At 49.3% G+C, this 572,763-nt stretch overlaps 12 protein-coding genes, 1 long non-coding RNA gene, 3 other non-coding genes and 4 pseudogenes across 31 annotated transcripts; 17 read left to right on the top strand and 3 right to left on the bottom strand.

The window, feature by feature from the left end:
• The first annotated feature begins 502 nt into the window (after positions 1–502).
• LOC149347854 (endothelin-converting enzyme 1-like) lies at positions 503–5,898 on the top strand (annotated as a pseudogene).
• A 7,357-nt stretch (positions 5,899–13,255) lies between these two features.
• TRNAG-GCC (transfer RNA glycine (anticodon GCC)) lies at positions 13,256–13,326 on the top strand. Its single transcript has one exon. It is a non-coding gene; the product is annotated as a tRNA-Gly (tRNA).
• A 177-nt stretch (positions 13,327–13,503) lies between these two features.
• Positions 13,504–13,574, bottom strand: TRNAG-GCC (transfer RNA glycine (anticodon GCC)). Its single transcript has one exon. It is a non-coding gene; the product is annotated as a tRNA-Gly (tRNA).
• Positions 13,575–32,389: 18,815 nt separating this feature from the next.
• LOC149347851 (membrane metallo-endopeptidase-like 1) lies at positions 32,390–38,186 on the top strand. Its single transcript, XM_089585689.1, has 2 exons — positions 32,390–32,759; positions 36,138–38,186. The coding sequence occupies exons 1-2, from the start codon at positions 32,478–32,480 to the stop codon at positions 38,184–38,186; spliced, it is 2,331 nt and encodes a 776-aa protein (XP_089441815.1). The 5' UTR covers positions 32,390–32,477.
• Positions 38,187–57,567: 19,381 nt separating this feature from the next.
• Positions 57,568–61,317, top strand: LOC149347850 (endothelin-converting enzyme 1-like; annotated as a pseudogene).
• Positions 61,318–71,265: 9,948 nt separating this feature from the next.
• Positions 71,266–80,915, top strand: LOC149347849 (membrane metallo-endopeptidase-like 1). Its single transcript, XM_089587558.1, has 3 exons — positions 71,266–71,490; positions 73,249–74,284; positions 79,894–80,915. Exons 1-3 carry the CDS (start codon positions 71,350–71,352, stop codon positions 80,913–80,915), a joined length of 2,199 nt encoding a protein of 732 aa, XP_089443684.1. The 5' UTR covers positions 71,266–71,349.
• A 10,548-nt stretch (positions 80,916–91,463) lies between these two features.
• On the top strand, positions 91,464–91,534 carry TRNAG-GCC (transfer RNA glycine (anticodon GCC)). Its single transcript has one exon. It is a non-coding gene; the product is annotated as a tRNA-Gly (tRNA).
• A 19,431-nt stretch (positions 91,535–110,965) lies between these two features.
• Positions 110,966–116,636, top strand: LOC149347847 (membrane metallo-endopeptidase-like 1; annotated as a pseudogene).
• Positions 116,637–135,996: 19,360 nt separating this feature from the next.
• Positions 135,997–140,100, top strand: LOC149347846 (membrane metallo-endopeptidase-like 1). Its single transcript, XM_089585688.1, has 2 exons — positions 135,997–136,179; positions 137,918–140,100. Exons 1-2 carry the CDS (start codon positions 136,039–136,041, stop codon positions 139,964–139,966), a joined length of 2,190 nt encoding a protein of 729 aa, XP_089441814.1. The 5' UTR covers positions 135,997–136,038; the 3' UTR covers positions 139,967–140,100.
• Positions 140,101–161,969: 21,869 nt separating this feature from the next.
• Positions 161,970–174,760, top strand: LOC149347845 (membrane metallo-endopeptidase-like 1; annotated as a pseudogene).
• Positions 174,761–180,852: 6,092 nt separating this feature from the next.
• LOC149347843 (E3 ubiquitin-protein ligase SMURF2-like) lies at positions 180,853–314,794 on the top strand. Its single transcript, XM_089587557.1, has 19 exons — positions 180,853–181,306; positions 240,327–240,365; positions 269,437–269,545; positions 272,089–272,222; positions 274,743–274,914; positions 278,436–278,519; positions 279,331–279,505; positions 280,995–281,154; positions 289,863–290,109; positions 291,671–292,093; positions 297,501–297,762; positions 298,615–298,718; positions 299,535–299,649; positions 301,898–302,076; positions 303,657–303,794; positions 304,447–304,567; positions 306,895–307,096; positions 308,387–308,471; positions 309,475–314,794. The coding sequence occupies exons 1-19, from the start codon at positions 181,255–181,257 to the stop codon at positions 309,572–309,574; spliced, it is 2,901 nt and encodes a 966-aa protein (XP_089443683.1). The 5' UTR covers positions 180,853–181,254; the 3' UTR covers positions 309,575–314,794.
• On the top strand, positions 190,465–193,307 carry LOC149347844 (uncharacterized). 2 transcript variants are annotated; one of them, XR_016292679.1, is made up of 3 exons: positions 190,465–190,653; positions 190,721–190,837; positions 192,593–193,307. It is a non-coding gene; the product is annotated as an uncharacterized LOC149347844 (long non-coding RNA). The 2 variants fall into 2 exon arrangements; XR_016292680.1 differs by lacking the exon at positions 192,593–193,307 and adding an exon at positions 191,393–191,723.
• Positions 314,795–315,790: 996 nt separating the features above from the next.
• On the top strand, positions 315,791–354,474 carry RNaseZ (ribonuclease Z). The gene is made up of 22 exons (XM_089587556.1): positions 315,791–316,185; positions 316,494–316,544; positions 316,634–316,704; positions 316,893–316,957; positions 317,191–317,245; positions 317,465–317,575; positions 319,621–319,688; positions 321,832–321,890; positions 322,466–322,526; positions 323,783–323,834; positions 325,556–325,721; positions 328,067–328,196; positions 330,840–330,937; positions 331,477–331,598; positions 333,168–333,261; positions 337,312–337,453; positions 339,515–339,663; positions 340,615–340,702; positions 346,271–346,391; positions 348,459–348,537; positions 353,188–353,332; positions 353,979–354,474. The coding sequence occupies exons 1-22, from the start codon at positions 315,899–315,901 to the stop codon at positions 354,141–354,143; spliced, it is 2,379 nt and encodes a 792-aa protein (XP_089443682.1). The 5' UTR covers positions 315,791–315,898; the 3' UTR covers positions 354,144–354,474.
• Positions 354,475–355,359: 885 nt separating this feature from the next.
• On the top strand, positions 355,360–392,291 carry unk (RING finger protein unk). 3 transcript variants are annotated; one of them, XM_089587554.1, is made up of 15 exons: positions 355,360–355,514; positions 355,609–355,821; positions 362,041–362,342; positions 364,329–364,464; positions 365,761–366,088; positions 367,448–367,537; positions 373,334–373,507; positions 374,270–374,447; positions 374,800–374,919; positions 377,097–377,245; positions 378,651–378,881; positions 379,353–379,427; positions 381,806–381,970; positions 382,364–382,575; positions 391,120–392,291. In XM_089587554.1, the coding sequence occupies exons 1-14, from the start codon at positions 355,381–355,383 to the stop codon at positions 382,538–382,540; spliced, it is 2,472 nt and encodes an 823-aa protein (XP_089443680.1). In that variant the 5' UTR covers positions 355,360–355,380; the 3' UTR covers positions 382,541–382,575; positions 391,120–392,291. The 3 variants fall into 3 exon arrangements, with proteins under 3 accessions (XP_089443680.1, XP_089443679.1, XP_089443681.1); XM_089587553.1 differs by having other exon boundaries at positions 382,364–392,291; XM_089587555.1 differs by lacking the exon at positions 367,448–367,537 and having other exon boundaries at positions 382,364–392,291.
• A 2,701-nt stretch (positions 392,292–394,992) lies between these two features.
• Positions 394,993–406,581, bottom strand: LOC149347840 (ribosomal L1 domain-containing protein 1-like). Its single transcript, XM_089587552.1, has 8 exons — positions 406,536–406,581; positions 406,233–406,396; positions 405,896–406,046; positions 403,480–403,628; positions 402,195–402,296; positions 399,883–400,049; positions 396,733–396,952; positions 394,993–395,206 (listed from the first exon to the last, which is right to left on the bottom strand). The coding sequence occupies exons 1-8, from the start codon at positions 406,560–406,562 to the stop codon at positions 395,032–395,034; spliced, it is 1,155 nt and encodes a 384-aa protein (XP_089443678.1). The 5' UTR covers positions 406,563–406,581; the 3' UTR covers positions 394,993–395,031.
• Positions 406,582–406,814: 233 nt separating this feature from the next.
• Dus1 (Dihydrouridine synthase 1) lies at positions 406,815–422,504 on the top strand. The gene is made up of 11 exons (XM_089587551.1): positions 406,815–407,207; positions 408,320–408,479; positions 411,533–411,645; positions 412,383–412,465; positions 414,871–414,974; positions 415,611–415,755; positions 417,263–417,365; positions 418,044–418,129; positions 420,034–420,244; positions 421,183–421,258; positions 422,290–422,504. Exons 1-11 carry the CDS (start codon positions 406,974–406,976, stop codon positions 422,433–422,435), a joined length of 1,461 nt encoding a protein of 486 aa, XP_089443677.1. The 5' UTR covers positions 406,815–406,973; the 3' UTR covers positions 422,436–422,504.
• Positions 422,505–424,913: 2,409 nt separating this feature from the next.
• On the top strand, positions 424,914–497,241 carry LOC149347837 (tether containing UBX domain for GLUT4). Of its 3 annotated transcripts, none has more exons than XM_089587548.1 (16): positions 424,914–425,039; positions 448,458–448,513; positions 462,199–462,420; positions 466,162–466,222; positions 468,459–468,532; positions 471,616–471,838; positions 479,167–479,307; positions 480,996–481,053; positions 482,255–482,330; positions 485,545–485,693; positions 489,857–489,919; positions 490,252–490,301; positions 492,457–492,590; positions 493,303–493,368; positions 494,632–494,840; positions 497,143–497,241. In XM_089587548.1, the coding sequence occupies exons 1-16, from the start codon at positions 424,953–424,955 to the stop codon at positions 497,151–497,153; spliced, it is 1,680 nt and encodes a 559-aa protein (XP_089443674.1). In that variant the 5' UTR covers positions 424,914–424,952; the 3' UTR covers positions 497,154–497,241. The 3 variants fall into 3 exon arrangements, with proteins under 3 accessions (XP_089443674.1, XP_089443675.1, XP_089443676.1); XM_089587550.1 differs by lacking the exon at positions 424,914–425,039 and adding an exon at positions 437,514–437,567; XM_089587549.1 differs by lacking the exon at positions 493,303–493,368.
• LOC149347838 (lysosomal cholesterol signaling protein-like) lies at positions 427,235–430,803 on the bottom strand. The gene has a single exon (XM_089587546.1). The coding sequence runs from the start codon at positions 430,544–430,546 to the stop codon at positions 427,778–427,780; it is 2,769 nt and encodes a 922-aa protein (XP_089443672.1). The 5' UTR covers positions 430,547–430,803; the 3' UTR covers positions 427,235–427,777.
• Positions 497,242–514,914: 17,673 nt separating the features above from the next.
• LOC149347836 (uncharacterized) lies at positions 514,915–522,986 on the top strand. Its single transcript, XM_089587545.1, has 2 exons — positions 514,915–516,696; positions 522,811–522,986. The coding sequence occupies exon 1, from the start codon at positions 515,638–515,640 to the stop codon at positions 516,364–516,366; it is 729 nt and encodes a 242-aa protein (XP_089443671.1). The 5' UTR covers positions 514,915–515,637; the 3' UTR covers positions 516,367–516,696; positions 522,811–522,986.
• Positions 522,987–535,237: 12,251 nt separating this feature from the next.
• Positions 535,238–554,311, top strand: LOC149347835 (uncharacterized). 11 transcript variants are annotated; one of them, XM_089587536.1, is made up of 13 exons: positions 535,238–535,338; positions 538,368–538,484; positions 541,009–541,104; positions 542,007–542,173; positions 543,089–543,185; positions 546,548–546,711; positions 548,226–548,322; positions 548,500–548,697; positions 549,515–549,683; positions 550,129–550,230; positions 551,006–551,137; positions 551,565–551,719; positions 554,016–554,311. In XM_089587536.1, exons 7-12 carry the CDS (start codon positions 548,246–548,248, stop codon positions 551,670–551,672), a joined length of 786 nt encoding a protein of 261 aa, XP_089443662.1. In that variant the 5' UTR covers positions 535,238–535,338; positions 538,368–538,484; positions 541,009–541,104; positions 542,007–542,173; positions 543,089–543,185; positions 546,548–546,711; positions 548,226–548,245; the 3' UTR covers positions 551,673–551,719; positions 554,016–554,311. The 11 variants fall into 11 exon arrangements, 10 of the variants coding, with proteins under 10 accessions (XP_089443662.1, XP_089443661.1, XP_089443663.1 ...); XM_089587535.1 differs by having other exon boundaries at positions 538,343–538,484; XM_089587537.1 differs by having other exon boundaries at positions 538,343–538,518.
• The last annotated feature ends 18,452 nt before the right edge of the window (positions 554,312–572,763 follow it).

The raw sequence follows: 572,763 nt of genomic DNA, 5'->3' as shown, positions 1-572,763 counted from the left end.
GAGTTTTAGTGTCTATTGGGTTCTGGCCGTTGTCGGGGCTCACTGAGCAGCATGCGCACGTACCGCACATTACGTCATACCAAGAAGAGATAAAAAAAAATGGTACATAACGGTGGCAGTATGCCCAAAGCCATCCAGCCTTTTTTCTTTGGATGGGAAATTGATCACACTGCAGGACAGGACAGGTCACGACATGGCACGGCATGACACAGCCGTGCAGGGCAGGCAAATAGGAAATAGATAGACAGCGATATACCAGAAGAGCGCACATTTAGGGTATTTCATTCATGAAGCAGTTAAACAATCCCTTATAGAACAGACAAAGCAGTGCAACAAGTGAAACACGTGACTTGGTTACCCATGTTATTAATGCTCGTCGCGTGCGGCATGTAATGGGCCGTCTTCAGGAACCCCAGTTCTTAATGTGCATGCCTATGCGTCGCTGTTACTTGTCAAAGACGTTTCAATTATCCGTGACCGCCATACAGTGCAACCTTGCGAGATGACCGGAAAAAAGAAAGATACGCCCGACGGACAAGACGCGAGCCCCGTTCGGAAGGTGTCCGTCCATGGCGGCGAGCGGGATCATTCCAAGAAGAGCTCCAAGGGGAAGAAGCCGGCGCCCTCGAAAGAGCAGCTCAATGCACCGGCGAGCGGAGCAGAGGAGAAGCCGGTGGCGGAGGAAGTGCCCCACGAGGGAGCGGACAATAAGGCGGACAAAGTAACGGGTGAGCACAGTTAACTTCCCACACTGAAGCCATCGGGGAAGGATGTTGGCGCAACCAGAATCCCTTACCGACAGCTCCGAGTATGTGGAAAAGAGCAGCAGTTTAAGGATATAGCAGGATACAGCTTAAATAATTAGCTGTGGTTTAGCTCTGGTTAAACGTGGAGTGACGCGAGAGCTATAGCTGGCGAAATGGAACTCGCGTTCCTCCTTCATTTTCGTCCCTGGACGTGGATTCACAGTAACTCCGTGATTTCCTTTCCTCAAAGTCAGTTTCTTCATTAAGGCCCCTCTTTCTGTTTCTTCTTTCAATCTCCCTTCCTTCCTCTACAAACGGATGACGAGTGTCCACCGAGATATGCGAGACAGTTACGGTGTAATTTCCTTTCCTCAAATACAATTTTCATTTCATAACGGCCCCTCTTTCTTCTTTTACTCCCACTTCCTCCCTTCCTGTACGGTGCGGTCCGGGTTTCCACCTCGGCGGTTGCTAGGCAACCGCTCAAAGTCGGTGCGACCATGGCCGACGTGCAAGCACGGCGAAAGTACTACCATCATGAAGAGGCGAAGCGGCTGGCGTAGTGTAGCTATCGCTATAAAAATAGAGACGAGTGCGATTTTCTGACAGAAACTTCTTCACCCCTCATTTCGACTCGGTCCTATCGCTGTTTTACTCTACAAACCACAGTTTCCCGGTAACATTTCGTCCTTGATTTGTCTGCAGCGCCAACGGCGACGCAGCATCAACCGCCGTTGGGCGGTGCCACTGCCTACTGCCTTAGACGCAAGTCCACGCATATTCTTTCTCCTGCCGACGGCAATGCACCGCTACCGCCGCACGCGGACCCCAGCGACGCCATGGCGAACGACCCAGATAAGCCGCACGTATCGGCGGCTAGACCGCTCGACGCTCCACAGCAGCAGTCGGCTCTGTCCTCGAGAAAACCGTCCGACGCTCCGGCGGCCTCGGGCCTCCAGAGGTCAGCCGGTGCGGAGGAGATGCGCGGTCCGGCTGGCCACCATTCCTTCCTGTCAAATGCCAGGGAGACGAGCTGGATTTCCAGAGGGAAGAAGGGAATGTCGGATACGTCCACCGGCAGCTATGGACATCCAGCTGGGCCCTTCTCGGCCAAGGCTGGGGTGAGTGCCTTGTGCGCTCAGTTCGTTTTCCAGCGAGGGCGGCTTCTGAAAGTGTGCCTGTTAAGCACGAAATATTGAGGCGAAAGCCTTTCATGGCTCATACTCTCACCCGTTAGCAGAGGGTGTCACACCTTTGGCAGCGTTTGACCCGTGTTAACCCGGGAACTAAAAAGGATATGAGAAAACGAATGGTCGTTTCCGATAGAGGAGTGCAAAATGATCGTAGCTGTTAAGTTTGATGACTGTATTAATTAGTATCAAAAATGTAGAAATAGCGCGGACGTCAATACAGCCGCGGAAACTGTATGACGTCAGACCGATCAGTCCGTCGCCTACAAGGTATTTACTAAGGTAGGGCTAATAGAGTCAGGACAACCTTAGACTTCAGTCAACCAAATGATCAGGCAGGCTTTCGTAAAGGAGACTCGACAATAGACAACATTCATACGATCAATGAGGTGATAGAGAAATGGGCAGAATATAACCAACCCCTATATGTAGCCTTCATTGATTACGAGAAAGCATATGACTCAGTGGAAACTTAAGCTGTCGTGCAGGCACTGCGGAACCAGGGTGTGGAAGAGTGTTATGCGAATATATTGGAAGATATTTATAACGACTGCACAGCTGCTAGAGTTCTCCATAAAGTCAGCAATAAAATTCCAATACGGAAAGGTGTCAGGCAGGGAGACACGATCTCGCCAATGCTATTCACCGCCTGCGTACGGGCTGCTTACGGGGCCCGCAATGGGAAGAATTGGGGATAAGAGTTAATGGAGAATACTAGAGTAATTTACGATTCGCTGATGACATTGCCTTGCTAAGCCCCTCAGGACAATAACTTCAAAGCATGATCAATGAGTTAGACAGGCAGAGCAGAACAGTGGGGCTAAAAATTAACATGCACAAAACCAAAGTAATGTTCAACAACCTAGCAAGGGAACAGCAGTTCGCAGTTGGTAGCGAGGTGCTGGAAGTAGTAATAGAATATGTCTACTTAGGGCAGCTAGTGACCGCAGATCCAGATCATGAGAGGGAAATAACTAGAAGAATAAGAATGGGGTGGAGCGCATATGGCAGGTTCTCTCAGATCATAAATGGCAGTTTGCCAGTATCCCTAAAGAGGTAAGTATAGAACAGCTGTATCTTACCGGTAGTCACCTATGGGCCAGAAACGTGGAGGCTAACAAAGAGAGTTCAGCTCAAGTTAAGGACAACGCAGCGAGCTATGGAAAGAAAAATGATAGGATTAACGTTAAGAGATCGGAAGAGGTTGGAGTGGGTGAGGGAACAAACGCGGGTTAATGATATCCTAGTTGAAATCAAGAGGAAGAAATGGGCCTGGGCAGGGCATGTAATGCGAAGGCAAGATAACCGCTTGTCCTTAAGGGTAACGGAATGGATTCCAAGAGAAGGCAAACATAGCAGGGGACAGCAGAAAGTTAGGTGGGCGGATGAGATTAAGAAGTTTGCGGGGATACAGTGGCCGCAACGGGCAAAGGACAGGGTTAATTAGACATGGGAGAGGCCTTTGCCTTGCAATTGGTGTAGTCAGGCTGCTGCTGCTGCTGCTGCTGCTGCTGCTGCTGCTGATGATGATGATGATGATTGGAAAAGTAAACCCACCTATTTCCAGTATTGGGCCAATTCTACGTGCTGCTTTGGTTTTCGTCCTGTGCCTCGAGTCTTGTCGTACGTTCGCCGCATTTCACTACAAAGAGAGTACGCAGCCTTTTCAAAGTCGCCTTCTATTTTAACGTTTTCTTGCAGCTCACTCGTCGGAAAAAAATGGCCATCGCTGGGATCGCTTCCGTCGCCACGGTTTTGCTGCTCGCGGCCCTCGTCACCTTTGTGTTCAGGGGTCACACCCCGCCTCCAGCAGAGAGGAAGCACTGCGACAGCCTGTCCTGCCGTTTGCACGCGGAACTCCTAACGAGAGATCTCAACAGGAGCATCGACCCGTGCGAAGACTTTTCCGCCTACGTGTGCTCCTCCTGGTTGCCCTCGACGGACCGAAGGGAGCACGTCAAGACGCCCGTCGACGACATGGCCTTCGCGCGGCACGCCATCTTCAGCGAACTGCTCATCAAGGGCACCCTGAAGTTCCCCGTGGCAGCCAAAGCCCTCGACATGTACAAGTCCTGCATGAACGCACGGGACCACGGCGGCGCCCACCTGCCGCAGTTCCTGGCACTCATGCGGGAAATGGGTCTCAGCTGGCCGGAGCCACCGCGAGCCGACGCGAACCCCCTGGAGATGCTGGTGGCGTTGTCCTACAGGTGGCAGGTCCACTTGTGGTTCGAAGTCCGCGTGCTCGCCCGGCTTGAAAAATGGCTGCTGGTGTTCAGCCCCGCTTCGTCGCTGCCGTTTCTCTTGAACCAGTACGAGGCTGTCAAGGACCGTAGCAGTTACGCTGCATATTGGATGGGATACTACGAAGACCTCAGGCTCAACAGCACGGCTCCCGTGGACGATGCCTCCCTCCAGGATACCATCGAGGAAGCACGCAACATGGAGGGCACCGTATTGATCCAGCTTTGCGAAATGATCTTCTCTCGAATGAGGACCCCGGCAGCATTCCGCCTCGAAGACATTGGCAACCACTCGCAGCCAATCAGCTCGGATACCTGGATGAACCTTCTTCGGGAAAACGTAGCGCTGAGTCCAGAACTGGCCGCCACTGACGACGTAAATCTGAGCGACGAGAACCTCCTGAAGACCGTCGGGGCCTTCCTCGTCGGCTACCAACGACCACGACTTGTCAGCCTGTTCAGTTGGACGTTCGTTCAGATGTTGGCGCCCATTGGCGAGCCCCGGATGCTCCTGAGACGTTTCGGCGCCAGGCACAAGGTCGACGCTTACCGTTCCCAATTCTGCAGTTTCCACACCGAGTCTACGTACAAGGCGCTTGTCCTCTCCCTCGAAGTCTCCATCGACAACAGGGAGAAGGACCGGGATGTCATTGGCGCCGGATTCCGAAGGCTGGTCTTCGCTGCCATCAAGAAGGTGGAGGGCGTAGCGTGGTTGGACGAGGACAGCAAACGCGTCGCCAGCGAGAAGCTGAGGTCGGTGAAGATGCGAGCGTGGCCCGAAGAGCAGTTGCTGAACAACGAACCATTGGAGGAAATTTACAAGGACTACCCGAGCACGAGGAAACTGTTCGTCGAGCTCTGAATTCAGGCACGCAGGGTCATGCACCGTGCCAGCGAGAGTGTGCGTCGCATCAACGACTCGCAGGTTTACTGGGACGCTGTGAACCTCGCACACAACTTCCCGCCTTCCTACCCCAGGCTCGACTACGTTCTGGACACCCTAGATGTACCCATCTACATGACCTATCCTCCGCTCTTCTACAGTGGCGGCACGAACTCCATGTTTTTCGGCGGCCTCGGGTACTTGTTGGCGCTTAACTTAGTGAAGGCTCTGGACAAAGAAGGCATCCGCTGGCTTCCGAACGGCACGGAGGTGGACTGCATTTTCTCCGACGAGACGACAAAAGCCTACCAGGAGAGAGACAGCTGCCTCAGCTCCTACGGTTTGGCGAGCGTGTTTCCGGAGTTGCCGGCGGCAGAGATTGCGTACGCGGCAATGGAAGACGCCGACAACGGCGAAGGTGTTTACGTTGGAAAGTACATTTCAGCGGACAAAGCCCTCTTCATGACCATGTGTTACATGTCCTGCACTGTACATGGCTTCCACAGCGCCTTCGCGTCAGACTGTGACATCGTCGTGCGCAATTCTGCGGCATTCGCGAGAGCGTTCGAATGTTCCAATCTTTCCAAGATGAATCCGCAGAATAAGTGCAATTTTTTTGGCTGACCGGTTCCCCTGGAAAGCTTGCATATTCGGGATGCCGGGACATTTCATGAGATGCCATTCCGTATTCGCCTGATTTTCTGCATAGGACTTGATGACGATCATAGACTACGCTGTGGTTTAATGACCATGCATTCACTCCTGAAACAGTTTACTTTCATCTCTAGTTTAAATAATGTCACCACTTCAGGTATTATTGTGATCCCGGGACAGCCTTCATTGAGAACTTGTGATATAGTTTGCTTATTGTTCTCGCTAACGACCTGGAGGGCAGTGCAAGCGAAGAGCACATTCTGCTCCGCTCAAAATAGGCAGATGTCGGGCAAGTGCCCAGAACTGATGTCAATAATGGCACGTGCTTTCCGATTTGCTGGTTCATGAGGCCAGGCATATTTCAAAGGCGACGTATATGCCGCTGCGAAAGCGCTTATGATGTTGTGGTTTCTAGTTTGAATGAGTAAGAAATTGTGTGCTGACTTAGTCCGGGCGATCTGTGGCGTACACAGCGCTATAGCCGTGGCCACCGTATTAGCCGTTTACACAAAGGTGGTTTACGCTTCAGAGCAACGCTGGATGAATTTTAGGGCTGTTTTTCCTTTTTCTTTCTGGTCATTGCTGCTTTGTGGCCATGCAGCTGTGACGCGGACATGCTGTCTTGTATGTTGTCAGCTCTGCGCGTTTGTGTAGTTGTGGCTTCCGCTGCTGTATTATCCGAGCTGTCTGGCTAGCATCATTTGTATGTATGCAATAAGCGATTGTCTTCTCCATGCTTTCAAACTGTGTACAACGCTGTTTACGTTTTCCCAAGTGTCCATGTGCTGCTGACGTCCAGCCAGATGCTTTCTTGACAGGGATCGATGTATTTGTAGTGTAGAGGAATTGATGCACTGGGGCCTTTTTATTTGTGCACCTTAATAATCGGAAGCGTTTTTTCCTTGAACCGTTTCAATGGTTTGGTGTTTTGTTCCTTGTTTATGCTAGGAAGAGAGTTCTCTACCACCAAAAAGTCACTGACGCTTCAACGCCGTGGTTAGTCCTTCACATGACGATGGGGTAAGGAGGGCCCATAGTAACCTGTGTCCCATATAGCTCGGCGTCACCAACGGCAGTGGCCTATAGAATAGCGTTCGGCAATGGCGACTATGCTCTGGTTCAATAGGATCAGTCCATGGACCTGAAGACTCAGTACTAAACTTATGATAGGTGCAGGGTGGTCAATCTGTAAGAAGTCCAGGGCCGACTCGGGCCCAAGGCTCAATGGCCGAGCACGGCCCGAGCTCCGCCTGCCAAGCTCGGCCCGGTGCCCGGCCCGGGCCCGCTCCCGGCGACAGTGCTACGAATAGGCCAGTGTGTGCTGGTAGACTCGTCCTTTATTAGTGACGCTCGAAAAAGTTTCCTGGTAAACTGAAAAACGAGATTAGGAGCGTTTGCCTGTTCGCTTTCTTGAAGGATGATCTCTTGTATCGAGGAACCCGTCTCGACAAGGCGATGGGGCGTCGGGCAAACTGGCAGCCTTCAAAAGCATGGAGACTTCCACACTGTCCTGACTGCGGGTGACCACTATTCGACCAAAACGTGGTACTCCTGCAACTGAATGCTTGGCCGAGGCTGCTATGGTGCAGGTTCGGGAGCCTGAATCTTGTTGACATGCTGGAGAGGATTCACCGGTTGTCATGCAAAACTGTGAAAAGAAATAGCAGGTCAGCTGAGCAGAAAGGAATGCGTGGATGTGGAGTGTGGGAGAGAGAAAATGTGGGCTTGAAAGGATGTGTCCAGCTGTGACAGGTAGCATGGTATGACTGGCTGCGTTGACGTGCAAAACGGATGAATTAAGCAGCATGGGAGACGGAAATACCCAGGGACAGAAAAAAAAATTAAAGGAGGAAGAGAAAATATGAAAGGGTGCGTAAAAACTACGATGGTGAGGGGGGGAGAGGAGGCCCTGGTATTGCCATCTTCCATGCTGATTAATTCCTTTGATAATTGAATGAAATAATATTACTTAAAGTGCAAGGGCCACTGGATCGCAATGACATGTAGTACAGGAGAACACATCTAAGACGAGCTAACTAGCAGGCTGGTTAACTAATATTCAATAGTTGACTTTTTAACTTACTGTTAGGCTCCGTAATTATTGAGAAGCGTGTAGGCCACCGTAAATAATACCCATATCAGTTTTTAGAATTTCGAGAACGCGTTATCCTTGGCGCTGTGGCCAAACAAATTTTGGCTGCATAGCGCCAAAATACATGGGCTTTCGAGAAACTTGCAAGCAAAGCGGCCTCTAAGTGCACGAAAATTGTCAGAATGCCCAAAAATCGTTGGCGGTCTGTTAGCGTAATGAGACAGCGCAATATACGTAATCCACAATCATTCGTAAACGCCCTTGCCCCTTGCGTAACATACTTACAGATACTATATATGCGGCTTGTTTGCCGTATGCGACATGTCGTAAATAGACAAAGTAGACGCTTGGGCATGTTGGTTAGACATTATCTGTGCAGCGCATACTACGATGACGAGAAGAGACACAGACACAACGTTGAACTTACAACTAGCGTTTGTTTAGGCACTGCCTCTGTTTACAGCGACTGGCAGTCCCAAAGAAGGAAAAAAACACGCACATAAAATGACATAAAAGGCAGAGCAACTCTCAGCAGTCCTCACAGATCTGCTTTCCTTTTGCACAATAGTAATATATTAAATTTTTATTTTATTTGTCTCACAGAGAAAATGGACTATTATTAACTCTGTGCCATTTTTTTCCCAATGACACGTGACTGTTATGACTGTAGACATTTGCTCATGCATAGTATAGCCAGCCACAGACTCAAAGGTTCAAGTACGCTGTGGGACTACTTTCTACACGCACTGCTTCATAATTTGTTTCCTTACAAGCGCCTTCCAAGACCTTTGTGTGCAGTGTCTTCCGTGCTGATCTCATCGGAGTTTCCAACACGGAACGAGCTTCAAGCGGAATTTCGCGCCTATGTCGACAAAAAGTGCATTGCCTTGGAAAAGTGTGTTGCAGAATTTTGCGCCACCAGCGTTCTACCACTCCTGGAAAGCACATCGTGCCCATGCGTGTTCGTATCTGTGGAAACTCTTTCCCCAACATTTTGTCTTGGCCCTCGGGTCATTAGTCCCTGAACTGAACGTCAGTTTTTAATTAGCAGAGCTTGGACTGCTCTTACGAAGAGCACAAACGGGACCGAGAGGGTGCAGAATATTAACATTATTTTTATTGTTTGTCTATGCTAAGGGATACAGTAGCTCGTACTGGTGCAGGCTAGTTGATTTATTGTAATAGAGTGCACTGTGCGCAATGCCACAGCCATGAACACTTAGAGCGCTTACTTGCGTTTCTGTGTGGCATCTTTGTAGTCATGTTGTTTTGTGTAATTTCATAACACCGTAAAAAAGTCGAAAACACCAGTACCAGGATGACATGTTTGGGAATGGTCTGTATAATATATTTGTAACCAGCGCTCTCGTAAATGTGGTTACATGGACTAGAGAGCAAGTAATGAAGGTACTTGAGGGTGTGTTGAGGAATGACTGTCTGCACACCTTTTACTGATCTTCTTCTGTTTCAGAGAATATGTGGTGGCTATTCAAACCTTTTATGGAATAATCTGCAACAAGGGTCGTCGCTTTCCTGCATTCGTTGTCCGCGAAGAGTGACAATGGTACTTTTTATTTTAATTTTTTGTTGATGCTCTCAATGCCATCATCCGTAGCTCTGAAGAACCATAGTGATGCCCTTTGTACATTTTCACTGATACCTTTTTCTTTGCAAGCTTTGCCATCTTGCCATCACACTGCAATTCAGTCTTACTGCTTTGTAATCACTATTGCAGCATTGCACTGTCTGGCTCCCTGCCGTGAAGCCTCAGCGCAGAACTCGCTCTCATTTCGGTAGCTCTCACTGTACCATTCACTGCTGTGTGTGTTGCTTTGCCGGTTTCTTACTCGTGTGTACCTATTTTGTGAACATGTGGGCTATATTAAGCGAAGTCTTTTATGCAGGTAACACATAGCGAATAAGTGAAGCCGGTACGGACACGTTATTTTCGCAAAAAAACAAATGACGCAATTCTTGGATAAAGAAATGGGAAGGTGGAAAATAAGGCTGTTCAGGGGAGAGAGGAAAGGAAGACCAAAGGGTGCCTTGTAGCTTCCGACCAACAACTCCCTAGGAATGGCAGTGGGCCAAGGATGACTTGCAAAGACTGAAATTCTTTCTTCTTGTGGCCAGAGCGTGCAAAAAATTGGAGAGGACACTTTAACTACACCTTAATGAGAAGACGTGATAGGGTTAATGAAGAAATGCCCATATATGTGGAATTGGTCATTCTCAACTTTACATTGATATGTTCCTTGGGAGTTCTCATACCACTCATTGGGCAATGGTGCAGCGGTGAAGCGGCGTGCCACTGCCCTGCGATGGCAGGTGCTGCCACTGGTGGGTACGTTGTGATGTTGCCATAAGGTGACATGACTTATTGCCCACCTAGGTTACTTCTCGGGGGGTGGCTGTTCGGGCCACCCTATGTCACCCTGTTTATCACACACTATGCCGACAGTGCCGACGCCAGATCTTCTGCGTAATGGTCCTCTCACGCTATCGCGTTAATAGCAGAGAATGTGGACAAGCACATCTGATCGACTAGAATTCTGCCGGCCATGTGAGGCATGTTAGTCAGTCTGGCTGCATTTCTGCTTCTAAAAGTGCTGTTGGACTTATTCTCGCACATCCAAGCAAATGGTATTCACGTGGCCATCGCATCAGCTTGCACTAATGGGACCATTAACACAGATAATGCCGGTGTCCTTTACGATGGTCTCCAGTCAGCTGTGGCTCCGTTTCTTGACACTACTAGAGCTCAGCAGTTGCGCAAAAGGAACGCCCATCTACATAACTTGTGTGACTGTCATGCTAAGCTGCAGGGAATCCTTCTTTTTTTGTCGTGATCTATAAACTCCTTGCACCTCACTGTACTAGATTGAATTGGGAGAGTAAACCAGGGGAACAGTTGGTCACACGGTGATTGACAGGCTGGATCACGCCACCGGCTTGCATGGTCTGAACTTGTTAGTGGCAGCAGCTGCTCCGTCCAAGAGTAATGTTAATGCATACTCTGCCACCTCATTTGCATTGATCGTCTATATGATTCTTTGTAGCACATGCTCCATGAACTGCATTTAGTGACACTTTCATGGCCATACATTAAAGCTGTGGGCTGAGATTTAGTAACGACCATGTCGCCACAGTATTTTGAATAAAAATTGAAGCGATGTGCCCACTTAACTGCTATCCCACATTTTTTATACATGGCAGCTCCTGCCATGCCGTGTACATGCATCTTTCCTTCTTGGAGGCTGCCACACTTTTACTGGACCATCTCAGCAGGCAAGGGGCACGTGCCACACTAAAAATAATCTTTGAAATTTGACGTCTGTTGCTTCATGGATCATCACCGCTGCAGGCTACGGTTGCCAAGTCCTGGCTTTGCAAGCTTTCCCATCTTGCCATCACACTGCAATTCAGTCTTACTGCTTTGTAATCACTATTGCAGCATTGCACTGTCTGGCTCCCTGCCGTGAAGCCTCAGCGCAGAACTCGCTCTCATTTCGGTAGCTCTCACTGTACCATTCACTGCTGTGTGTGTTGCTTTGCCGGTTTCTTGCTCGGTTTGCCTGGCCCTCCCCAGATTGTTACCTCCTTGTGTTTGCAAGCAGCCTAATTTTACATGACATCTAACACTTGTTTATGTGGCCTATCGGCCGTATGCCAACTGTTGCTGCCTACTAGCGTGCAGTGTGCTGTGAAACATCAATCCCCCATAACCAATCGCAGTGCACACACATTCTTAGCTCTTCGCTGCCACCTTAGTAGTAAGAGGCTGCGTAGAGTGCACGGTCTTGTCGACTGGCACCAGCTGGGACACTATCACTGCAGCTTGCATGTAGTCAAGGCGTACACACTGTGTGGCAACTATGGGTTACCAAGACACGCACACGGCCACGTGACAGTTCATATCCGGTCACGTGACCGGATGTTGGCAGTCTACGCTGTTAGTCCTGAATCCGCCGGTGTACCGAAAGTGCTCCGTGTAACAGCTTTTGCTGTAAAAATTGACGCCACGGTTTCGGCAATGTAACGGGATGTTTAGCGACAGCTGGAGGCATCATGTTTGTGCATCAGCATGGTGTGGTGTTATTGCTGGCTTTTGCATTGCTGCAGAGAGGGAACGCTGTGCAGCCTGTTAGCTCCAGAGTATTCTATGTCGCCCCCTTCACACCATATGATGTCCCTGCCGTGGTGGCTCAGTGGTTACGGCGCTCGGCTTCTGACCCGAAAGACGCGGGTTCGATCCCGGCCGCGGCGGTCGAATTTCGATGGAGGCGAAATTCTAGAGGTCGGTGTACCGTGTGATGTCAGTGCACGTTAAAGAACCCCAGGTGGTCGAAATTTCCGGAGCCCTTCACTACGGCTTCTCTCATAGCCTGAGTTGCCTCGGGACGTTAAACCCCAATAAACCAAACCAAACCATATGATATGGATAATGACCAATCCCAAACCCTCTGATACCACTCGCAGCTGGCTTTCACATTTGTCGCGGCAATGTAGCTCCCTGCGTGCACAAGTGGCTGCCCGTTATCACATCCCGCGCTTCCTCAGCACTGATAGTAGTAAAGAGGTGTGCCGTGTCTGAGTGCTCCAGAATAATTACGGCCACCTGGGGAACGTGCACTGGCATCGCTCAGCAAATGGGTGCCTTGCGTTTCACCTCCATCAAAACGTGGCCGCCGCGGATGGGTTCGAACCCGTGGGTACTTCAGAGGTGAAATTTGAAGAAAAGATCAGACGCACGTTACAGCTCTTCTCTGTCACCTTTGCAGCTCCTTGCAAGGTAGAGCTTTTGCTCCACCTATCTTCCCTCTCCATGCCTGCTCACAAGTATCTGAAGGTGCCAGCAATTTTTAGACGCCGGCTAAATTCTCTGCTTTTCCATTAAAGGCCCTTCTCTCTACCTCGCGCGCGCAGAAAGTGGTGTCCAGTTCCGTTATCACCACCGTCTCGTTGTCGCAGCCGCAGCGCCTGTTGCTGCATTTTCCATTCCACTACCGTCCATCTGGCGTGCATGGGGCATCGCTTCACGACATGGAGGAAGGAAAGAACTCCCCCTGCTCCCGCCACTACTTGGCCGCCGTCTCGGGGCCCTTGCGCATGCGCAGCGGACAATGTAGCAGACAACGCCGCTGCACGCAGCGTTACCATTGGCTGCGCCGTCGGCCAAAGACTCCCAGCAGGCCTTGCGACAGCGCGTGACTTCCGGCACACTTTTTGGCGTGCTGCTCGGATAGCGAAGGGCTCTCCTGAGCTTTCCTTCCTGCATGCTTTACGACGTTTCGGGTCTTCAGCGCAGACGTGAACACTACTGGAATTTAAGTGCACTATTGTAAACGTGAATGTTGTCTAAGGGGAATAGAGAGAACAATGCAACCTGTCTACCGCATCGGCGTCGGTGGTTCAGTGTCAGGTTCAGGCAATAAAGAAAAAAAAAAGCGTCGGTGGTTCAGTGGTAGAATACTCGCCTGCCACGCGGGTGGCCCGGGTTCGATTCCCGGCCGACGCAGTATAATTTTTTTTTCTGAACGGCGTTTTCAGTGCAACGGTTCGGTTCGATTTCCGTTTTTTTTAAGAATGCATGCAGTTTAAAAATAATTAGCTATGTCGGGCATGCAATTTTAAAAATAACGGGAATCGAACCGAACCGTTGCACTGACAACGCCGTTTAGAAAAAAAATCACACTGCGTCGGCCGGGAATCGAACCCGGGCCACCCGCGTGGCAGGCGAGTATTCTACCACTGAACCACCGACGCCAATATTATAGTCGATTTGCAGTGCTCTCGCAATTGCTCACAGCGGTGGCCAGGGTTCGATTCCCGGGCGACGCAGTCAGTTTTTTTTTGTTGCATTTTCAGTGCAATGGTTCTGGAGAGTTTCCAAACGTGTCGAATATGCGTGCGCAAAGTTGCACTCGCGTCGAATTATACTTCGGCAGGTATTCGACAAGACAGCCACAGTCATCAAAGTAACGGTGGGGTTCGGCAAAATAATGGCGTCGACTGGTTCTCACAATGTCGTGGTTAATCCGCTTGAACATCGCAGGGGGCTTTCAGGTGCAGATAGATTAGCCGGGGATTAAATACGATCTCCTGAGAATCGGTCCACACCATTGGCTGGAGTGGCTCCTTTGAGGGGCATCTGCAGCTCTGTTTTTCACGGAAAGCCTTCGTTCGCCCAGTTTGCCCACTGACGTAATGGGGTTAGGGGCCGCCGCGCGATGTGGTGTCGCCCTAACGGGTTGTGAGCAGCGATTTTTAAAAATTGTTTTCGATATACGGGATCCACGCACAGCTTTCAAATTTAACTGGAACATCCACAATGACCACCTCTAAAGATCTATTGCACTAGAATATGCCCATCGAAATCATTTCAGAGTCCCTTCAGAGAGAGAAGATGAATGGCGGGGAAGCAAACCCCAAGGGGACGGAGCGGTGCGAATCTTTTTTTTTTCTTCAGTTCAACCAAGTCATCCAACACATTAAACCAAGTTGGCTGATCAGGCAGTGCCTGATACACTTCCCTCAGACGTATGACACCTTAAATGAAATGCTCGCATGGAGATCTCACAACTACTTCTGCATTGTTGAATTGTGTCCTTGTTTTCCATAAACTATGGAGGCCAAGGAGCATAATAGTGTCATAAGGGATGTCCTGTTTTCCTACCGGTAAGAACCTGATGCCATGCGGGTGTAGCGGTAAATCTTTCTTTAAGGTTCTTTGAAGCACATACCAGAAGAAAAACGCATCCCAACAATCTAAAAACACGTGATCTATTGTTTCAGGTTTTTTACATAGAAAACAATCTGTTGACCAAGGGACAAAGAGTCCTTTCTGCCGTGTCAGTGCAAGTGTTGATGACATGTTTTACTTCTTTGCACCCGTTGTGAAAATGCAATAAAGAAAAAAAACGGAGCGGTGCGAATCCCCACATCCGCCCAACCATAAAACAGACCCACGCGCCTACGGAGGCGTCTATGGAGGCGACTTCATGCGCTTGAGGCAGGTCTTGCAGCGGAACACTTGCCGATGACATCCACGTAGACTTCCGCGGTGTTCTGTAGGCGGCCTGAAGTCTACGCTGGCCCGTGGACTAGGTGTCCGCAGGCCCGCGAAGAGAAGGCCAGTGGAAAACTGCAGAACAGCATTTTGCATTAGCTGCCAGGGTAACAGCAGCTGGAGGTGACTCAGAGTACTGGTCTTGCCACGGCTTTCCCGGATGGACGTGCCGAATAGCATTACAGGAAACTTCAGACATAACTTCGCCAGCGAAAGTACCAGACACCAGGAGAACAACACAGGACAACGCTTTAACAACTGTGTTTTTTCCTGGTGTCTTGCACTTTCGCTGGTGAAGTTATGTCTCATATACACCAATTATAGCCCACTGTTAAGAGTGGACAACGAGACCTGGCGCCGGCGGCAGAAGCATAGACGACGACGGACGGGGGTTGTTGCTCTCCAAATCACCGAACCTCCGAACCGATCGAAGGACGCTGTCTCCCACGGGCCTGGGAGAAATTACTGTCAAACGAGTGTCGTCGTTAGGCAACGATGTGGCGAGAACTTGGGACAGCAGCAGCAACGCTGGAAGCAGAGATGCACATGAAGCACGGCGGACAGCGGTATACGTTGGCCGAGTCGGCCTTCGGCTCACCGAACGGGATGATGCTACGCAAGGTCACGCTGAGCGAGGCTGCTAATTGAAAGACGCTGTGTCGAAGGGGTCTCGTGCTTCGGCCATCCGGCGGGGGAGTTCGAGAAGGTTAAACCACCTGCGAGGAGACTGCGGGATTCTGCTTTCCCACGGAGGCAACGCACAGAACACTTGCGGCAGTGGTCAAGGTGACGCATCTGTGTTTGATGACTGTCTTCCCCTTCTCATCCCCCAAGCTGTGAGAGAGCGAGAGAGCTTCAGCACCGCCCCGTGCCGGGGGTGGTACCGCCAGCGTCATCAATGGCCCATCCGATTGGACAACGTTATTCGACCTAAGTTCCCTAGTCAGGGATTTGGGGAACGCGAACCGTATTTAACGGGATGTTGTTGTGTGATCGGAGCATTGCATTAGATTCGCATTGCATAGCATTGCAGTGCATTCGATTCTCATCTGTAAATATGTAGAATAAACCCTTCTGTACAGTTTCCTCGATAACGCAGTCCGACATCGTCATTCGGAGCCGGTACCTGCGGGGCTAAACGAGTTAGTCATCTCCAGGACGCCTCCGTCTTCAACTCTGGTTCCAGCGGTGGGATAGGAGCCCCATCTTTAACACTGGTTCCAGCGGTGGGCTTGTGGGCCCGTTCCCGTTCCCAACACTGGTTGGCAGCAGCTGGGATGGACCGTGCGACATCGTACTTTCTCCACGGGTGAGCGTTTTGGCTTTTGCAATGGGATTCGCCAGGCTTTAAGATTCAGAGAATAATCTTGACTGGGAATCAGGGCTTTGTCGTTTGAGAGGGGTTATTCTCAAGGCATTGTTGTGTTAGCAGAGCCAAAGCGGAGAAAGCGTTGTCATGGACCTAATGAGGTTGTACAAGTCAGACTTGCTGTTGATATGCGAGGAACTGTCGGTTGAAGTGCCTAGCAAATTAACCAAACTTGAATTGGGCGAATTCATTCTTAAACAAGTCAAGCATAACGATCAGTTGCTGGTAGATACGTGGAATTTAGTACGAGGTGAGAAAGCTGATCAGGAGGCTAAAGAAAAAGCCGACCAGGAGGCTAAAGAGAAAGCCGACCAGGAGGCTAAAGAGAAAGCCGATCGGGAGAAAAAAGCACGTAAGGAGCAAGCTGATCGAGAGTGGGAAAAAGAGAAGGAACGGCAACGGCAACAGTGGAAGGTTGAAGATGAAATAAGGAAACTAAAGCGTATACAGCTTGAAAACGAACTGCGAAAAAAAGGCGGTATTGTGAGAGCCGGAACTCCTGAAAGAGCAAGCGATGCTTATGAAATAGGTCCGCAGATAAGACCCGAAAAGTCTGTGACCGTAGCCGCGTTGGTAAATCGCGACACCACGAGGGAAGTGGCAGAGAACGCGTTCAACCGGTGCGGTAGTCCAAGGAATGCCGCAGAATCCGAGACCGTGTCCAGTGTAGTTGGACGTAATGCTAAGAAAGAGCATTCCGAGATAGCGTCTCAACGACACGAGTGCGAGGATTCTCCTCCAGGTGAGGTAGGAGTGGCAACGGACAACTTTGTCGGGACAGTTGCGAGCGCGACACTTTCAGTAGAATCGATACAGGCGTCAAACCGGCAGGACCGCGAAAAGGGAGTTTTCAATATCGGAAAAGGTTTCGAGGTAGAAACAGCGGAAACCCCTTTTGAGAGTAACAACCGCGGTAAGAGCGAGTTGGGATGTCACAGTGGCTTCAGTGACAAAGGCTCCGGAGAGGCTACCTTGGTAATACTGGCACAAGAAGAGTGCGAGGCTGCCGAGGAAAAGGATAGCCATAAGAGCCAGGCGGGCTCAGTTGTAGCTGAGCACTGCAGTAGAGAGAATGGCGCGCAGAGCGACAGCCAAGCGGGCTCAGTTGTAGCTGAGCACTGCAGTAGAGAGAATGGCGCGCAGAGCGACAGCCAAGCAGCGGGCTCAGTTGTAGCTGAGCACTGCAGTACAGAGAATGGCGCGCAGAGCGACAGCCAGGCGGGCTCAGTTGTAGCTGGGCACTGCAATGTAGAGAATGGCGCGCAGAGCGATAGCCAGGCGGGCTCAGTTGTGGCTGAGCACTGCAATGCAGAGAATAGAGCGCAAAGCGACAGGCACGCGGTAGAGGACAACTCCCTAAGGAATGAGCCAGGGATCTCAGGGGCAGTTTCATGTCCGTCTGTCAGCTGCATGGAGCTGGCACTCTGCTGCGAAGGCACAGAGGCCAGTTTGGAATCTGAGGAAAATTTCCAAAGTGCGACGGAAAAACTAGAGATAGCTAGTTATGATCAGGAGACGCACGCGGTACAGTCTAGGCGCAGAAAAAGAAAAAGGGCAAGAACCAAGAGAAAACGGATCAAATTTAAAGCCCTAAATTTGGTTGCGCAGACAGGGGCGAAAGAAAGAAATGCGGTGGAAGGAAAGGCGAAGCCTTCCCGCGTTGCGCCTCGTAAACTTACGCTTGCAGTTACTGGTCAGGCGGCACGCGAGTCAAAGGCTGACCGCAGTAATGAAAAGGGGAGAGCACGTCTTCCAAGCAAAACTGGCGCGAAGTGCATAAAGGGGCATCGGCCTGCAAGAAAGACTAGACCGCGCCGTCCGGACAAAAAGCCAGTTAGGAAAAAGGCAAAGCGGCCCAAGAGATCAGAAACCGCAAGGTTGCGCGGCACTCAGCGCATGCGAACGCAGGCGTCGAACAACCGAGACGACACATGCAGGCGTGTTCGGCGGGCGCACTTGAAAAGGAATCGTCCTTCACTTTTGGCACCCCATTCTAGGAATCGCGCAGGACGAAAGGTTGGCCGAGCTTCGTGCTTGTGGCGAGAACAGGGAGCAGCTTCTCGCGCTGGTCACTGCTTGTCGTCCAGAGTCGGTCATCGACATTGCATGCACTGCCAAGGCTTTCCGAGCACGTCGAGGGGGCGCAGATGCGAAAGCGGAAGTCAGGGACGTTTTTTTTCTGCAGCCTTTTGTCACGAGTTGACCGCAGTACAATCAGTCAAAGCGCGACCGCGGCGGGCGCGTCTGAAAGACTAATCCATTCAACTCGGCGGCGGGGAGTCAGCTTTCCCCCCCGCGTGGCGATTTCGAAGTAGCTGTTTCTTTTTTTTTATTCCTCTTTTTTTTGTGTGTGTGTGTTTATGAAATCAGGCAGGGAAAGGCTACTTTTGAATTAAAACAAGTTGATCGGAGGTTACTGTTTTTTTTTCCTTACCTTAGAAAGGATAGGGCGTCACTGAGTTAGAAATCACAGGTGTCGATTTCACATGCTACCAAGAGATAAGGGCACTCACAGGAGTGCAGCTCGAGTAGAACTACGCTTAGCGTCGCGTAGGCGGAGCGTAGATCCCTTGATTGACTGACACCTTACGAAAGGGAGCCCCACTGACGTATACTGAGATGACCTAAGAGAAAACTCTTGAAGGAGCCGAAAGGATGCGCGCGTGTCCCGACCTTTGCTTCGGACCGCTGCCCATGGTAGAGAGTTTAAGTCCAGTGTGACGCCAGTGATAGATAAATGACTGGGTGCTATTTTAAGTCAAGTTGGCGACGGCCACGAAGAGCACCATGTTCAGTACGTCAGCCGCAGGCTGACATGTAGAGAAGCGTTGAGCGCTTTAGACAAAGAGCGCGCGTTTGGTTTAGGCGGCACAGATGTTGTCGGGTTACCAAAGTCACTTGAACGGCGCAAGGTTCATATTTGAGACTGATCATCGTCTGAAATATGCTTATGACAGTTTTGTCCCCCCAAAAATGGTCGCTTGCTTAGACGGAGTCCTGCTCTCCAAAACAATTTCTCGATGCGTTTCAGGAACGGAAAACCGCACGGAAATGCTGATGGATTCAGCCGATTGTTGTAGACAGGAGTACTTGGCAGGACCACCTACTGTGTGTGGGTTATTGTTTTTAACCTTGGTCCAAGCAGTCCGTCTTTGGCGATTTCCAAGGGGATATATTGCGCTTTCTTGGCACAAAATTACGCCAAAATTCAGTAATGTTTTAGTAAACATTTATTGTCATTGTGGGAAGCCTGGTGGGTCTTTGGCAAATTCCGAGCGCTTGCTTGTGGGTCAGTGCCCTGTCTTGTGGAACAGTCCACTGATGCCATTCTTTGTTGAATGTTCGAGCTTGGATGCCATTTCTGGAAACCAGCCCTTCCACCCGACTCCGGCCTCATCTCTTCCTGCCCAGCGGTCGTGAACGCTGGCCATTCGAGATTTTTCGGGCCGCGGACGAGCTGTTAAGAGTGGACAACGAGACCTGGCGCCGGCGGCAGAAGCATAGACGACGACGGACGGGGGTTGTTGCTCTCCAAATCACCGAACCTCCGAACCGATCGAAGGACGCTGTCTCCCACGGGCCTGGGAGAAATTACTGTCAAACGAGTGTCGTCGTTAGGCAACGATGTGGCGAGAACTTGGGACAGCAGCAGCAACGCTGGAAGCAGAGATGCACATGAAGCACGGCGGACAGCGGTATACGTTGGCCGAGTCGGCCTTCGGCTCACCGAACGGGATGATGCTACGCAAGGTCACGCTGAGCGAGGCTGCTAATTGAAAGACGCTGTGTCGAAGGGGTCTCGTGCTTCGGCCATCCGGCGGGGGAGTTCGAGAAGGTTAAACCACCTGCGAGGAGACTGCGGGATTCTGCTTTCCCACGGAGGCAACGCACAGAACACTTGCGGCAGTGGTCAAGGTGACGCATCTGTGTTTGATGACTGTCTTCTCCTTCTCATCCCCCAAGCTGTGAGAGAGCGAGAGAGCTTCAGCACCGCCCCGTGCCGGGGGTGGTACCGCCAGCGTCATCAATGGCCCATCCGATTGGACAACGTTATTCGACCTAAGTTCCCTAGTCAGGGATTTGGGGAACGCGAACCGTATTTAACGGGATGTTGTTGTGTGATCGGAGCATTGCATTAGATTCGCATTGCATAGCATTGCAGTGCATTCGATTGTCATCTGTAAATATGTAGAATAAACCCTTCTGTACAGTTTCCTCGATAACGCAGTCCGACATCGTCATTCGGAGCCGGTACCTGCGGGGCTAAACGAGTTAGTCATCTCCAGGACGCCTCCGTCTTCAACTCTGGTTCCAGCGGTGGGATAGGAGCCCCATCTTTAACACTGGTTCCAGCGGTGGGCTTGTGGGCCCGTTCCTAACACCACATAGTTACCTTGTTACAGGAAACCGTCGCAGCAAACGGCAGCGCGACGATGTGCGCTGCACAGTAAGCCTGGGTGGCTTCACTGGATCTGTATGATACAACGCTGTACGCATACCTTTAACGTAGATCGGAGGGGAAACTGCGTCCGTATGTGCGTCGTGGCGCCATGCTTAACTCTAGCGAAACGTGTCGCGCGGCTGTGCAAACCCCTAGTTCGAGTGAACAAAGCCCGTTGGTGAGTTGAGCGAGACTGCTCAGTTCGTGCGAGGTTACAAAAACGGGTGGGCAGCAATGTACGCCCACTCTCAACACCACAGTCCTGCTGGTCGCGTATCTTCCGTCATGGTGCAGGCAGCTCCGAAAAGCCATGGGCCTGACTACCACCCTGATAACGACCGCCAAAGAAACAAAATAGCTGAGAAGGGGTACGTGGGCGCACTGCGCAGACGCGAGGAGACGTCGGCTTTGTGGGGTGGTCCTTCCTCGCTCACAGCAAGAGAGAGCTTCAGAGCTGTCGCCGCCCACCGTATCGGATGGCGGAGCGCCAGATGGCGAGGCTGGAATACCAAGGTCTTAGCGGCACCCGTGGCCCCAGTCCATCCGGCTCTCGGAGCCGCGACACCGAGTCGAAGAGAGGCATCAAATAAAAATATGTACAGGAAAACCCGGACCATCCAGCATCTTCCATACTTATAGTCACTCAGGTAGGCGGGCGATAGGCCTCGTTCTCCTTCGATACGGACCACATGGTTCTATCAATGATAAAAATACTGGGAAAAACTTGAAGAAAAAGTACTGGGCATGTTCAGTTCAAACATGCTGCAGCAGAATCCGCCTCGCACTCAAGAAAGCATGCCGTAGGTCCTTGCGATCAAATTCACGACAGTCGGCCAATGTTCCAAGAGCAGACCCCACGTTGGACGGCAGATAGGTTGAACTAGGGGAATAAATAGGTTTACCGACTAATCAGCGGCTGACAGTTCAAACCACCGACCCCACTCCGTGATCGCCCGCTCTACCGAACGTGCGCCGATCTCGGCGTGCAGAGCTCGTTGGGGGCGAACAAACGTCAATGACTGAAACAGAAAGGCGTTTACTGCTACAACAGTAATAACGCTAGTTAGCAACAGAATAGCCTGAGGAATAGACATCGTTCGACTCGCCAGCAACTCTGAGGCCGGACGGGACGAGCTCGTAGGAAACATTCCCACGATTCTTTGCTACGAGGCAGTGCGCAGAGACGACGGACAAGAAAAGACACGTAGCAAGGCACTAGGAACTGTCCGGGGAGGGTCGCCAAGCCCTGGCCTCCCCGTCTGCCCGAGACACCCAGGCGACCCAACAGGATGCTCCGCGGGGCGCCAGCCGTCCAACCAGGAGAGAGCGACTATGCAAAGAGCGACCTCAGCAGCACCAGGCGGCAACGGAGCCAGATGCGCTTGCATTCCCGCCCAGCAGTCCCGGAGGAGTCAGCCGGGGCCACAGTCCACCACACGCCGAGCAACCGCCGAACAGCAGGCTGACAGACGCTAGGCCCCCGCCTTTGTCAAGCAGCCTACGACTCATCTCCCTTACATCGTGTCTCAGGAAGCTGTTCGAACGCGCCGTGCTCAATCACCTGGTGCCCTTCCTCCTTGTCAGGCATCTATTTGCCGTTTGGTCTAAGCCCCAGGCAACTGTACTATTGAGTTGTCTGAGTAAATACTTTGACTTCTAAGACACGGGAGACTTTCCCCATACCATGTTCAGTTTCGGAGCCCACCTCTAAGCCCAGGACGTGCTCATTCACCTTAAAAGGGACCTCCTGGGACACATACCATCCAAGCCGTCTTCGTCCTGGACACCACGGACGCCTTCGACAATCCTCCTGATCCTCGAGAACGTCGCCTCCATAGACTGCGAATATACCTACAACTACATCCGTGGCTTCATTCACAACCGCACAACCACCGCTGGCGTCGATCCTCTCCGAACGGACTCTCTGCCCATCCCAAAGAAGCGCACCCCACAGGGTTCCGTCGCCGGCTGTCGGCGGCAGTGGTTCTCGAAGCGCAGATTCACGTGCTTCTAGACGCCCTCGAATTGTGAAACAGCCTGTACAAGATCAACGAAGCTGCGGTTCCGTCCTACCCTTGTGCAGCTCCTTCATATCGCTACCGCGGACCGTTTTGGTGCCATTGTCGAGTTGCCTGCCAGCGCCTGCATGCATCACAGTCATTGCCGTGTCACTTCGGCAGCATACAGATCGGCTAGTGAAGCGGGATTCGGTGATCAATTGCTCGTTTGAGAGCACTGCTTTCGTCGGCGTAACCGGTGGGGACGTTGCCATGGGAACCACCCGGTGGATCGTTACCGCGCACGGAGGAAAGTATAGCCGGTGTGTGGTTACCACAGGAACCCTCCGGAGGGTGGTTACTGCGGAAGGACGAGGGCAAGGCGACAGCGTAAGCAGGCGGAACCGTTCGGTGGTTGCCACGGAAATCTCCTGGAGGCGAGTTGGCTTGGAAGAAGCTTTATGAAGAGAGAGTGGAATAAGAGAGAGGGAGAGTCGGCTCTTTTTCAAACCTTGTTTCGCCTCCTCTCCTTCGCCGTAGCCGCTGTCTGCCTTCATCTTCGCGGTTGGTTTGGTTTATTGGGGTTTAACGTCCCAAAGCGACTCAGCCTATGAGGGACGCCGTAGTGAAGGGCTCCGGAAATTTCGAACACCTGTGGGTTCTTTAACGTGCACTGACACCGCACAGCGCACGGGCATCTAGAATTTCGCCTCGATCGAAATTTGGCCACCTTTGTCAAACTCCTTTCCATTTGCGACGCTATATTGACCGGAGCACTAAGCTTATACGAATGAAGTCGTCGGTGGCTTCAAAATATGGCAACATGTGTCGTACACCCCCTCCTGTGTCGCCTCTCGCGCTGTTTCTCGCGATGTCCAAATGCGGGAGCGATTCCGTGGGGACACGATGCCAGGATGGCGCGGTCAACAGACTCCGGAAAAGGTCATTGAGTTAGGTCTTGCTGCGGTGCACGTGCACAAACCGTCGCGAGAGTGGTCAACAATATGTTTGTAGCTGCGTGCTCCTCTTCTGTGTTATCCTTCGCGGTGGCTCAGTGGTTATGGCGCTCGGCTACTACACCCGAAAGACGCGGGTTCGATCCCGGCTGTTGGGGCCGAATTTCGATGGAGGTGAAATTCTAGAGTCCCGTGTGCTGTGCGATGTCAGCGCACGTTAAAGAACCCCAGATGGTCGAAATTATCCGGATCCGTCCACTACGGCGTCCCTCATAGCCTGAGTCGCTTTGGGACGTTAAACCCCCTATAAAACATAAAAGCCTCTTCTACGTTGAATGGAACACCCGTTATATGCATGCATTGCATATAGTTATCAGCGATCGGAGGGATCTCTTGGCGAAATTTTTTAGTGCTATTTATTTCTGCACCGAACGCTCAACTGCCATGTGAGAAGGAAGAAGCAGCAGCCAAGCGCGTTCTGCTCGCCGAGCGCGCGCTATGGGTATGCGACCGGGTGCTCTCGCGGCGAAGCAGAAGAAGATATCCTGTCCTGCGGTGCAGTCACGGTGTGCAGCCCGGCTGGCCCCACTTTTCGTCCTGCCCTGTTTCGGTCTGGCATCGTCCCTTCTCGGGCTTAAGGAGCGACACATCATCGGTGAGCGGGCGACTTCTTCTGGCCGACAGGCATGGGGGCAGTTAGAAGAACGGGGAACGCCATTGACGGCAGCAGCTAAGCTCCTGCCTGTCGTTTATGTATGTGTGTTTGTGCGCTAATTAGCATTTCGCAGCAGTGGAGGCAGCGGCCTACTTATCTATTGAGGTGTACTTTAGTTCGCAATTATTGCGGAGCCCTTCACTTTGGCGTTCCTCATAGCCCATGTGTCGATCACTTCTAGGCGTTGTACCGTACTAGTGTTTTTTTCCGGCGTTGTTGATGATGTAACAAGTGAAGGCGGGTTAGTGTTTTTTTCCGGCGTTGATGATGATGTAACAAGTGAAGGCGGGTTAGTTGGTGGTTGACAATGCAGTGCATATTGAAACCGCGCAAAACGACGCGTCTTGTCCTGTGCTTTCCTCTTTTCGTCCTGCGTCGTTTTGCACGGTTGCAATCTGCACTCCGTTGATGATGATGCAGTACCAGCGCCCCCTATACAAGATGGTATGTAAGAGGGGCAGTACTCAGATGGCTCTGCGACTGTGGCAGTGCTAGAATCGCTAGCCGATGCTCTGCTGAAAAGCTGCTGCCGTCCTTAGGCCGCTTGGCTGTTGACAGTCGCAAGACCACTAAAGTCCCGAAGTTTGTGTCTTTACTTTGGGAGTCTAGTTCCGGAACTATGAGAGGCGCGCGCTTGGCTGCTCGCCGTATCCCAGTTAGCTGCGTCGTATGCCATTTGCGGCTTCATCGGAACACTGAAGCGAAGATAGATGGCGCGGCGATAGCACGGCTGCGTAATGGCCACGCCCGGAAAAATTCCTCTTCTTCGATGGGCTGTGTTGCGGCACGGCGATCGGTTTGGAAAGCTTCAATGCAGGTTGCTTATTGTGCTCTCGGTTAGCGCTACATGTGGCAACGGAACATTCGCGGCGTCACCTGCCGATAGTCTATGAGAACTTCCTGCAGTTAGGCCTTGTTTTTGCGCACCCCGCAGAGTGCAGGACGCGTGGTGGGATCTTCATAGAGCCGGTACCTAACCGATAATCGTATACAGTCTGAGCAGTGAGAGCTTGAGGTAGAGTGCTGATTCCCAGCTTCATCTGTGCATGCTCTAATAACAGGCACTAAAACTCGTCGCTCGTCGCGTGCTCGTCGCGTGCGTCATGTAATGGGCCGTCTTCAGGAAGACCAGTCCTTAATGTGTAGCCCTGTGCCACGCTGTTACTTGTCAAAGACGTTTCAAATTATCCGTGACCGCCATAGAGTGCAACCTTGCGGGATGACCGGAAAGAAGAAACATCCGCCCGACGGACAAGACGCGAGCCCCGTTCGGAAGGCGTCCGTCCATGGCGGCGAGCGGGAGCACTCCAAGAAGAACTCCAAGCGGAAGAGGTCGGCGCCTTCGAAAGAGCAGCTCAATGCACCGGCGAGCGGATCCGAAGAGAAGCCAGCGGCGGAAGAACGGCCCCATGAGGCAACGGACGCCAAGACCGACAAAGTAGCGGGTAAGCGAATTCGACTTTTTCCACGCTGCAATCGTTGGGGAAGGATGTCCTCGACACCGGAACGCATTACCGACAACACTGTGGTAGTTAAAAAAGCAGCAGCAGTTTCAAAGGGAGGCCGTCGCTTTGAAATCCGAAAGAATGGACGAAAAGATTATTTTTCAAGTTGTATCCGTGGGTATACGTCTCGTTTTTTTATGCTGTTCCAAAGTCTCACTACTGAAATCGATAGGGAAGTGCTCTAAAAAAATGTTTCGTCAGCTCCGATGGCTCCTCACTGTGAGGAGCCATTTGAACCATGGGTGTTACGGTTTTCTGCCTAGATAATCATATTGAGGAGCATATTAAAAGCGAAAGCTCTTACTTTCCGAGCCGCAACTTCGAAGGTCATGAATGTTGCGCCGCGACCTCTAAACCGGAGGAGCGGCCTGACGCCATACGACGTGACTCGCCACAGCTGCGGCGGCCGCAGCCGCTCGCTTGATCGCGAGAGTTCTCCTCTCCTAACCACGTGACACGTTGCGCTCGCTCTCAGTACTCATTCCGACGCCCTCCGCGACGCCAGGTGAAGCCATGGAGGCCGCGGGCCTAGTTAGAGCGGTTCCCATTGCTCGCCAAGTATTTTGCTCGCAGAAAAAAATGTTATTTTTTAAATTCTTGTGTTGATGGAAAATTATTGGCGTAATCACCTGCGTATGCCGCCATAGCTCAGTGCGCACAAATAATGTGTAATATAGTTATGGAAAGTAAAATCTGCAGAAAAATCACAATTTGTTTTATTTTTTTTGTTACACATCTGCCCAAGAAGGCCGTTCCAGGAAGGGCTCCAAGGGGAAGCCTTCGAAAGAGCAGCTCAATGCACCGGCGAGCGGAGCAGAGGAGAAGCCGGTGGCGGAGCAAGGGCCCCACGAGGCAGCGGACGATAAGGCGGACAAAGTAACGGGTGAGCACAGTTAACTTCCCACACTGCAGCCATCGGGGAAGGATGTTGGCGCAACCAGAACCCCTTATCGACAGCTCCGATTGTGTTAAAAAGCAGCAGCAGTTTAAGGATATAGCAGGATACAACTTAAAAAAATTGGCTGTGGTTTAGCTCTGGTTAAACTTGAATTGAGGCGAGAGCTCCGTCGAGCCGCCTACCTATACAGCTGCGACACCTCTCCACCTCCCCCCCCCCCGCCCCCACACACACACACTCGACGCGGCGCATGTGCACAGCTTGTTGCCGCTCGGTTTCGCCGGCAGCAGCAGCTGCTCCGCCCCACGTCACCAACCGGCTCAAGGCCACGGAGCTCAAGGGATGCCACGCTGAGGGATCGAAGAGCTGGCGTAGTGTAGCTCTCGCTACAGAAATAAGAGCTCACTGAGGCTACCCGCATTGGGAGAATGCGAAAGGATTGACGCCTCCTCGGCACTCTTCGCCCCTCTTTATCACTTTTTTGTTATTTAACTATTTAGTTGGCATAATTATCTTGTGCTTTAATTAAAGATTGATTTTTTTACTATACCTTCTTTTGTCGCAATCAACCATTCTGGTTTTTCAAATTTGGCACCGTGGTTGCTTTACCGTCCACTTACTATATCCCCGTCAAACCGTCCAATATTTTGCTTATAATTAATTGACTAATTATTCCATGTCAATGAAACTTTTTGTTCGATTAATTATCACCCATCAAATACATGCCAATGCATTTCAAACTTTATTTTCACTCTTTGCCTATTTTTGCACTATCTTGTCCCCCACGGCTGTTTTGCCGTCCACTCACTATATCGACGTCCGCGCTATTTCGACGTTTTTCGACATTTTTAGCTCTAATTAGCTAATAAGTCTATCGACTTTTTTTTGATGCACAGCATCCCCACGTAGTCCTATTTCGATTACAACCACTCATTTGATGCTGTCTCTTCTCAGAACGTCACAACTGCCGCGGACGCGTTTTGCGGGCACATTTTGGAGGCATGACCCTGCCGACGTAGCCTAGAAATGCTTTAGCATTAAAAAAAAGAAAACGGCTCGTAACAATGGCTGCATTTGTTTTTCAGTCCCGGACTGTCCGGGACTGCTTGCGGACTCGAGTCCGGTATTTGTTTTCTCGGGCAGCCCGAAAGCTCCGCCCAGCTGCCTGCATAGCCATACCAACGCGTTCGTTTTTCGCCAATGGCAGTCCGCGGGCGCCTTGGGGCTGCGGACAAGGCAGCAGACGACAGCTGCGCGCCGCGCTGGCAGCCATATTGTGTTAGACTCCGTGTGCATTTTGCGTACTTTTCGTGTTCTTGGAGGACGATATCGTGCGTTAAACCTTCACGTGAGCTCCGTAGCTGCTCCCTGAGCCATCGTGAGCCTTTTTGTTCTTGCATCTTCATTTATTTTCTTGAAATCCACCACACACGGACGCGCGCGTTCGGAGCTGCAAGCGCGTATTGTTTGCTCGTGGCGTCAAGAGGTTGTTGTTCGCTTGTTTTGCGACATGCTGTCTGCGCGCTTACCTGAAAGCATCGCAGGTGAACCAAGTTATCCTACTCGTATACTGGAGCAGCTATAGCGCTTGTTGTCAACATTTTTGCGAAGGCTTTCGTCTATCTGCCTATTTGCAACGAGTTGGGCTACTTTGTGCGAACTTCGCCGCAAGCAGTAGCGGCGAGCATACCTCCGAAGCTGAGTTATGCAATGTACCTACGTTAAGCTGACGGTACGGCCTTCAAATCGACTCAGTATCATGATCGAGCGCACGGCGTTGCTTCGGCGTCGTGGTGGCCGTGGCTTGCGTCGTCTGCTAGCAGATGACAGCGTCCTTGTACGGTAACCGAGGGGGAGCCCGGCTCTGGCGTCTAGTTCGCAAGCAGCCTATGGCAAGTAGGTCATGTGACCATGAGGCTGTTTCCTGTCACAGCGGAAGCCGAGACCTGTCAGCAAGTAGTCCGGGACTGGAAAAACAAACGCGGCCAATGGGTCATGGTCCTCGCCCTCCTGTATTACGCGATAGCGTATACAGCTCGTTCGGTCGAAAAGCCCGTCGGCGTAGTTTTAGGCGGTATCACGTGTCGGAAATACGCGGGGGCTGCGTAAAAAGAACCGTATCATGGTAATTTGTAGTTCTAGTGATTGATGACTGATTGGTGTGTGATCGGCGATAATTTAACCAAATCATCTTAATTGATTAATAAAGAAATGAAAAAAAATTGGAAAAAGGGGGTTCAGAGGTGTAAAAATGCTTAGAAGGAAAAACCAGTTCTTGATTATGATGCTAATTAGGAAAGTTTGGATTGTGTAATTGATGAATTATTAATTGAAACAATTGAAAAATGAAAAATACTTTCAAAGGTATCAAGCTGCTCATGAAAGCCTAACCCACTACGCTTTCGCGTCATACCCTCAAAGCGCAGTGGTGCCTTCTCCGATTTTTACTCAGCTGGCCACTCACAACAGCAAATCAAATCAGGGTCTCGCTGCACAACATATATTCGTATTCAGCCGAGGACGACGACCTTGATGTTCAAGCAGTGAACGGTAGCCTAACAGCTATCATCATAGAGTGCGCAGTAGAAGTAGGCGGTCGGTTACACAGAATATTGGCAAGCGCTCTCAAAAGCTTCAACGCCAAAGAATGGAAACCTCTAACCCCACAGAGAGAATAGAACTAGCATGTTGTCAAAACTGATCAATAAGCAGTAGCTAATGTCATCAAGGCGTAAATGAAATAGGAAGTATCGCACAGCAATGGGACATCCCCACAGTAAGGAAAGAGGAAGTAAAGAAAGAATGAGAGCAATGCAGAGTGGGATAGCAGCTGGTGAGGATCAAGTAACAACAGATCTGTTGAAGGGCGATGGGTCGATTGGGCTATAGAAACTAGCCACGCTGTATACGCAATGCCTTCTACGACCTCTCGAGCCTGCTGGAAGCTTGGAAGGACGCTAACATCACCTCAATCCATACGAAAGGAGACGTCAAGGACCTGAGAATGACAGACCCATCAGCTCACTGTCCGTTGCCTACGAGGCATTTACATTCTCAAATCAAGTCAGGACAATCCTAGACTTCAATCAAGCAAATTATCTGTCAGGCTTTGGTAAAGGATATTCTACAATAGGCCATATTCACGCTATCAATCAGGTGATAGGGAAATGCGCAGGATATAACCAACCCCTATATATAGCCTTCATACATTACTAGAAGGCATTTGACTCAGGTACCGTAGAACACGGGTGACTCCCCCCCCCCCCCCCTTCCCCAAAATTTTTTCGGAGGGGGAAGCGCCCTCCTAGTCTCCAGCTGGTTGTGCACAGGTCAGATTTCTGAGGCGCCTCAATTCTAGGACATTAAAGTACAGCAAGGATGAGGCTTCGTTCTTCAATCTTGAGTTGTATCTGGCTGTTGAAGAATAAGAATGGGGGGGGGGGGGGGGGGGCGCATTTGGCAGCTCCTCTCAGATCATGAATGGCAGTTTACCAAAAATTCAGGGGGCACTTTGACTGTCTAAATTGGGTAGAGGCGGAAGCGTTTTCCGCACCACCTTCGCTGTTTCTGTGGCACTGGTGGCGTCACATATATTTGAGTACTAATTACTAAGTGATGGCAAATCACTAATTAATTTTTAATTACTGATTAATGCCTGACTACTAATCAACTGCTAATTAATGACGCTTAAGCTTCGCCTTTAGGAGTGGAACGCGACAGCGCGTTGTAGCGCTGCCAGGGAGCCCACGGAACGCCACCACCCGTTCGGCGCGATGCCTTGCCCTTTGAACGCAACGCTTTTTGAGGAAAGGAAATGGCGCAGTAATTCTCTGTCATCTCGGTGGACACCTGAACCGCACCGTAGAGGAAGGGAGGTGGGAGTGAAAGAAGGTAGATAAAGAGGAGCCGTAATGAAGAAAATGAAAATTGTATTTGAGGAAAGGAAACTACGTAGTAACTGTCTCACATATCTCGGTGGACACCCGTCAAAATTCAGGGGGGGGGGGGGGCACTTTTTTGACCTAAAGTGTGGTCACTGATGTGTGGTTAAGATGTTAAGCATCGCCCCTAAGAGTGGAACGCGACAGCGTCTTGCAACGCTGCCAAGGAGTCCATAGAACGCCATCGCCCATTCGGTTCTACGCCTCACTCGTCGGTAAATTGGTTTTTGAGGAAAGGAAATGTATCTGTCTCTCATATCTCGGTGGGCACCTAAACCTCGCCGGAAGGGAAGGGAGGAGGATGGCAGTAAGTGAAGACACATAATTCAGTAGACGCGCCTATGTTCATTCCAAACCACCGAGCTGGCATGGCGGAGTGGATAGCGTGCTCGTCTCTCACGCCGGAGACCGGGGTTCGATTCCTGAGCTCGACCAATTTCTTAATCGCTTTTATTTATTTACACGGCCTGACTAGTAAAGCTAATTAGGCTAATTGGGTAATTAAGCAATTAACTAAGCTCAGTCCCACTTACTTGGAGCATCACTATACGATCCCTTCAATTGGTTGTATGGTTACTAGCCAAAGTGCAATTGGCCCCGTTTGAAATTCGCGCACTGTGACGTCACGACAGTTTTTACCAATTGAAAAGCGTGACATTTTCTGTCGACAACTGCTGCTTACAACGATGAGACATTAAAGGCTTCCGCCTTAATATCCCTGAAGAGAAAAGTATACCACAGCTGCATCGTACCGGTACTCACCTATGGGGCAGAAACGTGGAGGCTAACAAAGAGGGTTCAGCTTAAGGACTACGCAGCAAGATATGGAAAGAAAAATGGTAGGTGTAACGTTAAGAGAACGGAAGAGGACAGAGTGGGTGAGGGAACAACCGCAGGTTGATGACATCCTAGTCGAAGTCAAGGAGAAGAAATGGGCTTGGGCAGGGCATTGGGTGCGCTCCTCTCCCTGCACATACATCATGTCATTAGCTTTCCTTGATGGAAAAATTGGCTTTTGTTTAGCTCTGGAGTCACCTGGAGTTACTCGATAGCTACAGCTGGCCGAATGGAACTCGCCGAGTCAAATTGCAGTCTTTCGCCGCCGCGTTTCGCTGGACGTTCCTCCTTCATTTTCGTCCCTGGACGTTGATTCACAGTTACTGCCTAATCTCCTTTCCTCAAATTCATTTTCTTCATTACGGCCCCTCTTTCTGTTTCTTCTTTCAATCCCACTTCCTTCCATCCTCTACAAACGGATGACGGGTGTCCACCGAGATATGCGAGACACTTACTGCGGAATTTCCTTTCTTCAAATACAATTTCCATTTTCTTTATTACGGCCCCTATTTCTTCTTTCACTCCCACTTCCTCCCTTCCTGTACGGTGCGGTTCGGGTGTCCACCGCGACGGCTGCTATGCAACGGCTCAAGGTCGGTGCGACCATGGCCGAGGCGCAACCACGGCGAAAGTGCGACCATGTTCAAGAGGCGAAGTGGCTGGCGTAGTGTAGCTATCGCTACAAAAATAGAGACGAGTGCGATTTTCAGAAGGAAACTTTTCACTCTTCCTTTCGAATCTGTCCTATCGCTGTTTTATGCTACAATCCAGTTTCCCGCAAACATTCCGTCCTTGATTTTTCTGCAGCGCCAACGGCGACGCAGCATCAACCGCCGTTGGGCGGCGCCACTGCCCACTCCCTTCGACGCAAGTCCACGCATTCTCTTTCTCCTACCGACGGCAATGCGCCGCTACCGCCGCACGCGGACCCCAGCGACAACATGGCGAACGACCCAGATCGGCCGCAGGTGTCGGCGGCTAGACCGCTCGACGCGCCACAGCAGCAGTCGACACTGTCCCCGAGAAAACCGTCCGACGCTCCGGCGGCCTTGGGCCACCAGAGGTCTGGCGGTGCAGAGGAGATGCGCGGTCGGGCTGACCGTCGATCCTTCCTGGCAAATGCCAGGGAGACGAGCTGGATTTCCAGAGGGAAGAAGGGAATGTCGGATATGTCCACCGTCAGCTATGGACATCCAGCTGGGCCCTTCTCGCCCAAGGCTGGGGTGAGTGCCTTGTGCGCTCAGTTCGTTTTCCAGAGAGGGCGGCTTCTGAAAGTGTGCCTGTTAGGCACGAAATATTAAGGAGAAAACCTTTCATGGCTCATACTGTCACCCGTTAGGAGAGGGCGTCGTACCTTTGGCAGCGTTTGAGCCGTGTTAACCCGGGAACTAAAAAAGATAGGAGAAAACGAATGGTCACTTCGGATAGAGGAGTACAAAATGATCCTAGCAGTCAAGTTTGATGACTGTAGCATAATTAGGTGCAAAAATGTCGAAATAGCGCGGACGTCAATACAGCCGCGGGAAATCGTCACGACATGGTGTCCTCGGCTTTCGGCTCTCAATACTTTCGTTGCCAAAGTGTCCTCGCAATCATTATCGGCCCATGATGCTTAGAGCGCCCATGGTTGCTGAAGAGTCTTGAGAAAGTTCCAAGCAAGCTCCCGTAGACGGGGCGCCAGCTTTCCCTCTAGGTAACAGTAAGTAACACTATGCCACAGATAGCAACACCCGCCGTCGCAGGGCCACCGCATAAACGCTGCAACAATTTAGGCTGTCGCATCATACCCTTAATTGCGCAACTTAAGTGTACCTTCCAATTTTGTGTAGGTTAAAGCCTGAGTAGTTGAAGATCATTTCACTGTAATTTCCCTTATGCGTATAGGCACAGTAGCTTCAAAAACGCAGTTGACATGCTGTGTGTGGAGCCGTGCACATCCTTACCCCAATTTCGTTTACCGTGGTTAGTGGCAGCCTTGAAGGTGCTTAATAGCCAGACGTTATTCTGCGAACAAATTACAGGGTACTACCCTGGCAACGTTGGTTCCTTTAGATCGCGTGATTTTCGATACTATGAAGGTCGCTATCAACATGAAACTGAAACTTTATAACAATGTTTATTTTTGGTTTAAGTAAATACCTTTTCTCAATGTATTTCTTTTTCTACTCTTTCTGAGACATTAAGGGCTAGAGCCTACAAGTGGCCTTTGCCGCTAGAAGCGGTTTTAAGTTGTTTTGACCGCGGCACGAATCACTCACCTGTCAACGCGGCGGTTGGTCCGAGATCCCTTTTCTCATGCATTTCACCCAGATCTCTTGTGCAGTTTAGCGTGATTTGGAGGTTTTCGCATTCGTTCCTGCTAAAACGGGCCAAAACATTTTTTTCTCGTTTGACGCTCATGCACGTAGTCCACAGCAAACGTGACGGGGCAGGATAAAGGAATCAGTTGAGATTCCCTCTTTGGATCTCGTAGAGGGAAATTGGGTTGATGATAATTGTTGTAGGACGCTTGACATCTTGCAGATTCGAATTGCTCAATCACTTTGCAAGAGGACACTTTTGGAGAGGTTCACTTTTTATAACAATTAAAAGCACAAAGGAAGGTACAAGCAAGGAGAAAACATATTTACATTTGACTGACTCGACGTGACGAAACCAGCCCTCGGTCCTGCCGAAACAGCTGGTTTTAAACCCTGTGTCCCTGCCCTCCGTGGGGAAAATAACCAATCAGGTACTGCGCAAACATCCACCCAATAACTTATTGGGACAATGAAACCATCAATCAGCAATTTGTAAAGGATAACACAGCCCATCAATGATTGGGGAAAGAAGGTAACTCATCGCGGCATACACTGTACACATATGTAGAATTTCTAGCATCGCGATTTTGGAGAATAATGCTTTCCTGATGCGAGCTTCGCGAACACTCTCACTTTCCCAACGTCCGGTTGACCCAAGTTCAAGGAAAGTCACTTCAACCCATCTGTTCAGCATCGTCGCTCCTCATGCCTGCAGCTAGCGTGGCAATATCCTGTTGACCGCGCTTCAAGCTGTCAACGCACGCCGCTGCAGACATGGGACCAAAGCCACGCACTGTGACGCGGGTCCGCCTCGGCGCAAGCACGTGCACACAGGATGCGACCTAATGAATCTGTCCCTCTCGGGAGTTTGACCTTTCCCGTAATCCTCCGCTATCCGGCGCCCCCCCCCCCCCCCCCCCCCCCCCCGTATCCCGCTGGGTTGAGCTCAACCCCTTCTCTGCGATTGTGCGGAGGGCCCAAGGAAGAACGTAATGGGCATTCCAATAACGCGAACCGGATGCGGCAAACGATGTACAGCACCGCGAACTTCACTGAATCCTTCAGCTAGCTATGTATAATGTATTCGTAGCAGCCTTGTTGAGAAATTTAGTCTTGTTAGAGCGGTCTATCACGAGTAAGTTAATCCTGAAGCGATCACCTTCAAATCCCGTTATAATGCACCCATTCGTATAAGACCAGTGGGTATCGGCACTGGGGATCAATGAAACCTTGCACCTCCCGAATGCGAGGCGGATGCTCTACCACAAGCGATGGGACGCCGAAGCGGCCAGGCCGGCTGACGCGGTGACAGGGAGGCTTGTGACGTCACAGCATCAAGGAGCAGTGATTGCATGCTCCGCCGCTAGGTGGACCTGTTCAAGGAAAAAATGTGGGGGCAAAATGCGCTTTCAGCTTGCTTTGCGCAAAAAAAAGGATGCTGTGTTTTTATTAACTTCGCAACGCCAGGTTTCATTGGACGACTAAACTGGAGCGCCCTACTTCATTACAATTTTATAAATTTGTTTTGATGTGTGTGCTACACGGGGTATCCATGCTGTGTTTTTGAAGTTAGGCGGATTGTGAGCACGAAAGGATTCTCTTTAAAAGAGATTTCGGCGCTCGTTAAAAGTAAGTCGTTAATATGTGTGTCACTTTCTGTTTAAACATTCTTATTGCCTTTAGCGATGAATGTGGCTCAAAGGGTTACCACAATCACCCCGGAATGCTTTATCCCCTTTTCTGATTTCATCAGACTGGAGACGCACTTGCATAGATCTAGATGCGTGTACCATACGGGCCTGATTCTTTCTCTGGACGTTTCTGCACGCGCACACACACACACACACACACACACACACACACACACACACACACACACACACACACACACACACACACACACACACACACACACACACACACACACACACACACACACACACACACACACACACACGCACACACACACACACACACACACACACACGCACGCACGCACGCGCGCACACGCACACACATACCACGTCGCATGATGTATTTGCGGCAGGCTGGTGTGGTATACGTGTATACGCGGTCGCATGGAACGTATACTTCTCGTTCCCCAGCAGCGCAGCAAATCGGCCCAGTATTGGAAATATACTGGAAACGTAAACCCACCTATTCACAGTATCGGGCCAATTATACGTGTTGCTTGGGTTTTCGTCCTGTGTCCCGATTTTTGTCGTACGTTCGCCATATTTCAATGCAAAGAGCGCACGAAGCCTCTTAAAAGTCGCCTTGTATTTCACCGTTTTCTTGCAGCTCACTCCTCGGAAAAAAATGGCCATCGCTGGGATCGCTTGCGTCGCCACGGTTTTGCTGCTCGCGGCCCTCGTCACTTTTGTGTTCACGGGTCACACCTCGTCTCCAGCAGAGAGGAAGTACTGCGACAGCCTGACCTGCCGCTTGCACGCGGAACTCCTAACGAGAGATCTCAACAGGAGCATCGACCCGTGCGAAGACTTTTCCGCCTACGTGTGCTCCTCCTGGTTGGCCCCGACGGACCACAGGGAGCACGTCAAGACGCCCGTCGACGACATGGCCTACTCGCGGCTCGCCATCTTCGGGGAACTGCTCATCAAGGGCGCCCTGAAGTTCCCCGTGGCAGCCAAAGCCCTGGACATGTACAAGTCCTGCATGAACGCACGGGACCACGGCGGCGCCCACCTGCCGCAGTTCCTGGCACTAATGCGGGAAATGGGTCTCAGCTGGCCGGAGCCACCGCGAGCCGACGCGAACCCCCTGGAGATGCTGGTGGCGTTGTCCTACAGGTGGCAGGTCCACTTGTGGTTCGAAGTCCGCGTGCTCGTCCGGCTTGGAAAATGGCTGCTGGCGTTCAGCCCCGCTCCGTCGCTGCCGTTCCTCTTGAACCAGTACGAGGCTGTCAAGGACCGTAGCAGTTACGCTGCATATTGGATGGGATACTACGGAGACCTCAGCCTCAACAGCACGGCTCCCGTGGACGATGCCTCCCTCCAAGATACCATCGAGGAAACACGCAACATGGAGGGCACCGTGCTGATCAAGCTTTGCGAAATGATCTTTACTCGAATGAGGACCCCGGCTGCATTCTGCCTTGAAGACATTGGCAACCACTCTCAGCCAATCAGCTCGGATACCTGGATGAACCTTCTTCGGGAAAATGTAGCACTGAGTCCAGAACTGGCAGCCACTGACGACGTAAATCTGAGCGACGAGAAGCTCCTGAAGACCGTCGGGGGCTTCCTCGACGACTACCAACGAGCAAGACTTGTCAGCCTGTTCGGTTGGACGTTCGTCCAGATGTTCGCGCCCATTGGCGAGCCCCGGATGCTTCTGAGACGTTTCGGGGCCAGGCACAAGGTCGACGTCTACCGTTCCCAATTCTGCAGCTTCCACACCGAGTCTACGTACAAGACGCTTGTCCTCTCCCTCGAAGTCGCCATCGACAACAGAGAGAAGGACCGGGAAGTCATTGGCGCCGGATTCCAGAGGCTGGTCTCAGTTGCCATCAAGAAGGTGGAGGGCGTAGCGTGGTTGGACGAGGACAGCAAACGCGTCGCCAGCGAGAAGCTGAGGTCGGTGAAGATGCGAGCCTGGCCTGAAGAGCATTTGCTGAACAACGAAGTACTGGAGGAAATTTACAAGGACTACCCGAGCACGGGGAAACTGTTCGTCGAACTCTGGATTCAGGCACGCAGGGTCATGCACCGTGCCAGCGAGAGAGTGCGTATCATCAACGACTCGCATGTTTACTGGGACGCTGTGAAGCTTGCACCCAACTTTCCGCCGTCCTACCCCAGGCTCGACTACGTTCTGGACACCCTAGATGTACCCATCTACATGACCTACCCTCCGCTCTTCTACAGTGACGGCACAAACTCTATGTTTTTCGGCGGCCTCGGGTTCTTGTTGGCGCTTAACTTAGTGAGGGCTCTGGATAGAGAGGGCGTCCGCTGGCTTCCGAACGGCACGGAGGTGGAGTGCATTTTCTCCGAAGAGACGAGAAAAGCCTACCAGGAGAGAGACAGCTGCCTCAGCTCCTACGGTTTGGCGAGCGTGTTTCCGCAGTTGCCGGCGGCGGAGATTGTGTACGCGGCAATGGAAGACGCCGACAACTGCGAAGGTGTTTACGTCGGAAAGGACATTTCGCCGGACAAAGTCCTCTTCATGACCATCTGTTACATGTCCTGCACTGTGCATGGCTTCCAGAGCGCCTTCTCGTCAGACTGTAACATCGTCGTGCGCAATTCTGCGGCATTCGCCAGAGCGTTTGAATGTTCCAAAGGTTCTAAGATGAATGCCCAGAACAAGTGCAATTTTTTTGGTTGACCGGTTCCACTGGAAAGCTTGCATATTCCCGATGCCGTGACATTTCATGAAATACCGTTCCGTATTCACCTGATTTTGTGCATATAATTTGATGACCATCACAGACTACACTGTGGTTTAATGACCATGGCTTCACTGCTGAAACAGTCTACTTTTATGTCTAGTTTAAATAATGTGACCACTTTAGCTATTAATGTGCTCCCGGGATAGCCTTCATTTGGAACTTGTGATATATTTTGTTTATTGTTCTCGTTAGCGACCTGGAGGACAGTGCCAGCGAACAGCACGTTCTGCTCCGCTCCAAATAGGCAGATTTAGGGCAAATGCTCAGAACTGGCGTCACTAATGGCACGCGCTTTCGGATTTGCTGGTTCATGAGGCCAGGCATAATTCAAGGGCGACGTATATGCCGGTGCGAAAGCGCTTATAGTGTTGTTCCTTCTAGGTTGAATGAGCAAGAAATTGTGTGCTGACTTAGTCCGGGCGATCTGTGGCGTACACAGCGCTATAGCCGTGGCCACCGTATTAGCCGTTTACACAAGTCTGGCTTACGCTCAATAGCAATGCTGGACGTATTTCAGGGCTGTTATTCCTTTTTTTTTCTGGCCATTGCTGCTTCGTGGCCGTGCAGCTGGGACGCGGACATGACGTCGTCTATTTTGTCAGCTGTGCGCATTTGTGTCGTGGCTTCCTCAGTTTGCTGCATCTCGGCCACTGTATTATCCGAACTGTCTGGCTAACATCATTTGTATGTATGCAATAAGCGACTGTCTTCTCCACGCTGTCAAACTGTGTACAACGCTGTTTACGTTTCCCCAAGTGTCCATGTGCTGCTGACGTCCAGCCAGATGCTTTCTTGACAGGGATCGATGTATTGGTAGTGTCGAGGAATTGATTCACAGGGCCATTTTTATTTGTGCACCTTAATAATCGGAATCGTTTTTCCCTTGAGCCGTTTCAATGCTTTGGTGTTTTGTTCCTTGTTTATGCTAGGAAGACAGTTCTCTACCACCAAAGAGTCACTGACGCTTCAACGCCGTGGTTAGTCCTTCACATGACCATGCGGTAAGGAGGGCCCATAGTAACCTGTGTCCCATATAGCTCGGCGCCACCAACGGCAGTGGCCTATAGAATAGCGTTCGGCAATGGCGACTATGCTCTGGTTCAATAGGATCAGTCCATGACCCTAAAGACTCGGTACTAAACTTATGATAGGTGCAGGGTGGTCAATCTGTAAGAAGTCCAGGGCCGACTCGGGCCCAAGGCTCAATGGCCGAGCACGGCCAGAGCTCTGCCTGCCACACTCGGCCCGGTGCCCGGCCCGGGCCCGCTCCCGGCGACAGTGCTACGAATAGGCGTGTGTGCTGGTAGACTCGTCCTTTATTAGTGACGCTTGAAAAAGTTTCCTGGTAAACTGAAAAACGAGATTAGGAGCGTTTGCCTGTTCGCTTTCTTGAACGATGATCTCTTGTATCAAGGAACCCGACTCGACAAGGCGATGGGGCTGCGGGCAAACTGGCAGCCTTCGAAAGCATGGAGACTTCCACACTGTCCTGAGTGTGGGTGACCGCTATTCGACCCAAACGTGGTATTCCTGCAACTGAATGCTTGGCCGAGGCTGCTATGGTGCAGGTTCGGGAGCCTGAATCTTGTTGACATGCTGGAGAGGATTCACCGGTTGTCAGGCAAAACTGTGAATATAAATAGGTCAGGTAAGCAGAAAGGAATACGTGGATGTGTAGTGTGGGAGAGAGAAAATGTGGGCTTGAAAGGCTGTGTCCAGCTGGGAGAGGTAGCATGGTATGACTGGCTGCGTTGACGTGCAAAGCAGGGATGAGTGAATTAAGCAGCGTGAGAGAACGAAATACCAAGGGACGGAAAAAAGAAATTAAAGGAAGAGAAAATGTGGGAGGGTGCGTAAAAACTACGTAAAAACTACGAAAGTGAGGGCAGGGGAGGCCCTGGTATTTCCATCTTCCATGCTGCTTAATTCGTTTCATAATTGAATGAAATAATATTACTTAACGTGCAAAGGCCAGTACTGGATCGCAAATACATATATAGTACAGGAGAATACATTTAATACGTGCTAGCTAGCAGGCTGGTTAACTAATATTCAATAGTTGACTTTCTGTTACTGTCAGGCTCCGTAATTATTGAGAAACGTGTAGCCCACCGAAAATAATACCCATATCAGTTTCTACAATTTCGAGAACGCGTTACCCTTGGCGCTGTAGCCGAACAAATTTTGTCTACATCGCACCAAAATACATGAGCTTCCGAGAAGCTTGCAAGCAGAGCAACCTCTCAGTGCACGTAAATTGTCAAAATGACGAAAAGTCGTTGGTGGTCTGCTAGCGTAATGGTACAGCGCAATCTACGTAATCCACTGACATTCGTGAACGCCAATTTTATATGTGTGTTTTCTTCCCTTTTTGAGACTGTCCGCCGCTGTAAACAGAGGAAGAGCCTCAATAAACGCTAGTTGTAAGTTCAACGGTGTGTCTGTGCCTCTTCTCGTCATCGTAGTATGCGCCAAACAGATACTATGCGGCGTGTGGGCCGTATGCGACATGTCGTCAATAGACAAAGTAGACGCTTGGGCATGTTGGTTAGACGTTATCTGTGCAGCGCATACTACGATGACGAGAAGAGATACAGACACAACGTTGAACTTACAACTAGCGTTTATTGAGGCTCTTCCTCTGTTTACAGCGGCGGACAGTCTCAAAAAGGGAAGAAAACACACACATAAATTGACATAAAAGGCAGAGCAACTCTCAGCAGTCCTCACAAATCAGCTTTCCTTTTGCACATTAATAATATATTAAGTTTTTATTTTATTTCTCTCAGAGAGGAAATGGACCATTATTACCTCTTGCCATTTTTTTCCCAATGACACGTGACTGTTATGACTGTAGACATTTGCTCATGCATAGTCTAGCCAGCCACAGACTCAAAGGTTCAAGTACGCTGTGGGACTACTTTCTACACGCAGTGCGTCATAATTTGTTTCCTTATAAATGCTTACATTCCGAGACCTTTGTGTGCAGTGTCTTCCGTGCTGACATCATCGAAGTTTCCAACACGGAATGAGCTTCAAGAGGAATTTCGCACCTATGTCGACAAAAAGTGCATTGCCTTGGAAAAGAGTGTTGCAGAATTTTGCGCCACCAGCGTTCTACCACTCCTGGAAAGCACATCGTGCTCAGATCTGTTCGTATCTATGGAAACTCTTTCCCCAACATTTTGTCTTGGCCCTCGGGTCCTTAGTCCCTGAACTGAACGTCAGTTTTTAGTTAGCAGAGCTTGGACTGCTCTTACGAAGAGCACAACCGGGACAGAGAGGGTGCAGAGTATTAACATTATTTTTATTGTTTTTCTATATTGAGGGATATAGTAGCTGGTTCTTTTGCAGGCTAGTTGGTTTACTGTAACGGAGTGCACTGTGCGCAATGCCACAGACATGGACACTTACAGCGCTTAGTTCCGTTTCTGTGTGGCATCTTTCTAGTCCTGTTCTTTTGTGTTGTGTGCAATTTGATAACACCGTAAAAAGAGCCGAAAACACCAGTACCAGGATGACATGTTTGAGGATGGTGCTGCATATTATATTTACAACTAAAGCTATTGTAAATGAGGTTGCATGGGCTAGAGAGGATGTAATGAAGGTACTCGAGGGTGTGTTGAGGAATGATTGTCTACACACCTTTTACTGATCTTTTGTTTCAGAGAATATGCGGCGGCTATTCAAACCTTTTATGGAATAATCTGCAACAAGGGTCGTCACCTTCCAGCATTCGTTGTCCGCGAAGAGTGACAGTGGTACTTTTTATTTTAATTTTTTGTTGATGCCCTCAGTGCCGTCATTCGGGGCTCTGAAAAACCATAGTGATGCCCTTTCAACATTTTTAGTGTTATATTTGTACCTTTTTCTACTTAATGTGTGGAAATAAATGTGCATACCTCTTTTGTGAACATGTGGGCAATACGTGCGGGTAACACACAGGAAATAAGTGAATCTGATATGGGTGCCTTATTTTCATAGAAAGAGGGAAACAAATGGCACAATTGTTGGTTAGGGAAATTGGGAGGTGGGAAACAAGTGCGTTCAGGGGAGGAATGAAAGGAAGACTGAAGGATACTTTGTTTGTAGCTTTGGGCCAAATCCCTAAGAGGGAAAATGGGCCAAGGATGACTTGTGAAGATTTAAATTCTTGCTTCTTGTGGCCAAAGCATGCAAAAAATTGGAGTGGACACTTATGCTTTGCCTTGACGATATCTCGAGATAGCGTTAATGAGGTGATGCCCACACATGCGGAATTGGTCATTCTCAGCTTTACATTCATGTGTCCATTGGGAGTTCCCATACCACTCCTTGCGCAATGGTGCAACAGTTGAGGGACGTGCCAGCCCCCCTGCGATGGCAGGTGCTGTCAGTGGTGGGTTTTGCGCGACAGAAATTTCTATCCCCTAGCAACTCTTTTTTTTCCTTTTATCGCCTTCCTTTGTGTAGGTTAGTCAATGGGGCGTGCTGCTATGCTGCGATTCGCCCCCCGTTAGTCTCTTTCTCGGCAGTTAGTCCGTTGAGTTTGCGCACGGCGAGCATTTGTGGCAAGAAGAGTGTCGTGTGCAAATTTAGGGACTAACGAACCGTTTTGAGGATGTGGGAATCCTGGCTTTCCGCCGTCGCCTTTGCGCGGCTGTGCCGGCCGCCCGCGTTGTTTCTCCTCTTTCCCTTGCTCCCGCCTCAGGCGGTGGAGAGGCGGCTGGGTGACTAATCACTGTCATTTAGCCACAGCTCCGCCCCGGCTCCCCAAGGGCCTTTGCCATTGGCGCCTTTTGGCGGGAATTCGGGACCCCGCTTTGGGCGGCCGCGCGCCGCGCGACCGTCCGAGCGGGGCCCGGAGAGAGAGAGATCCCTCCGAGACAGCGTAAGGTGCGTACGCTACTGCTTGTCCGTGCCGGCTTTGCCGTTCGGACCAGTGCTTACTCGAGCTCGCCCGCACGTGTCCTCTGACCTGCAGCGGCTCGAGCCTGTCCAGCGGGGTCCAGCGACCTCTGACAGGCGTACCTTGCGTTGAATGCCCACTCTCTCTCGCAACCGGCCCAACGGTCGACACGAGAGAGAGATCACAGCACTGCCGCGGGGACATTCTCCTGCAGCGGCGTGCTAGCGGCGCACATTGCTCGAGTCGCTTCGTGCGCGCAGCGGAGCCTTGCTCCTCGCGCGCCCCTGGGACGGGGTGACTATTGAGTGTGTGTGTACTGCTGAAGGACGACGTGAATAAACGTCTCCTTTGTGAACTTGGAGGCTTATTTCTTTGCGGCGAATCGCTTTCCTCCCAGCGGAGGTTGAGTGCACCGCATCGGTGTCCCAGTGTGTGTGTGGTGACGGCTGATCGGGGCCCTTGGCTCGCGCGAAGCTCGAACCCGCGGTGGGTGGTGGCCTGTGTCCACTTAGAAACCCACAACTGGCGCCCAACGTGATAAGTCATTGGCGCTTACGCCTGTGATGACACATTAGCCGAGCAGGTCGCCTTGCCGATCACGCTTGCGCACCATGTCTACCCCCAGCGGGGCACTCGGTAGCTACATGTCGGCTCCCTACGGAGTTGTAGCGTCGTTTGATCCGCTGGCTGCTGTTCCTTCGAATAGCCAGACACCGTGGTTGGCCGCGGCCCCCGTTGGGGTTTACGGCGCCACAACCCAAAATGTCGACCACGCGGCTCCCATATAAGCTGTATCGGAAGCACCCTGCGGTGCATCCGCTGGTCACATGCCTCAGCTGTGCACGCTTTCTGCCCAGTGCGAAAGCAGTTCGTGTCACGCTGCCGCAACCGGCAGTTTCGAACAGCAGCATCCGTGCCCCGCGAGCAGTCAATTCTGCTCTGGGAACGGCGAGGCGCTGGCCCGGTTCCCTGTGGAAACAGCGCCGCTCATCGAACTAGGAGCCTTGCCTCCCTCGTTCGTGCAGCCCGCCCAAACCTCCACTGAGGCCGGGGCGCAGGCGCTGCTAGCCAGTGCTGCCCAGATGATCCAGTCGCTGTCAGGGGCTGTAGGGACGCTTTTGGCCACGTCGAAGTTGTCTCACCCCGCGGTCAAGTTGCCCATGCCAACATACCGCGGGTATGATGACCTACTCAGTGCCCGGGATTTCCTTGAGTCCCTCACCCATTATCAGAGAACTATGGGTCTCACTGAGCAGGTGGTGCTTGCACACATCATCCCCGCTGCGCTGACTGACACGGCAGCTCGGTGGCATCGGCTTTCCGGCCACCGGGCAGCGACTCTCGAGGAGTTCCGTGCAGCATTCCTGCGCGAATTCCTGCCCGCTGACTACGAGCGTAGGATGCGGCGAGAGCTGGAGCTCCGTACTCAGGCTCCGGATGAGTCGCTGCAAGAGTATGTTCGTGCGATGGAAGACCTTTTCTCAATCGCCGAGCCCAGAGCCTCGAACGAGGAGCGTGTCGAAAGGACGATCAGGCAGGCACATCCGACCTTTTCGGCTTACCAGCGCGGCGGCCGATTCCGAGATTTGGAGGAGCTGGCCGCCGAGGCAAAGCGCATTCAAGGCGACATTCTCGCCGCGCGCGCCTTTCGTCCGCCACCGCCGGCAAGCGAGGCCCTTGAGCCACGCTGTGCATGGAGAGGGGCCTTGCCCTTACCCAACCGGCGACCACCCGCACAACCTGCCTTTGTAGCTGTTAGCGGGCAAAACGAGGCATGGGAGTTGAGCGAAAGAGCTCTCGATCCCTACTCGTACGGGAGACGGGCAGCCTGCGCTGCACCGTTTTCTGAAGCGCGTGCTGAGGGGCGCCAAGCGCTCCAACGCACAGCGGAGGGGGAAACCCGACTCGGCCGACCCTTTGGTCGTGCAGCGGGCGGACCCAGGCAGGGAGAGGCGCCATTGTCCCGCGACCAAGCTCGCGGCGGTGTGCGTTGTTTCCGCTGCCAAGAGAGGGGCCACTTAGCAAGAGAATGCACCGTAGCCAGGCCTCCTGCGAGGCAGGGAAACGGCGGCGGGGGTCGGTCGTAAAGGGACCACCGGCCCAATCTCTGCTGATTCCCTCTGCGTACAGAGCAAGCTGCCTTGCTAATGCGCACGCGCCGTTTATTCCGGTCACCATTGCTGGCCGCGAATTTTCGGCGTTACTGGATACGGGAGCCAGCGCTTCCTTGTTCGGTGAAGAGGTTTTGTCCCACTTGCAAAAGCACTCTGTGCGCTTGCGGGACTGCCGTACGGCATTCAACCTTGCGAAAGGCGTAGCCCATTCGGCTGGCGCCGCGAGGCTGACTGTCAGGTGGGGAGAGCGGACGAGACGCACGCGTTTCATCCATCTCCCAGGGCTCAGTGTGCCCATGATTCTCGGACGGGACTTTCTCCTGAAAACCGGGATCGTGGTGGACATTGCGAATGGCGGCTATCGCGACGGACCATTTTCCCAGCTTAAGCCGTTCATTAGCCCACCGGCGTCAGTATCTGCCTGCGCAGTGAAGGCGTTCGGAGAGTGCCACGCTCAGCGGACAGGGCCACGCCCTTGTGTCGAGCGTTCCGTCGTTCAGCCTCCCCTTTGGGACCGAGCGGCGCGGCACGACCAGGCACCACATCCGCTGGCCGCCTGTGCGGTAACATTGGATGACACACAGAAGGCACGTTTGACAGCGCTATTGCGTCAGTACGATGAGCTCTTCACGGATCAACCTGGCTGTACCACTTTAGTGAGCCACAAGATCCACACTGGAGACGCGCTTCCTTTGAAGTGCAACCCTAGACCCGTCAGCCTTGCGAAAAGGCAGGTGATTGATGGGTTGCTGGATGAGATGCTGTCGGCGGACATTATCCGCCGCTCGTCCAGCGCCTGGGCGTCTCCGGTGGTGTTGGTGCCTAAGAAAGATGGCAGCCACCGTTTGTGTGTGGATTATCGCCGTCTAAATGCGCTGACTCGCAAGGATGCCTATCCGCTCCCGACGATCAGCTCAATCGTAGGAAACCTGGGCAGCGCGCGGTATTTTTCCACGCTAGATGCCTCCAAAGGTTACCTACAGGTCCAGATGGCTGACACTGACCGGTCCAAGACCGCGTTCACGTGCCACAGAGGGCTGTTTGAGTTCACTCGTATGCCCTTTGGTCTCTGCAATGGTCCTGCGACTTTTCAGAGGCTCATGGACCGCGTCCTGGGGGAAGCGAAATGGTCCCACGCCATGTGCTACCTGGACGATATCGTGATTTATTCACGAACCTTCGATGAGCACTTAGGCCACATTGCCGACGTGCTCGAGAGGGTACGGGCTGCTGGGATGACTTTGAATCCTGCGAAAGCCCAAATAGCGCGGACCCGGGTTCAGTTACTAGGGTTCACGCTGGGCGAGGGCTCCATTGAGCCTGATGCGGAGAAACTTCGAGCCATACTCGAATTTCCCGCGCCCAAGGACGTACGCGGCCTCCGCCGCTTTCTGGGAATGGTCAGTTTTTATCGGTCGTTCATCCCGTCCTGTGCCCGCGTGCAGGCACCCTTGACCAAGCTCTTGGGAAAGACTGCAGCGTGGCGATGGGGGCCCGAGCAAGAGCGATCCTTTCGCCTCCTGTCTAGTGCCATTGCCGAGACAGCGCAGCTCAGGCTACCCGACCTGACCAGACAGTTCGTAGTCCAGACTGACGCGAGCGATCTGGGTTTAGGAGCAGTTCTCCTACAGGAATTCGATGGCGTGCTGCAACCGCTGGCCTTCGCCAGCCGCTCCTTGCTGCCCTCGGAGAGGAATTATTCCGTGACCGAGAAGGAGTGCCTCGCCATCGTGTTTGCACTGCGCAAATTTGACGTCTACCTTGATGGAACGCAATTCGTGGTGAAGACAGACCACAGTGCGCTCAGTTGGCTGATGCGGCTCCGCGAGCCTGCGGGTCGGCTGGCGCGCTGGGCTCTCCTGATACAGCATTACGACTTTTCGGTGCAGTATCGAAAGGGGAGCACAAACGTGGTAGCTGACGCGCTATCCCGTGCCCCACTCGCCAGCGGCGCTTTGACGCCTGTAGGCGGAGGGGGCGAAACAGCGGACGAGCCGCCGGGCGGCAAGGAGGGGGAGCCCGGAAACGGGTTAACCCATTCCGCTAACCAGGCAAGCAGCGCTTCGCAAAGCGGACGAGAGGCAAAGCTCTTCGTGAGCGCCTCGGAAGTGCCGACGCGAACGGAAATTTTGGCTGCAAACCTGAGTGGGGACGAGACCATGCTCCCCTCTGGGATGACTGGAATCGTTTTCAGCCGTAAAGAGCTACTGAAAGCCCAGCAAAATGACCCCTTTTGTCGCGAGGTGAGCGACGGTCTCAGGGAGTCGGAGCGCCGTGACGCTACTTGTATTGTAGCGGGCGCAGGGGGGGCAGAAGCCAGCGTGTGTCGCGGCGAACCCCGGAGATTCATATTTGCTGGACAATGACGGGCTCGTGCTGAAATACATAGCCACCGATGACGAGTCCATCGACCCGTTCAAGGTGGTTATCCCCAAAAGTCTGAGGGGTGCACTGTTGAGATTCTCTCATGACGAACCACTGGCCGGTCATCTGAGTGGCTCCAAAGTTTTTGCAAAACTGAGTCAATCGGTGACGTGGCCCGGCATGAAGCGTGACATTTTCCGCTATTGCCGTTCCTGCCATGTCTGTCAAGCGGTGAAGTCACGGGGCGGCAAGCCGCCTGGAATGATGAAACCGATTGACAGTGTGCGTCCGTGGCAGATGGCCACCTGCGATTTGATGGGGCCTTTCCCCAGGAGCAAGCAGGGGTTCATTTACCTGATGGTAGTCGCTGACCTCTTTTCCAAATGGGTTGAGTTGTACCCCCTTCGGAAAGTGTCAGCACGAGCGGTGCTGGATAAACTCCAGGAAGTGTTCTGTCGGTTCGGCTTTCCGGAAAGACTGATCACGGACAATGCGTCCTATTTCACCGCTCGGGTGTTCGGTAACACGTGCCGTTCCCTCGGAATCGAGCACTACACCACTTCACCCTACCACCCCCAGTCCAATTTGACCGAGCGAATCAACCGAACGCTCAAGCCAATGCTTGCGGCCTTTGCCGAGTGTCAAAAGGATTGGGCAGACCATTTGAGCGAGTTTGCGTTCGCCATCCGAACAGCTGAGAATCGCTCAACTGGTTTCTCTCCCGCCTTCCTCAATTTCGGGAGGGAGCTGGCGAATCCGATGTCAAACGTCTTGCAGAGCCAGCTCGGGGATGAGCAGACGCGGGCAGACTGCTCTGCTTATGCGTCGACGCTTCGGGACCGGCTTGATCGGGCTCTCAACAGAGCAAGGCAGAGTTTGGCGGCAGCCAGAGCCCAACAGAAGGCTCAGTATGACCGCAAGCACCGCCGCCTGACTTTTCAGGTGGGTGATCTTGTCCTGAAGCGCAACCACGTTCTTAGCGATGCGAGCAAGGGGTTCTCAGCCTCGCTCGCTCCTAAGTGGCTTGGTCCGTACCGAGTGGTCAGAGTCTGGTCGCCACTCGCGTACCTGCTGGAGGATTCCCTTACGGGGAAAACCAGCCGTGCCCACATCGTAGACCTGAAGGCCTACGCGTCACGGTCTGACGAGCTTGCGCCGGTACCCATTGGTATCAAAGGCAAGCGCAAAGGCACAACTGGTGCTGCGGAACGCAAGCGTACGGAGCACCGGTACAATCTGAGGCGACGGTCACCGGTGTGATTTATGCCGGACGGCGGACTTTTCCGCAACCGAAGGCACGCAGCCTCAGCATAGCTGGCGAGCTTTCTCGTCAGGGCCTACCCAGGTGAAGCACGGTGTGTTATTTTTTTGTTTGTTTTTGCAGCATGCTCAGTTCCAGCCTTGTGTGTTTATCAGTTTATTTATTTGTTTGCTTGAGTCAGTTTCTAGCCACTTTCGTTTCCTGCTTGTACGTCTGTTTTCGTTCTAACGTACCGAGATGTACATAGGCAGCATGCGTTTGCGTTGGCGTTCAGTTTTTTTACCAGACTTGTACATAGGCAAACTTCAGCCCGCTCGTGCTTGCTCTTATCTTCTAGAAGCAAAAGATGGGTGTCGTTTGTACGGCGCGCCTCTTCTCATTTCCGGCCCGACTGTGGGTGGTGGGCTCGTTAAGGAGCCGTGTGTCGCGGTGCGGCCCGTATGGAGGGGAAGTTGGGGGGGCGTTTGGGGCGATGGGGGGCGGAAAGTGCACCCTTTGACCCTCGCCGCGGCGCCTCTGGACGCTTCTGATGGGGGGGTCGTTGTCGCCGACCAGCGTCCGCGCACTTGCCGGTGTATGCGTGATTGTGGCTGTGACTGTGTGCGCGCATAACCATGAGCCAAGGCGACGCCTGTGAGTTGTGCCGTTGTGTGCTTCTGCGTGAGCGCGAGGATGAGAAGGACCCCTCGCTGTGGCCAAGGTTACACATCAGGACGCCGCCGAACGTCCTCGCCCGTTTCAGCCGGCGTGAAGGGGGTGCACTAACTCTCTTGTGCCGAACGTGATGTCGTGTCCAAGGGCGCGAGGTCAGTGCTCTGCCGCGGCCCCGTCGTCATCAACGCACCCTACATCAACGGAAAGAAGACCGCCATCAGTCGTCGGCCCTCCCAACCCGTTCAACTTGAAGTCTGCGAGCGGTGAGTCGCCGACCGGCCTACTGGGCCGCGCCATCGAACTTGGAGGCTGACATCCACCTGTCACATAGTTGTACAGTTGAATTCACATCTTGTGTACCATGTATATAATCTGCAAGCTGTTTTTGATTTACTGAAGCGTATGCAAGTGTTTGTTTGCCTTGTTTTCCTTTGTGTGTGTTTTTTTCTTACGTTGTTCTGGCTGGAACTGAAGTGTAGCTAGTTTTGTTTGTGTGTATTCATTTCTTTATCTTGGAACTGAAGTGTAGCTAGTTTTTTTTTGTGTATTAATTTCTTTATTTTGGAACTGAAGTGTAGCTAGTTTTTTTGTGTATTGATTTCTTTATTTTGGCCGCATGCTTTGCCGATGGGTAGGAGGGCATTTAAGGAGAGGGGGATGTGGGAATCCTGGCTTTCCGCCGTCGCCTTTGCGCGGCTGTGCCGGCCGCCCGCGTTGTTTCTCCTCTTTCCCTTGCTCCCGCCTCAGGCGGTGGAGAGGCGGCTGGGTGACTAATCACTGTCATTTAGCCACAGCTCCGCCCCGGCTCCCCAAGGGCCTTTGCCATTGGCGCCTTTTGGCGGGAATTCGGGACCCCGCTTTGGGCGGCCGCGCGCCGCGCGACCGTCCGAGCGGGGCCCGGAGAGAGAGAGATCCCTCCGAGACAGCGTAAGGTGCGTACGCTACTGCTTGTCCGTGCCGGCTTTGCCGTTCGGACCAGTGCTTACTCGAGCTCGCCCGCACGTGTCCTCTGACCTGCAGCGGCTCGAGCCTGTCCAGCGGGGTCCAGCGACCTCTGACAGGCGTACCTTGCGTTGAATGCCCACTCTCTCTCGCAACCGGCCCAACGGTCGACACGAGAGAGAGATCACAGCACTGCCGCGGGGACATTCTCCTGCAGCGGCGTGCTAGCGGCGCACATTGCTCGAGTCGCTTCGTGCGCGCAGCGGAGCCTTGCTCCTCGCGCGCCCCTGGGACGGGGTGACTATTGAGTGCGTGTGTACCTGCTGAAGGACGACGTGAATAAACGTCTCCTTTGTGAACTTGGAGGCTTATTTCTTTGCGGCGAATCGCTCTCCTCCCAGCGGAGGTTGAGTGCACCGCATCGGTGTCCCAGTGTGTGTGTGGTGACGGCTGATCGGGGCTCTTGGCTCGCGCGAAGCTCGAACCCGCGGTGGGTGGTGGCCTGTGTCCACTTAGAAACCCACAAGGACTAAAGTTGTGTTTACTCCCCCCTGGGCCGGTTTTTTTCTTAAGGTCTACAGTATCATGACATGACATGCCATGCCTGCTTTACCCCAAGATCTCTGCAGTGCTAGCAGTGCTGCTCAAGTTGAAAGGATGTTGAAGCACCAAGCAATGAACTTCATTTAAAATGCAGTCAACCAAGGAGTCTATGTTCTTATAGTGAGTTAGTAGTTGCGGTGCTAAGCACTTTTTGTGTACATAACTGACAGTGTCTTCAGAGGGCTGTCGTAGATTCAGGCTTCTCTGCTTCCGGGACAGACCTGTGTTAATCAAGGGGGTTGTTGGACAGCGGTTTTATTAACGCAGCTGACTTTGTTAGCCTTTTTTTGTTGGAAAATAAAAACCACAGGATGGTTACGAGTTTGTCAAGCGAATGATTTTGCATTAGCTGTATTGTGGTCGCGGAGAAATGGAGGCAGTTCAGAATGGATGGGTAACGGTGTGGGAGGTGCCGGGCTTTCGGCGATGCAGTTTTACCAGTAGATGCATAAATGTGCAGTCTCAGTGAAAAAAGAGAAAGAGGGGCCGTAATGAAGAAAATGAAAACTGTATTTTAGGAAGGGAAATTACGCAGTAACTGTCTCACATATCTCGGTGGACACCCGTCATCGGTTTGTAGAGGAAGGGAGGAAATGGTGAAAGAAGAAAGTGAAATAGGGGCCGTAATAAAGAAAATGAAAATTATATTTCAGGAAAGAAAATTATGCAGTAACTGTCTCGCGATCGCGCATGCGCAGTTCGGGCTCTCCGGGGCTCCGCGAAATCGCTCACACCTTGCGTAGTGTTGCTTCCGGAACAAAAGGCATTTACTGCTACAACAATAACACCAGTTAGCAATAAAATACTCTGAACAATAGGTGCTGTTCGACTCACGGGCCGTGTAAACGAGCTAATGTTCGCCCACTGTAGGGCACGGGAAAACTCGGAGGCCGTATAGGACGCGAGCTCGCGGGAAATATTCCCACGAGGCCTCTCCCCGCTGGCGGAGAGCGAAGCGCCGTGCCGAAACGTGTGCACGTGACGGGTTCCCGAGGCAGAAAAGAAGGAGAGCTGTCTCTCGCGCCCGCAGCGATCACGCTGTCTGTACTGCGATTCAGGCACCCTCCCTAGTTGAATAGAGGGCAAGCAAACCCAGGGAGACGGAGGAGGGTGGCACCCCGCAATCTAAAGGTCCTATCACTGTTGAGGGCTGCAAGATGACCCCGTACGTCCGTTACCAGAAAGCCCGTCAGCGTTGCTTTCTTTACCGGCTATCAGACTGGTACACCAAATGTCTGGCCTCATGGCATCGGGCCGAACTCCAAAATCTGCCTGAAGTGTGCAGTATACAGACCACCCGAAGACCACGTGTGCGCTTCGAAGCGCACCCAGAGCCATGGCAGCCATCCGACCAACAATTCTTTGCTACGAGGCAGCGCGCAGAGACGGCGGTCAAGAAAAGACACGCATCAAGGCGCAAAGAACTGTCCGGGGAGGGTCGCCAAGCCCTGGTCTCCCCGTGTGCCCGAGACCCCCAGGTCCAGGCGGGCCAACACAATCCTCCGCAGGGCGCCAGCCGTCCAACTAGGAGGGTGCGGCTATGCAAAGGGCGTCATCAGCAGCACCAGGCGGCAACGGAGCCAGATATGCTCGCATGCAGTCCCCCCCCCCCCCCCCCCCCCCCCCATCAGTCCCGGAATAGTCAGCCGGTGCCACAGTCCAGTCCACCACACGCCTAGCAACCGCCAAACAGAGGCTGACAGACGCTAGGCTCCCGCCTCTGTCAAGCTGCCTACCACCCATCTCCCTTACATCGTGTCTCAGGAAGCTGTCCGAACGCGCCGTGCTCAATCACCTGGAGCCCTTCCTCGAAGACATAGGAGCCTTTCCACATACCATGTACAGTTTCTGAGCCCACCTCTAAGCCCAGAACGTGCTCCTTCACCTTAAAAGGGACCACCTGTTACACATATCTTCTACCATTCAAACCGTCTTCGTCCTGGACACGATGGACGCCTTCGAATATGTCAACCACTGCGTGATCCTCAAAAACGTGACCTCCATAGACTGCGGGTATTCCTACAACTACATCCGTAGTTTCGTTCCCAACCGCACAACCACCGCTGGCATCGATTCTCTCCGAACGGACTCTCTGTCAGTCCCCAAGAAGAACATTTGGAAGTTTTTTTGGAAGGAGCTTTATGAAGAGAGAGTAGAATGAGAGAGAGGGAGAGTCGGCTCCTCCTCAAACCTCGCTTTGTTTGTTTCGACTCCTCCCCTTGCCGTAGCCGCTGTCTGCCTCCATCTCTACGGCCGCCGGCAGCCGCTTTGTCAAACTTCTTTCTATTTCCGATGGTGTAGTAGTGTCCGGATCTCAGCCCCACAGAATAGAGCCGTCGGTGGCTTCGAAACATGGCAGCATGTTTCGTACGCCACCCTCGTGTGTCACCTCTCGCGCTGTTTCTCGCGATGTCCAAAAACGGGAATGATGCCGCGGGGCACGGTGCCAGGATGGCGCGGTCAATAGACTCCGGGGAAGGTTATTGACCAAGGCCTTGCTGTGATGCACGTGCACAAACCGTCGTAAGAATGGTAAACGACGCGTTTGAAGTTGCGTGCTCCTATTATACGTTGAATGGAACACCCGTAATGTGCATGCGTTGCATCTAGTTATCAGCGATAGGAGGGATCTTTTGGTAAAGAACATTTATTTCCGCCGAATATGGCGTGGTAGCCATCTCCGGGTCCGCACGCTGGCGTCCGGGGAGGCAGTCTGGCGCATCGCGGCCGGAGGACATCCGATCCCGTCTAGGAGAAGAGGTCTCCAGCCTCGGCCGCCAGGCGGACGGCGAAGTGCTGCGTTTTTTCGTCGGAGCTTCTCAGCGTGGTCTCCCATTCATCACTAGTTTTAATCGCGTTGCGCCCTGGGGCATGAACGCATCTCGAAGTTATGTGATCTAATGTTGCCACGTGGCCGCAAAATTTACAAATTTTGGTTTCTGCACCATCCCTCTTCCGCCCTCTGGCACCCATCCAACTCCTCCACAGGGGCGAGAAGAAATTTCCATCTTGGAGTCTTCTTCAGTCGGACGAATTCTTTTTACTCAGGCATCTATCCGGTGGCGGATATATCCTCCGTTCTTTCTTCAGATTTTCGGTTACATCCCTAAACGTGCCAATACTTTCCTTGGTTTGAGATGATGTTGTGGAGGCGTCCGCAGCACCCCGAGGTAGCGAGGAGCGGGCGAGCATGCGGGCAGCCTCTTTGCCGGCGAGACCGGCGTGTGCTGGGGTCCAGATTATAGTCATGCTTTCGACGAGAGACGACTCGTTCAGAATTTCGGCAGCATGATTGCTGACTCTACCCTTGCTAAAATTCCTAACCGCCGCTTTGCTATCGCTGACGACGTGTTTCACGCCTGGTCGTGCAATGGCAATGGCTATTGCAGTCTCCTCCGCCTCTACCGGCGGTAGATCTCGGTTTCTCTCGATTCCTATGGCGATCCCGGTGTCTAATAGGGCGACTGAGGCGAAATTTTAGTGGAATTTATTTCTGCACCGAACGCCGAACTGCCATGTGAGAAGAAAGAAGCAGGAGCCAAGCGCATGGTCGCCGAGCACGCGCTATGGGTACGCGACCGGGTGCTCTCGCGGCGAAGCAGAAGAAGATATCCTGTCCTACGGTGCAGTCACGGTGAGCAGCCCGGCTGGCCCATCACACTTCGTCCTGCCCTCTTCCGGTCTGGCATCGTACCGTCTCGGGCTGTATAGGAGCGACACATCGGCGGTGAGCGGACGACTTTTTCTGGCCGACAGGCATGGGGGGCAGTCAGAAGACCGGAGAACGCCAATGACAGCAGCAGTTCAGCTCCTGCCTGTCGTTTATGTCTATGTGTGTGTGCGCTAATTAGAATTTCGCGGCAGAATGGTGGCAGTGGAGACAGCGGCCTACTTATCTAATGAGCTGTACTTGAGTTCGCAATTATTGTGGAGCCCTTCACTGTGGCGTCTCTCACAGCCCATCTGTCGATCGCTTCGGGGTGCTATACCACCCAAGTGTTTTTCCCGGGGTTAGCCTGTAGTACCAGTGCGCCCTATAAAAGATGCACTGGCCAGTAGTACTCAGGAGGCGCTCCGATTGTGCCAATGCTAGGGTCACTAGCCAATGCTCCGCTGAAAAGCTGCTGTCGTCCTTCAGCCACTTGGGTGTTGGCAGTCGCCACACCACTAATGTTCCGAAATTTGGGTCTTGACTGTGGGAGTACACATCCAGAACTGTTGAGAGGCGCGCATTTGGCTTATCGCCCTTTGTCGTTACGAGAGAACAGCAAAACACTTTGTCGTATTTTGGCCTCGATTGTCGTTTTTTTTTAAAACTGGGTTCCGAAAGAGCTGCAAAGGGTCCTCGGCGCTAATCGGCAAAAAATGTCGAGAGTGGACGCATGTCTGAGAGTGCTTGGTGCCCAATTTTCTGCTTTCCGTTTGCAACAAGGAAAATTTGCAATAAGGTCGGCGACTGCTGGACGAGACCATCGCGGACAATAGCACTGCAATAACACACTGGATTACCCCTCAAGGAGCCCCTTTCGCATATGCGTTTTCTGAGCGTGCGAGCTTCCGCTGCACTTTGTCTCCTTCCAAGTATCCGCGTCCGTCACTTCTCAATGGGCACTAAAATCCTCTTGGACGTCCCATGGACGTCCTAAACGTCCACAAGACGTCCATTGGAGTTTTAGTGGCTATTGGGTTCTGGCCGTTGTCGGGGCTCACTGAGCAGCATGCGCACGTACCACGCATTACGTCATACCAAGAAGAGATAAAAAAAATGGGACATAACGTTGGCAGTATGCCCAAAGCCATCCAGCCTTTTTTCTTTGGATGGGAAATTGATCACCCTGCAGGACATGACAGGGCACGACACAGCACGGCATGACACTGCCGGCATGGGCAGGCAAATAGGAAATAGATAGACAGCGATATACCAGAAGAGCGCATATTTAGGGGATTTCATTCATGAAGCAGTTAAACAATCCCATATTCAACAGACAAATCAGTCCAACAAGTGAACACACGTGACTTGGTTACCCATGTTATTAATGCTCGTCGCGTGCGGCATGTAATGGGCCGTCTTCAGGAACCCCAGTTCTTAATGTGCAGCCCTATGCCGCGCTGTTTCTTTTGCAAGACGTTTCAATTATCCGTGACCGCCATACAGTGCAACCTTGCGAGATGACCGGAAAAAAGAAACATACGCCCGACGGACAAGACGCGAGCCCCGTTCGGAAGGCGTCCGTCCATGGCGGCGAGCGGGATCATTCCAAGAAGAGCTCCAAGGGGAAGCCTTCGAAAGAGCAGCTCAATGCACCGGCGAGAGGAGCAGAGGAGAAGCCGGTGGCGGAGGAAGCGCCCCACGTGGGAGCGGACAATAAGGCGGACAAAGTAACGGGTGAGCACAGTCACGGCCGCTAGATACAAAGCGCAAAGCAAGGCCGTGGCACAGTTAACTTCCCACACTGAAGCCATCGGGGAAGGATGTTGGCGCAACCAGAATCCCTTACCGACAGCTCCGAGTTTGTGGAAAAGAGCAGCAGTTTAAGGATAGAGCAGGATACAGCTTAAAGAATTAGCTGTGGTTGAGCTCTGGTTAAACGTGGAGTGACGCGAGAGCTATAGCTGGCGAAATGGAACTCGCGAGTCGAATTGGAGTCTTTCGCCGCCACGTTTCGCTTGGCGTTCCTCCTTCATTTTCGTCCCTGGACGTGAATTCACAGTAACTCCATTATTTCCTTTCCTCAATGTCATTTTCTTCATTAAGGCCCCTCTTTCTGTTTCTTCTTTCAATCTCACTTCCTTCCTTCCTCCACCGAGATATGCGAGACAGTTACTGTGTAATTTCCTTTCCTCAAATACAATTTTCATTTTCATAACGGCTTCTCTTTCGTCTTTCACTCCCACTTCCTCCCTTCCTGTACGGTGCGGTTCGGGTGTCCACCGCGGCGGTTGCTATGCAACGGCTCAAAGTCGGTGCGACCATGGCCGAGGTGCTACCATCATGAAGAGTGCCGCTGTGCTACCATCATGCTACCAACCACGGCGAAAGTGCTACCATCATGAAGAGGCGAAGCGGCTGGCGTAGTGCAGTTATCGCTATAAAAATATAGACGAGTGCGATTTTCTGACAAACTTGTTCACGCCTCCTTTCGACTCTGTCCTATCGCTGTTTTACGCTACAAACCACAGTTTCCCGGTAACATTTCGTCCTTGATTTTTCTGCAGCGCCAACGGCGACGCAGCATCAACCGCCGTTGGGCGGTGCCACTGCCTACTGCTTTAGACACAAGTCCACGCATACTCTTTCTCCTGCCGACGGCAGTGCACCGCTACCGCCGCACGCGGACCCCAGCGACGCCATGGCGAACGACCCAGATAAGCCGCAGGTGTCGGCGGCTAGGCCGCTCGACGCTCCACAGCAGCAGTCGGCTCTGTCCTCGAGAAAACCGTCCGACGCTCCGGCGGCCTCGGGCCTCCAGAGCTCTGCCGCTGCGGAGGAGATGCGCGGTCCGGCTGCCCACCATTCCTTCCTGTCAAATGCCAGGGAGACGAGCTGGATTTCCAGAGGGAAGAAGGGCATGACGGATACGTCCACCGGCAGCTATGGACATCCTGTTGGGCCCTTCTCGGCCAAGGCTGGGGTGAGTGCGTTGTGCGCTCAGTTCGTTTTCCAGCGAGGGCGGCTTCTGAAAGTGTGCCTGTTAAGCACGAACTATTGAGGCGAAAGCCTTTCATGGCTCATACTCTCACCCGTTAGCAGAGGGTGTCACACCTTTGGCAGCGTTTGACCCGTGTTAACCCGGGAACTAAAAAGGATATGAGAAAACGAATGGTCGTTTCCGATAGAGGAGTGCAAAATGATCGTAGCAGTTAAGTTTCATGACTTTATTAATTAGTTTCACGACAATAGACAACATTCATACGATCAATGAGGTGATAGAGAAATGTGCAGAATATAACCAACCCCTGTATGTAGCCTTCATTGATTACGAGAAAGCATTTGACTCAGTGGAAACTTCAGCTGTCGTGCAGTCATTGCGGAACCAGGGTGTGGAAGAGTGTTATATGAATATATTGGAAGATATTTATAACGACTCCACAGCTGCTATAGTTCTCCATAACGTCAGCAATAAAATTCCAATACGGAAAGGTGTCAGGCAGGGAGACACGATCTCGCCAATGCTATTCACCGCCTGCGTACGGGCTGCTTACGGGGCCCGAAATGGGAACAGTTGGCGATAAGTGTTAATGGAGAATACCTGAGTAATTTGCGATTCGCTGATGACATTGCCTTGCTAAGCCACTCAGGACAATAACTTCAAAGCATGTTCAATGAGTTAGACAGGCAGAGACGAACAGTGGGGCTAAAAATTAACATACACAATACCAAGTAATGTTCAACAACCTAGCAAGGGAACGGCAGTTCTCATTTGGTAGCGAGGTGCTGGAAGTAGTGATAGAATATGTCTACTTAAGGCAGGTAGTGACCGCAGATCCGGATCATGAGACGGAATTAACTAGAAGAATAAGAATGGGGTGGAGCGCATATGGCAGGTTCTCTCAGATCATGAATGGCAGTTTGCCAGTATCCCTCAAGAGGTAAGTATACAACAGCTGTATCTTACCGGTACTCACCTATGGGCCAGAAACGTGGAGGCTAACAAAGAGGGTTCAGCTCAAGTTAAGGACAAAGCAGCGAGCTATGGAAAGAAAAATGGTATTATTAACGTTAAGAGATCGGAAGAGGATGGAGTGGGTGAGGCAACAAACGCGGGTTAATGATATTCTAGTTGGAATCAAGAGGAAGAAATGGGCCTGGGCAGGGCATGTAATGCGAAGGCAAGATAACCGCTTGTCCTTAAGGGTAACGGAGTGGATTCCAAGAGAAGGCAAACGTAGCAGGGGACAGCAGAAAGTTAGGTGGGCGGATGAGATTAAGAAGTTTGCGGGGATACAGTGGCCGCAACGGGCAAAGGACAGGGTTAATTAGAGAGACATGGGAGAGGTCTTTGCCTTGCAGTGGGTGTAGTCAGGCTGATGATGATGATGAGTGGAAAAGTAAACCGACCTATTTCCAGTATTGGGCCAATTCTACGTGCTGCTTTGGTTTTCGTCCTGTGTTCCGAGTCTTGTCGTACGTTCGCCGCAAAAGAGCACGCAGCCTTTTCAAAGTCACCTTCTATTTCACCCTTTTCTTGCAGCTCATTCGTCGGAAAAAAATCGCCATCGCTGGGATCGCTTCCGTCGCCACAATTTTGCTGCTCGCGGCCCTCGTCACCTTTGTGTTCAGGGGTCACACCCCGCCTCCAGCAGAGAGGAAACACTGCGACAGCCTGTCCTGCCGTTTGCACGCGGAACTCCTAACGAGAGATCTCAATAGGAGCATCGACCCGTGCGAAGACTTTTCCGCCTACGTGTGCTCCTCCTGGTTGCCCTCGACGTATCGAAGGGAGCACGTCAAGACGCCCGTCGACGACATGGCCTTCGCGCGGCACGCCATTTTCGGAGAACTGCTCATCAAGGGCGCCCTGAAGTTCCCCGTGGCAGCCAAAGCCCTCGACATGTACAAGTCCTGCATGAACGCACGGGACCACGGCGGCGCCCACCTGCCGCAGTTCCTGGCACTAATGCGGGAAATGGGTCTCAGCTGGCCGGAGCCACCGCGAGCCGACGCGAACCCCCTGGAGGTGCTGGTGGCGTTGTCCTACAGGTGGCAGGTCCACTTGTGGTTCGAAGTCCGCGTGCTCGTCCGGCTTGGAAAATGGCTGCTGGCGTTCAGCCCCGCTCCGTCGCTGCCGTTCCTCTTGAACCAGTACGAGGCTGTCAAGGACCGTAGCAGTTACGCTGCGTATTGGATGGGATACTACGGAGACCTCAGCCTCAACAGCACGGCTCCCGTGGACGATGACTCCCTCCAAGATACCATCGAGGAAACACGCAACATGGAGGGCACCGTGCTGATCAAGCTTTGCGAAATGATCTTTACTCGAATGAGGACCCCGGCTGCATTCTGCCTTGAAGACATTGGCAACCACTCTCAGCCAATCAGCTCGGATACCTGGATGAACCTTCTTCGGGAAAATGTAGCACTGAGTCCAGAACTGGCAGCCACTGACGACGTAAATCTGAGCGACGAGAAGCTCCTGAAGACCGTCGGGGGCTTCCTCGACGACTACCAACGAGCAAGACTTGTCAGCCTGTTCGGTTGGACGTTCGTCCATATGTTCGCGCCCATTGGCGAGCCCCGGATGCTTCTACGACGTTTCGGCGCCAGGCACAAGGTCGACGTCTACCGTTCCCAATTCTGCAGCTTCCACACCGAGTCTACGTACAAGGCGCTTGTCCTCTAACTCGAAGTCGCCATCGACAACAGAGAGAAGGACCGGGAAGTCATTGGCGCCGGATTCCAGAGGCTGGTCACAGTTGCCATCAAGAAGGTGGAGGGCGTAGCGTGGTTGGACGAGGACAGCAAACGCGTCGCCAGCGAGAAGCTGAGGTCGGTGAAGATGCGAGCCTGGCCTGAAGAGCAGTTGCTGAACAACGAAGCACTGGTGGAAATTTACAAGGACTACCCGAGCACGGGGAAACTGTTCGTCGAGGTCTGGATTCAGGCACGCAGGGTCATGCACCGTGCCAGCGAGAGAGCGCGTCGCATCAACGACTCGCAGGTTTACTGGGACGCTGTGAATCTCGCACACAACTTCCCGCCTTCCTACCCCATGCTGGACTATGTTCTGGGTACCCTCGATGTACCCATCTACATGACCTATCCTCCGCTCTTCTACAGTGGCGGCACGAACTCCATGTTTTTCGGCGGCCTCGGGTACTTGTTGGCGCTTAACTTAGTGAAGGCTCTGGACAAAGAGGGTGTCCGCTGGCTTCCGAACGGCACGGAGGTGGACTGCATTTTCTCCGACGAGACGAGAAAAGCTTACCAGGAGAGAGACAGCTGCCTCAGCTTCCACGGTTTGGCCAGCGTGTTTCCCGAGTTGCCGGCGGCGGAGATTGCGTACGCGGCAATGGAAGACGCCGACAACGGCGAAGGTGTTTACGTCGGAAAGTACATTTCAGCGGACAAAGCACTCTTCATGACCATGTGTTACATGTCCTGCACTGTACATGGCTTCCACAGCGCCTTCGCGTCAGACTGTGACATCGTCGTGCGCAATTCTGCGGCATTCGCGAGAGCGTTCGAATGTTCCAATCTTTCCAAGATGAATCCGCAGAATAAGTGCAATTTTTTTGGCTGACCGGTTCCCCTGGAAAGCTTGCATGTTCGGGATGCCGGGACATTTCATGAGATGCCATTCCGTATTCGCCTGATTTTCTGCATAGGACTTGATGACGATCATAGACTACGCTGTGGTTTAATGACCATGCATTCACTCCTGAAACAGTCTACTTTTATGTCTAGTTTAAATAATGTGACCACTTTAGCTATTAATGTGCTCCCGGGATAGCCTTCATTTGGAACTTGTGATATATTTTGTTTATTGTTCTCGTTAGCTACCTGGAGGACAGTGCCAGCGAACAGCACGTTCTGCTCCGCTCCAAATAGGCAGATTTAGGGCAAATGCTCAGAACTGGCGTCACTAATGGCACGCGCTTTCGGATTTGCTGGTTCATCAGGCCAGGCATAATTCAAGGGCGACATATATGCCGGTGCGAAAGCGCTTATAGTGTTGTTCCTTCTAGGTTGAATGAGCAAGAAATTGTGTGCTGACTTAGTCCGGGCGATCTGTGGCGTACACAGCGCTATAGCCGTGGCCACCGTATTAGCCGTTTACACAAGTCTGGTTTACGCTCAATAGCAACGCTGTACGAATTTCAGGGCTGTTATTCCTTTTTTTTTCTGGCCATTGCTGCTTCGTGGCCGTGCAGCTGGGACGCGGACATGACGTCGTCTATTTTGTCAGCTGTGCGCATTTGTGTCGTGGCTTCCTCAGTTTGCTGCATCTCGGCCACTGTATTATCCGAACTGTCTGGCTAACATCATTTGTATGTATGCAATAAGCGACTGTCTTCTCCACGCTGTCAAACTGTGTACAACGCTGTTTACGTTTCCCCAAGTGTCCATGTGCTGCTGACGGCCAGCCAGATGCTTTCTTGACAGGGATCGATGTATTGGTAGTGTCGAGGAACTGATTCACAGGGGCATTTTTATTTGTGCACCTTAATAATCGGAATCGTTTTTCCCTTGAACCGTTTCAATGCTTTGGTGTTTTGTTCCTTGTTTATGCTAGGAAGACAGTTCTCTACCACCAAAAAATCACTGACGCTTCAACGCCGTGCTTAGTCCTTCACATGACCATGCGGTAAGGAGGGCCCATATACTCCGTTTCATACATAGCTGTCAACGCTGCCAAAGGTACGAAAGTAGTCCGCTGCAAAAAACAAGCAAAATGTACCCGTACGCCTCGCGTCGTGGCTGAGTGGTACGAAGCGCGCGCCTGTGTGTTCATTTTACAAAGGGCCTAGGTTCGACTCCCGGCTTGGCTGTTTCTTTTTATTTATTTTTTATTTTTCTTATAATTATCATTAGGTAGAAAGTCAAAACTGTCAAACTCTAATGCCTACTTTGAAAAACACTGCGCTATTTACTTGCGCTGCTTACTTGTGGCGACGGACGTGATTGCGAAGTGCTGTTCTTGGGCGTTCAGTGACTCTTTTGCATGCGGCACACAATGAATCATTAATTGTGTGGTGATAGAATTCAGTGCGGCGTCGATAATTCCGAGCAGCCTCGGCTCGCGGCAACCCGGCTTTGATCGGCGTACTCAGCGGCTTTAAAATGAGCGGCATCTGATTCGGGAAGTCTCCACATTTGAGCTGTTGTCACAAGGAAAATTCTTTGAAGTGCTTCCGTTCGTAGTAATGTTTTGTATTAGATGTCGGATTCGGTGTGTTATGGGTGTGAGCTAGTGCGGTGAGATGGGGATTGTTGAAAGCTGTGTATTTGGGCCGTGAGCAGAGATGCCGCTGCGCAGGTCATCGAACGCAACAAATGGTGTCGTACATTAGCGCACTTGCCGCTGCAGTTGACATTGTTATTGTGAGAAGCCGACGACGAGGTTCCGTGGTTCGTGAATAGGGCACACAAAGAGGTTGACGAAGCTCGCTGTTCCTTCTCCACACAGTAGCTCCTCATCGTCCTCTCGCGGTAACAATATAAACGAGTAAAAATTCGGGCTTCTTACACACCAATTAGATGTAAGCGCAGCGTGAGTGAACGTTGTGGCTGGCATTTAATTGTTGACACCCGCTTTCATGTTTTCAATCGTTGTAAATATCATCTTTGTAACTAAAGTTGTCCATTTGCTCGATCGTAATCTACTATCGTTGTTTTTCACTGCTGCCACAACTCACAAGAGTGTAGAAACTGGTGCTGTAGGTTATGGAATGGTATATATAACATTTGCTACGCGTATCATGTGAGTGGCCTACAGCGGTTGTACGGTCGGTGATTTTTACAGAAAAGAGAACAGCGCACCAGGTCTCGGAGGAAGGAAATGCTTCAGGTGAACCACTCAAGCAGACGTCATGACCGGCCGGCCTGCGCGGCCGGCCTAGCTGCGAAAACCTGATACAGGAGGGACCGGAAAAAACAAACAAAAAACTAAGGCACTCTGTTTTGTAGAACATAAAAGAAAAAACAATCTTTTTGCAAAATAAAACACCGTTATCATTATACTGCAATATCAACCAACATTTGCTTTAATTTTGAGTTCATTACGATTTTTACTTTTGACGCACTACATTACGATGCGGACGAGGAGCGCGAACAGGCGATGTAGCCTTGGCTGCGTTGACTGCTATGTATGAAACGGAGTATAGTAACCTTTGTCCCATATAGCTCGGCGCCACCAACGGCAGTGGCCTATAGAATAGCGTTCGGCAATGGCGACTATGCTCTGGTTCAATAGGATCAGTCCATGGACCTAAAGACTCAGTACTAAACTTATGATAGGTGCAGGGTGGTCAATCTGTAAGAAGTCCAGGGCCGACTCGGGCCCAAGGCTCAATGGCCGAGCACGGCCCGAGCTCCGCCTGCCAAGCTCGGCCCGGTGCCCGGCCCGGGCCCGCTCCCGGCGACAGTGCTACGAATAGGCCAGTGTGTGCTGGTAGACTCGTCCTTTATTAGTGACGCTCGAAAAAGTTTCCTGGTAAACTGAAAAACGAGATTAGGAGCGTTTGCCTGTTCGCTTTCTTGAAGGATGATCTCTTGTATCGAGGAACCCGTCTCGACAAGGCGACGGGGCTGCGGGCAAACAGGCAGCCTTCGAAAGCATGGAGACTTCCACACTGTCCTGAGTGTGGGTGACCGCTATTCGACCAAGACGTGGTATTCCTGCAACTGAGTGCTTGGCCGAGGCTGCTATGGTGCAGGTTCGGGAGCCTGAATCTTGTTGACATGCTGGAGAGGATTCACCGGTTGTCAGGCAAAACTTTGAATATAAATAGGTCAGCTAAGCAGGAAGGAATACGTGGGTGTGGAGTGTGGGAGAGAGAGAAAATGTGGGCTTGAAAGGCTGTGTCCAGCTGGGAGAGGTAGCATGGTATGACTGGCTGCGTTGACGTGCAAAACAGGGATGAGTGAATTAAGCAGCGTGAGAGAACGAAATACCAAGGGACGGAAAAAAGAAATTAAAGGAAGAGAAAATGTGGGAGGGTGCGTAAAAACTACGAAAGTGAGGGGAGGGGAGGGGAGGCCCTGGTATTTCCATCTTCCATGCTGCTTAATTCCTTTCACAATTGAATGAAGTAGTGGCCTTTGCACTTAACGTGCAAAGGCCACTACTGGATCGCAAATACATATATAGTACAGGAGAATACATTTAAGACGTGCTAGCTAGCAGGCTGGTTAACTAATATTCAATAGTTGACTTTCTGTTACTGTCAGGCTCCGTAATTATTGAGAAACGTGTAGCCCACCGAAAATAATACCCATATCAGTTTCTACAATTTCGAGAACGCGATACCCTTGGCGCTGTAGCCGAACAAATTTTGTCTACATCGCACCAAAATACATGAGCTTCCGAGAAGCTTGCAAGCAGAGCAACCTCTCAGTGCACGTAAATTGTCAAAATGACGAAAAGTCGTTGGTGGTCTGCTAGCGTAATGGTACAGCGCAATCTACGTAATCCACTGACATTCGTGAACGCCAATTTTATATGTGTGTTTTCTTCCCTTTTTGAGACTGTCCGCCGCTGTAAACAGAGGAAGAGCCTCAATAAACGCTAGTTGTAAGTTCAACGGTGTGTCTGTGCCTCTTCTCGTCATCGTAGTATGCGCCAAACAGATACTATGCGGCGTGTGGGCCGTATGCGACATGTCGTAAATAGACAAAGTAGACGCTTGGGCATGTTGGTTAGACGTTATCTGTGCAGCGCATACTACGATGACGAGAAGAGACACAGACACAACGTTGAACTTACAACTAGCGTTTATTGAGGCTCTTCCTCCGTTTACAGCGGCGGACAGTCTCAAAAAGGGAAGAAAACACACACATAAATTGACATAAAAGGCAGAGCAACTCTCAGCAGTCCTCACAAATCAGCTTTCCTTTTGTACATTAATAATATATTAAGTTTTTATTTTATTTCTCTCAGAGAGAAAATGGACCATTATTACCTCTTGCCATTTTTTTCCCAATGACACGTGACTGTTATGACTGTAGACATTTGCTCATGCATAGTCTAGCCAGCCACAGACTCAAAGGTTCAAGTACGCTGTGGGACTACTTTCTACACGCAGTGCGTCATAATTTGTTTCCTTATAAATGCTTACATTCCGAGACCTTTGTGTGCAGTGTCTTCCGTGCTGATATCATCGAAGTTTCCAACACGGAATGAGCTTCAAGAGGAATTTCGCACCTATGTCGACAAAAAGTGCATTGCCTTGGAGAAGAGTGTTGCAGAATTTTGCGCCACCAGCGTTCTACCACTCCTGGAAAGCACATCGTGCTCAGACCTGTTCGTATCTATGGAAACTCTTTCCCCAACATTTTGTCTTGGCCCTCGGGTCCTTAGTCCCTGAACTGAACGTCAGTTTTTAGTTAGCAGAGCTTGGACTGCTCTTACGAAGAGCACAAACGGGACCGAGAGGGTGCAGAGTATTAACATTATTTTTATTGTTTGTCTATATTGAGGGATATAGTAGCTGGTACTTTTGCAGGCTAGTTGGTTTACTGTAACGGAGTGCACTGTGCGCAATGCCACAGACATGGACACTTACAGCGCTTACTTCCGTTTCTGTGTGGCATCTTTCTAGTCATGTTCTTTTGTGTTGTGTGCAATTTGATAACACCGTAAAAAGAGCCGAAAACACCAGTACCAGGATGACGTGTTTGAGGATGGTGCTGTATATTATATTTACAACTAAAGCTATTGTAAATGAGGTTGCATGGGCTAGAGAGGATGTAATGAAGGTACTCGAGGGTGTGTTGAGGAATGATTGTCTACACACCTTTTACTGATCTTTTGTTTCAGAGAATATGCGGCGGCTATTCAAACCTTTTATGGAATAATCTGCAACAAGGGTCGTCACCTTGCAGCATTCGTTGTCCGCGAAGAATGACAATGGTACTTTTTCTTTTCTTTTTTTTTCTGGTGCCTTCAGTGCCGTCATTCCGGGCTATGAAAAACCATAGTGATGCCCTTTCAACATTTTTAGTGTTATATTTCTACCTTTTTCTACTTAATGTGTGGAAATAAATGTGCATACCTATTTCGTGAACATGTGGGCAATATATGCGGGTAACACACAGGAAATGAGTGAATCTGATATGGGTACCTTATTTTCATAGAAAGAGGGAAACAAATGGCACAATTGTTGGTTAGGAAAATTGGGAGGTGGGAAACAAGTGCGTGAAGGGTGAGAGGAGAAAGGAAGACTGAAGGATACCTCGTAGCTTTCGGCCAAATCCCTGAGAGTGAAAATGGGCCAACGATGACTTGTGAAGACTGAAATTCTTGCTTCTTGTGGCCAAAGCATGCAAAAAATTGGAGTGGGCACTTATGCTTTGCCTTGACGATATGACGAGATGGTGTTAATGAGGTGATGCCCATACATGCGGAATTGGTCATTCTCAGCTTTACATTCATATGTCCATTGGGAATGGCGAGCATAGAGCTGTGCACGGGCTCGGGCCGGCCCGAAAGCCTGTACCCGGCCCGGCCCGCGGGCCGGGCTCGGGCCTTGCGGAAGTCTATTCACCCGGGCCCGGGCCGGGCTCGGGCCATGGTATATTTGACTCGGACGGGCCGGCCGGGCTTCGCGATTGCTCCTGCGTAGCTCCAGCCGCCCTACTGTTGCAAGGTTCCCAACTAATCTCCACATGAGTGGTCTCGCGAGCCCAAATGACACTGCACAAAGGAAGGTGAGGTGAAGAAAAAGGTTATCCTGACCATGGAGCACAAGATAGCAACGATGTTCTGCCCACAATTTCGGCACCTTAGGAAGCTTTCCGCCGAGGAGCGCGATCAAGTGTACGGGCGCATACGAGAGCTCGTCGCGTCGACAACACAGGAGTTGCCGGAAACTATGCAAGAACAACCTCCTACGAAAAGGCCGTGCATGGATTTGTTCAGCGAGTGGAACGACGAAATCAGCAATCGGATTCGGAGTGCCGAAAGAGACGAGCTGAGCGAGTACTTGGCCACAGAGTCGACCCCTTTCTCAGAGGTTGAGCTATCACAGTTTTGGAGAAGCAAGGCAGCGACGTACCCAAAGCTTTCTCTTCTTGCCAAGAAAGTGTTAGCCATTCCGGCTACCAGTTCAAGCAGCGAGAGAAATTTCAGTGCTGCCGGGTTCATTATGCAGGAGCGCCGCACTTGCCTCAAGCCGTCATCAATGGACGATTTGTTGTTTTCACATAAATTGGAGTGATAACTCTCTACATGCGCCTTGTTTGCATATACTCACTAATTTTCATCTAGACCATGAGAGCCGAGCATTTTAAAAACATTGAAATAAACTTATTTTCCTTAAATTATCTCTTTCTGTTTCATCGTCACTTCAATTTCAGTTTTGCAGGTCGGGCCGGGCCCGGGCCGGGCCTGACCTTAACTCGGGCCGGGCCCGGGCGGGCTTAGGTTTCTTCAGTGTCGGTCCGGGCCGGGCCTCGGTCAGTAGTGTAGAGCTCGGGCCGGGCGCGGGCTGAAATTTGCGGCCCGTGCACAGCTCTAGGCGAGCATGCGGGCAGCGTCTTTGCCGGCGAGACCGGCGTGTGCTGGGGTCCAGATTTAGTCACGCTTTCGACGAGAGACGACTCGTTCAGAATTTTGGCAGCATGATTGCAGACTCTACCCTCGCTAAAATTCCTAACCGCCGCTTTGCTATCGCTGACGACGTGTTTCACGCCTGGTCGTGCAATGGCAATGGCTATTGCAGTCTCCTCCGCCTCTACCGGCCGTAGATCTCGGTTTCTCTCGATTCCTATGGCGATCCCGGTGTCTAATAGGGCGACTGAGGCGAAATTTTAGTGGCATTTATTTCTGCACCGAACGCCGAACTGCCATGTGAGAAGAAAGAAGCAGGAGCCAAGCGCGGTCTGCTCGCCGAGCACGCGCTATGGGTACGCGAGCGCGTGCTCGTGGCGAAGCAGAAGAAGATATCCTGTCCTGCGGTGCAGTCACGGTGAGCAGCCCAGCTGGCCCATCACTCTTCGTCCTGCCATTTTCCGGTCTGGCATCGTCCCTTCTCGGGCTGTATAGGAGCGACACATCGGCGGTGAGCGGACTTTTTCTGGCCGACAGGCTTGGGGGGCAGTCAGAAGACCGGAGAACGCCAATGACAGCAGCAGTTCAGCTCCTGCCTGTCGTTTATGCGTATGTGTGTGTGCGCTAATTAGAATTTCGCGGCAGAATGGTGGCAGTGGAGACAGCGGCCTACTTATCTAATGAGCTGTACTTCAGTTCGCAATTATTGTGGAGCCCTTCACTGTGGCGTCTCTCACAGCCCATCTGTCGATCGCTTCGGGGTGCTATACCCCCCAAGTGTTTTTCCCGGGGTTAGCCTGTAGTACCAGTGCGCCCTATAAAAGATGCACTGGCCAGTAGTACTCAGGTGGCGCTCCGCTGAAAAGCTGCTGTCGTCCTTCAGCCACTTGGGTGTTGGCAGTCGCCACACCACTAATGTTCCGAAATTTGGGTCTTGACTGTGGGAGTCCACATCCGGAACTGTTGAGAGGCGCGCACTTGGCTGCTGGCCGTTTGTCGTTACGAGAGAACAGCAAAACACTTTGTCGTATTTTGGACACGATTGTCATTTTTTTTTTCAACTGGGTTCCGAAAGAGCTGCAAAGGGTCCTCGGCGCTAATCGGCAAAAAATGGCGACAGTGGACGCATATCTGAGAGTGCTTGGTGCCCAATTTTCTGCTTTCCGTTTGCAACAAGGAAAATATGCAATAAGGTCGGCGACTGCTGGACGAGACCATCGCGGACAATACCACTGCAATAACACACTGGATTACCCCTCATGGAGCCCCTTTCGCATATGTGTTTTCTGAGCTTGCGAGCTTCCGCTGCACTTTGTCTCCTTCCAAGTATCCGCGTCCGTCACTTACCGCACCGTCCGTCACTTACCGCAAGTATCCGCGTCCGTCACTGCGCACGTACCGCACATTACGTCATACCAAGAAGAGATAAAAACAATGGTACATAACGGTGGCAGTATGCCCAAAGCCATCCAGCCTTTTTTCTTTGGATGGGAAATTGATCACACTGCAGGACAGGACAGGTCACGACACGGCACCGCATGACACAGCCGGGCAGGGCAGGCAAATAGGAAATAGATAAGACAGCGATATACCAGAAGAGCGCACATTTAGGGTATTTCATTCATGAAGCAGTTAAACAATCCCTTATAGAACAGACAAATCAGTGCAACAAGTGAACACACGTGACTTGGTTACCCATGTTATTAATGTTCGTCGCGTGCGGCATGTAATGGGCCGTCTTCAGGAACCCCAGTTCTTAATGTGCATGCCTATGCGTCGCTGTTACTTGTCAAAGACGTTTCAATTATCCGTGACCGCCATACAGTGCAACCTTGCGAGATGACCGGAAAAAAGAAACATACGCCCGACGGACAAGACGCGAGCCCCGTTCGGAAGGTGTCCGTCCATGGCGGCGAGCGGGATCATTCCAAGAAGAGCTCCAAGGGGAAGAAGCCGGCGCCCTCGAAAGAGCAGCTCAATGCATTGGCGAGCGGAGCAGAGGAGAAGCCGGTGGCGGAGGAAGGGCCCCACGAGGGAGCGGACAATAAGGCGGACAAAGTAACGGGTGAGCACAGTTAACTTCCCACACTGAAGCCATCGGGGAAGGATGTTGGCGCAACCAGAATCTCTTACCGACAGCTCCGAGTATGTGGAAAAGAGCAGCAGTTTAAGGATATAGCAGGATACAGCTTAAAGAATTAGCTGTGGTTTAGCTCTGGTTAAACGTGGAGTGACGCGAGAGCAATAGCTGGCGAAATGGAACTCGCGTTCCTCCTTCATTTTCGTCCCTGGACGTGGATTCACAGTAACTCCGTGATTTCCTTTCCTCAAAGTCAGTTTCTTCATTAAGGCCCCTCTTTCTGTTTCTTCTTTCAATCTCCCTTCCTTCCTCTACAAACGGATGACGAGTGTCCACCGAGATATGCGAGACAGTTATGGTGTAATTTCCTTTCCTCAAATACAATTTTCATTTCATAACTGCCCCTCTTTCTTCTTTCACTCCCACTTCCTCCCTTCCTGTACGGTGCGGTCCGGGTTTCCACCTCGGCGGTTGCTAGACAACCTCTCAAAGTCGGTGCGACCATGGCCGACGTGCAACCACGGCGAAAGTACTACCATCATGAAGAGGCGAAGCGGCTGGCGTAGTGTAGCTATCGCTATAAAAATAGAGACGAGTGCGATTTTCTGACAGAAACTGCTTCACGCCTCATTTCGACTCTGTCCTATCGCTGTTTTACGCTACAAACCACAGTTTCCCGGTAACATTTCGTCCTTGATTTTTCTGCAGCGCCAACCCCGACGCAGCATCAACCGCCGTCGGGCGGTGCCACTGCCCACTGCCTTAGACGCAAGTCCACGCATACTGTTTCTCCTGCCGACGGCAATGCACCGCTACCGCCGCACGCGGACCCCAGCGACGCCATGGCGAACGACCCAGATAAGCCGCAGGTGTCGGCGGCTAGACCGCTCGACGCTCCACAGCAGCAGTCGGCTCTGTCCTCGAGAAAACCGTCCGACGCTCCGGCGGCCTCGGGCCTCCAGAGGTCTGCCGGTGCGGAGGAGATGCGCGGTCCGGCTGGCCACCATTCCTTCCTGTCAAATGCCAGGGAGACGAGCTGGATTTCCAGGGGGAAGAAGGGCATCTCGGATGCGTCCACCGGCAGCTATGGACATCCAGCTGGGCCCTTGTCGGCCAAGGCTGGGGTGAGTGCGTTGTGAGCTCAGTTCGTTTTCCAGCGAGGGCGGCTTCTGAAAGTGTGCCTGTTAAGCACGAAATATTGAGGCGAAAGCCTTTCATGGCTCATACTCTCACCCGTTAGCAGAGGGTGTCACACCTTTGGCAGCGTTTGACCCGTGTTAACCCGGGAACTAAAAAATATAGGAGAAAACGAATGGTCGTTTCCGATAGAGGAGTGCAAAATGATCGTAGCTGTTAAGTTTGATGACTGTATTAATTAGTATCAAAAATGTAGAAACAGCGCGGACGTCAATACAGCCGCGGAAACTGTATGACGTCAGACCGATCAGCGTACTGTCCGTCGCCTACAAGGTATTTACTAAGGTATAGTGCTAATAGAGTCAGGACAACCTTAGACTTCAGTCAACCAAATGATCAGGCAGGCTTTCGTAAAGGATACTCGACAATAGACAACATCATTCATACGATCAATGAGGTGATAGAGAAATGTGCAGAATATAACCAACCCCTGTATGTAGCCTTCATTGATTACGAGAAAGCATTTGACTCAGTGGAAACTTCAGCTGTCGTGCAGGCACTGCGGAACCAGGGTGTGGAAGAGTGTTATGCGAATATATTGGAAGATATTTATAACAACTGCACAGCTGCTATAGTTCTCCATAAAGTCAGCAATAAAATTCCAATACGGAAAGGTGTCAGGCAGGGAGACACGATCTCGCCAATGCTATTCACCGCCTGCGTACGGGCTGCTTACGGGGCCCGAAATGGGAAGAATTGGGGATAAGAGTTAATGGAGAATACCTGAGTAATTTGCGATTCGCTGATGACATTGCCTTGCTAAGCCACTCAGGACCATAACTTCACACCATGATCAATGAGTTAGACAGGCAGAACAGAACAGTGGGGCTAAAAATTAACATGCACAAAACCAAAGTAATGTTCAACAACCTAGCAAGGGAACAGCAGTTCGCAGTTGGTAGCGAGGTGCTGGAAGTAGTAATAGAATGTCTACTTAGGGCAGGTAGTGACCGCAGATCCGGATCACGAGAGGGAAATAACTGGAAGAATAAGAATGGGGTGGAGCGCATATGGCAGGTTCTCTCAGATTATGAATGCCAGTTTGCCAGTATCCCTCAAGAGGTAAGTATACAACAGCTGTATCTTACCGGTAGTCACCTATGGGCCAGAAACGTGGATGCTAACAAAGAGGATTCAGCTCAAGTTAAGGACAACGCAGCGAGCTATGGAAAAAAAATGATAGGTGTAACGTTAAAAGATAGGAAGAGGGTGGAGTGGGTGAGAGAACAAACGCGGGTTAATGATATCCTTGTTGAAATCAAGAGGAAGAAATGGGCCTGGGCAGGGCATGTAAAGCGAAGCCAAGATAACCGCTTGTCATTAAGGGTAACGGAGTGGATTCCAAGAGAAGGCAAATGTAGCAGGGGACGGCAGAAATTTAGGTGGGCGGATGAGATTAAGAAGTTTGCGGGGATACAGTGGCCGCAACTGGCAAAGGACAGGGTTAATTAGACGTGAGAGAGGCCTTTGCCTTGCAGTGGGTGTAGTCAGGCTGCTGCTGCTGATGGTGATGATGATGATTATTGGAAAAGTAAACCCACCTATTTCCAGTATTGGGCCAATTCTACGTGCTGCTTTGGTTTGCGTCCTGTGTCCCGAATCTTGTCGTACGTTCGCCGCATTTCACTACAAAGAGAGCACGCAGCCTTTTCAAAGACACCTTCCATTTCAACGTTTTCTTGCAGCTCATTCGTCGGAAAAAAATCGCCATCGCTGGGATCGCTTCCGTCGCCAAGGTTTTGCTGCTCGCGGCCCTCGTCACCTTTGTGTTCAGGGGTCACACCCCGCCTCCAGCAGAGAGGAAGCACTGCGACAGCCTGTCCTGCCGTTTGCACGCGGAACTCCTAACGAGAGATCTCAACAGGAGCATCGACCCGTGCGAAGACTTTTCCGCCTACGTGTGCTCCTCCTGGTTGCCCTCGACGGACCGAAGGGAGCACGTCAAGACCCCCGTCGACGACATGGCCTTCGCGCGGCACGCCATCTTCAGCGAACTGCTCATCAAGGGCGTCCTGAAGTTCCCCGTTGCAGCCAAAGCCCTCGACATGTACAAGTCCTGCATGAACGCACGGGACCACGGCGGCGCCCACCTGCCGCAGTTCCTGGCACTAATGCGGGAAATGGGTCTCGGCTGGCCGGAGCCACCGCGAGCCGACGCGAACCCCCTAGAGATGCTGGTGGCGTTGTCCTACAGGTGGCAGGTCCACTTGTGGTTCGAAGTCCGCGTGCTCGCCCGGCTTGGAAAATGGCTGCTGGAGCTCAGCCCCGCTTTTTCGCTGCCGTTTCTCTTGAACCAGTACGAGGCTGTCAAGGACCGTAGCAGCTACGCTGCATATTGGATGGGATACTACGAAGACCTCAGGCTCAACAGCACGGTTCCAATGGACGATGCCTCCCTCCACGATACCATCGAGGAAACACGCAACATGGAGGGCACCGTGCTGATCCAGCTTTGCGAAATGATCTTCTCTCGAATGAGGACTCCGGCAGCATTCCGCCTCGAAGACATTGGCAACCACTCGCAGCCAATCAGCTCGGATACCTGGATGAAACTTCTTCGGGAAAACGTAGCACTGAGTCCAGAACTGGCCGCCACTGACGACGTAAATCTGAGCGACGAGAACCTCCTGAAGACCGTCGGGGCCTTCCTCGTCGGCTACCAACGACCACGACACTTCAGCCTGTTCGGTTGGACTTTCGTCCAGATGTTCGCGCTGTTGTGTTTCTACCCCCCCCCCCCCCCTTTAACTCCCTTTGTGTTATTTATTCACAAAGGAAAATTGGGTCACTGACCAAGTCAAGAAATGAAAAATGACGGTTCTCTTTGTGTGTTCCCGTCACACCTGTGTCCACTTCGGACCACGTGGGCCCGATCAAGCCGCTACCGTGAACAATCGCCAAGGTCGACAACCTCGCGACGACCCTGGGAAGTGAGATGCTTGGAATGCCCCTCCGAGCCCCAGCGGATTAGTGTGGCAGGAATGTCAAAGGCCATTGTCAGCCAAAACCCCAGCGAAATTCCTTGAACGGAGTGCAGCGGCGACGAAGGCAGGCGAGGCCCAGGAGCTATTGTCCGAGCAACCACCGTGAATGCGGAGGCGACCTGGCGGCGCCGTCACGCTGGCGGATAATTGAAGAATTCTGTGTCCCCGACTCGCGTTCTGGGCAATCGGCGGGGAGGCAAGTTCATTCCCCTGCTGAAAGACTTCAGGAGATTCCTTTCCCGCGGGGCTGGATGAGTCAGCAATCTCCCCCTCTCTTCGACCCAGCTGCGACAGAGTGGACAAGCTCGCACCTGCCCAGCCGTGGGCGGTAACAAGAGGGTCCCCTTCGGTCCATCCGATTGGACAGTGCTCGTCGACCATTTTTCCCCAGCCAGGGATCTGGGGAAACCGGACGATATTTAACTCGGCCGTGAGTGTGGCCGAAGAGAAGCCTGCTAGCTCCAGTCGACTACGGTTGACGAAGACGTTGCCCTTCCACTGAGAGCCATTCTCAGTCCCGCTCTATGTAAATAGTGTAAATATGTGAATACAGTTTTTCCTTCACTTCCCCTACTCCCCGTCTCCGGCCCACGTTTCCTTCCTCCTTCGGCACAGCGGCGGTGCTCCTGGACCCGATGCCTGGTGGGACACGCTTCTAGCATCGACAAATATATCAACTGGTTGGCAGCGGCGGGATCTTCCACGCTTGGTCCTGGCTTCAGCAGTGGTGAGCGCTTGACTTTCTTTGGGAATCTGCCAGGCTTGATAACTCTGGAAATTTATCACTTCCTGTAGATTGTTTTTCTGCACGTGCTCGCTTATGCATTTCACGTAGCAGCTTGTATTGAAAGTCCTCGTTCGGAAGTTGCCATGGATTTGAGCAAGCTAAAGAAGCCAGAGTTGATGTTGCTGTGTGAAAAGCTGGGTATTGAGGCCAGGAAAAGTCACAGAAAGCCGCAGCTGATTGAGGCTATTAAGGAATGTGGTGCTAAGGAGGAGGGTGACAAAATTTGGGAGACCTGGGAAGTCATTCAGGAGGGAATCAGGAACGCTAAGGAGGAGGCCGACAGGGTTGAAAAGGAACGCAAGGAGAAGGCCGTCAGGGTTGAAAAGGAACGCAAGGAGGAGTCCGACAGGGTTGAAAAAGAACGCCTTTACCGCAAGGAAGCCGCTAAGAAGGAGGCTGACAGGATTGAAAAAGAGCGCCTTTGCCGCAAGGAAGCCGCTAAGAAGGAGGCTGACAGGATAGAAAAAGAACGCCTTTACCGCAGGGAAGCCGCTAAAAAGGAGGCTGACAGGATAGAAAAAGAACGCCTTTACCGCAAGGAAGCCGCTAAGGAAGAGGCTGACAGGATAGAAAAAGAACATCTTCGTCTCAAGGAAGCCGATGAAAGGCAACTTGCTTTAATGCGTTTGGAGTTGCAAAATTTACTGGCGAAGCGCGCCGAGAGGAATTCGACATTAAATCAGGAGGTTTCGGCGCGAAGTGAAATTAAAATCGTGAATGAAAACTGCGTGTCTTTGCCCATTGCCCGCGTCGCGATCGAGAGCCCGCTCGAGGTGCGTCTGACCGGGGCAGCCGTCTCCCAAAACCTGCCTAAGCAGCATCCCTCGATTTTCTCGAATCGCTTGGATAAGCTGCCCCAAGAAAAAGGCCTTTGTTTTGGAGATAACGCTGCGCGGGTCCTCACCATTTCGAAGGCTCGTGAGGTCGCGGCGCCAGCAGAGCACGTAGTTGAAGAGGGCAAACCTGACAGCGACTGTGGAGCTCCAAGCCAGAGTGCGGCGTTAGCTGAAAAGCGCGATGCCGCACAGATTTTCCTTGCAACCCAGATAGGCGTAGGCGCAGCGCAAAAAGGCAGTCCTCCAGAAAGCAGTCGCGCGCTGAAAGTGGCAACTGCAAGTTCTATTGTAAGCGAGGAATGCGCCTCAGCGCTGCCTCGAAACAATGATCAGTTCAACGATCAGGGAACGACAGCCGCTCGCGACCAAACACCCGAAAATGAGTTATGCTCCACTAAAACCAGCGTGTCTTTGCCCATTGCCCGCGTCGCGATCGAGAGCCCGCTCGAGGTGCGTCTGACCGAGGCAGCCGTCTCCCAAAACCTGCCTAAGCAGCATCCCTCGATTTTCCCTAATCGCTTGGATATGCTGCCCCAAGAAAAAGGCCTTTGTTTTGGAGATAACGCTGCGAAGGTCCTTACCATTTCGAAGGCTCGTGAGGTCGCGGCGCCAGCAGAGCACGTGGTTGAAGAGGGCAAACCTGAACCTGTAAGCCCGAAGCCTATAAATTCTCGCGGTGATGAGCCAGAGCAATCTCTAGTAAAGACTGTCGATGAGACGAACGCCGGCGACTTAAGCCGTGACGGCTCCGCGCTACCTAATGACGAGCCAGCCCAGGACTTACTCACTACTAGCACAGGGGTAAAGAGTACCGATAGTAGTGCAGGCTATAGTGAGTCTTCCGAAGCAGGCGCATGTGATGAGCTGGGGCTAGGTGAGGAATTGAATACGAATCTAGTGTTGCCCCACTCAGATGGCTTTCTCGAACTCCTTCGTGTGGACAGAGAAACGTTCACCGCTGAGCAAGAGAAAGACCAGACTCTACGAAATTTGAGTCCCCAAAGTGACATAGGTGTGTCACGGAAGAACATACCTTTCCAGCTCCGTTCTGGCCTGCTGTACCGCCAGTATAAAGATAGGAAAGGTATCGAACACGACCAGCTTACTGCCCGCGTCGCGATCGAGAGCCCCCTCGAGCTGCGTCTGACCAAGGCAGCCGTCTCCCAAAACCTGCCTATGCAGTATCCCTCGATTTTATCAAATCGCTTGGATATGCTGCCCAAAGAAAAAGGCCTTTGTTTTGGAAATAATGCTGCGCAGGTCCTTACCAGTTCGAAGGCTCCAGAATTCGCAGAGCCAGCAGAGCACGCGGGTGAAGAGGGCAAACGTGGCCCTGTAAGCCTTATAAACTCTAACGGTAGTGAGCCAGAGCAGGCTGGATCACAAACTGACAATGAGGCGAACGCCGACGACTTAACCTGTGACGGTTCCGCGATGGCTAGTGACGCGCCCCGCAAACCAACAGCGAGGGTTTCCACAGAGCGGCGGCGTATAGAGGTGGCCAAACGGGGAATGTTAATGAAGGGGAAAGTGCGCCTCATGTTGACTGCTGCACAGAAAACCGGACAACCGGTTACCCGCCCCAATTTGGCACCTCAGCGCTCAAGAGTTCGCACGCGCCGCTTGAAGGGAACACAAGCTAAGGGGACGCAACGCGCGAACCCAATCCGAGAGAGACGGATACGCTGGCACGGCATTCGCACCCGTTCGTTCCCTTCTCGCATTCTGCTTTCTGAGCGTCAGCCAAACTTCAGAACCGCGAGACTTGGACGAGGAACAGTTAAGGGTCCCAAGCTGAAATTCCTAGCCTTGTGTCCTGTTGCACCTGCTAGAGTAGCTATCGGACCGCGGCCGCGCAGGGGGCGGCTGAAAAATAGGAACCAGTAAATTCCCTGAGTCGCACCGCTGTTTGCGGGCGGGTTCGAGGAATAACCCGTTCTTGAGTTGAATGCTTGTCTCTTTTGTTCATTTAACTCTCCTGTACAGAAATGCAAGCTGAAATTCCTAGCATTATGTAATGTCTTATCTGCTAAAGCAGCTGTCGGACCACGGCCGCGCAAGGGGCGGATATGACGCATAATCTCATATTGAGTTTAATGCTTGTTTTTGTCTTTTGTTCATTACACTCTCCTATGCGAAATGAGAGTGAAATTTTGGAGCTTGGCATTGCGGGACTCAGTTTACATGCGTTGCAGTAAAGTGCGAGGTAATGGAAACGCTGATGGCCTCAGCCGAAGCTTTCCCGTGTAATGCCCTTTCATGACTCCCCAGACGTTATTCCGCTATGCAAATTTGTATTTTCTTTTTTTGATTTAGCGGGAATCATTTTTTGTCTATTTTGTATGTGTGTTCAGCAGCTCCACCTTCCCTTTGTGCTCTCACGGGCGGTGGCTTTCTGTGACATACACCGTGCTACGGCACCCCCCCAAAATTTTAGAAAATTTTCCTCCCTTTTGGCTAAACAAGCTCTGTGTATTCTGGTTTGGTCAAACATGTCAACTTTCGGAGGAGGACGTAAATTTCACGCTACAGCTCATTTTCTCTAAAGGGATTTTGTTGACCGAAAACAGCTTGGCGGTTCTTGAAGTCAGTTTGGCGCTTTCTGCTTGTTGGGCTTTGGACTTTGCTGGTTGAGCTCGTTACAGCTGTCAACGAAGCAAGAAGAACCTTTGGGCCCAGCTGTGACCAAAGGCCGAACGGACACAACTCCAGGTCTCTGCGCGCAGCAGCGTTGGCTGCAACCACTACGAGACCTCTTCGGGCGGCGGACGTGCTGTTGTGTTTCTACCCCCCCCCCCCCCCCCCTTTAACTCCCTTTGTGTTATTTATTCACAAAGGAAAATTGGGTCACTGACCAAGTCAAGAAATGAAAAATGACGGTTCTCTTTGTGTGTTCCCGTCACACCTGTGTCCACTTCGGACCACGTGGGCCCGATCAAGCCGCTACCGTGAACAATCGCCAAGGTCGACAACCTCGCGACGACCCTGGGAAGTGAGATGCTTGGAATGCCCCTCCGAGCCTCAGCGGATTAGTGTGGCAGGAATGTCAAAGGCCATTGTCAGCCAAAACCCCAGCGAAATTCCTTGAACGGAGTGCAGCGGCGACGAAGGCAGGCGAGGCCCAGGAGCTATTGTCCGAGCAACCACCGTGAATGCGGAGGCGACCTGGCGGCGCCGTCACGCTGGCGGATAATTGAAGAATTCTGTGTCCCCGACTCGCGTTCTGGGCAATCGGCGGGGAGGCAAGTTCATTCCCCTGCTGAAATACTTCAGGAGATTCCTTTCCCGCGGGGCTGGATGAGTCAGCAATCTCCCCCTCTCTTCGACCCAGCTGCGACAGAGTGGACAAGCTCGCACCTGCCCAGCCGTGGGCGGTAACAAGAGGGTCCCCTTCGGTCCATCCGATTGGACAGTGCTCGTCGACCATTTTTCCCCAGCCAGGGATCTGGGGAAACCGGACGATATTTAACTCGGCCGTGAGTGTGGCCGAAGAGAAGCCTGCTAGCTCCAGTCGACTACGGTTGACGAAGACGTTGCCCTTCCACTGAGAGCCATTCTCAGTCCCGCTCTATGTAAATAGTGTAAATATGTGAATACAGTTTTTCCTTCACTTCCCCTACTCCCCGTCTCCGGCCCACGTTTCCTTCCTCCTTCGGCACAGCGGCGGTGCTCCTGGACCCGATGCCTGGTGGGACACGCTTCTAGCATCGACAAATATATCAGCGCCCATTGGCGAGCCCCGGATGCTCCTGAGACGTTTCGGCGCCAGGCACAAGGTCGACGCTTACCGTTCCCAATTCTGCAGCTTCCACACCGAGTTTACGTACAAGGCGCTTGTCCTCTCCCTCGAAGTTGCCATCGACAACAGGGAGAAGGACCGGGATGTCATTGGCGCCGGATTCCGAAGGCTGGTCTCCGTTGCCATCAAGAAGGTGGAGGACGTAGCGTGGCTGGACGACAACAGCAAACGTATCGCCAGCGAGAAGCTGAGGTCGGTGAAGATGCGAGCGTGGCCCGAAGAGCAATTGCTGAACAATGAAGCATTGGAGGAAATTTACAAGGAATACCCTAGCACGGGGAAACTGTTCGTCGAGCTGTGGATTCAGGCACGCAGGGTCATGCACCGTGCCAGCGAAAGAGTGCGTCGCATCAACGACTCGCACGTGTACTGGGACGCTGTGAATCTCGCACACAACTTCCCGCCTTCCTACCCCATGCTCGACTATGTTCTGGGCACCCTAGATGTACCCATCTACATGACCTATCCTCCGCTCTTCTACAGTGGCGGCACGAACTCCATGTTTTTCGGCGGCCTCGGGTACTTGTTGGCGCTTAACTTAGTGAAGGCTCTGGACAAAGAAGGCATCCGCTGGCTTCCGAACGGCACTGAGGTGGACTGCATTTTCTCCGACGAGACGACAAAAGCCTACCAGGAGAGAGACAGCTGCCTCAGCTTCCACGGTTTGGCGAGCGTGTTTCCTGAGTTGCCGGCGGCGGAGATTGCGTACGCGGCAATGGAAGACGCCGACAACGGCGAAGGTGTTTACGTCGGAAAGTACATTTCAGCGGACAAAGCCCTCTTCATGACCATGTGTTACATGTCCTGCACTGTACATGGCTTCCACAGCGCCTTCGCGTCAGACTGTAACATCGTCGTGCGCAATTCTGCGGCATTCGCGAGAGCGTTCGAATGTTCCAATCCTTCCAAGATGAATCCCCATGAAAAGTGCAATTTTTTTGGTTGACCGGTTCCCCTGGAAAGCTTGCATATTCGGGATGCCGGGACATTTCATGAGATGCCATTCCGTATTCGCCTGATTTTCTGCATAGAACTTGATGACCATCATAGACTACGCTGTGGTTTAATGACCATGCATTCACTCCTGAAACAGTTTACTCTCATCTCTGGTTTAAATAATGTTACCACTTCAGGTATTATTGTGATCCCGGGACAGCCTTCATTGAGAACTTGTGGTATAGTTTGCTTATTGTTCTCGCTAACGACCTGGAGGACAGTGCCAGCGAAGAGCATATTCTGCTCCGCTCAAAAAAGGCAGATGTCGGGCAAATGCCCAGAACTGATGTCAATAATGGCACGCGCTTTCCGATTTGCTGGTTCATGAGGCCAGGCATATTTCAAGGGCGACGTATATGCTGCTGCGAAAGCGCTTATGTTGTGGTTTCTATAGGTTGAATGAGCAAGAAATTGTGTGCTGACCTAGTCCGGGCGAACTGTGGCGTACACAGCGCTATAGCCGTGGCCACCGTATTAGCCGTTTACACAAAGGTGGTTTACGCTTCAGAGCAACGCTGGACGAAGTTTAGGGCTGTTTTTCCTTTTTCTTTCTGGTCATTGCTGCTTTGTGGCCATGCAGCTGTGACGCGGACATGCCGTCTTGTATGTTGTTGTCAGCTCTGCGCGTTTGTGTAGTTGTGGCTTCCTCAGTTTGCTGCATCTCGGCTGCTGTATTATCCGAGCTGTCTGGCCAGCATCATTTGTATGTATGCAATAAGCGATTGTCTTCTTCATGCTGTCAAACTGTGTACAACGCTGTTTACGTTTCCCCAAGTGTCCATGTGCTGACGACGTCCAGCCAGATGCTTTCTTGACAGGGATCGATGTATTTGTAGTGTAGAGGAATTGATGCACTGGGGCCTTTTTATTTGTGCACCTTAATAATCGGAAGCGTTTTTTCGTTCAACCGTTTCAATGCTTTGGTGCTTTGTTCCTTGTTTCTGCTAGGAAGACAGTTCTCTACCACCCAATAGTCACTGACGCTTCAATGCCGTGGTTAGTCCTTCACATGAGCATGCGGTAAGGAGGGCCCATAGTAACCTGTGTCCCATATAGCTCGGCGCCACCAACGGCAGTGGCCTATAGAATAGCGTTCGGAAATGGCGACTATGCTCTGGTTCAATAGGATCAGTCCATGGCCCCAAAAACTCAGTACTAAACTTATGATAGGTGCAGGGTGGTCAATCTGTAAGAAGTCCAGGGCCGACTCGGGCCCAAGGCTCAATGGCCGAGCATTGCCCGGGCCCGCTCCCGGCGACAGTGCTACGAATAGGCCAGTGTGTGCTGGTAGACTCGTCCTTTATTAGTGACGACTAGAAAGAGTTTCCTGGTAAACTGAAAAACGAGATTATGAGCGTTTGCCCTTTCGCTTTCTTGAAGGATGATCTCTTGTACCGAGGAACCCGTCTCGACAAGGCTATTAGGCTGCGGGCAAACTGGCACCCTTCGAAAGCATGGAGACTTCCACACTGTCCTGACTGTGGGTGACCGCTATTCGACCAAAACGTGGTATTCCTGCAACTGAATGCTTGGCCGAGGCTGCTATGGTGCAGGTTTGGGAGCCTGAATCTTGCTGACATGCTGGAGAGGATTAACCGGTTGTCAGGCAAAACTGTGAAAAGAAATAGGTCAGCTAAGCAGAAAGGAATGCGTGGGTGTGGAGTGTGGGAGAGAGAGAAAATGTGGGCTTGAAAGGCTGTGTCCAGCTGTGACAGGTAGCATGGTATGACTGGCTGCGTTGACGTGCAAAACAGGGATGAGTGAATTAAGGAGGGTGGGAGAAGGAAATACCCAGGGGCAGAAAAAAAAGAAAGGAAGAGAAAATGTGGGAGGTTGCGTAAAAACTACGAAATTGAGGGGAGGGAAGAGGAGGCGCTGTTATTTCCTTCTTCCATGCTGCTTAATTTCTTTCACAATTGAATGAAATAATATTACTTAAAGTCCAAGGGCCACTGGATCGCAACGACTTGTAGTACAGGAGAATATATCTAAGACGAGCTAACTAGCAGGCTGGTTAACTAATATTCAATAGCTGACTTTTTAACTATTAATGTTAGGCTTCTTAATTATTGAGAAGCGTGTAGCCCACTGTAAATTATACCCATATCAGTTACTAGAATTACGAGAACGCATTACTCTTGGGGCTGTGGCCCAAGAAATTTTGGCTACATCGCACCAAAATACATGCGCTTTCGAGAAATTTGCAAGCAAAGCAGCCTCTCCGTGCACGTAAATTGTCAAAATGACCAAAAATCGGTGGCGGTCTGCTAGAGTAATGGGACAGCGCAATCTACGTAATCCACTGACATTCGTAAACGCCCTCGCGCCTTGCGTAACAGATTAACACATACTATGCGGTGTGTGGGCCGTATGCGGCATGCCGTAAATAGACAAAGTAGACGCTTGGGCATGTTGGTTAGACATTAACTGTGCAGGGCATACTACGACGACAAGAAGAGACACAGACACAACGTTCAACTTACAACTAGCGTTTATTGAGGCTCTGCCTGTCTGTGAATACAGCGGCGGACAGTCTCAAAGAAGAGTAGTAGTAGTAGAAAACTTTTATTTAGATCTTTTAAGAGATTCGCGGAATCGAAGCCTCCGTCGTCTTTCGTGGCGCCGGCGACTTGAGGCTTCTCTTCAGCAAGGTTGGGCCCCTAGTCCAGGGCTCCACTGAGTCGCGCTGCATCAGTAGCGTGCCGCACTAAGGCCCTTTGGGCCGCGAGCTCGCTGCTGGTGAGCCGGCTCTCCCATTGCTCCGCACTCGGGAATTCGTGTTGGTGGAATGCTTTATTTCGTTCGCACTCCCATGTGATGTGGTATAGTGTGGGTGTGTCGCCGCACCAGGGGCAGTTTGCTCTGTATTGTGTTGGTGACATCTTGTTATAGATGTACAAGTTGGGGAAGGAGTTTGTTTGTAGCCTACGCCAGCCGACTGCTTCCTCCCTCGTGAGGGCTTTGTGTGGTGGTGGGTACTTGAATCTAGTCCCTCTGTATAGTTGTAATGTCTCTGTGTATCCCCCCTCGCATGCTAGTAGCTGAAGCTCCAGAACATCTGACATGCCTGCTCGGTATGTAAGCCCTCGAGCTAGGCTGTCTGCTGTTTCGTTCCCCGCTGCGCCTGCGTGGCCTGGGACCCAGATTATGTGTTGTATGGGTGTCTTCTCAGCAGAGGCTGCTGCCCCACTGGTTATCCTGAGGGCCATGCCGCTAATTCTGCCCTTCGTATAGTTTTTACACGTGTCTTTCGAGTCTGTTAAGATGTTTAGGGATCGGCCTTTCCTATAGCCTTCTGCTACCGCCAGCGCGACGGCAATTTCCTCGGCCTCCGTTATGCCCACGACCTCCACTGAGGCGCATGTGGCCATGTCTCCTGTGCTATTAACTACCACCGTAGCGGCTAAGCGCTTCCCTGCATGTACGTACATGGAGGCGTCCGTATAGACTGTGTTCTCTGATCGGCCTAGCCTCCTTTCTATCTGCTCGGCCCTTGCTTTTCGTCTGTCCTCGTGTAGGTTAGGATCCATGTTTTTAGGCAGGGGTCCTACATTAAAGGTCTTTCTAAGGACGTCCGGTACGTCCGCGTATCTGTCTATGAGTCCGCACGTGTTCCGACCCAACCTTCTCAGGAGCGCCCTTCCCGTAGAGGAGCCTCTGAGTCTGATGAGTTGTGCCCCCAATTGAGCCTCGGCAAGCTCATCGAAGGTATTGCTGATTCCGAGTTGGAGTAGCTTCTCGTTTGATGCGTTTCTGGGCAGGTGTAGAGCAATCTTGTATGCCTTCCTGAGAATACAGTCCGCTTGCTCACGCTCCGCCTTTGTTGTTGCGTGGTAGGGCAAGGAGTACATAACTCTGCTAACGATTAGGCTGTTGACGAGTTTGAGGGTATCTTCTTCTTTCATCCCGTACCTTCTCTGAGAGACTCTACTGATCATTCTGCCAACCTGCTCCGCGGCTCTTCTCAACAGGCTGATGGTATGGCTACATTTTCGGCTGCTCTGCAGCCACATGCCTAGGATTCGTACCATGTTCTGTTCTTGGATCAGTTGCCCCTCTAGAACTACTTCCAGCGAGGCTTTGGTAGGATTTCTTCCGATCCTGATGATTTCCGACTTCTCCGTCGAACATCTGAGGCCTCTCTCCCAGACGTAGGTCTCTACGCAGGTCGCAGCTTCATGTAGTCTGTCTTGCTTCTCCCCTAACGATCCTTGGGTGATCCACACCGTGATGTCGTCGGCATATATCGCGTGTTGGATGCCCGGGATTTCCTTGAGTCGTCTTGCTAGCCCGATCACCGCCAAAGAAAACAGACACATAAAATTACATAAAAGGCAGAGCATCTTTCAGCAGTCCTCACAAATCAGCTTTCCTTTTGTACATTAATAATATATTTTAATATAAGTTTTATATTTTATATAAGTTTTTATTTTATTTCTCTCTCCGAGAAAATGGACTATTATTAACTCTGTGCAATTTTTTCCCAATGACACGAGACTGTCATGATTATTGGGATTTGCTCATGCATAGTATAATCAGTCACAGTTTCAAGTACACCGTGTCTGCTTTCTACCTGAATTGCTTCATAATTTGTTTCCTTACAAACGCCTACATTCCAAGACGTTTGTGTGCAGTGTCTTCTGTGCTGATATCACCGGAGTTTCCAATACGGAACGAGCTTCAAGATGAATTTCGCGCCTATGTCGACAAAAAGTGCATTGCCTTGGAAAAGTGTGTTGCAGAATTTAGCGCCACCAGCGTTCCACCACTCCTGGAAAGAACATCATGCCCATGCGTGTTCGCATCTATGAAAACTCTTTCCCCAACGTTTTGTCTTGGCCCTCGGGTCATTAGTCCCTGAAATGAACATCAGTTTTTAGTCAGCAGAGCTTGGACTGCTCTTATGAACAGCACAAACGGTATATAGAGGGCGCAGTGTATTAGCATTATTTTTATTGTTTCCCTATGTTGAAGGATACAGTATCTACAGCTAAGTATGGGAACCCTTCCAGTAGCTGGTACTGGTGCAGGCTAGTTGATTTGTTGCAATGGGGTGCACTGTGCGCAATGCAACAGACATGAACACTTACAGCGCTCACTTGCATTTCTGTGTGGCATCTTTCTAGTCATGTTGTTTTGTGTTATTTGATAACACCGTAAAAAAAGTCGAAAACACCATTACCAGGATGACATGTTTAAGGGTGGTGCTGTATATTATATTTATAACAAACGCTATCATCGTAAAAGAGGTTACATTGGTTAGAGATCAAGTAATGAAGGTATTTGAGGGTGTGTTGAGGATTGATTGCCTACACACCTTTGAATGGTCTTCTTTTGTTCCACGGAATATGCGGCGGCCATTCAAACCTTTTGTGGAATAATCTGCAACAAGGGACGTCGCTTTCCAGCATTCGTTGTCCGCGAAGAGTGACAGTGGTACTTTTTATTTTAATTTTTTGTTGATGCCCTCAATGCCATCATCCGTAGCTCTGAAGAAGCACAGTGAAGCCCTTTCTACATTTTCACTGATATATTTATACCTTTTTCTACTAAATGTGTGCAAATAAATGTGTGTACCTATTTTGTGAACATGTGGGCTATATTAAGCGAAGTCTTTTATGCAGGTAACACATAGCGAATAAGTGAAGCCGGTACGGAAGCCTTATTTTCGCAAAAAACAAATGACGCAACTTTTGGATAAAGAAATTGGGAGGTGGAAAATAAGTGTGTTCAGGGGAGGGAGGAAAGGAAGACCAAAGGGTGCCTTGTAGCTTTCGACCAGCAACTCCCTTGGAATGGCAATGGGCCAAGGATGACTTTTGGAGATTGAAATTCTTGCTTCTTGTGGCCAAAGCATGGAAAAAATTGGAGAGGACACTTAAGCTGCTCTTTAATGATAAGACGCCTTAGGGTTAATGAGTTAATGCCCATATATGCGGAATTGGTCATTCTCAACTTTACATTGATATGTCCCTGGGAGTGCTCATACCACTCCTTGCTTAATGGTGCAGAGATTAAGGGACGTGCCACTGCCGTGCGATGGCAGGTGCTGCCAGCGGTGGGTTTTGAGCGACAGAAGTTGCCCTTCCCTAGCAACCGCTTGTGATCAACCATTAGTTTAACTGCCACCTGCCAGGGTGGTTAATTTGCTCAGATACCAGTGGCACGTTGTGATGTTGCCACAAGGTCACGTGACCTCTAGCCCACCTATGTTGCTTCTCAGGGCTACGCCACCCTATTTATTGCTCACAACGCCGACAACGCCGGATCTTCTGCGTAATGGGTCTTTAAAGGGCCAGTCTACTCACCGAGATGAGTGTATAAATAATGGCATATTCCGGTAGTTGGCACCCTATAACATCAATAACGAGGGGTGTGCGCCCGGTTTAGGCAGGAATTTATATTTTATTTCGGTGTTAAATGTCGCGTAAAAAAGCATGGTGGCGACCCCAAACGTTCATTTCGTTCAAGAAAGTGGTAGTCTTTTTGTGTAGAAGCACAAGTGAATATACTACGTACCATTTGTATGCCCCAATGTCAGAGAAACGCACGTTTTGTTCTAGTAAACTGTAGAAGGCGTACCGCTCGCTTTTTCTGTAAATCACATGAATATTTATAGTTACACGTACGCAAAACGCAGGCACATTCCCACCTTTAGTTCAGCGTATGCTAGCAGAGACGCAAAAATAAACTCAGCCTATAGTGGCGCCATCTGGTCGTCAGGACGGGAACCATTGCTGTAAACAAACCGACTCTCCCCTTAAGCCTAGGAGCGGCAGAATCGTCAATCTAATTATTAAAATAAAGCAAATTTATCTCGTATGTTTTCTTAGAGGCGAGATGAGACGAAGCGAAAGACAGGCGCCCCATTTATGGCCAGTGAACGCACTGAAAAAGGCAGCAACAACGAGAATTCAGTCCGAAGCGAGAGGTCCGGCTTCGACGGGCGCCACCATGTTTGTCGCCGCGCGGCGGAAATCCAGATGGTTGCCAGATGAGACTACCATTTCATACAGATGTGTTCCCACATTAATAAATTCTATTTTAAAATGTTCTACCGCAATCCTTGGCACCACAGCTGGCTAAACGGTAATTTCAGTAAAGAGCTATCGGTTGCCGCAAAGAAAATATGGTCGATAAAATTCAGCAGACTGACCCTTTAACACTGTTGTGTTAATAGTCAGGGATGTGAACAAGCACATCTGATGCACTAGCATTCTGCTGGCCATGCGAGGCATGTTACTCAATCTGGCCGCATTTCTGCTTCTAAAAGTGCTGTTGGACACATTCTCGCACATCTGAGCAAATCGTTTTCGTTTGGCCTTGGCGCCAGCTTGCATTATTCAGACCGTTAACATAGATAACGCCAGTGTCCTTTACATTGACCTCCAGTCAGCTGTGGCTCCGTTTCTTGATACTACTAGAGCTCAGCAGTTATGCAAAAGGGGTGCCCAGGTCTACATAACAAGGTAATCTTTCTTTTTGTCCTGATCAATAAATTTCTTGCACATCACTGGACTGGATTGAATCGGGGGAATAAAGCAGGGGCACAGCAGGTTACACAGTGATTGATGGACTGGATTATCCTCCTTTTTGCATAGTTTGAACTCATCAGCAATGGCTACTCCGTCCGTCCGATTTGCATTGATCGTCTCTATAGTTATTTGTAGCACAGGCTCCATGAAGGGCATTTAGTGACACATGGCCACAAATCAAAGCTGTAGGCTGAAATTTAGTAACGACCATATCGCCACACTCCTTGTAATGAAAACTGGAGCGATGGGCCCACTTAACTGCTATCCTAGATTTTTTTATACCTGACAACTCCTACTATGTCGGGTACATGTGTTTTTCCTTCTTGGTGGCTGCCACATTTGTACTGAACCGTCTCAGCAGGCAAATGGCACATGTCACACTAAAGGAATCTTTGAAATTCGTCGCATGTTGCTTTACAGGTCATTGCCGCTGCAGGCTATGGTTGCCAAGTCCTGGCTTTGCAAGCTTTGCCATCTTGCCATCACACTGCAATTCAGTCTTACTGTTTTGTGTTGTGTTGTGTTGTGTTGGGTTTTATGGCGCACAAGCGACTAAGGCTATCATGCACCAAGTTCAGGAGTCTTACTGTTTTCAAATTCAAATTCTTTATTTCTGCCTTGTAAAGATACAGACAGCGGAGGCGCAGAAAAAGCTGAGAGACAGCTTGACTAAGCCGCAGCCCCCTTTCGCTTGGCAGCAGCTTGACAGCAAGGCTTTTAATACAAAAGGCAGTTGCAAAACGTGATAACAAGTATACAATAATGAGCAGGTACAAGAGAAAACGAAAGAACATTATACAATATTAACACAATATTCACATAGGGTAGACACAGGTAATGGCAGCAAAGAAAAAAAGAGAAAGAAAAAAAAAGCACAAGACAAAAATCCTACATGCTAGCATACAAAGCACGCAAAGACCTGTTTGACGAACTGAAAAGGTCAAAATTATTATATATATACGCGTTTAGCAGGGACGGAAGAGTGAACTGCAGGCGTTCTATACCCGAGTTTAACCGTGGGGTCGGGACTATCCATGTCTCCGCATACCTTGTTGTGTAGCTTGCATCTCGGGTGTGTAGTTCAGCAAGTTTACGTATGTGGTTTACATTTCTACGTGTTTCGAGTTTAAACCGGACACTCAAGCGATATTTATACAAGTTGTGTATATTTAGCACACCACTTTGTAGAAAGAGATCTTTGCTTGGCGAGTCCCAGGAGACATTGTAAACATGACGAAGAAGCACTATTGCAGCATTGCGCTCTCTGGCTCCCTGCCGTTATGCCTCAGCTTAGATCTCAATCTCATTTCGGTAGCTCTCACTATACCATTCACGGCTGTGTGTGTTGCTTTGCCGATTTCTTGCTCGGTTTGACTGGCTCTCCCCAAATTGTTACCTGGTTGCGTTTGCGAGCAGCCTAATTTTACATGACATCTAACACTTGTTTATGTGGCCTATCGGCCGTACGCCAACTGTGGCTGCCCACCAGCGTGCAGTGTGCTGTGCAACATCAAGCCCCCATAACCAATCGCAGTGCACACACATTCTTAGCTCTTCGCGGCCACCTCAGTAGTATGTGGCTGTGAGGAAATGAAGAGTAGGGTGCACCGCCTTGTCAACTCGTACCAGCTGGGACTATCATTGCAGCTTGCATGTAGTCAAAGCCTACACACTGTGTGGCAACCATGGGTCACCACGACGCACGCACGGCCACGTGACTGTCCATATTCGGTCACGTGACTGGATGTTGAGTCTACGCTGTTAGTCCTGAATCCGGAAAGGGCTGCGTGTAACAGCTTTCGCCGTAAAAATTGACGCCATGGTTTCGGCAGTGTAACGCAAAGTTCGGAGACAGTTGGAGGCGTCACGTTTCTGCGTCAGCATGGTGTGTAGTTATCGCCGACTTTCGCATTGCTGCAAAGTAGGAACGCTGTGCAGCCTGTTAGCTCCAGAGCATTCCACGTCGCCCCCTTCACAGCATACGATGTGGATAGCGACCAATGCCAAACCCTCTGACGCAACTCGCAGCTGGCTTCCGCATTTGTTGCGGCATGTAGCTCTCCGCTCCCTGCCTGCGCAAGTGGCCGCCCATTTTCACATTCCGCGCTTCCTCAGCACTGAAAGTAGTAAAGAGGTATGCTACATCTGAAGGCTCCTGAATAATTCAGGCCACCTGGGGATCTTTAATATGCAATGACATTGCACAGCACACAGGCGTCTTGCGTTTCATTTCCATCAAAACATGGCCGCCGCGGCTGGGTTCGAACCTGTGGGAATTTCAGAGGTGAAATTTGAAGAAAAGACCAGACGCACGTTACAGCTCTTCTCTGTCACCTTTGCAGCTCCTTGCACGGTAGCGCTTTTGCTCCACCTATCTTCCCTCTCCATGCCTTCTCGCAAGTATCTGAAGGTGCCAGCGATTTTTAGATGCCGGCTAAATTCTCTGTTTTTTCATTAAAGGCCCTTCTCTCGATCTCGCACGCGCGGAAAGTGTTGTCCAGTTCCGTTATCACCACCTTCTCGTTGTCGCAGCCGCAGCGCCTGTTGCTGCATTTTCCATTCCACTACCGTCCATCTGGCGTGCATGGGGCACCGCTTCACGACATGGAGGAAGGAAAGAACTCACTCTGCTCCCCCCCCCACTGCTTGGCCGCCGTCTCGGCGCCCTTGCGCATGCGCAGCGGACAATGTAGCAGACGGCGCCGCTGCACGCAGCGTTACCATTGGCTGCGCCGTCGGCCAGACTCCCAGCAGGCCTTGCGACAGCGCGTGACTTCCGGCACACTTTTTGGCGTGCTGCTCGGATAGCGAAGGGCTCTCCTGAGCTTTCCTTCCTCCATGCTTTACGACGTTTCGGGTCTTCAGCGCAGACGTGAACACTACTGGAATTTACGTGCACTATTGTAAACGTGAATGTTGTCTAAGGGGTATAGCGAGAACAATGCAACTTGTCTGCCGCATCGGCGTCGGTGGTTCAGTGGTAGAATACTCGCCTGCCACGCGGGTGGCCCGGGTTCGATTCCCGGCCGACGCAGTACAATTTTTTTTTTCTGAACGGCGTTTTCAGTGCAACGATTCGGTTCGATTTTCGTTTTTTGTTTAAGAATGCATGCAGTTTAAAAATAGTTAGCTATGTCGGGCATGCAATTTTAAAAATAACGGGAATCGAACCGAACCGTTGCACTGAAAAAAAATTGCACTGCGTCGGCCGGGAATCGAAACCGGGCCACCCGAGTAGCAGGGGAGTATTCTACCACTGAACCACCGACGCCGATATTGTAGGCGATTTGCAGTGCTCTTGCAATTGCTCACAGCGGTGGCCAGGGTTCGATTCCCGGCCGACGCAGTCAGTTTTTTTTTGTTGCATTTTCAGTGCAATGGTTCTGGAGAGTTTCCAAACGTGTCGAATATGCGTGCGCAAAGTTGCACTCGCGTCGAATTATACTTCGGCAGGTATTCGACAAGACAGCCACAGTCATCAAAGTAACGGTGGGGTTCGGCAAAATAATGGCGTCGACTGGTTCTCACAACGTCGTGGTTAATCCGCTTGAACATCGCAGGGGGCTTTCAGGTGCAGATAGATTAGCCGGGGATTAAATACGATCTCTTGAGAATCGGTCCACACCATTGGCTGGAGTGGCTCCTTTGAGGGGCATCTGCAGCTCTGTTTTTCACGGAAAGCCTTCGTTCGCCCAATTTGCCCACTGACGTAATGGCGTTAGGGGCCGCCGCGCGATGTGGTGTCGCCCTAACGGGTTGCGAGCAGCGATTTTTAAAAATTGTTTTCAATATACGGGATCCACTCAAAGCTTTCAAATTTAACTGGAACATCCACAATGACCACCTCTAAAGATCTATTGCACTAGAATATGCCCATCGAAATCATTTCAGAGTCCCTTCAGAGAGAGAAGATGAATGGCGGGAAAGCAAACCCCAAGGGGACGGAGCGGTGCGAATCTTTTTTTTTTTTTTTTTTCAGTTCAACCAAGTCATCCAACACATTTAACCAAGTTGGCTGATCAGGCAGTGCCTGATACACTTCCCTCAGACGTATGACACCTTAAATGAAATGCTCGCGTGGAGATCTCACAACTACTTCTGCATTGTTGAATTGTGTCCTTGTTTTCCATAAACTATGGAGGCCAAGGAGCATAATAGTGTCATAAGGGATGTCCTGTTTTCCTACCGGTAAGAACCTGATGCCATGCGGGTGTAGCGGTAAATCTTTCTTTAAGGTTCTTTGAAGCACATACCAGAAGAAAAACGCATCCCAACAATCTAAAAACACGTGATCTATTGTTTCAGGTTTTTTACATAGAAAACAATCTGTTGACCAAGGGACAAAGAGTCCTTTCTGCCGTGTCAGTGCAAGTGTTGCTGACATGTTTTACTTCTTTGTACCCGTTGTGAAAATGCAATAAAGAAAAAAAACGGAGCGGTGCGAATCCCCACATCCGCCCAACCATAAAACAGACCCACGCGCCTACGGAGGCGTCTACGGAGGCGACTTCATGCGCTTGAGGCAGGTCTTGCAGCGGAACACTTGCCGATGACATCCACGTAGACTTCCGCGGTGTTCTGTAGGCGGCCTGAAGTCTACGCTGGCCCGTGGACTAGGTGTCCGCAGGCCCGCGAAGAGAAGGCCAGTGGAAAACTGCAGAACAGCATTTTGCAGTAGCTGCCAGGGTAACAGCAGCTGGAGGTGACTCAGAGTACTGGTCTTGCCACGGCTTTCATGCCGGCGCTTCTTGCTTTGCAAGAGCCTGGCAATGATGCTAAATTCTCTGGGTATAGCTCGTTTCAGGGGGGCCCCTCGACCTGCATCCTGGTGCATAAAGCATACACCGCGATTCAGGTCGATCTTGATCTGGAGACTGAGCAAGAATACACCATGGTGAGGGTTCTGCCTCTCAGGCGCCGCGACCCGTCAATACATGTGCTTAATGTGTATTGCCCCCCGCATAAGCCGCGTGTTACTTTCAGCGAAATTTTCTGTCGTGCTCTCAAGTCGGCTGACAATGAACCCCTGGTGATCGTTGGGGATTTCAACGCACCCAGTCTACATTGGGGCTATCACTTCGAGAAATCCAGGGGACGCAAGCTGGCGGAGCTCATCTCCACCCTTCGTCTTACGTTGCTCACGGATCCGTCTTGCCCCACACGTGTGGGCAACTCGGTCACCCGTGACACGTGTCCAGACTTATCTCTGGTTAGGAACACTACAAACGCCACATGGGAGAACCTGGGGGATACCCTGGGCAGCGACCACTGCCTTCTCCGCATCACGCTTTTGACGAAGGCAGCCCGTAAAAAATGGGGCCAGGCGAAAATAACCAATTGGCACCAATTTCGAATTCAGGACGTCCCTCCGGTACTATTCTCCGACGGCTGTGCGGAGTGGGCAACACAGGTCACCAACATACAGAAACAACACACGCAAACACTTCACACCACCGACGAGATCCCCGCAGTGGACAATCACCTCCTGCATCTGTGGGAGGCGCGCCGGAGCTTAACAAAACGATGGAAGAAACACAAGACGAATCGCAAGCTTAGAGCTCGTATTGCACAACTTACGGAGCAGGCTGCGGCATATGCCGCCCAGCTCACAGACACCAATTGGATAGAACGCTGCAACTCGGCAGCGCGTCAGATGAGCTCGAAGGGGACTTGGCGTCTCTTGCGCAGCCTCATCGACCCTTCTCAAACGAAAGGGGAGACGCAAAAACAGCTCCGGCGGGCTCTGCACGGGTACCAAGGTACGACGGTGCAACTTGCGGACACTTTGTGCGACAGGTATCTCTGCCGCACAAACGACCCGGTTGGGCCCGAGTACACGTATACTCCGGCAAGCCAAATCAGGATTTAGACGCCCCTTTTGAGTTGCATGACCTTAAGGCGGCCCTGGCTAAAATGCGCCGAGGTGGGGCACCGGGTCGGGATCGCATAGCAGTGAAACTGTTGGCGAACCTCTCCGACTGTGCATATCTCCATTTGCTACAATACTTAAATCAGATCTGGGATGGGTGTCCGCTCCCACTCGAATGGAAAACATCGCTTGTAACGTTCATCCCCAAAGCAGGTAAAGCCGTGACTACGGACAACTTGAGACCCATCTCATTAACCTCGTGTGTGGGAAAGCTCATGGAGACGATGGTTCGGGATCGCCTCTCTCCATACATGGAGGGTAAGGGCCTCTTTGCAGACACTATGTTCGGGTTCCGCCCGCACATGTCTGCACAGGATGTCCTACTCCAACTACACAGGGACATAATACGACCCACAGCCATGCAACAAAACGACAAGGCCATTCTCGCCCTCGATCTTAAGGGGGCGTTTGACAATGTTAAACATGGCACCATACTCTCTAACTTGAACACCACTAACTGCGGGGCGAAGGTCTTCGCCTATGTCAGAGACTTCCTCTCTGCGCGTCAGGCACTCCTCCGGATCGAGGACGAGGAATACGGCCCGTACTCTATGGGTCACGAGGTACACCACAGGGGGCGGTGTTATCGCCGCTCCTTTTCAACATCGCCATGATGCACCTTCCCGGCCGATTGGCTCAGGTGGATGGCATAAAACACGCACTCTACGCAGACGACATTACAATCTGGACCACTGAGGGGAGCCTTGGGGAGATAGAGGACCGCCTTCAGCAGGCCGCCTCCATAGTCGAAGCATATGCTGCCGACTGTGGTCTCCAATGTGCTCCCGCCAAATCAGAGCTTCTACACGTCAGCACAAACCACAAGGACAACACGTCTCTACACATATCTCTGTCGGGCGGTCCCATCAGAGAAGTGGCGGAGCTCCGGATCCTGGCTCTGTTCATCAATAACAAACTTAGGCCGGACTCTACTATAGCGAAACTCAAGAGCATAGGTGAACAGCTAGGGCGCATGATCCGCCGTGTTTCCAACAAGCGGGGTGGTCTGCGGAGGAGGGACGCGCTACGGCTCGCCTATGCCTTCGTGACCAGCCGGATCCTCTACGCCGTGCCGTACCTACGCACCACCAAACAACAAGACGAGCGCATTGACGCCATCATCAGGAAGGCAACAAAGCGAGCACTGGACCTCCCGGTGGCTACCTCCAACGCCAAACTGAAGGCGTTGGGAGTGGTAAACTCCTATCAGGAGTTGCGGGAGGCCCACCTCGTGAACCAATATACGCGGCTATCGCAGACGGTGCCTGGGCGCCGCCTGCTAAACCGCTTACACATCCAACACACATGCATACCAGAGGGGACGGAGAACATCCCGGTGCTGTGGCGCCACATGCTCTTTTTCGCTCCGCTCCCGCGTAACATGGAGATGGCTTCACATGAAGGCAGACGACAAGCGCGGGTTCGCACGCTTGAGAGGCAATATGGCTATAAAGAGGGCGTCTATTACGTGGACATCACAGGGCCGTCGCCGGCGGGATTCTTCACGGCTGCCGTAGTCCACCGGGGAATGAATGTCGATGGGCTATCTTTTCGGGCCCCAAATTCAACACGAGCGGAGGAAGTCGCAATAGCTCTCGCTGCCGCCGATACAGAATCGAAAACGGTTATCACAGACTCTCGCCGGGCCTGTGAACATTATCTTGCAGGCGAAATATCACCTTTGGCCTCGCAAATTCTAAGACGCGCTCTCGCCGATCCAACTCGCACAAAAGTGATCTGGGCTCCTGGCCACCAGGGTCTACGAGGCAATGAGGCCGCTGATGCGGCCGCCCGAGCGCTCACACACCGGGCTCCTCATCCTGGCTCTCATGGCTCAGAAGCTCATAAACCGCTTCTGCGGTTCCGCGAAATCCTAATTTATTATTGCGACAGCCACCGTCTCTACCCGGCACTTGCCAAGGGGCTGAGTAAGGCGGAGGAGCGAACTCTGCGGCGCCTGCAGACAGGAACCCTTCTCTGTCCTGCAATAGCAAAACACTTCGATCCGAACACAGATGGGCGCTGCCCGCACTGTGGAGAGATCTGCGATATCTTTCACATGGTGTGGGCATGTACTCAGAATCCTCACCTTCCCCCCTCCCCCACCCCCACCCGAGAGGCATGGGAGACTGCCCTCCTCAACTGCTCCACACTGGAGTCCCAAAGGGCTCTGGTCAAGCGGGCGCGAGACGGGGCCTCGTCATGCGGTGTCCCGGACTAAGGATACCGACCATGCAGCAGGGTTTTTTTTTTTTAACCCTCAAGCTCTCTTTGATTAAAGTTTTTCACCACCACCACCCGGATGGACGTGCCGAATAGGATTACAGGAAACTTCAGATATAACTTCACCAGCGAAAGTACGAGACACCAGGAGAACAAAACAGGACAACGCTTTAACAACTGTGTTTTTTCCTGGTGTCTTGCACTTTCGCTGGTGAAGTTATGTCTCATATACACCAATTATAGCCCACATGGTTACCTTGTTACAGGAAACTTCGTCGCAGCAAACGGCAGCGCGACGATGTGCGCTGGACAGTAAGTCTGGGTGGCTTCACTGAATCTGTATGATACAACGCTGTACGCATACCTTTAACGTAGATCGGAGGGGAAACTGCGTCCGTATGTGCGTCGTGGCGCCATGCATAACTCTAGCGAAACGTGTCGCGCGGCTGTGCAAACCCCTAGTTCGAGTGAACAAAGCCCGTTGGTGAGTTGAACGAGACTGCTCAGTTCGTGCGAGGTTACAAAAACGGGTGGGCAGCAATGTACGCCCACTCTCAACACCACAGTCCTGCTGGTCGCGTATCTTCCGTCATGGTGCAGGCAGCTCCGAAAAGCCATGGGCCTGACTACCACCCTGATAACGACCGCCAAAGAAACAAAATAGCTGAGAAGGGGTACGTGGGCGCACTGCGCAGACGCGAGGAGACGTCGGCTTTGTGGGGTGGTCCTTCCTCGCTCACAGCAAGAGACAGCTTCAGAGCTGTCGCCGCCCACCGTATCGGATGGCGGAGCGCCAGATGCCGAGGCTGGAATACCAAGCTCTTAGCGGCACCCGTGGCCCCAGGCCATCCGGCTCTCGGAGCCGCGACACTGAGTCGAAGAGAGGCATCAAATAAAATTATGTACAGGAAAACCCGGACCATCCAGCATCTTCCATACTTATAGTCACTCAGGTAGGCGGGCGATAGGCCTCGCTCTCCTTCGATACGGACCACATGGTTCTATGAATGATAAAAATACTGGGAAAAACTTGAAGAAAAAGTACTGGGCATGTTCAGTTCAAACATGCTGCAGCAGAATCGGCCTCGCACTCAAGAAAGCATGCCGTAGGTCCTTGCGATCAAATTCACGACAGTCGGCCAATGTTCCAAGAGCAGACCCCACGTTGGACGGCAGATAGGTTGAACTAGGGGAATAAATAGGTTTACCGACTAATCAGCGGCTGACAGTTCAATCCACCGACCCCACTCCGTGATCGCCCGCTCTACCGAACGTGCGCCGATCTCGGCGTGCAGAGCTCGTTGGGGGCGAACAAACGTCAATGACTGAAACAGAAAGGCGTTTACTGCTACAACAGTAATAAAGCTAGTTAGCAACAAAATAGCCTAAGGAATAGACAACGTTCGACTCGCCAGCAACTCTGAGGCCGGACGGGACGAGCTCGTAGGAAACATTCCCACGATTATTTGCTACGAGGCAGTGCGCAGAGACGACGGACAAGAAAAGACACGCAGCAAGGCACTAGGAACTGTCCGGGGAGGGTCGCCAAGCCCTGGCCTCCCCGTCTGCCCGAGACACCCAGGCGACCCAACAGGATGCTCCGCGGGGCACCAGCCGTCCAACCAGGAGAGAGTGACTATGCAAAGAGCGACCTCAGCAGCACCAGGCGGCAACGGAGCCAGATGCGCTTGCATTCCCGCCCAGCAGTCCCGGAGGAGTCAGCCGGGGCCACAGTCCACCACACGCCGAGCAACCGCCTAACAGCAGGCTGACAGACGCTAGGCCCCCCGCCTTTGTCAAGCAGCCTACGACTCATCTCCCTTACATCGTGTCTCAGGAAGCTGTTCGAACGCGCGGTGCTCAATCACCTGGTGCCCTTCCTCCTTGTCAGGCATCTATTTGCCGTTTGGTCTAAGCCCCATGCAACTGTACTATTGAGTTGTCTGAGTAAATACTTTGACTTCTAAGACACGGGAGCCTTTCCCCATACCATGTTCAGCTTCGGAGCCCACTTCTAAGCCCAGAACGTGCTCATTCACCTAAAAGGGACCTCCTGGGACACATACCATCCAAGCCGTCTTCGTCCTGGACACCACGGATGCCTTCGACAATCCTCCTGATCCTCGAGAACCTGGCCTCCATAGACTACGAATATGCCTACAACTACATCCATAGACTACGAATATATGCCTACAACTACATCCGTGGCTTCATTCACAACCGCTCAACCACCGCTGGCGTCGATCCTCTCCGAACGGACTCTCTGCCCATCCCCAAGAGGGGCACCCCACAGGGTTCCGTAGCCGGCTGTCGGCGGCAGTGGTTCTCGAAGCGCAGATTCACGTGCTTCTAGATGCCCTCGAAGTGTGAAACAGCCTGTACAAGATCAACGAAGCTGCGGTTCCGTCCTACCCTTATGCAGCTCCTTCATATCGCTACCGCGGACCGTGTTGGTGCCATTGTCGAGTTGCCTGCCAGCGCGTGCATGCATCACAGTCATTGCCGTGTCACTTCGGCCGCATACAGTTCGGCTAGTGAAGCGGGATTCGGTGATCAATTGCTCGTTTGAGAGCACTGCTTTCGTCGGCGTAACCGGTGCGGACGTTGCCATGGGAACCACCCGGTGGATCGTTACCGCGCACGGAGGAAAGTATAGCCGGTGTGTGGTTACCACAGGAACCCTTCGGAGGGTGGTTACTGTCGTGTATAGCGGTTGACTGCGGGCGCGAGACAAGGCGCCACCACCCCGTGTGGGGACTGGGGTGAACGCACGGAGTGCCGGGAAACGAGCGCGGGCATTTGCCCGGTTGCCCGGTGGCCGGCACCGTAGTTGGAGCTACAGCAGTGCAATAAATGTGTGTGTGCTGTTAACAAGGGTCGTCATTCCCTCGGTAACGCGACATTTACTGTCGCCTTGCCCTCGTCCTCGAAGCAGGCGGAACCGTTCGGTGGTTGCCACGGAAATCTCCTGGAGGCGAGTTGTCTTGGAAGATGCTTTATGAAGAGAGAGTGGAATAAGAGAGAGGGAGAGTCGGCTATTTTTCAAACCTTGTTTCGCCTCTTCTCCTTCGCCATAGCCGCTGTCTGCCTTCATCTTCGCGGTTGGTTTGGTTTATTGGGGTTTAACGTCCCAAAGCGACTCAGGCTATGAGGGACGCCGTAGTGAAGGCCTCCGGAAATTTCGAACACCTGTGGGTTCTTTAACGTGCACTGACATCGCACAGCGCACGGGCATCTAGAATTTCGCCTCGATCGAAATTTGGCCACCTTTGTCAAACTCCTTTCCATTTGCGATGCCATATTGACCGGAGCACTAAGCTTATACGAATGGAGTCGTCGGTGGCTTCAAAATATAGCAACATGCGTCGTACGACTCCTTCTTGCGCCGTCTTTCACGCTGTTTATCGCGATGTCCAAATGCGGGAGCGGTTCCGTGGGGACACGATGCCAGGATGGCGCGGTCAACAGACTCCGGAAAAGGTCATTGAGTTAGGTCTTGCTGCGGTGCACGTGCACAAACCGTCGCAAGAGTAGCCAACAATATGTTTGAAGCTGCGTGGTCCTCTTCTGTGTTATCCTTTGCGGTGGCTCAGTGGTTATGGCGCTCGGCTACTGACCCGAAAGACGCGGGTTCGATCCCGGCTGTTGGGGCCGAATTTCGATGGAGGTGAAATTCTAGAGTCCCGTGTGCTGTGCGATGTCAATGCACGTTAAAGAACCCCAGATGGTCGAAATTATCCGGATCCGTCCACTACGGCGTCCCTCATAGCCTGAGTCGCTTTGGGACGTTAAATCCCCCTAAAACATAAAAGCCTCTTCTACGTTGAATGGAACACCCGTTATATGCATGCATTGCATATAGTTATCAGCGATCGGAGGGATCTCTTGGCGAAATATTTTAGTGCTATTTATTTCTGCACCGAACGCTCAACTGCCATGTGAGAAGGAAGAAGCAGCAGCCAAGCGCGTTCTGCTCGCCGAGTGCGCGCTATGGGTATGCGAGCGGGTGCTCTCGCGGCGAAGCAGAAGAAGATATCCTGTCCTGCGGTGCAGTCACGGTGTGCAGCCCGGCTGGCCCCACTTTTCGTCCTGCCCTGTTTCGGTCTGGCATCGTCCCTTCTCGGGCTTAAGGAGCGACACATCATCGGTGAGCGGGCGACTTCTGGCCGACAGGCATGGGGCGCAGTTAGAAGAACGGGGAACGCCATTGACGGCAGCAGCTAAGCTCCTGCCTTTCTTTTATGTGTCTGTGTTTGTGCGCTAATTAGCATTTCGCAGCAGTGGAGGCAGCGGCCTACTTATCTATTGAGGTGTACTTTAGTTCGCAATCATTGCGGAGCCCTTCACTTTGGCGTCCCTCATTGCCCATGTGTCGATCTCTTCTAGGCGTTGTAGTGTTTTTTTCCGGTTTTGATGATGATGTAACAAGTGAAGGCGGGTTAGTTGGTGGTTGACAATGCAGTGCATATTGCAACTGCGCAAAACGACGCGTCTTGTCCTGTGCTTTCCTCTTTTCGTTCTGCGTCGTTTTGCGCGGTTGCAATATGCACTCCGTTGATGATGATGTAGTGCCAGCGCCCCCTACACAAGGTGGTATGCAATAGGGGCAGTACTCAGATGGCGCTACGACTGTGCCGATGCTAGAATCACTAGCCAATGCTCTCCTGAAAAGCTGCTGCCGTCCTTCGGCCGCTTGGCTGTTGACGGTCGCAAGACCACTAAAGTCCCGAAGTTTGTGTCGACTTTGGGAGTCTAGATCCGGAACTGACAGGCGCGCGCTTGGCTGCTCGCCGTATACCAGTTAGCTGCGACGTATGCCATTTGCGGCTTCATCGGAACGCTGAAGCGAAGATAGATGGCGCGGCGAAAGCACGGCTGCTTAACGGCCGCGCCGGGAAAAATTCTTCCTCTTCCTCGATAGGCTGTGTTGCGGCACGGCGATCGGTTTGGCAAGCTTTAATGCAGGTTGCTTATTGCGCTCTCGGTTAGCGCTACATGTGGCAACGGAACATTCGCGGCGTCACCTGCCGATAATTTATGAGAACTTGCTGCAGTTAGGCCTTGTTTTTGTGGACCCCGCAGAGTGCAGGACGCGTGGTGGGATCTTCATAGAGCCGGTACCTAACCGATAATCGTATACAGTCTGAACAGTGAGAGCTTGAGGTAGAGTGCTTATTGCCAGCTTCATCTGTGTATGCTCTAATAACAGGCACTATAACTCGTCGCTCGTCGCGTGCGTCATGTAATGGGCCGTCTTCAGGAAGACCAGTCCTTAATGTGTAGCCCTGTGCCACGCTGTTACCTGTGAAAGACGTTTCAATTATCCGTGATCGCCATGCAGTGCAGCCTTGCGAGATGACCGGAAAGAAGAAACGTACGCCCGAGGGACAAGACGCGAGCCCCGTTCGGAAGGTGTCCGTCCATGGCGGCGAGCGGGAGCACTCCAAGAAGAGCTCCAAGCGGAAGAGGTCGGCGCCTTCGAAAGAGCAGCTCAATGCACCGGCGAGCGGATCCGAAGGGAATCCGGTGGCGGAAGAACGGCCCCACGAGGCAACGGACGCCAAGACCGACAAAGTAGCGGGTGAGCTAATTTGACTTTTTCAACGCTGCAATCGTTGGGGAAGGATGTCCGCGACACCTGAACGCCTTACCGACAACACTGTGGTTGTTAAAAAGGCAGCAGCAGTTTACAAGGGAGGACGTCGCTTTGAAATCCGAAAGAAGGGACGAAAAAATTGTTTTTCAGTTTGTATCCGTGGGTATCTGTCTCGTTTTTTTATGCTGTTCCAAAGTCTCACTGCTGAAATCGATAGGGAAGTACGCTAAAAAAATGTTTAGTTAGCTCCGATTGCTCCTCACTGTCAGGAGCCATTTGAACAATGCGTGTTACGGTTTTTTGCCTAGATAATCATATTGAGGAGCATCACAAAATGAACAAGGGAGGGGAAAACCTCAGGTTGCTTGAGCCAACGTTTCGACAAGGGGACTTGCCTTCGTCTGGGCAAAGCGTTCATCATTGGCAGGGATTAAATAGGGCCTTCGCTCCGAGGAGGAAGGCCCCGGGGGTGGGGAAGGAAAGTGGTGTGAGAGGGGATGCGTGTCAGGAAGGGGAGGGAGGTGAACCTTGATTCGTTAAGCTGCAATAGTGGAAAAACTTATATCCGGGGGGTGTGTAATGAACAAAGGCTTTGAAGGGGCTGCGACGGGGGGAGGCGCTGTAGGACCTGAAAAACTCAGATAAGAGGATTAGTCAGCGTGGTACAGGGAAATGAGAAGGCAAACAACATAGGCTGGCACTGGAAGGAGGGGCATTTCCAAGGAAGGACAAGGCAGGGGGGGGGGGGGGGGGGGGGGGGGGGGGGGGGGGGATGGCTCGAGTTCAGAGAAAGCCAAAAAGGTGGGGCGGAGGGGGTAACAGGAATGTCATGGTTTCCGAGAACTGATAGTAGGGGATTAGGAGAAAAAAAAAAAAAGGTGAGTCACAGGGAGACGGTGAGAAGGCCGGAAATGTGGTGGAAGATATGACCTGGGAAGGGTGCAAAGAGCGATAGTATACTCAGAAGTACTTGTATTTGGGCGTGTTGGTTCATAACTTTTCGGGAGGACACAGGGGCGCAACAAAAGACACGGACATAGAAGCAGACAGGGACAAGCCCTTGTCCCTGTCTACCTCCACGCCCGCGCACCCCCATCCCGCCCCAGTGTCCTCCTGAAAAGATAATATGCGAGGTTCCAGGAAATGGTCTGAGCACGTGCAAGACATTTGTTAATTTAAAATTATGCTAACCCTGGAATGTACCTGAGAGATTCCAGGATTCCTCTAGACATGTTAATCCCTGTTGGTTGCAGTGTTTTAAATTTGTGGATTAGGAATGCTTCTCTGTATTTTCTGTCCCTAGTCGATTTTAAGCCTGACTGAAGAATGAACAATTTGAGTTCGTCGAATTTGTGATGGCGTTGATTAAAATGGGTCGACACTGCCTTCTGTTCATTCCGTGTTGTGTCAGCCCGGTCCCGTTTAATCTGGCACTCATTGTTTGCCCGGTTTCTCCGATATATTGTTTCTGGCAGAAGGAGCACTGGAGCATGTAGATAATATTGGACGATGTGCAGGTCCTACAGCGCCTCCCCCCCGTCGCAGCCCCTTCAAAGCCTTTGTTCATTACACACCCCCCGGATATAAGTTTTTCCACTATTGCAGCTTAACGAATCAAGGTTCACCTCCCTCCCCTTCCTGACACGCATCCCCTCTCACACCACTTTCCTTCCCCACCCCCGGGGCCTTCCTCCTCGGAGCGAAGGCCCTATTTAATCCCTGCCAATGATGAACGCTTTGCCAGACGAAGGCAAGTCCCCTTGTCGAAACGTTGGCTCAAGCAACCTGAGGTTTTCCCCTCCCTTGTTCATTTTGTGATCGCAAAGGACCATCTACCACACCCTCTCTCTACCATTGAGGAGCATATTAGAAGCGAAAGCTCTTACTTTCCGAGCCGTAACTTTGAAGGTCATGAATGTTGCGCCGCGACCTCTAAACCGGAGGAGTGGCCTGACGCCATACGACGTGACTCGCCACTTCTACAGCTGCGCCGGCTGCCGGCAGCTCGCTTGATCACGTGACTCCTCCTCTCCTAACCACGTGACGCGTTGCGCTCGCTTTCAGCACTCACTCCGACGCCCTCCGCAACGCCAGGCGACGCAATGGAGGCCGAGCCTAGTTTGAGCGGTTCCCATTGCTCGCCAAGTATTTCGCTCGCAGAAAAATGTGTCATTTTTTAAATTCTGGTGTTGATGGAAAATTATTGGCGTAATCAACTGCGTATGCCGCCATAGCTCAGTGCGCACAAATAATGTGTAAAATAGTTATGGAAACTATAATTTTGCAAAAAAATCACAATTTGTTTTAATTTTTTTTGTTACACATATGGCCAAAAAGGTCGTTCCAGGAAGGGCTCCAAGGGGAAGCCTTCGAAAGAGCAGCTCAATGCACCGGCGAGCGGAGCAGAGGAGAAGCCGGTGGCGGAGGAAGGGCCCCACGAGGGAGCGGACAATAAGGTGGACAAAGTGACGGGTGAGCACATTTAACTTTCCCACACTGCAGTCATTGGGGAAGAATGCTGGCGCAACCAGAACCCCTTACCGACAGCACACGACTTTGTAAAAGGCAGCAGCAGTTTAAGGATGTCATCATCATCATCATCAGCCTGACTAAACCCACTGCAGGGCAAAGGCCTCTCCCATGTCTCTTCAAATTACCCTGTCCTTTGTCAGTTGCCGCCACTGTAGCCTCGTATACATGGAGCCCGACGTTGCGGGTCGGGTCGGGGTGCGCCAGATGTCGATGGTGGTGGTGGTGGTGAAAACATTTATTACGAATGAACAGGAGGTATGTTTGGATCAGCCCGTAAGGGACCGATCCTTACAAACACTAGGTGGAGGTCCCTAGTATGGGACCCCAGTGGCGGTTGCCGCCGCCCGGGCGCGCCCGACTAAGGCTTGTTGGGCCTGTAAGTCGTGGCAGCCGAGCAGGGTCGCCTCCCAGTCCTCCCGGGTTGGGTTGGGGATGGGGGGAATAGCGGGGTTGAAGGGGCAGGCCCACACCATGTGATAGGTGTCAGAAGACACTGCACTACAGTGTGGGCAGCTGCCGCTAAAGGAGGGGTCAAAATGTTTTAGCGCTGCCGGGCACAGCAATGTATTGGTGAGAAGGCGGAGAAGGAGCCGCTCATCCGCCTTCTTCAGGCCTTTACATGGGCTAGGGTAAAGGCGATGACAATTTTGATAATATCTTCAAAGGCAAAGTGTTTATTTAGACAACTCAATGGTACAGTTGCCTAGGGCGCAGACTAACCGGCAAAAGGATGCCTGACAAAGAGTCCACGCCCTTCTTGCTCCCATTCGAGAGCACAAGACATTCAGCGCATAAAATAGACACAAAAACGAAATGGAAATACAGAAAGGATTGGTTAAGGAATGTATATACCGGATTAAAATCGGGTTCCTGATCGGATGGGGAGGAGAAAACAGCCCGGTGAGAGAGCGCGCGGGCGGCTGCGTCTGCTGCCTCGTTTCCTGCCAACCCCTGATGAGCAGGGGCCCATATGAGGTAACGGTGTGCGGGGTCCGTATCCCGTATGCAATTTTGGTATATTCGATAGGCTAGGAAGGGAGTGCAGCCTTGTTCGACGTTCCGACAGGCCCCTCGCGAGTCGGTGATTATGTATTTTGAATTGGAATGTGAGGCCGCGAGAGCAATCGCGACCTCTTCTGCTTGTGTTGCACTGCGGGCTCTGAAAGTTAGGCCGTTAACTGTGTTGCTGTTGTGAACTACCGCGGCCGTGTACCATCCCCCGTGGTGAGGGCCGGAGGCGTCCACGTAGTATACGCCTGTTTTGTTATCATAATATCGGGCTAGCGCTTCCGCTCATGCCAGGCGCCGACCATTATGGTCTTCATGTGACATGTTTGCTGAAAGAGGCCGCACGTGGAGGGCACGTCTCCACAGTTCCGGGATGCGAAACCTGTCTTCCATTGGAGGGGTGTGTTGGATATGGAGTCGAGCAAGACGGCGGCGACCCGACTCCGTTAGCGACAAGCGCGTGTACTGGTTTGTAAGGTGCGCCTCCCGGAGCTCCCGGAAAGTATTCACCACCCCAAGAGCCATAAGCCAGCTGTTTGAAGTAGTGATGGGGAGGTCAAGGGCACGTTTAACAATTTTGCGAAGGATGACCTCAAGGTCGTCCTCCTCTTGTTTCCGTAGGTGGAGATAAGGAGTCGAATAGAGAATTCGACTAGTTACGAAGGCGTTTGCCAGCCGCAAGGCATCCTTACTTCGTTACCCTCCGCGTTTGTTGGAAACCCGGCGGACCATGCGGCCCACCTGGTCCCCCACCTTACAGAGTTTGGCCAATGTAGTGTCTGGCCGCCTGTGTTTGTGGATGTAGAGTCCGAGTACCCGTATCTCATCACTTTCGCGTATGGGACCACTCTCAAGAGAGAGAGATATTTTAGTTGTGCACTTCTGTGAGGGGCGGAGGTGGACAAATTCCGATTTTTGAGGGGAACATTGAAGACCGCAGCGGCGGGCGTAGCGGTCTACTATCGTCGCCGCTGTTTGCAGGCTGGTTTCAATGTCTCCTGTGCTGCCCTGCGTGGCCCACAGAGTGATGTCATCGGCGTACAGGGCGTGCTGCACGCCGGCGACACCACTCAGCTGGGCCGGCAGGTGCATCATGGCCAGATTGAAGAGCAGCGGGGAAAGTACCCATCGCACCAGTCTTTCGCCAGATGTCGGGCTGACCAGCCCGACCCTACCGCGTTTACATGAACCGGTTTTCTGTCGGGCAGAGATCGTCGCTACCCGTAGCGTCGAGCAAGCAAACCACACGCATGCTAAACGAAGAGGAACGCCCAGACGAAAAGTTCCCTTTCCCGAATGCTGCTCTTTCCGGTCGGTAGGTTCGCCCGTTCACGTGCGCGCTGTCTTCGAGGCCGGCAGCGGCTCGCTGTGATTTCCAATGGGTGTCTCCGCTGCCGAAAAAAAAAATCTCTGCCTCTCCCGTAAACGAGAGTAGAGTAAGCATGAAATGTTTACGGGACTAATGTCATCTCAGCGGACACCCGAACCGCACCGTACAGGAAGGGAGGAACGCCACCACCCGTTCAACGCAATGCCTTGCCATTTGAACGCAAGGTTTTTTGAGGAAAGGAAATGGCGCAGTAATTCTCTGCCATCTCGGTGGACACCTGAACCGCACCGTAAAGGAAGGGAGGAACGCCACCACCCGTTCGGCGCGATGCCTTGCCCTTTGAACGCAGCGCTTCTCCCCCGGATCACGTATGACAACGAAGTGTAACGTGGCATTTATGTGCTTTTTGCACGCGTTATTAGAAATCAGAAATTATAATTCCGTGCATTATCAAACCCACAGCTCCACTGATATCTTGATAAACATTGAGAAGGCACTGGCAGCAGTTATTTTTTGTCTCATTTGGAGACCAACCGGCGCTTGCATGCCGGTCGCGTAGGAGGGCTTAGAGAGTCTCGTTAAATCTCGTTAAGTCTCGTACGGTGCCCGGATGTTCTCGTTTCAGAGCCCGGATGACTGGAATTCAGTGCCCGGATGAGTGGATTTCAGTGCCCGGATGAGTGGATTTCAGTGCCCGGATGACTGGAATTCAGTGCCCGGATGAGTGGATTTCAGTGCCCGGATGACTGGAATTCAGTGCCCGGATGAGTGGATTTCAGTACCCGGATGATGGCTCTCGGTCTCGGCGTGACGTCACCACACTGCCGACAACGGGAGCTAAAAGCATTTCATGCTTAATATCTCCGAGCACGGCCGGTCTCGACGCGCACGTTTTAAGGCGGAAGCCTTTAATGCCTCATCGTTGTAAGCAGGAGTTGTCGACAGAAAATGTCACGCTTTTCAATTGGTCGAAATGCTCGTGACGTCACAGTGCGCGAATTTCAAATGGGGCCAATTGTACTTTGGCTAGTAACCATGCAACCAATGAAAGGGATCGTATAGTGATGCTCCAACTAAGTGGGACTGAGTTTAGTTAATTGCTTAATTAATCAACTAGCCTAATTAAGACAGAGGAAAAGAAAAGACGAGCGTCGCAGCGACAACAGCGTCCGCGGAAGGAGTCGCTGCTGAAAAAACAGATAAGTACGAAGCCGCGTTCGCTCCACCACCACGCACTTCCCCACTCAGTTTGACGTTGCTCGTTTCATATACCTTGTGTCGAACATCCTAGACAGTTCCAACATTTGACAGGTGAATGACAGAACACGATGGATAGAAATACAATGATATAAATATGAAATAGCCTAATTAACCTTTCTAGTTAGACCGCATAAATCAATAAAACCGAGAACGAAATTGGTCGAGTTGGGGAATCGAACCAGGGTCTCCGGAGTGCGATACGAGCACTCTAGCCACTCCGTAATGCCAGCTGAATGGTTTGGAATGAACAAAGGCGCGTCTAGCTAATACGGCGTCTTCGTTCACTCCCATCTTCCCCCTTTCCCTTACGGCGTGGTGCAGGTGTCCACCCAGATATGCGAGAGAGATACATTTCCTTTCCTCAAAAAATAAATTTACCGTCCAGCAAGGCGTACAGCCGAATTGGCGATGGCGTTCTGTGGACTCCCTGGCAGCGTTGAAAGACGCTGTCGCGTTCCACACTTACAGGCGAAGTTTAACATGTTAACCACAAATCAGTAACACACGCAGACAGCCAATGGACGCGTCATTCGCTGGTAGCACTTGAATCATCATTCACAACCACATTCGTGGCAGAATGCTGAACTCAGGCTTCCGCCTTGCACCACTTTAGTCGCCAAAGTGACTCCTAATTTTTCTCGCTCTCTTCTTGCGGCCTGAGCAGGCGCCGAGAGAACAAAGCATGGTGAACACCACTATCCAAAGCAGGGGTTTCTAGTGATTTCGGCGCTTTTTTTTTTAAAAAGGCGGTCAATTATCTCCCACGATCGAAATTCTCGAAGTCTTGTAACTAATCGTTGAACCATATCTAGAAGATTCACCCGTCCTATGCTGCCCGGAAGGGGTTGACAGAAGCCACACCAAATGCTTAATACACCTCATTTCTGAGAAGTTTCTCCGAATTCTTCTCGTCAACTACACAAAGAAATTGCAAACCAAAATGACAAGCCGTTTGCTTTCATCCACAAGCCAACGCGAAAGTATTTTAAGGTTGTCACTGACATCCCTGAACTGCGAGCCGCACGACAATGTTGTATAGGTCATTACAAGCTGCGCCTGTTATTGTTTTCAGTCCTTCTAAGTATGTGACACGATATCGGAGTTCCAAAGAGCAAAGGATCTTTCTGATCTGGTGTGTTTCACGCAGTGAGAACAGATGGCACAGATACTTCGAATGTTTTCAAACGGCAAGTGCTATTATTTTGTTCATACATTTCCAAGTATCGACATTGACTGCCAGGCCTGAAGATGAAAATAATTGTTTTCCTAACCATGGCTTGGCCCTGTAATATCTTGCCTCACTTTTATTCCTGCTAGTCGCAAATGATACAGCCTATTCGCTGATACTATGCGCCATCATTGCATGCCGACTTCAGTGTTTTGAGATCCATCCACTAGTTCCCTGTTTTGCGTGCCGATAGCAGTGGCTGCATAAGACATGTTTGTCAAGTTCTTGTTCAGTACTCGGAGCAGCCGTTCAGCAATATGTGCAAAGTAACCGAACCAGCCACCGGAGAGTTGCGGCGATTGGTAGCAGCTGCCCCTCATGCACAGGCCGTAAGGGAGAGCGCGCGCGCCGATTGCTCCGATTTCCTGCACAGCGCCAGCCAGACGGGAGAGGAGGCAGGAGAGGAGGTGCCAACCCACCCCCTGCAGACGGGCTGGCCCAGCTCGACTCGACGGTCCCTTTGCTCGACCCCCTGGCGTATACATGAGCCCGACAACGGGTTCTCGGCCCGACAGCCTGCTTAACGCGACTTTTGTCGGGCTCATGTAAACGCCCAGTGTATCACCGCAAACTTCTTAATCTCATCCGCCCACCTAACTTTCTGCCGTCCCCTGCTACGTTTGCTTTCTCTTGGAATCCACTCCGTTACCCTTAATGACCAGCGGTTATCTTGCCTTCGCATTGCATGCCCTGCCCAAGCCCATTTTAAGGATATAACAGGGTACAACTTAAAAAATTGGCTGTGGTTTAGCTCTGGTTAAACCTGTAGTGACGCGATAGCTATAGTTATCCAAATGGAGTTAACTGGGCGAGTCGAATTGCAGTCTTTCGCCGCCGCGTTTCACTCGGCGTTCCTCCATCTTCTTCCCTGGGCGTGGATTCACAGTTACTGCGTAATTTCCTTTCCTCAAATACAATTTCCATTTTCTTCACTACGGCCCCTCTTCTTTCAATCCCACTTCCTCCCTTCCTGTACGGTGCGGTTCGGGTGACCACCGCGGCGGTTGCTAGGCAACGGCTCAAGGTCGGTGCGACCACGTTCGAGGTGGAACCACGGCGAAAGTGCGACCATGCTGAAGAGGCGAAGTGGCTGGCGTAGTGTAGCTACCGCTACAAAAATAGACGAGTGCGATTTCCAGAAGGAAACTTTTCACCTTTCCTTTCGAATCTGTCCTATCGCTGTTTTATGCTACAATCCAGTTTCCCGTCCTTGATTTTTCTGCAGCGCCAACGGCGACGCAGCATCAACCGCCGTTGGGCGGCGCCACTGCCCACTCCCTTCGACGCAAGTCCACGCATTCTCTTTCTCCTACCGACGGCAATGCGCCGCTACCGCCGCACGCGGACCCCAGCGACAACATGGCGAACGACAAGGATCGGCCGCAGGTGTCGGCGGCTGGACCGCTCGACGCGCCACAGCAGCAGTCGACACTGTCCTCGAGAAAACCGTCCGGCGCTGCGGCGGCCTCGGGCCTCAAGGGGTCTGCCGGTGCGGAGGAGGTGCGTGGGTCTCCCGGTGCGGAGGAGGTGCGTGGTACGGCTGGCCGTCGTTCCTTCCTGGCAAATGCCAGGGAGACGAGCTGGATTTCCAGAGGGAAGAAGGGAATGTCGGATATGTCGAACGTCAGCTATGGACATCCTGCTGGGCCCTTCTCGCCCAAGGCTGGGGTGAGTGCCTTGTGAGCTCAGTTCGTTTTCCAGAGAGGGCGGCTTCTGAAAGTGTGCCTGTTAAGCACGAAATAATGAGAAAGCCTGTCATGGCTCATACTGTCACCCGTTAGCAGAGGGCGTCGCACCTTTGGCAGCGTTTGACCTGTGTTAACCCGGGAACTAAAAAAGATAGGAGAAAACGAATGGTCGCTTCGGATAGAGGTGTACAAAATGATCCTATAGCAGTAAAGTTTGATGACTGTAGCATAATTAGGTGCAAAAATGTCGAAATAGCGCGGACGTCAATACAGCCGCGGGAAATCGTCACGACATGGTGTCCTCGGCTTTCGGCTCTCAATACTTTAGTTGCCAAAGTGTCCTCGCAATTATTATCGGCCCATGATGCTTAGAGCGCCCATGGTTGTTGAAGAGTCTTGAGAAAGTTCCAAGCAAGCTCCCATAGACGAGGCGCCAGCTTTCCCTCTAGGTAACAGTAAGTAACACTATGCCACAGATAGCAACACCCGCCGTCGCAGGGCCACCGCATAAACGCTGCAACAATTTAGGCTGTCGCATCATACCCTTAATTGCGCAACTTAAGTGTACCTTCCAATTTTGTGTAGGTAAAGCCTGAGTAGTTGAAGATCATTTCACTGTAATTTCCCTTACGCGTAGGCACAGTAATTAGCTTCAAAAACGCAGTTGACATGGTGTGTGTGGAGCCGTGCACATCCTTACCCCAATTTCGTTTACCGTGGTTAGTGGCAGCCTTGAAGGTGCTTAATAGCCAGACGTTATTCTGCGAACAAATTACAGGGTACTAACCTGGCAACGTTGGTTCCTTTAGATCGCGTGATTTTCGATACTATGAAGGTCGCTGTCAACATGAAACAAACTTTATAACAATGTTTATTTTTGGTTTAAGTAAATACCTTTTCTCAATGTATTTCTTTTTCTACTGTTTCTGACACATTAGGGGCTAGAGCCTACATGTGGCATTTGCCGCTAGAAGCGGTTTTAAGTTGTTTTGACCGCGGCACGAATCACTCACCTGTCAACGCGGCGGTTGGTCCGAGATCCTTTTCTCATGCATTTCACCCAGATCTCTTGTGCAGTTTAGCGTGATTTGGAGGTTTTCGCATTCGTTCCTGCTAAAACGGGCCAAAACATTTTTTTCTCGTTTGACGCTCATGCACGTAGTCCACAGCAAACGTGACGGGGCAGGATAAAGGAATCAGTTGAGATTCCCTCTTTGGATCTCGTAGAGGGAAATTGGGTTGATGATAATTTTTGTAGGACGCTTGACATCTTGCAGATTCGAATTGCTCAATCACTTTGCAAGAGGACACTTTTGGAGAGGTTCACTTTATATAACAATTAAAAGCACAAAGGAAGGTACAAGCAAGGAGAAAACATATTTACATTTGACTGACTCGACGTGACGAAACCAGCCCTCGGTCCTGCCGAAACAGCTGGTTTTAAACCCTGTGTCCCTGCCCTCCGTGGGGAAAATAACCAATCAGGTACTGCGCAAACATCCACCCAATAACTTATTGGGACAATGAAACCATCAATCAGCAATTTGTAAAGGATAACACAGCCCATCAATGATTGGGGAAAGAAGGTAACTCATCGCGGCATACACTGTACACATATGTACAATTTCTAACATCGCGATTTTGGAGAATAATGCTTTCCTGCTGCGAGCTTCGCGAACACACTCACTTTCCCAACGTCCGGTTAACCCAAGTTCAAGGAAAGTCACTTCAACCCACCTGTTCAGCATCGTCGCTCCTCATGCCTGCAGCTAGCGTGGCAATATCCTGTTGACCGCGCTTCAAGCTGTCAACGCACGCCGCTCCAGACATGGGACCAAAGCCACGCACTGTGACGCGGGTCCGCCTCGGCGCAAGCACGTGCACACAGGATGCGACCTAATGAATCTGTCCCTCTCGGGAGTTTGACCTTTCCCGTAATCCTCCGCTATCCGCCCCCCCCCCCCCCCCCCCCGTATCCCGCTGGGTTGAGCTCAACCCCTTCTCTGCGATTGTGCGGAGGGCCCAAGAAAGAACGTAATGGGCATTCCACTAACGCGAACCGGATGCGGCAAACGATGTACAGCACCGCGAACTTTACTGAATCCTTCAGCTAGCTATGTATAATGCATTCGTAGCAGCCTTGTTGCGAAATTTAGTCTTGTTAGAGCGGTCTATCACGAGTAAGTTAATCCTGAAGCGATCACCTTCAAATCCCGTTATAATGCACCCATTCGTATAAGACCAGTGGGTATCGGCACTGGGGATCAATGAAACCTTGCACCTCCCGAATGCGAGGCGGATGCTCTACCACAAGCGATGGGACGCCGAAGCGGCCAGGCCGGCTGACGCGGAGACAGGGAGGCTTGTGACGTCACAGCATCAAGGAGCAGTGGTTGCATGCTCCGCCGCTAGGTGGACCTGTTCAAGGAAAAAATGTGGGGGCAAAATGCGCTTTCAGCTTGCTTTGCGCAAAAAAGGGATGCTGTGTTTTTATTAACTTCGCAACGCCAGGTTTCATTGGACGACTAAACTGGAGCGCCCAACTTCATTACAATTTTATAAATTTGTTTTGATGTGTGTGCTACACGGGGTATCCATGCTGTGTTTTTGAAGTTAGGCGGATTATGAGCAAAAAGGATTCTCTTTAAAAGAAATTTCGGCGCTCGTTAAAAGTAAGTCGTTAATATGTGTGTCACTTTCTGTTTAAACATTCTTATTGCCTTTAGCGATGAATGTGGCACAAAGGGTTACCACAATCACCCCGGCATGCTTTATCCCCTTTTCTGATTTCATCAGACTGGAGACGCACTTGCATAGATCTAGATGCGTGTACCGTACGGGCCTGATTCTTTCTCTGGACGTTTCTGCACACACACACACACACACACACACACACACACACACACACACACGCACACGCACACGCACACGCACACGCACACGCACACGCACACACACACACACACACACACACACACACACACACACACACACACACACACACACACAATACCACGTCGCATGATGTATTTGCGGCAGGCTGGTGTGGTATACGTGTATACGCGGTCGCATGGAACGTATACTTCTCGTTCCCCAGCAGCGCAGCAAATCGGCCCAGTATTGGAAATATACTGGAAAAGTAAACCCACCTATTCACAGTATCGGGCCAATTATACGTGTTGCTTGGGTTTTCGTCCTGTGTCCCGATTTTTGTCGTACGTTCGCCATATTTCAATGCAAAGAGCGCACGAAGCCTCTTAAAAGTCGCCTTCTATTTCATCGTTTTCTTGCAGCTCACTCCTCGGAAAAAAATGGCCATCGCTGGGATCGCTTGCGTCGCCACGGTTTTGCTGCTCGCGGCCCTCGTCACTTTTGTGTTCACGGGTCACACCCCGTCTCCAGCAGAGAGGAAGTACTGCGACAGCCTGTCCTGCCGCTTGCACGCGGAACTCCTAACGAGAGATCTCAACAGGAGCATCGACCCGTGCGAAGACTTTTCCGCCTACGTGTGCTCCTCCTGGTTGGCCCCGACGGACCACAGGGAGCACGTCAAGACGCCCGTCGACGACATGGCCTACTCGCGGCTCGCCATCTTCGGGGAACTGCTCATCAAGGGCGCCCTGAAGTTCCCCGTGGCAGCCAAAGCCCTGGACATGTACAAGTCCTGCATGAACGCACGGGACCACGGCGGCGCCCACCTGCCGCAGTTCCTGGCACTAATGCGGGAAATGGGTCTCAGCTGGCCGTAGCCACCGCGAGCCGACGCGAACCCCCTGGAGATGCTGGTGGCGTTGTCCTACAGGTGGCAGGTCCACTTGTGGTTCGAAGTCCGCGTGCTCGTCCGGCTTGGAAAATGGCTGCTGGCGTTCAGCCCCGCTCCGTCGCTGCCGTTCCTCTTGAACCAGTACGAGGCTGTCAAGGACCGTAGCAGTTACGCTGCGTATTGGATGGGATACTACGGAGACCTCAGCCTCAACAGCACGGCTCCCGTGGACGATGCCTCCCTCCAAGATACCATCGAGGAAACACGCAACATGGAGGGCACCGTGCTGATCAAGCTTTGCGAAATGATCTTTACTCGAATGAGGACCCCGGCTGCATTCTGCCTTGAAGACATTGGCAACCACTCTCAGCCAATCAGCTCGGATACCTGGATGAACCTTCTTCGGGAAAATGTAGCACTGAGTCCAGAACTGGCAGCCACTGACGACGTAAATCTGAGCGACGAGAAGCTCCTGAAGACCGTCGGGGGCTTCCTCGACGACTACCAACGAGCAAGACTTGTCAGCCTGTTCGGTTGGACGTTCGTCCAGATGTTCGCGCCCATTGGCGAGCCCCGGATGCTTCTGAGACGTTTCGGCGCCAGGCACAAGGTCGACGTCTACCGTTCCCAATTCTGCAGCTTCCACACCGAGTCTACGTACAAGGCGCTTGTCCTCTCCCTCGAAGTCGCCATCGACAACAGAGAGAAGGACCGGGAAGTCATTGGCGCCGGATTCCAGAGGCTGGTCTCAGTTGCCATCAAGAAGGTGGAGGGCGCAGCGTGGTTGGACGAGGACAGCAAACGCGTCGCCAGCGAGAAGCTGAGGTCGGTGAAGATGCGAGCGTGGCCTGAAGAGCAGTTGCTGAACAACGAAGCACTGGAGGAAATTTACAAGGACTACCCGAGCACGGGGAAACTGTTCGTCGAACTCTGGATTCAGGCACTCAGGGTCATGCACCGTGCCAGCGAGAGAGTGCGTATCATCAACGACTCGCAGGTTTACTGGGACGCTGTGAAGCTTGCACCCAACTTTCCGCCGTCCTACCCCAGGCTCGACTACGTTCTGGACACCCTAGATGTACCCATCTACATGACCTACCCTCCGCTCTTCTACAGTGACGGCACAAACTCAATGTTTTTCGGCGGCGTCGGGTTCTTGTTGGCGCTTAACTTAGTGAGGGCTCTGGACAGAGAGGGCGTCCGCTGGCTTCCGAACGGCACGGAGGTGGACTGCATTTTCTCCGAAGAGACGAGAAAAGCCTACCAGGAGAGAGACAGTTGCCTCAGCTCCTACGGTTTGGCGAGCGTGTTTCCGGAGTTGCCGGCGGCGGAGATTGCGTACGCGGCAATGGAAGACGCCGACAACGGCGAAGGTGTTTACGTCGGAAAGGACATTTCGCCGGACAAAGTCCTCTTCATGACCATCTGTTACATGTCCTGCACTGTGCATGGCTTCCAGAGCGCCTTCTCGTCAGACTGTAACATCGTCGTGCGCAATTCTGCGGCATTCGCCAGAGCGTTTGAATGTTCCAAAGGTTCCAAGATGAATGCCCAGAACAAGTGCAATTTTTTTGGTTGACCGGTTCCACTGGAAAGCTTGCATATTCCCGATGCCGTGACATTTCATGAAATACCGTTCCGTATTCACCTGATTTTGTGCATATAATTTGATGACCATCACAAACTACACTGTGGTTTAATGACCATGGCTTCACTCCTGAAACAGTCTACTTTTATGTCTAGTTTAAATAATGTGACCACTTTAGCTATTAATGTGCTCCCGGGATAGCCTTCATTCAGAACTTGTGATATATTTTGTTTATTTTTCTCGTTAACGACCTGGAGGACAGTGCCAGCGAACAGCACGTTCTGCTCCGCTCCAAATAGGCAGATTTAGGGCAAATGCTCAGAACTGGCGTCACTAATGGCACGCGCTTTCGGATTTGCAGGTTCATGAGGCCAGGCATAATTCAAGGGCGACGTATATGCCGCTGCGAAAGCGCTTATAGTGTTGTGCCTTCTAGGTTGAATGAGCAAGAAAATGTGTGCTGACTTAGTACGGGCGATCTGTGGCGTACACAGCGCTATAGCCGTGGCCACCGTATTAGCCGTTTACACAAATCTGGTTTACGCTTCAGAGCAACGCTGGACGAATTTTAGGGCTGTTTTTCCTTTTTTTCTGGTCTTTTCTGCTTTGTGGCCATGCAGCTGTGTCGCGGACATGCCGTCTTGTATGTTGCTGTTAGCTCTGCGCATTTGTGTAGTTGTGCCTTCCTCAGTTTGCTGCATCTGGGCTGCTGTATTATCCGAGCTCTCTGGCTAGCATCATTTGTATGTATGTAATAAGCGATTGTCTTCTCCACGCTGTCAAACTGTGTACAACGCTGTTTACGTCTCCCCAAGTGTCCATGTGCTGCTGACGTCCAGCTAGGTGCTTTCTTGACAGGGATCGATGTGTTGGTAGTGTCAAGGAATTGATGCACTGCGGCGTTTTTATTTGTGCACCTTAATAATCGGAAGCGTTTTTTCGTTGAACCGTTTCAATGCTTTGGTGTTTTGTTCCTTGTTTATGCTAGGAAGACAGTTCTCCGCCACCAAAAAGTCACTGACGCTTCAACGCCGTGGTTAGTCCTTCACATGACCATGCGGCAAGGAGGGCGCATAGTAACCTAGGTCCCATATAGCTCGGCGCCACCAACGGCAGTGGCGTATGGAATAGCATTCGGCGATGGCGACTAAATAAATGCTCTGGTTCAATTGGTTCAGTCCATGGCTGTAAAGACTCAGTACTAATGTTATTATGATAGGTGCAGGGTGCTCAATCGAAGAGGTCCAGGGCCGACTCTGGCCCAAGGCTCAATGGCCGAGCACGGCCCGAGCTCGGCCTGCCAAGCTCGGCCCGGTGCCCAGCCCGGGCCCGCTCCCGGCGACAGTGCTACGAATAGGCCAGTGTGTGCCGATAGACTCGTCCTTTATTAGTGACGCTCGAAAAAATTCGCTGTGGCTTAGCTTGGTTAAGCCCGGTAATTGCGAAAGCAATATCCGTACCTACGCCATGGTTCAGCTGGTAGTAGCTGGTGGTGGTGCTTGTGGTTAGAGTTGTGGTGATGCATCGGATATACAATCCAATCCAAATGATCCCGGCCGCGGCGGTTGAATTTCTTTGGAGGAGAAATTCGAGGCCCGTGTACTGTGCGATGTCAGTGCACGTTAAAGAACCCCAGGTGGTCGAAATTTCCGGAGCCCTCAACTACGGCGTTTCTCGTAGCCTCAGTCGCTTTGGGGCGTTAAACCCCATAAACCAAACCACTCCACTCCACTCCAATCTAATCTAATCTAATCCAATCCAATCCAGTCCAATCCAATCTAATCCAATCTAATGCAATCAAGGTCAAATGAAGGTCAATGGTGTTCACTTCCACACTGTCCTGACTGTGGGTGACCGCTATTCGACCAAAACGTGGTATTCCTGCAACTGAATGCTTGGCCAAGGCTGCTGTATAGTGGAGGTTTAAGAGCCTGAATCTTGTTGACATGCTGGAGAGGATTAACCGGTTGTCATGCAAAACTGTGAAAAGAAATAGGTCAGCTAAGCAGGAAGGAATACGTGGGTGTGGAGTGTGGGAGAGAGAGAAAATGCGGGCTTGAAAGGCTGTGTCCAGCTGTGACAGGGAGCATGGTATGACTGGCTGCGTTGACCTGCAAAACAGGGATAAGTGAATTAAGCAGCATGGGAGAAGGAAATACCAAGGGGCAAGAAAAAAAAAAGAAATTAAAGGAAGAGAAAATGTGGGAGGGTGCGTAAAAACTACGAGAGTGAGGGGGGGATAGGAATAGGAGGCCCTGTTATTTCCTTCTTCCATGCTGCTAAATTTCTTTCGTAATTGAATGAAATAATATTACTTAAAGTCCAAGGGCCACTGGATCGCAACGACATGTAGTACAGGAGAATATATCTAAGACGGGCTAATAGCAGGCTGGTTAACTAATATTCAATAGCTGACTTTTTAACTATTACTGTTAGGCTTCTTAGTTATTGAGAAGCGTGTAGCCCACCGTAAATTATACCCATATCAGTTTTTAGAATTACGAGAACGCCTTACCCTTGGCGCTGTGGCCCAACAAATTTTGGCTACATCGCTCCCAAATACATGCGCTTTCGAGAAATTTGCAAGCGAATCAACCTCTCAGTGCACGTAAATTGTCAAAATGACCAATAACCTTTGGCGGTATGCTAGCGTAATGGGACAGAGCAATCTACGTAATCCACTGTCATTCGTAAACGGCCTCGCCCCTTGCGTGATCATTTACAGCTACGATATGCGGCGTGTTTGCCGTATGCGACATGTCGTAAATAGACAAGGTGGACGCTTGGGCATGTTGGGTAGTATTGGGACTGGGAGTCCGAGCTAGGAAACGGTCGAGGCGACGGTGAGTCAAATGACTTTTATGTAGAGTATGTACAAGGGCTTTTACATGATACAAGGGCCAAGAGCACCACGGGCTAGCACAAAGAAGAAGGGCGGCCCCGGCGGCGAGCGTAGCTCCGGCGTGATGGCTCTTCTGCTGCCCGTCTGCTGCTCGGGCTCAGCGCGGCTCCGTTTTTTAAAGCCGCCGGTGTCCGTTGAGGCAGCCAGCCGTTCAAATCCTCCAATCAGCTCACGGCACCGGCCACCGTTCAAATTAGACGAATGCTCGACAGGCGACGGCCGGCGTAGCGCCGCAGGTGCCGAGCCGACGGAGAGGATGGGGAGGAAGAAGGGTCCGTGCCAGGCGCCGGCGAGGCGGATGATTCACGCTGCAAGCCGCGACATGTCCGAGAGAGTCTGGGCCCGCTTTGCGCGACGGCGGGCGCGCAGCGCTGGTTTAGAGAGGTCAGCCAGCGAAATGTGGGCGCCGGCACAACAGTAGACATTATCGGTGCAGCGCATACGACGACGACGAGAAGAGACACAACGCTGAACTTACAACTAGCGTTTATTGAGGCTCTCCCACAGTTTACAGCGGCGGACAGTCTCAAAAAGGGGAGAAAACACATGCATAAAATGACCGGTCACAGACTCACAGGCTAACCAGTCACAGACTCACGGGTTCAAGTATGCCGTGGGACTACTTTCTACATGCATTGCTTCATAATTTGTTTCCTTACAAGCGCCCACATTCCAAGACCTTTGTGTGCAGTGTCTTCTGTACCGATATAACCGCAGTTTACAACACGGAACGAGCTTCAAGCGCAATTTCGCACCTATGTCGACAAAAAGTGCATTGCCTTGGAAAAGTGTGCTGCAGAATTTTGCGCCACCAGCGTTCTACCACTCCTGGACAGTACATCATGCTCAGACTGTTCGTACCGTTGGAACCTCTTTCCCCAACATTTTGTCTTGGACCTTGGGTCATTAGTCCCTGAAATAAACGTCTGTTTTTAGTTAGCAGAGCTTTGACTGCTGTTACGAACAGGACAAACGGGACCGAGAGGGTGCAGAGTATTAGCATTATTTTTATTATTTCTCTATGTTGAGGGATATAGTATCTACAGCTAAGTGTCCAGTATCTGGTACTGGTGCAGGCTAGTTTTTTTATTGTAATGGAGTGCACTGTACGCAATGCCTCAGACATGGACACTTACAGCGTGTGACATTTTTCTAGTCATGTTCTTTTGTGTTGTGTGTAATTTGATGACACCGTAAAAAAATCCAAAAACACCAGTACCAGGATGACATGTTTGAGGATGGTGCTGTATATTATATTTATAACAAACGCTATCTTAAATGAGTTTACATGGGCTAGAGATCAAGTAATGAAGGTACTCGAGGGTGTGTTGAGGAATGATTGTCTACACACCTTTTACTGATCTTCTTTTGTTTCAGAGAATATGCGGCCGCTATTCACTTCTTTTATGGAATAATCTGCAACAAGGGTCGTCACCTTCCAGCATTCGTGCTCCGCGAAGAATGAGAATGGTACTTTTTCTTTTAATTTTTTTATGGTGCCCTCAGTGCCGTCATTCCGGGCTATGAAGAACCATAGTGACGCCCTTTCTACATTTTCACGGTTATAGTGTACCTTTTTCTACTTAATGTGTGGAAATAAATGTGCATACCTCTTTTGTGAACATGTGGGCAATACATGCGGGTAACACACACGAAATAAGTGAATCTGATATGGGTACCTTATTTTCATAGAAAGAGGGAAACAAATGGAACAATTTTTGGTTAAGGAAATTAGGAGGTGGGAAACAAGTGTGTTAAGGGTGAGAGCAAAGGAAGACTGAAGGATACCTTGTAGCTTTGGGCCAAATCCCTAAGAGGGAAAATGGGCCAAGGATGACTTGTGAAGATTGAAATTCTTGCTTCTTGAGGCCAAAGCATGCAAAAAATTGGAGTGGGCACTTATGCTTTGCCTTGACGATATCACGAGATAGCGTTAATGAGGTGATGCCCATACATGCGGAATTGGTCATTCTCAGCTTTAGATTCATATGTTCCTTGGGAATTCTCATACCACTCCTTGTGCAATGGTGCAACAGTTAAGGGACGTATCACTGCCCTGCGATGGCAGGTGCTGCCACCGGTGTGTCTTGCGCGAGACAAATTGCTATTCCCTAGCAACTGTTTTTTTTTCCTTTTCTCGCCTTCCTTTGTGTAGGTTAGTCAACTGGGGCGTGCTGCTATGCTGCGATTCGCCCCCCGTTATACCCCTGTTACACGGGCGTTTTCAACGGCAGTTCAGTTGACCGTCAGTTGAACTGAACGGCAGTGTTACACGGCAGCGCCAACTGCCGTTCAAATCTCAACGGCAGTTGAGTTCGACTGAGATCGGGGGCCCCAGTTGAACGGCCAACTGACAAGATGGCGTCCAACGGATAAAAAAATCTCCCGTAGTGGATTGTCTTGGCTCAGTGTACTGCGGCATGCGCAAAGCAGCAAACTAAAAAAAGCACTCAAAATAAAACGGGATACGTATTAAACACAGGTAGAAATAGCGCGTGCGTCGAGCAGTCGAAGTGAGAAAACACACACAAAAGAACGACGACGACCAGCGAACCGACCCAGATCGGATAGTCTTGGCTACAAACCGTCATCGTCACAGAAATTTTTGCCCAAAAGAAAAAAAAATACACAAAATTTGTCGCTGTAGGAAAGAATATCTACAAGGCGATCATTTACTACACAAAAAAAAAATGTGTACGCTGTTTTTCTTTATTTTCGCTTCGCTGTAGATGAAACGTCACGTTGTTAGTGGGCTAACTGAACTGAACGCAAAGTGCTCGTGTAACAGCAAGCGAATCCAGTTGAGTACAACGAGAGTTGAAATACTCAACTGAGGGTTAACTGAACTGCCATTGAAAACGCCCGTGTAACACGGGTATTAGTCTCTTTCTCGGCAGTTAGTCCGTTGAGTTTGCGCACGGCGAGCATTTGTGGCAAGAAGAGTGTCGTGTGCAAATTTAGAGATTAACGAGCCGTTTTGAGGACTAAAGTTGTCTTTACTCCCCCCTGGGCCTTCTTAGGGTCTACAGTATCATGACATGACATGCCATGCCTGCTTTACCCCAAGATCTCTGCAGTGCTAGCAGTGCTGCTTAAGTTGAAAGGATGTTGAAGCACCAAGCAATGAACTTCATTTAAAATTCAGTCAACCAAGGAGTCTATGTTCTTATAGTGAGTTAGCAGTTGCGGTGCTAAGCACTTTTTGTGTACATAACTGGCAGTGTCTTGAGAGTGCTATCGTAGATTCAGGCTTCTCTGCTTCCGGGACAGACCTGTGTTTATCAAGGGGTTTGTTGGACAGCGGTTTTATTAACGCAGCGGACTTTGTTAGCCTCTTTTTGTTGGAAAATAAAAACCACAGGATGGTTACGAGTTTGTCAAGCGAATGATTTTGCATTAGCTGTATTGTGGTCGCGGAGAAATGGAGGCAGTTCAGAATGGATGGGTAACGGTGTGGGAGTTGCCGGGCTTGTGTGTCGGCGATGCAGTTTTACCAGTAGATGCATAAATGTGCAGTCATAGCGATAAAAGAGAAAGAGGGTCCGTAATGAAGAACATGAAAACTGTATTTTAGGAAGGGAAATTACGCAGTAACTGGCTCACATATCTCGCTGGACACCCGTCATCCGTTTGTAGAGGAAGGGAGGAAGTGGGATTGAAAGAAAAAAGAAGGGCCGTAATGAAGAAAATGGAAATTGTATTTGAAGAAAGGAAATTACGCAGTGTCTCGCATATCCTCGGTGGACACCCGTCATCGGTTTGTAGAGGAAGGGAGGAAATGGTGAAAGAAGAAAGTGAAATAGGGGCCGTAATGAAGAAAATGAAAATTATATTTGAGGAAAGAAAATTATGCAGTAACTCTCTCACGATCGCGCATGCGCAGTTCGGGCTCTCTGGGGCTCCGCGAAACCGCTCACACCTTGCGTAGTGTTGCTTCCGCAACAAAAGGCATTTACTGCTACAACAATAACACCAGTTAGCAATAAAATACTCTGAACAATAGGTGCTGTTCGACTCACCGGCAGTGTAAACGAGCTAATGTTCGCCCACTATAGGGCACGGGAGAAACTCGGAGGCCGTACAGGACGCGAGCTCGCAGGAAATATTCCCACGAGGCCTCTCCCCGCTGGCGGAGAGCGAAGCGCCGTGCCGAAACCTCTGCACGTGACGGGTTCCCGAGGCAGAAGAGAAGGAGAGCTGTCTCCCGCGCCCGCAGCGATCACGCTATCTGTACTGCGATGCAGGCACCCTCCCTAGTTGAATAGATTGGTTTAGTTTAGTTTATGGGGTTTAACGTCCCAAAGCGACTAAGGCTATGAGAGACGCCGTAGGGGAGGGCTCCGGAGATTTCGACCACCTGGGGTTCTTTAACGTGCACTGACATCGCACAGTACACGGGCCTCTAGAATTTCTCCTCCAAAGAAATTCAACCGCCGCGGCCGGGATCGAACCCGCGTCTTTCGGGTCAGCAGCCGAGCACCATAACCACTGAGCCACCGCGGCGGCCCCCTAGTTGAATAGAGGGCAAGCAGGTCCCACCCTGTTCCGTCTCCTTGGGTTTGCTTGCCCTAGTTGAATAGAGGGCAAGCAAACCCAAGGAGACGGAACAGGGTGGGACCCCACAATCTAAAGGTCCTATCACTGGTGAGGGCTGCAAGATCACCCCGTACGTCCGTTACCAGAAAGCCCTTCAGCGCTGCTTTCTTTACCGGCTATCTGACTGGTACACCAAATGTCTGGCGGCATGTCATCGGGCCGAACTCCAAAATCTGCCTGAAGTGTGCAGTATAGAAACCACCCGAAGACCACGTGTTCGCTTCGAAGCGCACCCAGGGCCATGGCAGCCATCCGACCAACAATTCTTTGCTACGAGGCAGCGCGCAGAGACGGCGGTCAAGAAAAGACACGCAGCAAGGCGCAAAGAACTGTCCGGGGAGGGTCGCCAAGCTCTGGTCTCCCCGTGAGCCCGAGACCCCCAGGTCCAGGCGGCCCAACACAATCCTCCGCAGGGCGCCAGCCGTCCAACTAGGAGGGTGCGGCTATGCAAGGGGCGGCCTCATCAGCAGCACCAGGCGGCAACGGAGCCAGATGCGCTCGCATGCAGTCCTCCCCCCACCCCCATCAGCCCCGGAATAGTCAGCCGGTGCCACAGTCCACCACACGCCGAGCAACCGCCGCACAGAGGCTGACAGACGCTAGGCTCCCGCTTCTGTCAAGCAGCCTAGCACACATCTCCCTTACATCGTGTCTCAGGAAGCTGTGCGAACGCGCCGTGCTCAACCACCTGGCGCCCTTCCTCGAGGACATAGGAGCCTTTCCACATACCACGTGCGGTTTCTGAGCCCACCTCTAAGCCCTGAACGTGCTCCGTCACCTTAAAAGGGACCACCTGTTACACATATCTTCTGCCTGATCCTCAAAAACTTGGCCTCCATAGACTGCGGGTATTCCTACAACTACATGCGTAGTTTCGTTCCCAACCGCACAACCACCGCTGGCATCGATTCTCTCCGAACGGACTCTCTGTCAGTCCCCAAGAAGAACACTTGGAAGTTGTCTTGGAAGGAGCTTTATGAAGAGAGAGTAGAATGAGAGAGAGGGAGAGTCGGCTCCTCCTCAAACCTCGCTTTGTTTGTTTCGCCTCCTCCCCTTGCCGTAGTCGCTGTCTGCCTCCATCTCTACGGCCGCCGGCAGCCGCCTTTGTCAAACTGCTTTCCACTTCCGATGCAGTCGTAATGTCCGGATCACAGCCCTATAGAATGGAGCTGTCGGTGGCTTCGAAATATGGCAGCATGTTTCGTACGCCACCCTCGTGTGTCACCTCTTGCGCTGTTTCTCGCGATGTCCAAAAACGGGAATGGTGCCGCGGGGGCACGGTGCCAGGATGGAGCGGTCAATAGACTCCGCGAAAGGTTATTGACCAAGGCCTTGCTGTGATGCACGTGCACAAACTGTCGTAAGAATGGTAAACGACGCGTTTGAAGTTGCGTGCTCCTATTATACGTTGAATGGAACACCCGTTATGCATGCGTTGCATCTAGTTATCAGCGATAGGAGGGATTTCTTGGTAAAGAACATTTATTTGCGCCGAATATGGCGCGGTAGCCACCTCTGGGTCCGCACGCTGGCGTCCGGGGAGGCAGTCTGTCGCACCGCGGTCGGAGGACATCCGATCCCGTCTAGGAGAAGAGGTCACCAGCCTCGGCCGCCAGGCGGGCGGCGAAGTGCTGCGTTTTTTCGTTGGAGCTTCTCAGCGTGGTCTCCCATTCATCACTAGTTTTAATCGAGTTGCGCCCTGGGGCACGAACGCATCTCGAAATTATGTGATCTAATGTTGCCACGTGGCCGCAAAATTTACAAATTTCGGTTTCTGCACCATCCCTCTTCCGCCCTCTGGCACCCGTCCAACTCCTCCACAGGGGCGAGAAGAAATTTACAGCTTGGAGTCTTCTCCAGTCGTACGAATTCTTTTTACTCAGGGATCTATCCGGTGGCGGATATATCTTCCGGTCTTTCTTCAGATTTTCGGTTACATCCCTAAACGTACCAATACTTTCTTTGGTTTTAGATGATGTTGTGGAGGCGTCCGCAGCACCCCGAGGTAGCGAGGAGCGGGCGAGCATGCGGGCAGCCTCTTTGCCGGCGAGACCGGCGTGTGCTGGGGTCCAGATTATAGTCACGCTTTCGACGAGAGACGACTCGTTCAGAATTTTGGCAGCATGATTGCTGACTCTACCCTTGCTAAAATTCCTAGCCGCCGCTTTGTTATCGCTGACGACGTGTTTCACGCCTGGTCGTGCAATGGCAATGGTTATTGCAGTCTGCTCCGCCTCTACCGGCGGTAGATCTCGGTTTCTCTCGATTCCTATGGCGATCCCGGTGTCTAATAGGGCGACTGAGGCGAAATTTTAGTGGCATTTATTTCTGCACCGAACGCCGAACTGCCATGTGAGAAGAAAGAAGCAGGAGCCAAGCGCGGTCTGCTCGCCGAGCACGCGCTATGGGTACGCGAGCGCGTGCTCTCGCGGCGAAGCAGAAGAAGACATCCTGTCCTGCGGTGCAGTCACGGTGAGCAGCCCGGCTGGCCCATCACTCTTCGTCCTGCCCTGTTCCGGTCTGGCATCGTCCCTTCTCGGGCTGTATAGGAGCGACACATCGGCGGTGAGCGGACGACTTTTTCTGGCCGACAGGCATGGGGGCAGTCAGAAGACCGGAGAACGCCAATGACAGCAGCAGTTCAGCTCCTGCCTATCGTTTGTGTGTGTGTGTGTGTGTGTGTGTGTGTGCGCGTGCGTGCGTGCGTGTGTGTGTATGTGTGTGTGTGTGTGTGTGTGTGTGCGCGTGTGCGTGCGTGCGTGTGTGTGTGTGTGTGTGTGTGTGTGTGTGTGTGTGTGTGTGTGTGTGTGTGTGTGTGTGTGTGTGTGTCTGTGTGCGTGCGCGCTAATTAGAATTTCACGGAAAAATGGTGGCAGTCGAGACAGCGGACTACTTATCTAATGAGCTGTACTTCAGTTCGCAATTATTGTGGAGCCATTCACTGTGGCCTCTCTCACAGCCCATCTGTCGATCACTTCGGGGTGTTATACCCCCCAAGTGTTTTTGCCGGGGTTAGCCTGTAGTACCAGTGCGCCCTATAAAAGATGCACTGGCCAGTAGTACTCAGGTGGCGCTCCGATTGGGCCATTGCTAGGGTCACTAGCCAATGCTCCGCTGAAAAGCTGCTGTCGTCCTTCAGCCACTTGGGTGTTGGCAGTCGCCACACCACTGATGTTCCGAAATTTGGGTCTTGACTTTGGGAGTCCACATCCGGAACTGTTGAGAGGCGCGCACTTGGCTGATCGCCCTTTGTCGTTACGAGAGAACAGCAAAACACTTTGTCGTATTTTGGCCTCGATTGTCGTTTTTTTTTCAACTGGGTTCCGAAAGAGCTGCAAGGGTCCTCGGCGCTAATCGGCAAAAAATGTCGAGAGTGGACGCATGTCTGAGAGTGCTTGGTGCCCAATTTTCTGCTTTCCGTTTGCAACAAGGAAAATTTGCAATAAGGTCGGCGACTGCTGGACGAGACCATCGCGGACAATACCACTGCAATAACACACTGGATTACCCCTCATGGAGCCCCTTTCGCATATGCGTTTTCTGAGCGTGCGAGCTTCCGCTGCCTTTTGTCTCCTTCCAAGTATCCGCGTCCGTCACTTCTCAATGGGCACTAAAATCCTCTTGGACGTCCCATGGACGTCCTAAACGTCCACAAGACGTTCATGGGAGTTTTAGTGGCTGTTGGGTTCTGGCCGTTGTCGGGGCTCACTGAGCAGCATGCGCACGTACCACGCATTACGTCATACCAAGAAGAGATAAAAAATGGGACATAACGTTGGCAGTATGCCCAAAGCCATCCAGCCTTTTTTCTTTGGATGTGAAATCGATCACCCTGCATGACAGGACAGGGCACGACATGGCACGGCATGGCACAGCCGGGCAGGGCAGGGCAGGCAAATAGGAAATAGACAGCGATATACAAGAAGAGCGCACATTTAGGGGATTTCATTCAGGAAGCAGTTAAACAATCCCATATACAACAGACAAATCAGTCCAACAAGTGAACACACGTGACTTGGTTACCCATGTAATCAATGCTCGTCGCGTGCGGCATGTAATGGGCCGTCTTCAGGAACCCCAGTTCTTAATGTGCAGCCCTATACCGCGCTGCTACTTTTGCAAGACGTTTCAATTATCCGTGACCGCCATACAGTGCAACCTTGCGGGATGACCGGAAAGAAGAAACATACGCCCGACGTACAAGACGCGAGCCCCGTTCGGAAGGCGTCCGTCCATGGCAGCGAGCGGGATCATTCCAAGAGCTCCAAGGGGAAGCCTTCGAAAGAGCCGCTCAATGCACCGGCGAGCGGAACAGATGGGAGGCCGGTGGCGGAAGGACGGCCCCACGTGGGAGCGGACAATAAGGCGGACAAAGTAACGGGTGAGCACAGTTAACTTCCCAGACTGATTTGGATTGGAAAACGTTTATTGTCAGCACTGAGCCCTAGTGGGCATTATACTAGGTGGCTTCGAGCCCATGGCTCTTGGCGACCTTGTGAGCCCACTCAGTGGCCCGGACTTGCGTCAACGGGTATGAGCTGGCCAGTATAGCCTCCCACCGCTCTAGAGAAGGGACTGGTAGTAGGTCCGCCGGTGGCGGCGCCTTTTTGCAGCTCCATGAAATGTGGTCATAGCCGGCTATCTCGCCGCATTGTTTGCAAGTAGCGTTGTATTGTGTTGGATACATGTGTGCTAGTCTCGACGGGCTAAAGAAGGCTCGCGTCTGGAGCCGACGCCACGTTACCTCCTGGCTTTTGTCGAGCTTTTTGTCTGGCGGCGGATAGATCCTCCTTTCCAGTTTAAACTGATTGGTGTATTCGTAAAATGATATGAATGCATCTCTCGTGAAATTTGGGGACTCGACCCGGATCACTGCTCGGCTGACATAACCTCGAGCTATACTGTGAGCCAACTCGTTTCCCCTGTTCCTCGAGTGTGCCGGCACCCATATTAGTTCCACCTCACTTTGGTCCCAGTCTTTGTCTTAATATTCGTTCTGCCTCCTGGGAGATCATACCCCGCGCAAAATTGTTGATAGCCACCTTGGAGTCGGTAATTATGGTGACTGCTTTGGTGCTGGCCATTGGCATGGCGATAGCCGCCTCCTCCGCTGTCCCTGAGTTTTTTGTTTTGACCGAACCGGCCGTTAATGTTTCACCTGAGTCGTTCACGGCCACGACCACAAAGGAGTCGCCTCCTTCGTATTCCGCCGCGTCTACATAGGTTGTGTGTTCCGAGCCTTCGAGCTTGGCTTCAAGGGCCTTTGCTCTGGCTCTCCTCCTGCCTTCTTGAAAAGCAGGGTGCATGTTTTTTGGAAGTGGTTTAATAGTGAGTAATTTTCTAACTTTGGTCTGTAATTTTGCCTGCGCGTTTCTTTCCGGAATTTTATCATGTAATCCTAGGTTGCTCAGGATCTTTCTCCCCGGGGGTGAGGTCGCAAGCCTCCTTAATTGTGCAAATATATGTGCCTCGCATAGTTCCGTGGTGGTGTTGTAGATCCCCAGTTTAAGAAGTCTTTCCGTAGGAGTGCAGTGGGGCAGCCCCAATGCTGCTTTATATGTCTGCCTTATGATCCCATCTATTTTGTTCTGTTCCGCCAGCCCTAGCTTGAGGTAGGGAACGGCGTAAACTATTCTGCTTATCACGAAAGCCTGAACCATTCGGCAGAGATCTTTCTCTTTGACTCCCCGTCTTTTGTTAGCTATTCGCCTTATGAGCCTGGTTGTCATGTTAATTGTGGACTTAAGCCTGTTTATTGTCTCTGTGTTCTTTCTATTGTCCTGTATTATAAGTCCTAGGACCCTGATTTTGTCAACTCTGGCTACCGGAGTCTTATTTACCAGTACCTGAATGTCTCCTGCGTTGGTATCGCGTTTGCTAGCCCCCCGGATCACCAGAAGTTCGGATTTGCTTGGCGAGCATTTTAGTCCTGCCCATTCCGCGTATTCCTGGACAATATCGATCGCGTGTTGGAGATTTTGTTCTATTTCCCCATCGTTTCCTGTATGCGTCCATATTGTTATGTCATCCGCATATAGCGTATGATTTATACCTTCGACAGTCTTCAATAGCGGCGGTAGGTTCTTCAACGCCAGGTTGAATAAGAAAGGAGAGAGCACTGAGCCCTGCGGAGTTCCCTTATCTCCCAGCTTAATAGTTTCTGACTGGATGTCTCCTAGATTTATTTCTGCGGTTCTGCCGGTTAGAAAGTCCCTTACGTAATCGTAGGTCCGCTTTCCAGGGGCAATCTCCGCCAGATTAGTTAGTATGACCTCGTGTTTGACGTTATCGAAGGCTTTATGTAGTTCTAGGCCCAGTATAGTTTTGGCGCCCCCTTTGTTGGGCGGGTCTATGATGTCTGCTTTGAGCTGGAGCATGACGTCCTGCGTGGACAACTTGCTCCTGAAGCCTAGCATCGTTTCAGGAAATACCTCCCTTTCCTCTGCGTATTCCTGGAGTCTGTTTAATATGACATGTTCCATCAGCTTCCCCAGGCAGGACGTTAGCGATATCGGCCTGAGGTTGCCCACTTCAAGTTTCTTCCCGGGTTTTGGAATAAAGATTACTTTGGCCAAGTCTGCAGGGAGGCCGAGCGCGTACTACGAGCGACTAAACTGCAAAACAGAAGAGTAAGAATCAAGTGGTTTCCGGCGCACGCGGGCGACGCGTCGGAACGCAGTGCGAACCACAATGAGACGGCACACGCAGCGGCGCGAGCGCTAACCAACCGCGCCCCGGCAACACACCGTCCGACGTGGTTCGGAGCCAAGGACTGCATGACCGACTACAGCGAAATCACGAAGGCCTACCGCCTGGCTCGCAGGACTCTCCCACCCCCGCACCCGAGGCTGAGTCGAGCGGAGGCGGTACTACTGAGACAGCTCCAGACCGGATCGCTACCAAGCCCGGGACTGATGCATCGCATGTACCCCGAGACCTACCCGACCGATACGTGTAGAGTCTGCCGGAGGGAGCCGGCAGATCAGACGCACATCTTGTGGGACTGCATCAGAAATCCAAAAGAAGCAAGATCAGGAACAATCCCGCCGCGGCTGGAGGCAGCAGCGAAGAGCAACGACCATGACCAACAGCTATGGGCCGTCCAGCAGGTCCTCGGGGCGCTCGAAAGGCAGGGACCCAGCGAGCCGGCAACGGCGAGCGGAGACCCGCGCCGAGTAACGGCAGCCTCGTAGACGACGTAGGCCCTCGTCGGGGCGCGCGAGCGCCCAACTGCAGGCACAAATAAAGTTTACTCCAATCCAATCCAATCCCGGGTTTTGGAATAAAGATTACTTTGGCATGTTTCCATTGTGAAGGTAGACTACCTCGTTTCCATATCTCATTTAGGTAATCTGTGACTGCCGTGACCGAGACTAGATCTAGGTTCCTTAGCATTTTGTTGGTTACCCCATCTGCCCCCGCTGCCGACGTGGTTCTTAGTTGACTCATTGCTCTCCATACCTCCGCTATCGAGATGTCCTCATCTAGCTGTGTGTTCTCTGCTCCTTGGTAAGCTGGAGATGAACCCCCTTTGTCTGTGTTAAGGTACCTGCTCTTCAGTTCCTCTATTAGGTCCGCGGCTGTTCCCTGGTATTTGTGAATCAATCGTTTAAGCTGCCCTTGTGCCGCCGACTTTGTTTGTCCTGGGTCTAGTAAGTGGCGAAGAAGATGCCACGTGTTCTTGCACCCTAGCTTTCCATTCATTTCATCGCAAATTTGTCCCCAGTGTTGACGCTGAAGCTCGTTTGTGTAGTCTTCTATCTGTTTTTCGAGTGTCGATATTCTCTTCTTTAGCCTTCTATTGTGTTTCTGTTTTTTCCACCTCTTCAAGAGGCTCTCGTGGGCTTCCCACATGTGGGCCAGCCTCGAGTCTGTGATGTCATGTTCGGTGGTTGGGGCCTGTCTAGTGTGACTGTTTACGTCTTTTTTGAGTGTCTCAACCCATTGATTTAGATCCGATATCTCCCTCGGAGCGGTTCTGTCCCGGACTTTTCGGAGGGTGTCCCAGTCTGTCAGCTTCGTTTCGCGCAGCTTCCCCTTCATCGGCCTGGTTTGTGTTTCAATCTCTATGACGTAGTGATCGCTACCCAAGGTGTGTCCTGTGTTTGACCATCGTTCACCCTCGAGGTCTTTGCCTAGCGTCAAGTCTGGGGACGTGTCTACGCTGACGCTATTGCCTATCCTCGTGGGGTCTTGCGGGTTGTTTAGTAGCGTGAGCCTTAAGTTTTGGATTTCTGTCCATAGTTTGTTTCCCTTAGGGGAGGCCGTTCGATATCCCCATGCCGGATGCGGGGCGTTGAAGTCCCCCGTGATTACTAATCCCTTCTTATAAGATAGTCTAATGGCTTTACGTAATAGGTCCGCCAGCCCTGTGCCCCGGTTTTTCGGTGAGTTGTATATATTCAGAATAAAGACTGTTGTCCCCCTTTCTGTTTGGGATTATTTCTAACATCACGTAGTCCTCGCTTGTGTTTTCGAGTGCGTGTTGTGTTGCCGTTAGATTTCTATGCACTAGCGTGGCCGTGAACGACTTGGGTTTGTGCTCTTTTTGCACTTCTAGCGGGGTGTACGCGGCGTAGCCATTTAATTTGACCATGCCGCTTGCCTCCTGCAGCGTGATTACGTCCGGTGTGGTTATGTTTTTTTGAATGTATGCCTGCAGGTTCCATCTTTTGGACTGGAAGCCTCTGCAGTTCCACTGCCAGATTCTAATTTGTTGGCGAGGGGCCATGATGTCCTATAGAGGCTGCTGCTGCGGTTGCAGCGAGGGGAGGGTGTTGCCGGCAACAGGGGGAAGCCTGGCTTCTATGTTTGCTAGTTGTTCCAGAATTTGCTGGAAGCAAGCCATGGTTCGTTCCCTGAACGTGACGAATTCCGCCGTCAGATTGTCAGCACGTTCGGCTATTTTGTCTACCCTAGCGGTAAGGGCATCAATTCTAGCGTCTTGAGCGTCAACCCGCTTCAATAGTGTGTTCATGTCCGGCCGGCCTAACCTCGATGTGGGTTTTAGCCGATGCGTCCTCGTTAGGACTTTCTGCCGCCTTTTTGGGAGTACTGTCGTCTGTGTTTTCCTCTCTGGGTAGAGGTCTTTTCAAGGGGACTCTGGTGTCTGTATCCGTTGCGTTTTGAATGTCTCCCCCTTCATATGTGTCACGCGGGGGCGCCTGACTCGCGTTTTGTGATTGTTGCAAAGGAGGTTTTTCGACCACCTTCGGCTGTTTTGTGTTAGCGTGAATGAGTTTCCTCAGCTCCGCCATTTCCTTCTTTAAGGTGTCTAGCTCTCTGTTCCTCTTAGCGAGCTGCTCTACCAGTTCCTTCTCCCGAGCGGTTTCCCAAGAAGAGGCCTTATCTGGCCAGCTCACCTTTTTGCCCGCGTCTCTGTCCTTGCTTGAGCCTCTTCCTCTGCTCGAGCTGCTCTCTCTGTCAGGACCCGAGCTGGCGCCTCCGGTCCCCGGTAATGGTGGGAAGGAGCTCGATCTGCTTTTCCCCCGGTGGCCTTGGCGTGTGCCGCTGTGGTCCCTGGTCTTCGGTCTTGGTTGGTGTCCGGAGTCAAGTTGCCCCAGGTCGTTCTTGGCTTTATAAGGTGCTTTCTTTGCCAGCCGATACTTGCAATTCCGGCTGCCGGTGTTGTGTGGCCCCCTGCATACGATGCATTCGGGCTTGCATGTCGGCAGTTCTCCCTCCGGTGGGTCTGGATGGTCTTCGCCGCATCTGCGGCAACGCTTTACCCATGGCTTATAGCACACATCCGTCCTGTGTCCCGTCTTCGTGCAGTTGTAGCAGGTCTCTACCCGCTCTCGGTACGGGTAGACGATGAACACTGATCCCCAGTAGAAGACTTGTCTGGGAAGCTTTTTTCTCCAAAGGTGATGAGAATAGATCTCGACTTGCCAGTTCTTCTGGCGTTGAGTACTTCGATGTCCGGGTTGCGTTTGATGAATCCTTGACGGACTTCTTCCGGTGTTCCGATATCATAGGCGTTGTATACCACGCCCTTAATTGCGTCGTCGGGAGCCGCGACGTAGGGTGCCATGGCGAGGGTCTTCTCCCCGATAACTATCGTCTTTATCCTCGCGTAGGTGCTCGCGCGTTGACGATTCGGTGTGCTGATCGTGTACGTGTTGTTCACGGAGTTGATTCTTGAAGTGTCTTCGTCCAGGACATCTCCGTATGGTAGTTGCGCGGCCGCGCAGGTGGCCTGCAGTAGGTGACGTGGCACGTAATCGTTCAAGTTCCAGCCTCTGGGCCTGAAGATTATTTTATAGTCGCTCTCCGGGAGCTTCGGCATTGGTGCCCTTTTTCGGATGTTCGGGTCTTGCCTCTTTTTCTGAGTGGCAGTCGATTTCTTCTCCCCGGCGCCGTGATCGCCAGCGTTCCCGCCGAAATTCGCGGCGGCGTTCGTGCCAGCGTTTCCGCTGGCGTTTCCAGGCTTCCCGCCTTTTTTCTTCATGCGGTCGTGCATGCTGAGAACGGTCTCCCACTCACCGTTCTCAAATTCCGAGGGTGCCAGTTCATCTCCGTCGACGGCGTTGATCATCGTGGTGGTCACGGGGCCTCCCCAGGGGCCGGCTCCCGTCGATGCACGGGTAGCTACGCTAGGTCTGGGCGTTAGGCCTAGCTAGCTCTCACGCGTCCGAGAGGTGAAAAGTCCCATGAAATGTGAAATAGTCCACCGTTTGCCCGAAATCCAGTGTCCCCTTGCACGGAGGGAGAATCCGGATCTGTTCGCGGTAGTTTCCGGCCCGCAGGCCCAAGTTGAACGCCGAAAAACAGCTGCTTGGCGGGAGCGCATGCGACGCACGTCTGCACCGCTCTGCCGCGGGTGGACTTCAAGTCCCAGACTGAAGCCATCGGGGAAGGATGTTGGCGCAACCAGAATCCCTTACCGACAGCTCCGAGTTTGTGGAAAAGAGCAGCAGTTTAAGGATATAGCAGGATACAGCTTAAAGAATTAACTGTGGTTTAGCTCTGGTTAAAAGTGGAGTGACGAGAGAGCTATAGCTGGCGAAATGGAACTCGCGAGTCGAATTGGAGTCTTTCGCCGCCACGTTTCGCTTGGCGTTCCTCCTTCATTTTCATCCCTGGACGTGGATTCACAGTAAATCCGTAATTTCCTTTCCTCAATGTCATTTTCTTCATTAAGGCCCCTCTTTGTTTCTTCTTTCAGTCTCACTTCCTCCCTTTCTCTACAAACGGATGACGGGTGTCCACCGAGATATGCGAGATAGTTACTGCGTAATTTCCTTTCCTCAAATACAATCTCCATTGACTTCACTACGGCCCCTCTTTCTTCTTTCACTCCCACTTCCTCCCTTCCGGTCCGGGTGTTCACCGCGGTGGTTCCTATAGGCAACGGCTCAAGGTCGGTGCGACAATGGCCGAGGTGCTATCATCATGAAGAGTGCCGAGGTCCTACCATCATGCTACCAACCACGACGAAAGTGCTACCATCATGAAGAGGCGAAGCGGCTGGCGTAGTGTAGCAGTCGCTATAAAGATAGAGACGAGTGCGATTTTCTGACAGAAACTTCTTCACCCCTCATTTCGACTCTGTCCTATCGCTGTTTTACGCTACAAACCATAGTTTCCCGGTAACATTTCGTCCTTGATTTTTCTGCAGCGCCAACGGCGACGCAGCATCAACCGCCGTTGGGCGGTGCCACTGCCTACTGCCTTAGAAGCAAGTCCACGCATACTCTTTCTCCTGCCGACGGCAATGCACCGCTACCGCCGCACGCGGACCCCAGCGACGCCATGGCGAACGACCCAGATAAGCCGCAGGTGTCGGCGGCTAGACCGCTCGACGCTCCACAGCAGCAGTCGGCTCTGTCCTCGAGAAAACCGTCCGACGCTCCGGCGGCCTCGGGCCTCCAGAGGTCTGCCGGTGCGGAGGAGATGCGCGGTCCGGCTGCCCACCATTCCTTCCTGTCAAATGCCAGGGAGACGAGCTGGATTTCCAGAGGGAAGAAGGGCATGGCGGATATGTCCACCGGCAGCTATGGACATCCTGTTGGGCCCTTCTCGCCCAAGGCTGGGGTGAGTGCGTTGTGCGCTCAGCTCGTTTTCCAGCGAGGGCGGCTTCTGAAAGTGTGCCTGTTAAGCACGAAATATTGAGGCGAAAGCCTTTCATGGCTCATACTCTCACCCGTTAGCAGATGGTGTCACACCTTTGGCAGCGTTTGACCCGTGTTAACCCGGGAACTAAAAAGGATATGAGAAAACGAATGGTCGTTTCCGATAGAGGAGTGCAAAATGATCGTAGCTGTTAAGTTTGATGACTGTATTAATTAGTATCAAAAATGTAGAAATAGCGCGGACGTCAATACAGCCGCCGAAACTGTATGACGCCAGACCGATCAGCGTACTGTCCGTCGCCTACAAGGTATTTACTAACGTAGTGCTAATAAAGTCAGGACAACTTTAGACTTCAGTCAACCAAATGATCAGGCAGGCTTTCGTAAAGGAGACTCGACAATAGACAACATTCATACGATCAATGAGGTGATAGAGAAATGGGCAGAATATAACCAACCCCTATATGTAGCCTTCATTGATTACGAGAAAGCATATGACTCAGTGGAAACTTCAGCGTTCGTGCAGGCACTGCGGAACCAGGGTGTGGAAGACTGTTATGCGAATATATTGAAAGATATCTATAACTACTGCACACCTGCTATAGTTCTCCATAAAGTCAGCAATAAAATTCCAATACGGAAAGGTGTCAGGCAGGGAGACACGATCTCGCCAATGCTATTCACCGCCTGCGTACGGGCTGCTTACGGGGCCCGAAATGGGAACAGTTGGCGATAAGTGTTAATGGAGAATACCTGAGTAATTTGCGATTCGCTGATGACATTGCCTTGCTAAGCCACTCAGGACAATAACTTCAAAGCATGTTCAATGAGTTAGACAGGCAGAGACGAACAGTGGGGCTAAAAATTAACATACACAAAACCAAGTAATGTTCAACAACCTAGCAAGGGAACGGCAGTTCTCATTTGATTTGATTGCGAGGTGCTGGAAGTAGTGATAGAATATGTCTACTTAAGGCAGATAGTGACCGCAGATCCGGATCATGAGAGGGAATTAACTAGAAGAATAAGAATGGGGTGGAGCGCATATGGCCGGTTCTCTCAGATCATGAATGGCAGTTTGCCAGTATCCCTCAAGAGGTAAGTATACAACAGCTGTATCTTACCGGTACTCACCTATGGGCCAGAAACGTGGAGGCTAACAAAGAGGGTTCAGCTCAAGTTAAGGACAACGCAGCGAGCTATGGAAAGAAAAATGGTATTATTAACGTTAAGAGATCGGAAGAGGATGGAGTGGGTGAGGGAACAAACGCGGGTTAATGATATCCTAGTTGGAATCAAGAGGAAGAAAAGGGCCTGGGCAGGGCATGTAATGCGAAGGCAAGATAACCGCTTGTCCTTAAGGGTAACGGAGTGGATTCCAAGAGAAGGCAAACGTAGCAGGGGACAGCAGAAAGTTAGGTGGGCGGATGAGATTAAGAAGTTTGCGGGGATACAATGGCCGCAACTGGCAAAGGACAGGGTTAATTAGAGAGACATGGGAGAGGCCTTTGCCTTGCAGTGGGTGTAGTCAGGCTGATGATGATGATGAGTGGAAAAGTAAACCGACCTATTTCCAGTATTGGGCCAATTCTACGTGCTGCTTTGGTTTTCGTCCTGTGTTCCGAGTCTTGTCGTACGTTCGCCGCAAAAGAGCACGCCGCCTTTTCAAAGTCACCTTCTATTTCACCGTTTTCTCGCAGCTCATTCGTCGGAAAAAAATCGCCATCGCTGGGATCGCTTCCGTCGCCACGATTTTGCTGCTCGCGGCCCTCGTCACCTTTGTGTTCAGGGGTCACACCCCGCCTCCAGCAGAGAGGAAACACTGCGACAGCCTGTCCTGCCGTTTGCACGCGGAACTCCTAACGAGAGATCTCAATAGGAGCATCGACCCGTGCGAAGACTTTTCTGCCTACGTGTGCTCCTCCTGGTTGCCCTCGACGGATCGAAGGGAGCACGTCAAGACGCCCGTCGACGACATGGCCTTCGCGCGGCACGCCATTTTCGGAGAACTGCTCATCAAGGGCGCCCTGAAGTTCCCCGTCGCAGCCAAAGCCCTCGACATGTACAAGTCCTGCATGAACGCACGGGACCACGGCGGCGCCCACCTGCCGCAGTTCCTGGAACTCATGCGGGAAATGGGCCTCAGCTGGCCGGAGCCACCGCGAGCCGACGCGAACCCCCTGGAGATGCTGGTGGCGTTGTCCTACAGGTGGCAGGTCCACTTGTGGTTCGAAGTCCGCGTGCTCGCCCGGCTTGAAAAATGGCTGCTAGAGTTCAGCCCCGCTTCGTCGCTGCCGTTTCTCTTGAACCAGTACGAGGCTGTCAAGGACCGTAGCAGTTACGCTGCATATTGGATGGGATACTACGAAGACCTCATGCTCAACAGCTCGGCTCCCGTGGACGATGCCTCACTCCAGGATACCATCGAGGAAACACGCAACATGGAGGGCACCGTACTGATCCAGCTTTGCGAAATGATCTTCTCTCGAATGAGGACCCCGGCAGCATTCCGCCTCGAAGACATTGGCAACCACTCGCAGCCAATCAGCTCGGATACCTGGATGAACCTTCTTCGGGAAAACGTAGCGCTGAGTCCAGAACTGGCCGCCACTGACGACGTAAATCTGAGAGACGAGAACCTCCTGAAGACCATCGGGGCCTTCCTCGTCGACCACCAACGGCCACGACTTGTCAGGCTGTTCAGTTGGACTTTCTTCCAGATGTTCGCGCCCATTGGCGAGCCCCGGATGCTCATGAGACGTTTCGGCGCCAGGCACAAGGTCGACGCTTACCGTTCCCAATTCTGCAGCTTCCACACCGAGTCTACCTACAAGGCGCTTGTCCTCTCCCTGGAAGTCGCCAGCGACAACAGGGAGAAGGACCGGGATGTCATTGGCGCCGGATTCCGAAGGCTGGTCTCCGTTGCCATCAAGAAGGTGGAGGGCGTAGCGTGGCTGGACGACAACAGCAAACGTATCGCCAGCGAGAAGCTGAGGTCGGTGAAGATGCGAGCGTGGCCCGAAGAGCAATTGCTGAACAACGAAGCATTGGAGGAAATTTACAAGGAATACCCTAGCACGGGGAAACTGTTCGTCGAGCTCTGGATTCAGGCACGCAGGGTCATGCACCGTGCCAGCGAGAGAGCGCGTCGCATCAACGACTCGCAGGTTTACTGGGACGCTGTGAATCTCGCACACAACTTCCCGCCTTCCTACCCCATGCTGGACTATGTTCTGGGTACCCTAGATGTACCCATCTACATGACCTACCCTCCGCTCTTCTACAGTGGCGGCACGAACTCCATGTTTTTCGGCGGCCTCGGGTACTTGTTGGCGCTTAACTTAGTGAAGGCTCTGGACAAAGAGGGTGTCCGCTGGCTTCCGAACGGCACGGAGGTGGACTGCATTTTCTCCGACGAGACGAGAAAAGCCTACCAGGAGAGAGACAGCTGCCTCAGCTTCCACGGTTTGGCCAGCGTGTTTCCCGAGTTGCCGGCGGCAGAGATTGCGTACGCGGCAATGGAAGACGCCGACAACGGCGAAGGTGTTTACGTCGGAAAGTACATTTCAGCGGAGAAAGCACTCTTCATGACCATGTGTTACATGTCCTGCACTGTACATGGCTTCCACAGCGCCTTCGCGTCAGACTGTGACATCGTCGTGCGCAATTCTGTGGCATTCGCGAGAGCGTTCGAATGTTCCAATCCTTCCAAGATGAATCCCCAAAAAAAGTGCAATTTTTTTGGTTGACCGGTTCCCCTGGAAAGCTTGCATATTCGGGATGCCGGGACATTTCATGAGATGCCATTCCGTATTCGCCTGATTTTCTGCATAGAACTTGATGACCATCATAGACTACGCTGTGGTTTAATGACCATGCATTCACTCCTGAAACAGTTTACTTTTATCTCTAGTTTAAATAATGCGACCACTTTAGCTATGATTGTGCTACTGGGATAGCCTTTGAGAACTTGTGATATATTTTGTTTTTTGTTCTCGTTAACGACCTGGAGGACAGTGCCAGCGAAGAGCACGTTTTGCTCCGCTCAAAATAGGCAGGTTTAGGGCAAATGCCCAGAACTGACGTCACTAATGACACGCGGTTTCCGATTTGGTGGTTCATGAGGCCAGACATAATTCAAGGGCGACGTATATGCCGCTGCGAATGCGCTTATAGTGTTGTGCCTTCTAGGTTGAATGAGCAAGAAATTGTGTGCTGGCTTTGTCGGGGCGATCCGTGGCGTACGCAGCGCTATTGAAGTTCAGAATGGCGCAAAAGACACACACACAGGAAAAAAGGGGATGACACAAAGAGCGCCTTTTTCCTGTGTGTGTGTCTTTTGCGCCATTCTGAACTTTAATCATGAACCAACTAGCCCCAAAGCAAGTTCTTCTGCAGCGCTATAGCCGTGGTCACCGTATTAACCGTTTAGACAAAGGTGGTGTATGGTTCAGATCAACGCTGGACGAATTTTAGGGCTGTTTTTCCTTTTTCTTTCTGGTCTTTGCTGCTTTGTGGCCATCCAGCTGTGACGCGGACATGCCGTCTTGTATGTTGCTGTCAGCTCTGCGCATTTGTGTAGTTGTGGCTTCCTCAGTTTGCTGCATCTCGGCTGCTGTATTATCCGAGCTGTCTGGCTAGCATCATTTGTATGTATGCAATAAGCGATTGTCTTTTCCACGCTGTCAAACTGTGTACAACGCTGTTTACGTTTCCCCAAGTGTCCATCTACTGCTGACGTCCAGCCAGATGCTTTCTTGACAGGGATCGATGTATTTGTAGTGTAGAGGAATTGATGCACAGTGGCCTTTTTATTTTTGCACCTTAATAATCAGAAGCGTTTTTTCCTTGAACCGTTTCAATGCTTTGGCGTTTTGTTCCTTGTTTATGCTAGGAAGACAGTTCTCTACCGCCAAAAAGTCACTGACGATTCAACGCCGTGGTTAGTCCTTCACATGACCATGCGGTAAGGAGGGCCCATAGTAACCTGTGTCCCATATAGCTCGGCGCCACCAACGGCAGTGGCCTATAGAATAGCGTTCGGCAATGGCGACTATGCTGTGGTTCAATAGGATCAGTCCATGGCCCTAAAGACTCAGTACTAAACTTATGATAGGTGCAGGGTGGTCAATCTGTAAGAAGTCCAGGGCCGACTCGGGCCCAAGGCTCAATGGCCGAGCACGGCCCGAGCTCGGCCTGCCAAGCTCGGCCCGGTGCCCGGCCCGGGCCCGCTCCCGGCGACAGTGCTACGAATAGGCCAGTGTGTGCTGGTAGACTCGTCCTTTATTAGTGACGACTAGAAAGAGTTTCCTGGTAAACTGAAAAACGAGATTAGGAGTGTTTGCCTGTTCGCTTTCTTGAAGGATGATCTCTTGTATCGAGGAACCCGTCTCGACAAGGCGATGGGGCTGCGGGCAAACAGGCAGCCTTCGAAATCATGGAGAATTCCACACTTTCCTGAGTGTGGGTGACCGCTATTCGACCAAAACGTGGTATTCCTGAAACTGAATGCTTTGCCGAGTCTGCTATGGTGCAGGTTTGGGAGCCTGAATCTTGTTGACATGCTGGAGAGGATTAACCGGTTGTCAGGCAAAACTGTGAAAAGGATTAGGTCAGCTCAGCAGAAAGGAATACGTGGGTGTGGAGTGTGGGAGAGAGAGAAAATGTGGGCTTGAAAGGCTGTGTCCTGAAAAAAAGGGCCACAAATTGGGCTTATGCCGCACGAGGCGGACTTATGGTTGCTTGGCAGGGGAACTTATCACTCATCCGCCAAGGCAGCTGTTTGGTCTAAGACCCTTTTCCCAAGCATTTCACCCTAGAAGAGCCGAGCACCAGGCCAGGGGAAATCTTGTACCCATTAAAGAAACCGGTGGGCACCCGGCGGCGCTGGGGATCGAACCCAGCACCTCCCGTATGCGAGGCGGATGCTCTACCACAAGGCCACGCTTCGGTAAAAAAAAGGGCCACAAATTGGGCTTATGCCGCACGAGGCGGACTTATGGTTGCTTGGCGGGGGAACTTATCACTCATCCGCCAAGGCTTGGAGGAGGCTCCGCAAACCCCGCTGCGCCCCTTCGGGGGCAACCTAGTTTCGAGCACTCAGCCTGCAAAGGTGGTTCGTGTTTCACTGCAAAGTGAAGAGTTCGACTCAAAACTCGTACGCTCTAACCAGCGTGTCTCAAGACAAACACTGTAAGCGATCCTTCGTTCCGAAGAGAAAACTTCAGAGTATCACAGCTGACTAGACATGCCGGTTTTTCCGGCTAAAAAAAAAAGGGGCCACATATTGGGCTTATCACTCATCCGTCAAGGCAACTGTTGGTCTAAGACCCCCAAACATCTCACCCTAGAAGAGCCGAGCACCAGGCCAGGGGAAATCTTGTACCCATTAAAGAAACCGCTGGGCACCCGGCGGCACTGGGGATCGAACCCAGCACCTCCCGAATGCGAGGCGGATGCTCTACCACAAGGCCACGCTTCGGTGCGCAGTCGTGGCCTTCTGGCAGAGCGCCCGCCTCGGCTTCGGGAGGTGGTGGGTTCGATTCCCGCCACCGGCCGGGTACCCACCGGTTTTCTCAAAATGGGTACAAGCTATGGCCCGGCCTGGTGCTCGGCTTACTAGGGCTACATTGCTTGGGAAAGGAGCCTGCGCCTTCAAATCCCGTCACTGTGGGCAGAGAGTCGTGTAGACAAAGCGAAGCGTGGCCTTGTGGTAGAGCATCCGCCTCGCATTCGGGAGGTGCTGGGTTCGATGCCCAGTGCCGCCGGGTACCCACCGGTTTTCTTTAATGGGTACAAGATTTCCCCTGGCCTGGTGCTCGGCTCTTCTAGGGTGAAATGCTTGGGAAAAGGGTCTTAGACCAAACAGTTGCCTTGACGGATGAGTGATAAGTTCCCCCGCCAAGCAACCATAAGTCCGCCTCGTGCGGTATAAGCCCAATTTGTGGCCCTTTTTCCACACGACTGTTCGTTCGCTTTGACCTTGTCAATTACGTCCACACGACTCTTTGCCCACAGTGACAGGATTTGAAGGCGCAGGCTCCTTTCCCAAGCAATGTAGCCCTAAGAAGCCGAGCACCAGGCCGGGCCATAGCTTGTACCCATTTTGAGAAAACCGGTGGGTACCCGGCCGGTGGCGGGAATCGAACCCAACACCTCCCGAAGCCGAGGCGGGCGCTCTGCCACGAGGCCACGGCTGCAAGGGACGGAAAAAAGAAATTAAAGGAAGAGAAAATGTGGGAGGGTGCGTAAAAACTACGATGGTGAGGGGGGGGGGGAGGGGGGAGGCCCTGGTATTTCCTTTTTCCATGCTGCTTAATTCCTTTCATAATTGAATGAAACAATATTACTTAAAGTGCAAGGGCCACTGGATCGCAAAGACATGTAGTACAGGAGAACACGTCTAAGACGAGCTAACTAGCAGGCTGGTTAACTAATATTCAATAGTTGACTTTTTAACTATTACTGTTAGGCTCCGTAATTATTGAGAAGCGTGTAGCCAGGGTGTCGAACCGGAACCGAACCCGAACCCGAAACCAGAACCGAACCCGAATTTTCTCCCGGAACCGGAACCGAACCGAACCCATAATTTTTTCGCCATCTTGGAACTGAACCCGAACCGGAACGATTCAAAGGAACCGTTCCGAACCGGTTCGGGACCCGGTTCAGCCCCACTATTTTTGCATTCCGGCATATTTCTTGTTTTTGAACAAAATGAGATGATCTGGCGCATAGATTTAACCACCCGTAGCTGTCTGCGCTGGGAAGTGCGAAAATGGTACCCAATATATGCGACAGCAAACTTACAGGAAGTCTGGTGCCTGGGAAGAAGCCTAATAGACGCTTCTGTAATCTACTACCGCCAATTCTAAAGGCTTGTACGTCAGGTTTATGTGAAATCTTGAGTTATTACTCCTCCCCTTTTACATATTTGCGTAAATCATTAATCAAATTGTCAGGACTGCTTTTTTTGCTTGTGTGCTTTCTTCTTTCAAACGATGCATTAGACATTCGTGTACATGGAGCACCACGTGGTATTCACTAACACACAATAAATAATTTATATTTGAATTTCTTCTTGAGCCTGTTTCGGTTTCATCAATATAACGATGGTTGTGACGTGTAGTGGAAACTAGGTCGCGTGAGTTACAATAAAACGGCAATATAACTGCTGATACGTCTTTCGTTGTAATTATAGGTATTGAAGCCGGCTGATTTAAGTGCTATAGTGAGTCAAAACAACGCATCATCGTTTGTATTAGTTTTCCCGTGCCTCACGTGACCTAATGTTGAACTCACGTCAAAGCCATCATTCGGTTGATGAAACCGAAATAGCATAGGAGAAAAAATTATTTTCTAAATTATTTAGTGGCAGTAGGCGAATACCACACGGTGATCCATGTATTCTAATATCTATGGCGTCATTTGAAAGGAGAAAACACGCAATAAAACTGGATTCCTATAGTCAGTTTAGCACCGATTGAGAATAGCTTCCTTTTCTTTGCGTCATTTCCCACAAATAGATGAAATATTAGCGCGAGCACTCAACAATGTTGTGATGGTGGTTTTTGTGGAAAGGAAATGGCGCAGTAACTGTCTCACTTCTTGATGCAGACCTGAACTGCACCGCAAGCGAGGGAGGAAGGTGGGTGTGAAAGAAAAAAAAGAAACAAGCGCGGTAGGGGAGGGCTCCGGAATAATTTCTACCAGCTGGGGATCCTTAAAGGGTAACTTAAAAGCTTAAAAGCTTAAAAGCTTAAAAGGGTCGAATGTGTGAAACTTCCAGGTAAGGTACGCGAAGTCCTTTTGTCCTAGCATTTCAAACGGTGACATAATCACCAATTAAAATTGCGAAGGCCTCCAAGCTTCTCCGCAGCGCACAACGCTAAGTGGGGTAAGCATGATGACGTCGTCGAAGGTATGGGTACATTTCCAACGCATGAACGCCCGCTTGGAAGGAAAAAAAACCAACGCGACCGAAGGCAAAGCCCGCCGAACGTTGTTTGGCAGCGTCCAACTAGGCATGGCACGGCGTGGCTGACGGCAGCGGTAATTTGAAATAATACCTTCCGTGACGTCACACTGAACTTCCCCGCGCTCCTCCGTTGCTTTGAGGAGAAGTGCAAAATTTAATGCAAAATAAGATGCTTTAGGCTACTAGGTTGTCTTCTAGGCTTCTTTTTATGGTTGTTGCATGGCATATTTTGGAACCTCTCTAACCCTCTTCATGTCTTACTTGACCTCGTCGAATTCAGCGGACACGGCATAAGGCCTCATGCCACCATAACTCCCTTTCTCCGCCCACACATGAAAATTCCAGACGGTGCACATGTCAAGAAAGGGGAACGAGTCAGGAGGTTGAACTTGCACAGCATAATCCTCCTGCGTTAAAGTGCACTGTTGTCTGAACAGTGACCTCGTTGAACGCGGCGGTTCTGCGTGTTCATCCATCATGCGGGTTTTCCACACGCTAAGCGGTCCTATGAAGAGTCTGCACGGAATTCCGGAAGTTTTCATCGCATTGATGAATATTATACTGAAATGTATGCTGTCAATAGGCTTTTTTAAGAGACTGTATAAGTATGTCCCAAAAGAACACAGCATCACGACAAAAATATCATTTTATTGCTCAAATTGCTTTTCGTTGCTCGCACAGGTAGAAATGCACTGACCACGGCACAAACGCCCCTTTCGCGCGAAGGTACGTCCTTGAAGCGTGAAAAAGGTTTTTGTGGCCGGTTGAAACTACAGTCGAGCCTACTTATAACGAACCTGATGGTCACGCGGGTTCCGTTCGTTATATCTGATGTTCGTAGGAAGTGGATTCTTCGTACAACAGCCAAAAATACTAAGGCCGCTAAAAGTGGCGTTTATTTCTTATAAAACTGAGTTATGCGTGCCTACTTGTGCAAAACAGAGCCTGTGGCGGCTCTTTTCAGGCTATCTAGGGCGGTCATTTAATCCTCGTCAATGACCTTGCTTCCAACTATCTTATTTAGGGACTAATCATGAATGAAGTGTGCATGGCAACTGGTGGCAGGTCAGCCACATAAATGAGATTCCTGGCAGTAAGGAGAGCTCGCACTTGGTGTTCAACGTCTTCGTCAGAGCAGGCGCTTCTGCGATTTTGTGGTCCGCGGGAACGTAGTTATCCGAGGAAACATCTGGCCAGCTATGGGTCAACGAAGCGTTGCAAGAAATCCGCATACGTCTGGTCACGCGTGTTTTCGAGCTTCTTCTGTCGTTCCTGAGCTGATCCAGCGACGAAGTAGCGCAGCGCTTGTAGCGCAGCGCTTGTAGCGCAGAATGCATCCGTTGCACTGTCCGCTGTATGACAATGCCTGCACATGGTAGCGGCGCAAAAGATGGAGACGACTGGGCAGGTTATGCATACCACGTGACTGGCATGGCCAGCAAAAATTTCAGAATTATCAAATCACTGCTGTTAGTTGATCCACGACCATGGTCAGTAGCTTCACTTTCGACGATGCCCCTTTCTCACGCACACCGCGCTTCTTCCATTCGGGATGATTTGCCGACCGGCGAACGCGTAGGCAGTGATTGCCCTCGTAGGCCATCGAAGCGGGTTTGGCCGGCTGGCTGGCTGCCAACGGTAGACCGTCCGACCCCCGTACCGCTGCATCGCTTCCGTCTTCCTGACTACATGCCAGCAGCAAAGCCCCGTCAGTGCCCGACAACACCCATTCAAGAACAAGCTCCGAGATTATCGCTGCCACTGTCAGCATCGGCGATAACTAACGACCGGAAGTCAACCTCCTCGCCGCATCACCCCTTTATAAGTCCAGCATCACCCCGCGCCGCCTTCAATGGGCTTGGCAGCACCGCAGCTATGTCGACTACAACTCACCTGCGACGTTTGTTCGTCCTGCAGGTAAACACTTCATGTTCCCTATTTTGCCCGCCGCACCCGCTATGCGGCTTTAGTGGTGCTGCCAAGCCCAATGTGTTGTATTGGTATTGCCTGTGATTGCTATCATGTTATCATGCGCTTACTAATTTTACCAGGCGACGTAGAACTCAATCCTGGTCCCACCACTCGCCACGGCGATGGTCAGCCACCTAACGATATACTTAAGGCCCTGAATGAAATCCAGTCCAGTCAAGCCACGCTCCTAACCGAAATGAAATCCATCCGCCTTAAGCTCTCCGAAAATGACCAAACGTTTGCAGAAATCAAAAATCGACTTACCAAAATTGAAACCGACTGCTCATCACTATTAGCAATAAAGGAACAGGTCGACGACATCCAGGCGCTGTCTGAGCAAAACGCGAATGACATTGCCACTATCACAGCTAGACTTGATATCTCAGAAAATCAGTCCCGAAGGTCAAACCTACTTTTCTTTGGCCACGAAGATAACGAGCAGGAAACATGGGCCCAGTCAGAGGCCACTATTATCGAACACTGCAGCTCAAAATTAAAGACGACTATTCTTCCTGTGGACATTGAAAGAGCCCACAGATTAGGAAAGTTTAGGGCGGACAGGAATAGACCGATCATTGTTAAATTTGCACATTTTAAAGTGAAGGAAAAGGTTCTTTCATGCGCCAAAATGTTGAAAGGTACAGAGTTTAGCATATCTGAGGACTACTGCCCAAACACCGTCAAGGCCAGGAAGCATCTTGTTGAATTCTGCAAAGCACAAGACGAAAAAAAATTCAAACTTCGACAAGACAAGCTAATCATCGGGAAGAAAACATACACGTTCGATCACAGTACTCAGAAGGTAGTGCCGCACGCTTTAAACTCGTAGAAGCCAATCGTCCCCGCTCTAGCCCTTCCAACACTTCCTTTTTATACACTAATATGAGAAGCCTCCTGCCTAAACTTGATGCTCTTCGTAATCTGATTCACACCACAGAGTCTAACCTCATTATTCTCACAGAAACATGGTTAAACTCTTCAATTGCCGACTCGGAGATCCTTTCTCTCTCTTCCGATTTAAATATTTTTCGCCGTGACAGAACTAACAAAAGGGGAGGTGGCGTTCTAATTGCTGCCAAGAGAAGCCTTCAATGCATCGAAATTAAAACTTCATCCGCACTGGAAATAATATTCGTTCTCAGCAACTCCTGTTATCCCCCCTTAGTAATCGGCGCTTGTTATCGTCCCCCAGACGCTAGTAGTTCTTTTGTCGCTGAATTTCACGAGGTGCTTTTTTCCGTTACCGCAACCTATCATCAATCTCCCATTCTGATTTTCGGTGACTTTAACTTCCCTTCCATTAACTGGTCAAACCCCGCCTCAACCCTATCCAAAAACAATGCTGAAAGCGATTTCGTAAACACATGCCTTAACTTTGGACTAACACAAGTAGTTTCACAGCCGACGCGGTCTGGCATAAATTCATCCAATACGTTAGACCTGATACTTACAACTCAATCTGACAAGCTTTCCCCAATCACATACTTGCCTGGTCTTAGCGATCATTCTGTTGTTCATGGTTCCTTATACTGTAAATTACTGCATCCATCGAAAATAACAAAAACAATAACACTTTATGAGAAAGGCAATTATTCTGCAATTAACACAGCACTCGAAGAATTTTCCATCTGGCTTCTTCGTGACTTTTCGATACGCTCCGTAGAAACTAACTGGTTGCTGTTCAAGACTAAAATACGTGACCTGGTACTAACATACATACCCACTATCACTGTAACAGAAAAACAGTCATCACCATGGTTCAATCATGCGCTCAAACGCCTCAATAATAAAAAGAAAAGACTTTTCCGCTCTGCTAAACGAACTAACACGCAGTGCACCTGGCAAAAGTATTACGCTGCAGAAAAGGAATTCGAATCACAAGCTAACAAAACAAAGCGCCATTTTTATTCTGAAATTCTTCCGAACATGATAAAAACTAATCCTAAAAAATTCTGGAATACGATTAACCCAAAGCGCTCTCAGCCATTAAAACTGTACGACAGCCAGAATTGTCCGATTCCAGACAGTCAAGCAGCCGAAGAACTTAACACCGCATTTTGCTCTGTTTTCACAAAAGAACCTGATCATAATTTACCAGATTTTCCCCAGTGCCACCATTCATTCGTGTCCGACATCACTTTTAATGCCTCCGGTATAGCCAAAATAATTGAATCACTAAAGCTAACATCCTCATCCGGAATTGATGGTATCAACACTAAAGTACTAAAGAGCACAAAAACTGTTGTAAGTGTGATCCTATGCAATATTTTTCAGCAGTCATTGTCATCAGGAGTGGTGCCAGAAGACTGGAAAGTGGGCAAAATAGTTCCAGTCCCGAAAAAAGGTCCTTCACATTTATGTTCCAGTTATCGTCCCATTTCACTAACAAGTGTTTGTTCCAAGGTAATGGAACACGTCCTCTACTCTCACATAGTAAAATTTTTAATATCTGTTAATTTTTTCAATCCTAGACAACATGGCTTTCGCAAGGGCCTCTCATGTGATACACAATTAGCTTCATTCATAAATGACATAAGCTCTAACCTAGACCTGAACATACCTGTAGACGCGCTGTTCTTAGATTTCGAAAAGGCCTTCGATAAAGTTCCCCATCAGAGACTACTACTTAAACTCTCAAGATTGTGCATTAACCCCCTTGTATTAGATTGGATTTCTAATTTCCTTACGAACCGAAAGCAATTTGTGTACGCTAACAACTGCTCCTCGTCTTTTTCTCCAGTCCTCTCCGGAGTCCCCCAAGGTACAGTACTCGGACCATTGCTGTTTCTAATTTATATTAATGACCTGCCTAGTAACATATCCTCTAACATCCGCCTTTTCGCAGACGACTGCGTACTTTACCGCCCCATCCACACCACCTCTGACTCTAGAATTTTACAGGATGACCTTAAACGAATTGAAACTTGGTGCGACAAATGGTTAATGTGCCTAAACACTAACAAAACGTCTTTGCTTTCCTTTCACCGTCGGAAAAACTATCAGGCATCAAGTTACACCATTTGTGGCTCGGTAATCTTATCTGTCCACTCTTACAAATACCTTGGCGTCACCCTTTCAGATACACTAACCTGGTCAGAGCATATAATGAAAGTTACTAACGAAGCCAATCGCACTCTTGGTTGCCTCCGTCGAAACTTGCGCCTAGCCTCTGCATCCGTGAAAACACTTACTTATCTTACATTTATCAGACCTAAAATAGAATACGCATGCTCAGTCTGGGATCCCCATCAAGCTAATCTTTCTAACACCCTCGAAGCTCTACAAAATCGCGCTGCCAGGTTTATTTTCTCAGACTACTCCTATCATTCCAGTGTCACTGCACTCAAATCACGGGCTAATCTTACTAATCTTGAAAAGCGACGCTGCATCTTCAGGCTGTGCCTTTTTCACAAATTCTACCATACGCCACTTAATGTTTCAGCAATCTTACCACTTCTTCGACAGTCAAGCCGCACCAGCCATCCTAAAGCCGTCTATCCGCCCCCAGCACAGACCACAGCACATCTTCGTTCGTTTTTTGTTCAGACCGCTCGGGACTGGAACAAACTGCCTGTCGACGCTGTGCGCCACTCCGACCCACATTCCTTCAAGACTGCCATCGAACCACTCTTCACTTGAACATTATGCCCATCCCTCATGTAATACCCCACACCAAGGGGCATTTGAGGTACTAATAATAAAAAAAAAAAAAATAAATTTCAATACAGAGTTATAGCATATCTTTACCGTGTTTACTTTACCGTTTACAGTGTTACCGGACGCCGGACTGTCCGGTTAGCGCTGCGCAAACAGTACCGCCTTTTAATTCCATTTCTGGGTTGACATGCTCTTTCAGGGGCGGTGTCGTGAAGGTTGAGAGGCGCTATTTCATCTGCGTGCTTAGCGGAAGAACAACCTCTACAACCTCGGGGTAGTTCACCGCGCCACTTCGTTCGCTATAACCAAGTGGTGTGGCCAGGGTTGTTCGCTGTATCTGCGGCGAATTTCCGTTGCCCTTATGCATATTCTCACGGTAGCACCACACCCGCTCGTAATAAGCGAGCGTTCGTTATATCTGCGGCCATTAAAGTGGGCTCCACTGTACATCCGCTGACTTCGCTTTAATACACTAGTATCAAGAAAGTCTAGGTAAGGCTGTAGATGTATATGTAGAGGAAGTAATGACCGATCGCAACATTTTTCATCTGCCTTGTGGAGAGGCCGTACAGGTAAGTAAAAGCGAAGAGTGAGAAAACCGAATGAATCAGCACAAAATTTTCTCGCGAGAATATCCAGAAAAAGACAGGCGAGCACTCAGTCGCCTCTTAAGCACAGCTGCCAGAAAGGGGTTGTTAGTAGTTCTGAAAATAAATGCCTGAAACAAGTTGGTGGACAAATGGTGCGCGCCAGATCAACCACTCTCTATCACTCTATCAAGGGCGCTAAAAATTCTGTTGACGCAAAGGTTGCCTTTGATAGCGCCCCAGGAAAAGTCCCAAACATTTTATGTAGTGCAAGTATATCTTCTTCCTCGCACAATGCTGCACTTGCTAGAATTTTGCAGCTCAAAGTCGCAATGAAGATGTTGCCAATTTGTGTCCGTGCCAAAACACAGTGTTTTCAACCCATCCAAGCGTGTGTTTTTTATCATACTTTTTATATCAGAAGAAAAGACGTTGACGGCATCATAATACGCCAATGCCGTTATTTATTACTGTACTATAGTGAGAAGCCACGATTAGCTGTGTTTTTGAAGACACGGTGCTATAGGGGCTCGGGATATATAACGTGAGTCACAAAGGCGCTGTCGGATAGGTGATTTAAATAAAATATGTTTGGTAAGTTCTGGATATTACGGAGAGCCAGCGCTCCCACAAGGTTCTCGTTGGGCGGCGGATGGGCGGTGGAGGGATTCTCGCACATTTTCTTACCATGTAGTAATGGAGGGGGGGACTGGCAAGTCGGTTTCGGGGCGACGGAAAGGTGTCCGTCTCTATGTGGGTGCCGATACATGACAGTTTCGTTTCTCAGTAGTGCGCGGGAACGTAGAGAGCTCGTGCGGCGGCAATTTTGGGGCCCCGTGAGTACACTGCGTACGAGAAAGTACCAACTGACTCAAGCTTCAAGGAAGACCTATTATTGGCGCGACGGGCTCTCCCAAACTGCTCAAGCAGGAGGGTCTTGTAGATGCAAAATCCACCGGCTTTTCGCCTTACCCCTCATAAGGTGTATTATAGCGTATACAAAGCCGATTTTTATTAATTACGAGTTCATTTCATTTTGCGGCTCTTGCTGTAAATTCGTCTTTTTGCTGCGGACAGTAAATGAAATGGGTAAAGTGAGAACATCTCGCATTAAACAATTTTTTCATGCCTAACTAACGCAGTAAACACGACAAAACGAAGACGGGATACGACACGAGCGCTGACAAACAACTGGTTATTTTATTCTGGGAAGAGTATATAAAGGCGCAGGACACAGGAAACAACCCCCCAAAAAAACAGAACAAAAGTTCAGACTTAAAAACCATACTGAGCATGCACATCACAGTCGAGTCATGATGTCTTTTTCAACGAAATTCGAAGAGTATCTTCCATAGTAGAGGGCACTTCCCTATCTCCTGGACCTCACAGAGTTGCCAAGAAAGCCAAACTCTTTATCTATCAAACTGATAGATGGGGAAGCAACACACTCATCTGCTTCCTTCCTGATCACATAGGCCTCGCCCAACTCCCCTACAAATGCAAACAGGGTTATTAAACAGGACACTTGTCTTATCTACTGGGGGGAGCAATCGTTGCACTCGCTGCAATGCAAAGCCAAATTGTACGACACCGCTACTTTTTTCACCGATCTGTGATGTTCGAACAAATACTCATTGCTTCCCCACTTAGAAATACAAGTCACCTGTTTAATCACCCTGATCGAATTAAAGAGATGGTGGAGGCCTTTATGATCAGGATGGAAGCAAATGAGCGTGTTGCTTCACCATCGATCAGTTTCATAGATAAGGAGTCAGGCTTTCTTGGTAACTGTGTGAGGTCCATGAGATAGGGGAGTGCCGTCTACTATGGAATATAGTCTTCGACTTCCGTTGAAAAAGATGTCATGACTCGACTATGATGTACATGCACAGTATGGTTTTTTAGTTTTGATCTTTGTTCTTCCGTTTTTTGGATTGTTCACTCTGTCCTACGCCTTCATATACTTTTCCAAGAATGTAACAACCAGCTGCTAGTCAGAGTCTGAGTCGTTTCCAGTCTACTTTTTGTCCTATTTACTGCGCTGCTTAAGCATGAACCCTTACCAACTAGCCCAGTTTTATGTTCTCGTAAATAAATCTTTGCATTTTTTATTTTCTATACCGATGTGCAAGAAAAAAGAAAACGTTGACTGAAACCCATCTGCTTTATAATTTTTTTTGTCCCGAACCCGTTTGAACCCGTTTGAACCGGTTCAGGACGGTCCGAACCGGTTCGAACCGGAACGGAATGGGCCTCTGGAGCCGAACCCGGAACTGAACCCGAAAGGCGTGAACCCGAACCGAACCCGAAAATATGCCGGTTCGACACCCTGCGTGTAGCCCACCGTAAATAATACCCATATCAGTTTTTAGAATTTCGAGAACGCGTTACCCTTTGCGCGGTGGCCCAACAAAGTTTGGCTACATCGCGCCAAAATACATGCGCTTTCGAGAAACTTGCAAACAAAACAACCTCTCAGTGCACGTAAATTGTCAAAATGACCAAAAATTGTTGGCGATATGCTAGCGTAATGGGACAGCGCACTCTGCGTAATCTACTAACATTCGTAAACGCACTCGCGCCTTGCGTAACAGATTAACAGATATACTATGCGGCGCGTGGGCCGTATGCGACATGTCGTAAATAGACAAGGTATAGACGCTTGAGCATGTTGGCTAGACATTATCGGTGCAGCGCATACGACGACGACGAGAAGAGACACAGACACAACGTTGAAATTACAACTAGCTTTTGTTGAGGTTCTGCCTCTGTTTACAGCGACGGACAGTCGAAGAAAAGACACACATAAAATGACAAAAGGCAGAGCAACTCTCAGCAGTCCTCACAAATCAGCTTTTCTTTTGCACATTAAGAATATATTAAGTTTTTATTTTATTTCTCTTACAGAGAAAATGGAATATTATTAACTCTGCCATTTTTTTGCCAATGACACGTGACTGTCATGACTATCGGCATTTGCTCATGCATAGTCTTGTGTGTGTCTCTGTGTCTTTCTTCGTGGTTCGTCCCTTGGTTGCGCAACCTACACCTTCACAACATCATGTACCAACTAGGCCCAACCCAAGTTTTATAGTCTAACCAGTCACAGGTTCAAATACGCTGTGGGACTACTTTCTACATGCACTGCTTCATACTTTGTTTCCTTACAAACGCCTACATTCCAAGACCTTTGCGTTCAGTGTCTTCCGTTCTGATATCACCGGAGGTTCCAACACGCAACGAGATTCAAGAAGAATTTCGCCTCTATGTCGACAAAAAGTGCATTGCCTTGGAAAAGTGTGTTGCAGAATTTTGCGCCACCAGCGTTCTACCACTCCTGGAAAGCACATCGTGCCCAGACCTGTTCGTATCTATGGAAACTCTTTCCCCAGCATTCTTTCTTGGCCCTCGGCACGGACTCCGGAGCCGGGGGGCCAAGGAGGGGGGGGGGGGTGCAACTTTTTTCCAAGAATGGCGCTCCCCCCCCCCCCCCCCCCCCGTTCTTCTTCCCCTGGTTCCTTCCCGACAGCTGGTGTGGTTAGCCCGATCGGCGGTGCTCGCCGCTTCGGTCTAAGCACATAGACGTACCAAACGTAGACTTATACCGGTTGTTACATGGGGCTCGCCTGCGACATCCCACCGCTGTCGCACGCTAGCCCCAAGGGTAGGCGTTGACCTGGCGGTCCGGTGTCCCGCGGAGAGCATCGGCAGGTTCCGGCGAAGGACGATGGCATCGTCTAACAACAAGTTTTAATACTGCATCTCGTACGAGCGGCAAGAGAATCTGACATGCCCACACAGAAGGTGTCTCCACGGCGACTTAGCGGCGGGAGCATCCTTCATAGGGAAAGGAGGAAGGTTCCGAAGACGCGCACGTGTCGAACCAGCGGTAATGTTCATGGCAAGCGTCGCTGACTCAGACCCGGCGGCGCCGTGATCCGGATCCATCCAGCCCGGGGCGAACACTCCCTCCCCGAGCGCCGTGCTCTCACAAACCTTTGCACACACGCACGCGCGCACACGACGACACGTGGCAAGTGGATCTGTCTGGGCACGATTCCCGAGACGGCTCTGGACGGCAGTCGGCCAAGCGAATTGTCCGTTGCTCGGAATGATACTCCTGCGTCCACTGCAGCCGCGTAGATCTCGCACGGCGGTGGCGAAACGTAACGCGGTCTACTTGCACGTCTCTCATCCCTGGAGTGTATTTTTTTAATAACTGCAGATTTACAATGTCGCTGCCTCGGAAGAAATCTGGGTATCAAAAGAAAATCAACTTCTTCGTGCCTGGGACGAAACGTTTAGTCCATGGAAACGAGGTTGCACAAGGTATATTCCGTCACAATTTTTGTCACCACTTTGATTATTGATGTGTTTTTGATGCCCCTTCATATTTGTGTTTTGGCTGGCAGCGGGAAGCACCTCTCATGAAAGTCAACCAGATGACCGGGCGATAGGAGCAGCAAATATTGACGGTACCTTTTTGGCAATATTTTATTTACACCGTGCTCTTCATGTGCCTTTCATGAAAATTTTTGCGTGTCATGCATGTTTTGCATGCCTTGCTATATTTCTTTTTTTTTTTTTTGAAAGAATACGGTATATACTCGTGAAGGGCCGCCTCCGTGTAAGGGCCGCACCCCCAACTTGGCCGCCGGCAATTCGAAAAAAAAAAAAGTGAGCCAAGAACTGTTTCATGCGCGCATAATTTTTTGCCGCGTAAAAACCGCCACGACCACGAACGCGTCGTCCCGTGCTCCGTGCTCGGCCTGGAACCCCTGTTGCGACCCGGGTAGCATGGCCTGACGGGTGATGGGACGGGGAGGATGGGACACTGGGTTAGGAGGAAGGCAAGGAAAAGTTTATACAATTATTTACATTAGTTACAAAAGAGCGAGTGAGAGTGACTCTCAGTGGAAGGGAACTTCTTCGCCAACCGGAGTCGACGGGAGTTAGCAGGCTTCCCTCGGCCACCATCACAGCCGAGTTAAATAGGGTTCGGCTTCCCCAGATCCCTGACTGGGGAAAAAAGTTCGAAGAACGCTGTCGAAGCGGATGGACAGATGTGGACGCTGGTGTTACCACCCACGGCAGGGGCGGTGCTGGGCTGTCCCGCTCTCTCGCAGCTCGGTCGATGGGAAGGGGTAAAGGCTGAGTAATCAAACACTGCTGGTAATGAATCTCTTGCAGTCTACCAGCAGGGGAACGAACGTCTTCGTGCTTTCGCTCCGGATGTCCGAAACACGAGGCCTCTGTCGAGGACACAGCCGTCTTTCAATTAACAGCAACAGCTTCACTTTGCGTAGCACCACTCCGTCGTTTGGCGACCCGAGGGTAGACTCGGCCTGACGCCACCACCGTCGCTACTGCTTCCGTCGCTGTTAATGCGTTCGCCAGCCCTCTTCGCATCTTCGGCCTTCGCCGGTCTTCGACCTTCACCGCTGCCGCCGTGGTCACCTCCGGTCAAGGAAGTCCGCTGCCTTAATCCACTTACGCTATGGGGCGGGGCATCACAAACACTACACTTGTCTGCTACAGCAATAATAACGCCAGTTAGCAACAAAAAAATTACCGAAGACACTTTGGAAATTGTAAAGTGTGCTTGGCGAAAGCCTTGTGGTCAACCCACCGCCGCTTTCCCGAACCGCTTGGCGCGTGGCGGGCTTCCCGCATGTGCGGTTTTTATTGTCTTTGGTGACTGTGGTCTTCATTTTGATTGCAGTGTTTTATAGCGAGCTCTTTGGCGCCCGTTTTCGGGCTGTTTTCTCCTCCCCATCCGATCAGGAACCCGATTTTAATCCGGTCTATACATTCAAAGATATTACAACATATTATCAAAATTGTCATCGCCTTTACCCTAGCCCATGTAAAGGCCTGAAGAAGGCGGATGAGCGGCTCCTTCTCCGCCTTCTCACCAATACTTTGCTGTGCCCGGCAGCGCTAAAACATTTTGACCCCTCCTTTAGCGGCAGCTGCCCACACTGTAGTGCAGTGTCTTCTGACACCTATCACATGGTGTGGGCCTGCCCCTCCAACCCCGCTATTCCCCCCATCCCCAACCCAACCCGGGAGGACTGGGAGGCGACCCTGCTCGGCTGCCACGACTTACAGGCCCAACAAGCCTTAGTCGGGCGCGCCCGGGCGGCGGCAACCGCCACTGGGGTCCCATACTAGGGACCTCCACCTAGTGTTTGTAAGGATCGGTCCCTTACGGGCTGATCCAAACATACCTCCAGTTCATTCGAAATAAATGTTTTCACCACCACCACCACCGTTGTCCGCTCAGCGCTCATTGTGTTCATTGGCGTTGGCGTTGACGTTTTACACTGCGATCATTTTAAGGAAAGGAAGCGCTCATAACTGGCTCCATGGGTCAGTGGACGCCTGAATCGCGCTTTTGTGTTGTTGTTGAGGCTGCAAGAGCCGTTGCCTAGCAACCGTCGCGGTGCACACCCGAACCGCACGTACAGGAAGGGAGGCAGTGGGAGTGAAAGAAGAAAGACAAAGAGGGGCCGTAGTGAAGAAAAGGAAAATTCTATTGAAGGAAAGGAAACTACGCAGTAACTGTCTCGCATCTCTCGGTGGGCACACGTCATCCGTTTTCAGAGGGAGGGAGGAAGTGGGAGTGAAGAAGGAACAGAAGGAGGGCCCGTAGGGAGTGAGTGAGTAGAAACTTTATTGATTTATAAGATTTAGCCTGCGGTGGAGGTCTTCTTCAAGTCTTCTCTTCAAGTCTTGAGGTTGCCTCCTTAGCCTTGGGTGGTCCCCTAGTCCAGGGCTCCACTGAGTCTGGCCACCTCGCTTGCGTGCGCTATGAGTGCCCTTTGGGCCTCTAGCTCGCAGCTGGTGAGCCGGCTCTCCCATTGCTCCGCACTTGGTGTGTCGTGTTTGTGGAACGATATGTTTCTGTCGCATTCCCATGTTATGTGGTATAGTGTTGGCCTCGCTTCGCACCAAGGGCATGTGGCGCGGTATTGTGTCGGGAACATCTTGCTTAGTATATATAAGTTGGGGAAGGAGCCTGTCTGTAGCTTCCGCCATTTTGCGGCTTCTTCCTTGCTTAGCTCTTTGTGTGGTGGGGGGTATTTGTATCTTAGCCCCCTGTATAAACTTAGTGTTTCAGAGTACCCAGCCCTTAGGCTAGTCCAGAGCTCCTCCGGGGCTTGTGACCCCCCAGCTCGGATAGTAAGCCCTCGAGCTAGTTCGTCCGCCCTTTCGTTGCCCCAGACCCCCGCGTGGCCTGGTATCCAAATTATGTTATGTTTCTCTCTCCTCCCCGAGGGTGTCCCCTCGCTGAGGATCCTGAGTGTCGTTTTGCCTACCCTTCCTTTTGTGTAGTTTCGACACGCTTCTTGTGAGTCTGTTAAAATATTCAAGGGTCTCCCCTTTCTATCCCCCTCCCTCATTGCTAGGGCTATCGCTATCTCCTCCGCCTCTGCTACATTTGATGCCCTGGCCGTGAGGCTCGTTATGTGTTCTCCCTGGTGGTTGACGACTACCGCCACCATTTTATTTCCTCGTTCACCATAGTACGGGGAAGCGTCGGTGTATACCGTGCTGTCCCTGTGCCCTATTGTTTTTTCATAGTATTCTGCTCTGGCTCTCCTCCTGCTGGCATGGAGGTTTGGGTCCATGTTGCGGGGGATGGGTTGTACGCTTATGTTTCTTCTTAGTGCGTCTGGTATGTTTGCCCTGTTGTTGTGATGGTTCTCCGTCTCCCGACCCAACCTAGTCAGAAGTGCTCGTCCGGTTCTTGTGTCGCTGAGTCTTTGAAGTTGTGCCTTTATTTGGCATTCACTCAGCTCTTCAAAAGTGTTGTTTAGCCCTAGTTGCATTAGCTTCTCGTTGGACGTGTTCCTTGGTAGATGTAAGGCTATCTTGTACGCTTTGCGAAGGATAGCTTCTGCTTGCTCTCTTTCAGCTTTGATGGTTACGTGGTATGGTAGTGAGTATGTTATTCGACTGACTATCAGGCTGTTCACCAGTCTGATTGTGTCTTCTTCCTTCATGCCATGCCTTTTGCTGGCTACTCTATTTATCATTCGGCCTACTTGCTCCGCCGCTTTGCGTAGCAGGCTGAGTGTGTGGCTGCATTTCCTGCTACCTTGCAGCCACATACCGAGTATTCTTATCATTCTTTGTTCCGGTATGTTCTGCCCTTCTAGTTTCACCTCGAGGTTAGCCTCTGTAGGGTGCCTTCCTACTCTGAGAAGTTCGGACTTTTCGGTGGAACACCTTAGTCCCCTCTTCTTCATGTATCCTTCAATGCAGGTGGCTGCCGCTTGTAGACTTTCTTCTTTGCTTCCTAGCGAGCCTTCGCTGGTCCATATGGTGATTTCATCCGCATACATTGCGTGTCTGATTCCTTGTATCTGGCTGAGCTCTTTGGCTAGGATGATCATTGATATGTTGAAGAGCACTGGTGATATCACTGAGCCCTGTGGAGTTCCCCTGCATGGTGTTTGGAAAAATGGCTGAGGCTTAGCTTAGGTTAAGCCTAGTCAGATGCGAAGCATATTGTCGCCGAGTTTCATATCGAGCACGCCGCTTGGCTAGACGTTCTTCACGCTCTTCATTAGTCTCTGTAGCACGCCGCAACTTTTGCTTCTCATTCCAACGAGCAGCCCTGTCTCCAGGAGGCATCTCTATCCCGTGTACGCCTAGCAGAGGCAGGCGCACCCCCTTGTATACCGCCGCTCCAGCATCACGTGTTCACTACAGCGCACCTAGCGGCAGAAGCAGGAAACACATTGGTCGCGACGCCTCGCGCGACGGCGCGAGCTGGGGCCCCGTTTCTCATATGTCGTTACGTCACGCATCACGTGGTCCTCCTTGGTCGCGACGCCTCGCGCGACGGCGCGAGCTGGGCCCCCGTTTCTCATCTGCTGTTACGTCACGCATCACGTGGTATGACATGGAGGTCACGAAAGGTCAATGGTAACGACACCGCCGCGCTGGAGGAGCTGGGTTGGGCTATTTTAGTATGCTTCGCATAAAATGAATTTGAGGAGAGGAAATCACGGAGGAGGTTGCGTCGCTGCGCGGAGGAGAGGCCACAGTTGGCACGTGGCACGATTCCAGCGAAAGGACGGACACCGCGAGCATGGACGGACACCGCGAAATGAACGGACGCCGCGAGCATGAGCCATTAAAGGCTTTCGCCTTAATACTCTAAGGAATAGACGTCATTCGACTCGCCAGCACTGTACACGAGCGAATTTTCGGCCACTGTAGGGCAGGGAAGAAACTCTGATGCCGGACATGACGAGCTGGTGAGAAATATTTCCACGAGGCCTCTCTGCGCTGGAGGAGAGCGGAACGCCGCGCCGAAACGTGGGCACCCGACGGGTCCCCAAGGCTGCAGAGAAGGAAAACTGTCTCCCGCGCCCGGGATAATCAGCCGTCTGTAGTGCTAGTGTCACTGCGATGCAGGCGCCCTCCCTAGTTAAAGTAACTAGGGAGGACGAATAGCGGGAAAACAAACCCTAGGGGACGGAGCGGGGTGGGTCTCCACAGCCTAGAGGCGCCACGATTTAAGTTCCTACACGCCTGTCTACGGAACAGCACCGAAATGGACCCGTCACTTCTGAGGGCTGAAAGATGACCCCGTTCATCCGTTACCAGAAAGCACTTCAGCTCGGCTTTCCTTACCGGCCTATCAGACAGGTCTGCACCAAATGTCTGGCGGCATGGCATCGGGCTGACGTCTGCCCCAGCCCGAACTCCAAAATCTGCCTCAATTGCGCAGTATACAGACCCCCCGACGACCACGTGTGCGCTTCGAAGCGCACCCAATGCCACGGAGCCATCCCACCAACGATTCGTTGCTACGAGGCAGCACGCAGAGACGACGGACAAGAAAATATACACAGCAAGGTTCTAAGAACTGTCCGAGATCGATAAGAACAGTCCGGGGAGTTTCGCCAAGCCCTGGTCTCCCCGTCTGCCCGAGACCCCCGGTCCAGGCGGCCCAACAAAATGCTCCCCAGGGCGCCAGCCGTCCAACTACGAGGTGGTGGTGAAAAACATTTATCGTGCATTAAATATTTACAGAGAGGTGATTGGGGTAGGCCCTATTGGCCCTTTCCCCTAACAATACTAGGTGGAGCCCCTATTCTGGGGCTCCATTGGCAAGCAACGCCGCCCGCGTCCGGTGAACCAAGGCCTTTTGGGCCTTGAGGTCCTGACAGCCGAGCAGGGCCGCCTCCCAGTCCTTTCTGGTGGGGTTGGGGTTGGGGGGGATAGATGGGTAGCGGCTATGCAAAGGGCGGTTTCATCAGCAGCACCAAGCGGCAACGGAGCCAGAAGTGCTTGAAGTCCCGCCCAGCAGTCCCGTAGTAGTCAGCCAGGGCCACACGTGCGCTGAGCAACCGCCGAACAGCGGGCTGACAGACGCTAGTCTCTCGCCTCCGTCATGCAGCCTACGACCCACCTCCCTTATATCGTGTCTCAGGAAGCTGTTGGAACGTGCCGTGCTCAATCATCTGGCGCCCTTAATCGAAGACACAGGAGACTTTCCACATACCATATTTAGTTTTTGAGCCCACCTTCTATGCTCAGAACATGCTCCTTCACCTTAAAAAGGACTTCCTGGGTCACATATCTTCTACCACCCAAGCCGTCTTCGTCCTGGACACCACGGGCGCCTTCGACAACGTCAGCCACTGCCTGATCCTCAAGAACCTGGCCTCCATAGACTGCGTGTATTCCTACAACTACATCCGTAGTTTCGTTCCCAACCGCACAACCACCGCTGGCATCGATTCTCTCCGAAGGGACTTTCTGTCAGTCCCCAAGAAGAACACTTGGAAGTTATCTTGGAAGGAGCTTTATGAAGAGAGAGTAGAATGAGAGAGAGGGAGAGTCGGCTCCTTCTCAAACCTCGGTTTGTTTGTTTCGCCTCCTCCCCTTGCCGTAGCCGCTGTCTGCCTCCATCTCTACGACCGCCGGCAGCCGCCTTTGTCAAACTGCTTTCCACTTCCGATGCAGTCGTAATGTCCGGATCACAGCTCTATAGAATGGAGCCGTCGGTAGCTTCGAAATATGGCAGCATGTTTCGTACGCCTCCCTCCTCTGTCGCCACTTGCGCTGTTTCTCGCGATGTCCAGATACGGAAATCGCTCCGTGAGGACACGATGCCAGGATGGCGCGGTAAACAGACTCCAGGAAAGTTCATTGACCTAGGTCTTGCTGCGATGCACGCGCACAAACCGTCGCAAGAGTGAACAATGTGTTTGAAGTTGCGTGCTCCTATTGTACGTTGAATGGAACACCCGTAATATGCATGCGTTGCATCTAGTTATTAGCGATCGGAGGGATCTCTTGGTGACTTTCCTTTAGTGCCATTTATTTCTGCACCGAACGCTCAACTGCCATGTGAGAGGAAGAAGCAGGAGCCAAGCGCGTTCTGCTCGCCGAGCACGCGCTACGAGTACGCGAGCGGTTGCTCTCGCGGCGAAGCAGAAGAAGATATCCTGTCCTGCGGTGCAGTCGCTGCAACTGGAATGTGCTCTCCGCCATGCAAAACTTCCTTACAGACACTAAACGGCTGCCGTCTTAAGCTGTGCTCTTTCTCATGATCAATATTTCTCTGGAATCAAAGCTTTCTGAAACGTGGAATATTTAGCCCCGTTCTCTATTTCAGTCACCGATCTCACAGCATTTGTTTAGCCTATTTCAATTACTCATCTGAGATCCTTTCATTTATTTCCTAATTGCTATTATTATCATGATTATTTTATTTTTCCCCACCATTATTTTCTTGTTTCACATATTGTACACCTATCAGTTGCCGCCTGTGTCTTGGCCAATCCCCCGCAGTGGGTATGCGCCATTTTCTAGAGGACAACAACAACAACAACAGTCGCTCTGAGCAGCCCGGCTGGCCCATACCTCTTCGTCCTGCCCAGTTCCCGTCGGGCATCGTCCCTTCTCGGGCTGTATAGGAGCGACACATCGGCGGTGAGCGGACGACTTTTTCTGACCGACAGGCATGAAGAGCAGTTATAAGGCCGGAGAACGCCATTGACGGCAGCAGGTCAGCTCCTGCCTGTCGTTTGTCTCTGTGTGTGTTCGCTAATTAGCATTTCGCGGCAGATTGTTGGCAGTGGAGGTAGTGCCCTACTTAAGGAGGTGTAGTTCAGTTCGCAATTACTGCGGAGCCCTTCACTGTGACTTCTCCTATAGCCCATGTGTCGATCGCGTCGGGGCGTTATACCCCACAAGTGTTTTTCCCGGGGTTATCCTGCAGTACCAGTTCCCACTCTACAAGAGGCACCGGCCAGTAGTACTCAGGTGGCGCGCCGACTGTGCCGATGCCAGGGTCACCAGCCAGTGCTAGGGCCACTAGCCAATGCTCTGCTGAAAAGTTGCTGCCGTCCTTCTGCCGCTTGGGTGTTGGCAGTCACCACACCACTAAAGTTCCGTAGTTTGTGTCTTGACTGTGGGAGTTCACATCCGGAACTCTTGAGAGGCGCGCACTTGGCTGCTCGCCGTTTGTCGTTACGAAAATGGCGGCAGTGGACGCATATGTCTGAGATAGCTTGGTACGCAATTTTCTGCTTTCCGTTCCTAGAACGAGGAGAATTTTCACTTAGGCCTGCGACTGCTGGACAAGACCACCACGGACATTATCACTGCAATAATACATTGGATTGCCCCTCATCGAGCCCCTTTCGCATATGTGTTTTCTGAGCTTGCGAGCTTCCAACGCAGTTTGTCGCCTTAAAAGTAGCCGCCTCCGTCACTTCTCAATGGGCACAAATTCTGTCGGATGTCCCATGGACGTCCTAAACGTTCACAAGACGTCCATGGGAGTTTTAGTGCCTATTGGGTTCTGACTAGTGCACTGCACGGGCTCGGGCCAGCCCGAAGGCCCGGCCCGGCCCGCGGGCCGGGCCAGGCCGGGACATGATTTGTTTTGCCGGGCCTGGGCCGGGCCCGGGCCTGAAGTTGCGGGCCCGGGCCGGGCTCGGGCTTAAAGCTGCGGGCCCGCGCCGGGCTTGGGTCCGTACAGAAACAGCTGGTGTCCGACTTTTCATTCGCTATTGCAGAGTGAAATACACAACTGCAGCATTGAAACAGCGACACGGATGAGCTATGAGTTATAGTACGCGCTGAGAAAAAAACTAAGCTTTATTCATTGACTTATTTATTTCCTTATTTCCACGCCGCGGTGCAGTAAGAGTAAAATTCAACCGGCCTTATTTGGCCATTGATCGTTCGTCATCCCGAAACATACTTATACACTAATAGAAGTGCATTCGGGAAGCACATATTAGTTTAGGACGCTTGTGTAATACACCCTATGTAATACCCTCGTGAAGAGGGCCTTTAGGGGTATCTTGAAATAAATAAAAAAAAATAATCAAACACCGTGAAATACTCAAGCCTTTTAGCTTTTCGTTCCTGCTGATAGGCGACCAGTTCGGCTATGAGTTCTACCTGTGAGATCGCGTTCACTAAAAAAATATCTTCCCACTGCTTGCTAGGCAGCTTTAATGTTTATACTTTGCGGGCGGCAAAATATAACTGATTAAAATCATGGGGGAATGCAAAGTAGTCTATTACACGCGTATGCAGCCCTTTTTATTTGGCTCTCGGAACTTCCCAGTTTATCTTTGCGCACCTATACGAGATATCTGTCCAAAAGACGGGACTGGCGAGCACTACTCTGTATACGGGGAGGCGGCATCTCTCCTCTGTGAATTGAGTGTGCTGGATGTGTAGTCGGGCTAAAAGGCGGCGACTCGACCCTGTCTTTGTGAGACGAGTGTATTGGTTGTTGAGGTGGGCCTCCCGAAGCTCCCTAAAAGTGTTCACCATCCCCAGTGCCATAAGGCGGCTGGTAGAGGTAGAAACTGGGAGGTCCAGCGCTCGTTTCATGATTTTGCGGAGGATGACCTCGAGGGAATCCTCCTCCTGCTTCCGCAGGTGGAGGTAGGGAGTCGAATGCAAGATTCGACTGGTCACGAATGCGTTCGCCAGCCGCAAGGCGTCTTTTGCATCGTAACCCACCACGCTTGTTGGAAACCCGGCGGACCATGCGGCCCACCTGGTCCCCCACCTGCCGGAGCTTGGCGAGTGTTGTGTCGCAGCGTCGCTGGTTGTGTATGAAGAGTCCAAGGACTCTGATTTCCTTGGATTCGCGAATGGGACCGCTTTGCAACGAGAGATTGATTTGGGACGCGCCCTCCACGTGTGGCCTCTCCCCACCAATATGTCCAAAGAGGATCATAATGGCAGGTGCCTGGCCCGGGCGGAAGCCTTGGACCGCCATTTTCGGAGCAAACCAGGAGTCTTCTACGTGGACGCGTCCGGCCCGGACTCCAGGGGATGGTACACGGCCGCGGTCGTCCACGAGGGTAAAACAGTAGACGCCCTTACTTTCAAGGCCCAGTCAGCAATTCACGCAGAAGAGGTTGCCATCGCTTTGGCAGCCTCTGACACCTCCTCCAAATACATAATCACCGACTCACGAGGGGCTTGTCGAAACGTCACGCAAGGGTGGGTTACTCCCCTAGCTTATCGTATTTACCAAAATTGTAGCCGAGACTCGGATCCCGCGCACCGATCTATCGTTTGGGCTCCAGGTCACCAAGGCGTCCACGGAAATGAGGCAGCCGACGCCGTCGCCCGCGCGCTCTCTCTCCGGGCAATTCCCACGGGACCCGACGCCGACCAGGACTTCCATTTCAATTCGATTTACACTTTTAAGGAAATATGCGATTATTACAAATCCACGCACCAAACTCTTCCCACCCCATGCAAAGGGCTGGGGAAGGTCAACGAGCGGGTACTCCTGCGCCTGCGCACCAACACGATGTTGTGCCCGGCAATTCTAAAGCATTTCGATCCTAAATTCGACGGGCGGTGCTCACACTGTGGGGAGGTGTCTGACACCTACCACATGGTGTGGGCCTGCCAGCAGAACCCATCCCTACCCCCTATCCCGAACCCCACCCGAGAGGACTGGGAGGCGACCCTGTCCGGTTGCTGCACCCTCGAGGCCCAAAGGGCCTTAACGCAGCGCGCCCGGGCTGCGGCAAACGCCAATGGTGTGCCTGACTAGGCATCCCACCTAGTGGTTGTAAGGGCGTGACCCTTCAGGTCACGACCCCCAACACCTCTCTATATGATTAATAAATGTTTTCACCACCCCCACTACTCTTAATGACTTCCTTCTGGGTTAAAAAGAACCAACTTTCTGCAAGCCAAACTGTGGTTTCAGAACCTTTGTGCGTTACTGTGAAAAGGGCCAGGCCGGGCCCGGGCTGGGCTTCACTCCGGGATTCACGGGCCGGGCCGGGCTTGCTAGAGCGATAATTTAGCGGGTCCGGGCCGGGCCCGGGCTTGAAACCGCGGGCCTGGGCCGGGCTCGGGCTTCAGGTCTCGGGCCCGGGCCGGGCTCGGGCCTCAGATTGAGGCCCGTGCAGTGCTCTAGTTCTGACCGTTGTCGGGGCTCACTGAGCAGCATGCGGCGGTACCACGCATTACGACATACCAAGAAGAGATCTCAAAAATGGGACATAACGTTGGCAGTATGCCCCGAGCCATCCAGCCTTTTATTGCGTAAGCAATATTACGACAGGTTTCAGCCCTTCGCGTCGGGGCGGCCGCGAGGCACGTTTGACCTTGAAGGGCGGCACGAGGCGCGGTGCACTACAGCTGTAAGTGGAGGCGCTGCCCTCGCCGCGCTCTCGCCAACGGCGGAGTGTGGAGAGGAGGCTGGAGAACGGGGGGGGGGGTATGATATGCGTTTCCTCGCTTGCCGGCTCCGTCGTTATGCCGCCTGATAAAGAGAAAGGGAGGCTACGTCGGCTTGACGACGTCAGGAAACGACAACGGGCTTAGGAGACAGATGAAGAACGCGAATAGCGCCGGCGCGCTCAAGACGCTGCTGGACGGGCGCACCGCGCCTCTATCGAAACCGAATCGTCTACAACCGGTGATGATCCCGAATGGAACGCTATGGATGCTTACGCAACCTACCAGCAAATTTTTTCTTTGGATGGGAAATTGATCTCTGCACGTTTCTGCGTCTGCGTATTGGCTAGGTATGCATATACACACTGTTGGGACTTTGGCATCCCACCGCTGCCACCACTGTTGGGACTGGGCCTCCGAGCCAAGATATGGTCGAGGCGACGGCGAGTCACAGGACGTTTATGTACAATATATGCAGGGGCTTTTGCATGGTAGATACAAGGGCCACGAGCACCACGGGCTAGCACAAAGAAGGGTGGCCCCGGCGGCGAGCGTAGCTCCAGCGTGTTGGCTCTTCTGCTGCCTGTCTGCTGCTCGGGCTCAGCGCGGCTCCGTTTTTATAGCCGCCGGTGTCCGTTGCGGCAGCCAGCAGTTCAAATCCTCCAATCAGGTCACGGCACTGGCCACCGTTCAAATTAGACGAATGGTCGAGAGGCGGCCGGGCGTTGAAGGCTTGCAGTCTGGAACGGGCGGCCGGCGAAGCGTCGTAGGTGTTCGAGCCGACGGAGAGGAGGGGGAGGAGGAAGGGTCCGCGCCAGGCGCCGGCGAGGCGGGATGATTCACGCTGCAAGCCGCGACATGTCCGAGAGAGTCTGGGCCTGCTTTGAGCGACGGCGGGCGCGCAGCGCTGGTTTCCAGAGAGGCCAGCCAGCGAAACGTGGGCGCCGGCACAAGAGCACCACCGCCGCCAGACAATGCACCACGAAGACGAGCTACTTCCGCGTGGCTCGGATGCGGGGCGCGCTCGTACACCAGGCTCCTCCAAGTTCTCGTCCGGTGTTCAGCCGCAGGTAGCTCTAGGCTCCTTTCTGTGAACAGGTCCCGCTCGTCAGGACAGGATCACTGCTCCGCCGCCTTGTCGCCCAGGTGCCTGGACCAGCTTCGCTCGGTCCTTCCGAAGAGCTTGCTTCTCAGCACCGGTCGTTGATCGTTCTGCATCTTGCCAAGAACCGACTGACAACAGGCAACACCCAACACGAGCAAGTGCCCTCTGTCAGCCGTCAAAACACCAGACTTCAAAGTCACTGCTGGCTATATTTCTGTCCCCTTTTTGTTCCTTCTTCAACAAGAGACACATGTGGGATACAAGAACTCTAAAGTAATTAACTCAAACAAAGTGTCAAACACAGGAAATACTCGGAATGAAATGAATGTAAAATAAATTGGCTCTCTTGAGATCACTCGGCCAGGAAAACACTCAGTTGGGGCCACAAATGAGGGCATCAATTTTGCCCCAATTTACGAGCGAACTTGATAACCGCACGCGAAGTGACAAAATATAAGTCATTAGGAGGCGAAGGCAGCCTTGCTTAGAACGCACAGCTTAGTGCGTCTGCGTTCGCGTTTACCTCGCTTCCAACGGACGTTAAATAATACTCTCTAACGTGGAAGCTGAAGTGTCTGCCTCTTTCACTGTGGCTGCTCTTTCTCTCTCTCTCTGTACTACTTCTAGTTTCTACGGGAGGTACATAGCGATTCGCTTTCACTCACTAGCGACTTGTCCCTTTCTTTGCGCTTCGCGCGCCAGTCGCGACGTCCCATAGCAAGTGCGCAACGCTTCCGATGGGACCGTTCTTTCATTCTTTTTGTTCGTGGTGGCAAGTGAGACCCACGAGTCTTCAATTTCTCGCGCACCCTTTTGCCTCTCCGCTCGATGTGTGGTTCGCCTCTACCTAGCCTTTTGCTTTTACGCCTACTGGAGAGCGTTATCCTGAAACGCGGCTTTCCATCACGATAACTGTGCTTGGCTGAGCGCTGAGGGTTTCTTCTTGCCAATTTTCTTGCTCCTGTCACTGCGTTCTCGTACAGTCTTTCGCCTATTGAGCCGTACACGCGTTTTATCTGCGCGCGCGTGCCGCTTTCTGTGGGATCGCGGTTCTTCCCTGACTGCAGCGGAAAACGAGAGTCTTCATGAGAGTACGCGCCTTTGCGTGTCTTGCTGTCTTTGTGCTGGCGGCAAAATTCTCTCTTGTCCCGCTCCTGAATTTTTCGCCTCCCGGGCAGCGCTCTCTTGAATCTCGGTTTGCTGCCTTGGTGCACTTTTCCGCGCGAATGTTTGTACGATTTCTTTTTGCAGTTTATTCTACTGCCCAGACCTATGTGCCTCGACACACTTATGCGCTTCGCTTTGCGCGATAGTGATGCCTCGCACATTTCTTTAGCTCTGGTTCTGACGCTAGTTTCAGGGCTGACAACGTGACTGACTTTACTGAAGTCATCTTGCCGGCGACGCTGGCGCTTCCGATGGTGGCAACCCGTTTTCGCGCGTTTGCCCTTTCTCTCTTTTCGGCAACGCCCGTCTTTCTTATGCCTGCCTTTCATCTCTCGGCGGCACCACTCTTTCTTTTGCCTGCCTTCCATCGTCTTTCGGTGACAGCTCTCTCTTGAGCTTGCATTTCCTCTCCTTTCGGCGGTAGCACTGTTTCTCCTGTTTGTCTATCACCTTGTGGTGATAGCTCACTTTCCTGAACTAGCTGTTACTTTCCTTCCGGTGGCAGCTTTCTATCGTCAGCTTTCCTTTCATTTTCGCCTGTGGAAGCACATTCTGCTTCCATCGCCTAGGTTTCTGCTTTCTGACAATACCACTTTGATTGTCAGCCGATTCACGTGCGCTACCTGGCTCAGGCCTGTCTTTGGCGCCTTTACTAGCCTCCTCCAAACTGCGTTCTTCCTCGTCAGCCTCTACGAGTGCACATTCGTCCTCATCTTTCTCGGACGGAATGACGTACGTCTACAGCCCCCATGTCGTCTGGATGATCGTGTTCTCCACTGTCGTCCAGCACCTTAGTTTCTTCAGGCACAGACGAACCAGTGTTTTCTACTGACATTACTGCTGACATGCAGCTCTCGTCATGCTTCTGACGCGTTTCAGCCGATTGAGGATGAGGGTCGGTTCTGCACTCCGTCGCGATGTTCCCGCTACTGCAGCTGCTTTCTGGAATGTCTCAAAGCTCAGAGCAGTGCGAAAGCACGGGACTCGTTTCGCATCGCTCGCCAGAGACACCAACGCACAACTCAGCGTCCGCAAACCCTACATGCGCCCGCTTCCGTTGATCGTAAGTGTCGGGTTTCTGCATTTCTGCTGAACGCAATGCACAACACGGTGTGCCATGCTCGTTTACTTCGCTTGCGTCGGCACAGGCGTTTTCATTAATGTCCAGACGGACGTCCTTTCTGCCCTGTTCGGCAACTTCTCCTGCTTTCGACACGCTATAGGAGATCCGCTTTCCGGTAACTCCGCCACAATTTCAATGAGCGAGACCTCTGTGAGTGCATCGTCCGATGCTGTGACTACGTTATCCAATGGTAGAGAGGTTTCCTTGGTTGGCGAATTCGGGGCAATTCCCTCTGTTAAAGCAGTAGTTACATCTGCCACGTACGAACTACCTTCCTCTGTGCCGCACTGGCAGGGCTGCTCTACAGCGACGCATTCTACCTCTGTGTCACGATCTTCCGACCCTTCAGCATTTTCGACCCACTCTAAAATGTCGGCTTTAAACTGGTAGGGAAAATCGTAAAACGATGGGGTGCTATTCTCTCGCAGGTACCTTTGGCGAAGGTCCAGCGGTGACACGTTATACCTCGTCAGTAAGAAGCCTTTTAACTCATCGTAGTCCGCCAAGCCGCCGTCCAACAGGCGCTTGACAACGTCATACGCTTCGCTGGAAAGCAGGGCTACCAACTTCTGTGCCCAACCATTCCGCTCAGCGCGCTTTCTCTCGCAGACGCGCTCGAACTCCGCCAAATATTTCGCCATATCTTCGGCGATCACGAAGCGCTGCGGCCTGTCTCTCAGCTGCTGACCGTTGGTCTCATGCAGAGCGGACAATGTTCTATATCTCTCGAATCAGATCTCATGCGCTTCAAGCTCCAGGTCCATCAGTTTCCTAGGACGCCTTTTTATCTGAAGCTGCCTCCGTTCTTTAATCTCCTCCCAGGCCTCATTGGCTTCCTCAGCCGTTACATTCTCCTTCCGCATGATCTCAAGAATCGCATGCTTTCGTTTTGCGGGGCCCAAATCAATGCCCAACTCTGCACAAATTTCGATGAGTTCCTTCACTTTGAAGTTCTCCATCGCGTACAATAGCCTTTTGTAGCTTGCCGTTTTAGAATTCCGGTGCGGTTCACTGCTATAGAGCTACTAGCATGACACGCGCAAGTAATTCTTTCCAAAACCGCCTTGATTACTTACTCCCTCTGCACCAGCTTTCGTTTCAAAACACTCCGACTTTTCTCGAAACAGCAAAGCTCTCTCCAGTGCAACACACAGCCCTACTCAAAACTACAATCACGTGTGCTAGAGCAGTCTGGCGAATTGAGGGGAAAACATCAGGCACTCACCGCGCCGAGGTAGCTGACGCCGGTCGATCCCGCAGCTGCCATCCACTGTTGGGACTTCGGCACCCCACCGCTGCCACCACTGTTGGGACTGGGCCTCCGAGCCAAGAAACGGTCGAGGCGACGGTGAGTCAAAGGACGTTTATGTACAATGTGTACAAGGGCTTTTACATGGTAGATACAAGGGCCAAGAGCACCACGGGCTAGCACAAAGAAGGGCGGCCCCGGCGGCGAGCGTAGCTCCGGCGTTATGGCTCTTCTGCTGCCCGTCTGCTGCTCGGGCTCAGCGCGGCTCCGTTTTTATAGCCGCCGGTGTCCGTTGCGGCAGCCAGCAGTTCAAATCCTCCAATCAGGTCACGGCGCTGGCCACCGTTCAAATTAGACGAATGGTCGAGAGGCGGCCGGGCGTTGAAGGCTTGCAGTCTGGAACGGGCGGCCGGCGAAGCGTCGTAGGTGTTCGAGCCGACGGAGAGGACGGGGAGGAGGAAGGGTCCGCGCCAGGCGCCGGCGAGGCGGGATGATTCACGCTGCAAGCCGCGACATGTCCGAGAGAGTCTGGGCCTGCTTTGAGCGACGGCGGGCGCGCAGCGCTGGTTTCCAGAGAGGCCAGCCAGCGAAACGTGGGAGCCGGCACAACAAGACACATACAGCTGTCACGTCACATGTTATGTATTTTGCGGCTGGCTGGTATAGTATACAGGTATGCGCTAACACGCATTCACTATGCTCATACTTGGTCGCATGGAACGTGTGCGTCTCTTTCTCCAGCAGCGCACCTAATCGGCCTAATATTAGGAATTTATTGGGGCAGGCCGGTCCTATAAACGATCGGAGTAAACCAATCTATTTCCAATACTGGGCCAATTATATGCGCTGCTTGGGTTTGCGTCCAGTGTCCCACGTCTTGTCGTACGTTCACCGTATTTCATTAGAAGGCACTCACGCAGCCTTTTCAAAGTTCTACTTCCTACCCTTTTTCTTGCAGCTCACTCCTCGGAAAAAAATGGCCATCGCTGGGATCGCCTGCGCCGCCCTGTTTTTTCTGCTCGCGGCCCTCGTCGCGATTGTGTTCGGGGGTCACACCCCCTCTCCAGCAGAGAAGAAGCACTGCGACAGCCTGCCCTGCCGCTTGCACGCGCAACTCCTAACGAGAGATCTCAACAGGAGCATCGACCCGTGCGAAGACTTTTCCGCCTACGTGTGCTCCTCCTGGTTGCCCCCGACGGACCGCAGGGAGCACGTCAAGACGCCCGTCGACGACTTGGCCTTCGCGCGTCACGCCATCTTCAGCGAACTGCTCATCAAGGGCGCCCTGAAGTTCCCCGTTGCACCCAAAGCCCTCGACATGTACAAGTCGACCATGAACGCACGGGACCACGGCGGCGCCCACCGGCCGCAGTTCCTGGCACTCATGCGGGAAATGGGTCTCAGCTGGCCGGAGCCACCGCGAGCCGACGCGAACCCCCTGGAGATGCTGGTGGCGTTGTCCTACAGGTGGCAGGTTCACTTGTGGTTCGAAGTCCGCGTGCTCGCCCGGCTTGAAAAATGGCTGCTGGAGTTCAGCCCCGCTTCGTCGTTGCCGTTCCTCTTGAACCAGTACGAGGCTGTCAAGGACCGTAGCAGCTACGCGGCGTATTGGATGGGATACTACGTAGACCTCGGGCTCAACACCACTGCTCCCGTGAACGATGCCTCCCTCCAGGATACCATCGAGGAAACATGCAACATGGAGGGCACTGTGCTGATCCAGCTTTGCGAAATGATCTTCACTTGAAGGAGGACCCCGGCTGCATTCCGCCTCGAAGACATTGGCAACCACTCGCAGCCAATCAGCTCGGATACCTGGATGAACCTTCTTCGGGAAAACGTACCGCTGAGTCCAGAACTGGCAGCCACTGACGACGTAAATCTCAGCGACGAGAAGCTCCTGAAGACTGTCGGGGGCTTCCTCGACGACTACCAACGACCACGACTTGTCAGCCTGTTCAGTTGGACTTTCGTCCAGATGTTCGCACCCATTGGCGAGCCCAGGATGCTCCTGAGGCGTTTCGGCGCCAGGCACAAGGTCGACGTCTACCGTTCCCAATTCTGCAGCTTCCACACCGAGTCTACGTACAAGGCGCTTGTCCTCTCCCTCGAAGTCGCCATCGACAACAGGGAGAAGGACCGGCAAGTTATCGGCGCCGGATTCCGGAGCCTGGTCTCCGTTGCCATCAAGAAGGTGGAGGGCGTAGCGTGGCTGGACGACGACAGCAAACGCGTCGCCAGCGAGAAGCTGAGGTCGGTGAAGATGCGAGCGTGGCCCGAAGAGCAATTGCTGAACAACGAAGCGCTGGAGGAAATTTACCAGGACTACCCGAACACGGGGGAACTGTTCGTCGAACTCTGGATTCAGGCACGCAGGGTCATGCACCGTGCCAGCGAGAGAGTGCGTATCATCAACGACTCGCAGGTTTACTGGGACGCTGTGAAGCTGGCATCCAACCTCCCGCCGACCTACCCCAGGCTCGACTATTCTGGACATCCTGGATGTACCCATCTACATGATCTACCCTCCGCTCTTCTACAGTGACGGCACAAACTCCATGTTTTTCGGCGCCCTCGGGTACTTGTTGGCGCTTAACTTGGTGAGGGCTCTGGACAAAGAGGGCGTCCGCTGGCTTCCGAACGGCACGGAGGTGGACTGCATTTTCTCCGAAGAGACGAGAAAAGCCTACCAGGAGAGAGACAGCTGCCTCAGCTTCCACGGTTTGGCGAGCGTGTTTCCAGAGTTGCCGGCGGCGGAGATTGCGTACGCGGCAATGGTAGAAGCCGACAACGGCGAAGGTGTTTACGTCGGAAAGGACATTTCGCCGGACAAAGCCCTCTTCATGACCATGTGTTACATGTCCTGCACTGTACGTGGCTTCCACAGCGCCTTCTCGCCAGACTGTAACATCGTCGTGCGGAATTCTGCGGCATTCGCGAGAGCGTTCGACTGTCCCGATCATTCCAAGATGAATCCCCACAAAAAGTGCATTTTTTTTGTTTGACTGGTTCCACTGGAAATCTTGCATATTCCCGATGGCGTGACATTTCACGAGATACCGTTCCGTATTCGCCTGATTTTCTGGATAGAACTTGATGACCATCATAGACTACGCTGTGGTTTAATTACCATGCAGTCACTCCTGAGACAATTTACCTTCATCTCTAGTTTGAATAATGTTACCACTTCAACTATTATTGTGCTCCCGGGACAGCCTTCATTCAGAACTTGTGACATAGTTTGCTTATTGTTCTGGTTAACGACCTGGAGGACAGTGCCAGCGAGGAACACGTTCTGCTCCGTGCAAAATAGGCAGATTTCGGGAAAATGCTCAGAACTGGCGTCACTAATGGCACGCGCTTTCCGATTTGCTGGATCATGATTCCAGGCATGTATAGTTCAAGGGCGACGTATATGCCGCTGCGAAAGCGCTTATAGTGTTGTGATTTCTACGTTGAACGAGCATGATCTGTGGCGTACACAGCGCTATAGCCGGGACCACCGTATTAGCTGTTTACAGAAATGTGGTTCTCGCTCAAGAGCAATGGTGGACGAATTTCAGTGCTGTTTTTGCTTTCTTGCCATTGCTGCTAAATGGCCGTGAGGCTGGGACGCGGACATGCCGTCTTGTGTTGCTGTCAGCTCTGCGCGTTTGTGTCGTTGTGGCTTCCTCACTTTGCTGCATTTCGACCTCTATATTATCCGAACTGTCTGGCTAGTGACCAGTTGAATGTGTATACAATACGCGATTGTGTTCTGCACGTTGTCAAACTGTCTAGGACACTGTTTACGTCTCCCCAAGTGTCCATGTGCCGCTGACGTCCAGCAAGATGTTTTCTTGCCAGGGATCGATGTATTGATAGTGTCGATGAATCGATTCACAGGGGCCTTTTTATTTTTGTGCCGTAATAAACGGAAGCGTCTTTTTTCTTGAACCGTTTCAATACTTGGATTTTTGTTCCTGGTTTCTGCTAGGAAGACAGTTCTTTACCTCCTAATAGTCACTGACTCACCAACGCCGTTGTTAGCCCTTCACATGGCCATGCGGTAAAGAGGGCCCATAGTAGCCTGTGTCTCATATAGCTCGCGAATGAGGCGCCACCAACGGCAGTGGCCTATGGAATAGCATTCGGCAGTGGCAACTAAATTAATGCACCGGTTCATTTAGTTCAGTCATAGCAGGAGGCTATGGTTCAGTCCATGGCTCCAAAGACCCAGTACCATGGTTACTAATCTCTTTATGATACAGTGCTCAGTCTGGAAGAGGTACAGGGCCAACTCCGGCCCAAGGCTCAATGACCAAGCACGGCCCGGGCTCGGCCTGCTAAGCTCGGCCCGGTGCCCGGCCCGGGCCCGCTCGCGGCGACAGTGCTACGAATAGGCCAGTGTGTGCTGGTAGACTCGTCCTTTATTAGTGACGCTCGAAAAAGAGTTTCCTGGTAAACTGAAAAACGAGATTAGGAGCGTTTGCCCATTCGCTTTCTTGAGGGATGATTTCTCTTTTCGAAGAACCCGTATCGACAAGGCGATGGGGCTGTGGGCAAACTGGCAGCCTTCGAAAGCGTGGAGACTTCCACACTGTCCTGAGTGTGGGTGACCGCTATTCGACCAAAACGTGGTATTCCTGCAACTGAATGCTTGGCCGAGGCTGCTTGGTGCAAGGTTTGGGAGCCCGAATCTTGTTGACATGCTGGAGAGGATTCACCGGTTGTCAGGCAAAACCGTGAAAAGAAATAGTAGGTCAGCTGAGCAGAAAGGAATACGTGGATGTGGAGTGTGGGTGAGAGAGAAAATGCGGGCTTGAAAGGCTGTGTCCAGCTGTGACAGGGAGCACGCTATGACTGGCTGCGTTGACGTGCAAAACAGGGATGAGTGAATTAAGCAGCATGGGAGAAGGAAATACCAAGGGGCAAGAAAAAAAACGAAATTAAGGAAGAAGAGAAAATGTGGGAGGGTGCGGAAAAACTACGAAAGTGAGGGGGGGGGGAGGGAGATGGGGCCCTGGTATTTCCTTCTTCCATGCTGCTTGATTCATTTCATAATTGAAGGAAATAATTTTACTCGAATTGCAAGGGCCATTGGATCGAGAAAGAATGTCCTAGATTTGGAGTATAGGGCGTTTCAGTTAAGAAGTTACACAATTTTTGAAAATAGGCATACTGAGTTAGAAGACCCATTTTTTTTTCGGCATAGCATTGTCAGCGGGGTCATACATAAAATACATCTAAGAAGGTGAATACAAGGGGGGTACTGCGCACAAAAAGACAAGGACAACAAGATAACACAACAAGCGCAGACTCGCGACTAACTTTATTTGAAAACACGATACTCCTTTTATAGTTTCAAACTGTCACATCACACACATGTGGAAACCAAAAACCTTTCTTCATTCTGATACAGTTTGATAGACGGGTCACTTACGCAATCTTTATCCTTCTGTTTGATGCAGAACGCCTCCGCCAACTCACGCGCCACCTGGTCACGGCTCCTCCTCAAAACTTTTGTATCTGTTAGCAAAGGCAGGCAAGGGTTATTGCGCGTAGCATCCGCGCATGCGCCACAATGCAGGGGTAAATTCGACCCTGTCCCTGATTTCATGGAAAGCTGGTGCTCTCTTAAGCGCTCATTCAGACATCGGCCTGTCTGGCCGATGTATACCCTGCCACAGGTGAGGGGAATCTGGTATACGACACCCGTCTGGCACCTGACAAATCGAGTGGCATGACGCTTCTCGCAGTCCGCTTTCCTCTTGCCTCCGGACATGACCTGAGGGCACAATGAGGCCAACTTGCATGGGGCGGTAAAAACTACCGGCACGCCGTAGCTTTTCGCCACGTTCTTCAGGTTGTGGGAAATTCTGTGAATATACGGTAGAACCGCTGGCCTAATTTCCTTAGAACGGCCATTATCCCGGCACGTCCTATCTTTCAATTTGCGCAGAAGCTTCTCTGCCACTGCAACAATGATTGAAGCAGGAAAACCAGCCTTCGTCATCCTAATTACCTGATTATTGAGGCTCTCGTGCACCAGGTGAGCGCAAGACTTAGACAAGGCGCCCTGCAGGCAATACGTTCCGATAGCCCGTTTAACTGTCTTGGAATGCGCTGACCTGAACGGCAACAGGTGTTTCCGTGCACGTGGTAAGTACATCCAGCAAACGTGATCTGGTGTTAAAGTCAGGTTAATATCTAAAAACGGTAGCTTGTCATGTTCCGGTAACTCGTGAGTAAAGGTTAGACCCTTCCCATGTCGTCTAAAAATCGATAAAAATTCTTCCACAATCACAGTGTGCGTCGCGCCAGGTCGATCTTTAAGAAACACTAAATAGTCATCAACGTACCTAAATATTTTCAGAGTTGTCTCATCGTCAAAATAGCGCACCAGATCACAGTCAATGCTGGACAAGAAGATGTCAGCCAGTGCAGGTGCCACACAGGAACCAATGCAAATTCCTTTGCGCTCAACAAGGACCTGATCGTTAAAAGATACAAAGGTAGACCCAAGATAAAACTCAAGTAAAGACATAAAATTGTTTATCGTTATACCGCAGGCATTCTGAAACGCTATTACACCCCTATTTTCAATACAAGACCTGACGGCGCAAAACAGGGCATCGTGAGGAATTGAAAAGAACAGGTTTTCAACGTCAATTGAAAAGGCGTAACCTACAGGCGGAGCATCCTGTAGGTAGGCGACTATATCATCCGAGTTCCTAGTCAAGAATGGGTCTTCCACTACCACCAATTTCAGACACTTTTGAATAAACACACTTACTTCACGCTGCCAAGTACCTTTTTCACTTACTATGCACCTAAAGGGCTTGTCAACCTTATGTGTTTTTACAGTGAAAAACAGTTCTAAGCTATCACGCTTGGAGTTAATAACCGCTCTCGACAGTTTATCTAAAGCAAGGTCCTTGCACAGCACAGAAGCTTGGGTCTTTACCTTTGACGGTTTCATCTTCTTCCGAACAAAGTTCTTCACGACTGCTTCAGCAGCTTTTTCACCAAACATCCCCGAAGGCAGAACGACGAAGCCTCCCTCTTTATCAGCTTGCAGAAGGGCCAAGCCGTTGTCTTTGAAGAAAGAGACAACTTCTTTTACTGATGTCTTGAGGCTTGAAGTGCTCCCACTCGCAGACCTCCGAGGCTTAGCAGCCGTCCGTAGAAGGCTGTCAACACCGTCTAGGAGGCACCGCTCCTGGTCCTCATCAGATGCCTTCCGCGCCAGCTGCCGGTTCAATGAAAGCAGCTCGTGCGCAGGAACACTAGGCTCAATGCTGAACTTCGGTCCTTTTTTCAGCACATCAACAATTCCACTCGGTAACTCGGCATCGGCCAGTACTGACACGGAACCACCGTTATCCTTGGATCTTGGCCTATCTTTGCGAAGACGTAGTAGGAGACATTTCCACCAGAAATCCACTGCCTGGGCTGTCTGACGTCGTAAGGCCCTTGTCTTTGGCTCTTGTCTTTTTGTGCGCAGTACCCCCCTTGTATTCACCATGATTGACCGACTAGCCCAACAACGTACGCTCTTAAACCATCTAAGAAGTGCTGACTAGTAGGCTGGTTAACTAATATTCAATAGTTGACTTTGTAACTGTGACTGTATAGGCTCCGTAATTATTGTAAGTACCCATATAAGTTTTTAGAATTTCAGTTTGGTTTGGTTTATTGGGGTTTAACGTCCCGAAGCGACTCAGCCTATGAGGGTCGCCGTAGTGAAGGGCTCCGGAAATTTCGACCACCTGAGGTTCGAGAACGCGTTACCCTTAGCGCTGTGGCCCAACAAATTTTGGCTACATCACGCCAAAATACATGCGCTTTCGAGAAGCGTGCTGGCAAACTCATTGTTAAGCGCGCTAATTTACAACACAATCACGCGCAACGACGAAGCGTGGTTACAACTGTTTATTACACGTGAAACACTTTTTCCTTTGATACAATCAAAGTACAAATGATGCGTTAAAGTTAGGCACGTGCCATTGCATCTCTATCCGTTTTTTATCAGCGCTACTTCTGCTTCGGTTAATGTGCTGTCCCGAGTCCAGTTTGAATTTCCCGCCCGGGCGCCGCCTTCATCTGCGAACACTGGACTTCTCTCCTCCTCGCTCTTTCTTCTCCCCGTGCGCCTTCCCTCTCGTCCGCGTGCTTTCTCCCTCTTTACATCTCCCTCCGGAGGTGTCATGTTACGTAATTCGTGACTCTTTGCTTCCTTCTACCGCGCTGCACTACTGTGGCAGCACCGCGTTTTTACAAGTTGTAAATGCGTGGATAAATGTTCGATTTTCCTTGTGTTTGCGACCTGTCATCTATCTGAGGAGTGGCCGCAGCCCCAACGCGTGCCACGGAATCAGAATAGTGAAGGTAATGGGAGAATCACTGACACATTTATCAGGACCCGCTTCAAGAATTGGAAATGCTATCTCTCTTTCGATCCTTTCTTTTTCATGTCCGATTATGCCTATGTCACTGTATAGCGCTTCGCGCTTCGTCGTTGTGTGTGTTTTTGCGTTTGATTGTGTTATAAAGTAGCGCGCTTAACAATGATGCAAAACCAACTAGCCCCCGTTTTCGCACTGCTTGCAGGCAAAGCATCCTCTCAGTGCACGTAAATTGTCAGAATGCCCAAAAATCGTTGCCGGTCTGCTAGCGTAATGAGACAGCGCAATCTACGTAACCCACTAACATTCTTTGGAGGAGAAATTCGAGGCCCGTGTACTGTGCGATGTCAGTGCACGTTAAAGAACCCCAGGTGGTCGAAATTTCCGGAGCCCTTCACTACGGCGTCTCTCATAGCCTGAGTCGCTTTGGGACGTTAAACCCCATAAAACCAAACCAAACCACTAACATTCGTAAACACCGTTGCGCCTTGCATAACATATTTACAGATGCTATGCGGCGTAGTGGGCGAATGCGGGATGTCGTAAATGGCGCCTTCTCGATTTAATCACGTGGCCTATTATTCTGTTTTATGCGCTCAGACTACAGCACTTTAAAGCGTTGTTTCGTAAAAATCGTCGCGTACGAAACTGATGCTTGTTGGACGTAGTTCATTGGAGTAACGTAAGGTGGCGCCACCCGTCAAACCTGCTCCTCGCCAGCTGCTGCATTAGCCGCATCCAGCCGCCGTCCGCAAACAAAACTCGCCGAAGTTTGTTCGGTTGTCGTTTTTTTTCCCTCCCGACTGCTTGTCGGACTTGGCGTGCGTGTTTGTGTGTGTGCTTGGGGGTCTCGTCGGAATGTGTGCGGCGCCGATTCAGGGAAACGCGTCACTATAACGGCCGTCCTGGCTAGGTCATGCATCTAAGGGACTCCCCAGCGTACTACGTTCGGAATGACGTGTGATCGTGGGTCCGTTGGACCGATGTGACCGATCGGCGCGAGCGAAGATCCCCGTCACTCCGGAGCGTCGTAGAGTCCGTGCGTTGTGTGTGAGTGTGTGCGTGCCTCTTGAGTTTGGGGGGGTTTTACCCCCGTCCCGTCTGGCTCCGTCATGGCTAACCCTTCGACGAGACGGCACGGAGCCATGAAGATCAGACTGACAGGTGAGTTTGCTGGTCTGTCGGTACGGCGCGACGCGCTCTGCTCCCGCAGCCTAGGTCGAGCGTCTGCGGCCCGGAGCAAACGGCTCGGTTGGGCCCCCGCTAGGCCTAACCTATCCTCTGCGGCACAGCTCGCCACCGACTCTGTGCCAAACAACTCTGTGTTGTCGTGCGCTTGTGGGCAGCGATTCTGTGGAACGAGCTGCCTTATTGCAACTATAGTTACCTATTGCTTAATACACGCGCTTAAAACCAAGTAACCGTCGTATTCACGGCTTCTCTGGAGGGCCCGTCAGCGCTCCGGATCCAACGCAGACGGACGAACGGTCGTACGGTCGCAGCTCTGCGTTTGTCGCACTTGCGTTTTATTGGAGCCAAAAAGCGTTCTACGTATCGCGAGAGGAAAGAAAACAGTGGAAAGAGTAAGGCTTTGATTTGCAGCGATTGCGTGTGTCCGTACTTAGCGTTTCTTCAATGCCGTTCTGGTGCCGATCCTGTCGATGCATCATCGTGCGGCTGGTTGCAGACGAATTCTCCACCGAAGCCGGATGGAGGCGAATCCGTCGATCGTGTCGCCAGCAGAAGTGTGGTTATGTGTGTGTCTGTGCGTGCGTGCGTGCTAGCATGCGCGGGCCGCCCGCAAGGTCGGAGGTTGTGCGATTTGCATTCTGCGTGACTCGATTAAAAACGCGGCGCCGCAGCTAGCTGCTGCTGCAAAAGGAGGACTAAAGCAAGAAAAAAGAAGGGTCCTCTTCTTCCGCGATGGCTGGGGTCTTCGTTTGGCTCGCTGCCTCCTTCGCCTGAGGCGAGATCGCGGCACGCACACCAACTGCCGTCATTTCTCTGCAAACGGCGCGGTCACCGCGAGGATGAAAACCGAAGATAGAAAAAGAAAAAAAGTGGCGGAGGCAGGCTGGCGGTCGCTTCGCTCGCTCAACCATGCACCCACTCGCTCGATTCATTCCAGATGTGCTGCACCAACAGCGTTGGCCGCAAAACCTAGCGCAGTGCTGAAGTGCGCATCGTTGAAAGATGCGGGGCGGTGGTTCGACGAAGGAAGTGACCGTCTGTTCCTACTCCCGGATCGTCTGCATGCGCAGGTTTCGATTTGCGGCCGGAAGCAGACATATGCTGCGTCTTCTGTAAAGCTTGATTTGACATCCTCTTCCAAAGCGTTGAAGAGCTGAAGTCACACTAGAGAGCTCAAAGCAAGTGCATTTCTAGAGAATTTTTTTTTTTTTTTTGCGAACCAAAGTGGCGACTAATCGGATCTCGGCTGTCATCTGTGGCGTCAGATGTTTGTAACGAAACGCCGCTGCTCCTCCGTTAGTAGTGACCGGTCGGCCTTGTTGCGAAAAGTAAGGAATATAAAGTGGAAAGCCACTGGTTTCCTGCCGAAAAAAAATAATGATTAGTGGTAGCCGGGGCCCCTGGACCGTTGCGATAACCTTTCTTTCTTTAGCGTCGGCTGCAAAAAAAAAAAAAAAAACCTCGCTTGTTCCACGGTCGTTGCAGTGTCCGCTAATGTTGACGCCGCCGCGGGAAGACGCGTAAGATGATAAAAATAAAACGAGGTGCCGCCGTCAGCGTTTTGATAATATCGGGTAAGTATAGTCGCTTACTTCAAAAGCACCGCGAGTATGCGCGTATATATATTGGGGCCATAATAAACGACGCCCAGAGCTAGTGAAAGTCGTGTTATCTTTGGCCAGCTAGCCAAACTCGCCCAAGTCCTGCTCGGATGTCTGACGCTGCTTTTCCTGTGCGCTGACTCTTAAAAACGCTCTTGCGTTTCTAAGAAATACCTGTACCGCATTGTTTGTCTGTTTGCCGGCCATGCATTTTGAGGTATTTTCTGCGCCGCCGAACACCGACTGTGCGTGTGTGGTTTAATTATCATTTATTAACCCTTAAGGGTCCCACATTACATAAGGGGGGGGGGGATACAAATGTCCGACGGTCATATATATGAAAAGGCAAACAAAAACAATGAGAAAAAACTAGGCAAAGGAAAAGAGTGACAAATTAATATAGGCAATCAAAGACAATGTGAAAACGAAGCATACAGAACTGCACACTACAGTAATACGTGTCCAATAAAGTGTTTGATCGTTCTGCAGTGCATCGTAGCTGATACAGGGTATAGGAAAGTCTTTATTGTTCTTTCTTTAAAACGGTCGATGAGTAGCTGCCTGAAGTTGGAACGATTAGCCTCAACGGCAACGTTTTCGGGCGGGTTATTCCAGAATTCGATCGCACAAAGAAGAAACGATTTGTCGAATGCATTAGTTGAGCTGTGAAAACGCTGTATGCTGTGGGAATTAAATAAGCGGCCAGATGATCGTACCGGAGTGGGCAGAAGGTTTTCCTGAAGTGCTGGAAAGTTAAAGTACAGTTTGCGGAAGAGGAATTCGGCGAAGCGCTGATGATTTCATGACAGTAGCACTGAGCCGAGGTTTGTTTGTACTGCGAGGCGATGAAACGTGCTGCCCGGTTCTGTATTGTCTCGAGTGAGTCAATCAGGTAGGCCTGGTGAGGGTTCCGTATTGTTGAGACGTATTCTAGTTTGCTGCGAATATGTTTCATATGCTAGTATGGCAAGTGATTTCCTGATGAATCCAAGTGACCTGGAAGCACTAGCGCATAATTTCGCTATGTGATCTGCCCATGTTAGACTGGTCGGTATCTCAATGCCGAGGTACCTGTATGAATTAGTTTGAGACAAGGCTATGGAGTTCAGGGTGTATGGAAAATAAAGATTGGAGCGTTTGCGTGAAGTGTGCATGAATTTAAATGTGGAAACATTGAGCTGCATTAGCCAGTCGGAGCACCACTTCTGGATTCCGCTGAAGTCTTTGTTTTGCTGAGATCTTATGTTTTGTTTGCGTACTCCGTGTCGTTTTTGAGTTTCACCCCGGGGTTTGCAGCACTTCCTAGCTCGAAACCAGACTGGTTTCTGTAAACGCTTGGTCACGACTACACGGGTAGGAACAGCTAAATTGGCCTTTGCTGAGAAAGTTGCTTTCCGAATTGCCCATGTTTTTGTTCATTCGTTAATCCGACGCGTAGAAGGAAACAGTAGTTTTTTTTTTTTTTTTTCAGCGCCCGTTTTGGGCGAACTGGGCAGTCAATCCGCGCCCGTTTTGTATGTCTGTTTCGCTTCTTCACCTTAATAGCGATCGATTGACCCGCCGCGCAGGGTGGCTCGGTGGTTACGGCGTTCGGCTACTGAGGCCAAGGAGGAGGTTGCGGGATGGAATCCCAGCCGCGGCGCTGCGTTACACGAGGCTAGCCCAAACGAAGTCGGGCCGGGACTTGCTAGCCCGGCTTCACATCCAACACGATTTCCACATTCAGGAGCGGGTCCGAGTGCCCGAACTCTGGAGACGCGCCGTCAGAGTTCGACCCCTCCCCACTAAGATGGATAAGGAAGACCATAGTGGTCGTCGCCAGGCTAGGGCGGAAGCCTTAGCGCGCCACTATGGCAACAAGCAAGGTGTCTACTACGTAGATGGAGCCGGGCCGACCCACGGGGGGTGGTACACTGCCGCGGTCATACATCAAGAAATACAGGTTGATGGTCTCTCCTTTCAAGCCCCAGGCACAACACAAGCTGAAGAGGTTGCTATCGCCCTAGCTGCTTCTGATACCAAATCAAAACACATCATAACAGATTCGCGTTCGGCGTGTGAAAATTATGAGGCTGGCTGGATAACTCCACTAGCTGAACGAATACTAAGGAACTGCAGCCGAGACACCGATCCTACTCCCCGCTGCATAGTTTGGACTCCGGGCCATCAGGGCCTAGCAGGAAACGAAGCTGCAGACGCGGCGGCCCGAGCACTCATTCACCGGGCGTTCCCATTGGCTCCTGAGCACCTGAAACCTGAAGGTGGCTCTTTACTCTCGTTCAAAGACATGACATCTTATTATAAGGATAGGCACCGCGTGTACCCAGCCCCTGCAAAGGGACTGGGGAAAGCAAACGAACGCGTTCTACTTAGACTATTCACTAACACAATGCTGTGCCCGGCAGTATTAAAACACTTCGATCCCGCGTTCACTGGCAGGTGCAAACACTGTGGCGAGGTGGCTGACACCTACCACATGGTTTGGGCTTGCCAGCGCAACTCAGCTCTCTCCCCCCACCCCAACCCTACCAGAGAGGAATGGGAGGCGGCCCTGCTTGGCTGCTCGGACCTTCAGGCCCAAAAGGCTTTGGTCAATAGGGCTAAGCTGGCGGCTTCGACCAATGGGGTCCCGGAATAGGGACTCCACCCATTGCGGGGCTTTTTAAGAAAGCCTCACCTCTTTTATTAAATAAAGGCTTTTCATCATCATCATCATTACAAGGGAGGCGAAAATTGCAAAAGGCGCCCGTTTGCTGTTCCATGTCGCTAATCAAAATTACCCCGGACCACGCACTCTTCGGGTACTCTTTCCCTGTCGGATTCCGCAAATATTCGCACGTATGCGTTGTGTTGACAAGTATTAAACTCTGATCTCAGAGGCTAGGCTGTACCTTCGTTCACTTGAAGACAGTCCCCACGGAGTCCCTTTTGGTGCAGACTTCAGGAGTTTGGATCGAATGGCGGGAAAAAATTTTTCTGATCCAAGTTTATCGGAAATGCACGTTTGCTGAAAGTCAACGTCAGCATATCCCCGGAAGGTGCTATATAATCAATTTTTTAGTTACGGTAAAGTGTAAAGGAGTTCTCCTAGGTGTACGTGTTCGCGTTTTATCTAACGGGGACGGTATAAACGTAACTTGCTCCTACGAACAACGCGCGCGCATACGCACGCACATGTATGCAAACAGTGACCAAAAAGCGGGTAACTTGCTTTCCCTGTTTTTGTTGTCAGGAATTTTCGGCGGTGAGGTACGGCATTGTAACATAGCCGGGGACAGCCGGCCGACCCTCCGCCGTGCTATCTGTCGTTCCCGATTTTCCCCACTTGTTTGCTGGAGATAACCTTGCCGTTGATAAGATTTGAAAGTTCGCTCACGCGGATGCGCGCTCGGTGACCCGGCCCTTGTGTTGTGGTGGGCACCATTTGTGGCGACGCTCTCATAACGTAACTGCGTAGTTCCCGGGTAGAGAGAGTGGGAGAGAACTTTGGCCTGTTTATCTGTCAGACGGTCTCCCCGACGGTCTGTCTTTTTTGGTCGGGGACTCCGGCCGCTATCACTGCTCGCGAGTTTGATAACGCCGCTCCCAGCCTCTGCAGACCGTGCACTGCTGCTGGTGTTGTTTGTGGCTGCGTGACAGACGGTATGACGCAACGCATGGTTGGTGTCGCTCACTGTGCTGAAGGCCGGGGGCTGAGTCGTCCAGTTTGTTCACATCGATGCGGTCAACGACTGCGGGTTTGCAACACCAAAAAGGGGGCCGCGTCGAATGAGAGTGCTTTCGAATCCCGGTGGAATTTCGTGGGTGGATTGGAGATTTGAGCATCCACCTTGAATGCTAAAGGTACGGGGTTCGATCTCCAGCGGTGCCGAGTGCCCAACGGGTACAATCATCCCCCTCACCTCGGGCTTGAGGTGAAATGCCCAGCAAAACGGGTATTCGACCCGACCGCCGAGCCGGAGCACCCGGGTTCGAATCCGACCGTGGCGGCCGCGTTTCGATGGGGGCGGAACGCAAGAGGCACCCGTGTGCTGTGCGATGTCAGTGCACGTTAAAGATCCCCACGTGGTCGAAATTATTATCCGGAGACCTCCATTACGGCACCTCTTTCACTCCCCCCTTCCCTTACGGCGTGGTTCAGGTGTCCGCCGAGGTGTGTGAGACAGATACTGCGGCATTTCCTTTCCTTGGTTCCTGCGCATTGCGGACACCCGGGGAATACGGCTGCACACAATCACGCCCGAGGACTCGTCGACCGGGTGGTGGACGGCCTCCCCTCGTTCCGCAGTGCTAGGGAACGCATGATGACGTACCATGAAGTCACGCTTCACTACAGGGGTTCCCGACTAGTTTACTCCCCTCCTCATAAATCGCTAAATAAGACCGAGCAAGTCGTTTGCCGACGGATTCAGACAGACACTTTTCCGAACCCTTACCTGTATTCCCTCATGCACCCAGGGGACTATCATCCGTCCTGCAAATTATGCCAACACCCTAAGGCGGATGTTCATCACATACTTAGGGCTTGCCCTAATACTCCAACTCCCCCTTTTCTGAGTCTCGACGACCAGGAAAGATGGGAGGCCGTGCTGCACAGCTCCCAGCCGGAGGTTCAGCTCCGGATGGTGACCTGGGCCACAGAGGTCGCCAGGGCCCATGGGCTCCTGGCCACCTAGCGCGACCGCGAGGGCCCACCTGTTCCTGCAACCCCCTTATCCTTATCCCCACCCTCACTGGCTTCCTTTCAAGGGTTGCTTAATAAAAGTTTTTTCCTCCTCCTCCTCCTCCTGGAAAACCAATTTTTAGAAGGCAGGAAAGAAGCTAACGCACGTCTGGAAATGTGTGTGTGTGTGTGTTTTTTTTTTAACAATGATGGCTGCTGTAGCATTCAACCGTGGGATATACGTCAGCCATAAGACCGCTTATTACTCAGTGAGTGAATTTAACTTAATTGAATTCAGTGGTCATCACCTGCCACGGTTGGCAGGAAAAGTGGAGAGGGAAGAAAGAGAGGGTAGACGGTGGGATTAACGAAAATGGCTAAGCCAAAATCTTGTAACAGCTTTCGCTGATTAATGCGCTAAGCCGCTGAGCTTGGCTCTACAACACTCTTTCTTTCCTGTTGCTTCTTCTGTGTGCACTTGGGTGCATCTTTATAGCCGCTGGTTGACAATGAGGAAAATGACTGGCCCTGTCTCGGACGCGCCTGATTTGTGGAGGAAAACGAAGAACCGCGGAAAACTGTATTTCTGTTCGGCGCGTCGTTAAGAAAATCATTAGTGACGAGTGCAAACGTCATCGCATGGCCTTTAGGAAAAGGCAGCATCATTGCGCAAGCGACTTGCTTGACGTCTGCCCGGGAGGACACAGTTTGTTTCGTTCACTTTTGTTTGCCAGGTTAATTAAATGTGCCCTCGGTGTCACCACTACCTTAGGGTAGCCTCAGTGGGTTTATCTTACTGAGTGTAATGGTTACAACAGCAGCACCAAATATACGGTGCTCAAGAAAAAAAAAACTTTCAGATTATTGCTGAGGAGAAGGCTGACGTTGGTGTTATCGGTCAGATGTCTTGCCCTTCTTGCTCAAGCAATGACTGCGGTTGCTTGGCCTCGTCTTGTGTACGTAACAACTATTACCACGATTTTTGGCACTATACACCACTTTAGGCCGTTTCACTTGGCTTACGCGCTCTCACGATGCGCACATTCACTACTCCTAGGCCCTGTACACTCGGCGCTGATTTTACGTGCGTACAGACTTCACTTAAGAAACTGATTTTAGCCTGAGCCGACCAAAAACCTTGTGTTTGGCTCTCTTTGTTCATAGGTGTCCTTGCGCCGAAAAAAAATCTAGCATCATCATCAGAAGCTTTCGGATTATAAGGTTTGGTTTGTAGATTATGGGGGTGTTACGTCCCAAAGCGACTCAGGCTATGAGGGACGCCGTAGTGAAGGGCTCCGGAAATTTGGACCACCACCTGGGGTTCTTTAACGTGCACTGGCATCGCACATTAGACAGGCCTCTAGCCGCGGTGGCTCAGTGGTTATGGTGCTCGGCTGCTGACCCGAAAGACGCGGGTTCGAACCCGGCCGCGGTGGTTGAATTTTTTTGGAGGAGAAATTCTAGAGGCCCGTGTGCTGTGCGATGTCAGTGCACTTTAAAGAACCCCAGGTGGTCGAAATTTCCGGAGCCCTCCACTACGGCGTCTCTCATAGCCTTAGTCGCTTTGGGACGTTAAACCCCACAAACCAAACCAAACCATCCATCGGAATTCGACCGCCGCAGGCGGGGTCGAACCCGCGTCTTTCGGGTCAGCAGCCGAACACCATAACCACTGAGCCACTGTGGCGGCTAGGTTATGAGGTGCAGTAGCTAATGCCTCGGCAACCATGACCTCACATGATTGCAATCTGTGCGGGACGGTGGTTCCGCACTTCAGCCGTTCGTCACCAAAGGGGCGACTACTAGAAGGCTTTCGTTCTGCAAAATGCTGGGTGCTACGCCGTAAGTTACATATTGCGTCATCTGCAGCAATTTAAGTATGTGCTGCACCGCGTTTGACGGGGTAACGGCCAGTTGTCGAGTCGTTGAGCGCAAGTTCTACCAGGCTCTCGGGGTCCAGTGTTCTCTTCGCCCCACCTCGTATTACACTTCCACCTTTGCCGAGAACTTGCAGGTACAGGCTCTCGGGATTTTTCCTGTTCACGTGTATTGCGTCATGACTGCGTAACTGTCGTCGTGAGCAGTCGGTCTGTCAGTCGAATGGCTCTCCCGACAGTTTCCTGCTTCCCTCGTCTTGGCGCCAGCAGCGGCTGAACAAACTTGCCCAACCGAGCCACTCCCCTAGACATGCCTCTGCAGCCCCATGCGAACCTGAATTGACTGCACTGTAAACACAAATAAGCCCAAATAGGAATATAAATGGCTAGTGTCCGCTTTTAAACTCCTTATTGAAAATTGCGCAATCGACTTTAAGTAGTAAAAAAGAGGAAATCCTCCTTTTTTACTGCCGTCGCGAAATCGAGGAGTAAAATAAAGCATTTACATGATTTTACTACTTTTCCAAGAAGGAGTATGTCGGCTTCAATACTCCTTCAGGCCCTTTATGCACTCCTTAGTGTCTGCCCGCCGCCTAGTGGCAGCTGCCGGTTCGCTGCACTTGCAGGTGACGACGCCGGCTCTGTCGTCGCTGCCTGCTCGCCTGTGCTTTTGCTGCTTCACGCACGTTTGTCATGTTACAAGACACCTGATCGCCGCAACCTCGCGCACCAAGGTGCGCCACAGACAGTGCCTGTGAAGCCCCCAGTGTATTCGGAGAACGCTTGGTGTTGCATCGCCTGCGACGGCAGTCTGCGAGAGGCTTAGCCAGCCGGGCTCAGCCGAGCCAACATGGTGGTGTGTGACGCGTCGACCTCCCCGAAGCCGCCAGTTTGCCACCCGCTCCTTTGCGCGCTCTTGTTGTGACGTAAGACTGGACATCAACGACCTTAGCAGCAACGTGCTGCAATGAACGTCTCACTCATGCCAGCAATATGTGCAGAAGCAGCGGCTAGTCATTCATTGTCTACGCAGCATACAAGTGTTGGCTGCTGCCGTTTCGCCGCGCCGACATGGCGATGTGTGTGTGACGCACCAGTTTTCTCGACATCGTCGGCCCCTCGTTCTTTCGCTGTATTGCAAGAATACTAAAGACCGGATTATCATCGTCGTGTGTTCTGGTAAGCAGTATTAAACTCTCCTTTGATGCCATAGACGCGCATGCACTTAACGCCGCTCCCTTTTCAGTGTGCGTAGACTTGCTGTGAACCACGGGTGCGCCGAGATGAAAGGCTTAACGAGAACAGCAAAACAGCAAAGGCTTCATTGTGGTCCGGTGGAGCCAACTCACACAGCAGGCATGAAGTAAGTATCTGAGAAATTTGTTGTTGCATGCGGCTGAAAAAAAGAGTGTGGCACTGCAGTCGTGGCTGTTACGCTAACATGTACAGCTGGAAGTACGGTCAGTTCTTCTAGGGACCAAATTTTCTTCATGCGTTCACGCCCCATGAATGTGGAAAAGCTGTACAGGCAATGACAGGTGAAAATGCACAGCCTTGGGGTCTGTGAATTTTTGTCACGTTATTACGAACAGTGCTGAGAACCGTGCTCTAATCGGTTGCTTCCTTTCCTGTGTTTTAAGAGGGCCTTGTTATGCAAACAATGCAAGCGATTTTATTCTTTTCAGTCATAGCACAGGACATGGCGACGCCTTAGCGCTCACGGAGATTAGCTAAACTGTTACATTTTCCGAGTTGGTGGCATCTTAACGTTGCAGCGATTTTCGGCAGCGGACATGAGGTTTCAACCATACTGAACGCTGCCTTTTCTGGATGTTTAGGCGTCTAGTTCCAAAATGTGGTATCTTGTAAGCTCTTCGCATTTGAAAAATGTTAAAAGAAGTTTCCACTTCGCGTGCAGTTTCCGAACACATTCCATTATGTGAAACTCGTGGAGGCAAGCGTTCCGGTTCAGACTGCTGATCCCAGGAAGGCAGCGAAAGAAAAAGAATAAAGCTTACGCCAGTGTACGAGATCCCCTGCTCGTGCTGGACGTAGTACATTGGCGAAAGCAAGCATTTCCCAGAAAAACTGAAGCAGCACAAAGCGGATGCCAAACAAATGAACAAGGAAGGAAGCGCGGGTTGACAAGACTGACTTCGAGGGAACTATCCTTGCATCAAGTGTCTACGATCAGTGACCCGGCGGATGACTAACCGAAGGCTTAAAAAAGGCAAGCTGTGACTCACTCGCAGTCACACCTGCTGAAAGAACCAAGAAGACTCCCAAACATGTTTTTTTTTTTTCTGGTTGGCGTTCTTTCCCGTAAGTATATTCCTTACCCAGCCAGATAGACCTGTCTAGAATGTTTTCTTTTGAACCCAGGCCACGAATGTGAGGGCAAAGCTTAACAGAAGACAGGTGGCGGCGGGAGGGTGGGTCTGGTGGTAGCTTTCTATTCCTAACAATGCCTGCTATGTCAGTCACCCTTGCCCTGCCTTTGGCCTATACACAGAATGAGGACGTCCTGAAAATGCGTAGCTGCGGGCTCTCCCATCAAGGAAATTGCATGTAAGCTTCCGCTGCGTGTATGCAAAGCGCTGTCTTTTGTTTGCATGTTTTGATTTCAGTAATTGGTTCTGATATGGTGCCTGAAAAGCATGAGGAACCTCTGACAAGTAAAAAAAAATTATATCTCGAGGCCTCTTTCGGTGCAGGAACGCAGCCAAAGGCAGCGCGAATGCGCAAGTGCCTCAGTAAGACCATTTTATTTTTTTTTTCAGTTTTATGCTTTGCGGAAAAAATGTTCCCTATCGATGCTGCTTCCCATTCGCCGTATTGCCTTAACGTTTACGAAAGCGGCTTTCTGGAATTTGTGATTTCCTGAAAACCGCGTTTAGCCGCTGTCATCCGACAGGGTACAGGTATGTATTAGCTAGTTGATTACCTACTATGTTCTGCTAGCTAATCTTTTGTCATGAAAAACGTTTAAACTTCAATAATACCTACTTTATTGAAAAGTGCACTCTGAACGGTTGACTTCTACACTTGAAGCACGTCATACTTCAAGCTTAGAGGTGCAATTCCACTGATGCATTTGTTTTTCTAATCTTTCTTTCAGAAGGAGCCTGTATGTTGACAGCGAAGCATTTCAAGGTTCCCTCCTTGCTTTCAAGTGTGGCATCTCTATTTTCATTCCTTTGGGTATTTAAATTATGTACCCAAAGACAACGTGGGTTAAGGCACTCTTCTTTTCTACAGGGGCCAAGACGTTGGTTCTCTGTAACCGTCGAAAGCAAGCTGCCGAACACATGTCTCAAATGTTTTGTACCCAATAAAATATTGTTTGAAATAAATCACTGTAAGTTCATCGACGCATTTATCCTGGAATATCAAGCTCTAAAATGAGCCTTCCATACGAATACTTTATTTCAAATCGGCTTCCGCATCAAGTGAAGTAATATACTCATCTGGGAATCATAAATGTAACCCTATAGTAAGAAAAATTTCTCCAAAAATTTCCTGTCAAAACTACTTAAAAGGAACAGGCACGTACTCCTGAAATGTACTATAAAAGTAGCTGCAAAGGAGTATATAATACTTCTATTAATTGCCATGCTAACTCCTTTGTGATCACAACTTTACTCCTAAATAAACTCCCGTCTGCAGAGCGGTAACACTTTACTCCTTCTAGCACTCCGAAAGTATCCCTTCAAGCAGAGGAGTAGACGATATACTCCTATTCTGAGGAGTATAAAAACCCCTTTTCGGGAGTGCGCTACGCGATGAGCCATTTACTCCTATCCGGGTGTTTTTCGGTTTGCAGTGTGGGGACACGAAAGACACGACGGGGTGATGTTTGGTCGCAAAGCAACCAGACGTACAGGGTCGGTCAAAAGTTTCCGGGCCTCAGGGTTTACTTTTTTGAACAGTATATCCTGGGACTTCGGATGCCGATAAAGCTATCAAGGTTCCCGGAGGTTAGAACGATGCTTCTTCTACCCTCTACAGATTATATATAGAGAGTTTCAGGGGTGCCGTAACTGCGTTACTGTACTGCTCAAGAGCAGATCCTGTGGCCTGGGAACTTTTGACCGACCATGTGTGTACGGTCGGCTGCGAAATGTTTATGGGGAGATATCTCATTTCATTTATTTTTTCCCTTACAGGCCCGAAGGCATTACATAAGGGGGAGCAAATCAAGATTTTTGGGACAACATATCAAAACAGAGGAAAATTAATAGGGCGGGGTGCTCGGAAAATTCAGTCCTTTACTCCGCCTCATGCTTACCACAAGCTGTCCATGCCCCGTTAGATCGTCATAATCATTGAACGTTTTAAGGCGAAAGCTTTTAAGGTGTAAAACTGCTAAAGTTATACCTTTGTACAAGGGTGGCTCCAGAAACATTATGAGTAATTACCGACCTATCTCTATTCTACCATGCATTGGCCAAATTTTTGAGAAGCATCTATTACTCACCATGACGAATTTTTTGAATACGCACAGTGTTCTATCACCTTGTCAGTACGGCTTTATAGCAGGAAAAGGAACAACGGTTCTTCTTGAAGAATTCTCTGACGTGCTAAATTCAGCTTTTGATAAGAATCAAGTCGCATGTTCTCTTTTTCTGGACGTTAGCAAGGCTTTTGATAGCATCTGCCACGTTCTTTTGCTTGATAAACTTTCTGCGCTGGGATTTCGAGGTTCGTTTTTGGAACTGCTTACTAACTTTTTACAAGATAGGCGCCAATATGTGTCGATTTCAAGATTCCATAGCGATTTCACGGCAATTGCCTCTGGAGTCCCGCAAGGTTCTATATTAAGTCCTTTATTATTCAATCTATACGTTAACGACCTTGCTAACAGTGTGCCATCTTTGCTGTTTCAGTATGCTGATGACACTGTTATTGTTGCATGTGCAAAGAAATACACTGATGCTGTTACAGCATTACAGATAGCTGCTATTAAAGCCATGGACTGGTTTAAGTTTAATCTTATTAATGTTAATACTTCTAAAACAAAACTGATCCGTTTTCATAACCCATTAAAACAAGTTGAATTAACTGACCTTGTTTATTTGCATACTTCCTCTTGTCTTAATTGCAACTGTGTACCAGTTGAATATGCGCATTCGGTCAAATATCTTGGCCTGACCTTCGACAGTGATCTCTCTTGGAAATCGCACCTTTCTTTTGTTTGCCAAAGGCTTCGTGCTGTATCGTGTGTCCTGTATAACATTAGATATTTTATGCCTTTTTCTGTCCGTAAATGTGTTGTACATGCTCTAGCCTATAGTGTACTTAGGTACGGAATTACTGTTTATGGTCACTGCACGGTTCGCTGGCAACATAGGGTGAATTCGCTTTTGCGTTTGCTTCTAAAGAATATTGCTTACGACCTGTCCATTGGTAATGACATTGATATTTTTAGAAGACTAAAGCTTCCAAGTTTTAACTCTTTATCAACAGAAACTATTGTGCTAAAACACTTCTGGTACAGTCAGTTCACCGTTCCATATGTCCCTGCTCGGGATTTAAGACCAAAATACCGCTACTGCATTCCTCGCTCCTCAACCCGGTACGGTAAGCGCACACGTCATTACTATGTACCTGCCTGTTTCAATAGCTTGCCTCCTACTGTACTCCGCATGAAAACTAAATACACCCTGAAAAAAACTTTGCGGTATGTCTCCGTGTTGCTTCCTGCCCCGTAGTTATTTCAGCTATTTACTGTATTAATTTCAAATCACTGTAATCTTTCTTGATGTTGTAATAGTTATATATTTGTTTCATTCTGTTTGGTGACCATTTTCTTTTTTTGCAAAGTTCATTGCAACGTCTCTATTTTCCTTTGTTTTGCCAATGTTAGCTGTCTGCCAGGCGCTGCCACTCAAGCCCTTTGAGGCTTTGGTAGGCCTGATTTATGTTGTCTGGCAATTGACGTGAATAAAAGTTCTATCTATCTATCTATCTATCTATCTATCTATCTTTTAATGGCTCATACTGTCGTCCGTCCATTAGCAAAGCGTGTCACACGCGTTTAACTCGGGAATTAAAAAAAGATACAAGAAAACTACTGGTTGCTTCAGATAGAGGAAGAAGAAATGAACCTAGAAGCCAAGTTTGGTGACTGTAGAGTAATTGGTTAATTAAATATAGGCAAAAATGTCGAAACAGCGCGAACGTCGATATAGCCACGGGAACGGTGTGACGTCACATCCACCGGAAGTCGTCACGGCGTAGTAAAAATTGTGTTACAGAATGGTCGGAAAAAACTTCGATTTGTGTCAAATTAGGTGTAAAAATGTGTAATTGAGCGTAATTAACACTTAAGAACCCCGAAAGATGTATAATTTGGGTATCGATATAGCCACGGGAATGGTGTGACGTCACATCCACTGGTGCTCGGCTGCTGACCCAAAAGACGCGGGTTCGATCCCGGCCGCGGCGGCTAGAATTTCTTTGGAGGAGAAATTCTAGAGGCCCGTGTACTGTGCGATGTCAGTGCACGTTAAAGAACTCCAGGTGGTCGAAATTTCCGGAGCCCTTCACTACGGCGTCTCTCATAGCCTTTGTCGCTTTGGGACGTTAAACCCCATAAACTAAACCAAACCTTACATCCACAGGAAGTCGTCACGGCGCAGTGTCCTCGGCTTTCGCCTCGGAACACTTTAGTTGCCAAAATGTCCTCGCAATTTTTAATGGAATATGCGTCCCCCCCCCCCCCCCTCCCCCCTGTACCGTGCGCGCCAAGCTGTGTGTGCAGGACGCGACAACGCACTGACGGCCACCGGCGTGCATGCTGCTGCGGCGGCTCCTTATCGCCTTGCAAGGACGTCGCGAGCGAGACGTCGACTTTGGCCGCTGACGCCAGCGTCGACGCACGTGGTAGTGTTGGTGGGGGTGCGGGAAGGAAGAGGGGGGTCGTCAGGCGCGCATATCGGCCTGCTTGCTGCGTCCCAGACGGCGGCGGCGGCGCGGGGGAACGGGTCGGCCCGAGATAAGCGCTGTCGGCGACGGGAGTATCCGCCACCGGCCGAGGTCGACCGCCGACCGGCCGTCCGGCCGGCTGGCTCTCTCTTGCCGGGCCGCCGGACTGCCCTCGTCTGTCGCGTTCCGCTTTGCGGCTGCAGCACGTCGGCGACGTGCTCTTCTGTCGCTTTTGTTTTCGCTGTGCGGAGCGCAGGATGATGTCGTCGTCGGTCGCATAGGGGCACGCTGTACTGACTGACTGACCTTCTGAGTGGCTCGTTATACATCCATCCGTCCTTCCAGATGTTTTTATGCGTAGCATATTGCAGTCACTCAGTTCAGCCCTTGGGCGCGGCCGGGCAGCCACCAAACCACGTGACGTGACGTCACGTGGTGACTTGACGTCACCAAACCACGTGAAAAAAAAAAAGACGGCTGAGCATGGCGGCGGTTGCCACCGCCCCGTTTCAAAGGGGCGCTCCTATCCATCCATCCATCCGTACGTCACGGAGGAAAAGCTGCTGAGAAAATCGAGTGCCGCCAAGCAATACCTCGCGCAAAAAGACCGCGCAATATGAAACGCATTCTTGGCTTAATCAAGCTAAGCCTGGGCATCTTTTCTTTTTTTTAATGCGAGAGCATAAGAAATGGCTCTGTCGCGTCAACGAAAAGTTCGCAAATTTGTCCGCACGATTACGTCATTCTCTGAAGATAAATGCGTGAAAGCGTGATTGTGACAGGTAGTGGGTGGTAAAATGTTGCCGTGGGAAAAATTTCGCTGGTAAGGTGTCATTAGTAAATGAATTAAACTCGAAAAAATACACTTAGACGTCAAAATTGCCATGAACGTCGATATAGTACGTGGACGTCGGAACAACCACGGACGTTGATATAGTATGTGGACGTTTAGCTTTCGCATTGCTCCATTGCGGGTCGCCGCAGTGGTCTCAAAGTATTTTTTTTTTTAAGCGAAAGGAACTGCTACCACGACGGCGAGAGTGGGAACTTTCACGGAAAGCCCCTCCATTGTCGCTGGCGTCGGCAGAGAACGTCATATGGAGCTTATGAGGAAACCCCTCCGGGCTGTAAGCTTTTGACAAATTGCCTCCTTCACTCGTTATCAGGAAACGTGAACTGCCGTTGATTGAAGCTTTTGTTCTGCTCTCATGTAGACCGTGATAGCGTGACGATTCTGAATTTGATTCTAAAACATTTTATTCGCCGGAAAGAGCTTGGCAAGAGGTCGAGAGTACGCAGTCCTCGACGACTTTGTCAGCCCACTCCACCGCCAAAACTTGCGTTCTGGGGTCAGAGCTAGCCAGCACGGTCTCCCACCGCTCGAGAGAAGGAGCTGTAAATAGATCACCCGGAGGTGGCTCTATTTTGCAGTCCCACAGGATGTGATCGTAGGTAGCACGTTGGACACAGTGTTTGCAGTTTGGGTTGTAAAGGTCTGGATAAATAATGTGCGCGAGGAGTGATGGGGTGCGTATCGATCTCGTCTGTAGACGACGCCACGTAACCTCTTGTTCTTTAGTCAGGCTTTTGTCTGGAGGGGGGGAAAATTCTCATCTCTTGTTTAAAATGATTGGTGAGATCATGATATGTGACCATGGAGTCCTTCGCGAAATTCAGGGAGCCAGACTCATCCACTGCCGGATCGACGAAACCTCGTGCTTTATTGTGGGCTGCCTCGTTCCCCGAATGGGCTGGGACCCATATCAATTCGGAATAATTTAACCGACTCCGTTCCTTTTTTTTTTTAATTTCGCGCCCTTCGTCGCTGGCTCAGTAATAAACGGCTGTAAATTAAAAAAGAAAGGGGGGGGGGGGAGGTAATGGATTCGGTTACGGAATAGTTGTGCCGCCCCTTATCTCGCTGTCTCTCTCTTTTCCGCGGACGGCTCTGGGACGTAGCAGTCTGCCGGCGACGGGAGTGCGATGTATGTGACCGGCGCGACGAAGGCGAGTCTTGACTGGCTGGCATCTTTGGCCAATGTGTGGAGATACCAGCCAGTAGCCTCGCCCTTTGAATTGGGCCGGCAACAGTTGTCACCCAGCTCCAGCCGATAAGTAGAGCGTGCATGTCTTCTTCGCGAACGCCGGTCTCTCCTCTTTTTTTTTTGTTACTGGCTAAACAGTTATCGCTGCTTCCCTATACCTGTCCTCTAACCTGCTCCCCTTTCGTAGTGTCAATTTCCGAAGGTTGCTTCTTTTTGTTGCGAAAGCAACACTACGCTAATCGCCGAGCCATTTCGCGGAGCTGAGGAAAGGCCATACTGCGCATGCGCGAGGAGCAGTGACGTCACACGGCGCACAGATGGCGCTGCGCGGGTGACTCAGAGGTGCCGCCGCCGTGCTCGCCAGTTGCGCATGCGCAGTAGCGGCGCATAGCTAGCGTGCCGGGGCCGCCGCCGCTGCCGCGCGCTCTCCGTCGCCTCTCTCTCTCTCTCATCGCTGCTTTCGCAATCCTCCATGCTTAACCAGAGCTAAACCACTGCCAATTTTTTAATCCCGAAGCGTATCGCTTCTATATATCAGGCGACCACCTGTACTGATTAAAATGCATTTTACCGTAGTGTCCCTCTTTGCCTCGTAGATCACGACCGGCAAATGTCGTCAGTGTGAGTCGAAAATTTTTGCCGTGACGTTTCGTGCTCAAATCAGCCAGCCCTATAACTTCAAAAAGCGAACCGCTTCGTTCGGTTCGTGATAAAAAAAAAATACATGTAGCTTTATATTAGCTTCAAGCTTTAACCATTCTGTTCAGTTCCAAACGGCTCCATTCATCAGCCATTTTTTCTTTTTTTGTCGAGTGAATATTTCCCGAACGTCTTAGGCGCTTTTTTCAGCGTTTGGTGCCAGCCGGAAACATTATCGGTGGAGGAATATTTTGAGGCGGCAAAAAAAAAAAAAAAGAGAACAGCTTAAAGGAAATGTGTCGTGTTTTAGTCACATAGTCAACTGGGCGCTCCCTTTCCTGGTAAATATTTCACTAAACCCCGCCCACTGTGCGGTTAGATGGAAGGACAATACGGAAGATTATACAGTTGGACCTCGTGAGAACGAAGATGAAGGGGCCCGGTGAATACTTCGTTATAGCCGTAGTTACGTTATAACAAAGTTTCCAAGGGGAATCGTCATTCCTTCGTAATATCCGCTATTTAGTTATAACGAGGTGCGACTGGAATACCTTGACGGGGAAGGGTATATGTCATCAAGTATAGGGGCGTGGGAACAACGCAGCCAGACCGGGCATATCGCGTATCTAAATGCTCACCCACGAGGCTAGGTGCTGCTGTCGCTCATATCTTCTCGTTAATCCGATTAGTTAAAACACGAGAGGCGGTGTTGACTTTCGCCAGATAGAAAATGTTTGAAGTGGATGTATGCGGATAGTGCTATCCACGCTGTTGATGGCGAAACGCTCGCGCGCACTGAACAGGAATAATAACCGCAGGAGGTGAAATGCAATCAGGGCTCATTAATCACGCTACGCGTGCACTGAATCTCCATAAGATGAAATCTCGTTCTGCTGTGTTCGCGTTTCATTTGTAGCCGATAGTCGCGTGTTCGGAACGAAGCAACGCGCATGTATACACCCTCTTCACAGCTCAGCGAAAGTCCGGTTTGTCAGCGTTAATCTAAGTAGCACATTTATCATGTCTGGCTGTTTCCGTGAACTTAGACTATATATATAAAAAAAAAAGAGGTTCAGAGCCGCAGACCGAACAGTTCTTTTTTTTTCTGTGACGTGTCTCTGTACGTTGTTCTGCGAGTTTTAATTATGTCAGAAACTGGCAGCAAGGTCTTATATTTAAATCAAAATTACACATAATCACAAGCTGCACCGTGAGTATCTTGGGGCTTTTTTTTTTTTTTTCACCTAGCGCGCGCCCCTTGCTGCAGGCGTGGTCTATTGGTAGCGCCAGGTGAAATAGGCAGTCCAGCCTGCAATATGGCGACAATCAGGTTACAAAGGTCTATGCTCTTTGACCGCTTGCGGCAGTTAGGCTCCAGAACCGATACGCCTTTTTTTTTTTTTTCTAACGCCCGTAGAGGACATACGTGCATCATAATGTATGCGGGGTCTGACCGAAGCAGTGCAGCCATAGACGTCGCGTGGACATGAGAAAAAGCAAAATCCAAAAATCTGGACCTTCGTTGCGTGGTCCGTATCAGATGATTCTGGTACTGACTGCATGGCTGCTATGGGGTACCGCTGATTTTGCAGTGGCTCGCTCGGCGTGGTGCGTGGAGTTTAACGGCCGAATAGCAGCACGTGGGTTATGAGGGAAGCCGTAGGGGAGGGCTACGGATTAATTTCGACCGCTAGTAGCTCTCTGACGCGCACTGACAGTGTGTGGCACATGGGCGTCTTCTGTATCTCGCCACCACCGAAATGCGGCCGTGACCTTGGACTTCAGAAAAAGTTCTTTCTGGGCGAGTTGGTACAGCCCCTGTCAAAATTCAGGGTGCACTTTGGCTCTCTAAAGTGCTGCAAGGCGAAAGCGTTTCCTGGCGCACTCTTTGTTTTTATTTACTTTTTATTTTTCATATTTTGTTTTTTTTTTTGCTCCTTTCCTTATTTTCATTGTTTTTTACTTTCATACCTTATTCTTATTTTTTATTTTCGTTTTTCGTTTCCCTTTTCTTGATTTTAGTTCTTTATTCCTTTTATTTTACTCATGAAACCCGTGCATTCACTAGATGCGCCTTTATTCATGCTCGAACCTCGAGCCTTCGTGGCGGAGTGGTAGCGTGTCCGCTTCAAATGCCAAAGGCCCCGGTTCGATTCCCACCCTCGGCGCGGTTTTTTATTAAGCAGTGACGCCGAAAGGCGGACAAATCTGCCGACGCGTCTGTCGACACGGCTGCCAACGACAGTGTGAGGCATTAAAGGCTTTCGCCTTAGAAGTGTGCAGCATAGCCCAAGGGGTTTGCTTCTAAGTTGTCTAGCGAGGCTAGCTGTCCAAAGCTTGGGAGGGTTGGGGACTCGAAGCCATTCCTCTTTCGAGAGGCGACGGTCACTGGGGACGCTTAACGAGACACGCTACAAACCTCACAAGCAAACCCCCTTGGGCTGTATACTTTTGGCGGGGGGTGTACACCTCGATCTTATAACACTTAGCGCCAACACAGAAACACAAACACAGTGTTTACGGCGCTCGGCTGCTGGCCCGAAAGACGCGGGTTCGATCCCGGCCGCGGCGGCTGGAATTTCTTTGGAGGAGAAATTCTAGAGGCCCGTGGGCTGTGCGATGTCAGTGCACGTTAAAGAACCCCAGGTGGTCGAAATTTCCGGAGCCCTCCACTACGGCGTCTCCCATAGCCTGAGTCGCTTTGGGACGTTGAAGCCCAATAAACCAAGAAACACACTCTCGTCTTTCTAGTGGGCTGTGTGTGTTCGCGCTAAGTATTGCAAGTCCCTGGCCTAGGCAGCCGAATGCCGTTGTCGGCCGATGTTCGGGGTTTGTGGCCTGCGGTTTTCGGGTTTTCGTTGCTCTCTGGATCTTATAGATGGCGCTACTTGTGAGTTCGTCTATGAGTTTCTATGTGGAGGGTTTTAGGAGGCAAGGGCGCTGTGCGCACGGGTTGGTCACGTGGTTGCGCCTTCGGTCACGCTTGGATGCACGGACGCTGGGTGGTTGAGACGACTACTACGTTTTGGCCGGAAACTCTAACCTTATGACACCTACTCTGTTATAAGGTAAGGAAAAGCAATTCATATAGCAAAAGAACCCTGCTCTCAGGCATATCGTATAGGAACAAAAAGCACATCAGCGGGAATTCTGGCGGGCACCTGGAAGATAATACGCACATCTGAACGAGACGAACTGCCTGAAATAAATACAGCAGGGAAACGAATTGCTTGTGTATATCAGTGAAGAAGAAATTGGTTCGTCTATGAATGCAAACCTATTTATTAGCGTGTGGAAACCTTTTTTGTGTTGTTAACGTTGAAGTCTGTTCTAAAGGTATGCAGATCATCCAAATTGCCAACAAGTTGCTGTGCTCCCCTGAGCTCAGCAGAGCGTAGCGCGAGCTCCGCGGACGTGTCGCCCGCGAGCGAAGCGCCGTTTGAGTGTCGAACCCGCGACTTTGGCTCGGCTCCGGCCGTGAGTGTGTACACACCCCCCTCCCACATCGTTCGTCGGGCGCAGGCGTTATCGGAAAGCAGCCGACCGTGTGTGGAGGGCGGCCTGCCTTTGCGTCTGTATTTGTGGCCGATACAGGTTGTGCGCGGATCCGGCCGAGTCGCTGCCGCCGCCGGTACGCGGTTACCCCGATGCGTCGTAGGCCCCCTTGTTTTCCAAACGTGGAGCGCCGACTGAATGTGGAGTAATCCGGATTGTCGCGCGGCTGCAGTCGAGCGAACTGTCGGGCTTGCGGAGTTGTTTACCTCTCACCAAGTATATATAGGGCAGCAAAACCGAACTCGTACGGCGCTCCTGCGCTTCGCCCTAGAAACAAACACCCACCTTTAAAACTACTCCCCTTCGTTCCCACAAGCGTGCCGCGGGCGATCCTCCTTTGTTCCTGATAAAATGCTTTCCCACATGTTCACCCCCCTCCCTCCTGTCTCGACGGATCGTCAAACCTCGAATGGCCGAGATCCGCCTTGTGCGGTAGAAGTCCGTTGTGGCCATAGACCTCCATTACAAGCATTTCACCCCTGAAAAGCTGGACAGGTAGGAAGGATGAAAGCTTACCCATTGGTAAGCCGGTGACTGCACCCGATGGCTCAGGGATCGAACCCAGTAAAGGAATGCATCTACTTAGGGCAGGTAGTGACCGCAGATCCGGACCACGAGTGTGATATCACTAAGGTAATTAGAATGCGTGGAGTGCATTCGGTAGGCACTCTCAGGTGATGGATAGTAGCTTACCAGTATCCCTAGTTGAGATGAGGAGGAAGAAATGGGCTTGGGCAGGGCATGTAATGCGAAGGCAAGATAACCGCTGGTCCTTAAGGGTAACCGAGTGGATTCCGAGAGGAAGCAAGGCAAGGACAGGGCAGCGCTGGAGAAGGTTGTGGGAATCCTGGCTTTCTGCCGTTGCCTTTGCGCGGCTGTGCCGGCTTCCCGCGTTGTTTCTCCTCTTTCCCTTGCTCCCGCCTCAGGCGGTGGAGAGGCGGCTGGGTGACTAATCACTGTCATTTAGCCACAGCTCCGCCCCGGCTCCCCAAGGGCCTTTGCCATTGGCGCCTTTTGGCGGGAATTCGGGACCGGCTTTGGGCGGCCGCGCACCGCGCGACCGTCCGAGCGGGGCCGAGAGATCCCTCCGAGACAGCGTAAGGTGCATACGCTACTGTTTGTCCGTGCCGGCCTTTGCCGTTCGGACCAGTGCATATACTCGAGCTCGCCCGCACGTGTCCTCTGACCTGCAGCGGCTCGAGCCTGTCCAGCGGGGTCCAGCGACCTCCGACAGGCGTACCTTGCGTTGATTGCCCACTCTCTCTCGCAACCGGCCCAACGGTCGACACGAGAGAGAGATCACAGCACTGCCGCGGGGACATTCTCCTGCAGCGGCGTGCTAGCGGCGCGCATTACTCGAGTCGCTTCGTGCGCGCAGCGGAGCCTTGCTCCTCGCGCGCCCCCGGGACGGGGTGACGATTGAGTGTGTGTGTACTGCTGGAGGACGACGTGAATAAACGTCTCCTTGGTGAACTTGGAGGCCTATTTCTTTGCGGCGAATCGCTCTCCTCCCAGCGGAGGTTGAGTGCGCTGCAGCGGTGTCCCAGTGTGTGTGTGGTGACGGCTGATCGGGGCCCTTGGCTCGCGCGAAGCTCGAACCCGCGGTGGGTGGTGGCCTGTGTCCACGTAGAAACCCATAAGGTAAACTGCGGTTTGGTAACGGCCTTTGTCCTGTAGCGGTCGCAGTCAGACTGGTGATGAATCTCCGATTACCGACATGCCTGCTCGAAAAAAGAACCGTGCAAAGGTGAGTGCAATCGACGCGCGCTTGGGCATCCGGCAGGGCCCATAATCTGAAGTGCACGGAATTCGGTCCGCGCCGGTTGGCTGTTGCCTCTTATGAGGAGTTGACGGCTTGCCTGACATCTGACCCGTCTTTCGCCTTTCCTGTTACGTCATCTGGGCTGAAGCTGCACTTGCCATTAATGTACTACCAGTGGTTGTGTTGGGAAAGCGAACATTGCAAACTTTGTGCCGTAAATGCTTGTGCGCTTTGTGGTCGAAAGCAGAAAGAGCGGGCTGTGGTTCGGCTGGAAAAAAAAAAAAAGAGCCGTGGGTGCTTCGTGGTCCTGGACTGCGTTTGGCGTTATTTGGAGCAAGAGAACGGGTCCAGATTAAGCCAGGCCTACTTAGTGGACACTTCCGGAATAGGGGGCCCGGAGTGCGCAGGGCATTCGCTGAAGCGTGAACTCAAATAGGGCCTGTTGATATTTTCAATAAAGTTTTCTCGCCGTCTCTAATCGAAGGTTGCGTGATCGTTGGCCGTGGCCGGTGTATACAGCTTCCGCTGATTAGAGCGAACACTGGAGGCGGAAGCTTTTATTCAACGAAAATATTGGAAGTTCAGCGCTGTGGCTGGAGTCCTGAGTTCAGGACCCTGTTTGTTGTCGCCGCCCGCTGAGCCCTATGGACCAGTTCAGGCAGCGTAGTTTACAGTTGTGTCCGCAAACAAGACCCGACTGTGCGCTCGTTTATTTGAGAGATATAGCATATCGTTACCGTGTTTACGTTACCGTTTACCGTGTTACCGGACGCCAGAGTTTCCGGTTAGCGCTGCGCATGCTAGAAGACGTTTTAGCATACCGTCTCTCCGGTCTCTCCCGTAACAAGTTACCGTAACGCGAAAACGAATGATGATGATGGTAGATGCCCCAGCATTAATTACAAACAGAAATACGCATGCATTGAAAGCATTTCTTTGCAGTGAGGTGCTACATGCTCTTTAATCATCTTTTTCTCTGTATATAAAGACGTGCTCACTACTTTTCTGCTAACGGCCGGCTGAGTGGTTTCAAAAGTACCCTGACCAGTAGACAAGTTTACTACACAGAACGCACTAAGCTTGTGTACGCTGCGCTTACTGCGTTGCGAACGCTGTAAAAGACGCAGCTACAACACCTGTTTGCCGCGCGCAGCGTCGCTTCTTTGGATGTTTGGATGCACGACTTGGATGTAAACATAGTGGCGCCATCTGGTGAAAGTAAGTCAAAGCACTTAAACTCTGGACTGGAGAAACTTTTTTTTTTTCTGAGTTTAGTGGTGAATATGACAAGCACTACCAGAATGTTTTTGTTTTTCCAGGAAGAAAACTATGAATATAGAGAGAAAAATGTTAAAGCTGGCACACAAGATACAGTGTTGTTGCTTCCTTGGCTACGCGCTTGGAGGAAGGAAAATTTGCGACGCGGATAGTTAGGCTTAAGTGCTCGAAAATCACAGAATTATCCAACAACATGGGCTAGTTGTCACTTAAACCTCGACGTATGGGTGAGAGTATGCCAAATAAAAGCGAACCGCTACCATTTGAGTGAGCTGTCGCATCAAAGAATCCAGCGGTGACATGCATTTATTCCGAAGCGGGCGAGCAGGGCGCCGCCATGTTTGTTTACAAGCGAACGCTAACTCTCTCCGCCACGCTAAACAGTTTCCGTAAAGTGTTACCGGCCCGGTAATGGGCGCGCATGCGCAGATGTCGCCAGCCGAGCCCGGTAAACGGTAACCGAGCCCGGTAAACGGTAACGTAAACACGGTAACGATATGCTATATCTCTCTATTGTATCCGGTGGTTACGGAGTTCGGGGGGTGACGGAAACGTTCTTTGCCGTGATCCGTTCGGTGGACGCGTCAAGCCGGTCGCCGCGACTGCACTCGCTTCATCGACATCTTCTCTCTCGAGTTCCTCGAGTTAGGCACAGTAGGGGATCGCCTCGATGTCCCCCGTCTGCGCGTGTCTGTAGGTGGGAGGGATGTCCGTTTCGGGAGCGCATAACTTTCTCCGCGGCAGTCGGCGGGAGTCTCATTGGGCGTCTCGACCTGCCCGTCAGAAGCTGTTGCGGAAACCGAAAGCATATCGTGCACCCCGCTCTGTGTACGGACGCGGCGGCGGAGGGCCGCCAGCAAAGCACGCCGCCTTCGCCGTGCCGGGAGCGGCTGCATCGTCGCATACCAGCCGACGCCGTGTTCGACAGACCCCCCCCCCCCTCTCCCTCATCCACTGCACTGCCGGACGCCGGGAGCATGCGTGCGCGGGCATGCCCGCGCCGACCGGTTTGCCGTCGGACGCCGCCTGTGTGTGCGTGTGTGCGCACTCGCCATTCTTCGTCTCCTTCCTCCTCCCTCAGGCAGTGGCCGGTGTACATGCGAGGCGGAAGAAGTATAAAAAGGAGGAGGGTATCGAAAAAGAAGAGACCCGGAGGAGGAATCCAGACGCCGGCGGCGGAGATGGGGCGGTTCCCGCCTCTTGCGGCGACGGCGGCGGCCGCTGCCTCCCCCCCCCCCCTTTTTTTTTTCCACTGCTGCTTCTTCTCTTATTCCTCGGATGCGTTCTTCTTCTTCTTCGCCTTCTTTGCAGGTGCGTGTCGCGCGGGGCAGGTCGCAACTTGCTCTTTCTTCCGTCGCCTGTCCGCTTCTTCCTCTTCCTTTTCGTGGCCACCGTGCAACAGGCCACGTCATCCGATTCCTTCTCTTTCACTGTTCGTTCCCGTGCCGCTCGAAGCGGATTGCGTTTGTGTTGTTGAGACACCGCGGACGGGTTTCGGGCGTTTTGTGCGGTGGGAAAATCTCTGGTTGCTCCGAACTGGCGCTTTAATTTGACCTTCCTGTATTTGTATTGGACACTGAGGTCAGCGCTAGCTGGCTGCCGTCAAAGCATCCCGTTCGTTGAGGTCAGGGGGTGGTGCGGTCTTGCTTTGTAAGTTTCATATTCTGAGTAATTTTAAGCTTCTTTTTTTTTTTGGGGGGGGGGGGGTCCCTTATAGTTCGGATAATCGAGATACGCTGTTTGATTGCTTTGCGAAGAGGCGTTGCCAGGTTCTGGCCCTTGATTATGCGCGCAGCTTATTATGGCTGGTCGTGTTTTGTGGAACGATGACGTCACCGCAGGTCAGGGGCGGGCGCCGGGCATGAAGCTCAACACACCGACGCGTATACCTTGCCACCTCCGGGTGATCTAGTTACAGCTCCTTCTCTCGAGCGGTGGGAGACCGTGCTGGCTAGCTCTGACCCCAGAACGCAAGTTTTGGCGGTGGAGTGGGCTGACAAAGTCGTCGAGGGCTATGTACTCTCGACCACTTAACGCGACCTCTTGCCAAGCTCTTCCCGGCGAATAAAATGTTTTACAATCAATACCTTGACACCATGCTACATCGTGAGCTGATGACAGCTTGCCGTAGGTATGGTTAGGTTTAAGTTAGGTTCTAAGACGTCCGTTAAAATTAGCTTTTTGAGGTCATGACAGTTTACCGTAGGTTAATTTAATGAGAATGTTAGGTTTTAATCGGGTTCTTAATAATTAACGGTTCGCAGTTGTCGTCGCCACTTCGCAGTGCCTTACTAAAGGCTTGGTTGGGGTTAGGTGACGTTTAGAGTCAGGATTTAAATAGACGTAATTAACAACTACTCTGTAGATACGCTACTGCCCTTCGGTATGGTAAGCTTTTTTTGTTTGTTTGTTTCGGGTTACTTCAAAATCGGTGAGCATTTGTCCGGTTGTTCGCAAGAAGGACGCGAGGACTGCCATCAGTTACCGGGGTGACGCCTCGGGATACTACACTGTTTTAGAGTACCCGGACAGCTCTACCGTGCTGTCGTTAAAGTTGTCACGCTTACCTAGCCACATTTGCCGTACGGTAGCAGTTGCCGTAGTTACCATGTTTACCGTGCGGTGGGACTATAATCCACTACTAACAAAGGTTCCTTCTTCATGGCCGAATTTTCTCTGAACCACCTGGGAGGCTAATAAATTGGTTTTTGAAGAAAGGAAATGGTGCAGTATCTGTCTCACGTATCTCGGCGGACACCTGAACCGCGCCGTAAGGGAAGGGAGGAAGGGGGGAGTGAAAAAATCTCGGCGGACACCTGAACCGCGCCGTAAGGGAAGGGGGGAGTGAAAGAATCTCGGCGGACACCTGAACCGCGCCGTAAGGGAAGGGAGGAAGGGGGGAGTGAAAGAATCTCGGCGGACACCTGAACCGCGCCGTAAGGGAAGGGAGGAAGGTGGGAGTGAAAGAAGGAAGAGATAAAGAGGTGCCGTAGTGGAGGTCTCCGGATAATTTCGTCCACCTGGGGATCTTTAACGTGCACTGACATCGCACAGCACACGGGCGCCTTCTGCGCTACGCCTCCATCGAAACGCGGCCGCCGCGGTCGGGTTCGAACCCGGGTGCTCCGGCTCGGTAGACGAGCTCCTTACCACTGAGCCACCGCGGTGGGTAACCACTTGGGAGGCTCCGCTTGTCAATTTTGGTCGTCGATTAGGGCACCTCATGGTATAGATAGATAGATATTGGCATGCAATTTGAATCGGGGTTGTGGCGAGCGCCACATTGTCTAGTAAAATTAGTTTAGAGTGGCCGTTTTATTTATTGCGCCACTTTTCAATGTTCTAATCCTATTCTGGTTCTTCGCCATTCTAAGTTGTTTCATTCATTTGTTCTAAGCCGTACTATTTCCATTCGCACGACGGTTTGCGAAATTTCTCCATTCTGCTTTTACACCACCAGTACTCCGTCCACCTCTTGCTCGTCTCCGCTGCTGATGTGTTCATTTTGCTTTTGAGGGTCAGGAGACGTGCGCGCCATCAATTAAGAGGAATCGTCAATGACGCATTTGCTTCCCGGACAGGCATTAGCCGACGTATTATTTTAGTGCTTTTGCGGGCTGATAGGTGACTCTACATTCGCCCGGCGTTCGTGTTAGGATTCAGTGAGTGCACCGTTTCCAAGAATCTTTTAACCGACCTCGAGTCTGGAATTCGGTCGGCGAAAAGTCCGAGAATAGCTATATATACTGATCCGTATTTCGACAGACACACGGCCACAGGAACAGACGACTGAAAATAAAAATGGGGGAAAAAAATAGGGGCCGTACGGGGTTCAGCCTACCACGCGGGGGAGAAAAGAAGTAACGGCTTGCTCGGCACGGATGCAAGATCCGGATTTGCGGAACGAAAGAATGAAATAGGCGATTGCGCCTGGACCGCTTGCGGACGGTATAGTAACCTACTTGAAATTGCACTGAGCAGTCCGCCGCGTTCGTAGCAGTATATCGTCCGCTCCGAACCACTTCTGACGAGATGGGTTGCATGGTAATGCGTCTGTGCTGCACAACGAGAACCAAAAAGCAAGTGGTCACTGTTCAGTAGTTTCCAGTGGCTAGACGCATTGAGGCGTCGGAGCTTTCGCAACCAATGTATCTCCATACCTCCCTACAACCGGGGCAGGAGTGCTGTTTTTTATGCGAAGCATACTAAAACAGCCCAACCCAGCTCCTCGAGCGCGGCGGTGTCGTTACCATTGACCTTTCGTGACCTCCATGTCATACCACGTGATGCGTGACGTCACAGCAGATGAAAAACGGGGGCCCAACTCGCGCCGTCGCGCGAGGCGTCGCGACCAAGGAGGACCACGTGATGCGTGACGTAACGACATAGGAGAAACGGGGCCCCAGCGACCAATGTGTTTCCTGCTTCTGCCGCTAGGTGCGCCGTAGTGAACACGTGATGCTGGAGCGGCGGTATACAAGGGGGTGCGCCTGCCTCTCATGGCTCAGAAGCTCATAAACCGCTTCTGCGGTTCCGCGGAATCCTAATTTATTATTGCGACAGCCACCGTCTCTACCCGGCACCTGCCAAGAGGCTGAGTAAGGCGGAGGAGCGAACTCTGCGGCGCCTGCAGACAGGAACCCTTCTCTGTCCTGCAATAGCAAAACACTTCGATCCGAACACAGATGGGCGCTGCCCACACTGTGGAGAGATCTGCGATATCTTTCACATGGTGTGGGCATGTACTCAGAATCCTCACCTTTCCCCCACCCCCACCCGAGAGGCATGGGAGACTGCCCTCCTCAACTGCTCCTAGTCCCAAAGGGCTCTGGTCAAGCGGGCGCGAGACGGGGCCTCGTCATGCGGTGTCCCGGACTAAGGATACCGACCATGCAGCAGGGTTATTTATTTTTTTTAACCCTCAAGCTCTCTTTGATTAAAGTTTTTCACCACCACCACCACCTGCCTCTGCTAGGCGTACACGGGATAGAGATGCCTCCTGGAGACAGGGCTGCTCGTTGGAATGAGAAGCAAAAGTTGCGGCGTGCTACAGAGACTGATGAATAGCGTGAAGAACGTCTAGCCAAGCGGCGTGCTCAATATGCTTCGCATCTGACTACGCTTAACCTATAAGCTAAGCCTCAGCCATTTTTATTCGTCCGGCCGAGACGGGACTTACCAGTCGGACGTCGTGCCACGACGCTTTGTTAGCTGTGGGCGGCGTGCGCTTGAAAGCAACACAGCAAAAAAAGCACAGGGACACCTTATTCCGCTATGCGTTGGCGATGCGATTGCATTCAAAGCTGTTGATGTGTTCGCGCGGAGTGACTGATGGGCCTTGTGAGACAGCTGGATTGCCCTTTGCGAGCAGTGAGTGCTCTTCCCGTACGGCACCTGCCACGTTTGGAAGGTGGAGGCTTCGCGCTGACGACCCTCGTCTAGTGACGTCACTTTCCTCCAGCCAATGAGCATCCTCCGGTCTGGTGACGTCACTGCCCGCCAACCAATCAGGATTTTTATGCACTACGCCGGACGGTCACCGCCGGCTTTTTTCACCGGTGAGGCTTCTATGCTGTCGCATACGAAAGTGTCACACTTCAGCCGCTGCGTTTCGTAAACGGCGCAGGGACCGCACAGGGAAGTACAGTGTCGGTATACCTTTGTGGATGTTGCAAAAGTTTTTACAATTTTCTTTTCCCCCAACAGACGCGTTTTTGAATGGGCTGTTAGCATTTACCCCAAAGGAGTTTGATGCTGACGACATTGATGGCGTGAATGTATCGCTTTGCACACAGAAACGAAACCGAAACTATAGAAATGTTACTGTGTGTGTATGTGTGTGGGATGGGGGGGGGGGGAGGTGTTACCATTCCGAAACTCTACTTGAGCTATTTATTAGAGACGCCATAGTAGAATTTAATTTTGAGGGCTTAATTAATTTCTTCCACCTGGGTTTGATGAACCAGCGCGGAAACAAAGGTACTACACGTAAGGATAGGACGACGCAAACGGGAGCGCTGGTGTTCTTTGCGACGGTTCATCAAATTACGGAAGACCACCTAGTCCACTAGTAAGTGTCGGCCACCTGGGTTTGATCTGTAACGTGCGCTTACATACAGCATGTACAGCTCACCTGGGGCGTTTTTTGCATTTTATTTGCATCCAAATGCGGCAAGCACCTACTCCGTAGAGTAGGTGCTTGCAAATAACACGATACCAGCTTTCTTTCTTCAATTTGTATCGTAGAAAAACGGCTGTATACTGCTGGATGCCCAGCACGACGACTGAGAAACCTGAGGGTGTCAGCGAGTAGCGTGCGGCAGTTTGCGTGTCACACAGCTAGTTTACGCGATGCCCGCCTGGAGTCTCCACCCGGCTCCTCTATTTATGCGTTCAGAAATACAATTTAGCATAGCGTTACCGTACGCCATTCCTCGCCGGTCGCCTGCGCACATGCTCAGGTTTCCGTAGTTTTTAACCTAGCGCTGTACTGATGGCGCCACCGTCAACCGCCGGCAGCGCATGTGCAGATATGATTCCTGGTGGTCACATCCTCTCCGCTTTTTTACTAACCTTTGTGCCAGCCACTAAGGTAACGCCCTTCGATAGCCAGCCGTTACTCTGCGTACTCACCTGTCGACGACGAGTCTCGCAAACCACGGAAATCTGTATGGCGTGGACAGCAAACCGCAGCCATGCCATCCCCATTCCCGTTCCCCTTCATTCGTAGATTGTACGAATCTCCAGCCTGTCAGCTATGCCCAAGCACCGGGGCGAATTTTAAGCACACTGACCGAAAACTTGCCTGAACAGACCGAAACCTCCCTGTTAAGGTAGAAGCCTACGGCGCCAGTAGGTAATTCCCCCACCGTGTCCGTCTGGAGGGGTTAGGAATGGCGACAGTGCGTCGCGCGCTTCGGACGCTTCGGACGCTGTCCAAGCCGCGGGAAACGGGGAGTAATACCCCTGTCACACGGGCACTGTAAAGGTACTTTCAACTAAAGCTCCATTACTCCAAGGGAGAACGCGTGCTGCCACACGGACGCGCCTAAGGACACCTAGTTCAAAGGAACTTCGAATCAAGGCAGCTCGAGTTTGTCCTTTGAGGCTACAAGGGAGTACTCTCTCTCCCAGGAAGTTAACAGCAAAAATAAATGGGGATAAAAAACGATCGATATTCTTTTCTTAAATTTACTTCGTAAAATTATTGGTCTTTTAAAATATAAGATTATTTGTTTTGTGGTGGTTTCACCACGCCGTACTCTCGTCCCGGATTTACAAGCGCCACGGTAACTACGACGCCATGTCGGCCATGTTGTTTGTTCTTTTCAGCAAGTACGGACAGTGGCGGACAGCAGCTAGTGATACATAATGACGGAGATCACCGAACACAAGGCACAGAGAAAAACGTGAACAGAATCGCAACGATCGCAAGGCCAAAGAAAACAGAGGAAAAGAAGCAAAGGGAAGAGCCAAAGAACCAAGCCGAGCCAGTTGAGCTCAGTGTGGCCAGCGCTGTGATGTTATGCTCTGTGCTTGGCAGATCATGTCATTATTGCAGTTGAAATTGCGTTGATTGAGCATAATCTTGATATAAAACAAGGTTTTTTATGAAAATATGTTACACTGATATATTCTCATGTGCACTGAAGTCTGCAATTTTAATCCAGTTTTTCACCGATGAGGGCGCTAAAATCGTTTTCCAAAGGTCGTTCCGCGACCGTGTAGCACGGGCGAACTCCCTTGAAGTAGTGCTCCTTTGGTAGTGTAATGGAGCTTTAGTTCAAAGTACCTTCACAGTGCCCGTGTGACAGGGGTATAAGACCGCGAACGGCCCTGTCGGGGCCGCAGGGGGCCGACGACCGTGCCCCATTGAAAAGGGATTAGCTGTCAAGTGGGTGGGGGTCAGTGAGGTCGGCGACTTCTTAAACCCCCGACTGTCTAGCTAAGCAGTGGACGTTACTGGCGCCTCCAGAGTCGGGCTCTGGCGAGCACTGGGCTCCGCCCACTTGTATGTACAGTGCATTTGCAGCGCTATTGGTCGATATTGGGCGAGAAAAGATTTGATAAAGCTCCGCCCAATTATCGAAGGAGTTAAAACCCGCTGCGAACAAAGAGCAGAACGAGCGCGCCGAGTCTCAGTCTCGGCCGCTTTTCTACAGCCTTTTTTAAGCCGCCTTTTTCTCTAAGTCCTTGTATTTTGCTCCGTCTTCAATAAATTAGTTTTGTCTCAAGAAGTTTGGAGTTGCTGCCCCAACCGGCAACGTGTCGCCGGACGAGTGGATGAAGACGTGAAGTGCTATACGATCAGACCAACCGGCCATACACCATATCGACCTTTTTCTTAACTCTCCCTGTCAAGGGTTAGAATCACAGGAGCGGTGGGAGGCTGCTCTACGCAGCTCACAACCGGTGCTGCAGCCTCGCATCGTTGACTGTCCGGTCATCTACCTATAGCGGCTCGAGGGACCGTCACCGTCCTGCTTATCCCCCTCAGCCCACCCATATCTGATCCGTCGAAATGACTGAAAATAAAGTTCTTACCAAAAGTGCGGTGCCATGATGAGCGCTACATGAGAGCATTTCTTCGATGTCTTCTAAGATCAGGGTCCTCTGGAGTGCAAGAATACTCTCTTTGCTTGATGAAGGAGCGAGCCTTCAGTCTTCCCCTCCATTTTGCGTCAGCATTCTTCGCAGCACCGTACACCCGTCCAAATCTTCAGCTGGCATGCGTGACGGCCGCTTTTTCTGCGCTCCTGTGCTTTGCTACGAAGCTAACTTGCGGTAAGCTCAGTATTACGCACGGGCTTAGTGAGCTTGTGCTTAGATTTGATAGATACTCAAGTAACACTTGTTGCTGGGCTAGTTGGTGCATTATGTAGCTTTTGTACGAAGAATAATGCACCAACTAGCCCAGCAACAAGTGTTACTTGAGTATCTTTCCAATACAGCGCGTTGTCCTGTCTACCTTTCTTGTGTGTGTCGTGTTTTTGCGCTAGCTTTTGTACGAAGAATAGATTTGATACTTTCGCAAGTTTGCTCCGTAGCAAGCTGCAGGAGCGCGTAAAACGCGGCCGCCGCGCACGCCAGCTAAAGATTTGTACGGCTCTACATGACGGTGCCAGGTTAGCACGTGAAGACTAAGGTTAAGCTCGGAAGGAAAGGCGGGTGACGTAACAGGTTAACTGTACAACATACAGTGGTGGGCGGTACTCGCGTTAATTCAGTAATTTTGAGTTGCTCTGTCGCACTCGTCAAGTAGTTGCGCTGTGCCCCGTGTACAGGATACTCTGGACGCACGTGGCGCCCCCTGGTTCCGTGTTTTCCGCCTCCATTGTGCTCTCTCTCTCTCCTCTGGGACGTCCGCGGGTGAGGCGTGGTCGTGACCGACGTGTCGTTGCGCAAGAACCTGCCCTCCTTCTCTCTCTTTCCGGGATCGGTCACTTTCTATGCCGCCTCCGTTCGTGCCCGTGGAGAGTTGCGCGTCCGCACCTTGGAAGCGGAGCACGCCGGCTTGGGTTCTGGAAAGGGCTTCTTCGGCGATGCGCTTCCGCTATCCGCCGCTCCGAGGCGACAGGTGCGGACGCGCACCTGCCACATTGTGATGGTGTTAAGCGTAGGAAGCTGGGCTAGGTTCCAGCGGCTAAACGAGACGCGGTACGAAGACGGAAAAGCGCGAAATTTTTGAAGCCTTCAGTATAATCAGTGACGAAGAAAACTGCGTCAGCAGCCCTTCTGCGGCGCTACGCAAAAAAAACAAAAAAAAACGAATAGATTACCTCAAGGCAAACGTGTTGGTTCAGCCAGGTAGGCGATAGATGCGCTGATGTGGCAAACATGAATGGCATGGCGGTCATGCTTTCTGCATTTGTTTGATGATGGATTTTTAATCTGGTCGCGGATCACTATCTCCTTGCGCCCCCTTTGTACAGTCTTTGTCAAAAGTAACCAGGCTGCATGGTTTGCTTCTAGCTTGTATAGTGGAGCCCTTGTGGCTTTCCTAAAGATCGAAAGGTGTTGGAAGGTTAGAAGACCCCCAGTCCTTACCCTTAACGACCATTTCAGCTTCAGGGAAGCTGTAAGGGCTCCACTGTACGAGCTAGAAGCAAACCATGCAGCCTGGTTACTTTTGACAAAGACTGTACATGATACCTGTCTGTGGAATAAACCTCAGTTGAAGTCCGGCGTTCGTCCTGTCTCCTCTACCTTCGCCCGTGTCTTTTTAGCCGCTGGAATGGTTCACAACTGTGATGGTGCTAGCGGTGGTGGTGCGGAACCAACTCGAAAGCCTACAACCTCGGAATGAACGAATAGAAGCCTCGTTGGGTTTCGCGAAATTGCGCTGGAGGTCGTCGTTAGTCCAGGATATCCCAACGGCTTGGGCTGTTCCCGTCGCAACTGTTGAATCGATAACGGCGTTGCTGAACATCACTGCGATGTTGCCCCCATGGCCGCCACCGAATGACCTCATCCCATGATGATATCGCACCTATTCTTATGCCACGCACGCGACAACAGTGAAAGAAAAGGGGTAAGACGGTAAAAGACGGTAAAAGGGTGGGGCGCTCCTTATGCAAAGTAAGCACGGCGTCTGTGGACGTTTCTCAGTGTTCCGGTTGGGTATGCTCTTTATTTATTTATTTTTTCCCTCTGGATTTGAGAGCTTCTACGCGAGAGTCGAGACGCAACCGTACCGTTGCAGCAGGGCAGTGTGCTCTCTCGGTCGGCTCGAGCTGCCCTGCCTGCATTAATGACCGCCCCCCACTGCGTCCCACCCGCGATACGGAAGTAGTCTTGATGTTAAAGCTTTAGCTGTTACCTGAGCGAGAAGATTATATCTGCGTGGTTTCCAGTGCCCTTATTTGAACAGCAGAGAAGCCTGCTTATTAAACAAGTATTAAGCGGGTGGCGACGGGCAACAGCGCTACGCTAGCGGACGACGTTTGACGACGAGGCGATGCCTCCCGGTCTGTCATCATCATCATCAGCCTGACTACTCCCACTGCAGGGCAAAGGCCTCTCCCATGTCTCTCCAATTAACCCTGTCCTTGGCCAGTTTCGGCCACTGTATCCCCTCAAACTTCTTAATCTCGTCCGTCCACCTAACTTTCTTCCTCCCCCTGCTGCGCTTGCCTTCTCTTGGAATCCACTCCGTTACCCTTAGGGACCAGCGGGTTACCCTGCCTTCGAAATTACATGCCCTGCCCAAGCCCATTTCTTGCTCCTGATTTCAACTAGGATTCCATTAACCCGCGTACGTGCGCAGTTGCGTTGCTTAATCCAACGCTATGCAGGGTGTTTCACCTAAGATTTTGCACAATTTTTAAAAATTGTATTTTTGAGTTAGAAGAACGCTTTTTTCAGCATGGCATTGTCAGTGGTGTTGTACACCAGAATACTGCTAAGACGTGCAAACCTTTTTTTTTTTCGCTTTAAATCGAAAAGTATGACCACTATAGCCTCTGATTGTACATGTACTATCAGCGTCAAACGAAATGCGAACAAAACACCTGAAACGCGAGCACAAAAAATCAAGCATATTAGCGGTTGGAGGTGAAATACAGGCGTGGGCTATTAACATTTCAGAAGAGCGGTCTTTTCGGCTTCGATGGGAAAGTCAACTGCTCATGTATTTTGCCTCCCTAGTATAATATCTGCGAGTTGTGCTGTTCGCGTTTCAATTGGCTTGTTCGCGTTTCAATTGACGCTGATAGTACGTCCGTCTCTCCGAAATTGTTTACCTCGCAGTATCATCGCGAAATTGAAGTGCCCCGACAGTTGCGCTGAAATGTCGCATTACCGACCGAGTATCGTAACTGTCCAGCGAGTTTTCTTTCTCCAAAGTGGCGTATCTTACTGTAGGAGGTCATCTGTACGAACCACCCGAGTGCACTCCTATAGAAAAAGAGCTTCGTTTTCTGGGCGATGCAGATGATGCCTGGCCTGCTCGGCGGAGAAGCACTCGCTTGCGGCGCATGCTCTGTCTCTCGCGTGTCTGTCCCGCCGCGTTGCGCTGTGACCTCGGCCCGCGGTAAAACCGATTAGGCTCGCCGCAGAGAGACGCTGTCTGCGCGCTGCACGTCGGCCCCCCGACCAAAATCCGATTACGCGCATATGCTGCGTCCGACGGGGCCGCATTCGTATAGCTGGCACGCGTGCGGCGATCCCGAGTCCGGGCGCAGCTAGCTAGCTAGGCGCGCGCTGCTTTGCGTTCGATCGATATGCGCGTGCGAGATGTCGCGTGCAGGCGGGGATGGGTGGTGTTCGCCGCGCCCGTTGAATAAATTCATAGTGTCCGTCTTCTCTGTAGACCCCGAACCCTCCCCCGTTTCTCTCTCTCTCTTTAACTCACCGGAGTGGTGGCCTAGTCGTTCGAGTGTCCGCCTCGCGTGCGGAAGGTGCCAGGTTCGATCCCCAGTGCCGCCGGGTATACCCACCGGTGATACAATGGGTACAAGCTTTCCCCTGTCCTGGTGCTCGGCTTCTTTGGGGTGAAATGCTTGGGAAATGGGTCCTTGACTTCACCTTGAGCAAAGGTGCTCTTTGGCCAGAGATGCCCTTGCGAAATAAAAAAAAATCATCATCATCAGTTTTTAGAGCGAGAGCGTTGATGAGTTCTTGAGGCGGAAAAGCCGGCGTCGTCGTGGTCGCCGCCGCAGCCTAAGTGCCGCGTCGTTTGTGCATTAAAAATCCCAGGAGCATTAGCGGCGGAGGCCTTGCGCAGCTTGAAAGAACGGAAGCCTTCTACTTCCTGCGGAGGCCGCCAGGAGCGCTGCGAGTGTGGCGTCATCGTTTCCCTCGAAAGGTGGACTGTAGTAGACTCCAGTCGGATTCGTGTAAATGCTGCTGCATACACTGTCGGTACTGCGTACGCAATTGCACCGGCGGTACTGCGCAGCGGTTCTCGTGCTGACCCTTCGCACGCCGACGCTGAGGAGTGGTGCGACACCAGCGTCGTCCCGAACCATGGTCTGGCATCGCACCCGCCGAGTTACGAACAATGACGCGGACGGAACATGCATGTCGGATTAATTGTTATTAAAAACTTTGAGATCACAGCGGCCACACACATTGGAGGAATGCGAAAGAATTGACGCCTCCTCGACATTCTTTTGTTCCTTGACCTTGTTCGTTTTTGGTGTCATTTTGACGTCGTATGGCTGTTTTGACGTCTTCTCACTATTTCGACGTCCAAATGGGTTTTTCGGCTTTAATTGACTGATTTGTCGACATCAACCAAATTTGCCCCATAGCGAGATTTTTTCATCCTCCATCTGATGCAATCAAACTTTTTTTCCATATGACGACAGAAACATGCGGACGAAATTGCGGTCACGTTTTGCGGACACTTTTTGGTGACGCATACATATGCATATAGTGCTTTCGCATTGAAAAAACGGGAGGGGTGCTCTGACACGAAAGCCCATTTTTGGAAGAGGGTTTCTTCGCACGTTATATTGGCGAGATCTTGTGGTAAAACTTCGAAGGACGCAATAGATACGACTTCCCCGATTCCCCAGTCAGCATAGTCTTGCATCCGTGAGCTGTTCAAGAAACGTCGGCACGACTTCGGGGTCAAAGAGCCCGCAGAACACTGGTGCAGCAGCTTGTAAAGGGCAGGTTCAGACACCCGCCGCGGTGGCTCAGTGGTAAGGCGCTCGTCTACCGAGCCGGAGTACCCGGGTTCCAACCCGACCGCGGCGGCCGCGTTTCGATGGAGGCGAAACGCAAGAGGCGCCAGTGGGCTGTGCGATGTCGGTGCACGTTAAAGATCCTCAGGTGGTCGAAATTATTCTGGACACCTCCACTACGGCACCTCTTTCTCTTTCATCTTTCACTCCCACCTTCCTCCCTTCCCTTACGGCGCGGTTCAGGTGTCCGCCGATATATGTGAGACAGATACTTCGCCATTTCCTTTCCTCCAAAAACCAAAAAAAAAAAAAAGGTTCAGACGATGTGAACATTGGTAGCGTTTCAGACTGGGTTAGTTGGTTTTTCGCTCTACTCTTTTACCGCCGAGTCCTGTCGACGTTCCTGGAGTGACGCGAAGATGGGAAACCACGCGGAAGGCCACCTGGTCCAGTTTGAAACGGTATTAATTCATAGTCGGACAACCGAATTTGAATGTGTGAGCCACTTTTGGAGGCTTCGCGCCTATTATAGGGACGCGAGATTTGGGCGGTTCAAACAGACCCGCATCGGCGAACGAAGCAGGGAAATTGAGAGCTGCCTGAGAGGTAAGGCTATGGGGTTAAATTGGCATGGCCGTGCCATGTGGTAGAGGTTAGCTACCTCTCCACAGTGCCACTTGTGACCCCATTCCTAACCCCTCAGAGGAGCAGCCCTTATAAAAATGGTCTATATTCTATGGACTTCTTATTGACTCTATTGACTTCCTATAGATATTGCTTTTTGTCTATTCATAGTCTATGGACTGTCCATAGACAAAAGTTTACTAAAAGTATATAGGCATAAATCTATAGATTGTCTATAGACTGTCTATGGCATTTGTATTGCCTATAGACTGTTCTCTCAAATTTGTCTATAGACACTCTATAGACTTTATAGATAGAAGTCTACAGACGCTCTATAGACAGTCTAAAACTTTTTTTTGTAAGGGCTATTCTGCTCAGCGATGATCCTGACCGTCAGCACTGGCTGGTGGGGAGGGCCAGCGCAGCAGCAGCAGCAGCCAGTGGACTACCGGACTAGGCGGCCCACACACATGTTCTGCGAATATTGAACAGCCGCCGCGGTGGCTCAGTGGCTATGGTGCTCGGCTGCTGACCCAAAAGACGCGGGTTCGATCCCGGCCGCGGCGGCTGGAATTTCTTTGGAAGAGAAATTCTAGAGGCCCGTGTACTGTGCGATGTCAGTGCACGTTAAAGAACCCCAGGTGGTCGAAATTTCCGGAGCCCTCCACTACGGCGTCTCTCATAGCCTTAGTCGCTTTGGGACGTTAAACCCCATAAACAAACAAACAAACAATATTGAACAAATACAGATGTTTTCAACCAAATCAATGGGAGGTAAGGCGGCCAGCGGAGAAAATTAGCTTTTTGGCTCAAGTGCCTTTTGTCCATAAAATCTATGGACTTTCTATAGGCACATCCTATAGACTAGTTTGTAGGAAGTAGAGATGCTATAGACGGTCTGCAGAGTAGAGATTTATGGCCATACACTTTAATGGACTTTTTTTTTATGGACAGTCTATGGACTAAGGATAGACAAGAGGAAATATCCATGGAAAGGTAATAGAGCCTCTAAGAAGTCAATAGACAGTCGATAGACCATTTTTATGAGGGAAATAACGCACGAAGAATGGAGATGAACGAGCTCGAAGTAGACGGCACAACCCTGCTGACCCGCTATATAGGATGAATTACCACCAATTATTAGCCCCGATCGCCGTTATCGTGGAGTGTATACCGGTTTGCCTGATTTCTGAAATCCATTTTTGGGCAGTGGTCGAGTTGTCGGATGTAAACTGGTGCCGTTTGTGTGTTTTTTTTTTTTTTGCCACACTGATGCCAGAGCTTGCTACCACATCGAAACGGCCGCTTTGCTCCCTTGTTTTGTATGGCAATCGTTCGACCGTGTAGGGGCCTTATGACTAGTTTCCGCATAGCGCCGCGGAAAGGGATAACCGCGCGGAAGTTGGTGGTAACTATCTGCCCTAATAGTTGTTGGGAGCTGTATTATCGGCTTCGCGGCGAGCGAGGGGCTTCGGTCTTTGAACAGGCTTTTCAGTTTTTATGTTTATTTTTAAACTGACCACCGACCAGTTCGTCGTTACAGGGTGAACAATTTTCCAGATACAGCTGTTTACAACTCTCTCTTCCCCATACACTGAACAAACCCCGGCGAAACCCGTGCCGCGTCGGTTCGAGCAACTCGAGTTGGTCGCGCCGCTTCTATTATTTGTTCATTTTTTTTTTAACCCCCCTTCTTGTATGGCGGAACGAACGTGAACGACTCTGGGCGCGGCGGAAGCGAGGTCGCGGGGACGATGATTTCGGAGGCAACGCTGCATGCAGCCGATTTCGGAGGCGATGCAGCCAAGCGTGCGGTGCCAGGCCGCCGCCTCGTGTGGTATACATACACAACAAGCGCAGCGGTGCTTTCAGCCAGCGATGGAGTCTTGCGCCACTTCTCGTGCCCGTGGCGGTGCTCATTTGAGAGTTTTAGCTCTGCGTTTACCGCGCGTTCACCCTACCGTGGACACATACAGGACATTTCAGCTAAGACTTTACACAATTTTCGAAAACCGGTTATTTGTGTTAGAAGACCGCTTTCTTTCGGCATAGCATTGTTAGTGGTGAAGTACATCTGAATACAGCTGAGACTTCCTTACTAGCTGGGCGGTTAACTAATACCACAGTCCTTCGGTTGCTAATACTGAATAGTTAGCGTTTTAACTATTACTCTTACGTTCCTCAGTTATTGACAGGCGTGTAGGAAGGAATATCCATATCAGTGTTAAAAATTTTAAAAACAATGTTACCCTCGGCGCTGTGGCCCAACAAGTTTTGCCTACATGGCGCCAAAATGCATGTTCTTTCGAGAAGCTTGCAGGCAAAGCAACCTCTAACGTAGCTCTATTCTAATGTGCTGCACCACTGACAGTGCTAAGTTAACTATTTAATATCATTTAACCAGCCTGCTAGTTAGCTCCTCTTAGCTGTACTCTACTACACCGCTGACAGTGCTATGCCGGTAAAAGCGGTCTTCTAACTCAAAAAGCTTACGTTTAAAAATTGTGCAAAATCTTAGGTGAAACACCCTGTATATCGCTGGTGACGACGATTACGTCTAAAAACACGGCACAGACGCAAAGTGTGTACCGCAAACGTTTCTCCGGAATACGGGGCCTTGGAAAGCGGTCGAGCAAACAGACAGTACAAGAAAAGACCGATTTTCATTACCCCCCTTTTCTCTCACCGGTTTGTAGCAGCGTACCTTCAATCGCACGTTGCGATCCGTGCCTTCCGGGAAACTGAGATGATTATTCTTCGGCGAGCCCGTGCAGCTCTAGCTTAACAGCAGGCACCTGCGCATTGTATACACCTTGTACCGGGAAGGAAATCGAAAAGAACTCCCCCCCCCTCTCTTCCCTTTCCTCCTTTCCCTGCCCGTTCCGTCTCCAGAGCCTGTAGCGGCGACGCCGCTTGCTCGGGCGATCGCGGGTGGCTTGTCTAGTTTAAATGCGTCACTGCGTAATCGATCGATCGGAAGGCGTCATTATAACACCCGAGTCTCGCCGCGAGCGTAGCTGAGCGGTAGTGGGTTCGCTTTTGCTTTTTATTTTTGTTTCTCGCTCGCGGCCTGTGTGCGCTGCGGGGACGGTGCGATCGTAGTTGGCGTCCTGTACGCTGTGTAGTATACGAATTGCCTCCGAGCAGCAGCGCTTGTCGGTAATTTATACAGCTTTTCCTATTGGTTACGCTCTGATCTGTGTCCCCGATAGCGACCCAAGCGAGAACGCCTTTTGTCGGGGGATGTTTGTTTGTAAAGGAAAAGTGAGATATACACCCGAGGCGGGCACTCGCGCGCGAGCGATATGAGAGGTAATTCACTCGAGTTCTTTGATCTCGCTGCCAGTTCCGACCTAAACTCTGAATCGAGATCAGACCGGAACCTGGGGCCGGTTAGCGGAGGTTAGCGGATTGTGGCGCCGCCTATGTGTGAGCTAAGTAATTAGGTATTGTTGCCGACGCCCTGTGATTTTACGTTCTTCACTGCAGCTGTGGTCTGAATGTGGCTTATGAGCAGGTGATCGGAATGACGCGAGTAGCGAGGTAGCCTACACCAATCTCCAAATATAGGCCAATTAAGAGCACCTTATTTCGATGCGTGGGCCCCTTGAGAAGCCCCGCAGCTGGAAGAGTGAAAGAGCTTTGGTAACACGATGCCTAGCTTGACAAGGGATTTTCTAGGGACAATTCGTCAGAGGAAAATTGCTCGTGAACAAAACGAAAACTTATGGTTCTCACACATGTAACCTAATAACGCACGGTGTTGTTGAAACACTACCACAAATTTCCCGCTTCCCCGGTCTGTGGTGGTTGTCCTGGCACCAGACACACGGGTACCGGACTTGGCATCATGCTCGCCCCGCTCACTCACTCCTTACTCACTGATCGCTCACTACTCACTCATTGCTCGTTCACTACTCACTTACTGCTCGCTCACTACTCGCTCACTAACTCACTCACTGCTCGCTCACTGCTCGCTCGCTACTCACTACTCGTTCACTGCTCACTTACTGCTCACTCACTGGTCGCGCACTACTCACTCTACTTTTCGGTATACTTTTGGGTATGACGGCTTAAGGAATCTTTCCCTTTGACACTGCTCCGACCTTTATGCAGCATCTACGACTGCTAAGTGAGCGATATGGAGGGGGTGCCACGCGGATCTGCACTGCTACGTGCGCGTTGTACGGATCTACGGGGCATCAAAAAAAAAAATCAAAAAGAGAGACCACGGCGGGAGCGGCCGCTTTCTTTCTGACCGATTTCTCCCCCGTCGACGATGTTGGGGTTCGCGGCCGCCGCCGCTTCCAGTTGCGCCGCGATGTTGCGCGTGTAGTGCCCCCCCCCCCCCCCCCCCCCCCCCCCCCCACCTCCCACCGTGCATGCATCGCGGCCTAAGCAGCGCGCGAGCACGTGCGCAGCGCGCTGCAAGTCTCACTGCTGTGCGCTGGGCTGGACACGGGTCAGAGAGAGAGAAAAAAAGAAAAGAAAACGGCGCGGGCGCGCTTTCGCGGCCGCCTCGCAACGCTCGCAGTACGTGCGGCGAAATGAGCGCGTGTCTTGCACGTTGTCGCACGCGCTCGCGCCACCGAAGAAGTAACCGAGGTTGTGAGAGAGAGGTAAAGAAGGAAGGAAATAACGAACGAACGAAAGGGTTAGGAAAGAAGGGAAGGAAGTGCAAATGAACGAAAGATGGAAACACGAGAGAGATGAAGGTGAGCGGCGGGTGAAGCGAGTAAGTTGGAGAGGAGGATTGCCTTGCTCCTTGTCTGGGGAGAGAGTGTGATTCGTGTTCCCGTCGGCGGAGGCGGAAGAAAGAAGTAGAGACGCCCGTGCCTCCTGTGCCGGCGATGACGCCACAAGGCGGACGCTCGCTCGGTGGCTGCCTTCGCGCTCCCGTTGGGCGCCGCCGCTGTTGCTGCTGCTGTTTGCTTTGGGCTGTGTGCGCGCGCCGCATATTCGAGCGGTCGTCTCTCATATCGCATGCGAAAAGCGCGCTGCTCCTTTCGGCTCGGCGCCTTTTCTCAAAGGCCTTATTTCTTTCTGCCGCGTTGCGTATGCCCTGACTCCGGAGCCGCGCGCGTGAAATTGGAAATGAGGCAAACCTCTTCCTCCTCCCCCCCCCCCCCCCATTTTTTTTTCTTGTCCCTCCATTTGCCGGGGCCGAACCGCTGATGCGTGCATGTGTTGGCTCTGTTCTGCGCAAACTTTCGATGTGGCCGCAGTGCCAGTTTTCTTTCCCGCCGGTATATTATTTTTCTCTCTAAATTTGTTGTGATTTGATTTGGACGCTTGTTCGATCGTATGTCTCTCTTTATTTTTTTTTTCCACACGCTTTCCGTTTCCTCGACCAAACAGGAAGTGCTATCCGAATGCTCTGTGGGTGGCGCTCTTTTCATTATTTTATTCCGTTTTCTTTTTTTGCCAGCCGCGGGTTGTGCAAGCATCCTATGTGGCGGAGCAAAATACTGTGCAGTAGCGAGGTAACCGTATGTCCCAGAATCACCAGGGACGCACTTCCAGGCCTTCGGTAGCCCCTTTTTAGCCTTCATTTCTTTTTTTTTTTTGTCCCATTGTCATGACTATTGTCGGATAAAAGTTCAGAAATCGGCGTCTTCTCCCCGTCGAAGGACCCCCTTCCAGCCAAGCGTGAATTGGTCGTTTTCGTCTGGTCAAGCCAGCCGTTTGCGGAAGGTGCGGGGTTCAATTCCCTGTGCAGTGGGGCACCCACTGGCTTTCCAGTGCATAGTATATAAGCCTTCCTCTGGCCTGCAGAAGCTCGGCATCTCTGGGCAGAAATGCTCGAGAAATGTGGGTGGAACCCCGTTATAACGAAATAATGGATATAACGAAGAATGATGATTCCCCTTGGAAGCTTGGTCAACACGGGATATAACGAAACTGCGGCTGTAACGAAGTGATCGCCAGGCCCCCTTCAACTTCGTTGTAATGAGAATCCACTATAGTTGGCGTCGCCTCGTGCTGACCGCAACGCTTTTGTCTTGGCGCTCTTGTCATAGTATCATAATCTCACTGCCTGTTTTCGAGAGGCCTCTCTCTCACACTAATCTGCTTGAATCATCGCTGTAGCGGAAGCACGACGAGGTTATGCGACCCAGTGGCGCAGGACAGACATTTGGTTATCTGGCAGGGTTGACAGAGTGGCCTCTGAAGTACGAGGCTAAGGGAACGGGGCGGAGTCAGGTATAGTTTGCTGGGACACAATTATGAGGCGGTATATATAGCTTAGTCAGCCCTACCATGTCCGCCAATGCTCGCTGAGCTGCGTCACTCACCGTTAAAGTTGTAACCTTGATCTGTGTTCGCACGAATCGCGTACAAGCGCCTGTTGTAGTCGATTAAAGGTGAAAGGCGGGGTGGTTGGTGCTTTTGATTCACTCGCTGAAACATGGTAGTCGATTCTCGGTAATTCGAGCTCGAGGGGTGAAGTGCACCAAACATTAGTTCGAACTGTGCTGAGTTGGAATTCGGGATTATGGCTATGTCGCGTCAGCAAGGAGTGTCCGCAGATTTTGCCCGCACGATTACATCGTTTTCTGAAGATAAATGCGTGAAAGTGTGATTGTGACAGATAGTGTGTGATGAAATCTCGCCGTGGGAAAAATTTGGTTGATGACGTGTAAGTTTGGTTTATTGGGGTGTAACGTCCCAACGCGACTCAGGCTATAGTGAAGGGCTCCGGAAATTTCAACCACCTGCGGTTCTTTTACGTGCACTGACATCGCACAGCACACGGGCCTCTAGAATTTCGCCTTCGTAGAAATTCGACCATCGCGGCCGGGATCGAACCCGCCTCTTTCGGGTCAGCAGCCGAGCGCCATATCCACTGAGCCATCGCGGCGGGCTATGAGGTGTAAGTAGCTTATTAATTAAACGCGAAAACTTACGCTTGGACGTCAAAATGTCCGTGTACGTCGATATAGTGCATGGACGTGAGAACAGCCACGGGCGTCGATATAATATGTGGGCGCTTCGCTTTCACATCGCTCCAGTGCGGGTCTCCGCAGTGATCTCGAAGTTTGAGACAGAAATGGTAATAGCGCTGCAATAAGACGTACACAAGAAAGACTGACACAGCACACGCGCTAACTTCATCTGATTTTATTTGCTGAAAAGCCAGCAAATATATGGAAAATTCAAGGCATGCGCAATAAACACCGGTACAACAGGCATAAAAAAAAACCGTTCAAGATATGATATCTCAGTCTTGAAAAGGCGAACCGAGGTATCACTCACGGAGCGGGAGCTTTTGGAAGCATACCACATTAGGAAGAGGGGATTAGACTGCGTGAGTGATACCTCGGTTCACCTTTTCAAGACTGAGATATCATATCTTGAACGGCTTTTTTGATGCCTGTTGTACCGGTGTTTATTGCGCATGCCTTGAATTTTCCATATATTTGCTGGCTTTTCAGCAAATAAAATCAGATGAAGTTAGCGCGTGTGCTGTGTCAGTCTTTCTTGTGTACGTCTTATTGCAGCGCTATTACCATTTCTGTCTCAAATAATGCACCATCTAGCCCAAATTGACATTCTTCTAAACTATCTCGAAGTTTTTTTTTTTTTGCAGACTCGACGATGAGAAAGCCCAAACACGCAATCAAAAATTTGTCTCCTTATACACTCCTCTAACGTTCGCACCCCCCACACACTCGCAGGCAGGCGCAAACAAGGCCCGTTTGGCGTCTGGCGTGACTTGAAACCCGTGCACCGTGAGAGCGAGCGTCGTAGCGGGCTGCGCCGGATGGGACAATCGCGTGTCAGCACGCGCGCCAGCGTTGTACGGGCGATACTACAACCCCCCCCCCCCCCCCCCCCCCCTCCCCCGTCCTTGTTTTCGTCGTCGCTTTGTCTTCCGAGCGCGCACGTGTGTGTAGGGCGGCGTCGGTCGGTGGTGGTAGAGGTACTGCTTGCCGGCGAACAGCGACGGCGACGACGCCGGGACTGGGCCGCCGCGAAACTGGATCTTGGCGTGGGACCGAAGAGAGGCTGACGGACGAGTCTCCGGTGTTGTCGCCGATGGCGGTTTCCTGTCGCTCTCATGTTGCTCCCCTGCCTGTTCCGTTCTCGCGCGTCGACGTTGGTACGTGACGTGTTGGCGCAGGTTCTTCGCGTGTTGTCCGCAGACATGGCCGTGAGCTGTGCGATGTCGGTGCGCGCGGAAATTAAAGGAAATTGGGTTCAATAACGCATTTTTTTTTTTTTTGGGGGGGGGGGGGGGGGGGGGGGGGGGGGGGGCAGTCGATTTCAACTAGCGAGAAGGACTCCGTGACCACCGACCGGAGGTGGACGTCGGTGTGGTCTGACCTCAGAGATTCGCGAAAAGTAAAAAAAAAAAAAATAGATTGGAATGAGCGCATTTGGTCGGTGAGAACGGCGTGTGGCGGTGACACCTATGTTTCAGCTTATGCTACGGATACAGTTTTTAATGCGAGGGCATTGCACGGCTCAGTCGCGTCACCCGAAAGTGTCCGCATATTTGTCCGCTCGATTACGTCTTTCTATGAAAATAAATGTGCGATTGTGACAGATAGTGGGTGATAAAATGTTGCCGAGGGAAAAATTTGGTTGATGAGGTGTAATTAATGAATGAATTAAACACGATAAAATACACTTAGACGTCAGAATACCCATGGACGTCGATATAGTATGTGGACGTCTTGCTTTCGCATTGCTCCAGTGCGGGTGGCTGCAGGGATCTCAAAAGTTTTACAGGTTCTTCTTGGACAGGCGAGCGTGAGAGTTTGGGCAGATTAAGACGAAGCAGCGATTATGTGTTGCATCTTTCGCAAGCCTCACGGGATCTCAGTCCTACTTTGTAGTCGAAACTACATCTGGGCGGCTAAAACCGAAGTGGCACGTGAGAAGAAATTCAGTTGCCGTGGGCGCTGGGAAATTCCACGCGGTGATTCGTGTTTTTCGTACATAAGTTAGCGGAAAACACGACACTCACAAGAAAGGTGGACAGGACAACGCGCTTCCTGTCCACCTTTCTTGGAAGCGCGTTGTCCTGTCCACCTTTCTTGTGAGTGTCGTGTTTTCCGCTAACTTTTGTACGAATAATAATGCACCCGACTAGCCCGGCAACAAGTGTTACTTATGATTCGTGTTTACTGCATGATGTTTGCCTGCCCTTACAAAAATTTCTTTAGACAGCCATAGACCGTCCATAAACTTCTGTCTATAAAATCTACAGACAAATTTTGGAGGATAGTCTATAGGCAAAACAAATTCTATAGACAGTCAATAGACAATCTATAGATTTATGGCCGTACACGTTTAGAAGACTTTCGCCTATAGAACGTCTATAGACTACGAATAGGCAAACAGAAACATCGATAGGAAGGCAAGCAAGGCAAGACATTGCTTTTTAACAGGTCGCTCCCAATACACAGTAATCGACAATCATCCTTCAGGCACTACTAACGTTATCTCTGGCGTTCCCCAAGGTTCCGTTCTTGGCCCACTTCTTCTTTTTCTAATCTTCATTAATGACCTTCCTTCCGGTGTTTCATCCACTATTCGGCTTTTTGCGGATGATTGCATCCTTTATCGTCGCATTGTCACTAACAGGGATCAACTATCGCTTCAGAATGACTTACACATAATAGAACGGTGGTGTTCCGACTGGCTTATGCAGCTGAATGTCTCAAAGTGCCAATTCATGCAAGTATCGCGAAAACGTTCCAACATCAGATCTGCATATTCACTCCTGTCAAACACGGTAACCCAAGTCCAATCATATCGGTACCTTGGAATCACTATCTCCAGCAAATTAACCTGGTCGGAACACATCTTATATCTAGCATCTAGAGCATCAAAATCACTTGGCCTCATCCGAAGATCCCTGTACCTAGCACCTCCTTCTGTTCGAAAATTAGCATACGAAACATTCACCCGTACCATACTTGATTATGCAGCGGCTATATGGAATCCTCACCAAGCATACTTAATTAACACCTTAGAAGCCGTTCAAAACCGAGCAGCCCGTTTTATATCCTCAAATTACAATAGACACAGCAGTATCACCAGTATTAAATCTTCACTTAACATCCCGCCACTAGAGCTCCGACGGAAAATCGCACGACTCTGCCTCTTTCACAAGTTATATTACAATTTTCCTGATCTTCGTGACACATTATTACTAGCTTCCATCAGAACATCGCGCCGCCTGTTTAACCTCCTCAGCATTCAACGTATACATGGATCGACCTTGGCATTTAATAAATCTTTTCTTCCAACTGCAATAGAAAATTGGAACCTGCTACCCGACTACATTGTTAACGAGCGCGACGCTACTAAATTTCGACAGGCATTAATTAATCACTGTACTGAATAAAAGACACTTCACAAGCTTCACCCCCCAGTTACACTTATTCTTTTTCTTGTTGTTGTTGTTGTTACCGCCTAATTCAGCCTTGCGCCCTTCATTATTGACCAACGTTGTATTGTGATGTATCGTTTTTCATTTTATTGTATTGCAATATGTTTTGTTGTATTAACGTATTATTCTCAGTTGCATTTGCTTTGTCCCCCCCCCTTATGTAATGCCTCAACAGAGGCCTTTAAGGGTAAAATAAATGATGAAATGATGATGATGAGAAGTCTATTGACGGTCCATAGACCATTTTTATAAGGTTTACGGGTCGTTCGGAAGAAAGAACGGTCACAAAAGAAATCAATGCTTCCACGGACCCCTTCACAGCGCACGGTAAAGGCTACCCGGTAACAGTGGCAAAAAAAAAAGATAGAAGAGAAGATGGAGGAACTTAAGGCCGCCTATGCACTTGAGTTTCCACTCGAGCAGCGAAGTGGTTTGAGTGGGAACAATCGTGCGCACTTTTTGGCGCGCCCACGTCTCCCCGAGGGCGCGGTTGGGCTTCGTGCTGCGTGTATGCCCGGCAGTTTTCGATTGGCCCCTGCCTTCATTCTTCTTCTTCTTCCAAGACTGTAGATGCCGCTCTCTTCCGGCCCCTCGGTGAAGCGGTCGCTGGATTTTTGGCCCCGTTTCAAATTCTGCGCGCACGCTGTCTGCGCGAAAGGGAGACCCAAAACACCAACAAAAAGATAGGACGTGTGTGCGCGGTCTCTTTGTTGCGCCTGGACCCGTTGTCTGAGCGATATTTGCAGCTCCCAGCTGTCCCGCGTGCATGCGTGTGTGTGGTCGTTTTTACGCGGGTACAGAAAGTTGATAGATCGCCGCAGAAGCCTGCTGCCTGCTGTGCCCCTTCCCCGATTTACAACTCCGCCTTGTCTCCCTTTCCCCCTAGCCCTACCCTCCACACCCTCCTTGCCATCTCTCCGAGGCTCTCGTCCCTTGAGGCTCGAGAGAGATTAATGACGGTGATCGTGCTGCTCCGGAAAGTGTGTATACTTTGTGTGGCGTTGCGCAGGACGGCTTGTGTGTTGTACTACTGCGTGCCACCGGAAAACAGTGGGCGCGCTTTGTCGCGTTCGCGAATTGTGGAGCGCGTCCCGGTTGTAACGCTTTGCTCGTTGTTTTATTTGTGACGTGCCGCAGTCGGGGGGGGGGGGGGGGGGGGGGGGGGGGGGGGGCTCTATGCTAAATGTGGTTGGTTTAGGTTTGGTTTATGGGATTTAACGTCCCAATGCGACTCAGGCTATGAGAAAGGCCGTAGTGGAGGGATCCGGAAATTTCGACCACCTGAGGTTCTTTAACGTGCACTGACATCGCACAGCACACGGGCCTCTAGAATTTCTCCTCTAAAGAAATTCAGCCGCCGCGGCCGGGATCGAACCCGCGTCTTTCGGGTCAGCAGCCGACCACCATAACCACTGAGCCACCGCGGCGGTATGCTAAATCTGTCCATATTCACAGATGCCTGCGCATTGACCTTTAATGGCGCGTAAGAAGACACGTCTGTGTCGTAATGCGCCGTAAGAAAGAAAACTCCTCGAGTACACCGGTTTATCGATCACGGTGTTGTCCAGAAGGCTAAGGCACTCAGATGAGGGAGCACTTGAGACTGTTAGCGTGCCTCCTCCGTACTCTGTGGTGCGCGGCGAGCCCGTGGGAATAGGACTCTCTAATGGCGACGCCCATGGGGCGCGCACATCTTGTGCCGTTCTCTTCGTATTCTGCGCGGAAGTGGCCGCTTCGGTCGTGCGCACCTTTACGTTGGAGCCTCAGGTTGGCGTACACTCTAAACATTAATACACTTATATGGGAGTCAAGAAGGAGTAAGCTGCCCTGCAGTGCACTGTTTTTATAAAAGGGTGTGCGCGAGAGAACAACTTTACTGCTTTTTTACTCTTTTCTGTTTGGAGTGTAGCCGACGACAGCTGACCCATAGACGTCGCCTTGGCTGATACCGCACTTGCCGCTGCGTCAACGATTGCAGTGCGAAAGTAAAGGTGCAGCATTACAAAACAGATATTTGCGATTTATACATGGTAGCTTTCTGAAGCAGAATGATGCGGATAGCTGTGAAGAAGTGCTCGAGGTTGAGCTGGTTGGAACAGGCTCATTGCAAGACATTCCTAATAGCTTTCTGAAGCAGAATGACGCGGATAGCTGTGAAGAAGTGCTCGAGGTTGAGCTGGTTGGAACAGGCTCATTGCAAGACATTCCTAATAGCTTTCTGAAGCAGAATGACGCGGATAGCTGTGAAGAAGTGCTCGAGGTTGAGCTGGTTGGAACAGGCTCATTGCAAGACATTCCTAATAGCTTTCTGAAGCAGAATGACGCGGATAGCTGTGAAGAAGTGCTTGAGGTTGAGCTGGTTGGAACAGGCTCATTGCAAGACATGCCTAATAGCTTTCTGAAGCAGAATGACGCGGATAGCTGTGAAGAAGTGCTCGAGGTTGAGCTGGTTGGAACAGGCTCATTGCAAGACATGCCTAATAGCTTTCTGAAGCAGAATGACGCGGATAGCTGGGAAGAAGTGCTCGAGGTTGAGCTGGTTGGAACAGGCTCATTGCAAGACATGCCTAATAGCTTTCTGAAGCAGAATAACGCGGATAGCTGTGAAGAAGTGCTTGAGGTGGAGCTGGTTGGAACAGGCTCATTGCAAGACATGCCTAATAGCTTTCTGAAGCAGAATGACGCGGATAGCTGTGAAGAAGTGCTTGAGGTTGAGCTGGTTGGAACAGACTCATTGCAAGACATGCCAATAGCCTTCTGAAGCAGAATGACGCGGATAGCTGTGAAGAAATGCTCGAGGTTGAGCTGGTTGGAACAGGCTCATTGCAAAACATGCCAATAGCCTTCTGAAGCAGAATGACGCGGATAGCTGTGAAGAAATGCTCGAGGTTGAGCTGGTTGGAACAGGCTCATTGCAAAACATGCCCCTGCTTAGATTTATTTACTTATTTATTTACGTTACTCCTCAAAGCCAGTGGCATTACAGAGGAGGAGTGGCAAATATACAAAAAGAGAGGGAAAAATACAGTTGGTTGCATGAATGTTAAGAAGCACCTGAACATACAGTGTGCAGATTGACAGTAAGGCTGAGGTAAAGATGACAACCGTTCACGTTGTCGTCTTTTAACTGTGGCCCTATTGTCAGTCTAAGCTGCGCGCATCTTGCCTATAGGAGAGCTGTGATTGATTAGAAGGCGGCGGGAGCCTCTACGCAGCTGTCGCAGTTCGAGGCGGTATATGTAACGGAGGCGGTTCCTCCCCCTTTTCCTTTATATAGCGAGAGAACGTGTCCAGTGTGTGCGTCACGCCCATTCGGACGTGTCCACTCGGCGAACTCCTCCAGAACAGGGTCCCATTTGCTGGGTCCATTCGCCGCCGACGATTGATTTGTCCGAGTCCGGCGCGGAGCTCTCCGTTGCCGCACACCGGTATATCGCACGTGCGCGCGGTAGGCATCGCCGCGACGGCATTGATTGACCTTGTCCTGCTCTCGAGCGATCCCTCGCTCGTTGCGCTAAATAGTAGCCGCCGCATTGAGCGAGCATCGACTGCTGCCGCTTTCGCGGTGGCCGAGAGGCGCCGGCCATCGATCACACACGTCGCGATCGCCACGATCGCCGCTTGCGGCCGCTGTTGCAGCGCGATAAATATGCGCCGTCGCGCTGCCTGCTTCCAGTGCAGCGAGTGACGTCACCGCGCCCTGGTCGATGTGTGCGAGCTGTACGTTGCCCCCTCTGGCAGGAAGCTGAGCACACTCTGAACACGAACACGCCTGTGTGGGAGTAAAGAGGGAGTAAGGTGTCCTCTAGCGCAACCCACTTTTGAGAAAAGGATCGTGAAGTGCACGCTCAAGAGAAAGGACTAAAAGAAAAAAAAAATTCAGGGGGGCACTTTGTTGACCCCCTGATGCTTGTGTCCCTGATGTGTGCTTAAGATGTTAAGTACACAATTGTTTGTGAATCTTAAATGCTGGCGACACTGGAGGCCGTTTGGGAGGCATCCGTCCGATTCGACGCCTTTCTGCGAACACTCACTCTCCGGCGTTCTAGACCAGGAGAACTACGGATGCGTTGGCAGGAAGTAGAGTAGCCATTAGCACGCTCGGATGCGGAACGCAAGGATGGGGGTTCGCATCCCATCTTGCACAGACGTTTTTTTTTTCTGGTCTGACTAGAAAAAGCGTGACACCTCTGCTGCTAACCTTCTGTCGACAACGATGAGGCATTAGGACTAACAAGGGAGCCGGCCGTCCTGGCTTGACACGTGACTGGCGACAACTCTCTGTGCTCTGTTCGAACCCTCCTCCATGTATGGCACTTGTGGCGGCGGAGTCGCGAGGACTGTAGTTCGCCTCGAGTCTTTATCCTTCAGTTCGCCACATCAATCGCGATGGCCGAGGTGGGTATAAGGAGGTGCAACGCATCCCACCTGCTCGATAAATGAGTAGCGAGGGGGGTGGAACTCCGGCGGAACTGCTGCCGACAGAGCAGGACATGACGTCACGTCGTCATCAGGCAGACTGATCAATCTATCAATGGAGCCGCGCCTCCGAGCTGCGTCCTTCAGCAGCCTCCGTCGAAAGGAAGCGCAGGGAAAGAGCGGATATTTCATTCTCCGAGGACGGATGGGCTTTTTTTTTTTTTTTTTGCATCGCGGAGACCTCGCGTTGCCATAGTTCCACAAACACCACCGTCCTCCCCTGCCGTCGTCAAGTGGCTGTGGTCGTTAAGTGTGCTGCGCACGACGTGCTTGCTCTTCCGCTTACGTGTACGGTACGAACGTACCACGTCCCTATCCGTGACGTCACAGGCTGCCCTCATTTGCGCCGGTCTCGGTCTTAAAGACCCTCTATGGTCGCTGGCGACCTGGTCGATAGAAAACGTTTTGCAGGACGTAACAAGGTGGTGGTTCGGGCTAGTGGGTAGGTGTTATGTTCCATAGCGCAGCAAGCGCTTGTGTTTGTTCCCCGAGATCTTGCTGCGCTATGGAACATAGCTTTGCAAGAGCTGCGCGGAGCAGAATCGACGGTTTCTCCACTTTATGTCCTCCACGGCATCCGTACACCTTCGGAGAGCGGCGAAATAGTCGCACGTCTTTCGTGTCACCCCCCCCCCCCCCCCCCCCCCTTCCACCTCCTTCTCCGCGCCGCGTACTGCGGTATCGTGTCCCTGCCCCTACTCGAATCCAGTCTCCACCTGTTGTGCGCTGTCTCTGTTTTTCTGCGTGTTGTTCCCGCGGAGCATCTTTCCCGCTCCTCTCCTACGGCTGTCTCTCACTCGCTTTCCACGGAGGAGCGCCTCCTCCTCCGTCTACCGGACACGGCGGCCCCCGGAAAGGGGCCATTTGCGAGGAATGTCGGATGGATAAAGAAAAGAGCAGAGGGAAGGAGTGGTTTGGGGGTCTAAAGCAAGGGCAGCACCACACCACTCTTGCCTTTGACCCCCCTCCCAATAGCCAGCCGGGATGCGATGCACAGAAACCAGCCGCCAGTTACGTATTACCTCGCTTCCCTTTCCCCTCTTTCCGAACTCTCTCTGCGTTTCATGTGTGTGCGCCCTCCTCCTGAGAAAGACGAGCGCGTGAGAGTACGTGTACTCTCCGAGGAGCGATGGTAGGTCTCTTCGATTTGGCTTGCACTGGCTGTGCTAGTTCTGCAGCGGTGCCAAGCGGTCACGTGAGCGTGCAGCGCCAGTTCATCAAGTGCAGATACAGCCCGTACACTAGCGCGCACCGGCCATTGGCAAAACGAAGGCGCAAGTGCAGCCGCGCCATGCTGCACTACTTCCAGCACTACCTTCAGACCGAGTGCAAGGCGGCGAAGAACTCGTGCAGAACCAGGCCTGCACCTTGACAAAACGAGGAGAAAAGTGCAGAGGGCGCGCGCGGCACCGGAAAAACGAGGACGACGGTGCCGCACCCCTTGAACTGGTGCAGCTGGTGCTGCCAAATCGAAGTGTCTTCCTCCGTGCCCCGAGCGCCTTCTCATCAACGACTGGTCCCCGGCTTCCTCTGTCCTTCCACACTCTGGGCGAAAGCGGCAGGCCTCGCACACACACACACACTGCAGCAGCATCCACCTGGCTTTATCGCCGGGAGCTGCTGCGTTTCCAGTTTTCTCTTCTCTTTCGGAGGGCGACTTCTTTTTCTCCCATTCCCGCCGCTGCGCAGCAGTGTGTCCTGCCGCTTCCCGTTCCCGAGGGCCCCCCGCCGACCTGCCCCACCCCCTCCCCTCTCTCTCGCAGACCCCGCTACCGGGGCCCCCCGCTTTTTCAATCGAAGGAATGCGCGTAAAATGGGAGGAAGTTGGAAGTAGGAGCGCGCTGTTACGCGACCGCGGTCGTCGTCGCCGAAAAAGCAGTGTGCTCGTTCTCCTTCATTGAGGGGAGTAGGGAGGGCGTGGTCCTCGCCAAGGGGACGACACCTGTCTCTCTTATTTTCTTGCTCTGCTCGAGGTTGGGGTTCTGTCGACCGTGGTGGTGGTGGTGGCGGCGGCGGTGAGAGTCGGGCCAACATTCCTTGCAGCTCGCTGTCGAGCGGGAGGCGAAGGCAGGGAGGGGCCGGGTTGCGTCTAGAGTCGCTGGAAGCTGCGTGTCAACTCTCTCTCTCTCTCTCTCTCTCTCTCTCTCTCTCTCTCTCTCTCGGTGTGTTCCGTAGAGTCGCTTCAGCGGCTGGGCCGCCACGTATGGTAAAGTTCGCATCGTTGTTCGTTTCCAAGGTCCGCCGAAGGCAGCGCGACTGTAGAGTCACCGAGTCCTTCATCGGGTGCCAGGGTGCCTGGATGCACTCTCCATGGAGCGGGCTCTTTGAGGCATTCTAGTCCTTCAATGGGCCGCCGCGGTGGCTCTGTGGTTATGGCTCTCGGCTGCTGACCCAAAAGACGCGGGTTCGATCCTGGCCGTGGCGGTCACATTTCGATGGAGGCGAAATTCTAGAGGCCCGTGTATACTGTGCGATGTCAGTGCACGTTAAGGAACCACAGGTGGTCGAAACTTACGGAGTCCTTCACTACGGCGTCCCTCATAGCCTGAGTTGCTTTGGGACGTTAAACCCCATAAACCAAACCAAACCTAGTCCTTCAATGGGGCAAAAGCGGAGCATTGCGAGTGGGCGGATGAATCACGCACCGAGTCTGCCACCGTCCGTGAGGTACACTGATGCGAACGCATAGTGTACCGCATGAATCGCATTGATCGTCTGTGATTTTTTTTTTCCTTGCTGCCAGAAAGAACTCGCGGTATGGTGCGAGTAGCGAAGGTTACTACTGCGGCCGTTGCGCGATTCGGGCAACAGTAGCGATCACGGCTTTTCCTCTAGGCGCAGTGTTGCCCCCCCCCCCCCCACCCCACCCCCCCCCCCCCCAGTGAAAGGACTCGCCGCGGCGTCGTCACGAACGAGGAACTGTGCGCGCCGCACTACCTGCTTGACTTCCTCCCCATTTCCTCCTCGGCCCCCGCCTTCGTCCTTGTGTGCCGGTCGCGTGCGTGCCTTTTCCTTTCGTACCGTTTCGCGTGACGTAATGGCTTCCTTTATAACGTAGCGTAACGCAGCAGCGCTGCCACAAGCTACACGTCTGTGTCGATTCAGCTCACATTGTCGACCTGCCGCGATGGCTGAGTGGTTGATGGGTTCGGGTATACTGATGCTGAGTAACTCGGCTGCGGTGGCCGTGTTGTTTCGACGGAGGCGAAACGCGGAGCCCTCCACTGCGGCATCTCACTTCCTCTTCCATCCACTTCCTTGCGGCGTGGTTGAGGTGTCCTGTGAGAAGCGATACAGTTACTGCGCCGTTTCCGTTCCTCAAAAAAAAAAAAAAACATTTATTCATGCTGTCGGTTATCTTGTCAAGCCCGCTGTTGGGAACGGGGCCACACACCCACCGCTGGAACCAGTGTTAAAGATGGGGCTTCTATCCCACCGCTGGAACCAGAGTTGAAGACGGAGGGGTCCTGGAGATGACTAACTCGTTTAGCCCCACAGGTACCGGCTCCGAATGACGATGTCGGACTGCGTTATCGAGGAAACTGTACAGAAGGGTTTATTCTACATATTTACAGATGAGAATCGAATCGAATGCAATCCTCCGATCACACAACATCCCGTTAAATACGGTTCGCGTTCCCCAAATCCCTGACTAGGGAACTTAGGTCGAATAACGTTGTCCAATCGGATGGGCCATTGATGACGCTGGCGGTACCACCCCCGGCACGGGGCGGTGCTGAAGCTCTCTCGCTCTCTCACAGCTTGGGGGATGAGAAGGGGAAGACAGTCATCAAACACAGATGCGTCACCTTGACCACTGCCGCAAGTGTTCTGTGCGTTGCCTCCGTGGGAAAGCAGAATCCCGCAGTCTCCTCGCAGGTGGTTTAACCTTCTCGAACTCCCCCGCCGGATGGCCGAAGCACGAGACCCCTTCGACACAGCGTCTTTCAATTAGCAGCCTCGCTCAGCGTGACCTTGCGTAGCATCATCCCGTTCGGTGAGCCGAAGGCCGACTCGGCCAACGTATACCGCTGTCCGCCGTGCTTCATGTGCATCTCTGCTTCCAGCGTTGCTGCTGCTGTCCCAAGTTCTCGCCACATCGTTGCCTAACGACGACACTCGTTTGACAGTAATTTCTCCCAGGCCCGTGGGAGACAGCGTCCTTCGATCGGTTCGGAGGTTCGGTGATTTGGAGAGCAACAACCCCCGTCCGTCGTCGTCTATGCTTCTGCCGCCGGCGCCAGGTCTCGTTGTCCACTCTTAACACCGCTCTGCTGCTCGGCGCTGCAGGGTGCGGTGTAAGTAAATAAATAAAGTAAGTTCTGATCTTGACTAAAAAGACAGATTTGCAAGCTAGAAAGCATTACAGTGAGCCCTCTAGGACGTAGAGTATGCCGCTGACTCCGCCCGCCCCTTTCAATCTTCGTAGGGTTTTTCGTAAACTCCAAAACAAAAAAAAGAGAAAGAAAACATAGCAGTCTTGGTCTAAACTGACAGCTACATATATCCTCTTATCTTTTTCTCTTGTCAGTGCTCTCCCGTCGGCTGAGATCTTGTGATCGCAGGCAATGGCACATCTATTCGGTTCGGTCAAGAGATGAAAATGGTTTATGGGGGCTTAACGTCCAAAAGCGACTCAGGCTATGAGGGACGCCATAGTGGAGGGGTCCGTAAGGGTTCTTTAACGTGCACTGAGATCGTATACAGTACACGGGCCCTTAGAATTTCGCCTCCATCGAAATTCGACCGTCGCGGCCGGGATCGAACCCGCGTCTTTCGGGTCAGCAGCCGAGCGCCGTAACCACTGAGCCACCGCGGCGGCCAAGAGATGAATACGGCGTCATCGTTGCATTCTCATGGGTCGTGACATCATGATGAAGGTCATGTTTTGTGTCGCGCATAATGAGACGACACCGACCGTGTCCCTGAAAACCCCTGAAAATCTCAGAAAGCCGGTATCCGGGGAAGAGTGGTGCAGTTGACCGGAAAACGGATGATTCTCTCGTGCTGGCTTTGAAGTAATGCTCTCGTGGGACGTTTTATTCGTTGCCTGACTTTCGGTTTTTTTTTTTTCTGTGTGGAAGTCCTACATTGTTGTGGTGCTTATTCGGGCCCTGTTCGTGCTTGAGAGTGCCTGACAATTTTATGGGGGGGGGGGGGGACGGTTTTACGCGCTCGCTTACTTCACAGAAGAATCTACCGCAAGAAAAGCAGCCTGACGTGAAAATGGCGAACACTTCTCGACCGCGCGAAATGCATGCGGATTGCGTTTGTGTTGTTTGTTTGCCTGTTTACTTTTTTTCGTGTACGTGTGTGAGAATGGTGTTGCAAACCTTGGCAGTCGTCACGCATGCGCGGTCCGTGTGCTACGCGAGCGCACTCGTTTGCGTGGATAGCGCCGAGAGCCGCGTGCTTGATTGTTTGTTTATTCTTTTTTCTTTCCTGGGTCGCCTCCACACGTGTGTAACGCTCACTGAAATTTCGCTTTTTCTTTCTCTCTTTCGCAGTGCTGTGTGCCAAGAACCTGTGCAAGAAGGACTTCTTCCGTAAGTCTCGCCCCCTTTATTCTGTTTTTCGCTGTGTTTCTTTTTTTTTCTTTTTCCCTTGTTGAAGCATCAGTACAGCATGTCGCTACGAGGCTATGTGTGTTGCAGTATCCACTTCTCGTCAGTGTCGCCGTGGGTGTCGAAATATTGTCGCACTTTATGGCCTTTAGAAGTGGGTCTGCCCATGCTTAAATATGCATTGTGAATGGGAATGGGAACAGTCAGGTCATCGCACGCAAGGACGAATTTAGTTCTTATTTCGGCATCGAACTTTAAAATGTACAGATTCAAAAATTTGAGGTGTGCACGTATGTGGTGTTTAACGTCCCGAAGCTGCGCTTGGGGTTACGAGAAGGGGTGGAGTTTCTCGGTGTTTATTATTTAAAAATTGTGCGGACTATCAGTGACGTTTATTTCAGATACCAGTAGTGTTTTCTTTTTGGGCGAATATTATATTTACGCAGGCGTCATTGTTTTTTTTTTCTTTTGGTGATATAACGGGGCGTCTCCTGTGCTGTCCTGGGGACTTTTGTTGCCAAGCGCAGTCAGTGCACCAGTATTTAACGCACGAAGGGTCATATTTAGAGCCGTGCTTGTCTATTGAAATGTCTGTGAGGAGCACAACTCTGCGGCGACGACGCGACCGGGTGCAGTGCTGACCAGCTGCGCCTTCTGGCGGGAAATCTGGGCCCCTCCTTGCAGAGGGGAGCGACAACCGTTGTTCGGTTCGGTGGTGGGCGCCATTTTGTTTCTCAAGGTACTCGATGCCCTGCTCCCTGGTAGGTGCGTGCCCGAAACAAGACTGGTGCGCTTGAAAGCTGCGTTTGGACGGTCTCTTGCTCTATATAGACAACCGAAAGTGCGGCCTCTCGAATAACATTGCGTCGCCGTGAAATGGAGGCCGGGAAACAAAATGGCGTAGCGAGGGGGAGAGGTCATTGTGCCACCGTCTCCAGACCGGGTGACATGATTATTACCATGCGCTTGACGACGCGCCGTCGTGGTCGTCGTCATCTCGAGGGGCGTCGTGCATAAAGTACTTGCGACTGACTGGCAGAGAGGCAGTTCTCGGAAGAGCGACTGCGGCGGAACGGTGCAGCGCTGTCTGGAGTGGCTCCAAAAATAGAAAATAAATTTGTTCAGAGTAGTACACCGCATTCCTTTTTCCACTTGGCAGCCTTGGAGGGAAAATGGCCACCGCCGCAGTCGCGTAATGTTTGCCGGCGCAGCGAGCACCGCGGTTCTTTCTTTCTTTCTTTCTTTCTTTCTTTCTTTCTTTCTTTCTTTCTTTCTTTCTTTCTTTCTTTCTTTCTTTTGCTGAAAACGGGCAGTGGCTTAGCAAAGTACCATTGCTGTCTCATCCGGAACGAGAATCGCTGTACAATAAGCTGCCGTGTGAACTAGTTTCTTCTGAAGGTACTTTTTTTTTTCTCTGGGGTCTGTTGTGTAAACTGCGCGAGTCTTCTCTTTTATTAACGACGCTTCTGAAAACAAAAAAAAAAGAAAATATCAAGTTGGGGGAATGTAGCGCGGCTTTGTGGAGCACTAGGTTGGGTTGTCGAGTCCCAAAACCGACAGATTCGCATCTACTCGTAAGCCTCGACTCCATGGGGACTTCCGAGGCGTATTCGCGCCGCGCGCATGCCGGAGGTGCGCATGCGCGGGGAAGCAGACGCGAGCGCGCAGGCAGTTCGGTATGACGTAACCACCTTGGAACCCCATTTCTATTTCGCAAACAAAAAAAAAAGCAGGTATGCGCGCCAAACCTCGGGCACCGCTGCTTCAGGAATGTATTCGCCTCCTGTTTGTCCGCAGAGAAGCCACTGTATTCTGTCGGAATTGTCTCCTTCGTTTGGTACTTCTTGCTGGTTTGCAGATTCTCTTATTGGCTCGCAGGTTCTCCCAAGCTTCAGCATATATGACGTGCCCTCCTTTCTAGGTGGGCCGCCGCGGGCGCCGTTTTGTTGCCCAAGCAGTAGGCGATAATCCCTTTAGACGCGTAAGCGGCCTATAGCAGTGCCACAGCGTGCTACATAGCAGTGCTCCATAGGGAACAGAATGGCGTTCCCTGTCACGCCGCCATATTGCTGGCTGGACTATTACGTGTGTGCAACACCTGTGTCTCTGCAGTTCAGAGGACATCGCACTGGTTAACAGGCCGGGAGTAATCTCATCGGGATAACAGAGCAGAGCACCCGTATATGTATGTAGTATGTACTGTCTTGTTGAAAAGTCTTGAGGCCGAAGGCTTTTTCGCTTCAGCCCCATAGTAGAGCCATTACGGCACTATTAAAGACCGAATGACCTTGAAATGTTAGCAGGTTTCTTCTGCATGTAGAGAAGCTTCCTGTTTGACTTGTGTTTTGAATGATATACGCTACACGGAGCATTATAGGGACATTTATTTCGCTGCATGTGAACGCTGTGGCCTTAGGACTTTTGACCAAGACTGTATACGCGGATGTCGAAACACCTCCGCCTGTCTAGAGTCTTGCAAACCTGTTCCCTTCAAATACGCACTTCGGTGCTGTGCGTTGTTTGCACGCGGGGCTGGGGCCCGGCGAGGTAACCATGCGTGAGGTCCGAAATGCGGACACCAAAGCCTCCCTTCAGCTGTGTGGGGTCCTCTTTACATATAGCTTCACTAACAGGGAAACTGTGCTTTATTTTACATTTTTTTTAAATAATTATTTATTATTTACCACAAGACATATGAAATGTCCCTTTAACCAACTCGAACGAACGTTCCTGACTGGTCCAGGGGCAGCGTGTCCGGTTCACGACTAAAGGGGTAGGGGTTCGAGCATATCGGCTCGACCGTTTTTCTCATCAGCGCAGTTGCTTTTATTTCTTCAGGAGCAGTATAATGATAGTGAAAAGACGTCGCGACCCTCTAGACCAATGAGGGATTGTGTAGTGACGTCGTCATGTTGCACTATATGGTCAATGTGGGGTGTTACGTTAGGCCCCATAAACCACCATGTGACCCCTGACGTCAACGCCAAATATGATCTTGCTATGATTTTGAGTTTCGCTGGCCACCGCACGAGGCCACTGTGCTATCGCTGTAGCCATGGTCACGCCTCGTGTTAAGCTGCAACACACTCTCGCGCTGTCCACCGAACATATCGTCGTACTTCCCAACTTCCATCTACGGCGTGAACAGATCAGAAAAGCCTGCCCTCGATCTGAATGTCGTCAGATGTGCCGACGACCCAGAAAAACGAAACCATGAGCCAAGCAGGATAAACATATCCTTTCCCCCTTCTAATCGGTTTGAATACGTTAAAACCGTGCAACATTTTTTTTTCTTCAGCTCTGCAGAGTCTCTTCTGTAATTAATGGACTGAAGGAACCACGCCGGAATCGTTGGGAGGGGGTTAATTACAATAAGTAGCTAAAATGACCACAAAAGATGCTTTACTGCGAGCAGAGACTGTCCGCTGCATTATCGGAGAGCTGAATCTGGGTGTGGGCTTATGTAGCGAGCGCGATTATTATTAGGACGAAAACACGGACAGAAGGGATTGTAAGGAAGGATGCCGCAGGGAGTCTGATTGAAACGAGAAATTTAACGCGGAAAAAACAACGAAAAACTGACAAGTCCGAAGAAATGCGATGCATTCTGCCCCCTCTGCCTTTCTCCCCACCCCCCTTTTTTAATCGTCTAGAATCACTCTTTGCGTTCACGCTGAACCCATCGGGTAGAACTGAGAATGAAGGTTGCGATAATGTATCGAGTTCTTCCCGTTCGCTCTCCCCCCCCCCCCCCTCCTTCCGCTCCGCTCCACCTCCCGAGCTGGCTCCAAACAGCGAATGCGCGAAACGAAAACAAAGAAGTGTGCGCGTTCCATCTCGTCTTCCCAGAACGGAAGCCACCGGGCTGTGGTGTCGGAAAGAAAAAACAGTGTAGCATGTGCGGTCGACGCTCAGCTTCTTTTTCTTTCATCTCTCTCGCGTCCTCCTCTTAATCCCTCCCGATTTTGCGTTGATTGCCCCGTGTGTGTGTGTGCGTGTGCGTGTCCCTTTTTCTCTCCCCCCCCCCTCTCTCTCTCTCTCTTCGGCATTCCCTGCTTCCGGAGGAGCGCTTCGGAAAGATGGCACCGCCGCCCGAGGAAGGAGCGGAGATGTGGAGGGGGGGGGGGGGGGGTCAGGAGCGTCTTTTTCTCACGAACCGATCCTGCAGCGCCGGCGCTCCTATCGTCTTTGCGCGGCTGGTCGGTCGCATTGCGCCGCGATGTATATATGCACGTAGTACGGTTCCCTCCTCGTTGGGAGAGTCGCCCCCGTGGTGGTGGTTCTTCGTCGGAGCTGGTCCCGCGGTGGTTGCGAGGCAGGTTGCGTAAGGGAGGGGGGTGGGTTGAGCCGAATAGGGGGCTCGGCTGGGGTGTACCGGACATTCCCGCGCTGGAGGGCTGGCGTAGATTTAATTTCCGTTTTGTGCGGACTCTCTCTCCCCCCCTCCCTCTTCTCTCTTTCTCCTCTCGGCGGGGTTTGCGGTGGTTGTGGTGGCATGCCGTCCGTTGTTTGCTTTGTTGTCTGCGTGGTGCCCGCAAAAGGAAGCGGCGCGGTGGTTGCGGCGAACGAAGGCGTCCGATGACCCCCCCTCCCCCACCCCCCTTTCCTCCTCGTTTTCTGGGCCCGTGCCGGACGGGTGACGTCACGCCCGGCCGCGGATTAAAAGCACGGCGGCGGCACGCCGGCCGGCCGGCTGCGTCTCCTAATGAGCACATCACCCCCTCCCCCCCCCCTTCCCCCTCCCTCATTTCTTCCCCCCTGTGCTGTAGCCACTGTCACTGCTATGCTGCTGCTCCGTCATCTTTTGTTTTGTTTATTTTTTATTGCGCCACGGGTTCTCGTCCGCCACATGACGCCTCGTACGTCGTTGCAGAGGGGGCGCGATGAAGTCGTCGCTGTCATCGTCCGCAGCGGGCTCGCATGCTTGCTCTCTTTTGTTTTATTTGTTTCTATACGGCCAGAGGGGTTTCCTTTACGGCCGGCAGGTCGGACGAACTGACATTCGTTTAAAGTTGGGGCTGTAGCGCGTGTGGTTCGTCCGCCGACCGAAGGTCACGGAGTGTTGCTATCTTGACAGCGAGTCGCCCGTGGCGAGTTTTGTCCTTCCCGAAGTGGCCACATTGGGGAGAAATGGCTGACGGATTTCAGCGCCTTTCTTGTGGCGGGAGGTCCCGGTAGAAGCCCGTGACGCCACCTTCCTCTTCCAGTTGTGTACGATTTCTAGAGGAAATCGGATTCCTACAATGTCTTTCGTAAAGGTGAACAGTTGCCGTTGGGCTTTCTTTCGCTGTGTGCAGTTTGTATGTCACTCGTTTTTCGAATAGTCTACTTGGGCGTTCAATACTTCACCGGTGTCACTTGGGGTGGTGTATAACTCTCATCACTTAACCGCGCACATTTCTGCATTTCCTTGAGCTCAGCCTATTTTCAGACTGGGGCGGTTTTTATTTTCGATGCCCTTGTGCCAATAAAAATTGACAGTGGCTTAGCTCAGCTATGCCAGGATATACGTAGCGTGAGGTGCGCAGTCTCGATCAGAGGCGAGTGCGCGGCTGTGACGTCACTCGGCTCCTCGCGCATGCGCACAAGTGGCGCCGAAGGCCCACAGCGAAACGGCGAGTCTGCGGGTAATGTAGCTCTCGCTACAAAACGTGCGTACAGTGCGCGCTTGATGATGACGCTGTTGCGATTATTGTTAAATTTTAGATGGAAGGGGTGTAGGTAAAAAGGGAGAATGCACGCAGCCCTGTAACTGCCTCCGTCAGGCGCTGAAACACCGCAGCGGGACTGTGCTAGGGAATGGGAGTTATAGGATAGGACAGTGGAGGGTGTCCCGAGAGGATGAAAGATATAGGTGCTCGCTATTGTTGTCCGTGCACATGCGTATTAAAGACAGCCGTACAGTGGGGACGCCGGACAATTGGGTCTACGGTGGTGGTGGTGCAAAACATTTAGCGTCTATTAAACCTCTACAGAAAGGCGATTGGGGTAAGGCTCTATCGGCCCCTTCCCCTAACAATACTAGGTGGAGCCCCTATTCCGGGGCCCCATTGGCAAGCAGCGCCGCCCGCGTCCGTTGAACCAAGGCCTTCGGGGTCTTTAGGTCTTGTACGGAAATCTTGCGTCCAAGCCACCGAACGTGTGCCTCCTTTAAGAATCTGCTGTAGATCAGGGAGTGGTGTTACACAAATGTCGGTACCCGTAGGCCAGCCGCGTCCCCCCCCCCCCCCCCTCGATGACATCCCAGCCAGTCCCCCCCCCCCCCGCGGTGGTGTCGGCGGAGCGTATCACAGCATTCCGCGTTCATGCCGGCCAGCTGTCCCTTCTGGTCTTAGGCTCCTCCAGAGGTCTTCTCCCTCGGGGCCCTGCTTGTGTTGTAATGCGCCGCCCGCGGCACCATCGCCAGCTGCTCGTCCAATACCTCAGTGGCAGCTGGCGACTGTACTACATGTGCTGTGCGAGTGCAGTCAACGCCCTCGTCCTCGCTCCGGTGCGCACACGCAGACATCCTTTGCCTCTTCCGTGTGGCTACAGTGCACTAGAAGGGGGCAGTGGGCTCACTCGCCGGCACATGCTATGCGGAGCGGTGGCTCCGCGAACGTCGACGATATGTGCTTCTCCGAGAGGCCGAGCGGCGGCGCTGGTGTCGGCTTCAATGTAGCAGATGGTAGAAGCAGCGGCCCGCGCGCTCATTTCCCTCAGCTACCTCAGCTCCGCGCAGCTGCGTTTGTTTGCGGTGGACGTCGTCGCGTGGGTTTTTTCGTGCAGTGTTTTTGGCGAGCACAGCATGAAGTTATAAGTGTGCTTTTGCAGGGACTGGGCTGTGCCGCGACATCGGCAAAAACACTGTTACGCGCCTGGGTGCCAAACGGGCTACGTTTATGTCAAGGGTGAACCGAAACTTTCTTTGTTTGGCGTCTTGAAGGATGAAAACAGGCGGCAAGAGTGGGAGAAGAACCTCCACAGAGCCCCTGGACGACACGAGCGCAGTATACGAGCTCCATTTCGAGCCGCGTTATAAGGGATTATGTAAACGTAATCCAAGGCAAAGAGGTGAGGATAGCACGCGTGGAGCCGATTCTGCGCGCCGATGCCGTGCCATCCAGTCTTCCTAATTTGCCGACATACGTTACTAAGAAGCCGACACTGCCCGTGTGATAATGCTGCTGCCGTGCAGTCTTCTCGCACCGAGAACTCAGTTGATACGCAAGAAAACAGCTTCGATCGCCAAGTCCTTTCGCGAACAAGCCGTCAAAAATACCCACCAGCGTGTACGTCTTCCGCTTGCGATGTTTTAAATCAGTTTTATTTCAATTTAGAAATGCCATCAGCATACTGGAGCAAACATAGTTTTCCCGGCCACGCCGATGTCGTGTACTGCACGGCCGTGTTGACCTCCAATGCAGAAGTGCTCTCCGAGAAGGTCGGTTACAGTTCCCATGCTCCTTCCCTCACAGCAAAAATTATTAGTTTTTATGTTGTCACACGTCTGCATTTTTATGTGAAAGGAATTAAGAGCGACAAGGCAGGAGAGCGGCCGAGGGCCAAACAGCTCGAGTTGAGCCGTTGCACAAGATGCTGCGTGACTCATTGGCCGGCTGTTGAACTTCACTTGTTTGAAATAAAAGCTTCGTGTAAGCAACAAACAGCCCTGTTATCTTTATTTTATTTACTCTTATATTGCTGTAGACAAGCATGTCACGATTGTAACTGCATGGTTGTTAACAAATGCAGAAGTATACTGTCACACGTGAAACAACGTTGGTTAAACAGTGAAATATTTAAGCTATATATGCAATTTCATTTTGGCAAACCAACCTCATAGCATGCCTGCTTTTTTTTTTGAGCTTGACTAGGAGGTATGACTACCAGACATAATCTTCATACAAAATTATATTGGGTTAGTGCAACACGATATGAAACGGTATATTTCATCTCCCACACTATAATTCAAGATTTCTACTATATATTTTTTTTAATGGTTGCTTGATAATTTGGAACATTTTAAGGCCCTTTCTGCACAAGCAAAATCCGTCGGCGACGCCTTATTTGGTTAAAATGCCTCGCGGTTAGGATAAGCAGCAAGCCGATCGAGTTGCCCTCGTCCTTTTACGCAAGTTACTAAGGTGGGAAATATCATGTGGCCTAAAAAATGCGCTGATTGCTAAAGAAATCTAAAGACTCTCAAGTGTTTTAAAATTAAAGTCAACAAGTCTGTCGACGGCTTGAATTGAAATAAACAGAACCGCCAGGAAATGAGAGCTCCAGGCAAAGTTCCCATTGAAGTTGCCTGTGGCGCCACCTCTCGGATGCGACGCTGACTGCGTCAGAGGAGCGGGTGAGTAAGCCCACTGCCCCCTTCTAGTGCACTGTAGTGTGGCCCACGACGGGCAACTGGTCCTGGCGTGCGTTAAGACCAGGATGAAGGGGTAGAGTAACCCCCACTTACCATCCTTCCCGTTCTCGAGCAGCCTGTATAACTGGGTGCCCCGCGGCGACTTCGCCTAATTCGCTTCGACAACGTGTCCGGGTAGTCGTCTAGTAGTGGACGATGCGCCGTTAACCTTGCGTGTAGGGTATACGGAGATGACACACATTTGAAGGAAGCGGACAGTCGCCGAGACGGCGGAAAGCGCGGGAAAATGTGCTTTATTCGTTTTTTATTTGTAGCGTTTATTAAGGAAATGATTTTATGAGTGAAATAAAATTGATTAGACGGAAGAAAAAAATCAACCGCACGCCGTCAGTGAGATCCGAACCCGCGACCTCCGCATGTCGCGTATGCGGTGCTCTATACCAACTGACATATCGCGGCGGCTGTCGAGTGTTCTACTTGCTGTGCTATTTATGTTGCATGTAACCTAATGTTAATTTCGATTATAGTTAGCTTCGTTAATATGTGTCATAACGAGCCCCTCACCTCGCGACTCTTGTCCGCTCATTACCATATGTAGCAGGTGTCCCATCTAAAATGAAACCAAGCTTTTAAAACACACGGGAGTGTTCTAGCCCCAGTGCAACCAACTGAGATCTGTTGAGGGTCACCTGGGCTATTCTGCAGTATATTTCGTTCTCCAAACTTTGTTAATTACCAAGCACTAATTAACTAACTTTTTTAGTTATTGGCTTCAGGAACGAATTAAGTTTCAATACATAACTTGTAGATCGTCTTGAAGAACAGCTGACTTAAATGCTTGCACGAAGCTACCGTTTGCGTAAAGTAGTTTTTTTTTTTTTTTACAGGCCTTAGACCATAACTCGCACAGTAATAATAAAAAAAGGTTCCACGGGACAACGGTGCCACTTTAACGTCCCGAGACGCGTATGTGAGGAGAAAGTCCGCTTTTTTCGGGAGGGCTCTCCCCGACGAGGCTTTGCGTACTCTCCGGGGCCGAGGTGCGAGCCAAAAGCTGGTCACGTGATAGCTCGCTTTGAAGGAAAATAAATACGTAAATCGTGCCTTGGTGAAAACAGCGCTGCTAGCGGTTTTTTGAGACGGTCTGCAACTTCTGTATTGACGCTGTGTTCCTCAAGGCAATAATGAAAAAGTTAGCTGCCAATAATTAAAAAGTTAGCTAAAGTTAATTAAAAATTAGTAATTATTGATCAGTTAACTTGGAATAACGAGCAAAATACTGCAGACTAGGCCACGCGACTCTGGGCAACCCTCAGTTGGTTTCACGGGTCTAGGACACTCTTTCTATATTAATGGCTCGCTTACAGTTAGCTGGGACACCTGGTATGTATATAGCTGCACAAAGGAGACTCGTAGTACTGGCTCTCGGAGGTGCGGGAGGTTTGCTGTGAGATCGGCCATCGTGGAGTAGGCTATGAATAGGGTATAACCAATTACCGGGGGAAGGAGTATTTTTTTTTATTTTATTTGGAATACTGCCAGTCTCTGGTTGAGACCTTAGCAGGGCATTACATCTGTTATAGCAAAGGATATAACATTTCTAAAAGCGGCTGTGCAAAGTACAGCTATAATCTAGAGAATTCATAGCACAGAAAAACTGAAAAGAAGTTGGCTCAGTGGTAAGGCGCTCGTCTACCGATCCGAAGTACCCGGGTTCGAAACCGACCGCGGCGGCCGCGTTTCGATGGAGGCGAAACGCAAGAGGCGCCCGTGTACTGTGCGATGTCAGTGCACGTTAAAGAACCCCAGGTGGTCGAAATTATTCCGGAGACCCCCACTACGGCACCTCTTTCCCTTTCACTCCTACCTTCCTCCCTTCCCTTACGGCGCGGTTCAGGTGTCCGCCGAGATGTGCGAGACAACATACTGCGCCATTTCCTTTCCTCAGAAACCAATTTACCAAGTTTGACAGATGTGCACGAGTAACTTAAAGAAAACAAAACATGCTAGTTCAGAAACATTAACATTAACATTAAATGCATGGCCGCAGTGAGCGGCCTTTGCCCTCTGCAGTCAGGCAGGTATCGAAGGGCACGTATCCCCCCCCCCCCCCCCCCCCCCCTCCCCCTGGTTTCCTAGGGTGTGGGTGCAGGGCATCACATGCCTTCTTGTGCCTCTTCCGAAAAAAAAAAAAATCCTGACGCCCCTGCCTGTACCGATAGATAGTATAGATAGTACAGGCCGCGTTCTAATGACAAAGACGGCTGCTTTCGGTGAAAGCGGAACTCACTACACGCTACAGAAAAAGGCAAAAAAAAAAAAAGACGAAACGTGCGTATCGTCGCCATCGTCCAAGCAAGCTGCGGCACTGCGTCAAGACAGTATCGACGAGAAGCTCTCTTAATGTTTGTTCGCGCTCGAAGCCGACGGCGCGCACCCGGCCTTATCACTTTGTTTGTGACTCGAGATTCGACCGGATTTCTGGGGAACGATTGCGGCTATATACGCGCGGGAGCCGATGTTCGAGATTGTCGTAGGAGGTGCTCTGTTCCGCACCCTATACCCCGAAAGTTGTGCGTCACATTTAAATCGAGAGCGGCGCCGGTGATTCTTATCTTCGAGCACTGCCAAGGGCACTTGCGGCTATCGACGCCGCCGAGTTGCCTTACTTTCTGCGGGTACAAGACTTCCCAGAAAATGGTTTGTTAGAATCGTTTAGAAGGGCTGTTTTGTAGGCCTGTTGGTGATCCATACTTCAAGAAATGCTTCGGCGTGGCAGACAAGGACGAAACGTGAAAACACACCACAGAGCGCCATAGTAGAATCGTTTAGCTCTTCTCCAGCCTGCCGGACTGACGCGTCTCCCCGCGTTGCTGCAGTTGCGAATCACTGAGGCCAGGCTACACCGCGGTTTTGACCAGGGATCACGGAGTCCAGCTGCTCGGTCATGACGTCTTGAGTCTGAATCGCATTGCAGGAAAATTCTTAACTCTAATGTTCTCAGTGAAAACTGGTTCTCTCGCTGCTGGAGAAACGTAAACAAAGCTAGAAATATCCGCGCAATTGGCTTTCAATCGCAACGAACTAAAGATGGACGCAGAGTGCCCCTTCACCCTGCCCGAAGGTGGTGCTGGCGATGAGTAATGATTGTAATAACGGGTGACCTCCGAGCTGTGCAGGTTTCGTTCGCAGCCGAAAGTATACGCGCTCGATCGGCTGGCGGAGGCGTATACTGTTTTACGTATTGCCTTAAATACTTCTAACGCTGCCCGCGTTGGGAGGACTAAGAATTGTCTATAGACTTCCTATAGACTTCTTATAGACTGTATTGCCTTCATATAGACATTTACTTTTTTCTCTCCGTAATTTATAGGCTTCAGTAAAACGGCGAGTTGATCGAGTTGGTACATCTTGAGGAAAACAGCGCAGGAACAGGGACAAGAAAAAATAAGACGACGGGACAGGCGCTAGCAACTGAAGGTTTATTGCACGGAACATAGAAAATATACTCTCTTAACAACCAGGACCACGCATGATCTACGCGAACAACACTGATAAGATGTCACAATCAGTCAGGATGTTCCAGAAACGATATCTCACAGTCATGAACGAGGACGGATGGGGTGCTTACGCATGTGTCGCGGTTTTTCTGAATATGAAATGCTTCGCTGATTTCCCTAGTTAATCTATCTTTGTTATTGTACAAGACCTTTGTGTTGTTAAAAAGTGGACTGCATGGTTGAGCAGCAGGCGCGGAGGTGTTACTATATACACCCTATACACCACACCCTAGGCTGTCTAAGTGTAATAAAAGTTTATAATCTCTAGATAGTCTATAGACTATTTAGAGGGTGTGTATTTCCTATATTCTGTAGGATTTGCACATAAAAAGTCTATAGACTATACTGAAAAAAGTTGTGGCCATAAGTCTATAGATTGTCTATGGACTGTCTAAAGGGCTTGTATTGCCTATCGACTACTCTACAGGATTTGCATATAAAAAGTCTATAGCCTCTATTGACTGAAGTCTACGGACACTCTGTAGACTGTCGAAGAAGTCTTAGTGAGGGACGTGTTCGCTGCCTCCCCCGTTCCAAGCCAAGGCTGGCGCGGCAACGCGAAATCGAGCGATAAACAACCGCCTGGTTCGTGGGCGTTCGAGCTGGTGGCCGTGGTTCGGAGCTTGCTACGCCGGCATGCGGCGCGTGGGCTTCCCCTGTGCGTGGGTATCTGGTCCGCGTGCTGGCTGAGCTTGACTCCCGTCCTCTGTGGACGTTTACGCCCGTGCGGCTCGTTGGCGAAGCAGGCGTCCGATCTAAGCTGGAAGAATTCAATAAGGGTTGCTTTCTGTATATCATACCTTGCTGTGCGCGCTTCACTCTCTGCTGTGGAGTTAAAAGAACAAGAAAAAATTGCGTGCACACTTTGGCAACTAAAGTGTTGAGAGGCGAAAGCCGAGGACGCTATGCCGCGACGACTTCCGGTGGATGTGACGTCACACCGTTCCAGTGGCTATATCGATACCCAAATTGTATATCTCTCGGGGATCTTAAGTGTTGATTACGGTTTGCTACACACATTTTCCCATCTAATTTGACACAAATCCGACGTTTTTCCGACCATTCTGTGACAATCGTCACCATGCCGTGACGACTTCCGGGAGGAGGGGGGGGGGGGGGTAGGCGTAACAAACTCCTGTATTGTGGGGCTTAAGGGAGTGTTTGATACAGTGCACGTCAACAACGAGGCAGTGTGCAATCTAAGCAGGAAGGATTAATAAGGGAGTAAACTGTCCTCGGGCGCACATCCTTTTATAAAAGGGAATGGGTTGACAACATACTCCCCTTTTTATGCCCATATGGGCATAGTGGTGCGTAGAGTGTAGCGTGGTGAACTGCCCTGTCAACGGCGCTCGATCCCGCCGTGGAAGAAACTATACAGTGCATGACCGCGCGGCTGTGTGTTCGTTCTTTCGAAGTAGTTGCGGCGTCTGCTGGTGTTTGAAACGGCACAAGTCAAAAACAGGTGCCTTGCATGGCCTCGTCCGGCCGCGTGCGCTGTGTTGTTAAACGAAGTCCTCGCTCGGTGAATGAATGCGCGCTCTCTAATTGGCCGCATGCCGCCTGAGGAGGAGGGGAGGTCTCCGCTCATTTTTTTTTTTGTTCTTTTAAAATGCCGAGGTTAACGGGAACCGGATGTTCCGCCGGGAGTGGCGACGATGGCGCGGCACGCCGGATGTGACCGCCCGGAACATTAAAAAAAAACAAAAAAAGAACAGGCGCGGCCGTGTGTTCCTCGTTTGTGCACCTCACGTTTGATCTCGGTTTCATTTTTTCTGTTTCGGTAGTTCGTGTTCATTTTCGTCATCTTTTCCCCAGCTTGTCGTCGGCGGGGCGGGTGTCATCAGATACAGCCAGCAGTTTTTTTTTTTAATTTGCCGTTTCCGTTTTGCGGCGCTACAAGAGAGGCGGCTTGCCTCCTGCTGCTAAGCGGTTTGTGTACTGCCTTCAGGAGAAGCTCCGGCTCCGGCTGCTGTAGTGGAGGAGGCGGGATGGGGGCTTCCGGGCTGTCCGCCTCAGCCGACGAACGCTCGCGTTCTTGGCGTGTCGCTTATAATTCCTAGCAGGCTTGTTGAAATATTAGGTAGTCTTGTATATACCGAATCCCCCTGCATGGTTTTAACGCGTTTTTTTTGTCGTTGTTGTTTGTTTATATCCATATAACAAAAAGGTAGAGCTTTCAGATTGCATCCCGCTTATATTTATTATAGCCGCCGTGGTGGCTGAGTGGTTATGGTGCTCGGCTGCTGACCCGAAAGACGCGGGCTGGATCCCGGCCGCGGCGGTCGAATTTCGATGGAGCCGAAATTCTGGAGGCCCGTGTACTGTGCGATGTCAGTGCACGTTAAAGAACCCCAGGTGGTCGAAATTTCCGGAGCCCTCCACTACGGCGTCTCTCGTAGCCTCAGTCGCTTTGGGACGTTAAACCCTATAAACCAAACCAAACCATCCCGGTTATAATCAGACGTTTACTGGAGCTCGTTGCTAGGGCTCGTTATTATTATTATTATTGATGGACATAGCATCCGCTTTCCGTAATGAGAACTCGAAGTGGACAGAACATCTTTTTTCTTCTAATTGTAAGCAGTTCGACACGCGCACTTGGTGTTTACAAGAGGGAAGCGTCCGTTCGAATAAACCGGGTGTTCGAATTAAGCGAGTTTCAGCTGGCGAGAGTCCGCTAAGTAACGAAGCGCGCGTCTTAGCCAGGGCTGTTTTCTCGCACGGTAACTTATCAACACTTAACAGGGAAACTACGACGCGTAGATCACTCCCTTTTTATTCCTTTCCGTTTAGAGTGTATGAAAGGGAGTGTTCTAGAGGCCAGCTTATATACTCCCTGCTTACTCCTTTCTGTGTATAGGTGCACACACCGTGGCCTCCTCAGAGCTACTCTTCCTCCTCCGTTCTCCTCTTCTTCGATTCACCGGTACACACTCCTCCATTCGCATGACAGGCACACTGGCGTCCGCGCTGAAAGAGCGCTCGTATCTCTGTCTCTTTTTCTGGCACGGTGGCCAACCGATAGCTCTGCTCGCATGCTCGTCACACGGCGCCGCCGCCGCACTGAATGCACGGAAGTTCTCGGAACGGGCCGGCCGACCTTGGCTGTTGTTCTTTTGTTTGTTGATTCCTTCCCCCTTCCTTCTTTTCATTCTTCGAACACGCCGCTCGGTTGATGATGAAGGCAGACGCCATTGCGTGTACAGGCAGTAGTTGTAGTGGGAGTATATGGTGCGCCGGCCCCTTTGTATAGCCGCGGCCACTCCCAGGTGTAGGTGTGTGGGCGTCTGTGTGTCGCGCGCGGGGTTCCATGCCTTCGAGCGCAGTCTTCTATAGAGGCAGCCATTAACGGGGGACTCTCTTGGGGACAATTTCGTACGTCGGTCGTTTTGCCTCGAGGAAGCCGAAAGTTGGGAGAGCCTCTGTCGCGTCAGCTGTCATATAGCGAAACGCATTTAATGGGTCGCGTGATCCATTAAAAGCCCCTACACGTATAAATCTACACATCTTGATGTCAGATGATGTTGATTCGTAGATAGCATCGCGTGAGCGCCCTTTCGAATTTTCTCTTTTTTTCTTTTACGCGAAAAATCGCCTTCGATGACATCTGTCGTCCCATCGCGCTCTGAAATTACGCGAGTCCCGGCGGTGACGTCATTACCTTGACTGGTGAGTTTTGAGTGTCTTGCAGTAGAGCTATAGCTTCCACGGTTGGCTGTGCACGGGGCGAGGAGGTTTGGGTTCTCGCTTGCCATTGCGCATGCGCGGTTAGTGGCATTCCGCGCAAAGGGGATCTCTGGTGGAACTTACTAAATTGCACCACCGGTCGCGCTGAGCCGAAGGTCTCTGGTGTGGTGTCCGAAGTTGTCCGCATAATGGTTCTACTCGGCCGCGCTGGCTCGTTCGACTTGTGGAGAACGGATCGGTCAAATTCGTGGCCCGCTGGCGGAGGCAACGTTGCCCGAGACAGTGTGACGGAAACGGCACGATTGCGTAGTGTAACGTCAGGTGAGTAGATTTAACGCTGCCGCCGGCCGCGTCGACGGATTTTTGGGTCCATTGTTTGTTTGTTTTTTTTTAATGGTGCGCAAGACAATAGTTTGTGTGAGTGACGACGTGGAATTCATCTATAGGTCAGCTGAGTAAATTGTCATTCATTTTTTTGTTGTGTAGTTTCGGTTTCTGTTTCAACGGCCCTGATCGACGGGCTGTGTCGTTCCGTGGACTCCCTGGCAGCGCCGCAACACGGTGTCGCGTTCCACTCTTAGAGGCGAAGCTCAAGAGCCGTCCAATTTTTTTTATTCTTTTTTTTTGCTTTGCTTTTCGCTCCTGAATAACACATCGAGGGCTAGTTGGTTACAAGGCACAACAGCGCAAGCTACACAGGGACAAGAAGGTAGACGGGGACAAGAAAGATCAGCGCTGTGTGTGCCTCGTCTACTTTCTTGTCCCTGTGTAGCTTGCGCTGTTCTGCCTTGTCGCTCCTGTTGATTTTTTATTGACCATCCGCCGGCACGCAGTCTCCTCGCGACTCATGTGTACAAGATTGCTTCTCTATTACACGGCTCGGTGATCCGACGGTTGGCTGCCCACGCATCCGACCCCCCCCCCCCCCCCCTTCCTCTCCTTCCCCTGGCCCCTTTGAGTTCCCGCTGTGGGCGTTGGTGAGGGAGCTATTTCGGAACGGACGATCGGTCTCAATTTGCGACAGCCGGCCCATCTGTCTCTCGCCCCGTATGGGGCAGCTCGGGCTGCTCGCTCGGTATAGTATACGTAGCTTCCGCTGCTCCCGCGTACGCTTCCGAGGGGGCCCGGCGTCGTTTCTTCGAGCGCTGGAGTGACCGGGACCGGTGGGAATAGTAGGGGCTAGTTATCAGTAACAGGGCCCGGTGGCAACAGGAAGCTATGATAAAAACGACAGGGACCGATAGTAATGGTAAGGACAGAATGCAACAACAGGTGCTGATGACGGCAGGTATGCTGATGGCAAAAGCCGGTATCGATGGCAATAGCGGTGATTGATTGATTGATTGATTGATTGATTACAAACATCTTTATTTCTTCAATATTCACAGAACATCTGGGTGGGCCGCCTAGTCCGGTAGTCCACTGGCTGCTGCTGCTGCGGGGGCCCTCCCCACCAGCCAGTGCTGACGGTCAGGATCATCGCTGAGCAGAATAGCCTCCCACTGCTCCTCCGAGGGGTTGGGAATGGGGTCAACTAAGGGATTGAATTGGCATGCCCACACCATGTGGTAGAGGTTATCTACCTCTCCACAGTGTGGGCACAGCGGAGAGTATAGTGTAGGGGTACCACTGGTGTAATTTAGCTGGTGTTGGGTATGTGTTGGTTTGTAGTCTCCTAAAGGGGTTCTCTTCTAACTTATTGATGGATTTGTGCGGTGTTGGGTACTTTTTCCTGGCTGCTCCGGCCGATATGAACATAGGGGCCGATGGAAACGACAGGGGGCGATGCAAAAACAGGCCATGGATGGAAACAGGTACAGCAGCGGTTACGGCACGAACCAGCTCTCATAACAGTGCGATGAAGAAAAAAATGACCAAGCTGTGGTGTCCGCTACGAATGTACATACAAGCCCAGACGGCAGTTTAGCGCGAACGATTTATTTCGACCGGGTGTGGGTTGCCGTTTTGCAAGGAAAATGCTGGTGAGGAGCGTTAGAAAGCGAAACTGGCACAAGTGAGTCAGAATACAGCGAGAATGGAGTCGGACGAAAAGTGACGACGACGACAGGAACGTTGTGCGACAGTGAAAGAAAGTGAGGGCTGGTAGCATACGCTCTGAACACGAATACTCCTATATGGGAGTAAAGAGGGAGTAAGGTGTTCTATAGCACACACCCTTTTTTAAAAAGGAATTGTGCTATAGCGTACAGCTTATACTCCTTTTGTACCCCCTTTTTGGAGTGTATACAGGGTGTTTCACCTAAGACTTCCTGCAATTTTTAAAAATAAGCTATTTGAATTAGATGCGCGCTTTTTCTGGCACAGCATTGTCAGTGGTGTAGTACATCATAATTCAACTAAGACGTGCTAACTAGCAGGCTTGTTAACCAATATTTAATAGTTAACTTTTAAACTATTACAGTTGGGCTCCTTAATTATTGAGAGGCATGCAGCCCACCGTAAGTAATGTCCATATCCGTTTTTAGAATTTCGAGAACGCGATTATCCTCGGCGCTGTGGCCCAACAGATTTCGCCTTCATCGCGCCAAAATACATGCGGTTTGAGAAGCTTGCAGGCAAAGCAACCTCTCCAGTGAACCTAACTCGTCGAAATAGCCAAAATCTGTTGGGCCACAGCGCCGAGGATAATCGCGTTCTCGAAATTCTAAAAACGGATATGGACATTACTTACGGTGGGCTACATGCCTCTCAATAATTAAGGAGCCCAAAGGTAATAGTTTAAAAGTTAACTATTACATATTGGTTAACAAGCCTGCTAGTTAGCACGTCTTAGCTGCATTATGATGTACTACACCACTGACAATGCTATGCCAGAAAAAGCGCGCATCTAATTCAAATAGCGTATTTTTAAAAAATGCAGAAAGTCTTAGGTGAAACACCCTGTATAGCTACACCCGTCGACTGGTGACATCAGAAACAAGGCGACAGGGCGACATATTTTTCCATCCATGTGTTCCTCCCACAAAACACCGCACGGCTTATACACCCGAGTGTAATAAGGGAGTAATTACTCATTGACGTCCACCCGAGTGCTACCATACGGCTACAAAGGAAAGCTGTAGACTACGAAGTTTCTGAGAAAGCTGTATAGCTTTCCTTTGTAGCCGTACGGCTGCGCTCGGGTGGATGTCAATGAGTAATTACTCCCTTATTACAAATCTACTCCACCTTGGGGGGATTTCCCTAAACATTTGACCAACCCGAGTGTACGGAATACATTTTTCCGGGGTACCAACGGTGCACCTCTATGCTCGTTTGCGGAATCGGCAGAAAACTTTTTCTAGCTGGCGTTACGAGAGCGAGCGCTTGGCGCTCGATATCGTTTTGCGCTATGAGCGTAAAACACCGAACGTCGCGCGCATTCTTCGGTTTCTGTCCGGTACTTCGCGTCTTGGACGGCACCTAAACCTTGGCCGTATACCACGCCAGCCAGCTGTAGCGCCTCTGCTGTCTTCCGCGCGTATGGGACCCTGACCTGTATACTACAGCTACATGTTTCTGTGCGTGCGTCTCGCTAATCGCCGCAAGGTCGGGCGTACAATTAGTTAGGTGGTGAGAGAAAGAGAACCCCAATTGAGTTAGGTTTTATAATCCACTTAGTCGCACGCCCTAACGAGCTCCCTTTGTTTGTCCCGGTCTCCTGGCTGGGTGTATACAACCTGTACGTACAGAGTGCGCAACATTTTTGTCCTTTTTTACAGTTTGGGCTGTTGCGGGAGCGTATACAGTGTTGGCGCCAATGGCGCGACACGTTTACACGCAAGCCCCCAACAGCGCATGGTGGGAAACGCACTTGACTTGTCGAGCACGAAACGGGAGGAACGGTGTAGAAAGCAAAAAAATAAGGACTACAGTACTAGAAATCAGACCGAGAAGAATAACAAACGAGATAACTAGTGAGAGAGAGAGAGAGAGGGGAAATAAAACGAGAAAACAAGAACGTCTATAGGCCTGCTCCCGTACCGAGCACGGTGCGCTGGTTGGAGTTTCATAATTGGACGCCCTTCTGTATAGCAGCAGTGCCTGTATTTTGTTCGTGGTTTTGTTGTTGTTTTCGAACCGCGACGGTAGTAGGAGGGGCTGGTTTTCCAGGGCCTGCTCCGGAAGTCGCTCCGACGTCCGTCGCCCCCGGAGGGTTCCTTCTTCGCCTATTAGTTTCTGCTGCTTTTTTTTTTTTTGCGCCTTTAACCATGTAATGTCCCGCTTATCGCGTACTACACGGAATGTACAAATGTCGTCAAACTTTCCTTTTTTGCTTGTTTGTTTCTGCAAAACAGGAGTCGGCGCCGGAGAGAAGATAGTTGGCGGTTAGGAACTTTTCTGTCGCCACGCATTTTCACTTCCTGAATGTGAGAGTGTTAGGAATCGTGGGCTGTGCTTCTGTATGCACTTGTTTGTGCTCGTGACCTCCTTCGAGCGCAGTGGTGTGTCAGCCAAGTCTAAGCCAAAGACATCTAATGGACCCTGGATGGAAAGGCCAAAGCACGACCGATGGACTTGATGGCATTCTAGGAAAGCCAGAACGAAGCGAGCGGAATACAACTCAGGAACGAAGCTGCTTTTCCCTTTCCATCCAATGGCATCGGCCGATTGTTCATGACCCTGCTAGTGTGACAAAGAAGGGAGTGGTAGATGAAAGCTGAGAGTCCGCTCCCTCCATAGCTATAGACCTTATGCAAAATTGCTGCCATCTATCGGAGAAAAGCAGAACCAGTGGAAAGCGGCCATGTTGGAGGATGACTGAAGCTGGTTTCGCCTCTGCTCTCTGGATTTAGACCCGCCCTGCGATAGCTTCCTTACGGCTGTGCTGGCTCGAAAGCCCTAGTTCCTTTCACTTGAGCCTGTAAACATGACTGAATGGTCAGTCGACCTGTCTCTGCTTCCCAAGTTTCCAAGTGACTTCGCAAACACTTACGCGCCCAAAACACTTTCCGAACGTTTTTCACGGAGTCCTACGTCAGTCTGCCGATGCCGAAGACCAAGAAATGTACGAGGCAATTACAGTTTTCATTTACGGCTAAAAATGTGCGCATTTCGGTCTAGTTTGAGTCCGTTTTTATTTGATTCGATACTTTTTGCGAACGGGCGTGCCGCTTGAATTGCTGTTGTTGTGGTAGCGTTTTCTGTGTGTTGCGTCGGCGCCGAAAGCAAACGATAGTGAACCTCAAGCTCATGTTGGTAGTGTCGAAAAAAGTGGCCTCTCAACATGCAACGCCTTTCATTTTCCTTGAAAACTTCATGCAGCATTTGTTTGTTTGCCCTAGTGCTTAAAGTTGCTTCGTGCGGCGAGCGGCCAGTTCGTACCAGTGGTGAGCAGCCTTGCGAAGAGCCTCAGAGTGGTGTGCTGCATGATAAGTGAAGTGAATCCTTGCTAGTGCTTCCGTCGAAACAAATATTCGCACTAAAACTAACGCATGTAATCGCTGCGGCGGATAACGCTAGGAGCGACAATTCACACAAAGCGCGACCCGTACCACTTAACAGCTGATCACGATTACTCTCGCGAGGCCGATAATCGCAGCACTTCACGGGAAATCGCAGAAGAAAAACAGCTTTTGTGTGATATTTTCTTCGTGCCTACAATTTCTTATTTCATTAGCTGCATGGAGATAACGAAATGCCTTGCGCGATGCCTCGACATGTAGCGACGGTTCTGCAACATTTGTGCTGCGGATGTCGGGGATCGCAGTCCAAAAATAGAAATGCGCTCAAATCAAGCGCTTTTTTCCCTGGACGTCTTTGTGACCCGTACAGCAATACACTGAACAGTATGTGGGCATATTGAGGACGGTGAAACTCGAGCGCGCGCGACGAGCGTGCACCGGTGTGTGCTGTGAATGCGGCGGCTATCCTCCAACATGGCGGATCGCGCGCGGCGACCGCTAGATGGCAGTGCATTTCGCATAAGGTCTATAGGCATAGTCCCCCCACTGCGTTGTCGGGCCGCTCCCTGCATTGTCAGGCTAGCAGGGTCGTGAGAATCGGCCGACGCCATTGGCTGGAAGGGTGGTTCCTTTGATGGGGGAAAAGCCGCTTCGTCCTTGAGTTGTACCCGACTATAGTCCAAGGGAAACTTAATGGTCAGTAGAACCGAAAAGAGCCAACCGGAATCCAGTGCAAGGCGAAGGCAACCAGAGAGCTCCAACGAAGTCCAGGATGAACGTGTGGGGTTATGTGGCTAGTGGAGTGGGGGAATCTAGTGGAATACGCAGAAGACCCCGGCTAGAAAGCTGAGATTTCTTCAAAAAAAAAAACGAAACAAAAAAAAAAACTGAGAGCTGTTGAGCAGTCTGCCAGGGAAAAACAATAAGTCGTGTTGTCACATGGTGCCGGTCCAATCAGTGGCGATCGGTTTCGTGACGTCACGCTTGAAGCCATTACTGCCAATCTTTTCTTCTCGGAGTAGAAACAAACGTAGGAGAAATGACAGATTTTGTAAAACAAAAGCGTAGTCAAATCCCCCCCCCCCCCCCCCCCCCCGCGCTCTCTTATTATTTTACCGCGTTAAAGAATGGAAGTGACTTGGAGTTGGTCCCTCTGGTTTCCAGTGGGCATGCAAACTTTCTGCTGACCTAGTGCGCGGCTCCTCTGGGGTGAACTACTTGGAAACGGGGTCTGTGACCCCGCCTTGTGTAGACTAAAATATCTTGTGCTACAACTCGTTTGAATGCTTCAGCATGTTATGTTCATAAGTCTATGTTTGCATTTTTTACAACACAGCATATAACCTTTTTCGATCGGACGCGCACTTATTACTCTTTCCCTAGAGGTGGCATACTTAGGTTCATTATATCCGAGGTAAGACATTCAAGTTCGTTATATCCGAGTTAGTATACCTAGTTCGTATAGGTCGCGTACTAAGTTCGGCCACCCTTTCACTGACACACTGCGCTCGCCATTCTACTTGCACCGACCCTTCTAATGTTAACGCATTAGCGAACATCGTGATCAAAAGTTGGGTTTAAGCTTTCGCGAATCGGTAGGCAGGTTTTGTCTTTTTTTTTCTTTTTGTACAATCGACATGCACCGAAGGACTTCGACGATGTGTTTCGCATATCTCCCCATGTTTTCGTGCCGCGCGTTCGTTTGACGTGCGCGCTCCTCTTTCAATCTGGGACGACATCGGACGGCCCACATATCGCCCTAGTCTCTCTGGTTGCGTCTTCTTCCCAGACGAGTGAGTGGGTGATAAGAGCCCCTAGACCCAAAAGGGGGTGAAGCCCTATAGGAGACGAGACGATTAGTGCTTCTTATTTCTTTGTCTCGTATCGCCGTGGTTATCAAGCGTGCGAAAACGGCGTACACCGAACGTGATGCTTGTCGCGCCCGCGCTATCTGTCTGCGCGGCGTCCTTTTATGGATGCGTCCTTCCGAAAGTCGCGCCCGACTCTTGATACGTCGCGCGGGACGCAATCTCTCTGTCATCTTCCACTGTCCCCCTTTACGTCCGTGTCCCTCTGTTTATATCTTTCCTCGGAGGCTGTCACATATACGTGGTTGTGCCTCTGCTTTGGTCATTCCCCTTGTGGCGACTCTCATAGCGTGGGGGTCCCATAAAACAAACTCGACCATTCCTTTTGTCTGTCGTAGGCAGCTGGAGATCTCTCTCGAGACAGTGACCGCCACTCCCGAACGTCACTTACGGCGCAAAGACGCAAGACGCGTTGATTCTGAATTGCCCCAGCCTTTCGCGAAGCAGAACCGATCTTTTGGAACTGATCTGTTTTTTCATTTGCGAGGCGTTGACCTTTGTCACTCTTGGAAGGGTGCAAAACATGACTCGTCTGTGTGTCGGAATACGAGACAGGTTTTTGCTTCGGAAATGCGGTGCGACATTCGTGTTGCCAGTTTTTGAGAAATTTTGTTTCTTGTTCATTTCTGGCACCTCTTCCTCATCCTCCTCCTCTTGCGGTCTTTTTACTCTCACCCTTTGCCTGAACAATGAAGCACAGTGTGGCTTCTTTCCTCTCCTCGAGCAAAAAAAAAGAAAAAAAATCCACCCTTTCCTGAATCAACCCCCCCCCCCCCCCCCCAAATGTTTTGTCGTCTGACTCCAGTTATGATACTGCGCTTCGGAACCCGTAAAGGCCCTTTCCTGTGACGTTTTCTTTGGGAGCCAGTAGTAAGTGACTCTACAGGAGCCAGCAAGTCTGAAGTGGGCTCTCCGCATGAAAAACGACAAAATGAAACCGCGCTGCATATATTAACTACCGTAATTTCCTGTATACAGTCCGCACTCGGTGTGTAGTCGGCAAAATTCAATTTTGGTTTAATTTTTTTTTTTACTATATAGATTATCCGCACCCCGTAGATAGTCCGCACATAAGATTATACCTGCACGCGCTGATTAGTATATGATTAGGGCTGTCGGAGCGAGAATATAGCCTGTCGTTTGTACGTCGAAAGAAGGCTCGGTTATTGTGTAGGGTATCTTCGCCGTTACTCTCATCATCGGGTTCAGACGTCAGCAAGCTGGCTTTAGTGAAGCCATTGACGATAACCTAACAGGAGATCGCTTTCAAGTATTGTGTCACCGACTTGCACACCTCCGAGTGCGTTCATGTCCTTGGAAAGTGAGATAGCAACGATTGCGAGGAAGCATCTGGTGTGGCAAAACTTCTCGACATAGAAAAGCATTGCACATTTCGTGCGGTATTTCCAGTTTCGTTTATTCAGCACCGTAACAGGATGCTTGAAGCGTGGCGAAAAAAAAAAAACAGCGCGAAATTTCAACCTTTAGACATGGATATAGTACGCGGACTGTATACCGGAAATTACGGTATGGGGTGAACAACCACTGCGCTTAGTGATTTATAGATGCAGTTTTCGGGGAAAAAAAGAGAAATGAAAGTGGTTTTTAGGGAAAGTAAAGGCGCAGTACCTGTCTGACATCTCGGTGAGCAGTTATGATTTTTTATCGGGTTATATTGGTAATCGGAAGACGCCGTAACTGCATCGCTTCTAGGCAGACACCTAAACCGTGCCTTGAGGAAAGAGAGAGAGGTGTGAGCCGTAGTGGAGGGCTCCAAATAATTTCGACCATCCGGGGATCTCTAAGAGTTACTAAATGATGAATGACGATGAGACCGGTGTGGCTAAACTCGTGGCCTCGAGTTTCATATCGTCGATCTGGATTGGAACTCTGTGCCACTGACCCCGTGCACGTTTCAGAGCTCGAGACGGTTCGTACGTCAGACGGGTCGATTTGAATCGACCCGCTGCGGTGTCGTCGGCATCTCATCTCGGTTCGTCTGGCGGCCGCTTTCTATCTCGTGCCGTCGTCTGCGTCATAGCTTGCGTGCGTGCGCGCCCAGTCGCTCTTTCATGAATGGCGCCGTCGCGGCGTGCGTTGTCGTCGTCTGTCGGGCAAAGCGGACAAAGTCGATATTATAGGAGACACGCAACTCACGCCGCCGACGCCGCTGCCCACGACACGGCCCAGCTACGGGCGGTCACCTCCCCCCCACCTCCTCTTTTGCGTTTTGTTGCGATTTTGATGCGATTTTGTTGATCATTTCCGCCGCCTTATCCGATCGCGGCGGGCCGCGCTGCTATCGGCGTCGCCCGTCGGTCGGGGCTTGCCCGGCTTTGCGGCCGCAGAAAAAAAAGAGAAAAAAAAAAACCTCCCGCGGCGTGAGAGCGACCTTGGGGGAGAGAAGGGCGAGCAGCCGCCGTACTTTCTTTCTCTCCTCCTCTCCCGCATCGCTGAAGCATCGCCCGGGCCGCCGTCGGTCGGACGCGGATACGCGCCGCCGCCGCTGTCTCTTTCTCTCTCTCTTGGATCTGAGAGATGCCTTACTTGGCTTTTTCTTTCCTCTGGATGCTGTGCGTGTGTGCCGCCTGCGGAGACCGCCCTCCTCTCCTGGAGGTCGTCGGACGGCCTCCCCGTCCGCCTCGTCTCTTCCCCTTCGATCCCCTCCTTCTCTCCTTCCTGAAGAACTGGCTTTTGCCCCCCCCCCCCCCCCCCCCACCCCTCTTTTTTTTCTGTCTTCCTCTCTCTCCTCCACTGCCTCCGTGTCTGTCTGTGCCTTCCCCGGGCCCCCCGATCGAGCGGGGATTACGACCACTCTTTGTTCTGTTTCCGTGCGGGTTGGTTGTTGGAACAGGGCCGGCTGGGAGGGGGGGGGGGGGGGGGGGGGTGCTGCTGAGGGAACGGCCGTTTTGGCGAATGCCGAGCTGGCTGGCATCCGGCGCCGTCCGTCTTTTCTTTTCTGGGAGATGACGTGGGCTTAACTATATGGCTTGTAATCCCCTGGACCTCGCTGGCTTGGCGGCGGCGGGAGGTTTTGGTTTGCAGGGGAGGTGACCGTTTGTTTCTGTGCAAGCGTTGCGTGCCGAAGTAGGCATGACGAAACGGTCGGAATGCTTGCATGGGAGGGCTATGGAATGCCATCCTTTGTTGTTGTTCATATCGGTTGGGGTGTCTATGTAGCTGGCCTGGACGCTCAATAATAAAGGGCGCTGATGTTGACAAATCAGTGTGTCATGCATACATGCAGAGCACAACACCGAGTACATTGCACTCTTGTGCAGAGGTCAAGCTAGCAGCCCCTTTGTTGGGTTTGGTTTGGTTAATGGGGTTTAACGTCCCAACGCGACTCAGGCTATGAGCGACACCGTAGTGAAGGGCTCCGGATATTTCGACCACCTGGGGTTCTTTAACGTGCACTGACATCGCACAGTACACGAGCCTCTAGAATTTCGCCTCCATCGAAATTCAACCGCCGCGGCCGTGATCGAACCCGCGTCTTTAGGGTCAGCAGCTGAGCACCATAACCACTGAGCCACCGCGGCGAATCCTTTGTTGGGGTAGACAGTACATTCAGTGCCTGGACTCATGTAGTGCTTGTTATTTTAGATGTTTTATAACTAAAACTAAATGTGTATAAAGGAATTCCCCATGGTGCAGTAGATTGCAATCGAGGGAGTAATTACTCATTACATCCACCTGTATGCAGCCATATGTATCCTGGTCAGACCTTGCATACATTTTGATATACATTTGTCTTTCATGGCATTTTTAGAAAATGCATTACTTCTGCAGCCTGAATGCTACAGGAAGTCAGAAAGTACTCACTCTTTGGCTAAATAGTTTCTAACTATCTCGTACTTTACCATGGGATTATTTATAATTTTTATTTAAATACACATTCTGTTGAGCACATATTTAATTAAAAATACGTCAGAAGAAGTTGCATTTTTCTTCAAGCAGAGGCCCGTAGCCGAGAGTATGTTGAACACTCATAGAAGAACTGTTGGTCCTTTGGCTGAAAATGTTTTTTGGGCTACATCCTTGGGAACACCCAGGCTTGGGAAATGCATTTCGATTAGTAGTGCTAAGCCAAACTGTTGGTCGGGCCTGAAGAGGGTACGGCTACAAAGGAAAAGCCTGACCGGGCCACCTGTTAGTAGCTGTCCTTGTTACTCTAGATGAGCTTTGTGTAGTAGGAGTTCGATGCTTGAGCCTGAGACCGAGACAAAATTGTTCGTAGATTCCAAAGAAAAGGAAGCACTAGGCCTAATTTTTGGGAAACGTGGAGTAAGGAGTTGAGGTGTGGAGTGATGTGGGACTCCTCCAGGTTCCTCTGTCAGCTGGGTCTTCTGTGCGATGAAGCCTTGACGAAGGCACATCTGCTGTAGTCAGATACAACTCCAAATGAAGTGACAAAGGCTCCTCAACCCAGGTAGCACCGAACATTAGAATAGTGTTATAAAAATGTTATGTAAGTTGGAGTAGTAATGTTACATGTTGCATAGTAACTTTACATTAACAATAAAAGTTAACATATAACATTATAAGGTACATAGGAAACGTTACTTTCACATTCTAAACAAATGTTGTTTTAATATAATCTTCTAAATTTTATTATAATGTTAGATTCGCAACTATAAAACAACATTGCAAATATATTTCGAGCACGGATTTCCAGACATTTTCTCACGGTTCTTAGAGTAAAGATGTTTTTCAACTAACAGTACCTTGTAACCACATCTCTTGGATACCACTCGCCATAGATTACATGAAGAGCCTCATTATTTTGTCACAAAACTTTAGTTATTACCCATTCCCCACTGTCACTCATAGGACATCCCGCAGTAGCGAGCATATAAGCTCGGCGGCATGATATCCGTTTGGAGGTGAGTGAATACGAGTTGCTGTGCTGTAGTGTAGTGGAGAAGGTGTCGCTCTTGTTGTTGGTTCTTGCAAAGTGTTGTAAGTTGTGTGCCGTCACCACTGGCAGGCCTGCATGCTTGTGCGGGGCTGCTTCACCATTTTCGAGAATGTTGCATTTATGTTGTTTACATGTTTCATGAATGTTTGGGGAAGGTTATTCGAACATTTATATGTAACATTACAAAAACATTAGAAAGAAAGGTCATTGAAAAAACATTTGCGCGTAACAAAAATGTAACATTATCGCAAGTTTCGGTGCTACCTGGGAAAGGAGCCCTTCCGACAAATGGCATTGACTGATTCTCATGATGTGGTTAATCCCCTCGGGCGTGCTATCGTGACATCACAGGGAGTTTCAGATGAAAGCAGATTGACCATAGTTTAATCGGGATAACTGCGGGGTCATGAAAAACGATCCACTCCATTGGCCTCCTTCGAGGGCCATCTGTCGTTTCGTTCTTGATTTGCATCCGACTGTAGTGAAAACATTGGAGCTGATCTATGTATGCCCTGTTTTAGTCTCGACAAATCTCTGCTTTCCAGCAGCATCATCTGTACACTGTGGATCTTCGCGTGTCTAGTTTCATTTAATGCCAAGTTTTCGTTTGTTCAAACTGAACAGGCTTTCCTAGTACGTCCATTGCTTGTTTGAATTGGGGTATTGCACTGGGCATAATGAAAGAAAAACTCTAATCTGTTAAGCTTGGTTGCCTCTAGTGTGAAAGCTTCATGAAGAATGTGTTGCAGCAAGCCATATTTTGACATGCATACGGCCTTCAATCAAAACGCACAGCCTGCACTTGGGCATGGGAACATCACAAGATGTGTGTCACTTTCTAGCTGTGTGTGCTCGGGTTGCAAAGAAGTGGAGAGTTTTTTGTAGGTGTGGGGCTATGTAAATTCTTGACTCTGCATTTAACCTTGTAGACTAAAACTGTGACGGATAAATACCTTTTCATGGCAGCGGACAAATATGTGGACCACACGTCATCATCCACTGTTTGTTTCACATTTGATATTTGTGTTTGATGAGGTGTCATTTTGAACATGGCTGCATTGCCCATGAAACTTTGAAGAGGGAGCTATACTGGTCTTTTCCTTTTTTTGGGGGGGTTGTTGAGTCCTCCTTGTCACAAGCGTGATGAGTCTTTTTTTCTCAACATTTAGTCTCGTGCTTGCATTTGTTGAGCAGGCAGCATGTTGCTTGATGTGTGCGGCCTTTTCTGATCTGTGCCTTCTTTCCCATTGCAGGTCTGCCCGACCCGTTCTGCAAGATCAGCGTGGATGGGTCGGGCCAGTGCCATTCGACGGATGCCTGCAAAAATACTCTGGATCCTAAATGGAATCAGCACTACGACCTGTAAGCTAATTTCTGAAAAGCCCACTTTTGAAAGTTTTTTTTTTCAACATATGCGCCCAAGCATGCACACATGGACTGATGTCCACTGAAAGGCCGTTTTTGAAGCTTGCATTTCATTGTGCCCACTCGAGATGTCTTGCTCTTGGGATAGTCAGCACGTGTTATTCTCTTAGTCGAAGGCAGAATTGTCGATAGTCTCAGAGGTGTAAAAAAGTCTATAAAAGTTATGTGCTGTTGTTTGTATAGGATGATGTATCATCACAGCCTACCTTCCTGAAGCAATCTTCTTGCAGTGGGATGCTTTCATGGCAGGGAAAGTGTGTTCAACGGCAGTGAAAGGGCATTAATAAAAGGACTTTGTGTCTTTGAATGCAGTTCACATATCTAAGTTCTCAGAAGCCTACACTTGATGTGGCTTGCAAACCACAATTATATTTAGCTCAGTTCGTATTTATTGTGCAGTTTTATGATGTTAGCATTGTAGTTACAGATGCAATAATTTCAGAATCCGATTCGTGGTTTGTATCATGTCATGGCGGCATTGTTTTTGTCTTCCTTGTGCTACCTACCGTTCACCAAGTGTACCGTTCACTTTTTTTTCTCACTACAAGCGTGACAGATTTTGCTGTTAGGAAGCTGTACGGTCGAGCCTCCCAATTCCGCCATTAGCGTACTCAGAGTGTGATGATACTTTCGTGACTTTTAGAGGCATTTTAAAGTTGGTTGTGGATAATGGAATGAGTGTATACGCGAAAGGCATGAATGTGAAGAAAAAAGAAATTGAAATTCGACCTCTGTGAGTTCAGGTACAAATTTGTTTATGCAATTGGGAATACCTTGGCTACAAAAAGGGGGGGGGGGGATACAAAAACAAACAAACAAACAAATAAAAACTGGTTTTCAAACTAAAAACAGTTTCGAGCAGCCAAACTGTTTCGCTGCTCTATAAAAAAATGATTTGTCAAGGAGTTGAGGTTATGGTCCCTGTAAGCATTCTTAATGCTAAGCGTACCTTTGGAAACTGTACAAGCCCTCTGCTCGCTTCTTTTTATGTCGAATAAGGCAACGGAGGCAAAGCCAGGGCATGACAGGACAGGGCAGGGCACATTACATAGGCAGGGCATGTAATGCGAAGGCAAGGTGACCACTGGTCCTTAAGGGTAACGGAGTGGATTCCAAGAGAAGGCAAGCGTGGCAGGGGTCGACAGAAAGTTAGGTGGGTGGATGAGCGAGATTAAGTTTGCGGGGATACGGTGCCCGCAGCTGGCAAAGGACAGGGTTAATTGACCATTTGCGGAAAACTTTCTGCGCATGCGCAGCGAAGGCGCAGCCAGCGCCCTCTATGGGCGATTTGGTTTTGGTTGGAAAACATGAGCCGGCCGTGCATTTCCTCGCTGTTGTGCGGCGAATGATGTGAGCTCCTTGCCTCGCTTTTGCAGCGCGAATGAAAATGCCAGCTCACTGCTTGGCCTACGGCTGCACGGATTACTTCCTTCAGAAAGGAAGCACGAAGCTCAGGCTCCCGCCCAGCTCGTTTCGAAATGGATATTCCTGCTGTATTTGTGCTTGCTGCCAAGTGCACGCAGCTCGGTCGTTAGTTTTGCCATCGACACACGCGCATATTCGGTGGAAACCGAATGATATATACTAGTATGAAGACTCACCGTAAATGCAACAATGTCAAGCCGTGCTATCTGAAGAGCGGGAGCACGGCAGAGCGCAAGCTCGCATATATCCACTCATTCTAACGCTCCTACGGCCCGTCAGCACTCAAAGGAACGCTCTGCCGTATCTGCACGAGCCATGATTGAGATAGTACAATGGGTCGGTTACTAATCAGTTAAGTGCGCCCAGCAGCAAAATGTGCTGTACGAAGTTAGCACAAACTCCTGCCCTATCAAGAAAGCGTACCAATGACGACAAACCAACGACAAGGAAGGCCCGTACTAACGACGAACCATGCCGTTGTCACATAAACATCGGTATTCACTGACTGCGCGCACGCGCCAATCCCACGAAATCTTAGTTAGTTGTTTGAAGATTCATCATCAAGTTTCTGACGTAACCTTCCCCCTTGAAGGACCAGCCGCGATGAGCCCGGCCAACAGCTGAGGTAGTGGAGTGTAGGTTTTGCCACACATTTCAGGCTACCACGCGAAAAATCTTCGGTCCACCCCGTTTCCAAAAACGCAAATTGGAGGTTCTCCTCCTCTATCATCCTCCCCCGTTACCAAACGCACGTATCCGGCAAAGAAACAACACTAAAACAACGAAACAAGCGCACGAGAACTGCTGAACGCTGCCTTGCACATGCCTGCTCGGGAACAACTTTCCAACCAAAAGTTCTGGTGGAGCTTCCCTCTTTACACGACAGGTGGCGCTCGCTTTTCCGCAAATGGTCAATTGGAGAGATATGGGAGAGGACTTTGCCCTGCAGTGGGCGTAATCAGGCTGCTGCTGCTGATGATGATGAAGGCAGCAGCTGTTGGCTAGTGTGCACCAACCATTTGCGAGGCTCAGCTGTTTCCTTTTTTGTTGCCCAGGTACCTGAGCCGAACAGACTCCATCACAATCAGTGTCTGGAACCACAAGAAAGTGCAGAAGAAGCAAGGGGCTGGCTTCCTGGGCTGTGTGCGCATCATGGCCAATGCCATTCAGCAACTCAAGGACACGGGCTGTTAGTATCCCCATCTGCAGCCTCCTTGCTTTGTGGCTGTCACTTAACCCCTTCACCGTTTTTTTATATCAACAAATTTCTTAACAAAACTGCTTATTTTCTTTATTCCCGATTTCGATTATCATTGCAATAAAAAGCATGCATTCGATCTTTGAAAAATATTTGGAGCAAACACAAAGTCAAATTAGCATATTGAAATTAGCATATTACTCCTCACAATACAGAAAACCAACTTCCGGCTGGTAATGAGCGATAAAAATTAAAGAGTGACCATCATCAGGCTAGCTTACAGTGAACGTCTTACCAGGAACTGCCAGAAAAGGAAACTGAGGGGGTCGCGTTAAGATGCTACTGGCGTTGATCTTCATCTACTGACGATCAGACGATCAGAAGCGCCCGCAAAGTTCGCTTCTGAGCTGTCCTCTTCTTCATCGGAAAAACTGCTCAGCATAACGTCATTACTGTCGTCCTCGCTCCTGAAACAATGTACACTTCGGTGTCGAAGTCACCATCGTCTCAATAAGATGATGAAGAAAAGCGTCTTTTCCGCGAAGACGGGCCAGGAATACACGCGTCGCCTCCGCCGGGTGCCATTTTTAAAACCCAGGTTGCCATACGAAAAAAACGTTTATGCGGTACGAGAAAACGAAATAAACAGGTCAGTGCTACCATCTATCGACCAAAATGCCATCTAAGCCACACACGAGCGCTGATCGTCCGAAACGCTGAAGGGAAGAACCTATTTAGCGAGGACGAGCTACAGTCGTCCAAAACAGTTTGGGGACAGCTTGGCAGGGACGAGCAGCGCTCGTCCAAAACGGTTAAGGGGTTAAGGAGCCCTGCTGAGGCTGACTTGGCTATGTCGGCATTTGTGAGAGCTGCTACGTTGTAAGTTACTTTAAGTTCCACAGATGTCAGCCTCGCGGTGTTTTCCTCAAGTGGTTTGTTTGGGTGCACAAGCTTCCATTGAAAGCTAGCACCAGTCTGCTTGGTCAAGGGCAGACATTGGCTGAGAAAAGGAAATCCTCTCGTGCAGTTTTTTTTGCATTGGTCGATATTTTGTTTCCAAAATTGCAGCCTATATCATAACCAGAAGGAGAACTAACCACGAAATGACTAGAGGCAGATGGTCCTACCATGGTGTGCTTGCTGGTCCACCATGGTGGCTGGGTTCATGCGCAGTGCATAACCCATCGGTCTTGGGTACTGCTCAAAAATTTTCACGTAGCGCTTCTCAGAGTGACTTCGTCTCTCTCTCTCTCCTTTTTTTTTTCATCCATCTGCGTGCATCACAAGTTTTGTTTACAAGCATCATGAACATGCTATCACTACGTGTATTGTGCCTTATGAGGGAACACATTGGCCTTAGGGTTGAGGGCTCAGTATTTTTTTGCACCGGCTTAACTAGTGTGGTATGTCTTCACTACTTTTGTCACACGATTGCTAGTGATAGACTCTGCCTAGGTTCGACTTGGGAAAAACTGCAGGAGACCGCTCTGCGCAAGCTTCTAGAACAGCAGTTCCTAAAGGTGCACTGAAGAGGATTCTGAACTTTTTTTTTTCCCGCAGGAACTTGATCTACACGTTCCTAGCATTCTTAGAAACAGTGACTTATTGCCCTGTGTGGCCGATTTCCCCAATTAAATCGAATTAACGTCCGGCTCCCGCCTTTTTTTTTTTTTAATTCTCCCTCGTACGGTGGGCGGAGTCGACCAACGCATGGAGCGCCTTTCACCCAGTCCCGTGGAGTCTTTGCTTTCGATTTATTTTGTTTTTTAGGTTTCCATGAATAAATAGCTTCATTCGCAGATAATATAGCCGCAAAATAAGCCCGCAGAAATAAAAATACGCGCGGACTATTTGCTACTATGGACTACTACGTATTACTGCGCCGATGGCAGAGCGGCAAGCCGCCACGGGACTGGGTGAAAGGCACTCCACACATTGGTCGACTCCGCCCACCGTACGAGAGAGAATTTTAAAAAAAGGCGGGAGCCGGACGTTAATTCGATTTAATTAGGAAAATCGGCCACACAGGGCAATAAATCGCAGTTTCTAAGAAAGCTCGGAACATGTAAATCGAGTTCCCGGGGCAAAAAGAGAAGTTCAGATTCCTCTTCAGTGCACCTTTAAGCATGGTTGTGGGGAATCTTCGGTTCCTTGCAGTGTTCTTTTGGTGCTCAAGCGCCTAAGACCGTGCTTGCCTTGACCCTAGACTGTTTCGCTTTATAGACAGTCATCATGAATTTAATTTGGGCATTTTGAAAGTAAGGGGCGTTGCGTCTGTGTGTTCTTTTTCTGCACGCACGTTAGGCAGGGACGGGGGATAAGTTACAAGGGATTCCTCAGCATCCTTTGAAAGCAGTTAGCGTTCCCAAAGGCTAAAAATGTTGAGGAGTCCTGTGCTAGAAAGTATGAGACAATGTGATAGTTTGGCTGAGACCTGATTGACTCTGTTTGTGAGCAGGTCATGCTTGACGCTACGCTCTGCTGTTGTTCCTTCCACCCTGTCGCACACAGACCAGCGGCTGGACCTGATGCGGAATACGGCGGGAGAGGAAGGCGGCGACCTTGTCCGAGGCCAGATCGTCATCAGCCTGCTCTCCCGCGATGGCCATGGCCTCGGCAGCCAGAACGTGGTGGTCGACAATTCCATGGGCTCCATCGCCTGCCACGATGACTTGCCAGAGGGGTACGTCATGATGGCAATGGTCTTCCATTGCTTTCCTTCCATTTCTTTCCTTCCTTTCCTTCCATTCCTTTCCTTCCATTCCATTCCTTTCCTTCCATTGCTTTCCTTCCATTGCTTTCCTTCCATTGCTTTCCTTCCATTCCTCTCCTTCCATTCCTCTCCTTCCATTCCTTTCCTTCCATTCCTCTCCTTCCTTTCCTTCCATTCCTTTCCTTCCATTGCTTTCTTTCCATTCCATTCCTTTCCTTCCATTCCTTTCCTTCCATTGCTTTCCTTCCATTGCTTTCCTTCCATTTCTTTCCTTCCATTCCTCTCCTTCCATTCCTTTCCTTCCATTCCTCTCCTTCCTTTCCTTCCATTCCTTTCCTTCCATTGCTTTCTTTCCATTCCATTCCTTCCATTGCTTTCTTTCCATTCCATTCCTTTCCTTCCATTGCTTTCCTTCCATTGCTTTCCTTCCATTCCTCTCCTTCCATTCCTCTCCTTCCATTCCTTTCCTTCCATTCCTTTCCTTCCATTCCTCTCCTTCCTTTCCTTCCATTGCTTTCTTTCCATTCCATTCCTTTCCTTCCATTGCTTTCCTTCCATTGCTTTCCTTCCATTGCTTTCCTTCCATTTCTTTCCTTCCATTCCTTTCCTTCCATTCCTCTCCTTCCTTTCCTTCCATTGCTTTCTTTCCATTCCTTTCCTTCCATTCCTTTCCTTCCATTGCTTCCTTCCATTTCTCTCCTTCCATTTCTCTCCTTCCATTCCTTTCCTTCCATTCCTTTCCTTCCATTCCTCTCCTTCCTTTCCTTCCATTCCTTTCCTTCCATTGCTTTCTTTCCATTCCATTCCTTTCCTTCCATTGCTTTCTTTCCATTCCATTCCTTTCCTTCCATTCCTCCCATTCCTCTCCTTCCATTCCTTTCCTTCCATTCCTTTCGTGATTCATTTCCTTCCATTCCTTTTCTTTCTTTCCATTCATTTCCTTCCATTCTTTTTCTTTCTTTCTATTCCTTTCCTTCCATTCCATTCCTTTCTTTCCATTCATTTCCTTCCATTCCTTTTCTTTCTTTCCATTCATTTCCTTCCATTCTTTTTCTTTCTTTCTATTCCTTTCCTTCCATTCCATTCATTTCCTTCCATTCCATTCCTTTCTTTCCATTCATTTCCTTCCATTCCTTTTCTTTCTTTCTATTCCTTTCCTTCCATTCCATTCCTTTCTTTCCATTCATTTCCTTCCATTCCTTTCCCTTCCTTCCATTCCATTCCTTTCTCTCCATTCTTTCCGCTCCATCTGCAACAGCTGAGTCGATCAAGGGCTTACTGCTCTTGCAGCTGTTTCTTCCTGTGCATACCTTGTGCATTAACTCTTCATACGTAATTGTCATTGTCACCACAGTCACAGTCATCATAACTGTCTATGTAAAGTATCTTCAGCCTCTATGTAGACATCTGCAAGGAGCCAGATAGACTGAAGTAACACATGTAGTGCATAATGTTTGCTTTTGTTTATTTGTTTAATTTGCCTCCAGTGCCAGAGGCATTACAAAGACTAGGGTTTACGACATCAAACAAAAACAGCAAAAAATTCAGTGAGCCATTGTGTAAACAAGTTTGGACTGAGAATATTGCCCGCGCTAAGGAATTGCAAAAAGGGTGTTTATGATTCATGGACAGAATTTCATTGGGAAGGTGGGTCCATTCGTGGGATATTGTGGGAACAAATTACTGAAAAAAGGCTTTTGTGACACAATGATTGAAACCGCCCCTTTATGAATGTGATCTGTGCAGTGCGAGTGATAAAGCAGTCAGCAATCAGTTTTGTGCTCTGGTAGAAAGTGACAAAAAGTTTGTGAAATAAAGTCAAGTGGGAAATTTGCTGGCATGATGACAAAGACATAGGCTCGTTTTATTGGCCGGCACATTGGCTTTTTCGGGGTAATTGGATAGGATAAAATGAGGGTAGTTGCCCCGCCGCGGTGGCTCAGTGGTTACGGTGCTCGGCTGCTGACCCGAAAGACGCGGGTTCGATCCCGGCCGCGGCAGCTGAATTTCTTGAAGGCGAAATTCTAGAGGCCCGTGTGCTGTGTGATGTCAGTGCACGTTAAAGAAACCCAGGTGGTCGAAATTTCCGGAGCCCTTCACTACGGTGTCTCTCATAGCCTCAGTCGCTTTGGGATGTTAAACCCCAATAAACAAACAAACAAACAAAATGAGGGTAGTTATTTTGATTTGGTTTATTGGGGTTTAACGTCCCAAAGCAACTCGGGCTATGAGAGACGCCGTAGTGAAGGGCTCCGGAAATTTCGACCACCTGGGGTTCTTTAACGTGCACTGACATCACACAGCACATGGGCCTTTAGAATTTCGCCTCCATTGAAATTCGGCCGCCGCGGCCGGGATCGAACCCACGTCTTTCGGGTCAGCAGCGGAGCGCCATAATCACTGAGTCACCGCGGCGGGGCAGTAGTTATTTTGAACAAACTCGATAGCACAGAACAGTTCAACACGAGCAGGGTCCCTAGCAGTTTTAAAAGTGTCGCATTGGTGAACGTTAATGATTTTGACTGTCTTCAAGCCTTTTCAGCAGCTTCCAGGATTTTATTTGGAGACGGTGTGCAGTGCTTGTATGCGTTGTGTGTGTTAGGCAGACAACAGGGATTTAGCATGAAACTGGTCGTGAATTTGAGCACTTACTGAGCTGAAAGGGAGAGTCCGCAGTTGGAGACAAGTATAAAAGTATTGTTTGTAAAACAGCGCGAACAATATCGGACAAAAACAAGAAGGACACGGGACGCGCTTGTCCCGTGTCCTTCTTGTTCTTGTCCGACGTTGTTCGTGCTGTTTTACAAAAGATGCATCTGTACCAACTTGCCTAACTGAACGTTGTACTAAGTATCGAAGTATTGGCGTATTCTTGTACATGCTTCCCTATCATGACAATAACGAGGGCAGAACTTGCGGTTTTTGCAGGAATTCAGGTTTTTAAATTGGCGAAGAAGGTCAGGCGAGAGTCAGCAGCGGCACTGTACTGTGTTCAAACTTCAGGCTAGTCACCATTCCTAGTCACCATTCCTCGCGCAGTTTAACCGTGTTTTTTTCATCATTTCTTAGAATGTTTCGAAAAGCATATCATGTGTGACAGATATCAGCAGTCATTTTACACTACTACATTCTTAAAATCATATTAGTACATTAAAGTATAGATTTAATAAAAGTAATGCATCTCAATTAATATAATACTCATTATAGCCACTGCCTGCCGGCTAGGTGGTTATCAGTCTATGTGTCTGTGATGTCAGGGTTTGCCAAAGGTGACTGTCATGGGAAAGCAACATTCTTATTTAGAAAAATTACGCTTTAAATCGTTCTGCCATGTTTCTGAGTCCCATAGCTGGGTATGCGCATATTTTGGCAAGGGCCTTTCGATTGCCGTGAAGAAAACAGAGTTGATGGAAGTCAGCATGCTCTCCCTTCAACACAGAAGGGGACCCTCGCTAACACTTTCATGACGGCGCTTCATCTGCTTTCTTTAGGTGGGAGCAACGCCGCACAGCTACTGGCCGTCTGTACTACGTCAACCATTGGAGCCGGTCCACGCAGTGGGAGAAACCGCATAGGTGGGGAACCTCATTCTCAGGAGCCATTGCTTAAAGTCATTGCATCCTCGCAGGTTCATCACCCCTGAGATGATTTTCCCTTTTTTTTTCTTGTTTTTTGTGATGAGTGCATAGTAGTATTTTTCTTTTAAGTTTTCATTTGGTAGTAACGATTGTATTCAGTTTGCCTCTTTCGTGCTAGCATTGAAATTCGCTGTTATTTAATCGTAGGACAGCCTTTTGCTCATTTATTTCATAATTTTTTCTGTGCCAATTTTGTAGTGAGTCAAACCCTTCTTCTTGGCTTTTATTTTCGGGTGGAACTTAGTTTTTTATGCTGCCTGGGCCCCTGGAAACAAAAGTGAGAAAAATGTGGCATTTGTTTCATGGAAGTCCCCATTCACAAAAGACAGTAATATATGTATATATATATAGTCAAACCCACTTATAACAATACCAGTTATAACAATATATCGGATTTAACGATGGTCAGTCATGGCACCGTCAGCTTTTGCATGCATTCTGTGGTATTTTCGGCACAACCCTGTTATAACAATTATTGGTTATAACAATGGTATTTCCATGGCACTTCAGTATTGTTATAAGTGGATTTGACTATATATATATATATATATATATATATATATATATATATATATATATATATATATATATATATATATATAATTATATTCTCTCAACCAAATCTAAAAATTTCTAGTTTGGTGCATGTTCCCTACTAAAGAAACACTGCAAGGTATCGAGTGTGATGCAGTACTTCGGAATCTGTTGTTCACGTCTCTCCCATGTGTGTCCTTTCTGTCTCCACCAGGCCTGCGTATGAAATGGTGAACATGCTTGCCCCTGTTTCCAACCGGAACAGCATGCACGTCAGTGGCAGTGTCAGCGCGGGCAGCGCAGCTAATGCCCGAGCACAGCGCCGGTCGCTGCCCCCGCCTGCATCGTCCGGAGCCGACGATGAAGGGCCACAGCCTCCACCTCCACAGGTACCATCCAGAGCCCTAGTGGGATCCTTGTAGCTCAGTTGGGACCTCTGTAGTGTGCTCCTATTTGCATCATCTCAATTGCTATTACACTCTGATGACTTTGTGTGCACGAAACACCCACATCATTTGTCTTCCTTTCTGACACATCATTGTGCCTTGACCTTTCCTCATGTCAACTTATGTATAGAAGTTATGTATAGAAGTATAGAACTTATGTATAGAAGTTATGTATAGAAGTATAGAACTTATGTATAGAAGTTATGTATAGAAGTATAGAACTTATGTATAGAAGTTATGTATAGAAGTATAGAACTTATGTATAGAAGTTATGTATAGAAGTATAGAACTTATGTGTAGAAGTTATGTATAGAAGTATAGAACTTATGTATAGAAGTTATGTATAGAAGTATAGAACTTATGTATAGAAGTGAGCAGTGAGTATTGCTTGGGGAGATAAACGAGAAGGAGAGAGGAAAGAAAGGGGAATGTAGGGTGGTTAACCAGAGATGTTGGATTGGCTACCCTGCTCTGGCTACCCGGCACTGGGAATTAGGGATGAAAGGTATTAGAGAAGGGAAAGAGGGAGTAGCACCCACGAGTGCACATCAACGTGTATAGTCTGCGTGCGGACCCTGAGGCCTGTCAACCTAAGGTACTGCATAGGTTAGGGAAGAGTGAAACCACAGTTTAGAGCTAAAAGGTTGCTTAAAGGTGCACTGAAGAGGATTCTGAACTTGTCTTGTTGCCACGGGAACTCGATCTACACGTTCCTAGCATTCTTAGAAACTGCGACTTATTGCCCTGTGTGGCTGATTTCCCTAATTAAATCGAATTAATGTCCGGCTCCCGCCTTTATTTTTTAATTCTCCCTCGTATGGTGGGCGGAGTCGACCAATGCGTGAAGTGCCTTTCAGCCAGCTCCGTGGAGGCTTTGCTTTCACTTTATTTTCTTTTTTAGGTTTCCATGAATAAATAGTTTCATTCGCAGATAATTTAGCCGCGAAATAAGCCCGCAGAAATAAAAATCGGCGCGGACTATTTCCTACTACGGACTACTACGTATTACTCTGCCGATGGCAGAGCGGCAAGCCGCCACGGGACTGGGTGAAAGGCGCTCCACGCGTTGGTCGACTCCGCCCATCGTACGAGGGAGAATTAAAAAAAAAAAGGCGGGAGCCGGACGTTAATTTGATTTAATTAGGAAAATCGGCCACACAGGACAATAAATCGAAGTTTCTAAAAGAGCTCGGAACGTGTAGATTGAGTTCCCGCGGCAAAAAGACAAGTTCAGATTCCTCTTCAGTGCACCTTTAATGTCATGTGTCGTGTTATTCTGTCGGGGTATTTGTCGTGTTATTATGCCGTGTTTATTTTTATTTGGAAACCGTGAAGGCATATTTGAAAAAATCGGCAAATACAGGTTTTTCGTGCTGGTGCGGATGCATGTCATTCCTCCGTGGTAACGGAACAGTACTTGCCCTGTGCGCAGGATGATGGAACTGGTGCGCCACCTCCGCCATCTCCACCGCCTGCGAGTCCTCCGCAGGCGGACGCACCGCAGCCGAACGCTCGACGGCGATCGACGCGGCATCGAAACTACCTGGCCCGCAACCAACTTCACAGGGCGGCCGACCTGCCGGAGGGTTACGGTGAGTGCACTCTCCTGAGGAGAGGAGGAAAACTGACTCTGCATCTGTACCCACTCTGTGTCCGTAGAGTCTCTTATCTGATCGCTCAGTGCCTGGATTGGCTTTGACTCGTTATCTTTTCAGAGAGAGAGAAAGGAATTTTAATGAGGGAAAGGTGGAGAGGTCGGCCGGTGGTAACATGGCCCTGGCCTGCTACTCCACACAGGGGAAAGGGAAGAGGAGGAAAAGGAAAGTGCGAATGAAGGCTGATGATGGCATAATACAATGGGTTTCATGGGTGATGTCTACACACACACACACACCACACACACCACACTGGCTGGCACTCGCATCGCGGTGAGTAGACGCACATAAAACTCATAAAACTGGTGTCAGGAATTTAATAACAGTCAGCTTATCTTGACCAAAACGATTGCGTATATATTGCGTTCCTGCTGAAAACCTTTGTTGAAATTCATGTGCGGTACTTTTCTCGAGAGTATGTCAGTTCCAGCGAAGTTCTTTTGGGGTACATGAAAGCTGATCACATTGTGCGGGTGGGCACACGAACTGGTGTGTACAGTGGAACCTCGATTATACGTCCCCCGGTCATGTGACGACCCGCATTTTACGACGAATTTGTGCGGTCCCGGCAAAACCCCCATAGAGACAATGTATTAAAAACCTCGGTTATACGACGCAAATTTTAGAAGGACCCCGCTTCGTACGACGGCTGGCTCGTACCGTCCGTCAAAAAAGGTCGTCAGCAAACGCAGGCCGGGATGTACCGTATTTTCGCGATTCTAGGCACCCCCCGAACCTAAGCGCCCCCCTCTCCCCCCTATTTTCGGAAAAAAATTTCTGAAAAAAAAAACTTTGCATGCGAATCTAAGCACCCCCTTTTTTGCGCGGAAGAGAGCGTTGCCGAGGCCGCCAAGTGGTGGTAGTGGTTTATTTAAAAAAATAAAAAAGTGAAGCAAAAGAGTGTTGCCGGCCGCGGCAATTGCTATCTAATATCTTAAGCACTCGAGCTGCAGCCGGCGGAAATGAAAGGGAAAGGGAGAGGATAGTGAGGAGAAGTATAGTGCAGTCGGAATCCCGAGGAGGCGCGGCCTGCGCGTTGTTGTTGCGACTGAGAGAAGGATGAAAAGGAAATTGCACAGGCCTGCCTACTGGCTCGAGCCAAGCCACCACCGCTGCCAAGTGCAGATAGAGGAGAGTGAAAAGATCAGAGGAAAGATAAAGAGATAAGCGGGCGAGGCCGCACTCGCCGAAGCGAGGACAGCGGTGTCCACGGCGCTTTTTGTGTTGCTGCGTTCCGACACTGGGGGCACAGAACTGTCTGCAGCTATTTTTCTTTTGAATGTTTCCTAACTGAAATGTTTTTTTTCGCGCCCGTTTCATCGAGATTTCGCCGCGAAAAGAGGGGCCCGGGGGGGGGGGGGGGGTCAGTTTAGAGTTTTCAAATCTAAGCACCCCCTCTCACTTAAAGGCCCCGTGCCCACCCCAGCGCAGCAGACACTCTCTACCTCTCTTTGAGCGAGCCTCCTCTCCTTCCATTCCCTCCTCGAAATTCTTCTCTCCCACTCCTCGTCGAGTAGGCTCGGCAAGGCAAAATCACCCCTTCGTTCTCCGGTGTAAGCCGGAGGCGTGGTGTCTGTGGAGTGCGTCACAGGGCGACGTCATGGCCCCGCCTTCAATAGAATTCTTTTCTTGGTTTTTGCATTTTCTCCGCACACTGAACGATCGAGAGGCGCGATCGGCTCGACCACCTAGACTTGTTAGCGAGCGCATCCTTTCATACATCTGTTTGTCATTCCCAGTTAACGAGCCACCTTTTCATTTTCTTTTAGGCCTCCCCACCGTTTCACGAGCGGAGGGGCGGAAGACGGTTGTGTTCGAAACACACGGCGAAGCGCGGACCCGGCAACCGCCCGTTTGCTTTTCTCCATGCGTGTTTGTGTTCTGTGTGTTTGTGTCTTTTCTCCGCTCCAAAGCATATGTCATTCATTGGAGTCAAGGCGTACGCAAGATGCACGAAAGATAAGCGGTGTGTGTGCGGAGCGGTGAAGTGGGCGAGCGAGGGAAAGGCTCTGCTGCACTACTAATTAAAACCTTGTTTTGGGGGGCTCGCATAGAAGAAAAGAAACTGATGGAGTGTAGCAGCCGTGCTCGCTCACTGTGGTGAACTGTAGTAGTGAAAGAAGACGACGATCCTGAGGTGTGAGGCTCGCTCGCAGCCCGAACGCTTGGCCTGCACCTTTGCTGAACGTTGCAAAGCGACCTAGGTTCTGCTCAGCCACAACCCCATCCTACACTGAGAAGGGAGTGCGCACGCAGAGCGTCTCGTGACGTGATCACGGCGGGGGGGGAGGGGGGGGGGGGGGGCGAACCAACTCCCTCAGTTTTACTATTTTTTTACTTTTTATGGCTAGGGTTCAAGGCTGTCGCCGCACGCTCCCTCCGCAGTTTTTTTTTTTGTTCCTTCATGCGGGTTTGTAGGCATGAGCCAGAACAGAAGGCGCTGCGGAAAGCCTTGTGCAGACAACGCGACGCCAAGGCTACGCCCAACCTTCTCCCGTCAATCAAAACGATGCACCAATGGAGTGCCTTTAGCGAAAGTAGCCCCCTTTGACGTCAGCGGGGTGCAGAGTAGTGGACCGGGCCCGTTTTTGAAGGAAGGAAAGAACGAACGGGCTTTGATTTGAATTTTCGCAGCTTTTCGGGGCGCGCATGGCTCTAGTATTTTGCAGAGGTTATCTTCGATGCCTCATCTATGCAGTGGGCTTGTTTTTCAAAAATGTCCGGACCCTGGGCAGTGGTCCTTTAAGGCATCGCGATCGTGAAAAAAAGGGGGTGCTTAGAATCGAGTAAATACGGTAGGCACACTTTAGCCAGTCAATAACCGGTGCGCCTTAATCTTTCCACCTATCAAAAAAACTGCACGAGCCGCTGCCCCGCTGCTCACGGCAGCCTCAACGGCCACGCAAAAATGTGCTGCATTTGTGTTCGGGAAAAAAAAAAAAAAGACGACGATGAAGTTCAGACGTTAAAAATATCACGCTTAGCAGATCCCTATATATATACGAAATTTATTATAATTAATTTATTAAATACAAAATTTTATTTTAGATACGAAACTGACTGCTCGACCAAACCGTGCGGCCCGTGCCGTCACTTTATTCAGACCCCGGATATCCCCGGCTCAGCTCACTGAAGTGAGCCGGCTCATTTGAGCGGCTCACTTAAATCTGCAACAGTGAGCCGGATGTTTTGAGTGAGCCGTGCTTCTTTTGGAGAGAGGCAGCCGGCTCTCTCTCTCGTTCGCACTGAGCCATGCCCATGGACGTCCCGAACCATTCCATCGGAGCCGGGTCTTCTGGTGGTAGTGGTTTATTTTTAGAAATAAAAATAAAAAAGTGAAGCAAATGAGTGTTGCCGGCCGCGGCAACTGCTATCTATTATCTTAAGCACCCGAGCAGCTGCAGCTGGCAGAAATGAAAGGGAAATGGAGAGGATAGTGAGGAGAGGGGAGCGACAGCAAGAAAGGACAGGGGCATAGAGTCATTAATATAACGACAGGAGGGAGAGCTTTGTACACTATTTGCGATTCCGCGCCATGGTGCGAGAAGGCAACTGCTCTCCTGCCCTTCCTGGCAAGAGTCGCAACCAACCCCTCACCTTCGGCTGTCTTTTGAACCGCTCTTTTTAGAGAACGAGTGAGCCGTGGCGCCGTACGTGGTTCAGTTAATGTGAGCGGCGGTTCTTCTGGAGAGCCGGGTCTCTCTCGTTCAGTGAAACGTAGCCAAAAGAGGTTTTCGCCTTAACGCGGGTGCCAGCGGCAGTACACACGCGGAAACAGCTGAAGGCGAGGGGTTGGTTGCGAAGGAAGGGAATGCAGTTGTCCTCCCCCCTTCCCTACATCCCATATCCCCTCCCCCTAGTCCCCAAGAGTGATGCCACCACCTGGCCAACATACGTCGGGACCAGTACCCCCCCCCCCCCCCCCCCCCAAGAATATCCCATAAGTCAATCAATCAATCAATGCAGTTGCTTACTCGCACGGTTAGGCAGGGTCAGCATGGCTCACTGAACGAGAGAGAACCGGCTCTCTAGAAGAACCGCTGCTCACTTTACTGAGCCACGGCTCACTCGCTCTCTAAAAAAGCGTCTCGCTCCTGAGCGACCCATCTCTACTCTGCTAGGCGCTGTTGATCGCACGTGTGTCGCATCCGGACGTGATCTGTGTTTTGCGAAGCGAACAAGTTGTGGAATTTTCGGTTCTGAGTGGTTTGGTTCACCATGTCACGGAGCCGCAAACCGCTGACACTGGGAGATAAGCTCCGTATTATTGAAGAGGCAGAGAAGAGAACGGGCGCAACAAAGGCCAGCATCGCTCGCGACCTCAACATTCCGGAGTCATCGCTGAAAACGATCTTGGCCAAAAAGGACAGCCTACTACTTAATGCAAGCAAGTTCGGCGTGAAGAGGAAAGCGGCGAAAGATGGAAAGTTTGCCGCCATGGAGGCAGCTCTTGTGGAATGGCTGCGACAGGCACGCAGCTCAGGGATTGCCGTCGACGGACCCATTTTGAAAGAAAAGGCGGAGACGGTTGCACTACGTTTCAATGTGGACGATTTTAAAGCGTCCGATGGCTGGATGGAGCGCTTCAAGAAGCGCCATGGCATTGTGTTCAGCCGCTGCTGCGGAGAAAGCGCTTCTGTGAACCCCTCGACTGTTGACGAGTGGCCCCAGTTACTGCCGGACTTAATACGGCAATACAAACCGTCCGACGTTTTTAACGCGGACGAGACCGGCGTGTTCTATAACTTGCAGCCGGAACAGACGCTGACCTTCACTGGAGAAAGTTGCCACGGCGGCAAGCGGAGCAAGGAGCGGCTCACCGCGCTATTTTGTGCGAACGAAGACGGCTCCGAGAAGCTTCCTGCCCTAGTGATTGGGAAGTTCAAGAAGCCGCGATGCTTCAAGAACCTTAGAAGGCTGCCGTGCCAGTATAAATTCAACCGGAAGGCGTGGATGACAGCTGCCATTTTTTCTTCATTCCTACAGCAGCTGGACTCAAAAATGGGTGCCAGGAACAGAAAGATTCTTCTTTTTGTGGACAATGCGCCGTGCCACCCAGCCGACACTGCGCATTTGAGGAACGTCAAGGTTGTGTTCCTGCCGCCAAACTGCACCAGCAAGCTGCAGCCGCTTGACGCCGGCATTATCAAGTGCGTCAAGCAAAAATACCGCAAGTTTCTGGTGCAACGCCGGTTGGCAGAAATGGAGCGAAAACAGGCGAGCCCGAAGCTTTCAGTGCTCGACGCCATGCACTACATTGCTAGCGCATGGGACGAAGTTTCGGCTGATACGATTGCCAATTCCTTTAAGCACTGCAGCTTCAAAAGAAGCGACGCCTCCCCCGCCAGTGAAGCTGTGGTGCTCGCAGATGATGAACCAGAGTTTGGCAGTCTGCAGCTGCCTGTAACGTTCGCTGACTATGTCGGTGCCGACGACGACGTCGCAGTCTGCAGTGCAGTGTCATTGGAGGAAGTAATGGAAGCCATGTGCCCCGACGATAAAACTTCCGACGAAGAGGAAGTGGAAAACGATGCAGAGGTTTGCGCTCCCATTCCTAGTTACGCGGACGTGTTGCAGAGCGTCGACAACATCCGGCACTTTGCTTGCGCGCGCGCGACGATGTTGGCGACCTACTGCCGGACATGGCAGCCCTTGAAAGAAAGTTGATGCGCCGAGGTTGGGCAAAGGTGCAAAAAAAAATTACCGATTTTTTTTAAACGGCAATAAAGATTTCTTTTGCAAATATGTTTCAAACAAATGTTGAGTTTTGTCTTTTTTAATCTGATTGGCGTACTTGCCGCGGGCTTGAAGCCGGTCAACAGTAGGCATGGATCCGGCTAGCGTAACTTAAAGATGGCCGCCAGTTCAGTTTCAATGTTGCCAGACTGCGTGCGTCCGAAAGTGCAGACGAGTTTGATGACCAGTGTTGCTCTCAGCATGGAGGAAGGAAAGAACTTTCCTTCCTCCATGGCTCTCAGCGACCGCGCGGCGTCCACCCCCCACTTCCTCCCCATATACCGTGTTGGAGATACGTAATGGGCGCGCGCGCTTTCTCCATTCCCTTTCAGATACCCCGTTCGGCGCGCTCGCTCCCGTTGAGATACCGTGTTGTTCGCTACGTAATGGGCGCGCCTGACTCACGGCCCCCTTCCAGATACCGCGTTGGGCGCGCTCGCTCTCTCCGTCCCCTTTGAGATATCGTGTTGTATGTACACTACGTAAAGGGCGCGCCCGACTCACGGCCGTGTCCGGCTGGCGTCGCTTCCAACCGCCTTGGGTGGTCGTCAAACTCGTCAGCACTTTCGGACGCACGCAGTCTGGCAACATTGGTACTGAACTGATGGCCATCTTTAAGTTACGCCAGCCGGATCCATGCCCAACAGGGCGCAAGGCCGAGCGCCACTGGCCGCATTCTTTGATTTTCGATTATACGACACCCGGATTATACGATGGTTTCGCGCGATCCCCAGAACGTCGTATAATCGAGGTTCCACTGTACTTACACTCTTATGTTTGCTGATTTGACTTAAAAACCAAAAGGTGCCATGCACATTTTCCTTCTAATTAAATTTGTTAAGGAATGATGGTGAGCTTGGCGCATGATAGCCTTAATCGCTTATGCGCCATTAAACTCAACTCAACTAAGGAATGATGGCAGGGAGGTCTATTGGTCACATTTAAAATTGCCTGCGTGTGCTTCTAAATTCAGCGTAAGTACTGTGCAGTATAAAACGAGTGTTGCTGATGAGTCACACACGATAGTTACTTGAGATTGGTTGTCTCCTTTGCGATCAGGTGCCGCCGGCATCCAGTGGCTTTGAATTGTCGGTGGTGCTGTCGCACCACTCCAGAGAGCAGAATTCCGTCTCCACTGTAAAGGCCTTTCTAATAAGGGCACTGTGGGCGTCACCCGATTACTCTCTGGGCTGTTGTGTGCACCTGGCACTAGCACAGTGTAAGTGGCAGCGGAACCAGTTTGCAACAATCTGTAGAGAGGAGGTGTTTTGACATCCTCCTTGCCCCAGTGGAAAGGCTTATACTGCCACTAAGTTTTGTCGTGCTTATCACTCTCCTTCTGCTGCGCAAGACGTGACTAAGAGTGCTTTGGAACAATCGTGATCATGCGTGGCAGTTTTTATGTTATTTATTTATTTATTTATTACAGTACCCACAGCGCCGTGAGGCATTACAGGGGGGGGGAAGACGACTCAAACACAGTCGAAAAAGCAGGAAATGCAGATAAAAAGAAGATAGGCAAGCAACTGAATTTACAATCAAACAAGCAGACAGGTAACACTTTCACAATCATTGAAGAAACAATGGCTCAATTACAATGCATATTTCGCAGTGAGGAAAAAAAAACATCAGTGGAGGTAATGGTAGCAATATCATGGGGGAGTTTATTCCATTCTCGAATTGTTTGGGGGAAGAAGGACATCTTAAAGAAGTTCGTTTTACACCTGATCTCTTTAATTTTAAAGGCATGATCAAGACGCGGTGAGACATAATCGGGATGTCGCAAATAATGCTCCCTGTTAATACCAGTCTTATTGTGAAAGACACTGTGGAGAAATTTTAGTCTAAGAAGTTTCCTTCGCTGCTGGAGTGATTCCCATCCAAGGTCATTCTTTGCAGCGGAGACGCTAAAATTTCTGGAGTAGTTGGCATTAACAAATCGCACGGCCAAGTTCTGGATCCTTTCAATCTTGTGAATATCTACCAGCAGCCAAGGGTCCCAGACACAACAAGCATATTCAAGTACTGGTCTAATGTTAGTTTTATACAGGAGCTCTTTGGCTTTAGGCGGTAAATTCTTCGCATTTCTGCGAAGAAAACCCAGCACTTTGGAAGCCTTGCTAGTAATGTAATCTATATGGTCACGCCAGGATAAATTTGCAGTAAAGAAAATACCAAGATATTTATGTTTGAACACTTTTGACAATGTTTCCGCGTTAATACTGTATGAAAAGTCATGACATTTTTTTTTCCTAGTAAAACACATGTACACAGATTTTTTCACGTTAATATCCATGCGCCAAGTATTGCACCAGTTAGTAATCAAGGACAAATCATTCTGTAGGGCACTGCAATCGTTGGAAGTATGGATGACCCTGTATAGAACGCAGTCGTCTGCAAACAGACGCATTTTTGAAGAAATACCACAACATATGTCATTCATATAGATTAAAAAGAGGAGTGGTCCCAGAACCGACCCCTGAGGTACACCAGACGATACGTCTGCCTGATCAGACTGCGCTCCATTTAACACTACTATCTGACGTCTCAAATGTAAATATTCTTTAATCCAGGCAATAACTGAACAATTTATGTTGCTGTCGCTGCCTTGTTGTCTTCTGTTGTTGTTGTTGTTTGTTGTTGCCTGTCGTCGTTTAGGTGCCTTATTTCAAAAGTTTGCTACCACCTTTAAACTAAGCATGACCGAGAGTAACAGTCACCCTGATCCCAATGGCTGTCAGGTTCACTTGCCACTATCACTGTTGTCTTCTGTTTGTGGGCACAAGTTTTCCCAATAAACAATGGGAGTTCTGCACCACTCGCGCATCTCTTGTCTACAGTGACGATATTCTTGTTTGTTGGCTGTAATGATGGCACATCTGATGCGATCCTTGTTCCTGCCCGTGCAGAGGTGCGGACAACGCAGCAGGGCCAGGTGTACTTCTACCACGTGGCAACGGGGGTGAGCACGTGGCACGACCCCCGGGTGCCCCGCGACCTCCCCTCGGGCGACCTGGAGGCCCTAGGGCCCCTGCCTCGAGGCTGGGAGGTGCGCTCTACGCCTACAGGGCGACTCTACTACGTGGACCACAACAACCGCACCACCCAGTTCACCGACCCCCGCCTGCCCCTGCTGGGGCTCACGCCAGCTGCCAGGTATGAGATGGCGTGCTGGGTCCTGCTGAGCAGATCCTTGCTGCATTGCGTGCTCGGTCGGTAAACAAAGAAGCAAGCGAACTGCACTAAATGCCTGTATGCAGTATTGTGCGGTGTGCGAGTGTACTGTGAAGGACAAGCGAAATGCTGTATTTACTCACACAGTGAACCCACTCCCCACTTTTGTCACTAGGAGCATATTTTTTTTTAACCTCGCATTACAACATTCACCTTACTATCAGGGCCGGTGTTCAGCTTGTTCGCTTTATCTCGCCGCGATCAGCCGGTGCCGTCAAATATCACAAAATCATTGGATTATGGCATCGAACAGCAAACGCCTCTTGAAGCAAACTTTGTTAAACACCGGCAACACGAACACAGGTGACACAACTTGTTGACCGCATGCCTTTCTTGATGATGTATGTACGGACAGATGGACCAGTGGGGGGGGTAGGCGGATGGAGGGTGGGGGACAGGCAGACAGATGCTTGGGCGCGTGATATAAAATTTTTTCTATTAAAAAAAAAAGATCTATCAAAACTTCTTTTTTTCATCACATAATGAACCCTCCCTCCAAATTGATGTCAACTTTTCTGAAAAAAAAAAAAGTGGGTCCATTACTTAGCAAAAACGGCTGTACAAAGAAGACTGGGATTGATTGGGGATGATTAAGCAGTGGCTCATTTGGTATTCACTTACGATGTCTCATGACCCCTCTTTCTAAGCAAAGCATGACCATACTGTTAATCAAGCTCCGTAAAATGCAGTGTTCCTCTTTGTTCTTGTTTTCGCAATGGAGTTGAAGTTATTGCTCATGTTGCAATTCTTGACTATGCATTGAGAAACCCTTGATCTTGTAGCACCCAAAGGTTGGATGTAATGAGTTGCCACGTGTCAGAATCCAGACTGACCACAGCCTCCTGCGAGATCTCATAATGTGCAGTGCTGTGAAGCCCCTTTGTGGGCTGCATCATCCACAGCCTGTGCAGTAAAAGCTCGTTAATTCGAACTTCACGGGACCGGGAAAAAAGTTCGAATTATCCGATGTTTGAATTATCGAATGGCCGTGAAAAAAACGGCAAGAACCATTTGCATTACGGTATATGTACCGTATTTACTCGCGCAACAAACCCACTCCCATAATGAACCCACCCATCCCCGATTTTTGCCAAAGAATTTGAAAAAAAAAAAAAATTGCGTATGTCCGTTTCACGTCGTCACGGTCCACAACGCATTTCTTGGTGGTGCGCCAAGATGTTACCCAGCGATAACATCACGGTGTGTTTACTTTTGGGTTTACGGTGTGTTTACGTGTCGTGCGCCAAGCCGCACAGGCGCGGCGGCGCGTAGTTCGAATTATTCGTAGCGGAATTGACTCGCTTTCGAATTAACGGGCTTTTTTTATACACAGATCTCTATGGAGCTTGGCTAGACCAAGCAGTGTAGTTCGAATTATCCGAAATTCAAATTATCGAGGTTCGAATTAACGAGCTTTCACTGTACTTCATGTTTGTTCTTTCATGTTCTGCGACCTTCCGCTGTTTCTCCTCTCTTGTCCCAGGAGAATGCCGCCCAGCTCCCAGGTGGCCCAGGGGCAGATGTCACCCACGCATGCAGCACCGGCCCCCTCTGCCCCTGCTCCCAGCCTGACCTCCTCCTCCAGTTCGGGTCTCACGCCAAGCTCGAGTCATCCGAGCGCCACCACCGCAAACCCTTCCCGAGAGGTGCAGATGCCCGCGCCCCTGTCCTCCGCTGGGCAGCGGAGCCCACCGGGGCAGCCCAACCCGCAGGCCATGAACGCCAACCCACCCGGCGGCGGAGGCGGCAGCACCCAGCCACACGTCAACTCCAATGCTCCTCCGCAGGGGGGCAATCCGTTGTCCCTGCCGCCCCCCCAGAGCCCCATGTCCCCCATCAACGTCAACGGCCTGCCACCTGTCCTGCCCTCCATGACAGCGGCCAACAACCACCGCAACAGCTTCTTGTGAGTGGGCAGATTGCACAACTGCTGTGCTTGTGCTTGGTACAGAATTGTGGCTAGTTGTCTAGCGTACGAGGGGTGGAATGTGAATATAGGAGGGGTTCTCGAGCTGGTTCTTTAGAGTGCATTCTGATTTCCTCCAAGCACCTAAATTCATATGTGCCCCAACCGCTGTGGTGGACCAGTGGTTGTAATGCTTAGCTGCTGACCCGAATAACGCTTGAAACATCCGGTGCTACACGGGCATTTTCAATGCTCCTTGAGAAGTTTCCCTCATGTGTGTTAGGTGGCGCCAAATGTTCGTCCAACAGCCATAACAAGGTGATGTCCGGCAACACTGTACAGTCGAGGACAGTGGCAGCCAAATACGTAGCCAGACGTGCGACGCACCTCTGTACCTCTGCTGTTGTGCGATGGAACCCAAGGGTCCGCAACGCCTCCGTGATTTCTGTGTAGACTACAGCGTTTCTCTTCTGGCGTCGCAAATTATCTGGGTGCTCTAGCCAGCAGTCAATGAGAGCGGCTGTCTCGCGCTCGCTCCACAGTTTGCGCGTCTACGAGCGGGAGGACGCCTTCTTTGTTGTTTACACTGACGGCGAAGCTTGGATCGTGGTGTCGAGATTATTTATAAATATGTTTGCATATAAGCAGGCATAGTGCTTGAAAATGGTCTGTCTTGCATTTTAATCAATTAAAACAACAGTTGTAGTTTTGTTAACTGGTGTTTATTTTTGTAGCTTCGTGGGAGCGAGAGTGCTTTCGATTGTGCTTGGAACCTCAAGCACTCTTGAGGGGCCGGCATCGAGTCAAGCAGGATTGAGCTCGATTGCGCTTGAAAGTGGCCGTGTGACAACCGTCGATCTGCATTGAGTTCGATGAGCATTGACTCAATGAGGATCGAAAGTGCCCATGTGACAGGGGTATTACTGTGTGGTGTAAGTGTACGTTAGAGAACCCCAGGTTGTCGAAATACCCAAACCATTCCACTACGGTGTCCCCATAGCCTGGGTCGCTTTGTGACCATCAACCAAATCAAACCATGTATGTCCCAACCCCGACCTCTTCTCTCCAACATTATTTTGGGACTTCCCATGCTGTTTTGCTTAGAAGATACTGTATCACCTTACAGCCTCTCGTAATTGAATTCAGACGCTTTTTGAGCGGCCGTGTGTGTGCATGCATGACAAGTAGGAAAGGACGGAAACCAGGCTGCACGGGGTCCCTCAGTGCCTTTATGAGAATCATTGAGGCTCCCTGAGGCTAAATATATCGAGAACCCCTGGACTGGAAGCACACCAAATCAGTCGCAATACAATGAAAGGAAAAAGTCTGCAATTGCTCTGTTTTGCGAAGTCTTGTGACATTATACACTGCTGGAGTATGAAGTAAAACAATTGAGATTGGGTATGACTAGGTGATCGTGTCAGTGTTGCATTTGCTTGCTTAATGAACTCTCCTGAGTCTCATCAAACTGGATAGACGGTTGCACAGGCCTGCAAGCGCACAGATTATGTACTTGTTTGCACTACTCATCTGGGAGATGTTTTTTAATTCTGTTCCGCTCTCTTTTTCCTGCGACCGTGTTGTCACGTTCGAAATTATTTTGCGGGTGACAAATTAAATGCAAGGTGCTCAGCATGCTTTGAAAGTTGTTTGTACAATTGCGGCCATAATAATGCAAAGCATGCCTCACCAATCAAGCTTCTCACACACCTTACACAGGAAAAATTTATGCTAGGAAATGCCACTAATACTCTCTTCTGTGAACCCAAGAAACCTTTTTATTTTTTTCTATGAGACGAGTGAGAAAAGTTTAAAACACCGAGGCGGGCTTCGTATTAGTTTGGCTGCGCCCCCCCCTTTATGTATTATTGCCAATGTGACATGCAACATGCTTTACATGATCGAAGCTCACTTCACGAAGCAGTGCAACCGTGGCAGTGTCAGAAGGATGGCAACATTGTATATTGATTATTTATTTGACCACACTGTTGGTCTCACATTTGAGGCATCAGCAGGATATGGGGTACAATGTGCTGTACAGTAGGACTGCACAGTGACCAAAACGAAGAAGTGATGAAGCAGGACGAGAAATAAATTGAGGATGCGCTGCGACCGGGCATATTCCACTGGCGAGTACATAGAAAGGGAAGTTCATTTTTTAACTCTTTCGCTACCGCGCCATAGGCCATCGATCGCATATGATCGATTCTAATCGCCCGCGCAAAAAAGCTCATTTTGGAGAGTCGTGTACGTGCTCCGCCATCTAGCTAGCGAGCTCAACAACTGCTCTTTCGATTGCAGCCTTGGTTTCAGTGTTTTGACATGAGGGGGCACCGTGAAAAATAAAACTTTGAACGGCCGCAGCGGCGTCAGCCGGAGAAAATGGCGTCCGCGTCGCCGCGTGCTCCTCAAAAACGAAAGCTGACACCGAGTACGTCGGCCGGTTTCGGTTTCGTTTTTTGCGACGAAAGCAGCGGTTATTAGTCGGGCAACAATGTACAAACGTTGGATTTCGGTTTCGACAGCGAGACTTCGCCTCAGGAGCCTGGAACGTCAGCGCGTACTTGCATGTAAGTTCTGTTTTCGTTCGCTGTGGGTTTTCTGCGGTTCATACGGTTTGTAATTGATGAGAGTGGTTTATTTTTGTGCTTCAGGGTCTTGACAACGTATGGCGAAGGCAGTTTGCCAAATGTTCAAGGTTGCGTCGCGTTTTTCAACCAAGACGACAGCTAGGTGTCCATATCGGCACATCGCTGCGGAGCGGTGCTCGGAGATTAGCTCGACTTCTCGACTTTTTTTGATGCTCTTCACGGCGTAAATGATGAAGACCGTGTGCAGAAACACTAATAAGTATGCATGGATGAAGATTTTCTGCAAGTTCGGCGTGACGGCTCATGGGAAGACGTGAATCTGTGGGAGATGCTGATGTTCATTAGAATCATCATATTATATACATTGGAATGGTTGACCTGCCGCGACTTTATTTCTACTGAAATACAGTTGAATCCCGCCACAACGAAATCGGCGGGGCGTACGAAAAATTTTGCTGTCGCGGAATTTCGTTGTCGAGAAATTACAGACGAGTCGGCTGATCCCGGGCTGGCGTTGCATGTCTCCTCGCCCAACGCCGCCTCTCCTCCTCCTCTTCTCTTCTCGCCCAACACCTCCTCTCCTCCTCCTCTTCTCTTCTCGCTCAACGCCGCCTCTCCTCCTCCTCTCCTCGGCCAACGCCGCCTCTCCTCCTCCTCTTCTCCGTTCCTTCTTTCACCACCTCCTCTACTTGCCTCCTCCCCCACATCGTTTCGAGAGCTGTCGGGCCTCATCGCATCTGCACCGCTGCGTGCTACCACGGCGCTCTCGCGGGCTTGCTGCCGCCGGCCTGGCGTTGCATAAGTCAATGCTCACGCGCGCTCCAACGAAACGTCTTGATACTGCTACTCGGGGTTCAACAGACCCCTGCGATGACAAAACGCCGGCTGTAAGCCGCCCTAGGCTAATATCGCAGTTGGCTGCGTCACCTTCTTGTGTTGAGCTGAAGTGCCCGACGCAAGTGCCTTGCCGATGTTTTCTTTGCTCTTCAGTATCGTTGATAACGAACTCGGCGCGATGCCAAAATCTGCGGCAATAATCGACTTCTTCTTCCCGCTTTCTGCTTCGGCGATAATACGCGCTTTTTCTTCTAGCGAAAGAAATTTCCGCTTCTTCGCTGGCAGCGACATCCTAGGAATTCAGCAGAGCAGAGACGCGACGAGACCACGCTAAACGGTGCACACACAAAGGAAGAAATGGTGAAGCGGAGTGGGCTTCTTCCTGCACTCTCGCGTTTTCCTTTTTTTTTTTTCTCCTACAGGACACGAAGCTCCGCCCACCACCGATGGCTCCGCCCACCGGTCCACACAGACTGCCTGAAACGCGCTCGGTGCCTAGCAGACGACGCGGCCACGGAGGACGCGGCCGAAGACGCTAGCAGATGGCGTGCGCTGGCGCATTTTACACGCGCTTTCGAGGAGCCCTCTTCGCTTGGAGGCCGCGAACACTTACCAGCCAACACCGCTAGCAAGTGATCATGACGCGCTTTCGTGCTTGACAGGAAACCGCGAGCACCATGACAGCGAGCTACATCAATCGAAGAAGCCCAGCAAAGAGCCAATGAGCGGGGCGTGACGTCACTTCAAAAATCACGTGGGCATCTGGAGAAAAAAAAAAAAGCACACGAGGGTGTGCGCGAGGAGGATGTGTGATTGAGTGCGCGTACCCCCCCCCCCCCCCCCCCCCCCCCCCCCCAACAGTCTGCGATGCAAAAAATTTAACGGCGGGAACGGGAAAGTCGCTCTTCAGCACTCAACTTCTGAAGAAAGACAAGACGGAGGGGCCACTCACCCGCGAAAATTCGCAAAAAAAAATTCGTAGAAGCGAACACGTGCTCGCAAAGTACTTCGTTTTTGAGGAAATTTTAATACATTAAGTCCTATGGGGGTTTCACGGGGAATGCAAATTACTTCGTTGTGGCGAAAATTTCGTTGAAGCGGCGTTCGTTGTACCGGGATTCAACTGTACCAGAATAATCTATTCTGGCCCTCTGCCATCAAAAATCATTTCTCCAAATCGGTTTTTCGCTTTTTTTGTTTGTTTTTTTGCACGTAACGGACCCGGATGATTCAGTGGCGGCAGCATCTATTGGCAATACTTGGAAAGTGTCCTGGCTTTCGAACCACATTGCTAAAACTTATTTCATTGATTCTGATGTTTTAGAGCTTGCCTAAAATGCCAAATTTTATCAGCTGGCTTTCAGGGAGCAGCTCATTCAAGAAATCTTCGGGTATGATGAGGGAAATGAAGTCCACGCCCCCAATCCTCCCATAGAATCCATTCAACACCAACCGAAAAAAATTAAAAAAAGAAGAAACTGCAAGCTCGGCTATCAGAGAACAAGGGAGGAACAAAGATAAAACCTTATGTGAAGCACCTGTCAGTCTACCTCTGCTTCACATCTTCACCCCTGATTGCTCTTCACAGTGGCACTGCAGTCATGACCCCTGACTTGACAGGCCAAGGAAAGTGCAGTAAATTTTTCTCATAGCTGAAACTGTGAATAATGACAGCTATAAACATGTGAAACAGTTTGTATATTCCAGTTTTCCTCTAATCAAGTTCTGGCTTAGTGCAGCCGGTAAGTTTTGTTTTTGCTATATACTTTTTTTGTGTTTTTAGCAAATTTCACAAATAAATGTTCATTTACTTTCGCACACACAACTCTTCTGTTTCATGCATTGCAATATGTGCTGGGTGTATTAGTTCTTGTGAAAAAAATTTTTCTTTCCGTACACTCCAAATCGTCCCTTTTTCTGCGGTAGCGAAAGAGTTAACCACTCTGATCCGTGTGGTGCCCGTTCTCTTTTGTTTGCAGTGGCGGTGGCGGCGGTGGCGGTGGGACACCCTTCCTGACAAGCAGCAGCTCTGCGCCGACGGTGGTGAGCCCCACGTCTTCGTCCTCGTCCTCATCGGCGTTCATCGTGGAGCGGTCAGCCTCGCCCGACTTCTCCTCGTGCCTGCCCAAGTACAAGCGAGACCTGGTGCAGAAGCTGACCGCTCTGCGGCAGGAGCTGCAGACAGTGCAGCCCCAGTCGGGACACTGCCGCCTGGAGGTCTCTCGGGAGGACATCTTCGAGGTGAGGAGGCCCCCCCCTCTTTCACGCGTCTTGGTTGTTGCATTCGTGCAAGGTCTGGAGCAGACATAGGGAAGAAAGTTTCTTGTGATGACACGGTATGCAACTCCACCACACGTGACTCCCGCCCTGACAGCCTTTAAATGCTTTAGCATTAGAAAGGTCTGTGCAAGTGGAAATGGCGGCTGCTGTCACACATGGCGCATGACCCGGTGCTGACCTTGTGACGTCATCGCAACCTGCCCACTGTGGGAGTTGGCAGAGGTTGCACGAGAAGAGCAACCCACTGGGTCTGGCAAGCCCCACCAATGACTGTGTTTGAAAAAGCCACCTGCCAGGGCAGTGGGGCATCGCTTAATTGTCGCACCACTGCACCAAGAGGGGTATGAAGATTACCAGCAGTCTTTGAATGTAAATGACTAATTCCGCATATATGGGCATTAGCCCATTAACACTACCACCTCATACATTAAAGGGGCTCTGAAACATCTTCCAAGGAGAGCACATCAACTCGCTCAGTCACTGCATTGTGTTGTCATAAGCACCTGATCCAAGAAATATGCCTCTACATGCAGCAGAGACGCCGCAATCATGCGCGGAGGTTGGCAAACTCTTGCCGACAACTTTTTCATGCTTGCACTCTCTTACGTCGCCTGTGTGATGTCAGTGCACGTTTAAGAACCTTGGGTGGTCGAAATTTCCGGAGCCCTCCGCTACGGCATCCCTCATAGCCTGAGTTTGAGTTGCTTTAGGACGTTAAAGCCCCCGTTAACCTGCCCCAACTCGGTTGTCTATTCTGAGCTGAAGCTCCGATGTATTCATATGTGCATGCATGTTGTGCTTTGTTGAATGCAGGAGTCGTACCGGCTCATCATGAAGATGCGTCCCAAGGACCTCAAGAAGCGGCTTATGGTCAAGTTCCGTGGCGAGGAGGGTCTCGATTATGGCGGCGTGGCCCGGTGAGTGAGGCCCTCGTGTCTCTCTGGTTCGCTGCTTAGGGTACCCCTCATTTTTAACTGTATCTCAGGCGTGACTAGATAAGAGGCAAAGTTGAGGATGTGCACATTTCACTTACGGGGGCCTCTGAAATGTGCTGTCTCTCATCACTGAGCAAATGCTCAGGCTCACACTGAAGTGTGTGATTCTCCAGCCTTTTTTTTTTTTTTTCCTTCAAAATATGCTTGAGAGACTGCAAATGAGATTTGGGCTGTTGTAATATGGTGATTCCAAAAGCAGTTGCATTGGATTTTGCAGTTTTGTGCCCTTGGTCACTGGCTTAGGCAATGTCCTATCCCACATTTACTCATTGGGATTGGCTTAGCTCTTTAACCGCCAACCCTGAGCTGTACTGTACTTTCTGTTCCTTTCTTCATGTGGTTTCAATCTGGTCATCTTTGAACAGAAGTTCAGGTGAGCTGAGTGTGCACTGCCTTGCTTTAGTTTGCATTACATGAGCTTGCTTCTGTGCATTTATCTAAGCTCAGCTGTCAACAGCTGGTTCTGAGGAAAAACATTGGTATCTTTGGTATGAAAATGTCTTTTGAATGAAGAATGTTCTTCACACGCTTTGTGCATTTGGTTCATTATGCATGTTTTGGTGCACATAGGTATCCATATTTCTCGTGTTATGCGTTTTTTTTTTTTGTTTGAGACTACTCTTTTTGTTTAGTGAACTTCTGAAGAGACTGATAAAAGCTTTAGCTTTTGCAAAGTATGAGTGCTAGCCTATATAGTACGACTTCCGCTTCACTCATGTTGCCTCGTCTGTCACCCAGGGAATGGCTCTACCTCCTGTCCCACGAGATGCTGAATCCATACTACGGGCTGTTCCAGTACACGCGTGACGACATCTACACCCTCCAGATCAACCCGGACTCCTCAGTCAATCCCGTGAGTTAACACAGGCGGCCTCACTGCCTTCGCTCTTGACTTCTACTTCTGTGCATGAGTGAAGACCGACTGCAGTGGCGCCGTGGTTTCGGCTTTGAACTGCCGAGCCCAAGGTCACAGGATCGAATCCCGGCCACAGTGGCCACATTTCAGCGGCGGCAAAATGTAACAACAACCTTAACATGTAACAACCGTAGGTCGCTGGAATCAATCCGGAGCCCTCCACTCTGGCACCCCTCATAGCGTACATGTAGCTTCAGAACATTAAACCCTGTTTAACATTACATACCATTTGCATGATGTTACGGTGCTGTCAACCAGTCAGACGAAAGATCATGTTTGGTTCTGTGGTCGTACCTCATGCGGAGGCTTTGTGCAGTAACCAGGAATGCTCTCCAGTTACTGCAGCATAGTCTCTGTGACAGTGGAGCTCTGGAACAATCTAGTTCGCACGTTACACTGTTTAGTACGAGGAAAGCAGACCGCATAGCGGAATATTAATACAGTAGACTCATTAATTCAAACTTGCTTAATTCAAATTTTCTGTGTGCTGGAATGCTTTGGACCTGTCAGCACTGCACACATAAAGGAAGAGCCCAGTAGTTCAAACTACGCATAATTTGAAAAAAATTTTTCATTCCCTTTGAGTTAAATTTATCGGGAACTGACTATACCAAGTGACTTTATCTACCTTATTCATTTACTTGGTATTGTTCATTACTTCAGTGATTAGGCCTGATTATAAGGGGCTGTTGTCACAAGTTGGGGCCTGGCCCGTGTAACTTTCTGTGTGGCATTTCTTTTTTATTTTTTTAATGCGTGAGTGTTGATCATTTGGCATGGCGTAATAGTTGAGAGCTGTGAGCCAACCCTTGAAGTTGAAGTGTAAGAGCATTCTAGGTACAGTGGAACCTTGATTATACGACGTTCAGGGGACCGCGCGAAACCGTCGTATAATCCGGGTGTCGTATAATCGAAAATCAAGCGTGATATTTTTTAACGTCTGAACTTCATCGTCATCTTTTTTTTTGGGGGGGGGGACACAAATGCAGCACATTTTTGCCGGCAGAGGGCAAGTCTTCAACAAACAAGATAAAACGGCCGTTGAGGCTGCCGTGAGCAGCGGGGCAGCGGCTCGCGCGTTTTTCTTGATAGGTGGAAAGATTAAGGCGCACCGGTTATCGACTGGCTAAAGTGTGCCTACCGTATTTACTCGATTCTAAGCACCCCCTTTTTTTCATGATCGCGATGCCCAAAGTGAGAGGGGGTGCTTAGATTCGAAAAATCTAAACTGACCCCCCCCCCCCCTGGGCCCCTCTTTTCGCGGCGAAATCTCGATGAAACGGGCGCGAGAAAAAAACATTTTATTTAGGAAACATTCAAAAGAAAAATAGCTGCAGACAGTTCTGTGCCGCCATCTGTCTTGCAGTGTCCGAACGCAGCAACACAAAAAGCGCCGCAGACGCCGCTGTCCTCGCTTCGGCGAGCGCGGCCTCGCCCGCTTATCTGTTTTTTCAGCAGTGTCCGCTCCGGCGCGCGTCTTATCTTTTCTCTTTATCTTTCCTCTGATCTTTTAACTCTCCTCTATCTGCACTTGGCAGCGGTGGTGGCTTGGCTCGAGCCAGTAGGCCCATGCAATTTCCTTTTCATCCTTCTCTCAGTCACAACAACAACAATGCGCAGGCCGCGCCTCCTCGGGACTCCGACTGCACAGGCTCGACGAAAAAGAGAGCAAGTGCACTTGACGGCCTCGGCAACGCTCTCTTCCCGCAAAAAAGGGGGTGCTTAGATTCGCATGCAAAGTTTTTTTTCAGAAATTTTTTTCCGAAAATAGGGGGTGGTGCTTAGATTGGGGGGGGTGCTTAGAATCGCGAAAATACGGTACATCCCGGCCTGCGTTTGCTGACGACCTTTTTTGACCGATGGTACGAGCCAGCCAGACGTCGTACGAAGCCGGGGTCCTTCTAAAATTTGCGTCGTATAACCGAGGTTTTTAATGCATTGTCTCTATGGGGGTTTTGCCGGGACCGCACAAATTCGTCGTAAAATGCGGGTCGTCGCATGACCGGGGGACGTATAATCGAGGTTCCACTGTATATATCTATTCAAAAGGGTGCCAGGTATGAGGGGAGGGGCCTGCACTTTCTTTATTGGGCAACCAGCGAGTGTCGCTTTTCATCAGGCTGTTCTCTCTCTTTTGGCTTTACCCGTTTATTTACTGAGCGTGTTTATTGCGCCTATTGCGCAGGAGCACCTGTCGTACTTCCACTTTGTGGGGCGCATCATTGGGCTGGCGGTGTTCCACGGCCACTACATTGACGGGGGCTTCACGCTGCCCTTCTACAAGATGCTGCTGAGCAAGCCCATCCACCTGGACGACATCGAGGTGGTCGACCCGGACCTGCACCGCAGCCTCACCTGGATGCTGTGAGTTCACGTGAAGTGGCACACTTGCAGGCCTGAATGCAAGTACAAAAAGTACAGGCTAAATGCTGGAAATAACGGTAAACTTACAGTAGAAAGTGCACATAATGGTTGAGGGCCAAACCACATTGTTGGAGGAAAAATAAATACAACCTAATTGCTGGAAATATTGGCAACCTGATAGTAGTAGTTTGAGAAACAGTAAATAATAGGATGAAGGAGAGTTGCTTTGAGCACACATTTTAATTTGTGTGGGCTTTTGATATACCATGTTTACTCGTATTATAAATATACTTTTTTTGAATAAAAGTTTGTTGTTACCCTTATTGGACATGGCAGTATAGTACAGTGGAACCTCGATTATACGTCCCCCGGTCATGCGACGACCCGCATTTTACGATGAATTTGTGCGGTCCCGGCAAAACCCCCATAGAGACAATGCATTAAAAACCTCGGTTATACGACGCGAATTTTAGAAGGACCCCGCTTCGTACGACGGCTGGCTCGTACCGTCCGTCAAAAAAGGACGTCAGCAAACGCAGGCCGGGATGTGCCGTATTTTCGCGATTCTAAGCACCCCCCCTATTTTCGGGAAAAAAAATTCTGAAAAAAAAAAAAAAACTTTGCATGCGAATCTAAGCACCACCGTTTCTGCGCGGAAGAGAGCGTTGCCGAGGCCGCCAAGTGCACTTGCTCTCTTTTTCGTCGAGCCTGTGCAGTCGGAGTCCCAAGGAGGCGCGGCCTGCGTGTTGTTGTTGCGACTGAGAGAAGGATGAAAAGGAAAGCGCACGGGCCCGCCTGCTGGCGTGAGCCAAGCCACCACCGCTGCCGAGGAGAGTTAAAAGATCAGAGGAAAGATAAAGAGAAAAGATAAGACGCACATCGGTCGCAGCAACAGATGCGTCCGCAGGAGCCGACGCTGATGAAAAAACAGATAAGCGGGCGAGGCCGCGCTCGCCCAAGCGAGGACAGCGGCATCCACGGCGCTTTTTGTAATGGAAGTAATGGATGCTTGTGCCCCACGATAAAACTTCCGACGAAGAGGAAGTGGACAACGATGCAGAGGTTTGCGCTCCCATTCCTAGTTACATGGACGTGTTGCAGAGCGTGGACAACATCTGGCGCTTTGCTTGCGCGCGCGACGATGTTGGCGACCTACTGCCGGACGTGGCAGCCCTTGAAAGAAAGTTGATGCGCCGAGGTTGGGCAAAGGTGCAAAAAAAAAATTACCGATTTTTTTTAAACGGTAATAAAGATTTTTTTGCAAATCTGTTTCAAACAAATGCTGGGTTTTGTCTTTTTTAATCTGATTGGCGTACTTGCCGCGGGCTTGAAGCCGGTCAACAGTTTTCGGCGCAAGGCCGAGCGCCACTGGCCGCATTCTTTGATTTTCGATTATACGACACCCGGATTATACGACGGTTTCGCGCGGTCCCCTGAACGTCGTATAATCGAGGTTCCACTGTATAAGTGAAAATTTTACCGGAATTTTATGAGTCAAAGTGAAAGATGCATTTAATATTCCAGGAGGTATCTACTCCATATCTGAACTTTTCCGTGCCTTGTCTCCCGTTCTGCCGCAGGAACAATGACATTGGGGACATCATTGACACCACCTTCTCGGTGGAGCACAATGCCTTTGGGCAGCTGCAGGTGCACGAGCTCAAGCCGGGGGGCAGGGACCTGCCCGTCACCGACGACAACAAGAAGGAATACGTCAGGTGCCTGTCCGCTGCCTTCTCCTTTGTGGTCTCTTTGCTGCCTTGTGGCCGTTTTCTCTTTATTGCTTCCTCTTCCTGCTATGTAAAAAGTTTCAATATCGCCATATGTCCTTTTGCATCTGGACACGAATTGCACCTTTCTAGTTATTGTATGTGGGTTGACATAGAAGTGCGGAAGAATGCAAGTCCAGTGTATTTATTTTATTCTCTCAGTGTGGAGTAGGTTTCAATTCAGTGAGTAATTACGTACTCGTATCCACTGAGCACAGCTATATGGCTGCTCAGAAATTCTTTCTTTTCCTTTCTAGCCATATCGCTGTGCTTGCTAAGGTGGAGCTCATGAGCAATTCATTGCTCCTTAATTGCAAAATGTGTTTGTCTGTGCTGATGTTGCTTGGCTATCATTTTAGCTGTGGTAGCACAGCTTTCATGTGGTTTGAATGTTTTTAAGGAACATTCATGTCCACATGATGTCTGTGTGTTTGTAGGAAAGTGTCTTTCCAACCCAGTTTTGGGAATTCAGTAAAAAAAATTTCTTTTAAAGAGCATAGATCTCCCCTTAATGAGAGTGTCCGTGAGAGCATGTACCTCTGGATGTTCTCTCTCCATGTGCTGAAAATCCAATTTGGTTCTGCTCCCTTTGCTTGTGCAGGTTGTTTGTGAACTACCGGTTCATGCGAGGCATTGAGCAGCAGTTCCTGGCACTGCAGAAGGGCTTCAGCGAGCTTATCCACCCTAACCTTCTGAAGTCCTTCGACGAAAAAGAGCTGGAAGTGAGTAGCCACAACTGGCACTGTTTGTTTTTGTTGGCACCTGTGAAGGGTCATCTGGGTTCATCTTTATTTGTGTATGTTTCCTCATTAACACACTGCAGCTGTGCAATTTCTCCACAAGTGCAAGCAGTTTTTATTAACCATCATTGCTGTGGAGCTGTTCTAAGTAGCCTTCATACAAAAGGGGCATGAAGTAGCATTTCGAGCTCTTTTAACTAACCTGTGCCTTTCCCATGATGAACTGTTTAATAGTGCTGTCTTGGCGTAGCTGTAATCATTCAAATACAGTCCAACCTCGTTATAACGAAGTTGCATTTTGCGCGGAAATTCGTTCGTTATATCCAATATTCGTTATAAAAGTATGCACTCAAATTCCCACAGAAAAGGTCGCTAATAAGCCCAAGTAAAGAGTACTTTAAGATGGACAGCACAGGGTTGAAAAAATGCACTATTTTTAATTTAACGCGTGGTATTAGCATATGAAACCTCGCCTTGCATTTCGTACTGGAAAGCAAGAGGAAACTCACAAATCGGGCTGCTGGCCAGGTGCAAAAACTAATTTATTTAAAAAACGACGTAATCTTCGTTTGGCGGCACTTCACACTGTTTGACAGGTTATATTTCTCGACGAAATCAACACAGAGCAGCGCTTTCCCGATGTCAGCTGATTTGGCCACAGGTAGGTTCCCGAAGTACCCCCTGAACTTCCTGGCCATGTCAGCGGCCTCGGCGCTGCTGAGAGCTCGCACTTCGCCATCTTCACATGCATCGCTGTTTCTAGCATCATCTGCAGAAACCACCTGATCAGCAATTTCTTGGTCGGTCAGTTCGGGCGCCACAGCCAAGTTGTCATCTGCACAGATGAATTCCTCGAACGTAACGTTCGGAACCGCCAGCTGACGCCATGTCGTCTCGCCGAAATTGTCCGCTTGCCTCCCAGTTGCATGCGGAAGCTTTCTGCCTACTTCTCGCAGTTCTCGGCGCCAACGGCTGCTTCTTCGCCAGACAAGACGGGGCAAACAATCCGATGGCGGTCATTAAATCGCTGCAGCCAGCCACTGCTTGCATGAAAGTCATTGTGGCCTCAGACGGAAGTGAGACTTCTCGCCTTCATTTGAAAGACGGCACCAGACACAGGCAGGTTACGCGCTATAACGTCCTTGAACCATGCAAACAAGGCATCTTCAACATCCTGTCTTGCTGTCATTCTTCACAGCGCCTGCAGAGTGGGCGTTTGAAATCTGCCTTGCGCTCAGGACAACCATCTTATCTAGATAGATAAAGAGTGCTAGGCTCAACACCGAAGTCCGCGGTAATGACTTTTCCTTGCGCCCGCTGTCAACTGCCCTGAATATCTATCTTCGTTTCAAGCGAAACTGCTGTTTGTTAAGACGCGTTCCGCTACGGCGTCTACAGATTGAACTGCAGAGATAGCGCGCGCGGGGCGCGGGTCGGAAATTGCGACGGCGGGGGTGGCCGGGGAGCGGGCGTCGGTTCGATCACGTGCCAGTCACGTGCTAGGCAGCCGTTGATGCTAGATTCATTCGCTCTCCCTAGATGGCGTCGCGTGCGGAAGCACGGGTGATTCAAACACATTTTAGGTGCGCGTGCTTCAAAAGATCAAAATTTAGCGAGTTTTGAGATTTTTTCTTTCTTGTTTGCGCATTTTGAGCCCCGTGAATACAAAAACTGCTTCGTTATAACCGATACAGTGTCAAATTTTGAATTTTTCGTTTCGTTATACAGATAGAACTCCCTTAGAAATAAAGCATGTCCAACCAAACTTTTCTTTCACTTCGTTATATCCGATAATTCGTTGTATCCGTGTTCGTTATAACGAGGTTCGACTGTACACAACCAGTAAAGTTGAAAAGCTCATCATCAGGAAGGTTAAGAAATGGCCATGTTAAGATGGTCAGAGAGCACAAAAAAAAAAATTGTTTCCTGGCTGCAGCCCCGCAGTGTTCTCCAGAAGGCGTCTTTTACCCAGCTTGACTGGAATTTCCACCTTCTGTGGCGTCCTTGTTCTCTCGTACCCAAGTTCTCAAAGTTTTCATTGCCCCTTAAGGCCATTGGAAGTGGAGTGCGTGGTCTGCAGGCATACTGCGACACATTGTGCACAGGCATGTGATACTGTCATTGTTGTGACATTATGATGCCGTGTTATGATGTGCACGTACACTTTCACATTGAGTCTTGGCACACGATGGTGAGGTTGGGACATTGTTGCGACATCTGGGCCATTGACCTTGTGAGCATCGTGTGTAGGCACGTGACGTTGTCGCCTAACTCTCCCTTTTCCTCCTCCTCTTTTTCCCCGCGTGCAGCTGGTGATTGGTGGGCTGGGCAAGATCGACCTGGAGGACTGGAAGGCCAACACGCGGCTCAAGCACTGCACGGCCGACAGCAGCGTGGTCAAGTGGTTCTGGCGCACGGTCGAGTCGTACAGCGAGGAGCGGCGCGCCCGCCTCCTCCAGTTCGTCACGGGCAGCTCACGGGTGCCCCTGCAGGGCTTCAAGGCACTCCAGGGTGAGGTGATGAAGCAGCCATGTGTGTGCACATGTACAGTACGGTCCACTGTTAAAGGGAACATGCGATCGCGTGGCTTCCGCGCTTCGCGAAGCGCTGCCGCTAAGAATGTACGAGATTTGACGGCACAAGATGCATGTACATTAAGAATGGAGGCTGGTCTTTCCACGCATCAGCCTGATGCCGCCCATTCTCGCCGCATCTTGGCAACAGGGCTTCGCGAAGCGCGAATGCCACGCGATCGCATGTTCCCTTTAATAGTGGACCATACTGTACTTCACATCGATGCCAGTCACAGCTGCTTGCCTTTGTACTGCACATTCAGCTGCCTGTTCACATTGCACTGCTCTGCGCATGCTGCTCCAGTCGTTCAGAAAGCAGTGGGCAAGGTGCTGTATATTGCATCATTTGAGCTGCACAGGAATCATTGCTGTGCTGAGAAAACCTAAAACAAACACCTGCAGCAGTTGTATCGTTTTGAGTCGCACAGGAACGCGACATGAAAGGGAGAAACGCAGCAGCTTCTTCGCAGTGCCTCAACACAAGGGGATGGAGTATTAAAAAATTACAACTGCATGTTTACATTTGGGCTGGCCAAGTTTGAGGAAACGGTGCTTGAAGAGCTAGGAGCTCTGCAGCAGTCAGCCTCTGCTGCGGTTTTCCCACTGTGCATCGGTGCAAGCAGGAGAAGCATCCAAAACCAGTGGGAAAGAGGTCTCAGTTGCTTTTGCTATTGCTGGGGAAGGACCAAATGGTTTGGTCCATAGGGTTCAACTTCTCGAAGCAACTCGGACTGTGAGGATTGCCGTTGTGGAAGGCTGCGGATAATTTCAACCAACTAGGTGTTCTTTAACATGCACTGACGTTGCACAGTACGCGGGTCTCTAGCATTTCCTAACCACTGAGCCACCATGGCGGCTTGAATCGACCGAATATGTAGGGAAGTTTTTTTTGGTGCTAAGGCTATACAGGTGCAGACCAAATGCTGCAAGCATCGGAAAAGGAGCTGTTCAGACTTTGAGCCAAGGTATACTGACTGGCTTTTTAATGAAATAAAAAATATCAATCTCAAGGATTAACATCTTTCAAAATCTCATGCGCTTTGAATCATGCGTTTTCCCAGACAACAATCTTTTTCCCCGTGATTTCGAAAACTTATCGACGAGGTTCTGCTGTTACTGTTTCTGACCTGTGTTCATTTTCATTCTATGAGTATCGCTAGTTTCCCAACCCTTCAGGGCTGGCTGTAAGCGCTAAGCCATATGTTATGTTTTGTGTTGTTTGCCGTAGGTTCGACGGGGGCAGCAGGTCCCAGGCTGTTCACGATACACATGATTGACGCCAACACGGACAACTTGCCAAAGGCACACACATGGTAAGTGACCCCTTGTTCCTTTGCTTCTTCTTGTATTTTTTTCCCCGTTTGTTCTGTTCCTGCTAGAAGGAAGCAGGCAATGTGTGGAATTCCAGATGTAAATGCCGTTGTAATACCGACCAAATTTTATTAATGGTGTAGCAGTAAAAATTTGACAGGATTCCTTGTGGCATCGCCATGACAAAGCTATGAGACTCAAATCTTACAGCAGCGTAGCAGACTCATATCAATGGCGCTAAGTGCAGATGGCGATGACTTTTGGTTAGTGCTGGTGAGGGTGTTTCGCTGTCATTGGCATTGCCTTGCTGAGAAACACGCACATGTAACAGTTATTAATGTCATGCATCCTCGTGACATTGCTGCTTTTGTCTCTCGTGTGGTGGCTACAGTTAAGTGCTTATGATTACGTGCCAGCAGCAAGGTCATTTTCATCGTCTCCCATGCATTTTCTATGACAGCAGTGAGGAGTGACGCTGTGCGCAGTTTTCATCCGTCACCACTAGAGTTTTGCACGTGAACATATCTGCCTCGAAAAAGGTGAATTAGCACAGTTAAGTTGTGCTGGTTCATATTATGGTCTAAAAATTGTGCCAGCAGACAAGGGTTACAATTATACGTCACATTGTCATTCCTTATCGCATGGATCTTAGGGCTTTTCCGTGTTGCAAGATGTCATGATGCCTCATGAATCTTGTCTTGAGCAGGATTGTTTTCATGTGCTCTACTGCGAGATTCTGTAGTCTCTGGCATTGAAATTCTAAAACCTTTGACATGCTTTGTTTTCATAATGTTCATGGGTTCATTACCACAGCATCCGCTTAGTAAAGGCTGTTTTGGATGCATCTGCTTGATCGGTCAAATTTTATTTGTTTGTATGTTTCATTGATTGATTGACGCTATCCGTCCCATCAGGGATCGTAACAGAAACAGGCATTAAAAAATGAGAATGCAGGTACGATGCTTTTGATGCCTGAATCATTGCCGTTTTTTTTACTATGCGCAGTTTCAATCGCATCGACCTGCCCCCATACGAAACACAAGAGAAGCTCGCTGAGAAGCTGACCCAAGCCATCGAGGAGACCTGTGGATTCGCTGTCGAGTGACTGTTAGTGTTTGTTGTTATTTTTTTTCAATTCGCCGAATCCGCTACGCATCACCGCCGTCATCGTCATCATCAGCGGCAACAGCGAAAGAGTGGCAACGTCATCCGCAACCCTCGCTTTGCATCCCGTCACCCGCAGCTCGGTGCACTGTGTACGCGTGTGTGTTCTCAAGAGTGGAGCCGGTGTCTAGTGCGTGAGGAGACATTCGGGGATGCTGAGCGGCTGTCATAGCTGTTGTGTGGAGCCGTGCTCCGATGACACGTTTGGATGATGGATAGAGAAGCTGAATATCGTTGCTTTGTACTGTTTTGACGTGTGCGTATGCTTAGGCAAGCGGCAGGAACGGCAGCTTGTACGGGTCTTCTTTTTTCTTTCTCTTGGTCTTGCTTGTGCTCTCAAAACTCTTGTGTGCATTGCCGCGGCGAGCGAATGACTCATATTCACACTCACACTTCACTCGCCTGCGACCGGTTTATTTGTCACGTGTGATAAGATCAGAAGACTGAATGATGCTGCAAGACACCATCTTCTGTCTCTCTCTCTCTTCTTTTTTCTTTTTTCTGTACTGCCACTGCCACACAATGATGGAACAACGAGAACATCTTTTTTTTTCACCACCCTTTCTTTCTTCGTCTCTCTTTCCAGTCAGTGTTATGTTCTGTATGTTTGAATCACATTGTACAGTATTGTAGTCTCGCACGTGCCTGAAACGTTGCTGCGGAGTATCTCGCGGATCACTACTCGTTGCTTGGTTCCGAACTCTGTGTCTCTCTATGCAAGAACGCGAGCCGTGTTGAGGTTTCAGGCTTGGCAAATCCTCGGATTGTTGTTCGTCAAGTTGCACTTATGAGGGGCGTTTAGCAAGTTTTCTCGACTGGGCTGCGACTTTTTTGAAAGTGACAAAGTTGAAAGGCATCGAGTTCAGATCAAAGACTGGAATGTCTGCTTTCCCAGGAGCACATTGATTAGTCAGTATCAATGCATATCCGCTGCTGGGGCAAGAATCTTTGCAATCAGCGAAGAAGACTGAAGGTTTTTTCTCTGCATCAACAGTACACTGCGTTGTTGACCTTTTTGTTAAGACTCTGAACTGCTACTCTTCAATTGTTCCTTTGTCTTTGGAAACGGTGTGAAGTCTGGTGCCGTGCAGATTTTGCGGTGATGACATGCGGATATTAGTGACCCGGTGGAGAAATGGTGTCACCCCTGGTGCAAACCGTGTCATAAAGTGACACGCTCTTGAGGAAAGAAGACTCTCCAGTCTTTTATGTTAATTTACTGTCTTTCAATTCAGTCACACACACAAAAAAAATGTGCAGTCAAGAAATCAAAACTTAATGAACACCCTTTGTAAAGTGTAGTACCCTGGAGTTGTTAGGAGAAGTCTCATTTCTGTACATAGAGCTACCCTTCTACACCTACGTGGTGCCCTTAATGTGTATTGCTAAAGCTTGTTTCCTTTTTCTTTTTTTTTAAGCACGCCGCTTGATGTGCCGGGCAGCCCGTTTTTTTCTTTCGCTTTTGTGTTTTATTATCTTATTTTAATGCTTCTGTTTCGCTTTGCATAGTGAGCAATGCTTTCCTGGTAAATTCACGCCTTACTGCCCCTTGGTGTTCTATGTTTAGGCCAAAAATGGTGCAAAAAACAGTTCAGTTTTTACTGTTCGGTTCAATAATATTTCTTTCCTGCTTTGAGGATTTTTGTTCAAACTGAGCAGGGCTAGAAGCTGGGTTTGGCCACCTGGCTTATTCGTTGTGTGCCTGCCATCATAAGTTTATGGAATGCGGCTTTGGGGAACAAATTAAATTTCTTTGCATCTTTGCATTTGGGGCACATTGGTTGGGATTTAATAGTGAATTTCTAAATTTGTACGTTTGGAAGTAGCCAGCATATGTTAATTCCAAGCGGCTTCCAAAGGCTGCAGTGAAATTGTGTTTTTCGTTTACAATACGATCCATTACACTTTTGACTGCGGGCTTATGTTATACAAATCAGCGTCAAAGTCACTTTTGGAGTTGCACTCGTATAAAACAAAGATGGTGCTAACGTTCTCACAGCGAGTTAACTTGTCAATCAAGTGTTAAGAGTAAGTAAAAACAGCTCAAAGTGAATTGTGCACCGCCAGTAATAGTTAACGTGCCTTCTCGCCTGATGACGTCCCGGTGGCCAGTTTATTAAGAGAAAGAACCATAGCAGCGCACATATTGGTGACAAAAAGAAACAAAGATTACTGTGATAAGCGCTGAAAAAGGAATTGCTGTGGAAAAGTTATCAAAAAGAAGCTGCGCGTAAGAGGGCTACCTTAATTTTTTATTCTTGTTTTTGTCATGTGCTGTGCAAAAACGCGCCTGTAATATTTTTTTGCGCTTATTGTTTGACAAGCGTTTCTGCATCGTCGTGGTTTGTAACAAATTTTGCACCTTATTTAATGGACTGTGCTTTTTTGCCCGGCTGTGTAGTGCTTTATTTTTTTTTTTAACCGTGTGTGTATTCCGTGTTGTGTTTATTGACTGCGGTGCATTTTTTTTTTTTTGCGCTGCCACCCACCCCACAGTTATGGTTGGAGGGAAGCAGATGTTTTACCGCACCACTTGTCTTGTGTCCGTTATATATTGCAATCAGCTGCAACTAGTCCAGTGTCCCCCCCCCCCCCCCTACCCTGTATAACTGTTTTTGTTTAGCTGACTATATTATGCAATCATTGATTTGCGCATCCACTCCCCTTGCGCCAGCAGTGTGAAATGTATTCACTAGCGCAGAGAAAGTCATGCATTTGCTATCGTCTTCAGCGAGAGGCGAGAGCAGTCGTCGTCTTCCTCGGAGGCCATGTTCAATTGATGGCATATCTTGCATGCAGCAAATGACGAATACCTACTGAGATCTCACGGTGGCGTTCAAGGGTTACTCTTCTGACATACCGACAAAGCTTATGGAAAAGAATAAGCCAGGCTGATTACTTCGTTTTTCTAACCTTTCTTTCTTCACATTTTACGTTGTGAATGAGTAGTCATTCTTCAACTACACTCGGAACTTCGCCCAACATGTGTTCCTTCCTACTGTGCACCAAATTTCATCGCAGGCTGAGTTTGCCTTCCTTGTTAAGTAATCAAGCAAGCAGGATCATGGAGCAGTAGCAGTTAGTGGAAAGGTCATGTTGGTTCAGCTTTCAGGTGTCTAAGAAGCTCGGGCGTGTGTCTCATCATAAACTAGGAATGGTAAGAGTTTATGATGGCTATCTCTTGAAAGCTGCTACCTCGGGGCATCCGCTAAACTGCTAATCGGCATTTTCGTGTATGTTGAGAACAGTGTGCATGTGTAGCCTTGACGTTAGAATGCAGCTCGTGCAGTTTTTTTCCTTATTTATTTCTCTTATCTAGAAGTCTGTTTAGTAGGGCAAACGTAAGACTGAAAATATGGGCGGCCGTTTCTTGTGCTACATTTCTAAAAAGAAAAAAGAGGCAGTGTGTCCTCTTAAGCTTTTGAAGAACACTGTCATTGACACACACCCGCTTGTGACTCCTCACAGAGCATGAGCATGAAAGCTTCCTTGTCATGTGACTTTCCTGCCCTTGGCGCCACCTAGTAGGATGCATGTGAGTTCTTGCAGGAGCCGCCATGGCTGTGAAGTTGTTTGCCTGGAATCGTAAGAAGAGTGCCTGTCTCCTGTCATGATGCTCCTTTTAATGGACAGTTTTGTGTCATAGGAGCAAAAGTCATTTCACATTCCAAGCGAAACAGCGGCAGGAAGTTAGCTCCTCTGCCGACTTTCAACGCAGCGTCATGCGTATAAGCCAGCTAGAGCTGTTTACTCACGCAAGATTTGTCATACTCGCAGCTTGTGCGCTTGTACCGATGCCAAGTTCTTTTCGACATCTGCCGCAGGCTTTCGTTGGGGAGGGGTCATTATAGGCAAGCTCTACTGAGCGGTCATGTTTGATGACTAACGTATGGAATTTTTTTTTTATTACATAGGCTCCTTTCCACAACTTCTGACACTGCCATTTGATGGCTCAGGCTGCTTAGTGTACTTATCGCATACTTGACGTAGTAGTAACCTGTGCAGCCGGCAACCATATAGTATACTCTCCTGTAAATTTTTTATGCGCGTTTGTATAAGTTGTTTGATGCACCATTGTCTCGCAGACATGCCTTGTTTAGAGGCAGAAGCGAGTTGTTGCGATTTTCGTGCTTGTCGAGGCGAGTAGAACGCTTTTCCGACTGAACGCGTTTACCGTTGTTGGGGTATCACGCACGCATCTCGATTTTCAGAGTTCGAGTTGACCCTCGATGATCCACTTTGTGTCTGCGGATGAATGAAAGCACAGAGCACATGTCTGGATGCATGTAGTTGTCATGTGTGCTTTTAGAAATACCTGTACAAAGTTAGTGAGGAAACCTTGTTAAAAGCGCTTTTTCTGGGGTTCCCCGTGCTTCGGGAGTGTCAAATGCCAACGTAGTTGAAAGTACCAGACAGCATTGGACTATCCTCCTCTCTCGCTTGTGCGATTGTGGTTCGTCGTTCAGAATGGTGTGCAAGAAAGGGAGTTTGGTGGTTTCTTCGCCATGCAAACAGTCGTGCATGGTTAGGGTGCATGCCTTGTGTAGATTTCTTTTTCCCATTCCCCTTGTTCTGGTCATACGTGCTCCTTTGCAGCAAAGTCAACCAGACGTCATTACCGAGTGTTTGCTGCATGGTAGCCACGAGAAATCATTATGTTGTAAAACTTTTCCGTTAGCCACGAACCAGCTTCCGGTGTTGACCTTGAGTGATGAAGCGAAGAAAAATTGGAACCGTGCGCGATTCTCTCACTGCCAGTATGAGTAGACCAGCCATAGTTTTGAGCCCGCGACATTATACACAGCTGCAGCCATGCACCATGGTTTGTGCCTTGTGGCTTTGTGCGTTTTTTGGAGCCAGGATAACATTTAGTGGATACGAATGTTGGAACACGTGTTTGAGGAGAGAACATGCTGCACTTTCTTGCGTGTAGTGTGTCGGCTGTTTTGTCAATGCATTGCTTTTCTTGTATAAAAGCTGTCTACCTAGTGACCAGGATTTTGCACCTTGCATTCGATGTGCAACACTTGATGTTTTCCTTGTGGGAGTCCAGACAACTTAGACCATAATTTCTTAAAATACTTCCATTGTTTCCTGCGATGTGTATGGCATCGGAGGATGTGCGAACACCATGCAAAATAAAGTTGTACCATAAAGAGTACTGTCTTGTGTCATCAGCATTGCTTTTTCTGTGAGTAACATGTGATCAAAGTTTGTCATCTAGCTGCTTGTGGAGGATATTAACTTTCATTACTAATATTTTAATTGCAGTCTGTGCATTGTGGGTGTCAAAACAAGTGGGTTGTTAGACGGAAAAAGCTCTGGATGGCCTAAGAATGAGTTGAGTTGAGGTGATATGCTGTGGCTGCTACCACTAAGGTCACTCCAGTGTGTAAGTACAGTGTCGTGAGAAAGTACAGACTATCATATTGTACAGCCAACCTGTGCACGTTCATCCCATAACCAAGCGGAAAGCTAGTCTAGAAAGGTATTTCTTAGTGGTGGCTACTTTCAATACCTTTGCAGGTCTTAAAGAGGTTGAACTTACCAATGCAAATTATTTCAAGAAAGTAACTGTCTTGCTTCAGGCTGACTAATGTGGCAGGTGCCACAGTGGAGCTATGGCCCCAAGGGACCATAGTGGAGGGCTCTGGATTATTTTCGACCAAGGGAGGTGGTTCTGCGTGCACTAACTTCGCACACAGGCGTTTTGCATTGGTTGGTTGGTTTTTGCGGAATGGAAATGGCGCAGTATTTGTCTCACTTATCTCGGTGGACACCTGAACTGCGCTGTAAGGGAAGGTGGGAGTGAAAGAAGAATGAGAGAAAGAGGTGCTGTAGTGGAGGTCTCCGAAATAATTTCACCACCTGGGGGTATTTAACGTGCACGGACATCGCACAGCACACGGGCGCCTTTTGCGTTCCGCCTCCATCGAAACGGGGCCGCCGCGGTCGGGTTCGAAACCAGGTACTCCGGCTCGGTAGACGAGCAAATTATCATATTAACAAGAGATCATCGTCGACGAAAATCTATTCCACGACCGGTAGTGACCACGACCGGGTAAATTATCCCGAACAAAGTAGAACGTTTGGCAGATGCATCCAGTATTTATCATGATCGATCAGGCCTTTCGCACTTTATTCGTTGCGAGAGGGCGCAGGGGCGGTTCAAGATGGCTGCGCCCATGTAATTCATTTTTGTGTGCCTTCAAATATATGGCATATTTGATAGCCGGGGGTCCAGGTGCTCACATTGCTAAAGCCAATGACATCTGCATTCGCCTTCGTGAATAGATTTCTTTTTCACCCCCGGGCAACAGTTCGGGCTTGTAGTTCCTCCCAGAGGAGTGCTGCCGATCGCTTGTTGAAAATCATAGATAGCATGCCGAAGGTACCGACTGCTGCCATACAACTAAGAACCCAGCGGATCAACGCTAAAGCCAAGAACGCTAATAAACCCAAGCCTCGGCCGTCAGAAATATCACTCTGGGTGCTTGGTAATGGAGGTCCAGGAAATCCTCAGTCCCTTTATGTCAGCACAGATCAAGCGCGGTAAGCTTTGACATCGTTCGTGGGTCGAAGAGTTCTGCTCTGTCCTCGTAGCTCAGAATAAGAAATGACACTGACACAACGTTCGAGAAATTCTTGTTAAAGGGCTACAAACTTCTAACAACGTTTTGCTTCAGTCACTCGACCGTATTTAAGTACACTGCCGCTCTAAGCAGCGAGATTCTGGTTTCGGAATCCATTGAAAAGTGAAACGTTTTGTATGGAGTTTTTATTAACTCTGCGCGTTCCTGGTAGTTCGTGCCTTATCTGAGATCTGTTGCACGAGTTGTCTTGCGTTTATCTCGCTACAGATACTTGTTCAACTGCGGAGAAGGCACTCAGCGATTGGCAACTGAGTACAAGTAAGGATTATGCTGCGTTTGACGATTCCGCGGTCAAGTACGAACACAATCTTTGCACTATATAATAAATCACGTTAACCTCTTTCCAGGGTGAAGCTGGCAAAATTGGAGCACCTTTTCTTTACTCATAACAAATGGAAGAACCTGGGTGGCCTCCCCGGTTAGTGTCTCCCGAGTCATTACACCTGAAGAATTCCTCATGAAAAGCTTTGAGTGAACTACTTTGAGGGTGACTGTAAAAAAAATGAAATGCGAGAAATGCAGGCAGAATATATTTGCCTAAAGGAAAGCAGTTAAGTAGGCGAGTTGTGGCTGTTTGTGGTGAAAAGTGCATGTTCCTTTTTGCAGGTCTGGCCCTGACAGTGCAAGACATTGGGGTGCCAGAGTTCTTTATCCACGGCCCAGTTAACATGGTAAGTGCAAAGATATTAAGGTACAGGTGGTCACAGTAACACACCATAATCACAGCATCTTGGTTTCATGTCATGCATTGTAGTGATGGTAATCCAGTAAAGTTACGACAGATATTTGTGACAGATCCACCTTGCCTAACCTTCAAGTTTTTGTCAACTTTGTGCTTGTAAGTTCTCTCGGCACCAGTGCTATAGTGCTTTCATGTGCAATTTTTGCCTCTGCTTGCTTTCAGGAACAGCTGTTTGACATGACTAGAGGATTCATGGTTCTACAAAACGTAACGATAAGTATGTTTTGAAGCTGTATTAAACTTTTTCACAAATCTGTCCAGCTTTCTGACTATGATTTCACTGCATCTTATAAACGTGCTCCTAAGCGTCGTTATTAGCTTCGTAACATGCATTTATGCTTTGTCTAGCTTACATGCATCATCTCTTTGAAGTTTGTTGTCTATAGCTTGGTATTGGTGGTAATCCAAGCATGCATATTTTTCTTTTCTTGTATAGCCAAGAGGAATCCTTCAGACAAGGTGTTTTCAGACAACTGCATGGAGGTTGTTTATGTTCCCTTGTTTCCTGAAGATGCCGTTGGTTCTCCTGGAAGTGGTGACAGAGGTGGTACGTATGCTTCTTATTGCACTGTCCTCCTAGAGCAGTGACACTGCATTTGAAGAAACGCCATACTGTACTTTGCTTATGTTAACACATTCGAATTCACTAGTACACTGCAGACGGACAGGTCCTGAGGTTCCTCAGGCTGCCTGCATCGACTTCATCATTTAGTAACTCTATGGCCCAAAAGCATTTGACCAAGGCTTTGGAATGTATATCAAGTTTGCTTACTATACATGCAGTAAATTTTCTCCACTACACAAGGAGTTGGAGTACCCGGATTTGAACCCGGCCACGGCGGCCGTGTTTCGATGGAGGCAAAATGTAAAATGCACCCGTGTGCTGTGCAGTGTCGGTGTATGTTAAAGATGGTGGTCGAATGGTGGATTTATGGTGGTCGAAGTTATTCCGGATACCTTCACTACGGTATCCCTTTGGTATCACTATGGTACTCCCTTTCCCTCTCACCTTCCTCCCTTCCCTCATGGTGCGGTTGAGGTGTCCACCGAGAAGCGACGCAGTGACTGTGCCATTTCCATTCATAAAAAGAGAAACCACCAAACCATTACAAAAGGGAGCCATATTCTGCTGAGAGAGATTTGACTGATGCCCATGTCACTTCGCCATTGATGCACAAGGGCTGTGTAATTTTACGGTATGTCTGATCTTTATGCATAAACAAAATGCCAATGTCTTCACGTGTTGGAGATTATGTCTGTATGTTGTGTACTTGAAGGTGTAGAATGATCGCCCGTGTAATTAGGGGCCTGTACCATTTGTACTGGGTTGGTATGTGTATTTCAAGTTTATAAATAAATGCATGCTAATGCTTACCTGCAGGCACACATTAAAAAGTGGGCATATCCCTTTTTGTGAGATTTCCTACTAAAAACCACGGTTTTCAAATGCCTGTCTTGTGTTTCCTTTTTATTTTTCCTGCTACATCTTGCACTGTTCCTTGTAATATATTCATTCATAACAGCTCACCCAAAGTTCCATCCTTTTGAGGGTCAGCGCAAAAAAAAAACACTAATTAAACCCTAATTGAAAACAGGCCCCCAACGTAAGAAACAATGTTTGAAAATGGTTTCATTTGTCCTCTCGGTTCTCATATTTGTGAAAAGCAGGCATTCAATTCATTCATTGTGGCAAGTTGAAAGGATTTGCCAGCAGTGGTTCTGCATCCGAGGAAACGCCATGCTGTACTTTGCATAAACTCGTTTGAATTCGCTAGTACTCTGCAGATGGACAGATGCTGTAGGTTGCTCAGGCTTCCTACATCGACTTTATCTTCATCTACTAACAAAATTTCAGTGAAGCAATTTGAACCGTTTGTGTGGTTCTGAGCAGAAAACCGACATTACCTTTTCTTTCTGTTAATAACATTGGTGTGAGCACATGCCTGCAAAAGAGTGGGCAGTGTGAATATTAAGGCGAAAGCCTTTAATGCCTCATACTGTCGTTAGCAGACGCATCGGCAGGAGTGTCGACAGACGCGTCGGTAGCCGTGTCGACAGACGCGTCGGCAGGAATGTCGACAGACGTGTCGGCAGCCGTGTCGACAGACGCATTGGCAGATTTGTCCGCCTTTCAGCGTCACTGCTTAAAAAGAAACTGCGCCGAGGGTGGGAATCGAACCAGGGCCTTTGGCATTTGAAGAGGAGACGCTACCACTCCGCCACGAAGGCTCAAGGTTCCAGCATGAATAAAGGCGCATCTAGTGAATGCATAGGTTTCATAAATAAAATAAAGTCAAGAAAAGGAAAATAAAAATAAGGAAATAAGCAAAAATAAAAACAAAATAAAATGGATATGAAAATAAAAAACAATAAAAACAAGAAAAGGAGCAAAAATAAAAAAAAAATATGAAAAATAGAAAGTAAATAAAAACAAACAGTGCGCCAGGAAACGCTTTCGCCTTGCAGCACTTTAGAGAGCCAAAGTGCCCCGTGAATTTTTTCCCAATCTTCCACCTTTCTTGTTGTGTGAGCCCTGCCTTTTCCATTAATCTTTGTTGATTTCGAACATCCACCTGTTCTATCCGTGTACAGGTAAAAGGCAAAGGAGATGTTCACAAGATGATCCTGACAGTACCCCCGTTGTTGCTTACATCTGTAAGGTGAGCCTGCCTGTCCCAAATTCACTTGTCAATTTTTCTGCAGTTTGGCAAAATTGTCTTGCTTTACTTCAATGCATTTACATTTGCATTGCTTTCAGAGATGGGGGTAAATACAGAGAAAGGACAGTTATTGGTCGCTTTTGTTTAATGCTGCAACTATTTAGGATATTTGCATGCGTTATCCAAAATACGACATGTTGGTGCCTGTGGCCTGGATGACAGAAAAAATACAAGTGCTAATTGTCAACTGTCGTCCCGTCTTCACGCTGTTACCAACATGATCATCAACCGACACCCCCAACTCACCACTCTTATGCAGTACGAAGTTTTATAAACTGTCAGCAATAAAAAAAGGAAGTTTCTTGGCTGCCCCTTCATGTGTTTATTGTGCAGGAGTTCTGTGCTCCTGTCGTGCCTTATATACACAGTCTATTTCTCGCTTGCTATTTTATGCTTGCTTGCAGGGACAATGATTACTTTCTGTTTCCATGTGGTACAGTCGCTGTCTTAGTCATGCACACATTTACTGGTTACCTTTAATAGTCGCCATAGATGCCGGTTAATTTCTTTCAGCAGTACCGATCACGCATTGTTAAGGCGGAAGTCTTTAATGCCTCATCATTGTAAGCAGTTGTTGTCGACAGAAATGTCATGCTTTTCAATTGGTCGAAATGGTCATGATGTCACAGTGCGCGAATTTCAAACGGGGCCAATTCTACTTTGGCTAGTAACCATGCAACCAATTAAAGGGATGGTATAGTGATGCTCCAAGTAAAATACATAAATAAAGAAATAAATAAAACCGAGTAGGATATTGGTAGAGTTGGGGAATCGAACCAATGAGAGGAGCACTGAGAGGAGCACGCTAACCACTGCCATGCCAGCTAGATGGTTTGGAATGAACAAAGGCAGGGTGTCTTCGTTCTGGGAGGTTCAGGTGTCCACAGAGATATGTATTTCCTTTCCTCAAAAACCAATTTACCCAGGAACAAGGGTGGACTCCCTGGCAGTGTTGCAAGACACTGCATTCCATTCTTAGAGAGGAAGCTTAGCGTTTTAGCCGCACATCAGTCACACAAGCAGCAACATTGCACTTAAGGTCAACAAAGTGCCCCCCTGAATTTTTTACTGAAATGGCTCTCCATTCATCGTGATCTGGGAATTGTTTTGAATCCCCTTATACACTTTTAATTGCTACCAGTTCACTTTTGAACGCTCCATTCAGGCAGTCCGCACTAGCGTGGTGGGTGCGATGCATTCACTGGAGAGCGATGCAGTGAACGTTGTAGTGCAGCGATGGTCTTGGTTGGTTTCTTTGCAACTCATCTTGACAAAAATAATGAGGTTAGTTCTGCTTTTCTTAGAAATGCTGTTTTATTAATTGTGAGAGAAGCCAACAGCCACAGAAACCAAGGGGCACAGGGGATTTTTTTTTTAAATTAATTTATTTATTTTGTGGTGTTGATCAATTTAAAATATTACTGAATATGTTATCGCTTAAAGGTAATTGATTAGAAAAGCAGAAGAAAAAACAACCGCATGCCGCCGGTGGGATACGAACCCACGACCTCCGAATTACGCGTCCGGTGCTCTACCTCTGAGCTACGGTGACGGCTGTCAAATCTACTGCTTTCGGGGGTATTTATGTTTATAAATAACCTAACATTGAGAGTGTTCATCAGCGCCACCCACGTTCGTAAGCGGCGGACGTAGAACGTCCTGAGTTACCGCTGGTGTGACGTAGAACGCCATCGAGTGGCGAGGGTGGAAGCTGTGTGATATTTAAAATTGATCAACACCACAAAATAAATAAATAAATTAAAAAATCCCCTGTGCCTCTTGGTTTCTGTGGCTGTTGGCTTCTCTCATATTTATAACGAGCCCCTCATTCCCCTTCCCTTGTTTGTTTTATTAATTGGTTACTTATGTCAATTCGTGTGTGAGGTTCAGAAAATTTTTTCTTAATGTTGAGGCATTTGCAGAAATCCTTGTTTTGCTTCACCATGAAGGACTCTGATTTGCACTTGGACAAAATTGCAGCATCAAAGAGACAGTTTTATTAAAAATGTACATTTTTTGGCTACACAACGTTGTCATATTTTTGCAGACAAAAAAAAACATACTGCCCTTCGTTTTCTTTCAGCCTCACAGCCGGCCAGGACAGTTGAACCTTGAGAAATGTGTCAGCTTCGGAGTGCCCCCGTAAGTTGTCCAACATTGATGTATCACAGCGAAGCTAAAATTCTGCCAAGCAAAAGGCCAGAGTTCCTTGAAGTACTTTGTCAGGTCTGGAGCATTGCTAGTTGTAGCAGTTAGGGGAGATATGGGTCTTAAATTTTTTTTTAAACTTCTGATCTAGTCCGAATGAAACTTTAGTCTTGACCAGTTTTTCTTGCTCCAGATCTGTAATGACTTTTTTGATATCTGATGTGGTTCAAAAAATTTCTTTCTGGGCTTTTTGGCAATTTTGTCTTGCCATTTTGCCAGACAAGAAATGTAAGTGTGTGGCCATAATTCCAAAGACATGCTGTACAGGATGATGCTATTTTTATTCTTCTGAAAGCAATTTATAGGTATAAGTCGGACTGAGATTTACTGTAAAAATTTTTGTTTGTTTAATTTTCTCTTGTTACTATTTCAGTTGTAATTTGCAAAATGATACTTGATTGAGAACAAGATTATGATGCTTATCTGCATATGAACAGAAACAGGCCTGCTTCGGGCAACTTGTGTTCAGACACTTTTGTGTTCTTTCTTTTTTTTTTATCTGTGTGCAGTGGGCCCTTGTTAGGTGAACTCAAGTCAGGCCGGGACGTGACACTTCCAAATGGCACAGTTGTAAGTGGTTGCTTTCTTGTGATGCCCACAGAAATGTCATCATTTTTTTCTTCATTCTCTGGGTAGCACAAAATACATAGCTCTGCAGGTACTGTGGGTTCGTAAAAATGCTGGGCAAGCCCATTTAGGCATTCTTCCTACCCATTAAATTCATCAGCTACAGCTATGTTGCAGCATTTTGATCCATTGTGCTATAAGAACTGTGCTTGTATTCCGATAGACCAATAGTATATTGAAACAGAAGAAAGGAGTTTCTAGTACGGAGTTTTGCATTTGCCGAGAAACAAACAGCTGCAGGACAGCCTAGTGGACCTACTATAGAAATGCAGAGTGTAATGCGTGTTTAAAAGCACTCGAAAAATTTGAACACATTTTGTAGTTCTCTAGTACCTTAGCACTTAAGCACTTAAGCACCAAAGTGCTTAAGTACTTCTTTTGTTTTTACATACTGTGCAAAAAAATTTATGAAGGGATCACGAAACTCAATGAGGAAGATTACAAGCAAGTTTGAGCCTTGCTTTGCAAAAAAAAACAAGAATTGAAAGGACAGGTAAACCCAGTCGCATTGTTGCCTGGCGGTGAATTTACATGGACAGTGCACACTCTTAACATCGTGCAGATGTGCAGAGCTCGCTGTGTGCAGAATGTCATCATTTGTGTTTTGTTTTAATCAAAACAGTGCCGCCAAGTCAGCGTGCACAGCATCAAGGCGCAGTGTAAATGCAGGACATAACGAATGTTGCATTGCTTCTGCTGATGAAGTGTGCAGCTTAAACAGGCACTGAGCTAAACTCCACGCAATTGCCATTCTGAGTAAAAATCGATTTGATGTCTCTTTCCTGGTACACTGATATTTTTACAGCTTCAAAAGACACGTGTACTGCTGAGAAAAAGAGGATTTCAAAATTTTCCTGCCGCTTGACTTGAACTCGTGTGTAGGCATCAGGAGTTATACTTGCATATAAAATCGACCGGTTATGGCAGCATCTGTATTTCATTTCCTCACCTTTTCTAGCTGATGAAAGCTCTGTTTTTAGTGAAAGTAGTGTCTTTGTCATTAGGTTGTGGTAATCTGTAGGTATAGGCCAGCTTCAGCTTGTGTTCAGTGCCCCTTTAAGAGGTATCTTCGATGTAAATGTATAATCGCATGTTCTTTTTAGTCAACTCGTGAGTGCTTTCTTCGCACCTACAGGTCTCTTGATTGTGAAAGCTATTCGACTGGTGTGATGAGTGTTTCCTTTGTTTTGACTGCGAAGGTGAAGTCTTCCGATGTGGTGTCCCCCGAGGAGGCTGGCCCAGTCTTTGTTGGTAAGTAGCTGTCTTCTTATCAAATGCATTTGCTGCTGCCTATCTTCAGCATGTTTGTTTTGCTTATAACAATGCTCGGTTCGCTTCAGTCACGAAAGAAAGCTTCACTGGCATCAGTTCTTCCAGCTTCTGCGATGCTTTTACAGCGAAAGCTGTGGTAGCTTTGTGCAAGCCATTAAGTACAAGCCATTTAGGAGCTACGATGGCAGCCATAATGCGTTCATTCTCTCTCGTTGAGTGAAAGCCGGGAACGAGCGCGACCAGTTGCTATGGCACCAGCCGAGCGGAGTGCGCCATCTAGGAGGAGAGGGAAAGCCGGTCTAGCCGCACTGGCATAGCGAAAAAGACAGCGAGGAAAGGAAAGACGGAGAACCGTACCATGGGGCTAGGCAGGAAGGTCGGAGTGAAAGAAGAAAGTGAGAAAGCGGTGCCGTGGCTTGCCGAAGCTCCAGCAGCTCGCTCACCGTGGAGGAAGGGGAGATGGAGAGGCTTGCGTTGTGGTTGAACGAGTTGAAGAGGAGGATCGCTAGACACCGCATTGAAGCGTAACAGCTGCGTGAGGCTTGCGAACGGCACAAGAAGTCAGCTGTGGAGTTCAACGCCACGTTGGCGAGGTGTGAAGTAGAGAAGGCCACAACGTATGTTCTCAAGAAGTGTGCGTTGTGGGATGCTTGTAGATTTGCTGTGCTTACGGAAGTGGATGTTCTCCTTTGTGACGGGAAAGTCAAAAGTGTGTTGGTATCCGATCTGAACTAGGGTGGTGCTGGCTCATAAAGCAAGGAAGCCCAGTGGCCAGCCAAGTTTGAAACAGTGAGGCTAAGCCAAGTGTCTAAATGTGCTCGAAACAAACTGTCCAAAGCCAAGTAGCTACGCATGCTTGAAAAGGGAGACAAAGCCAAATAGCTAAACATGCACAAAACAAAAAAGCAAAGGCAAGTAGTTAATTGTGTGTCAGGTTGGCTCGTTGTGTGCTTAAAATGTCTGTAAATATGCATGTGCCAGTGCTACCATCCTCGTTTCATGCAAGTGCCAGACCGACCTTACCTGCTGGAAGCGCCTCTAATTCCAAAAAATTTTGCTGATTAATGCTCTGAGCCGGTAAGCTTTGCTCTCCTAATTTTTTTGAGTTTAGTTGTCTGCCCTTGTCCTTAGCATCAGCTACCGTCTGTCAGCACGTTAGTTAATTGTTTTTATGTGTGTTGGTTCTTATCTGTTTTACCTGTGTTCATTATTGTGAGCTATGACAGGTCTTTTCTTGCATTATATTTTATAACATACTATCACAAAGGTGCTGATGTGATACCAATGCCGTATAATAAACATCATTTGTTGATTGCATCGTTAAATAACTTGTTGAACCACAGTGCTGCTTTGAGCATGTGAATGGTTTTTATGGTTTGTTCCATCAAAAGTAACGAGCAAAAACCAGAGGAACAAAAAGTTATCAGGGGAACAGTGTGCAGAACACCCATAATTTTGCACACTGTACACAGTGCAATGCCAGTGAATGTTATCAATCCGTATCATACTGAAATTTGTATCAGCCATGTTCGTATCACAGAGATTCTATTGCAATTCTAATGTTCTGGCTGTTACTGTTATTGTTGAACATTGACTTTTTGTTGATTTATTTGTTTCTGTTAAGTGCATGAGCAATATTTTTTTTTTTTTTTGTAAGCTGTGCATTGAATGATAATCCATTGATTGTTTACCACTTTCAGTGGTTGAAGTCCCCTCAGAAGACTACCTGAAATCGCTCCTGGAAGCGGAGTCATTCAAGAGCCACCAGGTCACTGCAAGTCGCGACGAGGATGCTGCCAAGGTCGTCGTTCACTTCACCCCATCATCTGTCATGCGACACCCGTCATACATGGAGTGGATCAAGAGGTGCAGTTTGCATTGCATTCATCCCGAATGGTGTATGCCATTGTGTTTGTCGGAGTATTTTTCTGGTGGTGGCAAATCTTCTGCAAGCAAGCCTGCATTAAACATTTCAGTTGAAGTTGAAGTAGCATGCTGCACACGGGCATTCTGTTTATCTAATGGTGTTATCACAAATTATACCTATTTTCAGCGCAACTAGGACAGGAACACAAAAAAAAACGAAAGACAAACACGACCGCTAACATGGATTTTGTTAGCGCTCATGTTTGTCTTTCGTTCTTTGTGTTCCTGTCCTGGTTGCACTAAAAATATGTATAATTTGTCACAAATCCAACTAGCCTAACATCTAACTCTTTTAAAATAGTATTATGTTCTTCTACTTGGTGATCTGTGCATTTACACTTTAATTTGGGGTCCACGTTGAAGCAGGATACAGGTTAATCCCCAAGCTAAACAATAATTATTGAAACAAAACATTCAACTACAACTGCCATGTAGAGTGGGGAAACATACAATTTGGACTTTTCTTTTTTTTATATATATAAGGCTCAGCTGATGCCTTGGTTCACTGCATAGATCCTGACACTACAAAGCGCTTGTGTTAGGGTTTGGTTCTTTTGTGCACGTTTTCCACCTTGGAGTCTGTCTTGAGGTGTATTCGCATTGGTGAAAAGCAACGGCCGCTAGTGGCCGCCCTGGTTGAGGGTTGTGGGGCGCTCACTCGGGGCCGAATTTTCTAGTTTTGCAACCAGAGTCACAAAGCTGCTGAACCAGTGAGCAGCGTTTGTGATATATCCGGCTTCCCATTGCCAGCAAACCTAAAACTGACAGCGGTGCAGAGAGTGACGTCAATCCCAATAAATCTTGTTAGGGGTGTGCGAATATCAGATTTTTCGAATACGAATCGAATACGAATACTTGGTTCCGAATATCGAATCGAATAACAAATAATCAAGGACAGACGCATTTAACCACTACAAAACATTTATTTGAGCACCCAAGAACATCACAGTTCAACTATCAGTGATGAAATGAGCATAAAAGGTGTGTGTGGCTGCACAAAAAGTATCAAAGTCTCGAACATTCTTCTAAGAAGAGTGGAAATATCAGAGATTACTAGTACACAGCATTCAAGGCTAGCTTGCCATAAGCACAAAAGCGCGTTGCTAGGATGAACATAAAAGGTTGTCGTGAAGGAAAACCGGCTGCTCCACTTGGTCAGGAAAAAGTAGTTACCTTTTGGCTGAAACGACTTGTCCAGCCACAGAAAATGCCCTTTCAATTGGCACTGAACTGGCACGTATAGCGAGGTATTTCGTCCACAGCTCTGACTATACCAGCTTCGCAGGTATAGCCGCAAAAAAGCTCACCAGCGCAGTCAGCTACTGCATGGCCATACGTTACGCATTGCTCTGGGCGCCGCAATGTTATGTCTCTGTCGATAGGACTTGCGGACCGAAATGAACGCTGGTGCTCGCAATAGAATATTCGGATAGATACGAATATTCGCGTCGTGTCGAATACTCGAAACAACACGAATACTTGGATTTCGAATCGAATACGAATACTACAAATATAATATTCGAATTATATTCGAAAATTTCGAATATTCGCACACCCCTAAATCTTGTTGCAAGGAATGGTTAGCTGCTGGTTACACTCGCCGCTGGGAACATGGGTTATGGCGATCTGCCGTTTGGATTTGCCGCTTGGACAGTGAGTCGCGATATCTGTGACTCACTGATTTACATAGCTTTGGTAGACCACTTTTTTTTTTTCAGGGTGGCATTACATGTGAATGAGTGCATTCCAACACACTTTAAAATGTAATCATATTAAGAAAAAAGTGCAGTGTGTGTAAATATATTTAAAATGTGTGCGAAAGTATTGTAATGTACAGCCGTCCTGATTTTTGAGAAATTTGAGAAATCTGTCTGCAACCAATTAGCAGCAATTATCGTTTGGTCTATTTTTTTACGTGCCTCTAGTCCGAGTTGTGTGAAAGGCAAACTCAAAGGCCTTGAATGAACTGAAAGATTTCAAGGACAGCGTGCATTTTTATCTGAGAATTGTTCCCTGAAATATCTGTCCGAAAATGAGGGATGAGGAATTGTCGGACGTGGCAAGAAGTCGTGCATTCATGTCCACTTTTTATTTTTGTCTTCATGAAAATACTTTGTAATGTCTGATTATGGCATGCGTGGTGTATCAGCTGCAAATGCTTGCAGTGTGCCATGTGGCTTCCCTGTTTAGTGTAGTACTTGCTTGATGTATCAACTCAGACACCATGCTTTGTGCGTGTTGAATATAACCTGACCTAACTCTGTGGTTGCCCGTTCTGTCCTCAGGTTTCCGGCAAGCACAACTCACCTGGTGTTGAACGAGTGCACCAGCTCTCTGAGCAGCGTTGCACTGCACCGAGCACAGCATCGGCTCCACCTTCTCAGTTCATCCATCTTCCCACTGCTTCACGTGGAGGTAAAGCTTGATTTTGCACTGAACACAGTCTCGCTATCAGGTGATGTGATGTGTGGGACTAGGATTACTGAATCCATGTACTTAGTGTTACGTTTCGTTACGTCGTTACGTCGTTACGTCGTGTGGAAGAAAACGGCATGGCTGCAGCGGAACACCGACTAGCCCCGAAAGGCACGTTGGGTGAACGCCTGGATCACCCCCGGAAGCCGCGTCCGTCTGCCCAAATGAAGTTTTGAGCAAGCATCTCCCCTACACCGCGTGCAAACGCACGTTCGAATGCATGAAATGGGCGGGAACGCCGTTCGTGGACATTCCAGCGTCTGCGCTACGTGGATGGCATCTTTCTCCCTCTTCCAATACGTGACGCCGGTGTAATCCCTCAGGAGTGTGTGTGTGTGATTGGTGCCACAGAGAACGTCCTTCCTCGGCAGGCCCGGCCCGCATCTAGGGAACCTAGGGAAAGGAAACACTTTAAAACCTCGGCAGCGGTACGGCCGAAGGGCTTTTCATCAGATCGTCTCATCATGTGCTCTCCTCATGCAGTGTTCCAGTCTCGTCATCAAGCTCCCTTGTAAATAATGTAAATTTTGCTGTATAAAGTTTTCTCTCCTTGTCTTTTCCCGCATCCTCGTCTCCGACCTCCCTCATTCCCTCTCCGGCGCTCGACCATGCTACCTTGATCTTTAACATTAGGTATAAAGTAACAGCAGGTTCCGGATGTGACTCGAAAGTCTATCTCATAAAGCTGGCTTGTGCCACTTGTATTATAACACAGCTCAGATTAGTGACTGCGCTTTTATGCAAGTTCAGAATGGTGCTGTCTATTCCGCATGAGCTCTCACTGCTACCATATGTTAGTTCTCCATTATGGGCTAATATGGGCTTCTTCATGACTTAGTTTTGTGGCAATGAATCGCTATTACATTGCTACAGTGGTAACCATTGACTGTTGCTTCTGTTAGAACTAAGGCCTGAGCATAAAGCTGTTTCTGTTGCCGCTTGCATAGAACATCACCACAGGTTGTTGTTCTCACATTTAGAGGGCGACTCCTGGAGGGTTTTCGAATATTTTGAGTTAACGATTGCATTATATTTCTTGAACCTCTCTCTCTCTCCTTTGTGATTAAAATATTTTCATAATAATGAGCAGAACAATGACAAAGTAGCAGAACATATGAAATCAATACCGAAACTGAAACTGGGTTTCAACCAACACATAACGTCATGAATACTGTCACGAAAATGCTTATGTACATCTTGAACAGCTAACCTGGTGACTGAAAATGATAACTTCAATCATTATTTGTTTGAAGTGACCAAATACAGGCTTCCTTTTTCCTTTGGCAAACACAGAGCGAATGCTCGTGATTGAAAATTGGTTTTTTGAGGAAAAGAAATGCAGTAACTGATTGAAAGTTGGTTTTTTGAGGAAAGGAAATGCAGTAACTGTCTTGCATATCAGCCGAAACTGTGCTGTAACGGAAGGCATAAAGTAGGGAGTGAAAGACGAAAGGAAGAAAGAGCTGTAGTCTCCAGAATAATTTAGACCACCTTGCATGGTTCTGTTCCAACCTGGGTACTCTGGCTCAGTAGACGAGCGCCTGAACCACTGAGCCACCTTGGCGGGTTTGCTCATGATGTCAGACATGCAGGGTTACCTTGCCCGTAGCAGTGCTCTAATTGAGGTCATGAAACGGGAGATTTTAAAATATCTTTGCTCTTAAAGGAAATGTTGGCCAGCTGTGAAATTTGCCTCAAATGATCAGAAGACTGAGGAGGGCCTATTGTGAAAGTCTCAGTAAAATGTGCACATGTCACAAAAACCCCAGAGCTGGTGCTCTATTTTTCATGCAACCTAGTTATCTGTGCTCGCTTTAGAGAGATCCTTGCAGCATGTCAGTTTTCACCACTTTTGTAACATGGAACTTCATATTACTCCTGTGCAAGGAGTTGAAATGCACCCACTATTGTCACTCTGTTGATGCTGTCCTGCATTCTTCTGCTATCATCAAAAGATGCATATTAGTTTGACTTAGACGTCCAGTTGTATGACAAAATAGGTGCTTTACGTTGGCTAGACATGCTACCATTCATGACAGTAGAGACCTACAGAGGTTTGCGGAGGTCTACGATGTCTACATGTGTCTACAAAGGTCTGGGGATGTCTCTGGGCCCTTGAGAATTCTTATAGTTGTGTGTGCCACCTATACCTTATGTACTCACCTCGCATGTATACAGTATGTTCTTTCTAGGCTGTACAGTCGGGGACAAAAGTCTCCGGACCACGTGTTACTCAAAAGAACCTTATAGCTCTACTATCAGACAGTGGCTGGAGATCGCATTTGTGGAGATGAAAGAACAAAAATTTAACTTTTACCTCCACAAGTGTGGTCTCCAGCCGCCGACCAGTAGCAGAGCTATCGGCTTCGTTAGAGAAACACGTGGTCCAGAGACTTTTGTCCCCGACTGTACCTCTCCTTTTTTTCTTTCTCATTTCTTCCTCTGTCCATATGCAGGGTAGGACCTGTGTCCAGCTAACCTCCCTGCCTTTAGTATTTTAGCTGTACGAATGTAACTGCGTCTGTTTCTACAGTGCCACCCACTTACAAACTGAGCTCCACCTTTCTTTTTCCTTTGCTTCAGGAGTCTTCCTGTCTCCCCAAGGAGCTTGCCGACCTGAACGTTGTTGTAGGCGACACAATGTCCAAGTTTAGGCTGCGGCCATTTCGAGGATTTGATAGGTGAGTCAGTCACTTGCCCTGTGGTCAGTCAGTCAGCGCAGTTTTTGCTAACGAATGTCTGATTTTTATATTTAATGGTTGGATAGATGACATAGTATTTTGAGCGAAGAAGCACGCTTGTATCTCACACGGATGCCTTCCTTATCTCGTGGGTGTAGGGCGTAAGTGTGCGTTGCTGGCATAATGTTGGGTTATGGTGTCGTCAGAACTATGGCAGAGGTGGCGGCCTGCGTGGTGATATTTGCATTGCAAAATAAAGTTAAATAGAAGAGAAATCTTTACAATGCGTGACGGTACTTCGCTGATCTTGAAGTTTAATTTATCTCACAATTTTTTTCCATATTTTTACACTTAGAGTTCATGAGAGTTTACTTGTCAATTGGAATAACCTCTTATTTCATTCCTTATTAATTCTTCTCTTTCGAGCTGATGTCACAACTAGGCAGTAAATGTTCTACACTGGAGTGTCTCTTACCGACTATGAGAGCAGGCTTGAAGTACATGTATTTTAAATTTCTAATCCTTTTTTTCTTGTCCAGAGATTCGGTTGTGCGTGTGGAACCTGAGGCCTATGTGGAAGAAGCACATGCAAGTTTTGGCTTCAGCGAGAAGCTCGAAGAGCTGAAAGCGGCGGCCGCTTTGAAGAAGGACGAAGTGTCGGGTAACTGTCAGGCTACTGTCTTTCATTCCTCAAATACTGCTTGACAGAAATGAAAGTGGGCAAAGCAGCATCGCTCTGAAACTGATGGCTTGTTTCTTTTTCTGGTTTTGCTTTCTTTTTGCAGAAAAAAAAGACAACTATTAGCTCGTAAGCATAGTGCTGATTTTATGGTGTGAATTTTTAGACATTGCTAGTGGTAATTTTCATACTGTTTTAATTTTATTGCAACAAACATACATTCAGTACATTTCTTAGTTGCTATTTGGGATAAATATTTCCTGCCTGTGTGAGATGCAAAGTGCGCAGAGTCGAAAACCTGAGTATTGGTTTGTTCACTTTACAAGCTTGTCATTGAACCGACAAGTTCAGATGAATCAGTGAGCACTAGTTCCTTTTCATTGCATTGTTTTGTACCAGCAAGTGTCATATTGCACACTGCTGATGCAGCAGTGCTTCTCTTATTGTTGCGCAGCTCAAATCAGCTTTGTGGTTAGTGCTGTATGAAGAGACTTGCGGGCAAGTTCCAGCTCCAATGGATCATCTTGAGTGCAAAGAGCAAGCTTCACTGCAGTTCTTTTGACCTCACTGAAAGCTTGTTTCTGTAAATACCGTATTTTCCGGTGTATAAGACGCGTTTTTTTTTTTTCAAAACCTTGCTGGTGCGTCCTATACAAGGGTGCATCTTATATGCGAATTTTCCGGGGTTTTTTTGCGAGTTCAGAAATTACTAAGGTTCATGTTGAAGCCTTTTTCACCGAAAAAATATTACTACCAATAACGCGGTTGTAACATGGTTAATACTTCAATACGGAGACCGCCGTGCGCAACTTTTTTAGGTGAACTTTATCATGAAACGGCGGGGTTGACCACTTCCAGGATCTTAAACACGCGGCCGTTTCGGAGGCCCCAAGCAAAGGTATTGTGAAATGCCAAAAGATAGTGACAGTCGCGCTTCTCGCCATTGTCAAGACAAGCCAAGAAAAGCCGATGTTTTTTTTTAGTCACCCTTTGCAAGTACGTAGTGCGAAGAGAATGCTTCAGACGTGTTGCCTTTTCGATAGCGCATCGGATGATGAAGACTTTGAATGTTTTATGTAAAAATAAATTGTTATGGACATAGAGTTCTTTCGCTTTTTTTTCTTTTGTGCTAAAACATGGGCTGGTATGGCGTGAGTGTTGCCTTTTTCGATCACTTAGCGTTGCTTAAGAACTTCTCACACGTACGGTGCATTTTGCGATGGTCGCATAAGCATGTTTGATTAAGCCTCACTAGCCTAACTGGTTAAATTGGGGTGCGTCTTATATACCAATTTTTTCAGTGACAGCCTGCATATATGGCGGGTGCGTCTTATACAAGGGTGCGTCTTGTACACCGGAAAATACGGTATACAGAATGTGATTAGTTTTTTTCCTCTGCGATGTCCTCCTTTGTGCAATGTCAGTGCACGTTAAAGAACCCCAGGTGGTCGAAATATCCAGAGTCCTTCACTACGGCGTCCCTCGTAGCCCGAGTCGCTTTGGGACGTTGAACCCCCATAAACCATAAACTATCTTTTCCTCCTTCCCCAGGCATGCCCTCTCACCCTCAGATCCTCTTCCTGGGCACTGCATCAGCGATTCCTGGGAAGGACCGCAATGTCAGTGCCATTCTGGTCAATGTGAGGTAAGGCTAAATTGTTGTTGAATTGGTGTCCTTAAAGAGCACTTTTTTTGAAAATCGGGCTGGCAGCGGCATCCTATAGTTTTCCATGCTGTATACTGGAATATCGCATCCAAATAAGGCAAAAACAAGCGCGAATTGCCTTTTTTAGCCGAAATATGCGGCCTGTGCCGCGGGGCACGCCGCCGCCCGTGATTGGTCAAGAGAGGTCGTGACGTCACTTTGAGGACTGGAGAAGCTGCCGATGCGGATCCGGCGCTGCGTTGAGTGCAGATCGCAGCTTTCCATGTCGTAAAAGCGAATATGGCGACTATTTTTTTTTTACTGACCTCCAAAGAAAAGGATGCTACAGTTTGCTCATTCCACGTATCGCCTGAAACCAAAAAAGACACAAGCAAAAAATTCTACGCCTAGCACAAGCATACGCCAGTGTCAAAGACGCGATGCCGACCATGCGTAAAAGGTGCCAGCACAACCTCGGCTCGTATTCTCGGAAAGGAAGGGGTGCGAACAATACTCAAGTCAATTACCACCACCGGACGCCTCCTGGCTCGCCCGAAAGAGCGTCATCCTAAAAAAAAGGCCCAAAGCGCTGTGTACAAAAAATCCTGTTCTCAGTACCCGGCGTTGCAGGTTGGGAGGGGCCAAGCACTGCGAGGCATGTGACCACAAGATAGTGACGCAATCATTGTGCGCTGGAAACCAAGCCAAATACGCGCACAAGGCTGCTGCTTCGCTCGTGGCGCGTTCAGCAGATGCCAGAAAATATTAATCGCTGCCTCGGAAACGTTCGCCCTTCCTAGATTTGCAGTTTAGGTTCAGTGAAGTAGTTGCCAACAATATGTGTGTTTAAAAGCCAAGCTAGCTGCAACTCGCCCGCTGCCACAACTTGATGAAGAAACTGAGTAAGGTTGCGGTGTTTTTTTGCAAAAACTCGGTTGGCATTCATTTCTCTCATAAATTCGCATCCGAAATCAACGTCGAACGCTTTGATTTTAATTGCTTAGGTACGATTAAACGAGATGCCGCATATGACGAGCTTCGATGCTTGCTTGCTTTGCTTTATTGTGCTTTGCTCTGCTTGCTTGCTTGCTTGGACACGTCGAACCGAGTATAAAATCACTAACCGAGCCTTGCTGAGCACGTCTCAGGTGGTCTGGCCGCACCTAAGCTGAAAAGAGCAACACATGCTTGAGCCTCTATAAGGTTTCTTCAGGGGCTAAGTGAGCATGTGTCTACTTTTAGAAGAGGCGCTTCTTCGGAATGGTGACACGCCTCTCATGCGCGAGAAAATCGAAAGAACTGTGTCATGGTTCAGCCGCGCCTTTTCGACAGAAATCTCCAGAGGTCACATTAGGGACAAGCTCTGCATGTAGCCGCTCTTACGAAAGTGCTTCGAGCAGAGTAGGCTTGCTTTGGTCAGCTTGAATTTTTCGTCACAGCAGCGAGCGCTTGCGCTGCGAGCTTTTGATCTTGCTAAAAACAGTGGAAGATGACACAGTCTCGGCCGTATTTGTTCATGGACACGAACGCAGAGTAGTACCTCGTGTTGATTCTGATTCTCAAGGTTGGCTGACATGCTTTGTACGTCACAACGCACGCAGCACGAGAAACAACGCGCGCTGAAAGCTCGCTCGGGTGTGCCGAAGTATCCCCGACTCCTCAACATGACGTCACGTTGGCCGCCATGGACGAGGTTTCCCTCTCCGCTCTTCTCCTCTCCTACGCTCGCGCGGGGCGCGGGAGATTTGAACATCGCGTTTTTAATTGGTGATTGCGCCACTGTTTTAGCCAAAATCGAAAAAATAATTTCACAGACGTGATCGGCAATGACACTACTTCAAAACCCTAAAAAATTGGCTGATTCGAAAACCGCCTCAGTATCCCTTTAAGGATCTGCAGACACAAAACTTCACAGACCAAAAAAAGATATACAGTACAACCTTGTTGATACATTCTCGGTTCGTACAGTTTCCTGGTTCTTATGCTCAGGATCATGAGAAATTAAAATGTCTCATAGTTGCACTATTTTTTGCCTGTTTAACACGTTCCTGGTTAATGCAGTTTCCTGAAAATTACATTCATTATTTAGTTAAATTCCAATCATGTGGTATGTTCACCGACTAAAGGAAGGTGCAGTAACACATGAGTAAGCCGAGCCTAGGGGCATGCGACGTGAACAAAAACGCAGCGGCAGTCAGCTGCCGGGGTGGCTTCTCCGTAGTGCATAAGTGCACTGGAGCAAAATGCATCCTAAAGATCGTGAAGATACATGAAGGTGCAAACAGGCCAAGCCTGGTGGTACGTGCTCACGGCAGGCAATTTCTGGAGTAGTTTCTTTACAGTGCATAAGTGCGACGGGGAGAAGCCTTTTGGTGGCATTTACGACAGTGACAGTGAGGAGGTTCCAGCATTTCCCTTGCTGATCGCCAGACTAGATATGTTGCGAATTGTCTTTCGCACTAAGGACAATGCCAATGCGGATAGAAGGCTACAAGCACTATAAAAGCTCAGCAGATGCTTCGCTAACAAGTGCTGACAGGCCTTCTATGGCTTGAGCCGTTATTGGAAGCCTGCCCAGAGCTGTTGCGTGGCTGAGGCGTGTAGAATTTCTCACCGATGCAAGCGGCCAAGTGAGAAAGAAGAAATGAAGAAGGGGGAGAAAATGGAAGGCTGCCATTGTGGAGAGAGAAATGGAAAGAAGAGAAATAAAGGAGAACTAAATCTGAAGCTGCAAAGAAAGCAGCAAAGAACAGAAAGTCATTATGAAGGCAGGCCTCTCCCATGTCTCTCCAATTAACCGTGTCCTTCGCCAGCTGCGGCCATCGTATCCCCACAAACTTCTAAATCTCATATGCCCTCCTAACTTTCTGCCACCCCCTGCTATGCTTGCCTTCTTCTGGAATCATGCACTCCGTTACCGTTAAGGACCAGCAGTTATCTTGTCTTTGCATTACATTCCCTGCCTCAAGCCTTTGTCTTCTTGATTTAAACTAGGATGTCATTAATCTGCATTTATTCCCTGACCCACTCTGCCCTCTACCTGTCTCTTAACGTTTCACCTATCATTACCCTTTCTATAGCTCGTTGCATTGTCCTCAATGTAAGTTGAACACTTACTTGTTTAGGTGCTCTATTTTATAACAGAATCATTATTGAAACGCTGCTGTCAAGCGCTATCGGGAAAGTGTCTGCATTGCAGGCTTGAGACCAGATGCATTGCACAACGTCTTGCTCTTTGCATATATTATCATGGTTGTCAGCTTTTAGAGATTTATTTTAATGCTTTAGCATTAGAAGCCTCATCGGGGAAAAAAAAAGGCGGCGTCACATAATTCTCAGGTGGAAGGTGTAATACCACCTGCTAACCGTGACAGGTGCTGCACGGAAGAGCCCGGGTTGTGGGAAGGCAACCTGGGTGCGACAAGCCCTGCCAATCACGTCCAGCAAAGGCATAAACAGCTTCGAATGCCATTGCATAGCCAACACACAATGTAATTAGGTGCCCCTATTAATTTTTTTTTTCTGAAAAATGTGGTCTAATACAAGCTAGTCCAGATTAACATTAGCGAACAATTTAAGGAATACTGGTATTGCCACTGTCTCTGTATTGCAGAAATCTGCACGTTTTAGTTGAATAAATAATGGTAAGTGTCTAAGTGGCCTCGGTGTGTATAAGATGATTCTAGATGATTCAGGAAGCAGTTGCACCCATACCGAGCGTTTATAATATATATATAATATGTGCTGCAGCGGATATTTCAAGCTTTCCAACATCTCGATGGAGAAGCCAGTTGCCAGTACAAGTGAGAACAGTTACTTACGGCAGCAAGGAAATAAAGTAGGGTGACATTATATACATATATATATACACACACATGCACGCATGCACACACACGCACGCAGCTCTTTTGCAGACGGAAGAAATTAAATACTTCTTGATGGATTACCAGTGAAGAAAGTCGTATAGCCGATGTTTTTTCAGTTTTGATTGAACCTCTTGCATAAATCTATTTGGAATTTCTGAATTAAGAATTTTTTCGTCAATTTCAGCGAAGACATGTCCATTCTTCTGGACTGTGGCGAAGGAACATTCAACCAACTAGTCCGGTTCTATGGCCTCGAACAAGCCAGAAACATCCTGACACGGCTGGGCTGCATCTTTGTGTCGCACCTTCATGCCGACCATCACTTGGTAAGTGACCAAAAGTTACCATACTTGTTAAGCAATTGAAATGGAGCTGTATCTTTCATCAGTTTCTTATAAGAAGCAGCATCTTTCAGTCTCCTTGCCTAAAGTCAGTATCTTCTGTGGGGGTTTTAATAGGGAGCTATACACGTTTTCCCCGTTTAACCGCGGCTGACCCAGTTCAAAACCGCCGGACCCCACCTCGTGGCCGCGTACGCTACTGAGCGCACCGACCACGGTGGGCCTTGCTCTGAGGGAACAAAGGAACGACACACTGGCTGACACAAACAAGGCATTTATTGCTATAACAACAATAACGCCGGCTAGCAACAAAATACGCTGAGGAATCGAGGACGTCCGACTCACCAGCATGGTTACTAGTGAATGTTCGCCCACTCTAGGGCAAGAGGGAAGCTCCGAGGCCGGACGGGACGAGCTGAGGGGAACATGTTTCCACACGTTAGTGACTGCGAAGAGCGGAGCCTTGCGCGTGAACGTCCATGCGCTTCCCCGGTGCCGAGCAAAAGAGAACCGTCTCTCCCGCGCGCACGCGCGCAGCAAAACGCCATCCATGGCGCTAGTGTCCCTGTAACGCGAGCACCCTCCCCTGTTAGTTAAAGTAACGCAACTGAGAAGAGTGCATTGCGGGGAAGCTAACCACAGGGAACGAGTTGAGGGTGCATTGCGGGAAAGCGACTGCAGGGGACGAGTGCGTCCCCACACTTCATAAAAATTGCTAGGAGTCTCAGCTGACCAGTTCAGCATCTCAGGCATTTCAAGCCGAACAAATGCACCATGTTGGCACTTTAGCACTGTTGGCAGTTCAAGTGAAATTAAGATATTAGCTGTGGTAAAAACTTATGAACATTATAGTACTGTGGTGACAAGGCCAGTTGTTCCCACACAAAAAAGGAATGTGTGTAGTATGACCCCTTAAGATTTAGTCACTGAACTGGCTGTATTTGTCAAAGATGGTTTGATATTTTTTATTTAAGTGCATACATGTTCACAGAGATACCGTATTGTCCAGACTATAGTCTGTGGACTATACATGTTTAAAAGCTGGGATCTCGAGTGGTGCGGACTATAGATGACTTAACTTTTTAAGATTGTTTGTCATACGCAGATGATCTTAGCTTGGCTGTCGAAGTAAAAACTAAACAGCGCCCAAATGCGGCTGCGACATTTTGCTGTGCTAAATCACATATCGAAATCTGCCCTGATATGCAATCAGCTTCCGTATGCAAGCAAATGCTGCTGGCGATACTCAGATTAGCTGCTTTTCAGTGCTTGGATTTGTGAGCACATGCGAAAAACCTCTATGAATGATGCCAGAGACGTCATAGTCCTTCTTGAAGAACGGTTGCGATAGCTATGAAAAGACGATGAGTCGTCCTGGCAGCTTTCGAACTCAGTGAAGTGGAGCTTGTGCAAGCATTCAAGTCGAACAAAGTAGGAGAGAAAGAATTTGATGTCGATGAAAAAAGTATATCGATGTCGGCTGCTTTACTGAAACACCTGATGAAAATCTGGTCTGCTTCCCTGAAGCATCAGCGGACAATCTAAAAAACTTATTTTCCGCCTAAGGTTGTCCCCGCAGGCTGTCCAAGGAAAAACTTTCTATTTTAGGCTAGAATTTGCCCCTGCGGACTATACAATGGGTGCGGACTATAGTCGGCAAAATACGGTAATAGTTTAGGCTGCAAAAGCAAGCCAAAGGACAGTGTTCAATTTCGAGGTTCTGGTATGTTGTGAAAAACCATGACGAAAATGACTGTGCGAGCATACTGCTTAGCAATAAGCTGCCAACGGAAAGTGGTGAGGTCAGCTTGCATTCAACATATGGGTTCTGTTTTAAAATTGTGGTGGCCTGTGGTCATTAGTTGCATCATTTATTGACTTTATGGTATTGCAGCACTCTTCTTGTTCGTGATCGGATCAGGAAGACGTGCTAGTTTTTACCATTTCAAAGTTGTGTAATCACAGTTCTGCATGGAACATTGGCTGGATCAAGTCGGAAATCATCCTCTAAGTGGTGTGCTGCAATAAATTTGCGCCTCTCCGCAGGGTTTGGTGAAGGTATTGAAAGAGAGACAAGCTGCCTTCGAGACTCTCGGGATCCCGTACGAACCACTTCTCGTGGTGGCTCCCAGGTTCATGGTCTCTTGGATGTCTCGCTGCAGCCACGCATTTGATTCAGTGGCCGAACTCTTCAAGTGAGTGGTCTGCAAATTTTCGTTTTTATTAAAAGATATGGCAGCAGCAAAAGAGCCACTGCAATGAACATTTCCTGTCACGTGCGTTAAATTCGCAGTCTCTTTTTTCTTTTGCTACTTAGAGGTGATGGCTTGCTTTTGTTTGATGCATGATGTGCTTGCGGCATGAGAGTGTTAATTTGGTGGCCTGATGCTTTGAGCATTTAACTATCCTTTCATGACGATTTAAAAGATAAAAAATGAGAAACCGTAGTGACAGATAAAGCAGGGTCTATCTGTGATGCCCACTACCAGGTCCACCAACCACTTGCTATACTGGTTGCTTTCACTTTCACTAAGCTTGTTTGTTATTTTGCAGCTACAGATCTGTGCAATTAATAGCATTGTTTTTAAATTCCTCGTGAACTGAATGTCTTTGTGTACCGTCATTGTGATATGTTAGTGTCTGTTGGTAAACGAGTCACGAGTGCTGTAATTGTCTTAGGCATACTTAAGTTACGCAGATATGACACCGGTTCTAGGCAGTACCGCATCACGTCCATGACACATAGATTTTGGTGTTTTGGCGTGTAATGTGAGCCTGTTGGTTTTATCACGCTTTTATCAAGGTTTTTTGCAAACTTTGGTTACAAGTTTTACCAAAAAGGACTCCTCTGTTTCATATGCAGTCCAGTGCCTTCTAAAGTAGTGTGTAGAACAGACAGTTAGTGGGAGTGACAGAGTAGGTATCAGGAGGAGGAAAACACAGTTTGAGGTGACAAAGGATTATGGAGCAGCGAGATTGGTGAGTTAACAGGCAGTTGGAAGTCACAGGAAGAGATCTTTTACCTCAAGTGCACTTAGCTAGACTGCTGACGATAAAAATTTTTACTGCGGTGTTGGGCAACAGTAGTGATGGATGTACACAAGGCAACTACAACATTTTCTTTTTGGTTGTGCACCTTTTTCCAGATATGTAGACAATGCATCATTACTTTATGACCAAGCCTCACCATCTCCGGAAAAGTTGGAGTTACTTCAGAAACTCAGGCTAAAAGATGTGAGTTTTCTTGAAAAGTTTTCAGTGAGAAGCATGCATGTTTTTTTTTTTTTTCCAGGGGAAGATTAGTTCAAGATTCTAAATTTGATTTGGGCCTTTTGATCTCCTTGTATGCATTAGGTAACATTCAGTTATGATGGCGTTCTTTATGTGACCACTGGCCCATTGAGGTTGAGTGTGCGTGCGGCAGCAGTAGTACTAATGAAAATGCGCTGTTTCCTCCAACTGCATTTATCTGTGGTCCAGCCTGGGACAAATTGCTGCTTGCTGGCAGGTGTTCTATTGTGGTGCTAAAGTAGATAAAAGCCGACGGTCATGCTTTTTGAAAGTGCGAGGCTGTACGTTTTTGACAAAGTGGTCCTATGTGCTTAAAACAAAGCACTTCCGCATATTTCTGATGCATTTGGGAGGTCTCTTCTATTACACTCAGTGCCATGAGTTCTTGCAAGAAGAAACAGTCCTCAGCTTTTTTTTTTTTTGTAGGCGAGGAAGCCAGATAAATCAGTAGCATTTGGCATGCTTTAAGGGGGGACGTGGCTTACAAATCGCAAAAAAAATGGCCAAAAAAAAATTGGTGTTTTGAAAATCATTTTATCTGCTGATATGCCTCATTTTCTGTGCTGTCCCGAAGTTTCATTGCTGAAATCCACCAGGAAGTACTCTAAGAAAAAATGTTTCGTGAACTATGGTGACACTGCGTATTGAGGAAATGCTCGTGAAATCAACATTTTTATTGTAAATTGGTTTTTTGAGGAATGGAAATGGCGCAGTATCTGTCTCACATATCTCGGCGGACACCTGAACCGCGCCGTAAGGGAAGGTAGGAGTGAAAGAAGAAAGAGAGAAAGAGGTGCCATAGTGGAGGTCTCCGGAATAATTTTGACCACCTGGGGGTATTTAACGTGCACTGACATCGCAGAGCACACGGGCGCCTCTTGCGTTTCGCCTCCATCGAAACGCGGCCGCCGCGGTCGGGTTCGAGCCCGGGTACTCCGGCTCGGTAGACGAGCGCCTTTCTGACTGGATGCTCATCTTGTGGAGCAGATTTCTTCACAACTGTTTCATCTGTTTTGACCCCATTTGTTTTGTTGCAGTCACAGAACTCTACTGTATGCAATTAATTTTTTTCCATCGCAGGTTTTTAGATGTGACATCTTGTTCGCAGTTTAGACATGTCTATGCCGACTGCTTTGCAAAAATGAAAACAAATTAATTTGCGTTGTGGAAAAAAAAATCCAAGACTGTCATCACATGTAGCATACTCGTATGCATTCAGAAATGCAGTGAATGTTAAGCCAGTCTTCTACTACATTTTGTTACGTGTGCTGGCTTTCCACAATATGTACAAGCGAAAAAATTTGTTGAAAAAAAGTTCTTCAGATATAATGCTGGAATTTTGTGCACTTAAGTTTGAAAGCATTACTAACATGTAAAAGTTTTAATCAGAGTCCATCAAAACATAAAGAAGTTGGTGTTGAAAGCCACGTCCCCTTTAAAGGGCAACTGCACCACTTATTGAGAATTTCGCGATATTCAAGGATTCACATCTATGTAGGCTGTAGGTAAAGCATGCCAAGTGTTTTTGCACTAGCATTTAAAATAGTGGTGTGATCGTTGATTGAATTTTGTGCTTCTCCTCAAAGCTACGGAGGAGCGTGGGGAAGTTCAGTGTGACATCAAGGAAGGCATGATTTTAAAGGGACACTGAGGAGAAATTGAAGTTGGCTTGTATCGACAGAATACCAGCTCCTGATTACAAAAACGCCACTCATACTGACAACAAAGCTCTTGTAACGTAGAAAAGAGCAAGAACCAAAATACAGGTATCGCCGCCACAGGCCAAACTCGCAAGTACAAGCGTGATGAGATCATAGAACAAAACAGTGTTGCTAGAACGAATGGTTCTAGCAACACCAGGAACCGAGAAACCATGCATCACTGAGGCGCAGCCAATGCATGCGCAAATCTCCTTGACGTCGCCAGATGGCGCCACGTGCCCGGCTGCTACGCGCGCTCCTGAAGCATCGGAACAAATCAGCGCCTGTTTTCCGGCGGTAGGCGGGCTCCCGGTATTCCGCTAGCGGTAACAAGGTACACGGTATGCTAAAGGTGTCTATTTGCGAGAACTTCGTTGACGACTTCGAGAACGAGATCCATCGTAACGCTGGCAAAACGCCAGTGCAAACGTAATCGAAGCGACTGTAGCGACGGCCGCAATAGCCGATAGATGCCTTCAACGTGCGGCCGGCGGTAGCTTTCTTTTCGGCTGCTGCTAGGCCGCACTGCTGGCAGCCAGAAATCACGGAGTCTGCGTTACGTCATGTGCACGTCATGTTTCACGTCTCTTAGTCCTCTGTCGTCATAGACGAATCCCAAGTTTGAATCAGAGCGGCGGGAAAACTTTTTCAACTTCGAATCCAAATTTCTTAGAAATAAATGCATCTTTCGCTGCCGGCCAAGTGGCAACAAAGCCATGACATGCCGAACTATCGGATTTTACTATAAAAAAAATATTAATAGTGCTCTCCTCAGTGTCCCTTTAAATTACCACTGCCATCAGCCACACCCTGAACATCGCCTTCGGTGTCATTGGTTGTTTTCCTTCAAAGCAGGTGTTCATGCATTCAGAATGTACCGATACCTTCGATTACATAATTATATGCAATCCACTTGCTGTTGTGTGCTATGCAGAAGCTTGAAGGCCGTCGCGACTTTAATGAGTGATTACGTCATCATTTCAAATGCTAGCAGTAAATTTCACAGGTTCCCTATCTTCCTTGCACTAGAGGTGCCCCGCCAGAGACGGTTTGTTCCAACTGGAAGACTGAAGCGTTCCTTCGCACCAGGGGTGCCCCGTCGGAGACGGTCTTGTGATCAGTTGAGATGCAGGGGTAAAGGGGATAATTGGCGATTCATATACATATATTTACAGCATATACAAGTTGAGGCACTAGAGACATATTAAAAGGCAAAAAGACAAATAGAACAACAAAGAGGTGGAACTGGCTAACACTAGGGGAGGCCCCTACTCGGCATGGCCGAAGATGCGTAGCATCTCACCTTAGCCCAGAACCCCGCTTCCGGCTCCGGGGCCCGGTTTTAAAGCCTTAAAGGCCCGGCCCACATTTCGTCGCTTCCAATCATGTTGCACTGCTCACATGATTGGTTTACCGAGAGCATGGCCAGCCCTCCAGCTTCCGTAGGGCACGGTCGTGCCAGCACGTGCGGAGTCGGAACATTCTCTCCGCCACAAAATAAAATAAAAACAAACACAAATATACATTCGTGCCAGCACGTGCGTGAATCGGTACCGCGGGGCAGGGTGGACACCCGTACTTCACGGCGCGTTCGCGAGCGGCTGCATTCCAAGAAAGGAGACGCTTCGCTTTGAGCGCCCCCAGCCGCGTTCCGATAACCCCGCGTACACTACCGATCCCTTACACTAGCCCAAAAGGACTTCGCATGCTTTACCTGCAAGTTTCACACATTTGACCCTTCTAAGCTCATCGATTTCTAAAACTTATGCAGTTTCCCTTTAAGTGTTAGTGAGGAAACATTGCCTTTTTAAGAAACAGGAAGGGAGTAGAATGGAGTGGGGAAAAACACCAGTCAACAATATCCTAGCTGAAGTGAGAAAGAGGAAATGGACATTTAGTGCAGATGAAATATAACTGATGGTCCCTTTGCATAGCAGAGTGTATTCCCAGAGAAGGAAAACATTGGAATAGGAGGCTGAGAGTCACATGAGGTCGGTCTGTTTGATTTGGCCGCACTTGCTGGACCAGTTTGGTAAAATTCCGTGGCAGTACCATGAGTGTGCAACACCATTTTGGGCATTTCATATGTAGCTTGGCATTGGCCGCTTACAAAAATTAACAGTTGAGTGCAGGCCTGGTTATGTGCTCACCCTGGCAGTTAAGTTTTTCCGTAGAAACGTCGGAATGGCCGGTTGGTCTGGTCAAATGCTCGTCGCGAGCAACAAATAATGATTTCACGTCTTCATCTACTCGTCCGGCGACACGCTGCCGGTTGGGGCAGCAGTTCCAACTTCTTGACAGAAAAAACTGATTTTATTGAAGACGAGACCAAAATACAAGTACTAGTAAGAGAAAAGGCTGTTTAAAAGAAGGGCTGTAGAAGAGTGGCCGAGGCTCGGCGCACTCCCTCTTTTTGCTGTTTGTTTGCAGCGGGTTTTTGTCCCTTCGATAATTGGGCGGAGCTTTAGTAAACCTGCTCTTGCCCAATTTCGACCAATACATACAAGTGGGGGGAGCCCAGTGCTCACCAGAGCCCGACTCAGCGGACCGCACACTTTTCCTGGAACGTGCAACCTATCGAAGCGCCAGCAAAGTAGAAGTCCACCGCTTAGCTCGACAGTCAGGTGGTTTCAGAAGTCGCCAACCTTATTGGTACCCCATCCCCACTTGAGAGCTCATCTCTTTTCAATGGGAAACGGTCGTCGGCCCTTTGCGACCCTGACAAGGCTGCTCGCGGTCTTGCTCCCCGTTTCCCGCGGCCTTGGACAGCGTCCGAAGCGCGCGACACGCTGTCATCATCCTTAACCCCTCCAGGCGAAAGGGGGAAAGGAGCTACTGGTGCCGTAGGCTTCTTGCTTAACACTGGCATCACCACCGAATTGCAGCCAGTTGCATGCTGCCCACATCAGCGGCTGCCAGCAGCCCGAACTACGCGAGGAATTTTTTGGCAAAAAATTGCGATGAAATTTTGCGATGGGCTAGCCCCAAGAAATCACTGTTTTCCCAAAGAAAGTGCTTGCATGTATTGCACAGACGTTATTCACGAATATACATTGAAATACTGCATGCCCACGGGGCTCAACTTCACTGCTCAGGTTTTACAGTCGACACCATGACCAGCAACACACTCCTGTTTTCAGCAAAGAACTGCCACCATTTTGTTAAGACTGTGGTCGTCTTTTCTCCAATCTCCACTTGGGCACTGCCGTCTTGATGCACACTAGCTGCACGTCCACTTTGGAAAACACAAGCAAGTCCAGAACTCTTGCTGTATTATAAGCAGGTACTTTTGCAAAAAAAAAAAAAAAGAAATACGGAAGTGTAGCAGGCACATGCTGCATTGGCAAAATGAATGCAAAAGTGCTGCATTCCATAAACTGCTGCAGCAGTGCAGCCAAGTCGGAGAGACTTCGGGCCGATGAGGTTAGGAAGTTGTAAGGGTAGGGCGTGCTGGAACTGATGCAAGACTGGGATCTGTGGGATACAAGCCTTTGGGCCTAGCTGGGCTGATGATGGGGATGATTTGCTTTCTTGCTATTCTGTCGTTTGATTGCGAGCTTTCTATAAGACCCAAGTCCCAACAGCAGATTTGAGCGCCTCAGAGTCTTACTTTGCAACCAAAATGCTTTATTGGATGTGTGGCTATTAAGTTTGTGTAATCAGCAGTACTAAAATAAAGCTGGCCTGTCTAATAGTTATATTAATTCTGCTCTGGCAAAGCTTTTCGGCCTGTCCTTGTTAAGCCTTCCCGTGTTTAGCTTCCCATTTCCCGACTCTCATCTCTTTGTCGTCACTGACGGTGTTTGTGCAGTTCAGCACGGTGCTCGTTCTACACTGCAAGAATGCCTACGGTGTCACCCTCACTGCAGAGACTGGTTGGAAGCTGACGTACTCTGGTGACACTATGCCCTGCGATGCTCTCGTCAAAGCAGGTCAGTCTCTCTGGTCCTTGTGCAGTCGTTCTAGAGAGCAGAAAGGGTGGTCTGAAATAACTTGTAGGTGCGCAGTCAGAAGATATGCTGCTGTTGTGTGCAACGGCTGAGACATTTTGCTGCCAAACTTAAATTTTTTTTTTGTATAATTTTTTTCATTTGCTCATAAGACTTTCTTGAGAAAAGAAGCTGATAGCCTTTTAGTAAGTACATATCTATCTGAGCGAAGAATACTACTGGCCGAAGGCAGGAACTGAAAAGATTTTATTATTAAAATTGATGGTGAAGCCTTATGTCTGCTGTAGAATGCGTATTGTGACTATACAGTACCACTTACTTTGTTATGAGGGAACAGTTACTCATTAGTATCCATCCAAGAGCAACCATATGGCTACAAAGGGAAACTATACACCTTTCACAGAAACTTCCTAGTTGAAAAAAAAATTCGTCCTGGTCCAAGGTTCAAACCCGGTGCCACCGCCTCACTGGAGTGGTCACACTTTTGTAGCCGTATGGCCGCGCTTGGTTGGATGCCAATGAGTAATTGCTCCCTTATCACAAATCTACTCCATCTCGGGCGATTCCCCGCAAACTTTGGACCAACACCCCACTTCGAGTAGTTGAGCAATTCGCTCTTGCCTTACAATATGCCAACCGTCCCGGTTAGCTCAGTTGGTAAACCGACTGCCCCTCTGAGGTGGTGGTACCGGGTCCAAACCCTGAACCAGGACAAATTTTTCTTCAACTATGAAGTTTCTATAGAAGCTGTATAGCTTTCCTTTGCAGCAGTATGGCTACACCTGGGTGGATGTCAATGAGTAATTACTCCCTTATTACAAATCTGCTCCACCTTGGGGGATTCCCCTAAACAATGAACCACCTACTTCCTACTTCTGGTCACTGAAAATTTGCCAGAATTTCATGGTGTCAAATAAAGACTTGCACTATTGCATGTTTCTGGCAGTGTATTAAAAAAAATGGGAATATAGACAGGAACATTCTGTGCTCCCAAACTGTGTTTTACCTCAGGTGTTCTCAATCCTTCGCGGAGCCCCCAATAGCCATTCAGCAGGTGCTGATAAACACTGTGTGTCCTGGCTTCCGTCTCGTCCTGCCTAACATGTGTGCAGAGAGGAGTGTGCACGCACACACGTACGGCACCTGACAAAATGCCTGAATTCAATTAGTGATGAGAAGATGTATAGTGAGACAGCCTTCTGTTCGAAAATTACTGTATAATTAGTCTCAAAATGCTAAAGTGGATAAAGAAAAGGTGGAAGTTAATAAGGCATGCATGGATTTAGGTGCTCGGGGAGCCCAAGAAACACTCCAAGGAACTCTAGAGTTTTGCGGAATCCAATTTGAGAACCACTGGTTTGCACTGGCAACCTTGGTAGATGCACTAGATAGAAGAGGCAGCCAAAATGAATCTATATGTGTTCTATTTTGCTCACAAATATGGTGGGTGTTCAAGAAGTTTTGCCCGAAACTTTTTAGGAGCTGATCATTCTTCACCATGCAGTCACCACCAATGACAATGCACTAGGCTGTGCATGTTGTCATGAGGGTGGCTGCTTTGCCGTACTTACCATACAGTCTGGTCTTTCCTCCATTTTTGGAAGACGTTAGTGCTCTTGAAGTACTTTAGACTGTAGTGCATCTCAAAAACGCTTTATTTTAAATAATTTTACCTTTAAACCTTATAGCTTCTCACAACATCCATTGAACTAGCATCTAAACCAACAAAGTTTAGCCCTGAAAATTTGGCCGTAAGTATATGCAGTAAATAATTGGTGCACTACGGCCTGAGTTGCCACTTTGCCATTAACCCCCAAATACTGCTACTACTAACTATTCATGCCACAGGACTTTTTGCTGTTGTTTCAGATAAAGGAGCGTTTTGAGATTACACAATTCGTGACCGATGCAGAGGTCACTGTTGCGAGTTTCTGCCGCGATCAGTAGCTGCCCTTGTTCTTCTGTGATGGTGTCTGTGTGAATGAGTGTGTGCTGACAGTGGTGTTAAGTGTGTGCTCTGTCTGTTCTGTTTTTGTTTTCTTTTAACAGGAAAAGGAAGTGACATACTGATCCACGAGGCAACAATGGAGGATGACTTGGCCGAGGAAGCCGTCATTAAGACTCACAGGTGAACTATGGAAGGCTGCGAGGTGTCATTGCTCATGGATGAATACCACAACAGAGTCTGATACACCAACACCTGGTACTGTATGTGTAACAAACAGTAGCTCCCTTACATCGGCAGCAGTTTATGCGGACAAGATGATGTGCACCTTGAGCCCTTGAATCGGCCTAGGAAAGGCTGTGTCTAGTTTGGAGCATAGCTTGCTTGTTAATTTCCAGGAACGTTCTGTAAGTGCATTACTGTTGCCACTTGCCACAGCTCAGACTCGCTATTCAACATCCTTGTCTGTCCCTATCTACCAAATGGAGCTCCTTGTGAAAGCTTTCATCAAGACAGTTTCAGGATGTGAGCCGCCGCGGTGGCTCAGTGGCTATGGTGCTCGGCTGCTGTCCCGAAAGACGCGGGTTCGATCCCGGCTGCGGCGACTGAATTTCTTTGGAGGAGAAATTCTAGAGGCTCTTATTCTGTGCGATGTCAGTGCACGTTAAAGAACCCCAGGTGGTGGAAATTTCCGGAGCCCTCCACTACGGCGTCTCTCATAGCCTGAGTCGCTTTAGGACGTTAAACCGAATAAACCAACCAACCAACCAACCAGTTTCAGGATGGATGGAATGCAGGTTCTGCAGCACTGCAGATTTCAGTGAAGGAAGTGCAACTTTATTTGTAGACAGTTTGTTGTGTTGTTGGCCAAAGGGTTGGTAAGCTTCAGGCTCCTTGTCTTTGGGCCATCTATGCTCCAGCTAACATGAGACGAGTGGAAGAACTGCACCTTTCTGCGTTGCACACGCAGTCTGAACAGCACCTATCGGTTCCTGCGACAGAAAATTAATGGCAGACCCTTAGTCAGGGACGGCATGTCAGCATAGACTGTTTGAATAGGAAGTCGGCCGAAAGAGTTTGCATAAGCCATGTCCTTTTATGGTGTGTACACTGATCGATAGTCATATTGGTAAAGATGCAAACTCCAGTGTAACATATGCATCAAGAGAACTCCAAGTATGTCATCTTTCTGTGGTGTGATATATCATGCAAAAGTTTGTGGTTCGTGAAAATTTCGAATTTCCGGCCATAAAGGCACAACTTATAAGTTTCGTCCACTACTGACAGGGGTTCATGATCTGTCTGTAAGTAGTTGTGCACAGCAGTCATCACCAATCTTGAGCCAAATGCACATGGCATTTTTGGCCTCTAACATTTCAAGCGACTCAAAGCAAACCCTTGACATGAGGTGAGGGATCACCAAAGGCCTCCTCAGATAGTGGCTCATGAACATCATTACAGACTGGATAAGCTATTTGTCTTTTTGGAGTGCTGTCGCTTCTTCGTCGGTTGTTTTCCAGGCTACTCCTTTTTGGACAAATAGTGATAGAGTTTAAGGTTACGAGATGCCCCGTACAGAAACTTGTGTTTGAAATTGAGCCCTAGAAAAGGTTGCATTTCTTTGCTGTCCCATTCATGAACTTTGTGAGTTTCATCGGCATTCTCAGCGGTGGGGTGGTCCAGAAACACCATTTCCGCAGCACTCGGGGTGCACTTGTCCTTGTTTGTCCAGTCTTATTGTATCCTAGTGAGTATGGTGCCGAGGTTCTTGTGATGTTCTTCCTTGTCTCGGCCTCCCATAGCAGTGTCATTCAGTTAGAACTGTGTCTCTGGAATGCTCTCCAAAAGCTCCTTCGTGTACAGCCTTTTGTCAAAAAAATGCAGCCTGTGGGGTTTGCTTCTAAGCTTCGAAGCCTGTGAATTTGTTTGTGAGGGTTCTTGTACCACCCATGGAAAACTTTAGCTCCGAAGTAGTGAGGTCTTGAGTTACACTCGCGTTTGAGGCATTCATTATGCCGGCGATGCAGAGCGGGCCGCATTGCAAGCTGCGGAAGCAAGCCGACAAAGGCTGTACTGTCAGCATCAGGAGAAGCACTAGTGGTGCGGCTAAAGCATGAATGCAAAAAGAAAAAAAATATTATCATCTGGATGAGAAATGCAGGCGGTTTCATCAACACTTCCAAAGTGTAGTCATTGTGCCTTCGAAATGGTAATCACTTGCGTTAGTATTCAGTTTCCCTCAAATAAGATCTACTCATTTTGCTGTTCACATTTTTACTGTCTTTTTCACGTTTCATTCGTTGCTGACACTACCTTTTGAATATAGCCCGCATGGATGGCACTTCAGACTGAAGGCCTGTTACCTTCCCTGTATGTAGTGTGTTCAGCAGCAAAGCTTTTGTAATGCTTCTGTATGAAAACATTGATTTATGTTGGTCAAATGTTTAGGGGAATCCGCCAAGGTGGAGTAGATTTGTAATAATGGAGTAGTTACTCAGTGGCATCCACCCGAGCGCAGCCATACGACTACAAAGGAAAGCAATACAGCTATGAAGCTGTATACCTTTCCTTTGTAGTTGTATGGCTGCGCTTGGGTGGATGCCACTGAGTGACTACTCCCTTACTGATTTATGTTAGTCGAAAAGTCTCCACAGCGCTAGCCATTTCCGGTCACATTTCGATGGAAGTAATATACAAAAGGTGTGTGCTGTGTGGTGTCTGTGCACGTTAAAGATCCCCAGGTAGTTGAAACTAATCCAGAGCCGTCCACTACGGCATCCCTCATAGCTGATGCGTCACATCAAGGCATCAAACTCCACAGTTACTGTTTTATTTTCTTAGTGACTAGCATGACTGGTGTGGTCCAATATGAGGCCTGGATTGGTTGTAATATGCCCTGCTCAACCAGCGTATCATTGCAGTATGGACATGGGTATGCAGTGGTAGTGGTATGTGCAGTGATTGCAGTTGATTGCAGCTAGCCTGGTAAACATCGGCATGCAGAAGTGGACTGCAACTCTCTCGCTATCCCTCAAATAGCTGAGGGAATTCTTTCACCACAGTGCTGGCAGGCAGCAGTGGGGTTTTAGGGTTTGTGCTGACTCTCATCTTGAAGCCACCATGGTGTCTCGCTCAGTGGTTATGGTGCTCGGCTGCTGACCCAAAAGACGCCAGTTCGATTTCGGCCACGGCGGTCGAATTTCGATGGAGGCGAAATTCTAGAGGCCCATGTACTGTGCGATTTCAGTGCACAGAACCCCAGGTGGTCCAAATTTCTGGAGCCCTTCACCACAGCGTCCCTCATAGCCCGAGTCGCTTTGGGACGTTAAACCCCATAGACCAAACCAAACCAATCCGCACAAAACGGTGCATAATCTGCAGGGGCCAGTTTTGGCTGGAAAAAATTTTTTTTTTTACCACATTTTCCGCATAGTCGGCACTTTGTACATAGAAAAAAAAAGATGCATGATCCGCACTTGTAGATAGTCCGCAAAGCCCCAAATTTAAACTTTTAAGCATGTATAGCCCTCAGGCTGTATACAGGAATGTACGGTACATATTTGGCAGTGCAAAGACTTGTGCTGGCTCCAAGCCAGAGCCGAGAGAAACAAAGAGTAGGAAGTGCGTAGCGACTGCGTGGTGCTTATCTTTTGAAGTAAGCAGGTGTGCTACCTGAATGCCCATTTGCTTTCAAGCATGTGAGCACAACCAAGCTAGTACATGTCAAGGCTGTGCAGTTTGAGCCCATAATGAAGATCAGATGTGTCTTGTGATTTACTGAACGAACTGCATGGCTCTTTGAGCCAGTGTGTGAAGTAATTGGCATGGGCTGAGAAACCATGGTACATGAATAAACTAGCTGTGTGCCCGTGCTCATATAGCAGAATTAACGGACGCATGTTGAAAAAAAAATGTACTCACAATGTAAAACATTGCGCCTGTGTACTCGCACAAGCGGGAAAGAATGATGCCGAAAAAAAATCAGCTCATTTGAGCATGCAGAATGAACATCTTACATGACGCACGTCCTGCTTTTTACAAGTGCTGTGACCAGTTTTCTATTAGAACTATTGTGGACAGATGAAGACATGTTGGGTGATTTGAAAGTGAACAGTTGGAAGTTTAGTTGACGGTCCTTAACAGCATTGTTTGATCTCACTTGTGAAGAATGTGATGGCTGCTCCTGACGAGTGAGGGCGCAAGATATGTGCCATTTTTTCTGCAACAAAAATTTTCGCGTTTGCCTTTGAACTGTTTCATTCTGAAGTAGCGCTTTCAGCCTCACTTATGCTGTTGTTATTGTCACTGGTCGATAAGTGTGCAACTTTTTATTATTAATTCTGTTTGATTGTCTCATAGTATTTGTCACTGATGGGCAACCTAAACTTACAATGAAGCTCAAATGTGTGTTCTCTCTAGCAAGACGGTGAGCTGGGCGATTTGATTCTGCCTCCTTACAGGAACAGTGCTGTAAGATGCGGGACATGTGGAGAATTCACTGGATGAGTGCCAACTTGCAACTAAAAGTTTTATTCAAAACAAATGGATTGTATAGGGCCAAAGGAGCAACAGCAAGGTGATGAACAGACAAGCATTCAAGTGGTTCTCCAAAAAAAGCCACTTTTTTTGCGAGTGTTGAAGATAGATGGCTGATGTATGTGTATGAACTGGTGACTATTTGGAAGGCCTCGGTCACTTCACTTGCAGCTTTATCTTTGTAGCGGGAAAGAACTTGTATAGGTAGGGTGCACCTACATATGACACGGTATTTTGGCGGATGCTTTCATGATGTTTTTCGTATGCCGTCAGAAAGTGTTTATGTTCTCTGCGCAGCACGACAAGCCAAGCGATCGAGGTTGGCGAGCGAATGGAGGCCAAATTCACACTCCTCACCCACTTCAGCCAGCGGTACGCCAAGCTGCCCCTCATCTCGGACAAGTTCCACGGCAGCGTTGGCTGCGCTTTCGACCACATGCTGGTGCGTGCGTGTACCGCAGATTTGTGCATCATCCACGGGATGGCTCCAGCAGTGTCTTGTTTGTAGTTAACTATGGCATCCATAGCAAACAGCCTAAATATGCGAGATATCAATGTAGACCATTCAAAGTGTGGGAATTACATGCAACCTAGTCACATCCGAGTCTTAAACTGTAGGTTGCTCCTCATGATCAGCTTACCGCTTTTCATCTGTTAACTTTTCTTTTTTTTTCGGCCAGGCATAGCGCAATATTTATGCTGCATTTGCGAAAAATTTGATCTCACAGGTCTGTCGCAGTATGCTCCGGTGTGATCTGCCCTCCTTGCCACTGAATTGTGCAGCTGCTGTGAAATAGGAAGTCAGAAATGAAGTGCATTTACAGGACCACATACGAGGCAGCGCTTGCGCGAAAAAGCATCGATTTCTAAGTTTAATGACACCTAGAATAGTCGCACTGCATAAACGTCTCTTTGGCATCCTACCTTGCTTTTATTTTGATCTTCTTACAGCTAGCTCACTTTTGGAGGAAAGAATTTGAATTTCATTAGTTTGGCATGCCCATCAGAGACATGCAGAATATTGTTCCATAGTAGCTTGTTAGGAAAGCACGCCACTGAAAAAATTTGAACTGTTAACTGCATTGCAGGTTCGACCGAGTGACCTGCCGATATTACCCCTCCTATTCCCTACTCTGAAGAGCCTGTTTGCTGAGCACTACGAAGAGATGCAGGAGAAGACTGCGAAGAAGCTGCGTCAGAAAGCACTCCTGAATGCATTAAACTCGGCACAAGCGTCTGTACCCCAAGCCTGAGATGTTTGTGCAACAAATGGACAAGGAGACTTAGAAGACCGCAAACAGGCTTCGCCAGAAAGTTCTCTTCAGTGCATCAAATTCATCGCGAGCATCTGGCTTCAAGCTTTGAGACATTTGTGTGTATGTGAATTGTGTAGATAAGGCAGATGGAACAGAACATTTCATTTGTGACACTTGTTTCAGTGGAACATCCACATTGTAATAGTAATACTGTTCATTTCGTGTCCCCATTGTACGGGGTGTAAAAAAAAAAATAAAAAAGAGCGTATGATTTTGGCAACTATGTGCATGACTGTGCAACAAACAGAATAAACCCTGGCTTCACCTGAACTGGTTTCAAAACATGCACTTCTGTTTTCGCTTGGATGACACACGCCAATGGAAAACACCTGTTTATGCAAATACTACCGCTTACTTGAAGGCGGCCTAGCACCTGTGACCCCCGAGCAAAAAAAAAAAAGATGCCGAGAAAGCCGTCAAAAACCGAAGTTAATATGTGCGTGACGACTAGCATTAAATGAGCAGCAAAACCTAAAGTAATACATTCCGGCCCGTTAAGCATTGGCAGCTCTGCGACCTTGCGGAGGCAAAATTGCTTAACTGAAAAATATCTTTGAAGTGTAAGGCAATGATCGATTAATACATGACAAACGTTCGTTTGAGACCCTGCCTCATACGTTATCTCTGTCACAACTTGACACCACCATATGGCCTTAAATAGTCTGAACAAACACATGCATTATTCCCTATTTCAAAACGTCTCGAACTACGTCTCTTCATGAACTGCATCAGTTAAAAAATCTCGGAACCTAACATGCACTACAATCAGGTTATATTACGAGTTCCCCGAGAGCACCACGCGTAAGATGCACCGATCGACCTTACCACCCCCGCACAACTGAGAATGTAGCATAGTCGGCATGGAACTTGCTGCTGGGCGGACACTGAAATCAGCTGGGCAATTTGACAGGTGATGACCACGCCGCTCCCACCGACAACGCAAACAGGGGCGCGCATACTACGTGACTGCAGCATCCGTGACGCATACCAGTGACGTGTCTCCCGTAGTGTAACAATCCGGACCACACGTACAGCACGTTCCGTGCGTGCTCTAACAGGCATTACGTGAAAGCACTGTGCTAACGTGGGTGAGTACTGGGACCAAGTCCGATCTAAATGCCATGTGAAACTACCAAAATACAAATAAACCTGCCCACGTGACCGGAAAAGACCAATGGCGACCCCGCTAAGCCTGACGTCACATGCGCAACCCAAGTGCGCGGGCTGGCAAGAGGCATCCAAAATGCCGTCGACTGCTGATCAGAAGGCTGCGCTGCCTACACAAACGGAGAAACCAAACCATTACAAGTAAGTTTCAGGGCTTGTCAGGGCTACCTGAGAGTCCGCGCAACACCAAGAGTGCCGGGTCGTCACGCAACGCCGTCTCGCTTGGCTGTTTCAGCTACCTGAAGGAGTTCCGTGTCGAGCAGTGTCCGCTATTCGTGCAACACAAGTGCACCCAGCACAAGCCGTTCACATGCTTTCACTGGCACTTCAAGAATCAACGCCGCAGAAGACCCATACGGCTCGCGAGAGACGGCACCTTCAACTACAGCCCCGACGTGTACTGCACAAACTACGACGAGACGACCGGAATTTGCCCCGATGGTGACGGGTGAGTCCGCTGACGTTCTCGCGTGCAGCCATGTATGCAGCGGCCGCCAGTTTGTTTTGACGGACGCGTTGCTCGGCATTAGCGGCCCTACGCGGCATCGAATCCGCTTGCAGCGCGTTCGGCGGTTCTTCTAGAGCGCGCAGACGTCGAGCTCGGCCGCACGCGTGGCTCGCGTGTCGCGTTAAAAACGCTCCAAAGTGTGGACATGTGCGTACTAAAGGCACTTGTAAACAATGTCGGCCATATTGTTTGACTACGCCATGTTGGCGCGAACGGTGACGTAACGCGCCTACTGACCAATCGGGGACAGCGGAGGCGTGGGACCCCCCCCCCCCTCTTCCCGCTTCGTGCTCCGGAAACATTTTTCGCGAGGAAAAAAAAGGCAGCGTCGTTAAACACTGGCGTACCCCGAAATCACGCGTAAAAAGGGCTACGACCGACGAGATTTGCGGTCCCTCGTCGAGCCCTCGGGGCGGCGGTTAGCCGTAGTCGCCGCGCTGGCGACGTGCCCGCGTTTCCAGCGGGCCGAGTGAGGATGGCCGAAGCCTGCCGCTGTGGCGTTGCTCGCGTTTCCCCCGTTTTCGTTTTTACTTTTTGTGTTTTAGTTGTGCCTTCCGCGATTCGACGGTTCCATTCTCCCATGGCAACAACAGCTGTTCGTTTCGCTTCGGGGCAGGACGTCTCGGCGACAGTGACGCGGTCGCCTCAAAACTCCAGTTCCTTGCCCGTTCGCTTTTCTGGTCCTGTCCGATGGAGGCGAAGCGCGACGCTAATTTCTATCGCGGACGTTCGCAGACGCTGGCGGGCTCGGGCGGATTTGCAGCGCGTTGCACGCTACTTCAACGCTTTTCTCGTTTTCTGGCCGCGTCTGTACATTGTTGACGCTTTGCTGTGTAATCTACGGCCGTTCTTATGCCACCGTTTCTGCAACGTCGAGCGCGCTTGAAAGGTTGCTTCGATTAAAGAAACAAAAAGCTATCCAGCGTTGCCCTAGATGGCTGTCCGATGAGTCGTGCCCCGGGTGATTGCGTCACGGCGTGGACTTCCGTGATATACCGTGCGCTTGCTCGCAGTGATAAATTGTTCGGGCCGAAAAGAAACATTCTGTGCACGCTGAAAGAAAGAAAGCCTGCGAAAATAAATGTGGAATTCGGCGCCGCGGCGGATGTGGGCGCTTGGTTTCGTGCCAGAAATAAAGAAAAAAAAAGAGAACAGAATGAAATTCGTTCCGGTTTCGCATAGTGTGACAGCTCGGTGTATCGCGCTGTGCTGTCGTACAATGGTTGTGGGTTGTAATTTCGCGAGCACCTCGAAGAATTTCAATGCGTTTCACCGCGCTGGAGCTTTATTTGCTTTAGTAGGTTCAATGCAGCGGAGTGACTTTTTTTTTTTTCGTCTGTGTGCCTTGAGTTGGCCGGCGCGCAGTAATGCATGTAAAATAAAAAGAAGTTGCAGTGTGCCCGCAGTTTTCTTTGAAACTAAAATAATTAAAAGCGGAACGCGTTAAGGATTCTGTGGAAGATTTCATGTATGCATGTTGTATCCGTTTCCCTGAGACCTCTGATTGTCATCATCATCAGCCTGACTATGCCCACTGCAGGGCAAAGGCCTCTCCCATGTCTCTTCAATTAACCCTGTCCTTTGCCAGTTGCGGCCCCCGTATCCCCGCAAACTTCTCAGTCTCATCCACCCCCATAGCTTTCTGCCACCCCCTGCTACGCTTGCCTTCTCTTGGAATCCACTCCGTTACCCTTAAGGACCACCAGTTATCATGCCATCGCATTACATGCCCTGCCCAAGCCTGAGTGTCAGTGGCATTTAAGAACTCTGGTCGGCCCGGGGTCTAGCGGACTTATCAGATAAAGAGTGCATTAGCTTTCTTCTAGATTGTCGAGCCAAAAGTGTGTCCTTCATATTGTCTCTCGAACGACTCACAACCGGGATCAGGTTCATACCGTCCCGGTATAAGAGCAGTGGCATTCCCAGGATCGACACGAAGTTGTATACCACATTTGCTGGATGAAGATGTCAGCATGCATGAATCTGAACGTACCTTGCACATAAACCAAAACTAGAATTGAAACGCACTATACAACACGTCTTCTGAAATCGGATTGGGTTAGATGGCACGTGACTGAAGCCTGTGGAGATGTAATTTTCTACGTGCTGCGAAGTGCGAGGTGAAGACAGGCATTTTTATGATAAGAAAAGGGCTAAACAGAGCTTGGGACACTGGTGTGGCGACATCTGTTCAAATTTTGGGCTGTTTTAGTCTGCGTTCACAGATTTTGTAAGTGCTTGCAGTTTATGCACGTGTTTTAAGGTGCAGAAATGAAGCATTTTTTTTTTTTGTTACAAATTTGTCTCGGCATGGTTTCCGAGCATCATCCCCTTTTTTCAAAGCAAAAGGGTTGCCTCTCACCTACGTTACCAAAGGCTTGCATGAAGTCTTGCAACCTAACAAAGTCGTTGCAGCTACCTGTGATGCTTTGTAGATGTTTGTAATGTGATGCGAAGCTGCAGAGGTGCTCCGTGCATTCCTTTTTCTTTTAAACTGTTTTCGTTTCCCATGCTGAAGCTTTTTTGCCATTGCTTGGGAAAACTGAAGTCTCCTCTTGATGTCACTAAGAGGCGGCCAATGCCTCTTTCAGCATGTTTTGCAAGTGCGTCAGTACAGTCTTTCCGAACATGGGAAGCGAGTGCCATGATCTGTGATAAGTGATACGTGGGCCATTGAGAGCCATTTCAAACAGAGCTTTTATTGAGCCATCACACAGACAATGTAAAAAAGGAAGGGAAAGCAGTGAGATTGCGTATTTCAAGGTAGTCTCCGTTTTCTTTAGTTGTATCATTCTGCAGCCCACTGAACTGAGCGGCAGCCATTCACTCGAGTGCTCATTTCGCTCGTTCAAAACATTGTTGGGAATGCTGGAATATGGTAATGCATGAACGCCGTTAAGTGTTTTTTTTTTTTTCATATTTCGAGGGCTTTCCATAAATTGCGGAAAAAGAACCACATAAGAGATATATTGCCACAAAGAAACTGGACTGACTGGATTTCTTAACCTTGTCTACAACTTAAAACAAAATGCATGTGATCCCAAAATGACTGTTAAAGATATTGTGTGATTAACCTTTAAAAGGAAATTAAAAGGAAATTTTAAAAATGCTTCAAGGAGTGCCACATGACGGAGAACAATATGTCTTTGGTCTCACCTAGCTCTGGTACCCTGCTTTTTTTTTAAATCCTTGGTTCAAGTTACGCGAAACACTGTATATAGGAAGTGGATTTCATGTAGAATTGAGAAAACAGCCTATTGAGTTGGGACACAATAAGAGGGGATACAAAACAGGCCTGTTTACTGTGCCTCTTGTTGTTAGTGTGCTGTTTTCTCATCGAATTATTAGGCCTGGGTGGTGCTTTTATCTACCGTTCAAAAAGAAATGAATACAGGCAGTTTCATTGTTGTTTTCTATTATAAGGGTACAGGACTTTTCAGCTGCTGCTTGTTCGTGTCATAGAGAAACTTTATTTTTGCAAGGATGGGTCCAGCCGGTGCATTAAAGAGAGCTGTGTCTGGTGTAGGCATTGCAGTTTTGAACAGTACCCTTGTTTCTCTGTCGCTGTTGATGTTTATAAGGGAAGTTTGTCAGTGGTTGAATGTCTAGCTTTAAGTTCGTCTTATTGCTGCTACTAGGAAATTTGTCTGTTTATGAAAAAAAAAAAAAACTCACTGGAGCGTATGCTACTCCTAATGACATTATTCGGACATTGCTGTTTTCTACTTGGATTTTCTGGATAGATAGATAGATAGGGAGGGAAAGGCAGGGATGTTAACCGGAAAGGATTCCGGTTGGCTACCTTGCACGGGGGAGGGAATGAGGGGAATTAAAGAGGAAAGAGAGAAGGAACGGAAAATAATCACAGTCTGTCAATCAAGGCAGTCTCTCTCAAAAAACAAAAGAGTGCCTTGTAAGCCTTGATGGCAGTTGACTGTTGTGGCCACGGACCGAGGATCTTGGCCTCTGTTAAAGGGCGAGGATCCAGGCGGTCCAGAGCACAGCGCAGAGCTTATGTCAAGAGCCACAAAGGCAGGGCACTCACACAAGAGATGAGTGATTGTATCTTCACAGGCACAGTTCACACAAGAAGGGCTGTCGGCCATAGCGATCCGGAAAGCATACCTATTCGTGAAGGCAACACCGAGCCATAGACGACACAGTAATGTTGCTTCATGACGCGCTACATCACACGGAAGACGGAGCCGCAGTCCAGGGTCCAATGTCCTGAGGCGACGGTTGCACAACTCTCCAGTGTTCCACACTGAAAGTGTGAGCTCCAGCCTCAAGGAACGAAGCCCACACGCTGCATCAGCTCTCGTTACGGGGATATTAACGGGGATTCCGTCATTGTGGGCAGAACAGACAGCTTCGTCAGCCTGGTGATTGCCATGAATGCCGCAGTGGCCCGGCAGCCACTGGAAAATTATGTCATGTCCTTTCAATGTGGCGTCATGGTTCAGCTTGCGGATTTCGGCAACGAGTTGTTCGTGTGACCCGCGGCGTAGTGCAGTTTGCAGGCCTTGAAGGGCTGCTTTAGAGTCGGTGAAAACTGTCCAGTCATGTGCAGATTCCTGACTGATGAACTGAATTGCAGACCGTAGGGCAGCTAGTTCTGCACCAGTTGAAGAGGTGAGATAGGTAGTCCTCACCTTCAGTAAAATTGACCTGGCCGGTATCACCACAGACCCAGCAGAGTTTGTTGAAGTCGCTGAGCCATCTGTGTAGACATGTATGCGGTGTTTATGGTTAAAATGCAAATGATGCAGTGTCAGTTGCTTGAGAGCAGGCAATGATAAATCAGATTTCTTAGTAATTCCCGGAATAGATAGGTGCACCCAGGGTTCATGGAGACTCCATATGGGTGAGCATGATCTTGATGGGTGGGCGAACTGCGAAGGAAGATAGGCACGGTGAGCTTGAATTATTTTTGCAAATGCAGTATGTGGTCCGAGTACGGGAAGAGCTGCAAGATGATGACTCGTAACTCGCGTGAGGTGCCGAATGTGTGTTCTCTTGGTGTGTTCACAGGATGCTGCGCAGCGACAAGAATAGTGGCTGCCGTTGAGGCACATTTTCTAGAATAGTTGAGCTTTTTAGTGGGATTACTTGATGGGTTTTTGTGGGCACTTCATCATTTATCTTTATTTGTCGGTGCTGCCACCTATTGTACTGCGTGAGAAAGAGTGGTCCTGTAAATTTTGCCGACTGTTTCAGTCCTGCCTTGATGTCGTTTGCGTACTTTTGGAGGGCAGGTTTGAAAAAAGAAACATGCGGAGGACCAGGTGTTGAAAAGATCTGTTGTGAGGAGGTGCCATTTCCCCGGCTTTAAAATTACCCACATTCATGGTGCTTGCTGCTGGGAAATATCTGCACCAGTACAGTGATAAACACGGGCTATCAAGAAAGAGCTCTTGCATTTGAGTTCCCGCCTCGGTGCTGACCAAGCTCACCTACCCCTCTTGCCAGCTGTCGTGGGAATTGGCATTCCTTCACAACCTCCGTGCTGACCCGCTGTTTTTTAACCAGACAGAAGAAGGATGCTGGTGGTGTCCTAACATTGCCTTTACTTCTTTTTGAAGCTGCAAGTGTATGTACAGAGCAAGTGTTGTGCGCTCCATTTCTTGTCCTTTTTTTTTTTTTTTCACTTTTGCCTCCTGTGCTCTTCTTCGCAGCCATGGCACCTTTTTCTGCAACAACAACGTCATTGCTGTGGCCGCCTGAGTTTGATGGCTGTTTCCTAAGTGCAGAAAACGAAGGTGCAGTCTTGGTCAAAAATTCCTAAGGCCACAGCGTTCACCTGCAGCGAAATGAATGTCCCTAGAATGCTCGGTGCAGTGGATCATTCAAAATACAAGTCAAGCAGGAAGCTTCTCTGCTGCAATAAGAAACCTTCCGCTAGCATTTCAAGGTCATTTGGTCTTTAATAGTGGCGTAGTGGTTATGTTATGCGGCTGAAGCAAAAAGCCTTTGGTCTTAAGACTTTTGACCAAGACTGTACCTGTAGTGGCAGGCTTGCAATGCAGTCAGTGTGGATGGGGCCTTTCCTGTATGCTTTTTCATCATTGCTAACCCGAAGAAAACTTTGTCGTTCCTCTCGCCTCCTCCGTGTGGTGGCCCGTTTGGTGACTCCCGTGGGGTTGGTTGCTGTGTCGGCAGGTGCCGGTTTCTGCACCGCACCGCGGGGGACACGGAGCGCCGCTACCACCTGCGCTACTACAAGACGGGCATCTGCGTGTACGACACGGACGCGCGGGGCAACTGCGTCAAGAACGGCCCCCACTGTGCCTTCGCCCACGGCCTGCACGACCTGCGCTCCCCCGTCTACGACGCCAAGGAGCAGCAGGCGTGCCTGGCGGGCGACGGCACCTCGGCCAACGGGCCGGACGATGCCACCAACGGCGGACCCAACAGCCTGGACAAAGAGCGCAATGCGCTCAACGAGGACCCCCACTGGCAGGGTACGTTCCTATACTTCCTTTTTCTTTGTTTAGGTGTTGGCGCAACAATAAGACAAACAGAAGAGAGACAGACAGCACACTGCACTAAGAACCAAGGTATAACCCTTTAAGGTTCGCGGTTACTGCGTGCTCCCACACTACAGCACTGCTGACAATGCCGAACCGGCCGACCCCTGCCTTAGCATTGCTTTGACCCTTCGAGGGTCGAATTTAAAAAAAAAAAAAACTTTCCCAGATGGTCAAATTACTTTATTGCGGATTTTGAATGTACGAAATCAGAGTCTGAAGGGTCATCGCTGTCGGTGTCAAGAGAACGGGCAGTGCACTTGGCCGTATTGCCGCTTTGCTGTGCATCTGAAGAACTCGAAGGAAACTCGGTACGTAAGGAGAGCGTCGGGAGCATGAGCGTCTGAGCGTACATCGGTGATAAACAAGCTAAGAGCAGCGCCAGTAAAGATGGAAATCAGCTTCCACGCCCCTGCGATATAGATAGAAATCAAGTTTAGCGAGCCTCTTTTGCGATCACACGGCGAAACCAATCTAGTTTAGAAACCAATCAAGTTTAGCACGCATCTTTAGCCTCTTTTGCGATTACGGGGCGAAACTGAAACCACAAAAGGGCGTTGCCACAGACTGCGCAACACGCTGCAGCTAGAAACCAGTTCTGTTTATCTCTGCAAGAAGGTAGCACAATCAAATTCTAAACGCTTCTTGTAAGTCCTAGGAGGTGGCAGCACCTCCCAGTGAGCATGCATCGTCATTATGGTGTTGTGGGTTCCTAAGTGGACACAGGCCACCACCCACCGCGGGTTCGAGCTTTGCGCGAGCCAAGGGCCCCGATCAGCCGTCACCACACACACACTGGGACACCGATGCGGTACACTCAACCTCCGCTGGGAGGAGAGCGATTCGCTGCAAAGAAATAAGCCTCCAAGTTCACAAAGGAGACGTTTATTCACGTCATCCTTCAGCAGGTACACACGCACTCAATAGTCACCCCGTCCCAGGGGCGCGCGAGGAGCAAGGCTCCGCTGCGCGCACGAAGCGACTCGAGTAATGCGCACCGCTAGCACGCCGCTGCAGGAGAATGTCCCCGCGGCAGTGCTGTGATCTCTCTCTCGTGTCGACCGTTGGGCCGGTTGCGAGAGAGAGTGGGCATTCAACGCAAGGTACGCCTGTCAGAGGTCGCTGGACCCCGCTGGACAGGCTCGAGCCACTGCAGGTCAGAGGACACGTGCGGGCGAGCTCGAGTAAGCACTGGTCCGAACGGTAAAGGCCGGCAGGGACAAACAGTAACGTACGCACCTTTCGCTGTCTCGGAGGGATCTCCCTCTCTGGGCCCCGCTCGGACGGTCGCGCGGCGCGCGGCCGCCCAAAGCGGGGTCCCGAATTCCCGCCAAAAGGCGCCAATGGCAAAGGCCCTTGGGGAGCCGGGGCGGAGCTGTGGCTAAATGACAGTGATTAGTCACCCAGCCGCCTCTCCACCGCCTGAGGCGGGAGCAAGGGAAAGAGGAGAAACAACGCGGGAGGCCGGCTAGCCGCGCAAAGGCGACGGCGGAAAGCCAGATTCCCACAGTGTGAAATTTCAAACAGGGTTGAAACCATTCACGTACGGCAAAGGCCTTGCGGTACGGAAAACTTCCATTGTACCCATACTGCAAAAACCCTCAGAGGGTTACAGGAGTAAAGACACCTAACTTTTTGGTGCGTGTTTTCTTGTTAGCAATGATGCGTAAAGCATTATTATACATGGATTGCCACGGGTTATTGTCCTATGAGTACTAAATAGTTTATAATCGAATTTCTTTCTAAAAGTTGAAGTGTGAACAATAATGTGGTTGTCGTCGAAGCTGCCTCTGTGCAAATACATGTTGCTAACATATGTAGCAGCACTCGGGAGAGGGTAGGAAGCAGTCTGTACGATAGTTTGTTTGTGTATTGGGTAGTTGTGCCATTTCTTTAAAAATGGTTTTCTTCTTTTTGCAGATACAAAATATGTCTTAACTAACTACAAAACTGAGCCGTGTAAACGGCCGCCTAGACTCTGTCGGCAAGGTTACGCCTGCCCCCAGTACCACAATAGCCGGGATAAACGACGAAGCCCAAAGAAGTATAAGTACAGGTAGGGATTTCTTTCTCTCCTTTCTTCTTGTTTGCTTGTATGCGCATTTTCTTTTTTTTTTTAAAGTTAAAAATTGTTGGAAATCGCTAATAAGGCACCTTGACTATAAGTACTGTAGTATGACTGTGATGGTGGTAAAGTTTTGTTAAGGCAAGAGACGTTTGGGCCTTTCTTTGGCATATGGCATTGAGCATTTTGGCATATTACTCCTGTATGGGATAGCTTCCTACCTGTTTTACACATGAGCTTTGAATGGGATTTGGGCCTGTGTGTGTATTTGTTAATGTTCTGGCATTGGTTGATTAGCCATGTAAAAAAGTGTTCGGTGTTTTGTCATAGTTTTGATGGGCCTGAATTTTTCGAAAATTGAGTCTTTATTTGTGCGTTCACTGCCTTGATAGCTTCAGCTGCAAGCATAAGCTGCGTGATATTTGTACTTGCCAGGCAGAATGGGCACGTCTTTATTGAAATATTTCTCACTTGGTAGTGGTGTGTGGCCACTATAACATTCTGCGACACAGTGGAAGAATTGGTTGGCAGCACCATTGGATCTCTCCCATTTGCTCACGCAATAGGTTTCTGTGCAGATTGGTATTCTGTGCTCTGCAGTGCCTTGATATTCTCGCTGCTATCAATCAGAATGGTGTACTGTGCCACATTATTTGTGTCAAATCCACATTTTCTGCGTGCGCTTTGCACCAGCTGCCTGCCTTGCATGTTTGAGTCTTGTTCCCTTTTACAGCAACAGCCGTTAGTGGTGCATTTCGCGGTTCTGCGGCGTAGGCTAACGTGAAGGAGAAACTAGGGAGTGCCACTATTTGCCACACCACGGATTTGTGGTGCCCTATTTGCGCAGTGGCATGAACTATTAGTTTTGCGGCTCGTGCTTCTGTGTATAGAGGGCGCCACTTGACGGCACGGCGAACAGTGCAGTCAGCGCCGCACATAGCTGCTGATGAACCTTGCTTTACACAGGTGTAGTAACAAGTGGTCAGTTTTTCTCGTCTTTGCCCTTAATAAGCGTTCTTCGTTACCATCGGCATCCCGAATGCTCTAGGGTGGAAAAGCCTTTGTAGTGAACTGCTATCAAGCCTGAAAGGGGTACGTGCTTGTGTAAAAGATGGGACGAAAACGAGGAAACACAAACGACATGTACGACATGTTTCCTCGTTTTTGTCCCGTCTTTTGCACAAGTGCTTTCAAGCTATGAACCAACTCGCCCAGATTAGAGTTTTAATTGCTCAAACCTGCGGTCCTCTTTTCCCATCAAACCCGTTCTCCTCCTCCCCCGATCAGATCGACCCCCTGCCCCAACGTGAAGCAGGGGGACGAGTGGGGGGACCCGGCCAACTGTGACAATGGGGACAGCTGCTCGTACTGCCACACGCGCACCGAGCAGCAGTTCCACCCGGAGATCTACAAGTCGACCAAGTGCAACGACATGCAGCAGGCCAACTACTGCCCCCGGGGCCCCTTCTGCGCGTTCGCCCACGTCGAGAAGGAGATCTCGGCCGTGCGGGACCTCGGCCCCGACTACTCCACCAACCTGGCCGCCATCCTGTCCAGCGCCCTGCCCTCCTCCTCGTCGGCCGCCTCCTCATCCTCGGCGGCAGCCAACCACCAGGTGCGTTGCTGCCTCTGCCAAGCAAGTGCCGCTTTTCATGAAGCAGTCTTTCCGCGTGTCTCCACGTGAATAGTATGACCAGTGTTGACGGAAGCCGGATTCATTTATTTGTTTTTTTTTCTTAGAGCGAACATCCCCAATTTGGTGAAAAACTAATGCCTGCAAGGAGAGGGCTGAGTCGGGCTGGTTGGTTCATGTTGAACGGTACGTCGAAACAGCACTGATGGACAGGACGGGAGAAGAAGAGACAAGACGCATGTGTCCCGTCCGTCAGCGGTGTTTCGTTGTACCATTCAAAATGCCTGCAGTCTGTAAGCTTGGGAGTTTAAACGGGTGCGTATTTTAACAGGTGCACATGACCCAATCAAGTTAAGTGTGAGGGGATAAGCGGCACGGTGTGTTGTGCAAGACTGACGCAAGACTCGTGTAGTTGGGAGAAAGCTTGCAGACAGTGGTCGTTTCTCCTGCAGTTCATAGTAGTGACTGTTAGTGCAACCTCCAATGATTCTGGATTTTGAAAACTTATAACTTGATTTTGAAAAAAAAAAAAAAAAAAGTTCTGCTGGCACGCAGTACCTTTTGTGAACCCTCGCTGTAGGAGGCGGGTTTGATGTTTTGCTGATTCTGCGACTTTTCAGATAATTGGTCGTACATACAGAGCTTTGTGCAAGGTGGCACAAGCCTCTGGTACCTTTTAGCATGGGTAAACATTGTGACCGTGATAGGTCTGCAGTAAATTTTATTTGCAGGAAAGTGGCCTTCAAATGGAATAATACTGCCACAGTTGTTTCTCTTGCCACGGATGACGTGTAGCTGCCTGTTTGCCTGAACTCACGTTACTGTGGTTATTCATGTTTTTGTAAGGCAGACTGTTTGTTTCATGACGACAATAATGTATGTGTTTATCGCTGCGACTGCAGCTGATTTATGGCAAGGCTTGTAGTAATCTCAAATCGCACATCTTCAGTGTATTAATTTGTGTTAATTCGAGCAGTGCATCATCAGGTGCTGTGTTGTTTACCTCGTGCTCCACCCACTTTCTTTAGACCTGCTTTTTTTATCCTATTGAAGCCTTAATCAACCTGATTGCTGCTCCAGCTAATCATCTCGTACGGGAACGAACAGCGCGGGCATTTAGGTGCTGGGGGTTGTGTCGCGAGTTGTGGAGTGTAGCTCTCTTTCTGGGTTGTCATAAGCAACAGGAAGCAGCAGGCGAAGAGTCATGACAGGGGGTTGTTGAACTGGGTGGTCTAATTAATGGCTCCCCGACATTAATTTCCTATATCAGGTTTCTCTAAAAGCTGTTAGAACAGGGGTGGGCTGCAGTTTGTTCGAACGGGTCCGTGCTTGGCTTTACAGGGCGGTTCCAGCTCTCCAGCTTGCAAGAATGACAACCCTTTTTCACATGTCGGATCGCACGATCACATCATGCCTGACCAGCATGCTGCGGTGAGCGCCCACGTTCGTTGTGTCTGAGCTGTGTCAGTGCAGTGATGGTGGTGCTCTTGCGCGCTGATGGAGGGAGGGGAATTATAAGGCAGAGAATTAGCTGACTCCTCTTGTTTGCTCTCTCTTCATTTTTTTTTTTTCTTTAGTGTACATTCTCGGTGGCAAACTTCGCGCCTCCAGGTCAGTTTCCTTTGCGGGAGTAATGTGGAGCAGTACTTGGCAGGGGAGCGAACCTTACTTTGTAAGAGGGGAGACGTGAAAAAGCAGGGATGTTTCTGCTCAGCTGTTGGCTATTTGTAAGAGCTTTCTTTTACCACTTTCCCAACTTTCATCTCTTGTTATTTAAACGCTACCTGGTGTCTTGTTAGTGCGAAGATGAGCTGAGATAGATGGCCTGACTGATACGGCTGAACCTCGTTACAGTGAACAGATAAAAAGTCATAAAACAGTTCAATTTAGCCAAAACTAAATTCGCGGTGGCTCAGTGGTTACGGCGCTCGGCTGCTGGCCCGAAAGACGCAGGTTTGATCCTGGCCGCGGTGGCTGAATTTTGATGGAGGCGAAATTCTAGAGGTCTGTGTACTGTGCAATGTTGGTGCACGTTAACCCTTTGAGGGTCGATTTATTTTGAAGAAAACTTTCCCAGGTGGTCAAATTACTTTATTGCGGATCTTGAATCTACAAAATGTATATGATCGAGAATAAATAGTAAAAAAAAATTAGGAACAGTACTTTGGTGACAGCATCACTCGCAACTGGAAAATGTTCAATATACTAGAATAGCAACAATGATAAGCAAGCTAAGAGCAGCGCCAATAAAGATAGAAATCAACTTTCGCCGGCTCTGCAAAACAGTGCCCAAAAAGAGAAAACACGTTTCGCGCGACTCCGTTGCGATCCCGCGGCGGAATCAAAACCGCATAGGCACTTTGCCGCAGAGAGCGAGAATACCTCGCGAGCAACGGTGATAAGCAAGCTAAGAGCAGCGCCAATAAAGATAGAAATCAACTTCGGCAGCCCCTGCAAGATAGTGCCCACAAAAAGAAAACTCAAATTTCGCGCGACTCCGTTGCGATCACGCAGCGAAACCAAAACTACAAAAGGGGTGTTGCCGCAGTCTGTGCCGCCGCGCTAAAGCTAGACATAAGTTCTGCTTATCTCCGTAAGAAGGCAGCACAAAATTCAAACACTTCTTGTAAGTCCTAAGAGGTGGCAGCACCCCCCAGTGAGCACGCATTGTTCTTTTGGCGCAAAATTTCAAACGGAAGATCGAAACCGTACCCGTACGGTAAAGACCTTGTGGGACAGAAAACCGCCGCCATACATATACGGCAAAAACCTTCAAAGGGTTAAAGAACCCCAGGTGGTCGAAATTTCCGTAGCCCTCCACTACGGCGTCCCTCATAGCCTGAGTTGCTTTAGAACGTTAAACCCCAACAAACCAATAAACCAAAACTAAATTAAGATGTTGCTAAAATTAAAATGCTGCCAAACGCACGTAGGAGCAGCGCAGTTTTGTTCAGTGAAGGGACAGCAACTCTGGCGGCCCTTACTGGAGAGTAAGGAGAGAAATTTTCCGAAGTTTTAGCTGCATTTTAAAGTCAGTCGCAGCCGTCCCTTACTAGGTCTCGAAGAGCCGAGTGCGAGGCAGCAGTTAGGCTGGCTTCCTCACATTACAGGAGTGTCGCGTGGGAAGTGGCGCACCAGAACGGAAGTCGTTGCCATTTTCCTCGCGTCTCTGACAGCCAGTATGAGCAATGGGTGATTACTGCAATGCTGCAGCTGCCCACACAGCTGCTTCTACGGCACTGTTGATGTGCGCAAAGCGTGAGCAAGTGCCAGCCATCTGGCTACCAACTCTCTACGCTGCTGTATCTTTTGTGCAAGATAAAGATCACCAAATTTATATATATATATATATATAATCTGTCTAGTGGTGTGAATTTTCTGTGGTGGTAGTAGAAAAGACCGGTATAAATACTGAGGAAAATTTTGAGCCTCAAGATCTTACTCCTTGTCAAATTATTGTCCTGTAAAGTGCCCTTCTTGGCTTGATTTGAGTGGTGTTTGCGATTTTTTTCACTGCGAAAATCCAGGAGCCGAAAAATATTTTTGCACTGTTTCCAACAGAAGAGTTTGCATATATATTTGCAGCAAAAACATTCAGGTTCCACAAAATTTTATTTTTCTCTCTGCAAGTTTGTGAAATTGCAAAAGTGACATTTACCATCTCTTCTGATATGTGATTTTTTTTTTTCCCCGAGTAAACTGCAGGTTTTATCAAAACTAAAGTCCAAATCTGTGTGTCAATGCATTTTTCATGACATAGAAATTTTCACTGAAAACAAAAAATGGTCATGGGACCTCTGTTGCTATCCTTATCTGACTGGGCACAACAAAATGCGTCATTATTTTTAATCGTGAAATGACATTGATCAGGAAAATCTTTTTTCCATTTGCTCATTTTAGAGTTCTTCTACAACTTTTTTTTGTTGTGCTGTGAGGACTGACATTTTGTATGAAACTTTTTTTTTATGCCGCAAATGCTTGGATGTCTGCTACAAAAGGCCGCTGTTCCTGCTAAAGAACCTGAAATTGTTATGCAAGAAGCTGGTCGTCAGTTCCACCGTTGATTTGGTGGTATCTTGGAGGTTCGATTGAACAAAAATGCCCTTATTGGTTTTCTCTGAAGCTTTCAAGAATCAAGAGAAGCTGTGTTTTTTTCTTTTTTTAGGAGATGCAAAGCAGGAGATGCAGCCGCATCAGCACAAGTGTCATTAATTAAGTATGAACAGCTAGGTTAGAGGCTACTGATTGATGTGAAGAATGAAAGAGAGTTGTTCGGATAAGTACAAGGTCAGTGAAATGGCAGACTGTATAGCCTTATAACGATGTGCTTAAATTTATAAGAGCTTACCATGTGAGCAACGTGCAGGAGCGTTTGCGTTTCGTTCGTGTTCATGAACGTTTGATACGGTCCAAATGTCTCTCACGCTGTGCTTGGGAAATTTTCATCAACTTTCATCCATGCATGACACAGTCCAAAAGTTTGAACTTGTGCCTGGTTTGAGGTCTGTGCTTGGTGGTGCTTTGTTTAAGGGGGGACGAGGGTCTTACAACTAACTTTTTTATTTATGGCTAGAATTCCATGAAATTTTGCACACATATGCATTTTTCTCTTCTGATTCCAAATATGTAATCAGAATTGAGCTGGTGGTCTTAGATCTTACAAAGTCTAGAATGTAATTAGGTAATTTCTTACGCAGCTTTAATGAACTTTCTCACTGCATTTTGTTGCTTTCAATTACATGAATTGATAGCCAGAGAGTTCCCATACCCGATGACATTCTTCGTTTTTCTCTAAAGGCATGTCATCCCGATATGCTATGTCGAGAGTAAAAGGTCGCAGTATTTGACACTGCGACTTGTTAAGCTAATTGTAAATTGCTATTTATACGTGGCCTAAACAAAAAAAAGTAAGAATGTCATCGGGTATGGGAATTTGCTGGCTATCAATTCATGTAATTAAAAGCAACAAAATGCAATGAGAAAGTCCATTAAAGCTGCGTAAGAAATTACCTAATTACACTTTAGAATTGAAGATAACTTTTGATCTAAGACCACCAGCTCAATTATGGGTACATTTTTGGAATCAGAAGAGAAAAATGCATCTGTGAGCAAAATGTCATGAGATTCTAGCCACAAATAAAAAGGTCAGTTTTAAGACCCTCATCCCCCCTTAACTTGACATCTCATTTGAGCAAATTGGACAATATCCCAAATAATTTGAGAGAATTGGAAAACATGAAAAGCAGCCTTCCTCCCTGCCTGTTAAACTGCCAGCCCCTCGTGTTATGGCACTAGTAGTTGACGCAGCTACACACAGAAGGTGCCACAAATTCATTGCACACTTAGTAGTTTGTGCGTCTGCTCAAAGAGGGCGACACAAGTCAGTGTGCTTTTGCGATCGAAGCCCACTTTCTAATGCATTCCTCTCTGCACTGCAGAAATTTTAACTTTTTGTTAGAAGAGCGTCAAGAAACTGTGCATTGGTTGTTTGAGCTTGCCGTGCTTTCCTTGCGTTATGGAGCAGCTTGAAGTACTGCCAACTAGGCCACTGCTAATCAGTGTAAACACACTGGAAACACAGTCGAAAGAGTTTTATAAGCTTAGCATTGTTGTATATTCATTGTTGTCCACAGCCTGTATACTATGCGCAGACTGGGGCACAATACCCTATAAACGCATGTAAGGGCCACACTTTTTTCCCATATTCAAGGGCCAGTTTTCGGGGTGCGGCCCATACACGCGATTCGTGAAAAAGATTTCTTTTTAGTAAAAACGCATTATTCAGGGAATGAGCGGCATCTATTCTGCGTTTGTCACTCGCGGAGTATTTCGACTCTGAGCTGGTGCTGTGCTCTGGTGCACGCTCATCCCAAAAGAAGCTGCGCAGCATGTCCGCTGTCAACGCGTAGCCGTTGTTCCGCACTTCCATCACATTGCAGAGCAACTCTTTTTCCAGTTCGGGAAACTCGCACGGCTTGCCTCGGAAAGCGTGCTTTTTGCAGCTTGTGTTTCTCAATGCATCCTTTTGGTTGCACCATCATTGGACGCACTCCTCGGCCGCGTCGATGCCGTGATGGAGAGCTAACTCGCAGCTGTGTAGCCATAAGATGCTTGCCCATCGTGCTAAAACTGCAACACTCGGCGGCAGCACGCGAAAGCCACAACCACCATAACTATGCTGAACCATAGAGTGAACATGCTAACACGCCACAAAAACAACAAAAGGCTGAAGCTGGCGATGCTGATGGGGATAGTGGGAGGTCGCAGCGCAGGAAAAAGTTGACGGTGGTGATAATGACTGCAGCCTAGGGCGCCATCCATAAACGGCACTTGGAAGCTCCTGTGTGCATGCATGCCCTCCGCGATGAAGCACTCCGCAATTAAGCACACCATTGCTCGCAGCCGGAGCTGATCGTGGAGGCCACGGCCCGTGCATTTAGAAGGCCATTCTTGCTTGGGTTATGGAAAGTTTGGGTGGAGCCCTTACACAGATTTAATTTTTTTTTAAACATTTTCTTTGGGATAACGTGGTGCGGCCCATACACGGATGCGGCCCTTACACGCGTCTATACGGTGTGTTCCTAGTGGGAAGTCGTTTTGGCCAGATTCACGTCTGATATCTGCATAGTAGACAAGTATATGGTTAACTGGATGCATAGTGATAGAGGCTTCTTCTTGGACGAATGACAAATTGGGAGCTTTTGGCTGGCAGATATTAAAGAAAAATGGAGTACTTCTCAGGCATCTTTTATATTTTTCATCTTTGTGTTTTCCTTCTCATTACTTCATGATGGTACTCAATATGTGAGGCATGTGTGGGGTTGGTTTGTTTTGATTGCAAAGTAAATGCATCTTCTGTTGAGAAACTTGAAGTGAGACTGAAACGGGGTCCTAATTGTGTGCCGTTTTGCTGGGTCAGATATAAGCCTGCTGTGGAATGCTTCTGAAATGCGACTTTGATGAAGAAATTTAATTTCTTTTGCATCCAGGGCGCATGGCTTGAGATCGGTGTAACTTGCATCGTGGGAATTGCTCTCCATGCATGTATTTCGGGTTTCGTGCGAAGTCTGCGACGAAGTGCCCTGTAAACTTTTCAACTGTGGCTGTACGCACATTAAACACCCTTCAGAGGGCGCGGTTACAGAAAGGGAGGAAAGTTAGCGGGAACAAGGGTGCGCGTTTCAGTGGCGTCCCGTGCTCACCAGCAGTTTGTGTCTTCTTTTCCAGGCATCTTTAGGAGAGAAAGCGTGGTACGCTGCGCAAGCCAATGACTGCGGCGGCAGCACCCCACTGCCCAACCCAATCGGGCGGCCCCGGTCCTATAGTTCTTCCACTAACCACTCGTCGGAGTCGTTACCACTACACCAGAAGGCTCCAGGCTCTGAACGAGAGGACAGAGAGGTGGGCACCTTCTTTTATTGCGCTATGTTGTCTCGCTAGCGAAAAAGTCCTGTCTGCAGGTGAAGCCTGAGAGTGGCAGGAAAACTGGTCTCGCGACAGCTGCAGCCTTGTGTTGTGTCAGCTGCTACCAAGTGGAAAGGAGGAAACTGGTTTCGTGGCAGCTGCAACCACCATGATTGGCTCCGGCTGCGCCGATGTGGAAAGAATGAAATCATTGCACACCAGTTGCTCCTAAGATGAAACAGCAAGTTAGTTACACAATATCTACAGCTAAATGGAAAGGAGGGAACCTTCTAGCGACTACTTTGCCGAAACTGGTCTCCACCCCTTCTTTTAACTTTCTATATCCTACATTCCACTCCCCCTTTCTCAGCTTGCGCCTCATGGCAGACTTCACGAAAAAAAAAAAAAAAGATGTGCATCACGCCAGTTCTAGGCAGTAGACAGAGGACAACCTAATTCACGGGATGCAGCTGGTGTAGTGTGCCAATGAAGGTGTGGTTTTACTAACAACACCTTCTTCACGTTTAGTTTAACTTGGTAAGGCATTTATGAAGATGAGTCTGAACACGCATTCATTCTTTGACTTAAGGAAAGAACTGAAATTTCAACTAGGATGCTGACGCTGGGCATAGGTCTGCATTTCTGTTGCTTTTCTGTCCGGAAAGTGAAACCTTGTCGGTCGAAGTTGTCGGTCAAACAGTCGTGTGGACCCCCGCCCCCGTAGCTTAGCTCACGGCTGACCTTCCTGGTGACGTGCAGGCGAGCATCCGCAAGCAGCTCAAGGCGATCGACAATGAGCCCATGGCGGACCCCCTGGAGAAGGCACGCCTCAAGCAGGATGTCTGGCTGGTGCATGGGCTGACCCCTCCCCCCATGACCTCGACCGCCTCCTCCTCCTCATTCTACCACTCGACAAACACGGTCGAGTCGGTTGTCGGTGGGTCCACTTTGCTATCGTGCGCTCTCGTACGTTCTTGCCAGTTCCTCGAGAGTGCTTTAGCTGCATATTTAATGGATGTTGAAAGAAGCACGATCCGCCTGGAGCTAGTCCGAGATCGTTGTTCTCCAGCGAGTGTCTCGGAACCTCTCAAGTTCCGAGATGGGGTTGACGTAGCGAATTGAAATGCATGCTTTCCCAGGCTGTGCAGAGATTTCAAGTATCATGATTTGATATTATGTGAGTTTAACTTCGCAAGTGTCAGCTGCGTTTAGTGCTGTGAGATATTGCGTTAATTTTTAAACGTGTTGCAAAGGTACAAGCATTTTTTTTTTCTTTTTTTTTGTTGCAGGTGTTGCACTTGATGACCTTAGCCTTGAAGACATCAATGTTGAAGCCTCTATAGACAAAGATTTAGAAAATGATTCCAATCCTGTTAGCACATCAATTACACAAGGACTGACGAGTTCAGGTGAGTAGTCCGCTTGGAATGCTTCGGTTTTTTGTGGAAGTGGCAAACATTTCCTGTGCACTGGCAGTAGAAAGCGGGAACTAGAACTGTTTGTTTTTTCGTTTGAACTTATGGTTGCGGATAGAGGAACAGCTTAAGGGGGGACACTGGTCTTGAAAAGAAAATTTTATTAATTTAGTCATAGTTATGAAATTTTCAGGCCCCATGTATTTTTGTGCACTGATTCTAGATACGTCATTTAATTTCATGCAAAACAATTCCTTGAGCACTTGTGCACTTTTTATGCAAGTATTTTGCAAAGAGTTTTGAAGAAAATTTGCTGCAGGAAAATGTGTCAAATATATGCCATTGGGTTCTCTCGACACGAAGGAATACAATAAGGGTAAAATTATCATCCTGGTTCTCATAGAACTTGAGTAATAGGGTACTGAAGCTGCAACTTCACACACGGGAGTACACATTTTCCTTCTCATTTCTGAAGCGACAACTTCAAAACTCTAACTTAAGTTCTATGATAGGCAGGAAGACAATTTCACCCTTATTGTATTCCTTGGTGTCAAGAGAACCCAATGGCATACATTTCAGCGAGTTTCCCACAGCAAATTTTCTTCAAAACTCTCTGCAAAATACTAGCATAAAAAGTGCATAAGTGCTCAAGGAATTGTTTTACATGAAATTAAATGACATATTTAGAATCAGCACACAAAAATACATATTCCCTGAAGATTTCGTAACTGTGACTTCATTAATAAAAAATTTTTTTTCAAGATCAGTGTCCCCCCTTAACAGTAGTGTGGCCAGCTCGAACAATTCCTGGTTGTCAGATTGACCAGCGTGCCATGAGGTTCATGGTGCCTCTACTGCTGTATTGGATGTCAGTGTTGTAGTCTTTCAGCAGACGCTTCATGGAAGCTGCATGGAACCAAAAGTGCTTGGTTTGCCAGGAGGCGTGGCAAGTCTTGGCACCCACAACTCGGGTTTATTACGCACAGCTAAACTTAAGACTGAGGGGGTGGTAAAGCCAAGTGTCGTCAGCAAAAGCTGCGTGCGTGTGCGATGAACTTTGCAATATTGGGTTTGTTTAGTGACGTGGCTACAGAACGACGTGCTGTGGGACTGCAGCAGTGATCACGACAGCAGCACTAGTGAGGATGATGGCGAATGTGCCCACGAGCACACCTGCACGTGGCTGACAATAAGCGGCTCTGGCCAGATAACACTATCGTGTTCTACTCTTGAAGACGAAGCTTCAGCATTTTCCTAGTTTTTTTTTTTCTGACATGCGATGTTTCTTGGGGGGGGTGTCGACTTACAGTCCTGTAAAAACGGCGTGAATTCGGTACGAATACTACTTCACCAAGGTTTTGGTCACAGGTTTTAATTTCCACTTTTCTTCGGGTATGTAAATGCCCGAATTGGAGATTTTACATCGGCAACCGTATATATGGCGCATTTGGCAAAATCGCGGTGTGATTTTCTGCCTCCCCATCCCCATGACTACTTATAACTCCACACACCCCATGGGGTCACTGCACCTGGCTACTCCAACGCAGTCAGCAAAAAAGCAATCACTAGAGCTTATAACCTGTGGCACTATTGCACATGTAGTGGTCTAAATGCTACAGAAACCTTACTCCCCTACTCAGATGTTCTGATTGCCACCCCAAGCTGCCAGGGAAGTTTGCATTACCACCTGGGTGAAGGTCTGGTGAATTTTAAGCTTTAGCTCTTGCTCATCACATTTCGAGATTTTGTGGGGTCTGCTACCACCCTGAGATCACAGCACCATCCGTGGCAGCAACTAGAAAACAGCACATCTCGCATTGAGACTTGTAGCGCCATCTACAATAATAGCCTTGTAGAAACAACCACCTGCCGCATGCCAATGATGATGTCACGGTCCAGTATGGTGGATAGAAGTGGAACTTTGTGAGTATGATGTCAGGGGACAAAATGGAAAAGTACCTAATCACCTGGCAATACATCACGTGGATGATAGATGGCACTACCGAACAGCTAACGCTCCTTACTTCGTTTTCCAGACGGTGGCGACCTTTTTTTTTTTTTCACCCTTCGTTGTTTTGCCATTTCTTGTTTTGATGTTACCTCGTAGGGTAGCCTTCTGTGTACTGAAGGTGTTTGTTCTGAGGGACGGCATGGTGGCTACTCGTGTGCAGGCCTGCTGGGAAGCTCGGCGCCCATGAACATTCCTGGGGCGAGTGGCATGCACTGCAACCGCCGGCTCGGGGGCAACATGTCGCCCCCCGTGGGTTCCCTGCCCCACAGCCTCGGCCTGCAGTCCAGCCACGACCACGCTATGGACAAGGTGAGGCCCCGCCACTCTCGTGTGAGACCCTTCGCAGCAGTCCCGAAATGCCGGTGGGCGTTGTTCATTCGGTTTTTAAGGGGGGACCCTGGTCGTGAAAAAAAAATTTTTATTAATGAAGTCACACTTATGAAATTTTCAGGGAACATGTATTTTTGTGCGCTGATTCTAGATATGTCATTTAATTTCATGTAAAACAATTCCTTGAGCACTTGTGCAATGTTTATGCAAGTATTTTGCAGAAAATTTGCTGCAGGAAACTCGCTGAAATGCATGCCATTGGGTTCTCTCAACACCAAGGAATGCAATAAGGGTAAAATTATCATCTTGGCTATCATAAAACTTGAGTTATAGAGTTTTGAAGTTGTCGCTTCAGAAATGAGAAGAAAAGTGTGTATTCCTGTTTCTGAAGTGGCAGCTTCAGTACCCTACAACTCAAGTTCTTTGATAGCCAGGATGATAATTTTACCCTTATTGCATTCCTTGGTGTCAAGAGAACCCAATGGCATGCATTTCAGCGAGTTTCTTGCAGCAAATTTTCTTCAAAACTTTTCCCAAAATATTCGCATAAAAATTGCACAAGTGCTCAAGGAATTGTTTTACATGATCCGTGCTCCGTGATCAATTTTGGCCACATCTGCGCGTGCGCGAGTTCGCCGCGTCACGTCACTGGAGAGGCGCGCATGGTCGGCGGCAGCTCCGCCGGTTGCCCTTCGCCGTCGTTTGTGCGCTCTGCGCGTGTTTACCGAGTGTGCATCGGCGCGCGCTCGGCTTCCTCATATGACGCTACTGTGCATGCGCCACCTTGTCACCCTCCTTTTGCCCTTCGTTGCGGCGCATGTGATAACGCTGCGAGGTATATGTATAGGAGCGCTCGTAGAAGAAATGCACACGCCTCGCCATGAACGAAGATCCCGAAGTGGTGGCTTGCAAGTTGGCCCAGAGGCAGTGGTTATACGAGAAGCGCAAGGCTGACCGAGCTGCTGAAGCGCCAGAACAATTATGTGTGCCTATATGATTCACATGAGACAATGACACACTGCCAGGAGTAACCGTGGTACATCTACAGGGGAACCACAAGTACACAACCATGGCATAGCCACAAGCTAAACCACAAGCATCAACGAAGCTTTTCGCTGATATCCGGGCTTAACCTAAGCCATAGCCAATTTTTTTTGGTGCGCCGCCCACTGAACTTTCTGTGCAGGGCGCCAGATGTTCCTTGGCAAATGTGTTACATCCAGAGCAGTGCAAGTAATCGGCCCAGTATTGAAAATGCATCGGCAAAGGCTGGCCCTACAAAGGACCAGAGTGAAACCATTCGTTTGCAATATTGGGCCCATTGCGTGTGCTGCTTGGGATTTGTACTTGTTCTTAGCGGCAGTGTCTGTTGATGGTGACGCAGGCGGCCGCGGCCTTCTACAGCCACTCGGGTGGGGCGGGCTCCTTCTCGGGGCCCAAGTACCCGTCGGGTGGCGGGTTCCCGGGCATGTACGACTTCAGCCAGGGGGCGTCCCTGTCGTCCCCGTCCTCGTCACACCTGCTCTGGGACGATCGGCTGGCCCCCAAGGCACCCCCTGGGCTGCACCAGCCGTTGCCGGGCTCCTGGGAGGAAGGCCTGGTGCAGGCGCGAGCCGTGAGGACACCTTCTCTCTCTTTCTTTGCGGACTGCATGCACGTGGCCAGTTGTGTTCCCTTTGGCGTGTGTAACTAGCCAGCAGTAAAACTTTTCATTGGAAAGTGACTCATTCGTTGTGGCTTTGCAGTTATCCTTACCGTGTCCTTAGCAGCAGCTCCTGAATGTTTGGTTGCCATGGACCTTTTTAGTTCCTGAAGTTAATGAAGGTCTCTGGAGATTTGGCACTGTGTAGAGAACGTGTGTGCTCTAAAGTAAAGGATGTCTGCATTTCACGACACTTGCCCTCTTTTCCCGGCGATCTTTTGGGGAGCTGAATTTGCTAACATGGCTGGGTGCCTCTGTTCGGTAGCATTTGTGCACCTTGATCAGGGGTTGTGGCATGCTGGGCATTGTTCTCCAATTAGGGTATCTGTTTGATAAAGTTTGAATGTGCACTGCAAACTAACGTTTGTTCTTTTCTTTTGGCAGGTGTATGAGGCATGGAAGCGAGAAGTAGAAGAAGCGAAGCATAGGGAAAAGGTGGCTGAATGTCAACGAGATGAGGTGGGTTTGCCTGCTTTTGTCTCGTGTTTGTCCATGATGAATTCATCCTGTTCATTGTGATGAACGAGATGAATTGGCATTGTTCGTGCAAGGTGTCTACATGCATGGCCTGTCGTGTATTTGCTGTGTGGCGCAGGCGGCCTAAGTTTTTATTCTTTCGTGCATGTGTAGTTGGATACAACTCAATAATGAAAGGGCAGATGCCTGTTAAAAAAGACCTCCAGCCAGTAGCGTTGCCTGTATGTCGTGACGTCGTGGCGGCTAATCCCTCAGTCCGCGTTTAATCCTGTAGCACCTGCCAGCCTCCTGCAATGTCACACTACTAGGTGCAAGGGGATCAACCGCAACATCATGAGACCCCGTTGGTGTCAGTGGCTGAACGGTCTCCTATTGGGATGGAGGGCCAGTGTTCGTAGGCTACATTGTCCGAAAGGAATGTGTCCTCCCTTGTCGTTTTAACTATGGCACAGTCCTGTGTAAAGGGCAAAGCTCCTCAATTGGGCAGACGTATGCAAGCATGACCAGATAACCACATAGTTCACAGACCACATGCACTTCAGTGCATCTGCCTGCAGTGCCAAAACAGACCATCAAGCGCACCTTTGAAGTGCTGTTGTACACTTGCAACACTAAATAGGTGCTTCGTGCATTCCTTATGACATTGAGTTTGTGTGTGATAGTCCAGTAGTCCAGGAGAGTAAAATGGATCTGGCTGGGATCTGTCTTGGAGCTAACGGATGACCGATGGTTACCCGCTAGGGATGACAGACTTGGTTCCAGCGAAAGGAAAACTTGGGCATGACTGACCGAAATTTTCGTGCAGGGATGGGGTTAGGAAGTTTGCTTGGATAGGTGAGCCGTGGCTGGCGCAGGGTATTGGGTGATGGATAATGGATGAGCTCGAAAAGAAAACTGTCTTTCTGTGAGTGCTATTTGGCTTGTGATAGTTATAATTCAGCACCATGAGAAATGCCAGGGGCAAGTATGGAGGGTTGTTCAGTGCAGAGCTGGCTCTGAGAAGAAAGTGACAGTGTTGCTCAGTGTTGGGGAAGAGAAATATGCCCTCCCTGCTTCTTCTGGCTCCGTGACATTGGTCAACTACCGTTGAAACCTGCATACATTATGGACCCACCTATAATACGAGGATAGGAAAAGCTGGAAGAACAAAAGTTTTCTTCCACATGTAATTTTAGTGAGCAAAGACCACCGAAAGTGCTTATTCGCACTGCATTTCGTGCTTAAGTGATTTTTCATTATCGGAGAAGCCTGTTTCAGCGAACCGGCTGCTGTAACTATAGGTCTACCCCTAAACCTTAGCACTCTCTATCTTATCCAGTCCATGTAGGAGTGCTCGACGCTGTGCTGTTGCTTTCGACAGTTATGCATGTCTTGGCTCAGCTACTTTGTACAGCTTTCACGGTCACGACATATTGCAAGGTGCAATTTTCCTACTTCGATTGGGTGGGCATCGCGAGATCAGCACGGTGAAGTGGCATTCAAATCAAAACATACATCTCACTCCACATCTGCACAGTGCCTCCTCTCGCTGGAAACCTGATGGTGATAGCGCTGAATAATAACATACATACTTACATACATACATACATACATACACATATTCTTTATTTCTCTAAAAGAGAAAAAGGCCCCTAGGCAAAAAGCTACATCAGAGTAGCTTGACTTAGGCCTGGGGCCCATTACAAGGCAGCAGGGCATACAGAATTCGGACATAATAAAGCGCAGGGTCAATTTGGCTAAGCACTGCAATTTCGAACAAAAAAAAGAGACGAAACACGTAAGGGTTTTTTTACCAACTAAATCAAATTGAACATGACACAATATAACAGGAAAGGAGAACAATAAATGAAATCATAATCAGACATCGAGAACACAACGCTACTAAATAGCTCTAAGCGACAGACATAAGTACATAATAAGATGTTCACTATGAGTTAATAGAAATAGGGAGGTAGAATTTTCTGTTTGTGAGATGCAGTGAGGATGTACAAGCATGTACACAGAACAATAGTTAAGAGAAAAAACTGTCATCATCCATATGACTGAGAAAATTTTTCATAAAAAACATTTCTTTTACAGCCGGCATTCCCACACCACCATTCATTTGAATTAACGAAACCAGGACTGCTGATTTAGGCTGAAAATTTGACATGCTGACGGCTACATAAGAACTCCTTACTATGTGGGTTTTTATGGTGTTTTCTTCGTGAAGGACACTCTGCACGCATTGAGCACACATTGTTCTGCTGTGGCGGTAACCAGTGCTGGTTGTGGGGGTGATGGTTAATAGTTGTCAGACTCCCTTTTCATCGCAGAGAGTGCTCGGTGACGGCCGCCTCTTCTTCTCTCCCTCTGTGCAGGCCCTAGGCCAGATGGCGATGCTGCAGAAGGAACTGGAGGCCCTGGCGTCTGGGCGGGCGGCTGGCTTTGGCCCCCTGCGGTTGCAGGAGCTCGAGAAGCTGCCGGCCGCACAGCTGCGCCTGCTCCAGGAGCAGCTGCGGGCCGACCTGGATGCCGTCGACAAGGTCAGTGCTGTCCGCCCTGGATTGCAGTGGGATCTGTCTGTGCTCCTGTTGCATCATCTACCCATTGTTTCAGGATGTGACGTAAATTTTTGCAGAAGGAATCTTTGTGAGAATGTTGCATAGATAAGTTTGCGGTACGAGAAGTGAGGTTTGAGGTACACGCAAAAAAAAAAAAACGTCTGCAGAATGTGTCCGTAAAACGTGTCCACAGAATGTGTCCGTAAAACGTGTCCACAGAATGTGTCCGTAAATTGTGTCCGTAAAACGCGTCCGCGAAACATGTCCGCTGCAGTTGTTACGTTCTTTGAAGAGGTAGCATCAAACGAGTAAATGTAATCGAAAGAGGATGATGCTAGCTGATGCCCATTCCTGCACTCTTCTTTCTCGTGACAGGTCCTGTACCAGCAGCAGTGCAAGAGCAAGTGCCTGGTGTGCCAGCAGCAGAGCCGCAGTGTGGCGGTGCTGCCCTGCAACCACCTGGTGCTGTGCGGCGCGTGCGCGGCCGTCACCACCAAGTGCCCCTACTGCAGCTGCGACCTGGCCCGCAACAACCTGCCCATGTCCCTCTAGGCTGCCGCTGTTGTAGTAGAACGAGCGCTTTCCCGGTCAGTGGGGCGGCGTGCAATTCCTCCTCTCCATCCTACCCTCTTTTTTTTTCTCCCTTTCTTTTATTCCCCCCCCCCCCCTCTGTCTCTCTCCCGTTGTGACGAGAGCTTGTGTTGAGTCATGCCCCGAACGGCCGCCTTGATGGGCAGTGCGTTTTGGCTGCAGTGAATTGGCTGGAACTCGCTTGGGAAAGAAGGTGGAGAAGCGGCGCTTTGCTCGAAGAGGGAACATAGACGGGACGCTGTGACACTTGGGAGTGCAACCCCCCCCCCCCTTCCCCCCATCTACTGTGTTGCACCAGGGGCACAAAGTCCCTTCTTGCGCCCCCCCCCCCCCCCCCTTCCCTCGTGAACGTGCTCCCGGATCAGCACCTACGCTTGATTGTGTGACGTTGAATCTGACCATAGTTTTGGGTGACATATACCTTCGTTTGCTGGTTTCGACTCGTAGGGGCTTGGTGTAGACTTGTGTACGATTTGGAACGCTGATTGTGCGGGAATTTTCAATTGGTGCTCAGCACCAGCTGCTTCGGGTGCAGCGAAAATGAACTGCATTGGTCATAGCGGAGACGAACTTTTGAAAATGCTGACTTTTCTTTGTGGAGTGTCGTGTCAACAGCGCCATCATGTTGAGCATCTTGCTAATGGGCATCCAGACAGAGCAAGCCAGCATCAAATTCGCACCGGTCATGATGGGCAGTTTCATCCAAATATGGACACAATAGAGAGTTTTAGTATTGCGGGCTTTGCGTAATTGCGTGCATAGCGGAATAGCGGGATCAGACTGCGCATGCGCAGAACGCTAACGGGGAAATAGCGTTAGCGTACGCACGCAATTTTCAGAATTTAGCGTTGCGGCTTTTGCGCTTTTAGTGTGGAAACATGGCGGCGTCCTTTCGAGCGACAGCCACCCGCTTCAGCCGATTCAGCAGCTCTTGCGATTCTGGTCGGCATGTTTACCGGCAACTACTGGTGTTTTTGCTTTTCGCTATGACTTACCTTGCTTCGACGATAAAGTTTAAGCTGCAATTCAGCCCTGTTTTTGAAATACGCTCTCGATTCTGGAGCGCGCAAGCCTAATGGAACCGCCAGCTGCACTGCTACCGTCTGCAATGGCCTGAAATGCAGCAGAAACCTAGCAAAAACGTCTGGAACGAGACAAAAATAGATTTGGAGGTTTTTCGCGGTGTTTTATGGACTTGAATTATGTAAAGAGAGTTTATATTAAATTTTTCTCAAGTTTTTGAACATTAGACGTCATGTGATGGCAAATTTTGTTGCTCCAACGGCTTGTAGTTAACATTGCCTTTACTAGAGGGCGCCACTATTTTACGTTTTCATTTCATTTTATTCCAATTTCGGGCTCATTTTTCAGACGAAAATGAACGCTGCGCTAATAATTCGTTTAAAAAACTCGGAAATATTATACTTTGGCAAGTTAGCGGCAATGTCAACCATTTTAGAAGGACCGTTGGCATCCATGTCAAGCAGATGGCGTTTAGCGTTTTCAAAGCGCTATACTAAAACTCTCTCAGGGGATAAGTTGCTTGCGGCACGCTAATGTAATTTCCCTTAGGCCCGCTATCACGCTAACGCTATACTAAAACTCTCTAATGACTCGCTGGGTTCCGCAGCCCGCCACTGGCGAATTTGAAACAGTGCTGGTTTCTCAACAGCAGTTACACATACAACACTGGTCTGGAAAAATGGAGCACAGAATTTTTCTTCATCAGTGGCTGGGTTTGAGCATTGCTATTGATGCTGGTTAGGGCATTGCAAATTGATCGTTGCTTTGGTTGGCATTCACTGACGGCTGTCGGGGTGCAGAGGGCAGTATGTTTGGCATCACCTCTGAGGTGCCACTTCGTAGTTTGGCGGCTGGCATGAGATCAGAGTGATTTCTTTTTCTGTGTGCTGAAGTGTTGGCACACGCTTTTATGCCCGCATTGAGAGACGGTGGACACTGAAGATGCAGCCATATCTCTGATGATTTTTTTTCCTTCCTTTTGTGTGTTGCAGATAACACAGCTGGTGATTTATGCAGTGATAACGCAAAGTGGCTTTAAACTTTGATAGTGTCACTTGTGGAATGGCATTGCGAAGCCGTGTGTTTGGTGCGGTCCATTTTAGGCTGTGTGAACTTCTTGATCAGCGTTTGAGAGCAATGTTGACGTTGATTTCTGCTGGGGCATGCAATATGGCATTGTGAGCAGTGATGCTGTGTAAAGAGTTCCGAATGTGGAAGGGTATGTAATCGCTGTTGCAAAATAGCAATTCTGCTGTCTGTCGTGAAACCTGATACTTTTTTTTTTTTTTGTAAACAAAGCTTTTCTGACGTGGGCACTCAGTTTCGTTTGATTGCAGACTTCAAACATATGAAGGATTCTTGGGTGCCTTCTTGACTGTAGTACTGTTTTGGACTTTGGTCGTGTCAAGGTAACTTTCAGGCCAAGCCTGCCTTTGTTTTGGAATTTGATTAGAGTGTTCTTGGTTTTTATTTACTTCCCTGGAGATGTGTCAAGCGCGGGCGCTAAAAATGATTGACGCTGTATGGTAGTACAGTTAAACCTGGGCATAATGAAGTTGATAAAAGTCCGGGATTTATCGTTACATGCAGTTTTTGTGAGACCCGAAAAGACAATGAAGTACAGAAACCAAAATAAGGAATAAGTGTAGGTTAAATCACCGTGAAAATGTTTACAGAAAACGCCATTACTCGAATTCACAAACACGGAGAAGTGTTCCGTGATTGTGCTGATCAGGTGACTGCCGCAGCAGCTGCCGTCACATCCGCTGTGGCTCGCACAACACCGCTACAAGTGGGGTAGGGAGAGGCGGGGCCACCGCGGCCGAGCTAGAGGAGAGCGCACGCTCATTACATCCAGGTTTAACTGCAATGGATGAGGCTTTACAAACCCACCGCCAACTTGTAAAATGGCTGGCGTGACCCATTGGTAAATGAAAGTAACCTTGGTAAGTGGCGGTGTTGTCAAGTGGGCACAATGTCTTCGAAATGAAATTTTACTTCCTTTCATCTTTAGCATGAAAGTGCTGACAGGTGAAGCTGCGCGTAGTAAGGTGTGTTGGAAGATCAGACTGCATCTGGGAAGGCTGTCGTAGGGAGGGACATCTACACTGCTCACCCCGTTTTATTCCTAGATTTCTTTTAATAGTTGTAGCTAGGTTTTTACCATTAATTTTTCATTTCTCGAGTGCTTTCTTTTTTCCTGTTTTTTTCTTTTTTCTTGTTTTTTTCTCCTGGCTACACCCTGCACTCCTCACTTCACCACCTGGGTGGTTGTGGAGGTGGTGGGGGTGACAGTACTTTCCATTGGCTGCCCTCTCTTTCCTGGGATGCGTGCCGCGCGTGTTGGATAAACTCGACGTGAGGGAGAGGGAAGCTTGGGCACAAACGGGGGCCGCCCTGTTTCGCATCTGTGTACTGCGGGATGGATTGCCACAAGAAGCATGGCGCTGCTTCCCAGCTGAGCGTTTGGAGAAAGGAAATGGTGGAATTGGCGGACGAAGATGGCCAATGATGCCGGAAGCTTGGTGGGGGAGTGTGCTTTCTGGTTGTGTCTGTGTGGGGTACTCCACTGCGTAGGTGGAGCCGCTGGTGTTGGTTGGCTCGGGTGTTGCATCGGCTTTGAGTGCTGTCGTCGGAGGCGGGACCGCAGTTACTGCTCGGCAGCAGGCTTTTCCAACGACGTCTGTGGTTCAGTATTCAGGGAGTGAGCGCAACTTCTCCGCGGTGTTTTTTTTTTTTCGTTACTATGCGAGCATGGTCTGTGCGCCTTGACGGAAACGTCCTGTTGGCATTGCGTTTGATTTCTTCTCTGTATGTACGGGGCGTGTAGAGAGAGTTAGATCGAGGACAGTGGGAAGAAGGTTCATCTTTGTCGAGTTGCTGCCCCCAGATTGCCCAGCCCAGTTACCCGCGATTACTGAGACTGTGGCAGTGGCTGGCATGCATTATCTGTGAGCAAGCAGTGCATGAGGGCGGCAGCTTGTTTGCTTTGAGCAAACCGGCTTGTGTCAGGAGCGGAGTAGGTGTGCGATGGGAGCTAGTAGAGCTGCGTTTATTCGCTGCCGTTTCGGGATGTTTCAACGCGTTCTCCAACCCCACTTCGTTTTAGGCTACCATTTTCCAAGGATGTCTTGCTCTTCCCTCTGAAGAAAGAAAAAAAAAAGTAGGATTACAGATTATGATGGTTCTTCACAGCCGTGTTATCCGTTTCTTTGCTTGTCGGGTGTCTCTTGGTGAACTTTTGCCCTACCCGCCTCTGTGTTATACAGCTGTGTGTGTACACGTGTGTCTGCAGTAGTTAGTCTCCCCCACTTTGGTAACCAAAAGTCGAAGCGCTGAAGTTGTCTGCAGCTGTGGCTGCCCTTACTGCACGACGCTTCCCTAGTTCCTGACTGCACTCCCTGTCTACCCCTGTAGTGTTGCGTCATCAACGGTAGCTTCCCCCCGCGCGCTGCTCTGTATGTTCTTGCCGTAGTTCACGCCAGGTGCGTCCCTTGGGCATAGATCGAAATGCAGTGCCGTGGAACGAGGTTGGCAGGAAGGGGAGACCTGTGTTAGTATAGTTCCTTTTTTCCCCTTTTTGTTTTATCCCTTTTTTCCTCCTCCATTGTCCTTACACATTTTCCCCTCAACCTTGTTGTCTATTCTCTCCTTGGATGTAGTAGTGGAATTTCTGTTGTGCTTGGGCGGGAGAGGATTTCTTTTCCCACGGCCTGAAGATTTAGTGCTTATATACCAGCTTTATGGATAGTTATAGTAATAATGTATTTATGAATATCTATTATAATGTACTATCTATGGAAGAGCGGGCTGCCTCAGCAGGGGTGTGGTTACTCTTCTTATTTCAGGGGCTCTCTCTCTCTGTCTTTCCCCTCACACCCACCTGAGGTGCTGACGGTGCGTGACAAGAACAACAACTTTTATTATGGTGGAGAAAAAAAAATGGATTTATAGGAATTTTCACGAGAACGGAGGAAAAAAAAAAGCTATAGGTGTAAATTTAAAACTAACAAATTGAATGCACAGTTAGGTCATGTTTGCTTTGTGTTCTCTTCGTTTTTCTTTTTCATTATCAATGGTGTGTCCCTTTTCGCTGGGAGGGGGTGGGGAAGGACTCCCCTGATCGTTGTGTGTGCACGTCCTCTGCCCGACACCCCGGTCTCCCGTTTTTCTTTCTTTCCCCTCGAAGAATTGGGAGTCGGGGAGGTGCATCTCGGGTGTGGAAGGCTCCGCGTTTAAGTTCGGTGTTGGGAGTCTTTTTCAGAGTTCCCCTCTATCCCCCTTCTGAGCTATTTTTCTATTCCAATTTTTTCCCCCGCACCTCTTATTATGAAAACAACTTCGAAGGCTACTTCGTATCAAACGCACAACTAACAACACGAGGTCGCGCTGCACCATTCGTATTTGTCGTTTCACTTCCGACTTCCGTCTCTGGCCTCGTTTTGTGGCGCCTGCCCTCGGAAGGCGGTGGGTGAAGGCCGTTGCTCCATCGGACTGTTCCACGAGTGGCTTCACTAAAGGCCTTTAGAGGGCAGGCGGCCGAGTTCCGTTCATGAAATGACTATGGCGAGAAGGATGTGTACAGTTGAAGGCTTTACTGGCTATTCCACTGTGCTGCGTTCTAACTTTGAAAGTGGGTTTCAATTCTCCACAGGTGGACAGGTGTGCGACATGGCAGGTGTGCTGCTGGTTTGAATGCAGACAAGGACGGAGAAGTCTCCCGTTTTTTCTTTACTCCCTTTTTATTTTTATTTTAATTGCTGTAAATAAGAGAGGCCGCAAGTTTTCCCCCTTTGTGGCTGTGACACTGTTCCTCTGTACTTTTTCTCATGCTACACGAGTGCTAACAACCTCCTTTCCCCCTAAACACTCCTGTGTGCGTCAGGAGGTGCGTGAATGCGCGAGACGCGCTCGACCGTTTCACACAACTCCACTGACCCCCCTAAACGACAACTACAAACAGAGGAAATACACTCACACTGGCATTACACACAAACTAGGTCATTATTGTAAACTTGTAGGAACAAAAGGTGTACGAGTAAGCAACTGGGAAAAAAAAAGAGCAAAAAAAATTTTTCAATTTTCTAAGCAAAGGGTCGTTGTGCGTCGCTGGAGATTAAACGGCGCATCGCAGACCTGCGGGGATTCCTGCTTCTGTTGTGCTCGTTCAGTGACCGTGTGAAGGCCCTTTTGAACATCGGTGCTGCCTGGTACTTTTCACAGCAAGGCCCTCCGTCATGCCATCAACACGGTCTCGCTACCTTTGCGGTGTGCACCATTGTGTGTTGTCGTCACTGACCACACGGTTAAAGGTGCTCGTGCACAAACCACAGTTTAGTAGTAATTGCAAAGCCCGCTGACACGTTGAGTGTACACTCTGGTGATTCGATGTCGTTGGCACTTGCTCCAGTGTTGGCAGTGCGAAAGGTGATGCTGAAGATCGCCTAGCGGCAACAGCAGCACACTGTCGAATCTCTCGGTAGCTTTGTCAGGCGCGTGACATGTGCTGTGTTCCATTCCCCGTTGTGGTGTACCTCTGTTGTATCCGTGATTGGTGTTGTCAGAACCATTGGAAAGTGGTCTCTTCACATCTTCACTGTAGCAATGGTTTTCCCGAGACGCGTGTTGATGGCGTTGTGGACGGCCTTTGTCGTGCCAACCTGAGAGGTAGACGACGGCCGCTTTGTGCCGTTTCGTGGGTGGCTCTCTTTGCACCCTCACCAAGCCAGGTTGTGCAATCCGTAGCTCGCCATCAGTTGTCTGCTATGCTGTGCGATCCTTTTTTTTTTCAAAACTTTTTTTTTTTGTTATTCATTTTGTCTGTCTCACCTTTCGTTGTGCTTGATCACATTTAGGTGGTGGTTGCAAAGCGTATGTGTTGTTGGTTCTGCAAGTTATTGTGTCTCTGTGCTCGTTTACCACCTTTGTTTAGTTCTTTTTTTTTTCCAAAGTTACCTGTGCAAACTTTTTAAGCACGCTGAGGAAACTTGGAAGCTTTTCGTGTCACGCCTGTAGCTGTCGGGACCTTTGAAAAAAAAAAAAAAACAGCTGCGCTTTGAAAGACAAACGTCATGCGGGAACGTCAAAGCCCCTTTCGAGTCGTTGTCCATCGGGGTCAGTTCGCAATAGGTTCACGTTTACAAGGGTCATCGGGTCTGCATTTGATTTCCAATCATTGGCGGGTGTGCGCATTCTCAAACACTCTGTGCTTCTAGGTGTAAACCACATGCACAGAGTAAGGTACTTGTAGGCACAATGTAAAATCCCCAAACAAGTGAGGACTTAGTGGCAAAAGTGATTAAGCCAGCAGCCTCAGTGTTGTCTTGGACTTGAAAAATGACATTTAGTCTTGAGTAATTCAGGCATTTGTCACCCCTCTCCATGTAAAGATGGTAGGCTGACAGATTTTAAGAACGGACAACTGTGAAAGGCTTGTCTTAAGACAGCCTGTCAACACTAGAACGTTGACGACTTGATAGCTTTGAAGGTTGTTGGCTGCACGTGACGATGATCGTTGAACTGTATTGGCACTGAAATATCTTGCAGCCATACTTGAAAACATGTTGGAAAATATTCTGGTGGCCGCCTTGCGAACAGGTTTATTTTGGACCGCTGCAACATTAGTGTCTTTTTCGCTGCTGTTGAAATTCGTGCGGAGCACAATTGCTCGCTTCATCGGAGGTGACGTGCGCGAAGCAGCGGGCGTGAAGCGAATGCTTACAAGTTTTCTCCGCATTGCCACTAGGCTTTGTTTCAGTAGTAGTTGACTAGGATTTAAGAAAGAGCTGCCATATTTAAGCAAATCTAGAGTTATAATGGTTCATTATATAGGTGACTTGCGAGACATTGTTTTCTAAAATTTGTTTTTGCTCACACGGGCGTCACTATAGCTTGAAGCACATTTCCCTAAGGAACACAATTCTTTGGGCAGAGATTGACGTAGGCTCTGCGGTGATGTCTGCAAGATTGCGCATGTAAACTAACGACACGCTGTTCACATGCGGTTTCGAAATCACTCTGACCAAGTTTTGACCCGCATGCTTTAGTTTTTTTTGTAAGGTAGTTTTAAATGTATTAACAGGATTTTTTCATTGCGCACGTTAAGTGTTCGCCCCCAGAGGAAAAAGGCGTCTTATTTGGCTCCGTGAATTGCAGCTTATTTTTGAGACATACCGCCATCCTGTGCGCTTCTTTATTATTTCGTACCTGGCCAAATATCGCATATTGTCTATTTTGTCATTTGTGGGCTGCTCATTGTTTGTGTTTGTGTGGTTCTGTTGGTGGCTACGCTTGTGTTTGTCATGTTCCGGCGCATGACAACGGCAGGGCCGTGCTTTCTTACCTCTGGAGGGACGTCTCGAGATTTGCCGCCAAATTGTGATGTGGCCGTGCGTACTACTGTGGTGTTCGCAGCAAACGCGAGAGACGTCTTGAGCCAGAGGGCCAAACAAGGTGCCCGAGGTGCGATTTCTTCACCATGGTTTGATTTTACGGAATTGTTGTCCGTTTCCTCGCAGACGTATCGCGAAGAGCTTGATTGCCGAGTCTTCAGCCGTAGATTTCATCGAGGAAGTGAAAGAGCCTTGCAAGGTCGTGCATCACAAGACTGTCGCGCTGGGTAGTAGGTCGGTTGTTAGGCTTTTCTTGTTTCGTCATTATCTGTGGTGCGCTGTGATGACGCCGATTCGACTGACTGCTATCTTGTGACGTTAGGTAACTACTACCATTACCACAACCTCCAGTGTTTATGGGTGTTTTTACATGTACATAGGCGTCTTCTTGTGCTAGGCTGTTCTGTGGCAAGTTTTTTCTTTTGGATGGGAGGGCGGGCTAAAAGGGCTGGCTCGTCATAGCTAGATATTTTTGCTGGGGCAATACTATTTTTGTCGAATTGGAGTTTCATAGCTTTTTAGCAGGTCTATGCAAAGGCAAAATGACAGCTTGGTGGATGGGTCTGGGAAGAAGATTGGCTGGACCTTCAAGGTATTGATTGCGCAATCATCGACGTGTGCCAGATGCAAGGAGAGGAAAAAAAAAATGCTTGTAAACTCAGAATCGTTGGACAAAGTATTGCTGCTTGGGATCATGTAGTTTTTTTTTTCATGTTTTAAAGTATTTTGCAATACACTCTGGTGATGCATATGTTTATGAATCTCTCTTGCGTTTTTACAATGTCCTGGTTTATTTGCACTACATCCAGCCAAAACATGATTATTTTCGTTTCATTGAAGTGTCCAGTGATCCCATTTTGTTTGAGCGTTGAAAAATGAATGCTCTGACTTCGTTCATTGCTGATCAAGTTTAAAAGTTGTCTAGAGCTGTCTGGCCTGCATTGTTTGTGACGCCCATTTCCTTTTCTTACGATTTTTTTTTGTTGCACCCTCGAGGGAAGTCGAATGTTTTCTTTTTTTTCCTCGACGCTTTACCTTTGCTGCTGGTGTCACTTCTTGTGTGTGTGTATGGAGAAATTGTGGAGACGTATGTTTATTTTTGTGCATTCTCTGTGGCATCAAAGTCAACTAAGATGGAGGAAAAGAAATTGCTGTTGTGTTCATGTAGGATCATAGTCGAGATGTTTATTGTGGCTTCTTTTCTCCTTTGTTTCTCTCATCACGAGGATTTTGTGTAATTGATATAATTCTTAAAATTTAGGCATAATTATGTAAATAAAATCAACTATAGGATTTTACATGGCTCTGCGTCGACTTCTTTTGACACATGCAACATGCACTCTTGCTTACCACCTTCACAGCTACAGCCTGCCTTTTGACTTCAGGCTTTTGTAGTCATGCGCTGTTGGATAGACTGCGGACTTACACTGTTCACGTGACTTCCTAATGATTGTGACTTTAACCTGCACTGATATCGCACAGCACACAGGTGCCTTTTGCGTTCCGCCTCCATCGAAAAGTGGCCGCCGCGGTCGGGTTTGAACCTGGGTACTCCGGCTCGGTGGACAAGCGCCTTAACCATTGAGCCACCGCAGTGAATCTGGGCCTGATCCAGATTTTAAGAAAATGAGTTACACAGTCCATGTTAGTATGCATGCACAATGTCATGTTTAATGCCCTAGGTCATTCGTATATGACCTACTGGTCATACAGGTGTGGAAGACTGTAGTACCAGTAACAAATGACATGCAAACAGGATACTTGTAATGCAAATACCAGTATACAAAAATATCTGCTGGAGAAGAAATACAGGCAGGGTGCATTAACGGTTCCGTGAAGCGGTCTTCGTGCCGTTGAAGTGAAAACCTAAGCGTGCTAGTATGCAGTCCCTCGTCTAAAATCTCGTTGTGCTGTTCCCATTTCATTTGTCTTGTTCATATTTTCTTTGTTGCTGTTAGTACTTGCAGCATTATAACAGACATCTCTCTACACCCAAGCTCTTGTAATCGCACTAGTTACGGAAGGCTCTACTGGGTGTGTGCAGCAATGGGAACAAAACTGCGTTGGTTGATACGAAATTTGGAAGCCCATGGGTTGTCCGGCACCTGTGGGCAGGCAGGCAGTGTTTGAGCTTTTTGGGTATTGCAGCCACTGCACCAGACGTTGCTCATATAGATGTACACAACAACTTCCAAACTTTTAACTTCCTACTGGCAGCGCCCAAAGGTATATTTGCATTTGTTAACGAGCAAATAAAAGGATCGGGTTACAGCCTCGTTTACGGAAATCTACAGCAGGGGCCTGGTTTTAGCAATATGTGTCATTTTCGACTGCGTTTCTTAGGTGATTACCTGGATGTTGTGTTCACGTGAAAGTTGAAAGATAGGGTCAGTTGGCCTGCAAGCGGTTCATTCTGCACAAAGTGCTTGTAGATGTGGTCTAGTTTAGTTATAAGTGGGACTGAAATCTAAGACTTAGACATGCTAATAGTTAAGGCTCCTAATTTTTTGCAGAGGAAAATTTTAAATTCTGGAATTGAGAAAGGACCTGCAGTATGCTGCTTAGTGCTGTCCGTCATGTGCCCATTCGTCCCCTTTTTTTTCCCTTCCTTACTCCACAGTTCTTTCGCTGCCTTCTCTTCTTTCTCGGCAGCCTGTAACGCTTTCTTTCCACATTTGTACCAACTCGTTCGCAAGTGCGTCTCATGCGCTTCGCCTCAGTGGCCAGGGTCATTGAGAAGTTGGCTTTTCCTCGCACCTCACAAGTCAGATGGTTTGGATTCGAATATATTTCAAGGTGCTTTCAGAAAGCAAATTAATCCAGGAAAAAAAAAAAACGTTATATTTGTGCCTTGTGCAACGCACACTTATGTTCAGGTACATATATACGTACCTTTGTCATCACTAGTTAAGTGTACTGAAGTCTCGCAAGTAAGTGACTCGTACAGCATCTTTGACAACCGACTGCGGCCTCAACAGTGCTTCACCATCAGTTCAACTACGGCTCTTTCACATGCAAGCAACCGAGCAGCGAGGCGTGGCAAAAAATTTCCAACTTGGCGAGTGTTTTCGCTTGCATGTGAAACAAGCTTAAGGCTCATCCCACTAATGTGCAATTACACCCGAGTATATGCTTAACAAGGAAAAAAATTGCTGCTGCAGCCTACTTTCAGTGACAAGAAAGACTGGCAGCATTTTTTGACAGCAAATACTATTTTCAAATTTTTTTGCATTGTAATGTACTTCTGCGAGTTTCACAAAAAAATAATTCTAGGTGTGATGCAGAAGTTTGTCCTACAAGATGTTATGCCCCCAGCAATAATGCCTTTGGTGCTGTAAAATTTTACTGGATAAATCGTTTCACGCTCAATATGTAGCAAACATACTGTTCTCCCACTTAGCTGAGCTCTTTGCCAGTTTTGACGATGATTGCAGACTTTTATAGTCTTTCTTGTTTTAGGTATCTGTTGCTTGAACTAGGAAAGTTTGCTGTTCAAAATTTTAGTCATATAGTCAGTGTTGTGGCCATCTGGCCATATCTGCGTGACCTCCTCCATTTGAGTGAATTACGAAGACCTGAGCTATGTCGTCTCTCCCATTGCCCTTGCATACCAATCTCGCCGCCACATATACTGGATCGGACTGCCGCGGTGGCTCATTGGTTATGGCACTTGGCTGCTGACCCGAAAGACGCTAGTTCGATCCCGGCCTCGGCGGTATTTCAATGGAGGTAAAATTCTAAGGCCGGTGTACTGTGCAATGTCAGTGCACGTTAACCCCAGGTGGTCGAAATTTCTGGAGCCCTTCACTACGGCGTCCCTCATAAAACTTTGGGACGTTAAACCCCATAAACCAAACCAAACCTTACCAAGCATATACTGGATCAAGCCTCAGTAGGAGCTTATCAAAGGCACGTCAATGCCACCTCAAGCACTGAATCAATACCGAGAAACTCTCTGAGAAAGAACGGCAATGAACAGGTGACCAAAAATTGAAACGCTCAAGAGTTGATAGTAATTTATTTTCCACACATGGTCCATTACTTCTGCTTGGCAGACTTCTTTTTCGGTTTCACAGCCAGCTTCTTGCTCTTTGTGCCCTTGTCCTTCTTGGCCGCTGAAATCTTGACTGTTTTCCGTCGATTCTGACGAGATTTTTTGTTGCTCAGGGCACTGCGGATTAGCAGTTTACGGCACTTGGCTTTGGCCTCAAACCTGCACAGGAGGAAATGCCAAACGGTTAGCATTTGTTAGCGGGCATCAAAACCAGACCATGTCAAAACTTTGATTTAAAGTAAAACTAAGAAATCTCTCTGAAAACAGTTGTTGCCTGAAATGATAACCTTCAATGAGTGCAGGTTTCTTTGCAATCGGCAACCTAGCGAGCTCTCTGTATTAGTACTGATTTTTGTTCGAAATGCCATACCAACTAGTCCATTACAGTTTACTCTCAATAATCCGAACATGATGTGGACTGCAAGTCTGTTCGAATTACAGTAACACCTCGATAATTTGACATCATTTAATTCATAATTCCAGATACTAATTGATTAAATTTCTATCTTCCTGTAGTTTCAAATGTAAATTTTACCGGATAATTAAAACCAGCACCTTCCATGTCTCGGTTAGTATGAAAGTCTTGGGGGGTGCTACACAGGAACGCCACAGTGTGACTGACAATGCAGCATTGCAATACATTTTTATTTATTTATTTGATACCTCAATGGTACATACTCGAACCTTACATACTCATATAATTGGTGCAAGAGCCTATATTAAGCAGCGCGACACTGAATCGGGCTCGCGCGTGCTGTTATGAAAACAGTGGTAACACTTCAAATTAGCGCTCGGCACTGTGACATCATGCCAGCCAAAGTGACCCCCTGCAGTTCACCCGCGCTTAACTGCCAACTTGTCTGGAGGCGTTCAGTGCACTTGGGCTATGTTGGCAGTGACATAGAGTACAGCACTGTATGCCGTGAGTCGCGTCGAACTCACTGACGCAAAATGCACTGTGCCAGCCCTGGATTGCCCGGATGGACAGCGTATGCTCTCTTTTAGTTGCTCCTTCTCGGACGGCTGCAGCACCTATCGTAAACCCTTCCGTGCATGCTTCATAAAGTGGCACCATGCCGCTTACCTGTCACATCTAGCTTAGGCTGCCACCCTCGTGGATGGTGAGACCGTAAAGTGCTTTGCCAATAACTGAGTTGCATGAAGAAAGATGCACGACCTGCTCCGAGGGTGTCTAAACTGATGTGATTGAAATTCTGGAGACTGCCAATGACACTGCGACCCCGACGAGTCCAAACGAGCTTCCGTTGTAGAAAGAGTTAATCTTAAACATCAATCGCAGCTTCGTTGAACAAAATATGGTAAAGGCTCTGAAGTCCTGCATGCGATTGAATGTTTAGTGCTTGCTTTTTAAAAAACCCGCCAATTCAAATATCTTACTGGTGCAATGGGCTTCGAATTAACGAAGTTATACTGTAAGTTTGGTATGAATAAACCAAAATTCAAATTAAGTACGTCAGAATTAACGATAATCCACTGCACTTTGGCTATCATGGAAAACAAAAACAAATCCAGTATCAAATAAAATGCAACGCCCCGAATATATGGCCTTGTACTTTTGACAACAATTTGGTTTGACGCCTGTGCTGTGGGCACTATCCTTCCCCTATCCAGACCTTTACACCTGTGCGACTTGTTTGAGACACTGATCGTCACGCGGCACTCACATTCGTGTGGTCTCCTTGGCATCCTCCTCTTGGATCTCCAGTAGACGTCTCAGCCTTTTGTCGCCGAGCTTCTCGTCCGTGAAGTCCTTGCCACCCTTGCGCAATGTGACGTGGCCTGTCTGCTTCACCGACACACGGGCGCCCGGTATGGTGCTCAAGTCACCCAGGACGTCCTCATCTGCCTTGCGAGGCTTGGGCAGGTGGACGGCATTGCGGGAACCTGTGTTAAAATTGATGTTTGTAGCTCGCAGCACAGAACTATACACAGGATGAAGTGGCACACAAGAAATCAGTGCTAACTTTCAATGGCGTTTATTGTTTGTTCATTTAAATTATAGGCACAAGACAACCAAGAAAACCAAGCAGCCATATAAAATAATTTCCCGAAAGACGCCAAAACAATGCAAGCAAAATTTGATCCAAAGCTTAAGGGGGAAGCTGGTCTTAGAAAAAAAATTTTGGTAATAAAGTCACAATAATGGGATCTTCAAGAAACATGTATTTTTGCGTGCTGATTACAAATGGGCAATTTAATTTTATGTAAAACAGGTCCTTGTGCATTCATACAATATGTTAACTTTCTGCTGAGAGCTTTCAATAAATTTTGCTGCAGGAAACTTGCTAGGACGACACATGCCATTGGCTTGTCTTGACATCAGTCTATGCAATAAGGGCAAAATTATTATCCTGCCTATCATAGAAGTTGAGTTACAGGGTTTTGAATTTGCCACTTCACAAATGGGTAGAAACTGATGATTTAAAAATACTATAATTTCACCTTCTACAACAGGCAGGATGATATCTTACCCATATTGCATAGCTTGATGTCAAGCTATGGAATAAGGGAAACCAATGGCATGCAATCTAACAAGTTCCCTGCAGTAGAATTTCTTTCAAACTCTCGGAAAATGTTACCTAGCATATTGCATAAGTGCACAAGGACTTGTTGCACATAAAATTAAATGACATATTTGGAATCAGCAAGCAAAAATGTTCCCTGAAGATTTCATAGTTGTGACTTCATTTATAAAAATTTATTTCTAAGACCCTCTTCCCCCCTTAAAAGCATTCAGTCTTATAGTACAGTCGAACCCGGATATATCGAACTCGCATATTTCGAATTATTGGCTATATCGAACACACAGATTACCCCCTTGAAAATACTATGTAAAAGTATAGGACAGTTGCGTTGTATATCGAATTCCATTTTCGCCGGACATTGGATATATCGAACGCCGCGCCGCGCCGCGCCCCTGGAAGGTGCGCTTTCCCCAAAGACATTCCTGTCCGGACCTCAGCCGCCTCAGCGGAGAACATATCCGCAGTCAGCAGGCGCAGGGCCCTTTTTTTTTTTTTGTTCCCCGTTTTTGCGCCCCACCGGCGCGAGCTTTCCCGCTCCTCCTCTCCTCCTGTACCGCCGGCGTGTGCTCCGTCAAGGTCATTGGAGATCAGCGAAGAGAGAGCGCCGCATGGAGACGCGCGGCGACCACGCTTCTTGGGGAAAGAGAGAGAGAGAAAACGGTCGCTCGTGGGCACATCGTGGGTCTGGGGAAAAGAGAGAGCTCAGAAAAAAAAAAAAAAACGAAGCCCAGAGCGCCGATCTTTCTCCCTGCTCTTTCTTTTCCCTCTGTCGTTCCTTCGCAGCCGCGTTGACTGCCGCTCGCATAGGCTTCGCTCTTATCGCTCCATCTGCGCCTCGCGTTTTTTTGTGTGTGTGTGCCTGTGTTTCAACGCGCGACGTGAAGCAGGCCCCAGTAGCCAACTGTTTTGGCAAGGCAGGCCTTGAAGTGGCCGGAGATTAATGTCCGGAAGATTTAGATAACGATGAGTGCTTGGACAACGCGTTTCGCGACTTGTCCAATTTTCTCGGCGCCGTTCCGTCCGAAGTGACTGTTGAGGACTTTAACGCTGACAGCGAACTTCAAGCGGTAGCTGGCGTTCAAGACGCCGACTCCAGCGACGACGAGGGCAACTGTGTTGTCGAAGAAACGCGTCCGTGTGCAGCCACTGAACTGGCGTCAGCGTTAGCCTGATTCGGCGCTGTTGCGGCGAAATGGAAGGCACTGTGCTCTCGCACCTGGACAGTCTCGAGAAGATCGAGGCCAGTGTTTTGAACTTCGTTTCCCAGGGGAAAAAGCAGCCCAAAATTAGTGATCTTTTTTTCCGCGAAATAAAGCGCTTTCACATTGCGCGCCCATACTATGTGATTCGCGGCTGTTCCAAACGGTAAGCCACAATTTGTTATGATCGGGAGTGCAGTTTTAGCCTATATCTGTATATCGAATTTTCGCTATATCGAACTATTTTCCGATCCCCTTCGAATTCGATATATCCGGGTTCGACTGTATAACCAAACAGGCATCCTTTTAAGCCTATCTTCAGCCCATAATAGCCTCCATTACCTATGCACCATAAGTCACAACATAACTCTTCACAGCCACTGTGGTGATCTGTGTCACAATATCGCGTGTTGCGTAAATGAGAGAAAATGGAAAAAAAATTCTCTCGGCTTAACCGCGCGTTTGTTCGGGCTCAAATTTCGCACAGAGGTTGCATTTAGTGGTCAGTTTTGTTTTATACTACATTTAGGTGGGGTACTTGCCTGATTCGGGCAGAATTATTTGGAAATCCCCATCGTCTGTGGCGACGGCGATCCAAAATCGAAAGACATCGCAGCAATGGTACCCGTGGCGCCATCTCGCACCCACCGGAGAAACCCAGCTGTGCTAAGTGGAGAGCTCGTTTCTCCCGTGGGTGCGAGATGGTGCCACGGGTACCATTGCTGCGAAGTCTTTCGATTTTGGTTCTCCGTCGCCACAGACGATGGGGATTTCCAAATAATTCTGCCCGAATCAGGCAAGTACCCCACCTAAATGTAGTATAAAACAAAACTGATCACTAAATGCAACCTCTGTGCGAAATTTGAGCCCGAACAAACGCGCGGCTAAGCCGAGAGAATTTTTTCCCGATTTTCTCTGATTTGCGCAACAGTCGGTAGATGCACACTCAACCTGATGTAGATAGCCCAATTTTTGCGCAGACATGAGAGCTGCGCACCATGTACAAGACGCGCTAAGACTCAACAGAGGAGAATTACATCAACAACTTCAAACGTATGTAAGCAGAGTAAACACTTGCAAGCAGACCTACCAAACGACATGTACAGGGGCAGACTGGGCGACTTCTGTGTCTTGATGTGCAGTGAGAGCACGTTTGGCCAGCCACCCGGCAGACGGCAGCTGAGCGCCTCGCAAGCGGCCATCACATTGTCGGCTGCATCGGCATCCCTCATTGCCAGGTTGGCCACCTTCACCGAACTGCACGCACAGGTTAAGAAGGGGGCATAACTCAACTCGCCTGCGCGCGGTCACTGGAAAGGAACACCTTTCACGAGTAGCAGATGCAATACGATGATGACGCCAACGCAGCTGCAGCTATAGCTGAACCTCGTTATTACGAAGTTGAAGGGGCCCAGTGATCGCTTCGTTATAGCTGAAGCTTCGCGATACCCGTAGCTTTGGTTTAAGGGGGGACACTGGTCTTGAAAAAAAAATTTTTTATTAATGAAGTCACAGTTGCGAAATCCTCAGGGAATATGTATTTTTGTGTGCTGATTCTAAATGTGTCATTTAATTTCATGTAAAACAATTTCTTGAGCACTTATGCACTTTTTATGCCAGTATTTTGCGGAGAGTTTTGAAGAAAATTTGCTGCGGGAAACTCACTAAAATGTATGCCATTGGGTTCTCTTGACACCAAGGAATGCAATAAGGGTGAAATTGTCTTCCTGCCTATCATAAAATTCAAGTTATAGGGTTTTGAACTTGTCGCTTCAGAAATGAGAAGGAAAGTGTGTATTCCTGTGTGTGAAGTGGCAGCTTCAGTACCCTATTACTCAAGTTCTATGAGAGCAAGGATGATAATTTTACCCTTATTGTATTCCTTGGTGTCAAGAGAACCCAATGGCATACATTTCAGCGAGTTTCCTGCAGCAAATTTTCTTCAAAACTCTCCGCAATATACTTGCATAAAAAGTGCACAAGGAATTGTTTTACATGAAATTTAATGACATATCTAGAATCAGCGCACAAAAATACATGTGCCCTGAAAATTTCATAGCTATGACTAAATTAGTAAAATTTTCTTTTCAAGACCAGTGTCCCCCCTTAACTAGTGCTGATTGAGTTTCCAAGGAGAATCGTCATTCCTTCATTATATCCATTATTTCGTTATAACGACGTTTGCCTGTACTTCTAAAGCAACACAACACTACACACGCCTTGACATGCATGCTACACTAGCTGAATGGAACACAAAAAGTCAGTAGATCAATTACCATTTTGACCTTGATGCCTATCAAAACAATACCAGTCGTGCCCACACATCATGAAAGTGTTTATTGTCGGCTTGATAGTTTTGTTGTGAGTGGCACCAAGGTCAAACTGATAGTTTACCTGTAGCCAGGTACAACTTAACAATGCAGCAGCAAATGCCCCTTAGAGGAGGCTCTCAAACCAAAGGCATCAACCTACTTTCATGACTCACGAGTCACCGTATTGCACCTGCTCATGTTGTACCACAGACCAGTAGGTGCAAGGCGATTGACTGTGACGTCAAGATAATAGGTCAAAGGCAGTGGTCAGAGGGTGTCCTTTGAGGGGTGTTTGCAACTGCATTGTTAAAGGTGCACTGAAGAGGAATGTGAACTCGTCTTTCTGCCGCGGGAACTCAATCTGCACGTTCCGAGCATTCTTAGAAACTTCGATTTATTGCCCTGTGTGGCTGATTTTCCTAATTAAATCGAATTAACGTCCGGCTCCCGCCTTTTTTTTTTTTAATTCTGCCTCGTACGGTGGGCGGAGTCGACCAACGCGTGGAGCGCCTTTCACCCAGTCCCGTGTCGGCTTGCCGCTCTGCCATCGGCGGAGTAATACGTAGTAGTCCGTAGAAGCAAATAGTCCGTGCATATTTTTATTTCTGCGGGCTTATTTTGCGGCTATATTATCTGCGAATGAAACTATTTATTCACGGAAGCCTAAAAAACAGAATAAAGCGAAACCAAAGCCTCCACGGAGCTGACTGAAAGGCACTCCACGCGTTGGTCGTCTCCGCCCACCGTACGGGGGAGAATTAAAAAAAAAGGCGGGAGCCGGACGTTATTTTGATTTAATTAGTAAAATCAGCCACACAGGGCAATAAATCGCAGTTTCTAAGAATGCTCGGAACGTGTAGATCGAGTTCCCGCGGCAAAAAGACGAGTTCAGATTCCTCTTCAGTGCACCTTTAAGTTGTAGCCCGCTACAGTGGCTTAGAATGTTCTGTTTAGCAAGCGTGACCTGGAAATGAAGAACAAACCTTAACTAAGCGTAACCTACAGCAACACACTGAAAGTATTGCCGATGTCACTAATTCGCCGGGAACCCTAATAGATTTGAGAAACGATGACAGCTCTGCGTGCCCACCTTGCAGTTCCTTCTCCACGCAGTGGAAGCTCTGTGGAGGACAAGGTGTCTTCGATGTCACGCCTGAGATGCTTGGATGACAGGTCAATGCGCCGCGGTAACCTGAACACAATTGGTGTGTGTTTTGCGGTTAAAAAGAGATGGAGGAAAGGCGAACCTACCAATGCCTCTACGTCTGTAGGTTCACACAAGGAATGTGCGTTATGCTTCCGAAGCCTTTCACAAGATTTTAGCGACTTTTTTATCACCACACAACATGCCTGTACCCAAATTCCAGGGCCACAACTTATTATTCTTTTCTCGCTTTCTTTTTGTTTTAATATTTTCTGCATCTTTATTCTGTTCCCTGCCAAATCCCAGTATCGCATCCAGAGTAATGTGTTGGCTAGTTAGATGTGCTGACTAATACCCGCCATGCTTTTTCTGATTATTATCATCACAGAGCTCTCTCTCTCTCCTGAAAGGCAACATTCTGAATCTTCATGAGTTAAGTAGCAGCAGTATGTGGTTATTTATTAAACAAAACAAAAAAAAGGGAAAAGATCTTTTCTGAGACTGTGGCATCTGCTATCGGATAATGAAGCACCTGAGCTGTGGCCAGCGGAAATAAAGGGACAACGAGTAGACAGTAAGGTTAAGTAAAAGAGGGAAACGATAGGGAGAAAGGGCGCTAATATCAGAGCACTGTGAATGGCACTAATAGTAAGCAAGTAGCCGTACATGAGCACGATGCCCGCCCACGATCGTCTCAACACTTCACTGCTTGTCACTGGAGGCAGGCATCTACTTGAGTAATAGCGCCCGTGCAAACAGTCCAAGGCAGTAACCACAAACCACATGAGCATAAAGAGTCACTTGTTTGTCCTCTCCATAGAGTTGATGAAGCAGCGTGCAACACATGCATGCACCATAAGGCAGCAAATCCAATTTCTGTTAGGTTCAAAGAAAAATTGGCCGCTTCCAAGCTGCAAGTTGTAACTGCTTTGGTTGTCACGTGACGGTGTGAATCACAGCACCAACTGTTGCAAGTATTGGACACAGTTTTTCAATGCTAAGGTTTTAAGTTTTCCAACCTCTAAACAAAGCAGAATACAGAGATGGCAAAAATGTTTTAGGGTTTCAGCACCTTTCACGCTTAGATACCTCACAGGCGGCACATATACCAAACCGATGAATTCAAATGTTTTCATTCCATTTTTTTTCCCACCTACAACCCCAAAAAAACCCAATTTCGATTAGCAATGTGCACGAGAAATATGCAAGCGCAACAACAGACAGGCCTCACTTATTTTTGGCAAAGAACTCCTTTCCGAGAAGGCGATGCAACACGGGCAAGATCTTGCTGTCTCCCAAGAAAACATCGTAGCCTGCGCATAGGTTGCACTTGCTCTCGTACGGTGTGTACTCTGTGCGAAGTTGGCGCAGTGGTATGATCTGAAACAAAACCAATACAGATGTCAGTCTGTCATTAAAGGGACACTGACTCAAGTTAGTCTCTATCAATTGATTATTGCGTACTATTCATAAAGAGGTTAAATTAACTGAAAACTGAGCTTTTATAAGTAAGTATAGACCAAGAAACGAGATACAGGTGGCGCCACTATTGGCCGCTTTTGCAAGCGACACCGAGACAGTTTTCACTGCAGATCCCTGAGGCCAGACTACACCGCCATCTGCCCTTGGGTGGGGATCACAGAGTCCGTTTCGATGTTGACATCACGAGACTGAATGGAGTGGTAGGGAACATTTTGAAATCCAATTTTCTTAAGAATAAATGTGTCTTTTGCTGCTGTACAAACACCAAAATAGCCGGAAAGACCCCTGGAATCCATTTTTACTAAAAATTGCCAACAATTACATTACTTCCTAATGCGAAATTGGAGCGCAGCTCATCAGCTGTTTCAGCTTTTCGATAGATTGAGGCAAAGATTTCGAGCAAGACGTGTATGTACAATTACAGACAACTACTGTTAATTTCACACATATTCCTTCATCAAGAAACACTCCATTAACAGTTCTTGATTGTCATGAAGGAAGCTTTGTGGTCGGAGAAATAGATGGATATATGCTCGACTTGCAGCACCAGTGTCTGGATCTCAAAGACGAGGTCTGTGCAAGTATTTCGCGAGGTTGTCACAGCTGTGGGAGCCGTTACTCCTGGATGTTCTCCCTCATAAGTGGTAAGAAATTCCCGCTTGTCTTTACATCTACATTAAAGTCCCCACCCACCCTGCCACCCTGGCAGGTGGCATCATTTCTGGCACAACATTGTCATTGCCAAAGCATGCAGCGCACATCTGTCACTACCCACATCTGTCACTACCACCATAGCTTAAAGCACGATTGAGGTGTCCACTGTTCCAAGAGGGCAGCTATGTGCCTTCCCTCTTGTTCAGGTGTCCACTGAGATGTGTGAGACAGATACTGCACATTTCCTTTCCTCCAAAACCAATTTACAAATTTTACCCTCTGCTTTCCAAGCCCCCACTGTATTGGGCTCTATTGGTTTCGCAGCTGTGGGAGACAGATACTACGCATTTCCTTTCCTCAAAAAAATACCGAAGACACTTTGGAAATTCTTAAGTGTGCTTGGCGAAAGCCTTGTGGTCAACCCACCACCGCTTCCCCGAACCGCTTGGTGCGGAATCACTGGGCCAGTTCGGAGCCATGCGTCTCACTCACACGACTGCGTCTGGCGAAGGAGCGGCAGTGCAGCTGCCACTGCTGACGGGCGCACGCTCATTCTACCGCTATTGTGTGACGTCACGGTTGCTACGCACAGCTGCGCCCCCCACTGGCGCGCCGGTTGCTAAGGGGGGAAGGAGGTTGCACTTTTACTTTCTCCTTTCCAAGCTCCTGCTCCATTTCGCAGCTTAAAGGGTGTCCACTGCTGGTTACAATGGACAATGGCGACGCCAAAACGGACACCTAAGAGCTGCCCTCTAAAAACAAAGTTGGATGATGTCATCCTCAGCTTCCCTTCAAGACCCCGTTTCCATAAGGACATTAGGCTTGCATTCTTGGGGCTTAAACATAAGTGGCACCTGCTTCTCACACCATGTCGTAAGTCACATGCAAGCAATCTGAATGAGATTCGATTGATACCAGGAAAGTGCAACAATCTGCTACAGCGCACAAAATAATGCAGGGCCCTATGACTGCCTTGTGCACGCAATGCAGCGAGTTCTGAAATAATCATTAGCTTATCACTGCCGCTTGGAGCCCTTCATAATGATGATACTGTGAAGGAACCACCGATAAGCAACACTAAAGGTAGTTTCAAGGTTCAAGTTTTCGAGGAACATTCAACAACAGTGAGCTATTAAGATAACCATTTTCGAGGCAATGAATACTTGGGGATGGTACTATGCAGCTTAAACAGGGCACTGCTTAGATCGTGTGTTCTGTCTAACATAAATGCGCATTGCCAATATTAGAAACCTGCTTCAAAGCACTGATGTGCGGAATCTTTTCTAGGTTTCTGTGGGAGCGCTGTACCCATAACATGACAGCACCAACCAACAAAGTCTCCTTAAGTGAAAAGTGTCTAACCAAAAAGTACCCACAGTACCTTCTGCCACAAAATGATGTAACTTGTTTTGTAATGTAGCGTGCTGTGTTTCACGCCACACAGCGAAATAAGTAACATTGTAACGTAGCGTACAGTGCTGCTGTTTGCATCAGGACCTAACGACACTTACGTCAATGTTCCTCGTAACGCCGACGTTAGCCAGCAATTCCTTGTAGTGATCGACCGTCAACTCGCTGTCAGCGCGTTTGTCCTTCTTGTCCAGGTCACCCGTGAAAAGGCAGACCTCTGTCTTTTCTGTTGTCAGGCTGTGCGGCAGGTTTCTGAAACGTTTATGGAAAGAGCGCCATTTGTAAGCGTGAAGTGTGAGGAAAATAACGATCGCCGAACACACCACATCAAACGCAAATCCCACAGTCCCCACAGACATTGTGCAGACTCTTTGCAGAGTTTAGGAGCCGGACAACCGTGGCATTCTGAAAGCTCTTAACACGCTTGCAGATACTCACATCCTGATCCACTGGGCGTTTTTGTTGTAGGGGATCTTCTTGAGGGTGAACTGCAGGTAAACGTCGTGCTCCAACTGGGAATCCTCTTCTAAAAGACTCTTTACAGACTTCTTAGTGAGATGCTTCCGCTCTATGGTTCTCAACGCTTTGATGGCCTCGACAACCTAAAAAACAGTGAAAATTACGCAGCATCAAATTTTGGCCACATTGGTCAAAGGTCGTTCCATGAAAGTAATCTCGAGTACAGTGCACCGTACGAGTGTCACAGAACGATTGGTTGTTGTTATTCGTAAAACCACGCACCTGTTTGACATCCACGTGGGCTGCCATCTTGAATGGAAGGAATTGACTTTGGACCATGCTTTGGACGGTTTTGGATGCGATTTCCTCAAAAGCGAAACCAACGTAGTTCGAGTCATCACAGTCCACTGTATCTGTTTATATTTCTTGAAGTTTTAAATAAAATTACTAAAGTATTATGCATTTTTTAAACATGCTTTTTTAAAACCAGAACTGTGGCAAATGAAGTAACGTTCACTACGGCGTAATTCAGTCAAGACCGAGCCAATCCAAGATGTAGCTGCTAAATCTACTTCGCGTTTCTTTGGTTCCCTTCCAAGTCTTTTCTGCTGCAGCTCATCGCGATGCGCTACGTTCTTTCCCCACGCTCTTTTTGCACACGTGCGTCTTGCTTATATTGAAGTCCTCTTCTAAAGTTCGTCCGTCGCAACGCTCGCAACGATGCCGGAGAAACTTTCTGGCTACGAGTTTTGGACGAAAGTCCTCAACAGCCCCAAGTTCGTCGTCGCGCCGATGGTCGACCAGAGCGAGTTGGCGTGGCGACTGCTGAGCCGTAGACACGGTGCCCAACTCTGCTACACGCCCATGCTTCACGCTGCCGTGTTCCTCAAGGACCCCAAATACCGCCAGGAGAGTTTGGTCAGCTGCGACGAGGACACACCGCTCATCGTTCAGGTTGTATACCTCGCCTGTCGCGGTGGCTTTGGCACAGTTGCAGTGGTATCGCTTAGACCTGGATTTTTCTTTTGGATTGGCACCGATCGACAGTACCAGCGACCGGTGTATATAACAATGACTGCTGATCCAGTTCATGAGAGGGAGACAACTAGAAGATTATGGTGGACCACATATGGCAGGTTTCTCAGATCATGAATGACAAGCGTTTACAACAGCTGTATCTTACCGGCAATCACCTATGGGCCAGAAACGTGGAGGTTAAGGAAGAGGGTTCAGCTTAAGTTAAGGACAACTGAGCGAGCTATGGAAAGAAAAATGATAGGTGTAACGTTAAGAGATCGGGAACGGGCGGAGTGGGTCAGGGAACAAACGCGCGTTAATGACATCCTAGTCGAAATCAAGAGGAAGAAATGGGCTTGCGCAGGACATGTAATGCGAAGGCAAAGATAACCGCCGGTCCTTGAGGGTAACGGGGTGGATTCCAAGAGAAGGCAAGCGTAGCAGGAGGCGACAGAAAGTGAGGTGGGCGGATGAAATTAAGAAGTTTGAGGGGATACGGTGGCCGCAAATGGCAAAGGACAGGGTTAATTGAAGAGACATGGGAGAGTCCTTTGCCCTGCAGTGGGCGTAGTCAGGCTGATGATGATGATGATGTATATCACCATGACAAGTAGTGATGTGAAATGATGTGCTTTGTAAGCATTCCTGTGAATTCGCGCGTCATAATCAGTACTGTACTGCTCCTTGATGCCATCAATCACATACTGGATGGAGCTGCACGCGATGTAATTTAATTAATTTCATTTTCTCACGCAATTGATGATGTGCCATCAACTCGAGGTAATCGGGGCACGCTACACTCAACATAAATCGCTAGCAAAACTTCTTTTTGAGAAAATATCATCAGCTGGTGCCTTGCGAGTATGCATAAAATCTGCAGCAAGGCTTGGCTTTGCGAAATTAGGCAGAACACTTTTTGGCCACCTTTCTCCCTTCCTTTACAGTGTGTTTCAGGACCGAGATATGTGAGACAGATACTGCGCGATTTGCTTTTCTCAAAAACCAATTACCAATCTTACTAGCTAAACCTGTGCTTTTTTGATTGGCAGTTCTGTGCCAACGACCCCGACGTGCTGTTCGAGGCCTCTCGCATGGTGGTTGGACACTGCTGCGCGGTCGATCTCAACTTGGGCTGCCCGCAGGCCATTGCCCGAGCCGGGCATTACGGAGCCTTTCTTCAGGACGAGTGGGAGCTGCTCTCCAAAATGGGTGAGGCTTTGCTCAGAGGTGTTGTAAGTTGAACGCATCGTGGGAAACAGGGCAGAAGATGACAAATCGGAGAAGAAGCATGCGTGATGGGCACTGACTTCCAGTTACATCTTTTGCTTCAAGAAGAAAGTGAGAAGCAAGGTAGGAGGCAAGAAATGTGAAGTAAAAAGGAACTTATGTGTGGCATTGCGAGCTTATGTGCGTCCGCCGCCGCGGTGGCTCAGTGGCTATGGTGCTCGGCTGCTGGCCCGAAAGACGCGGGTTTGATCCCGGCCGCGGCGGCTGAATTTCTTTGGAGGAGAAATGCTAGAGGCCCGTGTGCTGTGCGATGTCGGTGCACGTTAAAGAACCCCAGGTGGTCGAAATTTCCGGAGCCCTCCACTGCGGCGTCCCTCATAGCCTTAGTCGCTTTGGGACGTTAAACCCCATAAACCAAACCAAACCTTATGTGCGTCCATCACATGATAAAACATGCTGCTGGGTGAGTTGGCGCATAGCTTGAGAAGATGAAGCTCAAAAAAGGACAGCACACAGGAGAAGGGAGGATGGAGAGCGCGTGATCCTTTATTCCGTCTGTGTGCTATCCTTTTTTGCGCTTTGTATCCTCCATGTGAATTCTTTAATTGACAAGGTGTCTGCGGGTTGGCTGGCACCCTTGTGAAATTCCTTTGCGATGTGCTAGCTTTGACAACTTATGTGAAGTGTTTTAGTAATGAAGATTCAATTGAGTGTCAGCACCAATGCTGTGTACTTCTTGTTCTCTGGCCCATTGCTTTCTGCACTGCATGATTTTTAGCTGCTGTTTTGCAGAGTATTACTCTTGAAATTCATTGCTCAGGGTGTTGCTTAATAAGGGATATGCAAATTGGAACCTCGGTCATTCAGTGCTTAAATGGCTTGTGACTCCATCCAGGCTACTACCTCTAGATTATTGCTTCCTTTGGGACGTCACTGGGAACTACTACTGGAGATTATCTTCGTTTCTGTTCCTGCAGAGTCAAGAGAACAGCAGGCTATATGCGCTTGCTGTCTTCTCAAGAGAAAGTAAACTCGTTGAATATATGAGAGATTGTGATTATGATGTGTGGACTTTTGCACGGTGAAGAACTTTGGGTTACTCTGGAGCTGTCAGCAGTTCTTGCTAATGACCCAGTATGGCTATGTGATCGTGGAGTTAGCACGCATGGCTGAAGCATTTAACTCTTTCGCTACCGCGGAAAAATGGACGATTTGGAGTGTACTGAAAGAAAATTTTTTTTCACAAGAACTAATACACCCAGCACATATTGCAATGCATGAAATTGTAGCTTATTAGTTACACTTATGAATGAAACAAATAGAAGAGTTGTGTGTGCAAGAGTGAATGAACATTTATTTGTGAAATTTGCCAAAAACACAAAAAAAGTATATAGCAAAAATAAAAATTACGGGCTGCACTAAGCCAGAACTTGATTAGAGGAAAACTGGAATATACAAACTGTTGCACATGTTTATAGCTGTCATTATTCACAGTTTCAGCCATGAGAAAAAATTACTGCACTTTCCATGGCCAGTCAAGTCAGGGGTCATGACTGTGGTGCCGCTCTGAAGAGCAATCAGGGGTGAAGATGTGAAGCAGGGGTAGACTGACAGGTGCTTCACATAAGGTTTTATCTTTGTTCCTCCCTTGTTCTCTGATAGCCGAGCTTGAAGTTTCTTTTTTTTTTTCATTTCTTTGGTTGGTGTTGAATGGATTCTCTGGGAGGATTGGGGGTGTGGACTTCTTTTCCCTCACCATACCCGAAGATTTCTTGAATAAGCTGCTCCCTGAAAGCCATCTAATAAAATATGGCATTTTAGGCAATCTCTAAAACATCAGGATCGATGAAATAAGTTTTATCGATGTGGTTCAGAAGCCAGGACACTTTCCAAGTCTTGCCAATAGATGCTGCCACCGCTGAAACATCCGCGTCCGTTACGTGCAAAAAAACAAACAAAAAAGCGAAAAACCAATTTTGGGAAATGATTTTTGCTGGCAGAGGGCCAGAATAGATTATTCCGGTATTTCAATAGAGATATAGTCGCAGCAGGTCAACAATTCCAATGTATATGATGATTCCAATGAACTTCAGCATCTCCAACGGATTCACGTCTTCCCATGAGCCGTAACGCCGAGCGTATGTGTGCTTGTTCAAAATCTTCATCCATGCATACTTATTAGTGTTTCGGCACATGGTCTTCATCATTTCCGCCGTGAAGAGCATAAAAAAAAAGTCTAGAGCTCGAGCGAATCTCCGAGCGCCGCTCCGCAACGATGTGTCGATATGGACACCTAGCTGTCGTCTTGGTTGAAAAACGCGACGCGACCTTGAGAATTTGGCAAACTGTCTTCGCCATACGTTGTAAAGACCCTGAAGCACAAAAATATACCACTGTCATCAATTCCAAACCGTATCCACCGCAGAAAACACACAGCGAACGAAAACAGAACTTACATGCAAGTACGCGCTGACGTTCCAGGCGCCCGAGGCGAAGTCTCGCTGTCGAAACCGAAATCCGACGTTTGTACATTGTTGCCCGACTAATAACCGCTGCTTTCGTCGCAAAAAACGAAACCGAAACCGGCCGACGTGCTCGGTGTCAGCTTTCGCTTTCGAGGAGCGCGCGGCGATGCGGACGCCATTTTCTCCGGCTGACGCTGCTGCGGCCGTTCAAACTTTTTTATTTCGCGGCGCCCCCTCATGTCAAAACACTAAAACCAAGGCTGCAATCGAAAGAGCAGTTGTTGAGCTAGACAACTAGATGGCGGAGCACGTCCACGACGCTCCAAAATGAGCTGTTTTGCGCAGGCGATTTGAATCGATCATATGCGATCGATTGCCTATGGCGCGGTAGCGAAAGAGTTAAGGCTTCAAACAAAGCTCACTGTTACATTTGTCGCACATGTAACACTTTATTATGTGCATACTTGTTTTTGGAGACTAGGTATACATTGGCCAATGTCTGCATTAAGGGAAGTGGGAACAGTAAGTTAATTACTGAATGTTTCTCCTGTTATTCATTCCACCTCACAGTGAACAAACTGCACACGGAGCTGGAGATTCCAATCACTTGCAAGGTGCGGGTGTTCCCAGAAGTGGAGAAGACTGTGCGATATGCCAAAATGCTAGAAGCTGCTGGCTGCCAGGTCTGTACCATTCACTGTGTTTGTAACTGTGCTTGTTTCTTGCAAATGGTGCATTTGCATTTGATGACTAGCTCTAGTCGTTGACAGTTTGTCACTGTAATAGCTAGAATACTACTTTGTCTGTTAAATTTTGTGCTCTTTCCTGTCAGTTGAGATTGTTGCCTAGTGCTTTGCATGGATAGCATCTCCTGTCATGTTTGGGGGCTTTGACCTTTGTCTGTAAGGCACCTGTTAGGCGTTATCTAACTTGCATAAAAAAAAAAGAAATGCGCTCACTTTGCTTGTTTTGCATTCCTCCTGTTAAAATTTATGGTTTTTCTCCCAGTCATTATTACGCAGTTCTTTTGTAATGACGTTGCTTATGAAAGCAGATATTGTTTGCACTTATGATATGCTTTGCTGGGACCACCAGTAATCAGTATCCAGAGTGTTGGTCCAGGTACAGTAGCGTACTGCAATAACAATTGGATTTTTCAGCTTGGTCAATGTAATTTGACGTCACTATACAGCTGTTATTACAATAGCTAAGTTTGTTTGATACATCAATAAAAGAAGTATCTAGGTTGTGGTGTAAGTCAGTTGCATACCCCTTTCAGGCTAAGAGAGGTACGAATGCATGCATATAATTTTTCTGTGCCTTGTATGTAAGGAAAAAGCAATCTGTTAATTAAATAGCCGCATGACTTGACCTAAAAGCTCTGCAGCTTTTCTAATATATTTGTGACTGCATTTGTCAGGTTCTGACTGTTCACGGTCGTACAAGAGACCAGAAAGGACCGTCCACTGGCCTGGCTAACTGGGAACACATCAAGGCTGTCAAGTGAGTCTTGGAAGTCGGTTTCTCTGGAGGAATGGCAGTATTAAAAGGATAGTTTAAATGGGGCTTTTTTTCTCGCCAAAGATCCAAAGGTCTTAGTTTGCTCCTTGGTGTGAATGATATACCGTAAGCTGCATATTTATACTTTGCACCTGTATTCATCCATTCTCCTAAAGTGCCGGTTTCTTTGCACTCGAAGATTCTCACAGGTGATGTAGGTTGGTTGGTTTTAGGGGGTTTAACGTCCCGAAGCGACTCAGGCTATGAGGGACGCCGTAGTGAAGGGCTCCGGAAATTTCGACCACCTGGGGTTCTTTAACGTCCACTGACATTGCACAGTACACGGGCCTCTAGAATTTTGGCTCCATCGAAATTCAGCCGCTGTGGCCGGGATCGAACCCGCGTCTTTCGGGCCAGCAGCCGAGCACTGTAACCACTGAGCCACCGCGGCAGGGTACAGATGATGTAGGAGATTTGAGGTTGGTGTCACCCGAGATGAGATTAAAAATCCAAGAGGTGTGGTGTTGCCTCTCTGTGGGTTGAGCAGATGAAAGAGTTCTATGTCAGCCACTCATTTCATCTAGCACCGCAAACTATTTTCCATTTTCCACTTGATTCGATGTAACCTATACAAGGAGAAGCAGCTTGGGGCTCCGCATTCCTACTTCACGAGTATTAGTCTGTTCTCAGCAGATGCCGACATCGGCTTGGGCTCTCAGTCGGCAGCAGTTCAACACATCAACACAGTGCAAGCATAGACGCTAAGTCCATTATTTTTTCCCAATTGGTAATTGTTGCGCGTAATTTGAATGTAAAAAAAAGCAGCTGTATAGGGGAAGGAACTTTCGCTAGATGAGGATTGCCACAAACATTCAGTGCAGTACTGCCACAAAATGTAGCAGCAGTCACATTCAAGGAAAGCAGTGTATGTGCGTGTTGTAATGTAAGTTATTGAACGCCTGTAGTAAATGTTTGGGGCGGTAATTGTGAATATATTTCATTTACTAATCTGATTTGAAGCCTGTTTACACAAACTCTTATCGAAACAAACAGTTTTTGCAAATTGCACCTCTCACCTTTGCTATCATCATGATTTGATTTGGCACCAGTTTTTCTTTTTCTGGCAGCAGATTTTCGCAACAAGTCCTCTGGCGTTGACTGTTCTTTCATACGTGACCTAAACTTTTACTGGCCATCAACATGGCTCCTGGGGGCTTAATAATTAGTGCACGCTTTGTCAGAAAACCTTTTTCAGTTCACAAAATGCACTGTTCGTCAAGTGTAGTGTACTTCTCTTTAAGAGTTTGTATTCACATTGTGTTGTTAATTCTTTTTCCCTTCCTGCCTCAAGCATGCCAACTTTTTCGAGCAGGGTAAACTGCTGTGGCAGTGCACAGTTTGAATTGTCAGGGGCAAAACTGGTTTGCATATGAAATAATGGGCAGTTTTACACATAAAGGTGTATGCATTCTGGCAGGGCTGCGGCACTTAACTATCTGAATGATTTGAATGGATTGGGTGGGCATCACAAACAGTTATTATACAGTCAAGTCCACTTATAACAATACTGGTTATAAGAATATATCGGATATAACAATGGTCAGTCATGGCACCATCAGCTTTGCCATGTGTTCTATGGTAAAATAAACTGCTTATAGCAATGCTGTCAAGGCACATTATTGGTTATAACAATTAAATCTGGTACATAATTGAGTGTCAACCATTACAGAAAAAGAAAGAAGGAAATGCTACAACCACACCAGCAAAACCATGCTTACTACACAAAAGCGCGCACGTGTGGGGCCGACCAATGGACTAAGCTGGCGCAGCAACGCCACGAAAGCAAAAGAGGCAGGTGTCATCGCGTCAGGAGAGCTGCTGCATTGCTGCATTGGCTACGCACGCCATGCGTACCCCTAATCAGTCAGTGCAGCGCGCGTGCATGCAGCCAGCGCGGTTTTTCTCTTGTCAGCTGTCACCGCACCCTTGGTTCTGCATGCTTCTTGAATTTCCCATAAGAATCACTTCCGGAAAGCCGGCTTGATTCCTGTGACGTGGAGGCGCGCGAAGCTCCCGGTGGCGCAGTGATGGTGGTGTTTTGGTCATTGGTGAACATTGTTCCGGTTCCCTGAAGTTTGAATTAACGAGCTTTTACAGGCATTAGAACAATCAAACCCCTCCGGATATTTACTGTCAATAAATGCTCTGAAGTTTGTCGTCTTTTTTTTTTTTCGGCACAACCCTGTTATAACAATTATTGGTTATAACAATGGTATTTCCATGGCACTTGAATATTGTTATAAGTGGGCTTGACTGTATTTCTCTTGACCAGGCATCTGCCTTCAGTATTCTCGGAACATGATTTCCACCTTCATTTCATGTGCATCTTGGGTGGCTTACCTTTGCAGGCAGAGTGTCAAGATCCCAGTGATTGCAAATGGAAACATTCAGTACCTCCACGACGCTGTGCGATGCCTCGAAGAGACTGGCGTCGATGCAGTCATGTCAGCCGGTGAGTTACTGGAAACTGTTTGCAATGGTGTGGTGCTGTGTAAACACAAACACTAGAGTGAGTGCACCTTGGAATGAACTATTACTCAAATTATTCTTTGAAGTCTAGTTGTTGAAGGCCCAGTGTTGCTTCAGTTTCATGGTCTCGCTCTTGCTTATTGCTGTATACTTCCGTTGTGCAAAACATCTTGGCATTTTTCAGTACCCTTTTGCTTCTCCCTATGCAGTAAAATCTTGAAGTTAGATAACTCCGAACGAGTGCCTTACAGACAAAGGCCAAAGCACTCAAACACTACAGGAGATGGTATCCATGCAAAGCACTAAGCAACAATCTCAACTGACAGGAAAGCAGCAATTTTTATCCACTCTTGATTTGTGTGGAAGGCTCAATTCAGTCAAGTTTCCTGTTATATTGAGTTATTTGCTGCCTCTTGCACTTCAGCTTGGTGGTTTTGAGTTTGCGATATACGTTTCTCTCAGAGTGGATTAGGTTTTTGCGTATATATGTGGTATTGCAGGTTCCTTGTTGGCAGAAGTAGTTGATCAGCAGTTGTTTTCTAACATACTTCTAGCACCTCATCCGCATTTGTCTCCTGCATTTTCAATGCTGTGCGCTCGTTGGTTGTTGTTTTCTCAGAGGGAAACCTGCACAACCCCTACTTGTTCACTGGGCGCCAGCGACCCGTATGGGAAGCAGCGCTGGAGTATTTGGAGCTGGTCCGACAATATCCGTGTCCCACCTCGTACATCCGGGGACACTGTTTCAAGCTGCTGCACCACTGGTGAGCGTGTGATTGGTCTGATACTCTTGTCATAGACCCCAGCTTTACCCTAACTATGAGCTCAGTAAGATCTAAACTAGCATGGCGAGAGGAAGGTAATACCCGTGCCACACGCGCACAAGAAATGGCACTAAATGCTTAAGGCCTTAAGTTTGTTAATGCCATTATTCCGGAGTTTGTGCTACACATCCACATTTAATGCCATTATCGGAAGTGACGATGGCGATAACGCTTGCAAAGTAGTTAAAAGTTTCATCTGAATATAAACATTCTTAATGAGCACAATATATCGGGAATGTTGTTCAAATGTAATGCAGAAACGATTTTCCAGAAAATACGGCTGTTCCTGTTTTACAAGTCGAAAAAGTAGGCATAAACTCGCTTGTCAGCACATAAGTCGAAAGTACCTGTCAGTAAGGGTGTTTAACTCAAAGTTAAGAATTAACCATTTCCTACTGGTTAGGTAGTTGTTACTAACAAAGCTGCATGCTTTTCTGCGTGTGGAATGGGAACGAGAGTACGCGTTGCACGGGCGAATGAGTTGTGGCGAGCTCAGTAGGTCGCGAATGGCAGTAAGGCTAATGCCATTAAATTTATGCGTGTGGCACCGCACGAATGCCATTAAAACTTAATGCAGTAAGCACTTAATGGCATTAAGTCTGTCCGTGTGGCACGGGTATAATTCTTAGTGTATCCTTGCTTTCAGTGCTCTTTGTGCCTGGGCATGCATTAGGCTTTCTACACGCAGAACAGTGAACGGGCCAATACTAATGCCCCTGCAGTGTTTACACAGTAAGAGGTGGATATAAAGCTCATTTATTGTCAAACAAATGAGCATAATGTGCTTTGTGGCATCTCAGCAGCACGAGATGTGAACACGTTGCTCCATGCGATATTGCTAGTATAAGGAACAGCATAGATTCACAGTGAGAGGCTCACAGAAATGTGTAACCGCAGTGAAGTCATGTGTGAAGCTGACTTGGCATGGTTATTGGCCAGGGCTGTTACCAACAAGCGTGCGCTTGCTGGAAATTATTTAGCAGTTTTAACACTGTACTATTTTTGTTTTTGGTCGCGGTCATAGTTTGTTGCAGTGATGCGCTGGGCAGATACGTGTCTTTCAAAGTAAACATAGTTTTTCAGTTGTAAAATTTGCAGGGACTCAGGTGGATGTAGCGTGCTTTGTTTCGACTCATGGTTTGTTGTTTAGGGCCTCAGTATCGGCTGCATTTTCCTGCTGTGTTGCGTTCTGCTTTTACGATAGTGCAGGTGGCCTTCAGTTTCATGTGTGGTCGACAGTGTAAATGTTTTTGTTATGGAAAGAGAAGCTTTCGAAAGCAGCCACTGTGTTGTCATTTTTTTTTTTTTTTTTTCATTTTATGTTTTGATGAGCTTTCACAGCCCTCTTGATGCATTCTATGGAAGGCTTTATTAATATCATATGTTGACTGTTGTCCTTGCAGTAGCGCATTTAAACAGCTCTCGTATTGTTCTTTTGTCTGTTCAGCATGACCATGCCTGAGAATGTGGATCTGAGAGACAAGCTGGCCAAGGCAAGCACGGTGGAGACCTTCGAAGAAGTCGCCACAGCCCTTCGGGAAAGGCATCAGGTGTGTCAGTTTGAATAGCTGTGCGCTGTTTATTTTAAATGTCGTGTGGAAATTATTCTTCTCGTCCCTCATGTTGTTTATCTCACGCAGGTATCGGGGGTGGGGGGTTGAACCCTCCATGTGGGTTTAAAATCCTGCCTGAGCAACTGTATTAGGCAGCTTGCAAATGTGTTCCAAACCTATTCCTTCCTTTGGCATGTTTTGATAAAGACAGTTTTTTTTTTTTTACCTCGTAGACACACTTTTGGCATCGATTAATTAATTAATTAATTTGTTTATTTATTTCCAGTCCTCTCAAACTCCAGATGCATCAAAGAGAGGAGTGGCACACAAAATTGGTTGCAATTTTCTTGCAATTTTGGTCATTGGCAATGATAAGGAGGGGAATCCAGTCATTCACATTATAAAGGATGAAGGAATTAATGCAAAGGCTAGTCCAGCAGTGTAGTATCTCCACCCTGAATTCGTATTCAACATGAGATGGTTTGTAAGACAAGAGAAAGAATAATTGACCTTCAACATCAGAGTTAACAATAGAAATTGCACCTTTGGCAATAATGTCATGTGCTTTGACCATTCGGATTGAGTTCTGTTGACATACACTGCACCGATTGAGTATTTAGTGACGTCCGCTATTCGTTTGTGTTTTAATACGAGCTCTAACGGCCTTCCTTGCAGGACCAGACTTGGGACCCGGACCCAAACTCTCCTCAAGCAGACCTCCCGTTCCCACCCTGGATCTGCCAGCCATACGTGAGGCCTGGGTAATGAGAATTGTTTATTACATTAGCATGAATTCTTTGTAGCCAAAAAGAGTTTACATCATAGCCCGCTGAATATTTTTGCGATGGTGAGGTGAAAAGATGTTGTGTGGACTGAACTGATTCTGTATGGGTAATAGTGCCACGACAGTAGCAAGGTATTAAAGTGTGACACAGGCCTATACTATACTAAAGTCACAAGGGGCCAGCAAAACTGCGACAGAGTTGGTAATGTAGGGGCAGAGGGTCATTTTGGGTAGATGATCTCTGGGGGCTGGCTTGTTGAAACAAGTCAGGCAGCCTGAAGTTCAGCCTTAGCCTAAAGTTTCACTATCCTTCAGTCTGGGCGAAGCTAATTCTGAGAAAACTACTACTGCTACTAATTGTACTGCTAAGTGTAACCGCGTTATAACGAACCGGTTAAAATCATAAAATATTTCTGTATAGCCAAAATCTGTGAGGTAAAATTACACGGGAGAGGTTTTAGCGCCATTTTGAAGCCGCTTGTGGCTGTTGCTGCGGCCACGAAAAACAGCTCCAAATGCCAGTTAGGTTGGCTTCTCCGCTTAACAGCGGTGTCACGTGACAAAGGGAATGCTATTGCCATTTTCATCGTCTCCACGAGAGTCGATGTGTGCATGGGAAGGCTACTGTAAGGCTACAACTGACCATGCCGCTAGTTCCGGAATGCTATCAATAGGTGCGAAAGGCACAAACCAGTGCTGACCACCCAGTGCGCTGTTTGCAAGGAAACCACGGTGCGAACGCTTGCCATGCCACCACTAGTCACTTGTGTAGTGAGGCAAAGCTTGCCGCCTGTCATCAGAGCGGGCACAGCCTAGCGCTCGGCAGTTTGGTGTTCAAAGAGTATGCTGGGACAAGCAAAAATCTTGAAAAATAAAATGTGCCTGCCCCTACCCCCTGGTGTAACGGGCTTGCATATACAGTGAAGCCTTGATATAACGAACCTGGATATTGCAAATTTTTGCTGATATCGAACTGACTAAATATTTTTCACAAACATGCAGTTTTTACTTTATATATCAAACGTGGTTGGCCGTGGTTCCATATTTTGGCTATATTCGACTAATTTTGCGAATTTTAACCTGTTTTCTAGCGAGGTTCCACTGTACCCATTTTATGCAACACTTCGTTAGATGCATAAAGTAAGAATGGCATGTGGTTGTTAAAAATATTTAGGAACAGTTCATTATCGCCAGTAATTTGCAGTTTCCATGTTTGTCACATTGAGGTTTGTCTAACCAATTCTGGAACTCGATTAAAGAAGGGTCTTAGAAAAAAATTGTTATTAATGAGGTCACAATTATTAAATCTTCAGGGAACATGTTTTTTGGTGTGATGATTCTAAATGTTTCATTTAATTTTGTGTACAACATGTCCTTCTTATGCAGTATGTTATGTAAGTTTTTTGCTGAGAGCTTTTAGGAAATTTTACTTTTGTGAACTTGCTAAAGTGTATGCCTTTGGTTTTTCCTGATATCAAGGAACGCAATAAGAGTGACATTATCGCTCTGCCCACCATAGAAGTTGAATTGCCAGACTTTGAAGTTGCCACTTCACAGATGGGAAGAACAGTTTCTATATTCCGGTGTCTGAAGTGTCAGCTTCAAAACTCTGTAACTCAAGTTCTATGATAGGCAGGATGATAATTTTACCCTTATTGCATCCGTTGACATCAGGAAAAACCATTGGCATGCATTTTAGCAAGTTCCTTGCAACGAAACTTCCCTACCATGTCATTGCTGTCTTCTTTGCTGTATACCAGAACCAAAAACTGTCAACTTTCGCCCTACAAGAGGGTGGGATTCCGTGAAAGGTTTTTTTTTCTTTTCTGGTGCTTTCTTCTCTCGACTGTTTTTGCCCCCCCCTCTCCTTCTGCCCTCCAGCCCCCAGGTGGCCCAGGAGACCAAGCGGGACCTGGAGGCGGAGTACCAGAAGCTCCTGGAGCTGGCGGCGGCCATCAAGCGCCCCGCTGACCTCGACCTGCTCAGCCTGTCCCGCAAGCAGCTCAAGCGGCTGCGCAAGAACCCCCACAAGGCGTTCGCCACCCGTGAGCAGCTGGTGCCCTGCTCCGTCACCGGCTGCCCCAACCCCAAGGTGTGTGCGTGTGTGTGAGCATGCATCATTGCAATCGTGGATGTCTTCATCTTTAGGTGACTGTGTGAAGGGAATTACCTGAGGTCCATGCTCTGAAACATCGAATCCCAGCTGCATCAGCCTCATTTCAGGGGAGGGGAAATCCAGTATAATGCCTGTGTGATGTTGCTTGAAACCCCAGTTGGTCTAAATTGATCTGGAGCCCTCTGGTGCGGTGTCCTTCATAGCCCACGTGCAGATTTGGGACGTTAAAGGAGCATAGACATCTAATTTTTTGTTGGGTGTTTTCTTCTTTGTAATGATGACGATTGATTATCTGGAAATTAAAGGGCGCGGTAAATGTCCCACCTTTCGGTGGACACCTCAACCGCGCCATGAGAGAGGAACTGCTTCCCTGTGCTTCATGCTGCGAATGGAATGTTTGCCCTTTTCTTCCCTTCTCTTCTCTTCACTGCATTGTTGCTGTCTTTCCTTTCTCAGTGACCCACGCCTCCTCCTTTCTGTGTTAACAGCCAGCTTTGCTTTCTTTTTTGTGCGCGCCACGTTCTTTGCCTTATGGCCCCAAGGAATTTAGAGGTTGGCTTCTCCCACAGCTTCCGAGCTTGGTGGTGAAGCGGACTCACAGAGGACTGTTTTATTGTCTTTGGCCTGCATTTACCTCCGAAAGTCGGCCTCGCGCGTGCCGCGTTGCCATCATTCCGCGGGAGGTACATCGCCACTGCCAGACACTCTTTGCTATAGCCGTTTTTTTTTTTAATTTTTACTATAACTGGAAAAAAATGTAGTTTTCTATGGGAGGCAAAATGGTATCACAGTTTCACTTTACTATATCCCAGTTTACTATAGCGGGGTTCTACTATATAAAACGAAAGCAGTAGGAAACAGTGACTATCCATTAATTTAGAGCTTGACACTTTTTCTTTTCTTTTTTTTTTCAGTGTTCAAAGTGTGTTTATGGACTCTGCAAACCTTGCTGTCGTGACCGATTGAAAGAGAACCTGGAGAATTGTGAAGGTATTTTACTCACGCCTACCATTATGTCTCTGTATGTTTATCTTATTTTTGACGTTCTTTCATGCTTTGTATGTCCACTGTTGACCATCTTCATATATGTGTGTCGTGATAAGCTCCTCATTTCCCTATTGCTGTGTGCCGCAGTAGCTGACCGATTTTTCGAACTCCGATAATTCGGACTTACGCGATATTTCGGACTTCGCTGAGGAACCGTCACGCACCTCATAAGAACCCGTACAGTTCACGACCGATATTTTTGACTCAGTGGAGTTCAGAAGTTCAATTTTTGGGTCTAAAGTGGATGCCAGCAATAATGTGAAGATTGTTTTTCAAACGAAAGTTCGTTTTTCCAGCCTAATGTAGATGCGGGGGGGCATCGCTGTCACAACCAACCTGTTCTCCACTGCCATGAAAGGCACCATCTTGGATTCAAATTGGACCAGTGAGCCTTGATGGGAGTGAATTAGACAGACGGTCTTGGATAGGCTTGGCAATTTGTTCTCCATTGTTGCCATTCGAATTACACACTGTCCGTTACCATCAGGATGGTCTACAAAGGGTGCGTGATAGTGTTGAAAACTGCCATAGGGAGCCTACATGTTGCAACATGTAGGCTGTCTAGCCCATTGTGGCTTGGACGATGCCACCTATGGTATAACCATTATTATTTTATTATTTTTATTATTCGTCTGAGTGAAGAGCGCTGTTCTTCAATAGAGTGAAGTTGGCACAGTTCTATCGCTTCCTTATCGAATACAGGGAGAGGAGGCTAACCATAATTATAAACTGACCTTGTTTGGTCGCAACACAGGTCGATTCCCTGAGGTTTGAAAAGCGTTTCAGGAAAAAGTAGTCAACCTACTATATTTGAACAAATTTCCTATGTTGTCAGTTTCTATGGGAAGTAATCGTGCACTTTACCGAGGACGTGAAATCTACGGCATTGAAAATTTGTGGACGAAGCAGTGCTTAAAAGATGTGCGTAGATTGAACGAGTGTCCGAGGTAATGTTGCCTGCTACTACCTTTCAGGGCACAGCTTGTTCTACAAGCCCAGGACGGAAGAAGAGGAACTGAAAATGAGAACAGCCAGGGACGCTGCTGCCTCAAAAAAAGCTGCAGACCGTGCAACGGAGAGTTCCCTCAGTGAAGCAGACTTCTCAGAACTTCCCACCTGACTGGCGTCACAGAGGGAAAAGCCTGTTTAAATGTACAGATGTGAAGTAATATATGTAAATGATGGCAAATGGGCTGCTGCCTTCTTTTCTGCGTATTGATTTTATTTGGCCTCTGCTATGAGGGCTCACACTAGTGGCAGTACAAAGCGGAATGCGGCATTGGTGGGAGTGCATTCATTTGATTTTTCAGATACTCTTCTTTCGTGAAATAGGACAAGTATACAACTAGTGTCTTCTTCTCATATATGTGTAAGTTGCTATGTAAATGCTTGATCCGATTATTCTTCATCCGTTAATATTTGGAAAACTTCCTTTCAGAGGCATTCGGTACTTTGTTCTTGAGTCGTATTTGATTATAGAAGTATGCTGTTGATTTCATAAACGAAGTCCGTGCATTTTTTCACGTGTATCATCTTGGCACAGTCACTTGGGGAGGGCAATGAAGCTTGCCTTTCATCCCTCCATCATGAATGTGTGAAAATGTTTCAGATCACTGCGCTGACCTGCATTGGAGCAATGCGAAAGCAAAACATCCACATACTATACAGACGTCCGTGGCTGCTCTAACGTCCATGGCTATTTTGACGTCTAAGTGTATTTTATTGCATTTAATTAACTAATGACACCTCTTCAACCAAATTTTTCCCACGGCAACATTTTATCACACACTTTCTGTCATAATCGCACTTTCGCACATTTGTCGCCGCGGTGGCTCAGTGGTTATGGCACTCGGCTGCTGACCCGAAAGACGCGGGTGTGATCCGGGCCGCGGCAGTCGAATTGCGATAGGGGCAAAATTCTAGAAGCCCGTGTACTGTGCGGTGACAGTGCACGTTAAAGAACCCCAGGTGGTCGAAATTTCCGAAGCCCATCACTAAGGTGTCCCTCATAGCCTGAGTCGCTTTGGGGCATTAAACCGCCATAAACCATAAACTTCCACTTTTTTATCTTCAGAGAATGATGTAATCGTGCGGACAAAATTTGCGGACACATTTTGCTGATGCGACAAAGCCATTTAATGCTCTTGCATTAGTAATGTGCTATGGAATATCTTTCTACTGTGGTTGCAGTTTGTGTGATAAGTATCTTGGCGCTTCATTCGAGTTCACTGCAGATGATTTTTGCATTGCAGGAGTACTTCACAAAACCCATGACCAAATGCCACTTTTGAATCAGATTTGAATGCGAGTAATTTGCTGCTTACATTTAGATTTGAAATGTATATATTATGTGCATCTTCTAATGCAGTGCTATATACAAATGCAAGGAAATGAGACCTCCTAAGCGTGTAGCCAGGGATTATAGTCCCAAAGTTTGAAAGAATTGCACTCCTTTTTTTAACTTCTATTCTTGTTCTTATTGCTTGCACCTGTACACACGTAAAGAGTGAAAAGATATGTAAACACTCGCACTGTGCAGGTATAATGAATATATGATTAGGCTGTAAGTGCTGCCAGCCTGCTAATTTTTCAAGCATTACTTAAGTAATGCACTAACTGCAGCCGCTTTTGAATGTGATGGGATTGCAGGTCGCACCTCAGATACATTGAGGGCAGTCTGAAATGTCCGTGGAAGGAGTTTGAATGGGCCATGCTGCATTCACAACGTGCGTGAGGTTTGCACGTGTACTTCATGAAATCAAGTCTTCTTAATTGGCTGAAATCCGCCTTTTTTTTTTTTTTTACAACAAGTGGCGCCCTCTGGGCAGTGGCGAAAAATCGTATTCTACTGGTTGAAGGCAAACACTCGTGAGAGATGCAGGCGCGATCTGCTTCTACGACGAGTAAACTGCTGCCATCTGTCGTATGCGCCCAACAGTAGCACGGACTGCGCATGCGTAATAGGAGCTGGCAATTTTCAACCAGTGGAGCTGGAGAAGAGGCACGCATGCGCATAGCGGCCTTGTGAAAAAGGCGGATTAGCCAGCACGTTAGGGGTTGATGCAGCCTGATTTGCTCTGCGACGTGCATGTGTGGTCTAGCCACCCTTGTGCAGGAATGGTGGGCGTGGCCACAGTATCGCTTCGACGCTATGGGGTATGGTGGCGAGCGCCGTCGGGTCGAGTAGGTTCCAGCAGAGACCGATTTCTAAACTAAGACCTACCCCTTCAACCGTAAGAGAAAGAAAAGAATGCCTTCTGAGTGTCGGGCTTTTATTAATCCCTTAATTCAACCATACAATCGCAGCAAATGTCGCTCTTCATTATCAAGACATTTGATAAAATTTGAATAGGTGCTCAGATGATGATGATGATGATGTAGCCTTCCCTTTGTAACGGGCGGGCGCCTACCAAAGGTGCCCTGGCTGGATAAAGGATAGGTTTCGTTTTCGCTAAGCACCACCTTACGGTGGGTTATCTGTTATCTGAAAAACTGCAGCGGTATAGCGTGTAGCTAAAGTTTTAAAAAATCATAACTGCATAAACATCATACTGTTGGCTTCTCACTAGTGCTTGGCGCCTGTAACCATCCTCAAACTTAACAACCCGTTTGGCGCGCTAGGGGGCGTAGTACAAACATGGCGGCTTCCTTGTCGCTTGTTGTACTTTACCCGAACGGACATCGGCAGGTTTTCCACGTCAACTCAAATACCAGCATCTTCCAGGTCAGTCACATTTCAAATCTTGTTTAACACGTCCGCACCTGCAAGTGTTTGAAGAGCGGCGGACCTTGTGTTGTCGCCTTTGCCGTCATGACGACGCGAGCGGCCGTTTTTCGCTGAGTTGTTACCGGGCTGAATGCAGTTCCCTGCAAGAAAATTGGCAGTTTATCTCTTGGGGGGCTGGTTTGTGAAGCGCTAAAGCTTAAGTGGACGTGTACAGCAGTCCTGTTGTTACCAAATTCAGCACTCTAGCTGGCGTCGTTGTTACGGCGTCACTTCGTGCGGGGACACTCTCGAGTCGTTCTGGTGTCTGGCTGAAATTTCCAAATGTTTGAGGCAATACTGGATCTTTAGTTCGTCGTTAACATTTTAGAGACTTGAGCTGAATGAATGGCACGCCTTTGTTGTGTGTTACAGCCTTCGATCCCTCCTCCGGGAGCCTGTCAGTCAGCCGTTTCGTTTGGTTGTTTTGTGAACTGGCGGGGCCATTTTCGTGGAATGTCGTGGGTGGCGGTGTCGTCAACAGCCCGCCCAAGCCGTAGCATTCAAAGAACGTTAGAGGCAAACGTGGAAAGCGTACTGTTTACGTCACCTAATCTCTGTTATCTGAGCTGAGCGTGATACACTACTGTCGTGGCTCGCGTTTAGTGATACCGGTCTCGGGTGCGATGCGAATTTCGCATCCTTTGGCATTAATCTTCGTGGTGCGTAAAGAATGTGGCTACCATTTATGTCGGCAACAGTACGGGTTCCATCGACGCCGTTATCAATTTGGCGGTCTCCAAAAGACCGCTGAGATACACGAAGGCTTTTGCAGCTTAAATGGGCTTTCCCTTGTTCGTGTGGTCGAGATGTGGCCCTCAAATGCAGATAGATGGTCTTGTGTGTAAACTTTCAAGCGCATTTGCTCACCACATGCCATATGCTGGGGAACAGGAATGTGAAAGCAGTTTTCAACTGAAAATTATTGTAATAGCATAACCAAGAGCTCAGAATTTTGTTGCAGTCTGCTTATAAACAGTAATGGACTCATACTTTGTGAAATTTTGAATTTCACCTCGCATCTTTTGAGGTGAAGTGTGTGTTCTTGACCATTATTCACACCATTGAGAGGAAATAACGGCCTGTTGAACATTTAAAAGTTTCGTGCAAGAGGGGAGCAAGTGGTTCCAGAGATATGGCAAATGATGTAATGTGGGGAAACGGCACTTAAAAAAAATTCTTCATAGATACTCCTGTATGTCAAGAGCAATATTTGGGAAATATGTCTGCATTTTCCTTCCCCGGGCGCTGAGTTTTTGAGATCGTTTATACCATTAAAGCCTCTGAACCACTCGAGGTAATGCGTCATTACATGGGGTGTTTACACAATAATGGCACCCTTGTTCTGGTGATATGCAAAGTTATTTCAGTTATTGGTCTCTTGAAGGTTTGGAAGCATTACATAAGGTGTATTAATAATGCATAGATAGATAATATCATGAATTCACGAATGAACTCTCTTGCTATTAGGCAACACATTGCGTTAAGATGACAAAGTTGACTCTTATTTTCTTCCTTTACCAAGCAAGCAGATATCAAAGTTTACCTACTGGTTTTTAATTTAACTGAGACAAGAATTCCAATCCAAAGTGAAATAACACGATGCTTCAGAACCTACTCGGTTCCTTCATAAGGATTGACTGCAGGCGAGTTGTAGCTTGCCTTTTTAAGCCCTCGTTTAGTCAGCCACCGGGTCACTGACTGTAGACCGTGGATGTAAGAGGGGAAGGGATCCGAGGGAGCGGTACCGTTTCCTCGCATCCTTTTCCTACCAGACAGACCTCTATCGAATGGTTTCCTTTAAGTCTTTACCGACTGGTTGGTGCTTTAAACGTAGCTTTTGCATTTACGTCAAGATCTCGGTGCTCCCTTTGGTAAATGACCCAATTCTTAATATGATGCAACTAGATTTTTGAACCTAAATACTCTTAAAGATCTAAGGTCAGCCATCTCTGTTCACTCTTTTGGCAGCAAAGTCAAAAGAGCAACATTGTTTAGATGACTTAGATACTCCATGTTTCAAAACATTTGGGTTCAGGCAACCAGAAAGAGATCCACAGCTTTTCTTTTTTTACTACTTGTTGCTGCTTTCACTGTCGGTGAGTGAGGTACGCTGCAGCAGACCAGATATTAAAAATCAGTAACTGGTCACCGTGTCACTTGGGGTATATGCTTTATTTTGTATCTGCGCTTGCATACTTGTGCTTTAATTTAAAGCAAATGAAATGTAGCCATATTTCAATAAGGCACTACCCTGCTATGCATGCTTTATGATCATCAAAGCATTTTTTTTTTCAACAATGTCTTTTCATCAAAGTCTCTTTGGCTTCCTTCTTCATTATAACCTGTTGTCTTGCAGGTATCACAGTTCACACACACAATTGTAGATTTGCACTAGTATTCATAGAACTCGCTGCAGCACCTGATTGGTGCATAAATTAAGTCCGTTTCCTTCCACATCTTTCAGATTCGTTGTGCTTGATCACAGATTCTTTCGATTCTCAGTTCACTTGAACACCAGAATCCTGCAGTCTCTCTTCTTCTTGGCCTTGCTCTACTGGCACGATGACTCTGTGCGTGACATTTGACAGCTCAAGTTCGTCATGACCACAGGTCCACCTTGTGCGTAAGGTTTAGTGTAGCCGCAGCCTCTTTGTCTGGGCACACAATGTTGGTCGCATTTTGCCGCTGACCTCACATCATGTTGAGACATCCGAATCATCCGAAGGCAAGAAGATGTATGTGTAGAGCTCATCGCAGAAGTGATGTCGGGCAGCTACGTGAGCTATGACTCGCCCTTCAAGGAGCCTCTTGCCGTAGCGGGTGGCCTGCACTCGGTCTTGGCACAGTCCTACGGCAAGAAGCCAGTCGACGAGATCTTTCCCGATGAAGGCAAGGTGGAGATCCTGACCGTTGGGCCCGGGTTTCGTGCGGCAAATGTCGGCAACGCAGGAATCTCGGTGGTAGATTTGGAACTGCGTGCATATCTGCCTGGTCTCCGGAGACAGGTCCTCAAACTTGGGAAGAACAAGAGTGGCAGCGTCCCTGCGCCTTTGTTGTTTGCACGAGAGGTAGTACCACAGATTAGACAGCCACCGCAGGAGCCACTTGGCATCGAATCCGAACACAAGGAACGTCAGCATTCCCTGTCCGTAGTTTAATATGATGTCCACAAACTCGAGTTCCACGAGGATTCCTGTCGGAGCGTCTGTGAGCAGAAGTTGCCATAGCGACACTGCAAGCCCGATGACCATAGAGACACTCAGCAGGAGAATGAGCACAGTGTGTCTAAAGACTTGATGTACGTCGTCATCAGCCTGAACAACGCTGTCGAGGTCAAGTACTTCTTCTGTGCCCTGTACCCTAATGGCAGTCTGCTGGTTATACGTGCCTACAAGGTTCATGCAGCGCCTGACTTGCTCCTTGTCGCAATTGAACTGTGGTCCGCAAAGCTGGTCGAACGAAGTACCAGGTGCCTGCTGTACATGTGGCACGTCGAATTCAAACTTGCTTGAGTTGACGGACTTGGATGCTGTCTTGAAAGAAGTGCCCGATTTTGAAAATTTAGCCCTCTGGAATTTCCTTTTTGTCCTTGGACTGTTCAAGATGTCCTCGAGGTCTTTAATGCTGTGCTTTTCGTCATCTGAGCAGTTGGCACAGTCTTCACAGTCACCAGTGCACCCATCTGATTTGTTCTTTGTCTTTTCTTGTCTTGTTGTAACCTGTGATTCCAAGCTGGTTGACGGCTGAATTAGAGGATCAACGCTCGACCGTTCCACATCGTTTTGCTCGTCGTCGTCACTGGTACCATCGAGTGGGGTGTAGTCTCTCATCCTCAGGCGGAACCTGTGCTGGAAAATTAGGCTCGCCACCGTAAAGAGGAGACTCGTCAGGAGAACAGTGACAGCCACAATTGCCTGCACGTCTCCAAACTGGAAATTTGGGTCAGTTCCGCCGAGCCTAGATCCCCTCTTTGGAATGCTCAGGCAGAGGGCGAGCGACACCAGAATAGAAGATCCAAACCCGGCGACCACGATGAGCCACTTGAGCCTGAGCACGAAGCACAGGGACCGCCAGTGCAGCAAGGCCAACAGGCCTGCAAGGATTGCCGTCCAGATGCGAGAAGCAAAGATTCCTGCTATGGACAGTGCTGACTGGGCGTACGCCAACGGTGATAATGGGTCGCCAGCACTGGCGGCAGCCCAAAGGATGCCTCCCATTGCCGTCGCCAGCTGGCACACCACCAGGTAAATGGTGGTCCCGTGGGTCACTCTGCGACGCTTTCGGAAGAGCACAACCATGAGCCACAAACAGCAGACGGCACTGATGGCACTGGAACTGACCATAGTCTTTCCCATCGTCGCGGCGAAGTTCTTCAGGCACGTCTTCTTTATCTGACTCATGGTGGCCGTGATGAAAATCATGGGCGCCGAAAGGAAGGTGCCCGCCACCATCGCCGTGGAGACGGCGGCCGTTGGGAGCCCGTACTGGGTGGCGAAGATGAACACGCTAGGCGCCATAGGCAGCATGCCGTAGAGGAAGCCGAAATTGCTGAAGTCCTTCTGGTCGCGCTCCGTGCCGCCGACGCCGAACAGGTTGACCAGCTCTCGCGTCACCAGCGGGCACGCGACTATCTTGGCCGAGACCAGCAACACGGGCGTCAGCGCCGCGTACTTGCCCATGCCGCCAACCTTGCCGACCATGCTCAGTCCGAGCAGGTAGAGTGCCGTGGCGATGAAGGCGTCCCCCAGCGAGTCGAGAATCCGCTGCACCACCGAGGGTAGAGCGGCGCCGGACGTGCTAACGTTCCAAATGATGCCCAGTGCTGGCGCCACGACGACGGGGTTTTTGATGATGCCCGTCAAAGTTGACAGCAAGCGGCTCCGCGTCGGCGGGCGCGCTCTCGACGATGTTGTCGTCTGCTCGCCGCTGCTATCTTCGTGCGTACGTCCGTACTCCATCATGATGAAAGCGATGGGGTTGAGGAACGCCAGTTGAATGGGAGCCACGAGGTAGAGATAGTGGCTGAAAGTGGGCTGCATCTTATCGTAGAGGTGCATAATGAGCGGGTAGCCGAGGCCGAAGTCGTTGCTCTGCGATGCCGCGATCGCGTACAGGCCGGCTTTGCCGAAGCTCGCCGGCCTGCGCACCAGCGCGAGCGTGACGGCGGCGACGGTGGCGAAAATCACGCATTTTCCGAGCGCTACGGCGGCCAGGAACCTCCAGTTGACCTCGCCCAGCGCGATGCAGGCGAGCGCTTTGAACGCCGCGGCCGGCAGAGCGAAGTAGGAGACGAACACGTTCAGGGAGCGCATCTCGGTGGGGCCGATGAGGCCGAGCCGGCCGGAGAAGTATCCCAGCAGGATGATGGCGAAGCATTGGATGAGCACCGGCAGCAGCTCGTCGTACACCACGTTGGTGTCGTCCGGAGCAGCTGTCGTGGATATCGGCGGCAGCGGAGTCCCCATGCTGGCAGGCCTCGCGGCTTTGTTGTTGTGCGTCGAACCCTCGCGCGCCGCACGGCCGCACTACGAAGAGCCCGCCGCCGCGTCGGCTGGTCACGGCGGCGTCGTCGTCAGCGTCGTCACTACCTGGGGCTGTTTAGCGGCACTGCGCGATTAACGGGCGCGGCCATGACCGTCTGTCGCCGCCGCACGTACACGTACACCACGCGACCGCTTCGACCGCCAAGCTTCTTTGCCGTGCTCCCCTTTCATGTGTAGTGGAAAGAGCGTGTATGCGGCGAAACGGCGGAGATGCGTTGACGCGTGGAGGAAGGAAAATTTGATTGGCGGAAGCGCTGTGACGCAGCTGTGACGTAGCGCAGCTCCTCTCACCTCTATGGCTGTCGTAGCGGCGGCGCGGCTGGCGGTGTGCAGGCGCGGGAGTTTTGAACTCTCGACCGTTATGTTTCGAAATGCATTCATTCATTCATTCAAATGCCGCGCGCCTCTCTGTTTTTGAACGAAGAGCGCATTTCGTTAGTTGTTGCCCGTACTTTGTTTCGTGCAGCACGTGACGGAAAGGCGTCAATGGCTGTGCCATAAAGAAATTAGCGTTGACACTCAGTTGTAAATATTTATTTGCAGGGGGTTTGATGTCTGCGCTTGACGGATTGAGGTTTGGAGGTCAGCCGATAGTACGGTTTCCTGTTGAAGGAGCGGACTCTTTTTGGTTATGTATTACTTGCACGGGAAGGGGTTTTTAGCCGACGCGTATGCTTCGGCGTGCACAGCAGTGCAACTGTGCAATACGCTTTCATCCCCGGTCGTCCGAGTGCAATGTTGTTTACGTTGTCGGCCGGCTGGCGGTCGCATAATGTGACCCTCGTCGAAAGAATTGTTCGTCCGCGTACGTGTTCGCTGTCATGCGGTGATGTTGTTTGGGGCCTGTCACTGGGTGTTCTTTCCGGGATGTCACTATACTGCTGCTGGCGTACCGAAATTACCCGGGAGACTACGCCTGGTCGTTTGTGGCGTTTTTTTTTTTTTCGAAAGCCAGTTTGGCTGGATCCTTGCGCTGCGCTGTTAAGCCGGAGAGATAAAAATAAAAACGCTTTACTTAATGACGGAGACGCAGCGTACGAGGCCCTGTCTAGAATGTAACGTTAATGGCGCTTTGCTTTTTTTTTTTTCTAATGGCTTTGTTTTTCAGCACAGGCTGCCCTGAAGCCTAGCGTACTTGTCGGTTCTTGTTTGTTTTTGCTTTTTCTTTGCGTTCAAAAGTGCGGCTTTATGAAGCATTCAGAATGTCACTGCTGTTTGTTGTATGTTTTTTTGGAAGAAAATTTATTGCCATCGATTCATATTTTGAAATTTTGGAGGTGGAATGAACTCGCGAAGGACGTATAGTATGTGTGACGAGCGGAAATGGTTTGGTCCATAGCAGCTGTGCAGTTGCATGCGGTGGTTGATTCTCTCTATTTTTCTCATTCTGTGCGTTCTAATGCTTCCAGTATGAACCGACTGGCTCAAACTGAAAATTTAACCGTCACGTATCTCTGAGGCGACTCCTTGAATGGGACTACTGTAGAATGCGGGTAATACTACAGGACAGTAGACATGTTGTTATATCAGCAAACTATTAAAAAGAATTCCCAGTCTAGACGGAATAATCTCAAGCACCGTCCGAAATAAAGCCGGAAAAATCGCGGCACACACCCTTAATAAAAGGGGGGCAATGAAAAGGTAGTAAATGCAGCAGTGTGACTGTATTTTGCTACTTCACTTTACTAGTTCACGATATATTTACCACCCTCTTCAAGGTAGTTAGTAAACTGTAACAAGGTAACCATGTGGGCTAGTTGGTGTATATTAGACATAACTTCTCCAGCGAAAGCACGAGACACCAGGAGAACAACAACACAGTAGTAGTAGTTAGTAAAAGTCGGCCTTTCCTACCTTTGTATTGCCTATGGTCGCTGGTTAGTACCTGGCTGGCAATCATTCCTTTGAACCCTACAATAAAGTCGCAGACGATATGCAGGCCGCCATGCAAGGCGGAGTACAATGCACTTTCAAGGTCAGGCTATATTCGTATATTCGCGTCAAGAACGAAGCGACTTTTCCCCGTCAAAGGACCCCTTTCCAGGCACTGGCGTCGACAGATTCTCATGAATATGCTCTCACGAGGCAGGCGCAACGCGCTGGGAGTTATCGCGACCACTTTTCCGAGTACGTGTCCCGATTAATTAATTTTACGCCGCTCCTTTCCTGGTGACGCATATACGACCGACCCGCCCAACAGCGCCTGCTCTCGCGTCTGAACTGATTCAAGCTGACGAGCGTTATATTTGGGCTCAACTCTGACGGGGATGAACTACACACACATGCACCCCTTTCCGGGCAGATAATAAAAAAAAAAATTAAAAGTGCGCTTAAGTCTCCCTACGTGCGGAATTGCGAAAGCGTGTCGAATGCTGTTACCTCTTCTGTTACTTAGTAATATAATTAATCATTGATATTAATTATTAGTCATTTAATTAACCAACTGAATAATGATTGATTAGTGATTATCAAATAATGGTAATTAACTTGTTCGATTGATTAATGTATCGGTTAATTATCAGTCGATTACTTTCATTGCTGTTCCTATTGTTCGTTGAATTCTGGAGGAATTAATGATAATTCACTAATTTCGCGTATTACGCGGTGTAATTAGCGAAATCAATTGTCTCCTTATTTAATTCATTTATTTAGTAATTCGGTCACCTAAACTCTCTATTCAATCATCATTAATCAATACAAATCATAACTAAACTGGTACTGGATGATCGACAGTTCAGGAGGACGCGCTCTGACCACAGCCAGTGGTAACACGTCTTGTCCAACGGCACTCATGAGGCAAGAAATGCGTTGGCATTAAAAAAAAACAAAAAAAGAAACCAACCAGTACGCGGGCGGTTTGCGGAGTACAGCTTGCTTTCGCCGACGGATTCGCGCGACTTCCTAAACATACGCGTTCCGACCTTTGGTTCCTTCCGGACGCTCGTCCGTTCGTTTGGCGCCAGTCACCAGAGAGCACCGCCTTTATTGCTTTACTACGGCTTCGGGCGCAAACACGAACGGGGCGATTATTTCGACCAACGTTCGCGCGACGGCCTTCGCTACGACGAATTGCTTTGAAACGCATGACTATGACTAGCAGTCGAAGGCGATATCTCCGTTGTTACTATAGCCGGCTGGCTCGAGACACTACGTGGAGATCAAAGAATGCTCTCACGTGCTCTGAATGTGTGGCCAACGAGATAGTCGTTTTTTATGCGTCCTGGCGACTATTTGCCTCGATACAGTATGCGGCCTGGATAGCGGCATGTTTTACGACCCCAATAAAACAGGCTCAAGCCGCGCGCTGGGGCGAGTTGTCGAGGCACTCCGTGGAAACGTTGGTGCTTGGGAGTTTTTTTTTGTTTGTTTGTTTGCGTCGAGAGTTTTTGCTGACCACGCCATTAAGGGCTTGTTGTGGTTGTTGTTTGAGGCGTGACTACAGGAGAGCCGAACACCTGGCTTTGGAGACGCAAAGCATGTAAATGCAAAGTTTGCACAAGATAAGAGATGACTCGCTCTCCTATTGGCCAAGCATTGCGCACTACAGAAACAAATATTTCGTGCTGAACAGGCCCATTTTTAAAAAGAAATATGTTAAAAAAATGTTGTTGCTTAAACACTTTAAAAGTTTTTTTAATGGCATTTCGGAAAAGAGAAACCTTTTATTGGCGTCGTGTGCTGTGGCGGTTTCGCTACTATGGCTTTTGCACACTGCGTTCGCGCCAAAGTCGTCTGCGCACACACGGACGGCGTTTCCGGTATGAAACGTCTTAATAGTGGCACTCCGTGTTCCCGAAAAAAACACGACTATCCCGCACCAAGTAGCTCACCGTCCCATGATGCTTAGAGCGTCCATGGTGGCTGAAGGGCAGCGCCGCCAGCTTTCCCTCTAGGTAATAGTGAGAAACTCTATGTCATAGAGTTTCTTACTATTACCTAGAGCAGGGGTTCTCAAACTGTTTTGCTTGGAGGAACCCCAAAAGCCTTCAATAAGTTCCAGGGAACCCCCCCCTCGCTTTCACTTACCAGCAATGTTGTCGAGTGCATTTTTGCAAAGGGAAAGTTGCAGAGGTTAAATGTTTATTGCACAGATTAATACAAATACTAATGTGATGTGTGATGGGTGGTACTGCTTCCCTTTTAAGAGCAAGTCAAAGCGTGGCTCAGTAGCACTCAGTGCCAGTCTCATATCAGCTGCCGGGTCAGGGCCGGTGAGGGTTCTCGCGGAACACAAGAAGACAGCCCGCGGAACCCCTGTGTTCCGCGGAACCCAGTTTGAGAACCCCTGACCTAGAGGGAAAGCTGGGAGCCCGTCTATGGGAGTTTGCATGGAGATCCCTCGAGACCGCTTCATCCACCATGGGCGCTCAAAGCATCATGGGGCGGTGAGCTACTTGATGCGGAACTTCAACTTTTGGCCAAAAAAACAATGAAAAAATAAACGCTATTTGATAATCAAGAATGTCCTAAAGTTCAATATCCTGTCTGTAAATTGCAACAAACGAGCAGAAAAGCATTTAAGTGCAAAGTTCGCCCAAAATAAGAGACGACTCGCTCTCCTATTGGCCAAGCGATGAACACTACAAAAGCTAATAATTCGTAATTAACAGGCGCACTTTTAAAAGTAAATATATTTAAAAAAAACGGTGTTGCTTAGATACTTTAAGAGGTTTTTTAATGGCAGTTCGGAAAAGTGAAACCTTTTATTGCCGTCGTGTGTCGTCGCGTTTTCACTACTATGAGTTTTGCACACTGCGTTCGCGCGAAAGTCGTCTGCGCACACACGAACAGCGTTTTCGGAATGAACCATCTCAGTAGCGCCACTCCGTGTTCCCGAAAAATTACGACTGGCCCGCAACAAGTAGCTCACCGCCCCATGATGCTTTGGGCGTCCATGGTGGCTGAAGTGCAGCGCCGCCAGCTTTCCCTCTAGGTAATAGTAAGCAACTCTATGCTCTATGTAGTGCATAGAGTTTCTTACTATTACCTAGAGGGAAAGCTGGCAAGCCGTCTATGGGAGTTTGCATGGAGACCCCACGTGACCACCTCAGCCACCATGGGCGCTCAAAGCATCATGGGGCGGTGAGCTACTTGTTGCGGAACTGTAACTTTTGGCCAAAAAATAATAAAAAAATAAAGCTGTTTGATAGCTACAAACGTCCTAACATTCAATATCTTGTCTAATGATTGCAACAAACGAGCAGAAAAGCATTTAAGTGAAAAGTTTGCCTAAAATAAGACATGACTAGCTTTCCTATTGGCCAAGTGATGAACACTAAAAAAACTAATATTTCGTAATTAACAGGCGCACTTTTAAAAGTAAATATGTTTTAAAAAAAAATGTTGTTGTTTAGATACTTTAAGAGGTTTTTTAATGGCATTTCGGAAGAGTAAAACCTTTTATTGGCGTCGTGTGTCGTCGCGTCTTCACTACTATGGCTTTTACACACTGCGTTTGCGCGAAAGTCGTCTGCGCACACACGAACTACGTTTTCGGAATGAAACGCCTTAGTACTGCCACTCTGTGTTCCCGAAAAACTACGACTGGCCCGCAACAAGTAGCTCACCGCCCCATGATGCTTTGGGCGTCCATGGTGGCTGAAGTGCAGCGCCGCCAGCTTTCCCTCTAGGTAATAGTAAGCAACTCTATGCTCTATGTAGTGGGACCATGGAGGAAGAAAACTCTATGAGTGGGACTCCAGTGTCACCTGGATTCGAGCACTGACCAGTGCCACGGCCGCTGGCTGTGCAATGATGTCAAGTAGCGCCATCTATTGTGACGTCCTTCGTGTCCCCACGTGCCGCTCTGGGACCACGCGTAATCTGCTGTCGCCCGTGAAAAGTCTGGCAGGTTCGGCGGCTCCCGCGCGCGCCGTTGTCTTACGTGACGTCAGAGGCGGGCGCGCGGCCTTCACTTTGAGGATCTCTGCTCCGCTATCCCCATTTCTTATTTACATGTCGCTCGCGCAGCCGCGCGGATTTATCGCCAGGCGCTCTTTTTCCTGCCTCGCACCGAGAGAGCTGTAATGAGAAAACATCACTAGTCCCGTTGCGAGGGAAGCGATGGCAAGAAAAAATAGGGTAGCGTCATTAATCGGCCGCGTGACGCACGCAGCTAGCCGAGCACCGCAATTTCAGGCAACCATATACTTGTCTTTCGTCTATGTATGCTCCCCACTGCGCGGACCTTAGCGTGGCGCCAGTTTTCCTGACTACATTTTTACCGAAATTGTGACGCAACCGTTTGTCGTACAGCGTTCCGGTTTGTGCCATACGATTTCTCCTTCCATATAGCTTACATGTGCTGGTCAAGTTGGAGACAAGCTTGCGACTGGGATTCCAACCGACGACATTTGGACCTTTAATTGTATGCCTTCCCGGACTCTCTATAGCTGTTCCCTTAAGGCGTGGTTGAGGTGTCTACTGAGATGTGAAATCGACAGTTATGTAGGGTACAACTTAAAAAAACAACAGCAGTCGCCAACACTGGGCCGCGGCTTCTTGTATTACTCCGCTGGCCAATCGCAACTGTAAACGAAATCAGATTTTTAATGCTTGACTATATCAAACAATCCACGTGTCAAAATTCTAGAGCTCATAATCTTTTTCTTGTGATAATCTTCTTGTTTATAGGTAACAAGAAATGTTTAAGCAGCGACCTACTTTTTCGTCGTGGAGGAATTCTGTGCGCGGAGGCTGAATGTGGGCGGAGCTTCACTGCGGACTTAAGTTGTATCCGACTATAGTGCGCCATTTCATTTCCTCACTAACCAATTTTCGTATCAAGTTTATGATGCAACCGTTCGTCGCACAACTATCCGGGTAGCCGGGTGGTGTCGTACGCGGGGGGGGGGGGGGGGGGGGGGAGTGGGCGGGGGGGTGTCAGTGCACCAAGAGACAGTAATGATATCCCAGTCCCACTCGCAAGCAGTAGGAAACAGTCGTAAGTGTCGCTGCCGATTCCTTTTTCTAGAAAGTCGTCTGCGAATGTCGAAGAACGTGCGGTACCTAGTGTGCAAACAAGTTGCCTCACGTCTCGTACTTTTCAGCTTTGTCTATCGTTTGCTGGAAAGCGCGCCAATTTGCGTATATGTACGCGTCGTCCTCGACTTTCCTCCACATTTTTGCGTGTCGGGAAGCGAAGTGGGTTTCTCTGTCCTTTGGCGACGCGCGCACAGGGAGTCATTTCTGTGGTCTCTTAATAGGCACAACACGCGCTTTGCATAATTCGCAGAAAGTCTAGCTTAAAAAAAGAAAACAGCGATTGGCACAAATTGTCATCTTTGTGGGAGGACCGCGTTCGTCGACAGAGCAAGGTGGCCTGCCGTCGTCTAGAGCATTAGCTGTAATACTCGCATTACTCAAGGTCACGTTAGTATGAAACACGAGGTCTTTCAAGTGGGACCGGTTGCTGGTACCATTGGTACACAGACTGTGGACCACCTAATTGGCGTATGACGTTCGAAGTGGTATCAAACGATTCAGCGTGTTACGGAGCATAAGACTACTAGTCGAATCAAAGTGTAGCCTTTCATAGGGATTCGCGCCGACGACCTTTAGCTCCCCAAACCGTGACTTCTTGAAACTACAAACGTCCATTACGGCCAAACTAATTGACGTAGGACGTTGGAAGCGGTGTCAAACGATTTTTCTTGCGCTGCATACGTTGGCGCCAAAAAAAGTAGATATGTGGATATAACGAAAAATTTGTACCGGATATAGCGAAGATTGCTAATGACGCAATATTCGTTCGATATTGGTAACGCTCGATACTCACGCGCTGCGTCAGCGTTTTGCTCTTTTTTTGATGCATGGAATGTATTAAGCGGTTATATTTTGCCTTTCCCTCTAGCCGTCCGGTGCCCGCTCACTTACGTCCGTCGGTGTACACAGGCGGGCGCCTGTGCAAATGTCAGCTTGCTCTAGTCCGGTCCTGCTTCGCATTTCTCTGCCAACGATTTCCTCATTTGACTGCCCCGCATATTTATGGGCTCCTATGCGCCTGGATTGACTTTCGCGTTTCCTGGGTACTTTTGTCCCCGATAGTGCACTTGGGGGCAGAAGTCTCTGGACCGCGTGATAGCGCTATTATTAGCTGCTGATTGGAGACCACACTTGTGGAGGTGCGCGATAATAAAACTATCGGCTTTGTTTTCGGGTCGCGTGGTCCCTGATAGTTCGCATTGCAGCGCTGGATTTTTAAGGGCAAGAGTGCTCTATGACATACGTACTCAGCCTTTGGCTAACTGGGGCGTCAGAAGCGTCGACTTGGAATCAGCTAATCAGGTTTTTTTTTGTTATCAATGCGATGGAACTATATGCTGTATCGCATCTGCAAAAAGTGTCCGCAAATTTATCCGCATGATTGCCGTTATCTGAAGATAAATGTGTTAGTGTGACATATAGTGTGTGATAGAATGTTGCCATGGGAAAAGTTTGCTTGATGAGGTGTAATTATTTAATGAATTTATTAACCGCGAAAAAAACGCGAAAAATACACTTAGACGTCAATAGAGTCATGGACGCCGATATAGTACATGGACGTCGATATAGTATGTGGACGTTTTGCTTCCGCATCGCTCCAGTGCGGTCGCCGGAGTGATCTGTTTCTTTTTTTTTTGCCAGCGAGGGGTGGAAGTTTAGGGGTCGACCTATTTTCGAAGCCGACTTATACTCGGCAATATACAGTAACTGGCAGACGCAGGAAAGCAACGGTGATGTATTGAATGAGGCTGACTTAACGTTCCGCCCTTCACGTTGCGTTCGAAGCAAGCGGGCTGCGTTTCTCCGGCGCACACTTTTCTCGTTTCGCTCCGTTATTTTGCCACTACATAGAAATGCAGCGTTAGGGTGCTGGTCCAAAGGTCGCGCGTTCGAATCCCGGCTGCGGCGACCGGATTTGGATGGAGGCGAAACGCAAAAAGGCACCCGTGTGCTGTGCAATCTCAGCGCTCGTTAAGAGCCCCAGGTGGTCTAAATTAGTCCGGAGCCCGCCACTGTATACGGCGTCCCTCAAGGCCCAATTCGTCGCATCGGCATGTTAAACTACACATACCATATACCGTACGTACCACGATATACCATACAAATATATCAATTACTGGTGCCCGCGCGTTAGTGTAAATCGTTCTCACAAATAGGTATTTATTTCTGATCTTTAGCAAATCTTGTTTACAGATTCGAGTCGCATGCTTCAGTTTGTGCATGTCTTTACTCGTACAAGCGCATTCGGTTCAAAGCAGCTGGTTTACTGGGTTAGTGCCCAACGTGTTCGGTCAGCAGTTGTGTTGCGACACGCGTTTGATAAAAAAAAAAAAAAAATCTGGCGGTCATTGCTAAACACGAAATATTGCGTGAAAGCAAGTTTTTGCGTGTGGACACCAACGCAATGTGCCTGAAGACGCGATTGAAAGCGCGTTTCCTATCTTTTCGTGACTTCTGCATAGATGGAGTTTGATGAAGACGGCGGCGTGCAGTGCACAGCGCGAGAGTGTGTTGCGGTTTAACACGAGGCGTGATTGCGCTGCGGCGATAGCGTAGTGCTCTCGTGCAGTGGCCTGCGAAGCTGATCTGTTCGCGACGTCGCCGCGAGTTCGAAACCCACTTGCGGCAATATTTACTTTAATTTCCCAGGTTTGCCAAGGTCACCCTCATTCAAAGTCTCCTTTATTTCCCGCCATTTCCCGCACCACGTGACTGACTTCAGTGTCTTGACCACACTGCGGCATTTTCCAGGTTAGGAGGTCGATAGGGTTTTCGCACTAAAACGTTTCATCCCATTCAGAGGCTGCGGTCGGGGATAGTGAAGTTCGCGGTGCTTTGCATTGTTTGCCGGATCCGGGTTCGCGTTAGTGGAATGCCCATTCTGTTTTTTAGAGCGCAGCTCTTTGGCGTCCGTTCCTGGGTTTCGCGTCGTCGTCGGCGTCGGCCTCGTAACCAGCTCCGCCCCCCTTTCATCCCCCCAGCGCTATCGGCGTCAGCGGCATCAGTCAGTCGCTGCTATCTCTTCCCTCCTCCCTTTATCGTGTTGTCCGCTTGCTGCGCGCGCTTCTGCCCCCATCGTTTGCCGCTGGGTGTACACGCCGCCCCCCTCTTCCTGCGAGTCTCCGGTTGTCAAAGCGCCGGCTTGAACTTAATTCCTTTCTTCGCTCCTCCTCCAATGCAACCCCTGTGCGGTGGCAATCAGAGAGCCCGATCGGTGGCGGCGCATCTGTATATGTGCACCGCCCGAGCCGAAATGGCGAATACGTGTGAAAAATAAAAAAAAAACTCTGTGATAGCGCATACATGTGTTGCTTGATTTCTTTGCTTCAATCTATCGAAAAGGTGAAACAGCTTATTTGCTGCGCTCAAATTTCGCATTAGGAAGTAACGTAATCGTCGGTAATTTTTTATTTCTTCCGCGCCTCCGCACAACTGCAGAGAAGGGGATGAGTCACTCTCGCTACCCAGCGGGATAAGGGGAGCCGGACAGCGGAGGATTCCGAGAAGACGGGAAAGGTCAAACCTCCTCCGGGAACGTCAGGTCGCATCCCGTTGTGCACGTTCTCGCGGCGAGGCGGATCCGGGGTCAACCGGAGGGTGAAATAACCTGCACCGTGGGAAAGCGAGGATGTTCGCGAAGCTCGCGGTAGGAAGGGAGAATCCTCCGAAATCGTGCTGGTGGAAAGTGTACAAATATGTGTACAAAATAGTGTACAAAAGTTATCTTCGTTCCCCAATCATTCATTGTCTGTATTGTCCTTTCCCAGTTGTTGATTGGTGATGTTTTCCTTTCCCCAATGATTTACTGGGTGGATGTTTGTGCAGTTACCCGATTGGTTACTGTCCCCACCGAGGGCGGAGACATAGGGTTTAAAACCGGCTGTTTCGGCAGGACCGATGGCTGGTTTCGTCACATCGAGTCAGTCAAGTGTAAATAGGTTTTCCCCTTGCTTGTATCTTCCTTTGTGCTGTTAATTGTAATAAAAAGTTAACCTCTGCCGCCGCGGTGGCTCAGCGGTTATGGTGCTCGGCTGCTGACCCTAAAGACGCGGGTTCGATCCCGGCCGCGGCGGCTGGAATTTCTTTGGAGGAGAAATTCTAGAGGCCCGTGTACTGTGCGATGTCAGTGCACGTTAAAGAACCCCAGGTGGTCGAAATTTCCGGAGCCCTCCACTACGGCGTCTCTCATAGCCTTAGTCGCTTTGGGACGTTAAACCCCATAAACCAACCAACCAACCAACCAAAAAGTTAACCTCTCCAGAAGTGTCCTTTAAGCAATGTGATCGAGCAATTCGAATCTGCAAGTCGTCAAGCACCCTTCAATAATCATCAACATAATTTTCCTAGATTGAGAGGGAAACGCAACTGGGATTCTTTCCCTTCAGGCCGTTAACCCGCAGGCGTAGCCCTCGCATCGCAGGAAAAATATGGGGGCGCGGCAGTGGCAAAAGAAAAATAATTTTCGTTGCATGACGACATGGAGTCTTGATTTAAAAAGCTGTACAAATATGCGAAGTTTGGCCCTCTAGAGATGTTAAAACAGCTGCCGAAACGCGGAATACGCATGCAATTATGTTTATGCGAGTTTGATAGTATCTCGTTGTGTCATGCAGCTATTCTATAGAAATTGCTGGCACTATACGGAATAGGGGAAGTTTGGATCGGTTTTTGAGGGAGGAAATGGAGCAGTAATTGTGTCACATAGTGACAGCTTGGGCTTTTACACTCGTGAACCATTCCAGGGCACATAAGGGTTATGTTTACCGCGCGCTCTGTATGACCACACTTCAGTGGTTGTGCATGCTGTGTATGCACCAGCTGAATTTGTATTCCCCCAAAATACAGTTCGCGCGAGTTTAAAGCAAAAACAAAAGAAAAATACATGTTTTCGTTGCATCCGGCCTTCTCCAAAACTTTGCTTTGCCTGCTGCAAACCTGCTTCAAACCTGCTCAAAGCCTGCTCCAAAATGCACTTTTTTCCTGCTCCCACCGGTTTGGTGCGCAAGACAGTTTGTCAGTTACACGTACCCCTGATCTGGTATGTATGCATTGAGCTGTACTGATAACATGAGCACAGTACGTCGCCACAGGGGCTTCGACATGCGTCGTGTAGGATGTAACCATCCATTTGTATGGGTTCTCCCCCTCCTCCCTTTTGCTTGAAACGAAACATGTACCATCCTTGTGGTAGGCCGTATACACGTAGCCAAGAATAGACCGCGGCCTGTTGTGACCTTTGCGTGACAGCCGTAGCGGAGCGTATAACGATCGGTAAGCACGCGACACTCTGTTGTTTTTTTTCGCCGACATTTGCGCCGCGCAGGAAATTCGGCCGGAGTTTCTATGAAAACCCTTTGCAGTTCATGCGCGTGTAGGTTTTTAGTCCGTGTTTACGTCGGGCAAAAGCGATGACATGACGAGTTATTGCTTGTACTGTTTATTTTCAACATGGGTGGTCGTTGTTGTTTTTGCCTGCCACGATGTGCACGTTCTAAAAGCCGCTCTGCCAACGATTGCCTAAGGAACCGGGCGGCGGGGTTTTCTTTTCAGCCGTAATGGGGGAGCCATTGCGACAACCGTAAAGACAAAAAAAAAAAACTAGGAAGGGGGCTTTATAACCGAATTCATGATAGCATTTGGAAGTCGCCCCCCCCCCCCCCCCCCCCCCCGGGATATTCCAAAGGCCCCCCAAATTTTTTTAGCAGGCTTACTCGAAAGAAAAAAGTTGAGTGGATTACTGGCGACTGTTTGGTGGATTAGGGTGGCTTATTAGGTTGATTAGTGTGCAAGAGTGGTTCGGGTTAGCATAATCCCATAGGTTAATCCAGTGGAAGGTAATCGGAACATTCTAGTCACGACCCCCTCGATATTCCAGAGGCCCCCCAAATTTTGTAAGCAGGCTTACTCCAAAAATGAATTAGAGTGGATTACTGGGGGCTGTTTGGTGGATTAAGGTGGATTAATGGATTGATTAACTTGGAAGATGTGGTTCGGGTTAGTATAATCCCATAGGTTAATCCAGTGGAAGGTACTCGGAACATTCTAGTCACGGCCCTCTCGACCAGTCAGGGAATTTCATTGCGGAGAAACCGGGTGGTTTTTGCCAGACGACAAAACCCAAATGCGATCGCTCTGAAAGGTCTCGAAAGATGAGGATAAGGGTAATCCTCACCTCACACGGTCTTAGGACCTATGCTGGGCTACTTGGCTTAAAAACAAGCCCCGCTGTACCCGGTTACTTTTGGCGGTGCATACAGTAACAGTGTACAGAGAAAACGCTTGTCTGTAACACGTTTGGGGCGTGTCTCGGGCTGAACATGCTATATCTACAGGTGACATTTGGTTAAAAATGGTCTGGATGTAAGCATGTGCAGTTAAACTTATAGGATTTATTTGTCATTTTTTGACTTCCTGGTCGCAGCGGTTTTAAGAGGTGCGGAACAGACAGTGCGCTCGTTCTAGACATGCGTTTTGCCCTCTGTACGTAAAGCGAGCGAAGCAATGGCCTTGTCTAGTGCGAGAGGGTTTTCTCTTTTTTTTCTTCGTTTATTACGCTATTTTTTTTTTCCTGGCACGAAGGCGACCGGTTATTTGCTTGGCGCAGTGTTCGCAGAGAATGCTCTCGTCTAGAATTTTCGCCGTGCGCGTACGCAGTTCGTGGGTTGGAGGTGTTGCCGCATAGTAAATGACCCCATTTTTGCGCGACGCTGAACGGTAGACAGAAATTACGGGGGAAAAAAAGAGGGCAGGCGTTGCGGTCATTGTTGAGAAACGTGTTGACCGCGTGCCTGTTCGGTGCGTTCGTGTGTGTTTCTTTTTTTTTTTTTGGTCTTTAGTTCTGCTAGTTTCTCTGAACGAGTTGCATTGATACGTCGGAAGGGAATGCGTGTATATCGGGGTCTTTGTTACTCTTCTTGCTTCATCGTTCTGGGCGGCGAAAAAAAAATAAAAGCGGCTTTTTAAGGGAAGAAAATGGCGCAGTAACTGTCTCACTTAGCTATACAGGGTGTTTCATCTGACTTTGCTCAATTTTTATAAATATGATTTTTGAGTTAGAAGAACGCTTTCTTCAGTATTTCTGCAACGCGTTTTTTTTTGTGTTGTAGACAGATCGACATTGTTCACACACACTTGGCACTCCTTAGTGAGAAACGGCTATTGAAACTTCTTGATGGTTGGTTGGTTTATGGGGTTTAACGTCCCAAAGCGACTAAGGCTATGAGAGACGCCGTAGTGGAGGGCTCCGGACAATTTCGACCACCTGGGGTTCTTTAACGTGCACTGACATCGCACAGTACACGGGCCTCTAGAATTTCTCCTCCAAAGAAATTCCAGCCGCCGCGGCCGGGATCGAACCCGCGTCTTTTGGGTCAGCAGCCGAGCACCATAGCCACTGAGCCACCGCGGCGGCTGAAACTTCTTGAAACATAGCTGGGACCAATTTCTAGCCATTAGGGATCGATTGGATTCCATTTTGTCTTGTGGCAACGTCGGTTAATTGTAGGATGGTCGAGACCAGCGAGATGCTTCGGGAAACCCTAGAGGCGATTAGAGACGAATGCATTAGTAGTAGTATTTGTTTACATATTGTATGAAAATGTTAGTTATATCATGTACTGGGCGGTTCTAAAACATGTTTTTTTTTTTAAAGTCATACAATGTAGGTCCGCATGTAGGGAGGGATCAGTTCCAACGTACTAAATGTCTGTCTGCACACCACCAACACTCGTAAGACGCACACCACCAAATTCCTGCACGCAAAGTCGCCCGCCGCGGTGGCTCAGTGGTAAGGCGCTCGTCTACCGAGCCGGAGTACCCGGGTTCCAACCCGACCGCGGCGGCAGCGTTTCGATGGAGGCGAAACGCAAAAAAGGCGTCCGTGTGCTGTGCGATGTCAGTGCACGTTAAAGATCCCCAGGTGGTCGAAATTTTTCCGGAGGCCTCCACTACGGCACCTCTTTCTCTCTTCCTTCTTTCACTCCCGCCTTCCTCCCTTCCCTTACGGCGCGGTTCAGGTGTCCGCCCAGATATGTGAGACAGATACTGCGCCATTTCCTTTCCTCAAAAACCAATTTCCCAGTTTAAGTGGCCATGAAAAGTTTAGGAGTCGATGCGTGTGTTCGCATTCATACCAACAAATTGAGCATGCGCGTCTCTCATATAGTATACTAATTTATATTTCAGGTAAAAAATGTTTGCACTAATTTCCCATTCATAAACACCACAAACTAAAAAAAAATTCCCCTATGTTTATCTTGGTTTCGGTGACAGGTGGTCTCCTCCAAAGTGTATACTTGAGGGCATATCCGATTGATTCGCGTGGCGGCGCTGGTGTAGTTTTTCCTCCGCACATCCGTGTCCCATGAACCTTTGCCTCCGACTGTATATACTCGCCATCGCGCCCGCTTTGCACAGGCGCGCCCGGAGTTCAGTGACCGTCAGAGTCTTTGTAACAGGTGGCAGGCGCATCCGGTCTTCCCGGCGATCAGATTGTCGTCCCGGCGATCAGATTGTCGTCCCGGCGATCAGATTGTCGTCCCGGCGATCAGATTGTCGTCCCGGCGATCAGATTGTCGTCCCGGCGATCAGATTGTCGTCCCGGCGATCAGATTGTCGTCCCGGCGATCAGATTGTCGTCCACCCCGCCGCGGTGGCACAGTGGTTACGGCGCTCGGCTGCTGACCCGAAAGACGCGGGTTCGAGCCCGGCCGCGGCGGCTGAATTTCTTGAAGGTGAAATTCTAGAGGCCCGTGTGCTGTGCGATGTCAGTGCACGTTAAAGAACCCCAGGTGGTCGAAATTTCCGGAGCCCTTCACTACGGCGTCTCTCATAGCCTCAGTCGCTTTGGAACGTTAAACCCCAATAAACCAAACCAAACCAGATTGTCGTCCCCGAGCAGTGCTATCAAACGACACCCGTGCGAAGCTTCGTCAAGCCTTCTTTGGGGCCGCCGCCGTCCTGCAGTGGTGGTGCCGTCCTGTAGTGCACAGCGCTTTCGCTTTCATAGCACGTAAGCAGACTTAACTGGCCCCTGTGTTTTTTGACCGTGCAGAACGCGCGTAAAAGTATAGGAAAGTGTAGAACTAAAGCTCAAATTAGCTTTATTTATTTTCTTTTTATTATCTGGTTCCATGGGGAAGACATTTTTTTCCCCGTCTAGCCTCTGTTATCGGTCAGCCGCACTTTCGACACCAGAGCCGACGCATATCTTGCCGCAGCTATCAGCCGTGACGTCACGGGAAGGAGCCGCCAATGAACAAGGCGCAAAAAGAAGGAACCCATAGATTGACCCCTGCGAGATACGGCCCTTGTGCTATTCTATTTCTGAAGCGCCGTTTCTTCTTTGTTTTCATGGAAAACAAATATTCCTCCGTATTAACAATGTTATTCAGACCCAGTGAAGGCAATTTGTTAGTTTTCCGGCGCCTGTGCGGGTAATTTCTTACAGTAGAGAGCGATGATGGGCTAGTTTGTATGACATGATTACAAAACATAAAACTCAGCAGGGGGGGAGGGGCAGGACAAAGAGAGAAGCAAACATGACGAGCTCAGCTCGTCATGTTTGCTCCTTTGTCCCCGTCGTGACAGGCGTCGGGACAAGCTGAGCTCGTCCAGTTTGCTTGTCCCCGTCCCCTGCTCAGTTTTTAGGCTTTCTAATAATTTCTTACACGGATGCGCAAAATTCCGTACAAAGTGTCTCGCTGGCAGGAAGTGGTAACATCGAAATGCCATATGACTTGTCACGTAAGCACCCTTGGTATTGTGTACAATCACTTTCTCTTTTGAAGCTGCACATTACGCTCGAAGTTGAGAAAAAATACATTGATCTCATTATCGATGGCAGAGTATATGTCTGCGTCAAAATGGCGGACGACATGCTACCCAGTTAACTAAAATGCAGGGTGCCCCTAAAAACCAGGTAAAATCAGGTAAAACCAGAGAGAAAGGTGATTTCTTTTTCAGATAATGAGATGGAAGGGGTGCTTAATCACCTTTCTCTCTGGTTTTACCTGATTTTACCTGGTTTTTAGGGGCACCCTGCATTTTAGTTCTAGCTGTGTTAATTGTTGGCGCTCATCCCAGTTAACTGTTTTGTGAGATGATATTTACTACGTTCGCTCAGCAGCATAAAAATACCAACTAATTTGCGACGCCTGAGACAAATGAATCACTGCTCAGTGAAGCCCACTCTCGGAGAAAGCTGTGAGCTTGCTTTGTGCGTAATAATGTACAGAGCGCCTTAAGGCATTAAAGGTGCACTGAGAAGAATCTGAACTCGTCTTTTTGCCGCGGGAACTCGATCTACGCGTTCCGAGCATTCTTAGAAACTTCGATTCATTGCCCTGTGTGGCCGATTTTCCTAATTAAATGGAATTAACGTCCGGCTCCCGCATTTATTTGTTTTAATTCTCCCCGTACGGTGGGCGGAGTCGACCAACGCGTGGAGTGCCTTTCACCCAGTCCCGTGGCGGCTTTGCTTTCGCTTCATTTTGTTTTTTAGGTTTCCGTGAATAAATAGTTTCATTCGCAGATAATATAGCCGCAAAATAAGCCCGCAGAAATAAAAATACGCGCGGACTATTATTTGAATTATTTATTTCTCTATTCATACAAATACTTATAGCACCACAAGGCTATAATTGCAAGAGGGGGGGGGGGCATTAAAGAAAAACATGTGCAAGAAATGAGCTGGTTCCAGGACAGAAAGCACGCAGCAAAACACAGTTAATGTTGCACTCTGACCCAATATGAAAATGGGTGCTGGGTGAGGTTTTATGGCCGGTTAAAAAATAGCTATCGAAGAATCGGGCAGCGGTGACACGTGCCGATTCTGTTCTTTTGGTTGCAGATTCTGGAGGATGCCTGCAAGAAGCAACTGCTCAACCCGGCCGACTACAATCTCTTGTGAGTGCGCAGTTACCTTGTTGCCGTGCTTTTTTGGATGCTCGCTGAAGCCTGGTCTGTGCGTCTTTCGCGAACGTGCGGCGCTCTCGAAGCGTGTCGAGTTGATACGAAGCGTGTCGAGTCGAAGTTGGCCGTGTCGAGCTGACTTCTCAGTTCGGAGTTAGCCCTGTCGGATTAATGTGCAGACGGTATGGCAGTTGAGTCAACGTGACACTTATGAAGTTCGTGCCGCGCGGTATTGACGACGGTTATAAAAAAAAATGGCGGCCGATTCAGCGTGGTTAGGCTGAATGCAAATTAGAAGCGCTAGCACTTCGGTTTTCGCTTCGGTTTCGGTTTGAGGTTCGGTTTTCAAGGTCGAACAAGCTCCATACAAAGATGTCCGGAATCGTATACTTAAGCTCCGCCTTAAGTGTATGGCGCGGTAGCGTTGATGGGTTAATTTCAGGTGCTGCCACCGGTGGGGCTTGCGAGACCCAAGTTGCGTTTTCCATGGCCTCCGAGATCGTCTGCAAACGAGCGCGTGCGCGGGTGATCTCGGAGGCCATGAACTTTCCAAGAAACCTCAAGGTCCCGAAGACAGGCTTCAGGCAGTCAACATCGGCGAAATCTGAGATTGGGTGTTTTCGTGTTAGCGGCCTTAAAGAGCTGTATGTGGGACCTAAATTAGAGCCATGGGCGGTTTGAATTTTGCATTCGGCTTTCCCTTGCATTGGTCGCGCATTTAACCCACCTTAATTTTTTTTTCTGTAATTTATAGCGCATCATAAAAGAGTTCTGGTATAGCGCGATTCTCTTCCCCGGGGAGAAGACTGCGCAACTCGCGCATGCGCAGTTGGTAGCTCCGTGGGGAAGCTGATTATGTTGATTCACTATTTCACTATTTTTATTAGTCGGACGAAATAGCACAGAATGTTGAGCTAGCTGGTAGGAAACGTTTTAATGAACTGCCCAGAGACGCAGGCAGAATTCAGTAGATAAGACAGGCGGCGACGCTCGGCTGTAGATTTATTTTAAAAGAACGAAACATATGCGTATTCATAAAAGGGTTCGCTTGTGTTAGAACAAAAGAACCCACGAGGAATTGTCTTCAGGTGCATTGACACACAGCAGCTCACTGTCAAGCGAGACATCACAAGGGTTGCTGACGCACGCGTATTCTTGCGAATAAGATAGACCTCAAGTGACTTCCCTGGTCAACTGGCCATCGTGTCTGAACCATTGTTGTGCTGAAACGAGGGACAAAAGTTGCAGACATAATTTTTTTTTGCTGGTTCTTTTGTTTTCGCACGTGCGCACCCTTGTCGTAAATGTGTATTTCGTCTTTTTCTATCAAACATTCACCTGAGAGCCATCACCATCAGCCTCACTACGCCCGCCGCAGGGCAAAGGCCTCTTCCCATGCCTCTTGCCAGCCGCGGCCACCGTATCCCCGAAAACTTCTTGATCTCATCCGCCCACCTAACTTCCTGCCGCCCCCTGCTAGGCTTGCCCAAGCCCTTTTCTTCCTGTTGATTTCGACCAGGATGTCATTAATCAGCGTTTGTCTCTGCGCAGTTTTAGAAGTGATTTGACGAGACTACGTCATTGTCACACACACCGAGCTGTGTGTGTGTGTGTCGTTTTCGTCTTTCTGCCGTCGTCTGCAAGCGCTGTGGATTCCGTAATGATTGAAAGAAACCAACTGTCCCAGCAACAAACCATTCGTCAATGTGTCGCATCTAGCGGATGCACATTAACCTCATGGCTCACCAGGGTGGAAATTTGGGCAAGTCGGTATTGATCCATAACATAAGAGTAGCGCAAAACCAGGACGACGGACAAAAGGGGAGAGAACACACACCAACAACACAGGCGCTAACTTCCCACTGACGAAGAAAACCAAACCCAACCAAATGAACGGAACCTGAGCAAAAGTAGCGCATGCGCTGACCTAAGATAAAAAATCGAAAAAAAGGTGCGATAAAATGCGATAAAAAATGAGAGGTCAAGGATGTTTTGAACCCAAGAAGTCCAGCTCTCGTTTAGACAAGGAAATGGACGGAGTACTAACGCAGTTATCTTGTAAGGCAGCAATCTGTGCAGCTTCCACAATTTCGCGAGTTAGCTTATCTCTACTCTTAGCAACGACTGAGCATTTGTCCAAAAAAGGCACGCACTTGCAATCTTTGCAGTGCAAAGCTAGATTGCTGCCGGTGAAGACTTATACCGAAGATCATGAAGACTTATACCGGCAGCAATCTAGCTTTGCACTGCAAAGATTGCAAGTGCGTGCCTTTTTTGGACAAATGCTCAGTCGTTGCTAAGAGTAGAGATAAGCTAACTCGCGAAATTGTGGAAGCTGCACAGATTGCTGCCTTACAAGATAACTGCGTTAGTACTCCGTCCATTTCCTTGTCTAAACGAGAGCTGGCCTTCTTGGGTTCAAAACATCCGTGATCTCACATTTTTTGTCGCATTTTATCGCACCTTTTTTTTTCGATTTTTTATCTTAGGTCAGCGCATGCGCTACTTTTGCTCAGGTTCCGTTCACTTGGTTGGGTTTGGTTTTCTTCGTCAGTCGGAAGTTAGCGCCTGTGTTGTTGGTGTGTGTTCTCTCCCCTTGTGTCCGTCCTCCTGGTTTTGCGCTACTCTTATGTTAACCTCATGGCGACGGTGTTCAAGCACTCCGACGTCATGGAAATCCATGAAGTTATGAACGTATAGTGCAGTGGAATCATGTTGGAACATAGGGAACCTACGTGTCCCAAATCTCATGGTCAGTGAAGTTATTTCTCTCTCACTCTGCCCTAATGACTTCGACCACCTGGGCTTCTTTAACGGGCGATGTCAGTGCTCGTTAAAGATCCCCAGGTGGTCGAAATTATTCCGGAGCCCTCCACTACGGCGTCCCTCGTAGCCTGAGTCGCTTTGGGACGTTAAACCCCGATAAACCATCAAAACCAATTCTAAAAAAAAAAAAAAAAACTATCTGCAGCATCACAACTGTAATATAATTTTTTCACCAAAGACCACCGCAGCGGTGGCCTAGTGGCTTGAGCATCCGCCTCACATGCGGGAGGTTAGGGGTTCGATCCCCAGTGCCGCCGGGTACCCACCGGTGATGCAATGGGTACAAGCTTTCCCCTGGCCTGGTGCTCGGCTTACTCAGGGTGAAATGCTTGGGAAACTGGTCTTGGACCCCGCCTTGAGCAAACGAAAATACCTTGTGCCATGGCGCTGTTTGGCCGCAGATGCCCTTGCGCCATGAAAATACATCATCATCATCACTATCATCATCTTCACCAGGATGAGCCGCATCATGCGTCGAGTTCTTACCTTGGAGGCTGCCTGTGCCAGTATTCTGGAGATATCGGCTAAGTGGGCATGTCCGGATGGGCGTGGCTCGAACTGGGCCCATTTCCTTGCTTGTAAAGCAGCACAGACATACAGAAGAAAATAAACGCCGCCCCTGTCTTGAATCGCGTTTTTTGCGTCGAATCTGGGCCCCGTGCACCGCCTCTAAATCAAACATTGCCGCCCTTTTAATGCTTCCGAATGCCATGTAAGTGTTCGTGTAGCGCAAGTTTTATTACATATTCACTTTTCCCACTACGATTAGTGATGCAATCAGTAATATTGTCGCGAGTGGAAGAAAAAGACGAGTAGCGATTTCGGCGCGCCGAAGACGACGTTGCTGCTGGTGGACCTGCCTGTTTTGTTCTGTGCTCTCTGTCTTCACCCGTTCTCGCCGCCGGCCTGTACGTCAAGCCGTGACATTTGGTGGAGGTGCGGGGTAACGCATCTCATGCAGCGCACCCCGCCTCGTAGTTCGAGCCCCGTCCTAAGTCCTGGCCGTCGAGTTTTCTTGGAGGAGCCCTCGGCAGAAACTGAGACTCGCGCTAGCCGACGTCAGCAAGGCCAAGCGCCGGAATTCGGACTCTTGCCCGAGGGATCGCGGACATCTAGGACAGCCAACGTCACCATGGCGTCCCAGTCACAACAAACCGACCCCGCGATTGCGTCGAGGATCGTCTACGTGCCTGTCACTCCAAGATCTGTCGTCCCGTTCCGTGGCGATGGCCTCGACGATGTTGAAGACTGGGTCCAGCACTATGAAAGAGTAGCTCGACATAACGGGTGGACTCCCGACCAATGCCTGCAGAATCTGTACTTCTCCCTGGAAGCCACAGCAAAGTATTGGTTTGAGAACCATGAGTCTTCTTTAACATCATGGGAGACATGCAAGAGCGAACTGGTGCGCACGTTCGCGAACCAGCACCGGCGACAGCAAGCAGAAGATCTGCTCCACGCTCGCATCCAGGGACCCACCGAAAGCGTCAGGAGCTTCGTCGAAGACGTGCTGCGTCTGAGTGCCCGCGCCGACCCGCGGGCTACTGAGGAGAAAAAGGTACGGGCGTTGATGAGGGGTGTCCGGAATGACATCTTTGGAGGCCTCATACGCAATCCTCCGACCACAGTAGCCGGATTTGTCGCCGAAGCTACAAATATCGAGCACGCATTGGCGACAAGAACCAGTCACTTTCAGAGACTGAGCGCCCTTCCTGCCGTCTCAAGTCTTGCCTCGTCTGGCCTGGGCGGAGTTGGTCTAGCCGATGTTCGAGAAATAATTCGCGACGTCATCCGCGAGGAGCTGAAAAAGCTCTTCCCTTCTCCTGAGCAGCCCGCCTCTGTCTCCATCGCGTCGGCCGTTCGCGAGGAACTGCGACACACGCTGGCGCCAGAAGACGTCCCAATTGTAGCTGCAGCCGACCCACCAACTCTGAGCTACGCCGCCGCAGTTCGTCGTCCGCCTCCCGCCCATCGCCAAGTCCAGAGCGCTCCCGATTCTGGCCTTCAACGCCGCGAGTTCCTGCACCCGTCTGATGCCCGCCTGGGACCGCCGAGACGCAGGAAGACCGACATCTGGAGGACTGCGGACCGGCGACCATTGTGTTTTCACTGCGGTGAGCCTGACCACATGTATCGCTCCTGTCCATACCGCGAGCTTGGCCTAAGGGGTTTTAACCGGGCTGATCCGTGCCCCCGCTACGGTGAACAGCCCCGCGACATACAAGACTACCTTCGACGTTCTCCATCACCGGTTATAGCTTCTCCTCGCACCTCCCGGTCGCCGCCACCTCGCCGCCCACCATCCCCTTCTCGCGGGTTTCGCCGTGAGGAACCAGTGATGGCCGTGATGGCCAGTGGTGGTAGGAAAGGTGGGTCAACAGGCGTCAGCTCCCCTGCACGTGCAGCTGCAACCAATCGGGGCGGACGGAAGTGCGGAATACGGGCCGACCTTCAATTTTTACTTTTACTTTTGTGCTAAAATTCATTGTTTTGTTCTTTTAGTTCTGTTAACAAGTTTGTTTTAGTTTTTCGAGCACACATTGTTTTGTCTCCCGCTCTTTCATAGTTTTCTAGTATTGTAAAGCGTATCGTCACATATTGAAACTATTTCGTCCTGCCTAAGACGTGTCGCATTGAGGCCGGGAGTTTCGTATATGATACGCGGAGGGGAGTTATTGCTGTAGGCGTTAACGAACGACACAGGTGTATGTTCACCCGCTACTAAAACCTCCTCACTCTTGCTTTTGTCCGCGTGGAATTTGTCCCTGATAGTTATGTAATACGCGTCAGTTTGTCAGCCTGTACTGATGAACATTGTGATGTCTCATCGGGTGCTGATGCAATTACGGATGTCCAACCTCACCAGGGCTCGGTTTCGGCCGCGCCCCGCTTTCGGGTTGGCACGTCGACACCATTCGAACGCGACTTAATTGAACTGATTTCGACCTGCGAATTGATATAGAAAATGACCGGGCCAGGGAGGAGTGGGCGCGTTTCACCCCTACATGCAACGCTGTCACAAGTGCGTCGTGTGGCTGTATTTCATTGGAAATTTTTTTAAGTGCATTTAGGTTGTCGCCATGCCGTTTGCGGTTTCTCCTCGACGAAATTCTCCAGATTAGTCGAGAGAGGTCACGGGACATTGTGACGTCATCACAGTCGCCCGGATGGGCCATCCTGATTCGTCGAGGGGGGTCACCTGATTTTGTGACGTCATTGCAACCTGTCCACCTTGGCATGTGGGCCCACAGAATTTGGCACTTAGCCCAGCATTAAAATTTCTGAAGTAGGCCCACGCCAGAAAATGTATTACGGTGGATTAAGGGGTAGGATAAATGCAAGCGCTTGTGGTAATCAAAGGGAATGTACTCGAAGATTCTAAAAGGTGATGATTCGTGCATACCATAGAACGGAAATGGATTCGGGTCCTACCGGAATTCTGCGGGAAAATCGCAAGAACATTAGACACTCATTGTAGACAGCATAGCAGGCAGTCTAAAGGCTGTCACGATGCACTTTTGCGTGCAGTGTTCCCGGCTCTTTCTGTGCAATCGTAAGTCATGGTATGTCACCTTTTCTTCTTTAAATGACTATAGGCGCCTAACTTTTGGGAGCGTGTTTTCTTGTTTGAAATGATGCGTAAGCCATTATTATACATACATGGATTACCACATGGTATTCTCCTGCGACCGCTGAATAACTTAAATCGGATTTTTTTTTTTGTGCTGCCTTGTTTCAACCATCGAACGATAACTGTGACGTCGAAGTGCACTTATAGGTCACGTGAGGCGTGGAAAAACTGCAATGAAATTGCTGCTTCTACATTCTCTGTTATTCCGGCTCTCGAGGAAGTCTGGCTTCAGCACTGCGGTGAAGTAAAACGACAGACAACCAACCTTACAACGCGTTTACTGTAGAGGTTATCTTGTGCTGCTAATTAATTTCGCCCTTTTTCTTCTCCACTTTCAATAGGCTAGTTTTCGAGGCTGCATTTCGTGGATACAAGGTATAGCTTAGCTGCATGCGAACAAACTGCTGGCTCACTTTTCGACCGATGGACGCTGAAAGTTTAATTTTAGCGAACTGCTTATTTTTATAATTAGCTAGTGGACGCATGATAGTCGCTTTATCGAGAACTTTTGCCACTTTTTAAGCGACGCTTGTTTACGCACCTTCTTCTTTCTCTCCCTTTCTCATTACGCCTACGGTCGGATACAACTTGAGTCTGCAGCGAAGCTCCGCCCACATTCAAGACCGCCGCACAGAATTCCTCCACGAGGAAAAAGTAGTCCTCTGCTTAAACGTTTCTTGTTATCTAAACAAGAAGCTTATCATGAGAAAAAAGATTATGAGCTCTAGAATTTTTATACCTGGATTGTTTGATATATTGAAACATTAAAAGGCTGACTTGGTTTACAGTTGCGATTGGCCAGCGGATTAATACAGGACGCCGTGGGTCGCGGCCCAGTGTTAGCAACTGCTGTTTTTTCTTAAAGTTGTATCCTACTATAGTGGCAAGCATCTCGAGTAAATAAAAAAAATTTAGTGTTTCTCCGTTCAGCTGCCACGCATGGTGAACGCGTCTATCATTTGTGCCGCTTATTTTATTGGTTGGGTGTGTCAGGTGCGCTGGTCAGTATTGCTCAGTGGATTCGCCTTCTATAATGCCGTGTAGCTGTTGTTCTGCTTGGAGAAAAACAATGTGTGTGTCTGTGTGTGTGTGTGGGGGGGGGGGGGGTGGACAGAAGAAACGGAACCAACTGTTCCGCGTTACCAGTGTATACGCTTCCGGTGCGGCAAGACGCGGGCGTTGACGTGTGAGCTGTTCGTGATCTCATGTTTTGTAGCGCATCGCATTTCCGGGACCATCATATACTGAGCGCCTTGTTTACTTCCTTTCGGAAGCCCCCGTTTACTTTTTTTTTTTGTGTGTGTACGCCCCGCACTCTCCACACTTCCAATGCAACTGCTACGTGTTCGCAGGCACGTTGTGCTGTGCCTGATAACCCTAACGTTCCTTATTTTAGGAACACTGAAGCCAGCTCCGTCAGTCAGTTTTTTTCTTGCGAGTATATCCGGGACTTTCGTAACTCCGTTTCGCGCTTGTCGCGACGGCAAAACAAGCTCCCATTGCTGATTCAGACTCGTGTGACATTGGTGGCGGCGTCGAATGTCGCTGGTTTGATTTGTGCACTTCGTTTGATTTTTGCACTTTTCGGTTTTCTTTTCGCCTTCGCTGTTGTGCGGTGAGAATGCGCTATGGCCGGATACTACTTGAGTCTGCGGTGTAGCTTCGCCCGCATTCGGGACCGCCGCACAGAATTCCCCAGCGATAAAATGTAGTCAGCTTTTAAAAATAAAAAAAATAAAAACCTAAAAGAGAAGATGACCAGTAGACAAAATTACAATGTAAATAACTTGGTACATCTAGCTTGTTTAACGCTGTCAAACATTTAAAAACGAAAAACCCGGTGTATGTGTGAAGCCTCAACCTTTGGCCTCGACCTTTGGCCTCGACCTTTGGCCTTGACCTTTGGCCTTGAGCTTTGGCCTCAACCTCTCACCTTGAACTTTGTCCTTGATCTTGCATGCATTTTCCTTTGAGCTGGTGTTGCCTAAAGTGGTTTTGCACGTCCTACATTTTGGTTAAATTTGTATCTCACTGTAGTGGCAGCGACAGAAAAGTTGCCTTTTCATATTCAATCGCGCAGTGCTTGTTTCGTAGGGCTTCACCTATTCTCATACATTTCATACACACATTTCATTTGATTTATTCATTTCATTTATTGAAGGCGTTACGTCAGGCGCAACGCTGTTAAAACTAGTGCTCTTGTTCGCGCTGCCTACATCCCTAACCAAAAAGTAGTGCGCATCTTTAGTGGTGAGCGAAAAATAGGAAGTGCTTTGCCTGCAGGCTTATTACATGATACACTTGATTCTTTAAAACAGCGCAAAAGACAGGGACACAGATAGAAAAGACACACACAGCGCTGTGTGTGTCTTTTCTATCTGTGTCCAGCCGCCGCGGTGGCTAAGTGGCTATGGTGCTCGGCTGCTGACCCAAAAGACGCGGGTTCGATCCCGGCCGCGGCGGCTGGAATTTCTTTGGAGGAGAAATTCTAGAGGCCCGTGTGCTGTGCGATGTCAGTGCACGTTAGAGAACCCCAGGTGGTCGAAATTTCCGGAGCCCTTCACTACGGCGTCTCTCATAGCCTTAGTCGCTTTGGGACGTTAAACCCCACAAAAACAAAAACCAAATCTATCTGTGTCCCTGTCTTTTGCGCTGTTTTAAAGAATCATGGTTCACCAACTATCCTTCACGTCTACCCTTGTATGATACACTTGTCTAGAGCTTGATTAGATGCGCTTTACTGTTGACTACACGCTGTCACTTTGTCGTGCCTTAGAGCCGTCGGCCACGAAACAAGCGCGGTGTGTCACGCCTCCCTTTATTTTTCGATTCAGACTACTTCCGTACCTTTCAGAGCGTTGCACCAGCTGGTGTATGAAACTGAGTGTAGGGCTTTACTCTTCTCCCCACTATGTGCTTTGATAATATTTTTTGTGCCTTGTCGGTGCCTGAGGTTTTTGTTCCTCGAAAATTAAAAGAAACACCTCTCCTGTAATGGCCCTCAAGTGAGGGGTACAATATTCTTAAATAAGGGAGTAAATAAATGTCCGCTCTAATGCTCACCTATTAAAAAACAAAACAAAAACGCCGTGACAGAGAATCGCCGGCCGAGTGTCGGCCGGCGATTCTTAAATATATTTAACATTTAATGTTTAAATTTAAATATTTAAATATTTAAATTAAAATTTCTCGGCCATAAATGCGTCTTTGGTGCCGGTATCTGACAAACGGCAACGTACCCAGACAGAACCGGGTAATCGATTTTTATTAGGCGTATGCTTTAGGCGTATGCTCGAAACCGCACGGTTAGTAATAGTGGGTTGGTGCTTTGACATTAACGTACCGCGCAGTGTGTAACGACTGTTTTTTTTTTTATCGGCTTCCGAATGCGCGGTTATGAGGTTGTCAACCGACGCCCAACATTAAACATGAAGTCCCAGTGGAATGGATACCGAATATGCAAAAAAAAAAAAAATATTCTAGCTTTTTCGTTCACCCCTTCTGCCCTGTCGAGTCTCAGGAATGACTGGAATAGCTGTCTTCCCATTCTTTCCCCACCCCACGTACACCCCATGATTGTATACATGCACCCAGGCCACTAACCACATTTTCACGCGAAACACATTCTGAAAAGTGTCAGCTACCCAGCGCTCTCCGATAACACTCTAATTGACTAACACACTAAAACACTTTAATTGGCTAACACTCAATAACACTATAGTTTGCGAACGAGGTTGTCTTCTCTCATTTCATTTATTACGCTCAGATTACGTCCCAGGAAAATTTGCCCGCTTATAATGTCTCAGTAATACAATGACAAAAGGGTGTGACATCATCTTTTGTTCTGCCTCTCGTTTATCATCTATTAAAGAAAAGCTGAAACGAAAAAAAAAAACCCCGCAGTGCCTGTCAGGCGCCACTCGGCTGAAATCCGGGAGGATATGACGCCGCTTGCGCGGTTACCTCGTGCTTACAAGCAACGCCAGCACTTTGTAACACTATCACCCTATGATTCTATACCTGCTTCCAAGCTACAGACCACATTCTCACTCGAAGCTCATTCTGAAAGGTGCCAGCTACCCTGCGCTTTCCGATAACACTCTAATTGACTAACACTCTAAAACGCTCTAATTGGCTAACACTCCAGTTCGCGATCCGATAACACTCTAGTTGGTGCGAGCGAGGTGGTTTTCGCTCATTTCATTTATTACGCTCCGATTACGTCCCACGAAAATTTGCCCGCATATAATGTCTCAGTAATACATCGGCGAAAGGGTGTGACATCTTTTGTTCTACGTCTCTTTTATCACCCGTTAAAGAAAAGGTGAAACAAACAAACAAACAAACAAACAAAAAATTACCGACGATTACGTTACTTCCTAATGCGAAATTTGAGCGCAGCAAATAAGCTGTTTCACCTTTTCGATAGTGAGTCAACCCCAGCTGCGGAGTTGGTTTCAGGGACAACGCCGCCGATGCCGACACAAACAATATGATACCCTCGCTTCCGCAGCGCTAAGAACCAGGTCTAGCCGTGGGAAGGTGGTCACGTATTCGTCGACGTGCCGGGGCCTACGTGAAATAACCGGCGCTTTCGGCAACTGAAGAGCACCCTATCCGCCACACAAGAACAGGGGGGGGGGGGGGGGGGACCCTTTCCTCCTCTTTCTGCATGGCGGCGACGGTGTTCTATGCAGTCACGTTATCTTGACTCTCTAGCGGCGTCAGCGGCATCCAGCGGTATCAGTCGGTCGCTGCTAGCGCTGGGGGGATGAAAGGGGGGCGGAGCTGGTTACGAGGCCGACGACGACGACGACGCGAAACCCAGGAACGGACGCCAAAGAGCTGCGCTCTAAAAAAACCGCTGTGCCTGTCAGGCGCCACTCGGCTGAAATCCGGGCGGGATATGACGCCGCTTGAGCGGTTATCTCGTGCTTACAATCAACGCCAGCGCCTTGTAACACTATCAGCACGTGTCAGCCTAGGCTGGGCTTAAAGAGATGACACCAGAAGAGAGGAAGGAGTGCACTAGTTGCTTTTTCTGTACGCGCCCTGTGTGGCCCTTGACTTATACGCTGCACTCGTTGCTTTTAAGTGACGCCGTCGTCGGCCCCGGCGCGGTCTATCTATGCGTTCTATTGTTTCGTTATCGCGCACGTGTGTACTTGCATATCCCCCCGTGTGTTTTCATCTAGAGGCGTGGCGTGCGCCGCGGTATATTTGCTCACACAGTTGCAATTGTAGTCGCCTGTACTTTTCGTCGCCCAAGCTTATCTCTCTTATATCCCCCCCCCCCCCCCCTTCTAATCAGCGTGTGAGTATTTTCGTTGCGCGTGGCTCACAGCCTCTTTTGTTTTGTTTTTGGATCGATTACTATGAGATAATATGAAGGGCTTATGCAGTCGGCGTGGCTATTTCAGCGGTCTTATTCCGACCTTTTGGTTTATTCGACCCGATGGTTTGTTCACGCGTCCACATCAAGCGACTTACAAGGGCTCCCCGTTGTTTCGAATTCCGCGTGATTGGAGCACATTTCCGGTCCGCTTCGACGGAAGTCCGCTATGTACATAGACTTCAGTCTATAAAGTCTATAGACCAGTCGTAGAGAATGGTCTATAGGCGATACAAATTATATAGACAGCGTATAGAAAATCTAGATTTATGGCCATGCACTTTTAGAAGACTTTCGTCTATAGAATGTCTGTAGGCTATGAATAGACAAAATGAGGTATCTATAGGAAAGCAATAGAGCCTATAAGTAGTCTATAGATTGTCTATAGACAATCTTTATAAAGGGAAAGTCTGGCGCTCACGGTGTGGCCAAAGAGAAGGTTATCCGGGCGGGCCCTCACACCTGACCCGCAGGAAACACAACGCGAGTTTCTGTGAGGCTTTATGCTGACTTTCGGTTTAGGGCCGTGGTGAGCTGCAGAAACCAATATTGGCTACGAGGTGCGGGCGCTTCTGGGGATGTGCTGTCTGTATCATATGTCACTATACGCTGTAATGAAAGTGCTAGTGGTAGCTTTTATTATCGCCGGTTCGTGTCTTATTCACGCGTACCGCTATTCTCCGGGGCCTTCGAAAGGAAGTTTTATCGTGTCATTTTGGAGCCTGTTAAGATATGCAGGGTGTTTCACCTAAAGCCCGCCGCGGTGGCTCAGTGGTTACGGCGCTCGGCTGCTGTCCCGAAAGACGCGGGTTCGATCCCGACCGCGGCGGCCGAATTTCGATGGAGGCGAAATTCTAGAGGGCCGCGTAGTGTGCGATGTCAGTGCACGTTAAAAACCCCAGGTGGTCGAAATTTCCGGAGCCCTCCACTACGGCGTCCCTCATAGCCTGAGTCGCTTCGGGACGTTAAACCCCAATAAACGAAACGATCACCTAATGCCTTTTTCACATGCAGGCGAAAACGCTAGCGCATCCTGCCGCCGCGGCGCGAAAACCTGTTTCTGAGTCGTCGCTGCGATGAGCGGCGGGGTTCCAACTAGTTGGAAATTTTCGCTGCGACGCGCCGTTCAATCGCTCAGTCGCTTGCATGTGGTTGTGAAGGTCGCTTAAGACTTTACAAAATTTGAAAAAAAAAAAATCGTTTTTTTTTCGGCATAGCATTGTCAGCGGTGTAGCACATTAGAATATAGCTAAGACCTGCTAACTACCAGGATGGTTAACTAATATTGAGTCATCATAATCATCAGCCTGACTACGCCCACTGCAGCAAGCACTGCAGGGCAAAGGCCTCTCTCATGTCTCTCCAAATAGCCCTGCCCTTTGCCATTTGTGGCCACCGTATCCCCGCAAACTTCTCAATATCATCCGCCCACCTAACTTTCTGCCGCCCCCTTCTACTTTTGCCTTCTCTTGGAATCCACTCCGTTACCCTTAAGGACCAGCGGTTATCTTGCCTTCGCATTACATGCCCTGCCCAAGCCCATTTTTTCTTCTTGATTTCAACTGGGATGTCATTTTGGCGTTTGTTCTCTCACCCAGTCCGCTGGCTTCCGATCTGTTAACGTTACACCCATCATTTTTCTTTCCATAGCTCGCTGCGTTGTCCTTAACTTAGGCTGAGCCCTCTTTGTTAGCCTCCACGTTTCTGCCCTATAGGTGAGTAGTTGCCTCAACTGATCAATATTAGTTAACCAGCGTGCTAGTTAGCCCGTCTTAGCTGTATTCTGACGTTACTACACCGCTGATGTTCCCTTAACGTTTGTCGCCGCAGCCACCGCGAGCGCCTGCTCTCCCAGAGCCTGCCGGTGTCCTTCAGCAACCTGCCCAACCATGCCGAGCTGGAGCTGCGCGCCTCCGCGGGCGGACACCGGCGCGCCGCGGCGGCGGCCACCGTGGACATCTGCCTGCAGCTCGAGTCCGGAGAGAGAGTCATGGCGCAGTTCCCGGCCTCCACCACGCTCCTGGACGTGGTCGCCCACTGGCCCGACAAGACGTGAGTCCGCGCTGGTTGCGGGAACCTTCTTACTAAGGCGAAAGCCTGTAATGGCTTATACTGTCGTCCGTTAGCAGAGGGTGCCACACCTTTGGCAGCGTTTAACTCGCGTTAAGTCGGGAACTAAAAAGGATAGGAGAAAACGAATGGTTGCCTCAGATAGAGGAGGAAAAAATGAACCTAGAAGCCAAGTTTGATGACTGTAGATTGTTTAGTTAATTATAGGCAAAAATGTCAAAATTGCGTCAAAATAGCGCGGACGTCGATATAGCCACGGGAGCGGTGTGAGGTCACATCCACCGGAAGTCGTCACGGCATAGTGTCCTCGGCTTTCGCCTCTCGACACTTTAGTTGCCAAAGTGTCCTCGCAATTTTTACGGCCGGCTCAGGGGGAGCGGCACAGCGTCGCGTGGTGAAATCTAAACCGCCGATGGCATGCATGTACCCTGAGGTGCCGCTCATCAGCGCTCACCCGCCGCATAACCGCGGACGAGGTGGTTTTATCGGTCCTGCATTGCGCGAAGTTGAACCCGTAGCTGTCGCTTCTCCGCACGTTAAATGGGCCATAAAGCACCGTCTGAAGAGAGTGCATAAGCTCGCTCAATCAGTGCATTGTGTTGTTACTAACACCACCCGACCACCCGAGACTACCCTGACTTTAAGCCCTGGCTGCACGTCAGCAAATGACCTGCTTATAGTATAGCTAAGCGTGCGGAGGCGATGGGTACTTCCGAGGCGCACACGCGAAGCGCCTGCGCGCCCAGCACGCGCCGCGACGGGCGTCGAAAAGTGGCATGCACCTCGATGCTCCTGGTGTTGGCTCGCTCCCCCTCCCGAGCCGACTGAAAGAAAGTCAAGCCGTAAGCAAAAGATGGTTGGGGAGCTGCAAGGATTCCGAGAAAACTTGATGGGGAACCTGAAAGAGCCTCAAGCCGTTAAAAGAAGAGTCCCCGAGAGCCCTGCGGTCGTCGAGAGCGCCCGTGCACACGCGCCGTTATCTGACATCATGGAGTTTCCTTCCTCCAAGTCTGACATGCACAGATATCTGCGCCCCGCTCACGCCTGGTCGCGCGTCGCGCATGCGCAGACAGGCTCCAGCGTACGCCCGTGCGCGTAGCTGGCTCCTTGCCACTCGACTAAACGACTTCTTATCCCATTCACGAAGTGGCTAGATAAGTTTTCAAAAGCACTAGTTGTTGGCTATGCGGATACAGCGTTGCGCTTTGATACGCGCTCCGCTACCGTGATGCGCTTCCGCGGGCACCACTGCGTACGCGCTGATTGGCCCCGACGCGGCAGGCGCGCACGCAGCTGACTAAAGTGACTTTACAGCTGACGGGTACGTGGCGCCATCTGGCGCCGCTATAACTCTCTAATATGGCCTCTGCTTTTTCTCTGCCTGCATTTCAAAGGGTTAGTACACTCTAAAAGGGTGCGAAGTGTAGTAGGGTCCGTGTAGCGAAAATTCGGTGCGCTTTTTAGTCGAGCCCCGGACAGCCGAAGTTAAAGAAGGGTTCCTTTCATTTTCATTACTGCGTGCCCCGTAGCTGCTCCCGTCTGCTTTAAAATCCCTTTAAATCATTGCAAAAATTCATTAGTCAAAGCCACCGATGCGTTTCCTCTGGCCTCCGTTGCACTGGACACGCTCTCGCCTTCATTTCCTGGACCGAAGCGTTCGGTAACGGACAGACGTGCCGGGAAGACTTTGTTGTTCTACCCCGCGACTCCGCGCGCTTAGTTGTTTCGGTTGCGGAGAGCGAAAACGGGCGTCGTCGTCAAGTCACGCGTCCGCGCGAGGACGAGGCACGATCGACTCATTGCCGCCGATTCTCACGCGGCCGGCTCGCTTGTTCGTCATCGGCCGCGTTGTTCGCGCGTTTATAGTGTTCTTTATTTGTGGACGTTTGATGCCGCGCTCACGCGCTGAGATGTCATGGGTCGTGTTTTGTTTCTCTCGGATTCCTCGCGCCGTCGTCGGTTTTGCTTCGGTACAAAGATGAACGGGACGACTGCTGCGTAAGCTGGTTGAACGAGTGCACGTATGCAATTTTGCCGCCCCGGTGGCTCAGTGGTGATGGCCGCTCGGCTGCCGACACGAAGGACGCGGGTTCGATCCCGGCCGCGGCGGTCGAATTGCGATGGCGGGGAAATTCTATGTACTCTGCGATGTCAGGGCTCGTTAAAGAACCCCAGGTGGTCGAAATGTCATCACTCTAGATATACAGTAGAACTTTTGTTGATACGTTCCCGGTTCATATAACTTCCTGGTTCATAGCCCAAACTCGCGGGCGGTAAAAATGTCGAATAGAGTTGCAATATTTTTCTTCCTTTTAATACGCTCCAAGATAATACGTACAGTTTCTCTGCTGCCATGTTTAATGGCGAACCGCACACGTGCTAACATACGAGTGGGCCGAACCTGGGATGCATGCGGCATAATGGAGCTGAAGTGTAGCGGGAGTCACGCACCGCGGTGGCTTCTCTGCAGTGCCCAGCTGCAATGGGGAGAAGCGTAAAAAAAAAATGGATTGTGTGTGTTTACACATGGAAGGGCTGTTCACGCAGTGACCCGACATGAGGAGAAGAAACGCAGTGGCTTTTTCGCAGTACCTAGGGGCAAGAGGGCGAAGCACCTGAGAACTGAACCTATGCACTTGCATCCAAGTGGGCCGGGTCTGGGAAACGTGGTATAAGAGCAAGAATGTTGCTGCAGTTGGCCATCGTGGCAGCTTCTCCAGATAGCAATGGTCCAGGGAGTATAGCATCCAGAAACAACAAGGAAGACATTCCGGCTCGCCATTGCCGTCGGCAAACTGGATTTATTGTGAAATTTCTTCCATGCTAAGGACAACGCAAATGTGGATTGAATTATGGCAGCAGTAGAAAAGGAGCAGTTCAGACCTAGCGCCAAGAAATGCTAATCAACATTTTTATGAAATGAAAGCGTCAATGAATGACTTTGTACCTCATTCAACTGTTACATTTATCAAAATCGGGCAGCTTTGATCTTAAGCTTTCCCGGTTAATATGTTTTTTGCATTTTTTTAAAAACAACAACTAGGATTTAGTGCATATCATTTGTGAAACTTGTCCATAGGGTCCTGTATTTCAAAATTGATTCACCATAGTTTTAGTTTTCTTTTTACTACATTGCACACGGCAACAGATTCAGCCGGTTAGGGCCACTTGAAAGCCTCAGGGCTGCCTGTATCTGATAGCAGGGCTCATAGTTGACACTCCTTGCATCTGGCTCAGTCGCACCAATGCTTCAGACCTGAATTTCATAACTTGCTCGGTTAAACTCTGCTTGCGTGACTCTTACGGTTAATAGGATTATGCGTGCAGCCCAATACAAGGCATATTTCCCGTATATGGGGCTTTGGAATAGCTCCCACAGTGATAAGTCGCAGCTGACAAGTTTAGTTGATACCTCTTCCCAAACCCAATGTTTATTGTTCCAGAGGAAGCTTGCCCGTGCGCCTGGTTCATGACTTTTGTTGATTCGAGCACATTTTATCTGCGTTAAATTGAGCACCTCAAGGCACATTTGAAGTTAGTGTTGTGTGCTCTCCCTGTGAAGGCACATCAGAGAATCAGGCCTTGTAAAAGGAGCTTGTAAAAGGAGGAGATTGGATGATTTAAAGTTGGAAAACTGCTTCCTTGCCTTTTCTTAATTAACCCTGCAGCGCAACATTACTGTGGGCTGATGAATGATGTTGGTCTTCTTTCTTTTTGTTCAAGGGACATCCAAAGTGCAACGAATCAGCAAATGGACCTTGTTTGTGTTTACATGAGGAAAGAGGTGAGGTGGACAGTTTTTTGTCACACTCCAGCCTTTTTCTTACTGTGTGCATTGTGGGAACATGTTTAGGCATTGTGAAATAAAAGAAATCATGTCATTATTTTTGCGTTGGGCATACGGTGCAGTTACATATTTATGCTAAACAGTTAAAAAAATTCAGGCAGCACTTTGGTTCTCTTAAGTGCTGCAAGGCGAAAGAAAGCCTTTCCTGCGCACTGTTTGGCATTGACTGCGAGACTGTGCTGTACTAGTGCTTTATTTGACTACACATTACAACTACACACTTTGACTGCCGACTTCGACTGCTCCTTTAGCACGACTCTCTCTCTGCTTCGATGAGTTCGGTTGTATCCATGGCTCTGTTCGCAGTAATGAGGTATGCAATGTGGTCACCCACGGATGCCTTATGCCCCCTGTCGGAGCAGACAACTATTTTTATTAGTTGTCGTCTCATTCAAAAGGGGGCGTCAGGCATCCGTGGGTGACCTCATTACTGCAAATCCGCGCACTCTGACGTCATAACCATTTCGACCAACCGAAAAGCGTGACCTCTCTGCTGACAACCTTCTGTCGACGACGATCAGCATTAAAGGCTTCTGCAGTAACGAATCCTTGAGCAATGGATTTCTTGCAATATAAAAATATTTTTGCAGTGTGGAATATTACACTACACATTGAGATTACATGTGATAAGATTCTGTTTAGACTGTTGAGCTGTAAAGGCTTGGTGGGATTTTCTCAGTTAAGAATTGCAGCACTTGGTAAGTTATCTCGTTAACTGATTAGCTGATGAAACTGTGTGCGTCATGTTCATAATATCTATTGAAACAAACACTGGCATGTGACTTACACTTCTGTGGTTTTAACTTCACGTGCAGTGTTATCATAGTTTTCATATATGTGTTTTTGTGCTAGGCACGCCGGTTTTTTTGGGTAGCTTATGTGTAGCATTTTCTCAGTGCTGCTGTTGTCACCAGTTGTACTCCACTGTCCAATAGTGCACGTAAATAAAGAGTAGCCAAAAGCAATGGGATTTGGGTAACTGGTCGTATTTGTAGCAGCACCACAAATTTGCAGCATAGGCAGTTTTCTCATTACTACTGGCAATACGACATCACTATTGTGTGGACACATTTTTTTCTTGTGTTTTAGAGCGCAGCTCTTTGGCGTCCGTTCCTGGGTTTCGCGTCGTCGTCGGCCTCGTAACCAGCTCCGCCCCCCTTTCATCCCCCCAGCGCTAGCAGCGACCGACTGATACCGCTGGATGCCGCTGACGCCGCTATAGAGAGTCAAGATAACGTGACTGCATAGAACACCGTCGCCGCCATGCAGAAAGAGGAGGAAAGGGTCCCCCCCCCCTGTTCTTGTGTGGCGGATAGGGTGCTCTTCAGTTGCCGACGCGCCGGTTATTTCACGTAGGCCCCGGCACGTCGACGAATACGTGACCACCTTCCCACGGCTAGACCTGGTTCTTAGCGCTGCGGAAGCGAGGGTATAATCATATTGTTTGTGTCGGCATCGGCGGCGTTGTCCCTGAAACCAACTCCGCAGCTGGGGTTGACTCACTATCGAAAAGGTGAAACAGCATATTTGCTGCGCTCAAATTTCGCATTAGGAAGCAACGTAATCGTCGGTAATTTTTTTTTTTGTTCTTTTAAAATGCCGAGGTTAACGGGAACCGGATGTTCCGCCGGGAGTGGCGACGATGGAGCGGCACGCCGGATGTGACCGTCCGGAACATTAAAAAAAAAAAAACAGGCGCGGCCGTGTGTTCCTCGTGTGTGCACCTCGCGTTTGATCTCGGTTTCATTTTTTTTTTTATAGCTTTGTTGTGAACTTCAGTGTTTTTCAAACGGTGTTCTATTATTTGCACGTACTAACAACTTTACCAAGCCATTATCTAGTTATTTTTACTGCATCTAATCATGTGTTTGCATACTACAGCCCTTACACAGCGCACCTCTGGAAGCCTGTAGGGTATCCATACTTAGACCTTGTTTGCCTAAATGAAGAATATCAATCGCTGAATCTGTGAATGCGTAAAAAAAATAAGCAAAATGTTTCTTCATTTTTTAGTGAATTATCTTGGTCAGTGATGTACACTACTTGTGGCATGTAGCATTCTGTCACATTCTTGAAGTCTTCCAGTGAGTGAACTTATGTTGTGAGAAGGGTAGATTGCTGGTAGTGGGTCTTGCTAGTTATTCTTTTTCTTTTCATTCCACCTTTATTGCAGGTTGTTGGCATTGACCAACTGCGAGACATGACTTTGCAAAAACTGGGCCTGACAAGTGGCAAGGCAGTCATCAGGTAAGGCCTGTTGCATGTTTATATATAACAATTGCTTATTGCATCTAAGAAATTTTTAAGCTAGGAGAAGCATAACGTCCCTAATTTTTATAGTTTACTGATTTCACTAATATTGCCTTCTCACTGTAGTAACTATCATTTAGATTGAATGTTCCTTCCCCTATCATTTGGAAAAAATGCTCCTGCCCTTGAATTGCAATGTGTATGACCCCCTGAAACTTGGCAGTGGAGAATTTGTCCAATATAATGTATTGTGGAAGGAGGTTTGATGCCTCTTTCTCAGCTTCTTTTATAGCTTGTGCTGCCATCTAGTGAGTGCGGTTACAGTTGTATCATTTCTGTTATTTTTTCAAGCTCTCAAGAAGGTGGGGACCAGCCCAGGCATGTTTTATGGTGAGGTAGAAAGGCAAGAAAGGAGGGAAGAAAAAAAAAATAGAGAAAGCTGTACGCATGCATTTCAAAAGGTCATAAACTACTTTTAAGCACTTTTTAATAAACACTCGTGACTGTGCAACCAACACATATAACCTCATATTTGAGTGACAAAGGCCGTAGTTTGCCTCTGCGCTTCAAAAGTCCCGTCAATTTCTACACATTGTTGGTTTCCCAGTACACGGCCAAAAGTTCATAATGCAGCATAAGCTATTCCTATCATGTTTTTGGGCCCAAATTGCCATATCCTGAACTTTTGAGTAAAATTGGGGACGCAGTTTATACTTCAGGCCACAGGAGGATGTGTAGATACATAGTAGGGTTTTGCGAATATTAGAACACTTCGAATATCGAAGTGAATTATGCGGTATTCCATTTGGGCTTCAAAATGGATATACCAATATTGGAAAGGCCAAATAATTTCGAAGTATTTAGAAGGTTGAGAATCTAGGGAAATATGTTGCTGGAGAAAGCAGTCGGTGGTGTTATGCATGCTCTGACACTTCTGTGTGATCGCACTGCTGTGGATGTGGGTACGGGTTGTGAGCACGGCACAGCGGCCGCCTCCGAGTGCATGCGATAGACAAAGCCTCGATTTGAAGAGGCAGAAGCAAATACACTGCATGGGGGGCCCAAAAGGTGAAGATGACGAAAAATATGAATGCAGAATTGGCAGATCTACCAATGTCCGCCAGGCAAACTCTCCGTCGGCATTGGCTTTCGTTGTTGAGGTGTTGCTGGGAACCAGCTTTGAATCTTGCGGTGCCTTATTGGTTACAACAGGCACATAGCCGGGATTTTTTTTTCTTGGAGGAAGGGGGGGGGGTGAAGTAGAGGGAGAGGGGTAGGTGAGCTTGATTTCAGGGGGTGGGCCTCAAGTCCTGGGCCCTTCGACGGCTGAAGTTAGATGAGAGGTAAAACGCCACGGAGATATTGTAGGTATAGCGATGAGAGAGCTGGGACCGCAAAGGGTTCTGTCAAGGTTTTTCACGGGTGCCGCAGTCTTTGCTTCGAAGAGCACCGCTACTTTCTCGTGCGTAGCATATTGGCGTAGGGTTACGCTTCCTCCACGCTTCTCTGCTACTGTGTCGCGTGTTCACACGAAGGTGCCTGCCTCTTAAGAGTTCCGTTTAAACCTGCTCTCCAAGGACAGGTGCACACCGCACCTTTTAGCGGGGCACATTGGGTGGCACAAGCGACATCGTGCGCCCTCTTGTGCCAGGCGCAAGAATTGTATTCTTGATGGGCTAGATTGCTTGAGCGGATGGGGGTGCAAACATGTTAAATCATCAGCAGAGCTTCGTTCACTACAAGATTCTACATTTTAAGAGAATTCAAACGATTAAATTAATCCGTTCCTCTCATTCTATTGTTCCTACTGACGTCCACAAACACAATATCATCAAAAAAGAAGTGTGTGGCTGTTAACACACAATTCAACGAAAAATGCTAGAATCTGCGATTTTTCTCAGAGTATCCAGGGGCTTTTCTTGTGAGATTATGGTGGAACTGAAAAGATCTCCCTTATTGCAAGATTGGAGCGCTTCAGTATTGAAATGAGGATTTATAATTCCAATTTGGCATTCAAAATTGCATAAAACAAGCTAGTGTGACATCTAGAGAAACCTTGCCATTATCAGCGTGTCCCATCGTGTCACCACATTTCAGTAAAATATTATATGTCGTGAAATGCGCAGTTTTTTTCTTTTTACAGAAGTGTTTGTCATATTTTACGATAGTTTACGGACTCTCCAGTGCACCCTTTGGTGAAAAGCAGCACTCACTTATCGTTGGGGAAGTGCTTTGAGCCTTTGTCATTAGATGGCGCAGCAGTGTCACTAGATGGATGCTGCACTATACTAAAACTGTGTATTTACTGTCTGGCGGCTTGGACTATACTTTTTAGTTCGTCACTTTCACTGAGACGCAATTGCTATCACACTGTCTGGTCGTGGTTTTCAGTGCTGGGATACATAAAAATGGGTGCATGTGCTGTTCAGAGGTTCCCTAAAAATGTTGCACAGTATTTCTAACAAAACTACTGCGAAGTTGGTCGCTTTGGACACTTAAGTTTTCTTTTGCAGCACAAACAATTGAGTCCTTAAAATTCAGTTGTTGGTCCTTCTTTATGTTGATTAAAGTTCTGGATGTGACTTTTTAGGCAGGAGATATTTATTTTTACGCATACATAATATTTTTTTTTTTCAGTGTAGCAAAGTCACCAAACGAAGGAATTAACTAATAATTCATCTGACCTACGACACCATGATTTCACTCTGTATAGATGCAGCTTCCTTGCTTTTCCATGGGCTCCGCCAGCGACACAATATCTGGGTGCTTTCTTTGTTGTGGACTTGTCAGTGTTATTAAAGCAATTTACTGCTTCTTTATGGTTTATGGGGGTTTAACGTCACAAAGCGACTCAGGCTATCAGGGACGCCGCAGTGAAGGGGCTCCGGTAATTTCAACCTCCTGGGGTTCTTTAACATGCACTGACATCGCATAGCACACGGGCCTGTCGAATTTCACCAGCATCGAAATTCTACTCTGATCAAGATCTTGCTGTGTCAAGGCCAGCAGTGCTTTTTCTCCGCCTATGCAACCGCCTGCAGTCGTTCCAATGTGTGCGTGTGCACCCCCCGTTGTCGCAGGCTCCTCCGCAGGCCCAAGGGCAGCGTGGTGCAGCAGGCTCATGTGAGTCGGAACATTTCGGTTCCTTTCAAGAAGGAGGAACCTCCTCCCCCTGCTGCTGTCCGAAGCGTGAGCCCGAACCAGTCGTCGGTGCGGCCCACGTCACCGAAACAGGCCAGGGCGACCTCCCCACCTTCCCACAAGGCCAACTCACCAACACGGCCGATGTCAACCTCTCCAGATGTGAGTCACATTCGTAGAAAGAAGAAGAAAAGAATGTTCAAAGAACGTTCTTTGCAAATGAAATGATTCGGCAGTGACCTGGCATTCGCACATGTGCTGATCATTGTGCTAGTTCTAAGGTATATTAAAAAATTCAGTGAGACGCATTGAAACACGCGAGTTGTCCAAAGTTTTCAGGGAATCCCCCAAGGTGGAGCTTGGGGGAAGAAAGCTGTATAGCTTTCCTTTGCAGCCGTATGGCTGCGCTGGGGTGGATGTCAGTGAGTAATTACTCCCTTATTACAAATCTACTCCACCTTGGGGGATTCCCCTAAAACATTTGACCAACACTGTTCCCACTTCGAGTTATTGATCAATTCGCTCTCACCCTACCATAAGCTTGCCGTCCCGGTTAGCTCAATTGGTAGAGCGACTGCTCTGGTGAAGTGGTGGCCCGGGGTTTGACCCCAGACCAGGAGGATTTTTTTCTTTAACTGCAAAATTTCTGAGAAAGCTGTACAGCTTTCCTTTGTAGCCGCATGGCTGTGCTCGGGTGAATGTCAATGAGTAATTACTTTCTTATTACACGAATTGTGTGGTCCTGTTGTGTGTTAGGTACAGGCAATCATTAGAAGCCCTTCAGAATGTTCGCTGACACTTTATTTTGTTCCCCGCAGGGAGGCGTCTGCAGCATGCAGACGTTGGTGAGTGGCGACACCACGGGGTTAACCTGAGCATCCGCAGGGACATCCCCGCAAGGGGATGATGGTGAACAATGCATCACCACGGACCCGAGCATCCGCGCTTAGCCGTGCGTGGCATCGCCGTGTCCGGGGAAAAGGGGATCCTGGTGGTTGAGCCGATGCCGAGCGTTTGGACCTTTAAGGCCCCTCGGCGGAGGCAACACACCACTTTGGCCCCAGCTTCCTGTAGACGGCACCTCCGGCCTGACCCGACCGGGGGAAATCGGCAGTCGCCTTTTCCTGTTCTCCTCTCCATCTTTCACTTTCCTATCTCCTTTCTTACAACTCTCCTGTATCCTCCTCCCTTCTTGGTTTTTTCCTCTTTTTCCTGGCGGCGAGGGTTAACCGTGTGTGACCAACTACCCTGTGTTGAGTCATATTAGGTTATAGTTAAGGTGTACAGCTGGCGTGGGCAGGACTTTCTTTCAAGTTCCTGTCGCGTCCCCTTGTTGGACTCCATGGTGGGTGGCTGGCACCATGACCGAAAAACATTAATTTTTTATGGCTCCCCCCCTTTCCAAACTTGATCGCTCTCTAAAAAGAGTGCGGAACGAAGCAGAGAACTTTTTTTCGAAAAAGAAAGCAACATTTGCCAAATTCCATGTCATCCACAGTGAAGTTCAAGATAAACAGGCCAGAATTCTTTCTCCATTCATGGTATCGAAATGCTTAACAGAAGCTTTGGGCCCCGGCTACAAAGTATCAAAAATGACCAGTGGCGATTTATTACTGGAACTCCGAGAAAATGTCCAAACCACCAAACTCTGTAACATAGTGTCTATTGGGGACACACCTGTCTCCATCACTGCACACCGATCACTCAACACTGTCCGTGGCGTCATCTCAGAAAATGATTTTCTACATCTCACAGAGAAAGAAATGCTGGAAGGACTCTCAGATCAAAATGTCATAGATGTATACCGCATCAAAATCCGCAAGGACAATAAAGAAATAGATACCAAACACCTAGTTCTGACTTTTAACACATCCACATTGCCCGAAACCATCGACGTTGGATACCTCAAAGTAAATGTAAGACACTACATCCCTAACCCCCGAAGGTGCTTTAATTGTCAACGGTTTGGCCACGGATCACAGAGTTGCCGCGGCCGCAAAACTTGCGCGAAATGCGCGTCAAAGGACCACCATTCTGAGGAATGCGACGCAGCTCTACGCTGCGCTAATTGTGAAGGAGACCACGCTGCGTACTCCAGGGCGTGTCCGTCCTGGAAAAAGGAAAAGGAAATCATCACCATTAAGACCAAAGAAAACATTTCATTCAAAGAAGCCAGAAGGCGTTTTGCACTTAACAACACATTCTCCTTCACAGCGAAACCAAACTTCGCTGATGTGGTGCGCAGGGGCGTAGCACCACACAGCACTCCGGCACCTGCCGCGGCCAGTTCTACTGCGCCTGTAGCAGGGCCACCCACGCCCCAGGCAGGGACAGCGAAAGCTGCTCTGCCAACTCCAAGCCAGGGAGTGCCGGCCCATGGGTCGACATCCCGCAGGACTTCCCCCCGTCGGGGGAGGCCTGACACAAACACATCCGCGGCTTCCCCGCGGTCTTCCAGCACCTCCAGTGAGGTGATGGAGGTAACTCCCGATCCGCCCGCTTTGCAGCGGCGGAACAGCTCTCTTGAGCGGAAAAAAGGCAGGGCCACCATAACGGCCCCAGAACATAAGTAAACCCCCAATCGTTCATACCCCAAACATAAACATGGCTTTTATAGTTCAGTGGAACTGCCGAGGAATATTGAGAAATTACGATGACATAAAAAATATTTTAGGGTCAATGTTACCCGTAGCCTTATGTCTCCAGGAAACCAATCTAGGTCCACAACATATGAACATCCTGAAGCATTATAAAACTTTTAGACGCGATCGTGAGCAAGCAAATAGACTCTCGGGAGGCGTCGCGATTGTCATACAAAGCGGCGTCCCTGCTCAAGAGATCAGGCTGAAAACAAAACTTGAGGCAGTTGCAGTCAGCATTGTCAGCTACAAAACAATTACAATCTGCTCTGTATATATTCCTCCACATCTCACAATAACAGTCCACGATCTACAAGGCCTCATTGATGAACTTCCAGAACCATATTTAGTAGTCGGGGATTTTAACGCTCACTCCCCTTTTTGGGGAAGTGAGCGCTGTGACTCTAGGGGTCAAATAATCGAAGATTTTATCCTCACAAACAATGTATGTCTTTTAAATACAGGAAAAGCCACCTACTGCTCCCCTGCTTCGGGGAAAATGACCTTTTTAGATTTGTCTTTTAGCTCACCTTCTGTTTTTAATGATTTTAAATGGGATGTCATTGACAACCCATATGGCAGCGATCACCTCCCTGTACTAATCACTTTAACATCCCCACCGGAAATAATCCCTACAAGGCCACGGCGCTGGAAGCTTCACCTCGCCGACTGGTCACTTTTTACAAAAAGTGCCACTCTGGAAAAAGAATTTTGTGACGACCTTAGCACAGATGAAATTAATGAGAAGTTTACAGAATGCATAATATCAGCCGCAACACTCGCTATACCACAAACAACAGGACTTGCACAAAAGAAACACAAAGTGTGGTGGACAAAAGAATGCACATTAGCAAAAAAACAACAAAAGAAAGCCTGGAGCGCTCTGCGTCGATATCCCACTGCAGAGAACCTACTCACCTTTAAGAAGGCAAAAGCCAGAGCGCGGTATGTGCGAAGAAATGCAGAGAAAACCTCTTGGCAGAAATATGTCTCCTCAATAAATAGTTCAATAACATCAAAGAAAATGTGGGAAAAAGTGCGTAAATTTACTGGTGACCATACCCCTTTCACACTTCCTCTCTTGACAGCACCCGGGACACAAACATCTTTAGAAGAACAGGCCAACATACTGGGCGAGCATTTTGCTGAGATCTCAAGCTCATCCAACTACACAAACACATTTCAAAAACACAAAGCAATAGCTGAGAAACAAAGATTCCCATCTGGAGCAGGTGTTCATGAGGATTATAACCAGCCTCTCACACTAGAAGAATTAAATAAGGTACTATCTTCTGGCAAAAAGACAGCACCGGGACCAGACAACGTGCATTACGCTATGCTTGCACATCTCTCCGAGGCTGCTGTAGAGGCACTGTTAAAATTCTTTAATAAAATCTGGATAACTGGCAATATACCTGACGAGTGGAAAAAAGCAGTCATAATACCTTTTCTCAAACCCGGAAAACCACCAACAAGTCCTAGCAGTTACAGACCAATAGCCCTCACCAGCTGCATTGCTAAATCTTTCGAAAGTGTAATAAACATTAGACTAACCTTCGTACTTGAATCTCGGCAACTACTAGATAAACACCAATGTGGGTTTAAGAAAACATGCTCCACCACAGATCATCTTGTCCGCCTAGAAAACACCATCCGGGAGGCGTTCATCCACAAGCAGCACTGTATTGGGGTCTTCTTCGACTTGGAGAAGGCCTACGATACTACGTGGAAGTTCGGCATCCTCCGTGACCTAGCAGAGCTAGGTATCCGTGGCAGGATGTTGAACTGCTTGAACGACTTCCTGGCTAACCGCACATTCCGAGTCCGCCTAGGAGCAACTCTCTCCATGACTTTCACCCAAGAGAACGGCGTACCCCAGGGGTGCATTCTAAGCACGACACTCTTCATAGTAAAAATGAATTCCTTAGCTAAAGTAATACCCAAGTCCATAATGTATTCAGTCTATGTAGATGACCTACAAATAGCATGCACGTCCTCCAGCATATCAACCTGTGAGAGACAAATACAAATCACACTAAATAAACTAGGTGCTTGGGCAGACATAAATGGGTTTAAATTTTCTCCTCAAAAAACAGTAGCTGTTCTTTTTTCATTGCGACGAGGCCTACAGGTCGATCCCAATCTATACTTGAATCACACTGCGCTACCAATTAAACTAGAACACAAATTTTTAGGCGTAACTTTCGACAAGAAACTCACATTTCTACCACATATTAACAACCTTAAAAAGAAAGCTTCTCAAGCCCTCAATGTCTTAAAAGTGCTCTCACGGAAGCGGTGGGGGTCCGATAGAGCAAGCCTTTTACAAATATATCGCTCTCTGGTGCGCTCCAAGCTGGACTACGGGTGCATAGTATATGGTTCGGCAAGAGCATCCTACTTAAAAAGATTAGACCCCATTCATAATCTTGGTCTGCGCCTATCATCCGGAGCATACAGAACATCACCAGTAGTTAGCCTTTACGTTGAAACTAATGAAGCCGCTCTTGAGGATCGAAGAATCGCCCTTACATGCTCATATGTCTTAAAAATCCGTTCTCTTCCGAAACATCTCTGCCATCCAGTTGTAACCACGTGCCCATCTAAAAGATTATTCATCAACAAACCACACTCTATCAGACCATTACTACTGCGCTTTGAAGATAAATGCGAAGAGCTAACAGTGCTAGATGCCCTACCAAATATTGCACAAAGGAATGAATGTTTGCCACCATGGTACAGCCTGCCTTCAGTATGTGACTTCACAATGACACATTTAGATAAAAAGCAAATGCCACATGAGTACATATTACAGGAATTCTTTGCACTACAAGAAAAGTATGACACTTACATTGAATTTTATACCGATGGCTCAAAAACAGAAAGTCACGTTGGAAGTGCAGTAATCCAAGGAAAAAACAAACAGATAATGCGACTACCAGAATTCGCATCGGTTTTTACTGCTGAGTGTTATGCCATCTTTGTAGCTGCGGAAAAAATAGTAAGAGAGAATATCAAAAATAGCATCATTTACACCGATTCCCTGAGTATGCTCAAAGCACTGCACTCCAGAAATGCTGCTGAACCCATAATAGGTAACATCATACATAGCATTGTTGAAATCACAAAACAAAAACATAACATTAAATTCTGCTGGGTTCCTAGCCATGTTGGAATCGTAGGTAATGAAAAAGCAGATGTATGCGCTGCACAAGCCCGGAATGGCCAAATAAAACAAGTGAGCATACCGCACAGGGATTGCTTAAAGTTTATCAACAGTAAACTCAGAAATAAGTGGCAGGCCGCATGGCAAGATCACGTAAACAACAAATTAAATTCTGTGAAACCAATTTTAGGGGAATGGCAATCATGTAGGCATCAAGAACGTTTTACCGAAGTTATTTTATGTCTGCTCCGCATTGGACACACCCACCTCACGCACAACTTTCTGCTAGCCAAACAAAACAAACCTCTCTGTGAAATGTGTGGTGCTGAACTCACAGTGAACCACATTTTAATTTCATGCATAAAACTAGAAGAACTAAGAAAGAAATATTTCACAACATTTTACAGGGAAAGCATCCCATTACACCCCATGCTACTCTTAGGTGATCGAGCACTGGTTGATATTTCATGTATTTTTAGGTTTCTCAAGGAAGCCAACGTTTTAAACAAACTCTAAGTATTTTTAGAAAGCTTCACCATTAACAAAAACTCTAACCTTGTGTTTGGCGCAGCATAGCCTCAGTTGCTTTTGCGCCATAAAAATCAATATAACTAACTAACTAACTTTATTTTGTGAACGACGTCTATTCAATGCTATAAATCACTTATCTTTCATCCTGCACTATAACTACTGCTGCCACCATCCTGAGAAGTATTTGGCGAGAATGAACTGCTTTGGTTTGCTTTTAAGAGCTACTGCTTCATCAGCATCAAGCACAGGCTTGGGTAGCACATAAAATGTGACACCAATCTTCATGTATGCAGCTTGTGCTGTGAAGCATTCTACAGGTGGCTATCTTGTTGTCCACACAGATGCCACAATGCTTTTCTCTTCAAGTGGGCTTTGACTACTTCCTTTTGGTCATGTGATGCGCCGTGCAGCATGTTGTTCTCTTTGCTCACCCACCAGTTTACACATTGATGGTGTTATACCACTAAGCATTGCATCTTGTAACAACACATCTGGTGCTTCGAGAAGAAAAGGCACTTGTGTGCTTGAAAAGAAAGTGCCAAATCACTTCACTGCTGACAGCATGTGAAGACATGGAACAATTTGCTGTAGGTGCCTTAGTACCATTGGACAGAAAAGGGTGGAGAAATGAAGGGCTCATTATAACATGAATATAACTTATATGTATGTTATAACGAACCCCTACTGCTAAGACTATTTTCCAGTTGATCAACACCACAATTTAAAACCATAGAAACACTCCCCTATGCTTTCCTTGGTTTCGATGACTGTTTGCTTCCTTATTAGTACTTTTGGGTTCTGGGCAGAGAAACTCTGCAACATTTTACTGATGCCTTTGTCCTTGTATTATTGGAGTTCTTACAGTAGCAATCCTTTATGGCTGAGATATCTAGCATCAGTGTTCTTGCCCTCTAGGTCACTGTTTCAGCCCCACTATTCAGACCTATTTGCACTGAGTCCTCAGTGGATTCTATGTTGCTTGCATTCTATCTACCTTTGTGCCTTTGCTCTCTGCCACGCTCACAGTTTTATTTCCGATGTCCTCACAAGTCCCCGACTTCAAAGGCTAACGTTGTCCCCACCCTTGCTGGGCTGACACATCTGCACCAGCAGAACCCATCCTCACTTCAGCCTTTCTCTCACCTCTGACGCAGGCTGTTCGCAAGGAGGGGCCAGTGTCGGGCCAGCCTCCGGTCCGCAGTGGCAACCCCAACGACAACAAAGGGGTTCGGTTCAGCCCTCCGCCAACCACGAAGGCAGAGGTGCCAACCGTACGTGAGGAAGACATCAAATACGTGAGTCGGTTGGTGCAGCCTTGTCTCATCATGTGAGGGTGATTTTGCATGTCTGCTGCCCATTCCTTCCATTGTGTGTTCACCTTACTTGTGACCGGTGCAGTATGTGCTGCACTTGTCTCTGGTACCTTCCACCCTTGACTTTTTCTTGGTAAAAGGAAAAAAATCGCACCTGACTCCACGACTCCTGGAGCACTGAGAGATATATGTATATGCTGAGGCACAAGGCTTCAGATTAGGATAAGTTAGGCCAGGTATTACACGCCTGTGTTTCGATTTTTCGCTGCCACAATGCCGTAGACTGTCTTATTTCTACTAGAATAGTTGCATAAGATGTTGTGAACCCAACCTGAAATTCTTTATTGCCAGCTCTTGAACAGGATGTGTAGTGAGAGATATCAGATTCTCAGGTGGCACTTCGTTGTGTTAGGATATGATCAATAGCATATTGTGGTGGTGGCATATTATGAAACATTTTCCTGTCTTTTCTCTTCAACCAGTTGTAAACATGAATGTTTGTGAATGCGTTTGCATGACTTGCAGCCACAGTGCTCTGTGAAATAGGTAACAAAGCCTGACGTGTTACTGGAAGAGGCAGTACAGTATGTGGGACGAGCGTGAAGAGGAGCACATAGAACAGAACACGCACCACAAATGCATGTGGTGGGTGCTTGCTTCTTTGTGCTGTGTCTTCTCTATACTGTTCCCATATACATACTGTGTATGCTGTCAATTCATTCTTTCAAACTTGCAATCCTCTGTCGTTCACCTTAGCCACCAGGTGATACATTGTCTTTGCTGCAATGAAAATGAGAAGAGATTCATTGTCTGTGCATGAGCTGGTATTATTGCTAAATTTAGTTTTGTTTCACGACAACTGCGCACTTGTAATGAGTTGCAATAAATACTTATTACTTATGCAGGTAGAAAGCTGGGTAGAAATGGGTGTTGAAATAGAGAAGATTGGGAAGTGGCATCGTTGTCCGGGCAGAAATATGGCGGTTTGCTATAGTCCTCCTTTTCATACATAGTGTACAATGTCGCCAAAACTAGTGCACCTCTTCGGGCTGACTGTGTCCGTGTCCAAAAAGTAGTTCGTCACTTGTCTCAAATACATACGGGCATCTTTCTTTGTGACAAAGCTTGGGTAACTCAGCTGGCAATGTCCTGAACTTTGTTTTGCCGCTTTTTGTGTTCAACCCCCCTCCCCAGCAGCACACCTAACCGGCCCAATATTGGCAATGTATTGACAAATGCCGGTCCTGCTAATGATCAGAGTGAAACCAGCCATATTCAGTATTGGGCCGATTGCCCATGCTGAGGCCTCGAGAAGTAAGAGTACATGCTACAGAGGCATACAATGGCTGGCATGCATATTTGCTCAGGCTCTATCTACACCTGAAAATTAATGCACCATCAGTGAAACCTATGATTGCAGAGTTCAGTAACTGAATGCCTGACTGCCTTGTCCATGGTTTGCAATGCCAAGAACATCATGCTCGATGTTTTCGTCAAAGCTCCACCTCAACTTTGAGAAGTATGATTGATAAGTGGCGGACTGGTATTCTTTTACGATTGCACTATGTGTCTACCTTCCAGAACAGTGCATGCTAAGTGTGAAACAGAGTATAAAATGTTTCAACTTTTGGTAACGAAGTGTTCTCTTCATTATTTCCTTGTCGGTCCAGATTGGTGAGAGGAAGGCGGTGCTCTTCAACTTGGAGCATTGTCCACCATTTGTTCCGGGTAAGTCCTTTCTGCAACAGGAGGCAGAGATTGTTCGTGCCTCGTGCAGATGTTATATCGGCACAAGAATGAGTTTAACTGCCTGATAGCTCATATCTCTGAACAGTGCTACTTCTAGTGATGTAGATGTTTTGTGAATTCGGCCTCTTAAATACGTTGCTACTATCGCAGCCTCTGTTTTAGAGCACATCATTAATCAAATCTTCTCATGCGGCCAGTTTCCTTGCCAGCTCCAAATGGAAAAGATTACTACCATTTTTAAAGGTGGGGACAAAAATAACATGTTTAACTGTAGGCCTATTTCGATACTCCCCGTATTTCCCAAAGTTGATGAAACACTAATATACGTACAAACGAGTCTATTCATAACCAAGCATTACGTCATGACACTCTGTCTGTTTGAGTTTACAAAAAGCATTCAACAGCAAGCGCTTTGCTAGTGCTAAAAGAAGTCATTCTTGACGCCTTTGAGCATGAATTGTGTACACTTGGAATTTTCTTTTCATCGGCTATTCAAAGGCATTTGAATTCTATTCATAGACTATTGAGAGGCATAAATCACTTCACACTGTTAAAAAAAATTGAAATATTATGGTTTCAGAGGTCATTTCCTGCCTGTTATTACAGTACTACCAGGAAAAGGAGCACACAAACAATTTTTGCTGCAGCTTCAAACCATTACTGCATGGTGTTCTGCAGAGAAGCATTCTTAGGTCGTTGCTTTTTCAACTTGTGTACAGTCATGCCAATTTATAACTAACCTGACGGTCACTTGGATTGCATTCGTTGTATCCGAAGTTCGCAGTAAGTGGACTGGTCCTACTACAGCCAAAAAGTGCAAAGTCAGACAAAAGTGGTGCTTATTTCTTCAGAATTCATTGTACACGTCTGCATCTTCAAAGCAGGCCCCATAATCTGTGTTTATCCTACTGTCTTGCATCCCTCAGCTGAATGCAGTGGGCTTAGTGACTATCAGCTATAATCCTGCATTTGAGGCATGTAGAGGGAAAAAAAAATAGTTGGAAAAGTGGCACAGGGCTTGTGATAATGGGTGTAAATGTGTAGAGATGGAAAGTATAGCTTGAGGAGGAGGCCTGATGGATGTTGTGCCTTATGGATGTCTCTGGAAGGTGCCAAGAAGATGAATGATTTTTTATGGTTGTTATATGGGTGTTTATGGTTGTTTTATGGCTCTCAACAGAGGATCTTGGGGACAGCTTCTACGAGGTCACCGTTGAGGATGCCAAGTATCTTGCTGCCGACTACAAGAGGCAAAGGTACAGGATATTCATTGGCTTTTGTGCGGACATTGTGCAGTCCAGAGAATATTGATAGGCATGTTTGTATGGAAGGAAGTCTTGAACTTGGAATAGCCAGGAAGGTGTACCCCTGTTGAATGTGCACAAGTTAAAGTAGCTGAATTGAGGCAAATGCTAGTTGTGTTTTGTTAACTTGGGATTGGTGTGTTATTCAGAAGATTGATTTGCATTTAAACGCATCTCCCAGATGTTGGTTAGGTCAATCTGGTTGTTGATTAGTGCGTACTGGCTCCGAGATCGGTTAGGTTTGCATGGCCCTGCAGTGGTGGGGCATATAGTGGAGGCAGCACTGGGTATAACAATATACACTGCCCATTGATGCTGTTAACTATAGCACTGTCTCGCGCGCTCAAACAACAAGCCTGGCTAGCTGTGTTGGCATTCAGCCTAGTACAGTCAAGTCCACTTATAACAATACTGGTTATAACAATATATCGGATATAACAATGGTCAGTCATGGCACCATCAGCTTTGCCATGTGTTCTCTGGTAAAATAAACTGCTTATAGTAATGCTGTCAAGGCACATTATTGGTTATAACAATTAAATCTGGTAATTGAGTGTCAACCATTATAGAAAAAAAAACAAGGAAATGCTACAACCACACCATCAAAACCATGCTTACAACACAAAAGCGTGCACGTGTGGGGCCGACCAATGGACTAAGCTGGCGCAGCAACGCCACGATAGCAAAAGAGGCAGGCGTCATCACGTCAGGAGAGCTGCTGCATTGCTGCATTGGCTACGCACACCCCAAATCAGTCTGTGCAGTGCGCGTGCATGCAGCCAGCGCCGTTTTTTTTCTCTTGTCAGCTGTCACCGCAGCCTTAGTTCTGCATGCTTCTTGAATTTCCCATAAGAATGATTCCTGTGACGTGGAAGTGCGCGAAGCTCCTGGTGGCGCAGTGATGGTGGTGCTTTGGTCATCAGTGAAGATTGTTCCGGTTTCCTGAAGTTCGAATTAACAAGCTTTTACAGGCATTAGAACAATCAAATCCCTCCAGGTCCTTCCTGTCAATAAATTCTCTAAAGTTTGTCATCTTTTATTTTTTTCGGCACAACCCTGTTATAACAGTTATTGGTTATAACAATGGTTATTTCCATGGCACTTGAATATTGTTATAAGTGGGCTTGACTGTATTCCACAGAAGCATGATGCTCTGCTACTCTGTATTGTCAACATTATTGTATGACAGGAATGAGTAAAAATCAGTATAACTTGAGACCCTGAAACTGGGATGAGTCATGGTGTGGAGGTATGAGGTCTTGACAGAAACTGCATAATTAAGCATTTGAGAGGGTGGAAATTTTTCGTGTGCACTCTTGGCATGCTCCTCTATAAAATCTGGAAACTAACATTTTCTCTTTTTTTCGGATATTAATTCCTGCCAGGAGGGTATAAATGGTCACTCCATGCTGTGGTGGCAGTGAATTATGAACACTGGAAAAACAAATTCAACAGCATTTTGAAGCAGTACTATATCATGTGTGAGTGGTCATCATCATCATCAGCCTGACTACGCCCACTGCAGGCCAAAGGGCTCCCCCATGTCTCTCCCATTAACTGTGTCCCTCGCCAGCTGTGCCCAGCCTATTCCCGCAAACTTCTTAATCTCATCCGCCCACTGTGAAGGATGAGGTAGCAGCATCCCACCGCTGCCACCAGTTTGTTAAGGACGAGGTAGCATGGTCGTGTGCCGGAGAGGGAATGAGGGACGTCTGAGACGAGGCTGCTGGAAAAAAGACAATGAAAGAGGACTTTATACAGCAATTTTCATATTTACAAGTGAGCTGCAGGAACGCTGCATCACGACAGCTCATCAGGAGATCATTCAAAGACAAAGAGCTCCTCGGCCGTGCCGCTGCCGAGGTTTTTAAGAGTTCCCTTCGCTAGGGTCCCTAGATGGGGGCCGGGCCTGCAGGGGAAGGAAGTTCTCACTGGCACCAATCAGACACACACGCACTCACTCACTCCCGAGAGATCACACCGCCGTCACGCGCTGGGAGAGGGGGAACGATGCCATCCACGTAGCGCAGACGCCGGAATGTCCATGAGCGGCATTCGCGCACATTTCGAACGCGCGTTCACACTCGGTGTACGGGAAACGTTCGCTCAACCGGGCAGACGGACGCGGCTTCCGTGGCAATCCAGGCGCTCACCCAACGCGCGTCTCGGGGTTTGTCGGCGTTTCGCTGCTGCCATGTCGTTGTCTTCCCCACGACGAAGGCGAGACGTAACACCACCTAATTTTCTGGCGCCCCCTGCTACGCTTGCCTTCTCTTGGAATACGCTCCGTTACCCTTAAGGACCAGCGGTTATCTTGCCTTCGCATCACATGCTCTGCCCAAGCCCACTTCTTCCTCTTGATTTCGACTGGGATGTCATTAACCCACGTTTGCTCTCTCACCCACTCCACCCTCTTCCGATCTCTTAACCTTGCACCTGTCATTTTTATTTCCATAGCCGGTAGGATGAACTTAAAACTGGGCTGGCTGAAAATGAGCCTATGAGACAAAGCAGAAACATTCAGTGTCAGTAAAGCGGACAACTCTGCGAGCTTGGTGAATTGGAATGGAGTTGTCTTGTGCCTGGCCGTGCACTTGTTACCATATGGTCTAGCTGGCTTGAATGTTTTTATGGTGGTTCAAGAACTGCAAGAGAAGGCAAGCATAGCAGGGGGAGGCAGAAAGTTAGGGGGGTGGGGGTGAGATTAAGAAGTTTGCGGGGATACGGTGGCCGCAACTGGCACAGGACAGGGTTAATTGGAGAGACATGGGAGAGGCATTTGCCCTGCAGTGGGCGTAGTCAGGCTGACGATGATAAGGAGGAACATTGGGCTCAACAGCACTATAAGACAGGATATCAACAGATGGGCAAACTGGGTGTTGACCATGCCTTGCCCTGAGTCATTGTTTAGAGCTAGGTAACAGTAAACCAACTGGCCCAGCTGCTTACTCTCATTAGGTTTGAGAACATCCTTCAGGCATCGCACGGTAGGTTATCACGAGCATGTCTAGTGCCAGACTAGAAATGTGATCAACCGTGCACTTGTGTGAAGCACAAAGAAGGAACTAAATCAATGTGCGGTATGTGATAGTACTAGTACTATATTGAGCACAATCACTTGAAATAGATGTAGTACTTCACTGATCTCTGCTGTGTCCCACAACAGGGAAGCGCTGGAGAACCGCCCCCTGGAGACGAAGTCCCTCCGTGAGCAGCGGCATGAGCGCATGGCTCGGCAGTACCCCGTCGTCCTGATCCGAATCTACTTCCCGGACCGATATGTACTCCAGGGGACGTTCCTGTCCGAGGAAAGAGGTCAGTGCCCTGACCATGGCTTCTGCTGTCCACCTGCATGCTTTTTATGTGAGTGGGTTCACATCTTAATGTTAAGGGGGTACACGAGGACAAATCAGAGCTGGCCTGCATCGATGGCAAGTTTACCGTGTTCTCATGAGTAAGACGCTGCTTTCACAGATAACGGACCTTTTGTAAGCGAAAAAAAAAGCGATAAAATGAAATGTAGGTATGGATAACCCCTGGCCATTTTTGCCGTTGAATATTAGTCTGTCAAGACAGCTATTTTGTCTTGGATTTCAGAGTCTAGGCAGCACTGTCATTCACTTCCACCCAGTTATCACGGGGTCCCTTTAGCTCTAGACTTCATGGGTTTAGATTGAGTGACGGGAAAGTTTTAAAATCCAATTATCTCTGCGGTAAATGTGTCCTTCACTGCTGGACAAGCATCAACGCAGCCAGAAAGAGTCACAGAATCTATTTTCACTGGGAACAAAAGCTGAATGGAGCTACCCTGAATATCTCTTTAACCCTTTGAAGGTTTTTGCCGTATATGTACGGCGGCGGTTTTCTGTCCCGCAAGGTCTTTGCCGTATGGGTACGGTTTCGATCTTCCGTTTGAAATTTTTCGCCAGAAGAACGATGCGTGCTTCTTACGGAGATAAGCAGAACTTATGTCTAGCTTTAGCGCGGCGGCACAGACTGCGGCAACACCCCTTTTGTAGTATTGGTTTCGCTGCGTGATCGCAACGGAGTCACGCGAAATTTGAGTTTTCTTTTTGTCAGCACTATCTTGCAGGGGCTGCCGAAGTTGATTTCTATCTTTAGTGGCGCTGCTCTTAGCTTGCTTACCACCGCTGCTCGCGAGGTATTCTCGCTCTCTGCGGCAAAGCGCCTACGCGGTTTTGATTCCGCCGCGGGATCGCAACGGAGTCGCGCGAAACATGTTTTCTCTTTTTGGGCACTCTCTTGCAGAGGCAGCGGAAGTTGATTTCTATCTTTATTGGTGCTGCTCTTAGCTTGTTTATGACCGTCGCTCGTGAAATTCTATTGAACATTTTCCAGTTGTGAGTGTGATGCTGTCACCCAAGTACTGTTCCTAATTTTTTTTTACTATTTATTCTCGATTATATACATTTTGTAGATTCAAGATCCGCAATAAAGTAATTTGACCACCTGGGATAGTTTTCTTCAAAATAATTCGACCCTCAAAGGGTTAAGTTCTCTCATGACTACTTGTGATACTGTTCTTAGTCTCTAGCTTGAGTGTGTGACTTGCATGAGTACATTTCCTTGTCCAGCAGGGGGAATGGGGAACACCTGCAAGGTGTTACGTTTTGCGTGCTGCTTTTTTTTTTGCTGCATCCTTTTGACCCCGATGCCTGATCACTGCACAGCAGTCTTTGAAAGACCATCCTTTGTCGGATGCCATGGAGTAAAATGCCTCACCGTTGGTACCCGCCTGTACCAGTACTCATCTGTGGGAAGGCAGTGCAGCGAGGTATGGAAACGAAAATAATGAGGGTAACATTAACCTTTTGAGGGTCGAATTTTCTTGAAAATAACTTTCCCAGATGGTCAGATTACTTTATTGCGGATTTTGAACGTGCAAATTTTACAAAGTTAGAGTCGGAAGAGTCATACTGTCCTGTCAAGAGAAGCGGCAGTGCGTTCGGCCGCATCGCCGCTTTGCCATGCATTTGAAGAACAAAGAACTTGAAGGAAACTAAGTAAACAAGGAGACTGAGAATACCTTGTGAGCGTCGGTGATGAACAAGCTAAGAGCAGCACCAATAAAGATGGAAATCAACTTCCGTGGCCCCTGCGATAAAGATAGAAATCAAGTTTCGGGTGCCACCGTTGCTATCACGTGGTGAAACCAAAACCACGAAAGGGCGTTGCCGCAGACCGTGGGACATGCCGCAGTTAGAAATCAGTTCTGTTTTATCTCCGCAAGAAGGTAGCACAGTCAAATTTCAAATGCTTCTTGTAAGTCCCAGGAGGTGGCAGCACCTCCCAGTGCGCATCCATCGTCATTTGGGCGCGAAATTTCAAACAGAGGGTTGAAACCATTCCCGTACAGCAAAGACCTTGCGGGGCGTAAAACCCGCCACCGTGCATATACGGCAAAGACCCTCAAAGGGTTAAGGAACAGGGATCTAGTGGAGTGGGCCAGGGAACATGTAATGTGTGCTTTGCAAAGGGAAGATTAGCCATGGTCTCTTAGGGTAACGAGTGGATTCCAAGAGAAAGCAAACGCAACAGGAGGTGGATGAGGTTAAGAAGTTTGGGGGGAATACGGTGGCCACAACTGACAAAGGACAGGGTTAATTGGAGAGACATGGGTGAGGCCTTTGCCCTGCAGTGCACGTATTGTGTCCCAGATGAGTTTCCTCTGAAACATGCATGCAGGGTGGGAGATTAAAGCCTGGCAGCTGCTTTCTATTGCAAGGAACACAAGCGAGCTTTATTTGCACTCTGTTTGCAGTTTCTGTGCATCACACAGGAGCATGCAGCTCTACCAGAATATGCGCTGTGTTGTACTCATCTTGTTGATCTTGGTGATCTTCCTTAATCAAAAGGTTGGTTCAGTGTTCCCGTTAACCATGGAGTCTCTAAATATTACCTAGAGGCAAAGCAGGTGCCACTGTCTATGCGAGTTTCTTAACGAGCGCTTCATCCACAATTAGAATGCCAGGAAGACGAGGTTTCGTGTTTTGCTTCGCTAGTGTAACGCCAAAAATGTGGATTGTACCGCGAAATTTCCCAGTTGCTTCGCGATGCTCTCCTCTGTGCGCAGATTAGGTTATTTCAATACTGCATTTTGTTTTGTTCAATAGATTTGACACAAGTGAAAGTTCGTTGTTAGGCCAGTGTGGAAACTTACACGGCCTTTCTTCGAGGTTTGCGTCGAGAAGAGTTGTATTTTGTACGGCTGAATCCATGTTTTATGCTGGACAGTAGCCAAGCTAAGTAAGAAACATCATATTCCTGGCATTCCTGTGCCTCTCCAAAGTGGATGAGGTGTATATATCACCGCCAGCTTTCCCTCTGGTTATATTAACCCTTTCACTGCCACTCCCGAGATAACTCGGGCGACCACATACGCACACCCCCTGCCTCTCGCAAGTAAACTGGTTTTGCCTTTTTAACTCGCTCCCTGGTGCTCCCGATAATAGTGTAAAAAAAAAAAACGTTCTGACCATGTCGTGCCATCTATGGAGAGGCCCCATAAATTCACGGAACTCGTAGGGTAAATTTTACGCAACAGATGACGCGCATGTTTCCACATCCGAGTCGCTTCATTTTGGTCTCAGCACAACAGCCATGTGAGGCAATGTGGCACATGCGTCCGCGCTTTGACGGACGGAGAAATTTAAGAATTGCTTATGAATTCGGAGTCCAATGATAGTGACAACGCGGAAGCAGCCCACCTAAGTGCGTTGTCGAGTGATGACAGCGATGAAGACCCCCTGCCACCGAAAAATCCACTTAAGAAGAGGAAATCTGATGGGGCCAGATTTCTGCTGGAAGATTTGATTCAGTACAACTAATATCTATAAGATTATCCTGAATAAAAATGTCTGCATGTCCCGCAGAGCATTTCAGTGAGTTTCTAGCAAAAAATGTCCAGGAAACTAACACTAAAAAGAAACCTGGCAGGGTGTGTGCAGGTGTGAGTAAAACACCTGGCAGTGAAAGGGTTAAGAAACTGTATGCCCTTAACTCCCTAGTGGACTTGGACGAATCAGGCTCGACTATAATTTCTGGCTTATGACGAATCCAGCTTGTTGGATGTTTTCTGATGTTCTTCGTCCAGTTTGAGGTGGTTAGAGCTTGTACAAAGCATTTTTTTTGGTTTGCCGACTGATTGCAGCACGAGTAGTGAACGACTATTTTGGCGCCATTTTCGAAATGGAATGTGTCCGTTGGGGGTTAATGCATCAGGATGACTACTGAAAGTTAGGTTGCTTTTGCACAGCGAGTAGTAGTGAAATCAGAATCGGAATTCATGGATATAGGGGGGAGTGGTCATTGCAGAGTAGACTGCTAACATTCCCTCTGTCCCTCTGGTCGTGGTTTCTTTGTGGATAGAATTGCGAAAGTTCCTTCTTTTTGCAACACGGTAGGAAATATTCTGTGGTTTACCTCGGGAAATTTCATAAGGTATTTTCCAATTGCAGTTGCCGACGTCATCCAGTTTGTGCGTGGATTCCTGAGGAATGGGAACCAGGACTTCCATCTTTGTAAGCGTTGCTTTTTAGTGCTTTACATTCTCAGTTACTGCACTGTTGAATGCTTTGTCTTGCTGCAAAATTTCAAAGAATATATTTGTAGCATATAGCAAGCCTTCTCTCACTTTTCATACTAGCCAGCTTTAATGTCTTTTCATAGCTGCGTATTAAGTAACTACTTTGAATTGAGAATGCTGACAGGACCGGACGTCAGTTTTTCAGCCTTCCAGTCTAGTTCGCTTACTGAATTCAAACATGTGGCAGTCTTATGCCAGACTTCCTGGCCTCTGGAAGTTGTTGCACACTGAAAACAACTCCAAGCTTGTTTCTCCTCTGTTGTGCAGATACGTCTCCGCCAAAGCACATCTTGGACCCTGGCACCACATTGTTGGAGGTAATGCTGCAAACATAAAATGGCATTATTGCATTAGTGGTAACAATCACATTCTTCTGTGTGCGTAAAGAAAAAAGGGTTGTTTGCTGTGAACTTGACACCTGTTAAAGCTTAGTTATGCAAGGCAGCTAAATCAGTTGACCTAGTGAGAAGCTGTTTTTGGTAGGTTATGAATTTTCAGGAGTCTCAGGTTGCACATTTTTGTCTCCATGCAGCTGTAGGCTTTGGTACAGCTTTAAAGTTTCTCTAGGTCTTTTCTGGAAATATGATTTACTAGTTTACATAACCATACAAGCAGTTTCTCCTCTTTTTTTTTGAGAAGACAAAATTGATTGTTTGACATTAAGTCCACTAATGGGGAACAGGTAGAACACGATGACGCTGCCATAACTCATCAGGCTTAGTTCTAAGTTTCTGACGTTAACGAGGACACGGCAGTCACCAGTTTATTTTGAGTTCCAGTTCAGGCATGAACTTCTCTTACCTTGGGGCACAGCAGAACATTACCCCATGTCTGCATGTTTATCACTGAAGAATACAATTTGCTTGCTGCTGTTTCGCATTTTTTTTGGTTCCAAGGGCCATGCCTCATCTTTGTGGAAGAACAAACTTTTGACGTCTCATTATGTTTATATTCATGCGTAATGTGCAGTCTCTTTACAAATTTGTTGCTTCACTTTCAGAGTGATTGTGTTTAGCTCAGACTGGTGAATGACAGAAACAGAATTCTGGTTTATGACTGCAGTGTTTTATGAAAGAAATCACCACTGACTGCACAATTTGGAAATTTTGAACATTTATCTTTTTATGCACTGTGTATCTCTCTGGTGAAAATATGCGTAGTCAGGGTGCTGTAAATCACTCTGTCATGTCATTTAAAGCAGTCAAAATTGACCTCTTGAATAAGGCTGTCTCTAGCTGAAACTGTCGAGTAGACTACAGGAGTTTTGCGAAAGTCTCATTTACGGTAACCCGACGTGGGGCCATATTTAAGGTGCCGATTTTGTCTTCAGACGTTTTATGAATGTTTTGTTTTCTGTTTGATTTGCATAGGTATTGAATTGTAAAAATCTTCTGAAATGATTAAAAAAAAAGAAAAGAAAGACACCAGTCTAAACTGAAATTCTATTTTCATCAGTCACTAGAATTTAAGCTTTTATTTTAAGTGCAGAAAATTCCTTCTCAACAGTACAGGGGCTGCTGAGAAAATCCCTGTTTCCGTCCTCTCGTATCATTGCTCGAATTGCGTAAAAAATTCAGGGGGGCGCTTTGTTGACCTAAAGTGCGGTGAGGCGAAAGCCTTAAGCGCGGTGTTGCTGCTTGTGTCACTGGCATTAGGTTAAGGTTAAGCTTCGCCTCTAAGAGTGTAACCTGACAGCGTCTTGCAGCGCTGCCAGGCAGTCCATAGAACGCCATCTCCCATTCGGCTCTACGCCTTGCTCGTCCGTAAATTGGTTTTTTGAGGGAAGGATCTGTCCCGCTTATCTCGGTGGACACCTGAACCTCGCCGTAAGGGAAGGGAGGAAGATGGGAGTGAACAAAGACACCATATTCACTAGACATGCTTTTGTTCATTCCAAACTATTGAGCTGGCATGGTGGAGTGGTTAGCCTGCTCGTCTTACACTCCGGAGACCCTGGTTCAATTCCCCAACTCAACCAATTTCCTACTCTGTTATATTTATTTCTCTGGTCTGACTAGAAAGGTAAATTACGCTAATTGTTTAATTAAGAGATTAACTAACTTCAGTCCCACTAACTTGGAGCATCACAATACCATTCCTTTAATTGGTTGCATGGTTACTAGCCAAAGTACAATTGGCCCCATTTGAAATCCGCGCACTGTGACGTCACGACCGTTTCGACCAATTGAAAAGTGTGACATTTCTGTTGACAACTCCTGCTTACAACGATGAAGCATTCGCCGTGAAGGCTTCCCCGTTAAAAGTGTGATGTTGCTGTTACTTACCACTGATTGTCCTGTTGCTCATGTCAGCAGTAGTGGGGAAGTACATGTGCAATTTTTGAGCTATAATCAAGCAACGCGCTTCTTTCATGCAATATATTTGGGGATTGACAAATAAAATAACTTGGAGAGGCAAGAGCATTCACTGCATCAGTCTTTGTAAGAGCTGTTTCATTGCACTTCTCTCCAGGCCAACTTGATTCCTGCATCGGTGGTCCATTTTGGAGGTGCAGCAGTGAGCCCGGGTGTTCCGCTTCTTCGGGATGACGTCCTGGCCATGGTGTCATCCCCAGGTGGAGCCACTGTGGCAGCTTCCCGACTTAGGTGCATTTTCTTCATTCCTTTCTCTTTATTTTTTTTGAGGTTTGGCCTTCTGTTAACCTTGTCCAATTCTGCGGGCAGACTTATCACGTTTAATCTTTTTGTTTGTCAAGAAATGAAGTACACTGGGCCAATTCGTTAGCAGCTTTGCTTGACCATCAACCAGCAGGCTTGTCAGAGCCTTATCATAGTGCAGAGCGGTGAAACAAGCCTGAATAAGTGAATGTGTCGAGGTTTGCATTTGCTTATTACATTGTTTGCAGTGTTTTGAGAGCAGTTCTGTTTTGCGAAGGCTTTTAAGAAAAACTAGTATCTTTGAATACAAATACTTGTCAGCTGCTAGGTGTGGGTTGTAAACCTTATGAGTTAAAAGCTTGTAAGGGATTTGCTGGTGGGATGTATAGATCAGGGGATAGTACCATGCATGCTGAAGGTCTCGCAAGGGGCAAGGCACTGAGAGGGGGCATCAGAAAGTTAGGTGGGCGGATGAGATTAAGAAGTTTGTGGGAATACGGTGGCCACAACTGGCGAAGGACAGGGTTAATTGGAGAGACCTGGGAGAGGCCTTTGCCCTGCTGTGGTCGTAGTCAGGCTGATGTTGATGATGATGATGAGTCAGGCTAAAAATTGTCTGCGTACAAGCGTTATTTGATTGCAGAGTCAGCCTTTTTTGTGTTGCGTAGATTTATCAGTTGGACTGTCTTACCTCGTGCAGTGATACTACATGGTTACACAAATCAATTGGCCACTTGGTGCTGTGGAATGCTAGCGGTGTTGCACGGTAAGAGTTCCCATTATTCTTTGTGTACAAGCTAGCATTTCACATTAACCATGTTTTTTTTTTTCGTTTTGTCCATGAACTGTTCAGCCTATCAGAGAATTCATCTTGACAGAGTTACCCACTGCTGTGGCTTTACTACTCTATACTACTCAGCTTTACTACTCAGCACTCATGCTTTACTACCTAGCAGAAACCTGCACATTCAATTCCTGACCATGGTGGCTGCATTTTGATGGAGGCAAACTCCCAAATGCCCACATGTTGTGCGATGGCAGTGCACATTAAAGAACACCAAGTGGTCAAAATTAATGCCGAGCCCTCCACTGCGGTGCGCCCCATAGCCATGGCCTTGGCATGCAAAAAGTCGTTATAGCTTAACGAAGTTTGCCTTGAATGAAGGTCGCTGTACTTTCTGTAGATTATTTGAAAGAATGGCTTAGCTGGTGGCATGTTTTTTTTTTTTACTTTATTTTGTGAGTAGCTTAGAGGAGCAGTTCTCGGGCAGAAAATTTTTTACCACCACTGAAGGTCGGTGATGAGCCCTAGTTAGCAGGGCACGCTTATAATTTGTGATGACAAATGATAGGTGTGAACTAGTTGCAACTGAGAATTGGGAATTTCTGCGTACCTACAGAAAGGAGCAATGCTAGTGGAGCAATGTGAGAAACGATGGTCCAACTTGTTCCTCTGGTTAACCAATGTGTGAGGCTTGCTCCTGCAGGGCAGTTCTAGCCTCTACTGCTCTAGCTCTTTCAAGCAAATGCCCTTTGAAGATGGAAGTTCCTCTGTGGGCGACTTTTATGGGCTCGCACTATTTAGCATAGCTGTACTGGACATTGCCATTCATGCAAGAAAAGTGAAGGACTTTGTGAAAGAGTGAGAGCTTCTCGGCACCCCCGTTTCACTGCTGTTTATCGAAGAGATTAAACCATTTCCGTGTTGCAAACAAACACTGCTTTTCCCCTGCGCATTGTCCCTTTGTGCAGTTAATTTTGGCTTCCTTCAACCATATCCTGAAATTCTTAGTCGACTTGTTTGGGCAGGTGCTGCTGTTGCAACTAAAGTTCAGCATACTGAAAAAGTGTCTCTGAAGTTCTTTGTGTGCGTCATTTTCGCCACTGCCAACTGTGATCCCAACTATACCCACTTTATAGTTCAGCAAATCATCACACTGAACTCTAATCCTTTGGAGGTATTGATCCCAGTGCATCTTAAGACCTGTCAAAGTACTGACCATGTCACTATGCTGTTGCCTGTTCCCAGGTCAGATGTCAAAATTGACGCACCCAGCCGTAGCGCTGCTCCACCGCTACGGCGGCAATCACCGGAGAACCGCCCCGGCGTTCCGCGGCCCTCATCGAAGTCGCCGCCGAAGTCTCCACCAAAGTCGCCCCCAAAGTCACCGAAGACACAGCAAAGGTCTCCACCAAAAGATGACAATCAGCGCAAGGCACCAAAGTGGTTTGTTATGGGTCAGTATTGGGTGATGTTTGTCTTGTATCCTAGGGGGGGGATGTTAGTGGAGTAGAATTGACCGTGCGCTGTAACTGCTTTATAATTCCGAGAACCATTGCAACCTGTTATACAGTAAAACCTCTATAATGAGAACTCAGCTAATTCGAAATCCTGGGTAATAACGAAGAACCTCTTACCATCTTTTGTCTGCTAAATATTGTAACCCCTCCCCTCACACAATGTTCCAAGTGTGGAACCTGTGAGGTATTTGTATAAATAAATAAACCTCTGTGGTCCAGTAATTTGCAATGTAAATTTGACCGGATAGTTCGAAGCGGTGGCCCTCACCAGCCCGGTTAATTTGAAGATATGGGGTGCTTTGCGGCAATGTCCCATCCCGATTCCACCGCAAACTGGCGAAGCAACAGCCCCTCGAAGCCACGAGATGGAGCTGCAGAATAATGCTTATGCTTGATATGTGCAGCGCCGCAACTCCCGTACTCCGCGCACAAAAACCAGTCTAAGTTACAGCTCTCGAATCACTTCCTGCGCATCACTTTAACCACTGCACCACTGCGCCGGGAGTGGTATAAGGACCTACAGAGATCTATGAATTTTCAGTAGAGGATGACCAATTCCACATACCGTATTTACTCGCGTAATAGGCGCACTTTTTTTCCAGAAAATCCAGCTCAAAATTCGGGGTGCGCCTATTACGCGGGGTAAAATTTCCGGAAATTTTTCGACTGGCAAAATTGAACATACCGCCTAAACGCACTCGTGTGCGGGCCACACCCCGTTTTCCCGAAGGAAATATTAAAAAAAAAAATCGGTGTAAGGGCCACACCAAAACTTTCCACGACCCACGCGGGAATAGCCTCCGAAATGCATGCGCCGAGGCCTCCGCGATCAGCTCCGGCTGCGCGCAACGTGCGCTTAATCGCAGAAGCCACACACGCGCACAGGAGCTTCCAGACGCCGCCCAGGGAGAGCGCCCGAGGCCAAGCTCATCATCATCATCAATGTTTTCCTCCGCAGCGAGCTTTCACTATCCATATCGCCATCAGCATCACCAGTTCATTTTTTTGTGGCTGTCAAGTGCCGGGATGTGTGGTAGGGCCTTAGTTCATCGCGGTTGTGGCTTTGCCACTGAGCGTTGCTGTTTTAGCTCGACGGGCAAGCACCTTAATTGCTACGTGGCTGGGAGTTTGCTCTCGAACACGGTAAGCGCGCGGCAGGTCTGAAATTCGACGTGGCCGAGGGGGGCAGCGAGACGTCGACTTGCAATCGTGTAAATACAGTATTGATCACAGTGCGAAGTTCGGGGTGCGTCTATTATGCGCGGGCGGAAATAAAAAAATCTGATTTTTCGCGACCAAACTGGGGGTGTGCCTATTATGCGAGTGCGCCTATTATGCGAGTAAATACGGTATATGGCCATTAACCCATCAACGCTCTCATATCATACCCTTAAGGCGGAGCTTAAGAGTCCCCTCAAATTTTTTTCCATTGCTACACTCTCGCCTTGTTGCTCAGCTCTTGAGTTTTTATCTCATTGATGGTGGTGCCTGGCTACATGTATGATGCAGTCTTGTGTGTAGATGTTCTTTGCACACTGATATAACAACCTTTAACTTATCTGGCTCAATCAGGTAAAGTACAGTCTTGGTCAAAAGTGTTCAGGCCAAAGGCTTTTTGTTTGGCTTGCATTTGGAGCCATTGTGGCACCAATGCGTGTGTGCGGTAGAGAAGCTTGCTGCTAGATGTGTTCTTTGAATGGTCTGCTACGTGGCCTGAAGAATTTTGATGGGGGGTGTACATAGTCACATCGTAGGTGGGATGGATAACTGGTTGGTCTTCAGAGTTACGACGACCGACCGGCAGTAGATTGAACCCATATTTTTGTGAGGGGTTACTTTTGCGTTCTCTCATTTCATGCTCTGTTTCTCGAGAGCAAAGGTTCTGTGTGCATAGTGGACTATTTAGTCTGTAGCTAGCATTATTATTGAACTTGGCCTTTTTTCTGGGGGGCCATGCATCTGCTTGCTCTTTTTTTTTTGCACACATATTAGGCAGGAAGGGATTGAAGCGAGGACATGCATGGTTCCTCACCAGCTTTTCCCCGAGGCTGTATAGAAAGGTTATGAACCCTGACGAAGAGGAGCACAGCTGAAGTGTACTTCTGGTACAAGGTTATACTTTGTGGTACTAATAGCTTTCCTGGTATGAAGCTGCTCTGGGAGTGTTATTCTTTGTTCTGTTTGACCGATTTTGTGTTTTGTTATTCCTTCCTGATTTCTCGTTTTGGTCTCCTTTCAGGGAAGAAGTAGAGGGTGCGTTCTTGTCGCCTAATGCGGCCACCACTGAAGAAATCGTACTACTCTCAGAAAGTAAAACGCCTGCTTTTCTTTTTTTGTATGGATGCGTGTGTGCTCTGTTTACTCGGCAAAAAAAATTGCATCAGCTAAGTACAGTGGAACCTCGATTATACGTCCCCCGGTCATGCGACGACCCGCATTTTATGACGAATTTGTGCGGTCCCGGCAAAACCCCCATAGAGACAATGCATTAAAAACCTCGGTTATACGACGCAAATTTTAGAAGGACCCCGCTTCGTACGACGTCTGGCTTGGCTCGTACCGTCCGTCAAAAAAGGTCGTCAGCAAACGCAGGCCGGGATGTGCCGTATTTTCGCGATTCTAACCCCCCCCCCCCCCCTCCCCTATTTTCGGAAAAAAATTTCGGAAAAAAAAACTTTGCATGCGAATCTAAGCACCCCCTTTTTTGCACGGAAGAGAGCGTTGCCGAGGCCGCCAAGTGCACTTGCTCTCTTTTTCGTGGAGCCTGTGCAGTCGGAGTCCCGAGGAGGCGCGGCCTGCGCGTTGTTGTTGTGACTGAGAGAAAGATGAAAAGGAAATTGCACGGGCCTGCCGACTGGCTTGAGCCAAGCCACCACCGCTGCCAAGTGCAGATAGAGGAGAGTTAAAAGATCAGAGGAAAGATAAAGAGAAAAGATTGCTGCGTCGCTTAGCAGCAAGCAGCAATGGCGGACCGGACGCTGCTGAAAAGCAGATAAGCGGGCGAGGCCCCGCTGCCAAAGCGAGGACAGCGGCGTCTATGGCGCTTTTTGTGTTGCTGCGTTCCGACACTACAAGACAGATGGCGGCACAGAACTGTCTGCAGCTATTTTTCTTTTGAATGTTTCCTAAATAAAATGTTTTTTTTTTCGCGCCCGTTTCATCGAGATTTCGCCACGAAAAGAGGGGCCGGGGGGGGGGGGGGGGGGGGGGGAGGGGAGGGGGGAGGGGGGGTCAGTTTAGATTTTTCGAATAAGCACCCTCTCTCACTTAGGGCATCGTGATCGTGTAAAAAAGGGGGTGCTTACAATCGAGTAAATACGGTAGGCACACTTTAGCCAGCCGATAACCGGTGCACCTTAATCTTTCCACCTATCAAGAAAACCGCGCAAGCGAGCCGCTGCCCCGCTGCTCACGGCAGCCTCAACGGCCATTTTATCTTGTTTGTTGAAGACTAGCCCTGTGCCGGCAAAATGTGCTTCATTTGTGTTCCGAAAAAAAAAAAAAAAAGATGCCGATGAAGTTCAGCCTTTAAAAAATATCACGCTTGATATTCGATTATACGACACCCGGATTATACAACGGTTTCGCGCGGTCCCCTGAATGTCGTATAATCGAGGTTCCACTGTATTGCTTAACGCGAACAGCTCGGTGAAAAGCTGTTCCCGCAGCTGCGATGACGTGGCTTGGCACGGCTGGATCGGAAGCCTTGACAGCGGTGTTCTGTTTTATGATGAAGCCTGCTGGCGTCGCCTTCTGCTTCATCTACAGCTTTGTTAAGCCGTTGGTGACGCTTTCTCGCACGAGCACGCCGAATCTTGGCTGCCAAATGCGGTTGGTCCGACGGTCCCGCATCTGCCATGGCGAAGGTGCTGCTTGCAGCTGTTGCACGTAGTTAGTAAGTGCCGTCACTCCACACTGACCATATCGAGCCTGTCACGACTCTGAGGTCTTGTAGTAGGTTGTCGTGCCTGCCCACCGATCAGCCCCGCATATGAACGAAAGACACTGCAGTACTGTGCTCTGTAGTGTGGGGCTGACAGACCGGTGTCTGGAACATGAAGAGCAAAGGCCAAACGACAGCTACAGGAAGGAGCGTCATGTGTAGGCGTGAGTGTGAAGGTTCGCATAGTGGCAGGCGCTGTGCCACAGAACTGTGCACGAAATGGTTGAGAGTGACCGGCGAGCTGGCGACGAAAGGACTGGCCAAAGGCGAAACATGGGCTGCTGCAGAGCACGCCGTCCGTGGCCAGCGACAAAGGGACTGACCAAAGGCACAACCCGGGCTGCTGCAGAGCATGCCGTCCTGGCATAATGTGTCACCCGGTCTGCGGAGCCATAGTGGAGTCACCATTAGCCTGACTGTGCCTCCTGCAGGCCAAAGGCCACTCCCAGGTCTCTCCAATTAACTCTATCCTTTGCCAATTGCGGCCACCGTATCCCCCAAACTTTCTCCCGCCCCCTGCTACGCTTGCCATCTCTTGGAACCCACTCCGTTATCATTAATGACCAGCGCTTATCTTGTCTTCGCATTACATATCCTGACCAAGCCCATTCCTTCCTCTTGATTTCGACTAGGATGCCATTAACCAGCGTTTGTTCCCTCACCCACTACGCCTGCTTCCGATCTCTTAATGTTACACCTACCATTTTTCTTTCCATAGCTCGCAGCGTTGTCCTTAAGCTGAACCCTCTTCGTTAGCCTCCACGTTTCTGCCGCAAAGGTGATTACCGGTATGGTACAGCTGTTGTATACTTTTATCTTGAGGGATATTGACAAACTGCCATTCATGATCTGAGAGAACCTGCCATATGCGCACCACCTCATTGTTATCCTTCTAGTTATTTCCCTCTCATGATCCGGATCAGCGGTCACTACCTGCCCTAAACACATATTCCCTTACTATTTCCAGCGCTTCGCTACCAATTGCGAACTGTGGAGTAGAGTGTTGCGGAATAATTTCGACCACCTGGGGATCTTTAACGCATACTGATGTTACGATGCCTTTTGCATTTGAAAACTGCGAGAGGAGTCAGGTTAATCTGGACGCCGGCATATGCATCCGTCCCTGGCAACAAGGGGGCACACGAACTAGCCCTAGGTATGTACCCCCCCCGGACTGGTTCGGGACCCCTCGACCATGAGAGGGCGCATGGTAAAATTCAGAGAGATTGCACTACACTGCTCACTAGAGCTCAGGCTGGCGCCACCGCCAGACACATCCTTAGATAATAAAATTGGTAGTGGCTTAGCTCTGCTATGCCAGGATATACTCGGTGGACACCAGAACCAGAGGGAAGGCCCATAGCTGCTCTCTTGGAACAGTGGACACCTCAACCGTGCTTTAAGCTAAGTGGCGGTAATGAAAGGTGTGCACTGTATGAATTGGCATTGAGAGCATTGTGCCAGAAACGCGGCGCTGAAGCCATAAGCCGTCGGCGTTCATTGTGTTCAGTGACGGTGTCAACGTTTTACGGTAGTTTTAAAGGGGTAGAGACATCAAATTCCAAGGTTGTACAAAAGACTGCCATACGTTTCCTTTGTATGTGAGGACCATAAGAGCGAAGTATTAAATTTAAGGGAGGTCTAGAACATATTTTAATTTCATTTTAAAGTTTGTGAAAATGCTCACTCTTGAAGTCTGGGCCATCACTACTGCATCAATGTGACGTAGGAACAGAGAAGAAAACACAAGCAAATATTTCCAACGTCATTGCACAGTTTTCTGACGTACGGGACCAAGTTTTGCGGTTTCGCGGCCTAGCAACCTTGGTTACGAGTGCTCCCGAGCCTTTTTTTTTCTGCACGCTCGCGAGTGCGACGGTGCTCATTGCCGCAGGCTGAAAGATCCACTTTTGCACAGGCATATTGCCGGTGCCCTAATCTCGGAAGGATTCTCTGGTATCATGGATGTTATGTATTTTCTTGTGCGAACGTGAAGTACCCGATCATGCCGGCCGGCCGGCTAGCCTGGATCCGGTCTGCCGGCTTCATAAAAACGAGCTAAAGTGTTCTTGACGTAAATAATAAACCCTGGGATAAGGAATGTGAACAATGTGTCATTTTTGAGGATCGCTGACCAATACTGAGCTGCTGGCAAAGGTAACGACTGTGATACGAGCAAACTTCTTGCCACAACCGCCTCGCAGCTGCCGCTGGCCCGACGCTGGGGTCCGGGTCGCCTGGCGCCCGCTCGCTTCGCTGCTGAAGGCGTCGCGGAGATTTACCATACTATTATTTCATTGTGAGATGATACTGTTGACAGTGAAGCGATGTGTAGAGTAGGCCTTTTATTATAGCGCAGGCGACTTCCGAAGCGCCGGCCGCTGCGGCTTCGATGTGAAAGAGGCTATAGGCCTAGCGATGACCACGGCAACCAGGCAGCAGCAGAGCTCGTCGCCCGGAGCGCCCGCGAGCGATGCCGTTGCCGAAAGCTCGAAACATAAGCCGGCATGCTTTGTCGCTGCTCGAGCAGTCTTTCTGATAACAAGGCGATCTTGTCTTTTCTTATGAGATTTGTACACCATCCCAAGCAGCGCTCATGCACTGCTGCACGGCGGCGAAGTGCGACACCGGTTGTGGGCGGAGCTTGGGTAGAGCGGCGCAGCGGTGCTCACCGCTCCGTGTCCCTGCTTGCAGTGGGGCGGCAGTTCGCAAGCGACGATCGGTGCGGCGCGTCGGCCAAGTGGCCATATGGCTTGATGAATCTTGCTGCGCGTGCATTATTTGTCTAAATAATGATTGCACTTCGCGCTCTGAGCTTGCTACTTGCTTTTGGTCGGCGAATGTTCTCGCTCGGCCACCGATCTGCCCAAGACACGTCGGCCGACGGGTCTCGTCGGCATCTTTGGTTGGCGGCGTTGTCACACTAGCACACTAGGACGATGCTTGGTCGTTGGGGCATCGTCGTCGGTGCAGTGTGACTGCCTAGTCGGGGAACGACCAGTTTGGCCGACGCGACCGTCGACGGCGTCCCGTCGGCCTATCATCATCATCATCAAAACGTTTATTTCCACCGAAATGAGACTCCTTTTTGGACCCCCCGGCACGCAGGCCTAAGGGAGCCCTACTTAGGAGCCTCGCAAACTAAGGTCTGGTGAAGACACATTGTCTCTTCACGGCCTCAGCCGCCAGGCGGATGGCTTGTTGCTGCTTAGCGGGGTCCTCGCTCCGCAGCAAGGTCTCCCAGGCTTCTCTATCTTCTATATTTTGCTCGGCGCCCGGGCTTCCAGCACATTCCCATGTGACATGGTCGAGAGTGCCCCTCTCCCCGCACGTTATACAATATTGGTCTTTCTGCTCTTTGGAGATGGTTATGTATACCCAGAAGGGGCTTATATGATTCCCCCCTTGCAGTCTTCTCCACGCAATTGCCTCCTCTTTTGCGAGGGAACGGTCGGGCGGCGGATAGACCCTCCTGCTCATTCCGTGATCTCGTGGTATGAAATTAGGCTATCTTTGTGTAGTTCCTCGTCTGCGTCATCCCGCGATTCCTCATAATCGGTGTCTTCGCCGAAATAAAACTCTTCTTTCCGACTCGGAGCTGTTCGGCATTGCGACTTGCCCTCCGCCCGGCTCTCCGTGTTTACGCGCATCACGTGCGTGTCAAGCAGACGACATGCCTACAACGACGTCACGGCTTTCCGGACCCTCGTGACAACGCATTGTCTGGTTTTTGACGTCATGCAAGAGCCTGGCAAAACCTGGCAACTACGAACCGAAACCGAAACTGCTGGGTACAAATAATACGATTATTAATCATATAATGCGAGTTCATGCTTCTAAGATGGTGTTCCATGCTCACTGAATCGCTACGCATTATTTACAACCCAGAGGTACAACACAAAAATGTGGTGTCTCTACCCCTTTAAGGAAAGGAAGACGAACGCGTGCGGCGAGGCACGCAGCTGTGTGTAGTGACGAAACATGCTCCTCGCGCATGCGCAGCACGGCTCTCCAGGAGCCACGCGAAACGGCTCAACCTCGGCCAGTGTAGCTCACGCTACAAAACAGGCGACAGCCTGGAGACGATCGTGAACGCAATGTTCCCCGAATTAAGATCAGCTCAGTGTCAACACTGTGCCGTGAGGGGTTCCCTCGACCACATTGTCTGGAAATAACGCAATGTTCCCCGAATTAAGATCAGCTCAGTGTCAACACTGTGCCGTGAGGGGTTCCCTCGACCACATTGTCTGGAAATAACGCAATGTTCCCCGAATTAAGATCAGCTCAGTGTCAACACTGTGCCGTGAGGGGGTTGCGGGAGTTGCGGAGTTGCGGGAGGCCCATCTCGTGAACCAATATACGCGGCTATCGCAGACGGTGCCTGGGCGCCGCCTGCTAAACCGCTTACACATCCAACGCACATGCATACCAGAGGGGACGGAGAACATCCCGGTGCTGTGGCGCCACATGCTCTTGGTCGCTCCGCTCCCGCGTAACATGGACATGGCTTCACATGAAGGCAGACGACAAGCGCGGGTTCGCACGCTTGAGAGGCAATATGGCTATAAAGAGGGCGTCTATTACGTGGACATCACAGGGCCGTCGCCCGCGGGATTCTTCACGGCTACCGTAGTCCACCGGGGAATGAATGTCGATGGGCTATCTTTTCGGGCCCCAAATTCAACACGAGCGGAGGAAGTCGCAATAGCTCTCGCTGCCGCCGATCCAAAATCGAAAACGGTTATCACACACTCTCGCCGGGCCTGTGAACATTATCTTGCAGGCGAAATATCACCTCTGGCCTCGCAAATTCTAAGACGCGCTCTCGCCGATCCAACTCGCACAAAAGTGATCTGGGCTCCTGGCCACCAGGGTCTACGAGGCAATGAGGCCGCTGATGCGGCCGCCCGAGCGCTCACACACCGGGCTCCTCATCCTAGCTCTCATGGCTCAGAAGCTCATAAACCGCTTCTGCGGTTCCGCGGTTCTGCGGTTCTAATTTATTATTGCGACAGCCACCGTCTCTACCCGGCACCTGCCAAGGGGCTGAGTAAGGCGGAGGAGCGAACTCTGCGGCGCCTGCAGACAGGAACCCTTGTCTGTCCTGCAATAGCAAAACACTTCGATCCGAACACAGATGGGCGCTGCCCGCACTGTGGAGAGACCTGCGATATCTTTCACATGGTGTGGGCATGTACTCAGAATCCTCACCTTCCCCCCTCCCCCACCCCCACCCGAGAGGCATGGGAGACTGCCCTCCTCAACTGCTCCACACTGGAGTCCCAAAGGGCTCTGGTCAAGCGGGCGCGAGACGGGGCCTCGTCATGCGGTGTCCCGGACTAAGGATACCGACCATGCAGCAGGGTTATTATTTTTTAGAGCGCAGCTCTTTGGCGTCCGTTCCTGGGTTTCGCGTCGTCGTCGGCGTCGGCCTCGTAACCAGCTCCGCCCCCAATGTCACGCTTTTCAATTGGTCGAAATACTCGTGACGTCACAGCGCGCGAATTTCAAATGGGGCCAATTGTACTTTGGCTAGTAACCATGCAACCAATCAAAGGGATCGTATAGTGATGCTGCAACTAAGTTGGACTGAGTTTAGTTAATTGCTTAATTAATCAATTAGCCTAATTAACATAGAGGAGAATGAAGAGGTCAGAAGAAAAGAAAAGAAAGACGCGCGCCGCAGCGACAACAGGGTCCGCGGAAGGAGACGCTGCTGAAAAAAACAGATAAGTACGAAGCCGCGTTCCCTCCACCACCACGCACTTCCCCACTCAGTAATTGTTGTTGTTGTTGTTGTGACTGAGAGAAGGATGAAAAGGAAATTGCACGGGCCTGCTACTGGCTCGAGCCAAGCCACCACCGCTGCCACGTGCAGATAGAGGAGAGTTAAAAGATCAGAGGAAGGAGAGAGAGGAAAGGAAAGGAAAGAAGCGCGTCGCAGCAACAACTGCGTCCGCCGGAGCGGACGCTGCTCAAAAAACAGATACAAGCGGCCGAAGCCGCGCTCGCCGAAGCGAGAACAGATACTCTACCACTCAGTGAGACGTTGGTCGTTAGTAAGACGTTGCTCGTTTCATATACGTTGTGTCGAACATCCTAGACAGTTCCAACAATTGACAGGTTAATGACAGAACACGATGGATAGAAATACAAGAATATAAATATGAAATAGCCTAACTAACCTTTCTAGTTAGACCGCATAAATCAATAAAACCGAGAACGAAATTGGTCGAGTTGGGGAATCGAACCAGGGTCTCCGGAGTGCGATACGAGCACGCTAGCCACTCCGTAATGCCAGCTGAATGGTTTGGAATGAACAAAGGCGCGTCTAGCTAATACGGCGTCTTCGTTCACTCCCATCTTCCCCCTTTCCCTTACGGCGAGGTGCAGGTGTCCACCCAGATATGCGAGAGAGATACATTTCCTTTCCTCAAAAAAATAAATTTACCGTCCAGCAAGGCGTACAGCCGAATTGGCGATGGCGTTCTGTGGACTCCCTGGCAGCGTTGCAAGACGCTGTCGCGTTCCACTCTTACAGGCGAAGCTTAACATGTGTGGGGTTACTGGCACGGTTCGGACCCTGAACTCAGGGCCAACGCCACTCCGCTAGCTCGACCACACCTGTGGCCGCGAAGAACAACACCTCCGAGGAATAAGCCCGCAGGCAAGAGCTTTAATTGGGATCTCCCAATAGTTTTCCTCGGTCGCGCGCAGACAGCCGCGGCAGGCAACAGGCACAGGAGACAGGCACAGAGCAGTTCAGGTCACCTGGGCCGCCGCTGGTCTCGCGTCCGCTCTCTCTCAAGGCTCGCTGTCCACTCCATCCGACTGTCCCGTGGGCGCGGCCCGCGCGGCCGCCGAAACCGAGAGCGGTGGGGAAGGAGGGCTGCCCACGTGACGACGCGTAGTCGCGGGCGCCTCCCCTCCGCTCCCTCCACCGCCGCGCCTAGTCGGGGGCCATGTCGGGGGCCGCCAGAGGAAGAGCCGCGGTAGGCCACGAGAGAGAGAAGGGTGCATCCGGCGGGCGAGGGGCAACGTGGATCCCCACACATGTTAACCACACATCAGTAACACACGCAGACAGCCAATGGACGCGTCATTCGCTGGCAGCACTTGATTCATCATTCACAACCACATTCTTAACGTACGCTCCCTTGCCGCACATGCCAAGGACGTACACCACGATCACATTCTGCGCCATTCCTATGTACTTTGCTTTGCTGAAACCTGGATGGATCCCGAAGAGCCTCTCGAAATCATAGATTTCCTATACTGCTGTGGTGCTCGCAGAGATCACAACAGAGCGGCGGGAGTCGCTATCTACTTGCGCACAGGTCTCTCTGCAATACCAGTCGAAATGTTTGGCACGTCACATGAAGTTGGCGAACTGTGCGCCGCAAAGTTGCCCAACGGCTTGCTGGTAGTAGCTGCCTACTTCGCCCCTACCGCACTCACGAAAGACGTCGTGCACTTCCTGCAACTCGCATTAACCGTCCATCGATCCACACCGATGTTAGTAGTGGGGGACTTTAATGTTGACATAAAGACAAATAGCAATTTCCTAACACTTATGCGGGAGAACATCCCGTTCCTCTCGCTCGTAACGCGTCCCACGGCTGTGACAACCTCGCGAGGCACTTGTATAGATCTCGTCTTTGAGAATCAAGCATTGGTGTACCAAGTCGAACATATATCAGTCTATTTCTCCGACCACAAAGCTTCCTTCATGACTGTCAAGAACTGTTAGTGGAGTCTTTGTTAAAGGAATACGTGTGAAAAAAAAAAAAAAATTCTGTGATAGCGCATACATGTGTTGCTCGATTTCTTTGCCTCAATCTATCGAAAAGGTGAAACAGCTTATTTGCTGCGCTCAAATTTCGCATTAGGAAGTAACGTAATCGTCGGTAATTTTTTTTAACCCTCAAGCTCTCTTTGATTAAAGTTTTTCACCACCACCACGACCACATTGTCTGGAAATGCTCTTTCTGTAGCGTAAGCTACACTGGCCGTGGTTGAGCCGTTTCGCGTGGCTCCTGGAGAGCCGTGCTGCGCATGCGCGAGGAGCATGTTTCGTCACTACACACAGCTGGCGTGCCTCGCTGCGCGCGCTCGCCTTTCTTTCCTTATAATGATCGGAGCGTAAAACGTTGACAACGCCAATAACACAATGAACGCCGACGGCCTAAGCCTTCAGCGCCGCGTGTCTGGTACAACCTTGCAAATGCCTACAGCCCACACCTCTCTCTCATCACCCCAGGTAGCTATAAGCACGATTCGGACGTCCACTGACCCAGGGAGCCATTATGCGCACTTCCTTTCCTTACAATGATCGGAGTGTAAAACGTCAACAGCACAACGAACGCCGACGGTTTATGGCTTCAGCGCCGCGTTTCTGGTACAACCTGCCTGCAGCCCACACTTCTCTCTCATCACTCCACATACCTATAAGCACGATTCAGGGGTCCACTTCCCCGCCGCGGTGGCTCAGTGGTTACGGCGCTCGGCTGCTGACCCGAAAGACGCGGGTTCGATCCCGGCCGCGGCGACTGAATTTCGATGGAGGCGAAATTCTTGAGGCCCGTGTACTGTGCGATGTCAGTGTACGTTAAAGAACTCCAGGTGATCGAAATTATCCGGAGCCCTTCACTCTCTCATAGTCTGCCGGGCGTCTCTCATAGCCTGAGTCGCTTTGGGACGTTAAACCCCACAAACCATAAACTATCAGGCGTCCACTCACCCAGGGAGCGATTATGCGCACTTCCTTTCCTTAAAATGATCGCAGTGTAAAACGTTATCAGCACAACGAACGCCGACGGCCTATGACTTCATCGCCGCGTTTCTGGCACAACGCTGTGAATGCCAACGCATGCAGCGCACACCTGTCCCTACTGCCACTTCACTTAAAGCGGGGCTGAGGTGTCACAAGAGGGCAGTTATGCGCCTTCCCTCCTGTTCAGGTGTTCACCGAGATGTGTGAGTCAGTTAGTGCACCATTTCTTTCCCTCAAAAACCAATTTATACATTTTTGCCCCCTGCTTTCCAAGCTCCCGCTCCATTGGTTTCGCAGCTTGACACTGCTGGTTACAACAGACTACGGCGACGGCGACGCCGCGAAATGCAGAAACGGGCGCCAAAGAGCTGCGCTCTAAAAGAACGCACGTGACCACACGGTGCTCCGCTGACGTGGCCTTCCCACAGAGCAACCATCCGACTAACCAGACGCGTCTCCAACGTCAGTTCGGGAGGATGCCAGTGCGCATTGTCCGGGGCCGGAGGCCGGGCTTCTTTAGAAGGCGCGTTGGGGGCTCCTGGAAGCTAACGGAGACACTGGAGGACACCTCGAGTTTGCATGCAACGGGCAACAGCTTTCCACAGCGGCCGTCACTGCGGTGGATCAACAGATCATCGCATAAGGTGAGGTCTGCAGGGTCCATTAGTAAAGGGAAACGATACCATCTACCAGGGCTGCGGTGGCATGCAGGTGGGTCTACAGCGAGACAAGGTTACTCCAGTGCGGTATGGTTTGAGCGTCTGGGCATCATTCAGTAGCCTACATTTTCATTTGCTCGGCGGTCAAAGCGTTCTCTGTTCTATAAAAACAGCTGCGTTGAAGAGTTGGACGCATTTCTCCACTAGTTCAGCCGATGAACTCTGCGTCTGACTCAATCTTTGGTCGCTAACGAGATGTAGCCGGCATTTGCGTGTGTGACCTGTTGCCGGACCGCCTGCTTCTGCCGCGAGATATTTAAGTGTGGGTCGAGGCTTTCGCTAAGCCTAACGGCCTAAAGTTGAAGATTGCGGTGATTCACTTCCGCACCCTCCGTCGGCCGGGGAGGCTATGGCGGCCACACGCACGAGCCTTTGCGAATAGGCCTAGCGTCGAGAATCGCCGAGTTCTACTGCAACGTCAAGAACGCTGTCCATTGGTGCACATCTGTTAAAAGGTTTGATTAAAAGAATGCCGTGTTTAAAAATAGCATTGTGATGGCGAATACGTTTTTCGGACTGTGACCGCTGCCCTTGCCCCTTTGCGGGGACGGGCGACCGTAGCTTAGGCGTAGTTGTTGTGACTGTTCGAGAAATTTTCACGAGTTCATCCTGCGCCTTCGAGTTCACTCCTGAAGTACAGACTACCTTGATTATATACTTCGCGAGGGAGAAGAACGTAAACACATCTACTATGAAATAACCGCGGAAACGCTCGTGTAGCGTCAAGCCGTCGTCGCCGCCGACTTCCGACGCTGCTGTCACGGCCATTGCATGAATATTTTCCAGCATTCCAGTGGCCGGCAATTAGCCAGACCATCGAGCATGTTTTGTTCGCTTTGGAGTTTGCCAGTACGTACACTTCTATGCCCGCGGATATTTCTACTGTCTTCGGCGTGTCATCCCCGCGTGCCCAGGAGCGACTGGTGCTGGACGGCTACAACTTATCATTCTCCTCACTGCAATTCAACACGAGCAGACGGTGCAGTTCGCGGGCTTCTCGATACGCAGCCGAGTACAAATCGGTTGTCTGTAACGGTTGTCGGCCGTCGCCGCAAATGATGGGACGTTATCCCGATTGTGACTGATACACCGTGGAGTGAGACTGGACTTGAAAATTCAGGGGGCACTTTGGCTCTCTAAAGTGCTGCAAGGCGAAAGCGTTTCCTGGCCACTGTTTGTTTCTATTTACTTTTTATTTTTCATATTTTGTTTATTTATTTGTTTGCTCCTTTTCTTAAATTTATTGTTTTTTATTTTTATTTGCACATCTGATTTTTATTTTGTTCTTATTTAGTTTTTATTTGGTTTATTTCTTATTTTCCTTTTCTTGACTTTACTCCTTTTATTTTCTTTGTGAAGCCCATGCATTCACTAGAAGCGCCTTTATTCGTGCTGGAACCTTGAGCCTTTTAAGCAGTGACGCCGAAAGGCGGACGAATCTGCCGACGCGTCTGTCGACACTCCTGCCGACGCGTCTGCTAACGACAGTATGAGGCATTAAAGGCTTTCGCCTTAATACGCATACGTCTGAGGTTGAGATTGAAACGCCACCGACTGAAAATATAACTATAGCGACTGAGAGTGGAACGCTGTCTTCAGGAACTGAATCTACTGCGAGTTTTGAGTGCTGCCGACTGTGATTGCGATTCAAACGCTACCAACCTGGAAAGGAATGCTGCCGCCTGAGAGAAAGGCGCTGCCGGCTGAGAGAGGCACACTGCCGATTAATACCCTGGGGACGTTTCTTTCTGGCGTGAATTGTGATGGTATGGCGTTTGTTGTAATAACTGTTTAGATAGAAGCGGCCTGCAGTGCACCGGAATTCTTGCCGGAAATGTTTAGCTCCACAGCAATAGCCACCACCATGAAGGCACCTGCCGAACTTAAGTGTGTGGACTGCAGATCATAACTAGTTTTCCGTGGCCGACGTTAAGCGTGTAGGGTCTGCTCGCGGGCAAGTCAAATCTCGCGCCGCTCACCGCGGGTAGTCTCGGACCCCTTCTTCCCGAGTGGTGGGGCGGGGGGAGTGAGGCGAGGAGAAAGCCTTTATAAGGCGAGACCGGAGAGGCTCGCGCTCTCTTGCTCTTGGACCAGCCCTGCCGAAAGGACCACCTGACCCAGCTGCCACGACGACGACCGGCCCCCCTGATGTGAGAATAAACCCTTTGTACAAAGTCCTGCCTCGAGTGACTGCCTGTGCGCCCCCGCGCAGAGGAATTGCCCACAAATAATGGCGCCCAACGTGGGGCTTTAATTAACACCTTGTGGACGATTTCTCTGCCGATTTTGGGACGTGCAGCCAGACTCGTGGCAGGCCCTCTTTGTTCAGGGCCACGCCGGACCGATAGGGTTAAGGAGCGGGTCAGGCGGAATGTTCGCGGGGTAGCGACTTGTGTAGTCTTGTAAATTTGTTAGGGGTTTTGTGTTATTTATGTAGTTTTCGGGCGTTTTGTGTTGTGTATTTCCGCGTGTTTGTAGATAGATTGTTGTGTATGTGAATATTCTTGTTGCCATGAGCAGTTAGCCGGTGCGGCCGGACAGTTAGCGCGAACTATGCCTCCCAGAAAGGATGTTTCAGCCACGGCTTTGGATGGCGGGGCAGCCGGTAGTGAGACGGCCGACGCGGCGGCCGTAATGGGGCAGGTGACTGAGATGTTTGCCGCATTAGCCCGCCAGCTCGGTTCGGTGGCTGCCGCCAACCAGGCCGCAGCATCGGTAGCATCGGCGACAGCATCGCGCCCGCGGATAAATATGGAGGTCCCCTCCTTTTCCGGGTACACGGACGCGAAATCAGTCCACGAGTTTCTACAACAACTCGAGGACTACCAGACGGCTCTGGGCGCCCCAGATGACGTAATGCTAGGGCAGGTCCTGCCTGTAGCACTTGTCGAGAGCGCGGCGCGATGGAGGCGCTGCCAGCCGACTTTCCAGTCGATGGCGGACTTCAAAGACCGTTTCCGCGCCGAGTTCTTGCCGCCTGATTATGAGCGCCGGATGCTGGAGGAGCTCGCGTTGCGCACCCAACACCCAGAGGAAAGCCTCCTCGAGTACGTACGCGCAATGCAAGAGCTGTACAAGAGGGCAGACCCGACGGCAACCGACCGAGATCAGGTTGCGCGTGTGATCAGGCAGTGCCATCCACGCTTCAAGGCGTATCTGCGGGGCCGCAGTTTTACAAACCTCGAGGCCCTAGCGCAGGAGGCCAAGACCGTGCAGGCGGATTTACTCGCCGAACTGCGCTACCAGCCGCCCCCCATGCCGGCCGAATCGCTAGAACCGGGATGCGCATGGGATGGAGGCCGAGAATGCGCGATGAGGGCTCGGCGCGCCGAGGTAATGGCCGTGGAAAGGCAGGCGGAACCCCCTGTTGTCCCTCGCGCGCTTGACCCGTACGCATTCGAGCAGCGGCGTCGTGCCGGTCTCACAGGCCACGCGCGGAGCGAGCGTCAGGAATGCGCGGAGAAAGGGGAGAGCCGTCCCCAACCGCTTCGTGGAACGAGGGGTCCTCCGTCTACGCGGCGGGTGAATGACCGGCTTTGCTGGAATTGCAACCAGCCCGGCCACGTGGCACGCGAATGCCAAGCTAGGCGTATGCAGGGAAACGCCAGGCGCTGGCGGTGATGTCTGGTGGCACCGGCATTTCACCGTCAGCGGGAGAATTTCATGGTTGTCAAGGCGCTAGTCAGGAAAAGAACTCCCGCGCCGGCGACGGGGAGGCCTTTGTCCCGCTCGCCTGTAGAGCTCAGGGAGTCGTTCCGCGCTCAAGCCCTTTTATGCTAGTGCAGTTAGCGGGTCGATGCTACTCTGCACTCGTAGACACGGGCTCAACGCTGTCACTGGTCGGTGACGAGGTGTACGAGGCCTGCCGGATAGGTAACATCCGTGTCAGACCGGCCGAAACCCCGTTAAGCTTAGCAGCTGGGGCGGCAAAGGCAAAGGGAGCAGTGCGTCTTACGATGCGTTTTGACGGCAGAAAGCGGAGACATCGCTTCGTCTATCTGCCTGGCTTGTCGATACCAGTAATTCTGGGAAGGGATTTTCTCTCGAGCGAAGGCATTGTGCTCGATATGGGGGAGAATGGCTATCGTTACAGCCAGCTCGCCCCCCTCATTCCCTTCGAAAGCGCATCCTTGCCCGGTTGTCCTGCACAAAAGGTGGGTGTCCACACCTGTGCGACAGAAAGGCAGGTGAGCTCCCTCGAGATGCTTAGAGACGGTGGCCCGTTAGAAGCGATTATTGCGTCTTTCTCAGGACCCAGTAGTCAGCGCCGAAGGCTCGCGGAAACTTTACTCCCGTTTTCGGATTGCTTCACGGAGAAACCGGGCAGAACCGACCTGCTTCAGCACGAGATTCAGACGGGTGATACGCGCCCTTTCAGGTGTAACCCGAGGCCGTTAAGTGCGCATAAGAGGCAGCTTCTCGACTGTGCCCTAGACGAGATGATCGACACCGGTGCGGTGAGACCCTCACAAAGTCCCTGGGCGTCCCCAGTGGTTCTAGCGCCGAAGAAAGATGGATCGGTCAGGCTGTGTGTTGATTATCGCAAGCTCAACTCACTGACGCCTACGGTTGCGTACCCTTTTCAGTCGATCGAGGCTGTGATGTACGCGTTAGGGAACGCGAGGTTCTTCACAGTCCTAGATGCAAGCAGAGGGTACCTGCAGATTGAGGTGGCCGAATGTGACATTGAGAAAACCGCATTCACCTGCCACCGCGGGCTCTTCGAATTTACTCGACTCCCGTTTGGTTTGTCTAACGCCCCGAGCACGTTCATGCGACTGATGGACATCGTGCTGGGCGATGCAAGGTTCAACTACGCCATGGCGTACCTCGACGACGTTGTGATATTCTCACAGTCGTTCGAGGAGCACCTCATTCACCTGAATTCCGTTCTCGATAGAATGAGACGTGCCGGTCTAACCATAAATCCAAAGAAAGTGCAGTTGGCATCGAAGAGAGTGAACCTCTTGGGCTTTGTCGTGGATGATGGCACACTGAGACCGAATGATGACAAACTGCAGGCAATTCTGAACTACCCCTGCCCCATGGATGTGAAAAGCTTGCAGAGGTTTTTGGGGATGGTTGCGTTCTACAGGCAATTCATCCCGCGCTGTTCGGAGCTTGCAAGGCCGCTGAACCTGCTGTTGCGTAAAGGCTCGAAGTGGGTCTGGGGCAAGGAACAGAGTGACGCATTTGTTGCCTTGGCTCGCGCGATAGCGAATACCGCTAGTCTGCGCCTCCCCGACCTGAACAAGCAGTTTGTCTTGCAGACAGACGCTAGTGACTACGGTGTTGGAGCTGTTTTGTTGCAGGAACACGAGGGCAAACTGCGCCCTGTCGCGTTCGCTAGTCGCACGCTCACATCGGCGGAGCGGAATTACTCCGTGACCGAAAAAGAATGCCTGGCGATCATGTTCGCATTGTCGAAGTTCGACATGTACCTAGACGGAGCGGTCTTCACCGTGCAGACAGATCATCAGGCATTGTCTTGGTTAAAGAGGCTCAAGAACCCCGCAGGCAGACTCGCGAGATGGGCGCTGACGTTGCAACGTTACGCGTACGCCATCGAGTACCGCCGGGGCAGCTTGAACAAGGTGGCCGATGCTTTATCGCGCGCACCATGGAATGCTGGCGGAAGCGCTTCAGAGGCGCAGCCCAGCTTTGTAAAAAGCGGCGTCACCGCTGTTGGAGAGGAAGAGAGGGCGGACGGGAGTGTCGCGCCCTGTTTGGAGAGAGAGGAGACGGACAAAGGTCCCGCACGGTGCTGTGACGGAAGGGAAACAGCAGCTCGTGGCGGCGACCGCTCGCCTGCCTAGGAGCGAGGCAGAAAGAAATCTGTCTTGGGGAGTAGCGGTCAGTAGAGAAGAGCTGATCGAGGCCCAGAAAGCAGACGGTCTTTGCCAGCGGGTGCTGAAGGAGCTTGCGAGCAGCGCAGCTTGCACCGGGAACGCTGAGGGCAAGTACGACGCGTATCTGCTGGGCGATGATGGCTTGCTGCTCCGCTACATCCCCCAACTTGACGAGGAAGAGGCGATAGCATCCCCTTTCCGAGTCGTGGTCCCGAGAAGGTTGCGGAAACGGTTCCTGCAGTACTTCCATGACTCAGCGCTGGCAGGCCATGGCAGCGGCAGTAAGACTTACGACAAGTTATGCCGTGTCGCGACCTGGCCAGGCATGAGAAAGGATGTGCTGGGATACGCCCGTACCTGCCCGGTATGCCAGGTAGCCAAGCCTCGGGCGGGCAAGCCCGCTGGCATGATGAAGGCGGTAGTTAGCAACTACCCGTGGCAAGTGGTCGCGTGCGATATCATGGGACCCCTCCCTCGGTCCGCGCGCGGAAACCAATTCATCCTGGTAATAACGGACCACTATTCCAAGTGGGTTGAGGTTTTCCCCCTTAGGAAGCTTGTGTCGGAACGAATTTGGGAAAAACTGTTGGAGACTTTCACTCGTTTCGGTTTCCCTTCCGACCTGATTACAGACAATGCTTCGTATTTCACAAGCAAAGTCTTTGTAGACTCTTGTCGGGCGCTTCAAATCCGCCACAGGAGAACGAGTCCCTACCACGCTCAGAGCAACATAACCGAGCGGGTGAATCGAAATCTGAAGAGCATGCTGGTCGCGACGACCGAGCAGCACAGAGATTGGGACGCGCGGCTGTCCGAACTGGCGTTCGCTACAAGGACAACCGTGAACAGGTCAGTGGGTATTACACCCGCTTACTTGAATTTTGGGAGAGAGATCGCTTTTCCGCTAGAGAATGCCCTACTCGACGCGGCGGGGCCTGCGCCCCCTCCGCTTTCGCAGTACGCGACAAGGCTCCGGGAGCGCCTGGAGGCAGCGCAGCGAGCAGCCCGCGAAAACCTCGATGTGGCGCGCATGGAGCAGGCGGATCAGTACAACAATGGTCGCCGTCACGTCGTTTTCAACACGGGCGACCTAGTACTCAAGAGAACGCACCCACTTAGTAACGCAGCGCGCGGTTTCGCCGCGTCGCTAGCGCACAAGTGGGCTGGGCCGTACGAAGTTACGGCACGGACTACGCCGCTCACCTACCAGTTGCGGTTGTTGACAAACGGCGAAACCGCCGGTCCGGTGCATGTCGCTGATTTGAAGGCTTTCCACTTTCGCAAGGACGATGGCTGCGAAGCGGTGGAAAATCAGCGCGATGCGGCGATCTCACCCCCGGGAGGACGAGCAGGTAGCGGTGCGGTTCGCAACCGACGCTACAACCTGAGGACCAGGTAGCACCCGTGTCTCTCGATCAATTATCACTCGCAGTGCTCTCGCCCTCTCAGTATGTCTTCTAGGAAGCTCCAGCGGACCGACGCCCGTGGCTCGGACTCCAGAAGGCAAGGCAGACCACCGTCGAACGGTGGCCGCCATCAAGGCGCGCCACCCGGCTGGCGGCAGGAGCCGCGCGAGTGGCGCAGGTTCCACGGCCGCGGTGGCCCCCACCGCCCGCCAAACCACATGCCTAACCACTGGAGAGCACCTCCCAGTGGTGCAGGCCAACGCAAGAGGGCCAGTGACGACCAGGCGCAGGGCCCCCCTCAGCACCCAGCCGGCGCTTCGGCCGCCGAGCAGCCGCAACCCAAGCGGCCCAGGGTCCTGCGGCACGTGGCCACCTGGACCACGGTCGCCAACGGAGCGGCCATCTCTTACTGCGCGCGGTCCAGGTGGCGGGACCAGGCGCAGCCCCTTCGCGGCGGAAAAGCGCTTGGCGGCTGCAGCGCCTTCCCCCGCTGCGCCACTGCAGAGGGGCGCCCGGAGGAGGCGGCCCTCCGCATCCTCCAGTCCAGCCGCCCAGACCTGCTGTCCCCGGCGGCCGAGGAGCTTTGGAGGGCGCTGCCGGCAGGGCCCCCAGCGGAGCCAGGCGCCTCGCTCCCCCAGGCGGCTCGTGAGGAGCCCGTCCAGCCAGCGGTGAGCGGCCGCCCGGCGAGCAGCCCTCCCCCCTGCGACGACTCTATGGACCCGGACCCGGAGGTCGTCGAACGCCTACTGGCGGACCCCGGGACGGACGTTTGAGGGGGGGGAGATGTAGGGTCTGCTCGCGGGCAAGTCAAATCTCGCGCCGCTCACCGCGGGTAGTCTCGGACCCCTTCTTCCCGAGTGGTGGGGCGGGGGGAGTGAGGCGAGGAGAAAGCCTTTATAAGGCGAGACCGGAGAGGCTCGCGCTCTCTTGCTCTTGGACCAGCCCTGCCGAAAGGACCACCTGACCCAGCTGCCACGACGACGACCGGCCCCCCTGATGTTAGAATAAACCCTTTGTACAAAGTCCTGCCTCGAGTGACTGCCTGTGCGCCCCCGCGCAGAGGAATTGCCCACAAGCGCAACTTGTCTTGGTACGTGGAATTGGTACGTGGCAAGCACTTCACTTTTCAAACTGACAAATACTTTAGCGTACACTCAGGACTCAGAAAACTTAGCTAAGGCAAAACTGGACGTATACATGGAAAAAATTTGAAAATGGAGATGCGTCTTTCTCACCTCGGTGGACACCTCAGCCGCGCTGTGTGGGAGAGGAGGAAGGTGGGAGTGAAAGAAGAAAAAGAGAGAAAGGTGCCGTAGTAGAGGTCTCCGGAATAATTTCGACCACCTGGAGATCTTTAACGTGCGCTGACATCGCACACCACACGGGTGCCTTTTGCGTTCCGCCTCTATCGGAACACTGCCGCCGCGACCGGGTACGAACCTGGGAACTCCGGCTCAGTAGCCGGGCAGCGCCCTTTCTTTTTACTGACTGGTTGAAGGGGGAAGGAGAGGAGAGAGCGTGGTAATACTTCTTTTTGATTGCAGATTGTTGGAATAGTGATTGCCGTGTCTATATTAATGACGTCGGACTCATTGTTACTTCCATGCTGTGCGTGGCCTGTTACAGAAGCGTTGTAAATTCTACTGCAGCGCAAGGAATGCAGAGATATGATATTAGCTAGCACTTAGTGAACACATGAGACAAGGAACACATACACAGGACACAAACACACTGTGTATTTGTGTTTTTTGTCTCATGTGTTCACTACCCGCTAGCAGATATTTCAAACGCCTTTCCAGCCCAGGCTTCCGCCTTAATTAGTGTCAGGCAGAGATGTTACTCGTATTTTCTGTGTTGTCTGCTGTTACGGAAGGTTTCTGTCATTTGATAATCTGCATGTCAAGAATATATGCGAGTCTATTGCTTTAGATCAGATGCTCTTTCATTATAATTATCCGTGCAGAATATTCGAGTATATATGCATCATTTCCCTTTTTTCTGCCTTTAATTATCCAAGCGATGCGGGATCATTGTCATCGTCTGACTCAGTGCATGGTCGCTAACGAGATGTAGCCGGCATTTGGGCGTGCGACCTGCCGCCGCGGTGGCTCAGTGGTTATGGTGCTCGGCTGCCGACCCGAAAGACGCGGGTTCGATCCCGGCCGCGGCGGTTGAATTTCTTTGGAGGAGAAATTCTAGAGGCCCGTGTACTGTGCGATGTCAGTGCACGTTAAAGAACCCCTGGTGGTCGAAATTTCCGGAGCCCTCCACTACGGCGTCTCTCATAGCCTTAGTCGCCTTGGGACGTTAAACCCCATAAACTAAACCAACCAAACCTGTTGCCGGACCGCCTGCTTCTGCCGCGAGATATTTAAGTGTGGGTCGAGGCTTTCACTAAGCTTAAAAGCCTTAAATTGAAGATTGCGGTGATTCACATTCCCACCCACCATCGGCCGGGGAGGCTATGGCGGCCACACGCACGAGACAGCGAATAGGCCTAGCGTCGAGAACCGTCGCGCTGTACTGAAACGTCAAGAACGCTGTCCATTGGGGCGCATCTATTAAAAGGTTTGATTAAAAGAATTCCGTGTTTAAAAATAGCATTGTGATGGCGAATACGTTTCTCGGACTGTGACCGCTGTCCTTGCTCCATTGCGGGGACGGGCGACCGTAGCTTAGGCGTAGTTGTTGAGACTATTCGAGAAATTTTCACGAGTTCGAGAAATTTTTGCGAGTTCATCCTGCGCCTTCGAGTTCACTCCTCAAATACAGACGACCTTGATTATATACTCCGCGAGGGAGAAGAATGTAAACACATCTACTACTATGAAATAACCGCGGGAACGCTCGTGTAGCGTCCTGTCGGGATGCCGTCAACGCCAACGACTTCCGACGCTGCTGTCACGGCCATTGCATGAATATTTTCCAGCATTCTAGTGGCCGGCAAGTAGCGAGACCATCGAGCACGTTTTGTTCGCTTTTAGAGTGTTTGCCAATACGTACACTTCTATGTCCGTGGAGATTTCTACTACTTCGGTGTGCCATCCCCGCGTGGTCGGGAGCGACCGGTGCTGGACGGCTCCAACTTACCATTCTCCGCGTTGCACTGCAACACGAGCAGACGGCGCAGTTAGCGGGCGTCCCGATTCGCAGCCGAGTACAAATCTGTTGTCTGTAACGGTTGTCGGCCGTCGCCGCAAATGATGGGACGATATCCCGATTGTGACTGATACACCGTGGAGTGAGACTAGTACTTAATACGCATACGTCTGAGGTTGAGAATGAAACGCCACCGACCGAAAATAGAACTATAGCGACTGAGAGTGGAACGCTGTCTTCAGGAACTGAATCTACTGCGAGTTTTGAGTGCTGCCGACTGTGATTGCGATTCAAACGCTACCAACCTGGAAAGGAATGCTGCCACCTGGTATTGGACTCTGCCGCCTGAGAGAAAGGCGCTGCCGGCTGAGAGAGGCACACTGCCGATTAACACCCTGGGGACGTTTTTTTCTGGCGTAAATTGTGATGGTATGGCGTTTGTTGAAATAACTGTTTAGATAGAAGCGGCCTGCAGTGCACCGGTATTCTTGCCGGAAATGTTTAGATACATTGCAATAGTTACCATGAATGCACCTGCCGAACTTGGTGTGTGGACTGCAGATCATAACTAGTTTTCCGTGGCCGACGTTAAGCGCAACTTGTCTTGGTACGTGGAATTGGTACGTGGCAAGCACTTCACTTTTCAAACTGACAAATACTTTAGCGTACACTCAGGACTCAGAAAACTTAGCTAAGGCAAAACTGGACGTGTACATTTGCTCCCCTACTTGGAAAAAATTTGAAAATGGAGATGCGTATGTCTCACCTCTCGGTGGACACCTCAGCCGCGCCGTGAGGGAGAGGAGGAAGGTGGGAGTGAAAGAAGAAAAAGAGAGAAAGGTGCCGTAGTGGAGGTCTCCGGAATAATTTCGACCACCTGGAGAACTTTAACGTGCGCTGACATCGCGCACCGCACGGGTGGCTTTTGCGTTCCGCCTCTATCGGAACACTGCCGCCGCGACCGGGTACGAACCCGGGAACCCCGGCTCAGTAGCAGGGCAGCGCCCTTTCTTGGACTGACTGGTTGAAGGGGGCAGGAGAGGAGAGAGCGTGGCAATACTTCTTTTTGATTGCAGATTGTTGGAATAGTGATTGCCGTGTCTATATTAGTGATGTCGGACTCATTGTTACTTCCATGCTGAGCGTGGCCTGTTACAGAAGCGTTGTAAATTCTACTGCAGCGCAAGGAATGCAGAGATATGATATTAGCTAGCACTTAGTGAACACATGAGACAAATAACACAAATACACAGGACACAAATACACTATGTATTTGTGTTTTTTGTCTCATGTGTTCACTACCCGCTAGCAGATATGATTTCAAACGCCTTCCCAGCCCAGGCTTCCGCCTTAGTAAGTGTCATGCAGAGATGTTACTCGCATTTTCTGTGTTGTCGGCTGTTACGGAAGGTTTCTGTCATTGGATAATCTGCATGTCAAGAATATATGCGAGTCTATTACTTTAGATCAGATGCTCTTTCATTATAATTATACGTGCAGAATATTCGCGTATATATGTATCATCTTCCTTTTTTTTCTGCCTTTAATTATCCAAGCGATGCGGCATCATTGTCATCGTCATTGTCAGCCTGCACGGCCACTGCAGGCCTCTGCCACAACTCTCCAGTGAACTCTGGCCAGCAGAGATATGGGCGACGGGTTTTCGGGAAGTATGAGCTTGTTGTCTGTAATTAATTTTGCAAACTGCACTGATCTCCGAGCTTTTCACGCCACCTTCGAAGCACGTTCCTTCGTGTTTAGCTTCCGAGAGCACGCACAAGCTCAGGGAAGCACCAGGGCTGCCCGACGACTGCCTTCACCTCGACGCAGTAGCCGAGTGGCTGTGGCGTTGGGCTGCTGAATGAACGTGAGCATGTAGTATAGGGCCCAAACCCTGCCACGAATCGCAGCCACATTTAGGTTCAGGCGGAATCCAAAATTTGCTCGTGGTCAGTGACCGTTAAAAGAAGGGCCCGAAATTGGCTTGTTTCAGAGTAGGGGAACCGCATCGAATAGGGCGGTAAGGAAATAGCGAGGAGCCAGTGCGCATGCGGGGAACAATAACTCCTAGGCATGCGCACTGGCGTCCCGATATATTCTCCTATCTCCCTAACCGATAGGGTCCTGCAAGCAAACCTATTCTAAAGCTTCCCTTTAATCTGCAACTATGCGGCGTCTCTGTAGATTCATGCCTCCTTATCTGTCCAGCAGCCGCAATCTAACGCAGCGGCTATACACCGCTTTCACTTACCGTCTGGCTCAACGTCACGTGGTTATGCGGCAGCGCCTTATTTGGTCACTGACGGGCCACGCCATCAGCGATGAAGGGAGAAAGGGCGAGATGACTTGCAGCGATCGAAAGGTAGAGGCCCTCTAGGTGGAAGTATAAAAAAGAGCGCAAAATGCTGAAGCAGCGTATGACTGTCGAGCGTTAGCAATATCGAACGAATATTGCGTGATTAGCCATCTTCGTTGTATCCGGTACAAATTTTTCGTTATATCCGAATGTCTTCTTTTCTTGATGCCAACGTATACAGCGCAGGAAGACAAATCGTTTGACACCGCTTAGAGTGTCCTACGTATACTAGTTTGGCCGTAACGGACGTTTGGAGTTGCAAGAAGTCACGGTTTGTGTAACCAGAGGGCGCCGATGCGAATCCCTATGAAAGGCTACGCTTTGATTCGACTCGTTACTTTATGGTCCGTAATGCGCCGAATCGTTTGATAGCACTTCGAACAATGAGGTGGTCGCCAGTGGTACCACCCATTGGTCCCACTTGAATGACTTTGTGTTTCATATTAACGCGACCTTGAGTAATGCGAGTTCCGGAGCAGACGCTCCAGAAATTGAAGGATGACAGCAACGCCGAGTTCCCGAACAGACACCAATGAAGATTGTCAATTAGGCTGGCACGCCAGCGATGCCCCGGCTCGCAATTATATCAGAGCGAGCTCGACTGCCCACGGGACGACCTCGCCATCTCACGACCAGCGTACGCATGCATGAGCGTACGACCGTGGCCTCCGCGCCGCCGCCGGAGCAGATCGCGGCGGCCACGGTACGACTGAACCGGTGGCGCCTCCTGTCGAGTGTATTGTGAAGCTCTGCAGATCCTATTAACCGAAGCAGGTTTCAGGAACCAGTTTTCTACTTGTTTGAAGCCTAGCTTTCAGTACAATAGCAGTATAATGGTGTTTTCATTATCACGCCCGTAAACGTGAGTGATTTGCTGCTGCTCAAGAGCGAAAACAAAACCACTCCGAAACAAAGAACAGGGGTGGGGGTCAACTGCGCCAAGCTAGCCATTTCACTTGGGGATGTAAGTACAGCGAGTTTGAGCCCCGCACTTCTTAAGCTGAAACGCGCGTACTTCACTCTGAGTTGCACATTTGACGCTGAAACAGTCGTACTTGCTTTCCAGCGCTGTCAGGGTTAAGTGTAAAGGAACGTTGAATCAAGGATGCGACCAGACATCGTGTTGGGTGGTAAGAGCTTCTTACGTTTCTGGGCGATCCGACGAACGACCAGCAAGCGACGACACCGGAGGTTGTCAGGAATGCCTTCATTCCATCTCGGCAGCCAGGCCGGAAAGAGCGGCTCGGCGCTCTGCCGTGGCGCTTATATCGCCCACGGTATCAGCGTTTTTCATACGCGTCACGATGAGCAAGAAATCAGCAATACGTTCCGCGCGACAGAGGATGTTATATCACCAGAATAACCTAACAAGCTAGTGTGAGTCGGACTTCGGATTGGCGGCGAATGCGCCACATGACAATATCCGAAAACAATTACGAAACCAATTACTCATAAGCCTTCGCTATGTGGTATCGTCCTTATTTCACGCGAACGACTGCCACCAGATCTCTGTGCACGTGGGGAGGCGGGGGATGTTAAAAGCTGATGCTGTGGAGAAAAGGAAGGAGCAGAAATATTGCCGAATTTCTGCACATAAGACAACCTCTGGTGCATACGCGCTGTTTTTTTTTTAATTTCTGCGAACTTATAAACAGCGCAGAAGCAGCGCTATTTTATCTCCCCCTTAATAATAAGTTGCAGTGCGCACTTACCTGCATTTGTCGTGATCATCGCTGATCGTTTATTTCGTGTGAAACTGCAGGGCGCCTGCTCCGGTCTCCCGTCAGACTCATGCATCCCTCGCCGAAGAAGAAGACAACGGTTGGGCAGGTCAAGCCGCGGGACCGCCGTGAGCGTCGGCAGTGCTTTCGCCACGTGGGTGTTGCTGCGACGCTGAGGTAGCTGAGGCACCTCCCGCCAGCCACTCCTGACAACGGGGACAGGTGAGGTGCAGGAGCACGTTTTACAGGCGCGGACACAAGTAAATGAAACCCGATACTCTGTTGTTCACGCATTCCGTACACAATAGGAAAGAAACATTGTTTCTCCTAGTTATCGTTATTTCGTGTCAAACTCCAGGGCGCCTGCTCCGCTCTCCCGTCAGGCTCACGCATCCCCCTCGTCGTAGAAGGCGACAGTTGGGCCGATGTAGGCCGCGCGACCCCTGTCAGCGCCTTCCATGCTTCCGCCACGTGGGTGTTTGCTGAGACGCCGAAGCACGTCTCACCTGCCTCTCCTCGTCCTTTGGCCGGGAAGCTCTCGCAGGTAAGCAGGGAGGAGGACCGCCGCTGGAGTGGAGCACATTGCCGGCACATGCGCTTGGATGCAGTCTTTGTTGCAGAGCGCGTTAAACAAAGCCGCATAATGACCGGTGGAACGCTGGGTTCAAGTGCTTGGCGACGCGTAGGGGCGCACATCCTCTGCTCTTGTTCACAGGGGAGCTTCCTTATGAGACCGTTAACATCCATCATCTTGCCTTTTCCCTCTTGAAAGATCGCATGTGCGAGCTCCCGAAATACACTTCTTCAGGAATAAAACCACTTTTAGCTAGCATTCACTCCTGCTTCTAAAGCGGTCTTCGTGCCTTAGTGGAAACAAATGCATACGACTGATTTTTTTTTTCAGCGCTTTTCTTGCTCGTGAAGAGTCAAGTCCCCTTTTTTTTTTGCAGCGAAAGCTACACCACTGTAGCTGGGACGCATTTGCCCATGAGCGCCCGAATGACCTTAAAACGACCTTGAGATATGTGGTGTGGTGGTTTATTGGGGTTTAACGACAGAAGGAAAGAAACATTCTTAAAACATAATTTACCGAAGATAAATGGACTGTTTCAGCTAAAGCTTGCATATCATATTTATCATGAAGTCACCCGTGACCCAGTTTCCTTTTATGCTTTATACTTCCCTAACAATAAACCTTATGATTTCAGGTATAGTCATTTTCAAATGCCTCTGATGAGAACGAATTATGGTATGCTGCACATTGATTACTTAATTCCTAATTTACTTAATAAACACCCACGTATTATGGAACTTCTGCAGCAGCCTCGTTCCCCCCATAACTTCAAGAACAATGTTAAAATGTACCTTCTGTCTCTGTCTCCTCCATAAAGTGTCCAGTTTCTAGTTTTTTTGGGGTTTTTTTTTTACTCGCTGAGTGTATGTCCAGGTTCGCTATTTTTGGCTTTGTTGTCCTAAAGACGTAGGAGGCATGCGATGCGGTTTTCATTGTTTTTGGTTTGCGTGCTATTTATCCCCTTGCCTGTATGTTAATTCTGTGTATCTCATTGTTTGCTATTTCAATATTTTTTTTGTCCTAGAGACATTTTAGGTATGCGTTGTTGTTTCCTTCATTTTTCATTGCATCTGTGTTAATTATGTGTAACTCATTGATCTTTACATATAATTCATGTAGTACGTATGCGATGTTGTTACTTTTCTTGTTTTTCCTTTGTGTACTTTACTGTGTAATTTGCCACCCCCTGAGCAATGTAACGGGTGACGGGGCCACGTCAGGCAAAAAATGAATTGCCTTTTGTCCCGTCACCTCTGACAAATCGTTGTCAAAATAAACTTCACTTCACTTCAAAGCGACTCAGGCTATGATGGACGCCGTAGTGAACGGCTCCGGAAATTTCGACCACCTGCAAGGATGTTTTTATGAGGCTCGTATCGTCCACGCTTGGAGGGGATTTCGCGCCAATTCACTATCTGTAAGGTAATTTCACACGGGATTCCATGTACAGATCTATAGTCGTACACAACTCAAGGATGAAGCGGCGAATGCTCCTCAAAGGAGCCCCTCCAGCCAATGGCGTCGACCGGTTGTCGTAACATCGTGATGCTCTCGTTGTCACGTGATCGTGATCCTCTTGCACCTGAAAGCCCCACGTCGTCGAGCTAGCAGGTGGAAGGGGATTAAGCACGGCGTCACGACAATTGGACGACGCCATTGACTAGAGGGTGAATGCATCTTAGAGGTGCATTCTCTCATTCGTTGCCGACTTCTGTCCTACTGTATAGCGAAGCGCCGTTTCGTGATTGTGGCGATGCTTTCTGTGTCGCTGACTGTAGGATCATGCGTCTACTTCAAACATTGCTTTTTGCACGCCATCAAGGTTCTTCCTGTGCAGATCAGCCGGCGTAGAAGTGGTCGTGTGGGATGCAGGCGTCGCGGGTGGGTCACTGCTGTTGCGTTTTACAGCCGCTGTACACCGCTGGGCTGTCTAGGTGTTCGAATTTCGGCGTGGAGGAGGAGTTACGGGTTAAGGTATTCGTGCATGCCAGAGCAAAAGAGCGGCTTTAAAGCACGCCTTAGAAAAGAGCTTTGAAACAGTTTTGTCCCGCATAAATTTTATGTAATCTGCAACGAAATCTCGATTTTTGTGACCCCTTATCTCAATTTTAGAGCTCAAGAGTATGTGGATCTTTTTTCGCTACTTGTGGTTCTAGCGATAGCCGTACTGCAAGGATGCATTCCCCAGCGCGAGCCGACAGCCAATCGACAGCCAGCGTTGGCGAATCTGAAGTGGCTACATGGCTGGGTGAGCTGCTGTCGACATCGACGGACAAAGACCTCTTCAGGAGAAAGGCTTCTGCCATTTCTCTCCAGTTAACCCTGTCCTGGAGAGACATTGGAGATAAGGGTACTACATGGCTGGGTGAGCAACTGTCGATGACATCGACGGATAGAGGCATCTTCAGGACAAAGGCTTCTGGTATATATCTCTCCTGTTAACCCTGTTCTGGAGAGACATGGGAGACAAGGGATGTGGGAGGTGGGTTTTAAGGAGGCAGGAGCGTGTTGTCTGTAATTATGCGAACTCTACTGCCCACTTCAGAGCTTTTGACACCACCTTCGAACCTTTGTGTTTGGAGTCCAGAAGCACAGGAGCTCCCACAATGCCTCCGAGCACCGCGTTATATCACTCGGACCAGTGGCGCCACCAGCGATGAAGGAAGAAAGGGCGATATGGCCTCCAGAAAGAGAGGGAGGACGGCAGCCCTCCAGCTGAAGCCATACTCATGCGACTTCGCAGTCGCAATGGGGTGACATCATTATTAGTGCGAAAGCATTGTATGGCTATGTACCCTTGCTTGAACTCTTTGCCTCAATCTATCGAAAAGCGGAATCAGCTGTTGAGCTGCGCTCAAATTTCGCGTTAAGAAGTAATATAATCGTCGGCCATTTTTTTTACCTGGCTATCTGTTGTTTGCACTCACGCCGTAGTAGTCGCGATGCCGGAGACTGGGAGCAGCGTTAGCCGACCCTAATACCAAAATAATCATCAGTGATTCTTTTCCACCTCTCGCTTACTTCTTCGGGCTCCAGCCCACGAGTTGCTCAGCGGAAGCGCCCATTCGCACACACTCGCCCGAGATCTCAGCTGCCGAGCCGAGTGTATGATCAGCCTCCCTGCTTCCTCTCAGACTAATTAATCTCACGCGCTTCTCCACTCACCACTTACAGGGGCATACTCCGAATGTTTTCTCTTCTAAACACCACCCTGTCCCAAGACCTCCTCCAGGACCACCCACCCTTCCGAGGCCACGCTGCCCAGTGACGCGACCTTCAACAGCGCCTCGGCTCTCCCGACTCCTGTTGGCCGCTACCCAGTGACGCGACCTTCAACAGCGTCTCGGCCTCCCCCGACTCCTGTTGGCCGGTAACCGTGTTTTTTTGCTTTTCATTTTACACAAGTGTTGTGTGATTGCCATCATGTATTTTGTTTCTGAACCCCACACTAGCCTCTGGCTATGGGTTCAGTCAGTGTTTTGGTAATATGTATGACAAGAATAGAAATAAAATGAATGAATGAACTGGCTTCACAGAAACTTCCCGGCAAGGAGACGCACGCAAAAGGAGACCGGGAAAGGGCAATGCCGGGAGGAAGAGCCAAGTCCAGGGAGCCGAAAGAGAGGAGAGCCGAAGCAGCCGCCAGAAAGGTTAGATATGCTACTGGCTGGAAATGTCTGCTGTGCATTCGCGCGAAGGGCATCCCTCCCCTCCTTCATTTCCTTTTATTTGCCTAGTAATTGCCAAAGCGTATGCCGCCGCGGTGGCTCAGTGGTTATGGTGCTCGGCTGCTGACCCGAAAGATCCGGGTTCGATCCCGGTTTCGGCGGTTGAATTTCTTTGGAGGAGAAATTCTAGAGGCCCGTGTACTGTGCGATGTCAGTGCACGTTAAAGAACCCCAGGTGGTCGAAATTTCCGGAGCCCTCCACTAGGGCGTCTCTTATAGCCTTAGTCGCTTCGGGACGTTAAACCCCATAAACCCAAACCCAGCACTACCGGCTCGAAAGATGTCTCTATCCACCCGCACACCGTGATTTAACAAGACGCGAGGCTGTCCAATGGCGCAAAGTAAAAACTGGCAGTTTTCCAAACCCCCTCTTATACAGTAGGATCTTTCCGCTACAGATAGACCCCATGTGCAAACACTGCTTAACTCCGGCCACTCTCATACACATGGCATGGACTTGTACACCCTTCAAGACAAACAACTCAAACTCCCCAGAGACGTGGGAGTCTCTACTGAATACTTTCCAGCCAACAGACGAACAGCGGCTTATCCAGCGCGCGGTGGAGGCCGCGACATTCCAAGAGATCCCCTCCTACCTCCTCTAAGCTAACGCAACCGGTCCTTGGACTAGTCCCCTGTTTCTGGGCGTAATAAGAGGTCGCCACCACCATCGTGAAAGGCCGCGCGTTCGTTGAATTCGCTATTCGCCAATAGCTCCGACTTGAACAGCTATTGTTATTGCATCGTTTTGATTGACATGAGGTTGATCGATTGATTGAAGGGATCTTTATTTACTGAATATTCGTAGAACTTCGTGGGTGGGCCGCCTAGTCCGGTAGTCCACTGGATGCTGCTGCTGCGCTGGCCCTCCCCACCAGCCGGTGCTGATGGTCAGGATCATCGCGGAGCAGAATGGCCTTATGAACCCTCATAAGCCATCAACCAAATATCAGTATAGTTGACTATTAATGAATATGTTGTTCATTTTCAACTATTTCGGTTGGCCTCCTTATCTATTGAGGGGCCTGTGGCACATCGGAAGTAATGCCCTCATCACTTCGGAGGTGAGCTCAGAGTAAATAACATTTTATTTTCGTGCACAGAACTCGAATGGCTAAGGGGAAAATTTTTTGCTGTATTTTACAAAGAACACATTCCCTTGCAACTCAATTTATTTTGGGGAGATAATCCACTCGCAAAAAGTTTCTCTTTTTAGTTTGCTTAAAGAAGCGGCGATCATAAGCAAACTATAAAATCATTAAAATCGGCAGTGGCCTAGCTCAGTTAGGCCAGGATATACGCAGCAAAAAAAAATCGCTGTGGTTTAGCTCTGGTTAAACCTGGCAGAGTAGCGACAGTGTAGCTTCTTTCAGAGACTCAGAACTCTATTCATCGTCATCTGTCGTCGTGGATGCACTGTCGTCGTCTAAGCGGGCCCTTCTAACCGCGTCGCTTATCGAGACGCTTAGCGCGCTCTTCCTCGGTCTCCTAGGCTCGACGCCTCCTCTTGCCTTCGTTCCTACGATGAGCCCTAGCTTCCTCCGAGCTGTCCATTTCTACCACAGGCTCCGTATCGTTGTGATACCCTCACAATCTCTGACGACATTCCGCGCATGCGCACGACTGACGAGGCGGGCGGCTAGAATTTCGATGAAGGCTAGAGTCCCGTGTACTGTGCGGTGTGAGTGCACGTTAAAAGAACCCCAGGTGGTCGAATTTTCCGGAGCCCTCCACTACGGCGTCCCTCCTATCTGAGACAGTTACTGCGTATTCCCTTTCCTCGAAAACCAATTTTCAATTATACGAAGGAACTCCTTTGCCTGCTCTCGGCGCGACGCCTTGCCCGTGGTGCCACGGCTCAGCGCGCAGCCACGCTGACCTCGTGAGGCGATTGGCGTAGTGTAGCTCTCGCTACAAAGATTCCGTCTGCGACATTTCGGTAGCGACACGCCGTCGTTGTCTCGGGCCACGCGGGAAGGGGGAGGGGGGACGGTTCAAAGCTGACTTTGTAAAGTGAAATAAAGTACCAAAAAAAATTGCCGAACATCTGTGCAGGAAATAAGCTCCGGTGCATACGCGTGCTGTTTGTGCTATAAACGAACAAACAGCTCAAACGCACTACATGAGCTCCGAACTTACAATATGCAGCAGTGCAGTTACTTGCAGTTGTCGTGATCATCGCTGATAGTTATTTCGTGTCAAACTGCAGGCCTCCTGCCCCGGTCTCCCGTCAGGCTCATGCATCCCTTGCCGCAGCATACAACTGCTGGGCGGGTCTAGGCCGCGGGACCAGCGTGAGCATCATCAACGCTTCCATCACGTGGGTGTTGCTGCGACGCCGTCGCCCTCCCCCCTTGCAACGACCTGACAACGGGGACAGGTGAGGTGGAGGAGCACGTGACTCTCGCACGTACAGTTGCGGACATGAGTGGACGGAGCTCGATATTCCGCTCTTCACTCCTTCCGTGTGAAAAAAAGAAACGTTGTTTGCCCCAGAGAAAGCGCGCTGGCATCCACTACCAGCATGCTCATACCGTAATTGGCAATTGCGATTATTTAACGCATGAAAAATATTAGGAGCGAATAGCATGCTCCGTTTACAATTGTGCGTACCTGTACGCTTTGACGTGGTGCTTGTTGTAGAGCGGCAGGAACACCGGTAGAACGCTGGCGTTTAAGTGCTCGACGTTCGCAGGGGGGATTCGTCCGGCCGTGCCGGGTGCGCAGCTGTCGGTGACGTCGACGGACGTCACGGTGACGAGTGCACAAGTTTCCTTGACGTACCTGATAAAAAAAGAAAGGTTGCGCATACAGGAGAGAGTGGGTCTTGTGTTCTTCTCCTTGCTATTGCAGTGCCTCAATACTCTTTTAACTGTGCCCTGTTCGCGTATTAACCCTGCACTCTTTACACGAATACACCTATATGGGTGTAAAAGGAGAGTAAAGTGTCCTATAGCACACAACTATTTTAACGGGTGTGCGCTAGAGGACAACATTACTCCCTCTTTTCTCTCTGCTTAGAGAGTGCAGAAATGAAGCTGCAATCCCTCTTTCCGCGGAAGTGGAATAAGGGAACGCATATAGACCTGCTCATCGAAGCGTAAATGTAAGTGCGCTGCCCTCGTAACGTTTCACGTTCACATCTCTGGCTACTTTTTCGCATGCTTACCAGCGCGGCATTTCGCTTGCACGTAACGTACGCCAGTCACCCCATGTTCGTAGACCACGCGTCGATTGCATCCTTCAAGTCAGAGCTAGTGTCAAATAGCGGATTAAATGAACTCACGGGCTTTCACGATGTTCTAAGTAGCCTATAACCACGTGAGCAGTCATTTCCTGACTGAATCTGTGGCCTATGCCATGGTTTTCTTACCTCGCTATCGGTTCTTTGCACTGATGCCGTAGTAGTCGCGGTGCCGGAGAGCGGGGGCATCGTGAAATGCCGCGCGTCCGTTTGATTCGCTGTTCGCCACTAGCTGGGACTTGAATCGCTAGTGCTGTTGCATCTTCACGATTAGCATGTGGTTAACTTCGCTCTAACAGGGTAGCTGTCGGCGCTTTGGATGTGGAAGCTGGCCGGAGTCGCTTGTCCATGACGGGTGAGGACTTACCAGATGTGAACTCCGGCAGCCAAGGAGGTTGGTATCTGTCTTCGATATACTTCCCAAGTACCGTGGAACGCCGTGTTGCGAATGCTCTGCAGAGAGACATCGCACCGGGGCTACTCATATAGAAATGGGGACACAGCCGTCAGGGTGAGGAGAAATCGGCGTTGTTTGGAAAACGAGAACTCCTACCACTGAATGTGGCGTTGTCATTATGAGAGTAGTTGTGAGACGTCATATCTATAACCCTACCTCATCATTTACGTGATGTCAGCAATTTTTATAAACAATGTTTTTGATCAGGATGGATGTTTGGGGAGTTTGTTGCTCATGATGAAAAACTGTAGTGCTCGAGACAAGGACACAACGAAGACGAGAGCACATGCGCTAACTTTCAACTAAATCTTTATTCAATGCACAAACAGCTTTTAAATAGTGCGAGAGCATCAAATTATCGTCCCACATGCCTATCACACCGCAAGTCACTTTTCACATTTTGTTCGAGCCATCGAGAAAAATCATCTTCTTTGATAGAGATACAGACGGGATGCTTACACGCTTCTAAGTATTTTTTTCGTCTTGCTTCAATAATCTCCCGTGTTAGCTGTTTACTGCTTTTGTTACTCACCTGGCATTCATCGAACTTCGGCATGCATATATCTGATTTACATTCCTCACAATGTTCTGAAAGACTGCCTTTTCCATTTTCTATATTCTTATTGTGCTCTCGTAGCCTCTCGTTTAGGCATCTCCCGGTTTGGCCTATATAAACCTTACCACATGACAGTGGCAAGGAATACACGACACCTTCTGCGCAGTCAAAGAATTTCTTCTTGTGATTCTTTGTACAGCTTTGATTTTTCACAGAGTAAGGATTCGTCATCTAACATTGTGATCTTACATAAAAAGAGGCATTGTCAACACGTGTTTCAAAAAGGCTCTGGAAAAGTTGTGTGGGCACCGTGTGAACAGTAGTTTTCAGGAACAGGTAAAACGGTTACAAGAGGCTGGGTATCCTAAAGCCATCTTGGTGTCAGTGGCTGAAGGGATGATTCGTAAGAATAATTCCAAAGGTCAAACTTTGCGTGAGAAATGTAGAAAAACAGCAGTAGTTCCGTACATGCACAGGATTTCCCATGATCTGAAAAAAGATAGGCCAACGAGCAGGCGTTGAGGTAGTGTTATCGGCCTCAGATGACGAATCTTTACGCAGTGAAAAGTCAAAGCCGTACAAAGAATCAAAAGAAGAAATTTGTTTACGGCGCAGAAGGTGTTGTGTACTCCTTGCCACTGTCATGTGGTAAGGTTTACATAAGCCAAAACGAGAGATGCCTTTACGAGAGGCTACGTGAGCACAATAAGAATATAGATAATGGAAAAGGCAATCTCTCAGAAGATTGTGAGGAATGTAAACCAGATATATGCATGCCGAAGTTCGATGAATGTCAGGTGATTAACAAAAGCAGGGAGCAGCTAACACGGGAGATTATTGAAGCACGACGAATAAAAAACTTAGAAGATAAGTGTGTAAGCATCCCGTCTGTATCTCTATCAAAGAAGGAGACGATTTTTCTTGATGGCTCGAACAAAATGTGAAAATTGACTTGAGGTGTGACAGGCTTGTGGGACAATAATTTGATGCTCTCGCAGTACTTAAAAGCTGTTTGTGCATTGAATAAAGATTCAGTTGAAAGGTAGCGCATGTGTTGTCGTCTTCGTTGTGTCCTTGTCTCGAGCGCTACATTTTTTTCATCATGAGTCTTTTTGAGTTAGAGGAGCGCTTGTTTCGAGGTAGCACTGTCAGCGAGGTATGACGTAACGAATACAGCTATGACGTGCTGACTAGCGGCATGGTGCGATGTCAGTGCACGCTAAAGATCCCCATGTGGTCGAAATTTCCGGAGCCCACCACGACGGCGTCCCTTGTAGCCTGAGCTACTTTGGAGCATTAAACCCTCATAAACGATCAACCAACTAGCAGGCTGGTTGAATAGTAATGGATATGTAGTTAATTTTCAACTACTTCGGTTGTCCTCCTCATATATCGAGTGGCCTGTGGCACATCCTAAGTAATGTCCTCATCACTTTGGAGGTGGGCGCACAGTAAATCGCATTTCATTTTCGTGCGCAGAACTCGAATGGCTAAGGTAAAAATAATTTACTGCATATTACCCCAATTTACTTTTAGAAGATAATCCACTAGCAGATATTTTATGTTTTTAGTTTCCTGAAAGAAGCGGCGATCTTGAACAAACTATGGTGCCACTAAAATTCGGTAGTTGCTTAGCTCAGTTAGGCCAGAATATACACAGCAAAAAAAAGTTTAATCTACTGACATTTGACTCCCCGTCATCTCAGCTCACGGGGGAGGGAGGAGGAGGGGACCAAGGCCGAAGTTGTAGCGTAAAATAAAGTACCAAAAGATTGCCGAACATCTGCGCAGGAAACAAGCTCCGGTGCATACGCGCTCTGCTAGTGCTATAAACGAGTCAAACAACGCAAACGCATTACATTAGGTTCGAGTTAACAATACGGAGCATTGCAGTTACTTGCAGTTGTCGTGATCATCGCTGATTGTTACTTCGTGTCAAACTGCAGGGAGTCTGCTTCGGCCTTCCGTCAGGCTCATACATCCCTCGCCGCGGAAGACGACAGTCTGGAAGGTCTATAGGCCGCGGGACCAGCGTGAACATCATCAACGCTTCCGTCACGTGGGTGTTGCTGCGACGCCGTCGCCCTCCCCCCTTGCAACGTCCTGACAACGGGGACAGGTGAGGTGGAGGACCACGTGACTGGCACGTACAGGTGCGGACATGAGTAGACGGAGCTCGATATTCCGCTCTTCACTCCTTCCGTGTGAAAAACAGAAACATTGTCTGCCCTAGAGAAAGCGCACATTAGCATTCACTACAAGCATGTACAGCCTTTGTCAAAAGTAACCAGGCTGCATGCTTTGCTTCTAGCTCGTACAGTGGAGCCCTCACAGCTTCCCTGAAGTTGAAATGGCGGTTAAAGGCAAGGACTGGGTGTCTTCTTACCTTCCAACATCTTTCAATTTTTGGTAAAGCCACAAGGGGTCCACTATACAAGCTTGAAGCAAACCATGCAGCCTGGTTACATTTGACAAAGACTGTACATACCATAATTAGCAATTCCAATCAGGTAACGCGTGAAAAGTATCAGGAGCGAATAGCATGCTCCGTTTACATTTGTCGGCACGTGTACGCTTCGATGCCGTGTTTGTTGTAGAGCGCGCGTTAAATAAAATGGCAGAAACACCGGTGGAATGCCGGCTTCTAAGTGACGTTCACAGGGCAGCTTCCTCTGGCACGGCTACATAGCCGAGGGCGCAGCTGTGGGTGACGTCGATGGACGACAGACGGACGAGTGCACAAGTTTCCTTGATGTGCCTGATGAAAAAAAAATTGCGCACACAGGAGAGAGTGGGTTCGGGTGTTCTCCTAGCTATGCAGTGCCTCACTACCTCTTAACTCTGCCCTGTTCAGGTATATGAACCCTGCCCTTGAAACAAGAACACGCCTTATATGGGAGTATTAGGGAGTAATGTGTCCTACAGCACACTTCCTTTTTTAAGGCGAAAGCCTGTAATGCCTCATACTGTCGTTAGCAGACGCGTCGGCAGAAGTGTCGACAGACGTGTCGGCAAGAGTGTCGACAGACGCGTCGGCAGATTCGTCTGCCTTTCGGCGTCACTGCTTAAAAACCTCAAGGTTCCAGCATGAATAAAGGCGCATCCAGTGAATGCATGGGCTTCATAAATAAAATAAAAGGAGTAAAGTCATGAAAAAGAAAATAAAAAAGAAAATAAACTGAAATAAAAATGAAAATAAGATGTGAAAATAAAAATAAAAAACAATAAAATTAAGAAAAGGAGCAAAAATATGAAACAAAAGTAAATAAAATCAAACAATGGCCAGGAAACGCTTTCGACTTGCAGCACTCTAGAGAGCCAAAGTGCCCCCTGAATTTTAAAAGGTGTGCTCTAGAGGACAGCTTTACTCCCTTTTTAGTTCTCTCTGTTGAGAGAGTGCAAGAATGAAAGTGCAGTCCTTCTTTCTGCGGAGGTGGAATCAGGGAACATATATAATCAACGAATCGTAAATGTGAGTGCGCTGCTCTCGTGACGTTTCAGGTTTGCATCTTTCCCATCTGTTTCGCAACGGAACGTCTACCAGCGTGGCATTTCGCTTGCACGCGACGCACGTCAAGCATCCCGTGTTCATAAACAACGCGTCGCATGCATCGTTCAAATCCGAGCTAGTGGCGAGTAGCGGACTAAACAAACGCGCGGACTTTCACGATACTCAAGCAACCTATAGCCACGCGACCACTCATTTCCTAACTAAATCTGTGGCCTATGCCCTGGTTTTTTACCTGGCTATAGGTTCTTTGCACTGACCCCATAGTAGTCGCGGTGCTTGAGACCGGGGGCATCGTGAAAGGCCGCGCGTTCGCTTAATTCCCTGTTCGCCACTAACTGGGACTGGAGCTGCTATTGCTGTTGCATCATCTTGATTAACTTGAGGTTAACTTTGCTTTCACAGGGTAGCCGTCGACGCTTTCGATGTGGAGGTTCAGCGAAATCGGTCGTCGCAGCCCAGACGAGGATTTTCCATACTTGAGCTCCGGCAGCCAAGAAAGGTTGGTGCCTGTCTTCGAGGCACTTCCTGAGAATCGCGGAACGCCGTTGTTGCGAATACTTTGCAGACCCTCGGAGACTCCTTGGGGCTACTCATGTAGATACGGGGACATAGCCGTCAGCATGAGGAGAAATCGGCGTTGTTTGGAAAACAAGAACTCCTGCCACTGAGTGTGGCTTTGACAGTAGGAGGGTAGTTGTGAGACATCATTTCTATAACCCACACTCATCATACATGTGGTGTTTCACTTATTACTGTCAGCAATTTTTAAAAAGTCTTTTTGAGTTAGAGGAACGTTTCTTTCGAGGTAGCACTATAAGCTAGCTATGACATGGGACGCAGCTAAGACGTGCTAACTAGCGGCATGGTGAGATGTAAGTGAACGTTAAGAACCCCACGTGGTCGAAATTTCCGGAGCTCGTCACGACGGCGTCCCTCATAGCCTGAGCTGCTTTGGCGCGTTAAACCCTCATAAGCCATAAACCATCAGCCAACTATCAGGATAGTTGACTACTAATGAACATGTGGTTCATTTTCAACTATTTCGGTTGGCCTGCTTGTTCATTGTGTGGCCTGTGGCACATCGCAAGTAATGTCCTTATCTTTTTGGAGGCGAGCTCACAGTAAATCACATTTTACTTTCGTGCACAGAACTCGAACGGCTAAGGGCAAAAAATATTTGTGGGGGTCGATGTGGGGGTCACCCAGGATGCGTCCGCGGCCACGTTTATTTGAAGGCTGCCAGAGAAGAGATGATGGCGGCAGAGCGGCGGCGGGAGCGTCCGGCCGAGGACGAGGTCCAAGCGTTCTCTCTAGCGCGTGCCAGCCTCTTTGTCCTTTTCGGGATTCCGCGACTGCCGGCCGCGCGGGTGCCTACAGGGCTCCCCCTCCAGATGATTAGTCGACGCTTGTCGAGAGAGTCGTGCAGTTCGTTCGGGGTGCGAAGGCGAGGCTCAGGCGGAGGGCCCTAGCTGTGGCGCTGCGTCCGAGCTTTCGGAAGGCTGCGAGGGACGCGTAATGGCAGTGGAGGGATGTTGGGAGGCCCGCGGTGTGGACCCAGCTGCTGACGGGTAGCGCATGAGGGTTGGCGCAGCTTAGGTAGCGAGGTGTGGCAGGGATCTCGAGGGTCGCGCAACTGCTGCCGGTCCGAGCTGGCCGGGGAACCAGGTGGGCGGCTACTGTTGTCGGGTCGTTCATGAAGGAGGACACCGGAGAAGTAGCGGCAATCGGAGGAGGCTGCGGCACCGTGGCAGCAAATGGGGGCACGTCCGCGAGCCTGGTCGGCCTAGGGATCTTGCTAGACGGCGGCTGCAGAAGCTGTAGCGGGGTGGGAACCTGAATCTGCTGTGGGCGAGAGGAGGTAAGCGGTGGTCTCTCTTTCAACTTGCGTTTAGCGGCGGCCGAGCCACCGGCGTCAGGCTCTTTTGAAGATGTTAACAATGGTGGGGAGCGAGAAGGGCCCACATCCGTGGTCTGGTCGGGCTTGATAGCAGGCACTGGCACCGGTTCAAGATCCCTTTCAGGCAAAGTAAGGCTCGTGGCAACCGCCATGCTTGTTACTGCTGTCACCGGTTTGGCCGTCTCATCCTGCTCCTGATGACGTTTAGTGCTTTGCGGACCTTTTGAGGGGCTAGGGGTGTGACGAGCAGGCTTGGTCTTTGCCGAGGGCTCTTTAGGATCAGCTGGCCGCTTCTTCAACTTCACAGTAGTGGCCTGGAGAGCTGTTGGCGGCAGTGACGAGGTCGGTGGTGAAGCCGGAAGCCGCGACACGGACGCTGCTGCAGAGCCCGCCTTGTCGTCAGGAGGCGGTGGCGGCAACGTCTATGAAGGGCGAGGAGGCAGGGCCAAAGACGCGGGTAGAACAGTAGTGGGAGCAGGAGGCGTGGCGAAGCTGGTACTGATCCCACCTGGTGTGGCGTATAGAGGGACGGCCGGGGCGGAGAAGGTGGGCAGGAGTCATGGCGGGGCGGCGAGGGGCGGCTGAGGCGGCCCGGGTTCTGATGAAGGCTGCGAGGGCGCGAGCGAGGCCGGTGCAGGGCCAGAGGCTGGCGGCGGCGAAAGCGGGCCCGCTGCGCCGTAGAGCGGCAGCGGAACATAGCAGGCGCCGAAGGCCGCCAAATCGGCCGCACGCAGCTCATCGTATGGCCGGCAGTCCAAGGCAGAGCAGGTGAGTCGACGCAGAAGGTCGGGCGGGAGGATATCGCAGAGGACTGCGTGCTTGAACGGCTGGGTAGTGATGTCGTTCACGTACAGCGGAGCCTCGAACTGAGCGAACCAGGGGCCAACACCCTGGGGCCGGAACGCTGCAAGCGGCAGGTCGAAGCCTAGGTTCTGCAGTACGCCATCCTGGAACGCCGCTGATGTAGATGGGGCGGTTTACCGGGTCACCACATTGTGGAGGTCGATGTGGAGGACGCCCAGGAGGCGACCGCGGCCACGTTTGTTTGAAGGCTGCCGGAGAAGAGAGCGGCGGAGCGGCGGCGGCAGCGTCTGGACGAGGTCCAAGTGTTCTCTCTAGCGCGTGGCAGCCACTTCGGGATTCCACCGCTTCCGGCCCCGTGGGTCGCTACATATTTGACCGTATTTTACAATGAACACACTCCATTCCACCCCAATTTACTTTTTCGAGATAGTCTACTCGCAGATATTTTATCTGTTTTTAGTTTCCTGAAAGAAGGGGCGGTCTTAAACAAACTACAAGTTAGTCCACGATATACGCAGCGAAAAAAGGTTTCGTCTACTGACATTTCGGTGTAGCAACACTCGTCGTTGTCTGGGGGCACGGGGGAGGGGTTCAAGGATGACGTTGTAGAGTAAAATAATATAAAAAAAATTGTCGAACATCTGCGGAGGAAACAAGCTCCGGTGCATACGCGCTCTGATTGTGTATAAACGAGTAAACAGCGTAAGCGCGTTACATTAGCTCCGAATTAACAATACGGAGCAGTGTACTTATATGCATTTGTGATGATCATTGCTGATCGTTATTTCGTGTCAAACTGCAGGGCTTCTGCTCCGGTCTCCCGTCAGGCTCATGCATCGCTCGCCGCAGAAGACGGCAGTCTACCACCGTGATCATCTTCACTGCTTCCGTCACGTGGGTGTTGCACGTTCGTGCCCCGTGCCACGTCCTGACAACGGGGACAGGTGAGGTGGAGGAGCACGTTGCTGGCATGTACGGGTGCGGACATGAGTAAGCAGAGCTCGATATTAAGGCGAAAGCCTTTAATGCCTCATACTGTCGTGAACAAGACGTCTTAGCAAATGTGTCCGCGTTTCAGATTGGTCGAAATGGTCGTGACGTCACTGCGCGCGAATTTCAAACGGGGCCAATTGTACTTTGGCTAGTAACCATGCGACCAATTAAATGGATGGTATAGGGATGTTCCGAGTAAGTGGGACTGAGTTTAGTTAATTAGTTTATTAACCAATTGGCCTAATTAACCTTTCTAGTGGGACCAGATAAATAAATAAAAGCGAGTAGGAAATTGGTCGAGTTGGGGAATCTAACCAGGGTCTCTGGAGTGCGAGACGATCACGCTAAACCCTCCGCCATGCGAGCTCGATGGTTTGGAATGAACAAAGGCGCGTCTAGTGAATCCGGTGTCTTCGTTCACCCCCTTGTCTTCCTTCCCTTACGGCGAGGTTCAGGCGCCCACCGAGGTGTGCGAGACAGACAAATTTCCTTTCCTCAAAGAACAATTTACCGAACGGGTGATGACGTTCTGTGGACTCCCTGGCAGGGTTGCAAGACGCTGTCGCGTTCCACTCTTCTTCAAGGCGAAGCTTAAGCGTAATTAATTTGCCGTTAATCATGAATTAGTGATTAACCAGTAATTAATCATTAATTAATTTGTCATTAAGTATGTATGACGTCATTCAGCGGTGACGTCACCAGTGACACACAGGTAGTCAAATTCGTGCGGAAAATGTTTTCGCCTCTGAATTTTTCCCCTGAATTTTTCCGGTCATCACTCCTTCGGCGTAAAAAACGCATTGTTTAGCAGGCACTAGCAGCATGCACATACCATAATTGGCAGTTCCAATTAGGTAGCGGGTGAAAAATATTAGGAGCAGTTAGCATGTTCTGTTTACTTTTGTCCGTACCTGTACGCTTCGATAATGTATTTGTTGTAGAGCGCGCGTTAAGCAAAACGGTAGAAACACCGGTGGAACGCCGGCTTTTAAGTGCTTGGCTTCACAAGGGAGCTTCCTCTTCACAAGGGAGCTTCCTCTTCACAAGGAAACTTCCTCTTCACAAGGGAGCTTCCTCTTCACAAGGAAGCTTCCTCTGGCAAAGCTGTATAGCTGGGTGCGCAACTGTCTGTGGTGTCGACAGACGTCACGGTGACGAGTGCACAAGTTTCCTTGACGTACATGAAAAAAAAAAAAAATTCGCATACAGGAAGATGTGCGCTAGAGGACAACTTTACTCCTCCCTTTGTGCTCCTTTCCGTTTAGGGAGTGGAGAAATGAAACTGCAGTCCATATTTCTGCAGAGGTGGAATAAGGGAACGTATATAGACCTGCTTGTCGAATCGTAAATGTAAGTGCGCTGCCCTCGTAACGTTTCACGTTTACATTTCTCGCTACTGTTTCGCAAGGAACGTCTACCAGCATGACTTGCACGTGACGTACGTCAAGCACCCCATTTCTGTACACCACGCGTCGCGTGCATCGTTCAATCCGAGCTAGTGGCGAATTATGAATTAAACGAACGCGTTGCCTTTCACGAAGCTCCGGTTTCTGGCACTTCGGCTACTACGGCGTCAGTGTAAGCAACCTATAACCAGGCGAGCAGTAATTTACTGACTAAATCTGTGACCTATGGCCTGTTTTATTGCGAAAGCAATACTACTTGCACTTTCACGCCGTTGCGTGCCGCGGCCGGTGGCCACCATTGACCTTCATTTGACCTTGATTGCATTAAATTGGATTAGATTGGCTTAGATTGGATTAGATTAGATTGGATTGGACTGGATTGGATTGGATTAGATTAGATTACATTAGATTACATTGCATTGGATTGCATAGGAGTGGATTGGAGTGGATGGGATTAGATTCGAGTGGATTGAATTGGATTGGAGTTTAGATTACATTGGATTGGATTGGATAGGAGTGGATTGGATTAGATTGGAGTGTATTGAATTGGATTGGAATGGATTGGATTAGATTGGAGTGGATTGAATTGGATTGGAGATTAGATTACATTGGATTGGAGTGGATTGGATTGCATTGGAGTGGATTGGATTATATTGGAGTGGATTGAGTTGGATTGGAATGGATTGGATGAGATTGGATTGGTTTGGATATAATTGGAATGGATTGTATTGGATTGGATTGCATTGGATTAAATTGGATTGTATAACCGATGCATCACCACAAGTCTAACCACAAGCATCACCACCAGCTACACTACCAGCTGTACTATGGCGTACGTACGGATATTGCTTTCGCAATTACCGGGCTTAACCAAGCTAAGCCACAGAATTTTTTTTTACCTGGCTTTAGGTAGTTTGCCCTGACGCCGTAGTAGACGCGGTGCCGGAGACTGGGTGCATCGTGAGGGGCCGCGAGTTCGTTTAATTCGCTGTTCGCCACTAGCTCGCACTTAAATCGCTATTGCTGTTGCATCTTCTTGATTAACCTGAGGTTAACTTCATTTTCACAGGGTAGCTGTAGGCGCTTTGGATGTGGTAGCTGGCCGGAGTCATACAGCCGAGCAGGGACGAGGACTTTCAAGACTTAACTCCGGCAGCCAAAGAAGGTAGGTATCTGTCTTCGATACACATTCCACGTATCGTCGAACGCGTATTGGGAATACTTTGCAGACTCTCAGAGAATCCTTACTGGGGCTAGTCATGGATACGGCGGCACAGCCGTCACAAGAATTCGGCGTAGTTTTGAAAACACGAGCGCCAGCGACTTAGAGTGGCTTCGTCGGTGTGAGAGTTAGTGTGAGACGTCATTTCTGCAAACCGCCCCCATCGTATGCGTGATCTTTCCATTCCTGCTGTCAGTCATTCTTAAAAACATTCTTTTTGAGTTATAGGAGCACTTGTGTTTCGGCATACCATTATCAGCGATGCATGACATCAGAATACGGCTAACACGTGCTAACGAGCGGCATGGTATAATGTCAGTGCTCGTTAAGGAATACCAGGTGGTCTAAATTTCCGGAGCCCTTCACTACGGCATCGATCGAGGCCTGAGTTAGTTTGGGACGTTAAGCCCACATGAACTTTAAACCGACCAACTAGCAGGACGATTGTCTAATAATGAATAGTTCATTTTCAACTTTTTTGGTTGGCCTTCTTATTTATTGAGTGGCCTGTGGCTCATCGCAAGTAAAGTACTTATCTTTCTTTAGATTTTCGAAAATCCTATTCTCGCCGGCGCTGCTGCGCAAGCAATTTTGGAGCTGTACACGACCGAAACGGAAACCCCGTTACCAGGATGTTTAGCTACGCCATCTAGTGTACGTCATACACCCGTGCGCCAGTCACGGGCTCTCCCAGCTCTTTGCTCCTAGTGGGGCACTGCGAAAAGAACAGGCGACACATGGTGCTTTTGTTAGCAGACGACCTCATGAGTGCACTGTGTGATACCAGAAAACGAAGCCTGCGCATACAGGAAGAAATTGGAAGACGACCACCGTGTCTCTTGCAGGCGCCACAGCTGCACGGGTGGTGAGATATGCAGTCGGCGTCTACCCGGTCCAGTACAAGCGCTGGCAGCATTCATGGCGCATGTGCTCGCAAACGAAACCATTGTCACCGGAAAAGCTTGACACTGCAAACCCTCTATGCTGCTCCTGAGCTGGTCGCTGGCGAAAGGTAGTGTGTGTGTTAGTGTGTTGTCACTTGCCCTCTGTGAGATAATTTGTGTGTGGAAAGATATTCTGCGGGTATTCTTTGGCTAACGAAACAGCTCGATGGCAGTGTGAGCAGTATGAATGAAGGGTGCGTCACACAGTGGTAGTTGTCGCGCAATACATATCCTAACAAATTACTGGGCAACACTTCAGGTGTTACGACTCACGGAGGAATGAATAGAGCCATTGAATACGTCTTCATACAACATGCCCTCATTCTGACAAGCATGCAATACCTACGGTGAGATGCGTAGGCAATGTCGAGAACAGGGACCAATAACGTATTGTTCTCGCAGCATCGGCATAATATTCGCGGAAAGGTTCGCATTTTTCAGCATTAGCTGCTCAAACTATTTAGCACCTGCAGCTGCGCATATCATTCACTGCCGCAGAACATGCGAATTTGTTAGCGCGAGTCTAGAGCGAGATTTCGGCGACAGCCTTTTGCGTTCGAAGCCAAATATAGAGCGATAATTTTCTTCGCCCCAGGTAGCGAAGCTTTGAACTTGTATGTTCGTGAGTTTGGTGTTTTGTATAACGCGGTTGCATTTTGGTTGCTGAAAGTGCCTTCAGCAAGGAACTCCAATCACCAAAATTTATATTCGAGTGCTGGGCAATGCGCGCGGAGGAAGACAGTCAAAAGTGAAAAAGCGTGTATTGCTTCGAAAAATATTGGCAGGACCATCTTGCTCGGTAGTTTTTTATAGCCTGGTGATAACTCGCGCTGGCTTTGCGCTGGCTTTGCTTCGTTCATGAGTTGTGTCCCCCTAAAGACTGGTGGGGCACGTCTCATTGTTGATGTCGTTCTTTTTCACATCAATCTTCTCTGCTGCAGCAACATGATAGACGCTTTCTAATTGTAGTCTTTATTTCTCAGCACCTCCAGCGCCATGGACAGCACGGTCGCCTGGAACACCTTCGTTGCGTCCGGTGGGCTGCCGGCCGGAAAGCCATTCCAGAGCTACTGCGCGCTCGTAAGCAGTCTTTGTCGACAAACAGGGGGATGATAGATCTGCATGTGCGTGCCGAAGTAACCGCTGTGGACTTGGCGTTTACCTCAATCACACCTTCCTGGCTTTCTGGTTGTCTTTAATTATGCGAACTCTACTGCCCACTATTTCCGACCTTTTGGCACCAGCTTCGAAACACATTTCTTCGTGTTTAGCGCACGCACACAAGAGATGAGATCCAGGAAGCATTTAGGCGGCTCCACAGAATGCCTTCACCTCGACGCTGTAGCCTAGCTGGCTCTCGAATTAGACTGCTGAATGAACACGAGCTTTCTGCAGTGTCCAAACCCTGCCACGGATCGTAGCTACATGTAGAATCAGGCGGGATGCAGAAAATTCGCGCGTGCTGCGCACTGTCAGTGGCCGTTAAAAGAACGAGCGGAAATTGGCGTGTTTTAGAATAGGGGGATGGTATCGGTTAGGGCGACAGGGAAATAGCGGGGTGCCAGTGCTCCTGCGCAGAACAATAACCCCCCTCTGGTTACTGTCCTACGCATGCGCACTGGCGTCCCGCTATTCCCCTATCTCCCTAACCGATAGGGTCCCCCTATTCTAAATCTCCCCGTTAACCGGCAGGCTTCCACTATGCGGTGTCTATCGCGGCGCTTAGCTCCACGTAATACGCACAGTGTCAGCGGTGGATCCATTTATCTTCGATGGGGCCCAGCAGCGGCAAGCTAACGGAGCGGCGATACACCGCTTTCAGTGACCCCCTCTGGCTCCTCGAGTCATGCGGTTATGCGACGAACCCAGAACCCTCCTTATTCGGCAACGCCCCCGAGTATCGCGCTTGGTCCCTCTGACGAGCGGCGCCACCAGCGAATAAAAAGGAAAGGGGGAGATGGCCTCCAGAGAAAGTTGGAGGATGGCGGCCCTCCAGCTGAAGGCATACTCTTGTGACCTCGCGAAGTGGTGACGTCATTATTAATGCCAAACCATTATATGGCTATGTACTCGTCGCCAAAAAGTGTCCGCAAAATGTGTCCGCAATTTTGTCTGCACGTTGCTGTCGTCCTTTAAAGAGATACGGAAAAAAAGTCATTGTATCATATAGAGGATAAAAAATCTGGCTATAGAAGAAGTTCGGTCGATCTGGAGTAATTAGTTAATTGCTTAAAGCCCAAAAAAGCCCACTAGGACATCGAAATAGTGAGAAGACGTCAAAAGAGCCGCAGACGTCAAAATGACACCAAAACGAACAAGGCCAAGGGAGAAGGGGTGTCGAGGAGGCGTGAAAGCTTTCCCACTTGTCCAATGCGAGTCGCAGCTTTGACCTCGGTTTTTTCACAGGACTGCCACGAGCTATCGGTGGTGGTGGTGAAAAACTTACTACTCAAAGATGGTTTGAGAGTCAGAAAACCCCGTTGCATGGTCGGTAGCCCAGATCACTTTCGTGCGAGTTGGATTGGCGTGAGCGCGTCTCAGAATTTGGGAGGCAAGAGGTGATATTTCCCCTGCAAGATAATGTTCACAGGCCCGACAAGAGTCTGTGATAACTGTTCTCGAGCGAGAGCTATTGCGACTTCCACCGCTCGTGTTGAATTTGGGGCCCGAAAAGATAGCCCATCGACATTCATTCCCCGGTGGACTACGGCAGGCGTGTAGAATCCTGCGGGTGACGGCCCTGTGATGTCAACGTAGCAGACGCCCTCTTTAGATCCATATTGCCTCTCAAGCGTGCGAACCCGTGCTTGTCGTCTGCCTTCAAGTGAAGCCATGTCCATGTTACGCGGGAGCGGAGCGACCCAGAGCATGCGGCGCCACAGCACCGGGATATTCTCCGTCCCCTCTGGTATTCATGTGTGTTGGATGTGTAAGCGGTTTAGCAGGCGGCGTCCAGGAACCGTCTGCGATAGCCGCGTATATTGGTTCATGAGGTGGCCCTCCCGCAACTCCTGATATTAGTTTACCACTCCCAAAGCCTTCAGTTTGGCGTTGGAGGTAGCCACCGAGACTTCCAGTGCTCGCTTTGTTGCCTTCCTGATGATGGCGTCAATGCGCTCGTCTTGTTGTTTGGTGATGCGTAAGTACGCACGGCGTAGAGGTTCCGGCTAGTCACGAAGGCATAGACGAGCCGTAGCGCGTCCCTGCCCCGCAGACCCCCCCCCCCGCTTGTTGGAAACACGGTGGATCACGCGCCCTACTTGTTCACCTATGCGCTTGAGTTTCGCTATAGTAGAGTCCGGCCTAAGTTTGTTATTGATGAACAGACCCAGGATCTGGAGCTCTGCCACTTCTCTGATGGGACCGCCCGACAGACATGTGTAGAGACGTGTTGTACTTGTGTCTTGTTCTGACGTGTAGAAGTTCTGATTTGGCGGGAGCACATTGGAGACAGTCGGCAGCATATGCATTGACTAGGGAGGCGGCCTGCTGAAGGCGGTCCTCCATCTGGTTGTAATATCGTCTGCGTAGAGTGCGTGTTTTGTGCCCTCCACCTGAGCCAGTCGGCCGGGCAGGTGCATCATGTCGATGTTGAAAAGGAGCGGTGATAACACCGCCCCCTGTGGTGTACCTCGTGTACCCATAGAGTACGGGCCGTATTCTTCGTCCTCGATCCGGAGGAGTGCCTGACGCGCAGAGAGCAAGTCTCTGACATAGGCGAAGGCCTTCGCCCCGCAGTTGGTGGTGTTCAAGTTAGAGAGTATGGTGCCATGTTTACCATTGTCAAACGCCCCCTTAAGATCGAGGACGAGAATGGCGTTGTCGTTTTGTTGCATGGCTGTGGGTCGTATTATATTCCTGCGTAGTTGGTGTAGGACATCCTGTGCAGACATGTGCGGGCGGAACCCGAACATAGTGTCTGCAAAGAGGCTTTTACCCTCCATGCATGGAGAGAGGCGATCCCGAACCATCGTCTCCATGAGCTTTCCCACACGCGAAGTCAATGAGGTGGGTCTGAAGTTGTCCGTGGTCAAGGCTTTACCTGCTTTGGGGATGAAAGTTACAAGCGATGTTTTCCATTCGAGTGGGAGTGGACACCCATCCCAGACCTGATTTATGTATTGTAGCAAAGGGAGGTAGAGGTATGCAGAGTCGGACAGGTTCGCCAACAGTTTCACTGTTATGCGATCCCGACGCGGTGCCCCACCTAGGCGAATTTTAGCCAGGGCAAGGCTCACGCTGCCGAGTAAAATAAAGTACCAAAAAATTGCCGAGAATCTGTGCAGGAAACAAGCTCGGGTGCATACGCGCTCTGTTTGTGCGCTCTAAACGAGCAAAGAACGCAAACGCGTTTCATCAGCTCCGAATTAACAATACGGAACAGTGCAGTTGCTTGCCTTTGTCGTGAACTTTGCTGATCGTTATTTCGTGTCAATCTGCAGGGCGCCTGCTCCAGTCTCCCGTCAGGCTCATGCATCCCTCGCCGCAGAAGACAACGGCGCGGCAGGTCTAGGCCTTCGCAGTATACCGTGAGCATCGTCAGTGCTTCCATCACGTGGGTGCGGCTGCGCCACCGACGCAGATCGCCCACTTGCAGCGGGGCCAGGTGAGGTGGAGGAGCACGTTGCTGGTATTTACAGGTGCGGACATAAGTAAACAGAGGTCGATATTTCGTTCTTCACTCTTTCCTCGTAAAAAAACAAAGAAACATTGTTTTTCCTGGAGAAAGTGCATTAGCCTCCACTACCATCGTGCACATACCATAATTGCCAATTCGAACCAGGTAACGCGTGAAAAGTATTAGAAGCGCATAGCATGCTCCGTTTGCTTTTGTCCGCACCTGTACGGTTCGATGTCATGTTTGCTGCAGAGCGGGTGAAACGGCCGAAAAACGGCTGATATCACTCATGAAAACTGATGCAACGATAATGAGGTTAGCAGCAACCACTTTCACTGCTGTTGCCAAACGTTAACAATGAATGACAAAGTTCTGGCAAAACTCTCAGAGAAACCAGAGTTCTAACAGACCTCTTGTAACAACAGGGGAGCTTCATCTGGCACGGCTATTGACGGATATCACGGTGACAAGCGCACAAGTTTCCTCGAGGTAGCCCATGAAAAAAAAAAAGAATTGCGCATACAGGAGAGAGTGGGTTCTTGTGCTGTGCTTCGTGCAATTGCACTGCCTCACAACTTTCTTATTGACGCCCTGTTCACGTAACAACCCTGCTCACTAAACACGAACACACCTGTAAGGGAGTAAACAGGGTTGCAAAGTGTCCTCTAGCACACTTTTTAAAAGGGTGTGCTATAGAGGACAACTTTACTCCATGTTTACACCTTTCTGATTAGAGAGAGGAGAAATTAAACTGCAGTCCATCTTTCTAGAGAGGGGGGAATAAGGGAACGTGTATGGACTTGCTTATCGAATAGTGAATGTAAGTGCGCCGTCCTCGTAACGTTTCACGTTTACATCTCTCAATACTGTTTCGCAACGGAACGTCTACCAGCCAGACATTTCGCTATCATGTGACATACGTCAAGCAACCCATGTTTGTACTTCACGCGTTGCTTGCATTGTTCAAGTCCGAGCTAGTGGCGAATAGCAAATTTTGAATTTTCAATGCGGGCGAAATTCTAGAGGCCCGTGTACTGTGCGATGTCAGTGCACGTTAAAGAACCGCAGGTGGTAGAAATTTCCGGAGACCTCCACTGCGGCGTCTCTCATAGCCTCAGTCGCTTTGGGACGTTAAATCCCTTAAACCATAAACTGAACAGCGAATACAAAGAAAGCGCGGCCTTTCACGACGCTCCCGGTCTCTGGCATCTAGGCTACTACGGCGTCAGTGTAAGCAACCTATAACCAGGCGAGCAGTCATCTCCTTACTAAGTCCGTGACCTATGGACTAATTGTTTTACCTGGTTATGGGTTGTCTGCACTGACGCCGTAGTAGACGCGGTGCCAGAGACTGGGAGCATCGTGAAAGGACGCGCATTCGTTTCATTCCCTGTTCGCCACTAGCTGGGACCAGAGCCGTATATTACGGCTCTGGCTGGGACTGGAGCCGCTATTGCTGTTGGATCTTCTTGTTTAACACGAGGTTAACTTTGCTTTCACAGGGTAGCCGTCGACGCTTTGGATGTGGAAGCTGGCCGGAGTAGCTACTCCGAGCCAGGGGGAGGACTTCCCAGATGTGAACTCCGGCAGCCAAGGAAGGTTGGTATCTGTCTTCGATACACTTCCTAAGCCCCGTGGAACGCCGTACTGCGAATGCTCTGCGGAGGGACATCGCACCCGGGCTACTCATATAGACACAGGGACACAGCCGTCAGCATGAGGAGAAATCGGCGTTGTTCGGAAAACTGCAGGGCGCCTGCTCCGCTCTCCCGTCAGGCTCATGCATCCCCCTCGCCTGAGAAGCCGACACTTGGAAAGGTCTGGGCTGCAGGACCACCGTGAGCATCGTCGCTGCTTCCGTCGTCACGTGGGTGTTGCTGCGACGCCGACGCACGCCCCCCCCCCCCCCCCCCCCTGCCGTGTCCTGATAACGGGGACAGGTGAGGTGGAGGAGCACGTTACTGGCATGTACAGGTGCGGACATAAGCAAATTGAGCCGGATATACCGGACTTCACTCCTTCCGCGCAAAAAACAAAACAAAAAAAAAACATTGTCCTAGAGAAAGCGCTCTAGCATCCACCACAAGCATGCACATACTATACTTGGCAATTCCAATTAGGTAACGCGAGAAAAGTATTAGGACCCAATATCATATTCCGTTTATATTGGTGCGCACCTGTACGCTTCGATGCTGTATGTGTTGTATAGCGCGCGTTAAGCAAAACGGCAGAAACACCGGTGGAACGCCGGCTTCTAAGTGACGTTCACAGGGCAGCTTCCTCTGGCACGGCTACATAGCCGGTTGCGCAGCTGTGGGTGACGTCGACGGACGTCACGGTGACGTGTGCACAAGTTTCGTTGACGTAGCTGATGAAAAAAAAGATTGCGCATACAGAAGAGTGTGGGTTTCTGTGTTCTTCTCATTGCTATTGCAGTGCCTCACTAGTCTCTTAACTGTGCCCTGTTTGCGTATCAACCCTGCACTCTAAACACATGTTCACCTATTTGGGAGTAAAACGGGAGTAAGGTGTCCGTATCCACAGTTATTAGCTGCCTCAGGCGATAGCACGCCACCCCATCTTGCTTGCTTCACAGAACCCTGCCGGTATTATTGTCATGGCTTATAGTCATTGTAGACTCCGTATGCTTCTTATGGTTTTGGAAACGAGTCATATAAAGAACGCATTCGGAAGGGTAGGAATCGTCTTACAGAACTTTTAACTGTGTCCGTGAAAACGAAACCTGCGCATACAGCCACAAATTGGACGAGGATCGCCGTGTCTCTTGCAGCCGTCACTGCTTCACAGGTGGACAGATGTGCAGTCGGCGTCTGCTCGGCCGAGTACAAGCGCTGGCAGCATTCACGGCGCCTGCGCTCGCAAACGAAACCATTGTCACAGGAGAAGCATGCCACTGGATACCCTCTACGCTGCTGCTGAGCTGGTCGCTGAAATATAAGGTGTGTGTTAGTGTGTGGTCACTCCCCTTTTGTGAGATAACATATGTGTGAGTAAAAAAAATTCTGCGGGTATTCTTCGGCAAACGAAACGGCTCGATGGCAAAGTGAGCAGTATGAATGAATGTTGTGTGAGACAGTGATAGGTGTGGTGCAGTACATATCCTAGCAAATCCCTGGGCGACACTTCAGATGGTACGACTAACGGAGGAAAGAATAGAGCCATTGAATACGTCTTCATAAAACATACCCTCAAAGCCGTGGCAAAAAAAAAAAAGAGTTGGAAATACCCACTGCGTGGATGAGGTGACTGTGTGCCTCATTCCACTCGGTGTAGAGCAACCGAAGTTGTACATGTTGTTGGTGGCGTATTGTGACTACGTCCATGGGGTTGATTATATACCGCTGTGAATTCCCGGAGGCTCACAATAAGATTCGCCCTGTGCAGGCTGACCGGTGTGCAGCCTCACCGGGTCGTGTGGAATACCAGCGTCGCGTGGACAGTGGCGAGGAAGAGGAGGCAGTCCCACAGCCTTTGTTGCACTACACGGTGAGTGATCATTGAGAGAGAAGGAAACTGCCAGTGGCCGCGGCGCAAGGTTCGGTGTTCAGTCCTTTCAACGGTAGTCACAACTGTTTGAATCTAGATGCAAGAAACGCCTATGCGCTGACGAGGAGCGGTGGTGCTGATTTGCTTTGCGTCAGCTGACCTGCTAAGAATTGCGGGGAACTTTGGTCAATACGTTGAAGACTCTTTGTGCTTATTGGACAGATTTCAAAAGGAGGCGTGCCGTTTACAACAAAAGCTATGGTTGTCAACCTCTGTCTTTGCATTCATGCCATCAATGCATATTTTTCTTTCGGGCGGATGGCTTGTTATTCTGAAATTACTTGTTGTCACACTCGTAGGTGTGCTGCTTGCTTAATTTGAAAGCATTAGGTTAGCATTAGATTAGCATTAGCTGGCGGCTACAAAGAAGAGTACCAGATCCTTCCCTGCATGAGCAATAAAGATAAATGCGCAAAAGTTAGTGGTAGGTACCGTGATGACATCTTGCTGCAGGAAACAATCGGTCCATGAGTTGTAATTAATTAGACGCGGAAATTGCACTTGCACATCAAAATAGCCGCGGACGTCGATATAGTACATGGACGACGTCCATGTACTCAGTGATCTCAAATGTTTTCAGTGTAGTTAGTTTCTCTTTCATTCTCCGATTCATTGTTTTCGAAGATACTATGGAGACTATCGCTGTTTCGCTGTGTTTGGTCGATGTAAGTCCCTTAAGGATAGGATATAGCTCTCTCGCGACGCGATGATGCAGGTCGGCTTGCGGCGCCCCACCGCTACTCTCTCCGGGACATGCCCTGGGCGGACGGCGTCGCGCCCGATCGCGTCTTTCCACACGAAGCTGCTGTACACCGATGTCCTGACAGCAGCTGCCGGAACAACGGAGGTAGGTCGGGAACGCGGTGCTATAACGTTTGACCTGAAACGAAAGCGAAACTGTTGCGCGTTTGTAGCCTCCGGTATGAAAACAGGGAGTCGTTGGAATAACCGCCTCGAAGAATACCCTACAGGCGGATGGAGTAGGGTGGCTACGAAGGTACATTGTGTAGCCCTCTGTAGCTGGCGGCTGCAGTTTTGCTATGGCTACTGGAATCTTCGGTGTGTTACAACTGCTGTATTTAAAACACGTCTCTGCGTCTGTCTGATTTCCTCCTTGTTCGAGAGATTCGAACTACACCGCTATAGACACAGAGGAATACGTGTTGTTGGAACTGTGGGTCGTCTGAATCAAATGGCAGTGATTTATCTCTAACCGAATACATGCGCTCGTGTACGGTGCACAAAAAGTTTGTTATTTTGGTGACTTCTTCCAGAGCTGGAGCGGCTTTTCTTTGGATGTAGTGCCTTCCGGCCTTCTGCCTTGCGGTAGGACAGCTGGCGTCCGGCGGTGTCTTCTGCTGGAGTGCACTTGCGAGTTCTAATGTCTCTCTGCAGCGGTGCACGCAGTCAGGCCGTTTATTCATCCACTGTAAGTGACCGGATACCTATAGCTGCTCGGGATGTGTGCGCACGCGTGTGCAATACTTGCTCGTTGGTACAGACAGCAGTGTTGTGTTATCGGGAAACTGCCTTACATTATCTGGACGCTGACAGAAGCCAACAGCCACAGAAACCAAGGGGCACAGGGGATTTGTAATTTATTTATTTATTTTGTGTTGTTGATAAATTTATATCACTGAATATGTTATCACATAAGGCTAATTGATTAGAAAAGCAGAAGAAAAAACAACCACATGCCGCCGATGGGATCCGAACCCACGACCTCCGAATTACGCGTCCGGTGCTCTACCGCTGAGCTACGGCGACGGCTGCCAACCTTCTGCTTTCGGGGGTATTTATGTTTACAAATAACCTAACCTTTTTAGAGTGTTCATCAGCGCCACCCACGTTCTTAAGCGGCGGACGTAACACGTCCTGAGTTACCGCTGATGTGACGTAGAACGTCATCGAACGGCGAGGGTGGAAGCTGTGTGAGAACCCTCTTATGCTTCCTAAGGCATCAAGGCTGCCAGAACCGAGGCCCTCGTTAAGCAATTAAGCAGACGAGGAAAGGGGAATGAGGGGCTCGTTATAAATATGACAGAAGCCAACAGCCACAGAAACCAAGGGACACAGGGGATTTGTAATTTATTTATTTATTTTGTGGTGTTGATCAATTTATATTACTGAATATGTTATCGCATAAGGGGGTTCTCACACAGCTTCCACCCTCGCTGTTCGATGAAGTTCTACGTCACATCAGCTCAATCAGGTAACTCAGGACGTGCTACGTCCGCCGCTTAAGAACGTGGGTGGCGCTGGTGAACACTCCCAAGGTTAGGTTATTTGTAAACCTAAATACCCCCGAAAGCAGAAGGTTTGACTGCCGTCGCCGTAGCTCAGCGGTAGAGCACCGGACGCGTAATTCGGAGGTCGTGGGTTCGGATCCCACCGGCGGCATATGGTTGTTTCTTCTTCTGCTTTTCTAATCAATTAGCTTTATGCGATAACATATTCAGTAATATAAATTGATGGGTGTTCTCGGAGATTTACAGCTTGAGGAGTCTAATAAGTGCTCCACTCTAAGACAAAGGCAAGCCATGCAGTCGAGTTAGTTTTGGCAAATACTGTACGTTTTAATTTATGGGCGTTTAACATTCTAAAGCTACCCACGCTAGGTGGTAGTAGAACTTTATTGAATGCACTGGGGTGGGCTTTAGGGGAGAGTGGAGGGTTTCGCCAGTCCCTTGCCTGGGTGGTAGTGATTCCGGGACGCCACTGGCGGTAGCTGCGGCCTTCGCTCTTTGAACCAGAGCCCTGTGGGACTCCAGGCCCAAGCAATCGGACAGGGTCGCCTCCAAGCCCTCTCTCGTTGGCTGAATTATTCTTTATTCCGGGATTTTTCTGGCAACCCCATACCCTGTTATATGCGTCGGCCTACGTGTCACAAAACTTACAGGACCCCCAAAGAAGTCGGGTCTATGTGTTTTGAAATCGAAGGGCTTAGTAATGACCCCTTCTGCAGCCTTCTGAGGTGTCGTTTCCACGTTTAATCCAGGCCCTTGGCGGGCTGTGTGAACGTCCGCCTGCACAGGAGTCCCGAGAGAGTCTGGGAAGTCAATGGAACTCTCTGTGTGCGCAGCCTCGTTCCCATCTATTCCCTGGTGTTCGGGCACCCATACCAATAGATTTGTTCTCTCGACTGAGCTATGTCGCACGTTTGTTAAAATTTTGCCGGTAAGCGACGCTGTTCTTGCCCTTACATTATTTCGACAGGCGTGTTGATAGTCAGAAATTATGTGCATGGTGTCTTAGTGAATGGCTGCCAGCGCTATCACCACTTTCTCCGCTCACGAAACTTTACTACTTTTCACTGAGAGTCCATCCATCTGCCTTCCCCAGGATGAAATACCGTACAAAGCTTATCGGAACTGCTGAATGTAAAGGTGGTCGAGGGCTTATCAAGCTACATTTTGCAGCTTTCTTCTGTTTGCATTGAACTTTTAATCGAAAGCTTTACAAAACAACATATCAAAACCTTGTTAAACGGGCTGTTTGTATACTGCTAGTACATGCTGAACAGGTGTAATAGTCCAATGTGTGCACTTTACTTGTGGATACCCTCTCTGGTCATGCCTTTACACATGCACTTTGAAGCTTCAATATCGCTTGGAAGACGTATCGTTACACAATACATCTCGACTCCCAATTAATAGTGCTTGAAGGTAAGGACTTGATTTTTCATACTAACTGTCGCTCAACATCTTTCCCACGTTCACCAACAGCTGATACCCGAGGACCTGCTGGCTAGTCGTGTGGTGGTCGCAGGGGAGCTGCGCCGGACTCCAAGAAGTTCGGCACCGCCTCCCGGAACTCACCGGGCTGACTGACCAAAGTCCATTTGGACATTCAGCTCGCCCATCTGGACGAGGAACAGTAATCAGTCATCGCCCGATTCATCGAGGTGACGACTTCCCTCCAGGACTTCTCTTGCATCCTGATATATGGACCCTCCGAAATGACGGCTGGCTCCTGGTGGAAGTGGCGGTCCCAGAGATTGGTTTTAGGGGGGGGGGGGGGGGACGGACTTCCTTTCATTCATTCATTCATTCATTCATTCATTCATTCATTCATTCATTCATTCATTTATTGTACCTTTAAAGGCCCTTTTCGGGCATTACATAAGGGGGGGGGGAACAGTTGAAATACAAAGTAAAGAGAATAACAATGTTAATACAGTAAAATACAACACAATGCAATGCAAGAAGAATAAAAAGAAAAAAAAGAAAAACAAAAAGAACTGGAGTACACTAGAAAATGTTAAGATGCAGTTCTAATCAATACATGGTGGCGGATAGGCTAAAGGAAGGAATAGTAAGAAGAAAAGTAAATGGTAAAAATCAAAGCATGCGGTTGTTTTTTCATTTGCGGTAATGTTCGATTAGTGCGTCTCTAAATTTACTAGCGTCACGCTTGTTTACAATGTGGTCTGGTAACTGGTTCCAATTTTCTATTGCTGTAGGTAGAAATGATTTATTGAAGGCGATTGTGGAACCATGTAAACGCTGAACACTCAGGGAATTGAATAGGCGACGCGATGTTCTGATGGGAGGTAGGAGTAATGAGTCGCGGAGGTAAGGAAAGTTGCAATACAATTTGTGAAAAAAGCAAAGTCGTGTGATTTTTCGACGGTTCTCCAGTGGTAGAAGGTTGAGTGTTGATTTAATCCTGGTGATGCTGCAGTATCTGTCATAATTTGAGGTAATGTAACGTGCTGCGCGGTTCTGAATAGCTTCTAAGGTGTTAAGTACGCCTGATTGGGGTTCCATATAGAAGATGCATATTCAAGTTTACTACGGATGAAGGTTTCATATGCTAATTTACGGACAGAAGGAGAAGCCAAGTATAACGATCGTCTGATGAAGCCGAGTGATTTGGATGAATTGGCTGCTAATTTCAAGATGTGTTCGGACCAGGTTAAATTGCTGGAAATGGTGACTCCGAGGTATCGGTAGGATTGCACGTTTGTTAATGTGTTTGAAAGCAATGAATAAGCGTAAGTGAGGTTGGAATGTTTGCGAGACAAATGCATGTATTGGCATTTTGAGATGTTTAGCGACATAAGCCACTCAGAGCACCATCGTTCAATTATGTTCAAGTCGTTCTGGAGTAATAATTGGTCCCTGTTAGCAGCAATGCGGCGATAAAGAATGCAATCATCTGCAAAGAGGCGAATTGTGGAAGAAATACCAGAGGGAAGATCATTAATGAAGATGAGAAAGAGAAGAGGGCGAAGGACCGACCCTTGTGGTACACCAGACAGCACTTTAGTAGGACCTGAACAATGATTATCTATTACCGTGTACTGAGAACGATCTATTAGAAAACAGTGTATCCATGCTACAATTAGAGGGTCAATGGACAGACCGGAAAGTTTAGACATGAGACGATGGTGGGGTACGCGATCAACATCTTTCCCACGTTCACCAACAGCTGATACCCGAGGACCTGCTGGCTAGTCGTGTGGTGGTCGCAGGGGAGCTGCGCCGGACTCCAAGAAGTTCGGCACCGCCTCCCGGAACTCACCGGGCTACTTGCTATATATTAAATAAAAATAGAAACAACAATTTTTTGTTTACATTTTATTTGCAAATCAGTTTTTGTGCGTTTTCTGTTGAAGAATAAACGGCGAAAGATATAGATGTTGTACCATACTCTTGCTTTGAATGTTAACGGTTACGTGAGCAACATTCATTTCGATGCCCTGCGGCTTGTGCTCTTCTCGTTCAAATGGTTCACCTCATAATTAACACAATTCATGCCGCCGCGGTGGCTCAGTGGCTATGGTGCTCGGCTGCTGTCCCGAAAGACGCGGGTTCGATCCCGGCCGCGGCGGTTGAATTTCTTTGGAGGAGAAATTCGAGGCCCGTGTACTGTGCGATGCCAGTGCACGTTAAAGAACCCCAGGTGGTCGAAATTTCCGGAGCCCTCCACTACGGCGTCTCTCATAGCCTTAGTCGCTTTGGGACGTTAAACCCCATAAACCAAACCAATTAACACAATTCCTAGTTATTTACGCTGATTCTATCTTTTCTCTAATTTCTCTTCCCCACGCTCTGAACAGAGGAGAGCTCCGTGCTCCTTCGTTGGGCATAGGCGCTTGGGTAGGGCCTGTATACTGTGCCTTGACTGTGTGACTCTGACTGTGTCCTTGACTGGGTTGTGACCTTGGTTTTGTCGTGTTTTGTTTTGATTGTTTTTGCTTTTCTTATTTGCGTTATGACGGCCACTCGGTGCCTTGTTTTCACTGTTAATGCGACCATTACTTGCTATGACTTTGGTTTTCTTATATTTTATTTATTTCGCGGACTGCACGATGTCCTTTGGCTGTCATGCCTGTGACCGTAACGTTGGCTGTGATGTTCCTTTGTTTCCTCTTCTTTTGAGTTTTTATTTTTTTTACTACTCTGTTTCTCCCTTTAAATTATTTTTTTCCTTTAGAGCATTTACTTCTTTTTCATTCATCTTGAATTGGCGTTAAACCTGGCAAAGCGTTGCCGGTCCGGGCACCCTCTCTCTTTCTTTTATGTTTTTTTTTTTACCTTTTCTGAAAAGATCAATAAAAGGGTAAAAGGTCGTCGGATGAGTTGGATATTCGGCCACGGTGGGTCGAGCAAGGTCAAAGCACCTGTCCGGGCATTTCATGAGCGCTGTTGGCGGCCTTCATAACTCAGTTCGGGGAAGGGCCTTTGTTCCGCCCTTGGTCCCCTCCGACAAGGCTGTTGGCCAACAGAAGCGACGATCCGCACGCTGGCGTCGCTGTGTCTTATGGTTGGTTAGGTGGTAATGGTTTACTTTAGGTTGGTTTGGTTTATGGGGTTTAACGTCCCAAAGCGACTCAGGCTATGAGAGACTTTAAAGAAAAATAAAAAAAGATGAAAGAAATAATGTTGCCGGCCGCAGCAATTGCAATCTAATACCTTAAGAACGCGAGCTGCACCCGGTGGAGGTGAAATGGAAAGGGAGGATAGCGAGGAAAAGTGTAGAGGGGAGCTATAGCAACAAAGGACACGGGGAGGGCTTTGTACAGTAGATCATCATCATCATCAGCCTCCCTACGCCCACTGCAGGGCAAAGGCCTCTCCCATGTCTCTCCAATAACCCTGTCCTCAGCCAGTTGTGGCCACCATATTCCCTCAAACTTCTTAATCTCATCCGCCCATATAACTTTCTGCCGTCCCCTGCTACGCTTGCCTTCTCTTGGAATCCACTCTGTTGTCCTCAAGGACCAGCGGTTATCTTGCCTTCCATTGCATGCCCTGCCCAAGCCCACTTCTTCCTCTTGATTTCAACTAAGATGTCATTAACCCGCGTTTGCTCTCTCATCCATTCCGCCCGCTTCGGATCTCTTAACGTTACACCTGTCATTTTTCTTTTCATAGCTCGCTGCGTTGTCCTTAACTGAAGCTCTGAACCCTGTTTGTTAGCCTCCACGTTTCTGCCCCATATGTGAGTACCGGTAAGGTACACCTGCTGTATACTTTTCTGTTGAGGGATATTGGTAAACTGCCATTCATCATCTGAGAGAACCTGCCATATATTCTCCACCTCATTCTTATTCTAGTTATATCCCTTCCAGGATCCGGATCACCTGTCAATGCCTGCCCTAAGTAGACATATTCTCTTACTACTTCCAGCACCGCGCCATCAATTGCAAACTGCTGTTCTCTTGCTAGGCTGTTGAAGATTACTTTGGTTTTCTGCATGTTAATTTTCAGCCCCACCGTTCTGCTCTGCCTGTCTAATTCATTTATCATGATTTGCAGTTCATGTACTCAGTGACTTATAAAGGAAATGTCATCAGCGGATCGCAGACTACTTAGGTATTCTCCATTAACTCTTATCCCCAACTGTTCCCATTTCAGGCCCCCGAATACCTCCTGTAAACAGGCAGTGAATAGCATAGGCGAGATCGTGTCTGCCTGCCGGACACCTTTCCTTATTGGAATTTTATTCCTGGCTTTATGAAGAACTATGGTAGCTGTGCAATCGTTATAAATATCTTCGAATATTTTCAGATAACACTCTTCTACACCCGGATTCCGCATTGCCTGCATGACTGCTGAGGTTTCTACTGAGTCGAACTCTTTCTCGTTAGCAATGAACGCTATATATAGGGGCTGGTTGTATTCTGCGCATTTCTCTATCACCTGATTCATAAAGTGAATATGGTCTATTCTCGAGTCTGCTTTACGAAAGCCTGCCTGATCATTTGGCTGATTGAAGTCTAAGGTTGCTCTTACCATATTAGCGGTTACCTTAGTAAATACCTTGTTGGAAACAGACAATAAGCTGATCGCTCTGTAACTCTTCAAGTCTGTGACGTTAACTTTCTTATGCTTCAAGGTAATGTTAGTGTTTTTTCAAGCTCTATGTACACTCGAGGTCACAAGGCAAAGCGTATACAGGGTTGCTAGTTTTTCAAGCACAATATCTCCTTCACCCTTCAACAAATCTGCTGTTATCTGATCCTCACCAGCTGCTTTCCCTTTTTGCATTGCTCCTAAGGCTTCCTTTACTGCCTCCTTCGTTACTGGCGGGATGTCCCACTGCTGTGCTCTATCTACTGCCTCTCTCAGTAACATTCTGATTGCAACCGCTACTGCATAGATTTGTGCAAAACTCTTCGGCAGCTTTAACTATCTTATCCATATTGCTAATGACATTGCCCTCTTGCATATTGCTAATGACATTGCAGCACGCAGCACGCAGCACGCTCCAATAAATTTAAATATGTATTTAAAGATAACAGTTAAGGTGGGAGATTGAGCTTTGAGATTTGCACTTCAACTCCACTTCAACTCGGGAGTTATGCCGCTGCTACACAGAACACTTGATCGCCGTGGTGGTCTTCGCCAAGATTCTCCCTACCCGAACCGAGTACAAGAGACGTAACTGTATCCAAAACACCGATGTGGTGTCAAAACCCCGATGTGGTGTCCGCCTTGCTATGTTGTTTCTATGTGAAACTGTCCGCTGCGGTGGTTCACTGATTAGGGCACACGGCTAACGCTCTGTTACCGCGCGTCGCCACGGTTCTTGATGTTTTTATGCAGGCGCTGCGTAAAATGCTCGCCTTTGCGATGCGCTTAGTGCGCACTTCACAAAACAGGAGGTGGTCTAAATCAGCTTCAAACTCTCCCCTACGGCGTACCTCCGGGATCATGCATCGCTTCTGGGCGTTAAAATCTAAAATTAATAATTTACATTTTTACCGTTCACTATTTATAAGCTCGTTTTTTTTTGGCACAGTGGCACACCAAGGCATAAACAATGCGGGCTTCATAATGCGTGACAAGGTTGATACAGACAATACTTATCTAGATTATGTTGATTTACGCAGCGCAGTGCGAATGTACGTTAAAGATCCACCGTAAAATAAAAAAAAATTCGCTGTGGCTTAGCTTGGTTAAGCCCGGTAATTGCGAAAGCAATATCCGTACCTACGCTATGGTACAGCTGGTAGTGTAGCTGGTTGTGGTGCTTGTGGTTAGACTTGTGGTGATGCATCGGTTATACAATCCAATCCAATCCAAAACAAACCAATCCAATCGAATCCAATCCCATCCCATCCCATCCCATCCAATCGAATGCAATGTAATCCATTCCAATCCAATCCAATTCAATCCACTCATATCCAATCCATTCTAATCTAATCTAATCTAATCCAGTCAAATCCAGTCCAATCTAATCCAATCTAATCTAATCCAAACTAATCTAATCTAATGCAATCAAGGTCAAATGAAGGTCAGTGGTGGTCACCGCCGCGGCACGATGGTGGTCACCGCCGCTGCACGGCAAAGGCGTGGAAGTGCAAGTAGTATTGCTTTCGCAATAAAAAAAATTAGATGGGACACTAAAGATCCGCCATAATGGTAAAACGCGATAGCTTAAAGGAATAATTCTCGCACCTAGAGAAATGTTCCTTCTTTACTTCATATTGATATACCCCTGGGAGTCCTCATACCCCTCCTGGCACAGTTGTGCCGTGGTCCGAAGCGATGCGCCACTGTCCTGCGATGGAAGGTGCTGCCACTGGTGGGCCTCGTGCGACCCAGGTTGTTTTTCTCGACCGAGCAAACATTAAATCAACCTCAACCTGCCACGGTGGTCAGTTTTCTCGAAATACACTTGGCAGGCTGTAATGACATCGCAAGGTCACGTCACTTATACCCGTGCCACACGGACAGATTTAATGTCGTAAGTGCTTACTGCCTTAAGTTTTAATGACATTCGTGTGGTGCCACAAGCATAAATTTAATGGCATTAACCTTACTGCCAGTCGCGATCTTCTGAGTTCACCACAACTCATTCGTCCATGCAATGCGTACTCTCGTTCCCATTCCACACGCAGAAAAGCATCGGTCTGAAGCTTCGAAGGTTGGGGATACGAAAACAAGCTGGTTTAATGGCACTTTAAGACACTTATTTACATAAAGAAAGGCAGAAAATCAAAGAATCAAAAGTTAAGAGTTCATAGCGTCGAGCGTCTGGATGAGCCTATTACCCAAGGCCCAGAGCGTTCGTGCTCACTTTGGGCGCAGGTTAAATAGCCCAAGGCTCCGCCCTTTCACCAGGCGGCAATTCATCGCGACACAAAGATCGGCACTACACAACACAGCAAACGAAGACACCTGTTGTAGAGTCCACCCGTGGGAACTGGCGAGGAGGAGACGTAAGTCTGCAGCTCTTTCGCACTGCGATGCAACAATACTGTTAGTAGCTCGTGTCCATCGAACACAGGTGTGGCATGATGGCGCCGCGGCCGCAGCTGCGCTGGCTTCCTCTGATTCGTTCCGGGTCTTCTCAGATGAGGTGCATCCTTTCTTCCCCTGTCGTCGGTCCATCGACGGTCGCTTCTAGAAGGGGAGGTCGTTTACGCCGAGCCGAGTGTGAGAAGAGCTTCATCGGCCACTTCCCAGAAAGTCATCCTTTTTGGTGGGGTCATCGTGGGGTCAAACGACCTTTCGAAATTTCCGCTGTTGAATCCGCCACCATTATCATCGCGGGTCTCAAGCTGAGTAGTAACAACATTCAGATGAAACTTTTTACTACCTTGCAAGCGTTATCGTCATCGTCACTTTCGATAATGGCATTAAATGTGGACGTGTAGCACCAACTCCGAAAATAATGGCATTAACAAACTTAAGGCGTTAAGCATTTACTGCAATTTCTTGTGCGCGTGTGGCACGCGACTTAGGGCGCCCACCTGTCCCCTAGGTTGCTTTTCTAGGGATTTTTCACAGATTTTTCGCTCACGGCCAACACCGCCACCACAAACGACGTCGCCGCATACGACGCCACCGACGACGCCACCGACGGCGACGCCGGACTTTCTCCGACACGAGCTCCTTTACGCCGCCGCGTTAAAATGTTTTAGCCTGAACCCTTTAGACGTGGCGAATAGAACTAAGTTCATTTCTAAGACGCCCAAAAAACTACATTGCCTTGGATGTTTACACGGTAGCTGCAGTTTCTCTTATGTCAAGTGGGTGGCAGAATATCACATGCGAGGACAGAAAACGCGAAATGCATGGTAAAATTAGGCGTACCTTATTTTCTCGACGAAGTTCCCGAGCGAAAGAAATGCCATGAGGGCGACTGCAGCCTGCGGCACGACTGTTGGCTGAATCATCGCCGCTTCAATGAAAGGAGTGTGCGCTGGTAGGTCACGTAAACTATTCAAAGTGTCTCAGGAGAACATCTTCTAGTTCCAAATTCCTGGACCAGCAAAACTGCGAGGCACTCAGTTTCTCATAGCTCGGAAAGCAAGCAGCTCAACTGCCTCCATTATTAGCTGTCTAATAGTTTCAGCTGTTGCTTGGGAGTGGGAATTGAAAGCCTTAACAATAGACACAGATGTTCGCCTTTCAGTAAACGTGCGCTTTTATATGATCTGTTAGCCAAAACCTCTGCATCTTGATCGTAGTTTTGTATAAAGGACAGCTCGTGATTTACATCTGCAGCATGTGGAACTGCTATAAAAGAAATAATTTGTTCTTGCTTCTTTTGTAATTACAAACAGGCTGATGACTGCGACTTGTGGAAGGGTAAAAGGGATGAGTCTTTTCACGAACAATAAATGGCTAAATTGTTATTGAACTTTTCGACGTCATGCAAATCTTCTGATTGCTCTTGTCGTATTTTAATGTTCTTTTCAAGTTTATTATTTTATTCTTATTTTAATGTTGTTGCACATCTCTCGAGTAACGCTGGAAAACTCGGCGCATTTTAAGAAGCAGCACAAAAGACGGGGTAAGGAAGGCGGACAACACGAAGGCTTACTGTCAGCTGGCGATTTTATTTCATAAACAGCGAAAATATAGGCTTCGCACGGCTTGAACACAGAAATACACAAATGGAAAAGGCACAACTCAGCATACACAACACCACCCCCGCTCAAAGTGTACGGAAGGGGTCCGACAATCCATTGGCCAACTCTCCCCTCCTTCCTGGAAAAACCCCCTACCCATAAGAAAATTGGATGGCAAACTGGGACAACTTCTCCCAAGAACTCTACCTCATTACCCTCCAAATGACGAATATTGGCTCCGACAAATCCTCGGCCCACCTGCTCTCCGCCTAGGAACCCAATGTCACTAGGACGAACGCCACGGAGCTACTGGCCTCCATCTCCCGGGCCACCGCTTCCACAGAAGAGCAACACGCACGAACAACTCCCCTCACTCTAATCCTAAAGGCCCCTTTAATTCGCCACCAACGGATTCACCTCCAACCTCACATACCCTATCTACCACTCACCAAGCAATCCAGTAATACAATCAAACACAATACTTCTGTATTGAACTCACTCCCCCCATTGCCGTTTTCGTTGCCAAACTCGCCATTATGGCACAACATTCCCCAAAAAAATCGCAGCTTTTGCTAACCATGTAGGACAGGCTAGATGTCCTGATGAACGCACCCATTCATTGACAAACAGAAAGCCTCCATGGACCACGTAAATAAACTGACCTTCCACGACTTCACCACAAGCAGCGCATCGCTCAAACGACTCAATCTCCATTCACCACCAACACCAACCAGCTCCCTGGCCGATCATCTTCATCAGCTTCACAATATGGACCCAGGAACTAGACCCCGAGTACGCAGACTCCGGAACTTTACCAGCTCTCAACCCAGGGCGCAACCGGACATCGCCGTTTAGCAAGGAACTGCCGTAGCATATGCCGAAAACAAGTTATACTCAACCTGTACATTGCACATATTTCAACTGTCTTCTCGTCATTGCCATACAAGAAACAGGAACTAGTAATATAAACACTAAAGGTTACTAAGTGACAGTTTCCACAACTCGAAAAGCCATCCTTACACTTAAAACCTTACTGGATAGCCACCTCACACCTACACAAACCCCGACTACGAGCATGGAGCTCTCGGCTATCTAACTAATATCCCCGACAAAAACACACAGGCTCCCTGAAGATAATCACAAGACTATACCAAACATCTTGCACTCATTTCGCAGCTCGCTGCCTTTCTTCACTGGAGAATTCAGCGCCAGCCACACACTATGAGGTTACTCTTGCAACACTCCCAAAGGCAACCTCGTCGCTAACGCCATGACCGACCATGGTCAGAGACTGTTAAACAAACCCAAACGCACCCATAGCAATTGCCACAGGTGTTACCAGTACCAGGGGTACCAATCCGGAGCTAACATGGGCGAGCCCGCACCTCTTAGCCACGGGGTTCTAGCAGATAACTTCGGAAGCGAGCAGTTTATGATTAACACTGCCCTTGCATGCGTAAACAAAATATTTGATCCGGCACTCAAATGACTGGGACAAACGCCGAACTTATCTTGCGGCAGATCAAGGAGCATTGCCCTCCCCCTCTCACCCCCCTCAGTACGACAGGGTCAGCAGGACCCAGCAAGCTATACGCGCCACCAGCAAACGAGTCAAGAACACACCCATGGATCACAGGTAGGCCCGCACCTTTTATATCTCTGGGCAGAGTCCCTAAGCCTGGTTAGACGCTGGTGTCGACAGTGTCTTACCGGAAACTACCCCTCGCCATCGCCGCGCTCACACAGGCCGCGGAATAATATGCAACCACCTTCTCCCGAGAAAACTAATCCTCAAGGGAATATAAGACAAAACGCACCTGGACCATGCTGCCAGCCCTCCTAGTTCCCGGCTCCAGCAAAACCCAAACATGCATACCCACCCTTCTCATTCACCTTGAGCTTGAAAAGGACTCCGACATCACACAAACTCTACCAGACATATGCTCTCCAACAACATTACATCGACTGGGGCGGAAACACTTACCCCTCTCCACTTAACGCGACCTAAACACGGACGTAGCCTTCGGTGAGGTCCAACCATAACTGATTTTCATATGGCGCTCTACAGCAGCCGGACAGAACCACATCACACAATGACCTCCGGAAAATTGAAGACACCTCACTTCAAGAACTAACGGACCTCTTTCATGAAGTCTTGCTTAATTGGTTTCTGCCTGCCTCCTGGAAACATGCACACATCACTTGTATTCCCAAACGCCGCAAGGCACTCCTCCAAAACATTCATCATACATCCCTCATCAGTTCATTGGCACAACTATTAGGGCATGTCGTCCTCGAGAGAGTTCAGTCTTTTCTAGAAGCCTCGGGATTCTTATACAGCATCAAATTCGACTTTCATTCCAATGCTTCGCAAAACACACATTCATATCCCTGTAGGAAACAATACTCTACGTGAAGAACCACAAGGCGAGCACACGTGCAACTCTCTCCCAGGACGTTCAAAACACTTCGACAATATTAGCCATGACCATATTCTTCGCACCGCGGCCATAGCGGCTATGGGTCGCTCATACGTCACTACATCTAAGCCTTCTTAACACAACGAACGGCCCATATCCAACTCAACACTATATCGTAACCTCCATTTTCTCTCCCCAATAAGGGCACTCCCAAACGCGCCGTCCTCCACTTCCATCTATTTAATGTAGCCTTGTCCTTGCTGGCAAACCAACTCACTAACATACTTGACCTTCACGCGGCCATATATACCAACGACATCGCCTTAAAGACGACTGAAGGGTGCACGGGAGAAATCCAAGATACTTTACAATAGGCAGTTGTTGTCATCATCTGGAACCTGACGTGGCCTTAAGTGCTGCCTGCTCAAATCGAAACTGCTCCCACACCACTGGTCACTGTACTAAATGTCATCCCTAAAGAGAAAAGCATACAACACCTGTATCTTACCGGTACCCACCGACGGGTTAGAATTGTGGAGGCTAACAAAGAGGGTTCAGCTCAAGTTAAGGACAACGCAGCGAGCTATGGAAAGAAAAATGATAGGTGTAACGTTAAGAGATCGCAAGCGGGCGGAGTGGGTGAGGTGGGCTTGGGCAGGGCATGTAATGCGAAGGCAAATAACCGCTGGTCCTTAAGGGTAACAGAGTGGATTCCAAGAGAAGGCAAACGCAGCAGGGGGCGGCAGAAAGTTAGGTGGGCGGATGAGAAGTTTTGTGGGGATATGGTGGCCGAATCTAGCGAAAGACAGGGTTAATTGGAGACATGTGGGGGAGGCTTTTGCCCTGCAGTGGGCGTAGTCAGGCTGATGATGATGATGATGATGTAAAAGTGCTGAGAGGATGCTCTTTCATTAAAGAGTGCTACAAAAGTAGCTGACTCCCTATAATTCGAAGCCGCCTAATTGGAATTTTTGATTAATTAGAAGTGAGGTGTTGGTCCCATCAGTTTTGCATGTAATCATAGAGAAGAAATGGCTTCATAATTGGAAGTTAGAAGATCACAGTATCATTTAATTAGAAGTTATTTTTCAGTTGAGGCTAGAGGCAACAGCCATTTTTTTTGATAGAGATGGGCCTCTATATACAGGACACTTTGAATGGAATCATCAATCTGTAACTCATAGGCAGGAAACCAAACAAAGAAATCGCGCGCCTTTTCCACTGAAGGGCTGCACACAACCAAGGCCTGTCGGAGAAGGAAACTCATATGACAGACTCCCTCGTCACCAGCCGCTTCACTTATCACCTTCCCTATTACTTGTAACCAAAACGGAGCAATTAAAATCTGCTGCTCTGATTACAACCACCTCAGCGATCCGCCTACCACAGCAAGTTATCGCTAATCACTTCCTCGCTACCGGTACCTATAATGTTATCTTGGAGCCACTGGAAGCCAAACCAGGCGCCCAGATACTTTGACTAACCCGCACAAAAACCGGCCAACATTTCCAACGGCATCTTCACCTGGCCCCCACTAACGGCGTTCCTCATAGCCTGAGTCACACTGGGACGTTAAACATCCTAAATGGATAAGCGATGTTTCACTGGGAATGTAAGGATTGGAATGCGTCTGCACGCACCCGCGAGTGGCCGGAAGGTTATTAGTACGAAAGGTTCAGAGCCTAGAAAAACGCCTGTTGCTGATGTATGTCCTGAGGCTCAGAGCCCAGCAAAATCACCTCTTGCCGACGTATACCAAGAGGTTCACACCTAGCAAAAAGAAATCATTTAGATATCAATGACTAGGAGTCGAACCAGCGGCGCGCGAACTGATCAGCTAAACGGCCGCTGCGCGAGACGACTACGCTATCACCGCTGTTTTCTTTTTGTTGGAAAGGTTCTGCTGATATTCCTCGATTAATATTTGCCCTTCGGACACTAAAACATACTTCTTTAGTTTCGCATGCATCACTAGTAATTCGCTTCAGCAAAGAAATGTGTATTAGGCTCACATGCCTTTCTTGTTTCGGAAAGGTGGTGGTGTGACATTTTTATTCGAACATCCTTTCTGTTATGCGTTCAGTACATCCTGGGCCAAGGCGACGAGGGCACGTTGCAGTCTCAGTTCCAGGGAGGCGAGCCAGATGGGCCACGGTGGGGGTGGGGGGAAAGGATAGGCGGGGGACTGGAAGGCTGCGTGGCACTGTGTAAGGCAGTGTTCTATGTCTGCATATGTGTGTGGACAGTTTGGGCACTGAGGTATGGAAGTGTACCGGTATAGGTAAAGTTTGGCTGGTGTATGTAGGAGATTAAACTGTATTCGGCGAAGAATGCGAGCTTCACGTATCGATAAGGATGGGCGCGGTGGTGGTAAATCAGCTAAATCCAATTTTTGCTGCGCGTAGTATTCGTCGACAGTACGTTTGCAAGCCCTGACCGCCTGCTCCGTCGGTGGGCTCGTCCATGGGATCCCCGGCGCCCGGTGTATAGTTTCGCAGGCAAGCTGGTGAGCCAGCTCATTGCCGGGGACAACCTAGGCATGGTCCCACTCGCCCGGGCCTTAGCCGATATTCCCAACCTTCATTTCGTCTTCTATGCAGACGATCTCACCTTGTGGGTCACCACTGGCTCACCGGGAGAGGTCCAAACCACACTACAACATGCACTTAACACCATTTTCTCACACCTCTCCCAAGCGGGCCTGCAACCCGCTCCGGAGAAATCAGAACTTTTACTCATAACACGCAGTAAATATCAACGCACGATGAACCCCTCAATCTCCCTCACACTTGCCGGACAGCGCATCCCCCGCGTCGAATCTTGTCGCATCCTGGGTATGCCACTAAACTCCAACACTTTCACCTCTGCCATCAATCAGTCCATACGCACATGCCACTCAGTAACACACTTACTGCGCCGCGTAGTTTTAAAACATGCCGGCCTCTCCGAGACACACGCCAGCCGCCTTGCTCAAGCGCTGGCTCTGAACAAATTCCTGTACTACATACCTTACTGCCCACTTACAAGTACACAACAAGAGAAACTAACCCGGGCCCTCAATACACTATATAAAGCAACACTAGGACTCCACCCTCAGGCTTCTACAGACACCCTGTACAGAACAGGCCTCTTCCACCCTCTGCAAGCCCTCCTTAACCTGCACCGGGAGAGACAAATCATCCGCCTGTCCAGTACACCAGCTGGACAGTGGATACTTTCACAGACTCCCTACGCACCCATCTCTTTCCCAGACCGACCGCAGTCTCCGATCTATCCCCCTAACCTCCGCCTCGCACCCATTCCACGCAACATGTCCGCACACACACACGCAGGCCGTCGCCAGGCATACGCATACAACCACAAGCCACCTTTGGACGCTGCGGTTGTGGCCTACACAGACGCCTGTCTCACGGAAACCGCGGGCTCCACAGCAGCCTTCTTCCTCCACCCTTCCCTCTCTACAACCAGCACTCACACAACCGGTCCATACACCTCCCCACCCTCCACGCTCGCCCTAGAAATACACGGGATCGCCGATGCCATTGCACACTTTGCCACCCTACCCCCCGCCCCCCAATACGTTGTCTATACAGACTCGCAGGCAGCTCTGCGTGCCTTCCATGAAAGAGCCCTCCCTTTCCCTACTCGATCGGCCTTAGATGCCGCCCTCTTAGCATTAAGCCCACGACCGGTGACCCTTCGGTGGATCCCTGGTCACATGTTTCGGAAAAGATTGCAGTGCGATTTGTTCGCACTGGACTTCTATGCCGCTGTAGAGGTAATCAACATTGCAAAAAAAAGAAAATTAAACGGTTCATCAAGAACGCTCATGAATACGGAGTTTGTCATCGCATGTTTATCTGTTTGATTGCTTGCGTTTTGTTATTGACTGGTAATCACAAGCTTCTAGCAGACTGAAGATACACGACAGAACACATCTTTACATTTCATTTCAACCTAAGAAATGTAATAGAAAAAGTTAGTGCCATTCATAGGAACAATAACATATGAGCTTTCGTTATATTACGGCCCCAACTAAAAGTGCCATATATATAATTTATAAACAAGGAAAGATTTCAGTATATTGCAAAACGCAACTAATTTAGTGTATCCAGCCACGACAGAAATTGAAAAAAAAAATGGTCCGCGGCAAAAAGCAGAATATTTCATAGAAACTTAGTTATTAGCGCAAAATTTCATCAATATAAAGCTTTATAAGTGGTTGTGACTGTGATATCAGGCAGTCTTTACGCACGTGTTTCAACACCTCTGTAAACAAAATAAACTGCTTGCAAGTAATTGCTATAGGTTGGAAATTGGAAAAGGCGGAAACTCTCTCGAACGGTATTCTCAAAACAACGCGAACCAGAAAAGGACGCAGCAAAGAGACGTACGGCTGTACATGTGCCGCTAACTCGCCCATACTTCAACATTGTCACTAGCACCATCCCTAGAATTTCTTTCTTGATGGATTGCACTCGCTTGGCGTCTTCTTCCTTTGAAGTGGCAGTCAATTCTCTTCTAAATAATGAAGCAATCTTCAGTTGAAGCAAATAATTGACATCTAGGTACTTCTGGGTAAGTTCTATGAAGATACTTCAAGGAATGAGTTGGCACTAGGCAGATACGAAGTTGATACTAGGTAGGCACTAGATAGATATTTCAAGGTGTGAGTATGGTATATAGGCCTCAGTGTTTAGGTACTTGCAGACTGTGCATCTGGAGTGAAGTTGAATCTGAAAATTGTGGCCGCTTTATAGATACGGTAGAAGTCCGAGAAACCCACACGCGGATTAGCTGAAGCGAGTTCCCCTTGGCAAGGGTAAGACCGCGGGGAGGGTTACTGCACAAGGAGGGATGAAAAAACTTGTGGGGCGCCAGAAGTGCTGCTTTCTTCTTAATATGCGTTTGCTAACATGCATTGTTAGCATGCATGTGCATTTCGATGGTAAACCAACGCCGAGAGCTTTTATTCCATACGCGCCATTAAGAAATGTGGTCGTGAAGGAAATAACTTTATATCTTCCTTACTTTATTGCGCTCTGCTCACAGCTGGAGTGGAATACTTGGTTGTCTTCTCTTCTAGTGTTTTTTGCAAATGGGCAGTTCACAGCAGTATGGATAATTATTGTCTCTGCCTCTGTCTACACAAGGGCTCTGAAAATGCGCGCACCTGCACAGAAGTAGAGAAGTAAATAATGAACATATACGAGGTCTGTTAGAAAAGTATCCGACTTTACTTTTTTTTTGCGAACACCTGATGAATATGAAACAAGCGCGCTTACATCAGGCGACCTTGAACCTTCATGCGCATGCACGAATTTTTTCCCGCCTGCCGATAGCGTCAGTCGCTGGGACGCAGCATTTGAGTGAGGCAGTGCGCAGTGCTCTCGTCGGTTTTTTATTGCAAGGAAATTGGCGGAGTGAAAGGAGCAGCGCTACTGCATCAAATTTTGCCATAAACTGGGCGACAGACAAGTGGAAACCATTCGAAATATTCAGACGGCTTTCGGTGACGATGCTATGAGCCGCACACAGATTAAGCAGTGGTACAATTGATTTAAAGATGGCCGCACATCGGTGGAGAACGAGCCACGCTCCAATCGGCCACCAATGTCAAAATGACCAGGTCATTGCCGAACTGAACGCTGTGGTGATGCGGGACCATCGCGTGACTATCCGAGAAATTGAGGAAGATGTGGACTTGAGCAATTTCTCCGCACATTCCATTATCACCGAAGATTGGGCCATGGAGAGAGTTGCGGCGAAATTCGTGCCGAAGCTGCTCACGGTTGAGCAAAAGGATCTTCGTGTTGAAGTCTCACATGACATGCTGGATTCCGCAAACAGTGACCCCGACTTCATCAACATCATAATCACTGGTGACGAGTCTTGGGTGCACGGGTACAACCCGGAAACCAGATCCCAGTCGTCACAGTGGAAGCATTCCACGTCACCAAGACTTAAGAAGGCCCGCCGAGTGCGCAGCAATGTGAAAGTGATGCTGACTGCTTTCTTTGACACCCTCTGTGTGGCAGACCACGAGTACGCACTCCACAGGGTCAAGCAATGACCAAAGAGTACTACAGGGATGTCCTCCGTTGCCTACGTGATGCTGTGCGATTTCTGGCTGGTTCCCAAAATCAAAAGGCCATTGAAAGGAGCGCGATTTCAGACAAGGAAGAACATTATGGCTGCAACGACAGCAGAGCTAAACTCCATTCCGAAAAGGGCCTTTTCGAAATACTTCCCACAATGGCAGCACCGCTGGGAGAAGTGTGTGGAGTCCCAAGTAGACTACTTTAAAGATGACTAGGTTTGCAACGCTCCAGTTATGCAAGTTTTCTTTCAACGGCCAAAGGTCGGATACCTTTCTAACAGACCTCGTATGTGGATGGCGCACGAGTGCATTCGCAAATACGTATTTGGTGTGGAGTGCGCCCTTATATTATTATGTGCTCTACCCAAAACATGGGATGGAATGAGAGCCACTGACACCAGGACACAAGCTTGCATGAAATTTTGGCGTTGGAAATGAACGTCGTACCTAAAGCAAGTTCAATATAGTGTTGCTGCATCTAAGGGCATCGCAACATAAATTTTAAGAGATTGGGATATTGGCGTTCACGGCGTTCCAAATGAACGTCGTATCTAAAGCTAGTGCAATAATAGTGGTGCTGCATGTATGAGCATCGCAGCATAAACTTTAAGAGATTGGGATATTGGCGTTCATATGAATCATGACGCAATAAAACAAGATACGCAAGAATTAAATCATATGGCAGTTGCTAACGATAGAAAATGTTTCGTAAGATATATGTATATAAAACACCTTTATAGAGTAGTCAATAATGATGCCTGTGTTGATCGTGGCTGAATCTAAGACAATGTTTGTGCAAAACGGGAAAGCGTAGGGGTACGGAAATTGTTTTAGGGCATCTTTACCTTAGGGTGGAAGATATTTTGTTTTAAAGTTAACGTAGCAGATAAAGCAGGAAAAAAGAGAGCTGGCGCTTATCATGGTTCATGTTGCTTGTGGTGCATGGTGCTAAATACGTCTGAGTCTCGTTTGTAGCCTCTATTCCGCCCTTGACAGGGGCTGAGGCATACTTTCTAGAATATATGGACTAAAAATATTCATATTTGTTACCCCAACTTACGTTACGGTTATCAGTGTCTTGTTCTCTGGATCACAATAGTATAATAAGCACTCGTTATTCGCAGAGGGTTCCAATTGTTTGGGATTAAATTCAGTTCCCTGGTCGGAGTAGCATTCTAACAAAAGAGAAAGAAAAAAAACAGAGTCAACCAGAAAGCGGCGATGCATGATCTATCTTTCAAACAAACTGTTGTTAGTTATAGTGACACTTTGAAACACCTAATTAAGTTAGCAATGTTTCCAAGCTAAACAATTGTGATGCGATGAACATTTAGACAAGCCGAGGAGTGCAAGGAGCATCCCTGGAAGCCATAGAGATGTCGACCATGTTGTAGCTTCAGAGGAGTAGTAAGGAAGCTGGAAAGAAAAAATGTTGGTCGAACAGTCTTGGTGCAGCCAAATGTTTGCACGCGATTTGTCAATTTAAAACGGGAGTTTTTGTATGGCATGAGATAAACGACGAGCGGAATGCTACCAAAGATGCTACTTATCCTGTAAAGAACGACCGAAGAGCTAACAGTCGGTTCCAGGAGTGGTCAGTGGGGCATAAACTTGTTACAAAACAACTTGGAAGCGGAGTA

The sequence above is a fragment of the Amblyomma mixtum genome, chromosome 4, assembly GCF_055824585.1.
Source record: "Amblyomma mixtum isolate Tamu chromosome 4, ASM5582458v1, whole genome shotgun sequence".
Lineage (NCBI taxonomy): Eukaryota > Metazoa > Arthropoda > Arachnida > Ixodida > Ixodidae > Amblyomma > Amblyomma mixtum.
This window is presented reverse-complemented; position numbering and strand designations above follow the sequence as displayed.

Coding starts and splice junctions, on each gene's coding strand:
- LOC149347851 (XM_089585689.1), top strand. CDS start 32,478: ATGGCGAACGACCCAGATCGGCCGCAGGTGTCGGCGGCTAGACCGCTC. Junction 32,760..36,137: donor CCTTCTCGCCCAAGGCTGGG/GTGAGTGCCTTG, acceptor GTTTTCTTGCAG/CTCACTCCTCGGAAAAAAAT.
- LOC149347849 (XM_089587558.1), top strand. CDS start 71,350: ATGCGCGGTCCGGCTGGCCACCATTCCTTCCTGTCAAATGCCAGGGAG. Junction 71,491..73,248: donor CCTTGTCGGCCAAGGCTGGG/GTGAGTGCGTTG, acceptor GTTTTCTTGCAG/CTCATTCGTCGGAAAAAAAT. Junction 74,285..79,893: donor CCAGATGTTCGCGCTGTTGT/GTTTCTACCCCC, acceptor CAAATATATCAG/CGCCCATTGGCGAGCCCCGG.
- LOC149347846 (XM_089585688.1), top strand. CDS start 136,039: ATGCGCGGTCCGGCTGCCCACCATTCCTTCCTGTCAAATGCCAGGGAG. Junction 136,180..137,917: donor CCTTCTCGCCCAAGGCTGGG/GTGAGTGCGTTG, acceptor GTTTTCTCGCAG/CTCATTCGTCGGAAAAAAAT.
- LOC149347843 (XM_089587557.1), top strand. CDS start 181,255: ATGGCTAACCCTTCGACGAGACGGCACGGAGCCATGAAGATCAGACTG. Junction 181,307..240,326: donor CATGAAGATCAGACTGACAG/GTGAGTTTGCTG, acceptor TCTCTTTCGCAG/TGCTGTGTGCCAAGAACCTG. Junction 307,097..308,386: donor GGGCTTCAAGGCACTCCAGG/GTGAGGTGATGA, acceptor TGTTTGCCGTAG/GTTCGACGGGGGCAGCAGGT.
- RNaseZ (XM_089587556.1), top strand. CDS start 315,899: ATGACATCTGCATTCGCCTTCGTGAATAGATTTCTTTTTCACCCCCGG. Junction 316,705..316,892: donor GAACCTGGGTGGCCTCCCCG/GTTAGTGTCTCC, acceptor TCCTTTTTGCAG/GTCTGGCCCTGACAGTGCAA. Junction 328,197..330,839: donor TCCCACTGCTTCACGTGGAG/GTAAAGCTTGAT, acceptor CCTTTGCTTCAG/GAGTCTTCCTGTCTCCCCAA.
- unk (XM_089587554.1), top strand. CDS start 355,381: ATGGCGACCCCGCTAAGCCTGACGTCACATGCGCAACCCAAGTGCGCG. Junction 374,448..374,799: donor CACGGTCGAGTCGGTTGTCG/GTGGGTCCACTT, acceptor TTTTTGTTGCAG/GTGTTGCACTTGATGACCTT. Junction 381,971..382,363: donor ACCTGGATGCCGTCGACAAG/GTCAGTGCTGTC, acceptor TTCTCGTGACAG/GTCCTGTACCAGCAGCAGTG.
- LOC149347840 (XM_089587552.1), bottom strand. CDS start 406,562: ATGGCAGCCCACGTGGATGTCAAACAG. Junction 406,397..406,535: donor CCCACGTGGATGTCAAACAG/GTGCGTGGTTTT, acceptor ACTGTTTTTTAG/GTTGTCGAGGCCATCAAAGC. Junction 403,629..405,895: donor GCGTTACGAGGAACATTGAC/GTAAGTGTCGTT, acceptor GTTTTGTTTCAG/ATCATACCACTGCGCCAACT.
- Dus1 (XM_089587551.1), top strand. CDS start 406,974: ATGCCGGAGAAACTTTCTGGCTACGAGTTTTGGACGAAAGTCCTCAAC. Junction 408,480..411,532: donor GGAGCTGCTCTCCAAAATGG/GTGAGGCTTTGC, acceptor TCCACCTCACAG/TGAACAAACTGCACACGGAG. Junction 414,975..415,610: donor CGATGCAGTCATGTCAGCCG/GTGAGTTACTGG, acceptor TTGTTTTCTCAG/AGGGAAACCTGCACAACCCC.
- LOC149347837 (XM_089587548.1), top strand. CDS start 424,953: ATGGCGGCTTCCTTGTCGCTTGTTGTACTTTACCCGAACGGACATCGG. Junction 425,040..448,457: donor CAAATACCAGCATCTTCCAG/GTCAGTCACATT, acceptor TTTTGGTTGCAG/ATTCTGGAGGATGCCTGCAA. Junction 466,223..468,458: donor GTGTTTACATGAGGAAAGAG/GTGAGGTGGACA, acceptor CCTTTATTGCAG/GTTGTTGGCATTGACCAACT.
- LOC149347838 (XM_089587546.1), bottom strand. CDS start 430,546: ATGGGGACTCCGCTGCCGCCGATATCCACGACAGCTGCTCCGGACGAC.
- LOC149347836 (XM_089587545.1), top strand. CDS start 515,638: ATGTCTTCTAGGAAGCTCCAGCGGACCGACGCCCGTGGCTCGGACTCC.
- LOC149347835 (XM_089587538.1), top strand. CDS start 548,246: ATGTGGAAGCTGGCCGGAGTAGCTACTCCGAGCCAGGGGGAGGACTTC. Junction 548,698..549,514: donor CACGTTACTGGCATGTACAG/GTGCGGACATAA, acceptor TGTCTCTTGCAG/CCGTCACTGCTTCACAGGTG. Junction 550,231..551,005: donor AGCCTTTGTTGCACTACACG/GTGAGTGATCAT, acceptor GCGATGATGCAG/GTCGGCTTGCGGCGCCCCAC.